This window comes from Muntiacus reevesi, chromosome 10, assembly GCF_963930625.1.
Source record: "Muntiacus reevesi chromosome 10, mMunRee1.1, whole genome shotgun sequence".
Taxonomy (NCBI): Eukaryota; Metazoa; Chordata; class Mammalia; order Artiodactyla; family Cervidae; genus Muntiacus; species Muntiacus reevesi.
In genome coordinates, this window is record NC_089258.1 from 22,837,840 (window position 1) to 23,414,555 (window position 576,716).

At 39.5% G+C, this 576,716-nt stretch overlaps 7 protein-coding genes across 22 annotated transcripts; 2 read left to right on the forward strand and 5 right to left on the reverse strand.

Moving 5' to 3' along the window:
* Window positions 1-1,583: 1,583 nt before the first annotated feature.
* Window positions 1,584-11,625, reverse strand: MRPL50 (mitochondrial ribosomal protein L50). The gene is made up of 2 exons (XM_065946925.1): window positions 11,519-11,625; window positions 1,584-5,145 (listed from the first exon to the last, which is right to left on the reverse strand). The coding sequence occupies exons 1-2, from the start codon at window positions 11,605-11,607 to the stop codon at window positions 4,758-4,760; spliced, it is 477 nt and encodes a 158-aa protein (XP_065802997.1). The 5' UTR covers window positions 11,608-11,625; the 3' UTR covers window positions 1,584-4,757.
* A 141-nt stretch (window positions 11,626-11,766) lies between these two features.
* ZNF189 (zinc finger protein 189) lies at window positions 11,767-22,943 on the forward strand. Of its 6 annotated transcripts, XM_065947234.1 has the most exons (5): window positions 11,767-12,199; window positions 12,922-13,003; window positions 16,761-16,852; window positions 17,151-17,283; window positions 20,731-22,943. In XM_065947234.1, exons 4-5 carry the CDS (start codon window positions 17,271-17,273, stop codon window positions 22,449-22,451), a joined length of 1,734 nt encoding a protein of 577 aa, XP_065803306.1. In that variant the 5' UTR covers window positions 11,767-12,199; window positions 12,922-13,003; window positions 16,761-16,852; window positions 17,151-17,270; the 3' UTR covers window positions 22,452-22,943. The 6 variants fall into 6 exon arrangements, with proteins under 6 accessions (XP_065803306.1, XP_065803305.1, XP_065803302.1 ...); XM_065947233.1 differs by lacking the exon at window positions 17,151-17,283; XM_065947230.1 differs by lacking the exons at window positions 16,761-16,852; window positions 17,151-17,283 and having other exon boundaries at window positions 12,877-13,003.
* An 8,315-nt stretch (window positions 22,944-31,258) lies between these two features.
* ALDOB (aldolase, fructose-bisphosphate B) lies at window positions 31,259-45,364 on the reverse strand. The gene is made up of 9 exons (XM_065946854.1): window positions 45,216-45,364; window positions 40,338-40,459; window positions 39,293-39,504; window positions 38,216-38,270; window positions 37,159-37,319; window positions 36,181-36,264; window positions 35,121-35,295; window positions 34,509-34,708; window positions 31,259-32,061 (listed from the first exon to the last, which is right to left on the reverse strand). The coding sequence occupies exons 2-9, from the start codon at window positions 40,447-40,449 to the stop codon at window positions 31,966-31,968; spliced, it is 1,095 nt and encodes a 364-aa protein (XP_065802926.1). The 5' UTR covers window positions 40,450-40,459; window positions 45,216-45,364; the 3' UTR covers window positions 31,259-31,965.
* A 36,012-nt stretch (window positions 45,365-81,376) lies between these two features.
* Window positions 81,377-140,536, reverse strand: PGAP4 (post-GPI attachment to proteins GalNAc transferase 4). 7 transcript variants are annotated; one of them, XM_065901559.1, is made up of 3 exons: window positions 101,998-103,647; window positions 92,539-92,590; window positions 81,377-85,342 (listed from the first exon to the last, which is right to left on the reverse strand). In XM_065901559.1, exon 3 carries the CDS (start codon window positions 85,263-85,265, stop codon window positions 84,054-84,056), a length of 1,212 nt encoding a protein of 403 aa, XP_065757631.1. In that variant the 5' UTR covers window positions 85,266-85,342; window positions 92,539-92,590; window positions 101,998-103,647; the 3' UTR covers window positions 81,377-84,053. The 7 variants fall into 7 exon arrangements, 5 of the variants coding, with proteins under 5 accessions (XP_065757631.1, XP_065757632.1, XP_065757630.1 ...); XM_065901560.1 differs by lacking the exon at window positions 101,998-103,647 and adding an exon at window positions 101,608-101,989; XR_010658391.1 differs by lacking the exons at window positions 81,377-85,342; window positions 92,539-92,590; window positions 101,998-103,647 and adding exons at window positions 131,603-131,659; window positions 132,209-132,305; window positions 140,044-140,536.
* A 166-nt stretch (window positions 140,537-140,702) lies between these two features.
* On the forward strand, window positions 140,703-165,205 carry RNF20 (ring finger protein 20). Of its 4 annotated transcripts, none has more exons than XM_065946947.1 (20): window positions 140,703-140,826; window positions 141,905-142,059; window positions 147,332-147,499; window positions 147,619-147,766; window positions 147,919-148,101; window positions 150,861-150,979; window positions 152,979-153,125; window positions 153,305-153,382; window positions 153,816-153,935; window positions 155,062-155,241; window positions 156,105-156,240; window positions 156,555-156,676; window positions 156,798-157,168; window positions 158,397-158,514; window positions 159,081-159,230; window positions 161,737-161,949; window positions 162,502-162,627; window positions 162,797-162,937; window positions 163,614-163,715; window positions 163,973-165,205. In XM_065946947.1, exons 2-20 carry the CDS (start codon window positions 141,931-141,933, stop codon window positions 164,147-164,149), a joined length of 2,928 nt encoding a protein of 975 aa, XP_065803019.1. In that variant the 5' UTR covers window positions 140,703-140,826; window positions 141,905-141,930; the 3' UTR covers window positions 164,150-165,205. The 4 variants fall into 4 exon arrangements, with proteins under 4 accessions (XP_065803019.1, XP_065803021.1, XP_065803020.1 ...); XM_065946949.1 differs by lacking the exon at window positions 140,703-140,826 and adding an exon at window positions 140,883-141,059; XM_065946948.1 differs by lacking the exon at window positions 140,703-140,826 and adding an exon at window positions 140,884-141,155.
* A 5,212-nt stretch (window positions 165,206-170,417) lies between these two features.
* Window positions 170,418-362,468, reverse strand: GRIN3A (glutamate ionotropic receptor NMDA type subunit 3A). 2 transcript variants are annotated; one of them, XR_010664632.1, is made up of 10 exons: window positions 361,637-362,468; window positions 306,431-307,035; window positions 286,595-287,642; window positions 242,015-242,160; window positions 234,200-234,315; window positions 218,322-218,473; window positions 183,528-183,692; window positions 181,193-181,269; window positions 171,596-174,709; window positions 170,418-171,061 (listed from the first exon to the last, which is right to left on the reverse strand). XR_010664632.1 is itself a non-coding variant. In XM_065947450.1 (9 exons), the coding sequence occupies exons 1-9, from the start codon at window positions 362,333-362,335 to the stop codon at window positions 174,370-174,372; spliced, it is 3,348 nt and encodes a 1,115-aa protein (XP_065803522.1). In that variant the 5' UTR covers window positions 362,336-362,468; the 3' UTR covers window positions 170,418-174,369. The 2 variants fall into 2 exon arrangements, 1 of the variants encoding a protein (XP_065803522.1); XM_065947450.1 differs by having other exon boundaries at window positions 170,418-174,709.
* Window positions 198,145-198,657, reverse strand: PPP3R2 (protein phosphatase 3 regulatory subunit B, beta). The gene has a single exon (XM_065946456.1). The coding sequence runs from the start codon at window positions 198,655-198,657 to the stop codon at window positions 198,145-198,147; it is 513 nt and encodes a 170-aa protein (XP_065802528.1).
* Window positions 362,469-576,716: the final 214,248 nt, after the last annotated feature.

Here is a 576,716-nt window from a genome sequence, read left to right on the forward strand (position 1 = left end):
TGATAGACCCTACCCATTCCCCTTAAGGAGAATGCCTAAAATAATACATTTTTTTGCTAGTAATTTCCTTTATTCTGCTCCCTCTCTGCCTTACAAACCTTTCCTTTTCTGAAACTCAACAGAGCACCTCTCTGTTGCTGGATGGGATGCTCCCTGATTCCTAAATCATTTAATAAAGCCAATTAGAATCACTAATCAATTGAATCTTTGTTATTTAGCACTGGCACTGTTTATGTAAGATCATTCTATTAATTCTGAGTCTTAATTTTATAGTTTTTATATAAACATTCATAGTGAGCTCAACAGCCCAACAAAGTAAAATTGCCAACACTTCTATAGTCATCATTTAATTTTTAAAAATGCAAGCCTTTTATAATTATAGCACATCTTTATTTTAGTGAACAAGTTAGCAAACCTAATTTAATCTTTCCATGAAAACTTAAAAGTCATTACTCTGGTATATTATATTGGGCAATAAATCAGGGCTGCCCTGTAGAGTTATTGGTGAACGTGCAATTTATCTTTCCTGGTTAGCTAAACATTCCAGGACTACTGTTTCAGGGGGCAGTATTTGTAATTGAAGGTCTTCTTCAATGAACAATGCAGAAAAGTAGAGGACAACAACAGAATGGGAAAGACTAGAGATCTCTTCAAGAAAACTGGAGCTGATAGGGAACACTTCCTGCAAGGATAGGCATGATAAAGGATAAAAATGGTAAGGACCCAACAGAGGCAGAGAGATTAAGTGGCAAGAATACACTGAAGAACCATACAAAAAAGATCTTAATAACTGGGATAACCATGATGGTGTGCTATCACTCACCTAGAACCAGATATCTTGAGTCTGAAGTCAAGTGGGCCTTATGAAACATTAATACAAATAAAGCTAGTGGAGGTGATAGAACTCCAGCAGTTATTTCAAATCCTAACAGATGATGCTGTTAAAGTGCTACACTCAATATGTCAGCAAATTTGGAAAGCTCAGCAGTAGCCAGAGGACTGGTAAAGGTCAGTTTTCATTCCAATCCCAAAGAAGGGCAGTGCCAAAGAATGTTCAAACTACCATACTACTGCACTCATTTCACATGCTAGTAAGGTTATGCTCAAAATCCTGTAAGCTAGGCTTCAGCAGTATAAAACCAAGAATTTCCAGATATACAAGTTGGGTTTAGAAAAGGCAGAGGAACCAGAGACCAAATTGCCAACATTTGTTGGACCATAGAGAAAGCCAAGGAATTCCAGAAGAAACATCTACTTCTGCTTCACTGAATAAAAACTGTGAATATTCTTAAAGAGTTTCACTGGGAGGACTGATGCTTAAGCTTGGGAAAATGGCATCAAAACATATATATTATCATATGTGAAACGGATCACCAGTCCAGGTTCGATGCATGAGAGAGGATGCTTGCAGCTGGTGCACTAGGACGACCCTGAGGGATAGGATGGGGAGGGAGGTGGGAGGGGGGTTCAGGATGGGGAACACATGTACACCCGGGGCGGATTCACATCAGTGTATGGCAAAACCACTTCAATATTGTAAAGTAATTAGCCTCCAATTAAAACAAATAAATTTATTTAAAAAAAAAAAAAAAGCTCCAATGCTTTGGCCACCTGATGCAAGGGCCGACTCATTGGAAAGATTCTGATACTGGGAAAGATTGAAGGCAGAGAAGAGGGCAGCAGAGGATGAGACAGATAGCATTACTTGACTCTATGGACATGAATTTGAGTAAACTTCGGAGAGTGAAGAACAGGGAAGTCTGGCATATTGCATGGTCCATAGGGTCACCAAGAGTGCGAAAGGACTAAACGACTGAACAATGACAACTGCTACCAAGTCCAAGCTTGCTCTGCTCACTGCACAATAGGCCAATGAATCCGAAACGAGGTGTGGAGGCAAAGAAGATACTTTAATTGGGGAGCCGGCAGACCGAGAAGATGGCAGGCTAGCGCCTCAAAATAACCATCTTATGGGGTCTGGAGGCCAGGTTCTTTTATAGATCAGAGATGAGGAGCAGTGAGGAAGCAAAGTACAAAGGCCGTTAATCCTACAAACATCTCCTCAGGCAGGGAATGTGTTCATTTCTTCCTTCCTACCATCCATAGGTAGACAGGGTTCTGAACAAAGGCACTTCAGTTTAACGGTTAGGCAGAGGGGCAGGATTCTCTGAGGCAAACCATTCTGTATGATTATAATAACAAAAGCAATGAAAAGCAAGTCAGAGAAACAGTTCCAACATGGAGTCAGAATTGGCTTCCTCCCTGCAACACAAGTTGTCTCCCACTTCAATACCAGTGTCTAGGTTGGCACTAGTGGTTAAAAAAAAAAAGACTCGGCTGCGATTGCAGGAGACCTAAGAAACTCGGGTTTGATCCCTGGGTCAGAAAGATTTCCTGGAACAGGAAATGGCAACCCACTCCAATATTCTTGTCTGGAGAATCCCATAGACAGAGGAGGCTGGCAGGCTATCGTCCATGGGGTCGCAAAGAGTCAGAAACAACTGAAGTGACTTACCACAACACAGCACACACAGGGTCATGGTACTCAAAATGTAAGAATTACCTAGGAGTTTTTTAAACAAGCTCAGGACCCTCTATCGACCTAGAGAATCAGAGTCTGTATTTTAAAAAGATGTCAAGTGATTCATAAGCACATTAAATGTTGAGAAACTACTCCAGTCTACAAGAGTAATTCTCTAGTCATATTTACATGAAGTCTGGCAGTTCATGGGGTCACAAAGAGTTGGACATAACAGCAACTGAGCAACAACAACAAAGCTGAAACCAAGTGTTTCCCACACTGCCCATTCCTTGCTTCCATCTTGCCCTCTGCACGTTTTTCTTTACCTCCAGATCAGACATAAAAGTTGTGTGGGAAATGAGATAATCAAATCCTATACATAGAATCCAAATGTTTCCACCCTGAACCCATTCCACATACAAACAGAAGGGATACAACAGCTCGAATGTTTAAGTCCCAGGGCTCTAGACATTTTGGCACTGCAGAAACTTCTGAAGCTCTTCAATGTAGTGTGAAAGTCACTCAGTTGTGTCTGACTCTTCAATCCCATGGACTGTACCCCGCCAGGCTCCTCTGTCCATGGAATTCACCAGACAAGAATACTAAAGTGGGGAGTCATCACCTTCTCCAGCAGATCTTCCTGACCTGGGGATTAAGCCCAGTTCTCCTGCATTGCAGGCAGATTCTTCACTGTCTGAGCCACCAGGGAATCTTCAGTATAGAGGTTACTGAAAATCTGACTATCCACTGATGGCATTTATAGGGCATGACTGTACTGTAACTTATTTTTCTAATATACATGCCAGAATTTATATAACCAACTAATTTTTGCCCTCTTCAAAGGAGTCACCGTAGGAAAAAAATAAATGCAAATTCCTTTGTTTGAAAACTTGTCACTTTTCTTTCAGAATTATTAGACAAAATATACAACATTCCTTCTCATGTCATTACTTTAGCCACCTCTAAAGTCTGAACAATAATAATTCCTATTTTAATCACTTTATCATTTTTATCATTTAGAACCATCTGGTTAGCTATATAAGTAATTTCCACAAATTAAAGTACGAGTCTGCAAAGATAAACTCTAGTGGATACTCATAAAGCATTCAAGGCCACCTTTTAAAAAAGGTTTGAAATAAACATCATCTCCTTTGAAGAGAATATCCATTCCAATACAGAATCTGGTATATATCTGACCAAAAGATTATATCTCTTCACAAAAGTGAAAGTCACTCAGTCGTATCCGACTCTTTGCAGCTGCATGGACTGTACAGTCCATGGAATTCTCCAGGCCAGAATACTGGTGTGGGCAGCCTTTCCCTTCTCCAGATCTTCCCAACCCATGACTTGAACCCAGGTCTTCCGCATTGCAGGCAGATTCTTCAGCAGCTGAGCCACCAGGGAAGCCCAAAAATACTGGAGTGGGTAATCCATCCCTTGTCCAGTGGATTTTCCCGAACCAGGAATCGAACCAACCCACGTCTCCTGCATTTCAGACAGATTCTTTACCAGCAAAGCTACCATGGAAGCCCATAGCTCTTAATAGTTGGTACATATTCGTCTCCATTTATAATACTGAAGAAAATGACAGGCTTCCTAGATGGCTCAGTGGTAAGGAATCTACTTGCAACGCAGGAGATCTGGGTTTGATCCTAGCGTCGGGAAGACCCCTGGAGAAGGAAATGGCAACCCACTCCAGTATTCTTGCCTGGGAAATCCCATGGACAGAGGAGCCTGGTGGGTCACCGTCCACAGGGTCACAAGAGTAGGACACAACTTAGCAACTGAACAATAAGAAAATGATGAGGCAGAAAAGCAAATTTCTCCTTAAATAAAACAAAAACATTCTTCAAATCTACTTTAATTCCAAGAGATTTATCTAGATTGAATAGTATTATTTTCTACTATTTCTAGTTGTACAGTAAAGCAAATAGTGAAACAACTTTCATAATATACAATTTTTATCTTTTACAAATATTACTTTATCTGTATATGTAATATGTATTTTCATAAATTATGAATGACCTGATTCCATTAAAAGTTTCTGCAGATGTGGAAAAATCTTATTTGTCAATTAATGACAAAAAAAATTAATAGCTTCCTTCCACAGAGAAAAGTGGGTGTAGAGACCAGTTCTGACAGCATTTCACAAGGTAAAGTACCAAAAAATCTGATAAACAGCCCCCTTTTCAGGGGGAAAAAAAAAAGATTTCAGTAGGTTCTTCCTTTGAACTGTTCAGTAACCCCAGGTGATTTTTAAATTGGGAGGCAGATTACTGGCAATAAGTTCATCAAATTTAGATCTATCCTGAACAGGCACAGTATAGAAATCAAGAACATCGCTAACCCTGCACATCTGGTGAAGCCTGGAGTTAGGCACTGCATGGCCTAAGTCATCAGCTAAACGTGCTAAGAAGCTGAACTTCATATGAACATCTTCCAGGGAGATCTCCTGCCAACTGGTAGCAACAGATGAACCAAAAACTTCTTTGACATGAGATTCCAAACGACTCTGGAGATCTTCAGGTGGTATGTATGCTTGGCTTCGTAAGGGTGGACACACCAAGATAGGTTCTTTCTTCACCTCTTCTACTGTCTCAGTTACCATTGGCTGTTTCTCTTTTCTGGAGGGATCAAAAACAAGTAAGTGAATCTTCGGTTCACTGCATTAACGAAGTTGACATGTTGACCAACATCAGACCTAATTTTGCCCATCAATCTAAATCAATATACTGCACACTTACTACTTACACTTAACTCTCTCTGGGCACTGTTGAGAGAATTAAATACGTCTCTGCACTTATAAATTCACAGTTGAACTCAACTGGCACAAAGAGGAAACAGAAACTAACTTCAGATTTTACATGCCCTAAGAATTTCCAAGAATGGATGAAGATGGTAAATCCTCTGGAATTTCTGGTTCTCCCAGATCCAAATCCAATCTACCTAACCTCATCTCGCACTATTATCTTATATACATTCTATGCCCTACTCAAACTGAACTACCTTTTGTTTCCCACTCTTCTGATATCACGTGAGCTCAAGTTATATCCTACCTGAAATATCTATCTTTCACCTCCAATTATAGAATTCTTAATCCTTCCTTTAAGTCCTAGGACAAAACTCTTCTCTCAAGCTTTACTTGATTTCCTCAGTCAAATATAACTGTAAGCTCCTCTGATTTCTCATAGCACTTTTTAAAAAAGTGAAGTATAATTGATTTACGTTGCGTTAGTTTCAAGTGTACAGCGGTGATTGTTTTGAATATATGTGTGTGTGTATTGTAGTGTGTATACGTCAGTCCCAAACTCCTAATTTATCCCTCCCCTCCTTTCCCCTTCGGTAACCGTAAGTTTGCTTTCTAGGTCTGTGAGTCTGTTTCTGCTTTGTAAGTAAGTTCCTCTTTTTTTTTTTAAGATCCCACATATATCACAGTACTTAATATTGTTCTCAGAGCACACCTCATTCCACCTGAGTTTGAATTTTATTTATATTCTACTTCTCTTACTAGATCAGGATTTCTCAGTGCAAACATTACTGATATTTTGGACCAGATAATTTTTTATTGTGGGAGGCTGTCCTGTTCACCGTGGGTTGCTCAGCAGCACCCCTGGCCTCTACCCACTATATTCCAGCAGCACTCTTGTCCTCCAGTCATAATAACCAAAAGACATTGTCAAATGTTCCTGGTGGACAAAACTGTCCCCAGTTAAGAATCACTGTGTCAGATTAAAAACTTGAATACAGAGATGTGTTTAAGAGTCCTTTAAAACAGCTTGTGGAACTATTACACATGGGCCAATGTGAGGGAGTCTGTCTTTACACATTATTTCAGTGCTTATTATCTGTTCATAAACTAACTCCTGCTTCCTATGGAGCTGTCATCTGACTGGGATCGGTCATCCCTACAGAAATTGGAGGGTATCAGAAATGGACAACATTAGTCAAGGAAATGATTTGTAATGCTATTCCTCTGTGCCTATTCAAAGACTCTTCCAGTTACTTATCCCTCTCTCTACATCAATTCTTTATTAATTTCTCCCTACCTACTATTCTCAAGACACACAAATATGCTGTAGTATTTCCCATCTTTAAAGGAAATAATCTCCAAATTCCATGTTCCACTCCAGCTGCCTTTACAACAAAACTTCTCAAGAGTTGCCTACACAACTTCTGTACCTCCTGACCTCCCATTTTCTCTTGAAACTACTCCAGTTTCACAACCCATCACAATGAAATGTAGTCTATTCCCTTCGTCTCAGTAATCTCTTATACATGCATACCTCATCTTCTAGCACTTCATAGATACTGTGTTTTTTCCCAAATTGAAGGTCTGTGACAACCCTGCAACCATCAAGTCTATGGTCACCATTATTCCAACAGCATTTGCTCATTTAGTGTCTGTCACTTCTTCAGAATTCTCACAATACTTCAAACTTTTTCAATATTTTATTTGTTATGTGATGACCAGTGATCTTTGATTTACTATTGCAATTGTTTTGGGGTGTCACAAACCATGCTCCTACAAACAACAAACTTAACTGACAAATACTGTGCATGTTCTCACTGCTCCACCAACTGCTCTCTCCCTCTTCTTGGACCACCCTATTCCCTGAGATACAACAATACTGAAATTAGGTCAATTAACCCCACAAGAGGCTATAAGTGCTCAAGTGAATGGAAGACTTGCCCATCTTTTACTTTAAATCAAAAGCTAGAATGATTAAGCTGAGTGAGAGCATGTCAAAAGCCAAGCTAGGCTGAAAACTTCCGGCTAAACAGTTAGCCAAGTTGTGAATGCAAAGAAAAAGTTCCTGAAGGAAATTAAAAGTATGATTCCAGTGAACACACAAATGTTCAAAAGCAAAACAGCTTTATTCCTGATGTTGAAAAAGTTTTAATGGTCTGAACAGAAAATCAAACCAGCCACAATATTTCCTTAAGTCAAAGTCTAGTCCAGATCAGGGCCCCAACACTATTCAATTCTACGAAGGCTGAAAAAGGTGAGGAAGCTATAAGTGGAAGCAGTGACAGATTTCATTTTCTTGGGCTCCAAAATCACTGTGGACAGTGACTGCAGCCATAAAAGTTAAGACACTTGCTCCTTGGAAGTAAAGCTACGACAAAACTAGACAGCATATTAAAAAGCAGAGACACTTTGCTGACAAAGGTCAAAGCTATATGGTTTTTCCAGTAGTCATGTATGGATGTGAGAGCTGGACCATGAAGAAGGCTGAGCACTGAAGAACTGATGCTTTCAAATGGTGGTGTTGGAGAAGACTCTTGAATAGTCTCTAGGACTGCAAGGAGATCAAACTAGTTATTCCTAAAGAAATCAACCTTGAATATTCATTGGAAGGACTGCTGCTGAAGCTAAAGCTTCAATACTTTGGCCACCTGATGCAAAGAGCCACCTCAATGGAAAAGACCCTGATCCTGGGAAAGACTGAAGGCAAAAGGTGAAGGGGGTGGCAGAGGATGAAATGGTTAGATAGTATCACCGACTCAGTGGACATGAATCTGAGCAAAAGCTGGGAGAAAGTGAAGGATGGGGGAGTCTGCATGCTGCAGTCCATGGGGCAGCAAAGAGTGGGCCAGGACTTAGTGACTGAACAACAGAGGTTGGTTCAGGAGGTTTAAGGAAAGAAGCTGTCCCTATAACATAAAAGTGCAGGGTGAAACAGCAACTACAAGTTGCACCAAGTTATCCAGAAAATTTAGCTAAGGTAATGAAGGTGACTACACTAAACAATTGATTTTCCATGTAGATGAGACAGCCTTCTATTGAGGAATGCCATCTAGAACTTTTATAGATATAGAGAAGAAAGTCAATGCCTGGCTTCAAAGGACAGGCTTACTCTGCTAGAGGCTAACATAGCTGGTGCCCTATAGTTAAAAATCAAAGCTCATTTACCATTCTGAATATCCTAGGGCCCTTAAGAATTATGCTAAATCTACCATGCTTATGTTCTATAAATGCAACAACAAAGCCTAGAAGACAGAACATCTGCTTACAACAAGTTTTATTGTATATCTGAAGCCCACAGTTGAGACCTACCACTCAGAAAAAGATTCCTTTCAAAATATTACTGCTCATTTAACAACACACCTGGTCACTTAAGCTCCCTGATGGAGATGTACAAGATTAATGTTTTCATGCGTGCCAACATAACATCCACTCTGCAGTCCATGGAGCAAGGAATGAGCTTTACTTTCAAGTTTTATTATTTAAGAAACACATTTTGTAAGGCTATAGCTGCCATAGACAATGATTCCTCTGATGAATCTGGGCAAAGTCAGCTGAAAATGTTCTAAAAATAATTCATCAATCTAGATGCCATTGAGAATATTCATGATTCATCAAAGTGAAAGTTGCTCAGTTGTGTCCAACTCTGCAACCTGACTATACAGTCCATGGAATTCTCCAGGCCAGATTACTGTAGTGGGTAGCCATTCCCTCCTCCAGGGTATCTTCCCAACCCAGGGATCAAAACCAGGAGCTGAGCCACCAGAGAAGCCCATTCATGATTCATGGGAAGAGATCAAAATAGCAACAGAAACAGAAATTTGGAAGAAACCAATTCTAACCCTCATGAATGACTTTCAGGGGTTCAAGATATCGGTGAAGAAGTAATTGCAAATATAAAAGAAATAGGAAGAGAACTAGAATTAGAAGTGAACCCTCAGACGTAACTGAATTGCTGCAATCTCTGGTGGCTCAGACGGTAAGGAATTTGCCTGCAATATGGGAGGCACAGGAGGCACAGGTTCCATCCCTGAGTTGGGAAGATCCCCCGGAGAAGGGAATGGCTACCCTTCCAATATTCCTGCTTGGAGAATTCCACAGACAGAGGAGCCTGGCAGGCTACAGTCCACTGGGTTGCAGAGTCGGACACAACTGAGGAACTAACACTTTCAGTTTCAGGATAAAACTTCATCACTGAGGAGTTGTTCCTTAGGAATGAGCGAAGAAAAGTTTCTTGAGATAGAATCTACTCCTGGTAAAGACACTGTGAAGATTATTGAAAACACAACAAAGGACTGAGAACATTATACCAACTTAGTTGATAAAGAAGGGGCAGTGTTTGAGAGAATTGATTTTAATACTGAAAGAAGTTCTACTGTGGGTAAAATGCTATCAAACAGCATTGCATGTTACAGAGAAATCACTCATGAGAGGAAGAGTCAATCAATGCTGCAAATTTCCTTTTTGTCTTATATTAAGAAATTACCAGACACACCACCCTTCAGCAACCAACACCTTGAACTATCCTTCGCCATTAACATCAAAGCAAGACCCTTCACTATCAAAGAGATTATAACTCTCTGAAGGCTCAGATGATGGTTAGCAATTTTTAGCAATAAACTATTTTTCAACTAAGATATGTTTATTGTTATCTTAGACATAATGCTATTGCACATTAAACACTACAGTATGGTGTAAGTATAACTTTAAATGCACTGGGAAACCCCAAAATCTGTATAACATGCTGAGATTCTTGCTTTATCAGAGCAATCTGGAAACAAACTTCAATAACTCCAAGGTATGCCTGTACTGCTCTAGTTTTCTTCATAATTTACCACTTTTTGAAATTATATTTGTTCACTTTTCCCTCCACCAAAACATGCTTTATAAGTTGGTTTTTCTTATTAACAACTGCATTCCTCACATCTAGACATCTGCTATATAGTAGACACTCTAGAAATGATTGTTAAATGAGTCAGTGAAACAAACTTGAAGGAGATTTAAGAGATAATAATAAATACTAACCAAAATAGAGGGAAAGCAAGGACTTCCCTGGCGGTGCAGTGGATAGGAATCCACCTGCCAATGCATAGCAGGTTAGATCCCTGGTATGGAAATATCCCACATACCAAGGAGCAACTAAACCCATGCACCACAATTATTGAGCCTATGCCCTAAAGCCCAGGAGTTACAACCACTGAGCCTATATGCTACAGCTCCTGAAGCCCTGGCACCTAGTCTGTGCTCCACGAGAGAAGCTTCCACAACGAGAAGCCCGCACAAGGGAGCAAAGAGTAGCCTCCACTCGCCGTGATTACAGAAGTCTGAAAGCAGCAAGGAAGACATAGTGCAACCAAAAATTAAATAAACAAATCACATATAAAAAAAGAATCAAAACAAAATGGAACAGAAGGAAAGCTAATAAAACATGAACTGATGAGAAAAATCCCTTTGGGTTGAAGAAGTTTTTGTTGGAAACTTAAGAGGGTATACACTATTTCTTGAGGTTCCTACAAATCTTCATATCCTAACACTAAGTCACAGACTTACTTTCACAAAATTCCACTTGGCCCTGCAGAAAAAGCAGCAGATGGAAGAGTTAAAAGACCGGGATTCCAGATCCAAACCTGTCTTTAACTTGCTTCCTGACTTTCAGCAAAATATTGCTATTTCCTTCCGGTGCAGACTCAGTTCCCTCTTGCCAGAGTACTCACGCTCTGAGAAGGGACTCTGTATCGCTGCTGCATCCTATATAAAGAAATGCTGGGCCAGGGCAGTTGTTTAATAACTATTTGAGTAAATCAACGAGCGGACAAAATGAGGACGCTGCACTCTGAATCTTTCTTGTGAATAAATACACTCCAAATGAATTTAGTTCAGCGAACACTTTCGTATTCATGTCCTGAGTTGCCTGTCCTAAAAAAGTCATTTGTTTCCCGACACCACACTATACTGCGCGTCTGGAACACGTGGTCTGTAAGTATGGTTTACCTAATAAATTAGCAGGTGAAATGGAAGGAGAAGGGGGCAGTATTTCGGTTCTAAAATGAGTAAACTGAGGACAAACGAAGTAACTGGACCCCACCACTCGCGGAAACAGGAGCTGAAGTTCCTGAACTCAGAACCCTCACGCACTTTCTCGTCCTTTCCCTGGTAAGGCGCAGGGCCACGGTCCCGTCTTAAGTTCATCATTCTCAGTTCCTCTCCTTACTTTCTGTGAGCATGACCCACGGTCTAACCTTCCGCTTTACCTGAATCGAGACCAAAACTCTCTGCGTGGCGCCCCTGAAGCTACTGTGAGGCTTTTTCTGGCAACGCCGGCCACCCAGAGCGCCGCCATCTTCGGGGAGAGCTTGGTGACAGAGCTCCACCCCCAGGAGGCAGCGGCACGCGAAGATCAGCCAATAAAATGTAAGCTTAGTGGCATGTGTCCTCTTCCGGTTGAGACTAACCCAGGCTCCCTCGTCTTTTGCACTCCGGGAAGCGTAGTTCGGTAGCCGTGGCCGTGGCAGGCTGGACCCCAGCGCTCTCTCAGAGCATGACGGGAGTTGTAGTTGAGGGGCGTCCCGGGAAGGTTCCCGGTGACGCCTTCTGGTCCGGGGGCGGGCGGTCACAGCGCTCTTTGGCTGAAAGCAGCAGGAACTGGCGACCGAGGGGAGGCTCTAGCGAGGCCTGGAAGGCTGCACAGCCAGGCAGGGGAGGGGGTGCGGGGTGGGGGCGGCCAAGTAGCGCGTCTGACAGGCTGCTGAGGTCGTGACCGCTCGGGGCAGGACCTGGCCAGATCAAGCCTAGAGGCCTCGCTTTCTTCAGGCCTAATATTCAGCGGCTGGGTAGGCCTTGCCAGAGCCTCCTTTTAGTGCGGCCACCCGGGATTCCTGCCCTGATTTTCTGTCTGAGAGATGGCCTCGCCGAGTCCCCCGCCAGAGCCAAAGGTAAGTCGCCCCTCCGAGTATCCCCGTTCTCTCGCCTTTACCTAGCTCGCTAGGCCGCGCCACCGCCCCCACCCCCCTTCTCGGGTCTTCAGGGCCAGCGCGGTGCATGAAGTACCCCCTGATGTACTGGGGAGCCCTTCGCCATCACACTGCCCAGTGGCTCCTATTTTCAAGAGCGACTTGATAAATCTAAAGAAAATTAGTAATGCTCCAAACTAGCGTTTTCATTTATGAGTTCTTCCAGGTGAAGTTCGCTCTTTTCATCCTCCCTTGTGTCTTCTACAACCTGCTCCATGCCTGGACCCAAAGTAGACGCTTAGAAAAATTAACATAATTGAGTTGAAAAGAGTCATAATTGAGTTAGAACGGGGCGAGGAGGTGCAGGAAACTTGGGAAGGCCTTAGTGCAGCTTACTAAAATTAAATTATTAGGGCCATACTGGGTAAACCTTATCCTTAGGTTCCTCACTACAGAGGACAGAGATCCATCTGTGTTTTCCTCAAATTTGAGGTGTCCGAATTCTGTCGGTTCCCCAGAATTGAGCCCCATTTGTAACTCTTAGTTATCATGTTCCTCCTAGCCTACCTGGCTCTGATAAGTGGTTGTTTCTGCTACTTTCAGTGGTAGAATTGTCCTTGAGACAACAAGAACTGACTACAGAAATCATACTATTTCAGGGCTTGCTGACATTTGAGGATGTGGCTGTGTTTTTTACCCAGGAGGAGTGGGATTATCTGGATCCAGCTCAGAGAAGCCTGTATAAAGATGTCATGATGGAGAATTATGGAAACCTGGTCTCACTGGGTAAGAATCTGCTGTTTCTTGGATCAAAATAGCTAAGAAACTGTAAGAAAGCAGAACACATGAGCTAGTACCATACCAAATTGCTTCTTTGTTCCAAGGCTCCAATTCAGACCTTTCAGCCATGAATTGTTTCCATGGCTCTCATCCCTACCGTGCTTGCAGTGACCAAAATACAAGCTTTTCTGGCTTCCATCCTCTTACTCTCATTCCCATATTGCTCTGTACTTTCCCTCCTAGCTCATCCTCCCACTGCTTTCCTCCCACCCTTTTCACTCTGCCTTCTGGAGCCCCTGTTTCTCTTCACATGGTGTTCCCTACCTCTCCTGGCCTTAACTGAAACCTGGCAATTTCCCAAGGACACTACTTTGGCAGAGGCGGTTTATTCTCCCACATCCTCTTCCTTCCCCATCCTTTGTCTCAGGGCTGAAAGGGAAAAATAATTGTTCTCCTAACTTTTCAGTACTATTCCCAAAGCATTAGTTTTCCATTTTCAAATGTAATTTCTCTTTTGAGGTCTCAGCTGTCTTGTTCTACCCTCTTAATTTCTTTTCACTATCATCTGTCAATTTTTTTTTTTTTTTTTTTGGTGTCTCACACATAGATTTTGTCACATTTCGGAATCTTCTCTTTGTTAACCCACACCATCCATCATACAGTCATTACTTCTGGCTCACTGTATCTTCAAGGACCCTGCTTTTCCATTCTTATTAAGCACCTCACATCAATGATCACACCCTCAACTTTGTTATAACAGGCAAATTTTAAACCCCGTTATCTTGTATTTTGACTAATAATTCTTTCTCAGGCAGTAGATGTTTTTTGACTGTAACTAAACAAGTCAACAAAACAGACACGATCCCTGCTATGTCTGCTAAGCTTACTGTAACTTCCTACCTGTCTACCTCTTCTCCTCCTTTCCTACTGAACCTATTTATTCTTAATCTTTCCTGTTCCTTGACTTCCTTTCTTCCCCCCCCCCCCCCCAGGCTCTTAGTTCCCTCCTGCTTCACCTTCTCATCTAACCCATAGCTGCTGCTGCTGCTAAGTCACTTCAGTCGTGTCTGACTCTGTGCGACCCCATAGACGGCAGTCCACCAGGCTCCCCTGTCCCTGGGATTCTCCAGGCAATACTGGAGTGGGTTGCCATTTCCCTCTCCAATGCATGAAAGTGAAGTTGCTCAGTCGTGTCCGACTCCTAGCAACCCCATGGACTGCAGCCTACCAGGCTCCTCCGTCCATGGGATTTTCCAGGCAAGAGTACTGGAATGGGTTGCCATTGCCTTCTCTGCTAACTCACAGACCTATACATAAAATGATCACCAGCATGCTCTCTTGCCACTTTGTCATCATGTTCTACCCACTCTACATCTTGAAGTCCTGTACTGGTTATAAAATCTGCCTTTTTCTCTTACCTGATTTGCTGAACACAGCAAGAGAAGTTCTGTAACTGAAAGAATTGATGCCCTGCATATATACAGGTGGTTTCCTTCTGCTGGATATAAAAACCACTGGGTTTATATAGCTCAGCAAATTTTTTATCATTGGTTTGCTCCTACCCCTGTTTCTTTTAGTGACTATTTCAGAAACCTTGAGTTTTCCTTGGGTTCATCATTCAGTGGTGGACCTCACCTTCTGTTTCACGGAGAAGATAGAGACTACCATACATGAACTCTCAAGTTTTCTACCCCTCATTGCACATGTAAGGTTGCACATTCTCCAAGAACTTATCAGTCTCCACCCCCCACCCCCGTGTAATTTTAGTCTCTATTCTTTCTACCCTGGTACCTTTATTCTGATGATGGGTATGTTCATGGCGCCAGAGCTCTCCTTTGAGCCAGAGTCCTTCTTGCTGCTCCTGTAACCTACTACTTGTTTGCTTCACAGCCAGATTTTTAAAGAGTGGTTAATGTATATTCTCTACTTCTTTACTTCCATTATCTCTAAACCTCTTTCTGTACCTCTGCCACTTACCTTCAGTTGTTTAACATTTGTCAATAATGGCCCAGTTGTCAAATACAGTATTCTTGAGGAACTATATTTAATTTCATTTCTTTATAGATATTTGGAACTCTTTATTGCTTCTTTCTATTTCTTTGCATTCTCAGACTTTTCTCAGTCTATAAACCTACCTTAGCAGATCTTATTTACACTCAGGTCATCAAGAGTGTGATGATCAGTCTCAAATCCTTATCTCTACTTAAGTAGAGAGAAAATATGGAGCCTAACTGCCTAAAAAATCCCAATTCTACTACTTACAAGACTTGTGACCAAGGGTGAGTTATTTAACCTTTCTGTATCTGTTTTCTTTTTTTATATAAAAATGGAAATAATAATAGTACTTACCTCTTAGGATTATTGTGAGCATTAACTCAGTTAATACATGTAAAGCATTTAGGACACTGACAAGCACGTATTAAGTAGAATGTATAAATGTCAATTGTTACCTTCATCATCATTGTCATTATCTTCTCTGTTGAACTCCAACTTCTTAGTCATCTCCTTTGAAGATCACATAAGTAACTCACATCTGGCAGATCTCAAATTATCTACTAATTATCTATCTAATTATCTACTATCTTCAGAATTCAGTACTCCATTCTCTGTGCTGTCTTTTATACACTTCCATTGTTGAATTTATTATAGTGTACCATAATCATTATGTTATTTCTCTAAGCAGACTGATCTTCAAGAGGATGGTAACCGTATTATTTCATTTGATTTCTCCAGGACTTAGCGTAGAGCCAGGCATATATTATATGCTTCTTATTTGGGTGACTGAGGAGTATACTTAAGACTCAGTATCTTTTGACAAGATGATTGCACTAGCTCGTAATCGAGCCCCTTTGACCTCCAATCTCCCTTTCTTCTAATATATTCTCTTTATTGCTACCAAAGTGATTTTGTGTTAGTTAACTGCTTACAACTTCTGGTGATTTCTGACACCTTAAAGGATAAAAAAGAAAATCTTAATTTCTTGTCCTGTATACTAGAACCACCTTATGTAGCTCCCGAGTAGCTTTCTAGCCTCATCTGTTGTTTTCAGCATACGACTTCAGTCTCCAGCCGTATCAGATGCTAGGTTTTTTTTTTTTTTTTTCCATTATGCTATGATATCTCTGAGTCACTGACAGCTTTTTCCACCCATATGGTGTCCTGGTTGATAATATCAGGCGAATGCCCAGCCTTGCCTGTGCCTAGTACTGTAAAATGGCAGTGAGCCCATCTGTGATCTCCTGCTTTCAGACTCTCTTCTTTATTGTAGCTGAAATACAGCTTTTCATGAGTTATTATTTCTTCCTCCACAATCTTTTCATCTTCCTGTATAAATTCTGTATCCACCCCCTTGATTTGTGCTCCCTTGATGAGAGACTATGATTACTCAACTATTCCAGTGTAGTGTTCTCTGGTATTTCATTCTGTTACTCTACTTAACACAACTCGTCTAGCTTTGTAGTTTTGCCTCTTCAGTTATAACCTATCCTTTCCATGCTGATTTTTCTTTAAAAACTGCAATAACTACGTTGATGACAGCTTGATCTCTCAGTTCTTGACCTTTCAGTTCTTTCAATTGAAATAGACTGCTTCAGTTTTGATAACTTCTCTCCAGACTGCTAGAGCCAGATTGGACCTTAGTCTCTTTCCAAGTATTTATTCAACTGCTCATTCATTCAATAAATAATTATAAAGCATTGTGCTTGGCCTAAAAATGCAAGTCCTTCCCCATTCTCTCATTGTTTTGTTTTGTTTTTTTTCCTAGAAAACTGAGAGAACTGCACTTTGAGGCACCTGTTTACTCTAGAAAAATTAGCTATGACCAGAGGATGGGAACCTGCAGTGCAAGCATGGCAGGTACCTCATAAGGTGGTTATGGCTCCCAAGCCCAGGCCTAATGGCTAGTCCTTTCCAGGCTGCTCTGTTTGGAAGCCTAGACTCACTCGTTTTACATGTCTCTCTATTGGACCTGTTTGTTTTCATGCTAGTGCCTCTGTGTTTTATTTACTTTAGCAATATATTATATTTCATGTCTGGTAAGATAAAGTCACTCTTACATTCTCTTTCAAGTTATACAGTTGACCCTTGAATGATATTGGTTTGAAATGTGAGAGTCCACTGTGTTCATGAATTTTTTTCACTAAATACATTCTAGAGTACTACACAATCTGCAATCGACTGAATCCGTAGGTGCAAAACCATTGGATATGGAAGGCCAACTATAAAGTTATATGTACATCTTCAACAGAGTGGAGGATCAGTGCCCCTAACCTTCATGTTGTTCAAGGGTCAGTTGTACTTAACTAGTTTTCTGCATTCTTCCAGTTGAAATTTAGATTCATTGGGGTTTTTTAATTGGTTCATGGGATTTTGGTTTGGATAGTTAAGTTGTTAGTTGGTTTGGGAAGAAGTAAGAGCCTTATAATGTTGACTGTCTTTGGCAGTTGGTTGATTCTAGATAACTGTCTTACGTCCTTCAGAAAAATTGTATGGATTCTTTTATAGATCTTGCATTTCTTGTTAGATATATTCCTAGGCTTTATGGTTTTTAATATCATGAAGAGCATATTTCTTTTCTTATAATATTTATTAACTAGTTATTCTTGGTAGTAAGAACCAGTATTTGTTTTATATCTTAGTCCTTTCATAGCTATTATATTTCATTTAATTCTTTTAGGAATTTTGGGTAGGGGGTCATTGTTGTTCAGTTGCTAAATTGTGTCTGATTCTGCAACCCCATGGACTGCAGCATGCCAGGCTTCCCTGTCCTTCACTGTCTCCTAGAATTTGCTCAGATTCATGTCCATTGAGTTGGTGATGTCATCTAAGCATTTCGTCCTCTGCCACCCATTTTCTCAGAATTCTCCACTGTGACTTGTCTGTCTTGGGTGGTCCTGCATGGCATAGCTCATAGCTGCATTGAGTTATGCAAGCCCCTTTGCCACAACATAGGTGTGATCTATGAAGGGGAGGCAGTCATATCATCTGCAAATAATGTAATTGTATTATTCCTTTGAGTAAAACCCTGGAACAGTATCCACTGAGTAAATATTATGAAGAGACTTTAACACAAAGTCTCTGAAAGAACTTGTAATCCAATGGAAAATACAGACTGAAGTAATAATAGCTATAATGCAGTTATGGACAAGGGATGGTCATCAAAAACAGAACACTTAAATCATCTAGTGGATTAAGCGAAGGCTTTATAGAGGAACTGTTGCATTGCATTGAATTTTAAAAAGAAACCAGGAGATTCCCAAGTAGACAATGTCAGTGGATATTTCATAAATGAAATATGCAAAGAGCTATCATAAATGACTAAAGCATAAGCAATTTACCCACTTAAAGTGTGAGAGCATGGGAAGGAGAGTGAGTTGAAGCTTAGAGACCTCAAGAAGTACTGAGTATCATAGTATAGAGAGATTTGGTTTGATTTTAGAGATAATGGGATCTGTAGGTGGTGACATGATTAGAATTCCATTTCATGAAAATCTCTCTGGATTCAGTGAAATAGATGCAACCTAAAGACCAGAGCCAAAGATTATTAGATGACTTTTGCAATAATCTGTGGAAAACAGAGGGCAAATGCTAAAGAGTAGAATCGTTGATTTTGGTGATTGATTAATAGTAAGAAAAAGGGAGAAATCTAGAATGATTTCCTGCTGTGGGACTGTAGGGTGATGGAGAGTTAATGCTTCCTAAAGGAACATGATTAAATGTGGAGATAGACATGACAACAAATGATGATGGTCATGTTATTTGTGAGACCTTTTTGAGACAGCTTAGTGGCAATATTCAGAGAGTGTATATATAGAGCAAGATGAGGATATAAACATGGATAGTAATATCCTTAAACAATTAAGGAGAAGAGAAATGCATGCGGGAAATGTTTTAGAAAAGGCCAAATAAGAAGTAGGAAGAGAACTAGAATACAAGAGCATAAAAACCGAAAATAGTGTAAAGAAATGGGAGTGGTCAACAATATCACATGCTGCAAGTAAAATAAGGACTAAAAAATGTCCATTGGCATTTGTTACTTGAAAGTCATTGGTGGTTTAATGAGGAGTTTCTCTAGATACTAGAAACAGAAACCAGATTTTATAATAGATTATTGAGTAGGTTGAATGGGAAGAGATTGAGTGTGGAAAACTTAGTTAGAAAATGGAGAGGTACAGTGTTAAGATTTTTTTTTTTCAAAGCTTGGATTTCATCTAGAAAAGGATTTCGGGTTCAAGATAAAGGTGGATATATTTTGTATGTTGGTAAGAAGGTGTATGTAGAATTCTATGGAGAATATAGATTGAAGAAAGAGAAAGAAATGGTAATTGAACAAGTGCCCAGAGGCAAGTGGGATTGAGAGAGTAGATGACTTAGCCTTAGATAAGAATGGGATATATCTTCATGTAGCAGTGCAGGTAATTTTAGGTAGGAGGCAAATTGGTGAGGCAGTTCTCATCCTTTTTCTTTGAGTGAAAGAAAACACTGTCTACTGAAAATGAATTTGAGAGACAGCACTGTAAGTAACCTTAAGTAAAAATAAAGTTTCTTAGGGAAATAACAGAAGAGGGGTTTTTTTGAATAAAATAATGACTGGTTTGAAGTAAGTGAAAAGAAAATTCAAAGATGACTCCACAGTTAGAATATTATAAAACTGAAAGAAAAAAGGAAGTATAAAAAAGGAAAAGTTGTTAGAGTCAAATAAGAATTTAGTGGTGACTGAATCTTCCCATGGAGTTATCCACCAGGCAGCAAGAGATAGAAAATCAAGAAAGAAGTCAGAGGCATACCTAAGTGTTCCATATGCTGCTCTGTTTTATTATAGACCATTATGTTATCTTTCTTCCAATGCATGCAAGTTTATCATTTCTCAGATGTCATGTAGACTCCCAGTTGGAAATGGATAGTTCCAACATGGGTCTTATATCTTTAGAGGAATGAGACTCATCTATACTTGAGGAATGTGGTATCTGTGGTAGGTGAAGTCATGAACTACCACAGACTATTCTTTTTCCTAGTTTCTTTCAATAGCTCTAAACATGTTCTTTTTTTTTTCTCCCGTTATTCTATATAATAGAGTCCATGTCACTTCAACTCAGTTTTTAAAGCCATTTATCTCCATATAAGAACTCTTTTACTTAATATCTTCTTTGTCATATTCTACTCTTTCCCTGTTTGTACTTATCAGCTGTTCCACTTGGTAAGAGGCTTCTTGCCTTATCTCTAAATTCTAATTCATCATATTAATACAATGCCTGGAATGCTTTTATTCTCAATAAATTCTTATTAATGAATGAATTGTTGTTTCCTCTGGTTTTTGTCTGTTTTCCTTCAGCATCATTTTATGTGTTCTTTTCTGTTCAGTTATTTGGCTTATTCACATTACAATAATGCTACTTCATCCTAAGTTTTTCTGAACCTACTGTTTTCTTTCCACATTGTCCTTTCTTTCCTGATAGCTAGTTTATCCTACCATTACTTAATTTCTTTGTTACCCTTTCTTTAAGAAAAGCTTTTCATTTTATCAGAAAACTAATAGTAAATAATATTTATATAGCTTGTACTGTTTGCCAGGTAGTTTTAAATACTTTATGTATTTGAACTAATGTAGTCACAAAGGTGCTATGATATAGTGAACTACATTTTATGTACATAGTAGATTAATTTAATTATCTTATGACAGTTTCTTCTTTCTGGCAAAGAACTAGGCTGACATTTCTTTTTTCTATTTATTCCAGATGTTTTGAACAGAGATAAGGATGAGGAGCCAACTGTGAAACAAGAAATTGAGGAAATTGAGGAAGAAATGGAACCACAGGGTATAATAGTTACAAGAATCAAAAGTGAAATTGACCAGGATCCCATGCATAGAGAAACCTTTGAACTTGTTGGTAGGTTAGATAAACAAAGAGGAATCTTCTTATGGGAAATACCAAGGGAATCTTTGACCCAGGAACAAAGAATGTTCAGAGGAAACACTAACATTATCCGTAAGAGACCAAATTCAGAAGAGAAATGTCATAAATGTGAAGAATGTGGAAAGGGTTTTGTCCGCAAAGCTCATTTCATTCAACATCAAAGGGTCCATACTGGAGAGAAACCTTTCCAATGTAATGAATGTGGGAAAAGTTTTAGTCGCAGTTCATTTGTTATTGAACATCAGAGAATTCATACTGGGGAAAGGCCCTATGAGTGTAATTACTGTGGAAAAACCTTTAGTGTGAGCTCAACCCTTATTAGACATCAGAGAATCCACACTGGAGAGAGACCTTATCAGTGTAATCACTGTAAACAGAGCTTCAGCCAGCGAAGAAGCCTTGTTAAACATCAAAGGATTCACACAGGTGAGAAACCCCATAAATGTAGTGACTGTGGGAAAGCCTTCAGTTGGAAGTCACACCTGATTGAACATCAGAGAACACACACTGGTGAGAAACCCTATCACTGTACCAAATGTAAGAAAAGCTTTAGTAGAAATTCATTACTTGTTGAACATCAGAGAATTCACACTGGGGAAAGACCCCATAAGTGTGGTGAATGTGGGAAAGCCTTTAGATTAAGTACATATCTTATACAACACCAAAAAATCCACACTGGTGAGAAACCTTTTCTTTGTATTGAATGTGGAAAAAGCTTCAGTCGGAGCTCATTCCTTATCGAACATCAGAGGATCCATACAGGTGAAAGACCTTATCAGTGCAAAGAGTGCGGGAAAAGCTTCAGTCAACTTTGCAACCTTACTCGTCATCAGAGAATTCACACAGGGGACAAACCCCATAAATGTGAGGAATGTGGAAAAGCCTTTAGTAGAAGCTCAGGTCTTATTCAGCACCAGAGAATCCACACCAGGGAGAAGACTTATTCATACAGTGAAACCAAGGAAAGTTTTGACCCAAATGGTGGTCTTGTTATACAACAGGAAGTCTGCCCTAAGGAAAAATCTTATAAATGTGATGAATGTGGGAAAACTTTCAGTGTCAGTGCTCATCTTGTGCAACATCAAAGAATCCACACTGGTGAAAAGCCCTACCTATGTACTGTATGTGGGAAAAGCTTCAGTCGGAGCTCATTTCTTATTGAACACCAGAGAATCCACACTGGTGAAAGACCCTATCTGTGCAGACAGTGTGGCAAAAGTTTTAGTCAACTTTGTAATCTTATTCGACATCAGGGCGTTCACACAGGTAATAAACCCCATAAATGTGATGAATGTGGGAAGGCCTTTAGCCGGAACTCTGGCCTGATTCAGCATCAGAGAATACATACAGGAGAAAAACCTTATAAGTGTGAGAAGTGTGACAAAAGTTTTAGTCAGCAGCGCAGCCTTGTCAACCATCAGAAGATCCATGCAGAGGTGAAAATTCAAGAAACCCATGAATGTGATGCTTGTGGTGAAGCCTTCAATTGTCGCATTTCTCTTATTCAGCATCAAAAATTGCATGCTACATGGATGCAGTAAATGTGGAGAAATACTTAAGTTCAGTTTGACTTTAGATCAGGTACCCAAGTGCAGTTTCAGTATGGCTCAATGTGAGTCACACTTAGTGATCAAAGCAGATGCTCTTTGGCCGCAGGCAAATGGTTTTAAAGATTCTGTGAATAATGGGTAGCTGCCCACAAGCAGTTGAAGACTTCATTACTCTTCATTTTGATCAGAGAAAGACTCAGTAATTTAAGCTGCCTCTCCCCCCCCCCCCCCCCCAGATCTCTCAGTGGAGAGGTTAAAGCCAAGTTCAGAGCACTTAATTATAATTAATAAAAGGGATAAGAACAAAGTTGCATATGCCTAGGGGAGTTGGAAGCAGCTGATGTTAGAAAACTTAGTCCTCTGGCACCGAAATATATGGTGGTTCTTTCAGTTCCACAATATGTTTGGCTGTGTATGCCAAAGTTCAATGGTTAAGCATATGATTATGTTTTCAAGGAAACAAAGCCCCCATTTTTTTTTTTTTTAAAGAACTGACATCCAAAGCTGTTGTCCTTGTTAAAGCCAGTTTGGCATGTGGGTTAAAGGCAATTCCAGTGAATGCCATGTGGTTCCCAGATCTGTGAAATGAGTGGACCATTAATTTTATATGTAAAGATTATGTAACAAACCTAGCAAAGGTGTTACCAAGGAACCTTTGGGAGTGCCTTTTTTTTCCCCCTAAGATGGGCCCAAAAAGGTGGAGGAAGACACTGTTCTTTTTGTGCCCTCCATTCTGTGAAAGATATTTGTAGTCCTAGACAGATTAAATCTTATTCCTCTACTACCAGTAGCATGTGAAAGTGTAAATATTTTGATTACCGAGAGTTGGAAATAAAAAGACCTGGAGTCTATGCTAGGAAACAGATATTTTGGTATTGCTTTGGTTTTTATGGTAACTAGACTTTGCATGCAATCTTTATTTCTGATTCTAGGGCTTCCCTTAGTTAATGGTTATTATAAACCTATTAATTCATCTGTTCTAGTCATTAAATCTGTTTTGTTTTTTGCTTTGTGTAAGAGTTTATTACTCCATTGTAAAATCTATCCTGTCAAATGCATTACTGCATTTAAAAATGAGAATCAAGAATTTAAATTGCTCTCATTTGTTCTACTTCTGACTAGTTACCTTTTCTGGGATAGTTCAATTGAGGTTAAGTCTTTCATTCCTAATTCCAAATCACTAGCACACTCTTATTCTAGATTTCTTAATAGTTTTAAGCAAAAAGACCTCATTTTCTCCTATAACCTAGACATTCTTGATATCACCTCTAAATTTTCATCTTCCCACCTCTGAATGTGTGTGTGTGTGTGTGTGTGTGTGTGTGTATGTGTGTGTGCACATGTAAGTGTGGATGTTATGGTGTGTGTAAAAATACACCTCTTTGTGTACTTCCTTATTCAAGTACTCATAGTTACCATACAGTTAACTGAACCGTTGACTATAGTTAACTGTTTGTACAAGTAAAAAGTAGAAAACATAATTGATAATGCATTTTTCAGTAAAATTATCCTCCTACCCTAAATCGCCCCATTTTACTTTTTCTGCACCAGTAGTTCCCCAGCCCAGGTTCACAACTAATAGTGAGGTTCTTAGACCTGTTCTCTGTTTTGAAAACCTAATGCAAAGTGTATTTTTGCTGCATGCACACTAAACATTTTCTCTGATTTTTGCTGAAGTTGCATTGTTTCATGTATGGGTATCTAGCTGAGCAGAAGTTCTGGCTGTCGACTTCACTGTAATTTGGGGCCATGGTGGTATGAAATATTCCCACTAAAAGTACATAATTTTTAACATACTTGAATATGAATCTTGAATCTTAGCTCCAAATTCCAGTAACAATGAAATGGTTCTTATGTGTTCAGTTCATTGGCTACAAAAAAGCATAGCCAGAAAGGTTTTTGGTTTTGTTTTTAAGCAAGTCCATTGCAGTATACACTGCTTTTTTCCAAGAAAATGATAGAAATAGGCAGGGGAGTTTAGAGAGGGATATGAAATTCATAGAAGACCAGGAAGGAAAAAGTTGAATCTTTCAGGAGGAAATGACACCTAAGATGAAACAAAATCGAGTACTAGAAAAGGTGAATACTGCCTGAAGACAGAGTTGTGAGAGGATCTGGTAGCTAGAGAGTGAACTCTTGATAGAAATGTGACAAGAGGCAAGACTGCCCATAAACAAGCATCATGCTTAAGAGACAGGACTTGATTTCTGCCTAAAATCCCGTGGTAATGTTTTCCTTCTGTTTATTATATGTTGAGTAAGGACACATAAGAATACAGCTCAGTGAGTTTTCACAAGTAAACACCTAAGTAACTGGTACTTCACTTAAGAAATATGGATACCCCGGATTCTTGTGTAGCTTTTCAAATATACACACAACACATCTTGTGGTGCCTTCATTTTAACTCGAGGTGATGTGGAAATGAATAGGAGAGAAAAGACTGGTTCTTGACCTTTCTTACATCTGGGGATCTTAACCTCAGAAAATTGCACAAAGTAAGGGTTTAAGGGCCTGTTGTTTCCATGTTAACTTCAAGAGTCTCCTAAGAGTAGTACTGTTGAGACATTGTGGTGTCTTGAAGACCGGATGAAAGAAGGATATGAACTTTAAAATGTAGAGTAAAACTTGATTGCTTGTTGATTGAGAAAGGCTGAAGAAGAGTAAAGGTGCAAGGTGGGTTTGGGTGGTTGGTGCTTAATCATGAGGGTGGGGGAGGAGGAAGGTGCACCTGATGTGGAATGAGATTAATTACCAAAGTTTTTGAGCACATAATGTTCAGTCTATCTGTGAGAGATGTCTAAAGATAATTGGAGATGTGGATATGGTGCATAGGGAAGATCTGGATTAGAATTTGATTTAGGAATTCACCAGTGCTTAGACACAGAAATGAGTTAAGATTTAAGGAGAAAATAAGAAATCCAGAGTGGAATCGTGAAGTGCAGCCTTGTTTAGTGACTGGGAAAGAGTCAAAGGAGACAGAAACAGCCAGAAGCGTGGAAAACCCAGAGTGTGCATGCTCAGTCACTTCAGTCGTGTCCAACTCTTTGCAACCCTATGGCCCATAGCCTGCCAGGCTCCTCTGTCCATGGGGTTCTCCAAACAAGAATACTGGGGTGGGTTGCTATGCCCTCCTCCAGGGAATCCCCAATCCCAGGATCAAACCCAAGTCTCATACCTTCTGCATTGGCAGGTGGGTTCTTGACCACTAGCACCACCTGGGAAACCCAGTATATAGTGATAATTGGTACGGGGAAGTGACCTGGAAGAGTGCTGCAGAGATGTCAAAGAAGGGTTGAGGGGTGTCCTTTAGATTGGATAATTAGAAAGTCGGTAATAAGTTCTGTAAGAGCAGCTTCTGAAATAGAGAAGAGCCAGTTTTCAGGGGCTTAAATAGTGTCTGAAGAGTACATCAATTCTCAAATGCTGTAAATTCATGGTGAAAAGGTAACTCTTCTACATTCCAATGATAAAACAAGGACAATATAATGTCATTGTAAAAAAGCTAAATTGATTCAAGACTTTAACCTTATTCTGAAATAATGCCCCTTTTAAAAGAAATCCTTTCATGAAATAATAGTAATTTTGGTTTGTGACTGTATGTCTTTACTTAAAAAAAATGACAACCCTTTTTTGATTATTATTAATTTTACTGGTCTGAAAATTGAATTATTAGATAAACAAAGATGAATTTTGGCACTAATGGAAGGATTTACTAGGGCAGGTTTCTTCCTCCCAATTGGGAGAAAAGGAAAGAGTACAGATTTAGTGTCTGGCTGAGGGAAGAGAGGGCTTCTCTGGTGGCTCAGCTGGTAAAGAATCTGCCTGCAATGCAGGAGACCTGGGTTCAATCCCTGGGTTGGGAAGATCTGGAGAAAGGAATGGCTACCCACCCCAGTATTCTGGCCTAGAGAATTCCATGGACTGTATATAGTCCATGGGGTCGCAAAGAGCTGGACTCCACTGAGCAACTTTCACTTTGAGGGAAGAGAAAGAAATGGAATACACTTGAGATGACCCATTTTCCAAAAATAGTCAAATTCATGAGAGGGAAGGAAGAGGGGTGACTACCATGAGGAGTAGGGAAACTTGTCAATAGTGAAAGTTTTGAGTAGTCATTAGGGACAATGGGAAAGAACCAATCAAAAACTTGGAGAGGGCTTTTGGAGCTGAAGTAAAAGGCTGAACTTCTAATGTGTGTGCTCAGTCCCTCAGTCTTGTCCAATTCTGCGGCCCCATGGACTCTAGTCCTCCAGGCTCCTCTGTCCATGGAGTTTTCCAGGCTAGGATACTGGAGCAGATTGCCATTTCCTACTCCAGGGACTCTTCCCAACCCAGGGACTGAACCCATGTCTCTTGTGTCTCCTGCATTGGCTTTCATGACATTACTCAGATTCCTTGTGGGGATTAACACATGGAACAGTCAGAAAATTAGGGTTAAAGCAGATGAAGCAAAATATTAGATGTTTGGGGGTTCTCCAGAGAAAAAGAACCAATAAACCCATAGGACAGATAGATAGGGGCTTCCCTGGTGACTAAGCAATAAAAGAATCTAGCTGCAATGCAGAAGGTGTGGAGATGCAGGTTCAAACCCTGGGTCAGGAAGATCCCCTGGAGAAGGAAATGGCAACCCACTCCAGTATTTTTGCCTGGGAAATTCCATGGAGAGAGGAGCCTGGCGGGCTACAGTTCATGGGGTTGCAAAGAGTCAGACACAACTGAGCAACTAAACAACAACAGAATGATATATTATAGGAATTTGGGCTCCCAGGTGGTACAGTGGTAAAGAATCCGCCTGCCAATGCAGGAGATGCAAGATACGCAGCTTCAATCCCTGGGTCGGGAAGATCCCCTGGAGTAGGAAATACAGTATAAAAACAATTTTCAGCAATACTCTTGTATTATGTTATTCCCTGATCAAAGATTACTCACAGGTCTCCATTTCTCATTAGTTTAAGGCAAAACTTTTCCTAATATTCCTGCCCAGTCTGCCCTCCCACCCCACTGTGCCACTCCCCTTGGCCTCACCATTTTAATCTAATTTCTCACCATTTTAATCTAATTTCCCACAGCTTCCTCAAGATAAACAATCTGTACTCTAATCAGGACACAGTTAATTCATCTTCACTTGCATTCAACTGCCTTTACCATTCTTTAAGAGCCAACTGACAGAGAAAAAATAAAATATTTATTCACAACTTATATATCTGGCACTTTACAAAAAATATTGCTAATCTAACAGCAAACCTGTTTTTACAGATGGGGAAACTGAGACTCAAGATCCAAAGATCATACAACTAGCAATAAACTGTCTGCAACTCATATCACCTCTTTTTATTTCAGCACCTCACCTACACCAGTGTAATTTAGCACATTATTATATACCATTCTGTTTCCTAACTGTATCCTTGCCTTCCTCATCTCAGTGGTAAGCACACAAGGACAATCTAGTATTTTTCCAGCACCAAGCATGCAGTGGTGCTAAATGAATACTTGCTGACTGATTTTATATATGTCCACATATAGTGACACCCAGTACTGAGTGTTAGACTATTTCAGGAGCCTTAGGACAGAGTATGTTACAGCCAGAAAACCATATTCGAGTGATGAAAATAGAGCTGTAACTGACTGTTGAGCTTTGCTGTTACTCCTGTCTCTTAATTCATCTTCTGTAGAAAATATGCTTAGAGAATTCGTAGTATTACATGAGCCCTCGGGCATGGAAAGTTCATCTGTTATTCTAGAAGTATGGCAGATACTGTTCTAAAAAACAGGTTCACAACTCTTTGTCTGAGAGCTTTGAGAACACATGTTTCACAAATCAGATTTTTTATATCTTAGCAAATATATGTCTATGCTATATATTTCATCATCTCCTCTACAGGGTCCGAGTCAGCACCTATCATCAGACACATCTCTGCTTCCCATCAAGTGGAATCAAGATCACATTCTTGAGTTAGGGTTTGCCACCAAATAATTTACTGCAAACTTCTGGGAAAATTTTTGGTTTTTAAAGCTTTTTAGATTTCACAGTTGTGGATAAGAGATTCTGAATGTGTCATTGAGATGTACTGATTCATTTAATCTCTCAATAATTTGTGATACTGTTATTTTGGAGAGGAAGAAACTGAACCACAGAAAGGTTGTATAAGGTCTCCCAGGTCACATGACTAGGAAGCACAGAGCCAGCGCTGGAACCTAGACTGTCGGACTCCAGAACCTGTGTTTCCCTGTGAGTACTGCCTTCCCAGAGGACTTTGCAAATCACACCAGCCTAAGTCTCACTCCAGGTTATGTGACCTTGAACAATTCCCTAGCACACTGGATGCCAGTTTCCTCCACTGTTGCTGTGAATGAAATGTCAGTGTCAGCTGGAGACTCTCACCCCAGCACAGCTAGACCATATGGTCTTGAAGTCCCATTCCTGATTTGCCCAAAGCCTGCTCCAAGATTTCTGCAAGTTTCTAGAAGCATATATTCTCATTGTTACAGTTGACTTCTGCTAAATCAGTTCACATTATGAATCATCTCAGCATCTTGGTTTTGTAAAGGATGATGTGAACTCATAGGTGAAACTCAGCCCTTCCTCTCAAGAAGACAAATATGTTTGGATTGGTTGATATTTCTCTCCTTCTCAAAAGTCTTTTAGACCTCCCCACAATTCCACATTGCCCTGGCTTCTCCCTGCCTTCTCTTTCCCCTCTCTCATTTCCCTGCCTCTTCTGTTCCTTCTCTCCCTCTTCCTTTTCACAGCAAAACCAAATTCCTTTTTATTATTCCTTCCAGCATTCAATAATTATTTTGTGGCCTGAGCTTTTGCTACTTATGCCTTCGAAGTCCCATCTCCTCCCAGTGAATTATTCAAATGTTTCCTCACACAAAGGCAGTTCCTTTTCTGAGACTGCCTTTGCTTTTGCCATCCTGTGATGTCCAAACTAAATGTCACCTCCTCCCTTTCTGCACCCAGCCATATTGATAGACTCTCCTCCCCACTTCCCAACCCACAGTCAGTGGCATTTGTGTTTCTGGCTTAGCTACTCAAATTTAATTGCTTGATATGCAAATATCATAGCTACTCTAAAGCTGAAACTTCTCTTACTTTCAGTGCCTAGTATCAGGTTTTATTTTTAGTAGACTTTCAATAACGCCTAGAATAAATCTGACAGTGTACCAAAAACTAGGACACAACTAATACATTCACTCAGTGACCACACACTTAATAGGAACTGAAGTTTGAAACACTTGTCTTCATATTACTGTGAGTGAAGGAAACTCCTGGGGCTGAGATTTCAAAGACAACTGTAAATTGTCTGTAAATAAATCAGATAGCCAGGGGAAATTCATTATATAAATCCTCACTCACAGTGAAAGGTAATTCAGCCTTAGCCAAAAGACATAAATAGCTCAACCTTGATTATAAATTTATACCCAACCGTAAATGGGAATCTGAGAGGCTTCTTTACAACTTTGGGTCAGTGATGCTGAATAAATGAAAATGTTAGTCACTCAGTCATGTTTGACTCTGCAGTCCCATGGACTGTAGCCTGCTAGGCTCCTCTGTCCTGGCAAGAACACTGGAGTGGGTAGTGACTTCCTTCTCCAGTGGATCTTTCCAACACCAGGATCAAACCATGTCTCCTGCACTGCAAGCAGATTCTTTACTGTCTGAGCCACTAGGGAAGCTGAATAAGCTCTAGATAAAAAATTTCTGGCAGGGAAGCTTTGTCACATCAAGTGTTACCAGCATTTAGGACAGTTTAGCATATCAACTACTTGCTGATTGAGTAGATGAATGCAAAAAGAGATCTAAAAGATCTATAGTGCTGGTGGCAGAGGTGCTGAACACAGCCTGCTGCCCTGCCCTTACCTTCCTCCCTGACCGTGTGTCCATTACAGGAGAAAAAGACCTAAATTCTAATCTCTCAGCTTTACCCTAAACCCCTAAATGTATGACTGTCTCAAGCAATTTAATTTCTCTAGACTCGGTATCATCTGTAAAATGAGCGCCTTGGATTAAATAACCTCTAAGTAGGTTTGAATTGTTTATATGAACATATTAGTAGTTGTTTTTAGAAAAGTAATACAGCCACATGGAAAGAAACACTCAAACATTGTAGAAACACATAAGTAAACATCTTCCCTGTGTCCCATTCCCAAGTCTTTTCCCTCAGAAGTCCCTTTGAATTAATCCTGTCTTATTCTTCTAAATCATATCTTTATGCCTCTACTTCCTAATTTATCCACTCTAAGTAATATTTAGAAAGCTTTGCCTTCCAGACAAAGAATTTAGTTTCCTACCTGCTCCTATATTTTTGTTATAGGTAGGAATATTTTATTGATTAAATCCATTTCCCTTGTTATTTTAATAGACTTAAAGCACTTTCTTTTTTTTTTCAAAGCACTTCTTAATCCATCAATTTCAAGTAGTAGCCTGACTCTCCATTAAGTAAATTACTGTTTTCTTTGCTTTCCTCCACGTCTTCTCCCCCTTGAATTTCTCAGCTCCTCTCAGTTAAAACATTACTTTTTTTCACCAAAATCATTACTTTTATACTGTCCAAAGTTATAATTAAATTCTCTCTTGTAACTATGGTTGTCTTTAATGCTTTTATAGGTTAATTCTGAAAATCAGACGCCAATAAGCATAATTATGTGAATATTAGTTCCTGCAAAACTACGTGGTACGCTTGGATGTGCAGAGGAAGATGCAGCCCTGTGTCACCAAACCTGTGCCACTTGATGAGGAGTGTTCCAAGCCATCAGCGTCACAGAGATTGCTTTATTACACTCCATATGTTGTCTGGAATCATTTTACAATGTAGCTTGCTTCACATTATGAATAGCCTTCATTTCTAAATACCCTCAAACTTGAAATCTAGCTTGATAGTTCTCAAACTTGGCTGGAGCGTGGCCTGAGTATCCTGGGTGTTTTAATTTTGCCAGGTTAGTCCAACGAGTAACCAACGCTGAGGATCCTGACGCTAATGGCAGTCAGGTCTGTAGAGTCAAAGGTAATGAAATGTATCAAGTCCTTTGGAAGCAAGAGCACAAAGTAAAACCTGATACAAACCAAAGGTTTGTAGAACATTTTATTTCTTTTTTTGGTTGCAGCTGTCTCCTTCATAACCCACCACTGCTAAGACTGTTTAATAAGATGCGCTTCTCTGCACTTGGCTTGGGAGGTGTTTCATTTGGTGATCTGGATGGAGAGCTGGTTCTGCTTTAAAGTCTGTTCTTTTCTGAGATAGACACTTTGGGGTGTGGGGAGCTAGAAGCATTGTAAGGAAATCACTGGGTGAGATTTCATCAGATCCCTGATATTCAGACTTATGTTTCCATAACTGATTTTTTTCCACTTGTATCTAAGAATTCAACATGTGTTGTGTTTCCAGTAGTTTCCAACCTAATTTCATCTGATTTCCAGGGTCAGTCAGAAAGTCGTCGTTTCCTTTCAGCCCTCCTACCAAGACACCTAGAGCGCCAGAGCCAAGCTGGTGAGCCTCGGGTTCTAGTAGGTATAGCTGGCAGTGAAGAGCGACTGGGTGGAAGCGGAGCCAGAAGAACCCGTGTGAACATACTGTCCTTTGGCTGCTTGGCTGTTAGCCTAAAACACAAGTGTGAGAGAGGAGACCGAGTTAGAGCAAGCTGAGCTTGACCCTCCTTGCTTCTCATTTGAAACCAGCTACACCTTCATGTAGATTTTTCTTCCATGCAGTGGTTTTGCTAAATATTGCTGCTGATACCATTCCTTTTCTTTTATCCTGATACCTTACTTCCTTTTTAAAATCCCAGTTTTCTGAGCATTTCTCAGGCAAGCCTGAACTCTGTGTAACTAAGAAGGTTTCTTTTTAGTACCAGCAATACTGCAACAACTGTCCTAGAAATTAAAGCTGAGAAACTTCTCACTCATACAGTGATAAGGAAATGGAAATCCCAGTTTCAATGTGGGAACCTTGGAATAGTTGTTGAGTAGTCTGCTAGGAAACTGACCAGACATATTGCTAAATATCAGGCAAGTGTAGCTGAAGATTCACTATAGCAAAAAGAAAAAAAATGTTTTAATAAGTTTTACATTTTCTACATGTATTTGTCCATAAGAATACATAATTTTTATGTAGTTGTTATTGTAGTATCATTGGACACCCTGTGTAAATTCCAATTAAAGTTGACTTCAGAATTATGAAACCTGTCATAACACTCAAATGCCACTTAACAGTACCTGTCTTCAAGTCACTGTTGCCATTTTCTGATCTCTCCAGGACTTATTTCTACATCTACAATGATTTTTGAAGTTAGGTTTCATGGGCCTAATTAAGCACTTGTTAGAAATGGAAATTCTCCAGCTTGACCCCAGACCTTCTGAATCAGAAACTCAGTGGCTGGGTCCAGCCACCTGCATTTTAACACAACCCTTCAGGTGATTTGGATGCATGCTCAAGCTTGAGAACCACTGTTCTAGATGACAAGCTTAGCATCCCTTCTTTTGTGTGGATAACCCTTACTTGCATAATCCCTTCATCATATGTGTTGTATCTTCCCGCCTCATCAGCCACACACCAGCAGAGCCACACCCATCATCATCAAAAGGTAAAGCTGCTGTTGCTGCTGCAAGTTGCTTCAGTCATATCCGACTCTGTGCGACCCCACAGACCACAGCCCACCAGGCTCCCCGTCCCTGGGATTCTCCAGGCAAGAACACTGGAGTGGGTAAAAGGTAAAGCACCACCTCTAAAATCTCACACCTCTCTTACACCTCTGAGGTGATGTTTTTAGCTTCTCTGCAGCCTCCCTTTCCTTTAGTGCCTTATCATCAAACTTTTGGCTACGTCTGATTCTTTGCCTGGGCTCCCCTCTCATCATCAGCAGCAAGCTAGATAAGGCTATCACTCAAATTTTTTCCATCTCCCTGTTAAACTCTGATTCTTCAACCCTGCTCGTTCCCATTTAGCCTCATCTGAATCATCCTACATGCCTAGGAGAGCTGTCAAGAACATTCGGGATCTAATTTAAAGTACCAAACAAATTCATTTCAACTGCATCTTGCTTGATGCTTGGCCATAACCTCTGATCAGTTTCCTAGCAACCACTTCAACAACTATTCCAAGTTCCCCACTATGAAGACCGCAATCTCCATTCCCTTATCACTCTCAATAGATGCTGTCACCTGTAATCAGCGATCAATCACTGCATCTCTCCACCTCTACAGACTTGATTCCAAACTCATTGTTTCTTTTTTGCTATCTCTTCCCTCCTTTCTAAGACCAACTCTGCCACCTGTATTTAACATTTTGTCTCATGTAGCACTGTTTCCTCTAAGTCTCTGTCCTTTCCTAATCTTTAATCTCTCATCTGGATCCTTCTGCTTTACATTTAGATATGCCAAGCTCTTTCCTATTTGGCTAAACTCTAAGTCCCCTGAAGGCACTGGCTGTGTCTGCTTTGTTCACCCCAATCCTTGGTTCATAGATACTCAAAAAGGAATGTTAGTAGTTGAATAAGACCCTTTGTCCTCGTTGTTCATGGTAAACTTTCTGTGCCTTTTCCTGACAAGCATCTTGAATGGGTACCTTTTCTTTATTGAACCCATTTTGTTGAGGGTCATTGATATGCCCTTCAATGCCAGTATCTCCAAAGTCTTTTCCCACCGTTATTTTTAACCTCTTTGTAGGGTGCTGTTATTGACCCTTTGAAACTTCATTCTGTTTGTTCCTAGAATCCTTAGTTCATTTTAATATATATTATCTGCTTGTCTTGGTGGCTTCTCCTCTTCATCTTCCCAAAACAAAAAGTATCCCATGTTCATTCCTTGGCCCTCTCATTGTCCCTCTAAAGTGTCTCTGTGGAAATTGTCCTTCAATCTGCTAACATCAATTATACTCCCGGTGTGGAGAGTTCAAAACTCTCTCCAGCCTTGACTTTCCTACTAAGCTCTAATGCCACAATTTCAAATGCCTGGTGGACACTCTCTGGGGTCCATCATGGCCTGAAGAAAGCAATGAGAGCCAGGTCCCAAGTATCCACTTGATGAGTACATAAGAAGAAGCGTCTTACCAGGGCCCGCTTCATAAAGGCCTCCTGCGTTGCCTTCTTGTTTTCAGCCTTGCCACCCCATGCAGCCAGTGCACTGGCCTGCAGGGCCCGTCCGTAAGAGAAACTTAGCTTCCAGGGCTTTGGCAGAGGGCAGAGGTTGATAGCATTGAGGTTGAGAGTAGCATCCTCTTCACTCATGCCACCAGACAAAAAGCAGATGCCTGGAAGGAGAGAAGCCATTCCACTCCACTAATCCTGGCTGTGTACCCTGCTTGAGAAAGCAAGCAAGCAAGGAGCCTAAAAGAAATGTCACGTCTCAATCTTTTCCCCACTTGATTTGCACGGGACTAGGTTGGAGAGATTAGCTTGCCTTTTCTGAGGCTAGCTGGGCTGAGGAGAGAAGGGATTTAGTAAATAAGAGGGCAGTGAAATGTCAAGGAAATCAATGGATTGTATGTATTTTGATGGGATAGGTGGCATCATGGAGTTTGAGGGGGAAGTGTTGGCTACCTGTGAGATAACAGAGATCTGTTTCACGGCTGGAAGGAGAGTCCTGGAGACATGCAGATGCTCTGGCACTCCTTCAAAGAATGAGGACTAAGACCTCAAGTTAGAGAGGAAAGAGAATCTTACCGGGAACAGCTGCAGGAACAGTACGGTGGAGAGCTGTAACCGTGGCCATTGCCACCTGCTCTGGAGTATACTTCTTGGTGCAGGCGTGTCCAGCAGTCACCATGTTGGGCTTCAACAGGGTGCCCTCCAGGTAAACGTGATGGTCATTCAGGGCCTTGTAGACAGCAGCCAGGACCTGAGGACAGAAGATCCACACAGGTGAAACCCAGAGTCAGCCGCAGGGCACCTGACCGTGGCGCTTCTACCCTGCAGGGAAGGAGGATGAAGGAATTCCCACACATTGCTTGGCTGAAGCTTCCCAACCAGCCCTTAGGGTGATGCCTGCAACCACAGCCAAGCCAGCCTGTCCCTGCTGCCCCTCCCCTGCTCACTGCATGGGCTACCGGATGGCTCTGCTTCCCAGAAGCCCCTCACTCCTTCCTTCCCATTACTCCCTTTGGTCAGTTGAGTCTGCCTTGACTTAATTTGCCGGGGACATCCAAATCAGCCTCCATTCTCTATCCCCATAGAAGCTGAGTGATCATAAAACTATAAATTTTAGAGACAGGAGTGCTTTCAGAGCTCATTTCAGTCCACCTTCTTTTGCAAGTGGAGAAACTGAGGACTCTCTTGCTTTCTTACAGATGTACGAATTTAGAAATTCGTATGTGTGCCATGCTTTTTGTCTGGTGGCATTCACAGAATGTGGCGAATTTAGAAAGTCATATGTGAAAAAATCACCTTCTAATTACATTTTCTCATGGAAGCCTCATCTTATTTTAAAAATTCTTAAACATAATGGAAATGAGGCCCCCAAAGATAATATGACTTGCCCCAGGTCCCACAACTGGGAACATGGGTGCTTAAACCCTAGCGTTGATAGTGCAGATCTTGTCCTTCTTTACAAGGAGTTTACCATGTGTCCCTGAAGTGGAAGGTTTGATAATACCTCCTTACTTTCTCAAAACTACATAATGATGCTAACTGTAGAATACTTCACCTGTAACAGCTGATACATAACAACTGTCACCTAAAAACAGATTTTGTAACCAGCATTGAAACCTTTATGTTTAAGACTTACCTTCTCAGTAACATACTGGCAGTGTTCCATGTCATGGCTGCCATCAGGAATTACCTCCGGTTCAACAATGGGCACCAGACCATTCTAAAGAGAAAGTGGAGGGGACAGAATGAAGCTCTGTTCACTGGGATCTTTTCCTTAAGATATTTAACATTCCAACTGGTACAGGGTGAAGCCCTTATGGATAAATATCATATAAATGACTTAAAGTCAATGAAAATAAATTTAATGGGATATGTAGTGAGCATCTGCGGTTTAGCCAAAAAAGAACAGTGAGGGGAAAAAAAGTTTTCCTGGAAATGGGGTACAGTAAATGCAAACTCTATTTCTGTATCTCATTCTAGAGACTATTCTACTATCTCAGAACCTATATGTCATCCTTTCAGGGCAGGCAAGCTTAATTCACCAGTAAAGGTGGCTCTCATATGGGTTAATTAAGGAATTCAAGCAATGTTTTCAATTCTGATTGGGAAGCTCCAAGTGCCCACAATTCTGGTAATCCCAGCACTGTACCCACACAAGCAAATCAGACTTAAGTTGGATCCCAGAGGCATTTCGCAACAGGTTGAAAACTTTAGCATCAAGCTACCATCTTCCAACAAATTATTTGAATTGGAACCAGATCAAGGCTGTCACCCTTGAGCTAGGGATTAAGAGGATCATGTCCTTGGCCACAGTGGGGCATAGACATTCGAATGCCCTGACCTCAAGAGATGATTGCCATCAAGACTCAGCTTACAGTGCTTTGGTAGAAGGCCACACTTGATGATGTTTGCCTTTTGGATTCATAGCTGACTTATGTAACCAAATCTTACTCTACCACACCTAGTATAAGTAGTAAAAAAAAAAAAAAATGCCATCAGGATATAGTGGTGACAGAAAAGGAAGGATCATGTATGGTTACAGTAAAATTAGACATTTGGGCTTTGAAGAAAACTCTCGCCTACGATATTTGAGGCCAAGAGTAAAGACGAGCACCTGCTGACAGATGCTGGCATAGCGGGCGAGGGTGTTGGCGTTTTCCTGGATAGCAAGATGGGATGGACACTGGTTGTCAATCTTCAGCACAGCACGCCACTTCCCAAAGTCAGCACCATCTTTCTTATACTGAGCACAGCGTTCAGAAAGGCCATCAAGCCCTGCAAGTCATGAGAGAGAAAGGCTTCTTTGCATTCCTGACTGCTACTGATAAAGTGAAGGAGTTCCCCTTTTGCTTAGCATTCAGTCACAGAGCTTGAGGACCCAAAACATCCAGCAAATAAATAAACATTCCAGTACCAAATCAAAAGATCTGTTTAATAAATTTAATTTTGATATACATATTATATACTCTATAAGACAAGTAAAGGAAACTAATATTTTAGTACTTACTGTATTCCAAGGCATGATTTGAAATATTTTGCACATCTTATTTAATAATCATAACAACTCTAATAGTTGTTATACTGTTACAACCTAATAGCCATATAACTCATAGTTGTATATTCATTTTACAGATTCAAAAACTGAGGCTCTGAGAGGTAAGGTAACTTCAAGTTTGAATAGCTAAAGAGAGACAGAGTGGAGATTTAGTCTGCTTAGCTAACCCAATGCTATGGTTTATACCTATCTCTTGGGCAGTAATAAACCTTGCAAAATTATCTAGTGAGTGATAGAAGCAGCATCCAGACCCAAGTGTGTCTGATCCCATAGCTTGGGATCTTTCCTCTTTACTGATGCTAGATTATTCCCAAATATAAAGTATCTCCTCTGTCCAGGGCACTGTGATAAGCATTTTATGTGCAGTGTCTACTTTAATCCCCACAGCTATTCTGCAAAGTAGATATTGCTATCCCACTTTAATGGAGACTCAGAATATTTAAGTGACTAGCCTGAGGGCATACAGTTATTAAGTAGAGTAGTTAGGGCTGAAGAACAGGTGTGTGGCTCTAAAACTTGTGTGATATTCACAGTTTGTTTCCCTCCATCACTTCTTTGCTTGTCTTCATTTCTGGTATATACTGGCATGATTCATATCAGTGGGCAAAATCCTCACCTTGAACGGTGGTTTCTTTGTTTGTTCCTGCAAGCGGAGCAACTCCTTGGTCTAACTGTGAATATAAATAATTAACAATTAGCAGGTGTCAGGTGTCCCTGGAAAATACAAGCAGAGCCCTGGTGCTAAACAGTAGTTCTCATCTTTCACAAACCAAGGAGTTGAATTAGGAAGGTATATTAGTCATTGAGGGGACACAATTCAGCCCACAGTAGAAGTGAAGTTATCTGGAAAGAACAGTGTAAGAATATCAACCCTAATAGGATGGAAAGTATGGGAAGCACAGGCCTGGAGCTTGAGAAGCAAGAAGTAATCTGATAGCACCTGAGATGAAGCGGTGCCTGTATAAGAGTCACTTCCTTTAAATGATTCATTCATTTACTCAAGAGACATTTATTGAGCACTGCACATATCAAGCCCTGTGCTGTTACAGGAGCTGAGAGGAATAGGGATGAAGCCTCCACTGTCAACATAACAGAGGCTAAGGTCATGAGCCCAAAAGGCAGCAGTCTGGGTTTGAACTGGCTCCAATTTTGCCTTGCTGTGGACAAGTTATACTACTCCCTGTAATTCTGTTTTCTTGCCTCATCTATAAAATAGGGATAATAATTGAGTCTATCTCTAGAGGTTGTGAGGAGGAGTAAATGAGTGCCTGGGGTTGTAAGCACTCAACAAATACGAATGATCACTCTTGAGAAGTTCATGAAGTTTTGGAAGACCTAGTTACAGTAGAACAGTAAGTGTTTTAGCGGTAATAACTATCATGAACTAAATAATAATGGTGTGACAGGCACTGTTTTACAAGCTCACTTTATAAGAACTTTGTGAGGAAGGTACTATTATTCCCATTTTAGAAATGAGAAAGTGGAGACACAAAGAGATTAAGTTCTTTATAGGAAAATGGTTGAAAGAAGAAGGTACTGGAAAGGTCTAGAAGAGGATCTGTTTCTCAGTGGGATGGTGAGGATGGGAAGGAGTGAGAAGAGAAATTAGATGAGTGTGCTCCTCGTGTTGGCCCTGTCCCAGCCTCTGTGTTGTGAGTGTGGCTGAGGTGAGATGGGAGCGAGATGTATTCACCTTAATTCCCACCACAATCCCTTTTTCCTTGAGGATGTCTCTGAACAGCTTTCCCTGGCCGTCCTTCTGGTAGAGGGTCTCATGGAAGAGGATCACACCCCCGATGCTCTGGCTGACGGAGCTGTCCACAGTGAAGAGGAGTTCGCGGAACTGCCGGCGGTTCTCTTCCGTGTTCTCCACCTTGATCCTTTGTAGGCGGTTCCCCATGGTGCCTACATGGGCGGGTAGAGGCACATAAGGAGCAAGCTGGTGCTTCCCTGCCAAACCCCTCCATACCAAACACTGATCCCCACCAGGATGGGCAACAATGCTCCTTTTTATTCAGATCTTCAGAGCTCCTGACAATCTCATGGACAGAGGAGCCTGGTGGGCAGTCCATGGGGTCCCAAAGAGTTGGGCATGACTGAGTGACTCAGAGCTCCTCTTTGTTTTTTTGTCTCCCCAGGAAAAGACCTGGCTACTGTCGTGATGCTGGTGAGGAAGCACATGTGCTGGGTGTGTCACCAAGGTATATGCCACCATTGGGTACAAATGGGGCTGCAAGGCCCTCAGGCCTCTTTAGCTCCCCTGGTCCAGCCCCAATCTGACCAGATGTATAGACAGTGGAAGGAGGGGTTAGGCAGGCTCTTGGCTCCTCTGACTCTTGTCATTTTATCGGGGGGCCGGTTGAGGCCCTTTGGCCATCCTGAGCTGCTTTCAGCCACAAGCTCTGCCCCATTCCTGATGCTGACACTTGGCTGCTCTCACCGCCTATCCTTGGCTGGCTTTACTCTGACTTCTCATCAGCGGCAGAGGCCTCATCCTGCTTACTGAGTCCCTGGCCTTGCTACAGCTTGGGTGTAGGACTTGAACCTGTTCACTTGGTTTTCAGAAATCTGCCTTCTGGAATGACAAGCACAAAGGTCTGTGCTTACTGAGTCTTCTGTTCCTCCTCCTGTGTACATAAACCTTTATTTCCTCTGAGAGGAGAGAGCATGTGATCAAGTTGCCTTTGCTAAGTGGAGAATCAGGGGTATGTTTATAGTGTGATGTTTCCTACACTCACCTACGGACTCATCTGCAGCCAGGATCCCCTTCCCATTGGCAACAATGCGCCGGGCAGTTTCTGAGAGTGCCTTCTTCTGTTCTGAAGTGAGGGCTGGAAACTGGTGGGCCATGGTGATAGGTCTGGAAAAGAATGTAGGAGAGTTAGTTGTGAATAGAACTGTGGGTCTTTCACATGGATTCATGCCCAAGACAGCAGGTGTGCAGAAAAGCCCCATAGGCCCCTCTGACATTTCTGGCCCATTTCTACAACTGGCTAAACAAATAAGGTCTGTTCTGTTTTGAAGCCTAAGTAGTTGCAAGTAGCCATAATGGATGAAGGTGGGATGCCAAATGTCAGGGTGATCCTAAACAGAAAGTCTTTCAGGAAATCGCTGGGATGACTGATCTTAAAACTCAACCAACTAATGAGTGATCTGCTCAAATCTGACAAACAGGGGTCATGGCAGTAACTGATTGTCTCTCTATTCTCTGGATTCCTGGTCCCATTGGGGACCCTGGCTGACTTTGAGGCCAGGATAGTGAAGCTTTCTGCCTCTGTGGCCATTCCTCATACTCTGTTCACCTGTAGTCCCACCAGAGTATCGTCTAGGCAGCAAGCTGGAGAGGAGAAACTGCCTTTGGCCTTGAATTTAACCTCCCTTCCGCTTTGGGACATAGAGGGTGGAGTGCGTCCCTTTTTCTTATCTTCAACCACCTGTGAGACTATCTGGGGCAGACAGGGAGGATTTTTCCTAACCTCTGGGCTGGACGTTCCCATTAGCTCCAAGGACGCCAGCGTCATGTGATGATTCCTGCTGCAGTAATTCTCAGCTTCACTGCTTTGGCAAGGACAGACTCTGGCTCAAAAATCCCCTACTCAAGCAACTTCTCAGTCGTGGTCATCTGAAGGGGATCATTGCTCCTGTTTGCTGCCACTTAGGGCTAGTCTTGAAAATGCAAGCTCACAGGACTCTCATCTTGGATGTTAGAATAGGTTGGATTAGCAAAGAAAAAAATGGTGGTGAAGATTACCCTGTGGTCTCCTCCTTTCCCTAGTCTCCTGTCCCCTCATATACTCACACTCAGGGTAGATGCCCTGTGCTTTCTGCTTCCTGGAAACTAAGGGATCCCTCAGTTCTCATTCCATCCATTCAACAATGAGATAACAAGAACAAGTATTATCTTCATTAATTAAAGAACAAGCTAAGACCGGAGAAGCTAACTGACTTGTCCAAGATCCCACCTAGGATGAGGCAGAGTCCCCCACCCAGTCATCCTTCTCATGGCAAATCAATCTTGATATTTTGTGTCTGTTCAAAGCAAGCTGTCAGTATTTTACCCCTTGATAGAGAAGTCAGTGGTTACTGAACTAATTCCTGAGAAGGTATAACTGTTGCCACTCACTGTGGCTACTCTCACTTTAACACTTAACCTCAAGAATAGAACCACGATGCTATCACTGGGGTACCAGGACAGGTTAGTGGGCAATAATCACAGAGAAGATAATTTTCCAATGCCCTTTACATCCCAGCCACCCGAAGATAGTGTTCCCCTGTTTATATATTAGTTCCTAAATTGTAGTCAGGGACTGTTAGCTTTGGACCTGATCTCCAGATCTTCATGTCAGATTTAAGCCAACCTGAGGTTGGTGAACTTCAAGCCAAAGTACAAATTTTCTCTCCCAGTTTAGATTTCTCCTTTAAAGTTTTCCCCTGTCATAAAGGAGTTGAAAAATACCAAAAAATAATGTTTCCTTAATAAAACAAAAGAAAAACATAGCCCAATAATAGCAAATGCTATTTATTGCCATGCACTCTGCTAATTGATTTACATACACTATAAAGTGCACTCCTCACAATAATCTCAAGGGGAGCCAGGCTTCCCCCTTTTCCAAACCCTCTGCCATATAATAGATAAGGAAAGAATGTAAGATAGTTTAATTATTTGTCCAAGGACAAATAGCTAATGAAGCACATGTTGGGATGGGGAGGAATACTCCTTCTTCCACGAAAACAGTGAGACAGAAGAAAGGAGCTGGCCTTTGGGTGACTCTAATGCCCTTGGTGATTCCCCCCAGAGAACCGAAAGTCCTTGAGCTATGTGTCGCTAACCCCACACCACATTACCAATTCATAAATATCTGACACGTTTACACAGAAGTAGATCAGACAGACCTGGGTTCAAGGACCAGCTCTGCCTCCTTCTCACTAGGACCCATGGGCAAATCGATAACTTCTCTGAGTCTTAGTTCACTATGGGTTAAATGGCTGTAATGCCCGTTCTGGTTGTCTCACTGCCAGATGGATCACATGTGACCTGTGAGCAACCCACTCATTGTAGTTGCTTAGAATGTATTTTTGGAATAACATAATAAACATGAGGATGCTTTTTATAAGTCTTTATGAAAATGTCTGGAATCAGTATGTCTCACTTTTTTAATTAAAAAAATAATTCCCTGGGGGACTTCCATATTTCTGTTTACTACCAAGTGATTTTCTTCAGTCTAAGTGTGCTGACTCAACTAGGAAAAAAAAAACAGAGAAAAGGTCAAATCGAACCAATACTGTTTATGAGAAGTTAAACTTCTACAGAGGGATTAAAGTTCTGTACCACGTCAGCACAAATACTGCTTCTCTGTTAATCATAAAACAGGGTCACAGGCTAATGTTCACCCCTGGATGAGAGGAGGCCAACTGGAAGTGGGTGATGATAGAGAATGATTTCTCTGCTTACTGAGGTCTCATGCCAACTTATTATTTTACTGTTTTTATGCCAACTTTTTAAAAAGTGTGATAGGAAGTTGTTTACATTATATGATTAAGAAAAAATAAAAGCAAGTTTCAGGAAAGTATGCAATACATAATGTCACTCTTTTTTAAATTAAACAAAAATGGTATGCACACATACTGTTTATGGGTCTATATAAGTAGAGAATAACCACACTGAGCTTACTCCTGGGGAATGAAATAGGGTGGGGTGACTCTCGTAGTTCACTTTATGGTTTTTTTTTAATGTTTTATTTCTCAGTGAATAAGTTTATATATTACATTATTTACTAAACATAATATATTAAGAGGTATAAGTGAAAGTGTTAGTGCTCAGTCATGTCTGACTTTTAGTGAACCCATGGGCTGTATCTCTGTCTGTGCAATTCTTCAGGCAAGAATACTATAGTGGGTTGCCATTCCCTTCTCTAGGGGATCTTCCTGACCCAGGGATCAAACCCGGGTCTCCTGCATTGCAGGCAGGTTCTTTACCATCTGAGCCGCCAGGGAAGCCCCACATTATCAGGTAACACATATGCAAATCTGGGAGAAGGTTGCGAGCACAAACACACATGAATAGAAGGTAACTACAGAAAACAGAGCTACAAGTGAACATTAGAGGGATCTGTATCAACCTTGCTAACTTTAGAGATGAGGAAATTCAGGCCCAGGAAGAATGTGTCTGATACCCCTTCTCAGTGGTGATGTTTTAGGACTGTAATTCACATTCTACTGGCTTATGACTTAGAATTATTTTTCCAATCCTTCTTCAGCAGAATAACAGATGAAACCCTGTAGTATAGTTTTTTCTGCCTTCTTTAAAGAGACTCTCTGAAGATATAATAACATGTAAAATATCAATATTTAACTCCTGGAGAATATAAGGATGTAGAGAATTCATTTGCTTCTCCATGTACAAAGCAGGTGGATTTTCAAGAAGACACTAGGGGCTTATTCACTGGAAGCCCATGATTGTCAGGCACTGCATGTAGCACTTTCACACACAGATGCAGGAACATGCCCATGGCTTTGTTATGTATCTGATTCCTTGGTGACAAGTCCAGTGAGATGTTCTAAAGCAGCCTGATCCCTGGTGCCTTTGAACACATGTAGAGTAGCTCAAAGAGACCTGAGTGTTGCTCTTTCCTCTAAACTGGCACCTAAAGCAAAGGAACCCTAGATTTACAACAACTACACTCTGTTCCCTAACCCAGCACCTCAGATCCAGCCTGGGCTGGGATTGTCTGCAGATGAACCTTGCTTCAAGTGATGGTGGCAGCAGATCAGGAGCCCCTGCTGGACCCACATCAGCTAATGAAACTCTAGGTACCGATAATCTCCGAGACCCAGGGATGGAACCTGGGTCTCCTACATTGCATGCAGATTCCTTACCATCTGAGTGACCAGGAAAGCCCCAACTATTTAAAGAGAAGTTTATTTTAAAAGGCACCATATCCTCACAACATGCCTATTCTTCAGATAGGAGAACAAATGTGGCAAAAGACATCAGCAGCTTTTGATTTTAAAAATCTTAAGCTGTAGGACTTTCATACATTTTCTATAGTAGGAAATGTTATAGAAAGTATCCACTAAGGGAAATGTTTGACAATTCTTAATCAAAGGACGACTATGCTCTGTGATGCCTGTTCCGCTTTCTCATTTGAGCCGTGGGTGTAGGCGAAGGGAAAAACAAGCCAAGAGTTCATTTCTATGACAAAGAAACTTCAGTGCAAGTACTAAGAGGTGTGGGAAGAGAATGTAGAAAATGACACAGGGAGATAGATATGTAAATAAATCATTGGAATAAGCAGTTGTTATGCAGGGAGCAGAAATGAGCAGGCATTTCAAAAACTAAGTAGAATCTAACCAAATAGGACTATTCACGCTGTTTTCCCTAAGCCAAAGACTCAAACGAGCCCTCTTAGAGGGACTGCTGGTAACTCGATCGGTCTGGATCTACCAGGATGGGTAGAGAGGAAAACAACCATTTCAACAGATCACCACGCTTTCAGCCACGATCACACTTTTCCTGAAAACAAAAGCCAACAAACGCTCCTGTCTGTGCTTAATACTGTCACTAACCTCTGACTCCCTGGTATTCTCCAGGTAGACAAAGGAGGCTCTTTACTTACAGTTTGAGAGAGGAGAGTCCTCTTAGATCTATCAGAAGCTGTGGATGAGGCAGCAGCTGCCAAATAGGATGAACCTTCGGCAACACCCAGTTTTTATAGACTTCTCACCCAAGTTGGTTTGCTTTTTTTTCCTGTCTAACTTTTACCCTCTCCTTCCCACCTTGGCCTGGTAGAGAGGTGTTTAACCAATAACTCTGATTGGCTCATAAACGGCCAATCCTTCTAATCATGCTCACACACCCTCTGTACTTAACAGTGTTAACGCTATAAGGGCCATCTGGAGACCTCGTAGTTCTCAATCCAGATTCTCCATGTTACAAATGAGGAAACACGGATAAAAGATGGGGAGCAGTCATGCAGTGGTAGATGACTAGGCTCTGGAGTCCACCAAGGAAAACTGGGAAGCATGTTAGCTCAGCTCCAGCACTTACTACACACATGATCTTGGTCAAGGTTATTTTCACTTCTCTGAGCCCAAATTTCCTCCTCTGTAAAGTGAGATCCGAACTTCACAAGAGCATTAAGTGAGTTTGTAAGTGCCTGCATACAGGAGATACTCAAAGATCCTTTCCAGCCCCTCAGACCAAGCTGGGCTCCCTGTTGCTTTTAATGTCAGAACACAATGTCTCTTTACTGTAGTCTCATTCTCTCTCAATCTTTATATTTTTGTCTTTAAAGTTGGTAAAACTAGAATAAAACTCAAAGTGATTGATGTAAGCCATCAGCTCCCCTAGTTATAGCACTGTCTGAGGACTAGTTCATTCTACAGGGTTTTTTTTCTCGGAGCATTAAACCCAAATCTAATTCAAGAGAAAACAAATAAAAATAATATATGCTTCCTAAGGCAAATAATGAAAGAGGCAAAATTTGTGGGGAAATCTAAAAATAATGCAATGACCATGGTCACAGGAAAGTATAATTTTCAGAAACATTCTTCTTTGAAATAACTCATAACATAGGAGGAAAAACCCCTCAAAACCAAAGTGCTCTATAGTATACAGTACAATACTATAGTGAGTGAAATATCAAAGAAGTGAAGGGAAAAGAAGCAAAGCCCTGGGTTTAGAGTTTAGGCTCAGACAGCTTCTAAAAGTGGAAAGTGTTACATACTGAATGTGACTATTGAAGGAAACTGAAATGTTTGAAAAGCAAATTTGAGGCTCATTTGTCTAGGGAAGTTTGGCCAAGGCCTGTTCTAAGGATAACTGAGGGTTAAACCAGGCAAAGTTCCCATCAACTCTCCTGACTTCACCTGCCTCCCCAAGGCACACTTTCTGGTGCTCATTCAAACACCTGGTGCTTGACTTCTCAGACTATGATGATTGATCTGGAGACATATGAAGTTTCATCAAATTTGACTTTTGTCAAAGGAGAAGAAATAAGAGGTGGATGGTGATGAAAGAATAGAGAATGGGGTTAGTAATAGCTGTTGGGCATCAGGGCTGGGGTGGTGAGAACTGTGACTGGAACATTTTACCCACTGAGAAATTTATGGTAGAAATAATTTTCCACAGGCTACTAGTACTAATTTTTGTTGTAATAATGACAACAATAATAATAGCTCTTTTTTGAAGTTTTATGATGCACTTGATTCTTTTGATGTATGATCTCTATTCTAGCACCTCTCTGAAGAAAGGTTTATTAGCCCCACTTTCTGGACAAAGAAATTCTGGCTCAGAGAGATTAAGTAACTTGCCTTAAGTCACAGGAAAGGTACATGGAGTACCTGTCTCACTCCAAGTCAGAGAGAGCTGCTTACGTTTTGGTGACCTCAAACTGCAGAGATTCGCTCTCTCCCTCTCCACCTCCCAGCAGTTTGTAACCTTGGACATTAAATCTGCATTAATCAGGGAAGAATGACTTGCGTTTGCAGACCAAGGTGGCCCTGATCTGCTGAGCATCGCTTCACGTGAACAGCAGACTGGCCAGGCATGCGGAGGTGCATGAATTCATCTGCCCCTGAGTGGCGCCGCCCACTGCTGCTCCTGGCATCAGCATTTGGCCACCTCCATGGTCTGACGCGCAACTGAAGCTCAAAGTTCAGGAGAGCAAGAGTGACGCTTACTGGATCTTAAAGAACTAGCAACTCCTGAGCAACACAGACTGCTTACAGTTTTTTTAAGTCTCTTAACTCAGTAAAATATTAAAATTGAGATGTCATGATATGTGAACTTGGAGGCTGTGGAACATTGTGGAATCTCTCAACCTTGTTAGTCCTCAGTTTCACCATCCGTAAAATGAGCTGGTAATGCCTCCATCAGAAACTGATTATGAAGATGAATGAAATAGCATACAACTAGGAATTTAGTACTGTTATTTCACTAAATAACTGGATCTGAATGCATAATTCTGATTTAGAGGCCTCTGACTGCAGACTCTTCTCATAGGCAATAATAAGATGGCATCACTCCAGATCATTACTTTCAAAACCTCCAACAACTGCCTAATTTCTTTCACTCTTTGCCCCACTCTGGATACTTCTAGCCTGAATAGGATTTTACATGAGTTAAATGAGTTCGTGCATAGTATGAGGTCTGGGTCTACAAACTTGCACATGCAAATAAATCTCATGTTTCTCAGCTTATACTCACTGTAGGATTAGTAATGTTACGGAAAAAGAGCTTTTGTAAAATGGGGCCAAATCTTCATAATGCAAGGAAACTGGGGATGGATCAACATGATTTTTTTTTTTAATTTTTCTGGCCAGGTGTTAGTTGCAGCATGAGGGAACTTTAGCTGCAGGACTCAAACTCTTAGGTGCAGCATGTGGGATCCAGTTCTCTGACCAGGGATCAAACCTGGGCCCTTGCATTGGGAGTGTGAAGTCCCAGTCACTGGACTGCCAGGGAAGTCCCTCAACATAATTTAAAACATTTTTCCTAATTTGTAGGACAGACATTTCCTTGTGTATTACAACCCGCTTTGGTGGCTGGGATGGTTTCAGGACCCTGAAAGCAGCAGTCACTATTCTGGTCACAGTGGCAGGGCTAGTGTTACCTCAGCATAGTTCACGAAATTGTTATGGAGCTTCTGGGTGAATAGCACTTTGTCCGCTAGAGGGACTTTTTGTAGAGGATACACTTTTGTAGCAGATATAAAATGAATAAGACTGGCCTGTTCTCAAGAAACTTATAATCTAAGAGGTGGGAGGAGTGGGTTGAGGTCAGAATCAAATCAAACCAAGTAGTAAGAAAATGTATATGAAAGTATCAAGAGATAGTTGCAGTGGTGGCTGTTACCGCAGTGTTCATGAAAGACTCTATATACATGAATGAAAAGCCTAGACATTCTGGACTTTTACAAGTCATGTTCCATATCAGTTGACTCAGCCCATCAGACTGTAGAACCTGTGTGGGTTGGGGCAGTGACACCTTGCCGCTGTCTTCCCAGCAATTGGCACCACGCCTGAAGCACAGTAGGCACACACTCAATGTTTGTGAGGAAATGAGTTAATAAATATGAGTCCTTTCCTATCAGTGTCAGAAAAGTCTAGAGTAACTCTCTTTTAATTCCTATCTCTGAGAACTTTGAAATCATTAAGGGGTAGAACATGACCGTTACTTCCTTCTAAAACTATATCAGGTTTTGAAAGTTCTTCTATCATTGTTTACTGGAATTTCACAGACAACCAGGCTGCAGCTCTCCTTAAATGGTACACATGAACCACAGTCCCGTTTCCCCTTTTAAAAAATTGTGGTAAAACACATAATATAAAACATAGCATCTTAACCATTTTTAAGTGTTCAGTAGGAGAAGACCCTGATGCTGGGAGGTATTGGGGGCAGGAGGAGAAGGGGACGACAGAGGATGAGATGGCTGGATGGCATCACTGCCTCAATGGACATGGGTTTGAGTAAACTCCGGGAGTTGGTGATGGACAGGGAGGCCTGGCGTGCTGTGATTCATGGGGTTGCAAAGAGTCAGACAGGACTAAGTGACTGAACTGAACTGAACTAAACTGAGTGCTCATTAGTGTTTGATACATTCACACTGCTGTGCATCCAACCTATAGAACTCTTCTCATCTTACAAAACTAATACTTTGTATCCTTTAGACAACCATTCTCCACTTTTGCCTCTACAGCCCCTGGAAACTATCTTTCTACCTCCTGGCTCTGAATTTGACTACTCTAGGTATCTTAGACAAGTGGAATGATTTAGTTTTGTATTTTTTTGACTGGCTTATTCACTTAGCATAATACCCTCAAGTTTCATCCATGTTGTAGCACATGTCAGATTTTCCTTCTTTTTAAAGGCTGCATAGAACTTCCCTGGTGGTTCAGTGGTTGAGAGTCTGTCTGCCAATGCAGAGGATATGGGTTTAATCCCTGTTCCAGTAAGATTCCACATACCAAAAGGCAACTAATTCCATGTTCCACAATTACTGAACCCACGCGCCACAACTACTGAAGACCTGATGATCTAGAGTCCATGCTCTGTGACATGAGAAGCCACTGCAAAGAGAAGCCCAGAAACTGCAATGAGAGAGTAGGCCCTGCTCTCTGCAATTAGAGAAAGCCTGCACACAGTAACAAAGACCCAACACAGCCAAAAAAAATTGTTTTTTAATTTTGAAAGGCTGCGTAATATTCCAGTGTGTGTATACATATCATATAACACATATATAGATACAGATTATAAATAAAGACATAGATAAGTATAGATATCACATTTTGCTATTCTATTCATTGGTCTCTGGACACGCGGGCAGCTTTCACCTTTTGGCTATTTTGAATAATGCTGCTATAAAAATGGATGTGCACATATCTAAGATTGTGCTTTCAATTCTTTTATGGTAACTTTATTAATGTGATAACTTGATTGAAAGGGAATTCACATGCCATACAATTCACCTGTTTGAAGTATACAATCCAAAGATATTTGGTATATTCACAGAGTATTACAGGTCAGCTTGTGAGAGGCATGTGGTAGGTTCTCAAAAAGATCAGAATCTGAGGGTATGCACTTAGAGCACCAGAATGAAGCCCAGGGTTAAGAGCCACTGGCTGCAGCAGATGTGGGGATGGAAGAGGCAGGGATCATCTTTCATTTTCTCACGGTGAATTTTCTCTGTATCATTATCATGCTTGAACTCTGTGTATTTTAGGAAGACTGGAGTACCTGTGTATGTTCGTATATCCCAGATGAATAAATTTAAAGCAATTCAAATTCTAGGGTTTAGAATACCATTACCTTGAGACTAGAGAGTAAAACTGAAACTGAAATGTGATTTTTAAAAAAACGTTTTCAGTTGTCTTGTCTGAAGAAGAGTGTTTGTGCAGTTAGGATGCTGTAGATGCAGAGTGAGTTGGGAAGAATGGGCTGGAGAGTTTCAGGACTGCTGAGTAACCAGCACTTATCTGACAGGAACATTACTCTTTGGTCAGCAGTGAGCACCAGTGTTACTTTTCCCCAGTCCCTCACGGTGGGTTGTTTACTGCTTTGTCAGTGTTTTCTCTTGGTCTTTTGCTCAATCATCTCAAAGTCCATTTTTTCTCTATCTAATCAGAATTATCAGTAACTTATGTCATCTATGACCTCCAGCTTAGTACTTCTTTCACTCTTGCTTATCTCTTTAGTAATGCCTGGTGGTCTAACTGCGCCCCTGACTAGCCGTGGGGCTGAAGGAAATCACGTTCTCCCAGTCCCCCTTCCCTGATGTGTAAAGTGGGTCTAGTGATACTATCCCTGTCTACCAACTTTACCATTCTGTTGCACTGATTGAACAATATCATCTAAATAAGTGCTTGGACTATCATAACGCCTAATAGAATTACAAAGGGCAGTAAATCATGTCACTTCATGGAAGCAGACATTACACTGTTCTGCAGCATGTATACACACACACACACACACACACACACACAGGAGGATCAGAAAACAAGGTTCTGGCCTTGGCTCTACCCTGAATAGATGAATAACATGGCCCAAGAAAGGGCACAGGCATTTGTTGAGCATTTACTTCTTACAGATCTTTTCTAGGCACTTCAGGTAGAGCACTTCATTTACTCCCCACTACATCCATCACCAGGGTAGGCAGTGTTTTAGAGGAGGGAGTTGATCCTGTCTCTTACTAAAGAGTTATTACACCATTAGTAAAGCATCAGGGAAAGGACTGAGATATAGATCTGTGACTCTAAAGTCATCCTGGGACCTTGAGCTCATGATCTGCACAGTGAAGGAGGGGGTTGCTTCTAGCTCTAATATTCTGAGGTCTTGTCCCCTGAAACTGCATGTGTTTTACACACACAGTTGTCCTAAAACAAAGGAAGTGGTTTTAAACAGCAATATGAGAAACTTGAATAAGACCATAGAAAGTTTTCTTTGGGGAAGTATTGTTGAAATGGGTTGTTTATTGACTAGAGTTTCTCAAAATACTGCTGTGTATGAAAGAAACTGGTTGGTTCTAACCCTTTGCCTCTTATTCCCCTGCTCTTTGGGTTTGTTTTATCCCACCTCAGCACTCTTTCGGAATGAAAAGTGCCAGGCTGACCAGATCCAGAATCACACTTTCCATGTAAGCTGAACAAAAGGCCCAGACACTGAGGGGCAGGCAGCCAGCCAGCATATGCAGACGGCAGGCCAGTCAGTGGCTTAGTGGCCACCTCGGTGCCACCTACCCTCTCACAAAAAAGAAGAGGGTCACTGAACCTCCCAGGCAATAAATCTAGTCACTTAGAAGCTCGACATTCTGCCTTTCTGAAGGTCCAGTCATACATTTTCTTGGCGAGTCAATATAATTTAGCCATTATGAATTTGAGCTCTGAAGCCAGCTAGAACTTGCACTGAATTTCACAGCTTCCTGGCTGTGTTACTTTGGGCAAGTTCTCTAACTTTGCTGAGCCTTGGTTTCCTCAGCAGCAAATGGATAATAAAACTCAGCCTACAACATTGTTGGAGGATTGGATTGAATAGTGAACAAAAGGACCTAAGTATAATGCCTAACAAAAATTAAGTACTGGATAGATAGCAGATATTGCTGTCAGCATAATCATTCTTTCTCCTCCCCACATCCTCCAAATTCCCTTCTCTCTTTCTATCACCAAAGAGGAGTTGTTCCCAAATTTTTGCTCCCACAGCACTCACTGTCATCATCTCCTGTGCCTTTCATCCTGAATTCTTCCTTCTCACTCCCACTCTCACAAGCTTTCTGCATTTACTATGCAGAAAAATTAAGCTGGATGCTGAGTCCGTCTCAAAAGTTGCATACCTACACCCAAGAAGAGGTACCCTCTCAGAAAGTGGTGGAGAGCTGCAGATGAGGAATAACTTTTTTCACCCATTTTGCAATGGAAAGAAGAATGACTTATCCATTGAAAAAGATGAAGAGAGGTTGAAACAGGCGAGAGGACCCTGAAGAAAATGGCAATATTATGTGTGGAAAGTATAACGGGGAATGAAGGAGACAAGACAAAAAGAGAAGGCTATGCCCCCAGGCTGCCAGACTTAGAAGAGACTGGGTGGCAGGAAGGGTCGACCCCGCCAGGCAGGCAGAGAAGCTGACTTCATTAGCACTCCTGTGCTGCACCATTCACCATACATGACTGGCCTGCCTCGCAGCCACTGCATGCCTGTCCTCTGCGGCACAGCTGACTCTTAAACATGCTAGGACCCACTGGGCTTCCAGCTGAAGGTGTAAATAATAGACTGGAACATGTTGTCTCCATGGCAGGGAGCCCAGGGAGGTCCTCATCCAATGACTGGAACCCCAGCAGAGGAGGCTTCGTGCCGAATGATCGTGACCAGGCAGTGGATGCCCTGGTTTCCTTGTAGGGGGGAATAAGGGGAGTATTCACTCTTTTTAAAATCTGTTTCCTGCCCTAGGCCTACCCTCTTCTGTCTCTCATTTTATTGCCTCTCCTTTGGTCATTTGCCAAGTGAGAACAGAGATCTTTGATCCCAGGGATGACTGTTAAAGCTGTCACTTAAAAAACTAGGAAGGAAAAAGGCAGTCACTTATTACAAATAATTATATTCTAGAATGTCATGGTTAGAGAAAACAGAAATTATCTCCTGCTAGTGCTCTTGTTCACATGTGTGTAGGTAAAGTTACCATTTTTCCCATGTCCTTTCCTCTCCCCAACCACTAAGGCACTTGTCTCTAGGGTCTTTTTTCCCTTATAACTTCTCCCATATCCATCTCAGACCTAAGAGGTTAGCTGCCTACAGTGGTTCTGCAAAAGAGAAGGTCCCTTTAGGAACTAGTAGGAAAGAGAAAGCAAGACCACAAATAGATATATATAACTCAGATCTCAGCTCTGTGCACTTTTTTTTTTGGTGGTGGTGGTGATGGGGGTGGGGGTGGGGTTTGTACTGCCCAGCATGCAGGACTAGTTCCCCAACCAGGGATTGAACTCTTGCCCCCTAGACTGGAAACACAGAGTTTTAACCATTGGCTGCCAGGGAAGTCCTTCTCCTTGCCTTTTTAGATCCACATATGCTTGGCTCAAACCTCCATTCTATAACCTCCAAAAAGCCCAATGCCTTCCTCCAATTTGAGGAAATTTCCCACAGGAGCTCTTGGAAATTATTAAGGTCACCCTGGTTCAGAGGTTCTCCTTTCACTGATAGTTCAGCCAAGCACAGGAGTCATTCTTCCAGCCCCAGGATACCAGTTCTGTTCAAGCCTTGGCAACCCAGAGGGGAAATTCCACTCCTTTATTAGACTCCCATAAAAAAGCAAAAAAAGACACAGAGTTCACTCGCACAAAGTTCTTTGGTAATGTTAAAAGATAAACTGAGGAATATTAAAAATGCGGGAATTTACTTGAGCAATGCCAACTGATTAGAAGCGCTCCGTAGAAGGAAGCTGGGTAACCGCTTTTATAGAAAACAGGTGGAAGCCAAATAAGTTGTCTCATGGCCTCCTCGTTGAATTCATTTAACAGCAGACATCACTGAAGGCTTGTGGAAAGGGGAATTACATGGCGGCCACAGAACAATTTAAAATTGAGCATTAGACATCCCTCGTTCCAAGAGCCTTCTGAAACACCCACCAGATGTAAGACGCTACAGTGTCCATTCACCCACCTCCCATGCTCCTCCCCACTTCTTCCCTCACAGACTGCCCTTGGAAGTATGGATTGTTTCTCCTCTACCAACTGAAGCAGGGCCCCCTCAACTCACCTCGAAACATTGTATCTCCAAACAAATCCACTTGCGCCATTTGACGCGCCATCTATTCCGCTCGTGAGGCGCGCTCAGGAGCCCCGAGACTTCCTCTTATATGGTGCATCTTCCTTAAAGGAACCTTCCTTAAAACACAATTTTGAGCTCTCACTTCACACAATTTTGAGTTCTCACTTGAGGCTATTGCAAGGGTGTGTGGTGTGGGGCACGAGACCGCAAGCCCTTGCTGGCGAGTTCAAAGGAACGTTCTCTCTCTGAGAGAAGAACGGAAACAGCGCGTGCAGGTCAGGGTGGGGTCTGCGCGTCTCCAGCTCTGACACCGAACTTCCGGTGCGTGGCGCGGAAGTGGGAACAACGTGGGCGCCGGGATGAGATGGGAAGCAATCATTGCGGGGTCCCGTTCTCCCCTCCTCCCCCGCCGCCCTTCTTCCCTGTGGCTGGCAGTGAAACAGAATCAGAAAACACCAGGGTAGAATTAACAGAGGACAAGCGTTCCTTTGGATCCAGATGATGTAAAGTCATTTTCTTGAGCTAGACGTGACCAGGACAGATGGGGGTTCTGTGAGCTAATCATGGCAAGAAGAAAGGCAAAGGAAGGTACGGATGATTTTGAACTTTAGGTTAGTATTTTTTTTTTTTAATAGACTTTCACCTCCTTTAAACTGGGTGTAAAAATTTGCACACACAGGGTTGACCTTCCTCCACATTTGCCTGTTAAACCCAGGAAGAGCAATATTTTAAGTTAGGTATGTATCAATGGAATTTTTCTCTTGGTCAAGTAGGGAGGTAGCCAAATTAGAACTACATATCCATTAACATACAGACTGCACTCCAGGCACCTATTTAAGGGGCTTCCCAGGTGGTAGTGGTGGTGGTAAAGAATCTGCCTGTCAGTGCAAAAGAGGTAAGAGTTCTATCCCTGGGTAAGGAAGATCCCCTGGAGGAGGGTATAATAACCCACTCTGGGGGGCTACAGTGTGTGGGGTTGCAAAGAGTTCAACAGGATAAAGCGAGTTAGCATACCTGCATCCATTTAAAATGAACAAAACCGTTTTTGTATTTGCTTCCATACCTGTGGTTCTAGGCTGAGTAAAGATTGGGCTATTTAGACCCACAGATTCCTCAGCTTTCACCAGGACCAGTGCCAGAGGCCAGCAGGGACTGTGCTTCTTCAAGAAGGATCTCAAATTTCCTTTACATGTTATCTCCACATGAGTTATACAACAGTTATTTCTTTGTATATGTGCCCAAAACATTAATTTGCTGAATGTATGTGTTCAAATTACACCACAGATTTGGTAACTCTAGCTTTGCCATTTCTACATTTTCAGTTTATTTACTGGAACCTTAAAATTATGGAAATAGCCTGGGCCACTGAGAGACAATATCCTACACCTACCTTGATTGTTTATACACAATAAAGGAGTATAAACTTGGACTCAAGCCCCCTAATTGTTTATCAAAAGATCACCTGAAAGAAATATTAGGAAGAGATTCTTTGACAAATATGTAGTCTATCTAGTTTGATGAAATCAGAGGTACATTTCACACCCGGTCCTATACCTTTGCTTCTGGAGTTGTTCTGGGTAAACAGCATTAGTCTGCTTTTCATGTAATGCCATGTGACTTGCCTGAGGGCCATCATCAAAAATAGTTCTGTGTAACTCACTCTCTGGTTATCGTCCAATAAAATCTCATCACAGACTGTGTTCATTATGAAGTTCAGACAGAAATTCTTGTCTGATCTGAGACCCTAAGAATATTTAGTTCTTCTCCTGAGTAATGAGTTTAATTTTATCTTATAATGTTCTGAAGTTGTTTAACTAGCCAGGTTTCCATTTCTCATTGTCTGGTAGTTCATTCACAGACACATTTTTGATCTACCCATACAAAGTGGTAGACCATTGTGGTTAGTTAAATCTAATTTGTTTACTACTTCTTTTCATTTTTATCTCTGGGTTTTTGTTTTTGGTATTTGTTTTTTTAATATTTTATTTCTTAATCCAGGTGTATTTTATTTTTGTGAATAGCATGAGGCAGGGATGTAAATATATTTTTCCCCAAATAGTAAACTGTGAGCCATGCATATTCTTAAATTGCAAATAACAGATTCTACTTATCTTAACTTGAGTTGCAATAACAATAGCATAGGTTGAGTAGCTTAAATAGCAACAAACATTTTTGTCACAGTTCTAGAGGCTAAGTTCAAGATAAAGGTAGATCCAGGCAGATTCAAGGTCTGCAGAGGACCCACTTCCCAGTTTGGAGATGAGTATCTTCTCATTGCATTCCGACATGGCAGACAGCAGAGAGGTGAAACAAGTTCTCTCCTGTCTTTTTATAAAGGCATTGATCCTATTCATTGAAGGCTCTACCCTTAAGACCTAATCACCTCCCAGTGTCCCCACCTCCTAAGACTGTTACATTGAAGGTTAGGATTTCAACCTTTGGATTTTGGGTAATTCACAGACCTCTGAGAGAGCCAGAGAACCAGACTTTGTAGGCCACACAGCCTAGAACAAGACAAGCCTGGTCAATACATCAAGACCTGACCACACCACAGGATAGTTCCGGCAAAAAACAAAACCAAACCAAAAAACAAGCAAATGAAAACCTTAAAAAAAAAAAAGATTCAGTGGGACACTTGCAACTCTGACATGGTGCTCTGAAAAAGCAAACATTTTTGACACCACACTTGCCAGATGGGTCTCTCTGAATATGCCCCCTTCTACATCATGGTTCCTTTCTACCTCAGATGTCAGTGGTGGGAGAAATAATAGAATTGAAGTCATATGCCTGATTTATGGATTCTCTCGGAAAAGCAGGACTTGCTTACATTGTGAGACATAATTAGAATGTCAGAAGGGTATTCAAAAGCTATCAGGCAGCCATAATGCAGAGTTCCACTACATTAATCAGTTATCTCAATACTGTCTCTAAAACAATTCAGCATTCTTTTGAAATACTGCCCATAAAACATTGATTAATATATAAATTGTAGATGCATCCGCAGCATTAACATACACACAAATGTATTATGCTTTCTGTGTTTACACTGATGCATTTTTATCTTGTACTACTCAACACTGTTTTAATTATTATAGCTTAGATACATTTAAATATCTAAATGAATATGTCCCTACAATCTTCAAAGACTTCTTGCCTCTTCTTACCTTTTAATTTTCCAAACAAACTTTAGACTGGTTTTATGAAATCCTCAATTTGGTATCCTGATTGCAGTTATACTAACACTGTAAACAAATAGGGAAGTAATTGGTGATTGTTAAAGTTTACCATAAAGAAAAGCAATATGTTCAGTTTATCCTAGGAGTTTTTGTTGTTTCTATCAGTGGAACATTTTTCATTATATTTTAACTTATTAATGGTGTTAGAAAATCTATATATTATAGAAAAGTTTCCTTTAGTAACTCACCTCCTTTTTGACATCCATAACTAGTTCTAATTGTTTTTCAGTTAATTGTCTTTCCTTGAAAAAATCTAAAATAAGAGAAATTATACTGTATAGAAATAATTAACAGTTATATTCATTTTCAGCTTCTTACTTTTACATTGGTTATGACTTACAGAAAAAGGCTAAAATTTTGTGGTAATAGTCTTATTATTTTTCATGGTAAAGTTATCAGTGTTTCATTAAGTGTAATGTTACTTTTTTAGTTTGAGATATGAGATATTCATTCTTTAGAAAATTATATATCTTAATATGCATTAAAATGATAAAGAGAGAAAAACAAATATTGTAAATTAACAGACATATATGGAATCTAGAAAAATGGTACGGATGAACCTATTTGCAGGGCGGGGATGGAGACGCAGAGATAGAAAATGGACTTATGGACATAATGGGAGGAGAGGATGGGGCGAATTCAGAGACTAGCACTGACATACTGTACACTACTGTGTATAAAAGAGACGGATAGTGGGAAGCTGGTGTATAACAGGGACCCCAACCTGGCTGCTCTATGAGGACCTAAAGGGGTGGAGTGGGAGGGAGGGAAGACTCAAGAGGGAGATAAATATATATAGTTGTGACTGATTCACCTTGTTGTAGGGCAGAAACTAACACAACATGGTAAAGCAAGCATCCTCCAAATGAAAAAAATGATAAACAACACTGAAGCAGATGCTTTCAGCAGCCTCTGGCCACAGGGCATCTGCAGGAGGTGCTGCCTGGGATGGATTAGTGACAAAGTTGTCACAGGCAACTTTGCCCGAGTGGGCACGGAGTGCAGGGCCAGGTCTTGAGTTTGGGGTGGTAGAGGCTGTCGGTGGGCCTGGCGGAATCGGGGCGCAGGGGCAATAAAGAGGGGCAAAGCGTTCAGAGATCCGTAATTCCACACGGAGCACGCTGACCCTGAGCGCGTCCTGGAGCCCGCGCAAAGCTGGCCGAGCGGCCACTAGGCGGCGCACGAGGATGCGGTGGCCCAGGCGCCGGCCCAGGATGGGGTGTTGGATTTCAGAGGCGGCAAGCGCCACCTCTTGCAAGACATCAGCCACTTGACTATTTGGCCTTGGAATCGAACGCATGTGGCCTTCTCAAGGGCAGAAAATATTTTCTTAATCAAATCTCAGATGGATGTGCAAGAAAAGAGGATGAGTAACCATATAATCCACGTGTCTCCAGGCAGCTTCCTAAAAAGTATAGTTCATGAAAGTGAGTGTTAGTCGCTCAGTCGTGTCCCACTGGGGTAACCATAATTCTAGGCACCAGCACAGCCAGCTGAATTAACCTTAGAAGTGCAATAAAATGTGTGACCATAGCAGAATATTACAGGTAAAGAACATATGCTGGGAGGGATCCTTGGATATAGATATAAAATATATATAGATAAAAATATAGATATGTACCATCTCACAGTTCCAAAATAAACTGAAGATATGCAGGCACTTTTGAGTAACAGAAGAGTAGGGGCATGCGGATATAGTCAATTATCTAACAAGACATTAACAAAATAAATGGAAAACCCCTTTGTACAAGTAAGGTATTGAAGTGCCTCTGCACCACCCCCACCCCCATCTGATAGAAGGAAATTAAAAATCCTTTCCTGATTGGGAGTTTGGGATTATCAGAGACAAACTTTTATATATAGAATGGATAAACAACAAGGTCAGACTGTATAGCATGGGGAACTTGTATTTAATATCCTGTAATAAACCATAATGGAAAAGAATATTGTATAACTGAATCATTTTGCTGGACAGCAGAAATTAACACAACATTGTTAATCAACTATACTTCAATTAAATTTTTAAAACTGAAAAAAAAAAAAAAATCCTTTCCTGAAATAAGATAACTTCATTTTAGGCTCCAAGTTTTTTCCACACAGAGTGTTTCAAATACAATATCTAACCCACCTTAAAAGATAAGGAGACAAGTGAATTGAAAATATTTTAACTAAATAATGGAAATAATTTATATTAAAGATTTTCAGAGGTAACTGAAGTAGCACATTTTTTTTTACCTGAAGTACTTATACTAGAATAGCAGAAACACTAAGCTAAAGTTAAAAAAAAAAAAAAAAAGAAGAAGAAACCAGAATAAATCTAAAGAAAGGCTATGAGTAGAAACAAATAAAACAAATGACTTTCCTGATAGCTCAGACAGTAAAGAATCTGCCTGCAATGCAGGAGACCCAGGTTTGATCCCTGGGTCAGGAAGATCCCCTGGAGAGGAGAATGGCAACCCATTCCAGTATTCTTGCCTGGAGAAGTCCATGGACTGAGGAGTCTTGTGGGCTACAGTCCATGGGATCACAAAGAGTTGGACACAACTGAGTGACTAACACAGAAACAAATGAAACAAAATAAGCTTATTCTTTGAAAAGTAAAATGACAGACCTTCTGCCAAGATGATTTATTTTGCCTTCTCCTTGTCTTCATCAAGGTTAAGAATTTTCAAAAGGGTATGAAAAAGACAACAAGGATATCAAGAAACTTCTGGCCCACATATTTGAAAACCTAACTAAAGTGGACAATTACTGGAATGATAACAAAATTGACTCAAGAAGAAATAGACCAACACAATTCTGTAAAGCAATTATTCTTCAATTAAAAATAAATAAACTTGAAATTAAAAAAAGAAGAAATAGAAAACCATTAAAGAAGTAGAAAATGAAGTTGCTCTTAGCACATGGAAAAAATTCAAGGGCCACAGTTTTACTGATTTGTTTTAACCATGGAACAAATGCTTCTGGTTTTACTCAATACTATTCCAAACTGCAGAAAAAGTGGACACTTCCAACTTATTTATGAGACTCACAAGAGCCTGAAAGTGAAACCTAAAAGATAGTATGAAAGAAAAATTACAGTTAGTCTCTTTGGTGGGCATATGGTGGTGTGGTGTGGGTGCGTGCTCAGTTGTGTTCAACTTTTTGCAACCCCATGGACTGTGGCCCACTAGGCTCCTCTTTCCATAGAATTTCCCAAGCAAGAATACTGGAGTGGGTTGCCATTTCCTACCCCAGGGAATCTTCCCCACCCGGGGATTAAACCCATGTCTCTTAAGTCTCCTGCCTCGGCAGGCATGTTCTTTACCACTAGCACCACCTGGGAAGCCCTTAGTGAAAACATAGATGGATTCTAAAGAATATCTTAGTCAGTTGAATATAGTAACTTATAAAAGTGACTATGACATGGATTTATCACAGGGGTGCAAATGTACTTTATCATAAGAAGATACAATGATATAAGTAATTACATTATCAGATTACAGGGGGAAGTAATCACCTCATAGTGAAAAGGTGCTAGAAAAACTGTGATTTTTAATCAATAAAAGGAACTGTCTTTAACCTGATAAAAGTATCCATGGAAAACCTGTATCCTAGTTAATGGTGAAACATTAGAAGCATTTTGTTTAGAATAAGGAATAAGTCAAGGGTATCCAATATTACAATGTCTGTTCAACATTGCCCTAGTCAATGAAATAAATGGTTTAAGACAACGAAGAGAATAAAAAGTATAAGGTTTAGAAATGAAGAAACAAAATTTTCCTTATTTGGAGGTGATAAGATTATCTACCTGATGGAATAATTATTAGAATTAATCATAGTTTAGAAAAGTTGTGTGTGTGTCCTCAGTCACACAGTAGTGCCGGAATATTCCTGGCCCCATGGACTCTAACACGCCAGGCTCTTCTGCCCATGAAATTCTCCAGCAAGAATACTGGAGTGGGTTGCTATGCCCTGCTCCAGGGGGATCATCCTAACCCAGGGATCATACCTGTGTCTCTTGCATCTCCTGGATTGGCAAGCAGATTCTTTACCACTAATGCCACCTGGGAAGCCCTTAGGTACAAAATCAGTTTACAAAGGTCAACTATCTTTTCAAATACATCACAAACAGAAAATATATCTTAATTTTGAAAAGCATCAAACAATATAAAATAGAAATAAACCTAACAAATAGATAAGATCTCTATGGGAAAGTTAGAAAACTTTATAAATTAAAATGTTAAAACTTAAATATAGGAGGGGGGATTGGGATGGGGAACACATGTAAATCCATGGCTGATTCATGTCAATGTATGGCAAAAACCACTACAATGTTGTAAAGTAATTAGCCTCCAACTAATAAAAATAAATGAAAAAAAAAATGATGAACGTATTGCTAATGAACCCAAGAAAATAAAAACTTTTGTATCCAAAAAAAAAAAAAACCAGATAAAGGAGAAACTTCATTTGCATCCTACTATATTCTTTCTCTCATTGATGATGTAATTTCTTTAGACAAAGTCTTTTAAATCTTCAACTTCTTGGATAAAAAGAGATAATAATAAAAAAAAAACTATCTCTCAACCGAATCACTTTGCTGTACTGCAGAAATTAACACATTGTAAGTCAACCATACTTCAATTTTTAAAATTTTAATAAAAACTTCTTGAAAAATTAAAACCTTAAATATAATTCAAAATTTTGTTTCCTAACTACTCTAATCTCATTTTAAGTGCTTAACAGCCACATGTGACTAGTGGCTACAATATTGGGCCTTATGATTTTAAAAACTAAGCAACTTTAGCAAGTTTTAATAGTTTGTTGCAGAGAGAAGGATGATGTAGCACTCAATGTGACTTTCAAGCCTAAGAAATATATTATATATAATTATATTTAGTTAGAATTCTGTGAGGAAAAAGGACAATAGACATGTTCTGAACAATTACATGTATTTTTCTTTAAAGAATGATGTGTACGTGCATGAGTGTTTAGTCATGTCCAACTCTTTGCAGCCCCTAAGGACTGTGTCTTGCCAGGCACCTCTGTTCATAGAATTATCTAGGCAAGAATTGTCTGGAGGGTTTTGCCATTTCCTCCTCCAGGGGATCTTCCACATTCACGGATTGAACCCCTGCCTCTTGTGTCGCCTGCGTTAGCAGGCAGATTCTTTACCACTGAGCCACCTGGAAAGCTTTAAAGAATGATGGTGAATATTTAGTCATTATAGTATTTATTTCCCTTTGTATGTATTTAAAACAGTGACCAATGTTAAAGCATTGGATATTATATCCTTTGGAACTCTTTAAATTGTATGTTAATATAAAGTGCAAGAGTGTACATAGTTCCTGAAAATTATTTGTGGAAACACACGGGCATAGTTTGAAGACAACTATCTTAAGAGTAACTATGAATTTTTCTTCAATGGATATATATATACACACATATATACACACACACATATATATATATAAACTTACCTTTCACAAAATAAAAGCAAATATTGAATTATTACCCAAGTTTGATGCTTTTATAAAAATGATTTATTACTATTGGTATAGTGTAGATTTTAAAATCATTAATTACTTTTGTATCTTGTGTATCCCTGGATTGCTCCAGGGTCCTATCAAGGTCCCAAAACCAGAAGCTATTAAAAATAATTCAGATTTATTCATGTTTCTCAAGGGACATTAATGAAGATCAGGCTTATAACTACAGCAACACTTCTTTAAATATCCTTTCATTTTTACCTTATACCCATGAGCTTTCGAGTCAGTCACAAACTCTCCATCTTCACTCTCCTCCAAAGCTCTCCCACACACCTCTCGAGACAGAAACTTCTCTGTCCCCCTCCCCCTGGTGTGTGTGCTCAGCTTGCAACTCCATGGACTGTAACTTGCCAGGCTCTTCTGTCCATGGAATATTCCTCATGCCCCTCCACATTTCTTTCCCGCAGGAAATGGAAATCAAGACTTCTGTTCTTGATCACCAGCTACAGGACTCTAGAAAATGGCTGGAGGACATAGGGGCTTTTTGCCTGTTTCTCAGTAATTCTTTACAGAATAGAGTGCTCTGGAAAATGTGGCTGTTTTCACAGTCTGGCTGGTTTTCTCGAAAAATTCTCATGGAGAGTTCTTTAAGAATAAATGTTCAAATTTATTATTGGACTGAAGTATTCTTGGTTATGCTGTAGAATCATCAAATACAATGATATAATATATTGCCCTGAGGAGGGGCACTCACACTTAGTATGAGACCAGGGAGGGCGTTGCATATATATGTCATGTTATTATTATATGTCCTCATAAGCGAATAAACTTGCCTTCTTGATGTACGTATTTATCTTATGATTCTCGTTAAAATGTATTTCTGAGAGAAAAATCTGTCCTGAGTCTGTAAACAAAATCCAGTTTCTGATCCTGAGGGGTTGTGGTTCAAACATATGCTGGGAGAAATTTACTCTGTGAGGTCTGTAGTCTTGTTCCCTTAACCCCTGTGATAAACCTAGACATACCCATCTAGCTGAAAAAGTGCTTCTAAATAGTATTATCTGTAGAGTTGTGCATTTTGCTTTTCTCATGTACCGTTGCATCTTGAGCATTTTCCTATAACATTGAATATTCTTTGAGAACACAGTTTTAATGGGTGTTTAATTTTCCAGAATATAGATATGTCTTTATTTATTTAACTAATTTTTCTGCTTTGGAAATCTGGGTTGTTTCTAGTTTACTTGCCATAATTATAAAAAGAGATGCAGTGAATATTCCTTTTACTTAAAAGTTTTTTTATACATTTCTGTTATTTTCTTAAGATGAATTCCTAGGACTGGAAATATTAGAATCAAACTGAATGAATACTGTGGTCAACTTCACATTGTTTCCAATACCAATTTCCCCCTTCTTCTAAAATAATAGAGTATTAGTTGAGTAACAGCCTGCTGGGCTAAAGATGTTTCCCAGTCAGCCTCATAGCTAGATGGGGCTGTATGACTAAGTTCTGGCTGATGGGATTTGAGTTTAGTGATGAAGGCCCATAAAAGAATTGTGCTTCCAGGACTTTCCTGGTGGTCCAGAGGCTAAGATTCCACATGCCCAATGCAGAGGGCTCAAGTCTGATACCTGGTTAGGGAACTAGATCTCACATACTGCAATTAAGATTTCCTATGCTGCAACTAAAGATCCTGCATGCCTCAATTAAGACCTAGTCCAGCCAAATAAATGAATAAATGTTAAGAAAGAAAGAAAGATTTGTGCTTCACTTTCCTGGTCTTTCTCCAGCTCTTCACGTGCTAGAAGATGAAAGACACTGAAGCAGTCAAATTGAACTCACAAGTGGAAGTCATGTGTTGAAGATAGCAGCAGGGCCGGCTGCAATTTGTGGGGCCCAATGCAAAATGAAACTTTAAGCCTTCTTGTTCAAACAAAAAGGCGGGGGGATTGCCATTAAATGTAGTAAAATTATAGTTTTCTCATCTTTCCATGCTCTCTCTTCTGGCTTTTTTTTTTTTTTTTTGCTATTTAGTTTTCTGCTAAGTAAACTTAAAACTTAGATCATTAACATGAATTTTACCATTCATTATATTGTGCAGTGTCCATTTATAAATGCAAATATAAGAACATTTAACTCATGTGCAGAATCACCAAAATTACGTGATTTGTATTTTGTAATTCATGCAAGCATATATATCTCATTCTTATCAGAAGAGTATAAATGCTGTACAAAACTAATTTAAATGTTTTTGTTTCACTTCTTCATACATATTCTATCAACACTCTATCTTCAGGTTATTGATGAGTAAGGAAAGACTGAAAGGAAAAAACTTTCCATTTCTTTCTAAGCTATCATTTTCAAGGTAAGTGACTTGTTCATACAGGGAAGTAACGCAACTAAGGAAAGATGTGATGAGGTTCCTTGTTGTTTGTGTTTCTTAGAGTATTATTGTCTTCTTTCTGGATTAGTAGTAAGTTCTAGTTTAAATGGAAAGCATGTCCTCCCAAGACTCCCAGGGCTGTCAGTCCCCTTCCTCACCTCCGTTCTTAGTCATCAGCATAACATACTTGTACTCACTTTGAGTTTCTCTGAACTCCCATGCACTGTGGGCACACTGGAATTCTGGGCTCATGGAGCACTGCCAACATGACTTGCAAATAGAGTGCGGGAATGGCAGACACGGATTGTGCATTCCTCTGCTCACTTGCATGTCCCACTGTTCCCCTGGACTTTACTTTTAAAACACAAGTTCAAAGATAAAATTAGTAAGACTTTCACGATGGTAACAGCAGCCCATTAAGCCAAGCTCTGGGCCCTTCTGAGCATGGGGCTCAGCAAAATTGCACAGATCAAAGAGTCATTAAGCCAAACCTGGACTGCCCACAGGCTGGATGTTGAGACTGAAGCACACTTCTACCCAGTTTAAGCTGTTGTTGCATTTTGGGATCTCTTTGTTACACTTTGTACCCTGACTCATGCAAACACTTTCAGTTCTCAAAAATATCCCTTCCTACAATCTGGGGACTATGTGCTATAATGAGTACTCTAAGTCATGCTTTTAATATTTTTGAAACTGGAATGAATCTTATAATAAGTATACTTTTAATATATTTATTTTACTTTTTCCCCATAAAAACATCATTAAAAGCTAGAGCTTTAGTGTTTTATAATTGAGGACATCTTCAAATCAAAGAGAGAGTATATGCATGTAACTCATTAATAGAAATTTAGATTCATAAAATATTTTGGCATTAAAGAGCAGACGATCCAGAAGATTCTAAGAACAGTTTTTTCCCTTAAACTGGTCATTTTTTGAAAGAAGTCTTTAGAAAGACTATATATAGTTGTTGTTCAGCCGCTAAGTTGTGTCTGACCCTTTGCAGCCCCATGGACTGCATCACACCAGGCTCCCCTGTCCTTCATTCTTTCCTGGAGTTTGTTCAAATCCATGTCCGTTGAAACTATATATAGACAGATAAAAGTGCAGTGGGATGATAGGCAACCCAGAACATCCACCCCTCCTCTCTGCTGACCTACAGTAAAAGGAACCTTTAGAGAGCAGTCTGAAACATAATGAAAAGGCGCCAAGCCAGTTCTTTCAGCTTTTGCTGGTACAAAGCACTAAGCAAATCTTCTAAAAATAACGACTTTATTGAGATATAATTGGCTTATAATAAACTTCACATTTGTAAAGTATAACAGTTGATGTCTTGACATATGATTACACCCATATGTTTTCACACATATGAAAACATCACTGCAATCAAGATATTGAATGTATATTTACATTACCCCTGAAAGTTAATTTTTTAAATTTTATAAGCCCCACCCCATCTCCAGGCAAAACTTATTTGCTTCCTGTCACTATTGAGATTAATTTGCATTTTCTAAAGTTTTACATAAATGGCATCATTCAATATGTACCAATTTTTTTTGGTCTAGCTTCTTTCATTCAGCATAATTATTTTGAAATGCATCCATATTCATCCTTTTCATTGCTGAATAGTATTCCATGTGCTGCTGATGAACATCTGAGTGGCTTCCGATTTTTAACTACTGCAAAATAAAGCTCTATAAATATTCATGTATAGGTCTTAAAGTAAATGTTTGCTTTTCATTTTTCTTGGAATAAATGCCTAGGAGTGGAATGGCTAGATCTGATCAAATAGTATGTATATATAACTTTTCAGGAAACTTCCCACTTGTTTTTCAAAATGACTGTAGCATTTTATATTCCCAACATGAGTATATGAGAGGCTAGTTGCTCTGTGTCCTCACCAACACTTGGTGTAGTAATTAAAATTTTTTTTTAGCTATTCTATTGGGTGTATGACAGTATCTCATTGTAGTTTTAATTTGTATTTATCCAATGACTAATAATGTTGAGCATCTTTGTTGTGTTTGCCATCTTCTGCGGTGGGAGTACCTGTACCACCACTGAAGTCTTTCAACTGTTTCAGTTTTTGGTTTTTTTTTTACTTGTAAACTTACACTCCTTATAAAGTTTCTGCCATAATGAGAATGCTTTGAGGCAGTTTACACTCTTGTCTATTCTAAAATTTTGTTGATAAAACTATTAAACAGCACTATTAGTTAGAAACAAAGAAGATCTGTGTTAACAGAGAACTATCCAAATGGGCTATTTGTGGCATCCACAGAGATGATTCACACTTATTCAAGCTGGCAGGAGTGAAAGTGAGTGGGGGAAATGATGGCATAGAATTGGGAGGGAGTGGGAAAGGCTGAGAGGAATAGGCTAGGCAGGGCAAGACTGATTTTGCTCCATCCAAAGTCTCTACTCCCAAATGTGCCCCAAACTATTTGTATCATGGTCAACTCTTTGCAGTCCTTCCCCCCGCCTCCCAATTGTTTTTTTTTTTTTTTTTCATTATTATGGATGAGCCTTTGTTCCTTTATAGCAAATATGTTAAGGAGATGGGAACCCTAGTTCAGCAGAGGAAACTAGCTACAGGCTATCCTTTGTGGTAAGGCTGCCAAGAATTTTCAACAGTGGGCCACTTGATCAGAAACCCATGTGTAAGCAAAAGAAAGTTTATCCATATGCCAGTGTTAACATATAGCAAGTTTTGTATTTAAAAAAAATGACTTCATACAAAAGCACAGTGATAAGCCTAGAGTTTGAACTTGTCTCTCTAGCAAGCAGGTAGGGTGAGAACACTGACCTAGACTACAGTTCTGGATAGTTTTTAACGGAGCGTAATGGGTGTGACTGGGGGTAAAGGACTGAAGGACCCGGGCAGAGGTGGAAGTGAAGATAACAGTCACGGTGAACAGGAGAGAAGGGCTAGTCATGTAAGAGAGGAAGGGGAGATAGACAACTCTCAGCCAACTCTCCTCCTGTTTCCACTTTGGCCTGTAGGAGAGAGGGCACTTCTGCTGCTCCCATACCCTCTGTCTATCCTTCTGACCAGCTTCTTTCTGAGGGAGGAAGAATTCCACAAATGCTCACAGCACAGGGCAATTACCAACCCACATTTAAAGAGAGGATGGAGTCTCTAAGCTGGTGTTCCCTCATCTGCAATTACAGTCCCCTATTTCAGTGTCTATTTCAGGGTCTGTCCATTCTCTCTTCTACACATGGGCTCTGCATCAATTGCCTCTGGTCTGTTCCAAACCTTTCCACCACCCCTGAGTGATGGAAACGATGGAAGCTTCTTTAGGATTCTAGGCCTAAACAGCATAATCTGATTGGGATATCTGTACTGGGAGACAACTGGGTGCCTATCAGGTCATAAAGGTTATTTAGGGACTTTCCTGGTAGTTCAGTGTTAAGGACCACTGTGGTTAAGGACTCCACTGCAGCGGAGAGCAGGCTCAATCCCTGGTCAGGGAACTAAGTTCCCACATGCCATGCAACATGGCCAAAAAAGTGTTATTTTATTTTCCATTTGGTTATTGTTCTCATGGGCATATTCCTCAATTAGGAATCCCTGAAGAGGTTTGAGTGGTAGGATTTCAGCCCCTAAACTGTAACTGACATTTCTGTAATTAATCCTCAAGAAAGTCCTCACCCAAGTGGGGCCCAAAAAAAGCAAAATAGTACCTGAGACAAAAGGACCACAACGAGGGTCAAGGTGACAGGGTAAATAAAGTGGAAAGAGACATATTTATATGTAACCGAATCATTTTGCTGTAGACCTGAAACTAACAGAACATTGTTAATCAACTATACTCCAACACAAAATAAAATAAAAAGTAATTTAACAGTAGAGGGGGAAAAAAAAAGAAAATGGAAACAGGCTCCTTTGTGCTTCATCTGTGGGTAGAGAAGAGATCATCACTCAGCCATCCACCTACCTACCCACCCATCCATCCACTCACCAACGCATTTCTGAGTTCTAGGCACCAAGGTGGGACATTACGATAAATCAGCAAACAAGTTGAACACTGTCTGAGGGAGAATTAGGGGAAAAGGTGGGAGAATGCATGTGAATTTGTCATAGAAGAAAAAAAAAGTCAGAATGAGAGATCTCACAGCATTGCCCCCACAATCTTGGACTTGCTGAAGCTCCTGTAGAAAGAGAAATTAGAACTAAACAGTGGAGCTTATACTCACGAGCTCATTTTGGAGACTCTGGGAGTAAGAAGTACTGATTTGAGGATCAGGTGACAAAACAACATAGATTTGGAGAAGGGTCATTGTTTCCATGTTTTCCAAGAATCCAGTACTGACCTGTAAAGCAGATATTCCTAGCATTCACCAAAATCTCTTCTCTTCCCTTTTCTATATTGATATAGAAGACCTCTCTGCACTTTCTGGGCCTCTTGCAGTTGAGTGGCTCAGGCCATATGCAGTCTACAGCAGAGAAGACCTTTGAGTAGCCAGTCAGCCCTTTATCTGGGCAGTATCCCTGTAAGCCTGCTTGGTTGATCAGAAAGGTTTCCTGCTCCTAATGGAGCAGCTACAGGACCGTGAAGTCCTCAGTCTAAATCGCTAGGTTTCTATAAGTGAAATAGCTCCTCTAAAGGGTGCCCAGATCTTTATTAGATTTTGTGGTATTGAGAAATAAAACCCTTGTCATAGCAAGCCACTGACTGAGACATTGCTTTTGTCCTTGCTATGCCAGTTTAGCCTCGCCTGGAAAACTGAGAGTTTGCTGAACACTAAGAAATAGTAACCTTAGCACAGGTATTGATCTTCTCAAAATGGTTATCATGAGCAGGGACAAGAGAGATGCCCTTCAGAGTTACTTGGTGGAGTCAGAATAAGAGAGAAAAGACCAGATAGATGCTGTGATGATTGTGATTAGCTAAATGCTTTGAGGACACATAGTTGTAAGCTTTCTCCTTGGAGATTCTCAGAAATATTTGAGTGACATTTCTGAGGGGTGGAGAAGAGTGTGTCAACAAAGGAAACTATGCATTATTTGATATTAAATGACTATATTAGTGTCACCAGGTGAGACCTGGTGTCTCTAGGTATTAATTGACTGAATTGTGGGATATCTTGTGTTGGAGAGGGTTTGCAATTCCAGTTCTAGCTGGCAGAGCTGACTGTGTTCTTCTCTTTGTCCTCACTTCTTTCTTGAAGAGTAAACTCCCAAACTTTGTTCACATCACTAGAAACTCTGGGATCTCCCTAGGATCATATTGGACTTACCTCCTAACTTCCAAGGATAATGAGTTCTCTTGGTAAACATAATTTGATTTCAATTTCATTGTTTTCTCTTGAAACTGAGTACAAACAGGAAAATATTTCTAATGCAGATGTATTAAGGTTTTCATGCCAAAGAAAGTTTCAGAAATTTATAACACGGTCCATATTGTGCATTAAAATTCATGCGACCACTTTACAAAATTGTGAATCTTGAAAAAAATTCAAAGCTCTTCATGTGCCTGAAATCAATAATTTCAGGACAGTTCAACAACAGATTGAAAGCATAGTTTTCAGTAGTTAATGGCTAACCCCCATATCCAATTTGAGTTTAAATAATCTGTACTTCTTTGAAAGTAGCAACAACAATCTTCTTGTTTCCATGATGTTTCATGTACAGTTGCTCAGGAAGAAAATGCAATCTTATGGGCCTCTAGGAAACGGAGAAGTTTCTCCAAGCCCTATAATGCCTTTAACTAATTAATCCTATAATTAATCCTGCAGCACTATATTTTTGAAAGGTTCCTATGACCTAACCGTATGATTATGCAGTTAAATAAATCTAATCTAAATAAATCTACATGTTGCTTTGATTTCTAAATACCATATAAAGTGGCAAGATCAGGAAGAACACTAAACACTTTGATCACTTCCCTCCAGGGTCACTGTTCACATTTTACCTATGAGCTATCCATATAGATCTACTTCCTTGCTGTCAAAGATCTTTTCTTGTTTGGATGGTGAGTAGAGCCCTTCAGGTCAAGAAAGACAGGGCCTCACACAAGCCACAAGGGAATACATTGTGTTGGGCTTTTCCCGTTTATTTCCCTTTGCCTCTGATTGGTCTAGGAATGGGCCTGTGGCCCATATCTGGCAGATGAAACAAAAGGAGAGGTCAGTTGGGAGACTTCCTGTAATTGTTCTTCCTGGAAAAAAAACCCCACAAAAATTTCACATGAAGAAAGCAATTTACATCAGCCTTTCCTTTTTGCTTTGAATGTGGATTTGATATTAGCAGCTGCAATAACCATGAAGTGGCAAAAGGTGGCAGAACAAGACAGAGGAGAGTCTGGGTCCTTAATGACATCATTGCACTGCTGACTGACTTCTTAGGTGAGAAAATTTAACATCACTATTGCTTAAGGAAGGCCCTGGGAGACTGGATTCTGTTATTTGCTGCTGAATGCATCCTAATGCTACAACCATCCCAAGCTGTAACCAACCTGCAAAATTCACAACACAATTTCCAGATGTAAGTTAAAGAAAGTGAAAGTGAAGTGGCTCAGCCTTGTCTGACTTTGTGACCCCCATGGACTGTAGCCTTCCAGACTCCTCCGCCCATGGGATTTTCCAGACAAGAATACTGGAGTGGATTGCCATTTCCTTCTCCACGGGATCTTCCTGACCCAGGGATAGAACCTGGGTCTCCCCAAAATCACCCCAAACATCTTTTTCAGAGAAGTAGAGTGATAATAGCATTTTTCCAGTTCATTTGAGCTGTCTGATCTTTGGCAAATAAAATCAGAATTTTCATTTGCAAACCACACTTATTGTCAAGTGACTAGAAATTACTAGTGAATGCTTTCTAACTAGGAATTACATGTGCTGAAAACTCAGGTCTTTCTCTTATTGTTTGTTATCCTGCTTTGTTTATTCATATGGGGGAATCCTTGGAGGTAACGATTAGAGTTGTTGAAGAGTTATGAACCATGACTGTGAGTTAACAAATATTTTGTTGTTTGTGGAAGAGCACTTTGATCAGCTAGACTTAGAGCCAGATTGACAACTTTGGCCAATATTGTTTCAATGTGAATCAACAGAAATTAATTTTAAAAGGAATGAGTGTTTCAGGCTTCAGATCCACATGAAACTGATGAGCACAAGCAGAATAAATTTTTGGACCTCAGTTAAATATTCTTCATAATTTAAATAAGGGTGGTGGGTGAGGAAGTCACCCACCTATGAGGGCAGAAAGCTCTAGGAGACTGGATCTAACATGCAGTTAGCTGTGGAGAATACACGCATTGGAAAGAACAGACTTTGCAAAAGAGACCCAAAGGCTACAAGCTTTGGCAAGGCAATGACCTGTTGGTTTTTACCTTGAGAGACTGAGGACAATTGTGACCCTCATAGTCTTCTTAAGTGAGGATCAACAAGCTTTTGTCGCCAAGATGAGATAGAAAAACATTTGGGGTTAGGGTGTGAGGTTTCCTTTCTCTTTTTTTGGCTGCATGACATGTGAATCTTAGTTCCTGACCAGTGATGGAACTCACGCCCACTGCAGTGAAAGTGCAGAGTCTTAGCCACTGTACAGCTGGGGAAGTCCCTGGAGTGAGAGGTTTCCTTGATTCTTTTTTGAGTTGAGGGCAAGTTGCTAACAAGCTGTGTCACCTGTGGGCAAGCAAAGTTCTTTCTTTGGAAGTCAGTTTTATTCAGTTTCGGAAAAAAGACCTCACATGAATTTGGATTAGAAAATAGGATATCAAGAGGCTTGTTTTCCTGGAAATGCAAGAAAAAGAAATAACCCTTAAAGGATAATTTTCTGAATCTTCCTCTTACATCAAAAGATATATATCTTCTCCCAACAGCACCTTCTCCAAGAGTCAACTCACTCTCCTTAAACTCCTCTTAGCTGGGACAAGCCAATTCCCTTCACCCACACCTCTCATTTTTTTCTGTAAATAAATGTTTATGTAAAACATTTCCTTTGTTAGTTGGAGACTTCTTTGGTGGACCACATTATGCTCAGCAAAAGTGTTTGCAAAAGAGCCGAGGAAGTTGGAGTAACTTAGACCCCTGGCATTTTGGGGTGATTTATAGACAGGATCTATAACCCCACCATCCCAGACTCACCTTACTATACTAGCTGCTCCCTTGGATGCCAAGGTCCTGAAAAGAAGAAAGCTCTCTTACTCACTCATCGTTGTGCCTCTACCACTAGGCATAGTCCCTGTCACCCTGTAGGCACTCAATAATTGCAAATTAATATGTGAGACATGACACTTGGTATCTTTTAAAAAACAAAAATTACTTGTCCTAAACGGCCCTTGAGATGCCATTCAGAATTTAATGTGTCTACCTTAGTGTGAGGACTAATGTTTAAGTGTGACAATAAGGGGATAATTTGGCTGAAACAGTTCCTTTCTTCCATTGGCTGGTGTTAACTGGTATCTGGAATCAAGATTGCCTGGAGAAATATCAATAACCTCAGACATGCAGATGACACCACCCTTATGAAAGAAAGTGAAGAAGAACTAAAGAGCCTCTGGATGAAAGTGAAAAAGAAGAGTGAAAAAGTTGGATTAAAACTCGACATTCACAAAAGTAAGATCATGGCATCCAGTTCCATCATGTCACAACAAATAGATGGGGAAACAATGGAAATGGTGAGAGACTATTTTTGGGGGTTCCAAAATCCCTGCAGATGGTGACTGTAGTCATTAAAAGATGTTTGTTCTTTGGAAAAAAAGCTATGACCAACCTAGACAGCATATTAAAAAGCAGAGACATAGGTTTTGGGTTGTTGTGTTTTCATTTTCATTTGTTTCTAGTGCTAAGGGGAAGGTTCATAGCATTACAGGCTTACCTCAAGAAACAAGAAAAAAAAGTCAAATAAATAACCTAACTCTACACCTAAAGCAACTAGAGAAGGAAGAAATGAAGAACCCCAGGGTTAGTAGAAGGAAAGAAATCTTAAAAATCAGGGCAGAAATAAATGCAAAAGAAACTAAAGAGACCACAGCAAAAATCAACAAAGCTAAAAGCTGGTTTTTTGAAAAAATAAACAAAATTGACAAACTGTTAGCAAGACTCATTAAGAAACAAAGGGAGAAGAACCAAATTAACAAAATTAGAAATGAGAATGGAGAGATCACAACAGACAACACTGAAATACAAAGGATCATAAGAGACTACTACCAGCAGCTCTATGACAATAAAATGGACATCTTGGATGAAATGAACAAATTCTTAGAAAAGTATAACTTTCAAAAACTGAACCAGAAAGAATAGAAGATCTTAACAGACCCATCACAAGCAAGGAAATCGAAACTGTAATCAGAAATCTTCCAGCAAACAAAAGCCCAGGATGGGCTTCACAGCTGAATTCTACCAAAAATTTAGAGAAGAGCTAACACCTATCTTACTCAAACTCTTCCAGAAAATTGCAGAAAAAGGTAAACTTCCAAACTCATTCTATGAGGCCACCATCACCCTAATTCCAAAATGAGACAAAGATGCCACAAAAAAAGAAAACTACAGGCCAATATCACCGATGAAAATAGATGCAAAAATCCTTAACAAAATTCAAGCAACAGAATCCAACAACATATTAAAAAGATCATACATCATGACCAAGTGGGCTTTATCCCAGGAATGCAAGGATTCTTTAATATCCACAAATCAATCAATGTAATACAGCACATTAACAAATTGAAAGATAAAAACCATATGATTATCTCAATAGATGCAGATAAAGACTTTGACAAAATTCAACATCCATTTATGATTAAAACTCTCCAGAAAGCAGGAATAGAAGGAAAATATCTCAACATAATAAAAGCTATATATGACAAACCCACAGCAAGCATTATCCTCAATGGTGAAAAATTGAAAGCATTTCCCCTGAAATCAGGAACAAGACAAGGGTGCCCACTCTCACCACTACTATTCAACATAGTGTTGGAAGTTTTGGCCACAGCAATCAGAGCAGAAAAAGAAGTAAAAGGAATCCAGATAGGAAAAGAAGTGAAACTCTCGCTGTTTGCAGATGACATGATCCTCTACATAGAAAACCCTAAAGAATCTACCAGAAAATTACTAGAGCTAATCAACAAATATAGTAAAGTTGCAGGATATAAAATCAAAACACAGAAATCCCTTGCATTCCTATATACTAGCAATGAGAAAACAGAAAGAAAAATTAAGGAAACAATACCATTAACCATTGCAACAAAAAGAATAAAATACTTAGGAGTACATCTACCTAAAGAAACAAAGACCTATACATAGAAAACTATAAAACACTGATGAAAGAAATCAAAGAGGACACAAACAGATGGAGAAATATACCGTGTTCATGGATTGGAAGAATCAATATTGTCAAAATGGCTATTCTACCCAAAGCAATATATAGATTCAATGCAATCCCTATCAAGCTACCAATGGTATTTTTCACAGAACTAGAACAAATAATTTCACAATTTGTATGGAAATACAAAAAACCTCGAATAGCCAAAGTAATCTTGAGAAAGAAGAATGGAACTGGAGGAATCAACCTGCCTGACTTCAGACTACACTACAAAGCCACAGTCATCAAGACAGTATGGTACTGGCACAAAGACAGAAATATAGATCAATGGAACAGAATAGAAAGCCCAGAGATAAATCCACGAACCTATGGACACCTTATCTTCGACAAAGTAGGCAAGAATATACAATGGAAAAAAGACAACCTCTTCAACAAGTGGTGCTGGGAAAACTGGTCAACCACTTGTGAAAGAATGAAACTAGAACACTTTCTAACACCATACACAAAAATAAACTCAAAATGGATTAAAGATCTAAATGTAAGACCAGAAACTATAAAACTCCTAGAGGAGAACATAGGCAAAACACTCTCCGACATAAATCTCAGCAGGATCCTCTATGACCCACCTCCCAGAATATTGGAAATAAAAGCAAAAAAAACCAAATGGGACCTAATTAAACTTAAAAGCTTTTGCACAACAAAGGAAATTATAAGCAAGGTGAAAAGACAGCCCTCAGATTGGGAGAAAATAATAGCAAACGAAGCAACAGACAAAGGATTAATCTCAAAAATATATGAGCAACTCCTGCAGCTCAATTCCAGAAAAATAAATGACCCAATCAAAAAACAGGCCAAAGAACTAAACAGACATTTCTCCAAGGAAGACATACAGATGGCTAACAAACACATGAAAAGATGCTCAACATCACTCATTATCAGAAAAATGCAAATCAAAACCACAATGAGGTACCATTACACGCCAGTCAGGATGGCTGCTATCCAAAAGTCTACAAGCAATAAATGCTGGAGAGGGTGTGGAGAAAAGGGAACCCTCTTACACTGTTGGTGGGAATGCAAACTAGTACAGCCACTATGGAGAACAATATGGAGATTTCTTAAAAAACTGGAAATAGAACTGCCATATGACCCAGCAATCCCATTTCTGGGCATACACACCAAGGAAACCAGATCTGAAAGAGACACGTGCACCCCAATGTTCATCGCAGCACTGTTTATAATAGCCAGGACATGGAAGCAACCTAGATACCCATCAGCAGACAAACGGATAAGGAAGCTGTGGTACATATACACCATGGAATATTACTCAGCCATTAAAAAGAATTGATTTGAATCAGTTCTAATGAGATGAAATTGGAGCCCATTATACAGAGTGAAGTAAGTCAGAAAGATAAAGACCAATACAGTATACTAACACATACATATGGAATTTAGAAAGATGGTAACGATAACCCTATATGCAAAACAGAAAAAGAGACACAGATGTACAGAACAGACTTTTGGACTCTGTGCGAGAAGGTGAGGGTGGGATGTTTCGAGAGAACAGCATCGAAACATGTATATTATCTGTGGTGAAACAGATCACCAGCCCAGGTTGGATGCATGAGACAAGTGCTCAGGCCTGGTGTACTGGGAAGACCCAGAGGGATCGGGTGGAGAGGGAGGTGGGAGGGGGGATCGGGATGGGGAATACATGCAAATCCATGGCTGATTCATGTCAATGTATGACAAAAACCACTACAATATTGTAAAGTAATTAGCCTCCAACTAATAAAAAAAATAAATGGGAAAAAAAAAAAAAAAGCAGAGACATTACTTCACCAACAAATGTCTGTCTAGTTAAAGCTATAGTTTTTCCAGCAGTCAAGTATGGATGTGAGAGTTGGACTGTAAAGAAAGCTGAACGCTGAAGAATTGATGCTTTTGAACTGTGGTGTTGGAGAAGCTTGAGAGTCGCTTGGACTGCAAGGAGATCCAACCAGTCCATTTTAAAGGAAATCAGTCCTGAATATTCATTGGGAAGGACTGATGCTGAAGCTGAAACTCCAATACTTTGGCCATTTGATGCAAAGCACCAACTCACTGGAAAAGACACTGATGCTGGGAATGATTGAAGGAGAGAGAAGGGGACGACAGAGGATGAGATGGTTGAATGGCACTACTGACTTGATGGACATGAGTTTGAGTAGGCTCCGGGAGTTGGTAATGGACAGGGAAGCCTGTTGTGCTGCAGTCCATGGGATTGCAAAGAGTTGAACACAATTGAGTGACTGAATTGAACTGAACAGGCATCTAAAAAGAAAAAAAACACATGATTCTAACCTCTTCAAAGCCTTTTCTCTTTCAGATTCACGACTGTTTCTGCAGATTGGGGCATTTATGCTAATAGTTCAGCAGACTGAAAAAGAAAAAAAGCTTGAGTCAACTGAATACTGCTAATATGATTTAAGCATTTATTAAGTTGGGGATAAACAGCTAAATTTAGATTAACTTATGATTAATATGTTTGGTGTAGCTCCTTGTACAATAATACATGAAATACAATTTTGAATGTGAAGATACATACCATTGTTTAGTATCTTTTAAAATATGGTTGCTATTTCCTTTTCTTGTTCAAAAGAGGGAAAGCATTCCATGTGTATGTTACAAGAAGAAGATGTAATCCTACCGCTCCTTTATTACAAACCTCTCTGGAGGGGGAGCTAGACAGAAGCCAAGCTGGTTTTGTTGGTTATGTCTTCTGGTTGTGTATGTATTGTGGCTAGACAGGGGTTTGGTAAAGGACAAGAGTAACTGTCCAAACATGTTGCTAGAAAGAAATCTACACACACTTGTTGACTTCTGTTTCAGGTCTCCCAGTCACAACAATGCCAGGGTTTACATTTTTTGTGGATAAAAGCAAATAGGGGTTAGACAAAATTCTTTGTCTAACATGTTGCCAGTGCATGAATTTTGCAGAGGACTCAACTTGTTCACATTTAAACAAAGCTACACTAACAGAACATAAAAAACACCCAAGTTGTATACCAGAAAAAAATGATCCTTAAAGTTTCCTGCTCCTCCTATCCAGCCTCTAGGGAAAGTTTACCTCTCTATTCTTGGTTTGTGTTAAGTCATATAATGCTTTGCCAAAACCCACCCCTATCATGCAGAACTACGTGGTAAGACTTAAACCATCTTGACACTTACTGAAAGAACTTGAGAAGAGTTCATTGGCATCAGGTGGTGATCTTTCCTTCATTCTCTTTCTAGCCTCTTGCCTATAAGTCCTAGAATAGGTTGGAGAGCTACCATGGGTGGTGTGCAAGTCTAGATGACTCCCATTGGTAATACCAGGAAGATGCAGTAGTTGAAACCTGAAAGAGAAAACCCATCCCTCCCCTAAGAATAACACGTAGGGAGGACCCCCCCTCCCCCACCAACAAACACACACGATCCCCAACACACACACTGAAACCAAAACTCTAATAACAACAAAGGAAAAAGTGGCTATGTTGTGGTGTAGAAAGTTCCTTTTTGCATTCGCCATTCTCTTTGCCTGCAATGCAAGTAGAAAATTTTTTCAGGAGTCAAAACTGTACATAACAACCAATCCTCACTACCTGGATCCTCTTTGCTCCTCCCTAATTTTCTTCCCTAGTCCCATTTCTCTTCCTTTCAGTATTCTTCTTTTCTGTATGCATCTCCACTGTGGATCCCTTTCCTCTTTCCTTCCCTTCCTTCCTTTCTTCCTTCCCCCAATACCCCAATTTCTTTCTTATTCACTTCCTACTATGTGTCAGGTATTGTTCTAGGTTCAAGGGATAGAGCAATGAATGAAACCTAGAAGACTCCTGATATTGTGGCACTTATATTCTGTAGCAGGGTGGGGAGAATGGAGAGGGAGAAAAGGCAAAATAATAAATTTCAGGAAATAACAAGAGCTTTGAAGGGAATCAAACTGCATAAAGTGATAGATGACCTGGGAATTGGGAAGGGATAAGAATGCTTTAGATGGGATGAAAAGTCTGTTGGGGGAGGAGGGTTTAAATTTTAATTGAGATCTGTATACAAGAAAGATTTGGCTAAGAGAAAAGCATTCCAGATAGACAGAATGGCAGTGCAAATTCCCTTTGTGGTAAGAACCAATGTAACAAGTCCAAGGAAGTGAAAGAGAGCAGGTGTGACTATAGCTTGGAGAAAGAGGATGGAAGTTTTGCAGGGACAGGTCACATCTGGCCTGGAAGGTAATGTAGGGGTTTGTATTTTATTCTAAGTGTGATAGGAAGCCGGGTCCTAGCAAAGGGATGAATTATTTATCCAAAACACTATCCATTATTTTGTCCCTTTGTATTCTCCATAGGCTAGCCCTATAAACATTTCATGACAGTGGGGCAGACATAGAGGACTTATTACATAAAGGAGTCTGGGACACACAGCAGGTGACAGATGTGAGAGCCTCTGCTTCACTCGATCTCCTGTCTACTTCACCCATCTCTGAGCTACCCTGTTCCTACATAAGTATGCCATCTGTCCTTCTTTTTGATAAATTAATCATTTGCCTTTGGATTTTCATCTGGTTTTACCCCCAATGTGTTAACATAATACTTAAAAAAAAAATCACTCATCTATGTTTCTGCATAGGTCATTAGGGGAAAGATCATGAAAATTTGTTAATTTTTTTAATGGTTGCCATGGGGGGAAGGATAGGGGGAAGGAATAATTAGGGAGTTTGGGACGATCATGTACACACTGCTATATTTAGAATGAATAACCAACAAGGACCTACTGTATAGCACAGGGAATTCTGCTCAATGTTATGGGCTAGCCTGGACGGGAGGGGAGTTTGGGAGAGAATGGATACATGCATATGTATGCCTGAATATCTTGCCTATTCATCTGAAACTATCACAACATTTTTAATCAGCTACACCCTAATACAGAATCAAAATGTTTTTTAGGAAAAAAAAAGAAAATCTGTTAAATTTTAAAGCAGAATTCCACATTCATTGCAGAGCGATGACTCACAACAATGCTGTAATCCAACTACTGGAAGCCATAGCACATCTCCATTGCAGTTATATTAAGTACTTTAAAATTACATCTCCAATCATCTTTGACATAGTCCCAAAGGTATTTCAAACAAAATCCAACCTAAAAAAGACAGTGTCAGTTAATGAACATTTCTCAGCAAATTCATGTGGTCGGGATAAAAATATCCAAACGGTTCATGTGATTTTAAAATTACCCAATTTTGTATCATGTCACCGTAATTCAAAATGCATCATAGTATATATAAAAATCCCACAATAATCAAATCCAATTAGAATGTCTCTTTACACAAATTAAGTTACCAATTAAAGAAATTCCCTCAAATGAGGACTGTATCCAAGGTAAATTAAATTAATCCTATCATTATATTCATCCTACTTGTATTCTCTAGTTGCACTGTATTCTCACTTTTTAAAAATTATGACAGTAGAAAAACACACACACACACAATTCAAATGTTTCCATTTGAGAAATATAAGAAAATCAGTTATGAATTGTTAGGCAAACAGTCCATACTTTTGAATGGCTACCTTGAGACTCCACAACAGTGTGAGTTGTGTGGGTGGTTTTGATACTATTCACCACATCAGAAAAATCCAGCTATAGAAATGAGAGAAAACCAAGGCTTCTTAGGATGCCTCAGTGAAATGGTTCATTTATTTGAACTGATAAGTCTATGCAAATACACTCAGTCACAATAGGGAGCTTCTTAGATCTGACAATAATTTAAATTCTGAAAAGTATGCAGGACTATTAGAGATCTTCACCCTTCTGGTTAACTATGTCCCTTGATACTGGAAGGGGACTTTAGTTTCTCCCTAGCCCCCTGCTTAGGATTAAATGAGAGACCTCAGTTTTGGTGTGAAGCTGTCAGCAGTCCTAATCCAAGACAACATACACAATTTGGACTCTAGGAATGAGAGACAAAAGGAAGGGTGATCTAGAAAGTAGGTAGGGATAAAAGTGGGTAGGATTGTTACTTCTGCAGAAAATGTCCAAGGATGGCAGATTCTAGTTAAGATCAATGTGGGAAGATGTCTTAGTGGGTAGATAGGAAAATAAGACAAGACAAAGATGACCTCAGCCATCAAGAAGGAAGGAGTCACAGGAAGGGATGTCTGTGTGCAGTAGACAATGGAATTAGAAAGAGCAGAAATGAAAACCAGCAAAGATTCTGATCTAGGGATTAGCTCGCTTAAATGTTCTATCATTGGACACAGACTTTCCCGAGGAGATCTAATCATTAATGCAACAAACAAATTAGTTCTAGGTTGGGGGTGGTTCTGTTCTCAGACATGAGACTGAACCTGTTACTGGGGTGGGGTTGGAGGGATGAAACAGTGGAATCTGAGCATCTCAGTAAGTCACCTAGCAGCTCTGGTCACTTTGGACATTCCCGGAGGATACATAACAGCTCACTATAACAACACAACACACACAGGCACCTGTTTGTTCCCCAAGACCAACACCACAGTGAGTTATTACCATCTTAGCTTACAGAGACATTATTTCATCCAGGTTACAGATTTCACAAAAGAGAATTTGACTACATAGATATTTATAAAATGAATGTGGTTGAGAAAAAAGTTCAGGGGCTTGAAGTCAGAAAAGCTACTACATTCCAGTCCTCTCTGCTGCTGTTCAGCTGTGTGAAACTGAAGAAGTCCTTTAACATCTCTGGGCCTCTTTGTTCATCTGTAAAGTGTGGTGATGAAGCCCTGTTACTCCCTTGATGTTCTCAAGCAGATTCCAAGACAGCAGCTCACTGTGAAAACTTAAAGCAAACAAAAGACGTGGCACTGAAACACAGCAGAGAGCTGCTTGAACTCTAATGTAATCACCCACCGCCATAAGGACTCTGGCCACTGGTTTGCTAAGTATTGTCAAACGACATTTATTTGTAACTTTTGAGAAAAGTAATTTTCAGATGCTAGTCTTGGAATAGGCTCAACTGGAGTCTTAGATCATTTTCAGTTTGAATGAACAATTCTTATTTTGGGCTTGGTTGGAGGTGGGCCTAGATGAAACTGAGCTGTATATCCTTCTGAAGTCACAAGGAAAAGTCAACTTTTATTCTAGTAGTGTTTGGTCAGGAACAGCTGCTCCCTAGGTGTCAGCCCTATACCCCATCTCACACTTTAAATATCACTAATACCTTTATCCAAAATACACTTGAGTTTTATATGCTTACTATAGGAGAGAAAAGAGCTAATAGTCACCAAATGCCCTTTATGAGATAAGCACTTGCGAGTGTTTTACACATATTCTGTCATTTAATCCCCAAGGCAACTTAAAAGGGTAGATATCACTGTCCCCATTTTACAGGTGAGAAACCTGAGGCTCAGAGTGTTTATAACTTGCCCAAGTTCACACCACTAGGACATGACAGAGATTTGATATAAAAATTCAGGTCTTCCGACTTCAGTCCCTACTTTTTCTTCTGTAACATCATGCTATAGAAGAAAAAGAATGAGGGTGAATGATTAGCCAGCAAAGTTGGGGAAAAGGATATACTATTAGTAAAGAGCTCACCCATTCTACATCATTCTGCAATGTCCAACTTTCAAAGAATCAGAATACGATAGAAATCTTCAATATTAAATTGAAAACTAAACATAAGCAACCTGACTTGATGATCCAGAAGGTGCTTTCAGATCTTGCTGTGCCTTAAAGTTCTCACAATCAAAATTGATTATCAGTGCGATACAGATGTGTGGAAAAGAAAATGCCAGGTAACAGTAGCCAGCTCATCCACCTCCAAGATGGCAGGCACTATGCAACTTTTATTACGTCATAGCAAGGAAACAAATAGAATCTATCAACATGGTCCTGCCTCTTGGGATATATATCCTAAATATATATCCATTCTTATTCCCAGTGAGAAAGAAGTCACTATAAGAGAATCTCACCTTTCATCATTCATATTGTACCTTTAAAATCCTAAACCAGTTGAACCACTGTGCACAATAATTTTGGCAGTCACAAACTCTGTTACGAAGCAGAACGAAAAACAGGAGAATATAAGTGGTATTTAAATGTCCATCATTGAGTGGGTCAGACTGCATGAGGCAATGTGGCTGTGTGGAGGGCGAGAGGTCTGGGCCCACAGTGAACAGCTTGCCTCTGCCTGAGGGATACCCAAGCCAACGTTCTTGCCTTGTATTTAATCTCGGCCATCCCAGTGCCTATATCCCTGGCAACCTTAAAACAATGAAATATCTGCAAGCAACCAGGTCCAAATATAGAGCTCAACAGTTGAATCTCCAAGAAGTGGCCAGTTTCAGAAAGGCATTTCTTGGCAGGCTAGAGCAGACTGGGGTGAAAGTTGTACCGAAGGCTGGAGAAGAGTCCGATGTGTTTCACGAGATTGGGCTCCACCACGTAGGCCCGTTCCCCCTTGGCCCTCAGCAGTGAGTACAGCGCCATGTCCTTGCCGAAGCCCTTGTGGCAGTAAACCTGGGACAGGTAGGTGAGGGTCCGGCGGGCCGCGGGGGCAGGGAAGAGCATCGCGGGGGTGCAACACTGCGAAGCGGGGACCACGCTGTACAGCGAAGGACTCAGCCGCCGCAGCTCCAGGAAGTAGTGCCGGCCCACCAGCTCCACCAGCCCCATGCTGTACACGGAGAAGAAGAGCATGACCGGCCAGCTGAAGCCCGGGCGGCTGGCAAACCGCGTGTACATCCAGGTCAGCAAGGGCCCCAGCAGCATGCCGACACCGACCCACTCCAGGATCCGCATGGGCTCCGGGTTGATGTAGTGCTGGAGCCTCTCGGGGTGATAGAGCTTCAGATAGAGGGCATCTCGGAGGTGCGGCTCGGAGAAGCGAGCCCGCAGAAGGTGCTCCAGGACTGGGAAGATCTGCTCCTCTGGGACGGCATCATCTTCCACCATCAGGACGTAGTCTGGGTTGTAGGTCTGCAGGGAGGATTCCAGACAATAGACGTAGTCCTGCTTCTCTTTCTCAAACGAGTTGGTGGAAGGGTCGTCCCCATAGTCGTCCTCGGTGCCCTCATAGCGGTTGGCCACGGGGACGTACTTGGACAGCAGCTTGGCATCGAAGTGGCTCACGCTCCGCTCCACGTTGCATAGGAAGAGCTGGTGGCCCTCGCATTGGGGGCCACACTGCTGAAGGAGCCGGTGGAACTGGGATACCACCTGCAGGACGTAGTGGAAGCCTGGCTGCCTGTCCACAGTGATGATGGTGATGACCAGCCAGGGCCGCGGCGTGGCCTGCCAGACGATGGGCACCGAGCCGTTGGCAGAGGGCAGCTCCTCAAAGTAGTGCAGGGCGGCTTCACCTTCTTTCAAGCTTTGCTGTAGGAACTCTTGGCTCATTTGGTTCAGATGCCAGTGGCGCAGGTAGAAGTAAGAGTGCAGAAGCCGGTGACAGGCCAGCGGGGCGAGCAGACCGAAGGTCACCACTGTTAAGATGAAGAGCTGGACAGCAGTGCTGCCCCAAGAGAGCCGCCTCAGCCTCCGGAGGAGCATGGCCGCTGGAGAGGTTGACGTGCTCATGAGGTCGACTTCTGGTCAGGTCTGGTCCCAAGAACAAACCATCCTGGACCGCAGGCCAAAATCACTGCAAGTCAAACCTAAAGGGAAGGGAAGAAGCAAAGAATGGTACAGGGCTTAAAAAAAAAAAGCCAGGGATGGAACACAGCACATATCAAGCCAGAAATTCTTATTCTAGTCTGTGTTGCTGCTAGAGACTCAAGGGTTTTCTCCCATACTCTCTTCTGAGGTTGTATCTGTTAGTGATCTCTGGGGTTCTTTGATCATTTCTATGAGTAATGAAACCTTTGTGCATTCAACCAAGTCTCCACACCTACAGACACTTAGTTAAGGTTTATACTGTGCCAGAAAAATCACCAGAGAGGCTAGTAAAATCGTTATTTCAATTCAACAGCTACACAGACACAGGTTCTTCCAACCGACACAAAAATAGCAAGGCTTGACCCAAAGGAAAAACACATTTAGAGTAAGTTCCAAGGTAAATACACTGCAAGTACTTGTTGACTGACTGTACATAGTAATTTCTAAAAACTCTGTCTTCTTTTGTATGTCCCAAACAAGAAAGGGACTATTTAGGATTTCCTGAAATGTCTTTATCGACATTTTCCATTCCTTTTTCTCTAACTTTATGTAACTAAACTCAAAATTTCGTATTAACTTAATCCTGATTGGTTTTCCATTTTATATTTTATAAAACTACAATGGGAACCAGTCAGAGACAGGATCTCCCTACATATGCAAGTAAACTCTAGAGCCCCAGACTTTGAAACGGGAGGAAATATCTGAAGGAAGATGTATGGGCAGCTTTTTGTGAGGTAGGGAAAGGGGAGGCAGAGAGGAAGATGAAAAAGTTGGTCCAGCCTGGTCCAGAAAGGAATGTAGCAGGAAGTCTTCTCTCAGAGTTCAGGCCTGAGGTCAGGCATGCGCTGGAGTGAAAATAGCTCAGCCACTTTGCTTGGTAAAAGGTCACTTCAACTCTCCACATCTCTCCACCTGTAAAGTGGAGGTAATAATAATACCCATCTCATAGGGTTACTGTGAAGATTAAGTGTGTTACAGAGCAAAATAATACAGAGTAAAAATGCCATTAAAATATATCCATATGGGGATTTCCCTGGTGGTCCAGAGGTTAAGACTCTGTACTTCCACTGCAAGGGGAACAGGTTCAATCTGTGGTTGAACTTAGATCCTACATGTTGTCCAGCATAGCCTGTGTACATGTATGTATATACACATGTGTGTGCTCAGTCACTTCAGTTGTGTCTGACTTTTTGTGACCCCATGGACTGCAGCTTGTCAGGTTCCTCTGTCCATGGGGTTCACCAAGCAAGAATACTGGAGTCAGCTGCTGTGCCCTCCTCCAGGGGATCTTCCCAACTCAGGAATGGAACCTGCAACTTCTACATTGCAGATGGCTTCATCACTGCTGAGCCACTTGGAAAGCCTGTATATATATGTGTGTGTGTGTGTGTGCGTGTGTGTGTGTGTACACACACACAGACTGTACATACAAACTTAGTAATAGGAGTAAGAAGGTCTAAAATCCGAGGGAAAATAGACTTGCACCCAAAAACAGAACTAAAAGGACAAAGCCAGTATGACACCAGTAAGGTCACTGTAAAATTAAATGGTGTCTATAGAATAAAGGCAAATCTCTTACCTGAGAAGTATAATAAAGTTTGCACATATTGGGAGGAAAATGGCCTAGCTTATGAGTTATCTTAAAGAAGAACTGCCCAGGTACCATATGAGGTTGCTGTGGTACAGTCTCTAGGACTCTCATACATTTCCCCCTCCTTGGGCAGACAGAGAGATCACATTTCCTAGTCCACCATCTTCAGGTGGGGTCATGTGACTCAGGCTTGCCAGTAAAATGTGAGCAACGTGACAGGTATGACTTCCAGGCCACGGTAACTGAAAGCAGTTGTGCCGTCTTGACTTTCTCTTTCTCCACCTGCTAGCTGGACAGCCTTGTGGATCTAGAGGAGGGAGGAGCCACTAGCTGGCATGAGGCTGGGTCCTTGAATGACCGCATAGAATTGAGGTCTCTCCTACTGCTCACCTCCCAGCACCCATCCAACCTTGAGTGGGATGTGTTGTCAGTCATACACAAAATGTTGTATCTAGCCACTAATGATTTTTTGACTTATTACAGTGGTTAGCCTACCCTGCCCATTGTGTGTGAGTGTGCACACGCATGCACACACACACACTCACTCACTCAGTCATGACCGACTCTGCGAGCCTATGGACTGTAGCCCACCAGGCTTCTCTGTTCATGGAATTCTCCAGGCAAGAATATTGGAATGGGTTGCCATTTCCTCCTCCAGGGGATCTTCCCAACGCAGGGATCACACCTGCATCTCCTGCATTGGCAGGTGGATTCTTTACCTCTGAACCACCTGGGAAGCCCACCCTGCCCATTAGAGTTATGTAAAATACCAAACCTCTCTCTATGGTATGATGACATAGTAATTCAAGGAAGTAGATAGACAAGTCTCATTTCAGCAACAGACGCAGATTATATTGTGGGGCCTCAGAGGTGAGAAAGACTATCCCAGTACTAGTAAGGACCTGGACAGGGCTCTCCAGATCCCTATTAAAGAGGGAAATATGCAGGGAGAGGTGTGAGTAGTGTGCAGTCCTTGCTGGGATGTGGACTTCCAAAGTACTGCAGATTGGTAGCATCTCCCTGTGATCTGTTCAGTCACATGGTTGCACATCCCCATGGCCTCAACCAGTTCCACATCACTACCAGCGGAAGCCAAGGACCAAAGCCTTAGTTGGTCTTGGGAATGGAGTCATTGAGGTGGTTTCCTGTTCATACTGTTCTACCTTGCTAAGGGAGCTATAACCACTTAAAGAAGGAACAAAATGCAGTCAACGAGATAAGACATGCAGCTCAGAAAATGCCAGGCACATATTAAGTGCTAAGATGACAGTGCAATTATGATGACAATGCAGAGCTCAGAGTTTGGTGTAAAACTGCCATCCAACCTCCTTCAACACCCTCTTCCAGTAAGTTTTTGGTAAAATAAGAAAGTGACACTCTTTAGTCCAAATAAGTCCCAGGGTAGAATATACAAGGAGTACATGTGCACACACACAGAGACAATTATCATTTAAGAATATGAATCTGATCATGTCATGCTCCTGCTTAAAACCATTCTTATATTTCTACTGCTCTTTTAATAAGATCTAAACATCTTATTGTGATTCAAAAGGCCCTTTATGATCTGGACCCTGCCCTCCCTTGATATCTCCCTTCTACTGCCCTCTTTGTATGTTCTAGACTAATAAAGGCTAGAGAGTAAGTATTTTAGACTTTGTGGATCGTGTATACGGTCGTGTATTCCCCTTACATTATTTCTTTTTTTAACTCTTTGAAAAAAAATGTAAAAACTATTTTTAGCACTCCAATCACATCAAAACAGGCTGTAGACCAAATCTGGCCTGCAACTCACAGTTTACCAACCCTATGCTCTAGGCTATGACTGTCCAATGGAAATATACTGTAAGCCATATATGTAGTTAAAATTTTTCTAGCAGCCACAATAAAAAAGCAAAAATAAACAGATGACATTCATTTTAATAATGTATTTTAACATAACACATCAAAATTATGATTTCAACATGAGACCAAAATAAAAAATCACAAATGAGGTATTCCATATTCTTTTTTCCATACTGAGTCTTTGAAATTCAGTGTGTATTTTATATTCACAGCATATCTCAATTCAACATGAGCCACATTTAAGTGCTTAATAGCCACATATAGCCAGTGAGCAAGGCAGCTCTAGATATGCTGATCTTTCAGAACATCAACTGTGCTAAGCGCTTGCCCATCTCCTGGCCTTTGCTCACTCAACTCCCTTACCCTAGTACATTCTAATCCCCACACCTTTCCCTGCCTCTTCATATAGATAGCATTTTCTCATTCTGTAACACAGTCTCCTAGAGGAGCTGTTTAGAGGAGTAGGTCCTATAAACATAGGACCTACTATATAGGTACTCATATGTTTTGCGTTAGCGAAATGGGAGTTGTAAATTGGCACAACCTCTATAGAATTAATTTACAACTATCTAATAAGACACACTGGGGCCTCCTAGGTGGCACTAGTGCTAAAAAACCTGCCTGCCAATGCAGGAGACATAAGGGATGCGGGTTCGATCCCTGGGTCGGGAAGATGCCCTGGAGGAGGGCGCGGCAACCACTCCAGTATTCTTGCCTGGAGAATCCCATGGACAGAGGAGCCTGGCAGACTATGGTCCATAGGGCTGCAAAAAGTCAGACATGACTAAAGCAACTTTGCATGCACACACGCAACGAGACATCCTAAAGCTCAGCAATTCAATTTCTAGCATTCTTTCCTAGATATATATTCTCAAGTGTGAGGAATGACTTGTAGCACCATTTAGAAGAGCAGAATATTGCCAAGCACCCATCAATTGAGTGAGTCAAATAAACTATGGTACCTCCAAAGAATGGGATACAGCTACCCATTAAAAGAAGCAAACTCAGGGAGAGACAAAGATGACGACATTTAATGCTCCTGATCTTTCCTCTTCCCATGGACATATTGAATGTACAGCTGCACAAGGAGAAATTCCTTCTAAGAGAAATCTAGAACCTAGCTGAGTGACTCCTACACATCAGGCAAATAAGAAAATACCCAGGTCAAAACAAGCTCTTACCATAAATTCCAACCTGGCACAGTGCCAGTCAATTCGGACTAACACACCCACAACAACCAGCTGGTCTCTAAGTGAAAGATTTGGACCACATACACAGAGCTCCAATTTTCAAGGCTTCCACCGGATGGACAGGCCCCGAAACACCTAGCTCGGAAGACCAACGGGGCACGCGTCCATTAGACCAACAGGAACAGCAAAGAAAGAAGCAGTTCTTAATGGGTATGTGAGTACTCTCCATCACTGAACCCCCAGGTCTCAGTGCTGAGAGAAAAGGCAAAAAAATGCTCAACTCCCAGTCTTTCCTGGGTAAGGGTTTGACTGAACACTTTACAAGCTACTCCCTGAGTGTGTGGCGTGTTGCAGAGCCAGGACATCAGAAAAAAGACTGTTACAAATTTAAGTTTCCTTCATGGATCACAGCCTTGTCAGGGCGAAGGGGCTTGCATAACTCAATGAAGCTGAGCCATGCTGTGTAGGGCCACCCAAGACAGACAGGACATAGTGAAGAGTTCTGACAAAACACGGTCCATGGGAGGAGGAAATAACAGCCCACTTCAGTATTCTTGGGGCTTCTCTGATGGCTCAGATGGTAAAGAATCTGCCTGCGATGCTGGAGACCTGGGTTTGACCCCTGAATCAGGAAGATCCCCTGGAGAGGAAATGACAGCCCACTCCAATATTCTTGCCTGGAGAATTCTTGCCTGGAGAGGAGGTGCCTAGTGGGCTACAGTCCACGGGGTTGCAAAGAGTTTGACACAACTGAGTGACTTTCACTTTCCAGTATTCTTACCTGGAGAACCCCATGGACTGTATGAAAAGGTAAACAGATATGACACCAGAAGATAGTCCCCCCAGGTGGGAAGGAGTCCCGTATGCTAATGGGGAAGAGCGGAGGGCAGTTACTAAAAGCTCCAGTAAGAATGAAGTGACTGGGTCAAAGTGGAAATGATGCTCAGTTGTGGATGTGTCTGGTGGAGAAAGTAAAGTCTGATGCTGTAAAGAATAATATTGCATAGGAACCTGGAATGTTAGGTCCATGAATCAAGGTAAATTGGAAGTGGTCAAACAGGAGATGGCAAGAATGAACATCGACATCTTAGGAATCAGGGAACAAAAATGGATGGGAATGGGCAAAATTAATTCAGATGACCATTGTATCTACTCCTGTGGGCAGGAATCCTTACAAGAATTAGAGTAGCCTTCATAGCCATCGAGAGAGTCCAAATGCAGTATTTGGGTGCAATCTCAAAAACAACAGAATAATCTTGATTCGTGTCCAAGGCAAAACCATTCAATACCACAGTAATCCAAGTCTATGCCCCAACCACTGGTGCTGAAGCAGCTGAAGTTGAACAGTTTTATGAAGACCTCTAAGACCTAGCTGCTGTTGCTGTTAAGTTGCTTCAGTCGTGTCCGACTCTGTGTGACCCCATAGATGGCAACCCACCAGGCTCCTCCATCCCTGGGATTCTCCAGGCAAGAATACTGGAGTGGGTTGCCATTTCCTTCTCCAATGCATGCATGCATGCTAAGTCGCTTCAGTTGTGTCCAACTCTATGCAACCCTATGGACAGTAGCCAACCAGGCTCCTCGGTCCACAGGATTCTCTAGGCAAGAATACTGGAGTGGGTTGCCATTTCCTTCTCCACACAAGACCTAGACCTAATACCAAAAAAAGATGTCCTTTCAATCACAGGAGATTGGAATGCAAAAGTAGGAAGTCAAGAGATACCTGGAGTAACAGGCAAGTTTGACTTTGGAGTACAAAATGAAGCAGGGCAAAAGCTAACAGTTTTGTCAAGAGAACATGCTGGTCATAGTAAACACTCTTTTCCAACAACACAAGAGACGACTCTACACATGAACATCACCAGATGGTCAATACCAAAAGAAATCAGATTACTGATGCTTTTTGCAGCCAAAAATGGAGAAACTCTATGCAGTAAAAACAAAACCTGGAGCTGACTGTGGCTTAGATCATGAGTTCCTTATTGCAAAGTTCACACTTAAACTGAAGAAAGTAGGGAAAACCACTAAGCCATTCAGGTATGACCTAAATAAAATTTCTTATGATTATGCAGTAGACATTTCAAATAGATTCAAGGGATTAGATCCGACAGACAGAGTGCCTGAAGAACTATTGACGGAGGCTCACAACACTGCACAGGAGGCAGTGACCAAAACCATCCCAAAGAAAAAGAAATGCAAGAAGGCAAAGTGGTTGTCTGAGAAAGCTTTATAAATAGCTGAGGAAAGAGGAGGACAGGAAGGCAAGGGAGAAACGGAAAGATATAGCCAACTGAATGCAGAGTTCCAGAGAATAGTAAGGAGAGATAAGATGGCCTTCTGAAAGGAACAATGCAAAGAAATAGAGGAAAACAATAGAATAGGAAAGACTAGAGATCTCTTCAAGAAAACTGGAGCTATCAAGGGAACATTTCATGCAAGGATGGGCACAATAAAGGACAGAGATGGTAAGGATTTAACAGAAGCAGAAGAGATTAAGAGGTGGCAAGAATACAAAGGACTATACAAGAAAGGTCTTCATGACCTGGATAACCAAGATGGTGTGGTCACTCACCTAGGGCTGGACATCCTGAAGTGTGAAGTCAAGTGGGCCTTTGGGAGCATTACTACAAAAAAAAAAAAAAAAAACCAGTGTAAGTGATGGAATTCCAGCTAAGCTATTTCAAATCCTAAAAGATGATTCTGTTAAAGTGTTGCACTTAATATGTCAGCAAATTTGGAAAACTCAGCAGTGGCCACAGGACTGGAAAAGGTCAGTTTTTGTTCCAATCCCAAAGAAGGGCAATGCCAAAAAAGGGCAATGTCAAAGATGTTGAAACTACCATACAACTGTACTCATTTCATATGCTAGCAACGTTATATTCAAAATCCTTCAAGCTAGGATTCAGCAGTAAATGAACCAAGAACTTCTAGATGTACAGGCTGGTTTGCGAAGAGACAGAGGAACCAGAGATCAAACTGTCAATATTCACTGGATCATGGAGAAAGCAAAAGAGTTCCAGAACAATGCCTACTTCTGCTTCATTGACTACAGTAAAGCCTTTGACTGTGTAGCTCACAAACAAACAATGGAAAATTCTTAAAGAGATGGGAGTGCCAGGCCACCTTACCTATCTCCTGACAAACCTGTACGTGGGTCAAGAAGCAACAGTTAGAACCGGACATGGAACTGCTGACTGGCTCAAAATGGGGAAAGGCTGTATATTGTCATCCTACTTATTTAACTTCTATGTAGAGTACAATCATGCAAAATGCCAGGCTGGATGAATCACAAGCTGGAATCAAGATTGCCAGGAGAAATATCAACAACCTCAGATAGGCAGATGATACCATTCTAATACCAGAAAGTGAAGAGGAACTAAAGAGCCTCTTGATGAGAGTTGAGAGAGGAGAATGAAGTTGGCTTGAAATTCAACATTCAAAAAACTAAGATCATGGCATCTGGTCCCATCACTTCATAGTAAATAGATGGGGAAAAAATGGAAGCAGTGACAGATTTTCCTTGGACTTCAAAATCACTGGGGAGCCATGAAACTAGAAGACACTTACTCTTTGGAAGGGAAGCTATGACCAACCTAGATAGTGGATTATAGAGCAGAGATTTCACTTTGCAGACAAAGGTCCGTATAGTCAAAGCTATGGTTTTTCCAGTAGTCATGTACAGATGTGAGGAGCATCAAAGAATTGATGCTTTCAAACTGTGGTGCTGGAGAAGACTCTTGAGAGTCCCTTGGACTGCAAGGAGATTAAACGAGTCAATCCTAAAGGAAATCAACCCTGAAAACACATTGGAAGGACTATTGCTGAGGCTGAAGCTCCAATACTTTGGACACCTGATGCAAAGATCCGACTAACTGGAAAAGACCCTGATTCTGGGAAAGACTGAAGGCAAAAGGAGAAGGAGGCAGCAGAGGATGAGATGGTTAGATAGCATCACTGACTCAATCAGTGGACATGAATTTGAGCAAACTCCAGGAGACTATAGTCCATCAGGTAGCAAAGAATCGGACACAACTTAGTGACTGAACCACAATAACAACAAATTTTTAAGCACTCTCGGCACCTTCCACCAGTTTACCAGTCTTTCTAGTGTTCTCTGAATTCTCAGTAATGGGGTTCTGAGAGACTAAAGGTTTTCCCCAATTCTCCCTTTTAAATGATTTGAAGAAACATTTCTCCAGTTGGGGGTGAATCTCTTCCAATTCTAATGGACACTGGGGCCACACTCTTAGTGCTCAATATAAAGTGCTAATATATATACATATATATATATATAAAATATACTTATTATATATTTATTGTAAATATATATATGTATATAAAGGGCTAATATTAGCCCACTAATATAAAGCAGTGCCTGCCTTGGAGTACTGAAACTTCAAATAGTGGAATCTCTAACAAACAACAAGAACTTTTCATCTCTGAACCTATTCCCTTTGGTTTAGGCCTTTTGAGAGGTACACATTCTGTTCTCCTTCGTCCTTCTGCCCTTATCCATTTATTAGATCGAGACTTCTTAGAGAAGTATCATACCAGAATTTCTTTATCCCAAAAGGTGAAAAATAATTCTAGAATTTGACAGTAGTCATCAAAGTAACCAATCATCTAAATTAAATGACCTTTGACATCTTTTAATTGTCTCAGCTCTGACAATCCTAAAACATATTCTGAAAACAGGGATCATTTGTCCTGTTGAATCAGCTACCATCCTCCCATGGACAAAATCTCCAGCTGACACTGGCAAAATTTACAGCACACCTCCCATCACAATTCAGATAGATCCCTCAAAAACCTCTTCCTAGCATTAATCAATACCTTTGAAGTAAAGAAGCCCATAATAGAAGATTACGAGTCTCAAGCCCTCATTATCCCTTGTACTAGTTCTTCTAATGTTTCTATCTGACCTGTTAGAAGCAATTAGGTCTAGGACGGAGGTTTATCCAGGACCTCTAAGTAATAAACAGCACTGTTATCCCTCTGGTTCAGACCAAAGAATAAACCAATCCTACCAGAGTCACTAAAATTTCTAATCCTCATTACTGTACATGCATTAAACCATAGGTCTACTGACAAAATGGTAACATTCACAAATCAGCTATTGGTGGGGAAACATTAACTAAGCTACAAAAAGTGCCTACTCCTCACTGTTCCACTTGCTGAAGTACAACCTGGGGAAGTCTGTTCGTAATGTTCCAGGACACTTTAAACTGCTTAATGGATGACTGAAGGTCTGTCCGATGATTTCATACAACTTGCTCTATTTCATGGATATAAATATGTTTCAGATATGGTCTGTATATTTTTTGAACTGAACGGAAGCTTTCCCTTGAAGACAGGCAGCTGCCTCTTCTGTGACTAACATCCTTTTGGAAAAGATTATTCCTCCCTAGGGAACTCGTCCTGAACCTCAGTGACTGAGGAAGCTATTTCACTGGTCAGGTACTTTGACAAGTCTGCAATGTTTGGCCAGTTTCACACTTTCCCTGTGCTTACCACACTCAATCCTGTGGTTTCCTCAAACTAATATCTGTATGGCTCAATTAGAAAATCTGGTGAGGCCCTCCAACAAATGGCCAAAAGCATTGTTGTCAGTCTTTCTAAGTCTCAGATCCACTTCCCTAAAAACTCAAAAGCTCTTACACTGAGACAGTCACAGGGCACCCAATGAACTCGGCTCTCGCTTCTTTCGACCCACAACTGATAAAAGGAGAGATACTCCAAAATTGCAGAGGCCTAATTGCTTCTATTAAAAATATCAATGTGTGGTAGAGCAACGTTTTCACCGCACACTCTTGGGAGATGAAAACCTTAAGCATCACATCTTACAATCTGGAGGTTTCATCTAGTGAAAAAAGTCACCTCCAGAAATACTCCTCAGTCTCACTGGAAATGCCCCCATCAGGCAGGTCCTTGTGCTGCCAGACTCCAAGGAGTAGACTCTTGGATACATGTGATACACCTAAAGAGAGCATAAAACCCTAATCGTATCTGTACATCATCTATTGACCTGAAAGTAAAGATTTCTTGGAACTGGAGCAGATGACATCTGATGAGACACCTTTCTTAAGATATCTGGACCAGTCCTGTTGGATGTTTGTCACCAAATCACTGATAATGACACAACACTTCAAATGATCTCTAATGTCAATGATCCTTTTAAAAATATATATATTGTTAGTTTCATTTATTTACTTTTGGCTGCATCCAGCCTCAGTTGTTGGCTTGAGGGATTTTTTTGTTGCAGTGGGAGGGCTTCTCTCTAGTTGTGATGTGTGGGCTTAGTTGCCCCATGGCATGTGGGATCTTAGTTCCCCGACCAGGGATCACACCCACACCTCCTGCATTGGAAGGTGGTTCTTAACTGCTGGACCACCAGGGAAATCCCTAATGTCTATGATATTGATAACACATGAACTTTAAATGAAAAGTGCCTGAGCGTTCTCCCTTCTACCCCTCGCTGTTACTCACATGTGACCTTAATAATTAGACACCTAATCTATTCCCTCCAACATGAGACATAATACCTGGAAAAGGTTTTTCCTTACATTAAAGAACAAAATGCCTCTGAAAGTAGAAAATCTGACACTTGATCAGCAATGCTTTTGGAAACAGATCTTCATCAAAAGGGGGAGATGTAAAAAAAAAAAAAAATTTAATAAATAGAAAACTCAATTAAATAGCGCTTGAGGACCAGAAAGGGGAGCTCTCAGGTCCTAGAATGACAGCAGAGAACCACCAGGAAGAAGAAAGACTTCCCTTCTTTCCTGGCAAGGACTCAGCCAACAAAAAGTCATGGGCTCTAAGTTTACTGTTGCCTTCCAACATTCTTTTCCCCCTCCATAAAAACACTTGCTTTTTCTTGATGTGCAGAAACTTGCACATGACTCACCATGATTGTAGATCCTGAATTGCAGTTCTCTGCTGATCACAAAGAAACCCATCTTTGCTGGAGAAATAAATGGCAATCTATTTGTTTCGGGTCACGCCCAAAGAGAAATAATTTCCTTTTTTCTTCAAGTTCTAGGGTTCTTTACATGAACTTTCGTTCCAGAATATTCACTTGTCACTTTCTACTTTAAACTGCATCTATTTATAGCTGCCACTCATTAAGCTCCTGGGCTTTCCTGGTAGATTAGCGAAAAGGAATCCACCTTCTAATGCAGGAGATGAGGGTTCAATTCCTGGGTTGGGAAGATCCCCTGGTAAAGGAAATGGCAACCCACAAAAGGCCTGGGAAATCTCATAGACAGAGGAGCCTGGTGGGCTACAGTCCATGGGGTCACAAAGAGTCGGACATGACTCAGCGACTAAACAACAGTTAAGCTCCTACTACGTATCCAAGTTCTGGACTAGACTTACATATATTTCTTCTGACCAAAGAGCAACTCTCAAACATTAATGGAACTAATCTCATTTAAATGGAAAAAACATGCTACCACGGTGAAAGCAGGGAATTCAAACACAGGAAAAATTTCAAAGCTTATGTTTTTTATATGATGCATGCTGTCTTGCATGGTTTGATTCATGGCCTGTGATTTACAACCTAGTGGAACTTATAAACCCCTATTAGTAGACTCAGTATGATTTATCTTTGATATCCTTCACAGATCCAGAACAGGATTCTTTGCACAGAAAAGGTTTAATGTTTGTTAAGCAAATAAGTGACTTCTATAGGCCTTAATTCCTAAGATATAAAGTTGGGAGTAGCAAAGAGTCTGGTCATATAATGTGCAGAGATCAACTTACTTGGAAATGCTTGCTGAGCACTTCTTATGGGCACCGTTTTAAGCATCTCTATCCTCATAAGAAGCCTATGAGAAGTACTATTATTAAATCCATTTTATATCTTAAAAAAAATTAAGGCACAATTAACTTGTACCCAAGGTTAGCAAAACTTTAAATAGGTGGCAAAACTTGAAAAGCAAGCAGACTGTTTCCAGAACTCATGTTCTCAAACATTATGTAATATTATCTCTGCATAGATTGGAAAGCCAAGAAAATCAACTGGGAGATGATTAGAAATGGTACAGACTTTCAGAATGTGTTTGGTAGCAGAATTAGTATGCAAAAATAATATATGCTATGATCTGTGTGTGTGCTCACTCAGTCATGTCTGACTCTGTGACCCCACAGACTGTAGCCCACCAGGCTTTTCTGTCCATGGAATTTTCCAGGCAAGAATACTGGAGTGAGTTGCCATTTCTTGCTTCAGGGGATCTTCCCAACTCAGGGATCAAACCCAGGTCTCCAGCATTGCAGGCAGAGTCCTTACCATCTGAGCTACCAGGGAAGCATATATATATATGATATATATATATGATTGCTTTCATATAATCAGGCAATTACTAATTAATGGGATAAAACATCTCTGTCAAAATGGAAAAAAAAAAGAAACCAAAAATGTCTAGAATAAACTTAAAAAGTATGTAGAATATACACTTCTATAAAATCCCACTGAAGGACACTGTAAAAGTCTAATAAATGGATAAAAATAACATCTTCCCTGCTGAGAACCCTCACTAATAAAAAAGGAGATGGAGGTCTCTTGCTCCAAAATCAATCTCTACATTTAAGATAACATCAATTCAATTTTCTTCGAGAGAGTGAGCCAGTACAGTAAATGGGCACTTTTATATAAGTTGGTGCGACCTTTCGAGAGAAAGTTTGGATGGTATCTACAAAAAGTTTATATCTGCATGTCTTTTGACATAGAAATTTTACTTCTAGCAATCTACTCTGCAGAAATGTCAACACATGCTACCAAACATAGACAAGGAATGTTCACAGCAATTTTGCTTGAAAGTAAGAAAGAGAGGGAGAAAGGGGGGAGAGGAATAGATGGAGGGCAGGGCATCAAGATGGCCAGACGAATTACAGGGAAAGGAAATGGCCAACAACAAGGAACAATGGTTAGACAATTATACATGGGGATGATACGGACACATTAAAAAGAAAAAGAAGGGTTTAAATATACTGACATTTAAAAAGCCTTACCTAAATCTCTGCTGTGGACTGAATATTTGTGTCCCCCATCCCCAAATTCATAATCAAAATCTGAATACCCGATGTGATGATGTTTGGAGATGGGGTCTTTAGGAGATATTAAGGTCATGCCCATGGGACTTTTTTGCTGGGACTAGTGCCCTTATTAGAAGAGACAGAAGACAGTTTGCTCTCTCTCTCTCCTCTGCCAGTGAGTACAAATCAGGAAGGCAGCCATCCATAAACCAAGTAGAGGGCCACTTATCAGAACCCAACTATGCTGGCACCCTAACTCAGACGTCAGACTCCAGAATGTGGGACATAAATGTTCTTCTGCTTAAGCCACCCAGTTTATGGTAATTCATTGTATAGAACCAAGCAGTTGGAAAGTATCTAATTGAAAAATGTAAACTATCAGTGCAAATTGTAGAAAAGGGTACATGGTATGATCATTTTATTTTTAATGTGGAGTATAATTTAGTGAAGACGAGATGAAGGTATGAGGGATGGAGGATTCCTCTCTTGCTTTCTACCCTTCTGAAAGCACATGCATTACTTTTATGATCATAGTTTAAAGTTTAATTCAACCAATACTGAGTCTTGTACCAGGCACTGGGGTAGTGAATGTGCCACTCAGGGGACCTACCCTCTGGACCCCAATTATCAAAGATCCAATAGGAATCCAAAGATTATTTGTTTCTTTTGGTGGAGCAGGGACAGGATGGATAATTTGACCAAAGTTTGGGGCTTCCCACGTGGCTTGGTGGTAAAGAATTCTGACAATGCAGGAGATGCAGGAGACTTGAATTTGACGCCTGGGTTGGGAAGATGCCCTGGAGGAGGAAATGGCAACCCACTCCAGTATTCTTGCTTGGGAAATTCCATGAACAAAGGAGACTGGTAGGCTACAGTCCATAGAGTTGAAAAGAGCTGGACACAACTGAGCAATGGAGCATGCAAACAAACTATATCTTAATAAAACTGAGTTTTTAAAAAGCCAGGTGGATGATACTGGGTAATAAAAAAGATATTAAATTTGTTATAAAACTTCAGTAATTAAAATAACAAGGCCCTGGCACTGAAATATACTGATAGACACATGCAAAAATCTGCAGACATAAATATATAATAATTTAATATACCATAATTGTAGCAGTCTAAATCAGGCATAAAAAATGAACTTAGCTTTGCAGCAACTGGTTATATTTACGAAAAGTAATTGGCTCTCCACTTTACATCTTAAATTACAATAAATGACACATTAAAGTTTTTCAACAAAAGCTTAAAAGTACCTGAAGAAAATATAGGTGAATATTTATACAAACTCGAGTTAGGAAAGGCCTTTCTCAGCAAGACTCTCAAGCAGAAACCATAAAGAAAAGAATAGAACTGAACGGCCAAAGATGAAAAGCTGACCAAAAAAACCCACAAAAGAACAAAAAATATGTTGATGTACAGCAGAAGCCAACACAATATTGTAATTATCTTTTAATTAAAAATAAATCTTAAAAAATTAGGCAAAAGACTGCAACACAGATGACAGAATTACTATCAGTACTTAAATGTGTAATATATAACAAGCACTTAAAAAATCATGAACAGAAAGATACTCTGACTGAAAGAGGTAATAAAATAGTCAATTCACTCACACAAATGCAAAACGCCAATACAGAGAGGAAAAAGCTGATTACCTCTGTGTAATCAGACATACAAATTGAAATAAGTTTTTTTTGCCCACGTTACTGGTTTAAATGTGTGCATGCAGAGAAATATTTAAGGCACCTTGGAAAAGACAATCTAGGAGATGAAGGTTTAATTTTTTATCTTCTTCTTTACATTTTTCTATTTCTTGAATGTTTTGTAATAAGCTTATCCTTTTAAAAAATTCTAATTTTAATAACGTTAAACAAACATGGTTTTATCTTCTCACCTAAAATATCTGGTGCCGGGGACTCTAGAAACGCATTCCTAAAAGCCAATTTTCCCTTAGAAGGTTTAGTTCTCTAGGGGAAATGCGCGCACGCGTGCGCGCGCACACACACACCTGCAGGTTTTTGCTAATGGTCCGCATAGTGAGATCATCACTGGATCCGCCCTTGTGTCCCTTCACCTCCAGGGAGACCCGGAGACGAGCAGGGGCTGGAGGGGTCACACCCAGGCTCCAGTTCTCGCCCTGGATACTGCGGGCGCAGTGCGGCAACTGGCAACGCCCGCACACAGAGACGAGGAAAAGGGCGAGGCGAGCCGTGGTGGTCCTAACGACCCCTCAAGGAAAGAGAATGGCAGCGGAGGACCAGAGTCTCGGATTTAGCGTCTGTCACCGACCTTGGGCAGTCCCCGCGGCGCTCCGGTCTGTTTCCCTACCCGTAGGAGGAAACTAACAGTCTAAGTCGCGGCGTTGCCTCCCGGGCGTCCTGGCTTTCCCGGAGTTGGGAAGGACGCCTTCCTCTGCCCGGTTGACCTTCCTCGGTCTCGCGGCTGCGAGGTCGCCTGCAGAAACCTACCGCCGCAGCAGAGCGTGTGTCCGTGCTCTGGGCTGGCCCGAGGCGCCGGGCAGATATAGCCGCGAGCGGGCGGCCATTAGGCGATCCACCCTTAGGGTGCTGGGCCCAGCCAGGCTATGCAAGCAGCGGAGTCTTACCTGGACTCGTCCATGCCCGGCTCGCGCCTTTCCGTCGGCCTAGCGGCGCCGAGGAAACAGGCGAGGGGTGGGGAGGCGTTCTTGCTGCGACACTTAGTCATCCCTGCGCGGATGCCGGCCCAGGCCGTGCGGGGGACGCCCTTCTGGGGTCTCCACATTCCTCCCGCAGGAAGCAGCCGACCCCACGAGCGGGGCCGCAGTGAAACCAGCCCGCCAAACGCACCGCCGGGGGCACAGGCCCTCCCAGGTTCGCCAGCCCCTGCAACTGCTCTCCGCGCGCCGGCTGCAGCAACCCTAATCCATTTTCCCTCGCTCTAGAGACATCTCCCGGGTGGCCGCTCTGGTCATGATGCCAAAGGGCAGAGCAGATCGTTCGCTGCGGGAACCTACCGGGTGAGAGCGGTTTGCTCGGTTCTCTGAGCACGCTGACGGCCACTGCCGAAGTCTCCTAGGCTATCTGGCTCATGACCACGGAGGAGCCATCGCCGGACCTTGAGACCTCGGAGGAGCGGGCGCCGCAGGACTTGGACGCGCGCGGAAGCCTCACCTCCCACGGCGCAGCTCTGGCGCGGTCCCCTCGCTCTGGCAGGCCATGTGACCTGCGAGCAGGGGAGCGACCGCAGCCCCCAAAAGCCAGCCTGGGGAAAAAGGACGGCAAAAGGCGCCAACTGATGGGCAGAAAGGGAAAAGCAGGCTCCGCGCAAAGAAGGTTGAAATGCTGGAAGGATTAAGTATCTGCACGGTTCGCAGTCCCAGCTGGCCATTAAACGTGTTCTCTGCGGGAGATTTGTTTTCGCCAATAATAAAAATAATAGCGGACACCGCTTCCACCCCTAATCCCCACCGTACCCCGTTATGCCAAAGACGCTGTATGAAAACTCTTTCACTTTACTCCTGTACTTTAAGAGACCATTAATTTGCAAATGAGGAAAGAAAATTTGAGAAGGTATTTACGAAGTGCAATACTCCAAAAGCCAGAATATTTTTTCATTAACAACAACAGCAAAAACCGAGAAAGGTTTGCTCTAATCAAATTACCTCTCCATGAAAGCCTCAAGGCTTTCAGGCATTGAGGTCATTGCTGAGCTTCACCTCTTGAAAATCATTTACTCCATAGGCTACAAAAGCTTAATAAAAGATCGAATACATAACTAGGTGAGAGCTGAATACAACTTAGTGTTTACTGCAAGTGTTCATAGAGTATATCATAAATGCTAATTTAAATGGTATTGAAGATGTGATCTGTCATCATTTGTAACTTTTGTTTCATTCATGTATCAAGAATGAAATGATCATTAATCTAGGCACTTCTTAAAAGAGCAATGAGGTCTCAAGCCCCCTCAATCTCCAAAACAGTACTGCAGGCTGTCCTTCCCTTCACCCCACTCAGATTGCCTTCACTACTCTAACCCTTCTGGGTTGCCCCCAAGTCACGCAAACGGAAGTATGTGGCTTTTGTGAAAGGAATAGAATCCAGCATTATATTTCATTTGGGAGGCACACAGAGATTTATGTGCATTAATGAAATGCTGTCTCTCAATGAACCAATGAACTAAAGCCCTTCATTAGAAAGCAATTACTTTGGGGCTTGAATGTTTTTCAGTCTCCTAGAAACATTTTTAAACACAAATGGTCCTGCAAGAGAGAACTCTGAAGACACATGAAAAAATGTGCGTGCTGGTTGAAAGCCATCCCAGAAGAAGTGGAGCACAGCAAAGAAATGTGAAATGACTCTGGAAAGGAAAAATATGGAGTTAAAAAAGTGAAAGCCAGCTATGTTCCACACTGACCTTCTTCTTAGGGCTTCTACCACAATGTTTTACTGACTTTTTCAGCTCCTAATTTTTACCTTTTGCCTTGCTAGGCCAGGGATTAGCAAACTACCACTCACTGCCTGTTTTTTGTGCTGCCCACAAGGTAAGAATGGTTTTTACAATATTAAATGGTTACAAATTAAAAGGAGACCATTTCAAGACATGTGAAAATCACATGAAATTCCAATGCCAGTGCTATTGACACATGATCATTCATCTAGATATTTTCTATGGTTATTATCATATAACAACAGAAGAGGTGAATAGAGACAGAGATCTTGTGACCCACCCAGTGTAAAAAAAATCTGTTATCTGGTTTGCTAACAACTTTCTACAAGGTCTGTTCATCCGGTTACAAGGAAAGCAGTAAAGCCAATGTGTGGTCACATGATTTCTGTAGAGCTTAACAATAAAACAGTCTTAGGTTGGGGAGGGCATTTCAAGATAAGACCATCTCACCTTCCCCCAAAGGAAAATTACCAGCAGTTACAAGCAGCTGAAGTTCCAGGAATCCCTAAGCACCCTTGGGTAGAATATTAATCCAAGGGTGACCAGAGGGGACCATGAAAGAAGCCCAGTTTCTATCCCCAGGTGCAGACCCCCTCTTGGTCTTGCCCACAGCTCCCTTGCAGTGTACTCAATATATCTTGCTTTCTACCCTCACTTCTGGCTCAGTAAATTCTTTTATCACCCATGTTGTTGGCACTATCGGGCCCACCGCCACATCCCAAGGTAAGTTTTTTCTTCTGGTTGTTAGGATGGTTGAAACTAGATATTGAGTCCCATATATGGAGTTCCATCCATCCACCTGAGCATCCATACATCCTCTGTTCTTAAAACCCATATTTATTGAAGAATTGTTCTGACATGGTGCCAACAGTATAGATGAGAAGACGATGAGAATTAGATGTGCATCCTGCTCTCAAATAGTCTGTCATTAGGAATGTCAGGATGTCTATATAAGAACACATAGGCTGAGAGCTGAATCTGGCACAAGAAGACCACTTGGGAAGTTATTCTTGTCTCCCGAACCAAGTCCAGACCTCTTTCATATGAAAAAGGTTAAACAAAAATTTTAAAGTTGCTGTTATTTTGGAGTTTTAAAATTATGTATCATTAAACTTAATCCAATATAGGTAATAAAGCAGCACAGCAGCTAAGTCGCTTCAGTCGTGTCTGACTCTATGCGACCCCATAGACGGCACCCCACCAGGCTCCTCTGTCCCTGGGGTTCTCCAGGCAAGAATACTGGAGAGGGTAATAAAGAGGATTACACAATTATCTGAAGTTGTTTCATACTCATTCTGTTAAAATCCTATAGTAAGTTCCTAATTTTATGTTTGGCAGTCTTCAGTTCATCCCTGAAGTACCTAGATAACAGTATCTGATGCACACTTCCTGAGTTGTTTTACAGATGTTAAAACTTCCACCAAACAGAAGAAGTTAGCTAGTAGATGACCATGAGCAAATAGCCCCCAGACATACTGAAGCCTGAGGACTGATAATGTTAACCCCTGAGACACTGCCCTGCTATTTCACCATCAACCAATCAGAGAACTGCACATCAGCTGATCAAATACCCGGTGACTCCCCTCCGTCACCTTGCCTTTAAAAATGCTTCCTGAAACCCATTGGAGAGTTCAGATTTATTTGAGTTATTAGCTGCCCTGGACTCCTTGTATGGTATCTACAATAAATGCTGCATTTTCCTTCACCACAACCCGGTGTCACTAGATTGGCTTTACTGGTGTGGTGGGCAGACCCAAGTTTGGTAACACAGGGACGGTGGGGTCTGGATGAGAGGAGGCCACTGCAGTCTTGCCAGCGGTGCTCTCCCCCTGACCCCTGTCCTGGGCAGTGTTGGCTGCACCAGGGCTTTCTGCCCTCCTCGCTGACCTCCTGGGGTCAACAGTAGCATTCTCTATAGTCACTTTTGGTTTAGTAAAGGGAAGTGGCCAGGCCCAAGAGCCAAGAGACGAGACCAGGAAAAGGCCAAGAATGACAACCACCTGACAGAACAGAAAAAGGATGCTCAATCCAAATTTAGGAAAGGACACTCAGGGATGCCTGAATGGGAAAGGGTCCTAAGGTAGGTATGCTCGACTAGTGACTTAACCTCTCCTGGTCAGTGGTTTTTCTGAGGTAGGCTGGGGTGTCCTATAAGCTGCTTGCAAATCCAGAAGCCCCACTATTGGGCCACCCTTTCAACTGCTGGCAAGATCAGGAAACACCCACTGCCCAAGTTCTCCTCCTACAACTGCTTGGGAGATGAACCTTCGGTGATTCCTTATGGCTCAAGCTTTCAGGGCTCTTCTCCTGGCATCAGCACCGAATGCCAGCTGCCCCAGAGATCTGGTACATCCCCTGTGGGACTCCCTCCTGCTTTTAGCGCTCACTCAGAAGTCCAAAAACTCCTTTTCAGCTGAAAGGAGGAAAAAGACCGCCCCCACCCCGCCAGACAGCTATGTCACTCCCTAACAGGTCAACGTGGTCAGGAACTAAGGTGGCTAAGCTGCCCTGGCCTGGAGACATTCTTACCCCCTGTGGGATATTCTGACTGAGGAGGGACTTACTATCTCAAACATGGGTCATTATAAATTCAAGTAGGACTCTCGGTTATATCAGATTCCATGACATTTGGACACCTCCTATTTTGGTCTTGTGAGGGATCCATTAACACTTTGGTCCTGGCTCCAAGTTTCCTGAACTATAAATCTTGGGTCAAATATTCTGGCATTTGCCTGCCAATAAGTCTCTCTAACTACTCCCTCAGTAGTTGGAAACAAATCCAAAATGGAATATCTAAGGAACAAAACACCCACCGTGCCAAAGGACAGCCCATTAGGGTGTATCCTGCAGAACTGGAAGTTTTATTGGGTGTCACCCCGTGACCCCAAAATATTTAATCATCCTATGTTACACAGCCTGGCCCCAATGTTGACGGGGAGATGAGGAAAGTTGGCCTGTCAATGGGCTGCTAAATTACAATGCCGTTTTACAGTTGTACTTGTTATGACAGAGACAAAAGAAGTAGGATGAAATTCCTTATGTCCAATTTTTTAATACCCTTATATCAGAACAAAGTCCTTCAAAGGGGACGTGGGCTCTCCTCTACTGAGGTAATACCAGTTCCTGACCCTCCTCCTTAGGACCTTCTTGGTCTCTTCCCTACCTTCCTCCACTGTGTAGAAAACATTCTCAATGCCATCCCTACTAAGGAGGCCTCTGACAAAAATACTGTAACCACTCCCAACCACCTACCCAATAATGGATGTAAGGTGCCCGCCCCCAAAAGGCTCAAATAATACAAACTAGGGTGACCTACCAAGGCTTCATTCTCACAGAAGGTCATAAAAGCCTATCCCAAGGAAAGAAAGAAGCCATTTGCAGCCTGACTCCTTCTAAAACCAGAAGACAGCTTAAGGGTTTTTCCCTGGGATGGCCTGGTTTTGCTGCATCCAGATCCCTAACTGAAAGGTTGTTGCTGAGCTGCGGAAGACGCCAGGATTCTTGGCCTCTGGAAGAGAGGAATTCAATCCAGGGCCAGTGATGAGGCTTGATCGCTCAGAGCTTTTGTATAAAAAAGTTTTATTAAAGTATAAAAGAGATACAGAAAGCTTCTGACATAGACATCAGAAGAGGGAAGAAAGAATGCCCCTTTGCTAGTCTTTAGGAGTAAGTTTATATACCTATCAGCAAGCTGTTAATTAGAGGAAGGAAATGTCTCAAAACTCAGAGACTGGCACCAGGCCCCTCACCCACAACATGCATTCTGAGATAACACTGGCACAAGGTGACTCATCCCAGGCCATAAAACATGAAGAAACATTGACATGAATCTTGAAGAAAGGCAGGTTTCCAAGTAAATATATAGTTTCATTAACATAGATCAGGGGAATAATGTATTAGTAAAACATACTGGTTTGTTAAGTCTTTATCATTCTGAGTCTTAAGCGGAACCAACTTGAAGAAAGAGTCTAGGGTAAATACATAGTTCATTAACATAGCTTAAGAAAAATATTTCCATAAGAAAAACAAATTGTTTAGCTCAAGGTTTGAGAAAAGTTAAGTTCAGGTGGAACCAGGTGTCATCATGGCAACACAGAATTTTAAGAGACACTTCCTTTTAATTTTGTATACAGAAGGGAAAAAACCTGGCACTTGTAGTTTGTTTCCTCCTGCCACTTAAGAGAGAGAGAAAAAATGTCTAACACTTGCAGCCTATTCCCTCCATTTGGAGACCCCTAGCCTTCCCTCCTATTACCCTCTCATAACTATAGTCTTAATAGCTAGGTCTCTATATGAAAACAGGCTTCCCTCGTGGCTCAGACATTAAAGAGTCTGTCTACAATGCAGGAGACCCGGGTTCAATCCCAAGGTCAGGAAGATCCTCTGGAGAAGGGAATGGCAACCCACTCCAGTATTCTTGCCTGGGAAATTGCATCAACAGAGAAGCCTGGTGGGCGACAGTCCATGAGATTGCAAAGAGTCAAACACCACTGACTGAGTGAATAACACTATATGAAAAGCTGAAAAGAATGAATGATGATCTTTTTGAATGGAATTCAGAATGCGAAGAAGTCTCTCAAGAACTGAAAAAGCTATTACTTTAGGCCCTTTCCTGGTCCTTTCAGATTTAGCTAAACCCTTTGACCTCTACATTAATAAGAGAAGGGAATTAGCTTTAGGAATATTAGCTCAAAGGCTGGGAAACTTTATTTGGGTGGTCACTTGTTTCTGTAAACAATTACATCAAAATGCTAAGGGATGGCCTCCATACCTAAAGGCAGGAGCAGCTACTATAATCCCAAGAGACAGAGGTATGATCCCTGGGTTGGGAAGATCCCCTGGAGTAGGGAATGGCAACCCACTCCAGTATTCCTGCCTGGAGAATTCTACGCAAGAGCCTGGTGGGCTACGATCCATGGGATCTCAAAGAGTCTGACATGACTGAGTGACTGAGCACACACCTACACATGCTTGGAAACAGAATCGCTCTCTCCCAGAAACTCAAGTTCAAGCTATGCTTTTAGACAACCCAGTGGCTAACATAAAAATCTGTTACATGCTAAATCCTGCCTCCATGCCATCCTGGAGCATGACTGTGTAGAAAACATAGACACAACCTATTCCAGTCACTCCAGTAGCTCAGCTGGTAAAGAATCTGCCTGCAATGCAGGAGACCCCAGTTAGATTTCTGGGTCGGGAAGATCCACTAGAGAAGGAATAGGCTACCCACTCCAGTATCCTTGGGCTTCCCTGGTGGCTCAGCTGGTAAAGAATCTGCCTGCAACGTAGGAGACCTGGGTTCAAGCCATGGGTTGGGAAGATCCCCTGAAGAAGGGAAAGGCTACCCACTCCAGTATTTTGGCCTGGAGAATTCTGTGGACTGTATAGTCCATGGGGTTGCAAAGAGTCAGATACGACTGAGTGACTTTCACTTTCCAACCTAGGAAGTGAGCCTCTCCCAAACAACAAAGAGTAATGGTTCACAGATAGGAGCAGTTTTATAAGGAAGGGCAAAGGGCTGGCGGGATATGAAGGGACCTCTCACACCTAAGTCACAGAAGGAAGAAGCCTACCCATGGGGACTTCTGTCCAAAAGACAGAGCTCATAGTCCTTACCCAAGCCTCAGAGCTCAGGACAGAGACTTGAAATGTTTACACAGACTCTTGGTATGCATATACCATCCTACATACACATGGGTCTATTTGGAAGGAAAGAATTATGCTTATGTGGAGAATAAGCAGGTGAAACATGGCATAAACATCTAGAGACTCCTGGAAGCAGAGCAGCTTCCAAAAAAAAGTGTCAGTGATTCACTGCCAAAAAAGTGTCAGTGATTCACTGCCAATATACAGAGGTAATAAAAGGAAACAACAGGCAGATATAACTGCCAAAAGGTGGCCATAGAACTACTAACTTGGCAATTACTCCTCATATCTAAGAGCCCAGATCCATCCAATTACTCCCCAGTCTATTCAAAGGAAGAAGTAGACAAAACTCCAAAATGGGGCTTCAATAGAAATTTAGGAGGCTATGGGTGGCTAGTTATGAACATGGGCAGTACTCCTTTCCCCTAACTGCAGCTTGTCAAGCCATCAGGGAGACCCATCAAGAAATGCACTATGGGAGGGAAGACCTATATGATTAGTTGGGGTCATGGTAACTCCTGGCATGAAAAATACAATTAGACTGTTGAGATACACACCACCTGCACAATGAACATCCTCAAAACCAGACACCCTAGAGACCTCTAGAAAAGGTGCATTCAGACAAGAGGGACATATCCTGGAGAACATTGGCAGATCTAGTTCACTGTCATACGAAGAGTACTGGGCGATTTCAGATATCTTTTGGTGCTAGTAGATACATTTTCTAAGCAGAAAGAGGCATTCCCTGCTAGAACTGAAACCACAGCTCAGGTGGCTAAGGCAACACTCAAAGAAATAATCCCCAGGTTTAGGCTCCCAGGATCCTCACAGAGTGATAATGGTTCAGTCTTTGGGTCTCAAGTGACAAAGGGGATAAAAAGTGCTGTGGGCATAAAATGCAGTCAGTCTGGAGACCCCAATCCAATCATCAGGGAAAGTAGAGAGATCCAATCAGACCTTGAAATGGGCTTTAGTGAAGCTCTATTAGGAAACTCAAGAAAATTGGATTAAGTTGCTTCTGACTGCCCTGCCCTTGCATTTAGCCCCAAGTGATAAGTTAAAGTTAAGTTCATTAAAACTGGTGTATGCCAGACCCAAGACTGAGAGAAGGGACACCTTAAACCTCTTGAAATGCAACAACTCAAGCATGCCCTCCAGGTAGAAGAAATTGTGAAAACTCATGAAATATGGTAACCAGGTGCTGCCCACACCCACCAACCTGGCCCTTCACCCCCTGCAGCCAGGAGACCGGGTACATCAAAAAAACCTGGGAAACCAGCAGCCCCAAAGATCAGCTCATTCCTAAGGGGAATGGGACCTCACTTGGTGACCCCATTCTGCCCTGGGGTAGCAAGGGATGACTCCGTGGGGACATCACACTCAAGTGAAGAGGGTCCCTGAGCCCCAAACTCCAGAGAAACAGCCTGGGGCAACAGACTCCTTTGACTGTGAATCTCTCTCTCTGACCTCAAGCTGCTCTTTCAAAAAACAACAAAAGTGTGACCAGAGAGACTCGGGCCAAGGCAGTGAGCCTGCAGCACATCAGGGCGCAGTTTTGCCAACAGGCAAAAGATCTAGATGGTCTTGTTTTTAGGAACATTTGACATGTGACCATTATTCTCTTGCTAATATTTGGGCCATGTATCTTAAATTGTCTGCTTTTCTTTGTCTCTAAAAGTTGAGACGAAAGGGGGTTGCTGTTCCACACCTAGCAGCTAGCAGTTACAGATGAAGGACTTTGTCCCCTCAGGGCCCCTCAAGAATTGAGATGGAGGGAGGATATGTCACCAGCAAAGTCATTAACAATTCCCAAGAAGGAAAAATAGAGTCTGGGTAATTAAATAAAGTCTAATTTTTTTTTTTTTCCTTTTCCTTTGTGCTTAGTTTAGTTTCACGGACCACATGTAGAGGCCTCATACCCGGCACTTAAAACAAGAGTTCCTAGTGAGGGATGGCACCTCAGCTCTGGCTGTGAGCAGACAACCTTGTGCACAACCCTCAATTCAAGATGGTGGTGGCAGGCCATGTGCAGAGACGCTGAGCCCGGCTCTGAGTCCTGGAGCTGAGCAGAGTGGTTTCACTGGACAGTTGAGGAGTCTGCTCCCTTCTCTCTGTTGGGAACCCCATAAAGCAGCCCCACCCACAACCTGTGGGTGTTAGGGGAAGAGTAAGCAGTACAGAGCACAGCTCAGACCCCTCCACTCTTTGATCAAAGATTTAAGTTTAAAGGAAAAAAAAATAAGTTTTCCTTTGCTTCTGAATGGATCTCAGTCTCCTTCGAACACTGACCAGAGGACACTTGTTGGGGCCTGACTGAAAACGGTCAGTAACAAAGTTTCCTGAGACCTGAGCCTACTAGTAGAAAGATGTTTGGTATGTGATCGCTTAAAAGTACGTCTGATTCACCATAGATAATATACATGCTGTTCTTTTGAAACATCCCTACCCAGGTGGGATGCATGAGACGAGTGCTCGGGCCTGGTGCACTGGGAGGACCCAGAAGAGTCGGGTGGAGAGGGAGGTGGGAGGGGGGATCGGGATGGGGAATACGTGTAACTCAATGGCTGATTCGTGTCAATGTATGACAAAACCCACTGAAATGTTGTGAAGTAATTGGCCTCTAACTAATAAAATAAAATTAAAAAAAAAAAAAAAAAGTACGTCTGAGTTCAGCTCAGTCACTTAGTCCTGTCCGACTCATTGTGACCCCATGAACTGCATCACGCCAGGCCTCTCTGTCCATCACCAACTCCTGGACTTCACTCAAACTCATATCCATTGAGTCGGTAATGCCATCCACCATCTCATCCTCTCTCGTCCCCTTCTCCTCCTGGCCTCAAGCTTTCCCAGCATCAGGGTTTTTTCCAATGAGTCAGCTCTTCGCATCAGGTGGCGAAGTACTGGAGTTTCAGCTTCAACATCAGTCCTTCCAATGAACATTTAAGACTGATCTCCTTTAGGATGGACTGGTTGGATCTCCTTGCAGTCCAAGGGACTCTCAAGAGTCTTCTCCAAAACCACAGCTCAGAAACATCAATTCTTTGGTGCTCAGCTTTCTTTATAGTCCAACTCTCACATCCATACATGACTACTGGAGAAACCATAGCCTTGACTAGACGGACCTCTGTTGGCAAAGTAATGTCTCTGCTTTTTAAGATGCTGTCTAGGTTGGTCATAACTTTCCTTCCAAGGAGTAAGCATCTTTTAATTTCATGGCTGCAGTCACCATCTGCAGTGATTTTGGAGCCCCCAACAATAAAGTCAGCCACTGTTACCACTGTTTCCCCATCTATTTCCCATGAAGTGATGGGACTGGATGCCATGAACTTTGTTTTCTCAATGTTGAGCTTTAAGCCAACTTCTTCACTCTCCTCTTTCACTTTCATCAAGAGGCTCTTTAGTTCTTCACTTTCTGCCAAAAGTTCTGTGTCATCTGCATATCTGAGGTGATTGATATTTCTCCCAGCAATCTTGATTCCAGCTTGTGCTTCATCCAGTCCAGCATTTCTCATGATGTACTCTGCATATAAGTTAAATAAGCAGGGTGACAATATACAGCCTTGACATGCTCCTTTCCTGATTTGGAACCAGTCTCTTCTTCCATGTCCAGTTCTAACTGTTGCTCCTTGACCTGCATACAGATTTCTCAAGAGGCAGGTCAGGTGGTCTGGTATTTCCATCTCTTTCAGAATTTTCCACAATTTACTGTGATCCACATAATCAAAGGCATTGGCATAGTTAATAAAGTGGAAATAAGATGTTTTTTTCTGGAATTCTCTTGTTTTTTTGATGATCCAGCAGAGGTTGGCAATTTGATCTCTGGTTCCTCTGCCTTTTCTAAATCCAGCTTGAATATCTGGAAGTTTATGGTTCACATACTGTTGAAGCCTGGCTTGGAGAATTTTGAGCATTATTTTACTAGCGTGTAAGATGAGTGCAATTGTGCAGTAGTTTGAGCCTTCTTTGGCATTGCCTTTCTTTGAGATTGGAATGCAAACTGACTTTTTCCAGTCCTGTGGCCACTGCTGAGTTTTCCAAATTTGCTGGCCTATTGAGTGTAGCACTTTCACAGCATCATCTTTCAGGATTTAAAATAGCTCAACTGGAATTCCATCACCTCAACTAATTTTGTTCGTAGTGGTGCTTCCTAAGACCCACTTGACTTCACATTCCATGATGTCTGGCTCTAGGTGGGTGATCACACCATCATGGTTATCTGGGTCATGAAGAATTTTTTGGTATAGTTCTGTGTATTCTTGCCAGCTCGTCTTAATATCTTCTGCTTCTGTTAGGTCCATACTATTTCTGTCCTTTATTGAGCCCATCTCTGCATGAAATATTGCCTTGGTATCTCTAATTTTCTTGAAGAGATCCCTAGTGATTCCCATTCTATTGTTTTCCTCTATTTCTTTGCACTGATCACTGAGGAAGGCTTTCTTATTTATCCTTGCTATTCTTTCGAACTCTGCATTCAAATGGGTATATCTTCCCTTTTCTGCTTTGCTTTTCACTTCTCTTCTTTTCAAAGCTATTTTATAGGAGGACACTGAAAGATGAACTCCCCAGGTCAATAGGTGCCCAGTATGCTACTAGAGATCAGTGGAGAAATAACTCCAGAAAGAATGAAGAGATGGAGCCAAAGCAAAAACAACACCCAGTTGTGAATGTGACTGGTGATGGAAGCAAGGTCTGATGCTGTAAAGAGCAATATTGCATAGGAACCTGGACTGTTAGGTCCATGAATCAAGACAAATTGGAAGTGATGAAACAGGAGATGGCAAGAGTGAACAGTGACATTTTAGGAACCAGCGAACTAAAATGGACTGGAATGGGTGAATTTAACTCAGATGACCATTATATCTACTACTGTGGGCAAGAATCCCTCAGAAGAAATGAAGTAGCCATCACAGTCAACAAAAGAGGCCAAAATGCAGTACAGAGAAGCCTAGAGAGCTACATTTCATGGGGTCTCAAAAGAGTCAGATGTGACTGAGCAACTAAATAACAATTCTAAATTCTAGATGTTGTGTAGATGAATTATCAAAAACCTTCAGTATCTCAAGATTAGATTAACCTGGCCTTTAGGGAAAAAGGAGATATTGGCCTTGGATTTTTCTAAAAGATCTCTCCCTATTAAATATACTGGGACGGAAGGTACAAGGAGAAATTGAAGCAACCCTTACAACAAGGCGGGTTTCTCAGGTGGCTTAGTAGTAAAGAATCTGCCTACCAGTGCAGAAGACAACTGAATACTTGGGTTTGATCCCTGGGTTGGGAAAATGCCGTGGAGGAGAAAATGCCTCGAAAAATCCCATGGACACAGGAGCCTGGTAGGCTACAGTCCATGGGGTGGCAAAGAGTCAGACATGGCTGAGCACGCACGCACTGGGCACTGACAAGAGGACTATGTCAAAGGATAGACTTGCATACTTCCACAACATGGTTAGAAACCCCTACCATTTAAATTTTTTAGTACTCTGAGGAAGTAGTATTGGCAGTTTCATTGTACAAGGAAGTCCTATTGTGGCATTTGTCATAAGACATGGAAACATTTTATTTTCATAAGTATAGGAAATTTTAACCTGCAAGCTATTAAGACTGTTGCTCTGGCAAAACACTATAAACATTTCATCAAAGACACAACTCAGGCTGTGTCCCAAGAAGTACCTACAACTTACCTGGACACACTTGGTTTCCTTCTTTGCCCACATCCAGAAGCATCCCAGTTGCTCATCACCCTCATCATGGAAATGGTGTCATGGTAAACCCTATCACTTAATCTTGATATTCTTCCCATTTCACAAAAGAGAAAAATCTCAAAAAGCAGGGACTCTCCTGGCTTAAGTCCAAAAGTAGACATTCTAATCTATTTATGTTAAAGTAAAACTGGTCATAGCAAACACCCTCTTGCAACAACACAAGAGAAGACTCTACACATGGACATCACCAGATGGTCAATACCAAAATCAGATTGATTATACTCTTTGCAGCCAAAGATGGAGAAGCTCTATACAGTCAGCAAAAACAAGACTGGAAGCTGACTGTGGCTCAGATCATGAACTCCTTATTGCTAAATTCAGACTTAAGTTGAAGAAAGTAGGGAAAGGTATGACCTAAAAAAAAAATCCCTTATGATTTTACAGTGGAAGTGACAAATAGATTCAAAGGATTAGATCTGATAGACAGAGTGCCTGAAGACGGAGGTTCATGACATTGTACAGGAGGCAGTGCTGAAGACCGTCCCCAAGAAAAAGAAAGGCAAAGAGCCAAAATGATTGTCTGAGGAGGCCTTACAAACAGCTATGAAAAGAAGAGAAGCGAAAGGCAAAGGAGAAAAGGAAAGATATGCTCATTTGAATGCAGAGTTCCAAAAATAGCAAGGAGAGATAAGAAAGCCTTCCTCAGTGACGAGTGCAAAGAAATAGAGGAAAAGAACAGAATGGGAAACTCTAGAGATCTCTTCTGGAGAAGGAAATGGCAACCCACTCCAGTATTTTTGCCTAGAGAATCCCATGGACAGAGGAGCCTAGCAGGCTACAGTCCATGGGTTTGCAAGAGTCGGACACGACTTATCACAAATCTCTTCAAGAAAATTAGAGATACCAAGGGAACATTTCATGCAAAGTTGGGATCAATAAAGGACAGAAAAGGTATGGACCTAACAGAAGCAGAAGATTTTAAGAAGAGCTGGCAAGAATACACAGAAGAACTATACAAAAAAGATCTTCATGACCCAGATAACCATGACTCACCTAGAGCCAGACATCATGGAATGCGAAGTCAACTGGGTCTTAGGAAGCATCACTACGAACAAAGCTAGTGGAGGTGATGGAATTCCAGCTGAGCTATTTCAAATCCTGAAAGATGATGCTGTGAAAGTGCTACACTCAATAGGCCAGCAAATTTGGAAAACTCAGCAGTGGCCACAGGACTGGAAAAGGTCAGTTTGCACTCCAATCTCAAAGAAAGGCAATGCCAAAGAAGGCTCAAACTACTGCACAATTGCACTCATCTTACACGCTAGTAAAGTAATGTTCAAAATTCTCCAAGCCAAGACTTGTTCCAAGTCGGGAAAGGAGTATGTTGTTACCCTGCTTATTTAACTTATATGCAGAGTACATCATGAGAAATGCTGGACTGGATGAAGCACAAGCTGGAATCAAGATTTCTGGGAGAAATATCAATCACCTCAGATATGCAGATGATACAGAACTTATGGCAGAAAGTGAAGAAGAACTAAAGAGCCTCTTGATGAAAGTGAGAGAGGAGAGTGAAGAAGCTGGCTTAAAACTCAACATTCAGAAAAGTAAGATCATGGCATCTGGTCCCATCATTTCATGCAAATAGATGGGGAAACAGTGGAAACAGTGGCAGACTTTATGTTTTTTGGTGGTGGGGGGGGGGGCTCCAAAATCACTGCAGATGGTGAATGCATCCATGAAATTAAAAGACGCTTGCTCCTTGGAACAGAAGTTATGACCAACCTAGACAGCTTATTAAAAAGCAGACACATTACTTTGCCAACTTATTGGTACTTATTGTCTAGTCAAAGCTATGATTTTTCCAGTAGTCATGTATGGATGTGAGAGTTGGACTATAAAGAAAGCTGAGCAGTGAAGAATTGATGTTTTTGAACTGTGGTGTTAGAGAAGACTCTTGAGAGCCCCTGGACTTCAAGGAGATCCAACCAGTCCATCCTAAAGGAAATCAGTCCTGAATAGTCAGGAAGGACTGATGCTGCAGCTGAAACTCTAATACTTTGGCCACCTGATGCGAATAACTGACTCATCTGAAAAGACTCTGATGCTGGCAAAGACTGAAGGCACGAGGAGAAGGGGATGACAGAGGATGAGATGGTTGGATGGCATCACTGACTCAATGGATATGAGTTTGAGTAAACTCCAGGAGTTGGTGATGGACAGGGAGGCCTGGCAAGTTGCAGTCCATGTGGTCGCAGAGTCGGACATGACTGAGCAACTGAACTGAACGGAACTGAACTTTATTAGCCAGAACTAACACTGTGAATCTATGAATAGTCAGACCACTTAACATGCTCACCTGATTTTTGGACGGCAGAGCATAGCTAGTTACTCATAGATGTAACTAATTTAGTAATAGTTTCCTATTCAGTCTTAGTCTCCTTAGTCTTGAACCTCTAAACAAACCTCCAAACAGCTGTCCCAGTGAGTTTTCTAAAAAATATAAACCAAATTAGGGATTTATCTAGCTTAAAACACTCCACCAGGCCAAAATGTCATTTACATGACATTTAAGTCACTCATAACCTGGCCTCTGCCAATAATTCTTGCACAGGTAGGATTATTTCTCTGGAAAATGAGTTCCTTGTGAGCATGGAGCGCTCTCTCTCACACCAGTTACTTATAATGGATGTTTCTGAAATGAGTGAATGAATAAGCAAATGAAAGAATCCTTTATAAGTAAGTAGGTCTGGACACTACCTTTGTATATTGCCCTTTCAGGTAGACTTGATCAGGTGGGGACTGTAGTTGATTTTTGATATCTGTAAGCAATAGTTGCTTAAAGAAATACAACATGGTATTTTTGCTGCAAGTCCGATTTTAAATTGTGCTTATTTTTACTGTCTGATGTTCTTGTAGGTTCAGTCTAACGGTTCAGATGGTAAGTAATTTTCCTGCAATGCTGGAGACCCAAGTTGGATTGCTGGGTCAGGAAGATCCCCTGGAGTACAGAATGGCAACCCACTCCAGTATTCTTACCTGGAGAATTCCATGTACAGAGGACCCTGGTGGGTTACAGTCCATGGGGTTGCAAAGAGTCAGACACGACTGAGTGACTAACACTTTCAGAGTTCACAAGTGGCAATTTTTTCAAATTTTTAGGGGAATGTCAAATTACGGCTTTGATTGGCATATATTTCTTACATTGTGTTTATTTATTTTTTTTTAATTTTATTTTATTAGTTGGAGGCCAATTACTTCACAACATTTCAGTGGGTTTTGTCATACATTGACACGAATCAGCCATAGAGTTACACGTATTCCCCATCCTAATCCCCTCTCCCACCTCCCTCTCCACCCGACTCCTCTGGGTCCTCCCAGTGCACCAGGCCCGAGCACTCGTCTCATGCATCTCACCTGGGCTGGTGATCTGTTTCACCATAGATAATATACATGCTGTTCTTTTGAAACATCCCACCCTCACCTTCTCCCACAGAGTTCAAAAGTCTGTTCTATACTTCTGTGTCTCTTTTTGTTTTGTGTAAAGGGTTATCATTACCATCTTTCTAAATTCCATATATATGTGTTAGTATGCTGTAATGTTCTTTATCTTTCTGGCTTACTTCACTCTGTATAATGTGCTCCAGTTTCGTCCATCTCATTAGAACTGATTCAAATGCATTCTTTTTAACGGCTGAGTAATATTCCATGGTGTATATGTACCACAGCTTCCTTATCCATTCATCTGCTGATGGGCATCTAGGCTGTTTCCATGTCCTGGCTATTATAAACAGTGCTGCGATGAACATTGGGGTGCACGTGTCTCTTTCAGATTTTTGTGTTTAAACTTGACATACATGTCATCATATTTTTAAAACCTGAGATTGTTATCCTCTGCTGTTCATATAAGTAGTTATTGATAATGAGTCATTTACTTTTTAATTTTGGAGGGGATGGCTTTTCTACTTAGAAATAATTACCTACAGTTACATGCATTGAAAATTAATACATGAAATCAATATATGATGATTTTTATTTGTTGTTTTTTTAAAGGAAGAATTTTTTCTTGAAGTATACTTAATTTACAATGCAGTGCTAGTTTTATTAATGTTGAAAACTTTCAAATCTATCTTTAACCTATAATTTATCAGTGTTTTTCAATTTATAAATCTAAGTTATATATGCAAATAAGCAGGTTTTAAAAATTACTTTCAAATTACACTTGTACATTTCAATATATTTGACTTTTTTACACTTTTTGAATTCCTCACAGTAAACTTGACACTTTCATAAGCAAAACCTGAGCATTTAAACAACTTTTGAACATCGAATACTTTTCCATATAGAATACCTCTCAAAATCTTGTAACATTTGATGTAGTTTCTACATTGAGTCAAATTCTTCTATATCTTTCAATTTAAAATTGTAAGACTAACTGCCAGAATTTTCTTACTGTAAACATACTTGGATTTTCCTGAATTAAGGTATTAACACTATCTGCTTATTTTCTCTGTACTTAATTATCAATCTTCTCAGAGCTGAAAAGTTGCTTACCTAAATAAGGAGACCTGTTCTGCCCTCTCAGGGAAGCTGAAGGTGCTGGGTCAAAAATTTAGAAATAGGAATGAGCAGCATATCACAGTCTGAGGACTCAGACACGTTTTGGTTACAATGCCACTCATTTTATTGGGGACTCTCATGTCCATGCCTCTTAACAACAATTATGGTTGCCTGATTTATTTTCGTAACTAACTTCCATCACCCTGACTGTATTAAGCTGCTGCTGCAGTGACTGGAATTTATAATCCTCTCACATTTTTGTCTTTTCCTCTCACATTTTTGTTAGCTCTTGCCAACAACTAGAAATGTTATATTTGATTGCTATATTTTCTATCTTAAAGTTTATTTTACAAAGAACTCTTGCTCATTGTGAAAAATTACAAATATAACCAAGTAAAAATAAAAATTTCCTAAAAGTCAAAATCTAAGTCATACTAAACAACTAATATCTTTATGTGTTCCCTTCTGCCTCTCTCACTCTGTGTGTTTGTGTGCATGCATGTATGTATGTAAATTCTGTGTGTTTGTGTGCATGCGTGTATGTATGTAAAACAGGACACTTTTGGCTCTTTGAAACTGGCAATCACATCACTGCAATTTCCCACCAATGTGTGCTTGCATCCATTGAAATGCTGGGGCTTTTACTTTGCAACTAAAGGAGACTAGAGCTCAGTTTGGTCTGGGGGCAGGATGGAAAGAGAGGAAGGAGAACTAAAGGGAATAGGATGATGTGTGTCTCATTCTACCCACTGAGCTGGTTGTAGGACACTCTGATTATCAGTCAGAAATGGAACAAACTATAGTTAGGTCAGATCTGCACCATCTCCCTCATCAACACTTTGCAATAATGTGGGCATATATAACATCTCTTGTTGGGAACTTACTTCCCAAAATAAACAGGGGACATCTCAGCACCTAAGGTTCTGCTTTACGGAGCGCTGGCTCAGAGGTATAATATTCAGTTACACACACACACATATATAAATGTCACGCTACTGTAAATTTATTCCATTCTCCAACCGATGCTTTGAGTGGTGTATCAATTTCTTATTGTTATTGTAACACATTACCATTTACTTAAAACAAAACAAACATATCATCTTAAAATTATGAAGCCCAGAAGTTTGAACTAAGTCTTATGAACTAAAATCAAGGTATGAGTGGAGTTGCCTCCTTCTGGAGGTTTTAGGGAACAATCCATTTATATTTTCCAGACAGACTATAGAGGCTGCCCACTTTCTTGGCCCATGGCCCCACATCAACTTTTCTTCCCTTTTCTCCATCATCCTATCATCTTTTTCATCCATAAACTTTTCTTCCTGCCTTTTATAAAGGACCTTGTGATTACATTTAGGGTTTACCTGGATAATCCAAGAAAATCTTTGTGTTTTAGTCCATTTGGGGTGCTATAACAAAATGTCATAGACTGGATGGCTTATACACACTAAACATTGTGAAAGTGAAGTCGCTCAGTCGTGTCCGACTCTTTGCGACCCTATGTACTATAGCCTACCAGATTCCTCTGTCCATGGGATTTTCCAGGCAAGCATACTGGAGTGGGTTGCCATGTCCTTCTCCAGGAGATCTTCACAACCCAGGGATTGAACCCAGGTCTCCTGCATTGGAGATAGGATGTTCTACTGTCTGAGCCACCAGGAAGTCTAAAAGAGATATTAATAAAATGAAACAAGAATAGGAAAATGTAAAACAAGAATTAAGGAGAAATATTGGGTATGAATAGTAGGTGAAACAGCAGAATAAAGCTGAGGGGGGAAAATAGTAATGAAAAGGACTAGATTGAGAAATTTTCCCAGAAAGAAGTGGGAAAGGACAATATAAAAGAATATCTGTGAGACACGGCAGATACAAGCAGGTGTTCCAGAAAGAACGGTAAAAACAGTAGAGGAGAAAATATTTTTTAAAAAAAGATAAAATTTTGATATTATAAAAAGATGAAAAGCATGTTAAATAGCAGAGGTTGAAAATCCACAATTAAGACACATTTTAGTAATATTTAAAATATGAAAGGTGAAGAAAAGTGTTAAAAGCTTACAGAGAGGAATAGATCAGATACAAAGGAACAAATATCAGATTATCGATAGATTTTCAGCAGTAATCATGGATGCAGTAAGACAACAGAATAGAGCTTTATTAAAGGAAAAAATTTGAGAACACAGTATTTTATATCCAATCAACTGTTATTCAATATGGGGCAAGACAAAAATGTTCTCAAGTACAGGTAGTCCTCATTTTGAATAGTAGTGGACTAAAAATGACTATGCAAACTGAAACCATACAAAGCCTTTTATATAATTTGAAAGCTTATGATTATTCTGTAGCATTAAAATTTTTGGCCAACACTTTAAAAACTCTCTTTCTATTGGTTATAAATATATGATGGAATGATAAATAGTCAAGCTAATATTTATTTAGTACATTATAATTTAAATCTTAGAAACACCGAGAATTAAGTATATTTCTTTTTTAAAAAGCACTGAGAGTATTCCGAATAGTGCTTGCCTTCTTTTTCCATATAAATTTTGATGTATAGATTGCCTCAGTAAAAGAGTTAATCTGTGTTTTAACTCTTTTTTGGCCATTTTGAGAGTATTCTCTTTGCACAAATTCTTGGTGATGTTGAATTTGTAAAAGGCTTGTTTCATCATCATATAGTATTTGGTGATCATAACAATCTGGGTCCTGATTTCCCCAAAATACTCTGATTTTAAACTAAACTGAAGATTCTTCATGGCCTCACAGCATGACCTTATAGCTTCCCAGAAATCAGTTACAGATATGTAAACTTAAGCAATGAAAAAGAATACTGTAATTTTCCAGTAACCAACACAATAGAAAACAATATACTTTTTCATGCTTTATAAGCTGAACTACAGCTATTGAGAGCTGTGCTTCTTTTTACCTTCAGTTTGGAAGTCTCCTTGTTCTGGAACAGGCTTCTCAGGTGGCACTAGTAGTAAACAAGCCGCCTGCTAATGCAGGAGACACAGGAGATGCAGGTTCGACCCCTGGATTGGGAGGATACCCTGAAGGTGGAAATGACAACCCACTGCGGTACTCTTGCTTGGAGAATCCCATGGACAGAGGAGCCCAGTGGGTTGTAGTACATGGTGTTTCAAACGGTTGGACACAACTGAGCACACATGCCTTGTTCTGGGACAGTTTGTTTCTTGCTCAATACAATATTCATACAAAATTAAATACTCTGAATTTTCTTTCGACAGAAGCAATCAGTATGATGGGGGACATTATATGGTTAGTGTAAGTTACTGTTGAGGTCCTAGCTTTGTTTGGGCAAGTCTGGTATCCAGCCCAGTGACTGCCATGTGAACAGTGTTTCTCAGGACTCACCTTAGACTTCTTCTGAAGCTTTTAAATGAAATAGCAGGGAGGCCATTAGACTGAGGCAGCTCTTATGCCATGGTGCCTACCTTGGCAAATCAAAATCTAAGTCTGTAAATGCCTCAAGGTTACAAAATCAAAACACTAAGGACAACCAATCACAGTCAACTATGTTTTAAGCTATAGCCTAAACAATAATTTCCATAAAAAAACAAAAAAATAATTTTCTTACTTTGCCTCCATCTTTTGTCTACAAAAGTTTCTTCAAGTGCCCCTTTCTGTGTAGTGCTCCTAATGTTTTTGTTAGGCACTGACCAATTTCAGTTGATATTTGCTCAAATAAATGCAAACTTTTTTATAATAGGCCTCAAATTTCTTTTTTTTAGCATAAACCAGACTCTTATTCAGTTTCTCTTTTGTAAGGGGAAGGAATGCCTTTTAACAATAGCAATAATGCCCCCTCTTAAAATAGCTAGATTTGTGCTTGCTACTCAGTCTATATATTAAATCTTTTTCATACTTACTGATATGTATAGTTAGTAAATTAAAATATTTGACTTAGAAAGTGAAGTGCATGGCAGATGAAGTAGAGACTGAAAGTGGAGACAACTAATATTAAATCCTACTTATAAAAATGAATGCCATACATATTCCTGTAAACTGCTTACCCCATTCAACAATACAATGAAGTAAGTTTACTTCATGTTAAGAAATACAATTTCATATCACAATTTTTATGCCTATACTGAATTCTATACTATGGATATACCATATTTATAAATAATGCTATGATAAATATTTTTGTACAATCAGATTTAAACAATTATTTTTTTCTTTACAATACAGATCTTCCTCAGCTTACAGTGGGGTTAAATCTTCACAAACTCATCGGAAGTTGAAAAATATCATAAGTTGAAAATGCATTACAACATGTAACCTAATATCAAGGCTTAGCCTAGCCTACCTTAAACATTCTCAGAACACTTATATTAGCCTACAGCTGGGAAAAATGAACACAAAGCCTATTTTAAAACAAAGTGTTGAGTATTTCATGTAATTTATTGAATATTGTACTAAAAGTGAGAAACAGAGTGTTTGTATGGGTACATAATGGTTATAAATATATTGGCTGTTTACCCTTATGATCATGTGGCTAACTGGAAACCACAGAATAACGCACAACTTAAGAGTTGTGAATTTCAGTTTTATTCAGGGAACTTACTGAGGATTATAGACTGGGAAGCAGACTCTCAGCTCTGAGGAACTGCTCTGCAGAGGCAGGGGAGGAGCTTGTATATATAGATGAATTTTTGGCTGGGAAATACATGTAGTCAAGCATACGTCTTGGTAAAAGGTTACTGTTAATCACACAGAACAGATATCTCAAGTGAATTATCTCAAGTTAATGGTTTTTAGTACTCTTCTGTGTATGGGAAGATGCCAGAATCTGGGGTCATCGAAATTTTTCCTGAGATAAGTACTTTAAATATCTACGGGTCCCTTTATTCAAAGCACAGAATGCCTCATTCTGTTTTTCCATCCAGCACTCTCTGCAGGGTGCAATGTTTCAGTGGCTTGCAATTTAACCCTTTCTAGAGCTGGCTGATGAGAGACACCCATCATTCCTTTTAGTACATAGCGTCCCCACTCTGGTAATACATCTGACCGAGGTTCATGGTCACTTTGTCCATGGTGTTAAGAACGCTCGAGTAAGGCAAGGATTTCACTGATAGGCTGTTTGTGTGCTATGTCTGTATTAGACCCTATTGAAAACCTAACGGCAATTGATTAGCTAAGTCAACAGATTCCATCTAGTAATATCAATATAGTGGACCAAACAGAACTACAATTTCACTCTCCTAAAATAAATTTTCTAACAGCCATTCCATTAGAACCTCGAAGAGGAAAAACCCACCAAGGTAAACCAGAAGTAATGGACACAGACAGTTGATCACAAACCCAACAATTGGATTGGCTTTTAAGTCTGCATAGGACCATGCTCATGACAGAAAAAATAAATGATTTATACAAAAGTTCAACAAATCAAGAAAACATTCAACTCTATAGGTCAGGTTCCTCGTCTTGGGACAGCCATCTACTTCTGATGTCAACTTCTCATCCTCGGGTGGGCATCATTTCTGTTTGAGCATTGTTTTACAGTGACTTTCAGACCAGCATTCCTCTGTAGGTCAGGCCAGTGCTAGGGGCACTTCTTAAGTAAGAAATGTGAATCCAAGAGTCAATTCCCTTCAGTTTTGTTGTAAGCAAGCTAGTTAAAAGTTCCTGATAAGGGCTTTCGCATCTATCAGGAAAGAGTCCTTTAAATGATGTCTTTTCCAGGGTATATATAATCTCCTGCTTGTAGGCTATGGGGTATCTGATCTTTGTCCAGAGATGTTTCTATCTTTGAATAGCAGAAAAAACTTACCATTTTAATAATTGAGCTTTTAATAATTCAATTGAACTTTTGCTATAATATAATACAGCAATAAGGAGCTATCTAGGTTGTTGTTGTTCAGTTGCTAAGTCGTGTCCAACTCTTTGAGACCCATGGACTGCAGCATATCAGGCTTCCCTGTTCTTCATCATCTCCTGGCATTTGCTCAAACTCATGTCCATTGAGTTGGTGATGCCAGCCAACCATCTCATCCTCTGTCGTCCCCTTCTCCTGTCTTCAATCTTTCCCAGCATCAGGGTCTTTTCAAATGAGTTGGCTCTTTGCATCAGGTGGCCAAAGTATTGGAGCTTCAGCATCAGTCCTTCCAATAAATATTCAGGGTTGATCTCCTTTAAGATATCTTTATCCAAAGATATATTTCTATCATGAATAGCATAAATAAACTTACAATGTCCTTTTAATGAATGAACTTTTTCATTCATTTTAATGAATGAACAATGAACTTTTTCTGTAACATATCAGAGCTATAAGGAGCCATCTAGGAAGTGAGTTTAGATAGTAATTACCTAACTTGAAATAAAATTAGCAGCACTAGAACTTGATATCCACTAAAACAATTTCTTCCCTAATGTTACTCAAATTTCTACCAAATATAGCCAAATTAAGACTAATTTATTTGCAATGTAAGTCTAGTTTCAATAAATTGGACCTGATTGTTCATATTAAATGAACAAGACTGGTGGTTGATCATTTACACTCTGGTCAATGTGCTTTGATAATGCTTCTATAAGAAATCTCAGATTGACTGTTGAAAGCCTCCTGAGGCCAGGAATATCATTCCAAAGACTTGCCATGAGATCTGACTGTAACAATTATAGACTTGGGTGAATTTCTCTCTTCTGAATTTCCCCAAAATATCTTGAGGTTCTTACACCTGCCAGGAAGTGACCTTTCTTAGTCACCTGGTGAGGTTGCTGGGAACTCTGTGAGCAAGGTATTAGTCTGTTTTTCTAAGGAAATGGCTCCATAAAGTTCATTTTAGTTCTCCGAAGTTGTCTGGTTATATCTGATTTTATGTAATTCTCAAACCTGACATTTCAGTCAAAGCCTTGGTGATATAACCAGTGCTTCCATTTGTGTCCTGTTATAAAGAAAACAGATTTTTCTTGAACTTATGCAAATAACTATACTGCCATAAAAATAAGAATACTAAGAATTTCAAATTCTGGAGGGATAAGGTAGAGAGAAAAAGATAAGTGTTTCAATTCTGCTTACAAAGGTATAATTTACCAAACTGCTTAAGGGGGAAATTTTCTTTATATCTGGAAAAGGAAGATTAAAAGACTAACATTTCAGACAGAAAGTCATAAAAATGATTGTTCAGCCCTGTGTAACTAATTCTTGTTGATTATAATTTCTGTTGACAGTTTATGAAGTCATAAAGTTTTTCCTTCAGAGTTTTGGAATGTCTTATCTGGTTCAGTGGTATTATCTGAAAGTTATCAGAAATCTGCACTTGTCAAAAGGTCTTCCATTAACCTTGAAGAGCTTCATTTTTGTAAAGGCATCAGAGTAAAAGAACAACTGTCTATAAACGACAAAAGACTTTAAGTGGCATGGTTAAAGATATGACTACAATGCAATTGAAGGGGAAAATTTTATTTTTCTGTGACATACAAAATTTTAAGATAATAACCAGAGTTATGACTGACAACATACCAGGACATATCTGAATTTTAGGAATTTCATTTAGCTTCTAGAATGTTTATATTATTTGTCCATACAGTATAACCTAGGAAAGCTTATCATTACTTATTTGACAATGTGTTCCACATTATTTAGCATATCAAATAAGCCTCATTAATTTAATATCTTTCTTTGAGATGTTTCAGGGGCCCTCTGAAACACCCCAAAGTTAGCTAGAGATCAAAAGGACTTCATTTAGAATTTGATTTGGGGAGGTTTGTCAAAGATAACAAAAGGTTTTAAAACACTTAGTCAAACAGGATCACAGCCACTGTGAAATGATAGTTAATCATTTAACCAAAATGATAATAAAAGATTTCAAAAGTAAACTACAGAAAATTATAACAGAACACTTAAAAGGTAGAGAAACTTTACAATCTATTTTCAAAACCAGATTAGTTTTCCAAGAAAACTTTGTTCACTTAACAGAGAGAAAACCAAATTCTTGATTTGTACCAGCTTACTTTTAATATTAAAACATTCACTCGCTTAAATTTATTACAATGTTCTCCAGGTCTCATCACATGCAAAACTCTTCTTAGAGATTCTTTTCAACACATCTATAACTTCCTGTTTCTACCTTCATATTTTTGCCCCAAGATTTCCCATTTTCTCTATTTTTTTTAAACCTCTCTTAGGACAAAACTACTTCTTTTCCCTTAACAATATACATTACAATCCTTTTACTTTTTTTTCACCTTGCATATGATGATGCTTTCCTTATCAATATTAGTAGTTCCAGTTATATGTAGTAATCAGAATTCTCAACCTTACAACCTCTAACCTCTAGACAAAACCAAGAAGCAAGCAATTGTGAACTGTCATGCTAGCATCTACAGATTTGCAAACTTATCAAAATATTCTACAATCTCCAGAAACGAAGATTTTCTCATAGCATTATTTCTCTCCTATATGTGGTATACATGTTCAATAAACCCAAACATCTTTGTTTTTTTAACTTTAAAAGAGGATGAAAGTAGGTAAATTTAGACATGTTCAACAATTAATGTTTCATTACTTTATCTTATTTGGAAATGATCTAGATATTCAATAAACTTCCATCATTTAGCATACTTTAGAAAAACTCTAGTTTTAAATTACTAAAAAGATTTGGAGAAACTATTTACATAGACATACTGTAAAATAAAACTTTTTTTAAAGACCTCAGAAAGATTTTTAAAACTTGAAGAAACACTGGTTTATAACACTGTAGAAGTTTTATGTGTACAATATTATGTTTTATCTTTTGTATACACTACAGTGGTACCTACCACAAAAAGTTTTCATTTATCATCATACAGTTGTTTGGTCCCTTTTACCCATTTCACCCTTTCCCAATACTCCTCCCCTCTGGTGACCAGTACTTTGGTCTTATTAGCTACGTGTTTGCTTTGCTTTCGTTTTACTTTTATATTCCACATATGAGTGAAATCATACAGGATGTGTCTTTCTCTGACTTATTTCACTTAGCATAATCTCCTCAAAGTCCATCCATGTTGTAGTAAATGGCAGGATCTCATCTTTTTTTTAATAGCTGAGTAGCATTCTATTGTATATATACATACCACATCTTTTTTTCCCTCATGAATGCTGTGTTTTTGAGATAGAATTAATGTCATAAAATCCAGTCTTTTAAAGCGTACATTTCAGCGCATGTGTGCATAGTCATGTTTGACTCTGCAACAAAACGGCCTGTAGCCCACCAGGTTCCTCTGTCCATGGGATTTTCCAGGCAAGAATACTGGAGTGGGTTGCCATTTGCTTCTTCAGGGGATCTTACCACCCTAGGGATTGAGCCCACATCTCTTGTGTCTCCTGCATTGGCAGACGGATTCTTTACCACCAGTACCACCTGGGAAGCCCAGTGCCTTTCAGTGGTTTGGAGTATTCTAACAGAGTTGTTACCATCGCCACTGCTAGTCCTATCAACCAAAGGAGAAGCTGTGTGTCCGCTAGCAGTCACTGCCCGTTTCTCACGTGGTCCCTGGCAACTGCTGGTGAACTCTCTATCGATGTGCCTACTCTGGATATTTCATAGAAACGGAGTCATTACTCTACATCAGGCTTCCTCTGAAACTGTGGGTAAGATACATTTCACCGGCCTTCTCTCATCAGGTGTTAAGATTTCCACGTCCTCTAAACAGCATATAACCTAAACACCAAGGGACTTGACTGGTGGTCTGGTGTTTAAGCCTCCATGCTCCCAATGCTGGGGGCCTGGGTTCTATCCCTAGTTAGGGAACTAGATCTCACATGCTGCAACTAAAAGATCCTGCATACCTCAACAAAGATTAGAGAGAGAAATATAATAATATTAAAAAAACAAAGATACTTGCCCGAGTTGCTTTCCAGGAACTTGGAGTCAGCGGCATCCAGGTTGAGCTGAGCCAAGAGTCAGGCATGTCTAGTTTGTGCTATGCTGGTTAGGACTAGATAGGACTATTACCCTTGAACTGGGCACACATGGGCATCTGCACTTGTGACCTTTTGAACTTGCAGAGGCCTGTAGCTTAGTTACACCTGAGTAGATCGACAATTATCACATCTTTTCCAATTACCTTTCTCCACTCTCCAAGCCTCAGACAACCCTGATTCTTTTTTCTTTATCTCATAAACACCTGAGCTCCTTGCCTTCTTGGAGCAGATTCTGAGACTTGTTCTCCCATCTCCTTGCTTTGTTGCAAACTTGACGTCTCACTGATACACCACATCTTGTTTATTCATTCATTTAATGGGCATGTAAGTTGTTTCCATATCTAGGCTATCGTATATAATACTGTGATGAACATGGGATGTGTATATTTTTTTGAATTAGTGTTTTTTATTCTCTAGATAAATACTCAGAAGTGGAACAGTTGGATCATATCATAGTTCTATTCTCTTTTTAAATTGAAATAGAGCTGATTCATTCTCATGTTAGTTTTAGGTATATGGCAAAGTGATTCAATTTATCTGTATATATGTATATCATTATTTTCCATTATAAGTTACATATTATATAAATATATAATTATTTTCCAGTTAGGTTATCACAAAATATTTAATATAATTCTCTATGCTGTGCAAATTCTTGCTGCTTATCTATTTTATGTATAGTATCCATTAATCCTGTACTCCTATTAATAATTATTCCACCCCTCCTTCCTCTTTGGTAATGGTAATTTGCTGCCTATGAGACTGTTTCTATTTTATATATATTCATTTGTATTATTTTTTAGATTCTACATATAAGTGATATCATATATTTGCCTTTGTTTTACTTCACTAAATTTAATATTCTCTAGGCCCATCCCCGTTGCTGTAAATGGGAATATTTCACTTTTTTATGGTTAAGTAAAATTCCATTGTACATATATACCACATCTTCTTAAGCCAATCATCTGTTGATGGGCATAATTTCTTAAAGCATGCACCCATACAAGAATACTGGAGTGGGTTGCCATTTCCTTCTCCAGGGGATCTTCCTGACTCAGGGATCCAACCTGTGTCTACTGCTTGACAGGCAAATTCTATACCACTGAGCCACGAGGAAAGCCCCCAAAAAACTCTTACCCGACTTGCATTTAATTTACTTATGAAAATACCATTATACCAAATTACTTTTCTTGCTGAAAACTTTTGTAACAGAAAACATAAATTTGACTTTTAGTAAACCTAGGTACAATAGGAGTTTTACATTTAAGGCTGTCAACTCTAAAGAGAGACTTATTTCATTTAAAAAAAATTCTCTACTTCTTCCTTTTTTAAAAAATGTTTTGCTGCACTGTGCAGCATGCAGGATCTTAGTTTTCCAACCAGGCATTGAACCCACACCCCTTGCACTGGGAGCTCAAGAGTCTTAACCACTGGACTGCCAAGGAAGTCCCAGGCCTATTTCATCAAATCAACAAACTCATTTTTATTCACTGAAGATTAATCCTAAAGCACATGTTCTTAAAAAATTTTGCCTTAGTTTCTATCGCATTCAGAAATATTTAAAGGCACTTATTTTAAAGCCAATTAAAAAAAGCTCTTTGTGAATTAGATTTTGTGGGATGGATGGAGGCTTTTCAGTTGGTTTGGTAGGATACAACTACTATTGAAAACCGTGTGGTTGGACAGTTTTAAGCTTCTCTAGGTATGAGCCGAGGGTCATTTCAGCTCTTGTACGTCTCAGTTTTTCCCTCTGGCAGTCTAAAATTGCTGTGGGTGCTTGGAGTTCTTGATGGCCAATCCTTATGTGCATCTGTGTGTGTCCCTGGATAAGTGAGTTTTTAATTAGTGAGTGGGCTTCCCTATGCACTGCTGCATAGTATGAAGACTATACCATTCTTACAAGTTTCTCAGTTCTCTCAAAAAGCTGTAACCAATTTGGAGGAGCTTTTTATCATTTCTTTTCAGAACTTGAAGCTCTTATATGGTATCTTCACTTTTAGTTTGACAAACTCTGTTAAGGTAGCCAATTTAAGGGAAAATGCTATGCCATCCCCTTAGCTGATCACCTAGTCCAAACCTTCCCAGGGTCTTTTAATTGGTCAATTTACTCTGTGTCTTTCAATGGAGAATTCAAGTCTTCCCAGTATCTTTCAACTAAGAATTCAAGGTACCTCTTTCCTGAACTGCCTAAAGTTCAAGGAAACACCACTCCTTACAGCAAAGAATTTATCAACCAAGATGAGATGTCTGAGACCCAGGAGAGACATACCCAGTTGTCTGAATTCCTGGTGGAGGTGGATGGGCACAAGGGGCCCTTGCTGGTACCAAGGCTTTGGATCCTCATAGAACTCAGTGGAAAGAGAGAAATCAGCTCTGACTCCCTTCATGGTCACCAAAACTGTCCACTGAAAGAAAAACATACAACATAAAAGTTGTGATAATTTCCGTTTTACTCAGGGAACTTACTGAGGACCATAGCCTGGGAAGCAGCCTCTCAGACAGCTCTGAGGAACTGCTCCAAGGAGACAGGGGAGAAGCCAGTAAATATATGAATTTTGGGTCTAGGAAATACATGACATCAAGCACATATCTTCATAATAGATTACTGTTAATCACAAAGAACAGATATCTGAAGTTAATGAATTTAGTGCTTTTTTATGTATGGGAAGATGCAAGAACCTGAGATCTTTGAGATTTTTTTGAGATATGCATCTTAAACTATCTAGGGACCCATTCCAAAATAAGAGAACGCTCCATCCTGTCACTGCATCTTGATTCCTCTCAGGGTGCACTGTTGCTGGGCAATGACAGTGGACTGTGACTTAACCCTTTGTATAACTGGATCATGAGTGACACCCTTGGTCCTTTTTTTGTTGTTGTTGTTCACAGAGGTTTTAGTTCAGTAAGTAAGGCATAGCTACTTAATCCATTACTGAAAGGTGAGTGTTACCTACCAGAATTATGCTTGGGAGGAAGAACAGCAAAGGGATGTCATCTGAACTGTCTTCACATTCTCCAAATAAGATCATGTGCCTCTTGCTCTGTGAACATCTTCAACAGGAAATAATACTATTATCCTGCAGTAAAAATCAAACAAACTGCAAATGTGAATGAGCTGCTTGTAAGAGGTAACACATGAGCTTAAGTTCACAATAGCCAGTATGTGCATGTGTAAGGTCAGAGTGTTTCCTGAGGTTCTGAGGAGGAGGAGAGAGAAGAGAGTTGGCTGAGTGCACAAATATCATGGAGGTGACAGGAGCAGGAATCCAGCTTTAGAGACCCTACAAGAGCTGGGATGCTGGAGTCTCAGCTGACTTCACAACTGTGCAGTAACTGTAACTGAGTGGTCAGTATTGTCAGCCTTATTCTTCCTGAGGTGGAGAAGGAATATCAATAAGGCAAGATTCCAAACATTCACAAGTTCCTGGCTATACACTACTACTATAAGAACTTCTTTTAACCAAGTACGGCCACAATCTTCAAGCTCCAGAAATTCATAACTGAATGTATCCAAATGAATGTAACTAATGTAATTAATACATGTAGTTTGTTAGTCAATGAATATTTAAATTGATATCCTATGCCAGTTATATTGATATCAATTCTCCTTTATTGATCTCAGAATAATTTAAAAGACAGAGAATAAAAAAGACTAGAAATAATAATCATGAACAATACATTACATATACAATTAAATAAAAAATAGAATTTTTCAAACTGAAGTAATGTACAGATACCCATCTAAAGGAAAATAAACTTCTCATGGACCACCTAATCCTTATACAAATTACTTTTATTATAAAGTTTGATAAAAATATATCAACATAGCCTTGGTATAAATGCCTTATGCTTATACAGCTATAAAACCAAAACATACTTACAAACAATATAAAGTCAAATAAGCTTCACCTGAACATCTGATGTGACATTTGATGCTGTTTTCCTGAAATGAAAACCCTACCTGCAATGTAAATATTGCATGATACAGATTCTTTGAACTTCAATGATCTCTTAACTCTTGACTGCTCAATGGAGAAGATGCCTGACTTCTGTCCAAATGGATTCTCCTGAGACTCCTATAAATTCCAAAGGTGGAGGGGTGGGGAGTGCTTGGAAACCTAACTGTCCCAAATTTATGCTCAGAGGGGTTGAACTGAATAAATAAGCACAATGCCCTGGACTGGGATAATGATTATTGCATTCTAAAAAAAATTTTGGGGGGCTGGATAAGAACATTTAAGCTCTACTCTTTTAGCACATTTCAATTATAAATATGGCTGAATTTTTTTCATGAAAATGAGAGTATACTAGTCATACACTCATGGTGCTTCATGTTAGTACTATAAATTTAGATACATTTTCCATTGTGAAGCTGTACCATTATTTAGCCAGCCATTCTTGATAAGTACCATAAAATAAAACATCCAATCCTGCTTTTTTTCATTCCAGGTTCACAAAGTAGTTCTCTGATTATCTATGGATGCACACACCAGCTACAGGAAGAGAAATTAATAACCAGAGAATGAAAATTATCATCTTATTGAAACAATCAACAAAAGAGCATTCTGGCTAGAATATTACACAGAAGTCTGGAAATGAGTGCTTTCTTTAGTTCTGATCACCTGTAGGGATTCTAAAACTCTAGTCGGCTTTGTGTTTGCCCCAGAATAGGAAGTAAGGTGACTTCACCTGCACACCACCTGGGGAGATAGCTTTATGTTAAGCAACTAGCGTTCCTTAGCGGCTGTCTCCTTCTTGCGTTACATTTCAAGTTTTAACACTACCTTCATTGTCAGAGTTGGTGGGTTTCAGCAGCAAAAGCCTGGGACATGAACTGGAAAATCTTAATCAAAGGAACAGAGATTTGAATTGGCCCTTAATAGACAGATACAATTTAGATAGGTGACCCAGATGGCGATTAATAAGTGAGAGCCATATAACACAAGCAAATTCAGCTGTCACCTTCTGAAAGACAGTATACAATGTTGATGGCATGGACTGAAAATACACATAGTAGGATAATACCTGTGGTGGGAAAAAAATACATGAGAGAGGGAATCTTCAGTGTCACCACTCTCTTCAAAACATAATGAGATAAGAAAAGGGATAAAAGGGGTACACATACTGAAAAGGAAAAAAGACAACTATGGTTATTTTTTGGCTGCGTGGTGTGTGGGATCTCAGTTCCCTGACCAGGGATCGAACCCGGGTCACAGTAGTGAAAGCCCGGAATTCTAACCACTTGGCCACCAAGGTATTCCCCAAGACAGCTCTTATTTGCAGGTTATATGATTTTTCTCCACCCAAAAAAGGAATCCAAGAGAACAAGAGTTTTATACTACTAAGTCAAAAGCAATATATATTTATATACATTCAGCTTGTCCTACATAGCACTTATAAACAGTTGGAAAATATAATTTAAAAGCCTTATTCTTAACACCAACAAAACCTATGGACTATCTAGATATAAACTTAGTAACAAGAAAGAGATCCAAGAAGAAAAACATGAAATTTTACTGAAACATAAAATTAGACTTGAGAAAAGTGAAGAGATAGGTACCTGGTTGAGATGACTAAATACTAGAAAGTAGTCATTTCTTTCTAAATTAGTCTATAAATACAATGTACTATATCAAACTCTCAATTGGATTTTGTCTGTTAAATTTACAGATGGCTCTGATTCCCTGCTCCTGCTATAGATCCCATTTCCAAATACTATCACACTGGGGGACACATGTGAGTTTGCGAGGGGGAGCAGAATTCAGTCCCTAACACTGGGTTATTAAAGTGTTAAAATGGGCTCTTCCATTTTTCTCTCTGCAGGAATAAAAAGAGCCATAATTTCAGTGTAAAATAATTTCCTTACAAACCATCATCAAAGGGGTTAAGGGAGTGTCTACCTGCTAGGAGTAGGACCACTTTTCAGCAAGACTCCTCCCTTTCTTTTGCAGAAGTCAAGTGGGAGCCCCAGACCTGTGTCTCTTGCTAAGTTGCTTCAGTTGTGTCTGACTCTTTGCGACCCTATGGGCTATAGCCCACGAGGTTCCTCTGTCCATGGGATTCTCCAGGCAAGACTTCTGGAGTGGTTGCTATGTCCTTAGTGAGACTCTAAAGTGACATTTTTTCAGCTCTCACAGCTCTGGGTCCTCCAGACTGATTACCCTTACCCTTGGCTCAATCAGTGGATACGGTGGTGTGCCGCCAACGTTTCCCCCTCCCCCTATTAGAACCAAAGAACTCATTTCCCCCAGCTGCTGGCAGTGCTGGACCTCGACAGCAGTGAGTTGAGTTCCCCTCCAGAGGCTGCACTTAGTTGAAGGAAGCCAAACCTGGTTCAAGCTCCTGCCCTCTTCCCCCGTATCCATCTCCAATGACTGACTGATGAGGGGCAGAAAAGCCTGGCCTCCCTGACTCAATTCAGGGCAACTCTGAAAGGCTTTCCCAGTTCTAGAGCTACCCATCATATTAGTGGAGGACTCTGGAGTGACAGCAACATAGTCCAACTTCTTCGTCTCCCTCATCCTGCTTCCTTCACTTCCCTTAGGTACTAAACCTCTTGCACACAAATCTCCATCTCAGATTCTTTTTCCTGAGGACTTCAATAAGGAGCAATCTCTTATTCCTAGTTGGCTTTGCCTGTGCCCTTTATGTATCCTTCCTTCACCTCTCTGCATTCTTTGAAACTCTAAGTATCTTCTGGAATTCCAGGTCAATCAGCAAAAAAAATCTTGATACAAAGGCAGAGACAGACAATTTTCCTTCAGTCCCTTGGATGTTAGAAGAATTATATCTAGTTTACTTGTATGGGGAGGGGTCTCTAATAGGCACCCAACCTTAATAGTTCCCGGGCTTTGTCTCCTATACCCCTTGCCCTTCAAGGCCATGAAAATCTGCACTCATATTCACCAGTTTGACTAACACCGTGCCACTGGAAATGAAAATTCCAAATCTTACCTTTGTAATATGTTCCACACCCTCACCCCGATGCCTAATGCAAGCATTTCAGTCATGCTGTTCTTCCTCCCTGAAGGTGAATTGCTAGGTACCTAGTAGTAGCGATAGGAAATAGTGGACCTACCTAGAGAGAAGTGAAGCACTACCTAGGGTGCTTCCAACTTTTCAAATTCTCAGCCTCTAATGAGGGAGTCAGAGCAAGGACTAATGTATAATGAAATCAAAATGATAAAACTATTCATAATCTAACCAGAGAATGCCACACGGTATAAAAAGACAATTTTTCTGACTGTAACATAGATCATGACTTTTTAGAAGAAGTGGAGCTTTTCTGACAACCTGTGATCATATATCAGCTCTTATGCTTCCATAGACCCTGCTGGGACTCCCTATCCTCACTCTCTGAGGATGAGAGGCCTGACTCTGCCTCCCTGGACTGAGCCACGATCATGGTCCCCAGAATTCACAAAGAGGGCTAGGCCTGGTGTGGCACAGTGGGCCAGGTGATCTGGAGAGGAGGAGGCAGGGTGTGGAGAAAGAGATGGCTGTGGCCATGGTGAATGACGATAAGGTAGGGGAGGGAGAGGACAAGAGAGGGCTGGCTTCTAAAGAACTCTCTCAGGCAGAACTGGATATTATCACTTGGAGCAGTGGTCCTCAAACATGCTCAGAGGTGGGGCATAATCTAAAAAGTAAGAACTTGCATTTTTAGAGAGCTTTTCCCCAAAGATTGTAAGATTTCACCAAGTGTAAAGCAGAAGCCATGGAATCTGTGTTTCTGTTTAACAAGTGATGTCATGCTGGATAGAATACAACTGGTCTAAAAATAGGATAAATAAGGGACTTCTAGAATCATGTTTAGCACACAAATAACCCAATCCAGAGTACACGGAATACTGGAATGCATGGAGATACCACAAAAATCTTACAGCAGAACATCTGCAGCAAGCACAGACAAGGTGGTAAACAAAAATCCAAAATATCTTAATTTTATCCTCTATGAAAGCATTAAGTCTCTGCTACTTAGTTGTTCAGATTTTTAAGAGTTAAGACACGGCCAGAGTTAATATTGTACTCTTCAAGCAAAGCTTTTGAAGAACTGGAGGTGAAAAGCACGTTGCCTGCTGCCACCTGGTGGCAGGACCATATATTTAACCAAGACTGGCAACAAGACTGAAGACGGGTCCTTGGAGAAATAGCCATTAAGCAACTTGGAAAAAAATCACTTGAAATCTTTATGACTCTGCTCCTTTTTAAAAAGGACTATTACATAAATTATCATGCTAATACAAGCAATCAAATACAAGAACTTTCAAAGGTATAAAATAGTAAATGTCCTTGTGCACGCTAAGTCGGCTTCAGTCGTGTCTGATTCTTTGCGACCCTATGGACTGTAGCCTGCCAGGCTCCTCTGTCCATGGGATTCTCCAGGCAAGAATAATGGAGTGGGTAGCCATTCTCTTCTCCAAGGGACCTTCCCGACCCAGGGATCGAACCGTAGTCTCCTGCATTACAGGCAGATTCTTTACCACGTGAGCCACCAAGGAAGCTTCCCCCCCAAAAAAATATTCTTATAGCTCAGCAAACGTTCTGCCATTTAGTAGTGAGAACCAGACATATTTTTCCAGGGTTATTCTTCTCTTCTCTTGATTACGATTGTGGGCTGGTAGTTTGTGAACTTGTGGCAGCTAATCAGAAACTGGAAACATGGTCAATGAAAGAGGTCTTGGCCATCCTCCCTTTTATCTATTCCACTTTCTCTAGGGTGAAGCTACCTCTTTGAATCAGGACAGGCTATTGGGAAGGTGTCAGATGACGGGAACTCTTGGGAAAGATAGATCTCACCAGTAGCTGGAGAATCTGGTTATCTACATGGTGAGAATTAAAAGTTTCTATAAGGTCTGCTGTCTTCTCAATACCCTCTCCAGCACTCTAGAGTGTGGGTGGAATAGGGGTGTCCTGAGTTGCCCTGGCACCATTTCCCTGTTAAAAGAATGAGAGGCCCAAAGTGGAGTCACTTGTGCTAAAAGGAAGACTTAATACCTGACCTTATGGCAGTCACAATCCTTTTCAAGAAGGTAATCCTAACTGGTCAGTGTGAAATTTTCTGGTCAGCACCAATGAGGTAAACCTTTCCATCCCTGAAAGGAAGATGAAGTAATCAGGCGCATAGATCCCCTCATCCACTATGGATAGGCTACCTAAGTTTGAAATAATCTTTGTTTTTGACTTCATGATCTTACCTTTAAAAACCTCGCCCTTTCTACAGCCTTTTGGAGCTCCCCTCTACTTGCTAAACAGGATGCTGTCCAGTTCATGAATTATTCAATAAAGCTAATTAGGTCTTTTAACATTAACTCAGTTGGAGCAACATCCCTGAGATTCTTTAGTTTTCCCATTTCTGTGTTGACTTCATTATCAAGCCGGGTAACAAGAAGGCTCCAACAGTTTCAGGCCTCACAAGAAATTCAGAAGATAAGTAAACTGCTTCAGTCCTATTATTCCAAGCAATTCAGCAAAATAAACTATCCACTGTTAAGAGCAGAACTTTGGGTTTGGGAATGGGACTTACTATATGAATTAAGACAATCCTTGAAGAGGGAGGTGAAGTCAGCTTCCTTCAAGACATGTGGAACGAAGGGGTCTAAGTGAATGTAAATAATCATATGAATAAAATCCTGGTTGTGTTCTACTAAGGTGAGAGAGAGGAAGTGGATGTTGAGTAGGCAACCAACGACATTCTCTTAGACCAGGGATTGATTTAGCACAATACAATACACATAGATAACACTCAAATGAAATTCAACTACTGTCAGGGAATCAATAACCAATAGTGGGGATCATAGCAAACAGAAATAAAATAACCACTCAGCTCTAGGCAATGTGGCCATGCAAAAATATAAACCTAGTGTTACCAGACCTTCAACATTTTCAAGAGAAGTTGGTAATCTATCTATATATTTTTTGGCCGTGCCATGTGACATATGAGATCTTAGTCCCCTGATTAGGGACTGAACCCCACATAGCCTGAATTGGAAGCATGGAGTCTTAACCACTGAACTGCCAGGGGAGTCCTAAAATATCTTAAAAGGCAGTCAGTAGTGTCCGAAATAAACAAAGCATACTTGTCGGCCAAGTACAGCCTGTGAACTTCAAGTTTACAAACTTTGGGCTAGAAACATTGCATGCCATTCAGTGGTTCTGTGCATGCAAGCTTTGCCAAGAGCAAAGCAGTCAAAGGAGGGAGGTCAGAGAGAGTCATTTCATACAATGCTTTCCCTGACAGGTCCCCAAACATGGCTCTCCGGCTTCTGCTTCACCCAATGAGTTCGTTTGGAGCCAGTTGCCTCTTTACCTCTAGTATCAGGGAACATGAACGCTTGTTTCCCACTGTTTACATTCTGACTTTACTGGGTAGTTTTTCATAACTCTGTGAGGCATACAGCTTTTCATCAATAAATTAGTTTGATTACCTTCCTATCATTAAAACACATTCAGTTTAATTGAGTGGAAAATAGCAGTTTGTTATTAACTAAAATCAATGCTTAATTAGCTTAAAATAGACGAGTGTTAAGATCAGAAACAACCTATTGATTTATGTTTATCTATTCCCTGGTCAATTTCTTGTTGAAAAGATACACAAAGGTAGTAACTATCAATCCCGTTTGCACATTAGAATCTAGTAGGGGTTGGAGGAGGGCTGGAGAAATGCTTTTTTACAAAATGTGGAAGCTCAGGCCCTACACAAGAGGGACCAAAACTCCCCAAGTGATTTTAATGTTTAGACAGAGCTGTCATACATTTCCCTGTAATAGTTACAACCTTCTAAACTTACCGAATCTCTTGAGTTTTCTCCAGAATCTTACATTTCAACAAGAAGGGGCTCACAATATTTTTCCGAGGTGTCTGAAAGTTAGTCCTTTCCCCTGGGGATTGACGGGGCCATCAGCCAATCGCCAGGCTGAGGAGAACCAATAATAGGTAACAGAACAATAGGCACTGTAAATAAAAGGTACTTAGTAAAAATAAATAAATAGAAGGTTTAAGGGCTTCCCTGGGGCTCAGCTGGTAAAGAATCCGCCTGCAATGAGGGAGACTTGGGTTCGATCCCTGGGCTGGGACGATCCCCTGGAGAAGGGAACGGCTACCCACTCCAGTATTTTGGCCTGGAGAATTCCATAGATTGTATAGTTCATGGGGTCGCAAAGGGTCGGACACGACTGAGCGATTTTCACTTTTCACAGTAAAAAAAAAAACAGGTCGCAGGAGCAATGGTTAACAAACGGGAAAAAAATCTGGGGCATTTCCTCTCACGTCAGCGAGGCCTGGACTTCGCGGCCTCCGGGTGCCCAAGAGCTGCTAAACGGGGCTTACTTCCGGAAGCGGGGCGCCCTCGATTTGCATCACTTCCGCCCGGTTTGTGTCTTGTCCTTCACGCTGCCAGATTGAAGCGACTTCCTCTTTTCTTTCCCTTCTTCCTCCCCTTGGCCCCGCCTCCCGGAAGCTTCGCTGGGTCTTCACTTGTGGGTTAGGGGTGAGAGGTGGGAGGGCTACGCGGACCTTGGTGAATAACTGCCCCGAGTTCCACTACCGGGCGGCGCAAATTGGAAGAACTCAGGTCAGATCTCGGCCAAGGGCGGGACGGGACTCAGCGGGCAACGGGAATCTCCACCCTCTTCCGCTCCAAGGCCTCCTTCTCCCGGGCCTGGAATTGGCCTCTCCGAAGGCTGGGGCCCTTGGCCCCTCTGGAGTCGGATTGAGGCCATTGTCCTCCTCCTCTCTCTCCAGGCGAGGTCCCAGTCTGGTTGCTGCCTCCGATACCCTTCTCCTGGAGCTTCAGTTGGAAGCAGAGTTGTGTGTCGTCTCGGTGATGACAGGGCTGATACCTTCAGTAGCAAAGTGCTTTAGCATCCATTCCGCTTCTTTTGAGTTCCGAAACGTTGGGAGGCGAGTAGAGCAGAGAGAGTATTTGGTCATTTGCATTGTGCATATGAAGAAATCCCTTCCGAGGCAGCATGGCTCTCTACGAGTTAGTACTGGGATTCACACCCAGATCTAGCTCCTCTAGGGTGACACAAATTCGTGAGGAGAGCGTTTAGAAATAAAGAAACTTTAAATATAAAAAGGAGAGTTAGCATTTCTGAGAGCATGCTTTATGTTCGGCCTTATGCTAGTTTTTCTGTACTTATTCATTCATTATGAGGAGCATAGGAAGCATATACTGTTGTTATTTCTGCTTTAGGAAATTGAGGCTCAGAGATAATATGTGGCTTGTTCAGTGTTAATAATTAAGTAGACATCTCCCAGGTCTCTTCCAGCTCTCTGATTCTCCCAACAACTATAGAATTAACTGATTTTCTATATTTCTAAAGCAAACTATATTTTCAGATGTTGGCATTTCAGGAAATGAGATGTCTGAAAATTTTCTAAGTCTCTTCATCCTTTGCCCATTGTCTTGTATTTTTTAATAGCCTCCTATTTAGAACTTTGTAGTTCTGTAAATTCAGTTGTGACTCTTACTTCACAATTTACTTTTCTCTTTCCAAGAGGAACTTGAGGATCGTGTTGCTAAGTGTGGAATTAATGGACCCGGGTTAAAGGATTGACAGGAAAAGTTGCTAGCTTTTACATCATAGATGGACTCTAGTTGCTCTCTTTGACTATCTTACCTAAGATTTTTTTTTTTTTCTCTCCAGGAAAACAGCTATCATCTTGTGCCAATATGTCAGGAATTGGAAATAAAAGAGCAGCTGGAGAGCCTGGCACATCTGTGCCTCCAGAGAAGAAGACAGCTGTTGAAGATTCAGGGACCACAGTGGAAACAATTAAACTTGGGGGTGTCTCTTCAACGGTACGTGGAAATGATGCTGCGAGAGTGTGCTTTTCTTCTGTCAGTTGCAACCTAGAAGTAATGATTATGGAAGCCTTTTGGAGTAAGGGAAGTTGATTTGAAAAGAAGAGGGAGATAAAACAGCCAAAAGTAGATGAAATGATGTGTTGCTCATTTCTGAAAAAGAAATATGACATTTGATCTTTATTTTTAAAGATGTATTCATATTCTTTCTAGAGTCTGGTGCCAGATTCAGCATTGATTGTAGTTATTTAGCCGTGGGAAGCTATACACTGATTTTTCATTCATTGGAAACTAAGGGGCCAGGTACTAAGAGGCAGTGTAACAAAAATCAATCATTGAGAGAGTGCCTTCTTATTTTCTTGTCTGTAAAATGTAATCGTAGTATCTACTTCGTTGGGGTTTTGAGAGGAGGAAATGAAAGTGTTCCTGTTAAGGAACATTACTTTTTAACATGCTAAGTACTCAGTATATGTGATCTATTAATAGTTTTTATTGGGCTAGATATTGTGTCTATAATGGTGAGTAAAATAGATATCATCCTTATTGTTATGGAGTTGTCAATTTTTTTAGACAATTATACACCAAAAACTTATAGTAATGTTATATGTCCTTTAGACCCCATAAACTCACTGTAATAGGTAGGGAGTCTGTATTTTGGAACTTAACCATAGGGATATGGTGTAAGAATGCTTTACATTTGTATAGCCTACAAAACCATATCTACTTTTTGAAATTGAGGATCAGAGAGTAATAGGAGCATTCAGAGTAAATTGTGGATGAAGTATTATTTCTGGGTTTGCTATCTGGGATTCATCAGCCTCTTGTTGCCAGCAGGTGATTTTTTCTTGGCACTGTCTCATGTCATGCATCCCAGGGACATTTTTTCATTCAATAAGCATAAATATTTACCGAGCATCTGTTATTTGCCAGACACTGTGCTTTACACTGAGGACAGCTCCTGGACTTGAGTTTGTAGGTTGGCGCTGAGAAAAGAACAGACTGTATGATAGAGTGGGAAATGTGCTCTTACTGGAGATAACTGCACATGCTAAGGGATGCACAAAACAGGCATGCCAGTTTGGACTTTATCCAGAAGCCAGTAAGGAGCCACTGGAAGGTTTTAAGCAGGGAAGTAACATGCTCTGACTTAGGTTTTGAGAAAAGACCATAAAGGAGCTAAGTTTATAAGCAGGAGTTCACTTAACAGAATTGTTGCCTCATTCCTTGCCCCTCTTCTCCCTCCTATTCTTCCTCTCTAAGGGTGGGGAGCTGGGGCACGTATCCACTGATTCCTGACCCAGCTGGTTGACAGTTGCCCTTGAAGGCAAGAACTTCTCTTCTGCACTTCAAGGTTTCTGTTGTAAACCAGCTGAGATTGTGGAACAAAAAACTTTGAGACTGCATGGTATGCTTCAAGTGGGAACACTGCTGGTGTGACTGGAGCTGTCCACCAGAGCTGTGCTGAAGTCTGGCCTGGGATGAAAAAGAGTCTGCTATATGTAGAAGACTGTTGCAATAATCTTGATGAAGGATCTTGGTGGCTCAGGCTATTGTGAGGATAGTGTCAACAAGATTTGTTTGTGGATTGGATGAAGGGTATGAAAGAAAGGAGGCAAGATGAGCCCAGGATTTTAGAAGTATGGAGTTTTCACATGAGCTAGGGACGTATGTGAAAGGAGCAGATTTTTGGGAGCTATGGGGGAGGAGTCAAGTTTGATATTGGACTATAAGTCTGAGGTATTTATTAGACCTGTGAGTGGACAGGTAATTGGATGAGGTGATCTGCAGTCTGTGGAGAGGTCTGGGCTAACGTTGAACATTTCTGAAGCATTGTAGATGGAATTTAAATCCATGAGACTATAGGCTCTCCTGTAAGGAACGAGCATAGATAAAGAAGTCTGAGAACAGGGCCCTGGAGCAGCAACACTTCATGTCAAGGAGATGAGAAGAGGCCAACCAAAGAGGGGCCACTGAGGCAGGAGGAGAACGAGAGAGGGTGGGGTCCCAGAGGCTGAAGGAAGAGAGGGTTTCAAGAAGGAGTTGTTCAGGGGCTCCTGATGGGTTGAGAAAGGGGAGGACTGAGATTAGATTTAGTAATAGAAATTGCACTGGAGACTCGACAAGAACTGCCTTGGTGGAGTGGTGGCCATGGCAGCATGATTACAGTGAGCTTAAGAGAGTGTGTGAGGAGGAGAAGAATTAGGGGAAAGAGGTAGAGATGTTGCTTTGGAGGAGTGTTGATGTAAAGTAGAACCAAGAAAATGGGGCCTCAGCCCGAGGGAAATCGGAGGTTGAGGGAAGTTTTTGTTTTTTGTGTTTTTAAAGTAGGAGATATGGCATTTTTATTGATTGATGAAATGATTTGATAGGATAAATTTGATCCTGGAGGAGAGCATGGCCGCCCACTCCAGTATTCCTGCCTGGAGAATCCCCATGGACAGAGGAGCCTGGCGGGCTCCAGTCCATGGGGTCACAAAGAGTCAGACACAACTGAGCGACTAAGCATAAACTTGATGATGTAGAAAGAGAGAGCAGTTACTGGTTCTGTTCTGTCTCTTGAACGGACGAGAGAATGTGATATAATGCTTAAGCGGGGGATAGGGCCTTAACTAGGAGAGGAACACAAGGGATGCGGGCTCAGATATAAGTAGGTCAGTAGTCGGGGTGTGGGTGATAGATGTGGACATGCTTTTCTGATTGCTTCTGTTTTTTTTCAGTGAAATCAGAAGCAAGACTCATCTGAGAGTGAGGATGGGGGAGAAAGTTTTGGAGGTGTGAAGAGACAGGAGAAGGTACGAAATAGTCATCTTGAAGAGAGAATGGACTAGAGAGATGGGATAGCGTTGCTGGACAGCACCGAGAACCCACTTGAGTCTATGACTTGAGTTTAAACTGAGGCCAGTCAGCATGGTGCTTTATGTTTTTATTTTTTTAGTCACATTCAGCTTCATGGAAATAGGCGGAAAATTGGACGTTACCAAGGTTGGGGTTTTTAGCAGGCACACATAGAATAAGGGAGGAGAAGGTTATAAAACAGTGTGACCAGTCATGGCATTTAAGTTTGATTAAGAAGGAAGCAAGGAAGTAAGAGGAGTGAAGGATGTAGGTTTAGGATGAAGGCATAGGATCATTGGAGTATAGATCCTGGAGTTGCTGAAGAATGGATGGAATCGGAAACCTAGAGAGAGTGAGCTGCAAAATTGTGGAGAATGAGGTGTTGGAAATTGAGTTTATAGAGAACATCCAAGTATAGCTAAGTGTAAGACTAAGACTAACTGGGAGTTTGGTGGCTGAGGAAGCTAAGGGACAGATCATTGGGGGAGAGGAGATCAAGGTACAGGATCTGAGATGCAAGAAAGATCATCTATATGGCAATTGAAATTGGTAATAAGAAGTACAACATGAGTAGTATTGGAGAGAGTGATGACATGCCAGATGCTAAATCTTCAGGAAATAGTGGAGAAGTGACGTGGGCATTTGTAGATGAGTGCAGCAAGGCAGAGTGGTGGGTGATCCAGACCAGTGGCATGATCTGCAAAGCTAGGAGGTTTTAGGGAGCAAATAGATAGTGGCTTAGAAGTGGCTGTGGAGAATAAGGAGGACACCTGCCTGTCTCCAGGCCCAGGGCTTCAAAGGGTATGGGAGAGAAACAGCCCCCACTGGAGAAGTCTGTAGGGAAACAGTGTTTTCATCCAGGTTTCAGGTGGAGTAAGACGGGGAAGGTGATGCTCAGAAAAGAAAAGTTAAAGATGTCATTTATTAATAGTATGCATAAGCTGGTACAGTTGGGAAACTGTTGACTGTTTTGGTGTATCAAGAATGTTTAATCAGATAGAAGAGAGAAAATTAAAGGGAAACAAGAAATTGGTGCTCTAATAAATGATTCTTACTTTAAAGTAGTCATTCATTTCTAGGTAAAGTTAAAGCGTAATCCTTTCAACATGCTGTCTCTTTGCCTGAGGTTTTCCCTTCCTACTTGCTACCCCCCCAACCCCCCCACCAGCTTCTCCTCAGAGAGAAGTTAAAGGCACTGAGAGGGGTACACTGTTATTGATGGAGTGACGTTTTTGCAGAGACAAAAGAGAACATGATCCTGAGCACAAGTTGAGGTTTTAGAGTGTGGGCATAGGTTGGCAAACTGTGTGAATGGGTCTAGGAGATGGGGAATTGAAGAACTTTCCATCTGATGACTTCTATTTTCTCTTTAAAATAGGAAGCAAAGTCACCTGCTTAGTGTGATTTGAGAGCAGATAGGGTTTCGTAGTTTGACTCTGCTTTGACATAGAATAGGAGCTAGCTCACTTGTTAAAGAAAGAAACATTTTTGGACAAATGATGAAATCTGTTCAGGTTAGAACTCACTTTATAAAGGTGCCAGTCTCCCTAGTTTAATGACCTTATCTAGAAGTCTCATCATACTGGGTGTAGGAACGGAGGAGTCCAATATGTGGATTGATTCAGACTGGGGTTTGTGTGCAGAAATAGAATAAAGAGACGAAAGGTCGAGCACTTGAGGAGCCCAGTAAGCTGAAGTATGAAGGAATATACAATAGGGTATAATCAAGGTATGGAAGATAGTAGAGACAGAGGAGAAAGGAGAAAACTCAATATTTTGGAGATCCTGATAAAGACTAATGTATTAGGATAACGGCATGAGATATCTGGAAAGATATCAGGGAATGGAAGATTCAGGGAATGGGAAGTTGGGATTTAAGATTTCAAATGTGGCACAGTTCCAGATATGACAGAAATCTAGGCTATGGTTTTTGAAATGTCTGGCACAGTGACGGAGGTAATCCTTGAAGTTAAGGAATTCAAAATGCTAACAGTATAGATGCTAGAGGATTAGATGGCTCGTGCACTTGTGTACATGTCCAAATGTGTATTGAAGTCACTAGATGTGTTGACAGGGACTGGGATACAGAAGAACTTGGTTGACGAAGTCTTGAACGAATGAAGGGCAGTCCTTAGGAGACAGATGACTGACTGGGGTAGAGGGTGATCTGGCTGGATGGTGGAGCCTCCCAGTAGCAGTATTTTGTTTGTGTACAGGTGACTAGAACAGTGAACTGAGGTCAAGATTCTAGTGTATTTGCGAATGTCATTTTTTCCTCCAATCATAACAGATGTGTATTTATTTCTTCTACTGTTACTTCCTTTTTTTTTTTTCCTGCTGTTATTTCTTATCCACTTATTAGCCCTTGTTGAGTTTAACAGCTGATGTGTTTAATTTCTTTATGGAGATTAATAAGATTGGTTTCCTGGGGCAGGAAGAGTTAGACATTCGAACACTGCAAACCAAAAATCGCAAACTGGCAGAAATGCTGGATCAACGGCAGGCCATCGAAGATGAACTCCGTGAACATATTGAAAAACTGGAACGAAGACAGGCCACTGATGATGCCTCACTATTGATTGTCAATCGGTACTGGAGTCAGGTAGTAGCTTGTTAATTTACTCAGGTTTTGGTTTGAGCATTGTAGCTCTCCTTAGCCTTCTCTTTATTTCCAAAGTTGCTTCCTTTTGTATCTTCATAACTGTACCTCCTCTGCTCTAGTTTGATGAAAACATCCGTATCATCCTTAAGCGGTATGACCTGGAGCAAGGTTTGGGAGACCTGCTCACAGAGAGAAAAGCCCTTGTTGTGCCCGAGCCAGAACCAGACTCTGATAGCAATCAAGAACGGAAAGATGACCGAGAGAGAGGTGAGTGTTCGTGACAAGTTTACCGCCGCATGCTTTCTGGGTGTTTGAAGTAGGGCTTTGATTTGAGGCTCTCCATCTGAGGGGAAAAAGTAGATTTTGATATTTGCAGTTTTGTAATTTTAGGGGCTTCTTTTTTCCCCCTGTGTCCTCAGGGGAAGGGCAAGAGCCAGCTTTCTCTTTCCTTGCTACTTTGGCCAGCAGTTCCAGTGAAGAGATGGAATCTCAGCTGCAGGAACGCGTGGAGTCCTCCCGCCGAGCGGTGTCCCAGATTGTGACTGTCTATGATAAACTGCAAGAAAAGGTGGAGCTCTTATCACGGAAGCTGAACAGTGGAGGTGAGGCAAAACCCGGGAGACAGGGAGCAGAGGGAGAGGAATAGTCACTCACCTTTGTGTGTGAGTTTGTAGTTTTCAAACTTACACATTATTATTATTTTCAAATTTATATCTTTATTTTTAATTAAATTTCTTGAAATCAGTTTTAATCTGTTCTTGTTTTTTGTTTTTCTGTTGTCTCTTGTCATTTTCAAACGGAGGTGGCTCAGGGTTTAGAATTGTTAGATCTCAGTGTTTGGTAAAACAAAATATATTGAATGGAAAAGTGTCTGTTTGAAGTAAAGCCTCTATTTTATGTTACTATTCAGAGTTAATGCAGAAACCTATATTTGTATAGTGTAGTTAAGTGCTTGTGTAGCTAGCTTGCGTCTTAGTAAGTGTCCTGACTTCATGCTTTAAATCCACGGGGTCGCTAAGAGTCGGGCACGACTGAGTGACTTCACTTTCACTTTTCACTTTCATGCATTGGAGAAGGAAGTGGCAACCCACCCCTGGAGAATCCCAGGGACGGGGGAGCCTGGTGGGCTGCCGTCTATGGGGTCGCACAGGGTCGGACACGACTGAGGTGACTTAGCAGCAGCATGGTTTAAATAATAATCATGGTCTAGTTGTAATATTTTAATTTCTCTGATTGTCATTAAGATGTTTAACCTTTGATTTCTGAGAGAGATTTCAAATATAATGGAGGTTGAATCACTGGCTGGGAAAAATAAGAATTTTCTTACTCTGTACTTTTGTTTTTAAAGATACATAGGCTAAGTTAATAAAATTAGAAGGAGAGGCATATTAAGGACTTGGTAAAATTCTGTGGTCAAAAGTATCTTTTGTTTTTCTAATAGTGTGTTTGTGTGTTTCTATATTTTATTGTTTATAATGGATACTTGTTTTAAGATATACAAATCAGAAATCCCAAAAGTCCTCCCATCTTACTTTTCCAGAGATAGCCATTGTAAATAGTATTATTTGTGTCCTCCCAGACTTTTGTGTTCATATATTATTATCTACTTCGTGTGTTCCCAGCTATGTCTGTTGGTGCACTGTCATGCCTTACTCTTTGTTTCTCCATTTTCTTGCCCTGTTTCTGGTGTCCGGTTGGAGCTTGTATAATGGTGAATGAATGGCTATAAGTCTTCCCTGTCATCTAATGTAAGCTGAGCTGTCTGTTAACTTCTTTCTCCCTTAGCTCTACTTGAATAGTTAGAAGGTATTATTAAACAATATGCACATGGATATACCATGTGTATTATATGTATTATAGTATATCCATGTGCATATTATATCAGACAGAATGCCATTTGCAGAGACTGTGTCATTGATAAACTTGATTTTATAAATGAATATCAAGAAAGGAATTACTGTGTTTAAAAAGGAACTAAGAAGAGTAGTGCATTAAAAGGTACTTTAAAATTTTTCCTTTTGATGGCATGCATTTTAAGGTAGAGGTCAAGTTAAAAAGTAAAAACATTCATTACAAGTTACAAACTGCTAAGCTGCTATTATTTATAACATAAAAGATGGTTGCCATCGATTAGCTGAATGTTCTAAGAGACAAAGATGTGTGAAGTGTGAATTGTAGCATCAACTCTAACTTTTGGCGGTTCATTTTCCCCTCATATTTATTTGGCCCTTGATTCAAAAGAATTGCATTTATCAGCTTGTTTAATAATTCACTAAATATTTATTGAGCTCTATTATATTCTGGGCCCTGTTCTCAATATCTTAGGATATTAAGAGGACTAAAATTCAGCCCCAAGTTCTTACCTTAGGTTTTGAATCAGAATCACTCTTGAGAGTTTTTGGAGCATACCGTTTTTTGGCCCTGCCCATGTGTATTCTTATTTAGTAGGTATAGGATGAGTCCTAGGTAAGTATCTAATTTTAAAGGTTCTCCAGGTGATGCTGATGGGTAGTCTTGGTTGAAAACCATGAAAACCACCACATGACTGACCTGTGTTACATTTCTAAGAGGGATGCCAGTTTCACTTCCTGATAACTGTCTCTAGGGTCAGCATATCACCCGAGAGTATCAGGTCAGTGTCACCTGAGAGGATTTCAGCTATAGTATCTATGACTCTAATTTTAAACATACTAATTTGGTATGTTAAGTTCTATGGGTGTACTACCTTCTTTGTAAATAACAGTATACATTTCAATTCTTGAGCCTCCGGAGTACATCTAGCGTAGTATTCCAGAGTATGATAAGTAATCCTATGCCCTTGTCTTTGTTCTTCATGATTTTATAGATGCCCATTTGAACAGTGAAATTGCTGCTCTCTTGCTCTGCCTTTCCCTTCTCTGCCAATAGAGGGGCTATTAGTGAATACTAGGAATTTGTGATAGAAAACAGAATTTTATTACTATTAAGTCTGAGACTGATTAGAGATGCTCTGTCTTGTCTACAAGTCTAAAATGCAGTTTTTGGGGGTGACCGTTCCTTATCTGAATAGAGTTACAGGACCCCCTCCATTTTTTTTCTCAGGGCATTTTGGTTTCATAGAAAGGGATGGGCGTTAGGTGACCTTGCCTCTGTCTCCCTCTGCAGAAGCTCAAGGTTGACTGATTTTCCTAAGCAAGGGCTTTAATAAGGACTAAGCCCTCTAAGCAAGCCTTATCTGTCATGGGAAGATTTTAAAAGCCAACTATTTCTAGAAGTTTTCAGGAAAGTGAAGTGAGCTCACACATGAATGCTTTGGCGGGATAGACAGTTGTAAAATGTGACACCATAGCTGCTAAACTAAAGTACAGTTCTTCTCCCTCAGACAATCTGATGGTGGAGGAAGCAGTGCAGGAACTGAATTCCTTCCTTGCGCAAGAGAACACGAGGCTCCAAGAACTGACCGACCTCCTTCAGGAGAAGCATTGCACCATGTCTCAGGAGGTACCTGACCAGAAAGGAGGCGGTTCCCAGTGGGCTCTGCCAGGCGTTGACTCAGAGCACTGAGTGCTTTAAAGGTCGTCTTCCTCTGGAAAGCCTGCTTTGATGTTTTGAAGGGCAGGTTAAAGCAACCAGCTCTGAGAAATCAAAACCCGAGGAAAGGCTTAAGGGAAGGAAGGAATCGAATGTTTCTCCTTGACTCTGTTTAAATTAGACATCCTAGGATTTTAGTTTTTAGGAAGAATTGCCATCATGAAGTTTTGCAAAACAACACACCAAACCCCTACATATTAAATTAGTCCAAGCGACCATGTACAATGTTACTGAGGAATGGGTTGGTTGAAATTTATCTGAGGAAGGAACAGTAGGAAATACTGCATTTATGACGACCTACGAACTTGAGGAATGTGGATTTTTAGTCCAAACTTGGACACACATAGTGCCGTAAGCAAACTGTGTCAAGATTTGGGTGTTTATTTATATAAAATGACTGAGACGAAGTGGTGATAAGCCTTGTGCTGAAACTTGACCTGCCTTAGTTGGGCCACCCACTTCTTGTGCTTATAAGTTCGTAGTTACCATGTAGGTAGTGCCTGGCATTTAAGTACTTTATGAGTATTATCTCCATGGTCAAATAACTCATCTTACTGCTAAGGAAACACTTTCAGAGAAATTGGGGACTGGTCCGAGGGCATACAGCCAGAAAGTGATTGAACTGTGTGATTCAGGTGTCGGTCTCTTTAACTTTAAAGCCCATGTTCTTCATTATACCCTGTTTCGGAAACTCCAGTGCCAAGGCGCACGCTGGGCTGGTTGCATGGGAATCATCTGGGAAGTTTAATAATACTTCTTATCAGCCTTCAAAGGGGTTATAGTATAGTGGTCCTTATAAAGAAATTGGACTGTAGTGAAAAAAATAGTATAACTTTTATGTTTTGAGGTATAAACTAGGTGCTGCCAAGATGAGAAGGTCTTCCTTTACCAGCCCTTTCCCAAATCTTAGCATTGCTAAGCTGGAGAGGCACAGTGCTTACCTCAGCTGACCTGACGTCCATGATGGCTCTCACGGCTGGCTGTTGCTTCTGCCTGTCAGCTAAGAACTCTCCTCAGCTAAGACTCCAGTTGTCCACTGGCAACTGGCTTCTCCTGAGAGGAAGAGAATTAGTGTTTCAGGAATACCAGGCCAAATCTGCATGGCCTTTCAGACATCTTGAAGTTATGTAGCATCATTTCCACTGGGTCACCAAAGTTGACCCAGATTCAACAGGTGGGGACATTGACCTCACCTACTGTTGGGAGGACTGTCAAAGGATTTTGGGGCCATATTTTAAAACTAACACAAAGGATATGTGTAGATTGATGTGCACATGTGTGAGTTTGGTGATGAGAGTATTAAACAGCATTAGCTATGTATAGCTCCTAAATAATCAGAGAACAACGTAGATTTTTGTATCTTTATAGCATCTAATTCTAGATTGCCCTGGGGTCAGCTTGAAAAAGAGAATGGAAGTTTTCCTTTCATTCTCTTTGGATTATCATTTGTGGGAATGTGGGAGGGAAGGTTGAGGGTAAAGATAGCTGTCTTTTCTAAATAAATCTTTCAATTTTTATCTCCTAAAATATTTGTCTGGTAAAACCAAGGATGTTATCTTTTATCTCTTAAAAAACACATATTTTCTGATGGGTTTGTGGTCTGTATAGGGAAATAGTGCTTCTCAGAGGTAGAAAAATCACTAAATCTTAGGTAGTCTTTTCCTTGTGAGAGTTCTTAGAGACTTCTACAGTTTTCCTGATTGTGACTGATCCAGAACTGTTGAAAGAACCTGTGATTTCAGTTTTATGCTCCTATGTTGGAAAGAAAGTGAAGTATCTCTTACTTAAATCTTTTCTATAATGATACAGTAAACGGTTAATTCTGTGGGATTTGGAATATAAGGCATTCCTTTTCTAACTTGGTCTTATTTTTGGTATATTTTACTGAACACCTGTCTTTGGGATGTAGTTTTCCAAGTTGCAGAGTAAAGTGGAGACAGCTGAGTCACGAGTGTCTGTCCTGGAGTCCATGATCGATGACCTGCAATGGGATATTGACAAAATTCGAAAGCGGGAACAGCGACTTAACCGACACTTAGCAGAAGTTTTAGAACGGGCAAGTGCTGTTTTATTTATAGTTTGAAGACTGGAGTCATTTTAAGGAGTCTACTCAGAAGGGATGGGGTTGGATAACATTGTTAGTACTTGAGGACAAACAGGCTCCTTTGAAAGTACTTTGGTTATCAGATTAAAATTCTAGTGTCTCTCACTAAAGAATCTTTGTCTTCTCCATAGGTAAATTCAAAAGGTTATAAAGTGTATGGTGCAGGCAGCAGTCTCTATGGCGGCACAATCACCATCAACGCCCGGAAGGTAAAATCAGCGATGCCCTCAGAATGTTTTTTTGACCTGGTGTGAGCTATTGCCTTAGCCTTTCCTGCTGTCTGAGTGGTGAAAAGAATCTGCCTGCCAGTGCAGGAGATGTGGGTTTGATCCCCAGGTAGGGAAGATTCCCTGGAGAAGGAAGTGGCAACCCACTCCAGTGTTAATGCTTGGGAAATCCCTTGGACAGAGGAAGCTAGCAAGCTATAGTCCAAGAGGTGGAAAAAGAGTCAGACATACTTAGCATCTCAACAACAGCAGCAGCAGCAGGTGTTGTGTTAGTTAGGTGCTTAGGATTGTGTTCACAAGTAACTGTGGGTTTTTGCTAGAAGAGTGGATCAGTGGAGATGGAAGCTTAGGAATGGAAATGATTTAGAAATTCCCTTTCTTTAGTCTCATTTTGCTATTTCCTCCTTTCCTCCAGTTTGAGGAAATGAATGCGGAGCTTGAGGAGAACAAAGAGTTGGCTCAGAACCGTCACTGTGAGCTGGAGAAACTTCGGCAAGACTTTGAGGAGGTCACTTCACAAAATGAAAAACTAAAGGTAGGAGACACAGTTCTGAGGGGCAGTAAGATAAAACTTCTTGCTGATCAACTCACATGTATGAAGCATAACATAAAGCATGATAATTTATGAGGGAAGAGAAAATACAAGTTTCGTTGCTGTATCTATTTATTCAGTTATATGTTTACTTAATATTTATACCCTGCCTTGTTCTGAAAAGGATTTAAAGCAGCCTTCAAAGGTACTTTGACTAAATCAAAGTGCTCTAATGTAGGACCTGTTGAGAAAAATGAGGAGTAGGGTAAACTAGAGTGACGATCTAAAATGGATTTTTAAAATGGGGCTTGTATACAAGACATATGCAAGAAGCTTGTATGTACAGTAGGTAGGCCACTCCCATGTCAGTGTCTGCCAGTTTGTACCACAGGATTCATCCCTGCCGTTTCTAACTGCCAAAACAGAGAAGGAATTCTGGTCATTGATCCTGACCACAGGATCAGATGGTCAGTTTATTTTCATACCTGCCCATTAGAATTTTCTCCCATGGTTCTTGGGTGGAAGAAAACAGATTCCTAAAGTCTTCCCCCCATTCTTTCAGTTGCAATCACTTGTCTTTTATAATTTGATATGTTTCTAAGTAGATATATGCACAAAGATGTTGGAACTGAGAAAATAAAAAACAGAACACAAACAGCCCAAGTTGAATCTGTTGAAGTGTTAGAAGAATTTAACAGTTGCTTAGAAGCATAAGTATTTTTGATACAATATCAAAAGTATTTTTCTCTGTGACTATCTACAAAGAGAACAAATTAGTGACCAATGTCCTCAACTATCTTCTTAAGTATCCTGATAAATTTCATAGCACTCATCTCTGTCCCTAGATCTGACTGATTTCACAGATCTCTTCTTGGTGTCCTTGGACACATAGTGTACACCATGTAGCAATTAAAACAGTTCTCAGGTGGAAGAATGCAGGCACCAGGTACCACCTCTTGGAGGATCTAAATTAATTTGGGGTAAATTTTATGTAACCAGAGGAATAGGTAGATGTAGTTCACAAAATTTGCCTCAGCTGCACAGGACATCAGAGAGTTTAAGATTTTTATTTCCTGGCTAGCATCCTAGATTCTGCTTCTGACTTTTCTTTTCTTTGGGCACTCCTAAGGTGGAATTACGCAGTGCAGTGGAGGAAGTGGTCAAGGAGACTCCAGAATATCGCTGTATGCAGTCACAGTTCTCCGTGTTATACAATGAGAGTCTACAGTTGAAAGCACACTTGGATGAGGCTCGGACTCTGCTTCATGGCACCAGGGGAACCCACCAGCGTCAAGTTGAGCTCATCGAGGTAACAGTCTAGCTTTTCCTTCTGTGTATAAGTTTTCTCCCTCATACATTTAATAATTTTACTCTCTCTTGCTCAGTTAATTTTTTATTCATTCAGCAAACATTTATAGAGTGACTAGAGGTCTTTACTCTGGTAGATGGTGGGTATCCTGCCATCAAGGATTATACAGTCAAGTGGGGAGAGTAGTTTCCAGTAGAATGCAGTGTGGTGCCATAGAGCATGTCCATGCGGTGATAAAGGAGACAGCATCTGATCTGACTGTGGACCTGCCCTGATTCCACTTGCCAAAGTGGAGTGTGAATCTTAAGGATAAATACAAGTTTACTGGTAGATAGAAAAAGGAAAAAGTGAAAAAAAAATGGTCTAGTGTGTTTGACGTCTTCTGTGCATGGGGGAGAACAGTGTATAGAAGCTGCATGGCTATGTACATAATTTTTTTTTAAGGCAGAAACTTTCATTTATGTGTTCACTTCTGCATTTTCCTTAGCCTTTAAGTTTATGTTTCTGGTGGTTGGTCATTTACTATATGTCTGCCAAATGAATTTAATATATCTTACATGACTACTGATATACTGTTTAATTCTTTAGTTCTCCAACTAAATTGTAATACTCTCAGAGTTAGGAGCCATTTCCTGTATTTCTTGAGTCTCCTGCCAGTTCTCAAATCAGTATTATGCAGCTCTCTGGTACTCAGTAAGTGTTGATTGAATGTATTGATTGAATTGGAACTAACCCCTCTTTTCTTGATATTTTCTTTTTTTCTTCTTAGACCCTTACAGGTCAAATTTAGGAAGCATAGTCCTAGAACATGGTGACATTACTTCATTTTGATAAGAATGTTTGGTTCCTTTTTCTGTGTGTAGCGAGATGAGGTTAGTCTTCATAAGAAGCTGAGGACGGAAGTGATCCAGCTGGAAGATACACTGGCCCAGGTCCGCAAGGAGTATGAGATGCTGAGGATAGAATTCGAGCAGACCCTTGCTGCCAATGAACAAGCAGGTACTGTTACTCTGGCTCCACCCTGTGGCTTTGCTGCACATGCCTTCCTTGAAAGACAGCATGGTCACCAGGATTTTTAGAACTAACTGGAGCTCAGGAGTCCTAAAGAACTTGAATTCTGTCCTGCATTTTGGTGTTCAGACTGGGTGCTTGTGTTTTAACTCAAGTTGGTCAGTTTCGTTTCCATCTTCCGAGAAGGAATCTACCTTTTGACAGCTCTTCCTGTTCCTTGGAAGTCCCTCATGTGTTCTGCATTTCCTCGTGCCTTTGCCCTTGTCACAGTTCTTCCTAACTTTGCTGTTGCTGTATTTAAGGCCCCATAAACCGGGAGATGCGCCATCTCATCAGTAGCCTCCAGAATCACAACCACCAGCTGAAAGGGGAGGTCCTAAGGTATAAGCGGAAGCTGAGAGAAGCCCAGTCGGACCTGAACAAGGTAATCAGGAAGAGCAGGATAAGTACTGTTTACAGCGAAGTCTGCAGAGCTGTCCTGGGGTGAGGAGGACGGCGTGGTCACCACAAGCGTGCATGCCGCTCTCCTTTCTCTGCCCTCCCAGACTCGGCTGCGCAGTGGCAGCGCCCTTCTGCAGTCTCAGTCCAGTACTGAGGACCCCAAGGACGAGCCTGCAGAGCTGAAACAGGATCCGGAGGACGTGGCCGCCCAGTCTGCTGCATCGAGGGCGTCTCAGGAGGAGGTCAACGAAATTAAGTCCAAACGCGATGAGGAAGAGCGAGAACGAGAAAGGAGGGAGAAAGAGAGGGAGCGAGAAAGAGAGCGGGAGAAGGAGAAGGAGCGAGAACGAGAGAAGCAGAAGCTAAAAGAGTCAGAAAAAGAGAGAGAGTCTGCTAAGGAGAAAGAGAAGGGGAAACATGACGATGGAAGGAAAAAGGAAGCGGAAATTATCAAACAGTTGAAGATTGAACTCAAGTAAGAGCAATGTCTTTAGAGTAACTGTTTCTGACTCTAAAGTGAAGGTTAGGACGTTGTACTTGAATGATGGCATGGCTTATTCAATAACTGTAATATTCTCATTGTAACCAAGTGTACAGTTAATGTGGTCTCAGTTCTTGATCAAGTGTACGACTTAAGTGGCCTGCATGGCTGTTGTATAGTCTGGTTCAGTGATTAGGTCTCAGTAAACCCTGTTGTTGCAGCCTTATTCCTCATGAATCCAAATTAAGGGAAAGGATATCATGATGGAGGTAACACTCATGAGAACTGTTGGAAATTAACTACTGCTATTTACTAGATTTGGGCAAATTGTTGGCATTCATTATAATTTAAATTATAATAGGTGAAATATATATGGCTATAACTTGAACAATATTGATCTCTTTGCCTGATGGTTAAGTAATTTGTGTATATATCAGATCATTTTAAGAGATTTCTAGGAAGTTTACTTCTGCAGGCACTGAAACAGTAAGACAGACCTTTGAGTCCAGAAACACTGCCATAACCTGACATATCACCCCCAATTCCTCCTGCGCAACCAGGAACTTAACTGGTAGAACTGGTTCCTCCTTGCTCCGCATTGGTCATAGTTGAGTCTTTATTGATGTTTGGATTGGAGGGGCTACTGTCCTCAAAACGTTTGAAAAGGATCGTTAAGAAGTTTGAAAGTTTAGTAAGATAAAGTTTTAGTCTTTAACTGATGATTAATCACTCAACTGTCAAATCTAGGATTAGTGGTATATTTTAAACTGAATTTTCTCCTTTTTTTCCCTCTCTTCCTCTTGCTGTCTTTGAGGCAGAGTTGTTGTTTTTGTTGTTTTTCTCAAGTGTGGTATCAGAATCATCTGAGTGATTTATTTAAAGTACATTCCTGGACCCCATCCCAGACCTGCAGAATCTGTTTCTAAGAGTGGGGCCCCAGAACTTTGCCTGTTTAAGAAGTGCCACAAGTGCTTATCTTATAACTTTATGGTGGTGAATTCGGTCTGAAGGGAGAAATGACTCCTTTATACAACTTACTTTTCTATACTTTGAGCGTGTCCAGAAGTCTCTTAATAGTCTTTGCAAAAGTTATGTCTTTTAGATGTGTTGTATAAAGTGTAAAATAGAACTGTTTAAGGTATTTCGCTCAATTCAAAATTCCCTTGATCTGATGCCCTTTGTTTTCTCATCATACCCTTCCCCTCCACCACCCTTATCCTAGGAAAGCACAGGAGAGCCAAAAGGAGATGAAACTGTTGCTGGATATGTACCGCTCTGCCCCAAAGGAGCAGAGAGACAAGGTTCAACTGATGGCAGCAGAGAAGAAGTCTAAGGCAGAGGTAACCTGGTCTGCCGTTAACTGTCATTCTGATCAAAATCATTTGTGGGATTTTCGTTTGCACTTCTGGGGTTGTGGTTTCTTTACCTTTAAAGTTAGTGTTTAAAACTTTGCAACATTTTCTTCCCTTTTGAAGACCATCTAAAATAGAGATTTTTAGATTTTCCATCAGAAAATTATGGGGAATAGTTTTTAAACTTTTTGCTCCCCTATTTGCCATATAAATCATGGTAATACTGACTTTCTTCTTCTGATTACTTTTTGAAAGAATGCCTTATGCTTTTAAAATTTGGGAGCCTAGAAAAAAAGGGTGAAATTGCTATTTTAAAGGAAAGTACATCGGTTCTCCAGAGTGCTGCTTATAGAAGCATGTGATTTTGGAATGGAGTGGTATTAAAGCAGGGCTATGATATAGCACACTAGTGTATCATTTGTCTCCTTTCACTGTTCTGTAAAGGTTCTTTTGTTGTTTGTGGGTCTTCTATCTGTGCACAGATTTAATTGATTTTTGAAATTGTGTGACAGCTTTTTTGTTTCTCTTTTTGTGTGATTCCTTTCCTCCTATAGTTGGAAGATTTAAGACAAAGACTCAAGGATCTAGAGGATAAGGAGAAAAAAGAGAATAAGAAAATGGCTGATGAAGATGCCTTAAGGAAGATCCGGGCAGTAGAGGAGCAGATAGAGTACCTCCAGAAGAAGCTGGCCATGGCCAAACAGGTGGGCGTGCTTTCTTTATTTAAGGAGATTTTTAAAGGAAGTTTTGCTTTTTAAGTAAGTAATTGACAGTGAAATTTGCCCTGTCATTCCAGGTTTGTTTTTTTTTTTTTTTGGTTAATTTTTTTTTTCTCTTATGTATTTGTTTGTTTTTGCATTGAAGTCTCTCATCATTCAGTTACTTTGTTTGGTGTATTTGAGAGGAAGGAAATTTACTCTTATTTTCAGATGGATAGCCAGTTGTTCAGAAAGTGTTTATTGAGGAATCTTTTTTCTGCTGATCTGGGGGATGTAATGAATATATAAAATTTTATGTGAAATTTTATGTGAAACTAAGAAATATATGTTCCCCAAATAGTTTACAAGTAAATAACTCATGTGTTAACTGTGGTAGTTCCTGAGTCACAGCACTGTAGAGACTTGTCCCCTTCTCAAAGGAACATATATTTCTTTAAGTCCCAATGAATTTACTAACATACCAAAAATGGTTAGAACAATCATAAGAGCTGAAGTCGCTCAGTCGTGTCTGACTCTTTGCGACCCCATGGGCTGTAGCCCCCCAAGCTCCTCGGTCCAAGGGACTTTCCGGGCCTGAATACTGAAGTGGGTTGCCATTTCCTTCTCCAGGGGATCTTCCCGACCCAGGGATTGAACCCGGGTCTCCCGCATTGTAGGCAGACGCTTTACCGTCTGAGCTACCAGGGAAGCCCTAGATATATCTGCATAAATAGACTGAAGTACACATGGGTGTTTAATATGTGTGAAAAAAAGAGTTTTAACTCAACAGAATAAAGGAAGATAATTAAACGTGGTAGGGCAAAATCATAATAATATTGGAAAGAAGGTGGACATATATTCGAACACTCTACATATTCTAGGATAGCTCCCAAATGGAACATATATGTATGTTATATAAATGTAAATATATAAACATATATATATGTTATATATAGTGCTAAAGAAATCCATAAAAGAGTCAGAAGAAAACAGATGTTTTTTTTTTTTCATTTGAAGTGGAGAAGACCTTTTTAACTAGTAATAATAGCTTAAAAAAATGAAAGGGTGATAATTTTGACTTATGGAAAAAAATCACAGAAAACTTCTGCGTGGCGGCAAAGCCAAAGGATAAATGACATACAGGAAAAATATATTTCTAACTCTTCACAAAAAGGCTTATCTTTCTAATATACAAAAAATTTCCCCAAAAATGATAGGGAAGAAAACTCAAAAACCCAATAGAATAGGCACAGGATATGAATGGGGCTTCTCTGGTGGCTCAGCAGTAAAGAACCTGCCTGGTAATGCAGGAGATGTGGGGTTGATCCCTGGGTTGGGAAGATTCCCTGGAGAAGGAAATGGCCACCTACTCCAGTATTCTTGCCTGGGAAATCCTGTGGACAGAGGAGCCTGATGGGCTATAGTCAGACACAACATAGCAACTAAACAACAACAGCAACAAAGATATGAATAATTCACAGAAAAACAAATGGCTCATAAATGTATGAAAAGATACTCGTAATTTATAATTAGATAAATGTAGACTAAAACTGTTTTTATATACTGTTCTGCACCTATCAGATTGTTATGAAGCTTAGATGTTTTCAGTATGTTGGAAAGTCTATAGATTACAGTTAGTATTATAATTGTGGAAAAGTATGAGAAAATATGAGATTGCATGGTGGGAATTTTCTTACCCAACTCCTACTTGATCAGTTTGCTAGATAACGATTTGTATAATTTTTGTCTGCCTCAGCTCACTTCAAATACAGATCAACTAGTGAGTATCAGGCTAATAATCAGTGCCAGTGGTTTCAGACAACAAGGCTTCTTCTGTATTCCTCAGTTCAGTTCAGTTGCTCAGTTGTGTCTGACTCTTTGCGACCCCATGAACCGCAGCATGCCAGGCCTCCCTGTCCATCACCAACTCCCGGAGTCTTCCCAAACTCAGGTCCATTGAGTCGGTGATGCCATCCAACCGTCTCATCCTCTGTCATCTCCTTCTCCTCCTGCCCTTAATCTTTCCCAGCATCAGGGTCTTTTCAAATGAGTCAGCTTTTCACATTAGGTGGCCAAAGTATTGGAGTTTCAGCTTCAGCATCAGTCCTTCCAATGAACACTCAGGACTGGTCTCCTCTAGGATGGACTGGTTGGATCTCCTTGCAGTCCAAGGGACTCTCAAGAGTCTTCTCCAACACCACAGTTCAAAAGCATCAATTCTTTGGCGCTCAGCTTTCTTTATAGTCCAACTCTCACCATCCATACATGACTACTGGAAAAACCATAGCCTTGACTAGACGGACCTTTGTTGACAAAGTAATGTCTCTGCTTTTTAACATGCTGTCTAGGTTGGTCTGTATTCCTAGTGACTAAGAACTAAGCTTCTTAAAAACTGTCTCTCCCTGTCACTTGGTTATTTCCAGATTAATAGTCGACATGTTTAATTTCCTGTGTGCACTTCTTTGGAGTTAGAAGATTTTATTAAAATGAAGGTTCTTCTTTCTTAATTTAGGAAGAAGAAGCTCTCCTCTCTGAGATGGATGTCACAGGTCAGGCCTTTGAAGATATGCAGGAGCAAAATATCCGTTTGATGCAGCAGCTGAGGGAGAAGGATGATGCAAACTTCAAGCTCATGTCAGAGCGTATCAAGTCCAATCAGATCCATAAGCTGCTGAAAGAAGAGAAGGAGGAACTGGCAGACCAAGTTTTGACTCTGAAGACTCAGGTAACTAGAATGAATAAAGCTTTCCAGAATCCTGTTGAAACAGGGCGTTTTCTACGTGAAAATACATATAAAAGAATAATTATTGTGGCACTTTTTATATAGTAGGGAAAAAACTCTAAAAACTAATGTACATGATTAGTGTATTGGTAAATAAATTATACATCCATACAGAGGAGTACAGTGAGCTGTTTAAACAAATGTGAATCTGCCAATATAGAAAATTGTCTAAAATATATCACTAAGGGATTCATTTGTTTATGCATTTTGTGTTAAAAATGTGTATGTCTTTTGTGTGTGTTCCGTGTATCTTAAAAACTTCTGGACGGCTGCATGAAAAATGGTAAGAGTGGCTATGTGATTACCTCTGAATGTCAGGATGAGAAATTGCCGTAGTCTTGCACGTAATTCAAAAGGTTTATGGATAGAATTAGTATTAGCTCGAGATTTCTAAAGAGTTTCTTTTATGGACCTGTGGATTAACAGAGCTTAGTCAGTTTTTTTTTTTCCCCTCTCTTTGCTGTTTGTGTTAAAATGTGGCTTTCTTTTTCTGAGGTTGATGCCCAGTTACAGGTAGTGAGGAAACTAGAGGAGAAGGAGCACCTGTTACAGAGCAACATCGGCACCGGGGAGAAGGAGCTGGGTCTTAGGACCCAGGCTTTAGAGATGAACAAACGCAAGGTATGATGGACATTGCTCTGTGGTCTAACGTGATGCTTAGTCCTCAGACAAACAAATAAGTATGACACTGGTGAAATTGCAGGTTTGCTTTATTCCTTGGGCTTGGGTTCATATTTTTTTCTCACTGCAAACAAGTGGTGATGAGGTGTTACTTATACATCCCTCATAGGCAATGGAGGCAGCCCAGCTTGCAGATGACCTCAAAGCACAGTTGGAGATGGCTCAGAAGAAGCTCCACGATTTTCAGGATGAGATTGTAGAGAACAGTGTCACCAAAGAAAAAGATATGTTTAATTTCAAACGGGCCCAGGTCAGTTGTTTTTTCTTCCCTTTTTGCCTTTTAGGGGTTTTCTGGGCTCTGAAGTGACATGTTTTAAGAGTCAGTGATCTGTTGTATGCAACTTCCTCCTTAACTCCTTGAGTGACAAGAGTTTATTTTCTTCACTGAAAATTATCCCTAAAGCCTATCATGGTGCCTACCACATAATGGGTGTGGAATCAATACTTATTTATAATGAATGAGTTAGTGAAATCATAAAGAATTATCAGTAAAAAAAATTTAGAGAATTTTAAAGTTCTACAGTCTTTGTTTTTTGCATCACCTACTGTTTCTTAGGATGCCTTTCTATCTTTTACAGTTGTAAATGTGAAAATTTTAATCCAGTCTATCTTCAGCTTAAAATAATTGCCTTCAAATAAAGTGGCCTATCAAGTTTTCATCATCTTCCTTTTTAAAAAATTTAATCCCTCTAAACTCTTCGACTGGATTTTCACAGAACTGAATTGACTACACTTAGATACAACTGAAGTTTGGTGATGTGATTATGGTCGCTTGCTTGTCATATTCTCTACATTCTTAGGCGATAATTAGACATGAAAGGACAGAAAGTCTTTTCTTTCTACAACAGAAAGTTCAAGTGGAGCCGGTAATTTTTCTCACAAATGGCAGGCCTGGGGGGAGTAACAGTTATGCTCTCCCATCACAGGAGGACATCTCTAGACTTCGAAGGAAGCTGGAGACCACGAAGAAACCAGACAACGTACCCAAATGTGATGAGATTCTGATGGAAGAGATTAAGGACTACAAGGTTAGGAAAACTGCCTCAGTGATTTGTGTGTGTGTGTGTGTGTGTTTGTTAAGGCTTCCTAACAGATTAGAAGAATAAATACTGAACTTCTTCATGTGAAAGTAACCAGAGAATGGTTTATTCTGGTAGTGGGGTGGGGGATGGTGCTGTTATTATCTTAGTGCTCAGTGGATTTTCTTGTCGTTTGCTTCTGCATGAGCCCTTTGGGTCATAAACCTCTATGGTTGCTCTGACTCTGATTCCTTTTTCTTTTCTAGGCACGCCTGACCTGTCCATGTTGCAACATGCGTAAAAAGGATGCTGTACTTACCAAGTGCTTTCATGTTTTCTGCTTTGAGTGTGTGAAGACCCGCTATGATACCCGCCAGCGCAAATGTCCCAAGTGTAACGCTGCCTTTGGTGCCAACGATTTCCATCGCATCTACATAGGTTGATCCAAGCCAGGAGAAGAAGAGGGGCAGGCTCCGTAGGCACTTAGTCATTAGCCGCCGAACTGCTGCCGCCCCTCTCCTCGGCTATCATCCACGGGGCAGTGTTTCTGTCAGCTCCCTTTCCTTCCCAGACTGTGTCCAGGTTCTCCTTGCTAATACTTTGATGACTTCAGCTGGGGGAAAGGATTGATAGTGCCAGTCTTGGGTTTTAGAATGAATTAGAAACAAACAACTTTTGGCTTCCCCACCCACTTTATTTCCTGTTTTTAGACTTTGCAACCTCTTCTTCAGGCTCCCTGGGTAACCTTGGATTGTCCATTCCTCCTGAAGAAGTCAAATGGGTATTTTTGAACTGAGAAGGAGACAAGGAAGAGTGGAGACGTGTGGCTTCTTGCAGTGGGCAGTGATCTTTTAGAAATAAGCTGTCTGCAGGTCTGATCAGTACTCGATCTGGACAGTAAACTTCTTGTAAACTTGGATTATAAAATGATATCTTCATGCTCCTTATTCCTGTTTGAAGCCTTAATGAAATTTATGTCCAGGATTAGTCAGCCCACCTCCTGTTCACTAGCTGAGTAATTTGTTAAGGTCAGCTGGCTTCCTTGTTATAGTTATTTCTAAGTTTTGGATGTTCTACTCATCAATGTCTTTAAATTTCTTGAGGCCAGAATGATTTCAAATACTATAGCCCCCTTTCATCTTATAATGAAATCAAGATGGGAAAGGCTGGGGCACAGGACTGAGATGGTGAAGAGATGCACTGGGTATTCTGGGAACTTGATGCAGAGAGGCCTTGGTGAGCTATGAATTCCTCTCATTTGCCTCTCCACAGGGGGTGGTTATGACTCCTGTTTTCAGAAAATTCTATGTAATGTTTCCGTAGGAATTTATACTCCACAAGCTTCAATTAAAGCAGGATTCAGTTTGCTTTTGTGTTCATGTTTTCCTTTGAAATTTTTATATTTGTCATTATTAGTTGATTTTCTACCTGCTGTTTTAGAATTAAATTCTCTTGAACAGAAATAATCAACTGAGATTAAAAGGCTAGCTGTGTTTAAACTATTTTGTTCTGTGATTAATTGAAGCACTTTTCTCCTGGTTGTTTTATTGAGATTGTTCTGGGGAGGGATTATGCCTAAAAGATGGTTTATTTGACTATTTAGTTCTCTTCCATAGTTTATTATGGGAGTAAGACATTGTGATTTGTTTTCCAGAAGGTGTCAGGCTACCTGACACTTTAGTTTGAGCGTTCTTGAATGATAAATTTTATGGTAACCAGCAAACCAGAGGATTTTTTATGTCTCTGGTAAGGGGTTGTGTAAAATGGATCCCTTCTCGATCACCACATGTCCTAGAAGATGGGTAAGGGCAAATTCCATGTCCTTTTGTGGTCACTATCTGTAATCAGCAGGACTTGTGATTAGTTCGAGACTCATGTGGAATGGGTTAAGAAACTGAGTCTGAGGAATTTTACAGTGTCATCAAAGAGGTCATGGGCTCCTCAATCTCCCCACCCCCCTCCCCAACACACACACAGAGCCAGAAGGAGGTCCGGCCCTGCTCCCGGATACGTGGTGCATTTGCATTCATTAATAGGGCACTTTCCCCTTGCTGTTCTCTTAATAGAGCAAGTGGGAACATAAGTTTGTTGGAAGGAGAGCAAGACAACTTACTTGGGCAGGTAGCAATTTGGGTTTGGATATTAACTGTTTATAACGCTTAGCTAGGAAAGCCAGCTGCCCAGCATCAGGGGACCACGAAGCCTGTGGAATGTTGTGAAAGAAACTGCTAGTCTCATGGGAAGCTGGGTTTAGGGGAAGTTCCTCTAGCTGGAAAGAGCAGGGAGCCCCTAGTCCCAACTAGCTTGATGTCCAGGCAACACAGGAGGAGCTCTTAATGTCATTTTCAGATAATGATTCAAAACTGGTGATTTGGGGCATTCTAGCTTCTCATTGGGAAAGAGGTCATTGAGTGGGCTTCAGGAATACCCACAAATTTCATACCAAATTCTGTTTGTGTTGTGTCTGCATTTTCACAGCTTTTTTCAGATCCTTAAAGGATCTTAATTTCTTAAGGGAATTTTGAAACTTAACAAATTCCCAAAAGGCTAAGAATCACTGTTCTACATCCATAAGAGTTTTTTATGTCATGACTATAAATGTCAATATCAAAGATTGTAGCATACGTTTTAGAGACCCTCTTTAAAAAAAAAACAAACAAACCCCACCTTTCAAGTCTTCTGGAGATGGTCTTTTGTTCTTTTTTCCTTTAGTTTTTCAACCTTGTAAATTGTCCTGGCAATTTGGACCAAAATCAGGGTTGATGTGCTCTAAGGCATATGACTGCAAGTCTTGGGAGGGTCCTACCTTCTTACCTCCTCTAAGGGTCTTTTTCAAAGGTGTTTGGCTGTTTCTGCTAGCGATTGCATTTTTACATGAATTTCCACTGAGATTCCTTGGTTTGTTTGTATTGTCTGGCCAGGTCCACAGGCATCTTTGAATGCCACTCAAGTGGTGAGTCTGATTTGTTAACCACGGGGATTCATGGGAAGATTCCAGACAATCCACAAGTGACCACTGTCTTCTTTTAGACCTACTGGGATGGTGATGATGGAAGAAAGCTATCTGCTGCTCTTGTCTATTTCTATAGTCATTGGTGGTGTGGAATGTCTAAACATTCACCCTTAAGATTTTCCCTGAGGACTGTTCATTGATAACCCAAGTATGGATGGCTCTGTCGAAAAGTTTTGACTAGTTCCTATCACAAAGGCAATCTGACTGACATAAGACAGCTACACTGAGAGTATGTAGAAGACTGGTAGGTTGTGTATATGTTGGACTGGGTTTACATGGTAGGAAACCCCTGGCATGGAAATCACTTCAATTTTCCTAGATCTCTATCTAGTTGTTGCACCACAAGAAAGCATTAAGCTTTACTTCCTAGGGATTTCTGCCCAAGTTTGGTCTCCTTCTAACATAAGGTGTTAATGTCTTATGTATAACATATTTCACAGTTAAAGTTAGGATACGGAAAGGACAGTGTTTCAATAATCCTTCCCAACATCCAGCAGAGGACCTGGCACATAACACTCAGCAGAGATTTGCATGATTAAGTTAATTCAGCTCCATGTTTCTGATAACAAATCTCCAGAAGTCTGTTTTATTGGCCTAATGAGTGAATTCAAACATTTCCTTTTTTTCCATCCGCTTAATGGAAACAACCTTTCCTCATATATTTAAGCAATACTTCAAATCTGAATTACCCTAAAACACATGACTGCATTTTAAATTTCATTTGTGGTAATAACAAAAGGAATTATAGTGAATTCTGAAATTGATACCTCTGTTGGAGGCAACCCATGATAGCAAGGGCTTCTCTATCTGTAGATTAGCCCTTTTTGAGGGATGTTTTAAACAAAATTGGAACCATAGCATATTCATATGCATGTAACAGTGATTTGCTCTGAGGTTTCTAGAATGCTGAAATCTATGCTGTGTAATGATCTGAAAGCTTGGGTATGGGAGCTGAAAGGGGACTTCAAACCGTGTTCTTAGTCTAGAGATGAAACAGGTCCCATTCTGCTACTAATCAAAATGTGACAATCAGACTTCCATCCACTGTTTTTCTTTCACCCTAAGTGGAAACCTGTACTAGTGTTTGTGATCAAGGAGATAATAAGTGAAAATACTTTCTGTGTCTTTTTGGAAGTCTTTCTGAAGACTTATATAAAGCCAGTGTATTTATCCTTGATAGTTCTAATTTGAATAGGGTCTCTTTGCCACACCCTATTCCCTGGTTCAGTGAGTTCTCATAACAATTTGTTCTGGAGTAGAATTGAACCAGAAGGATCTTAGATTTCTCCATGCTCACCTAACCCATTTATATATTTGTGAAGTGCTGATTGTGATTCCAGGCACTATACCTAATATAACTTGGGTGAGTATGAACCTGCTGCTTAGCAAGTTACTTTAGGTCTCTCTGCTTCAGATTCTTCATCTATAAAACAATAATTACTTTAAAGGATTGTTTCTGAGGATAAAATGAGATGATACATACAAAACATTTAGCACAGCACCTGGCACCTAGTAAATGCTCAAAATAGCATTTTGCAGATAAAGTAATTGAGAGGTCAATTTTTCTTTCTTCTACATTTTTTATTTCTAGGAAAAACAAAAGTGACATTTTCTTTGGAATCTAGGCCATGTGTATTTATCTGTGTCTGTCTCGAAGTCTACTTGTTGAGGTTAACTGATGGTCATGGCCCAGTCACTCTGGAACATCAAAAAGTTAACTTCATCTGCTCACTGCCCTACAGACAGACTAAATGCATGTGAATGACAGCCAGTTCCACCTAGTGGTGAGGAGCCTGATCTTGTCCCAGATCCCTTTCAGCTTAAAATCCTTTAATGGTTCCTATGGTCTTTGGGATACAAATTCAACTTAGCACAGTGATCTTACCTCTGCTTTTCTCTTTCTGGGCCTGTAGCTTGCCACCTACATTGTGCTTTATGTTTCTGTCATATTCAACTATTTGATGTTCTTAAATACCCTGATTGTCATAATTTCCCAGCTCCACAACTGCACATGCTGTTTTTGTTTTTTAACCTGGGATGACTATTGCTCTCCACTCAATTTTTCCACTGCACACATGACATGTAAACACACATGGAAAGGTGTTTTCTTTGTTCCCATAGTACCTGATGTGCATTTCATTTTTTTTGGCCATGCCGCTTGACTTGTGGGATCTTAGTTCCCTGACCAGGGATTGAACCTGGGCCATCAGCAGAGAGAGCACAGAGCCCTAATCACTGGGCCACCAGGGAAGTCCCCCAATACGTATTTTTCAGTACACACCACGTTGTTTTCCCACTTTGTGTCTCCCCACCAGACTGAGCTCCTTGGCATCTGAATCTGCTTTCTATCTCTCTGTCTCCAACAGCCAGCCCAATGCCTGGCTCAGAACAAACATCCAAAATATGAATGACTAAATGGTATAAAACAGACTTGGGTAAGTTGGTGGTTGAACTAGGTTATAGGTCTATATTTTTTTTATAAGATTTGATTTAGGTAGCTCAGTTGGTTAAAAAAAAAATCGCCTGCAATGCGGAGACCCAGGATCGATCCCTGGGTTGGGAGGATCCCCTGGAGAAGGAAATGGCAACCCACTCCAGTATTCTTGTCTGAGAAATCTCATGGACAGGAACCTGGCAGGCTATAGTCCGTGGGGTTGCAAAGAGTTGGACACGACTTAGTGATTAAAACACAAAAAATAGTGTGTGAAGAATGCATCTACCCAGTTAGCAGACACATGATGGCAAGTTTGCCAACAGCAAACTGCAAAATATCTGAAACTGCAGGATCGCTGAGTGATCTGCAACTGAATTTGCACCAGTTCTTGGTTGGACTAGAAAAACAAAAAGAAATCCCTGAAACAGTATTTCTCTGAGACTCAGGGGCTATCGTGTTGAGTCCACCAGACCATGGCAGTGCAGCTACTACAGTAGCTTTCTGTGGAGCTGGGAGCCAGGCTGATGCACGGGCAGGTGGCTGTATGGCAGAAAGACTCGGGGAGAGGTGTTAGAAGACAAGGAAGTTGCAGGTGATAGTCAATATTCTGACACTATAGTATGGTTGCCCTAGAATTGCACTGCCTGCATATGAATCTCGCCCTAGTTTTCTTAGCTGTGGCAACTCATATAGTTCCCTCTTCGTCTTTCTATTTATAGACTAGAAGTCTAGTATACCTACTCTAGAGTACCAATCTCTGGAGGTTTTAATGAAGATTAAATGAGATCACAGTTTCTAAAATAGGTGCTTAATAAATGTCAGCTATTACAATGTCAATTTACAGGTTGTGAAAAGAGCAAATGAGAAGGTCTCTGAGGTTAGAGACCATGCCCATCTTACAATTGTGTCTCTAGCACCTGGCACATAAATACAAGTTGTTTAGCAAATGTTTGTTGAATTAGTAAATGAGAGTGGTCAGGCAGTTTTTCAGAGCTCTCTTAGCATGGTGGCTTTCTCTAGGACGTGACTCTCCGACAAAGCTGTTTCAGTTTAACTTCATGGTACCAGGGCTCTGAGTTTGCACAGCATGTTTTGTGTCACTTAGAACTACACCAGAGACAGGCAGGAGTCACAGCATCACTGGGTCTCCTGCTGGAAAGGGGCTGGGACCACGTCAACATTTGAGTCCCCAAAGACAATGCCAGCAGTACATCTGGAAGTGATGTTTCTATCTGAACATTTATTCCACAGTCATAGAAACTGAAGATGGAAAAGACCTGAGGACATCTAGTCCATCCACGTGATTGTACAAGAAAAGTGGCTGGAGCAAATCAGCCTGTTCACTTCATGCTCACAAGACAGCAGTTCAGTTCTTCCTGGAGCGGAGCGATTGCAAACACGTTCAAGTGAAAGACACGATGCAAACACTCTTTACAAACCTTAAGAAAATACTTATAGGTATGTTATTTTCAGATAACAGGAACTAAAAGAATAGGATTAGATGGACATGGGTGGGTGAAGAATAACTAAATGTGGCAGAGTGAAGTGGTTTTGATGACTAGAAATCAGTCCCTTCTGAGGACCGGATGAATTTTCTGGTTTGCCTATCAAAAATATGAGTGGGGAGGAAGAGAGGCTCTGTGTTTTTATTCCTTCAGTCTTTATCCACACCAAGGAAGGGCTCACTAGCCCCAAGGCTCTACCAGACCCAGCATCAGCACTGAGAAGTCTGTTGCCCAGATGGCATAGCTCTGTCCTGCTTGGCAGCTGCTCCACTTACCACTTATCTGCTGGGCATGGAAGCAGCAACTCCCGAATAAGGTTTGTGCAACAAGATCCGTGGATAATGGAGAGTCGCCCCCAGGCATGTTAAAGACTTCACCCGATTGGGTCCCTGTGGCTGCCTCACTTGTCTGGCCCAGACATTTCTTCCAACATGTCTTCAATTGTTGGAGGCATCCCCCTGCTCCTCCACCTTGGGCATCCAAACTCTAGAGCCCTTGTTTTCATTATTTACATGAACTATTAGCCCTGTCTGTCCCAACTCACCCAGTCCTATTCATTATATTCTTCCCGGGCCAGGAATTCCCCCTTGGAAACAGGGTTGGGTGTGTGACAGTGGGCCTGTCCTGTTCCTGGTTTCCCAACATCAGACCTTGGAAAAAGTAGATCTGACCTCATGAAATAGGATCCGCAGTAGGAGGCAAGTTAGAATCCCCTGCCTCTTTCCTCTTCAGTAGAAAACTACCCTCCACCTGAAAACTACTGATCTTTGTGTTTCTTGAGCCTGAGGGGAGCTGAGAGAAGAGAGGTGGAGCAGAACAAGGAAGGAAGGTTTTCAGAGGACCCACCATTTCATGAAATCTTTTTACAAAATACAACACACTTTCACAAATTGCAAAACACTGGTCAATTACTACTGATAAAAATAATCATTGCTACTTAACATGAAGACTGCTTCATTTCACCACAAGCAACTAGTCTTTGTTTTTCTTTGTCCAGAACATGGAGGCAATTCAAGCAATGCTGACAACAATAAGCCTGCTTTCAGCCCCTGCAGCTTCTGGCTGCATCCTGGCTGCAGTTTCGGCCACATGGTTCATCAGGAGATATTTGAGAAGCCATGCCCTGGTCATCTACTTTGTGGATGGGCAGGGTGGTCTGGCATGTTATCACCACTGCTCAGAATGCCTCAGGAGAGAAGCTTAAGGTAAACCTGATATACAAAAATCCAAACTTACAAAACAGATACATTAAGGGATAATTAATTGCATTACAAAAGGATTCTTTACAAAAGAATTCACCTCTGGGTTCCTTTAAGTAGCCAGCTTCTCAAGTAGTCAGAATCTGAGCTGAGTTATAAAAGTGTCCACGTACAACATTAGGAGCATGGCTGTTACGTGAGTTGAGGTACACCTGTACGTCAGCCTTCCAGGCTGTGCAGAGGTTAGCAGTGCAGAGCGTGGTGGCAGTCTCGAGAGCATCCTTAGCTGTTGCAGGTGGGATTGGATCGCTAAGGGGCATAGTCTTCCAAAGGCAGCTGCAAACCTGCTTCTGGGTCTGGGGTGAGAACGTGGGAGGATGAGCATTTCAAAACAGAGTTGTCCTTTCTGTTTCCAGGGCTCACTGTCCCCTCACTGCTGAATGGTTTCATCTGTGACGTTGATGAAGTCTAACATTAGAAGAACCCTACCTAATCAGAATCTCTAAGCCTATATCCACCCCAGGGGTTTCTCAGACAACTAACTAATTGCTCAAGTGTTATCTTACTTGCAGCTTGAAGTGTTATCTTTCCCTGGGGGACTGGGCAGCTCTTGGTGGGAATTCAGGGATTGCATCCAAAATTAGGGGAAGAAATTTTGCATTTAAGCTTTTGCAATGATCTGCAACTTACAGAACATACTGCTTGGCACAGTGCTCAGTCATTGTAGGTTTCAAATTGATTGGGATGGAGCAAAGACGATAAGCAGCTGAGAAAATAAAGCAAGTAATTGATAGACAAGGAAGTCTAGTCTGACACGGTGCCCTGGGGTGAGGATGGCTGTATGGACAGTGAATCAGCAGGTGTGTGCTGAAGATTTCTGAGAAAAGATCATAAAAGTTTCTTCTCAATTCTCCCCATACCTTGGAACAGCCAGACTTCTAGAACAGTGTTTCTCGAAGAGTCATTTTTAGACCACATGTCAGTCACGTGGCGGTGTCAGTAACAGGAGGTTTCTGAGCCCACATCCACCCCCTTTCCCACCCCATCCTTTGGGGATGAGCCCTAGCAGTCAGCACCCTAATGAGATTGGGTGCTCAAACCCTAGGGGATTGAGAATTGTCCTATAGTGTCCATACTCCTTTCCCATTCTGCATGTCCAAGCCTTTGTACACTGGGAAAGGGATGCGTAGGCACAGGGGAAACTGCTTACTCATATCAACCATTAGATAGGGTTTGGGGGAGAATCAGAGGGACCAATGCCTGTTCACAGTTTTTTACAGATGAAGGGGTATGAGGCTGCAAGACTGACTTGGTAGGGATCCATACAGATATGAAAAGCACAGGGCACATTCCTGAAAGCTTAAGCTTGTGATGTACACAGGCTTGAGGTTCATCTCTGGGAGTCCTACAGCTAAGACATAGGTGACTGCTGATCTGAGAACAGCCTAGTACGCGGCTTGCAGAACATCTCCACTAACCCACAGTACCAGCTCACATGTCCTATGCAGGCAGTTAGCAGGAATATCCCAGTCTCATCCTAAGGTCACAGCCCTGCCTTCTTTCTCTCTCTCTTGTTGCTTTATACAAGGCACACACTATAGTGTAGATGCTTAGCTAGAAGTAGAGCCCTATTCATTCCTTAGCAAACTTTTATTTTGTTCAAAAAGCATGGTGTACATTTTAATGCCTCATCTGCTCATCCTCTTCCTGCTCACTGCATCTCTGTCCCCTTTCATAGTGGAACATGTAAACATGTTAGGATGGTGTCAGAGATCCAGGACCCTTTTAAAACCAGGGCTCTTGCCTGATCCAATCAGTCATCAGCCTGCTGTAATATGAATGAGTTCAGCCAACTTTTCTAAGTACCCACCTCCCCATCCCAAGTGTCTCTAGCTCTTCCCTGGCTCCCCATTCAGACTGTGGGGACACATCTAGACTGGGGAGCTGCAGCAAAAGTCACACCCCCGAATAACCCTGCTCTATATTAAGATTTGGAAAGGGAAAGACTACCCACTCCAGTATTCTGGCCTAGAGAATTCCATGGACTGTACAGTCCACGGGGTCGCGAAGAGTTGGACACGACTGAACGGCTTTCACTTTCATAAACTAAGATTAAAACCAACAACCCAAGAAGACACAGATATGGTTAACACTTTTATCTCTTATAGTTGAGAGTGCACAGAATGGGCTAAAAACCAGAATTAGTAATGTGGCACCTGGTGAAAAGGTTAACAGGAGCTGGAGTTGTCTGGTTTTTCACAGATCCCTCACATGGCGTTTACTCCTGACTAAGATTCCTGCTCTGTAAAACACACCTACCCAGGAGACCTAGGAATGAGCTTGAGAAGACTGGCCACTGCTTTGCCGGTGAGGGAGAGCACACTTGACCTCTTAAGAAGACCCAAACCTCAGCTTCCCCCCACCTTGGTCAGTAGTTACAAAAGAGCATTACAAAGTGTCTCAAGGGCTCAGAGGAAGGCCAGGAAGTGAGAGAGCGGAGCAGCGTGGCCACTCAGGGCTCACAAGTTCGATTTGTCCTCTGATACTCTTCCAGCTCCGTTTTCCGGCTCACGGCCAGCTGCAGCTCCTGGCGGATCACCTGAATCTGCCTCTCCAGCTCCGACAGCTCTTGCATCACTGAGTTCCGAGCCCCGCTGTGGGAGTCTGCTTTCCCATTGGTGCTCAGCGAGGCAGGGAGCTCTCTTCTCCTTGGTGGGAGAGGAATGTCCTGGTGGGTCCGGATGCCCAGCTGGTGTGGTCCTCCCTCCTCATTAAAGATGTACTTTCGTCGATTGTCATGACTCAGGTTGGAAGTATTCCACACGGTGAGGTGACGGGGCCCCACACTGGACCTAGGAAACCAAGAGACACTTTAGATTGGACTTCTTTAGATTCACTTCAGTTCTGCCCATCTTTCAGCCACTTCCTTGTGAATAATACAGAGCTGGATATGCAGATAGAGCTGGAGTCACAAAGCCATGGACAGACTACCTGCTGGGGCATCAGAGGGACAAAAGGAGTTCTTTTCAACTGAAGTTCAGCTTCTCAACAAGTCTCATGCTGCCCTGATGCTGGAATGGGTGTATCACCTGGGGGGGCTGGCGAACCAGGGTATGGCATGTTCTTTTATGAAGCACCTTAGATGCTCTTCTATTCTCTTCCTGCCAGTGAGACTCAGAAAGCCACACTGCATTGAAACAGTCTATGGCTATAAAGATGATGCTTTGGTAGATGTGAAATTCTGTTTATTCAGCTGTTGGACTCTAAGCATGGTCCTGCTGGCAGACACTCTAATATGACTCATCCTTAGTCCCCTAGGACAACCCTGATGTTTACTAGTTGAGTTTGAGGAGAATAAAAGCATACGACCTGCAGGTTTCAGCAAAAATGTCCCATTATAGAGATGACTTTGTGAGTTGAGAATGACAGTTGAGCTTTGAAGCTTAATAAAAAAAATACCCAAGAAAGCCTCAAATTCTTGCTGGGATAATGAAAGTCAAAGAGAAATACATTTGCAGTCCTCTTTCAGGCTCCTCTTAAACCTGCTACCACCATCCCTGAGATGGCTGTAGACAGCAAAAGAGCTACTGATGGCTAGGTTCAGGAGGAAGGGGTCTGGTTTTTGAAATACACTGACAGCCAGATGCAGTGAGAAGAGTTTCTTGTTACAAGAACAGATTAGAGCCTTAAGCAGTTGACTGCTGATTTCTTCCAGCCTTGTTGAAGGAGGCTAAGGAGGAGGATTATGATCGCTTTTGCAGTCTACCACAGGGCAAAATAAAACAGAAACATTGTATTAAGTCCTTGTGTCCTTGTTCTCATCCATGTAACTGAATCAAGACTTTATTCCTGGACTCTTACTAACAAGAAGGAGAAGGGGAGGACCTGCAGTGGAAGGGGAAAAGGGAGAGATAAATGTTGATTCAGTTATGTGGACAAGAACAAAAACACAAGGACTTAATAGGGTGATCCTGTTTCATTTTGCCCTGTGGAAGATTGCGAAAGTAGTTATAATCCTTTGTTCTTCCTTTCATCCATATCCCTCTGTAATGTAACTTCACAGCTCATCCTTATCAAGGAGGGTTCAAGGGGAAAGTCTGTTTTCTCTTCCCCTTGAATTTGGCCTGGTCTCATGAGTTGTCCTGGCCAATAGAAAGTGGCAGAAGTGGCAGGTGGCAGTTCTAAGCCTCGCAAACTTCCACTGCCTCTCTCAGAACCCTGCTGCTCCAGTGGAACCAGTCCAGACTGGCCTGCTGGGTGATAACAGACCATCAGAGAGAGTCCCCAGACTTCCTGGTTGACCAGCTGAGGCCATCCTAGACCAGCCAGCTCTCTGTTTCTCCCTCCTTCCTCCCAAGCTGGCTGTAGGCAAAGGAGCAAATGTTTGACACAGACTGCACAGCTGACCCATAGATTCATAAGCAACTCACTGTTGTTTAAAACATTATGAGTTGAGACAATTTCTCTCACAGCAAAAATTGGCGATACATGCCCCCAGCCATTAAAACACACAACACCTTCTAAGCCAAACTGCAGTTCTTTGACATTCCTCATGTTTTAAGTCTCATATAAATGAACAGGGGGCACTGTAACACAGTTTTCCTGTGTCCTGGGCTGGGTACAATTTTTATAATGAGCCCACTTACAGCTCCATTGACTTTATACCAGGTCAGAGGTAGGGTTGTAATTTTCCTCCTAGCCTTACGTTTTCCTTTCTTTCTTCAATTTTTTTCCTTTTGAATTTGAATAATTTCAAAACAATCTTGTTATTGGTATGTGTTATTGTATATATGGTTTACGATTTGTATAACTTGAGATGAGAGAAAAGAGAAAAGAGGAGGTATATTGGAAATCCAGTGGAGTGAAGGACAAACCAAAATTTACATGAAATCACGTGCTGGATAAACTAAGGACTGTGTTTGTGTATATACATATATAGTCTTTTGAAATATCTACTTTTTTCTTCTGCTTTAAGTAAAAAAGGAGCAATATCTATTCATCCCATGGCCCCCAAGTTTCTCCAGGCCTTTCCTCAAACCCATGTGTTAGTAATTCATTCATTTATCTATTATTGTATTTACTCAATCAATATGGAACATAGAGGAGGAATGTAAAGTTGTACCAAATAAAGATATTTTCACAGATATTCTTGCAGAAAAAAAAGAGAGAGAGAAAGTTTTAGAGCCAAGAGACCTAACTCTAAGATCATGGGATGATTCACAGTGGGGAAAACCTGGGAGTTACGCATCAACACATTTTTGTAGAATGTCAGGCAACCTCAGAAATCAAACAAATAGAAATAGCCAATCTAGTTTTCTCCAGAGCTTTGTGTATATATCTGGGAACATAATATAGAATAATAAGCAAAAATTGGACTCCATGATAGGTAATAGGTGGAAGTATCATTAGTGCTGTGATTACTGACATGTGGCTCTGAGCCATTTATGAATGCAAGGTGGTAGATACTGAATGTCAGATGGGGTGTCTAACTAGAAGAAATGAATGTGTTATATTGCTAGCCTCTACAGTGTTTCAGTTGTAGTTTGTAAGCTTTCCTGAGCATTAGAGTGTAAAGTGACTAGTGAGTTGAGTGAATTTAACACTAAAAAGTTTTCACAGGGCAATTTTATAGCTTTGAGGTTCAATACTCCACTAGACCAATCAGAAGAGATGTGACATCAGTGGGCCCCCAAACACTCACTGCGTTTGAAAGGTTACAAGTGGGTGTTGGGTTGTAGGGAGGTGGCACAGGAAATATGGGCCCAATAAACCATGAGGGCATGTTGTCTTAGCTCCTTCTCAAAATAAAGGATTTCAGAAGGGAATCTGCCAAAAAAAAAAAAAAAAGGATATGTTGAGTGAAAGACACATTTGGTTGTGAATTTAGGCAAGAGAGATGTGAATAGGAGTCACATCACAGTTGGAAATGGGATCACTGGCAGCTTCCTCTTTCTATTACGGCTGGAGAACAAATGCTTTGTTATTGTCAGATGCTGTCTTTGCTGCTATGCCTTCTTGTGTTCCTCTCTGGTTAAACATTTATGTTAAAAATAATTATAGAAAAAAATATACGCAACATGTAGAAAAAAAAATACATAACACGACACAGAACAGCTATGACCCGATTAGCCTGCAGCTTGTTGCTGACAGGGCCACAATGTGATACAGGAAGATCACAGACCACGTTGGGGGGAGGGTGTGCTCACTGCCTGGAAAGAGAGGCTGTGAGAGATAGCTGAAATGATTCTGACAAGCTCGATGCAAATTTCAGAGAAGGAGACTCCAGTGGTCCCCGAGGAGATACAGATAATGAAAAAGAATCATGTTTTCCACTCCCTTTTTCTTGTCCTCCATTGCAAATGAGAAGTGTTTGAGTGTCAGATTTCAAAATTACCCAGAAAGCTAAGCTTAGAGCTAAGGATCTGCTGTAGATGACAGAGTTGCTTGGAGGTAATGCTGTGAACAGAGCCTGTGGACGTAAGAAAAGACCAAGAGGCTGCCTTAGGCAGCACGAAAGAGGCCAGCCAGGTACCAGACCCAGATGCTTCTGACATCTCTAGCCACCATGAATGAGGCAAGAGTTTTCCACAGGCTGGATGTGGGGAAGGTGCAGAGTTTCAATTTTCACATGTCAATTATGCATTTAATGCCTGTTACTTCCTATTAATGAGATGTTCTTTTCTGGGGAGCTTGCAGTAACAGTGCCAGGAACTGGATTAAGCAGAACATGTCTGTTGCATATTTTAAATATTCCTGGGAGTGCTGGAAAGGAGACGGGAGTGGAAACATGCCAACAGGGCAATATTGCATGAAATTAATTGCCTGTGGTACTTATGAATTTAGTCTTCTGTGTATTTGGTACATAATAAAATAACTAAAATAGCTTTGTTTGGGGGGCTTTAGATGTATTATTTAATTCTTAGAGTCTCTAGAAAGTAGGTACTCTATCTCATTTCCACAAATGAGGAAATTGGGGTACAGAGAGGTTAAATAAATGATTTGCCTAGGACCGCACATATTTTAAGTGTAGGAGTCAGGATTTGGAGCCAGATACTTGACCCTAGGGGGCTTCCCATGTGGCACTAGTGGTAAAGAACTCACATGCCAATGCAGGAGACCAAGAGACTCAGGTTTGATCCCTGGATCGGGAAGGTCCCCTGGAGGAGGGCATGGCAACCCATCCCAGTATTTTTACCTGGAGAATGCTATGGACAGAGAAACCTGGTAGCCTAGAGTTCTAGGGTCACATGGAGTCAGACATGACTGGGAGACTTAGCCTGCATGCACACTTGGGCCTAGGGATTACACTGGCACTTTTTTTACATCATCTATTGCCTCTACTGCCTTTCGGTGTCCATCTATGTACAGTCATTTTTTTTTTTTTTTTTGTCTGTTCTATTTCTAGAGGAAAATAATAGAATGTGAAAGACTAGAGATCTCTTCAAGAAAATTAGAGATACCAAGGGAACATTTCATGCAAAGAAAGGCTCAATAAATGACAGAAATGGTATGGACCGAACAGAAGCAGAAGATACAGAGAAGAGGTGGCAAGAATACACAGAAGAACTGTACAAAAAAGATCTTCATGACCCAGAGAATCACGATGGTGTGATCACTCACCTGGAGCCAGACATCCTGGAATGCGAAGTCAAGTGGGTCTTAAGAAGCATCACTACGAACAAAGCTAGTGGAGGTGATAGAGTTCCAGTTGAGCTATTTCAAATCCTAAAAGATGATGCTGTGAAAGTACTGAACTCAATATGCCAGCAAATTTGGAAAACTCAGCAGTGGCCACAGGACTGGAAAAGGTCAATTTTCATTCCAATCCCAAAGAAAGGCAATGCCAAAGAATGCTCAAGCTACCACACAATTGTGATCATCTCACATGCTAGCAAAGTAATGCTTAAAATTCTCCAAGCCAGGCTTCAGCAATACATGAACCGTGAACTTCCAGATGTTCAAGCTGGATTTAGAAAAGGCAGAGGAACCAGAGATCAAATTGCCAACATCCACTGGATCATTGAAAAAGCAAGAGAGTTCCAGAAAAACATCTACTTCTGCTTTATTGGCTAGGCCAAAGCCTTTCACTGTGTGGATCATAAAAAACTATGGAAAATTCTGAAAGAGATGGGAATACCAGACCACCTGACCTGCCTCTTGAGGTATCTGTATGCAGGTCAAGAAACAACAGTTAGAACTGGACATGGAACAACAAACTGGTTCCAAATCAGGAAAGGAGTAGGTCAAGGCTGTACATTGTCACCCTGCTTATTTAACTTATATGCAGAGTACATCATGAGAAATGCTGGACTGGATGAAGCACAAGCTGGAATCAAGATTGCCAGGAGAAATATCAATAACCTCAGATATGCAGATGATACCACCCTTCTGGCAGAAAGTAAAGAAGAATTAAAGAGCCTCTTGATGAAAGTGAAAGAGGAGAGTGAAAAAGTTGGCTTAAAACTCAACATTCAGAAAACATGAATACATGGCATCTGGTTCCATCACTTCATGAAAAATAGATGGGAAAACAATGGAAAGAGTGACAGACTTTATTTTTTTGGGCTCCAAAATTGCTGCCAATGGTGACTGCAGCCATGAAATTAAAAGATGCTTGCTCCTTGGAAGAAAAGTTATGACCAACCTAGACAGCCTATTAAAAAGTAGAGACATTACTTTGCCAACAAAGGTCCATCTAGTCAAAGCTATGGCTTTTCCAGTAGTCATGTATGGATGTGAGAGTTGGACTATAAAGAAAACTGAATGCTGAAGAATTGGTGTTTTTGAACTGTAGTGTTGGAGAAGAAGCTTGAGAGTCCCTTGGACTGCAAGGAGATCCGACCAGTCAATTCTAAAGGAAATCAGTCCCGAATATTCATTGGAAGGACTGATTTTGAAGCAGAAACTCCAATCTTTGGTCATTTCATGGGAAGAACTGACTCATTGGAAAAGACCATGATACTGAGAAAGGTTGAAGGCAGGAGAAGGGGACGACAGAGTATGAGGTGGTTGGATGGCATCACCGACTTAAGGGACATGAGTCTGAGTAAACTCAGGGAAGTTGGTGATGGACAGGGAGGCCTGGCATGCTGTAGTCCATGGGGTTGCACAGAGTTGGACAGGACTGAGCAACTGAACTGATTTCTATCTGAAACAACATATTTTTTACTTGAAACAACAATTTTTTAGAAACAACATATAAGTTGTTTCTCAACAACTTAGTCCTGATTTGATTTGAATTATTGTGCATAATTTCCCTCTTGAGCATCGAGTCTTAGTTGCATCTTTAAGTTTTTCACAAGCATACATGACACCTGGAACTGGCCTCTTCTTACCTCTTTTCCACACGTTTAGTCTTGAAACGCTGTTGCTTTTCCTCTACAAATGATGTGTTCAGTGCCCTGTGTAATCTCTGATGGAAAGAACAGATTCACACATAGAGATGGTTAGAAACACAGAATCAGGGCAGAAAGCACCCCCTGAGATTTAATCTCTTTGCTACAAACCTTGGCCTCTTTAAACAAATTACCAGTGATGGCAGAAACAAAGATCAATATTCGGTCCCAAATCTCAAGAGAAAACAAATTCTAAGATAGTATTCTACCTGGAAGTTAATAATTTGATGGGACACTTAGAAATACTCTGAGTTGTAAAAAGGTGTGTGATATAAAGAAGAGTTGGGACTTCCCTGGTGTTTCAGTGCCTATGACTCCTCGTGTCCAATTCAGGGGATCTGAGTTCGATCCCTGGACAGGGAACTAGATCCCACATGCTGCAACTAAGAGATCACACACTGCCACTTAAGATTCAGTGCAGCCAAATAAATAAATAAGAGTTATCATAACTGGGCTTCCTTGGTGGCTCAGACGGTAAAGAATCTGCCTGCAATGAGGGAGACCTAGGTTCGATCCCTGGCAGAAGGGAATGGCTACCCACTTCAGTATTCTTGCCTGGAGAGTCCCAAGGACAGAGGAGCCTGGTGGGATCACAAAGAGTTGGACATGACTAAGTGACTAACACATTATCATAACTAACATGTGGCACAGGATTAGTACAATTGCTAAAGGTGAGTAAAAACAAAGAAGGTAAGAACTCCTTAGAATTAAACTAATCACGCTGATTTATTATGGAGAGGATCAATTGTCTGCAGAGTCTTCCTTAGGAGACCAAATACATCCTAAGATGAAAGTAGGAAGAACAGGGCTCACATGTAACCAAACCAATGACAGTGACCTATATAGAAAAATAGCACCGTGTTAAAGAAGAGAGCAGCATAACAGATGCAGGGGGCAGAGGTGGCAGAACTGGCAGCCTCACTGCTGAGAAGCAGTGATGGTGTGCTGGGAGGCAGTGGGGAGCCTGTCTGGGAGGTCAGGTTAGCTCCTCCGGCCTCACCCCTCCCTGCACTCAGGGGGAAACTGCTGTCTTTGCTAGAGCCCCTTCATCAGTACTTCCCCGGTAGCTCAGCTGGTAAAGAATCCGCCTGCAATACAGAAGACCCTGGTTTGATTCCTGGGTCAGAAAGATTCCTCTGGAGAAGGGATAGGCTGCCCCCTCCAGTATTCTTAGGCTTCCCTGGTGGTTCAGTTGGTAAGAAATTCGCCTGCAATGCAGGAGACCTGGGTTCGATCCCTGGGTTGGGAAGATCCCCTAGAGAAGGCAAAGGCTACCCATTCCAGTATTCTGGCCTGTAGAATTCCAAGGACTGTATAGGCTATGGGGTCACAAAGAGTTGGACACGACTGAATGACTTTCGCTTTCACTTCATCAGTAAGAAGCTTTCTGAGTATATTTCAGCTCTCAATGCCTGTTTCCATCAGGCGAGATGTACAAAGGAGTGAGCTTGAATGACTGTCTGCCTGACAGTTTTAGTTCTCCCTGTCAGTGAGTGCATAGATGTCTGGACAACACGAAGGAACTTTGATCTAGAGTTTGGCCATGACATCTGTGGACTTCTAAGCTCTGGACCATTGAAATGCAGCAAGAGCAGGGACCCGAGAGTTCATCTGAAGGGAAACAGAGACTTCAAGATCATTTAATGGGTTTCAATTTTGGCAAGAAAGACTCTAAAGGATGTGAAACAAATCTTTCACATCGTCTCTTCAGACTGTCACTAAGTGAAATCATGTTAAAAACAGTGCCATTGCAATCTCAAAACCACGTGCATCTAAACACTTCCTATGTTTCCCTGTGATAAGCTAAGAGAAATAATGGATATTGTTCCTAAGGCATTTACAGTCTATTTAGCCTATTCGATTAGACCCTACTGGACACAATTTGAAAATGGATTTAACAGTTTTATTTTAAAAAGTCAGTATTTCCAAAACGCTGGAAATTATACTTCTTGCAACTAACTACTTACAACAAAACATTTAAACAACAACAACAAGGCTATTGCTTCCACTCTGAGCAACAGTGGTGGGTTATATGGAAGGAAAGGGCATTATGGAACAGCTTAATTTAAGGGGCAAGCAAATTAAGGGCAATGCCCCTTAATTTAAGGGGCATTAATGGGATAGAGGGAATTCCATCTTGTATATTAAGAGTGTCTACACCACCTGATTCTCTTAATAGCGTGTCATTTGTCACTCTGACTTGAGGCCTGGATTCTCCCATTATGGGGACTTCCGACGCTTAAGAATATTGGAGGGAGATGCCTGGGGCACTCACCTGGCTGGTGTGGAGCCAGTACTGCAGCCTAGATTTGTTTCTGATGCGTGGCAGCAGCAGCCTGTATACTACGTGCTCGCCCATGGTGGTCAAGATGGACAGACCAAATCCAATGCACAGCAGCATGAAGAGTCCAGAGAAGTGCTTGATGCCCATCTGCAAAGTCTGGGGGCAGAACAGAAAGGAAAGGTCATGAATGGGAGGCTCCACCTGGCCCCATGCTTGTTCACTCTTAGCTGCACATCCATTTTTGCTGGACCCAAGGAAAGCTGGAGACGGCTCCTCTCTGCACTCTGCAGATGTCACTATACTACATCTGAAGGGGATCCAGCCAGGACTGACGGCTGCTGCAAGGCACAATTCCTGGGGGTGTTACTCACATACACTGCTATTGTTTGGATGGTTCCTGGAGTCGTGAAGAGGCTCTGAGTCTAGACCATGCTATAGTGTCAAAAGAGACACTGAGAGACAGACGTAGAGACTGAAAATTGAAACCATCTAGTATATTAAAACATTGAAGAGTTATCAAGGAAAGAATCTCTCCCAGGGACAGAGAGTGAGTTAGATTTAAGGGGAAAAGATGATGAGCGCAGTAAAAATTTTCATTTAGATCTGACAGGGAACATGGATAGGATATCATCTAGTTCAATGTCCTCATTTTAAAGATGAGGAACTTGGGACCAGAAAAGTGAAGGAAGTTGAGCCAGGTCACAAAATTAGACAGCCGCAGAGGAGAAAAAGAAGGGACCTACTTGTTGATTGCTTATTATTTTTTTGTGTGCATAGATAGCTATTATAACTACAATTTATAGTTGAGGAAACTGAAGTCCTTGCAGTTTTTAAGTGACAAAGCTGGCCTATAAGTCAATGTCTGTTTAGCTCCAAAGTTCAGGTTCTTTCTACTCTACAACAAGAGAGAAATAGCAACTATAAAAACAATCAAATTTAAAAAAAAAAAATCACTTTAACACCTGTGACAGGCTAAAGGATTTACACGCAGTCTCTACAAAATACGTATTCGGTCACTGACATTGATGACCAATCAGTCCAGAAGAAAGACATTTGATTCGTTGAGTGCCTACTATGTGGGCACAGGTAGTTGCCCAAGTACCAGGGGCTGGAGATAGGAGGGTTATGTCCCTGCCTTCAATCAGCTCAAGTCTAGACAGAAAGCAAACATTTATATCCCATGATACATTGATTCATGCTTCCTAGGTTTTGCAGAGAAGCTGGCTCATGAGATAAGACTTAAAGTGAGATAGGTGGAATGTGGAGGCTGGGTGGGAAAGTAGCACTCTAAGCTGAGGGCAGCAGAAACAAAGAATGTGACAAAGACGCGAACTTCCAGCACACTGATCTGCGGGCTGGTGAAACAGATGGCTGTGCTCAGGGGTGGGGTGCAGAGGCCCTGCATCCTGAGGGAGGAACAGGCCAGCCCTAGGCAAGGCTAGATTAAGCACCTTACCCAAGATCATACAAGCCAATGCTAAGGACCCCGAGTGTCATCCCTTTGCTGGAGGCTTTTGGTCATTATCATCACTGATAATTATTTAGCATTTAACATGTGGAAGGTGCAGTTCTGAGCACTTTATCAATGTAGCAACTTGCTTAATTTTCCCAACGACCTATGAGGGAGGCATTATCTCCATTTTACAGGTGAGGAATCTTAGGAACAAGAGTTAAATGACTCATCCAAAGTCACATAGCTGGTAAAGGTCAGGGGGGTTCACACCCAGGCAGGCAGGCTGACTCCAGAGCCTACACTCTTAACCACATCATTTCACTGACATGAGTGATCCGCCCATCCTTTTGAAGGAGTTTTCCTTTCTTTCATTCTCCTCTCCTCTGCTCCCAGTCCTGGAGAAGCAGGCAGTCAGGATGGCTCAGGCATGGCTAGACCTCTCAGTATGCCAGGAAGTCTATGTGGGGGACCAGGCTCAGAGGCAGCACTTGGAGATTTCAAGCTTTGGGGGAGGTTGGGCCATGGAATCTCTTTTCCTCCATGAGACTAGTTTTGGCAATGTCTCTGGACCAAACATGTGTGTTAGGATCCCTGGAGAAGGAAAGATTAGGGGTGAGCAGGGGCAGAGAGCATGCCCCAGGCCCATGAGACTGGGGCATCTGAGAGTGAAAGAAGTTCAGCCTTCAGGAACAAGGGATGCTGGTGCAGGAAAGGTGAGCAGTTTATCAGACCCTGAGGGGTGCTCAGTTACTAGAGCTTTTCCGGGGGCATCTCTGTACATGTGATGACCTACCTGACCTCCAGAAAGTATATACAAATGTGTCTGAAAATAGCCCTCGGCCTGGACCTGTAGTAATGTGTAGAGGATACAGCTATTACAGGAGGATTCAATGAGTTACTACTGCTGTGGATGAAGAACACGCTGGGCAAATTCATTTGTGACTTTAACAGCATCGAACACTCAGCAAAAGACTAAACAGATTGGCGCTGCTTCTTATAAAGTCTGCCAAGACGAAGAAGAAAAATGTGACAAACAGTGAATCATCCTGCTTTTAAGCCCTGGTGTTCCCCCTCTGTTATCTTGTGCATAACAATAATTAGTCTCATTTTCCTCTTATTATCCCAATAACAAGCAGGCTATATTCAGTTTATTTGACACACTTCTTTCTTTAAATTTCCATTGTTTACACCCACATACTAATAGACTAATAGAAGCAGTTGCTGTTTTTTTTTTTTTTTAAATTAGACATCTGTGTGCCAGACACCATACATGCATATTAGGATCTGATAATAGTATTGTAAGTGAAGTATTATTATCCCCATTTCACATTCAAGGAAACTGAGGTCCATTAACTACTATACCCAATGTCATGCAAGTTAAAAAATAGGAGTCCAGGCTATAGATCTAGGATTGTCTGATGCTAAAGCCTGAGCTGCCTTGAAGCAAATACCCTTCAGAGGCATCTCTTGTGGTCTGAACTTGTACTGTCTATTCCCTGTTACAACTTGCAAAAAATTTTATTCAAAACTCACCCTCTGGATTGCAAATCCCCTATAACCTGCCTTTGGGCACCAGTGAAAAACGCTTATACTGTGTCTGAGTCTGACTGATAAGATGTACTGCTGCAGTTGTAATTCAGCTGTTCTTCTCCTAGGACCACACTGCTTCAATGTGCTATGCATTAAATATATGCATTTGTCCCACATTATCAAGTGAAATCTTTTTGTCTGATAGAGTGAAACTGGCTCAACTTGACATTTATCATCGGTCAGAGGAAGAAGAAGAGGAGCAATGAATATTCAATGTCAAATCTTTAAAATAAATTTAAGTGATGCAGACAAAGTAATGATTACTGTTGCAAGTGACATGGATAGAAGCATCATATTCAGAAATGCAATCACAGCCTGGTCTCACGTTGTTGAGAGCTGTGTAAGTGAAAGCAATGAAATGTGAGTGGATTTTTTTTTTTTCTTTATCCCATTGCTTCATCTGCAGCTTCATTTGATAGCTCACAGCCACACACTTGTGGAGTCTCAAGAGCCAAGGAGAGAAGACTGTCTCAGGATTTAACCATGGGCAAATATCAGGCATTTATGGCTTCACTCAGTCCTTCACAGGCTCATTCTAGCCCATCCAGTCTCTCTCAGTTACCTCTTTAATCAATAAGTAACCACTCAAAAAATTGCCTTGCTTGCTTATTTTATTTTGCTAAATGTTATTTATACTCATTATATTTTTTAACGTTTTATTTTATTGTTCATTTACATGAACATATTCATTGCATTGTGGAGGGCAAGCATACTCTGTATTATGCACGCATGAATACTCACTGATTAAGCATTAAAGAACTGGTGCTTTAAATGGTTCATATTAAGTAGAAATCATTGGTGGATTGTCATATATAGCAATCCATGCATTGTACATTAGATATTAAACACTAAAAAGTGTCCAAGTATGTTTTAATGAAATTTAGGGAAACTGGTTGGGCTTTTTGGATAAGGTGGGAATGTTTTATTTATTTATTTTGTCTCATACAAGATAATGGAAAAGACTCTCACCATCTGGAAATCTACCAGCCAACATATTTCTAGGTACAGACTAGATTCAGATAAAGGGTGATACCTGTACTATCAAAGATGCTGAGTGGTCTTTGTTTAGATCATTAGTGCTTCCGGTGACATAAAGAGGCCAAGACCACCAATTCTGTTGCTGCTAAACCCTCTTCTGCCTCTTGCTCGGTTGTGGGTCCTTGAAACATCTGACAGATGGCTAGATGACTAACTAGGTTCTGAAAACTCCAGCAAGAAATGCAGCTAAACTATTTGAGTCATCATTTGCCTCAGATGTTACTGGTTAAATCCTATAATCTAAGCCTCCCTAGCTCCCAGCCCATGTCTTCCAACATACAGCAGCTACCCAATTTCTCTGGTCCTTTAAAGAGTTTGTACTCATTGTTTTCAATTCCTCTCCTCTCATTCTCTTCTGGATCCACTCCAATCAGGTTTTCAATCCCTGGCTTAGGATCCTGTCAAAACCAACAAAGGCCATCAAGTCCAAGAGTCAGTTTTCAACTTATTCATGTATCAGCTTGGAAACTTATTTCATCCTCTTTGATATATTTTCTTCACTGTTTTGGGGAATCCTCTCTCCTTGTTCTATATCAGTCTTGTCTGCTGGTTCCTCCCCATCATTCTGATCTTAAATATTAGCATAGCTTTCAGTTCTTTAGTTACATTCACTTTCTTATCCAGACCATGTCTTTAAATACCATCTATTTACCAATGACTTCCAAATTTATATCATTCCCAACTCCTGACTCAGCCTGTCTACTTGGACATCTAATAGAATCTGAAAATGACACATCAAAATAAACTCCTAATGTTCCTTCTGAAACCTGCTCTTCACACAGTCTTTCCCATCTTAATAAATCTCCATCCTTGCAATTTCTCAGGCCAAATAGCTTAGATTCCTCCCTTTCTCTAGCATTCTGTACTTAGCATGTCTGCAAACATGGTGGATGCTGTCTGCAAAGTATGTCCAGAATCTGATGACTTCTTACCACCTCCACCAACCACCCTGGTCCAAGTCACCATCGTCTCTCACCTAGACTACAGAAATAGCCTCCGAATTGTTCCCTGACCCCTTCAGTCTGTCTTCTGCAAGGCAGTCAGGATAACTCAAAATATGTTACTCCCGGGCTCAGTGCCCAGTGATGATGTTTGGCCTCAACCAGAGTAACTATCAGAGCACTTACAAAGGCCCACAGGACCTTACATGACTGAGTCCGACACCTCTAGCTTCATATTCTTCTCACACTTGTTCACTCTGCTCAGCAGCTTGGGCTTCCTCACTTCCCTTAAATGCATCCACCTGTCCCTGCTTGAGGCTCTTCATTTTCTATTTTCTCTGCCTTGTAAATTCTTCCACCAGGAATCAGCAACGCTCCTTCACTTACTCTCTGTGGGTCTCTGCTCAAACATTACTTATCAGTAAAATCTGCTTTAACTACTGTGGTTAAAAAGGCAAATCTTTCTATGGCTGAAAAATATTCCATTGTATGTATATACCACATTTAGCTTATCCATTCATCCACTTATAATCAGTAGATCAGAGTTGACCAGGGGCTGGGGCTAGAGGAAAATGGGGAGTTATGCTCCGTAGTTACAGAGTTTCTCTTTGGGATGATGAGAGAAATTTTGGAAACATGTAGTGGTGATGACTGCACAACACCATAAATTTAATTAATGCCATTGAACTGTACACTTAAAAATGGTTAAAATGAAAAAAAAATTGGTTAAAATCGCAAATTGTTTTTACTATGATTTAAACAATTAAAAAGTTAAAAAAAAGGCAAATCCTACCCTCCCCATCTTCTGTGAAAGTCGTTCATTTGTGTCTGATGCTTTGTGGCCCCATGGACTGAATGCTGCTGTTGCTGCTAAGTCGCTTCAGTCGTGTCTGACTCTGTGAGACCCCATAGACGGCAGCCCACCAGGCTCTCCCGTCCCTGGGATTCTCCAGGCAAGAATACTGGAGTGGGATGCCATTTCCTTCTCCAATGCATGAAAGTGAAAAGTGAAAGTGAAGTCGCTCTGTCATGTCTGACTCCCAGCGACCCCATGAACTGCAGGCTACCAGGCTCCTCTGTCCATGGGATTTTCCAGACATGAGTACTGGAGTGGGTTGCCATTGCCTTCTCTGGAATTCTCCAGGGCAGAATACTGGGGTGGATAGACTATCCCTCTCCAGCAGATCTTCCCAACCCAGGAATCGAACTGGGGTCTCCTGCATTACAGGTGGATTCTTTCCCGGCTGAGCTATCAGGGAAGCCTCTTCTCCTGGGCTCAATCTCTTCCCCTTACCTTGTTTTATTTTGACCCTGACATAACACATATTTACAATCTATTTCCCTCCTCAAGGAGAATGTAAGCTCCAAGAAACCAGGCATTTTGCTCATTTGTCCAGTGCATATCCTGATTGCCTAGAACACTACCTAACACTTATTAGATTCTCAAAAAGATTTTTTTGGAATGAATGGATGAAAGCATATGAAAACTAGAATTTTGTATAATATAAATTGATATATATATATTTCCACCCCCAAAAACTCTTATATATCTCAAAGGATTTTTAGAATAATTCTGTGATGGAGAAAGAGATTGATATTCTCAATTGATAGATGAGAAAGAGGCTCAGCAAACTTGGAACACTTGCCATCCTGACTTTCTAATGCCAGTGTTCATCAATCTGGGGACCTAATGTGGGAATTGGGAGGAAAAGCATATTAACAATTAATAAAGTAAAAAACTGGAGATTTTTTACACAGTAAAATTTCAACTGGCTTCTGCTGGAAATGTGTTGGCTTTATTTGCTTAGGGTCCTTTCCTTGGGGAATGGCCCTCCCCTACTTCACACGGTTTTGGTGTGTCTACCAATCACAGACTTCCCACAGGAGGCCAAGCACAGGACCCAGGACAAGCCAATTTACATCTGAAGCAGAGGCACTCGGCTTGGAAAGTAGTTGAAGCCATCATTTCCAGGGTCTTCAGTATCCTTGCCTCACAGTCACAGTCCCCTGCTTCCTGCCATCACATCACAGAATCCCGTGGTTCCCGAGGTATGTTACTCTCCTTCTTACTTCAAAACATTGAGCTTACTCACTCTTTTGATAATCCCCCTTTTCTTGCTTATATTATTCTGTTGCTTGCAACCAAAGAATCTGACTTTATAGACTGCTTAAATCATAAAGCTCCTCTAGCTCTGCGGTGTCAATATAACCTCTTTTGAGAGAGACTTTATTTCTCTTGCAGAACACTGAAATGAATGGGTGAGCCCATTCTAGGAAAATTTCTCTGACAGGATACAGTTCTGCCTTTCTTTGCATGTCTCTAGAGGCTTGGTATACAGTAAGTGCTAATAAATGTTTATTAAAGGAAGTACATACTGAAAAATAACTTAGTTACAGTTACTCCCAAGGATTCTAGTACCTATTAAGTACTTTCCCCCAGAGCACTAGGGCTAAAAGAACGAGGAGAAATCATTTTCTTTTTCAGTGATCTGGTGTGTTAAACTTTGTATATACAAATTTGCTCCCTGAGTCTGTAAAGTCAAATCCTGGTTTGAAAATATTTTTTTTTCTTTAATTAGAGAGCTGAAATAGGGAAGGAACAACAGTTTTAGTGAGAGGTAAAACTCCAGTACTTTGACTACCTCATGCGAAGAGCTGACTCATTGGAAAAGACCCTGACTGGGAGCAAAAGAAGGGGGTGACAGAGGTTGAAATGGTTGGATGGCATCCCTGACTCAATGGACATGAGTTTGAGCAATCTCCAGAAGATGGTGAGGGACAGGGAAGCCTGGCATGCTGCAGTCCATGGGGTTGCAAAGAGCTGGACATGACTTAGCGACTGAATAACAACAACAAAGAAAAAAAAAAAAAAGGCAGGTTGTGGAGCCTGTGAAATATGGCTAACTCCTAGATTCTTGGAAGCAGGATGCGGAGGAAGCAAATGCTGTTTCTAATTTTGAAGACCTGATTTCCTTTTCGTTTTTTTTTTTTTTCCACCCAAATATTTTGCCCAGAAGAGCAGTAGCTCAATAAAATTTGGCAGACTAATTGTGTCTATATATATAGCCCTTTATCCGGGCAGGAGGAGGGGGACAGAAGACAGAGGGCTGCATCTGCATGAGGTGAGGGCTCCAGGGGCACCAAGGAAAGCTACCAGAGGAGAGAGTTTCCCTGGGTGAAGACAATGGGGCAAGACCCTGCGATGTAATAATTGGGGATTTCTAAAAAACTTGTAACAACAATCACAAAAAGGTAGAAAGAAGGTATTCACTCATAGAATCTGCAACTTTCTCATCAATGAAGACAGACTGAAAGATCATTTAACACGAAACAAAACAGGAGATGATTTGCAAAATCCAGGGAGACACTGCATGAGTGAAGTTATTAACAGTGCTCACACTCATGGATGAGAAAATAATATAGACGGACAGTGAAATCAGGATCTTCAGGAACTTCTCATTGCATCCCTCATCCTGGGGGATGTGGCACCTCTTATCTCCTCTGACCTGGAATCTGCTTAATGACTCCTCAACTTGGCACTGCCCAGGTTGCTGAGGACACATCCCCTTGCTGTCCCTGGTACCCCCAGAGCTCTGGCCCCTTTTAGGTTTGGGCAACCGTCTTTTACCCTTAGGCCTGGTGTTCAGTGTGCTAAATTAGCCCCACTGTGCAGTCTTTTGAAAAGTCTTAATGTATTAATAAAACAACTCAGAAAAATATTTCCAAAAATTAGATTTGAGGCAATCAACATTATCATTTTTCCATATAAACAATTATCTTCAGTTCTTCATTGTCTCTTCTAAACTATGACCATATGCAAATATATATTCTAGAGCTCTAAACTCTATTATATGTTAATAATTATGCTTTTTAAAAAGCTTAATCTGAAAATGTATTGATTTAGAGTTATTTGTTAAATTTAATGGCTTTATATTAGCAACTATTATTTTATCATAATTCACTTTATTCCCAAACTGTCAAATATTTAATATTGCTTAGTATGTATACATATATATAACAAATATTGCTGCAATAAAAACATCTTTTGCATAGAGCACTTTAAAAATAATTTTTGATTCTTTCTTTGAGATATATATTGCAATGGATGGGATTACCAGGTTAGATGATGTAACTGCTCTGATGCCTTGTGTTGTGTGAAATGGTTCTAAAGAGTGTGAGAACCATTCCCAGTGATTCCCAAGATGCCCCGTGCACAGGATAACATCCTTGCCAACTCTGTTTTACAACTGATCATTTCTTTTCTATTTTGGTTATTCTGATTTGTATGTATTCAATTTTTGAGGTTATTTTCTGAAGTTTGTTTTTCCTATCTCCCTGTGTATACATTATATATTTATATCATTTGCCCACTTATGCATTTCAGAAAAAGTGAGGATTTTTACTGAAGAAAACTAATTAGCCCTTTCCTAATACATTACATATGTTTCTTCATTTAAAATTTTCCTGTTAGCTTTGTTTTGTTAGATTTTATTATGCAGATGTTTGAACTCTATATGATGCCATTTGTTTTGATTATTGGAAACTCTATTGTTCAGTTAGAAAAAATTGTTAGAAAATATTCATTGGAATGCTTTATGACCAATTGCTTTATTTTAAAAAATTATTTCTTTTTGGTTGTGCTAGGTCTTTGTTGCTGGGTGAGGGCTTTCTCTAGTTGCAGTGAACGGGGGCTATTCTTTGTTGTGGTGCTCCAGCTTCTCACTTAAGTGATTTCTTGTTATGCAGCATAGGTTCTAGGAGTGCAGGCTTCAGTAGTTGCAGCTCTCGGACTCCAGAGCACAGGCTCAGTAGTTGAGGTGCATTGGCTCAGTCACCCCACAGCATGTGGAACCTCCCTGGACCAGAAATCAAACCTGTGTTTCCTACATTGGCAGGTGGATTCTTAACCACTGAACCACCGGGCAAGTCCCCAATTGCTTTGTTTTTGAAAAATAATGAACACTTCATCCATCTTGTTTGTTTGTTCTTTTTTAACTAAGAGTGGACTTTCTCTTTACTGAGACAATTTCAGCTCCATGCTGCAGAAGTACCTTAGCCAGTAAAAGGCCACTCCCATCCCGGGGTGGGCTGCATTCCTTTTTGCTGATTTTGTTTTCTACTTAAAATCCTATTAAAAAAATATTGGTAACATACACGTGCACACACATATACATAAAACATGAGAACAAACACCATGTAAAATAACAAAATTTACTTGTGGGTCAGTTTTAGTCTAAGAACTGTCAGGCTGTATCTTTAATCTACACAGCTTTTATTACTCTGGTGTCCTTTCAATGCTATGGGTTTTCACTATGACTCAGCTGATGCTTTAAAGCTGACACATGGTCTGTTGCTGTTCACACAATCACTAGCCAGTGGGACAGCTACAGCAGCCAACACAAAAGGAGAGGCATCCAGTTCTGATTCTAAGTCTAGCAACCTCTTTTTTAAAAAAAATTTTGTGGCTGTGCTGTGTGGCATGCAGGATCTTAGTTCACCGACCAGGGATAGAAATGCTCCCTGCACTGGAAGTGTGGAGTCTTAACCACTGGACTGCCAGGAAAGTCCCAACCTGACTCCTTTCTCACCACGCCACCTTGTCTTACAAACACCCAACCATCTCCCTTTTCAAAGCATGGGAAATAGAAAAACACAATAGCCAGATTCACGCCACACTTTAAATCCTAACAGAGAAAATCAATAGCATAAGTGAATGGGATTTGTAACAAAAAAAATTCCTGAAGATTTTTCCTTGAAGATTCCTTTACAGCAATATAGAGAATAAATCAACTATGTTTAGGCCATATTTTCCCCCCTACATTTCAAAAAAATTGTCTAGTTGATTTGGGGATTGCAACATATGGTAGAGAGCAGACACAATCCATTAATATAGGATTCACAACAACATATTGTTACTGATGTCTGCAGCATCAAAGCATATTGGTTGCTGTTACTAGTTTAATCTAAATGCTGTCACTTATTTCTCAAGATGAGATGAAGGTGGAAGATGATCTAAGATTGCTTGCCTAATATTTTTAATTTTTTGCAATGCATAGAACCAAGGAGGTAGGAGCTTCTTTCTCCTTGACAAACAATTATCTTTTTGTAAAAATTAAAGCTTGGTTTGATTACCTTAGTAAGGCTATTAGGAATAATTTGAGGCAGGTAAATATAGAAACCATAAAAATAGGAGGCAGTGTAGGGAGCTCACCATTTGTGGTCAGAGAGCATGGTTCAAGTCCTTGCTTTGCCACTTACCAGCTGGATACCTTGGGGTAGCTTCTAGATCACTCTATAGCATCATCTGTAAAACTGAGACAAAGGCACCCACCCCATAGTGTTGTTACAATGATTATACCATATACCATATACAATGTTATGGTATAACAAACATAATAGGGCCTAGAACAGCTGTTCAATAAGCATCAACTACTATTATCACTCTAAGGAACTGTACAGAATGAGATTTGTTGGCAACTTGGCAATTAACAGAGAAGAATCAAAGCATTCTAATATGGAAGTAAATGTAATCTTTCTTCCCAAATATTCATACAATCAGATCTTTCCAGTTGCTGAGGCTAAAACAGGTGCACAGTTTAAGGTCACTGCCACAAAGCCTTGGGTAACTATTGGGTTGTCCAAAAAGTTCCTTCGGGTTTTTCCCAAGACATTAGTGGGAAAAACCCAAACAAACATTTTGGCCAACCCAATACATTAGGTAGACTGATTGAGCAATTAGCTTGTGAATTCCAGCCACTCCAGAAGCTGAAGTTTTTTTCCTCTTCTGGTTAAATTTGAACATGTAATCCAACATGTTTCAAACCCTAGGTCCTAATTTTAAACCGTACTTCAGTGTACACATTGCAGAACATCCAAATAATGTCCCTCTTTCAGAAGTCCTCTTGGCTGGCATTACACAAGCTCACTTTTCTCATGAAAGGTTTCTTCCACAAAGTCAAATAGGTTGAGCTAGAATGAGTCCCTCTCTCTCTTTTAAATTCTCAGTCAAGAAGTCTGTTGCTGGGGACTTCTCTGGTGGTCCAGCAGTTAAGAATCTGCCTTGCAATGTAAGGGACACAGGTTTGATCCCTGGTCAGGGAACTAAGATCCCACATACCACAGAGCAATTAAGCTGTTTCGCCCCAACTAAGACCTGATGCAGTCAACTAAATAAATAAAAATTAATGAAGAAGAAGATGCAACCTGTAGGGTGGAGAGGACCTTGACATTGTTTCCTTTCTGGATTAGGAATACACAAATATCCTGCTAATCTGAGAGTAGGTGTGTCTAAGTACCAAGTAAGGGTTCAAAAGGACCCCGGAGGCCTCCTTTCCCTTATATTCTGATTGAGTAAAAGAGGCCGAAAGGGCATGGAGAGTGAATGCGCCATGCACTAGCAGTTAACATGTTTTATCTTTTGGAATTCTCAGGATAACCTGGGGATGGAACCTCATTTTAAGCAGGAGAAATGACAGAGAGAGGTTAACTAAGTGCTCGGGTGCACACAGCTAATAACAATTGACTGTGATAAAAACCCAGTTGTAACTGAATCCAAACTCAGGTGTGTCTGAGTCTTTGCACTATGTCACCCTGAAATGGGGGTAAGACTCATATAACTACAGGATTGGGAACATTTACTGATTATTAATACATTCATTTATTTTTAGGACTGCAGAGGAAATTAAGGGGCAGGCACGTCTATTCTTTGTGGCTCATAAATAATTTATATAAAAAAAGAATGGCATAGTGCCTTGGTTGGGTGCTCTGACAATAATGAAATTTGGGGGTTTATTTGTCCTACTTTGGGGGGGAGCAAGACTAGCTACCAGCCTTTGCATAATATAAGGACAATAAATCTAGAAGAAGATCTTCCTTGTCCTGGAAAAAAAAATCACCTGGGGTTTTTACCTTGGCTAAGTACATGTAGGGAGAGTATGTCTCATTGTCCTGTGAACTGACAGTATTAAGTGGGACACAGAGAGCTGGTAAAATCTAGGGTACAAGGAATAGTGTACTTACTGGTACACTGGCTCTCCAAAACAAGCAGAACAAAAACAACTACAACTTTTTGCTCTTTTCCATGAGTTCTTAGTACTCCCACCATGGCTGATCTGAAGCTATTGACATGATATCACTGAACATGGAATTGGGGAGGGAAGTGAACACTTTCACTCTCACCCAGTAAGAACAGCTCCAGCGCAGCCCTTGGCTGCAGGTTTATTAGGGTGTGGGGGACTCTGGGCTGACTGTTACATTAGAGTCAAGGCTTCCCCCAGTGAGAGGCTCTCAACTTCCCTGCTAGGTCCAGGTCAGACTTAAAAAAAAAGTGTTGTTAGTGTGGACAGCATCCACTCCTGCTGCAGAGGTATACGTGTTCATCTCTGCATCTTTTGAATGCCAGGAGCAATACTACTTCCACACCCTGGGGAGAGTCCACTGCATCTGGAATCATCACCACTTCTGCCTGTGGGAAGAAGGACTCTGAGTGTGGCCCATTCTTTCCCACTGGGTATTAGAGGTGAGAGAGCTTCCCAGGAAGGGTTTCCCTGGTGGCTCAGCAGTAAAGAATCTTCCTGCAATGCAAGAGACCCAGGAGATGTGGGTTCAATCCCTGACTCAAGAAGATCCCCTGGAGGAGGACATGGCAACCCACTCCAGTATTCTTGCCCGGAGAATACCATGGACGAAGCAGCCTGGTGGGCTACAGTCTACAGGGTGTCAAAGAGACGGACATGACTGAAGCAACTGAGCAAGCATGCATGCATGAGCTTCCTCTGTCCTGTTTGTGTAGAAGCCCCATTAACTGAACTTAATACTGGGGTGGGCAATCAAGACTGAAAAGCCACCTCCACTGAGACTGATAGACTGGGGATTTTGTCTTAGCTTTTCTTACAAGGCCTCTGAGTTTCTGCCCAAACAGAAACTGTAAAGGAGCTAGAGCAATGAGACAGGTGGAACCCAGCTGGATTCCTAGCCCATAGGACTTGCTCCAGGATTTCTGGATGTACCGTGGGGAGTGGTCTGTGGCTTTCAAAAGGGAAAGATGGGCTTTTGTTGCCCAGAGAGAGATGATTAAAAGATGCTCAGCCAAGAGAAATAGATTCATCCCTATTGCTACAATAAGTAATTAATTATCTGTTAAAAGATGCTTGAACACCGCAAGTAAGTGAAAATAGTTCACCTAGCACCTTTTGGGAATTTTTCCCCCATATATAAAACCATGAGAAGTAAAGGAAAAAATGTATATTTTATTATTTTTGGACTTTAAAAGTTCTCTTCACTCTTTGGAGTTTGGTTTCTCAATCAAAACAAAGAAAAAAAAATACATTCATAAAAGCTGTTTCCTTTTCTTTTCCCTCCATGCTCCTTCATCATGTTCTCCCCAACTCAGGGCATTATCCTGAATCACTGAGAGCAGAAGAGTTAGTAACACTGAGGTAGGTGGTCAAGAGGCTGGAAGATCTTGCTTCAGTAAGTCAGACACTTTCCAGTAGGTCAGAGATGGCAGTTACCGGCCTCTTGGGCAGGTCTTTAAAGAGATAGAGAAGAAAGAAAAAGTTGTTGTTGAGTGGCGACCTTCTAAAACTCACACAACAGTCACCAAGTGCTTGTGGACCTCCAGGCTTCTGACCACAGCACTGAATTCCTGGAAGGAGATTTTCCCGTCCCCATCCTTGTCCAAGAGGATGATGGTTTTGTCCACCAGCTGCTGTAACTGCCAGTCTTTGAGGCTGTCCCCGACCATCATCTTCAGCACCTGGAAGAGCTCCCCGTTGGAAATGTAGCCGTCTCTGTCCAGGTCGTAGATGCTGAAAGCAAACCTCAGCTTCTGCTGCTCATCTCCCCGGACGCTGAACTGGGAGGTCCCCAGGATGAATTCCCGGAAGTCCACCTGTCCGTCGCCGTCGGTGTCGAAGACGTCGATCACCCGCTGCACCAGCGGGTTCTCCCGCAGCTCCGGCATGGACGTGAACTCTTTGACGCTCACAGCGCCGGAACTGTCCAAGTCCAGCTTCTTAAACCGCTTGCCCAGCCTTTTAATTTCGTCTTCGTCAAAGTGCGAGCATATCTCCGCCGGGTAACTGGCCTCGTTTCCCATTCTGGATGGTCTGTTGCTCTAAGGTCGAGGACGGGAGCAGGGGCGGTGGGCGCCCACGGGGCTAAAGAGAGACCGTTGTGCCCGCAGGTGGAGGGCCAGGTGGGGCAGGCTGGCGGGGACATCTCCTCGCCCGACCCCCGCCCGCCCTCACCCCCTCCCCCTCCCTCCGCTTCGGGCAACCAGACGAGAGAATAGGAGGTGCTGGGAGCCAGGTGGATGAGTGGGTGAGGGGGGAGCAGGGGAGAAGGGGTGGGAGGGGGAAGCTTGCAGGGGGTAAGACAGGAACATAAGTAGGAGAGAGGGGAGCTGGGGGAGAAGTCCCCTTTCTGAATCCTCTCAGCACCTTAACCCTTATCTCTCTTGCTATTTTTAAAATCTTCTCACGTCCTCACTTTTCCTTCTTCTCTTGGAAAGTGAACTCCAAGGGTGTGGGGCTGCCTCTGTATTAATCACTTCAGTATCCCCAGCACAGTGCCTGAAATGCAGTACGTGTTTAACATATGTTGAATGACTGCGTGAACTGCAAGCAGGGGCTCATAATGCTTATTTGCAGACCTCCTCTAAGGACTAAATGAGATAATACATCAAAGTATTGGTGTCATATAGACATCAACAGTTGATCCTTGAACAACATGGGTTTCAACCGTGTGGGTCCACTTATATGCAGATATTTTTTGATAGTAAATACTATAGTAGTGCAGTACTGTAGTTGGTACAGGGTTGGCGTTGGTTGAATCCTCTGATGCAGAACCATGGATACTGAGAAAGGATACCCAGAGCTGACTATAAAGTTGAGGATTTTTCCATTGAGCAGATGGTTGGCACCCCTAACCCCCCTGGCACTGTTCTAGGGTCAAGTGTTTTTTTAAATTCTCTGGAAGGGAAAGCCAGGATTGACATCCTTCTGATGCAGTGGCCACTGACCTTTTTCAGAACATTGGGTTCAGGGTCTTTGTAAGAGACTGTCCAGATATTGCACAAAATTTCTCATATGGATCATCTACAGGCAGTAACATATTCCTGAGGAATATACACAATGCTGGATTTAGGGCACTTTTTGGGAAGATACAGGTCCCAAGACCTTGGGTCCCAAGACCTCTGTCAGCTTATTATTTCAAATACATCATCTCAAACCCATTCCTTATTTTTGTTGGGCTAGTGCCTGATGACTGTCCTGCAGATCACTTTGGGGAATGGACGTAATGTGCCCTGAGAAGCTTTTGCTGTGTTTTGAGATTATAAGTGGCCCTTAGGCTGGCTGTCTCACTCTCTTCCACCTTGCTTCGGCTGGGTTTGTTCCTAATGATGATGAATCTGACCGCCATTCCCCAGATTCCTTCTTCCTTTAGGAACACATCAGTTCCTCCAAGTGCATACAAAGTATTAATACATTTGGTTCAAGAATATTCATTTTAAAGGGGCTTGGGGGACTCCTAGGACCCTAAATCAAACTGGAAGAGGCAAACACTCCCTCATTTGAAAAAAGTTGGCACCTTTTCTGTGCTTTATTTATTTATTTTTGCCCATTTCTTTCTGTTTATTTTTTTTTTTAATTTTTATTAGTTGGAGGCAAAAACCACTACAATATTGTAAAGTAATTAGCCTTTTCTGTGCTTTAGTTCAGCCAAAATATCAGCCTGAAGGTAGTCATGCTGAAACTGGCACAACAAAGCTATGGAATACCTTACCATTAGGTCTATGCAGTTTAAAAGAAAAGGAGAGGCTTCTCTGGTGGTCCAGAGGCTAAGATTCCACGCTCCCAAAGCAGGGGGCCAAGGTTGGACCCCAACCTGGCATGCTGCAGTCAATAAATGCAAACAATCAGACACGATTTAGTGACTGAAAAACAATAACAACTCTGCCCCGGAGCGTTCATCTAGCTCTCAGTCTGGGTCCTCCCTGCAGTGCCCAGGCCTGGTTGAAGAGGCAGGTCTCAGCTGGTGGTGCCCACAGGGCCAGGGCCCCAGACCTGCCCGGCTGTCCTCACTGAGGGAGCTAGATCCTACGTGCTGCAACTAAAGATCCTGCATGATGCAAGGAAGACTGAAGATCCTGCCTCCTACAACTAAGACCCAGTGCAGCCAAATAAATAAATAATAGTAATAAAAAAGAAAAGTAAAGGTTTAGAGGCTAAAATGTTTGATAACTGAATTATTATCTGGACTGAATTAACTAGATCTGAAAGAAGCATGGTTGAGCGGAAAGAATTTACAGCAGTGTGTTAGGGGCGGGGCAGGCGCACAGCCGGGTGTTAGCGTGAGATCACGACCTTCATCGCGAGACCTTTAGCCAGAGACCATTAGCGCCTCAGCGGTGGTGGTGAGAGATCCAGCCTGGCCAACAGTCAGCTGGACCGAGGTCCTTGTGTCTGTGAGTGTGGTGAGAGGCGGATTGTGGCCTTCTCCCAAGGGCACTCCAGGCCTTCTGGTCCCAGGCCGCCAGGTGAGCTCGGGGCCCGGGGACAGGCTGAGCGCTGTGTCCCGCAGAGCTCTCGCTATGGCCGCCCACTGGGTGGGTCCAGGCCTTGAAGTGGTGGGGAACCTCTGCCCCATCCTCTGCGACCTAATGGTGGCAAGCAGTCAACCTGGGTCACAGTGCTTGGGACGTGTCCTCGTTTGGGGAGACTGAGGAGCCTGAGGTCTGGCTGGGTCCTGGGTGCCTGGCCTCCTCAGTGATGACAGCTGGGCAGGGTCTGGGGCCCTGGCCCTGAGAGCATCGCCAGCTGAGACCTGCCTCTTCAGCGGGGCCTCGGCACTGCAGGGAGGACCCGGACTGCGTGGATCGAATGCTCCTGGGCAGGGCTCTTGTTCAGTCACCAAATTGTGTTCCACTCTTTGTGACCCCATGGACTGCAGCACGCCAGGCTGGGCAGGGTACTGGCCTGAAAATGGACTTCGCCAGGCCTGGACCCTGAAGGATGAAAGTCAAGCCTTGGGACCGTGAACAAGTAAAATGAGGGGCAACAATGTTGCTTTGCCTGCAGCATTTAAGTGTTCAAAGCCACAAGGAGGCAAGCAGCCAGAATTAAATGCCTCCCCTTCCCTTTCTTGTCAGAACAGAGAGTAACATGTACTTTGGTGGAAGTTTACAGGAGCATCTTGACCTGAAGAACAAAGGATCTGACCCCAAGAAGTTTGCAACAACTAATCACGTCCTTCCTTCACTTTTCCTGAGAGGACTTTGCTGAAAACTTTCAGGGAGTTTGGGGGTTTTTAAGGCATGAGTCACCTGTCTCCTAGCTTGGCGTTGCAGTTAACCTTTCTCTGCTCCAAACTCTGACCTTTTGGTATTGTTTGGCCTCACTCTGCATGAGGCACACAGACTTGGGTTTGGTAAAATAGGACAATTGAATCTTAACTGTCCACTTAATAGCCGTAAGTAGCTTGGATGAGCTGCTTAATGTCAGTTTTCCCAATTGTGAAATGAGGCTAATAATGTTTTTCATGCAGTTGTATGAGTATTAAAGCTGTTACTAGTCAATAAGATAAACAATCATTGTTATTGTTATTATTACTAATTTTGTTATTGATTACCCTGCTGGTGGAGATAAAGGCTTAAAGAAAGAATACTTGGAAGGCTGAGCACTTAAGTGTATGTATGTCCATTTGATGAACCCTCCTTGTAAACCGTGTACACTATGCCACTTGCTACTCTCAGTACTTTGCCAGCATTAACTTTAGCTCCTCCCGGGTAGTGTTCTTTGGTGGCTGATGGCAGACTTTCCATTGCAGGCAAGCAGTGATGAACCTCACTTATACTCCTATGGAGTCCTCACGACTTTGTCCTGAGTTAATGTTCTGAAGGTCATTCTTTAGGAAGGAGTCATTAGTGTGGAAACTCTTAAGTGAGTATCTTCCTTGATGTGGTGTGTTATTAGGAGGTAGTGAGGTGCAGTGGTGAGAACATAGGAATTAAATAGACCAGGTTCCAGTCCCTGCTCTGCCCCATTAGCTGTGAGCTATTAGAGGAGCTCTTACTGTCCTAGCCTCAGTGTCCTCATCTGTAAAGTGGTGATAATCATCATCTGCTTTATCTGTTTTCTTGTGGCTCAGGTGGTAAAGAATCTGCTCGCAATGCTGGAGACCTGGGTTCAATCCCTGGGTTGGGAAGATCCCCTGGAGAAGGGAAAGGCTACTCACTTCAGTATTCTGGCCTGGAGAATTCCATGGACTGTGTAGTTCATGGGGTCACAAAGAGTCAGACATGACTGAACAACTTTCACATTCACAGTCACTTATTTATTCTAAGAGTGAGAAGAGGGACTGCATATAGAAATGTTATGTAGAAGGAGAAATATTGTCCCAAGAGTTAACTAATTTAATGCTCAAACAGGCAATGCAACTTCCTTGAAATAATTCAGTGAGCAGTTGGAACTGCTTTACTGCCTTGTAGAGGAGGTAATGTGATGCTGGATCTGAAATTTTAGTCAATGTAAAGTTGCATTTCCCATTGTTCCACATTTCATAAACTTTGTAGTTCAGCATTATTATGGGGCTTAGTGTTATTGTTTCAGTATTCTCCAGCCATTATTCTTAGTCATTTCCATGAAAAATGCTATTTGTCACTCTCTTTATCACTAAGAAGGGATGTGGATTGCTGGACATTCACTACAGTAAGCATGTTAAAAGGACTGACTGGTTGTTCTGGAAGAAATTAGGATCCTGACACCATTTCCATTTTCAATAAGCCATTTTCTTTTCCTCAAGAGTTTTCAAAAAAAGAAAAAAGGACTGTGAAGGGTTATGTGCAAATATAGCTGACATTGGAAAATAGAAACAGAAGTAATGAGAACTGAGAATCAGGTAAAACTTCATCTTCCAAGTTAGCAAGGAGAACAGGTTTCTAAGTAATTCACGTAGTTACTCTGCAAACTTTACAGGTGGAAGCCCTCCTGTTTCTGTGATTTCACTTGTCAACATCTTTAACATCTGTTTGTATTGAGGTGGCCACCATGTAGAATGTGGAACAATATAGCTCTAAGTTTAAAACCTTTCATGAAGGACTTCCATGGTGGTCAAGTGGTTAAGACTTTGTCTTCCAATGCAGGGAGTATGGGTTCAATCCCTGGTTGGGGAACTAAGATTCCCCATGACCAAAAAACAAAACAAAAACAGATTATAGACAACAACATTATTTTTAATGTTGTAACAAATTCAACAAAGACTTTAAAAATGGTCCCCATTAAAAAAAAAAAAGAAACCTTTTAAAAAATGTTAAAACCTTCCATGTGCATCAGAGTTCTCACCTGCGACTTAGGAATAATATAATGGTATAATGGTGTCATAGTGTTATTATAGGTCTAAGTGGGATAACATCTACTTTTTTTTAAAGCACCCAAAATAGCAGTCAGCACACATTAGTGACTCAAAAGGACCCTGAGCCCCTAATTTTGTACCCTGTCTCCTTACTCTTCCCTTTCCTACTCCTTTATTGGCTTTCTCAAAGAAGAATTTTGACTCTGGATTTATCAGTTTTATCATTCTTTGATGTGACAAACCTTGTTTGAAGTTTAAATCCATTTAACAAATGTTGCAGTAACATGGATGGACCTGGAGGGTGTGTTTTGCTAAGTGAAATAAGTCAGAGAAAGACATACTGTATGTTTCACTTATATGTGGAATCTAAAAAATAAGACGAACGAATATTATAATACAGAAACCAACTCACAGATACAGAGAACAAACTAGTGGTTCTGATTGAGGAAAGTGGTGGGGGGAGGCTCAAGAGAGGGGGAGGGAGATTAAGAGGTATGAAGTACTGGGTATAAAATGAGTAAGGTATAAGGATGTACAGCACAGGAAAAATATGACCAATATTTTATAATATCTTTATACAGAGTATAAACTATAAACATAGTGAATCCCTATGTTGTAAACCTGAAACTAATATCATAAGTCAAGTCTGTGCTTGCTTAATCATTCAGTTATGTCTGACTCTTTTCGACCCCATGGACTGCAGCCCATCTGGCTACTCCATCCGTGGGGATTCTCCAGGAAAGAATACTGGAGTGGGTTGCCATGCCCTCCTCCAGGGGATCTTCCCAACCTGGGATCAAATTCAGGTCTCCCACACTGAAGGCAGATTCTTTACCATCTGAGCCACCAGGGAAGCCCAAGAATACTGGAGTGGGTAGCCTATCCCTTCTCCAGGAGATCGTCCCAACCCAGGGATCAAACTGGGGTCTCCTGCATTGCAGGCGGATTCTTTACCAGCTAAGTTACCAACTGTACTTCAAAAATAAAAAAATCCATTTAACACATATATGCTGAGCACCTACTATGTGCCAGGAGATGGAGTTTTCTGTGAACAAGAAACAATCCCCTGAGAAATCTACTCTTTAAGTAAGTGTTTTGGCTTTGAGGATATAGCACTATTTGTTCAGTCTTTTATGTTCATCATGCATAGTCAAAAGGATCAAGAGTACTATGTTGATTTTCTTCTGTAATTCTGGGATGGTGTTTAACATGAGCTTTGGAATATATGACTTTTTAACCATAATTTTGCTATTTAACAACTGTGTGATCTTGGGTGGAGTTACTTGTCTGAACCACTGTTTGCTCATCTGTAAAACAAGGATACAGTTGCTAACTTATAGCATCATTTTCAGGATTAAATGAGATAGAATGCATAAAGTATTAGACTCTGTGCTTAGCATATAGTAGATACAAATATGGTAGATATTATAATTATTGCCTACTGGATACTAACTTAGAAAATTCTAATTCTAATAGACTATTTGCATATATACACATGCAGATACACTCAACTACTCCTTTGTTTTCTACACAAATATTTATTGAGCTTCTCCAATACGCAAGGCATACAGTAGTGACCTAAGGCAAATGCTTTCCCACCTGTCTCTGTCCTTATGGAGATTACTGTTTATAGGGAAGATGCCTATTAACCAAATTATCATGTCCATAAATGCACAGGTGAACCCGTGGTGAGCATCAGAGATGAGAGGTCACACAATAGGAACTTGATTTAGTCAGAAAGATGAACAAAACCCCTGTTGTAGAAGTGATGATTGAGCTGAAATCTCAGGGAGAAGTTAGCTGGATATTTGAGCAGGGATATGTGTTCCAGGAAGAAAGACCTCTGGGTGCAGACTGGGGCAGAGGAGCGCATCCGGCGAGACAAACTTAAAGGCCACTGTGGCCAGAACAGGGAGGTCAAGGCAGGTCATGATATTAGATGAAGTGAGCAGATGGTCTGACCATGCACTAGACGTTGAAGAAAGGGCAGCATTTATTCAATCATTCCTTTACAGGGCATCATTTATCCAGTTATGTTTTGACATATACAACATTGGGAGCATGTAGAGATGGTCCCTACTCAGAAAATTTACTGATTACTGAGTGAATTGAAGCATTAAAGACTGTGATTACTTACAGCACAAGGTGGAAAAAGATATCATCTGAGAGGTAAGGGCAAAGGGCTGTAAGAATTCAGAGAACTGAGAAATTGTTGAGACCTTCCTAGAACTCTTGCTGGAAACGAATGAAGATTCCCCCACCCGCCCCAAGAAGTACTGTTTGATTCTGATGAAAACAAGGGGGACAAAATCCATGATCACAGAAGTGGGAAAGGGAGCAGTCACAGATACCAGTGACTAGTTTAATGTGGCTGAAATACTTGAGCAAAAATAACGGAAGGTGAGCTGGAAGGAACCAGATCAAGAGGAGTTTTGCGTGTTTGGCTGAAGACGTGGTTTTTATATGACAGGGAAAGCCAGATGAGCGACCTAATCAGAATCATAGTCTAAGAAGATCAACCTGGCATTGTGAAGGGTGAGCTGAACAGGGGGAGAGCCTGACACTTGGGCGAGCAGCCAGCAAACAATGCCAACTATGCCTGTTTGTCTGCAGTATGAGAGCTGAGCAAGGATGAAAGAGGCACAAGAGGAGAAAGGTAAAGTGTATTCATTTGCTGGGCTTCCGTGACAAGTGCCACAAACCGGGTGGTGCTTTCAACTGAAATTTATTGTCTCCCGGTTCTGAAAACTAGACATTTGAAATCAGGGTGTCAGCAGGGCCACATTCCTTCAAGCCTGTAAGATCCTTCCTTGTTTATTCCTAGCTTCTGATAGTTTGCTGGCCAACTCTGGCGTGCTCTGGCCTCAAGCCGCCATAAATCCACCCTCTGCCTTCTCCCCACGGTCTCCCTGTGTCTCAGTCTCTGCAAGCTAGCTGTCTCCATACAGGGGACGGCAGTCATGTTGGATTAGGGACCCTCTCTACTACAATATGACTGTTTAATCGCCTCTTCAATGGCCATATTTCCAAACCAGGCTCTCTTCTGAGGTATCAGGGGGAGGACTTCAACCTATCTTTGCTAGGGGGTGGGGGGTGCACAATGCAACTCATAAAACTAGGCTTGAAGTCTTACTGGATAGAAAGACAGAGGGAGCAGGCGAAGATGAAACTCCAAATGTGACTGCGCTGGCTTCCCTGGCTGACCTGCCCTGTGCTTGGGTGTTGCAGGAAGCTACCTTTACTGCGTGATGAGACGGGAACCCTGTAAGGGCTCCAGGGCTCCTTGCCCCCGCACCCCTGACAGTGCTGGCTTCTCATCCAACTCCCACAGCTCTGGGAGGAAGTGTTTTCAGAGGAAACGTCGGGGCAAGTTTTCACCTTACTAGAAGTCTAGTACTGTCTGAGAGAGAAAAAGCCTAGTTTGTGATATTTTGTAACACTTCACACTATAACCACTAGATGGCAATCTTCACACATTTTCACGTTTTTTTCTTTTTTTCCCCCAGAAGCAGGAAACGGAGGTAACTATTTAGCCCTTGGAATAGTTAGGGAGGAGTCGTGTTTCATGTGATTCCCTCACAGATTTAAGTGTATGGAAATCTAAAAAAGTGGAAGGAAGACTGTCTCACACAATAGTCCTAATCAGATTGAGCATTGTTCATACCTTTTAGTCGCATAATAAATAATATTTATAAATATTCATGGGCTCGATGCATTCAACCAGGGGGAAAACAAGGACTATTAACAGCAGATGGTCATATAACTGATGCCCAGGCATCTCTGGTATATCAAAGAGGAGACTCTTATTCCGTGTTATCTGGTTACTTGCTCATTAGCAAGGGTCGGGTGGGGGGTGGGAATTTGCTGAAATGTTTTCACTTTATCAGAATTCACGCTTCTGTCGTTTATATTAACCAGAGAGCCACAGAGAGGCAGCTTTAGCTTTGAGACGATATGGAGAGGGAAGGAAAAGATTAGAGAATTGTAGATCTCCAGCCTGCGCACCTAGCAACCCGACTTGGAATGCTGTTTAAAGAAAATAGTTATTGTTGTTTCTTTAAAGATCTGTTTTAAGTTCAGGCTAATGGTTTGTGTAAGCCATCTTCATGTTTTCTCATTGAAATCTAGAAGCTGAGTTGGACAAAAGGGATAACATAAAATTGTAGGTGCTGGTTAATAAGGCACACTGCAAAACAGAGAATTCCAGAATCTTCTATTTCTCAAGTTTTCCCCCCAAAGTCTTCAGTTCTATAACATGTAAGTATTATATAAAAGAACATTTATGTTGGAATTATAAGATTCTTCTGCATTTTTGGAGATGGGTCCAAAAAATAAGCTTGTACTTTTTATTTATCAAGTATTTTTTCTTCTCTATGCATAGTCTGTACTCAGGCAAGGAAGGGGAAACATTTGTTCCTAGGTGAATTTGTTCTGCTCAGAGAAGATGAGGCCTTTCTGAGGCTGGCCTTCCTGCCTTCATGCACAATTCCACCACGTTATAAAAGGACACACGTACAGCTTTATGTTTCTTTAGGTTTTCAGAAAGCGCCACCTGGATAGGTTCCATCTGACCTTATGCTTGGCTTAAATATTAAGCTTAATTACTCAGGCTGTTTCAAGGGAAGCACTCAGCTGTCAAGGTGGTTCTTGACTTACACAGGTTTTCAATTTAAAGCAATCTACAGTCATTAACTCTCCCTGCCTCACCATAACTTTCATCAGGTTGAAAAGCAGACAGTGACATTCTAAATTGAAAAAGGAAGGAGCAGGGATGAGAGAGGTGCAGGAGGCGGTTGCGATGTGACCTAGTTGTTAACAGCAAAAGAGACCGAGTTAAAACTCACCCCTCCCCCGCTCCTGTACTATTCCGTTTGGGTCTTTAAAGATAAACTGCAAAGAAAATTGACAGGCACTGAAGCTCCTTGATGTGACTAGTGTGATCTCTTTGGCTTTCAACGTATAGATGACTAACCTGTTCCTCATCCCCCAAAAAATTAAGAGGGAAGAGTGGGTCTACTATGAGAATGCTCCACTTTCTCAGTGAACAAATATTACTAGGTTTCACACTAGATGCTCGTTTTGGTGGTCAGGGATGGAGAGCCCACACTGGAGGCCAGTCAGTTCATTGTCCTCCTCGGGGTCCCAGGAGTCAGATCTTCAGCTAGTTAGCTCGGGATTCCTCTAAATGTGCCTGCCTGAGAACCACAGCATTCTCAAAGCAGGACATGTTGCATGGCTCAGTCTTAAGGGCAATAAACAGGCTTCAGAGCAATTAAGTGATTTGCTGAAAGTCACTCAGTTGGTTCATGGGAGAGTCAGGACAAATATGATAACTACCATCCATTCAGTATGTACCACATGTCAGACAATTTTATGAACATTATCTCTGTTCCTTACACCAAGCCAAATCATCAAATATTCTTCTCTCCAGTTAGCAGAGGCAGAAACTCAGAGAGGTTATTAATTGGTGTTCATGAGGTCTTGATGTACATCTTATGTGGGGATATTTTGACACAGAGGTTGTTTTTATATTTGCACCTCTACAGTGCTCTTAAACCATTTACACTTCAGCCTAAAATATCACCTAATAACGAGCTTCACAAACATCTTCACTCCACCCCTGCTTATCCTTACTGCATGAGGTTCAGGACTGGTGGTTGCCAAGGATGGGTAAGATCAAGAATGAATTAAAGGTTGGGTTGGAGTTAGGGGCCTGGAATGGGGTGAGGTCAAGGATTGAGTAAATTCAGGGATGGGGTGAGGGTCAAATTGAAGGTGAGGTCATGGATGGAATTGGGCAAAGTTTCCTAATGTGCACTTTCTTTAATATTAATTAAAAAAAAACACTGAAAAGTGTAATGGTTTACTTTTAGACTGTCTCAAAATTTATTTTTCCTTTTCCCTACTTTCCATAATTGAGGTTTCTAGATTTTGAAGTAGAGCTCCCTTCACTGCAATGTTCCACCTCGTGCATAGTATGTTATTTGTTTCCCTAGACATCCAACAATAACAAAAGGAGACCCATAGATTCAGAGGCAGAGAACCTTGTAAAAACCCAGCAAGCTATGCCTTCAACTGAGGCTCACGGATTCAGTAACTTCCCCAAGGATGTGACATTGTCTCTTTAGAGTAATGATAGAGCAAGGGTGGTCTGCCTCCCAAGACCAAGGTCATTTCAATACTGGTTGTCCTACCTCCTCCTCTGTAATCCGTGCAAGGAACAGTCTCCTTTCCTGCAGGCTAGACCTTGGTCTGCAGGTGCAGAAGCTGCACACTCTAGGTGGTCAGGCTACAGGAGCTTTCTTTTAACTGGCCCCTTCCCCACCTTCACTTGCCATGAGGGGCTGTTCTAGACGGTTTTCTCTCCTCATCCCAATTTGTGCCATGGGGAGGCTTATGGACCACAATGACTGGTTTCCTTGGCTTAAGGCAGTCGTAGAAGAGGCTGGGGTGGGGGGAGCAGGGAGGAGACTAAGGTCAGGTATTTACTTCCTGGCCCTCTCTCAGCCAGGTCGCTGTGGCATGTCTATGCCCCTAACCAAAGGCTCCAGCTCCTATTTTAATATACTCTCCTGAAGTGAAAGGCAAAGGAAAAAGGGGAAAATATACACATCTGAATGCAGAATTCCAAAGAATAAAAAGGAGAGATAAGAAAGCCTTCTTAAGTGAATAATGCAAAAATTTAGTTGAAAACAATAGAATGGGAAAGACTAGAGATCTCTTCAAGAAAATCAGAGATACCAGGGGAACATTTCATGCAAAGATGGGCACAATAAAGGAGAGAAATGGTATGGACCTAACAGAAGCAGAAGATATTAAGAAGAGGTGGCAAGAATACACAGAAGAACTGTACAAAAAAGATCTTAGTGACCCGGATATCCATGATGGTGTGATCACTCACCTAGAGGCAGACATCCTGGAAGTCTGGAGTGTGAAGTCAAGTAGACCTTAGGAAGCATCATTACAAACAAAGCTAGTTGAGGTGACGGAATTCTAACTGAACTATTTCAAATCCTAAAAGACGATGCTGTGAAAGTGCTGCACTCAACATGCCAGCAAATTTGGAAAACTCAGCAGTGGCCACAGGACTGGAAAAGGTCAGTTTTCATTCCAGTCCCAAAGAAAGGCAATGCCAAAGAATGTTCAAACTACTGCACAGTTGCACTCATTTCACGTGCTAACAAGGTCATGCTCAAAATCCTTCAAACTAGGCTTTAACAGTACATGATCTAAGAACTTCCAGATGTACAAGCTAGATGTAGAAAAGGCAGAGAAACCAAAGATCAAATTGCCAACATCTATTGGATCATCGAAAAAGCAAGAGAATTCCAGAAAAACGTCTACTTCTGCTTCATTGACTATGCTAAAGACTTTGTGTAGATCACAACAAACTGTGGAAAATTTTTAAAGAGATGGGAATACCAGACCATCTTACCTGCCTTCTGAGAAACCTGTATGCAGGTCAAAAAGCAACAGTTAGAACCAGACATGGAAAAACAGACTGGTTCCAAATTGGGAAAGGAGTATGTCAAAGCTATATATTTTCACCCTGATTACTTACCTTATATGAAGAGTACATCATGTGAAATGCTGGGCTGGATGAATCACAAGCTGGAATCAAGATTGTCAGGAGAAATATCAATAACCTCAACTATGCAGCTGACACCACCCTTATGGCAGAAATCAAAGAGGAAGTAAAGATCCTCTTGATGAGGGTGAAAGAGAAGAGTTAAAAAGCTTGCTTAAAACTCAACACCCAAAAAATGAAGATCATGGCATCCAGTCCCATCACTTCATGGCAAATAGATACGGAAACAATGGAAACAGTGATAGACTTTTTTTTTTTCCTTGAGCTCCAAAATCACTGTGGACAGTGACTATAGGCATGAAATTAAAAGATGCTTACTCTTTGGAAGAGAAGCTATGACAAACCTAGACATCATATTAAAAAGCAGAGACATTACTTTTCTGACAAAGGTCCATAGAGTCAAAGCTATGGTTTGTCCCATAGCCATGTATGGATGTAAAGAAGATTGAGCACTGAAGAACTTGTGCTTTTGAACTGTGCTATTGGAGAAGACTCTTGAGAGTCCCTTGACAACAAGGAGATCAAACCAGCCCATCCTAAAGGAAATCAGTCCTGAATATTCATTGGAAGGAGTGATGCTGAAGCTGCAGCCCAAATACTTTGGCCACCTGATGCAAAGAACTGACTCACTGGAGGAGACCCTGTTGCTGGGAAAGATTGAAGACAGGAGGAGAAGGGGAGGACAGAGGATGAGATAGTTGGATGGCATCACCGACTCAATGGACATGAGTTTGAGCAAATTCCTGGAGATGGTGAAGGACAGGGAAACCTAGCATGCTATAGTCCACGGGGTTGCAAAGAGTCAGATATAACTGGGTGACTGAACAACAAAGGCAGTGGTGGAAGATGCCAGGGCAGGAGGAGACTAAGGCCAGGTATTTACTTCCTTGCCCTCTCTCAACCAGGTCTCTGCGGCACATTTACATCCCTAACCAAAGGCTCCAGCTCCTATTTGAATGCCTTTTTCTGTGCCACCCTGGGTTCTGGGAGTGGCTCTCTCCATGTTTCCCTTTGAGCTAAGGTTGCTTCCTTAGCTTAGGTAATGTCTCCTTCACTTTACCTGCCCTGAGATATTGCAGTATTTCTGTTGTTTCCTTAGATCACACCTCTGTGAAGAGTTTCCTAAAAATTCTCCTCAGGCTGTTTGAGTGTTCTATCCATTCTCCACTCAAACTGTTTCCTCTTCCTTCCTAACTATTTCCAGTTGGTTAAAAGGCATATTATTCCACCCAATATTTAAAAGAGACTTGTAAAAAGAGGTTATCATCATAAATCTTAATAATTCCTTGAAAAGTTTTAGGAGTTTGTTAAGCTGTGACCTGCTACCTTCCTTTTCCTCGTTTGTAAATAACAGATTTCATAAAACCTGGGACTCTTAAATTCAGTGACTCAAAAAGAATTACATTTTTGGGGGGGATGAGTCAGAGTAAAATAAAGGAAATTTCAAGTCTGCCATAGTTTTTTCCTGTGGAATTGATCGACAATGAGTCTACTGTGGGCAGAGGCACAGCTGTGCTAGAAGGATCATGAAGAAATATCTGAGGTCAATTTAAAATTCCTCTCTGAAAATTGCTGGAGTCTGATCTGCAGAATTGGACCTGCAATTTTCTAGGTGACTCTGGGGAGCAGATAAAGCCCTAGAATTAAAAAAAAAAGTTTATTCTCCAGAGAGATTGCAGCTAGACAGCTCTAGGGTTGCCAAGAGATGAAGGGTGAATAGATCAAGGTTCTCACAGGGAATCAAGTATTAATGTCCAACTGTGAGAAACAGGTGGAAGAGAGCATGCTAGGTGACCATATATTGCTATTATTCATCTGCCAAATGAGGATTTTTTTTTTTCAGAGTGAAATTGTTTAATGACTTTGTGGTAACAGACGTGAACTAGGACTGTACCTGGAAAATGGAAGGTCAGAGGAATGTCTTTCTCAAGAGCACCTGTTGGGAGAGGTACCTCCAGAACATTCTTGCTTCTGCTGTGCTGAACTCTGCCCCCCTCCCCCCAGGGGCGTGAAGGAAGAGGGATGTGTCCATTAAACCAGGAGCCCCCAACATCTGGGATTTAGTGCCTGATGATCTGAGGTGGAACTGATGTAATAATAATAGGAATAAAGTGCACAATAAATGTAATGCTCCTGAATCATCCCCAAACCATCCCCCTACCCGGGTCCATGGAAGAATTATCTCCCATGAAATAGGTCCCCGGTGCCAAAAAATTGGGAACCACTGCATTATACTACTACTTTACTAACTCCTTACAAAAAGTTACTGAAGAGATGAAGAAGCTGATACTGAGGTGGATTCGTGATTTTTCCAAGGCAGGTAGATGGTACAGGCGGCTTCAAATATGGTTAGTCTGATTTCAAATCGAGTCCTACTTTCTTCACACTAATAGTCCAGAGTGTATGATGTTTGAGGCAAAAGGGATGGCAAGGAAAGTGCTAACAAGTATGCTTCCTTCTTCTGACCTTTTCTTAGAGAAAGTTAACCTCCTCCCCCCTCAAAACAGCAGGTGGAGACCCAAGGATGGAGTGAAAGAAAATACAGCAGGCACAGGGCCTTCACAGAGGAGACCAAGCTCAGCCAATGAGCTGAACGTGGATTTCATTGAATTACATTGTACCTTTAGGTTCTGTGAGGGTGACATCCTGAAATTCTGTCCTAGATTCCTCAAGACAAACACGCCAGTCAGTGCCCAAGGATATACTCTGCTGTTTAAATGCACACAGGTGAGCATCCCTGCAAAGCAGCTTGTTACTGAACAGACCAGAATAGGCCTAACTTCAGACCACCATCATGAGAAAGAAGTGCTCGCTGTGTGTGATTAACATTCCCTGAAGCTGGAGGGGGCCCCCCTAACTCTACACCCACATGGATGTTATCAGAATCTTCCTTTATTTCTGTCTCCGAAGTTCCAATTAAGAGTACACTTCTCTTCCATTCTCCTCATTCCTACCCCTCACCCCCTTCAAATTCAGCTGGCCTGGAAAGCCAGCCCAAGGTTGTCTTAATAACCATAACTTGATCCTGACATCAGCCTCTTATCCAGTTGCTTCCAGCTCACTACATCCAGAGTTTCCCAAATGCCTCTCCCCTGAATTTGTTCCATTAAAAAACCATGGTTGAAAAATGATGTGGTATATTTTGCATGCATCATCTGAACAGTTCATGGCTTTTCTGATTTGTTTTTCAAAACCTGTCTTCTTTTTGTCCACACTTAATTTGGTTTTGTTTGAAATTTCTGATAAATCCATATAGCCCTGGAAGAGTTATGATGAAATCTCATCATCCTTAAGGATGTAAGTTACTTTGTGGTTATCACATTTGGGTATAGCCTCACTATTTTACATGCATTGTCTGCCTTAATTTTCACCACAGTCCTATGAAGTAGACATTTTCACCCCAATTTGCAAAAGCTGAGGCTCGGAATGGACAAGTAACATGGTTAATATCACTTAGATGGTAGTGTTCAAACCTAGAACTGTCTCCAAAGCCCATGCTTTCAACCATTATGCTTTATAGTAAATATATTAAGCATTCTCATCTCAGGATGACATAAAGAAACACCATGATCACTATATCAAAGCTGGGAGGGTGCTTGCAGATGATTATATCCAAATACCTCATTGTACTGATGACTAGAAGCAGGTAGGATGGGAGAAGGTGTAAAACAGGTGGTTGGTTGTCTACTTAGCATCCATTCTCCTGAATCATTCTTCTTAAGGGAACCCTGCTTTCATTTAGGTCTTCTTTATGGGATCATGTATTGCCAGTGAAGCTGCCCCCTTATTAGTCCTAGGGGATGAGTCATGGCTGGCTAACCTATCATGGTAATCTCATCTCCTCACCATTAATTAGCTTAAACATGGACACATGACACAATTTTTGGCCAATGAATATGAAGAAATCTACTGGAGAGTTTCTGGGAAGGTTTCCCCACTTCTAGAAAGAGCTGTAGGAAGATATCTAAAGATATCTATGAACCCCAGGAAATTTTCCTGATGGAAGGAGAGGAAGTATTAATTCTTCTATTTACTATGCCATGTTTTTTTTTTTTTACTAGGTCTTTCCATAAATGTTCTCTTATTCTCAGAACAAAATGACAAGTTATGTTTTATTATATCCATTCATGAATGAAGAAACTCAGACCTAGGAATAGTTAAGTCGCTCAGTTATTAATTGGTAGAGCCAGTAGGCAAGTCCTGAAGTGTATGGCTTCAAATCTATTACGTTTTGTGTTAGATATTTCACACTGGAATTAGATTCATGTTAGTGCTTATGAGTCTGTGTATGTTTCCCTCTATGTGTCTGGGTAGAGTTAGGTTCTGATTCTGAAGAGCCCTGTACCCTGAGAGGCTTGTCCTGAGAGCCAGATGGTCCATCCAGCTGATGTCTTGGTCCCATGGTCCTCTGAGATGGCACAATCTAGAGATGTGTTTGTGATCAGAGAGGTGCAAATCATTCCATATTGCTGGCTTTGGGGACATGACAGGGAGGCTCCCTTCATCTTATCTAATGTCTTGTTGTCAGCTTTGATCACTTGGAGATTTTGACTTGAATTATCCGTGGTCACAACAAGTGGTAGGAAATGCCAAATGATTGTTGCTTTGTACAATTTAAGTGATTAGCTTGTTTATTTTCTTGGTTGAATTAATTCAGCTGACCAAGCCAAGGTTTATTTCTTTTAGCTTTTTCTAAAATGAAAATATCTCCAAATAAATATAAAAATTCTTGCCTTACAGGGTTGTAGTGAGAACCAATGAGTTAATGTCCCAAATACAGTTTTTGTTACATGATAAGAAACAGAGCATGCTAGCTTTCTAATTCCTTAGTTTCCTGCTTCCTTCCTTTAAATCTTTACTCAATGATTGTCTTCTCAATAAGCTATGAGATTATAAAGAGAGATAGAAGAGGGCAGCAGAGGATGAGATAGATAGCATCACCGTTTCAATGGACATGAATTTGAGCAAACTCCAGGAGATAATAAAGGACAGAGAAGCCTAGTGTGCTGCAGTCCATGGGGTCACAAAGAGTCGGATACAACTTAGCGGCCGAACAACAACAGTGATTCGGATTGCATCAGGCATTGTGGGAAGGCTCTGATGAAGGGGGGTTTCAGCTGAGAGTTTATAATGAGAAGGCATTAGCTGGGTTGATGTTGAGAGGGTGCGGGGAGGAAGAGTAATTAGGAAGAAGGATGCAACAGCATGTGCCAACACCTTAAGGCAGGAAAGCCACTGATGTATCTCCATCTGAAATGACTATCTTGGTGAGGCTGTAATGAGCCAGGAGGCTGAGGAAATAGCCAGGGTCAAGTCCCTCAGGGCATTGCAGGGCGTGTTCAGCATTTCAGATTGTTCCTTAATTAACATGGAAGCCACTGCAGGCTTAAGGAGGAACGGGATCTGCCTTGTGGAAAACAAATTGGAGAAAACATGAAAACAGAGAGACTAGTGAGGAGACTTTTGCAGTGGTCCAGGTGAGGAATGATGGCTTGGACTAGAGTGATGACAATGGAGATGGCAATAAATGGGCACATTTGAGACATATTTTATAGAAGTAAAAGATACGGCTTGTTGATGGATGCAGAAGGTAAGATGTGGGAGGCATTAAGGATCCCTGCCAGTTTTTGGAATGAGAAACTCGATGGACAGAGATGCCATTACCCAAGATATGAAGCAATGGCATCTCTGTCCATCGAGTTTCTCATTCCAAAAACTGGCAGGGATCCTTAATGCCTCCCACATCTAGGACAGAAGATTAGGGTTCTGCTTTGACAAATTAAATGTGAGATGCGTGTAAGATATTCAAGTGGAGGTGTCAAACAGGAAGGTAGATACATGGTTCTAGAGCTCAGAAGAAGAGTCGTTGAAATACAAATTTGACAGTTGTTGGTGAAGAGAGGCTCTTGGGAGTCATTATTATCAGCTTTAGACTTTTTTTAAATGTCAGGCTGACCTTGTACTGTTTTATTTGCCTTCTCTTTTAAATACTGGAGTCTGGCTCTTATTACACCTTTTAGTCTCCTATCTTAATTATCCAATCTCTGACTCACTTTGCAGTTTTCTTTCTAATTATATCATAAAGGCAGAGTGTTATGATAGAAAGATGTATTTTCTGGTTATTTGTGTGCCTTGGGCAAATCACTTAAGATCTCTGGATATTAGCTTCCTATACATAAAAGAAGTGAGTTGATTATTTTCAGTTAAAAAATATCTAGGATTATCTAAGAATTACCTGGTTATGTCTGTTTCTCTAAGCAGGATCTATCACTGGACCCCTGGGAAATTAGAGCTTGAGGATATTTTGCAATCCACATCATGACCAGCAATTAACAGTTAAACCAAACACTGTTAATGTCAGTCTCAGATACTATTATTGTAATTCAGAATAGCATTTCTCCTGCATTTGTAGATATCATATGTAGGGGAAAGACAGAAATTCAGACATTTACTCATCAAAGTAGCATCACAGTTGAATCCAAGACAAACTTGTTTTACTGAAAATTCCTATTGGATAGTCATCCTCAAGTGGAATTAGGAGTAATCTAAATATCATGGTCCCTGGAGAAGAAAATGACAACCCACCTAGTATTCTTGCCTGGGAAATCCCATGGACACAGGAGCCTGGTGGGCTATGGTCCATGGAGTTGCAAAGAATTGTACACGACTTAGCAACTAACAGCAGCTGCAAATATCATGGTGAATCCTAGGAGATGTAATAGCTTGGATTACTGGCCACTGACACATATGACAGCATTTCCTAATGTTCTTCAAGGTAAAGCTATACAAAGCATCAACATTATCAGCAGTTTTCCCCTTACCTCAGTGACAGCAAAACTTCTCTTGCCACAGGGAACCACCTTATACCACTTGTCATGTAGCACATCCATAAACCCATGTGACTTGTATTGACTGATTAGCTCGGATATGTTGGAGGTAAAAGGAGAGTTGGGAGGGAGACCAATGCCGTACCCTAGAAGAAAATACAATCTCAGATGAGTGTTTCACTTAAGAGTTTCCTGAGATGTTGCCACCACACCTGATACTGCTGTCAGACCTGGTAGCAAGGACATAGTAAGCTTTCACCATCTTTCCCTCAAAGGACTCAGAAATGTCCTAGGTATGATTACTATGGATCTGCTACTTCTCTGAGTAAAAGAGATGAGTCCAGAAAGGAGAGAAATGATTTGTGTACTGTGTAGTAGGGACACACTGTATTCCAAGGCTTTCTGTCCTTCCCTTCAAGGTATTTTTCAGAAGCCATCTTTCAGGTCTTTACTAGGGCTAGGATTCCCTATCTACTTCTCCCAGAAAACCTCATCTGGACCTTAAAAACACAAAATTTGTTAAATTACAATCCCTGGTCTATGAAATACTCTCATCATTGGTCATGCATAACCCTCTTTTACTTTTATTTTTAATAATAGAATGAGGCCTTGTGAATGTACAGTATAGTGTAAATACTAAAACATCAAAAAAACTTGTCAAAAAAAAAAGGAGTCTAGTAAAACCAAGTGTTGAAGCAAATGTAATCAGTAGGATCACTTATTCATTGCTTGTGGGAATGCAAATTGATGTACCCACTTTGGAAAACTGTTTGCTATTACTTTATATAGCTGAACATTTATATGCTCTAAGACAAACAACTTTAAGTACATTCCTAAAGAACTCCTCCACAACTAGACCAGGAGGTATATTTAAGAATGTTTTTAGAGGCATTTTTTATAACAGCAAAAATTGGAAACAACCAAAATGTTAACAAGAAAATGGGTAAATAAATGTGAAATATTTACACAATGGAATGTTTTATAGTGTGAAACATATGAATGATATGGAATAATATGGATGACTTAGCAACACTAAGTAAAAAGATCAGTCTCAGAAGATTGCAGCATGAATCCATTGTGTAAATGCAAAAACATTAAAAACAAACCTGTATATTTTTTTGCAATTCATATATATGTGATAGAAGTATATTTAGAAAAAAATCAAGAAAATGATAAACCAAATATCTGGGACAACAGTTATTCAAGGAAAGAGAGGCAGGGGAAAGGATGAAGGAGGAGCTTGAAGAAGATGTAATTTGTTGTCTGAGTTTTAATTAATTAGCTTTGACTCTATCTTCACTTGGTCTGGGGCTTTACTTGGTTCCAAACTGTTACTTCACTGTTAATCTCTTTGACAAGCCATGTGGAAGAGCTAATTACCTACATTTTGTCTTTAACTATTGGATTGTATAGTCAAAAAAAGATGTATTGCTGTCAAGATGATTGAGGAAGACAAACTGAAAATATAGCTAGCTCTTTTTTTCACATGCAAAGACAAAAGGCTGTCAAGAATATAGAGATATAGAGCAGAAACCAACACATTGTAAAGCAGTGATGCTCCAATAAAAATTAATAAAATAATTAAAAAACGAAGGCAAAGAAACCAAGAAACAAAAAACATATGCACATAACTTTATATAAATAGATAGTCAGCAAGGACCTACTGTTTAGCATGGGGAACTCTACTCAATACTCTGTAATAACCTACATGGGAAAAGAATCTGAAAAATAATAGATATATTTATCCATATAACTAAGTCGCTTTGCTATATACTTGAAATTAATACAACATTGTAAATCAACTATAATATAAAAGAACATTTTTTAAATGTTAAAAACATCCAAAGATACTTCATGGAAACAAATGCTTGCTATCATATTTCCATCCTACAATTTATTTCCAAAGACATAAGCTTTTGTTTTTTTTTGAAATTATAGATACACAAGCCCTTTTTAAAAAATTGATTTATTTTTCATTGAAGTATAATTGCTTTACAGAGTTTTGTTGTTTTCTGTCAAAACTCAACATGAATCAGCCATAGGTATACATATATCCCCTCCCTTTTGAAACTCCCTCCCATCCCACCCCTCTATGCTGATACAGAGCCCCTGTTTGAGTTTCTTGAGCCATACGAAAAATTCCTGTTGGCTATCTATTTTAGATATGGTAATGTAAACTTCCATGTTACTCTTTCCATACATCTCACCCTCTCCTCCCCTCTCCCCATGTCCATAAGTCTATTCTCTATGTCTGTTTCTCCATCATTGCCCTGTAAATAAATTCTTCAGTACCATTTTTCTAGATTCTGTATATGTGCATTAAAATACAATGTTTATCTTTCTCTTTCTGACTTACTTAACTCTCTATAATAGTTTCTAGGTTCATCCATCTCATCAGAACTGACTCAAATGCATTCTTTTTTATGGTCAAGTAATATTCCACTGTGTATATGTACCACAACTTCTTTATCCATTCATCTGTCCGTGGACATCTAGGTTGCTTCCATGTTCTAGCTATTGTAAATAGTGCTGCAATGAACAGTGAGATACTTGTGTCTCTTTCAATTTTGATGTCCTCAGGGTATATGCTTAGGAGTGGGATTGATGGGTCATATGGTGGTTTTGAGGAATCTCCTCACCGTCTTAGTTTTTTGAGGAATTTCCATACCGTCTTCCATAGTGGCTGTATCAGTTTACATTCCCACCAACAGTGCAAGAGCGTTCCCTTTTCTCCATACCCTCTCCAGCATTTATTGTTTGTAGACTTTTTGATGAGGGCCATTCCAACTGGTGTGAGGTGATATCTCATTGTAGTTTTGATTTGCATTTCTCTAATAATGAGCGATGTTGAACATCTTTTCATGTGTTTGTTAGCCAACTGTAAGTCCTGTTTGGAGCAATGTCTGTTTAGGTCTTTTTCCCACTTTTTGACTGGGTGGTTTGTTTTTCTGGTATTGAGTTGTATGAGCTGCTTGTATATTTTGGAAATTAATCCTTTGTCAGTTGTTTCATTTGCTATTATTTCCCCCCATTCTGAGGGTTGTCTTTTCACCTTGCTTATAGTTTCCTTTGCTGTGAAAAAAACTTTTAAGTTTAATCAGGTCCCACTTGTTTACTTTTGTTTTTATTTCCATTATCCTAGGAGGAGAATCATAGAGGATCTTGCTTTGATTTGTGTCATCGAGTGTTCTGCCTATGTTTTCCTCTAAGAGTTTTATAGGTTCTGGTCTTACATTTAGGTCTTTAATCCATTTTGAGTTTATCTTTGAGTGTGGTGTTAGGAAGTGTTCTAATTTCATTGTTTTACATGTATCTGTCCAGTTTTCCCAGCACCATTTATGGAAGAGGCTGTCTTTGCCCCATTGTATATTCTTGCCTCCTTTGTCAATATTAAGGTACCCATAGGTGCATAGGTTTATTTCCGGGCTTTTGCTCTTGTTCCATTGTTCTATATTTCTGTTTTTGTGCCAGTACCATACTGTCTTGATGACTGTAGCTTTGTAGTATAATCTGAAGTCAGGAAGGTTGATCCCTCCAGCTCCATTCTTCTTTCTCAAGGCTGTTTTGGCTATTCAGGGTCTTTTGTGTTTCCATATGAATTGTGAAATTTTTTGTTTTAGTTCTGTGAAAAGTGCCTTGGTATTTGATAGGGATCGCATTGAATCTGTAGATTGCTTTTGGTACTACAGTCATTTTCACAATATTGAGTCTTCCTACCCAGGAACATGGAACATCTCTTCATCTGTTTATGTTGTTTTTGATTTCTTTCATCAGTGTCTTATAATTTTCTGTGTACAGTTCTTTTGTTTCCTTAGGAACAAATCCTAGATATTTAATTCTTTTTGTTTCAATGGTGAATGGGATTGATTCCTTAATTTCTCTTTCTGACTTTTCATTGTTAGTATATAGAAATGCAAGTGATTTCTGTGTATTGATTTTGTATCCTGCAACTTTGCTAAATTCACTGATTAGCTCTAGTAATTTTCTGACAGTATCTTTAGGGTTTTCTATGAATACCAGACCACCTGACTTGTCTCTTGAGAAACCTGTATGCAGGTCAGGAAGCAACAGCTAGAACTGGACATGGAACAACAAACTGGTTCCAAATAGGAAAAGGAGTACATCAAGGCTGTATATTGTCACCCTGCTTATTTAACTTATATGCAGAGTACATCATGAGAAACACTGGGCTGAAGGAAGCACAAGCTGGAATCAAGATTGCCGGGAGAAATATCAATAACCTCAGATATGCAGATGACACCACCCTTATGGCAGAAAGTGAAGAAGAACTAAAAATCCTCTTGATGAAAGTGAAAGAGGAGAGTGAAAAAGTTGGCTTAAAACTCAACATTCAGAAAACTAAGATCATGGCATCTGGTCCCATCACTTCATGGCAAATAGATGGGGAAACAGTGGCTGATTTTATTTTGGGGGGCTTCAAAATCACTGCAGATGGTGATCGCAGCCATGAAATTAAAAGATGCCTACTCCTTGGAAGGAAAGTTATGACCAACCTAGACAGCATATTAAAAAGCAGAGACATTACTTTGCCAACAAAGGTCCATCTAGTCAAGACTATGGTTTTTCCAGTAGTCTTGTATGGATGTGAGAGTTGGACCATAAAGAAAGCTGAGCACCGAAGAATTGATGCTTTTGAACTGTGGTGTTGGAGAAGACTCTTGAGAGTCCCTTGGACTGCAAGGAGATCCAACCAGTCCATCCTAAAGGAGATCAGTCCTGGGTGTTCATTGGAAGGACTGATGCTGAAGCTGAAACTCCAATACTTTGGCCACCTGATGCGAAGAGCTGACTCATTTGAAAAGACCCTGATGCTGGGAAAGACTGAGGGCAGGAGGAGAAGGGGACGACAGAGGATGAGATGATTGGATGGAATCACCGACTCAATGGACACGGGTTTGGGTAGACTTCAGCAGTTGGTGATGGACAGGGAGGCCTGGCATGCTGCGGTTCATGGGGTCACAAAGAGTCAGACATGACTGGCAACTGAACTGAACTGAACTGAACTGATGTACATCTGCATGTACATTTGCATGTCATCTGCAAACAGTGAGAGCTTTCCTTCTTTTCTGATCTGGATTCCTTTTATTTATTTTTCTTCTCTGCTGAAGCTAGGACTTCCAGAACTATGTTGAATGACAGTGGCAAAAGGGGATAGCCTTGTCTTGTTCCTGATCTTAGGGAGAATGCTTTCAGTTTTTCACCATTCAGAATAAAGTTTGCTGTAGGTTATCATATATGGCCTTTACTATGTTGAGTTAGGTTCCTTCTAGGCCCAGTTTTTGAAGAGTTTTAATAATAAATGGGTATTGAATTTTGTCAAAGGCTTTTTCTGCATCTCTTGAGATGATCAAATGGTTTTTATCTTTCAGTTTGTTAATATGGTGAATCACATCGATTGATTTGTGTATATTGAAGAATCCTTGCATTCCTGGAATAAACCAAACTTGATCATGGTGTATGAGCTTTTTGATGTGTTGCTGAATTCTGTTTGCTACAATTTTTTGAGTATTTTGGCATCTATTGGCCTGTAGTTTCCTTTTTTGTGCTGTTTTTGTCTGGTTTTGGTATCAGGGTGATTGTGGCCTCATAGAATGAATTTTGAAGTGTTCCTTCCTCTGCAAGTTTTTTTTTTTTTTTTTTTTTTTTTTCCCTCTGCAAGTTTTTGAAAGAGTTTTAGAAGGATAGGCATTAGCTCTTCTCTAAACATTTGATAGACTTCTCCTGTGAAGCCATCTGGTCCTGGGCTTTTGTTTTTTGGGGTATTTTTGATCACAGCTTCCATTTCAGTGCTTGTAATTGGGTTGTTCATAATTTCTATTTCTTCCTGGTTCAGTCTTGGAAGATTGAACTTTTCTAAGAATCTGTCCATTTCTTTCAGGTTATCTATTTTATTGCCATATAGTTGTTCATAGTAGTCTCTTACAATCCTTTGTGCATTGTCTGTTGGAACCTCTCCTTTTTCATTTCTCATTTTGTTGATTTGATTCTTCTCTCTTTTCTTATTAATGAGTCTGGCTAAAGGTTTGTCAATTTTTGTTAATCTTCTCAAAGAACCAGCTTCTAGTTTTATTAATCTTTACTATTGTTTCTTTCTTTTTCATTTATTTCTGCTCGGATCTTTATGATTTCTTTCCTTCTACTAATTTTTGTTTGTTTGTTTGTTTTTGTTGTTGTTATTTTTCCAGTTGTTTTAGGTATAAAGTTAGGTTGTCTATTCAGTGTTTTTCTTGTATTTTGAGGTAGAATTGTATTGCTATAAACTTCCCTCTTAGAACTGCTTTTGCTGCTTCCCATAGGTTTTGAGTTGTGGTGTTTTCATTGTCATTTGTTTCTAGAAATTTTTTGATTTCCCTTTTGATTTCTTCAGTAACCTATTGCTTATTTAGAAATGGATTGCTTAATCTCCATGTGTTTGTGTTTCTTATAGTTTTTTTTTTCTTGTAATTGATATCTAGTCTCATAGAATTGTGGGTTGGAGAAGATGATGCTTGATACGATTTCAATTTTCTTAAATTTATTGAGGTTTCATTTGTGATCCAAGATGTGATCTATCCTGGAGAATGTTCTGTGTGCACTTGAGAAGAAGGTATACTCCTCTGCTTGTGGATGGAATGTCCTGAAGATATCAGTGAGATCCATCTCATCTAATGTATCATTTAAGACTTGATTTCCTTATTAATTTTCTGTTTTGATGATCTGTCCATTGGTGTGAGTGAGGTGTTTAAGTCTCCAACTATTATTGTGTTACTGTCAATTTCTCCTTTTATGTCTATTAGTGTTTGTCTTATGTGTTGAAGTGTTTCTGTGTTGGGTGCATAGATATTTCCAGTTGTTATGTCTTCCTCTTGGATTGATCCCTTGATCATTATGTAGTGTCCTTCCTTATCTCTTGTAATTTTCCTAATTTTAAGGTCTATTTTGTCTGATATGAGGATTGCTACTCCAGCTTTCTTTTGCTTCCCATTTGCATGGAATATATTTTTCCATCCTCTCACTTTCAGTCCCCATGTGTCTTGAGGTCTGAAGTGGGTTTCTTGTAGACAGCATATATATGGGTCTTGTTTTTGTGTCCATTCAGCCAGTCTGTGTCTTTTCATTGGAGCATTTAATCCATTTACATTTAAAGTAATTATTGATATATATGTTCCTATTGCCATTTTCTTAATTGTTTGGGGTTGATTTTGTAGATCTTTTTTTCTTCTTTTATATTTCTTGACTATATTATAAGTCCCTTTAACATTTTCTGTAAAGTTGGTTTGATAGTACTGAATTCTCTTAACTTTTGCTTTTCTGAAAAACTTTTTCTTTCTCCATCAATTTTGAATGAGATCCTTGCTGGTTACAGTAATCTTGGTTGTAGACTTTTCCCTTTCAGTACTTTAAATATATCCTATCAATCTCTTCTGGCCTGCAGAGTTTCTGCTGAAAGATCAGCTGTTAAGCATATGGGGTTCCCCTTGTATGTCACTTGCTGCTTCTCCCTTGCTGCTTTTAGTATTCTTTCTTTGTGTTTAGTCTTTGTTAGTTTGATTAGTATGAGTCTTGGAGTGCTTCTTCTTGGGTTTATCCTGTATGGGACTCTTTGTGCCTCTTGGAGTTGATTGAGTCCTTTTCCATATTGGGGAAATTTTCAGCTATAATCTGTTCAAAAATTTTCTCATACCCTTTTCTTTTTTCTTCTTCTTCTGGGACCTCTATAATTCAAATGTTGATGCTTTTGATATTGTCACAGAAGTCTCTGGGACTGTCCTCAGTTCTCTTCATTCTTTTACTTTATTATGCTCTTCAAAAGTTATTTTCACTATTTTATCTTCCAGCTCACTGATTCGTTCTGCTTCAGATATTTTGCTATTGATTCCTTCTAGAGTATTTTTAATTTCAGTAATTGTGTTGTTTGTCTCTGTATGTTTATTCTTTAATTCTTCTAAGTCTTTGTTAATTGATTCTTGTATTTTCTCCATTTTTTTTTCAAGGTTTTTGATAACCTTTACTGTCATTTTTCTGAACACTTTTTCTGGTAGTTTGCCTATTTCCTCTGCATTTATTTGGACTTCTGTGTTTCTAGTTTGTTTCTTCATTTGTGTAGTATTTCTCCGCCTTTTCATTATTATTTTTTTAACTTATTGTGTTTGAGGTTTCCTTTTACCAGATTCAAGGAAAGTTGAGTTCTTTCCATGAAGAAGATTGAATTCTTTCTTCCTTTTGGTTTCTGCCCTCATACGGTTGGTCCAGTGTTTTATGTAAGCTTCATCTAGAGTGAGATTTGTGCTGAGTTTTTGTTTGTTTGTTTTTCCTCTGATGGGCAAGCTGAGTGAGGTGGTAATCTCTGATTGGTAGTCTGATGATGATTAGCTTTGTATTTTTGTTTTCTTTGTTGTTTAGATGAGGAGTCCTGCACAGGGTGTTACTGCTGGTTGGGTGATGTTGGATTTTGTATTCAAATGGTTTCCTTTGTGTGAGTTTTCACTATTTGACACTCCCTAGGGTTAGTTCTCTGGTAGTCTAGGGTCTTGGAATCAGTGCTCCCACTCCAAAGGCTCAGGGCTTGATCTCTGCTGCTCCCGGTAGGCTTTTCAGGGACCACCTAGGAAGGCAGCCGTCACACAGGGCTGGTCTTCCTGGGGCGAGGAGTCCACCTCCAGCCCAGGACAAGGCAGTGACTCAGGCCTCTGGGCACGTTGTGTCACTTCATTTGGGAAACCTTTGGTGCAGCTTTTCTGGTCATGGCTCAGGTTTTGTGGTCTTAGCACATGGGAGTCCAGGAGTAGGTGAACTGAGCTTCTCTTTCTGGGCTCTGGTCATGTAATTCACTGCAGGAAAGTCAAGGCCATGTGTTCACTAGTCTGTCTCCTCCTCTGATTACACAAGTTCTTTTTAAAAAATGCATGAGGCTTGAGATTTGTGTATAACTAATAAAAGAGAAGAAATAAATAATACAGAAAAAATTTTGCATTTTAGAGAGCTGTATGTTTTTTCCCCTTGGTAATTTTGTTTGTTCCTTAACAAAGGAGAGTCAAGGAAATGATGACAATGTCAAGAGCATGATTAGAATTTTCCATTCAAAGAGCTATTTTGAGTGCCTGTTTTGTGCCTAGTAGTTTTGGTTTGAAAGGCAAGACTGATAATAAAAGACTTTACCCGGGCAGTCTGTTCTTCAGCTGATGTTATCATTAAATAACATTTTTTAAAAAATGGGTAACTATAAGGAAGTAACAAAGTTTCTTTAGAAATGTTTATTATAATGAATGCTATTGACAATTCAGCTGCACAGACATTCATTCAGTACCTATTTACATGTCAGGCACAATACTAGTCATGTGTATAATAATATTCACTGACTAATTCACACATTTATTCATTCACTCATTCATCCACTCAATGCATATTTACTGAGTGAATAGGCACTGTGTTAAGTGGTTGGGATTTAGCAGTAAGTAAGGTAAATATAGTCCCTGCTGTCATGGCATGTATCCTCTTAGGGAAGCAGATACTAAACAATGTACTGCATAATGATTATTTCATTACAGCTGAGACATCTAAGGTTGTACCAGCTTGCAGGAGAAGGACAGAGACTTATACAAACAAGTAAAGACTTGGAACTATCTGGTGAGTGTGGTCAGAATGATTAGGCCGGGTTTGCTGAATAATTTGTATTTTTTCCTCCTGAGGCAATAACTTTCAACAACAACAACAACAATTTCTAATACTATAGAGGGCTTACTATTTGCCAAGTACTGTTCAGCAATGGACTTTCTATATGCCTTACTCCAGTTTATAGATCATGCACTAGTCTAAGATTGCATATTAGATTGTGGCATACAGGTCAGTTAAATCCCTCTGGGGTTCTAATAATGAGAACCTGAACATACTGAGCCCTATGGTGTGCCAGATACCACCCATGCAGGATATGTATTACTTAGTTCAGGCAGTCACTTAGTCACATCTGACTCTGCAACTCCATGGCCTGCAGCAATCCAGACTTCCTTGTCCATCACCAACTTCTGGAGATTGCTCAAACTCATGTCCATCGAGTCGGTGATGCCATCCAACCACTTTATCCTCTGTCATCCCCTTCTCCTCCTGCCTTCAATCTTTCCCAGCATCAGGGTCTTTTCCAATGAGTCAGTTCTTCATATCAGGTGGCCAAAGTATTGGAGTTTCAGCTTCAGCATCAGTCCTTCCAATGAATATTCAGGGCTGATTTTCCTTTAAGATTGACTGGTTGGATCCCCTTAAGAGTCCAAGGGACTCTTAAGAGTCTTCTGCAACACCACAGTTCAAAGCATCAATTCTTTGGTGCTCAGCTTTCTTTATAGTCCAACTCACTCATCCTTACATGACTACTGGAAAACCATAGCTTTGACTAGATGGACCTTTGTTGGCAAAGTAATGTCTCTGCTTTTTAATATGCTATCTAGGTTGGTCATAGCTTCTCTTCCAAGGAGTAGAGACTTAAAGACTGAGCAAATAAATGGCCTAATGTCACACAGATCACAGTTGGCAAAGCTAGCATTTGAAATTGGGTCTGCTTGAGTCTAAAAACCAGTGCTTCTTCCAATGTATCCATTATAGCATGAGACCAAGGCAAAGGAATATTTGACATATTCCTCCCCTTCAAACAGCCCCTGTCACTACAATCATATTGACATACTATCCCCAAGCCAGGCAATACAGTAAAAACCTACAATCATCTAAACTGGTGGTTTGTTTATTCTTCTTCCTCTAGTTGTTTTAGATATAAGGTTAGATTGTTTACTTGAGATTTTTCTTGAGGTAACAGTGTATTGCTATAAACTTTTGTCTTAGAACTCCTTTTTCTGTATCCCATAGGTTTTGAACCATTCTGCTTTTGCTTTGTTTTCATTTTTTTGATTTCCTCTTTGATTTCTTCAGTGTGGACTGGTGGCTTGAATTCAGCAGATACAAACATATATATTATTCATGGGCAGATTCTGTCATAAACTTTTCAGTAAATTGTGTAAATACAGCATAAGTGCAGCCCCAACTGGTATATGATTGAACACAAATGGGGAAATTAACTAGCAAGGATCTTTCCTGACTGTATTGCTTCTCCTAAAAATCCTCCTAAAGTCAGCAATTCTAGTCCGAGTTAATGTAATCATTGCAGGATTGTTTTTGTTTTTCACTTGACAACTATTTATTGGACAGCTATTCATCACTTTCACAAATAGAGGTTGAAAGCTGTTCTGTCTCAGACACTCAGCCAAGTGCCATAGAGTTTGCAGTGTTGGTCGCTCAGCTGTGTCCAACTCTTTGCAACCCCGTGGATGCAAAGAAAGTTTAAAAATTTTTTAACTTTAAGAAATCTTTAAGAAGAATCTTTATGAAAGTTTAAAAATCTAAGATTAATAGTTATGATATACATTTACATATTTTAAGAATAGAATTTTGGCATTACAACAGAAGTATAAAAATTACTTTAAGGGATAAAGTTATGTTGAAATTGCAGAGACACTTAGAAAATTGCTATGTAGGAAATAATTAATATGAAATGACTCTACTTCATCATGTTAAGGTTAATATGTAATTGACTACTAAAAATAGATGACCATTCTTTAAAATTTTCAATTTTAACACATATATTAAGTACTAATATTTTAATAATTATTGGCATTAATAACAATTATTTTTAGCTAATTAAAACAACCATGCATATGGAACATAGGGAAAAACAGGCAAAATAGTTATGTGGTAATTAGAAGAGGTATGTGTTAAAAGACATAAAAATCAATTCAGAAACAAAATAAAATAGTAAAGCCTTGAAGATTTCATTTCTGTCTTCTTTGTCAGCTCCTTTTCAAATTTGATTGTGTTCATTGGTCAAAGACTTCTTATCTTTAAATTGCTGACTCAACTTAGCAGCCTGAGTTGCTTTCATTATCATTAGAAATTTGGCTTTGCAATAAAGATGAAGCTGACTATTTTGTGGTTGATGGATGAAGTGAAATGGAATCCGTCAACCCTAGAGATGAAGACTTCAGGCACCCTGGAAACTGGATATAGCTTAATAGCCCAAGAGAACAATTTTCAGAATAGAATTCTAATATTTTCCCCATGGATAAATCAGCTTTACTAAGCTAAGAGTGGTAGAAATGTATTTTGGCTAGCAAGTGTATAGTTAGAAATTCATAGACTACAAAAATCTTCCTGAAATGTGGTTGGAAAATAGATATTTTGCAAATAAGATCTTAGTGTTAAAAACACCTCCAGAAGAAAGATCAGTTCAGTTTTACAGTCAGTCAGCTACTCCAGAGCAATGGTTGAGCATATTTTGGAATAGTTCTAACCTTAAAGGAGACTTTAAAAATGGGCTTCCTTTATCTTCAGCGCATCGAAGTGGAGACAAAGTGTGTGGAAGAAGCTGAGATATACGAAGGTGATCTGTCTCGTGATCATTTTATAGTAAATTGGCCTCAATCCTTGAATATATTGAATAATTATATTGAATATATTAAATAATAGCCTTGTGGCTCAGATGGAAAAGAATATATCTGCAATATAGGAGGACTGGGTTTGATCCCTGGGTCAGGAAAATCCTTTGGAGAAGGAAATTGCAACCCACTCTAGTATTCTTGTCTTGAAAATTCCATGAACGAGAAGCCCCGTGGGCTACAGTCCAAGGGGTCACAAGGAGTTGGAAACTACTGAGCCATTAACACTCTCACTGTTACTTTTACTATGTGCTTGAACATGCCTTACATGTATTATTTTACTTAATCATCACAGCAACTCTGTCCTAGATGTACTATTCACAAACCCATTATGCAGATGCGGAAGCTGAAGAACAGATTGTGACTTGCCCAACTAACACAGTTATTTGGGAACAGCAACTCTATTGTAACCTAAGCACTCAAGACTCCAGAGCTAGTGCTTCAAGCACTGTACTAAATAATTAGTGGAAAGCAAGTAAAAGAACAAACTCAAAAACAGGCAAAGTCTTTGGCAGAAAGTTCACAAATCATTACTGTGCAGTTCCATTACTCTTTCTTCTCATTTGACCTTTACTGTCAATTTACTCCAATGCATAAATTTGGGACATGTATTCAATTATCTCAGCACTTTCTTTCTTCAGAATAGACAATATATCTTTGTGTCCCTGGTATATAGTTTTTAATAAGACCAGAGACTTTCCAGATGTTCTTGAATTTTTAATAATTTTGGTTTGCTGCACTGAAGACTCACGGAATGGTTTGAAAGTCAGTGTGGACTGTTGTCTCTCATTTGCCCCCCATTGACCTTTAGGTGTTAAATAAAAGCAGAATGGTGAAATTGGGAAGGGTGTTTAGTAGTCACACTGAGTTGATATAATGTCATTACTACAGAGAGTGATGGCATCACCGACTCAATGGACATGAGTTTGAGTAAACTCCGGGTGTTGGTGATGGACAGGGAGGCCTGACGTGCTGCAGTCCATGGGGTCGCAGAGTCGGACACGACTGAGCGACTGAACTGAACATAGAGTGAATGTACCTTCAGCATGAGGGAATCAATGGATTCCATTTTCCCTCCTAAGTTCCCTAAATCATTTAAACACTTTGGAAAGTATATGCAGACTTTTCAGGGTACTTTTGATTACCTACATAAGGAAGTGATTAGGTATTTAGTCAAATACAACCTAATGAGTTATATAATAGGGTAATAAATCATCTATTACATAACTGTTAAACGCCTTGCATTGTACTAGATCCTGTGAGAGAATACAGACATACGGAACATTCCTGTAAGCTAAATAGGTAAAAATTGTTCATAAATTGATTTTGTGATATTTTATGCCTATAAAGTCTAATTAATAATAATAAAGTACACATTTTCATAAATTCAAAAAACCTAAATGTTGTTAATGAAAAGCATATAATGTTTTTTAAAAATTTCATGAAAAGAGAAAAATTCCATTAAAATCTATTTTTTCTTTAAAACTATAGTCAAGAGTTTTATTAGTATCTCTATCACATTGTTTTTTTGTAACTTATAAGTATCCTTACTTTGTGTTTTACCAAGTTCTGCCTTTAGGTTGTAAACTTGTTCACAGAGGCTGTATTGAATTAAAATTTCTGATTTGCACATCACCCAGAATAAACCAGCAGTGACTTTTTTAAGAATAGACCAACAATGATGAGAATATTCTCTGTATTCAAGTCTATAGTCTTTCTGCTGTCCTGCAGAGAGAGTGCTTCCCTGCGCCATTTTGTATTTATTCCCTTGGAAAACAATGTGGTGTCTGGAGATGATGGAGACTGTGAGACACCAAGTCTCATGAGCACAGATGGAAATGTGAACAGGAAACCAGTGGGGAATTAATTGTGTGGCATCTGGCACTGGGGTCTAGCAGAGGCACACAAGCCATTTCACCACTGCCTTTTGACAAGATAGAGTTGCCCCTTGAAAACAAAGGTGGAAAACAAGAGTCCCTCATTCTTTTACCCACTACAAATGATTCATTGCTAACAGCTGCTAATGGCAAAAGGGGCTTCAATTACCCAGTGTATCTAGGATAGAAAAAGGAAATAACATCCTTTTCATTTACCCAGATGCCACACAAATGGGAAATTTTCCACTGTTACATCGAAATGTGGTTATATAATCAACGTTCTTTTGGTTTTCTAGTTTTTCTTTGGTTTCTCTTCTTGTGCCCTTCTACACAATTGTGTCTCTGTCACTGTTGTCTCAACAGAAGACCTCTACCACTAAATGTCTCTCTTCCTATTCCAGGCTAAGGCGGAGGTCACTTTGCCTGGAGAGGGGATTGATTTCTCTTAGGAGAAGGTTCAAAGAAACAGCATCAGCTGTAACATTCTCATTCATCACAAAAATGAAGATGGAGAAAAAAAAAAAAACTGCTGATGTGTTTAGGAAAGATAGAGACCAACTGTGGTTGGGGAACTGGAATCTGAATAGCCTTGATATACTAGTTAACACACAGGAAAGTATAGTTTTCTGGAAATAAGACTTGAGCATCCCCATGGGATTATTTCTAGTCAAAATGCTTTCTGACAAGTGAGTATGGCTGTTCTGGGAGCCAGTGTGTACTGTCATAGGAGGGAAGCTGGGAATTGGAGATGTGAAATTTGCTGGTTCAAACTATCAGCTCCATATATCAACTGTTGTCCAGAATGAAAGGAGCTACTGACAATGCAATCTTTCTTTGGTCCTGAAGTTTGATTGATTGGCTGACCAAGTTGAAAGCAAAAATTTGCTGCCAGTGGGGAAGAAGACAAACCTGAGGTCCCAAACAGTTTTGTTTAGGACACTTAGAGGTTACTCAATTACAGAGGTTGATTTTTTTTCTACTTATTTTTCAACTAGTGTAAATATTTATTTAAGGACTATGAGATTTATATTCTAATTTCAGTATTACCATCTAGTTGTGTGATTATGAGAAAGTAATATATTGTCTCTGAACTTTCTTGTGGATAAAACTGAGCAGCTTGGATTAAATCAACACTGGGATCCTAGTTGTAACACAATCATTCTAGTTTTAGTATCAGATTCATTATAGGATTTGGCCATTAGAAAATACAGATTAAATTAAAACCAGACTTCCTGTTTACTACACTGTGTCAACACTCCCAGATATCTGAAGCACCACCATTTGGATAACAATGATATTTTGGTTGTTGTTTTTTTAACAATTGGATAAAAATATGTTGGTGGAGTAGGTAGAAAATAAATACCTAACTTTAGCAACTTAATAGCTGAGTGCTTAAGAGCTGAAAATGAAAACAAAGGAAGATAAATAGCTCTTTGCCTCAGACACTGGCATTTGTGACTTGCTAGGTTGGCAAACTGAACACATCTAGAGTAAAAGTGCATCAAGAATGATTGATTAATACCTTCTATGGCAAATGGCTTCCCCACAGTTAGAAGTTTGCAGTCAGCATCTACTGACACTTCGTAATCCAGAAGGGCTTTGTCCATGATGAAGGCGTCTAGTTTCTCTGGATCATTCCTATGTTTAAGACCAAAAGAAGAAAAGTGGAAAATGATTCATTAATAGACAGGAAACACTAAGTCGGACAGCTAGCTTTTGTTTAGGGAGCAGAAATCTGGACAGTAAGGGCAGTCCAAGCTGGGCAGCTGCTGGCTCTGCCGTGGTGACATCTCACTGACCTGCAGAGAACAGACCAGGGGAAACAGACGCTCTTAACAGAGAGCATGACATCTTTCCAGGGGTTCTAAATTGAACAACAAAACCAGAGCAACCCTAAATTGAGTGCAAAGGTAAACAGTCAAGGTTCATTTCTCGTACATTAACTGAATGATCTTTTTTTTTTTTGGTCGTGCTACATGTAGGATTTCAGTTCCCCAACCAGGGATCAAACTCTCCCTGTAGCAGAAGTGCAGGGTCTTAACCACTGAACCACCGAATGAACCACCGAATGAAGTCCTCCAAGTGATTTCTTGGTGTAGGCATTATATTTATTGTTCTCCATACCCTTTATAATGACCCTGAAGAGGGAGGTGGGCTTCCCTGGTAGCTCAGATGGTAAAGAATCTGCCTGTAATGCACGAGACCCAGGTTCAATCCCTGAGTTGGGAAAGTCCCCTGGAGAAGGAAATGACAACCCACTCCAGTATTCTTGCCTGGGAAATCCCATGTCCATGGGGTTGCAAAGAGTCGGACATAACTGAATGACTATCACTTTCATTTTCACTTCAAGGGGGCGGTAGTATCCTATTTTAACAAATGAAGGAATTGAGGTTCAGAGAGTTGAAATAAGTTGATCCAGTTCACAAGCCAATAAGTGTTAGAGCTAAGCGATCTCATTAATCAATATGTGAAAATTCTTCATTCTTTCTGTCATGATCACTGTCATATTCTCCAGAGGTCAGGCATTATTTCACACTTGGGAGTACATAATAAAGAAGTGCAAATAAGACATCCAGCACTCTTGGGGAAAAAAGAGTTCAGGTCTCTTTAAAGTCCATAGCTGGTGTTTAATAAATGGAAGAGGAAGCATATGTAAATCAGGTCTTTGTGGTCTGATTTATTAATATAATTCCAGAGATTCATATTTCACTCCCATCCCAGGAGACAGTTCAGGCAAAAATCATTTAAAGGCAAGTATTTCTGGACTGTATCAGCGAACTGGCTGTGGGCTGGGCTCAAGATAGCAACAGACACTTTGTGCATTCTTTTTGTATTCTCTCCCATTTTTTAACATAGGCGCAGAAATGGTCCCCAGGAAGGTGGTCAGCACCAGTTGAGCTCCACTTACAAAGGAGGCAAGGGAGAATGAGTTTCACAGGGAACTATTTAAGATATATGCAAATGGCTCTTTGTTTTCAACTATCTCAAAAATTTTTGGAAAGGTAATAAAACATTTAATAAAGCCTTTTTGACCCTCAGGGTTGTCCAATGAGCTTGGTAAAGAGAACAACTCTTCTCTGTTCCATCTGGGTCCAGTCCTTCCTCTCTTAGAACCAAAAATGAGGCTATTGGAATTCAGTACAGAGAGGTAGATTCTAAACTCAGAGGAGAATATTGGGCCATCAAAAATCTAAAAGAGAAGGATACCACTAAACACCTCTAAGATTCATCATTGAACAGCAAGTACCTTTATGATGGGTTTGTCTGACACACACTGACGTATATTGAGTAGATCAGCATCCTTTCTTGGTGCCAATGACTATCACTTCCTCTTCATACTCTTCCAGAATGCGAAATAGCCACTTCAAAATGAATAATCTAAAAAAAAAATCTAAAAAAAAAAAAAATCTTTCCAGGGATATTGGATGTGAGTTACAATGAAGCCTATGTTTCAGTTCAGTCGTGTCTGACTCTTTGCGACCCCACAGACTGCAGCAAGCCAGGCTTCCCTGTCCATAAGTTTACTCAAACTCATGTCCATTGAGTCGGTGATGCCATCCAACCATCTCATCCTCTGTTGTCCCCTTCTCCTCCCGCCTTCAATCTTTCCCAGCATCAGGGTCTTTTCCAATGAGTCGGTTCTTGTATCAGGTGGCCAAAGTATTGGAGTTTCAGCTTCAGCATCAGTCCTTCCAATGAATATTCAGGACTGATTTCCTTTAGGATGAACTGGTTGGATCTCCTTGCAGTCCAAGGGACTCTCAAGAGTCTTCTCCAACACCACAGTTCGAAAGCATCGATTCTTTGGCACTCAGCTTTCTTTACAGTCCGACTCTCACATCCATACATGACTACTGGAAAAACCATAGCCTTGACTAGATGGATCTTTGTTGGTAAAGTAAAGTCTCTGCTTTTTAATATGCTATCTAGATTGGTCATAACTTTTCTTCCAAAGAGTAAGCATCTTTTAATTTCATGGCTGCAGTGACCATCTGCAGCGACTTTGGAGCCCCAAAAAATAGTCTGTCACTGTTTCCATTGTTTCCCCATCTATTTACCATGAAGTGATGGGACCAGATGCTGTGATCTTAGTTTTCTGAATGTTGAGTTTTAAGCCACTTTTTCACTCTCCTTTTTCACTTTCATCAAGAGGCTCTTTAGTTCTTCACTTTCTGCCATAAGGGTGGTGTCATCTGCATATCTGGGATTATTGATATTTCTCCCGGCAATCTTGATTCCAGCTTATGCTTCATCCAGTCCAGCATTTCTCATGATGTACTCTGCATATAAGTTAAATAAGCAGGGTGACAATATATAGTCTTGACGTACTCCTTTTCCTATTTGGAAGAAGTCTGTTGTTCCACGTCCAGTTCTAACTGTTGCTTCCTCACCTGCATACGGATTTCTCAAGAGGCAGGTCAGATGGTCTGGTACTCCCATTTCTTGAAGAATTTCCCACAGCTTGTTGTGATCCACACAGTCAAAGGCTTTGGCCTAGGCAATAAAGCAGAAATAGATATTTTCCTGGAACTCTCTTGCTTTTTTGATAATTTAGTGGATGTTGGCAATTTGATATCTGGTTCCTCTGCCTTTTCTAAATCCAGCTTGAACATCTGGAAATTCATGGTTTATGTAGTGTTGAAGCCTGGCTTGGAGAATTTTGAGCATTACTTTACTAGCATGTGAGATGAGGGCAACTGTGCAGCAGTTTGAACATTCTTTGGCATTGCCTTTCTTTGGGACTGGAATGAAAACTGACCTTTTCCAGTCCTGTGGCCACTGCTGAGTTTTCCAAATTTGCTGACATATTGAGTGCAGCACTTTCACAGCATCATCTTTTAGCATTTGAAATAGTTCAACTGGAATTCCATCACCTCCACTAGCTTTGTTCATAGTGATGCTTCTTAAGGCCCACTTGACTTCACATTCCAGGATGTCTGGCTTTAGGTGAGTGATCACACCATCATGATTATCTGGGTCATGAAGATCTTTTTTGTATAGTTCTTCTGTGCATTCTTGCCACCTCTTCTTAATATCTTCTGCTTCTGTTAGGTCCATACCATTTCTGTCCTTTATCATGCCCATCTTTGCATGAAATGTTCCCTTGGTATCTCTAATTTTCTTGAAGAGATGTCTAGTCTTTCCCATTCTACTGTTTTCCTCTGTTTCTTTGTGTTGATCACTGAGGAAGGCTTTCTTTTCTCTCCTTGCTATTTCTTTGGAACTCTGCATTCAAATGGGTATATCTTTCCTTGTCTCCTTTGCCTTTCACTTCTCTTGTTTTCATAGCTATTTGTAAGGTCTCCTCAGACAACCATTTTGCCTTTTTGCATTTTTTTCTTCGGGATGGTCTTGATCACTGCTTCCTGTACAATATCACAAATATTCATCCATAGTTCTTCAGGCACTCTGTCTGTCAGATCTAATCCCTTGAATCTATTTCTCACTTCCACTATATAATCTTAAGGGATTTGATTTAGATCATACCTGAATGGTCTAATGGTTTTCCCTACTTTTCCAATTTAAGTCTGAATTTGGCAATAACGAGTTCATGATCTGATCCACAGTTAGCTCCTAGTCTTATTTTTGCTAACCCTATAGAGCTTCTCCATCTTTGGCTGCAAAGAATGTAATCCATCTGATTTCAGTATTGACCATCTGGTGATATCCATGTGTAGAGTCTTCTTTTGTGTTGCTGGAAGAGGGTGTTTGCTATGACCAGTGTGTTCTTATGACAAAACTCTATTAGCTTTTGCCCTGCTTTATTCTGTATTCCAAGGCCAAATTTTCCTGTTACTCCAGGTATCTTTTGACTTTCTACTTTTGCATTCCAGTCCCCATAACAAAAAGAACATTTTTTTTTTTTTTTTTTTTTTTTGGTGTTAGTTCCAGAAGGTCTTGTAGGTCTTCATAGAACTGTTCAACTTCAGCTTCTTCAGCATTACTGGTCAGGGATTAGATTTGGATTACTGCGATATTGAATGTTTGCCTTGGAAGTGAACAGAGATCATTCTGTCATTTTGAGATTGCATCCAAGTACTGCATTTCAGACTCTTTTGTTGATTATGATGGCTACTCCATTTCTTCTAAGGGATTCTTGCCAACAGTAGTAGATATAATGGTCATCTGAGTTAAATTCACCCATTCTAGTCCATTTTAGTTCACTCATTCCTAAAATGTCAATGGTCACTCTTGCCATCTCCTGTTTGACCACTTCCAATTTGCCTTGATTTATGGACCTAACATTCCTTTTTCCTATTTAATATTGCTCTTTTCAGCATTGGACTTTACTTCCATCACCAGTCACATCCACAACTGGGTGTTGTTTTTGCTTTGGCTGTATTTTTTCATTCTTTCTGGAGTTATTTCTCCACTGATCAATAGGTGCATATTGGGCACCTATTGACCTGCAGAGTTCATCTTTCAGTGTCCTATCTTTTTGCCTTTTCATACTGTTCATGGGGTTCTCAAGGCAAGAATACTGAAGTGGTTTGCATTCCCTTCTCCAGTGGACCACATTTTGTCAGAATTCTTCCCCATGACCATCTGTCTTGGATGGCCCTAGATGGCATGACTCATAGTTTCATTGAGTTAGACAAGGCTGTGGTCCATGTGATCAGATTGGTTAGTTTTCTGTGATTGTGATTTTCAGTCTGTCTGCCCTCTGATGGAGTAGGACAAGAGGCTTATAGAAGCTTCCTGATGGGAGAGACTGACTTAAGGGGTCTTGTTCTGATGGGCAGGGCCATGCTCATAAATCATTTTTACTATGTTTAACTTCAACCAAAATGAAAAACATCTTTCAGCTCCAGAGTTGTGGGAAGCTTCAGAAAGGGCTTAGTATATGAACTGTATCCTGGAAGCTGAGGATCAGAAACGTTAATGGAATCCTGGCAGTAAAATAAAAATCAAGCTGAAAGGTACTTCTCTAATGAAAGCTTTATTCTCACAGTACCAAAATGTACCTTGGGAGCTACACAGGACCAAGTTACCATTTACTAATGCTCTGTAAATATTTGTGGCAGCAATAGGAGTACAAAAAGTTAGGGCTCAGCTTTTCTAACCAGTAATTCCTGTGGCCCATCTGAGTGGTATCCCTAAATAACTCCTCATGATTTTGAATTGCAAAGTGAAGTTATCTATGGCAGGTCTCTGTTGCATAGGAAGGCAAGAAGCAATTAGCTAACAGACTCCCATGGGGCCCTGAGTCACTGGTGAGGAAGTGGCAGGGTTTGATCCAGGTATAATGAGATTCTAGACTGGCTGAATCATCCTTACAGTTGGCAGGGCCTATAGTTGTTTCTCCTGTTATAAAATCATGCTGTCTTTTTGAACATTCATTTCATAACACATATACCACAAAACTAGTTATATATAAACATATAAAAATAAAGTAATTATTACTATAATAGGGATTCATTTATTGGAATACTGTCACTTCAAAAAGCAGGGTCCTAAGTGAGTTAGGATGAAGCTCAGGGAATCTGACGGGAGAGGGGAGGGACAGCATTAACACAGGAACTTCTCTTTATAGATGACTCCGGGGTAGAGCCCTGTAGGTATGGCACTGATATGTCAGGGGGTAGCTTGGGGACCTCGGATTTTTGGAGTAGTGAATAGGAGCATAGGCTGTATCTGGGCCAAAAGTGGAGAGAGAAGCTCAGAGGGAAGAAGGCAGAGAGCATTAATGATAACCTTTGTTCCAAAGTTACCTCAATCTGTAATTCACCTGGGGAGCTTGTTAAAATGCAGATTCTGTGATGGGACCTGAGAGTCTTCATTTCTCACACACTCCCAGGTGCTACCTGCTACATGGATGTTGCTGGAATGTGGACTGTACCTTGAACATCAAGGACCTGCTTTCCAGTTATAGTTCTCAGGCTAACCTGCAGCAGTGCTACAGTCCAAAGACATGGTTTTGGTCCTGACTGCCACTTGCTAGCTGTATTTCCATGGACAAGTTGATTCTTTCGGGCCTCAACTCCTTCACCTGCGCCTGTTTTCCTAACAATTTCTCTCCAGCTAGAGTACGGCCAACTGAGCTCTTGGGCTTTGGAGGTGAATCCTCCAGAATAAATGAATACCCAGGGTGGAGTGGAACTGCCCCATGGCAGCAGGGGCTTTTCTCAGCTTTCACACCGCCAGAAGGGCCCAATTTGTCACCCATTACTATTTAGTGGGGATCCATCACTGTCTTCCTGACATCTTATTCTTCTTCCCAGCCATGGATTTCCCTGATGGAGAGGATAAAGAGGAGGTGTTGGGGGGCAAAGGAGCACTAAACTCTGTGTCAGAGAGGGACTCTAATGTTTTAAAGTTCTTACAAAATTGAAAGTGCCATTTCATAGTGTTTCACACTATATATACCTGTGAAAATCTGAGAACACAAAATTTTCTTTCTAGACTCTAGTTTAGTCCATAAAATTGTTTCCAGGGCTGATTACTAGAGTTTTTGAGAAATACAGAGCCCTTGTGTCCCATAAAATTATTTATTTCCCTTCTTTCTTAAAAAAGAATTTGAGGTGCCAAGTCCTGCTGTCATTGGGGAGATAATTGTGTTTGATGATAGAGAAACCAGTTTTCTGGTACTGCACGATTGTAGGGATTGGAGTTTGAATGTATGTTATTGTCCTGAGACCATCAGGCAGGAGGGGGAAGACTGCTTGCTCACATGCTATGGTGCTTATCAGGAGCCATTCATCCCCTTCTCCCAGGCAGACTAGTTGAGCAGACCCAGAGATGCACCATCCTCCTTTGCATTCAGCTTCCCTGAATTATAGCTCTGATAATCTGCCATGGCAATGTGATTGCTCTTGATTGCTTCTCATAAATTCTGATGAGAAGGCATGGGAATCATTGCCTTTTATCTTATTTCTTTTCTACAGGAAATCTCTAAGATAAATCCCGCTTCCTTGTGGCAAGAGGAGACAGTTCACAGGTTTAGAGATTCACTCTGAAGGAAAGGGTTGCTTTGGGACACTTTATCCTCTGGCCACATTCCCTGAGTGTTTGATCATTTCAGCACCATTATTTTCCCAAGTGATGTCAAGCCAAGGTTTACTTCCTCTACCATCTGCTACACTACTGACCCTACTGGCATTTTGATCAAATCTACTGCCAGCTTGGGACTGTGGTGGTAACTAGAAAACTAGGTCACATAATTAAATGCACATTTATTCCATACTGTCTCCTGTATCTCACATGGTGTGAGGTATCATGGAACACAAAATGGGTATATTTAGATAACATTAAAAAAAAAAAAAACCCCAACAAACATTACATCAGTAACAAGTCTTTTTCATTGAGAACTTTTTGGACTGAGGAGGTTGACACTCACTTTAGATGCGCCACTCCATCCAGGGTGGCTGGTACATTGTACCTTCTCATATACTCATGCATCTCTGGGAAGCTTTGCCTCACATAGTCTTCAGCACTGCTCTCCCGGACAGTTCCAAAACGGAAGCCTTGAGAGGGATGATGTAGCTATGAGGCAGAAAAAGAAATGTCTTGAATATAAATTATTCCTAGAGTTGTTTTCAAATTTTTCTTTTTCTATCATTCTTTTGAGTCTGATAATGATCTTGCATTTTTCAAACACACAGTCATAAACATAAATTTCCTTGTGCCAACATAGGTACATGCTCTTTCATACCAGCTTTCCCATAAATAAATGTTCTATCTTCACATAAGTAACTAGTCTCTCTTCAGAAGCAAACAGACGAAAACAACAAGTAGAAAATATAAAACAGCTTTCTTCTTTATATTGAGAGCCTGTCAGAATTCTTTAGAAATTACAAAGTGACATATGAAATCAATCTTGGTAATCATATTATAAATTGCTTATTAGGAAAAGCATAAAGTTAAAACAATAAATTAAAGATTGTGCCCTTCCTTGGTTAGAACTACACAAAGGCCAAGTTAAAATCCTGCAACCTGAGATCAAAATATACATGACCGCAAACCATGAATTCATCTCTTTTATGTTTATTAGTCTTTATGCTATAGTATATTTTAAGTTCATTGAATTTATTTTTGGTATAATTATGAAGTGATCTATTTCCCTTAGATAACTCTGTTTTACAGTGCTGAGTCATATTGCATATTTTCTCAAGTGGAATGGTATGTAAGACAATTAGGAGCAACAGAGGAGGTGGCTAGCAGGAGTAGATCCAGTAATGTCATGGTTCTCCAGGATGCAAGGCCTCACAGTGAGGAGAGGTATTAAGATATAGTACATGAGACAGTATACTTCATGGAAGTTGCACAGAAGTATTAATACAGGATCTAGAGTTATTTCAAATAAAAGAATCAACTCGGGTTTTTTTCTTTTTTTTTAAGTTGTTTACATACCTACAGATTAAGAAATCACTGAATTTAGTAATAAACAATTTATATTTGAAGATTAATTAGTTTTGACACACAGTAAAGGGTCTAACAATATGGCAATAGTTAAATTATTTGCCACATCCTTATAGAATGTTATCTAATGTATAAATCATGTTTGTAAAGCATATTTAATAAAACAAAGCAAATGCTCATATGACAAATGAAGAAAAGGCTCTTGTATGGTCTGATCAAAGTTAAATATGTATATAGTTATTTTAAGGGCTTCCCAGGTGGTGTAGTGATAAAGAATCTGCCTGCCAATGCAGGAGATGTGGGTTTGATCCCTGGGTCAGGAAGATCCCCTGGAGGAGGAAATGGCAACCTACTCCAGTATTCTTGCCTGGAGAATTCCATGGATAGAGGAACTATCCCATGGAATAGGGAATGTATCCCAGATACAGAGCTAACCCACTGTAACTGGTGGGTTACAGTCCATGGGGTTGCAAAGAGTTGGACACAACTGAGCATGCATGCATTCATAGTTATTTTAAATACTGTGGCTCCCTCATATATATCATATATACACATGTACACACACACACATACACACACCCCTGGGAAGAAAATATATCAAGATATTAACAATGGTTGTTCCATTGTTCTGTAGCCAATCCATTTATAGATTGGCTACAGAAACATGCCTCGTGTTTGTGTTAACACGAGGCATGTTTCTGTAGCCAATCTATAAATAAATATATGGAACAACCATTGTTAATATCTTGATATATTTTCTTCCCAGGGGTGTGTGTATGTGTGTGTGTGTACATGTGTATATATGATATATATGAGGGAGCCACAGTATTTAAAATAACTATGAATGCATGCATGCTCAGTTGTGTCCAACTCTTTGCAACCCCATGGACTGTAACCCACCAGTTACAGTGGGTTAGCTCTGTATCTGGGATACATTCCCTATTCCATGGGATAGTGAGGGTGGGATGTTTTGAAAGAACAGCATGTATATTATCTATGGTGAAACGGACCACCAGCCCAGGTGGGATACATGAGTCAGGTGCTCGGGCCTGGTGCACTGGGAGGACCCTGAGGAGTCGGGTGGGGAGGGAGGTGGGAGGGGGGATCGGGATGGGGAATACGTGTAACTATATGGCTGATTCATGTCAATGTATGACAAAACCCACTGAAATGTTGTAAAGTGATTGGCCTCCAACTAATAAAATAATATTAAAAAAAAAAAAAAAGAAAAAAAAAAAAAAAAAAACTACATTCAGTGAAGTAAGTCATTAACTTATGTCAATATTTTTTTGGGGGGAAGCTTTGCATAATTTTAAGAGTTACTGGGCCCACAAAGGTAAGTACCTACAACCATTGCCACAAAGTGACTTACCACCTGCTTTGTGATATTTCTTTGGCTATCTCACTGTTGAACAGGCTGTATGGCATAAACTTGTGTTCAATTGTTCACACACTGGATAAATTCTAATGTTTTATGCCAGCATAACCTTAATGAGGCATCAATAATAATAATGGCTAACATTTATTGATTTTTATGTGCTAACTGATGTTTATCTGCATTATCTTGATTAATCCTCATAAAAACCTGATTAGTCCTTATAAAAACCTCATAAAAAGGACTCTAGTAATACTTCTTTTTTAAGGATTAATCAACTAGAAGCTCAGTGAAATGTAGCAAGTAATAGTAAGTAATAAAAGTAGTAAGATCACACAGCTAGAAGTAGTAGGGGTTGGATTAGAACCTATGTCTGTTTCACTTCAAAGTTCGTACTATTACTGACCACATCACCCTGCCTTCCAGGTCATGGCAGCAAATGGAGAGAAGATGTTTATTAGAACAAGCTCACTAGTCTTTTAAAATATTCTCCTTAAGCCTTAGGCCTAGGCTGTTCTTACAGTAGCAGATTGCAACCCTGTGGCTTGATCAAGGCAAACTTATCAACATTCTGTTTATCCAACAGCTATTCATTTTTTAAAGCCTAGATCAAGACTCTGTCTGAAGTCTTTGGCCTTATCAAATTTCACCCTCCTATCCAGGAGGAACAAAAATAAAAATAATTTACTGCCTCTTTATCTGTGCTGAGACAGCACCTTGTACATAAATAACATGTAGGCTAGGTACTTACTTAGCCATTTTTCACACTTTTCATACATTTCTCCTTTGACTCTCCCAATAAACTTATGAGGTATTTCTATTACCATCCTTTTATAAATAAAGGAACTGAAGATTAGAAGGTTTGTTATTTGCCCAAGACCACAGAGCTAGTAAACGTTGAATGTGTAATATGAACCCAGATAGTCTGATGGAAACGAACAGAGATCATTCTGTTGTTTTTGAGATTGCATCCAAGCACTGCATTTCAGACTCTTTTGTTGACTATGATGGCTACTCCATTTCTTCTAAGGGATTCTTGCCCACAGTAGTAGATATAATGGTCGTCTGAGTTCAATTCACCCATTCTAGTCCATTTTAGTTCACTCATTCCTAAAATGTCGATGGTCGATGGTCACTCTTGCCATCTCCTGTTTAACCACTTCCAATTTGCCTTGATTTATGGACCTAACATTCCAGGTTCCTATGCAGTATTGCTCTTTACAGCATTGGACTTTACTTCCATCACCAGTCACATCCACAACTGGGTGTTGTTTTTGCTTTGGCTGCATTTTTTCATTCTTTCTGGAGTTATTTCTCCACTGATCTCCAGTAGCATATTGGGCACCTATTGACCTGCGGAGCTCATCTTTCAGAGTCCTATCTTTTGCCTTTTCATGGGGTTCTCAAGGCAAGAATACCGAAGTGGTTTGCCATTCTCTTCTCCAGTGGACCACATTTTGTCTGAACTCTCCACCATGACCCGTCTGTCTTGGATGGCTCTAGATGGCATGGCTCATAGTTTCTTTGAGTTAGACAAGGCTGTGGTCCATGTGATCAGATTGGTTAGTTTTCTGTGATTGTGGTTTTCAGTCTGTCTGCCCTCTGATGAAGAAGGATAAGAGGCTATGGAAGCTTCCTGATGGGAGAGACTTACTGAGGGGGAAACTGGGTCTTGTTCTGATGGGCGGGGTCGTGCTCAATAAATCTTTAATTCAATTTTCTCTTGATGGGTGGAGCTGTGTTCCCTCCCTGCTATTTACTGGGGCCAAACTATGGTGGAGGCAATGAAGATAATGGCAACCTTCTTCAAAAGATCCCATGCATGTACTGCTACACTCACTGCTCTCAACCCTGCAGCAGGTCACCACCGACCCACGTGTCCGCTGGAGACTCCTGGACACTCAATGGGCAAGTCTGGGTCAGTCTCTTGTGGGGTCACTGCTCCTTTCTCCTGGGTCCTGGTGCGCACAATGTTCTGTTTGTGCCCTCCAAGGCTCTATTTCCCTGGCCTGTGTAAGTTCTGGCAGCTCTGTGGTGGGGTTAATGGCGACCTCCTCCAAGAGGGCTTATGCCATACCCAAGTCTGCTGCACCCAGAGCCCCATCCCTGTGGCAGTCCACTGCTGACCCGTACCTCCACAGGAGACACTCCAACACAGTTCTGTCTCAGTCTCTGTGGGGTCCCTGGGTCCTGGTGTGCAAAAGGTTTCTTTGAGCCCTCTGAGCATCTCTGGTGGGAATGGGGTTTGATTCTAAAGGTGAATTCGCCTCTCCTACCATCTTGCTGGGACTTCTGTGTTGCCCTTGGGTGTGGGGTATCTCTTCATAGCCCCTCCAGGGCCTACTGTCTTGCTGGGGTTTCTCTGACCTTGGGTGTGGGGTATCTCCTCACAGCCACTCCAGCGAACTGCAGCCACAGCTCCTGACCTTGGGCGTGGGGTATCACCTCTTTCAATATCACAGTAATCCAAGTCTATGCCCCAACCTGTAATGCTGAAGAAGCTGAAGCTGAACAGTTCTATGAAGACTTACAAGACCTTCTAGAACTAACACCAAAAAAAAACCCCATGTACTTTTCATCCTGGGGGACTGGAATGCAAAAGTAGGAAGTCAAAAGATACCTGGAGTAACAGGAAAAATTGGCCTTGGAGTACAGAATGAAGCAGGGCAATGGCTAATAGAGTTTTGCCATAAGAACACACTGGTCATAGCAAACACCCTCTTCCAGCAACACAAGAGAAGACTCTACACATGGATATTACCTGATGGTCAATACTGAAATCAGATGGATTATATTCTTTGCAGCCAAAGATGGAGAAGCTCTATAGAGTCAGCAAAAACAAGACCGGGAGCTGACTGTGGATCAGATCATAAACTCCTTATTGCCAAGTTCAGACTTAAATTGAAGAAAGTAGGGAAAACCACTAGACCATTTAGGTATGATCTAAATCAAATCCCTTAAGATTATACAGTGGAAGTGAGAAATAGATTCAAGGGATTAGATCTGATAGAGTGCCTGATGAACTATGGACAGAAGTTCATGACATTGTACAGGAGACAGGGATCAAGACCATTCCCAAGAAAAAGAAGTGCAAAAAAGCAAAATGGCTATCTGAGGAGGCCTTAAAAATAACTGTGAAAAGAAGAGAAGTGAAAAGCAAAGAGAAAAGGAAAGATATACCCATTTGAATGCAGAGTTCCAAAGAATAGCAAGGAGAGATAAGAAAGCCTTTCTGAGTGATCAATGCAAAGAAACAGAGGAAAACAATTGAATGAGAAAGACTAGAAATGTCTTCAAGAAAATTAGAGATACCAAGGGAACATTTCATGCAAAGATGGGCACAATAAAGGACAGAAATGGTATGGACCTAACAGAAGCAGAAGACATTAAGAAGAGGTGGCAAGAATGCACAGAACTGTACAAAAAGGATCTTCACGACCCAGATAATCATGATCGTGTGATCATTCACTTAGAACCAGACATCCTGGAATGTGAAGTCAAGTAGGCCTTAGAAAGCATCACTATGAACAAAGCTAGTGAAGGTGATGGAATTCCAGTTGAACTATTTCAAATCCTGAAAGATGACACTGTGAAAGTACTGCACTCAATATGCCAGCAAATTTGGAAAACTCAGCAATGGCCACAGGACTGTAAAAGGTCAGTTTTCATTCCAATCCCTAAGAAAGGTAGTGCCAAAGAAGGCACAAACTACTGCGTAATTGCACTCATCTCACACACTAGCAAAGTAATGCTTAAAATTCTCCAAGCCAGGTTTCAGCAATACGTGAGCTGTGAACTTCCAGATGTTCAAGCAGTTTTAGAAAAGGCAGAGGAATCAGAGTTCAAATTGCCAACATCTGCTGGATCATCAAAAAAGCAAGAGAGTTCCAGAAAAACATCTATTTCTGCTTTATTGCCTACCAAAGCCTTTGACTGTGTGGATCACCACAAACTGTGGGAAATTCTGAAAGAGATTGGAGCACCAGACCATCTGACCTGCCTCTTGAGAAATCTGTATGCAGGTCAGGAAGCAACAGTTAGAACTAGACGTGGAACAACAGACTTCTTCCAAATAGGAAAAGGAGTACGTCAAGGCTGTATATTGTCACCCTGCTTATTTAACTTATATGCAGAGTATATCATGAGAAATGCTGGGCTGGATGAAGCACAAGCTGGAATCAAGACTGCTGGGAGAAATATCAATAACCTCACATATGCAGATGACACCTTGCTTATGGCAGAAAGTGAAGAAAAACTAAAGAGCCTCTTGATGAAAGTGAAAGACGAGAGTGAAGAAGTTGGCTTAAAACTCAACATTCAGAAAACTAAGATCACAGCATCTGGTCCTATCACTTAATGGCAAATAGACGGGGAAACAGTGGAAACAGTGGCAGAGGTTATTTTTTGGGGCTCTAAAATCGCTGCAGATGGTCACAGCAGCCATGAAATTAAAAGGCGCTTACTTTTTGGAAGGAAAGTTACGACCAACCTAGACAGCATATTAAAAAAAAGAGACATTACTTTGCCAACAAACGTCCATCTAGTCAAGGCTGTGGTTTTTCCAGTATTCATGTATGGATGTGAGAGTTGGATTATAAAGAAAGCTGAGCACCAAAGAATTGAGACTTTTGAACTGTGGTGTTGGAGAAGACTCTTGAGAGTCCCTTGGACAGCAAGGAGATCCAACCAGTCTATCCTAAAGGAAGTCAGTCCTGAATATTCATTGGAAGGACTGATGCTGAAGCTGAAACTCTGATACTCTGGCCACCTGATGGGAGGAACTGACTCATTGGAAAAGACCCTGATGCTGGGAAATGTTGAAGGTGGGAGGCGAAGGGGATGACAGAGGATGAGATGGTTGGATGGCATCACCAACTCAATGGACATGAATTTGAGTAAACTCCTGTAGTTGGTGATGGACAGGGAGGCCTAGGGTGCTGCAATCCATAGCGTCACAAAGAGTTGGACACGGCTGAGTGACTGAACTGAATTGAACTGAGTTTGATAGACAATAGTGACTCTGGACACCATGAACAGATCTTCTGACACTATGTCATGCTGACTTTGGACCTGGTCATTACAAAACTTGCTACTTAGCCAGGCAGTGAGCTAAGGGCTTTGAGCATTTCAAATTCTGAAAAATAGATGTCATTTTCATATTTTACAGATTAAGATGCTGAGGTTTGGGTAAACTAATAATCAAATTCTCAGAGCTAGTCATTAGTAAGATCAGCCCTCATTCTTTTCCCTAACATGCAGACCAGGTTTCATTCATTTGAGGACCAGTTACCTATTATGACACTTGTACCTGAAGAGGGCTCTGTACATGTGTGTCAAATCAATTAATTTTACCACTATTCTTCTTTCTTCACCCATTTAACTTGTATTCATCCTTCTACTCTCAACCATCACTTCCTTATGTAGCTGACTAGGTCAGAGGCTACTTTCCTAAGCCCTCATAGTACACATACTTTTCTTTTGTAGAACTTATCACAATTGCACTTTTAAAATTTAACTGTGTAATAGTTTAATGTCTAGCCTTTCATCTTCTCAGTGGACTGGAAGCTCTATGTAAAACATTTAATTAATTGTTGTAGTCCAATGCCTTTCATCATGTAGTTGCTCAATAATATGCTTGATGAATGACTGATGGATTCTTTGAACCTGGAGGGAGATGAGAACTTTGCCATCCCACTTAGCACAGATTGGGCTAAAAACAGAGTTTACACCTCAGGCTTTTGAAGTGAACCCTCCTTTTAAGGTAAAATGATCTCAGGTCAGTAATTAGAATACCTTTGTCTTATATAGTCCTTTTAAGAAATAATTTAAATAATAATCTTAAAATAATCCTTTTTAGAAGTTCATTTTCTCACATTATACTGTGCAATATTTTTATGGCCTATGAACTGTTTCTAGGCAAACTCTGCACTTCTTTTCTTTGTTGAGTGCATCAATACAGCACTGCTTCCCAAGACACCAAAGGGAGTTGGGAACCAGCAGATCCAGGCTTGGGATTTCAGAGGAGGATGAGTGAGCCCTTGTGTTATCTCCTTTCCATGTTTTCCTGCAGCCTTTCATTCACGCCTCTTCATGGCATGGCTCTCATGCCTGTGAAGGGAGCAGTTTTGAGAATGGAAAGTTCCTTCAACATTACCATAAATAACCAGGTTCTATGGGAGGAAGCATTCTGTTAGCCTGACTGGGACCCCACTCTAACCTGGAGAGGTATTACAAACACTGCCGTTTCTCCAGTCTAAGCCACCATCATTCTCGCCCTCTGCACATTCCCTCTCTTCCCCTCCAATCCAGTCAGAGTAATCTTCCTAGAGCCCCAAACTGGTCATGTCACCCACTTGTTTCACATCTATCAGTGGCTCCTCATTGCTCTGGGATGAAGCTGAAACTCTGGCCTCAGCATGATCCAACTCCCACCACCTTCTTTCCACTCACATCTTCCCACTCTCCTCTGGGCCCTGAAACTTTAGCCAGTTTTCTCAGTTCTTCCAACATATACCTTTTGCTTGATCAGGTCTCTTGCGAATAGCCTTCACTCTACCTGGGATGCTTCCCTCTGTGTAGCTAATTTTAAAATGTCACATCATCAGAGAAGTCTTTGCTGACCCCTAGACTAGATTAGGCCACCTGCAATATCCTCCCATTGTACCCTGCAATTTCATGTCACATTAATGACACCTGGGATTATTTGTTCAATGTCTACTTTTCCTGCCAGCTTTTACGTTTCCGTGAGTGTTAGGCCTATGCCTGTCTCATTTGTGAAGTCAAAAGTCCTCAACAAATGTTAGCTGCTATTATTCTCATCATCATTATCATCATGAAGCAAATACAGTGCTTGGTATACAGAGCAGATCCCTGATAAGTATTGGTGTAATAAGTCATCATTATTAAAGCCAAATTCTCTTAGGTTAGAGACATTAAAAATAGACACTTTTGTCACACTTCATGTTGTCTTCCTTTTAAACATTAAATGTTTTCCTTTAATTCTTATCTTAATTCTTTCGAAACAGTATGTTCTTTTTTATCTCTCTGTGTGAGATTCTAATGAAAAAAAAAAAAAAAAGGATGAGCTACTCGGCAGTCACAGAATAATAGAATCAGAAAAGGGATCTAAGAAGCTATTGATGCAACTGGATAGACTAGCATAGCCCGCCCTTTGTGTCCATGTGGTGTGTAATTCAAACATCCAGGGATATCAGAAAGCCTGCATCCAGGAGGGAGGATAAAAGCATACAAAGAGCTAAAGTAGTTGAGCTGCATTACAACCATCACCAGGAAGCCCCAGAGAGAGAAAAATTTCTTTAAAGTTTCAGCTAAATATTTTACCAGCTCTTCCAATTCTGTTTATTTTTGTGTCAGCCTCTTTAGGCCTTGGGGAAATATCTAAGGTTAACCTACCCATTTGTATGTGAATTGTTCAGCATTAATGGAATACTGAACTCTACCCAGAGCACCTGTGCGGAGAATAATCAGATATTTTGAAGAAAGCAAAGTGACTCAAAACAAAATGGAAGCAAACTCAAAAGACAAGCTTCTCTGTCTATAGTAGATGTAATGAATGTGAAAGTGTTAGTCACTTAGCCATGTCCGACTCTTTGCGACCCCATGGACTATAGCCCACCAGGCTCCTCTGTCCATGGAATTCTCCAGGCAAGAATACTGCAGTGGGTAGCCAATCCCTTCTCCAGATTATCTTCGTGACCCAAGGATTGAACTTGGGTCAGATTCTTTACCATCTGAGCCACCAGGGAAACCCTGAAGATGTGATGATTTAGATTAAAAAACAATCTTAATGTTGGATATTTTCACCTGGGGTCTATATTTGTACTTATCTGAGCTTTTACATAAATGAGGGGAATACGTAGTCACTAGGCCCGATAAAATGTCCTGTGGAGGTGGGTGGAAAAGGCCATTTTTAACTTTACCAATGGAATGGGATATACTAGGTATTGGGACCTTAGTTCCTCCTCATGGCAATGTATTACCCATTTAAAACTTGTGGACTCTATAAATGGGGTGGTCTCAGAGTTCAGAGGAGCTTTAAAAGTCATCTGCTCTATCCACTGATGGCTGAGTCCTTGATGGCAAAGCTAAATCTATGACTTGGAGTTTCTTCAAATGTAGACACTGACTTGTTAGGTCTAGGTTAGGGTCTGTGAATCTGCAGTTTAACAGGCTTCCTATTGATGCTGATACCTTGGTTCATGGATCAAACTTGAAGTAGCAAAACCATTTATAACATTACTACTATATTTCTGTTAAGTTTCTGCTTGGATGTCTCCAGTGACAAGGAAATCACTTTTCTTGAAGCATATTTTCTGTATAAGGAGGATGTCTTTGTGTCCCACCCAACAAATCTATTTGAATATGTAATAATAATAAAATAACAGCTAATATTTACAAATATTTCCATATGCTAACACAGTTAAATCTAGCGATATTGCTGCTTTTATTATTTTTTACTACATATGAGAATTGAGATTCAGGGAGATTTTAGCACATTGTCTTAGGCCAGCAGAAAGAGATAAATTAAGATCTGAATCTGACACTGTCTGACTTGAAGCCCTTAGCCTTTTCTAGCACTACATTCTGCCTTTATAGACTTGTGTTATTGTCCAAGTTTTGGTGATGACTTTAAGTAATACAAACCTGTCTGTGCTACAAATTCAAAATCATTTTGGTTGTTATAGCTGTGACTGTATGATTCATATTGCAAACTAGGACATTTCTTTAAAAGGGGACACTATTGATTATTACAGAGACTGCAGACACACTGGAATTATCCCCAACAAACAGGGATGTGTGTTCACTGAGTTATTACTCACTTTCTGAACATCGTTGTTTTTGTTCAGTCGCTCAGTCGTGTCTGACTCTGCTACCCCATGGACTGCATGAACATTAGAAAACAAAAATGAGGCTGAAAATAATGTGTGTTTCTGTAATGTGAATTACTGAGTAAATTTTATATCACAGCATTTTTTCCATATTATTCCCATTTTCTTTTTCAAATTTTTAAAAAATTTATTTATTTTTAAATTGAAGGATAATTGCTTTACAGAATTTTGCTGTTTCCTGTCAAACCTCAACATGAATCAGCCATAAGTATACATATATCCCCTCCCTTTTGAACCTCCCTCCCATCTCCCACCCCATCCCACCCCTCTAGATTGAAACAGAGCCCCTGCTTGAGTTTCCTGAGCCATACAGTAAATTCCCATTGGCTATCTATTTTACATATGGTAATGTAAGTTTCCATGTTACTCTTTCCATATATCTCACCCTCTCCTTCCCTCTCCCCGTGTCCATAAGTCTATTCTCTATGTCTGTTTCTCCACTGTTCCCCTGTAAATAAATTCTTCAGTACCATTTTTCTAGATTCTGTATATATGCATTAGAATATGGTATTTATCTTTCCCTTTCTGACTCACTTTACTCCATATGATAGGTTCTAGGTTCATCCACCTCATTAGAACTGACTCAAATGCATTCCTTTTTATGGCTGAGTAATATTACAAAATATTACAGAAGAAAGGTTCTCCTTTTTTTGCATTTAAATTTCTTTATTGAAGTATAGTTGATGTATAATATTATATAAATTATATGTGTAAAATATAGTGATTCACAATTTTTACTGCCTTTTTTCTTTTCAGTTTGTAATCTCTAGTCAACAACATTCTTTGACATCATGTTTGATTTACGTGAGCTGTAGCCCAGGTTCATCTGACAACCTGAGTCATTGCATCAAATCCCTTGTACAGACTAGGGGTTAGCAAACTATGCCCCGTGGGCCAAAGCCAGCCTGCCACTTGCTTTGTAAATCAAGTTTTATTGAAACCCAGCCAGGTCCCATCATTTGTATTGTCTACTGCTTTTGAACTACAAAGGTAAGAGCTGGGACTATATGGTTTCACAAAGCCTAAAATATTTACTATTTGGCTCAAACAGAAAATGCTTGCTGGTCCCTGGTATGGACAATAATTGATCTGACTATCTCTTTGACTCCTCTATTCTAAAATCTGAACAGTTGCTTAACAGGTGCCACCTTTGAAGGTGAATAAACAGAGGTGCATGCATGTTCAGTTGTTTCAGTCATGCCCAACTCTTTGTGACCCCATTGACTATAGTCCACCAGGCTCCTCTGAACATGGGATTCTTTACATAAGAATACCTGAGTGGGTTGCTGTGACCTCCTCCAGAGGATCTTCCCAACCCAGGGATCAAACCTGTATCTCTTGTCTCCTACATTGGCAGGTGGGTTCTTTTCTTTACCACTAGTACCACCTGGGAAGCCCAAATAGACAGAGCTAGATTTGGTAAATCTCAGTAGATTTCTTCAGTTCAGTTCAGTCCAGTTGCTCAGTTGTGTCCAGTTCTTTGTGACCCCATGGACTGCAGCACACCAGGCCTCCCTGTCCATCACCAACTCCTGGAGTTTACACAAACTCATGTCCATTGAGTCAGTGATGCCATCCAACCATCTCAAACTCTGTCGTCCCCTTCTCCTCCCACCTTCAATCTTTCCCAGCATCAGGGTCTTTTCAAATGAGTCAGCTCTTCACATCAGATGGCCAAAGTATTGGAGTTTCAGCTTCAAAATCAGTCCTTCCAATGAATATTCAGGACTGATTTCCTTTAGGATGGACTGGTTGCATCTCCTTGCTGTCCAAGGGCTCTCAAGAGTCTTCTCCAACACCACAGTTCAGAAACATCAATTCTTCAGTGCTCAGCTTTCTTTATAGTCCAACTCTCACATCCATACATGACTACTGGAAAAACCACAGCCTTGACTAGATAGACGTTTGTTGCCAAAGTAATGTCTCTTCTTTTTAATATGCTGTCTAGGTTGGTCGTAACTTTCCTTCCAAAAAGTAAGCGCCTTTTAATTTCATGGCTGCTGTGACCATCTGCAGCGATTTTGGAGCCCCCCAAAATAAAGTGAGCCACTATTTCCATTGTTTCCCCATATATTTGCCATGAAGTGATGGGACCAGATGCCATGATCTTAGTTTTCTGAATGTTGAGTTTTAAGCCAACTTTTTCACTCTCGTCTTTCACTTTCATCAAGAGGCTCTTTAGTTCTTCTTCACTTTTTGCCATAAAGCTGGTGTCATCTGCATATCTGAGGTTATTGATATTTCTCCCAGCAATCTTGATTCCAGCTTGTGCTTCCTCCAGCCCAGAGTTTCTCATGATGTATCTGCATATAAGTTAAATAAGCAGGGTGACAATATACACCCTTGACATGCTCCTTTCCTGATTTGGAACCAGTCTCTTCTTTCATGTCCAGTTCTAACTGTTGCTTCCTGAACTGCATACAGATTTCTCAAAAGGCAGGTCAGATGGTCTGGTACTCCCATCTCTTTCAGAATTTCCTACAGTTTGTGGTGATCCACACAGTCAAAGGTTTTGGTAGGCAATAAAGCAGAAATAGATGTTTTTCTGGAACTCTCTTGCTTTTTTGATGATCCAGCAGATGTTGGCAATTTGAACTCTGATTCCTCTGCCTTTTCTAAAACTGCTTGAACATCTGGAAGTTCACAGTTCATGTATTGCTGAAGCCTGGCTTGGAGAATTTTGAGCATTACTTTACTAGCATATGAGATGAGTTCAATTGTGTGGTAGTTTATGCATTCTTTGACACTGCCTTCCTTAAGGATTGAAATGAAAACTGACCTTTTCCAGTCCTGTGGCCACTGCTGAGTTTTCCAAATTTGCTGGCATATTGAGTGCAGCACTTTCACAGCATCATGTTTCAGGATATGAAATAGCTCAACTGGAATTCTCTCACCTTCACTAGCTTTGTTCATAGTGATGCTTTCTAAGGCCCACTTGACTTCACATTCCAGGATATCTGGCTCTAGGTGAGTGATCACACCATCGTGATTATCTTGGTCATGAAGATCTTTTTTGTAAAGTTCTTCTGTGCATTCTTGGCACCTTTTCTTAATATCTTCTGCTTCTGTTAGGTTCATACCATTTCTGTCCTTTATTGTGCCCATCTTTGCATGAAATGTTCCCTTGGTATCTCTAATTTTCTTGAAGACATCTCTAGCCTTTCCCATTCAATTGTTTTCCTCTGTTTCTTTGCACTGATCTCTGAGGAAGGCCTTCTTATCTCTCCTTGCTATTCTTTGAAACTCTGCATTCAAATGGGTATATCTTTCACTTACTCCTTTGCTTTTCACTTCTCTTTTTTCACAGCTATATTTAAGGCCTCCTCAGACAGCCATTTTGCTTCTTTGCATTTCTTTTTCTTGGGGGTGGTCTTGATCCCTGTCTCCTGTACAATGTCATGAACCTCCATCCCTAGTTCATCAGGCACTCTGTCTATCAGATCTAGTACCTTAAATCTATTTCTCACTTCCACTGTATAACCATAAGGCATATGATTTAGGCCATACCTGAATGGTCTAGTGGTTTTCCCTACTTTCTTCAATTTAATTCTGAACTTGGCAATAAGGAGTTCATGATCTGATCCACAGTCGGCTCCCAGTCTTGTTTTTGCTGACTGTATAGAGCTTCTCCATCTTTGGCTGTAAAGAATATAATCGATTTGATTTCTGTGTTGGCTATCTGGTGATGTCCATGTGTAGAGTCTTCTCTTGTGCTGTTGGAAAAGGGTGTTTGCTATGACCAGTGCGTTCTCTAGCAAAACTCTATTAGCCTTTGCCCTGCTTCATTCCGTACTCCAAGGCCAAATTTGCCTGTTACTCCAGCTGTTCCTTGGCTTCCTACTTTTGCATTCCAGTCCCCTATTATGAGAAGGACATCTTTTTTGGGTGTTAGTTCTAAACTATCTTGTAGGTCTTCATAGAACCATTCAACTTCAGTTTCTTCAACATTACTGGTCAGGGCAAAGACTTGGATTACTGCTTCCTGGCGCTGCCTAGATTTAGGCTTTAGCAATGATGATCCATCTCATTTCTAGCTGCATGGAATATCAACACCCAGCAGGAGGTCCAGACTACTAAAGCCCTTTGTTTCTTTCTAGGACCAGTGACAGGAAAGCTCTGGTCACAAAATTTCTAATAGAAGCATTTGTATGATGTTGGACTAATTTTGAATTTAATCTTAAATCCTAGTGGCAAGTGCTTTTGGAGCAGTCTCCACACGCCCAAAGTTATGACAACTGGCCAGTGACACATATATTCACTTTAGCTAAGTTATTTCTTCATTTCATCCTCTTATTTGCCATTTCTTCCACTTCTCATCTTTTTGATGCAGATTTTGTATATCTGCCATCTTATCAAAGCTGGAGTTAATCATTATTTCTATATTATTTCTTCCATTGTTTTAATAATGATAATAGCTAACCCTTATTGGATGTCTCCTTTATTCCAGGCACTGTGCCAAGATCTTAAATTAATCCTCATAGCATCCTTTTGTGGTACATATAATCATTATCCCCATTTCAAAGATGGGGTGCGGGGTAGGGATTGAGTCTGGAAGTGGTTATGCAACTTGCCCAAGGCTGCATAACCAGAAAGTGGCGAATCAAGGAGGTGGATCCAGAAACCTGAGAACCTGTACTATTAATCTTTTGTTTATCCTGCCTTCAGGAAAGATTCTTCTTCTGTACACTATAGCTAACATAGACATTTCTCATGCCTAATGGTCAATTTAATCCAAACAGCTAGTGCTGGTTTAAAAAAGAAGACAAAAAGCCCATTCCCTCTGGGTTTTTAACAATGTGTTTATCACAGTTGTAGCAAAGCAGCAAAAACAGCAACATTTGAACTGTGCTATTTAAAAAACTCATTCATGCACATTATTCCATTCACAAGGCACAAGCAGTCTGATGGTTTCTGTGTTCTATTCACAAAAGGTTAAAAGAAGCTAGATGGATAACAGAGTCCCTAAAACAAGCACATTCATCCTTGAACCCCTGGGGGTCAAACACACGTGTTTCAAACCTAGCAGTCTCGGGAGTGGCTGTAGGAGAACTGAGCCCTCCCTGCTTGATTCTCCCTGGCCAGCATCACTACAACTTCATACACATCTTTGCTGTCACACTCGCCAGCGATTTGCTTCTCTTCTCCACTCTGCTTAGGTTACAAGTGGGGACGAGGGACTGACACTGAAGAGACATGTCAGTCAGGGAGGCCAGAAAAATGAGTCCAAGAGGACTTCCCTGGTGGTCCAGTGCTTAAAAATGTGTCTTCCAGTGCAGGGGATGTGGGTTCAGTCCTTGTTCAGGGAACTTAGTTGCCCACATATTGGGGGCAAGTAAGCTTGTGCACTGCAACGAAAGATCCCGAGTGTCATAATGAAGACCTGATGCAGCCAAATGAATAAATAAATATTTTAAAAATGAGTCCAGGCTACAGGAAAGAGCATCTGGAGGAGACGCCAGAGATCATTCGGCCCACTCATATGTATGTATATATGTAGCTTGCATTTATGAAGAACTCACCATGTGCCAAGCTCCTGCTAGAACCTTAAGTCTATTGTATATTTTAAGCCTCATAGCAATCCTACAAGGTATTTATTTTCATCTCCAACTTTCACACAAGAAATAAGATTTATGTTTAAATAACTTGCCTGATGTGAATCAGCCAATAGAGGAAGGCTCTGAACTTAGTCAGACTACAGAGACTTTGTGTGTAAACATTCTGATCTATATGATAAGGAGAGTTATGCTCTAATGAAAAAGGTGAAGAAAAGTCTTGCTGCAGGTCACAAAAAATAAAGCAAAAGTGAGCTTAAAAACCCTGAACTCAGGCTCAAATACAATCCTGTTGAATGTATAATTCCCTCCCCAAACGATTGGCTGACAAAAATATAATTGTTCTTTATTTCTACTTTATAGTAAGCTATGCTCAACAACAGCTTCCCATCTCCTATTTATGAAACCATGAGTTGATAGTCTTTACGTTCTTCTCTAAAAATTAACTTCCTGAATTTAACTTGCCCAGCAACATCCATGAAATGGCACTATGGTACTCATTGACTAGGCCTCTAGAAGTCCTTGGGGTCCCTCTGTCTCATGTATATTCAAACAAGGGTAGGGGCTATTATGATGGGTCTTTGTAGTCTAAAGACTAGATACTATAGGATTTCTAGAGGGGGATTATTACTATTCTGCTACAAATGTTCTATCTTCTCTGTTCACTGTTCCCTTTCTTTGGTGCAAGTCATTTTATTTTGCTTCTTCTCTGACCCTTGTCTAATGCTTTATTCTGTTCATCTGGAGCAGGCTATCCTTCTCAGTTCACTGAAACCATTCCAATTATCTTATTCAAAATCTCCTTTGAATCCCATTTTAAGTTGTGTGATCTTGTGGAGTTAGGGCCATTTCTCCCTTAGATGTTCGATACTATAATACTACTGGTATTTCCAAGTACAGAGGCATGGAATAATAACAATCATGGTAGTGGTGGTGGTGATGTAACTCACTATGTGCCATTGTTTAAGTGCTTTGGACAGAGTAACTTTTATAATCATTACATCAATCCTACGAGGTTGATTCTGTCATCATATCAATTTTACAGGTAAGCAATCTGAGGCACAGACTAACTAACTTGTTTAAGCTTACAGAGCCAATAAATGACAGAACTGGGCAGCCTGTGTGGCTCCGTTATTTATGTTCTTAACTATCATTATACAAAATACAAAAGTTTTGGGCTTTATCAGCTATTCCCTTAACTGCTGTGAGACTCAGTTCCCTTATATGCAAAACTGCTAACTGAAAGTTCAGTCATTGTACATGTAGCCCAACAGCTAACTGGGAGAGCTTAACTAGTCCCTAACAATTTCTTAATACTAGGGGCAATCTATTGTGTTGATTACATGCATGGGCCTCCACACTCATCTCATTTCAGCCTTCCTATATCCTTATGAGGTAGGTTCTGTTAATAGCTCTAGTTCATGCCTGGGGGAAATGGAGCTCAGAGACTTGAGATAACTTCCTCCAGGCTCTTCAGCCCATGCTGTTGCTTACACCCACATCAGTTGACTCTAGAACCCAACTGCAGGTAAAATATTGTCTTAATGGGATTTTCAAAGATAACTGTGATCACAATACAGTGACTTTACAACCATAATTCCTCTAAAGATGTAATTTCACTGTAAGTGACAGAACCGAAGTTTGAACCAGGTCAGCTGAGGCCAGAACCAACACCTTTTATAGAAATGGGAGGACTCCTTCTACCTCATGGCATCGGAACAACATTGTCTTTTTCTTTATATAATTGACTTACTATCCAGCCAAACTTCAAGGTGAAAAATGAACTGCAAAGAAAAAGATTGTGGAAAAAAAAAAAAGATTGTGGAACTCAAACTTCTCACTTGAGTCACTGCAGATCACCAGCAGTCCTGCAGATCACCAGGGTACAGTTCAGTCTGTACCCTGCAGACTGAACAGGCAATAAGGTCCTTGCTGAACCTAGACTCAGCAATTCTGGGTTGATTAAATGCAAATGAATGAAAACAGCTATAAATTTACCTGCAGTCTAGTGATGTAAGCTTTTTGGCACAGCTCTACCCAAATCCTTAAGGCACAGAGATTTGTTTTAATGCCAATTTTTATTTAATTATATAACAGTAGAATTAAATATTAAAGTAAGCCCAATTTTGCCTTCATTCAGGGTGGGCTGGATGCAAAAGTACAGTAGGAGGTTTAGCCTAAAGGTCAGTAATTCCACAGCACTGACCCCAGGAAACCCACCAAGTGGAGCATCGCAAGCAAAAAGACAGACAAACTGCAGGATAACAGAAAGAAGAGAGACACTTTCCTCTTGCTTTACTTTTCCCTTAGGCTAGCCCTTGATACTTGAGCTGCTTCTAGTAATTTTGTTTGCCATGGTTGGATAGTCGATCTGTCTTTGCTCTAGAGAACTCAGGGAATCAGCGGTTGAGTCATTATACTGGAGGGGCCCTCAGAGATTCAAGCATCTAGTCTGAATAAATGCATCTGAGAGAAGAAGATGCCTCCTCTCCCCGCCTCCGCCAGGGCAGCATGCCGGTACCTTGCTGCCAGCTTTTCCATTTGAGACCATCTTCCAGTTTAGACTGAGCTGGTGTTTGCTTATCTTTCTCTTCTGTTCAGCACATTTGCTCTTGTTAAATGAATCACAAGAGCAGCACAACTAACGTAGCATTTTTGCTTCGTGAGCCAAGCATCAGAAGGTAGCAGTCAGCTGAGTTAAAGAGGCAGTCCCTCTCTCCTTTTTTTTTGCAAATTTCAGAAATTTTTCACGCACAATAAAAAGACATGCAATGATTCACAAAGTTTGCAGTTGAGAAAAATGAGGATCAGCAAGATTAAGCAATGTGACCAAGATTAGACAGCTAAGTGGAACTATGTCAAATACACATTCGACAGATTGAACTTGTGTGCTGTCACTGGGATTTAACCTGAATGTAGTTCTAATTCTGCTATCTCAAGTAATTCTCACAAACAAAGTAGGAGCATGAATTGAGGAATTTGCAATTTATATTCAGAAATCAGCTTGATAAAAACTGGAAAACAAGTCTAGGAACTTTCTCTAGTGTCTAGATAGTAGCAGTAAATGCTTTGAAAGTGTGTGATGAATGAATATACCCAGAATGTAAATAAAAAACAAAAGTTTGCTCAGAACCTAAAAATTCATGGTGTTAATTAATCTATACTGAGTTTAAGAAGATAAGTTAAATGTATCTCACCAGTTTAGAAAAGTATTAATAAGTGGAAGCTACTTGATTGTTTTAAGATCATCATTTACATTGGTATACATTAAAAAGTAGTAAAATATTTTTAACAAAAATATTGATTAAAAATTTTGGTCACTTAAACTGAGTTAACCCTTCCTCTTTTGAGTTCATATTCTGAAGGACAATTTTCAGATAAGTGGGCTCATCTGCAAATAGACAGTTTCTTCTGAGAACTATAGAATATTAGAACTATGCTGAACTTATGTGCTAAGTTGTTTCAGTGGTGTCAGACTCTTTGCCACCCTATGGACTTTAGCTCTCCAGGCTCCTCTGTCCTTGGGATTCTCCAGGCAAGGATACTGGAATGGGCTGCCATGTCCTCCTCCAGGGGTTTTTCCCGACCCAGGAATTGAACTCGCGTCTCTTAGTCTCTTGCATTGGCAGGCGGGTTCTTTACCACTAGTGAACTGTTTAATTCATAATCCTTAATTTGCAGATGAAGACCAGCGTTAAATGACTTGCCAAAGATCTAAGACTTAATTATGACAAAGTTGGGACCAGAACCTAGTTTCTTGGACTTTTGAGATTACATGAGTCATACAAATAAAATAAAGTGTGATTGCAATGTGCGCGTGTGCTCAGTCGTGGCCAACCCTTTGTGACCCTATGGCCTGTAGCCCACCAGGCTCCTCTGCCCATGGAATTTTCCAGGCATGAATACTGAAGTGTGTTGTCATTTCCTACTTCAGGGGATCATCCCATCCCAGGGATTGAACCTGCATCCCTTGTGTCTCCTGCACTGACAGGTGAATTCTTTACCACTGCATCACCTGAGAAAGCGTGACTATATAGGTAATATTTAAGGATGAAAACTGGGTAGAAACAACCTTGAATAGCCAGATCAATTTTTAAGCTATTGAAATTGAAATTACAGAAAAACTTAACTAGTTTCATTTTATGAAAAAAATAAAAAAAAATTTCATTTACTTAATGCCAGAATAGTACATGAATCCATTTTCACTGTAAAATACAAACAAAAGTTTTATGGTATAAAACATTAAAGTAGCTCTTTTCCCTTCCTGATTTTACTGTCTCCTCCAGAAGAAGCCATTGCTGATATTTTAGTTGTCATCATGAGTATTCTTGAGCTTACCTCTCTCCTCCAGGGGGCTGAATTTGGTATTCAGATGTCCTTTTTTGATTATAACCTGGAAAATGCTCTAACCTTGTTTGAGACTACTGTTTTCATGAACATGAACTAGGAGTTTAAGCTTAAATATGTAATTAGCTGGTGTGCAAACCACGAAGTGACACTAATTCCTTAGATTTCCATAGTAAGTTTTCTGTTTTTTTTTTTTTTTATTTGTTTATTCATTTCCAGCTAAAGAACTTAAAAAAGCCTTTCATACATTTCCTCCTATCAACCCAGGGTGTGGGGACAAAGGAACTGTTGTGTTCTCCATTTACAGACTAGGAAGCCAAATTCTGGAGAGATTAAGTGGATGCAGTCTATTGATTACTTTAATGACTCCAATTCTTCTCCCCTCTAGGATTCACTTCCTTTGCCGTGTGACCCTGAGCGAGCCTCCCTTTTTGACTCTGATTCAGGCAGGTGACTGACTTCGGTTATTCGAATGTTAGCAGACGTGATGTTAGAACAGTCTTGGAAAAGTGCTTGTACATTTTTGCTCATGCTCTGCATGAGAAGGACATGCCTGCTGGACAATGAGGCATGTGGGGTAGAACCAGGTCACCATAGCAAATATTAAAGCCACTCCGATCGGCCAACAGCCAGCTGCTTCCTAAATACATAAGTGGGCCCATACTAGGTCAGCTAAACCTGGCAACCTTGTGAGCTATATAAGTTTTTTGCTGTTGTTGTATGCCACTGATGTTTTGTGGCTATTTGTTATTTGGTATTACTGTAGTAACAGGTAACTGATACAGTGATAGTAACTATAAATGAGGATTCAGAAATTTAACTATGACCCACGTCAGTGTCTAAGCTGGTAAAGAATCTGCCTGCAATGCGGGAAACCTGGATTCGATCCCTGGGTTGAAAAGATCCCCTGGAGAAGGGAAAGGCCACCCACTTCAGTATTCTGGCCTGGAGAATTCCATGGGCTGTATAGTCCATGGGGTCGCAAAGAGTCGGACACAACTGAGCGACTTTCACTTTCATGTCATTTAGAGGCATAAAGCAGAACTGGCTTAGATGATAAAGAACCTGTCTGCAATGCAGTAGACCCTGATTTGATTCCTGGGTTGGGAAGATCCTGTGGAGAAGGGAATGGCTACCCACTCCAGTATCCTTGCCTGGAGAATTCCACAGACAGAAGAGCCTGGCAGGCTACAGTCCATGGGATCGCAATGAGTCAGACATGACTAAGTGACTAACACTTTCACTTTCATGTCATTTGGCTCAGTATTGCCTTTGCACATTCGCATATGCCACTGTACTTACCTGGAATTCTTATTTCCATTCCTCTTATTCTTCCTTTCAAATCCATATTAGGTAGCACCTCCTTTAAGAAGTCTTCTTTGATCTTCCCAAGAAACAGTTAACTATCCTCGTGGGTGCCAACTTTCCCTTTTGAATATTTTTATTATTTCATTAATCATGTGCTTGCTATCTTAGTTGCTTCAGTCATGTCTGACTCCTTGTAACACTATGAACTGCAGCCTGCCAGGCTTCTCTGTCCATGAGATTCTCCAGGCAAGAATACTGGAGTGGGTTGCCATGCCCTCCTCCAGGGGATCTTCCCTACCCAGGAACTGAACCTGCATCTGCATTGCAGGCAGATTCTTTACCACTGAGCCTCTGGGGAAGACTTCATTAATCACACTGTAGTGCAATTATTTGTTTACCTGAATGTGTTTCTGAAGGGAATTTGAGTTTCTTTGAACTTTTCTAGAAATCATCACAGTACTTCTTAATATATTTGAAATTATATTAATTGATGGAAAGAAAACCATGAAAGAAGAAGGGAATAATTTCCTGCTGAATGATTTCAATAATATTTTTGATGTGGTTTTGCCTGCCATCTAAGTTAGGATCCCTAGGTTAGGTGAAAGTTTAAGAATAAAGAATCCATTAATGCATTAGATATGTGTGTGTTAATTGCTCAGTTGTGTCTGACTCTATGTGACCCAATGGTCCATAGCCTGCCAGGCTACTCTGTCCATGGGATTCTCCAGGTAAGAATACTGAAATGGGTTGCCATTGCCTTCTCCAGGGTATCGTCCCAATCCAGGGATGGAACCCAGGTCTGCCGCATTGCAGGCAGACTCTTTACCATCTGGGGAAGTATTAATGTATTATTTCAGCACATATGTACTATACACTGTGCACCATCACCATAAATAACATAGAAAAGGTCTCTACTCCAATGGAGAAGAATAATGAATAAAAAACAAACTAGATAGTGATACATTAAAGAGAGAAAGAAAAAAAATGGCAAGATGAGATAGAAATTCAGGTGAGGTGGTCAGGGATATTGACTCCTCACTGGGTACTTATTGGTGAATGTACTTCCTATCCTAGTTGTACTACAGGGTTTAATCTTGTTATATATTTTCTGAGAACAAAAGATTGGATGTATTGTTCTTTACATCTTACATAGACTTTAGGGACAGAGAATAGCTTGCTAGTTGATTTTACTAAATTCATTGTGTGTGTATGTGCACGCATGGTGGCTTCCCTTCAGATTTTGAAATTTATGTTACTTGTTTGGAGGGTTATTATAAGCCTGTAAATTCAACAAATAAAATTCATATTCCTTGGTAATACTTCTGGGCTGCTTCTGAGATTTCCCATTTGGAAATGGTCATAGGCTTTATTTTGAAGATGTATGTCAAAGCATAAATCCTGAAAGCCAGTGACTGTTGATTGTAATTCTTCCTGGGGAAGTCAAGGATGCAGTTGTTCTTGGCTTAATGTTAGGAGTATTAGAAAAATAACTAGAGTGGATCTTCAGCCCTTATATATATAATTACATATAATCTGCTCTTCTTCATTCATCTAGTTATCTGGGATTGTGGCTATCTACAATTCTGGAGAATTCAGATTTAACAAGTAATTACAGAGCATTGACACTGGCTGGCCACTGTGTTCAAATAGCTTATACACATTACCTCATAATTGTATAAAGACAATGCTATGAGTAAGTATTATTTTCAAGTCTATTTCTTAGGGATAAAATCTGAAGCTTGGAGTTTAAGTAACTTGCCCAGAATCACAAAGCCCAATTATGTCCCAGAGACAAGATTTAAATACAAATTTTCTCTCCTGAAACAGGATTTATAGATCTTTCCTTTTTTGACAGCAAATGTTTATCAAGTATGAGGCTCTGTACTGGGTTCTGGAAATATAGACATTTTCAAAATGGTATAGGGCAATTTTCATGAGATGCTTTCATGTTACCCTATAAACCTTTGACATTACTTTGCCAACAAAGGTCCATCTAGTCAAGGCTATGGTTTTTCCAGTAGTCATGTATGGATGTGAGAGTTGGACTACAAAGAAAGCTGAGTGCCGAAGAACTGATGCTTTTGAACTGTGGTTCAAGACTCTTGAGAGTCTTGAAGCAAGTCTTGAACCAAGTCTCAAGACTCTTGAGAGTCCCTTGGACTGCAAGGAGATCCAACCAGTCCATCCTAAAGGAGATCAGTCCTGAGTGTTCATTGGAAGGACTGATGTTGAAGCTGAAGCTCCAATACTTTGGCCACCTGATGTGAAGAGCTGACCCATTTGAAAAGACCCTGATGCTGGGAAAGATTGAGGGCAGGAGGAGAAGGGGATTACAGAGGATGAGATGGTTGGATGGCATCACCGACTCAATGGACCTGAGTTTGGGTAGACTCCAGGAGTTGGTGATGGACAGGGAGGCCTGGTGTGCTGTAGTCCATGGGGTTGCAAAGAGCCGGACATGACTTGAGTGACTGAACTGAACTGAACTGAACTGAATAAGCCTTTGAATAAGAGAAGAAGAAAAGGAAAGTGTGTGTTTGAAAAACCTTTGTAGTAGTTTGTCAACTACTAGAAGGGCAACTTTTGCACTGAATTCCCTAGAGAGCCAGTAGTCCCCAGTATTGTTTCCACTGAAGACACTGTCCCCTAGGGATGGAATTGACTGCCGTGGGTCGATCAGGGGTCCCAGGCAATAAGCCCTGTGCTATGCCCTGCAACTGTGGTTTACATGCTTTTCATAACCTTCTTGGACTAGGGACACCTGGGACAAGCTGGCTTTCATATTTTTCTTCAAAGCAAGCTGGTCGAGTACACTTTTCTTTTATGAGACTTAGTTTTCTATGAGAATTTAGTTTTTATGTATTCAAACTTTCCTCTAATATGCATAATTGCTGAAAGAAAAAGGCTGTAGAACAGCTATGAATTATGGCTTTTAGGGAAATGAACATTGCAGTTAATGTTGCAAGACAGCTTCCATTATAATCCTGTTTTCACATCCGTATGATTTTTTAGGGGGATGAAGGGGAGGTAGAATTTCCTTTGAGCTAAAATTTTCCATGGTTTGACTCAGCCCAAGGTGATTTTCAAAAATGAAACATTTGCACAAATGTCTCCATTTATTTTTTGAGTTATTGTATTTGGAAAATGCTGCTCATTTTTACTCGAAGTATTAATGCATAAAATATTCCAAATATAAATGGCTATTAAAACTTCAGTCATCACATGCCACTTGCTTCAGGAATGACATCTGAATAAGACTGTAAAAGAATTATAGTTCCCAAAGGCTAGATTCTCTATATAACTATATTGCAGCATTTAGTGCAAAAATAGTTAAAATATTTCATTTTTTTCAGAGTTTCATTGTAATGCTTGGTTAGTACACAGCTTTTCACAGTGGAAATAAATATTTAGGTTACTTTTATTACTTACAAATTTATAAACTCTAAAGCGATGAGGTACATTAAAAATAATGTTTATACTTTTTGAACTATATTAGTCGTGGTTTTAATTCTTTATAGGTCTGATTTAAGTGTGTCTCATAAATTACACATTATTGAGAAAAAATGAAACCAAGTTTTAGGGATCAGAATTACTAATAATTATCATAAAAGCAAAACCGGTTTTTCCCATATCTGAAGTTCTTTATTTAGAACTTGGGGCACATATGTAAAAAGTGTTTTGTTCTATTGGTTTGTGTCTTTAATTTGTTTTTCCCTGCCACCTATTACTGATATAGTTTGATATTCTGAATAATAATCTTTTTGTGGCTATGTATTATTCTATGTGTATGACTTTAGATAATCTATTTATACTTAAATTATGCTAGAATACTGTCAATGTACCTAGTCACTAAGTTGAGAAAATGTTATGTATATTGTAAAGTTTGATACAAATGAAAATTGTATTATCATTTAAAATAATAATATAATTTATTGAAATGATACTGAAATACTATTGAGAAATGACTTGTGTGGTCAGTAACTCTTGGCTTTTCCACTTGGTGGCGATCTTTATATTCTTCTCCAAGATGAATGACATCTTCATTAGGTAAATGTTTCACATTGAATAAACTCTTGGTCTCTTTTAGAATCCTGTACCCTTCATTCTATTCAACACAATATTTTATAAGCTTATCATTCTAATTAGTTACCCTTTGAATATTATCTCCGTAGTCTTTAATATCTTATCTCTTTTGTGATTGGAGATCAGGCATTTTATAGAAAATGGCTAGTTCTCCCAAGGCAAATTCTGTTCTGGTACATACACACGCACATATATACATCCAAACACACACATATATAAAATATACATATATTATAGACTGTACTATATAGCTATTATGTTTCTCATTATATACACAGGTATATTACATGCAAATATTATATTCACTATATTATGACATATATACATATAAGATATAATACATTTTATAAATGTATTTTATAACAAAATATACATACCATGTAGTAACATATGAAATATACATATATATGAGAAATATGTATACACATTTATGATATATGCCATATTATGTATATAATATACATGCATATTTCTTGCTAATATCTAGGCTACATTATTTTTTGGCTCTTTCCTCCCTTTTCCTGAAACATATCCATACAGCTGTTTTCATCATCTGGAGAGAGGTTAAACTTCTGCATTCTCCATTCAAGGTCTCTTTCTTCTCTCTCACTTTTATTATCTGCTTAAGAATGAGCTCTCCTCTCCTCTTATCCTTCCTAGTTCTGAAATCATTCAGATTTCATTCAGTCTATGTTTACTTCCTCAAAGAGGCCTTCTTTTGTCTCACCCTGTCCCCCCACTGCCCCCAAGTTAGTGAGCTTCTTGTTAATATACTGGCATAGCACTTTGTCCATCATCAGAACACTTACTGTATAATCATAGTCATTTAATGTCTGATTCCCATGCTAGAATGAAAGCTCTCCAGGTGGAGACTTTGGGATTTGACTTGTCTGTTGTTGTAACCCCAGCCCTTATCTTAGTGGCAGACCTAGGTGAACTTATACATATTTATGGAATGGATGGATGAATAAATTACCAGCCTGCCTTTCTCATTTTAAAAAATAATTTCTATATTTGAAGTCATTAGTCAACGTGACTAGGTATTTAATATAGTTTTTCCTATAATTACTATAGAGCACAGGCTAGTTACGGTACTCAATTGCTGAAAGCATTTCAACAACTTTTGCCCATGGGGAGCTATAATTCCACCTTATGATATCATAAACCACTCAAGGATTTCATGTAGTTACCAGAACCTTGGGCTAAAATTATAACCCTGAAAGCCCTTGCTGCCTATTAGTCATTTGGTACATGACATAAAGCAAAATATATTCTGCACTCTTGGACTTTAGTTTGGCTCTTAGTATATAAGCTGCTTGATTTTTCTATTTGATCTGCAAAATATTCAGCTCCCTGAAAGCACAATACATCTAAAAATCTAAGGTAATTCACAAGTACTAGATGGACCTTAAGTAGTAATTGTGAACATATTATGAATTTCTTATTTGTTCTGATAATTATTTTTCTTAAATTACATTTCTGAAATGCTGAGCTTTGGGAGCCATGAGCATTCCTACCCTTGTATGCTTAAAAAGTTTTTGAACATAGTTTAGTATGAGGGAGCACATTTTGTTGAAAATTGTGGTGGATTTGAAATGAGGAAATGAGTTCAAATAACAGCTTGAACTTTTGAAAAATCACTTAAGTCTCTGAGTCCAAGTCTTCTTTGCTATTAAATGTCTTTTCTGCCTCACAAAGACAAGGGATAAACCGAGGTGCTGGGGAGAAAGTATTTGGGAAGCGATGAAGAGCTTTATAAATAATTTGTGCCATTATTATTTGTCATAGTAGTGAAGCAAAATAGTCATGTTCTAAAAGCATGTAAATATGAAGAGAAAATTGCTGGAATAGGCTAAAAGCTTGTATTTCCTATATGTAACACTTTCTCTTCTTTCAGCACTCAGTTATAGACAAGAACAAGAATTATAGACAGGACAGTAATGATGGCGACATTATGGTGAGTGCAGGGACATTACCTTACATTCCTCCAGACTAGCTGGAAACAATGATTTGTCAAGTGATTTACAAGATGTGAGGAGCAGGGTGAGAAATGGGTTAATAATGGCTCAAAGAAGAAACTGAGAAGATGATTGTTTTCTCCACAGAGGAAAGGATGAGAGTAAAAAGGCTCACAATGAAGAATTTCTTTGCAGTGAGGGTTAACCACTGACAAAGACTAGGAGCTCTTTTCTGAAACTCTTTAGAAGATGGACTGGTGTGCTGCCGGTTTAGCCAAAAGCTGCAGAAGTGGCATAGGTCAGTTTGATAGTGGGGAAGGGAGGATCCTGGGTGGACCAAGAAAAACAAAACTGTCATAGGTCCATTATCCAAGATGTTTGCCAGCTGGGATAAAACTAAGATTGGGAGGTGGGGCTCTGAGTCAAAGCATTGCCCAGTGCTGGGAGATGACCAGAGCTAAGCAGGATGGCTGTATTAAAGTTGTTAATAGGGCATGATACCACTTATAAGATGGAGGTAAAGTGTTATTTTATATACATACTTCATATAATTTACTTTTTTGACAATATGTAGCTTATTTTTTCCTTAACAGAAACACTGTGTACCAGTGAAGGGATGTGCATTACTTTAATCAATCTCCCCTTAATGACTATGGATTATTTCTAGCCTTTCAATGGCATAAACAATAACCTGATGAACGGACACTGACTTAGTCTTGGTCCTCTTTGAACAAAATTTATGTGAGCTGAGCAGTGCTGAAAGCCAAGTGGAGTACCAGTTTGAGGGACTTAATGGGGGAAGATTAATTAGCACCAGAATTCATATGCAGACACTACAGATTCATTTGGAGCTTTCTAGCCTCAGGCTAAGAGGAGAAGTTAAGCAAGTATTTCACAGGGAGCAGAAGCGGTGGAGCAGGGCAGCATCTGAGACAGTGACTGTATGCCACTGTGGTGGTGGATGGAAGACACTCTGCAAATACATAACTCCTCATTAGTGTATGAGGTACCCAGGAGTGTACAGTCTTGCTGCAACACTTCCCTGGGTAGCATAGTGATGATGCTGATGGTGAGGGTGGGATGGAATTAATCCTTCTTGCATCTGTGTCTCTCTTACTTAGTCATCACATACTGAAACATATCCTATACTGTGTGGGGACAGACTCAAATGTCAGTCTCTGGAGCTGTCTTTGCCCTTGAATCATCTTTGCATGTGAGCAGCTTTCCCAGACTAAGTCCAGGGGTGGGGTTAAGGCTGTATGGAATAAATCAGGTTGGGGAGGACATTCTTACTGCATGTATAAATGACAGTGGATGGGAATGATTCACGGTCAGATTTGTTGGAAATGAATCCTGCCTCTACTATTTATAAGCTATGAAGCCTTGAATATAGCCACTTGGGGCTTCCCTGGTGCCTCAGACAGTAAAGAATTTGTCTGCAATGCAGGAGAACTGGGTTTGATCCCTGGGTCAGGAAGATACCCTGGAGAAGGGAATGGAAATCCACTCCAGTATTCTTGCCTGGAGAAGTCCATGGACGAGGAGCCTGGCAGGCTACTACAGTCCATGGGGTTGCAAAGGGTAGGACATGATTGAGCAGCTAACATTTTCACTTTCAGCCTTGAGTAACTTACCTAATTTCTTTCAGCCTTGTTTCCTCATCTGTATGCATGCAGTAAAGTTTAAATGAGAAAAACCCATGTGAAGCAATTAGCATAGTCCCCAGAACAAAACAGGTGTCTGATAAACATTATTAATTATTTATTGGTGATAGTTTCAGTACCTATTCCTGAAGTTACATCCATGGTCTTATTACAGAGCTAAGTATGTAAGTTAGTTCATGTATGACCCTCAGGATGCTGACTGATCATCACACTGAACATGTAAACCACAAGAAATGTACATACTTATATATCTACCTTTGCTTACATACTTATTTGCAGTAAGATTCACTTCCATTAATTCTATGTCTTCAGATCATGCATGAGAAAAAGCCTAGATCAAATATAACTTCAACAAAGGTTGACAGGGTGTTTTGGTTGGGGTTAAAAATGTATTGTTATTTGGCATTTTGTAGGCAACAGTTTTCTGATAAAATGCTATGGTAAGGGCACGTTCAGGTTTGAAAAGTATTAATGAATTCTGACAAAGCATCTTTTCTAAACTTCAGTTATGTACAATATCGTCTATATATATAATATATGTAATGCAGTTGAATATATATGTATATATAGTGCAGCTTGGGGGTTTCCCAGGTGGTGCTAATGGTAAAGAACTGCCTGCCAATGCAGGAGATGTAAGAGATGTGGTTTGGATCCCTGGGTTGGTAAGATCCCCACAGCAATCCACTCCAGTATTCTTGCCTGGAGAATCCCCATGGACAGAGGAGCCTGGTGGGCTATGGTCCATAGGGTCACAAAGAGTTGGACATAACTGAAGCGACTTAGCATGCATGCATGCACAGTGCAGGTGAATTGGCTGCAGCAAGCTTGTATGTAGTTGCGATTTGGAAAACTGAGCCCCAACTGGGTGAATTTTCCAGACTGAGTTCATAACGGAAGAGAACTCACAGTTAGGCCTCCAGACTTGCCACTGGATACACTAGTGGTTAGATCACATAGCTTCTGCTCTGACTAAGGGCCAAAATGTCAAGTTGACACTAAATTATAAAAATCCAACACTCACCTTAACTCACACTGTTAATGGAGCTAACAAATATGTTTTAGACATAAAACTTTTGGGGGATTGCTTATGAAGTCATCAGACACGTATAGATATTTACTGAGCATGAAAATGAGACTCTTCCCAGGGCAGACCGTCAAACTCAGCTTCAAACATCTATATATCTAATATCAGGACTTTGCCTTCTGTATCACAGTACCTCACTGCCTACCAGGGCTCTCCACCTATCCATCCCATAACATTGAGTATGGAATGATCTGAATACTTTGAATGATTATGAGACCAAGGAGTGAGGTATGGCCAAGTTGAGTCTAAGACAGACAGAGGGTGGGAGCATCTCTTACCTCCAGGTGCAAGTTGTAGCCAGGTGATTTCCATAGTATGTCCAGGAGTGACCTGGAGTAATAGTTCTTCCTAATTATAATGTGTGTGTCCATTTAACCTGTTTTAATATAATGTAAGTATATGTGTGTGGACATACAGTCCATAGAAATGTATATGGATAATTGTTTATAACTACATAATACATATGTGAATGTTCAATCTCTGGATCAGGAAAATCCCCTGGAGAAGGAAATGGCAACCTATTCCAGTATTCTTTCCTGGAAAATCCCATGGACAGAGGAGCCTGGTGGGCTACAGTCCATGGGGTCACAAAAGAGTCAGACATGACTTAGTGACTAAAACAACAACATATATGTGAATATTTACAGATGTCCTATGACATACTCTTTGAAATGAAAGTAGCTATGTATAAAGACTGTGCTTTGTAAGGAGATTAATAATGTAAACAAAACTATAGGCCAATTTTCCCCTAATTTAAGGGAAGTGTTTGCAAAAATTTGGCACATTTTCTGTTTGTATTCAAATGAAAGAAGTGATCTTAGATAGTCATTAAAGGAAACCCAGCAGGATGTCTAATTGAAAACATTTTGCTGCAGTTAGTATGAATTACTATATCTATTTGAAAGTAATAATGCTTCAGTTATTTAAAAAATTCTATAAAGATGTCTCCTCAAAATTATTTTGGAAGTAGGTGACAAAATAAACAGGTTGCATGCTCATTTGTTCAGTTTTCCATTTATCAGCCTGAAACAGCATCTTTTTTGTTTTTTTTTAAGTTCCTTGAATTAAAGTACATTCAGGAAAAGAAGGGAAATATCCATTTTTTTAAAACTCCTACTAAGTGTCATGTAATGTGTACCTGATCCTTATTGTTGTTCAGTCGCCAAGTCATGTCTGACTCTGTAACCCCATGGACTGCTGCACGTCAGGCTTCTCTGTCCTTCACTATGTCCCAAAGTTTGCTCAAATTCATGTCCATTGAGTTGTGATGCTATCTAACCATTTTATCCTCTGCCACCCTCTTCTTTTGCCTTCCATCTTTCCCAGTCTATTCCAGTGAGTTGGCTCTTCGCATCAGGTATCCAAAGTACTGGAGCTTCAGCTTCAGTATCAGTCCTTCCAATGGATATTCAGAGTTGACTCCCCTTAGGATGGACTGGTTGGATCTCCTTGCAGTCCAAGGGACTCTCAAGAGTCTTCTCCAACACCCCAATTCAAAAGCATCAATTCTTTGGTGCTCAGCTTTCTTTATGGTACAACTCTCACACCCATACATGACTACTAGTAAAACCATAGCTTTGATTAGCTGGACCTTTGTTGGCAAAGTAATGTTTCTGTTTTTTAATATGCTCTCTAGGTTGGTCATAACTTTTCTTCCAAAGGGCAAGTGTCTTTTAATTTCATGGCTGCAGTCACCATCTGCGGTGATTTTGGAGCCAAAATAAATAAATAAAGTCTGTTACTGTTTCCACTGTTTCCCCATCTATTTTCTATGACGTGATGGGACCGATTGCCTGACTCTCCTTACTAGACCTCTAAATGTTTCTGACCTCCCTCCATCATCTGCTACTGAGGACCTAAAACCACCTAGGCTGTGGTAGCATTATCTATCTCACGTTCCCATTCAAGGATCATATATCTCTTACTCTTGCTTCCACTATGGGCATCATGGTCTTAGACCTTCTTTGTTTTGATCATCTGCTTATATCAACTCATTACTCAAATGCTATGGGTCACTCTTGGATATAATTTGAAATTCGCTTGGGTGTACTCTTCAGTTGCAAGTGACAGGTGCTCCTGCCCTCTGCCTCTTTCCTACTGGACACATACTGGTCACTTCTTCTTGGCCTCATGGCCAAGTGCATTATTTACTCAATACTTATCTGAATGAATGGTCGACATATGCTTAGGTTCTAGGAATACAGATGCATAAGATAGATCTAATTTATAAACTCTCCTCTCATGGAGTTTATAATCTAGTGGTGGATGGAATCAGAACTTTGGATAGATATTTTACATCCATTATCTCCTGTAATCCTCTCAAATGAGGACACAGAGGTCATGGCAAGTAGCCTGTCAAACGCCACACAAACATACATCACACTTTAGATCTGTCCAACATGAGGACTTTGCTCTTTGTTTCACAGTCCATTGTCCCTTATGGGAGGTTTTCCTTCAATTCATTTTACAGAATCTAGTATGAGAATGTTTGTATGGTCTTATCTAAAGCATTTGATTGATTGATCAGTTTCAAAGTAATCCCTGCATAAAGCTATAGCCCTATTCCAATGATGCTGCTATTTTTCATTCACTCATTAACTAAATAACATTTGTAAACTATTTATTGTTCCTCCAACACTCTGAGGATTCAGTGATGAACAAGACACAGTGGGTCAATTAGCTAAAATAGATAACATAATTTCAGATTGCATTAAGTCCTATGAAGGGGATAAACAGGATGGGGATGAAAATATGCTTTCAAAAGTCTCTTTGGAAAGCACAGCATCTTAAAGATGTAAAGATTTGTCAATGGAAGTGCTACTCAATGAGGAACTCACTCTGTTTGGACTTGAAAGGCTGCAGACAGAAGGAGTGCATGTGTAGCAAATAGTGCTATTGTGACTATTGTCTTGAGTCTGAATTATTCTCATTTTTACTTGGCTTATTACATGCTTTATAGTAACATAAATAATATATGAACATTGTAGAAAATATGAAGAAAACCTATGCCCAGCCTGGACAACATATTAAAAAGCAGAGACATTGCTTTGCTGACAAAGGTTCATCTTGTCAAAGCTATGGTTTTTCCAGTAGTCATGTATGGTATGATAGTTGGACCATAAAGAAAACTGAGCGCCGAAGAATTGATGCTTTTGAATGGTGGTGTTGGAGAAGACTCTTGAGAGTCCCTTGGACTGCAAGATCAAACCAGTCAATCCTAAAGGAAATCAACCCTGAATATTCATTGGAAGGATGGAAGCTGAAGTTCCAATACTTCTGATGCAAAGAACTGGCTCATTGGAAAAGACCCTGATGCTGGGAAAGACTGAAGGCACGAGGAAAAGGGGACAACAGAGGTTGAGATGGTTGGATGGCATCACCCACTCAATGGACATGAGTTTGAGTAAGCTCTGGGAGTTGGGGATAGACAGGGAAGCCTGGTGTGCAGCAGTCCATGGGGTCACAAAGAGTTGGACACCACTGAGCAACTGAATTGAACTGAACTGTAGAAAATATGAAGTAGAAATAATAAAACAAATATTTTCTGTAATTACACTGCTCAGATACCAGTGCTGTTAACAATGTGTTATGTTTTCTTCTATTCACTTCTCTTTATAGCCTGTACAAATGCATATTATAAAATTGGAAATATATTGCTTTGTTTCCCAACTTCGTACTTAGCATTATGTTTTGATTTTTTGACACTTTAAAAGCTCTTTAAAATTATCTCTACTGGATACATTTTATAGTACATAGTAACATTGTAATGCATTAATTGTGCTATTGCTGGACATTTATGTGATTTCCAGGTTTTTGATGTTTTGAGAAAGGCTGCAGTGGATCTTTGCAATAAATTGATGTTTATATATTAAGTTATTTTCTTTGGATAGATTCCTAGGAGTGAAGTCAAGGATGAAAGAGCATGAACCCTTTTAAAGCTCTTGATATAAATGACCAATTTAATTTATGAACATATTGTAACAACTTATAATAGCAGGGTATGCTGGTGTTAGTCTTAATGTGCTTCCATCAAGATTGAGAACTATCAATAAAATAGTCCTATTTTGTTAGGTAAGTATATCATTTCATTACTGTTTCAATTAGACTTTCTTTGATTACAAGTAAGAGTTAATATTTAAAAAATTATTGGTCAATTTTCTTTCTTTTGTGAATTGCTATTAATATCCTTTATCTATTATTTGATTTTTAACATTATTTCATGTATACCTTGCTCTCTTCCTGAAAAGACTTAAGGCAGCTTAAAGGTCACATAAAATACAAGATAGCATAAATTAAAATAGTTTGAAAGTAGAAAAACTACATCAAGCCAGAAATGATGCTTAAAATGCATACCACGAGACAATAAATCTGCTATTAGTGCACAAGAATTCTGCCTCCAAACTCTCTAGAACTGAGCTCAAAAAGAGAATCTTGCCATTTATCCAATTCACAGTGACAGTGCCTGTGTGAGAGAGAACACTAATTGTTCAAGACATAATTAATGATGATATTAAAATTGACAGTCTAATAAGTTCTATTTTTTGTGTGTGACCCCCTTGTTGTCATACCCTATGCTAGTTGCTTTACTTGGATTATTTTAATTTCCGTGACTACTCAGTGGGGGGCAGTTACCTTATTTCTGCAACAGTGCTTGGCATATGGGAATAGTTAATGAGTATTAGCTTTTTCTGTTATTATTACTAATATTAAGTATTTCAATATTTAGAACAAATTACTTGAATATTTTTAAAATAATATATGTAAATAAAAATTTTTTTAGAAGATTCAGCAACAGCCAAACAAACCAGTAAAAAAATCCTTTGGGAGTTTCACTGGAATTGCTTTACATGTGTAAACTAATCAAGGACAATTCTGACATCTTTAAATAATTAGCCTTCCAGTTTGGTAATATGGCAGTTTGTTTGCTTGCTTGGGATTTACTAAAATAGCTTTATTAAGATATAATTCACATGCCATACAATCCACTCATTTATGATTCATTAGGTTGAGTATATTCATAAGATATGTGCAACATTAGCATATTCAATTTTTCATCCAAGTAATCTTTTACATTTAGTACATTAAAAATTGTTTTCTTTTAACGCACTTCTTATAGAGGACACTTCCCTGGATCTATCGTGAATTTTTCTTGCCAAAATGACTGGGATGTTTCTCCTCTTATGTTTTCTATCTAAAAGTATATGGAGCCCAGGGGAAAAGCCATTCCACTGAAACTATAGCATTACTTAGATTTTTCTTCTTTTGAGAAATTCTCTCTCTGGAATGTCTGGTAACAAAACCTCTCTAGTTTAGGACTTGTCCTCTTCTTGTTCCCCCTTTCCTGGCTTTCTGATCTTGTAGCTCATGATCGAGCATCAGGACTGCACCCTCTCTCTCCAGTCTTGGGGCTTCTGCTCATGCCGCATGGCACCCCGAGATGTTGTCACCTCACCCAACTTCTCTTTGCTCAGTTGCCGCCTTCAGGTCTCATCCTTCAGATCTCAGCCAGAATTCCCCTCCTCAGGGTAAGTCGAGGGAGGGGTTTCTCGGATTCTCCACTCAGATCAGGTCTCCCACCAGGCTCTCAGATTCTGTTGTATTTGCTTTCACAGCACCCAGTCACAGTTTAAATCATTACTTGATTTATGTGTTCCCTTGATTAATATCTTTCTTCCCTACTAAACCCCATGCTGCAAGGACACTGTCTGTTTTGCTGACTACTAAATTCCTAGCCACCTAGCATGGTACCAGGAACAAAAGTTGCTGTTATGGGATGAATTAAAGGAAAAACAAATAAATGGTTTGGTGTAGTTCAGTTTTCTTTCCTCTCACATCAAACTCCATTTTCAACGTCTTGTTTGCCCTAGAGTTCTGGCACTGCCTCCTTCTTCAAGGCCAGCTTTTATTATATGAATTCTTATGTTTTACTGGGCAGCCACATGGTGTTATATGAAGATCAGTGAAGGTGGTTTTTATTATCTTGGGAGATGCTTATCATTTCCTACTAAGGCTATGTGAGTGTACTTTAATATTTCTCATTAAAGTTTGCTTTTGTCTTCACAGGCAGGACTTTTTAATTTTTAATATTTACTTGAATGTTCACCAGGACTGTTTTTCTAAAGCAGTACAAAAAAAAATGACACTAGTCTCCTAATCCCTCTAAGGAGGCAACTTTTTAAATATATGTTAGAGACACAGGGCTAAAGGGGGCATTTTATAAGAGAACCTGGAAAAGAAGAACTAGAAAGTACATTAAAATCATCAAATAGTTCATTTTGACTGCTCACGTATCTTTTCAACTATGTTAATTCAACTCTATGAGAGGAGGCAGGGCTTTATTTTCCAGTGTACCTTATGATTTATGAAGTGATCTTCTCATCTCTTATACCTCAGCAGACTGAATGTCAATGGCTAGAACGTTCTAAGAATGCCCAGGTCTATTCCTTTGACCATAGATCCAGATGAAGACCTTACTGGATAAAAATAATACTGCATTTTTTTTCACCTGTCAATCATCTCAAAAGACTAAGAGGAAATGACTTTTGATGATGAGGCAATGAGCACTTGCTTCCATCTGTCTACACTATTTTCTGCACTGCCTATAATGGATGGTGCTAGTTTTATGATGGAGAAATACCCATATAAGTTCTATTAAATGTATTACTCATACATTCTTGCTTTCACGGTCTCATGCTTCAAGGCCCACCTGCTTTGAAGCATGGAGCTTGCTTCCCAAAAGAGTTGGTGGGAGAGAGTGAGAAGCTACATATATTACTTTTAGTGTAAAGCAAATTATTCTGGCAAAACTAGTTTCGCTAAGGGAGGATAGAACTATTCTCTTGAATTTCATTTGCACAGCAGGCCAGTCCCTCTCCCTTGGGGTTATCTGTAGGAGCAGCCAGCAACAAGATTATTTCTTCCCTATGACCCCCTGTCAGGAAAAAAAAAAAGAAGCATTCTGACCTGCCTTGGCCGCTGTGGCTCGTAGTGAATCATAAATTGGCCTGTCCTGTGCAGCTCTTTGCATTTAATTTTACTTCTGATTCAAAGTGGTTGGTTGAAGTCAGTGAATCTCAGCTCTGAAATGGTGATAAAATGTTCACACTCTTAATGCTTAGCAGTTTATTAACGGTGTTAAATGTATAGCCAGCATGCTAAACAGTTATGACCAAGGAGAAAAATGGGCTATTTCAGTCATTGTAAGTTATCTAATACCATGGTTACAGATGCTTGTGCAGCCAGGACTCAATTTGCTGATGGACTGAGTATAAATACAGATCATAAATCTTACTTTTTAAGTCAACAGATTTTCATCCAAACACATTTCCCATAGGAATATTTTATAAGTTATTGTTTAGAATCCAAAACTGATACATTAAAAAAAAAACATAGCCAACTTTGGGGACTAGAAATAGATACTATTTACACAAAAATAAGAAAATGCTATTTCTATACTTTAAAATATTTTATGTAACAGAAAAGTAGTTTTAAGGAAACGGTAGATGGAGCTCTTAGGAATTGGTTTTTTAGACTGAGATTGCTTAGATGGCCTCTAAGAGCTGAGGACATCATTTCCTAGGAACATATTTCTTAATAAAATGCTTCTAGGGAAGTCTGGGAGTTGTTATTCTCAAAGTTTTCAGGCGTACAATTATAGAGGAGACATGGGGAGGTTATCCCAAGATAACTAAAGAAGAGTTAGAGAATGGAAGGAGGCAGGTGTTTAAGAGCATTAATGTGGAAGCACCAGGAAATTTGCCTGAGGTGAATTAAATGAGCTGTGGGAAAACGGGATAAAAATGGCAACATAGTACAATGAGAATTGTTCTGATACCCAGTAGGTGACAGAGATGAAAATATATGAAAAGAAATGAGACCGATCATGAGTAAGGGGGGGTGGAAGAAACCTCAGAGTGTGAATAACACTCCATATAAATCACCTCTCTTTCAGTATTAGGAGAGTTTCACATTACAATGGAAAAACAAACATCCCAGGACTACAGCAGATTTGTGGCTTCCATGTAAATGATACATTTTCACTCCTTAGAACAAAATGTTATGAAAATGGAAGTTTGAAAAGTATTAGAAAAAAGCAAACCACATAAACCCAGTTTCATCAAACATTAAAATACACACCTACATGCTAATTCTCATGGTTTGGACTGGACACTGATCTTTGTCCTCTCTATAACCACCTTAGTAGATGGGTTACTATCAGTCTTCATCTCAAGAAGTTAAAATTCAGTCTACAGAGAGGCATTCAAGAGCCTGCATGATTTTGCTTCAAGGTACTTCTATCTCCTCAACTTCCACCTCATCTCTCTGCAAAACCATATGCCAACTTTATGCCTGCTGCTTCTCCTAGAGCAGCAATTTTTCTCCCTACTGCCTTCTCCCTTGGGGATCTCAGACTCCCCATGGTGCTTTAATACACAGTGTCACCTCTCGGCCTCAGATTCCCACCAGTGTCAATGTCACTCCTGAAATCTGGTTCTATATTTCCCAGTGCCTGTTGGATTTCACCTGGATGCCCAACACATATTAAAGTGCAAAGTATGAAACTGAACTGATCAGCATAATTTCTAGTTCATGAACTGCCTTTTCTGCTTTCCTGAATGGCACCATCATTTTATACACTCAGGCCTGCAACTTGGCACGTGTGGCTCTCTGTTGACGCTCACATCCAGTTAATTGCCACATCCTGAATGGATAACTGAACAGATAACTACTGATCTAGTTGGGCTTCCCAGGTGGCTCAGGTGTAAAGACTCTGCCTGCCAATGCAGGAGACACGGGTTTGATTCCTGAGTCAGAAAGATCCCCTGGAGAAGGATGTGGCAACCTACTTCAGTATTCTTGCCTGGAAAATCCCGTGGACAGAGGAACCTGATGGGCTACATCCATGGGGTCGCAAAAGAGTTAGACATGACTTAGCGACTCAACAACAACTGATCTGGTCACCACAATGTTTCCTGACTTTTCTTTCTATCAGTGACAATATCTATAACTCCAACTCTTTCTCCAGCTCCAACACTGTCTTTCTCTTCTAATTGTGTTTAATTGCTACTGCAGAAACAACCATTCTAAGTGGATTCTGCTTCTCTGTGCTATTCCACTGTTCAAAAATGTCAATGGATCTCTAGCCCAATGTCAAAGATCCTCTGATATCTCAATCAAGTTACTTTTCAGACTTAGCTCTTTTCCTTCCTTTCGTGCTGTGGCTAAAGTGAGCTCTTCAAGATATCCTGACAGTGCCTTATATGTTCTACCTCCAAATAGTTTGTTCTGTTCTTTTCCTTGGAATGTCCATTCTTTCTTCCTTGATGCAGATATTCAACTTTCAAGTCTTCTTCAAGAATAAGAACACAGTTTATCTTATTAATTAGTCAGTCAGTTCAGTCGCTCAGTCGTGTCCGACTCTTTGAGACCCCAGTGACTGTAGCACGCCAGGCCTCCCTGTCCATCGCCAACTCCGAGTTTACTCAAATTCATGTCCATTGAGTTGGTGATACCATCCAACCATCTCATCCTCTGTCGTCCCCTTCTCCTCCCGCCTTCAATCTTTCCCAGCATCAGGGTCTTTTCAAATGAGTTAGTTCTTCTCATTGGGTGACCAAAGTATTGGAGTTTCAACTTCAGCAACAGTCCTTCCAATGAATATTCAGGACTGATCTTCTTTAGGATGGACTGGTTGGATCTCCTTGCTGTCCAAGGGACTCTCAAGAGTCTTCTCCAACACCACAGTTCAAAAGCATCAACTCTTTGGCTCTCAACTTTCTTTATGGTTCAACTCTCACATCCATATATAACTACTGGAAAAACCATAGCTTTGACTAGATGGACCTTTGTTGGCAAAGTAATGTCTCTGCTTTTTAACATGCTGTCTAGGTAGGTCATAACTTTTCTTCCAAGGGGCAAGTGTCTTTTAATTTCATAGCTGCAGCCACCATCTGCAGTGATTTTGGAGCACCCCCAAATAAAGTCTGTTACTTTTTCCACTGTTTCTTCATCTATTTGCCATGAAGTGATGGGACCAGATGCTATGATCTTATTAATTAAGCCTTCAGTTGAAGGCAATTACCCTTTCTTTGAAATTTGATGTGTTTCATTTGTTTCTAAACTTTGGCATGCTTATAGCTTTTTCTTCTGTAGTTCAACTTTTAGTTTTTTGAGGACCTTCTGACTGTTTTCAATAGTGGCTATACCAATTTTCAATCCTACCAACACTTATAACTTTCTAAGTTGTTTTCCTTTGTTTTTTATATATTTTTTAAATCTTTTCTCCTCTACTTTTCTACTTCTGCATTTTCCACATCATTTAGTGTAAAAAAGAAAAAAGAATCACTCAAAGAATTGAGCATTGTTAGGAGAGAAAAGAGCTCATGTGAGTGAGTAGAATATACTTAAGAATGAATGCTGAGTGACTGAAATGTATGGAAATTGTTTTGATTATGCCTGTCATTGGGAAGATGAGGTCATTATGTCATCTGCATAATACCACACATTTGGATGAAAATGGAACACTTCTGTCACCAACTTTATTCGCCAAAAGTTCAGATGTTGGGTATTTCTTAATCAAATAATCTAGGTGTTTTTATATGGAAAAGAAGTGAGAGACTTTAAACAACATTAGGGAAGAGACATACATTTTTGGGAAACAGTGAAAATTCATTTATTATCTAAAAATTGAAAATGTTTTAGATTTAGGTTTGTCCACTTCATTAAGACCTTAGTAAATGTAACACAAAGTTGACATGGTCCATTTCTCTCACAGCATATTAAACCTAGACAACGTATTAAAAAGGAGACCTTTGCTGACAAAGGTCTGTCTAGTCAAAGTTATGTTTTTTTCCAGTAGTCATGAATGTATGAGAGAGTTGGACCATAAAGAAGGCTGAGCACCAAAGAACTGATGCTTTTGAATTGCGGTTTCGGAGAAGACTGTTGAGAGTCCCTTGGACTGCAAGGAGATCCAACCAGTCCATCCTAAAGGAAATCAGTCCTGGGTGTTCACTGGAAGGACTGATGCTGAAGTTGAAACTCCAATACTTTGGCCACCCATTGAGAAGAACTGACTCATTTGAAAAGACCCTGATGCTGGGAAAGATTGAAGGCAGGAGGAGAAGGGGACGACAGAGGATGAGATGGTTGGATGGCATCACCGACTCGATGGACATGAGTTTGAGCAGGCTCTGGGAGTTGGTGATGGACAGGAAAGCCTGGTGTGCTACACTCCATGGAGTCCCAAACAGTCGGACATGACTGAGTGATTAAAATGAACTGATTTCCTCTTACTTTGTCTGGAGGGCTGGGTTAGGATTATAAAAATGTGACCTTTTTATTGAGAATGGAATTGGGAATGGAATGGTTGCTTCTTTTTGCTTAAAAAAAAAAAAACAACTTTTACTGCTGTGTATGGTATATTGTTATGCTTTTCGTTTTAATCCTTAAAATGATAATTGCCTCAGGTTTCTCATGCATAACATCCATGAAAATTTTGATAATCTTTGGTTCTGATTAATAAAACTCTAGTCAGTATTATGTTCACCTTTTTACATATGATAATGGTCTGGAATATTCACAACAAACGGCACATATATTGTCTCTTATACTAGATTGGATCAAATAGTTTCCAAGTTGAATGTGTAATTTAAGAATCATAATGCAAGATTACTGCCAAAAAAAAAAAAATTGAGTAAGTCTCTATTAAGATGGCAAACCTTTGGGAGATCCACAGACCTCTTGGAGCAAAGAATAAACAGAGGCTGCTAATACAAGTACAATATGAATGCTGAAGCATCAACAGATCTCTCTTTAGGGTAACACATGTATTTATACTATGGAACTTATTTGTGTTCATTAAATTCCAGATGATAACCTAAAGTCCTGACTGCACATTAAGAAGCAAATGCAATTCAGTGCCCAGTCAATGATCCATTGTTTGCTGAATCTTTTCATGAGGTTCACATGTATTAAGGAGGTTTTCAGCATATGGGTCAAATTTCTCACATTCATTTGTTTACAGAACAGACCATATATCCTAATCCAAACTATGAGAATTATCTAAAGCTGCCACTAGCCCTCTGGGCCACCTTATCATTTAACAAAAATAGTAAATGTCCTATTTGTTCATTCTCTGTGCAATTGATTTTAAAAGTTTGATAAAAATATATGGTAAAGGGTTCAGTATTATGATATTTGATGTGAAAAGGGATATTTGAAAAGTCATGATGGTGTTTCACAGTTTGAAATGCTCAGCTTAGCTCAAGATGCTTTAACACAGTGTGTCCTGGGTATATTCACTGAATTACCACTTTCTCCAGTCTCTGGTAGGTGGGTTCTACAGATTGGAATACATGTCTGCTCTGGATCTGCATTCTCTTCCCCACTGGGACTGTAGTACTCCCTTGACTTATTGTTTTGAGCCCTGACAACCCCCTCCTCTCCACTCCCACTGGGTTGGCCAAGTTCGCCATACTTGTAGTCACTGAAAGAGGTCTTGTCACCAAACAGACATGGCTATCTTTACTCATGTATCACCACTGCTTTACCTGCTTACCTGAACCCTACCCTCCTCCTTTCTACATAGGGTCAGATGTCTAGAATATCAAAGGTAGCCTAGAATAGAGATGATTTTCTTGAATATTATTGGAAATTATAACGTGATTGTTGACATCCTCCTCCAACCCTAAGGTGATCAGCCTTTCTTACCCAAAAGGATGCTCTCTTCCTAGTTAATCTTGCCAGATCAGTTAGCTTAGTACTCCTTGGCTATACGTATTGAGTATTCTAGCTTTCTGACTTTGAGTGCTTATGATAAAATGTTAGTTCTTTCCATTTTGCAGTTTTTCATGGTGAAAAGGATTCTTTACTATTTAAATTTGGACCTTATTATTTATTTCCAATAATTCCCAAGAGAAGTAATTAATCAGTTTTTGAAGTTTTACTTTGGGTGAAAATACTTTGTAAGATTATTCCCTGATAGCCATTCTGCCAGATGGTTAACTAACACAAGTAAAAAACTGCAGAAATAGATGTTTCTATGAGACTTTCTTTGGAACAAAATCTCCTAAAAACATCCCTCACTCTTTTTGTTTCATTTAATAAAGCAATGAAATATTTAGTGCAATTCGGCAACAGACTTTTTGGATTAGTCTCTACAGATGGTTCAGAGAATATTCTGTGTTAGATGAAAGCATATAAACTACTACAGCATAAGACACAATATACAGAGTTAAAATGGACAATAAGGAAATCTAGAGTAAAAAGAAGTATTACCTTAGGGTCATGTATTCCAGAAAGCTCTTCATAGATCTTCTCACCTACCATGACAGCAGCCAAATTCGCCGTGTATGTTGAAAGGCAAAACATACAGAAAATGGCCCAAAGGTTCATCAGAAACCTTCCAGTCCAGCATTTTGGGGGTTTGATAGCTGCTGTTCTACCAAACAAGAGAGCATAACAGACATTCAAGGCTGAAGAGAAGGAGAAAACTTTACTTCTATTCCGCCCCTTGGGAGTCAAGCCAAAGGGGCTCTTCCATTCATAGAGAGTGAGGAAAATGGCAGTGATGTGCAGAGCCACAAAAATCCCCAGCCACATTGTCCAGTGGAGTGGCCACATGAAGGCTCCGATGGGAGCTGCTGTGTCTCGCGTCCTCACTAAGATGCCCAAGCTGGTGGAGAAGAAAGGGCTGGTGAAATCTATCACCTGGCTTCGTGCAGTATTGATGCTGAAGGAAGTGATGGCCAAGTGGGCTGACCCACTCAGGAGATCACCCACCAGCCCAGTCCAGTGCCCATTTTTCCAGGCTCCATATTTGCCATCCCCAACAATATAGAGATCAAAGTCAAAGTTCATGTCTTCTGCCAGTTTTTCCAGTAGATCAATGCAATATCCATAGCAGCACTTCTTCAGTTTTATGGGCACTGTATCATTACTGCTATGGAGGCTGCTAAAAAGGCTGTCCAATATGGAAGAATCATTAGTCATGGGGTCTAGACAGAGCTGGCCGGCAGGGCATAAGCCTTCATCATCGACCTCCCTCGTGAAGACAAATGGATGCTCTATCAGCGTAACCACTCGCAAGTGTAGCTTACTTGGGTGCTGAAAGTGGGTTTTGTGCCTCTGGGCTTGCTCTGGCCATATTCCATAGTCCATGACAATCTTCCCCCTCTGCCAGCTGCCCAAGCGTGTCCACATTGGCTTTCCCATGGGGTCATTTTGCAGATTCCAGATGAAAAAGTTGTTTTCTGAGCTGATGATAGTGGAACCTTTCACTTTGATAGAACCACTGAGGCCTCTGAAAGTGGTGTTGGCTAGAAACCTGGCAAAGAGGAGTAAAGGCAGAAAGTAAGGAAGAGGGGTGAGGGCAAAGTCAGGAAGCAGTGCCCATCTTTGCTTCTCTGTCTTAATAAAAAAACTATTTTAAAAAAAGGCATCGCCTAAATTACTTTAGGAATAAATAAGCTAGAATCTTTCTAGGAGAAGAGTCCTATTTCATTGAGCAAATGAAATCTCATCCTCATGTTTTAACACCTAGACTGGGTGTTTGACTCATGGCCTTACTCCAAATCTTTATTCCCAGTTAAGGGGTGTGTTATTTAATTTGTTATAAATGGTTAATTATATATTCTCACAACTTTCCAAGCTATGGAAGTTCTCAGCACCTTTAACATATCTCTGCTGTTCACCACATTCAACTGCAAATAAATCAGCTCAATAAATATCTTTGGTGCAAGGAATAAGTTTTAATAAGTATGCATATACTTTAATAATTGCTTAACATTATATTCATAATTCTAGAAAATAGCCAAATCTTGTTATCAGTGTTTCTCCTTTCAGAGTGGAAATAATCAACATGTCTGTCCCCATGAGGCCAGTCAAAGTTGCATGTTGGATACAATCCATGGAACAAAGAAAAAGATGATAAATAGACTTGCAGTTCCCAGGACAGCCTCAGGCTAACCTCCCTCTAAGTCATTAGAGAAAAACAATTGGCTCTGGCTCTAGAGAAAGCTTCTGCCAGAAGTCAAAGAAAGGAAAATTACCAGCTGAATGATATACTGATTCCTAACCCTGTGAACCAAGGCACTGTCAGTGCATGTTCTGCTATGGAAAAGGCAGAAAAATGCTTGGTCAAAGTCTCTGTCTTTCTTGAGTTTTGGAAGAAGAGACAAAAAAGGTAACATACAAGCTTGTGGCATCTCTGTACTCTTAATTATGGCCTTGTTTCAGAAGGAAAGCCCACAGTCTGACATCAGACACACCTGTGTTAGAATATTGGTCCACCCACCTTCTAGCATTGTCCTTGAACACCGATTTACTGAACTCTAAGCTTCAGTTTTGTCATCAGCAAAATAGGGGAAATAATTACATTTTTATTTGTAAATTACTTCCACTGTAAGCGTTAGAAATAATTCATGTGAGGTATATACTATACCTTTTGACATAGAAAAATTGTTCCAGATATGGTAACTATTATTTAATGTCTTTTAAATTTTTTCAATCAAGGCCATCCCCAGTCATTTTCCTAGTCTTTTAATAGAACTTTTGCAATTGGAGACACAAAGTATTGCATTATGATAAACTCATAGAGAGTACTCAAGGCACATTTCAAATTGAAAGAAATTAAATTTAAATGTGGACTGTAACATAGCAGATATTTGTGAAGAGTTGGATGATACAAGTCTAGGTCCTTAGCAAAATACATTAATCCATTGTTTACCACAAATTACTCTGTAATTTACAAATGCAAATACCAGTAGTAGGAAGTTACACTGCCACAGAAGAAACATAGAGGAATCAGAAAGTGTGAAGAATGTACTAATTTTCATTAAAGATATAAATGTAAATCACATTTGAAGATCTTTCCACATTAAAAGCAATATAACTGCTCATTTTGGTAGATTGTGTATAATAGTAATTATTCACATTAGCACTCCCTTGTGGGACTCTACCACTTAAAATGAATTCTATTTTGCAACAAGTAAAAGTCTCCATTATCTTACATTTTAAAACAGTTTTCTGCTTCTTTAGGGAAGTAGAGAACCAAATCATTAAAATATACAGATTAATCAATTGATAATTACCTAGGTAGTAGAACAGAAGAATGACTATAATTGTGTTTCTGATGAGCAATCTACTATTAGATTTGTTAACACACACATACACACACACATGGATATAGCCTAGGGAATAAAATAGTTATTAGTAACTAGGTTAATTTTACTTGGTCAATTTAGTGATCAGGAAAGCAAAGTTGTAGAAAAAGAAACTCTTCATTATTTTAAGAATATATGGGGCTTAATGATTATAGACTTTTAATTGGATGGACCTACAAAGAGCTACCACTGAGTAAATATATACTTAAATTATCTCAGAAAAGAGGGTTTCAGGAATCTTTCAGAGATTAACTCCATCATTCCAGTAAAATGTATTCCTGTTTGTCGATGTTAAATAACATTCAGCATGGCCATGACTAAAGAACAGGGCTTAATTGTCTCTGAGGCATTCATCTGTCACTGAGACAGACATATCAATCAGGATCTAAATGTCTTCCATTCCCCAAACCGGAAAATTTCAGTGTTTGTTTCAGTATGGAATTGGCACCAAGCAATTGGGTCTCAGGGAATCCCCATTTATGATGGATTATTTCTATTTTATTTTCAGTTTTACAGAAAAAGTAAAATAATCTCATTAATAGCTTTAGTTATTATCACCTTCACCATGTATTCTTTATAATGGAATGACAATGTGCAACAAAATTTGAATACTCATATATTAGTTAAAAGATTACAATGTTGAAATCTTGCTTTTGCGTAAACTGATTTCTACCATGTTCCTTTATCTTGCCTTGGACTCTTCTTGGATGAACAAGAAAAAGGAAAATCAGGAATAACTTTATTGGCAAGGTAAACTGATACAAATATACACCAGGTACTGTTCTTAGTATGAGTTGTAAAGATGAAGGACACTCTCATTGTTCTTAAGGAGCTCAAAGTCTCATGATGGGGAGAGAGAAAAATAAACAGGCATTTCTAAACCAGTGTAATGAGCACCCTGATGGAGGTAGAATTGAGGGGCATTTGGAGAAGACTCTTGAGAGTCCCTTGGACTGCAAGGAGATCAAACCAGTCAATCCTAAAGGAAAATCAGTCCTGAATATTCATTGGAAGGACTGAAGCTGGAACTGAAGCTTCAGACTGAAGTTGAAGACTGAAGTTTCAGACTGAAGCTGAAACTCCAATACTTTGGCCACCTGATGGGAAGAACTGACTTACTGAAAAAGACCCTGATGCTGGGAAAGATTGAAGGCAGGAGGAGAAGGGGAAGTCAGAGGATGAGGTGGTTGGGTGGCATCACTGACTCTATGGACATGAGTTTGAGTAAGCTCTGGGAGTTGGTGATGGACAGGGAGGCCTGGTGTGCTGCAGTCTATGGGGTTGCAAAGAGTTGGACCTGATTGAGCGACTGAACTGACTGGAACAGAAAGCAAGGGCACCTGAAAGTTCCACTGTAGGGGTGACAAGAAAGACTTCTTGGAGGAGGAGGTATGAGAGCTGAGTCTTTTTTTGTGGGGGTGGGGGATTGTAAGAAGTTGTACTTCCTGAGGCAGAAGTCCATGAAGCTAGGAATCTCATGTGAAGTGAAGTGTTAAGTTGCTCAGTCATATCTAACTCTTTGTGACCCCCACGGACTGTAGCCCACCAGGCTCCTCTGTTCATGGGATTCTCCAGGCAAGAATATTGGAGTGGGTTGCCACTTCCTTCTCTAGGGGATCTGCCCAACCCAGGGATTGAACCTGAGCCTTCCACATTGCAGGCAGATTCGTCTACCACCAAGTCACCAGGGAAGCCCTAGGAATCTCATATGCACACTAAATACACTGAAGACAAGCTTTGTCTAATCAACAATATTGATTCAGGGCAGTTCTGCCATTTGCTATATAATTCTCACCAATAATCACTACTTTGGAGTTCAGTGCAATTTTATAGCATATAGGAAACCAAACTTAAACAAATACTTTATCTTGAAAAGCCACATAACCAAACAGCAACATATGCAGAGAGACAAGCAAAGATGTACGTATAGAAAGGATATACTTTTTAACTCATCATCACTAAGCTGCAGAGCACATTAAGAATGATTTGCCCTTTTCTGATTTTCCCCCACACTCCTTTGCTTGAAATATCAAATGTAAATGCATGTTAAATAATATTTTAAAAGAAAAATAGGAGCAATCATTGGAACAATCATATGATTTTGACATTGTATGTATTTTTTCATGTGTAAGGAGCTTTTATTTAGAATTTGATGTGGGAAAGTTGTAAAAAATGTTAAAAGGTTTGAATATTTAACTAAATAGGATATGGTCATTGTGAAACAATACTTAGTTATCAATTTAACTGAAGTAATAATGAGAGATTTCAAAGGCAAATATGAGATAACATGAAAGAAATCTTAGAGAGCTGAATCTTGAAGAAGGAATTATAGTTAAGCAGGAAGAGAAGCTAGGGACCGATGCTGTCAGCCCAGGGAGATGTGTGTGCAAAAGCCAGAGACAGAGAGAGCAAGCTGCCTGATGATGAGTGGTGAGAAATAAGGCTGGAGATGAGGGTGGGAAATGAAGTACAAAAGGACTAAGATTATGATGAATGTAACAGCCATTGAGAGAATTTTTCTGGGGAGGGAAAGGACCATCAGATTTGATTTTAGAAAGATCTTGTTTTCTTGCTAGCTAAGTGGGGAACAGTTTGGAAGGAGAAGCGGGCTGAGAACAGTTTCTGATGTGAGGAATAATGCTTCTCCTTTCCTCCCCTGACTTCCTCTCTTCCTCTCTCTCTGCTTATTTCACAAGGGGCTTAATGTGACAAAGGCTAAGTAATAACAGAAGTGGAGAAAATGGCATAATCAGGAGGTATTATAGTTTCCAAAAGAAAAGTAGTGATTTTAAGACGGTCAAATGTACAGGGTTGCATTTAATTCACAAACTATACTAAGGATATATAAAACTTGGCTTATTGGAAGGTCATATAAATAAGACCTGGAGTATTTATTTGGTTGTGTATCAGGTAAATGTAAGCCCATAGAGCACTGTGGGGGGAAAAGAGAAATGTAATATCAAATTCCTCTAATAGTAATTTAGAACCTGGATCAGAGGTACCAATAATACTGCTCCATTCTGTGCTGATCATACTACCCCTCCAGTCTAGCTATGAATTCTCAATAGATTTTCCAGTTCAAGTATTATGAGGGAAGGTAAGGAGGTGCGAAATTTAACAAGAATGGTAACTATAACCATCTTATTGGAGAACAGAATGGAAACATATTCAGGTTGCAACTGGACTGTAGACGTTTCAAACGTCCATTTTATGAGACTGGATTTTATTTAACAGGAAAAGGGGAGCCAAGGAAGTATCGAAGTAGAGCAATGATATAACCATAAGTCTGCATTGATAATACTCCTCGGGAAGTGGGCACAGTGGGTACACAGGAAGGAAGAGATAGTGACCAGGAGACCACTTAGAAGATTAATACGATAACTTTGCCATGGTATGATGAGAGTCTTGATCTCACTCTATGAGTGAGAATCTGGTGCGTAGTGAGTGTTTAACAAAGCATTTCAGGTATACATATATACTTTTTTTCATCAGCAGATCTCTCAAGGTATCATTCTGCTTGAAAGAATAAAACTCATTGGTTAATCTGCATGGAGGTAACTTGTTACTTCGGTAAAAGCTCCCAACTATGTCACTAATTAAGAACATGTGTTTATTTGAGTAGGCGCTGAGATAAAATCTGAACTCTTCAAAGTGTGTAAAAAATGTTTTTGAGACAGTTCACAAATATAAGCAAGATCAGTGTTTAATGTATTTAAGAGCTTTTAGAAGCCACATTTGCATACAAAACTTGACCTACTAATTAAAAGATTTTCTTATTAAAACAAATGAACAAAGATGCTAACAAAATAACATATCAGCAAATCAATCATTTATTCACTCATTTTGCCAGGCACTGCTCTAGGTTCTAAGAGATATAGTAGTGAACAAAGGAATAAAGATCTGTGCAGCTTCTATTCTATTGAGGGGACAGGATAAATATTATAAATGGGGAATATGAGTGGGATATTAGTGCTACGTGCAGAAGCAAAAAGAGCAGAGTAAGTATGTAAGATGTGTCAGGGCTGGTGGTGGTAGTGTGGAATTGCAGGTTAGGGAGGCCAGGAGAAGGTGATATTTGTGTAAAGGGAATAAGATGACCAAGAGGCTCTCCGGGGAAAGAACGTTCCTATATAGGGAGCAAGGAGTCCAATGTCCTTGAGAGGGACTGTGTCTGGTATGTTTGAGGAACAGAGGAGTTAAAGATGAGCTCGGAGGAAACTTATGGGGAGTGGGGGGTGGGGGAAATAGGATCTTGAAGGTCACTGTAAGGACCTTTGTTTCTTCTCTATGTGAGATGGAAAGACACTGGTGGGTTTTGAGCAGAGAAGTGATATGACCTACATTTTAACAGGCTTGTTGCAGTGTCGTGTTGAGAATGGACTACTGAGAGACCAAGGCAGAAGCAGAAAGAGCAGTTAGGGAGCTGTTTCAAATATCAGACAAAAGTTGATGATGGTTTAAGCTGAGGTAGTAGCAATAGAGGTGAGAAAAATTAGTTGGATCCTGATAAATTGTGAAGCTACAACTGACGGGATTTGCTGAAGGCTCAGACATAGTTGCTAGGAAAAGGAAGTGTAAGGATGACACCGAGGTTTTTTGCCCTGAGAAATTGGAATGTAGAGTTGCCATTAATTGTAATAAGAAAACTGTAGAAGAATCAGGTTGTGAGGTGGGTGAGAACCACCAGGAGTTCGTGCGCTAATGTTAAGTTTGAGATAGTTTATAGACATCCAAACGGAGTTGCTAAGTAAGTAGGTGGAGAATTCTGGAGTTTAGGAAGGAGGTCTGAACTGGATATACAATGTGGGAGCCAAAACTCCATAGACAGTATTTGAGATCACAACGGTAATTGTAGATGAGAAGCCCAAGGAATAAGTCCAGGGCTTTTGGAGGTGGTGCAGTTTAGAAAGAACTAGCAAAGGAAACCAAGAAGTAACCAGAGATGTAAAGCAGGCTGTGTGGTGTTCTAGAAGTCAAGTAAAAGAGATATTTTAATCAGGGGACCCTGATCATCTGTGTCAAATGCTTCTAACAGCTCAAATGCAGTGAGGACTGAGAACTGACTATTGGCTTTAGAAACATGTAGGTCACCAGAGACTTCATGAGAGTAATTTCAGTGGAGTGTTGCAGCCTACTGCTTCAAGGGAAAATGGAAAAGGAGAAACTGGAGATAAGTCTTTAGAGAGTTACGCTATAAAGAGGAGAAAAATAGAATAGTGGTGGAGAGGAAAAATTAAGCAAATAACTAAATATTATGAGCTTCCCCCATGGCTCAGCGGTAAAGAATCTGCTGGCAATGCAGGAGCCACAGGAGAAGCAGGTTTGATCCCTGGGTTGGGAAGACCCCCTGGAGGAGGGCATGGCAACGAACTCCAGTATTCTTGCCTGGAGAATCCCAGGGACGGAGGAGCCTGGTGGGCTACAGTCTGGAGGGTCGCAGAGTCGGACACGACCGAAGCGACCTAGCAAGCATACATGCATAAATATTATATGTATATGTGTGTGTGTATATATATATGTGCAGGATTTTAAGCTGATGACAATGATCTAGTAAAAATAGAAAAATTGGGGCTTCCCTGGTGGCTCAGTGGTAAAGAATCTTTGATAAAGATTGGTAGAGTTTGATTCCTGATCTAGGAAGAGCCCACATGCCACAGAGCAACTAAACCCCTGCGCCCAGCGCTGAGCATGTGCTCTGGAGCCCAGGAGCCACAACTCCTGAGTTCCCACAGCAACGAAGACCCAGCACGGTCAAAAATGAACAAATAAATAAAGTTAATTAAAAAAATAGAAAGATTGTTGATGTAGGATAGAAGAGAGAATTCCTGGGACAGTTCCCTTGAGGGGCAAAAGGGATGTACTCTAAGGTGCAAGAGGGGGTGATGCTCTTTGCTGTGATAAGAAAGGTGCATGGACATGGGAGAAGGCAGAGAAAATACAGAACCCGGAGGCAAATAGGTGGGTGGATGAGGACAAGAGAGTTTGTGGAAGTTCTCCCTTGATTGCTTTAACTCATTTAGGGCATTTAAAAAGTAAATTATAGAACTCATTATACTCTCCCCCTTATAATTCATTTGAGAGAAGTTTTATTGTATTACTTTCAAAATGAGACCAGAGGTACTCTTAAAAAATGCAGAAAGCAAATAACTTTCAAAAGAAATGTATTAGATCAATTTCAACTAAAATGTTTAGTGTTTTGTTTTCCCACTTGAGTTTGCAAGAGTAAGCTGTGAAACTATCTGGATCTGGCGCTTTCTAAAAAACTGCAATTTTTCAATCATTTTTTCAATCTCTTCTATTAAACTTTCCATTTCTCTGGGTTTATTTTGGCAAGTGATATTTTGCTAGGAATTTGTTGCTACAGAACTGCATAGAACATCATTATACTAATCATAAGATTTTTCCTCAATTAGTTTGGGTTTTTGTTTTGTTCATTCCTTCTTTCTAGATCTCCTCCCACCTCTCTCTTTTCTACTTTTTTGGATGAGGAAATATTTATGTTCATATATTCTTTAATAATAGAATATTAACTGCAGTATTTATCAATTTATTGGATTAACTATTCATGTATTATTTTTACTTTTTAAAAACTTGCTCTAAAACTTACTAAAGATAAATAAAAATCTCCCACTACAAATAATGTTGCCATGTTCTTAAAGATTTTAGGACCTGTTGCCCCCTGATTTTTCTTCTATCTTATTCAGCATTTCCTTGGCCACCTGATGTGAAGAACTGACTCATTTGAAAAGACCCTGATGCTGGGAAAGATTGAAGGCGGGAGGAGAAGGGGACGACAGAGGATGAGATGGTTGGATGGAATCACTGACTCAATGGACATGGGTTTGAGTAAACTCCAGGAGTTGGTGATGGACAGGGAAGCCTCGTGTGCTGCAGTCCATGGGGTCACAGAGAGTTGGACATGACTGAGACTGAACTGAACTGAAAATTTCCTTAATCTTATGTTCTTATATTCATAGTAAATTTGTAACTCTTCTTGTCTTGAACTAGTTCTATCAACTATCCTGCTGTTTGCAGCCTTCATTTTGAAGACATATGAAAATACCTTCGTGTTGCCTGAATGTATCATATCCTTATGTGTCTTCTTCCATGCCCAGTTGAATATAAGTCATATGTTTATTCCTATTTGTTCTTTCTTTTCACACATCAACTTGTCTCTTTGCATGTCTGTGTCTCATTTGTTTTTCATTTCCTTTAAAATTATCCTCTTATCTTTGTTTATCCTCCCATTAGAGTTGCCTTCCGTTAATCATGTCTGTATCTAGGAATATCTGTTTTGCTCTGTAAAGCCTTAAAATTTATTTTTCCCTTTGGGAACTTTCTTTGTATCATTAAAATCTCTGTATCCTCTTATTTTCTTATATCTTGAAAAATGAGCTAAATTTCCTTTCTCATGATCATCTCATCATGTTTAATATTTTCTCCCAGAGGAATGAGAGATTTGTTTTTCCTCCATAAAACTCTGTCAATTTTTTAGCCTGTAAGAACATAATTTTGATATTTTGCTTTGCCTGATTAGAAATATTTGGCTACGTTAATGCTAGTGATATTCTCCCCAGCTCCCTTTGCATCAGCATCACCTAATTCTTATCAGGTTTACTTGCTCTTATGCACTGACTCTAAATATATATTTCTTGATTATTTTAAATTTAGTTCCAGATCTATTGAGCATAGCAGAAAAAAACTCAATAAAGCTCTTTTAGAACGAGTCAAAGGAGTATTTTTAAAGTTTCCCTTTCTTCTTTTTCTGGAAGGAGTGGAGAAGACTTGGGAAGAGATCCCTTGATGTTCAGAAATCCCATCTTTTCTTCATGTTATTCTTATCTACACTCATGCAATGAATCTTCCAATCAAAAAATCATTCTAAATTCTACACTTTTTCACTTGTCACAGGTTCACAATTAATATAGCTTTCCCCCTGCTTTTTATCATTGAAGAGCCCCTGAAGTATATGCTCTTTGGATAGTCTTACGTCTTTTAAAAAACTGATTTTTTTTACAACCTCCGTAGACCTCATGTTGTATGAATTATTAGCTATGCATAGTCTATATTTGTACTTTAATCCATGTGTGTAGTTTTTCTGAATTCTTAGGCTTTTTCATAATGCCTTTTATTCCCTAAATTACTCTCATTGTGACTCTCTTCTGCAGGTTCTAGATTACTTCCCTTTCCCCCGGTATTCTTATAGTTTCCAGTATGTGGGTTTATCTATGGTTCTCTCCTTTTCCTTTAATGTTCTTTCTCTACTTTATTTTTCTGAACTTTGTCTTCCCCTCTCTTTATCTTCTTCACCTCTCTCTTCCTTTTGGTGGACTTTGTATGAAGGAAATATCAATATTCCATCCTGTTAGGAAAGAGATCATGTCTTAAAACAGCTCTTGACCACCCCTAGTTAATTTAACTGTTTTTGTTGTTATTGTTGCCATGCTAGGCTCCCTCCCACCTCTGAAACCTATTTACTTCCCTTTATTTTTCAACATCACTTTCACCATCTCTTCCTTATTTTTAATTGCCCTTGAGAATCTTTGTCAATTTGTAAGGCCAGCTACTAAGTTCAGCTTTTACTTTGTGGCCTCTCTCACTTAATGAGACCCCTGTGCTATCTGTCTCTGCCTTTATGTTACAATAACATGAATTTGCCATGTTAGCCATGGAGCTTACCCTTGGTCCAATTCTGTCAGAGCATATCGCTTTGCTTTTGTTCTCTATATGTGGGGCATTAAACATTAAATGTAGATGATTTTTTTGAGCTACTTGTAAAATGACTCCTTAACTGTCCTCTGGAATCCTCCTTAATACCCTAATGTATAAATATTTAGCAGCTGATTAATTCAGTCTTTGAGGTTTTAGACTGTAAGATCCTTGAAGGCATGGATTTTGACATTCTCCACATTCTGAGAGCAGTCTCTTCCATACAGTTGCTGAGGGAAATGGAGACATCCTCCCTTTCCCACTGCTCTGCGTCGTAACATTGCAGGCTGTCCAGCTGAAAGAGACTTCTGTGTTCATCTAACAGTCTATGACACTGAGTCACCTTGGATCTTGGGCACAACACATTGCCTGGCCAGAGTAAGTGCTCAGAGATGTTTGTGGGGCAAATGCAATTAAACACATGTCTTCTGCTCAAGTCAGACATGTGTCTCTTCAAGAGCACTTCTTCACTTGCCAGAAGAATGGGGCTCAATCAGTCAGGAAGTATTTATATTTGTAGATTATTCAGAACATTGAAATTCCAACACATTTCCCCCTGAACAATGGAGAGTATCAAAAATAGAAATAAATTCTATGAGAAACCTTTCTGATGATAAGGAATTTAATAAAAATTGGAAATTTCAATCTTTAAAGCAGAGGGCCCCACATACTATAATCATTGATTACATTCTTATTTAAAATAGCTTACAAAACTCATCTTTTAAAATAGATTTCCATCAGCTAATGAAAACAGCAATTTAATAACATACTAAATCTACATACACATAAGTACACATAAACCACTGGGGTCTGTTTTTCCAATAAGCAAAACCTTAGAGGAGAAGTAGAGCCTTTATCCTTCTTGACTTATTTCCCAAGAGAGGAAAAATGCTAATCTATGCTTGAGTCATGTTTTAATATACCTCTTGGGCTATGTGTGTGTGATCTGATGGTATCACTATGTCAAAAGAATATGACGCATAGACATAGTGCTCTGTTTTCCTGCTTTCATGTGGCACAGCTGGCAAGCTGGTACTTTTTTCTTTCTGTGTTTTTCTCCTACGTGGTAGTTAGATCTGTTCCATACTCTTAGGTTGTTTTCCTTTCCCTTCATTTTTTGATATAAACCTTGACTCTTCTCCATAATTATGGCCTATGCCCAACCCTTAGATGACTCCTCATTGCTTTGTGTAATATCCCATCTTAATTCCTTCCAGTTTTCTAGATCTGGTTCCAGCACTAGTCCCTGTGCTAATATCTCTTCCCTTAGCATAGCCCCGTGACACTATGTAGTATTTATCAGTTGAGAACCCATCTGAAGGTCACAGGGACTAGAGTTGGAAGTTGCCCTGGTAAAGATCTGGAATTCAGAGTACACCTTCAATGTGAGTGTGCTCAGTTGCTTTTGGGTCTGACTCTGTGACCCCATTGACTGCAGCCCGTCAGGCTCCTCTGTCCATAGAATTTTCCAGGCAAGAATACTGGAGTGGGTTGCCATTTCCTACTCCAGAGGACCTTTCTGACCCAGGGACTGAACCTGTTTCTCTTGCATTTTCTGCAATGGCAGGCAGATTCTTTACCACTGAGATACCTGGGAAGCCCTGCAACACTGCCTTCTTTTTTTTTTTTTTTGACATATTTCCAAATTTTATAGTAGATGCATACAAAGCAAAAACTCAACAAAGAATATGATCACAATTTCCACTGGAAGCTCTCCTAATTTGGGAAATTTCCAGTTTAAAACCTGCAGGAAGCTAGATTAAGCAAATTTAAGCTGTATTCTTCAAAACAGGGCCTTGAGGGAATACATATCTTCACTGTTCCTTATATTTGAGGCCCTCATGACTTAGAGAAAATTTTAGACTCAGCTCTTGCCATGACTTAAGTGACACAGAGGGAGGGGCAAATTCAATGGATTTAGCCAAATTAGTTCAGTGACAGGAGTTCCTACTGGAAACAGACCTTAACTGTTGGTCCTCAGGATTCACCAAAGCACATATTTTCAGGAAGTACTGACTCCCTGTTAGTCTTGCAGAGGAAGTCAACTTGGGAGTAACAGCTGGACACAGCAGGTCACCCCACAGCAATGGGTTCTCCTTGGGGACCCAAGGAATCAATGTTAACATCATCCAGCCCCTGGCTTCCCGGTTCAATGCAACCACATTTCTTTTGAGTACATGTTCAAACACACAGGCTAACTAGTTTGAGTCTACAGAGGTCCTCAGGACAGGAACATTTATACATGGGTAACCACACCTCCTGATTTATATAGCTTTTGCCTGAAAGAATATGAATTATAAGGTAATGGGATCACAATTAAGGAAAGTTAATATTAATTATGAAAAAGGCTGGAACTTAGATTTAGATAGTTTAAATCTTCCCCTATAAAGTACTAACTGAATGACCTTAGGCATACCACTTAACTTTTCAATGTAGGAATTCCTTATAATTAAGGAAGTCAGGATTTCCAGAGGTTAAATAGCTTTGCCAGGGTCATAATGCCAGTAAACTATTATAAAGGTGAAGGGGAATACCCTAAATTAGAATTATATCATGCCAGCTCAAGTTTTTCTGGAACCCTCTACTATCCAGTAATGAGATGAAGACCATCATCAGTTTATACCTTGGAACTTTTGAATGGGTATTTTGTTTTGGTCTTCTTTTCTGAAGCTTCCTAGTGCCTTGTAATACTTAACACATAATACAATCTGATTAATACATGCAGAATCAATAAATAAATCAACATTTACAATTAGTGAAAGGCCAATGAATCTTGGTACTACTTGAACATATAAGAATAAAGATGAGCATAGCCTGGGAGGGAAAGAGTCTCTTTAGCACACAGAACCATTTTTCAAGGATAACTGAGGAGGTGCATAACAATGCCAGCTAATATCAGAAGATAATCACTAGAAGAACGAGTGTGGTCTCAGTGAGGAATGACAACCAAATAGCTGGCTTTCCTGGTGGCTCTGTGGTAAAGAATTCCCTGGCAGCTTGTGGTAAAGAATTGTTCAGTCGTGAAGTCATGTCCAACTCTTTGCAACTGCATAGACTGCAGCATGCCAGCCTTCCCTGTCCTTCACTATCTCCGGGAGTGTGCTCAAACTCATATCCATTCAGTCAGTGATGCCAATCAGGAGATGTGGGTTCAATCCTTGGGTCAGGAAGATTCCCTGGAGAGGGAAATGGCAACCCACTCCAGTATTCTTGCCTGGGAAATCCCATGGACAGAGGAGCCTGGCAGGCTATAGTCCACAGAGTTGCAAAAGAGTTGGACATGACTTAGTGACTAGACAACAATAACAATCACCAAACAGCTAGGTCAAAGAAAATGGATAAAAAACACGGATAAGCAGAGGAGCACATTGTCTCTTGGTAAAAGAACGATAGAAGGGGGTTGTAAGCTTCCTGGAAGCAGGGCCCCTATTTTCTATGCTTTGTGTCTCCAGCATTAGCCAAGGTCCTAGCCTAATATTAGTAAGCTTCAATATATGCTTGTGGATGAACAAATGAATTAATCACTTGATACAGAACTGAACTGCAGAAGCTATTCAAAGAAGAAAGATAAGATTCCATAGCCTGCTGAGAAGTTAGAATAGCTATCAGGATGATTAATTAACTAAAGAGTCAGGGACTTCTTATGCCAAGGGGAACAAGGTATCAATCCATGTCTAGGCTCTTGGAATTATTAAAGGAAGGCTAACTCCCTTTGACCAGGTTATGAGTGACTCAAGGGGTTCTTTCTCTGGGAAGATAGATTCATTACCACCCAGAGCCTTCAGATAAGCATGAGCAAATCCTAATTCTAGGAACAGCAGGCAAGTCCTTCAATTCCTCTTCATTTTCATGAGACTGGTGTTTAAAATGAGATAAGGGAGTAAATGTGGGCCAAGCTAAAACCAATTTTGAGAAATAAAAACAATTTTTATATCTTTATGGTTTTTTAAGAATTACTTGTAAGGCTTTTATGCTATGATACTTTATTTGGTTAATTTGTTACAAGATGATGATTTCATAAATATGTCATGGCTAATGTTCTGGCTTTCAAGTGACATCCAGTATGCATATAAAATGCAAACTCCTTAGCATAAAAGTCCTGTGTGGCATGCTATCAATTTAACAACTTTTCCAGAATCATGTCAGATTCTTTTCATAGGCAATGGATGTGCCAACTGTACTAAATTTCTTCAGGTCTCCGTGAATTTGCAGTGGCATTTGCTGTGCCTGTGAGTCTGCTGCAAACCAGAATACTTCTATTCTTTTATCAAGGTCCAATTCCAGTATTTCTTCCTCATCATCAACTCTCTGAGAAGAGTTCACTACTTCCGTCCTGTGTATCTGAATGTTTCTATTTTTAAGAATCACAGATCCCTTTGTTTTATACATTTACTTACTTTACAACCTCATGCACTAGGCTGTATACTCCAAAATGGCAGGATGCAGCCCTTTATTTTGTCTGCCTCACCCTAGCTCAACAAATAATCACTGACTTCCCTGGTGGCTCAGATGGTAAAGCGTCTGCCTACAATGCGGGAGACCGGGGTTCAATCCCTAGGTTGGGAAGATCTCCTGGAGAAGGAAATGGCAACCCACTCCATTATTCTTGCCTGGATAGTCCCATGGACAGAGGAACCTGGTAGGCTACAGTCCATGGGGTCACAAAGAGTCAGACACGACTGAGTAACTTCACTTTCACACATGTATTGCATATGTGTTGATGAAGTTATTGCCAAACAATACATCAGATATCATTGCTTCAAAGTGATTTACATTTAATAAAAACAACTTGCAAATAAATTGCTAAAGATCACACTATGAACTTGGTCCCCAAGTGGCTTTTGTCTACATTTAGTGATGATGGATGTTTGCTCTGGCATGTGGGGACCTGGGAAGGATCAAATCCCTTTTACCCGTAATTATGTCTATATAGTCTGCCAGGAGAAATGATTTTTTCCTAGTCTAAAGGCCTATGCTGAAAAAGTCATGTTTTTGGTGATTTCATTAACATTTTAAAATGTTAACAATTCTGTCAGCCTAAACTGAAAATGACTGTGTGAGAAATGAAAGCTTGCATAACTCTGGCACTTGCTATTCATGGCTCATTATGCTCGTGACTTTCATTATGCAGTGAGGAAGTAGGGTCAGCCTCACAAAATTTAGGAACAATTAAGAAAATTACTGTATGCAGATGTGACTTATGGACTGAGAATAACGAACTTTCCAAAAGACTATATTCAACAAAATAAATAAGGATGATGAAAAATCCACAGATGTTTTACAGCTTAAGGCAGCTTTTCAGTTACTCATTATAAAGACTCCTTCCAGGGCTTTGCCCACTTCCCTTGACCCTTTCCTGAGCATTTTGAAACTTTTTCTTTGACTCTATTCCTCATGGAGTTTAAGAGGTTCTGAGGATATTTCCTGAAGTTCTTTGAGTTCATTCTCAAACACATCCATGGAGATGAAAATATTGTTGCTGACCCATATACACTGTGAATTGCTACCAGGCTCCCTAACCTCACAGTCTTCTTTTACAATTTTCAAAGTCTGTGGAATAAACATATGGAAATAGCCACAAGGTCAGAGGTCACTAACCTAAACATTCTATTAAAAAAAAGAAAAGAAAAGAAAAAAACCAGATGGTATCTAGGTAAGTTTAAAAACTCTGTTTTTAGTTTAGACAAAATTCTATTTATCTATTAACCACTCATTATTCTTCTAGAGCAACAGATTATGTAGGGTGTAAATATAAAATCTCCATTTCTTCTATGTTTGTTTCAGTAAATGTCTATTAGGTAGCCTCTATACGCTAGGCATTAAACTAGATTGAATAATAGTGTCTCCATTTAATAGAATTTATATTTTAGTTCAGAAATCAGACACATAGACAAATAATGCTGATGGAATGGGCTAAGTACCATCACATAATTTCATGTACAAAGTGCCATTGGATAAACTAAAATTTGAGGAGCCAGAAAGATCAATTTTATCTTGATAAAATGAACCCCTGATATGTATACAACTGAAGTTAACAAATATTTCTCTCTGTAGCTTCTAAACATTTTTAGGCTCCCAAAAGAATTACTTTTCTTGTGCTCTCCATTTTATATGAGACAGAAAGACATTAAATAACAATATAGTTTTCACAAGTGGATTTTCTATCTACTGTTTAAGATTGTCCTTCCAAAATAATGATTATTTGAAATTATAGCTAAAGACTTGCTTGTGTTTTTGTTATGAAGGAGGATGTTTCTTATCCGAGATAAAATCTTGAGTCTCAATTACATGCTAGTTCCAAAACAGTAGATTAAATCTGGATAGTGGCTATAAAATAAAACACACATAGACTTTAATCTTGAGGTAATTCAAATATATCATAGGAAAAGTGGAGAGTTCAGATGATGATAGAACATTTAGTTTTAGCATTAATAGATTCCTAATAAGTTAATTTTAAATTATTTTATTAACAACCTTCTTTAGGGTGAAAGTGAAAGTGTTAGTCACTCAGTCATGTCTGACTCTTTGTGACCCTGTGGACTGTAGCCCACCAGGCTCCTCTGTCCATGGGATTCTCCAAGCCAGAATACTGGATTGGGTTGCCATTTCCTTCTCCAGGGGATCTTCCAAACCCAGGGATTGAACCCAAGTCTCCCGCATTGCAGGCAGACTCTTTGCTGACTGAGCAACCAGGGAAGCTAGGCTGTGCTTAAACTATGCCACATATTTGACATTTAGCATGTTGCTTTGCACATAGTAGATGCTTAATGTGAAATTAAATGTAAAATGCTTGGGACCTTCTGACCTTTCCTCAAGTGTTCATGTCTTTTAAAAGGCAAGACACTGTGAGATTGCCTTGGGTTCTTCAACATAGTCAGATGATCCCATTTCAAGAAGACTTCCTGAACATGGGATCAGACTATAGCTAAACCTTCACTTCTGAAACAGCAATAATCCTCTCATTTGACCTGTCTGACCATAGGGGGTCTTTTTCTGAAAAAATTCTAGGTCCTTGTAAAATACCCTTTAAGGACTTCTTTTTCTGGGGATCATGAAAACCATGTCTATAGGATGGATTATTCTTTAACTTAAACAGGTTTTTTTCATTCTAGCTTCTGAATCAGATTGAGGAACTGGAAAGAAAGGTGGCTAATTTAAAAAAGTGTATATATATATATATATATATATATATATATACACACATACACACATATATATACACACATATATATACATATATATAACATAAAATTATATATGCACATACTTTACTCTTGTATAACTTAGTTCTGTCTATCTATCTATCTTTTTATTTATCATCAACTATCTATCCACCACAACTCCTTCATGGCTGCTGCTGCTGCTGCTGCTGCTAAGTCGCTTCAGTCATATCCAACTTTGTGCGGCCCCATAGACGGCAGCCCACCAGGCTCCCCTGTTCCTGGGATTCTCCAGGCAAGAACACTGGAGTGGGTTGCCATTTCCTTCTCCAATGCATGAAAGTGAAAAGTGAAAGTGAAGTCGCTCAGTTGTGTCTGACTCCTAGTGACCCCATGGACCGCAGCCTACCAGGCTCCTCCATCCACGGGATTTTCCAGGCAAGAGTACTGGAGTGGGGTGCCATTGCCTTCTCCCCTCCATGGGTAGTAGGATCTATTATTAAATCCTTTTTACATCAGTGGGTATAGGACATAGGAAACTAAGGCTCAGAGAAGTTAAATCACTTGACTAAGTCATGCAAATAGTAGGTCACAGAGCTAAAATTCAATCTCAGAGAGTCTGGCTCCAGGGTCTATGTCTTTAACCACTTCTCAATTCTCTCTAATGCATCATAACCTGGGAGTAGAGAGAAAAGTCTATCTCCTCCTTGACTAAATTTTTTTTCTCTGAAAAGATTTAGAGAGATTTGTCCAAGTCTGTTGATACAGGAAAGAGTGAGCAGGGATGGAAACATTTGTTGTGCATTTACTACGAGCTGAGCACAGTGTTAGGAATTTCTTGTATATAATATAATTTTGTGGTCTCTTTATCATATTAAACTACCTTCAATATTATCCTAGTTTGCTAATTAGAAAACGGAGACTCAGAGTTTTTAAAAAAAAAAAACTTGCCAAGAACACACAACTAGTATGGGACTAAGCCATGGACTTAAAAACAGGATTGAGTGTTCCCCACTACAGGAATATTTTACTTCCTATCACAGTCCTATGAATGGGGATATAACCCAGGCCTTGCATCCTACCTTGATAAATATTGTCCTGACGTGAGATTTGCAGTTTCCACATCCATGCAGTTCATTGTGCTGGGAATGAGAGCAAGTTCTGGCTGGATCATGGTGGCTGTGGCTACAGCTCTTGCGACCAATTCCATGGCATCTTGCACATAGTACTCAAAGACAGACTGTGTTGTTTTTCCATGAGCAATCAGCCCTAAGGGCAGACCTTCTGTCCTCAGTTTCTCAACATTCTGGGAATCCCCCAGTACCCAATGAAGTTCAGGGAGCATTACCCCAAACTGGGTGGTAATTTCGAAAATCCGCCGGATACTTGCCATGTCGCAGCCAAACATCACCATTGTGGGTGTACTGTTCTTAATGCTCCCCAGCTGGACCTGCAGGAAGCTCAAGAGGTCCTCAGTGGAGGAGAGGTTGATGGTGATGTTGATGATAGAGCCCAGGTGGAACTTGGAATTATTCTGGGTAAGGAGGAGGAAGTCGGTGATGTTCCAGTCTTCCTGGCACAGCAACAAGCTAAAATTGTACCAGTTGTTCATGGTCAGGATTGAGACAGTGACATCAGCATCAGAACTTAATGAATTTTCTAAACTCAGTTGGAGGTGAAGGGGATTCTGTATTTAAAGATATGAAAAAGAAGAATTAGAACGGATTGGCCAAAGATTATAACATAGGGTACTTTTACTTTCTTGTGAGGCTTAATCTTTTATTTTCTCCCTGTGATATTCAAGTGCCTCTGGGATAAAATTCACATAATTTGGAAAGCTGTGTTTCCTGTCTAATGGAATTGATTTCTTTCAACCGATTTCCTTATAATTTATGCTTAAAGTACTAGAGGCCAATGGTTCTTGGTGTAAATGTCAGGGGTAACATGACTATACATTTAGTCTTAAATTTTTATCAGGCTTGCCTGCCTCCTTACAGACAGTCCCCTTTAGGCACCCCATGTCTAACTATCCCCATTCGTAATTCACTTGTTAAATTTTCCTGTCAGGTGAAATAATTGAAAGAGATTACTTCTGCTTTCCTTTAAAACTACTAGCAGAAAAATCTTAAAACAGTAGAGATACTTGTATAAGGATGGTGTGGAAAAAGGATTAACTATAGTTTCCCAAACTTCTAGCTGCCGAGGAAGGCAGTTGTTCTAATATATGTGGTACCATGGCCTGAATGTTTATGTTTCCCCCCAATATTTATGTTGACATCCTAATCCCCAGTGTGATGGTATGAGGAGGCGGGACCTTTGGGATGTAAGGAGGGCAGAACCCCTCACAAATGAGATTATGAGATTCACGCCCAAGAGGTTCAAGAGAATTCCCTTACTCCTGTCATGTGAAAACACAGTGAGAAGCTGGCAGCCTGAACCTGGAAGAGGATCCCAACAATGCTGGGACCCTGATCTTGGACTTCCACCCTCCAGGACTGTGAGAAATAAAATTCTATTGTTTACAAGCTACCCAGTCTGTGGTATAGCAGTCTAAATATACGAATGTGTAGTTTCTCAGCCGTGTCTGGCTCTTTGTAACCTCAATGACTGTAACCTGCCAGGCGCCTCCATCCATGGGATTCTCCAGGCAAGAATACTGGAGTGGGTTGCCATTTCCTCCTCCAGGTGATCTTCCTGACCCAGGGATCAAACCTACATCTCCAGTGTCTTCTGCACAGCAGGCAGATTCTTTACCACTAAGCTGCGGGGGAAGCACCCCAAGTACACTAAGACATATGGAATAATTAACAATATAATCAATCAAAATTAAATACATAGTCTAACATTGAAGATTAGATTGCATTTCTATGTCTACTGAGACTGAATTCTTGCTGTGAAAGGTGAAATGTGTGCCATTTAAACACACTAACTGCCATCACAATTTCATCTACTTATAGAACTCACGAACTCAATGAAAGGAGAGAATCTTATTTGAAAAATCACAAATTACTAATCATATAGATGAAGTGGAAATAGTCCTCTAATGAGTAAATCTGTTCTCCTCGAGAGCAGCCATTTGACATATTTATCCCGTAGCACTGACATCCTGAGAATGGTTAACATAATCCTTTATACAAGGTAGGTATACAGTAGATATTGGTCAAATTGAACTAAATAACATTCACATTTTTGAGTTATCAGATTGTTGAACTATTTTTGAGAACTTGCCAAACATTCAGGTTAATAACATATGTAAAGAAATGAGGCCTTTCACAGTGAAGTTTCATACCTTGATACAAAATGAAAGTGTAGCTTTTCCTTACCCACCAAAAGGAGTGTAAAAAAATAGTTTGAGCTGAACTTTGAATAATTTGAAGGGTTAAAAGGATTCTGATACGTATAGAGGAAGGAGTGAAGATTCCAAAGGAATTTATGGGAGAAAAACTATGACCAAAGGCAGGAAATGAGAGTAATCATATGCTAAGTAGGAAGGAGTCTTAAAATTTATTTTGAGAATTTGACTTTTGTTCTTACTGGCAACCCACTCCAGTACTCTTGCCTAGGAAATTCCATGGATGGAGGACCCTGGTGGCCTACAGTCCATGGGGTTGCAAAGGGTGAGACATGACTGAGCGACTTCACTTTCTTTCTGTAGTTCTTTTGGAGAAGGAAATGGCAATCCACTCCAGTGTTCTTGTCTGGAGAATCCCATGGACAGAGGGGCCTGGTGGGCTGCAGTCTATGGGGTTGCAAAGAGTCTGACACAACTGAGCAACTAACACACACACACACACACACACTTCCAAATTAAGCTCGTAAGCAGGACTTGTAATGATAAAAGCAGAGCTTTTGGAGGATTGTCTGTGGGCTGCATTCGAAAAGAAGAGGGAAAATAAGACCTCCAGGATTTCATTTAGGTGCTAACGGTTTTAACTGGAAACCAGTGTTGGTAATGACAGCAAGAATGATAAAAAAGGTTTCTTTTCAAATTAAAATTTAGGGACTTCCCTGGTGGTGTGGTGGCTAAGACTCCCACTTCCAATGCAGGAGGACCAGGTTCAACCCCTGGGCAAGGAACTAGATCCCACATGCTGCATCTAAGAGTTTGCATGCTGCGACTAAAGATCCTGCATGCTGAAACTAAGACCCAGCACAGTCAAGTAAATAGAAAAAAAAAAAAGTCAAAATTTATTGACAAGATCAGATATAAGAGACAGATAGAGAAAGGTGTCAGAAAACCAGGAGACAGTATCCAGTAGGTAGCTCCTGTTTCCAGGCTTGGGATGCCGTAGAGCCGTATAAGATAAAGGAACAAAAGCTACACTTCCTCACTCCTACTATTGATAAATATAAACTACTCCAGAGAGTTCTCTCTGTCCTCCTCTTTTAACTTTCTTCTTTTCCTTCTTTCTTTTTATTTCCTCCTCTGCCTTAACCTTATTCCAGAATCAACGAACAATGGAAGGCAAGCTTTACATTTAGCTGGCAGGAACAAATTATGCCCAACTGTTTTCTTGGCCTCAGTTCCCTATTCTGTTGCCAGTTTTCTTTCTAAAACATAAATATGACCATACCATTCTTCTGCACCTCTTAATCACCCATAAGACAAATATTGAAATCAACAGTATGACTTAGGAGGCTTTAACTTCACCTCCAACACTCCAAGCATGCACCCCAAGACAAGTCACAGTGGAAAATTTATTTTTCTTGGATCAGAGTGAGCATTTTCACATCTAAACAAATTGTATGCTGAATTCTCCACCTGGGAATGTATTTGCCTGTATTCATATTCATATTTCAGAACTCAGCTCTTCCATCAGATTTCCAGAAACTAGTTTATGTTCCATTTACTACTGTTTCTGCTGCTGATCTTTTTTTTTTTTCCTCACAATACTTTTGCCCTTTTATTTCCTCCAATGGTGAACTGGATTTTTGTTTATTTGATTGTTCCTCTGACTGCTGCCCAAGCAGAATTAATCATCTCATGTGTGTGTCAGGTTCATCTCTCTATTACAGTTCTCTTCACACATATGGGAGCTATTTGGTTAAGTTTAAGACCCCCAGGTTAAATTCCTGGGTCAGGAAGATCCGCTGGAGAAGGGATAGGCTACTCACTCTAGTATTCTTGGGGTTCCCTTGTGGCTCAGCTGGTAAAGAAGCCGCCTGCAATGTGGGAGACCTGGGTTCTATCCCTTGGTTGGGAAGATCCCCTGGTAGAAGGGAAAGGCTACTCACTCCAGTATTATGGCCTGGAGAATTCCATGGCCTATACAGTCCATGGGGTCACAAAGGGTCCAACACGATTGAGCGACTCTCACTTTCACTTTCACTCTTACACTAGAATGGAAGCTTCTTTAGGATGAGGACCATATCTCAACCATCTCTTCTAGCACAGTTCTTAGATAACCAGTGATACTATTTATCAATTGGAATTTTCTTTTGTTCATCTCAAGTACTGAGCTATGATCATAATCTTGTCACTGGAAGACTGAGAAGAAGACCATTTCCAGCAGAGCTTCAAAACCCAGTATTTTGCCCCCGGTTGGAACAAAGGCCCATCCATACACTTCCTACAGAAGGATTCATTAAATTGGTATATGAGGATCAAGTTCTAATGGAGGCAGAATTGAAAACGTTCTCCTCTTGCTAAAGAGGAAAGTAACATTAGCTAATCACATTGAGCATTCCATGTGCCAGGGAAAATATGCATTTGGCAGGAGGGAGTGACAGAGGAATCAAATGAAGACACCCTCCCCGTGGATAATGATTAATCCATATAATCACAGTTATCCCTACTAAGAATTCTATTAAGAAAGTACAGATGTGGAAGTTAATCCTTACACAAACTTAAGGAACACAACTTCTCAAATAAATACTTATTAAATAATATAGAAACATCTAGTAATATTGTATTTATTCAGTAGACTCAGATGCATCATCTCCTAACTTCTTTCCATAGAATAATAAAGGGAAAGGCATATGTGTGTGTGAGTACACACGTGACACAAATATGAAAACTTATAACAAAAAATTCAAACCTAATAGGAAAACTTTTAGCAAACTCTGGGACAAAAATTAAACAAGACCTATCAAATGAAACTGAGACTCAAAATCTATGTCTTACATATAGTTGGATATTTTGCAAAAGAATAACCCATGGCATGAAAGAAGGTATAATAAAAAAAATTAAATAAAAAAAAGTTCACATTGTTTATTTCCTAAATCAGAGATCCAATAACAAAACAACCCAAGAATCAGGAAGCCTCTCCCAACCATGATGATAGTTATAGAAAACTGCCTTGTAAGTACATTAAATTTATATAAATTAAAATATATAGGCTCAGTAGAATGTTAGGGGGAGAGAAAAAATGAAATTAAATAGTATTGATAATTCTAATTATCCTAAGTGAATACAGTCATTATTATATGTGACTATTATATACATGTATTATTATATACTGTAATAAATGTTATTATACATAGTTGTATATACAAAATCACACATCTCAAATTTAATAGGTAATTTAAAAAACTGAAGTATGGTTTATGTATATTAATTTCAGATATGCAAATTTATTATGAAATGATCACCATGATAAGTCCAACAACCATCTATCACCATTCAAAGTTATTACAATGTTACTGACTACTTTATTTCTTAAGCTATCATAACTTATTTATTTTATAATTAGTAGTCTGTATTTTATCCCCTCTTCACCTCTGGTAACCACCAGTTTTTTCTCTTTATAAGTATGCTTCTGCTTTAATTGTTGATTTGTTTTGTTTCTCGGATTCCACATATAAGTGAAGTCATATGGTATTTGTTTTTCACTGTCTGACTTATTTCACTTAACATAATACCCTCTAGATCCATCTATGCTGTCACACATGGCAAGATTTCATTTTTTTTTTGTGGCTGAGTAATATTTCATTGTCTGTGTACATATGTGTTTAATACATATCTGCTTTACCCACTTATTTTCTAAAAAATTTATTTTATATCAGAGTATAGTTGATGTTGTGTTGGCTTTGTGAAGCCATACTTTGTTTTTTTTTTTTTTTTTTTTTTTTTTTAATATTATCTTATTAGTTGGAGGCCAATCACTTTACAACATTTCAGTGGGTTTTGTCATACATTGACATGAATCAGCCATATAGTTACATGTATTCCCCATCCCGATCCCCCCTCCCACCTCCCTCCCCACCCGACTCCTCAGGGTCCTCCCAGTGCACCAGGCCCGAGCACCTGACTCATGTATCCCACCTGGGCTGGTGGTCCGTTTCACCATAGATAATATACATGCTGTTCTTTCAAAACATCCCACCCTCACGTTCTCCCCCAGAGTTCAAAAGTCTGTTCTGTATTTCTGTGTCTCTTTTTCTGTTTTGCATATAGGGTTATCGCTACCATCTATCTAAATTCCGTATATATGTGTTAGTATACTGTAATGTTCTTTATCTTTCTGACTTACTTCACTCTGTATAATGGGCTCCAGTTTCATCCATCTCATTAGAACTGATTCAAATGAATTCTTTTTAACGGCTGAGTAATATTCCATGGTGTATATGTACCACAGCTTCCTTATCCATTCATCTGCTGATGGGCATCTAGGTTGCTTCCATGTCCTGGCTATTATAAACAGTGCTGCGATGAACATTGGGGTGCACGTGTCTCTTTCAGATCTGGATTCCTCAGTGTGTATGCCCAGAAGTGGTATTGCTGGGTCATATGGCAGTTCTATTTCCAGTTTTTTAAGAAATCTCCACACTGTTTTCCATAGTGGCTGTACTAGTTTGCATTCCCACCAACAGTGTAAGAGGGTTCCCTTTTCTCCACACCCTCTCCAGCATTTATTGCTTGTAGACTTTTGGATAGCAGCCATCCTGACTGGCGTGTAATGGTACCTCATTGTGGTTTTGATTTGCATTTCTCTGATGATGAGTGATGTTGAGCATCTTTTCATGTGTTTGTTAGCCATCTGTATGTCTTCTTTGGAGAAATGTCTGTTTAGTTCTTTGGCCCATTTTTTGATTGGGTCGTTTATTTTTCTGGAATTGAGCTTCAGGAGTTGCTTGTATATTTTTGAGATTAATCCTTTGTCTGTTTCCTCATTGGTTATTATTTTCTCCCAATCTGAGGGCTGTCTTTTCACCTTACTTATAGTTTCCTTTGTTGTGCAAAAGCTTTTAATTTTCATTAAGTCCCATTTGTTTATTTTTGCTTTTATTTCCAATATTCTGGGAGGTGGGTCATAGAAGATCTTGCTGTGATTTATGTCGGAGAGTGTTTTGCCTATGTTCTCCTCTAGGAGTTTTAACACCATACACAAAAATAAACTCAAAATGGATTAAAGATCTAAATGTGAAGCCATACTTTGAAAAGATAGACACATCTCAAAGTTCACTGCAGTACTATTTACAATAGCCAAGACATGGAAGCAACCTAGATGTTCATTGATAAGAGAAATGGATAGAGAAGATATGGTATATATATATATATACACATATCCATTCATCTTTCAATGGACATTTAGATTGTTTCTGCATGTGTGTGCGCTAAGTTGCTTCAGGCATGTCCAACTTTTTCAACCCTATGGATCATACCCCACCAGGCTCCTCCGTCCATGGGATTCTCTGGGCAAGAATACTGGAATGGGTTTCCATGCCATCCTTCAGGGGATCTTCCCAACCCAATGATGGAAACTGCATCACTAAGTCTCCTGCATTGGTAGGCAGGCTCTTTATCATATGTGCCACTTGGGAAGATTGTTTCTGTATCTTGGCTAATTAAGACATTTTCAAATGTGATTTTGTTATTTTTTGGATTGAATCTTTATTATTAAAGAAAATGACATGCCACTCTTCCCCACTGATTTTTAGATTTTTATTCCCATCATAATCTGCTTCGACATGATTTTGGAAGCTGAAATCCCTAAAAGTATAGGACAAGAAGTGTGGATGGGTAATGGCCATGTTGAAATGTACTCATGGAATGAAATCTCACCAAGACAAGTGCAGAGTGGGAGGGAGAGAGGAGTTGCCAAGATGGCAATGCAGTTGCCAGTGTCAGAGAATTGCAAAAATGTCAGAGATTTACTCAGTGGTGTAAGGAAAGATTGGTTCAACTGCTATGGACCTCAGTGGATTTATAACTTGTTAAAGATTTTGTTGTTCTTCAGTTGTGTCCAACTCTTTGTGACCCCATGGATTTCAGCATGCCAGGCTTCTCTGTCCTTCACTATCTCTCAGAGTTTGCTCAAATTTATGTCCATTGAGTTGGTAATGCTGTCTAACCATCTCATCCTCTGTTGTCCTCTTTGCTTTTTGCCTTCAATTTTTCCCAGCATCGAGTATGAGTAATGAGTTTATGTGCTCAGTCATGTCTGACTCTTTGCTAACCTAGGGATTGTAGCCTTCCAGGCTCCTCTATCCATGAGGTTTTCCAGGCAAGAATACTGGTGGGGGTTGCCATTTCCTTTTCCAGGGGATCCTCCTGACCCAGGGATCGAACCCATGTCTCCTGCATTGCAGGCAGATTCTTTACCCACTTGAGCCATTGGGGAAGACTCTTTGCTGCATCAGGGGCTTTTCCAATGAGTGGTCTCTTTCCATCAGGTGGTCAAAGTATTGGAGCTTCAGCTTCAGCATCAGTCCTTCCAATGAATATTCAGAGTTGATTTCCATTAGGATTGATGAGCTTGATCTCCTTGTAGTCCAAGGGACTCTCAAGTGTCTTCTCTAACACCACAATTTAAAAGCACCAGTTCTCCTGTGCTCAGCCTCCTTTATGGTCTAACTCTCACATCCATACATGACTACTGGAAAAACCATAACTTTGACTATATGGACCTTTGTTGGCAAAATGGTGTCTTTGTTTTTTAGTATGCTGTCTAGGTTTGTAATAGCTTTCCTTCCAAGGAGCAAGCGTCTTTTATTTTCATGATTACAGTCACCATCCACAGCAATTTTGGAGCCCAAGAAAATAAAATTGGTCACTGCTTCCACTTTTCCCCCATCTATTTGCCATGAAGCGATGGGACTGGATGCCATGATTTTAGTTTTTTAATGTTGTGTGTTAAGCCAGCTTTTTCACTCTACACTTTCACCCTCATCAAGAGGCTCTTTAGTTACTCTTTATTTTCTGCCATTAAAGAGATATCATATGCATATCTGAGGTTGTTGATACTGACAATCTTGATTCCAGCTTGTGATTCACTCAGCCAGGCATTTACCATGATGTACTCTGCATATAAGTTAAATAAGCAAGGTGACAATATACAGCCTTGTCATACATATTTCCCAATTTCGAACCAGTCAGTTGTTCCATGTCCAGTTCTGTTGCTTCTTGACATGGATACAGGTTTCTCAGGAGACAGGAAAGATGATCTGCTATTTGCATCTCTTAAGGGCTTCCCTTTGGCTCAGCTGGTAAAGAATCACCTGCAATGTGAGAGACCTGGGTTTGATCCCTGGGTTGGGAAGATCCCCTGGAGAAGGGAAAGGCTACCCACTCCAGTATTCTGGCCTGAAGAATTCCATGGACTATATAGTCCATGGGGTCACAAAGAGTCAGACATGACTGAACAACTTTCACTATCACTTTCCAAGATTTTTTCACAGTTTGTTGTGATCCACACAGTCAATGGCTTTAGCATAGACCATGAAGCAGAAGTAGATGTTTTTCTGGAATTCCTTTGCTTTCTCTATGATCCAACGAATGTTGGCAATTTGATTTCTGGTTCCTCTGCCTTTTCTAAATCTAGCTTGTCCACCTGGAAGTTCTCAGTTCACATATTGCCAGAGCCCAGCTTGAAGGATTTTGAGCACAACCTTACTAGCATGTGAAATGAGTGCAACTGTATGATAGTTTGAACATTCTTTGACACCTCCCTTCTTTGGGATTGGAATGAAAACTGACTTTTTCCAGTCCTGTGGCCACTGCTGAGTTTTCCAAATTTGCTGATCTATTGAGTGCAGCACTTTCACAGCATCGTATTCTAGGATTTGAAATAGCTCAGCCGGAATTCCATCTCTTCCACTAACTTTGTTTGTTGTAATGCTTCCTAAGGCCCACTTGACTTCACACTCCAGGATGGCTGGCTCTAGATGAGTGACCACCATCATGGTTATTCCAAAAGGGCCATTAAGACTTTTTTTTGTATAGTTCTTCTGTATATTCTTGCCACCTTTTCTGCTTCTGATAGGTCCTTACTGTTTCTGTCCTTTATCATGCCAGCCTTACATGAAATTTGCCCTTGATATCTCCAGTTTTCTTGGAGACATCTCTAGTCTTTCCCATTATATTTTTTCCCTTTATTTCTTTGCATTGTTCACTTAAGAAGGCCTTCTTATCTCTCCTTGCTGTTCTCTGGAACTCAGCATTCAATTGGGCATATCTTTCCCTTTCTCCCTTGCTTTTCACTTCTCTTCTTTCCTCAATTGTTAAGCCTTCTCAGAAAATCACTTTGCCTTCTTGAATTTTTCTTTGGGATGGTTTTGGTCAAAGATTCCTATACAGTGCTAGGGATCTCTGTCCATAGTTCTTCAGGCACTCTCTCTACTAGATCTAATTCCCTGAATCTATTCATTACCTCCACTGTATATCCCTTATGTATAATCACAGGGATTTAAGTGATAACTGAAAGGTTTAGTGGTTTTCCCCACTTTATTCAATGTAAGCCTTAATTTTGCAATAAGGAGCTGATGGTCTGAGCCACAGCCACTTCACCATCTTTGGCTGCAAAGAACATAATCAATCTGATTTTGGTATTGACCATTTAGCTATGTCCATGTGTAGAGTCATCTCCTTGTGGACAGTCATCTCTGTCCATGTGTTCTTGGAAGAGGGTATTTGCTATGACCAGTCTGTGTTCTCTTGACAAAAGTCTGTTAGTCTGCTTCATTTTGTACCCCAAGTTCATACTGTATGCACACTCTCTAACTGGGACTTTAGGAAAAAATGAGGGATGTATATAAAAATGATTTATTACTATATACAGGTAAAATATATAATGATTTTAAAAAATACACACTTAATGAAAAATGTGGTCCAATTTTGACCATCCATTCTTCTTTGACTAGGTACTATGTAGTCCCAGATAAATGGATGGAGCTACTACCTACTTCTATATTCCCTTGACTCTTCACTCACCTCTTTTGTAATATCTACAGTGTTGTTTCTCAGATCCTAAACTATCCTTGTTATAGAAACTATCCTTGCTAGGTTTTCCTCAGTCAGTTGAGCTTTTCTCTCCTCTGGGACAGTAAATCTAGTGGTTAGGGCTTAGTAGTCCCTACAACCTACCCTTAACACCTGGCTTCACTGTTTACCAGCTGTGTGGCCTTCTACAAGTCACTTAGTATCTCTGAGAAATAAATTTCTCATCTCTAAAACAAAGAAAACATTACCTCCTACCTTGTGGGCTCATTTTGGGAATCAAATGTGAGAATCTGATAATGCATGGATTCTGATAACTGGCCCAGAGTGAGGGCCTAGTAAGTGACAGTTATTACAGTTTTCTTAGAGTTAAATCATTGTGTTGGACATGCTTGCTAAAGTGACTGCAATACAATTTTTTCCTTTGCTATTTCTCTTTTTCCTTTCACTTTTCTACTTTCACCCAATAGCCCCTGCATTAGATAGTTTTTACAAATACCAATTATACTAACTCCTCAGTAGAAAAAGAGCAACTCCACTCCAGGATGGGAGGAGCTATTTATTTGGAAGACAACATATTCACAGCAGAGCACACTCCTCACACGACCAAGGGGGGAAAAAAAAAAAACCCAAAACAAAAAACGTCTTTCTTTGGTAACTAGCTCCTGTGTCACTTCACCTGTTAAGGAATCTGTGGCAACAGTTGCTGCAGATCCCCTATCAATCTTAGGAGCGCAGATTCACCTATTTTGCAGATCAGTAAAAGTTTCAAAAGCAGGATTGTCTGCAGCAAAGAGCTTGCCAGACGCTTTGAGATATTCTCTGACAGAAGAGGTAATGAAGCTGGGTTTGCCTTAAGAATGGAGAAAAGATAGAAATTCTCCCAACTCTTTCCTGGGCAAGCAAATCCACTCAATTTTGACTTCTAGGTCAAAGCTGAGAAAGCTCAAATGAGCATAACATTCCCACTACTTTTAAGAGAGATGAAATGCCCTTCAATCCCTAAGTCTGCTGATTGCTGAAGATGTTCAAGGGGGCCCAGAATCACTTTCTTCACTGCTATCGCTTCTCCTCAAAGAGGTCACAGGAGGCTTGCTGTGTCTCATTACTTCACACCTCATTTGACCTATATTTTATAGAAGTATTTTCCTTTCTGGAAATTAAATCTTAGTCCTTTAGAAGCCCAGGCTTTTTAAATAAATTAACTGTTTTTTTATGGTTTCATTAGGGATTTGGGCAAACAAATGGCACAGTCCCTGCCCAGAAATTGTAATCTAATAATAACAATACAAATGAAAAGCAAACACCTACCAGTGGCCCCAGTACTTTTTGCATATTATCTTATCCTCACAATGACCTCATGAGGTGATTACAATGATGAGCCTTCTTTAACAGATGACAAAACTGAGGCTCAGAAAAGAGTGAGTAATTTTCCCCAGGGTACACTGCTACTACGATATAGAGCCTGGGTACAAAATACAAGTTTGTAAGACCTGAAAGCCCATGCTTTTGACCAGGATGCCACACTGCTTCCTCCACTAGGTAAGAACAAAATGTGCAGTAGAACCCTAATGTTTGTATATTTAAACTTTATAGCTTCACTTATTTGCAAGCAATCCTAAAGGCTCATGGAATCAAGGCATTTTTACAATGTGTCACGGTGCAAGTTACAATGACCTACCTTGTGCACCTGGCACATGGAAGCCAGCAAGGGGGTCCAGTCTGTTGCCCAGTGTACACACAACTCAGACATTTTCTTCACTCATCCTCCCATTTGTAGCAACTCTTGTAAAATAAAACTTTTATTTATTTATTTTTAAAATTTTTGGCCTCACCCCACGGCATGTGGGATGTTCCCAACCAGGGGTCAAACTCACTTCCCTCGCGTTGGAAGGTGGAGTCTTCCCCACTGGACCACCGGGGAAGTCCCCAGACTTGTGTTTCTTCATTAACAACAATTTAACAATGGAAGCCAGTGGTATAATTAATGCCATCAGTTTTGTGTTTAGTAAAATAAATTTTGGAAAAGGTCGCTTAAATTTTTCTTTTAGATTCTACTGAATTTCATGGACAAAACTATAACCTAAAATGTGCGTGCTCACTCAGTCATGTCCGACTCTGCAACCCCACAGACTAGAGCCCACCAAGCTCCTCTGTCCGGGGGATTTCCCGGGCAAGGATACTGGAGTGGGTTGCCATTTCCTTCTCCAGGGGATCTTCCTGACCCTGGGATCGAACCCACGTCTCTTGCATCTCCTGCACTGGCAGATGGATTCTTTACCCATAGTGCCACCTGTGAAGCCCGGTAATCTACAATAGTGTTCAACTATTATGTATGAGAGTGTCAACAAAGATCTTAGGATATATCCCTCAGGATTTTTGAGTGATATATGAAACCATATGTAAGAGAGTAGTAGAATACAATAAATGCTTCAGAAGGCAGGATTATGGATACATGACTCAGGTGGCATAATACTGCCAGTTATGCTTGGTGTGGTCTATTTCACTGCAGCAGTTTGAGGAAAGCTGGTATTCTCTCATGGAAATAGAGAAGACACTGGTAGTTTTAGGAAGAAATGTTGGCACAAATACACTGTCTTCAAAAACAACTGGCTGATTTATTCATCCAACAAAGCAAGTGTTGAAAGGTTATTATATGTCAGGCCATGGTTACAGAAATGCATATCTTCAGGCAGAGGAAAATGTGGACACATGCATGCAGTGGGTACTCTTTGAATCAACTCAATCCTCTTCACCCTAGGCCAGTTTCCAAAAAGAGACGTCAGGGCATAGCAGGTCAACTTGTGGCAATCACTCAAGCTTCCCTTGTTGGGTTTTTGATCATTTTTTTCCTATTTTAGGTCCATCTAATCATTTATACTCAACTCTTCCATCTATGTTCCACCCACTTCTACCTTTTGTTGTGGACGGTTGTACTTTACTTCTTTCACCTGACCCCCTGGTAATTTTAAAAGCCTTTGGGTGTCACTCATTCTCTGAGCTCTGTCCTCCCAGCCCGTGCATTCCAGATGTACTCTAACTAGCTGCAATTTCTGGGGCTTAAAACTGTCACTGGTATACCTGGGGGAGGAAGGACTTTGGTTAAGAGAATGTGGCTACAGAAGATGTGTAGTCATACGGTCTTTGAGAGAGCAATCAGCTCCAGCAAAATAGCCCAGTATAGGAATATTGGCCCAGGTGGACCAGGGACAGATAGTCATTGGAAATGTGGGCATTTAACATCGGGAAAGACTAGTAGCAGGCAACAAGATCCTTGGTCTGGGATTTAGGTCACTGCAACTACTTGGGGAGCCCAGAGGAGAGGACACAGTGGCTCTGTCTGGAGTAACTCTGATCTTTGTTTGAAGTGAGGCTCTGCCATTTACTTGTTCTGTGAGATAGACTGGGAGAATGATTTATCTTTGTAGAGCTTCATTTTACTTTTCTGTGCAATGAAAATGACACCACCTACCTTTCAAGGTTTGTGAGTATAAAATAACATAATATACATAAAGCATCAGCACACAGTAAGTGGTAAGTGGTAGCTTATAATGCTGCTGCTGCTGAGATTAGGAATACTATACTAAGAGAGATGAAGTATAAGGGCTAGACTGGTGTTACATTCAGTTTATTTAATGAACAGCTGAGTATGTTTTGTGCCAGTCATTGAGTACTGACTAGTGGAACTACAGTAGTGAATAAGACTAATGTTACCTTTTCTTTTATGGACTTTAAAGTCTAGAGGGTACTATTATCAGCACCAAGACACAAGTCGAGGAGTAATTTAGACAGAAAGCAGCAGACCAGTGACAAGAAATAGGGCCCAAAGTTTGAGTCAGGCTAAAAGGAATGGTGATTTGGTTTTCAGTTTTAGTGAAAATGAAAATGAAAGTCGCTCAGTCGTGTCTGACTCTTTGTGACCCCATGGACTATACAGTCCTGGAATTTTCCAGGCCAGAATACCAGAATGGGTAGCTGTTCCCTTCTCCAGGGGATCTTCCCAACCCAGAGGTGGAACCCAGGTCTCCTGTATTGCAGGCAGATTCCTTAGTGAGTAGCCTATGCCTTCTCCAGCAGATCTTCCTGACCCAGGAATCAAACTGAGATCTCCTGCATTGAAGGCAGATTTTTTATCAACTGAGCTATGAGGGAAGTTTTAGATCACGAGGCAAATATCTTCATATCCTTCTTTCCTGCATTTCAGACCAGCTCGAGGTATTAGGACAAGACCAAGTTTACAGGTGACGATTATGGATGACTTAGAAGGGAGAGGAGGCTAGAAGAACGCAGAATTTGACAATTAGGGGGGCTTCCTTACACACTCAACATGTAGTAACTATATGTTAAAAGTTAGCCTATTATCACTGGTATTGTTAGCAAACTTGGCCCACTTACTTTTACTGGCATAATTGATCCTTCTCTCATGACTCAGAGCATTCTGGTGTCAACACTGGTGACTGTGCCTGACTGGGGGACCATGATGTGATCAGCGGCCATAGAGCCAGCTGGCTTCCATGTTGACCGAACCATATAGGCTGGAGCTCTTGAGCCTCTCTAGAAAGTGTATTTTTTCTCTTCTCTGCCACTGAGTCAGGTTACCTACCATCCCTTTTTGTTCTGTCAGTGTGCCTACTTTCATGATCTTGCAGCTTTTTAAAAATATACTTTTGAGCTAGAAAAACAACATAACTCTTATGTCACAATTTTGTCTAAAATGAGAGTAAAATACTACCAAGACCATCTTATAAGTAAATATTGAGGAAGCTGTGAACTGGATTTGTTATGAGGACTGTTCTTGGGAATTTGACTTCCATTTCTTTAGCTGTGATAAGAGGATAATAATTAATAGTCAACCAGCTACCTCTGAACAACATGGAGATCACATGATGATATGCATGTGAAGTGATGTATGAGTAGAAAGTATTATAACAATAGGGAACTTGATGTATTTGCATATCTGTTTTCTAGACAGTAGGGAGCAGGCAGGATCCATAAACTGGATGGAAGTAAAGGAGGCATTTCTGGAGTGGAATATTCAAGTGAAATAACATTTTCAAATTTTATGCCAACTTTTTCATTTTCTTATTACAGAGGATAAGGCTATTTGTCACATTTAAAGAACTTTTGGAATAAAGATGTTGGTTTAAGAGTGATTTGTTTTCCACACTCAAGTTTTAGTCAAATTAAGCAGTATTTGAATAACCTGCACATTTATATATATCAGAGGCAGATAATTTATAAGATAGTTAAAATTTATCAAAGTATTCAAGCTACTGTTACAGACACTCTCTTCTGGCGACAAACTATAGCGTATTTTCTTATAATGGGAACTATTGAAATGTGAGCCACATAATTAAACTGTCTAGCAAGCAAGTTAAATTTTCTATGGAAATTTGATTATTTTATGTCAATGTAGCTTGAAACTATTATTAAGAGATGGCTTATGTCACATGCTAATTTGCCTTATTGTCCTAAGAATGAAAAGTCAGCTAAATGTTGATTATTTCTATTTTAAAATACCCTCCAGAACTGACACTACAGTTGACATAACCTTTTTTCTCAATTCCATAAGCCATTTTAAAATGGATACAAGTACATGTTTTGTACATTTAAACTATGGTTCAAATAATTGTGATATAACATAGCTTTCACATATTCTGGTTTAATATTCCAGATTAATTTTCATAATACATAAAGCTTATAAAATCAATTCAGTGGCATAATGGCATCTTATTTCATTTGAAGATTTTGAAAAATTAGATAGATTCACATTTATTGCTTGCTACCTGACACTGACCAGTTTAATACTAGAAATAGTATTGTTCTTGTTTAGTCACTAAGTCATGTCTGACTCTTTTTTGACCTCAAGGACTGTAGCCCGCCAGCCTCCTCTGTCCATGGGATTCTCCAGGTAAGAATACTGGAGTGGGTTGCCATTTCCTTCTCCAGGGGATGTTCCCAACTCAGGGATTGAACCTCCCTCTCCTGCATTGGGAGGCAGATTCTGTACCACTGAGCCACCAGGGAAGCTCAGAAATAGTATTAGCAAGGCCTTAAATAGTATCTAATTAAATTTCCATTTTAGCACATTATTTCAAAACTTGTGATTTATTCATTATAACTAAGCTTTGCTGCAATATATTTTATTTCACTTGCATTAATAAGCACACATTAGCATAATTAATTCTTTTTACCTTTCAAATCCTGTTTCAAAGTAAGAAGGCATTAGAAATATTGAATTTGGTTTCAAAGTCTCTGGTCACAGAGGGAGTACTTTCTCGTGAATTAATAATAATCATACTCTTACAAGCAGTTCTGGTGATTTCAGGTCCAAAATGATGAATTCTGAATGAACAGGCCTACCTATGTTGACTCAGGATGGTCTGTGTGAGCATTGTCACTTATTGCAAAATGATCTATTTGGTTAATTTTCTAATTTAAGATTTGGATAGTATCTGGTCCTGTTGTGAACTCACTTGTCACATCATTGCCTGCATCCACTCAAGGTCAGTAATAATCAAATAAGGCAGAAACATTAAGTTTGAATGTCCACCAAAAGTCAATTATTGCACTTATGATATTATCATTTGGTTAGTAAGGGACCTTAAAGCTCACTTAATTCAAACTCCTGTACAGTTTACAGAATGCCATGTATTAAGGGGCAAGAGTGAGTTAAAGGTCCTTTTCTTTCTATTTGTAAAGCTAATCATTTGTTTAATTGAGGTGGTCTGTCTTCCTTAGAGTCTTTTGTGAATATGACTAGATTTTAATATTCATGAATATCTACTTGTGTTTAATTTTATTTTAAAGAAATGATTCAGGCTCAGCCCAAACTTGCACACTCTAATATCTCTCTGTAGTCTTTAAGTCACAAATAATTGCCCTTTATGAGAGAGTAAAGAGTACACTGATTTATGAATTCACTAATTTTTCTTCTCCACTGTGACAAACATATACAAGCATATCATGTCTTGAAACAGAAACATTAATTACTAACACATCTAGTGCTAAACAGAATTAAATAAAATGGATTTTCTGGTTTTCCATCCAACTTACTATATAGTATAGGAATATCTTTCTGGAATTACTGTCCATATATATTTATTCTGTTAGCATTAGTTAGTCTCTGTTGGCATTATTTTCTTTTAAACTGTTTCATATCACCCCAAAAGCCTTTAGGCTTTAAAATGAGAAGAACCACCAAAGATCATCATTGTTTTCTAAGTCAGTCCTGGAAGCATAGACCCAGAAAGAGGTCAGGGACCTTGAGAGGTCTTTAGTTTTTCTAGAATAAAAGAGAATTGATAACTCAGCCTTTATAACCTAGTCCAGCATCTCAAAGTGCTAAATTCACAATGTTGATGATTTTCTCTCTCCCTCTGCCTGTGTCCTGGGTGATCCTGGAGAGTCCTGATATCCGGTCTCTTGCCATCCTTTCCAGATTATGCAAGATCCATCAGAGCTGACTGTTACCTCTTTGTTTTCTAGCCATCATACTTATCTCACTTGAGGCACAACAGTGGTGTCATCTTGTCCTGTATATTCAGTTGTCTAAATATATCTGTTTCCTTTGATCTTGGAAGCTAACTCAAAAACCTTGGAATTTCCTAAGTGCTCCACTTCTCTTGCCACTACATCCATGGGTCATTTTCTTTGCCCAGAACCTTTACCTCTCTTTTTGCATCACTAACTCCCCATCAGCTTCCAAGACTGTGCTCACATTTCTTTTCCCTAGTTAAACATTCTTATTTGCCTCACCCTCAAGCGGCAGTACTTGCCTCTTTTATCTGTGCCCCACCAGACTCTGTACATCTGCCTCTCTTTATTACAAGGCATAATCATTAATTTACTCATCTCTCTCTTTCCCTGGACTATTTGGGGGCTAGAGATGTCCGCTTTTATAGTGAAATCTTGAGTGATGTTGCCCAGAAAATAAGAGACTCACAGAGAAGAACTGTTGGTTGAGTGAATAAATGGTGATGTGTGGTTTAGATTTAGACAGAGAGGTCTGACCTTTACCTGAGATGTGTGTCTATTTTCTATGAGTCATTTTCCTTCCTGTTTGACTAATATGGTGTCTCTCTAAAGCCAAGAATGATTATTGTCTGCTTTCCCATAAAATCGTATCCTTCCAGATGACACAAATCTTCCCTGATGTCAATCAGAAAAGTGGCACCTGAATGCCAAGAGGATTGGCAGAATTGCTCAAGTGCATATATGCCCCGGGCAATGTTTAGAAATACAAGTGAATCTGTATATGCGCAAACTCGGTGTGTGTCAGTCAACTTCCTTACACTAAAGATGGCTGTGGGGAAATATTTATCGTGCCTTATAAATTATTTATAATTGAATTTGTTTAAATGTTCAACAGTGATGCATTTAAAACATGACTCAACATACAAAAGCATCAATACTGAGGCAACCTTTCTGTTATCTAGAGTGATAACAGTATCTGTTATCTAGAGTGTGGTGGCATTACAGAACTGGAGAAATGACTTTGAAATCGCCATGACCAACCTAAAATGGGATTCTAACAAAGTAACTGGAAAGACAATAAAGACAGACTATGTTAAGGTAAGGAAGAGGACATTGGAAGATGACAGAAGGCTTACTAGGATTTTAAACCTTAAAATAACACACCTATTATTACTACACATGACAAAGTATCTTGGCATTTTGCATGGAAGAGAAAGTAACTAAGTTTCTGTTTACTTTAGTATAGAGACAAAACTTGGCTTGGAGGATGCTTGAGGGGAACAAGGACATCTGACACTCTCCCCTCTCCTTGCCCTGCATTAGTCTAGTTTGCCTCTTAATGTAGATGGTGGAAGCATGAAAATGCTTGCCCTTCCTCAAGGAAATAAAGTGCAGATTGCAATGAATTGAAGTAAGGTTGATTCAGAATTGGTACCTGACAGTTGTACCTGAAGTGTCTGTCATTTTCCAGTTAGAGAACAGATGAGGGAGTTTCTTTTTTCCTCTCTCTCCCCTCCCTAATGACCTTGTTGTGGAATTTGCTTCAGCAGTTTCTCTCTCCCTTGGGGTCTCCTATAAACTTACAAATGTCCTTAGTATCATCCACTTTCCTCCTCCAGCTACCATTTCAGCTTCTACTCCTTTTCTGCAGCACAAGTGTAAAGACATATCAATATTTCATATCTCTTTCCTCATTTTCCATTTTTCTCACCCAATAAGGCTTTTGAATTCACCACCACACTTATGTAAAAAAGTATTTATATATTTATTTGGCTGTACCAGATCTCAGTTACAGCATGTGAAATCTTTGATCTTCGTTGTGGCGTGAAGGTTCTTTAGTTGGGACATGTGGGATCTTTTAGTTGTGGCAAACAGGGTCTTTTTAGTGGTGGCATCCAAACTTCTAGTTGTGGCATGTGGGATCTAGTTCCCTGACCAGGAATTGAACCCAGGCCCCCTACATTGGGAGTGTGCAATCTTAGCCACTGGACCATCACAGAAATCCCAACCACAACTGTTGCCGAAGCAGACAGTACAAGTACTGCTGAAGTGAAAGGTTGATTTTCAGTCTCCAGGTGACTCACCTCTAAATACCATTCCACACAGTTGTTCACTCCCTCTTGAAACACTTCATCCTTTAGGCTTCTCAATTCCATAGATAGGCCTTGTTTTCTTATTTCACTGGTTTATTAGTCTACCACTTTTCCAAATTCGATGCCCCTGGTTCTGTCCTTGCCTCTTGTTTTCTTATCTACACTCTAGCCTACAAAATTTAAGTACTATGTGCGTGCTAAGTTGCTTCAGTCGTGCCTGACTCTTTGCAACCCTTTGGACTGTAGCCCGCCAGGCTCCTCTGTCCATAGGATTCTCCAGGAAAGAATACTGGAGCGGGTTGCTGGGCCCCCTCCAGGGGATCTTCCCGATCCAGGGATTGAACCTGTACCTCTTACAGGTTTCCTGTATTGGCAGTCCCGTTCTTTCCCACCAGCGCTACCTGGGAAGCCCTTAAATATCATGTATACACTTTATTCGCTAACCTGGGCCTTGTGTATTTGACTGCCTTCTTGATAGCTCTATTTGGATTCCTGTTAGGCATTGAAAAACCTAACAAATCCAAACAGGTTCACTGCATTCTTTCCTCTTACCCCCACTACACCCCCACCCGTGCCAAACCTACTTCCCTGAGTCACCAGGATTGCACCATCACGAACACCAACTGCTCAGACCAAAAACTAAGAAATCTTCATATCACTCATTAATTCATCAGCAAACCTCATTCACTCCAAAATATATCTCGCATTCAATCACTTTCATCATCTCGCCGTTTCTAGAGTAAGCCTCCCTCTGTCTCCCAGGCTAAAGTGACGGCCTCCTCAGTTAGTCTCCCTGCCTCTATCAGTGCTGGTCCAGTAATCAGTTAGCAGTGATCACAGCAGGTGAAGAGATCTTTTGGATGTGTGCTCAGTCATGTCTGACTCTTTTTGACCCCAAGGACTATAGCCCTCCAGGCTTCTCTGTCCTTGGGATTGTCCCACCAAGAATTCTGAAGTGGGTTACCATTTCCTTCTTCAGTGGATCTTCATGACTCAAGGATCAAACTCGGGTCTCCTGTGTCTACTGCACTGCAGGTGATTTCTTTACCGCTGAGCCACCAAAAATATCTAAATTCACAACATCCCTTTGCTTAAAACATTTTAAGTTTCCCATTGCACCTAAAGAAAAATGTAAGCTCTTTACCCATGCCCTAAATGATCTGGCTCAGCCTACTCCTCTAAACTCCCCACGTTGCCTTTTTGGTCTCAAAGCCCTTATGCTCAAACCTTGTATTCAGTGTTCCTTTTTTTCTTTATGCAAAGTGGGAACACTCTTCATCCACTTGGATGATTCTTTCTCAACATTCAGGCCTCAGCTCAAATTTTTAGGCTTTCTATCTACAGGAACAGCCTCCCCACTGCATCACCCACTCATCATTTTCTTCATAGAATATGGTTTTATAATCTTCAGAGAGCTGGTCAGTAACAGAAATGGTCTTTTTCATTTGGTGGTGAACTTGTTGAATACATTCTCACTACTAAAATGAAAGTGTCTAGAGGGTTCAGACACTGGATCCTCACTGCCTCCTCAGGGCCTAGAATATTGTTGAATGGTATTTATTGGCTTGACTGACTCAGGATACCTCTCTATCACATGTTAAAACTGGACTTTCTACCAAAAACTTCAAAAGTCCATTTTTTGAGCAATAAGACATATCCTAGAAATTGTCCTGGTAGAATCATTTTGGGGTGGTTGACCTGTAGAAATTTGTCTTCTTTGCTACCTGTTTCCATCCACACTTCCAAGTTCCGCTCTTTGCCTCTATTTCTGTCTCTGTCCTCGTCTTGATCTTAATCTCTATCTTGGTCTCTAAATTTCTTTAAACATATGCTTCCTTTGTGGCCCTGTATCTAGCTTTCTCTCTTGCTTAAACACAAGGCAAAGGGCTTTCTTTAAAGGAACATAATAATGGCAAGTGACTGTATTTACTGAGCATTAGAAACCATTATCATCATATTCAACAGCTTGCTGTTTTGGCTATTGTCTTTAAAAGATGAGATATTTTAGCTATTATGTAAAAACCTCATTATGGAACAGCTCTTTACTGCAAAATTGGTTATCTGTGGATCAAATCATGTTTCCTAAAATATCCTCATACAGTATTTCTCAACAGAATAGGGCTAGTTCATTCAATATCTTAATGTAATGTTACAGAGGCTCAATTTAATTCTTTGGTGTTTGAATTCAAATTCACTTTCAGAGTAACTCATGTTTAGGAAATATACTTTAGATATATTTTACTCAGAAAATATTTGTTGAATTGCTACTACATGCAAGGCACTGTAATATATATTGGAAATGTGTTGGGAATGAATGTTCTGTCATCTGTCTTCATGGAGCTTAGAGTCTTAAAGGGGAGGCAGATATTAATAAAATAAAAAAATAGTGGTAGGTACTTGTTGGATGAGTGTAGTGTTTTACATGTCTTACAACCAGTAATGGACTTTTAAGACCTGGTGGCTCAGTGGTAAAGAATCCGTCTGCCTTGCAGGAGATGAGGGTTCAATCCCTGGGTCGAGAAGAACCCCTAGAGGAGGAAATGGCAACTCACTCCAGTATTCTTACCTGTGGAATCCCATGAACAGAGGAGCCTGGTGGGCTTCAGTCCATGGGGTTGTACAGAGCATGGGGTTGAGCTCCCTGTGTCCATATAGCAGCTCCCACTGGCTATTTTACACATGGTAGTTCGTATATGTCAATGCAACTCTCTCAATTCCTTCCATCCTCTCCTTCCCCCACTGTGTCCAAAGTCTGTTCTCTGTCTGTCTCTCTATTCCTACCCTGCAATTAGGTTAATCACTACCATTTTTCTAGATTCTGTATATATACGTTAATATACAAAAAAATTGTTTTTCTCTGACTTACTTCACTCTGTGTAATAGGCTCTAGGTTCATCACCTCACTAGAACTGACTCAAATACATACCCTTTTATGACTGAGTAATATTCCGATGTATATATGCACCACAACTTTATCCATGCATCTGCTGATGGATATCTAGGTTGCTTCCATGTCCTAGCTATTGTTAACAGTGCTGCTATGAACATTGGGGCATATGTGTCTTTTTCAATTATGGTTTTCTCAGGCTGTCTGCCCAGTAGTGGGATTGCTGGGTCATATGGTAGTTGTATTTCTAGTTTTTAAAGGAATCTCCATATTGTTCTCCATAGTGACTGTACTGGGAAACCCTGATGGCTCAGACGGTAAAGAGTCTGCCTGAAATGTGGGAGACCTGGCTTCTACCCCTGGGTCGGAAAGATCCCCTGGAGAAGGAAACGGCAGCCCACTCCAGTATTCTTGCCTGGAAAATCCCATGGATGGAGGAGCCTGGTAGGCTACAGTCCATAGGGTTGCAAAGAGTCGGACATGACTGAGCAACTTCTCTTTCTCTCTTTCTCTAGTGACTGTATTAGTTTACATTCCCACCAACAGGCAAGAGGGTCCCCTTTTCTCCACACCCTCTCCAGCATTTATTGTTTGTAGATTTTTTGATGACGACCATTCTGACTGGTGTGAGGTGATACCTCATTGTAGTTTTGATGTGCATTTCTCTGATAATGAGTGATGATGAGCATCTTTACATGTATTTGTTGGTCATTTGTAAGTTAGAAGCCATACTTTTAATCACTGCGTTTTACTGCCTGGTGAGAACGTTGAAAAAAATGAAAGGCAAGAATCATTCCAAGTAAATTCATAATTATAATGGTATGAACTTGAAGCGAAGACTCTAAAGAGAATTCAGACCAGAGTAACCTAGTGTGGGGAATCAGTAACCTAGTGTGGGGAAGATTTTCTGATGGAAGAGGTGGAAGAGATGGGAAGGGTTTAATTAATTTATACTTCATTCCCTCCAGCCCTATTCTGCTCTACTTAATACCACGAGAACCTTCTTTTCACAAGAATAAAGGAAGCTGCTCACTGACAATTTGGCAGTTAATTCATTCTCTGACCTTTCCACTTCCTGCACTATAATCAGTCTCTGCTGTGGCTTAACATAGTGCAAAGTCAGAATAAATGAACATAGGTCAGATACATGTAAAAACTCCCTGGGTGGCCATGGTCTATCTCAGGATGAACATGGAACCTTCAATGATAACCCTCACAAGTGAACGACATTAACTCCAATTCTTTTGTGACCCATTCTAGCCACTTGTAGATAAAGTTGTAATTCAGAGAAAAATTATTTAAGAGAATCATAATCAGATTATGCAATTAGGTCTTGGTAGGACTGACCCTACTGCATTTAATTTATGATACACGATATAGTAAATCAACTCAGGGAAATGGCACCTTTCCGTTTAATGTAGGTCATTAGGAAAACATTCCTCACTGTCCATGGGACAGAGCACTAGAATGTGCCGCCAGAGGAGGTCATCGTAGGTTCTTTTTAAGCAACAGCTCATTTATTTCCCACATAGGCCAGGATATTTCAATTTGTTCTTTGGATACAGATTTTATTCCTCACCCCAGCACTTAGCTAAAAATGTTGAATACTACACACAAGGGAGACCAAGAGGAAGAATGAAAATGAATGTGTTGCCAAATGACAAAGTTTTATAGTCTCTTAAATCCGAGAGGATTGATTTCTCTCTCTCTTTTTCACTTGCAGATGAAACGTACAGATTTCCAAAAAGAAATCACAGATGCGTAATGAGGTGGTGAGACTAAATCAGCAAATGAGAAGCAGGAAACATCCCAACAGCAATTATTCAACAGCCACTGAAATCTGCAAAAGATGCCAATATCTCCCAGGAGAGTAAACAATCATGATGTAGAAATGTCAACTGTGGAAATACTGTGTTAAAAATGTAGTGCAAAATTTTCCAGGACTATATTTTGTCATATGAAGGGTAGCCTTATGCACAATAGTCCATAAGTAGCCCCCGGGTTGTGACTACATCTGCAGAAACCTCTTTACTTCTCTGTGTATGGTAGTTACTAGTGAACTCAACTGGGGACACATTGGCTAGCTTAATTTATTATCACCAATAACTGTTTATGTCTAGTAAGATTAAACAAGGAAATTCAAACCCATATCCTATATACACCCTTTCAGCTGCTCTTATTGATGGCTGGTTTATTGTGTGATCCTGTCTCTCCTAGGCACAGTCAAGAAACTCCCCTTTGGATGTCTTGGTGATGCCGTCCTCTTTTGTCTTTTAAAATATCCCAAATGGCAGCTCCTGGGAAATTAGAAATAGATATAGATGGGAATCATATTACTTAAAAAGTAAACAAGCTATTAATACACTTATTCTCTGGTTTTAATAATCATTGATTTTGTTTGATTTAACTTTTTACAATTGCTCCCAATACTAATAGAAATATTTCTAACACTATATAATAAGCCTATAGTTTTCAGGTAATAGCAAGGCAATTGTTATCATTTAAAAAAAAAAAATTATTTATTTATTGGCTGCTCTGGGTATTAGTTGTGGCATGTGGGATCTTTAGTTGCAGCAAGTGGGATCTAGTTCCCTGACCAGGGATCAAACCTGGGCTTCCTACATTGGAAATACAGTCTTAGCTACTGGACCCCCAGGGAAGTCCCTGTGTGGCAGACAACCCATCCTAAGAATTTGGGATTAGTAGTTAATGAATTTTGACTCCCTTTTTGGAATGCTAGGGTAATGGTCTGCTTGCTTTTAGGCTTAATGTTTCTGGTGAAGAGAGTAAAAAGGAGCATGAAGTCAGAGGTTACTTACTATGATTTTGATGGTTCTTTGGCAAGTCTTTCCCCTTAATGCTAACCAACTGCATCTTGCTGATTGTTAGGTGAAGAAAAGGTGGAGTCCCTCAGTGAAAAAGATTGGGGTCCGGGCGGTGCTCAGAGGGAATGAATGTGAATAGGTGCAGACAGGAAGAGAATCTTTCTAACATTGGATGAAAAGGCTAAAATGAATTAGCCGGTGAGAGTAAAATGTTTGTCATTCTAAAGGGTCCTGCAGTCATGTCAGTGACTGAGTGCTAATGGTAGTGGAAAGATCACTAAGTGACTAATGCAATCCCATTTTAGGACTTGACTAGTTAATTGGATTTAATGATTTTCAGGGATTTAGCATTATTTATTATGAGCAATGGGTTGTCTAGTGGTTGGAAAACCAGCATCATATGCCTTTTAAATACCTTTCCAAACAAGATAATGTGATTTTTGTGATGGCTTTATACATAGAAGCAATTAAAGCACTCTAGTGTTCCAGTAGCACTAGAGGACAATGTGGTAGTATTGTTAAGCTAAAGTGGGAATAGAATGCTGTATATGAAAGGAGAGATGGGGTACTGTATTAATGTGGCCTGGGAATTCTAGGATCCTATTCCTATAATTATAATTAACAAAGAAGGAGTCATTTTGCTTTAGAGATCCAGAATTTACTTTATCATCTGTTCAAGGCATAAATCTTTAGAAATAGCGGGATAATGATTTGTCTTCTGCATGTCTATGCCTAGCCTGACATTTTTATATCAGAGCAGTGAGCATGCAGATGCAAAGTTACAAGGTCTACACTAAAGTCTCCCAGATGTTTATTAAAAGTCTTCAAAGTAACTTTGCAAACTCTAAATTCCTTAATGTATGCATATGTCATAGGACATAGTTTATGAACTTCACATACTAGAAAAAAGTTCAGAATCAACTTTTTTAACTGTTATGTTCTCAAAAAGCTTTGAAAGGATTCAAAATTATCATAACATATAGGCAATTTCAAAATGCTTCAGTGACCCTTGGCAATGGACTAACTTTTTTAACAGCATATTCATATGTTCCCAGCCATAACCTCTATCATGATTCTTTAATCTTTTTTCTCTTTTGAAATGGATTTTTCCTAGGAAGATGGGTTCCTTAAGATTTCTAGAGGCTGGAGATGAATAAAGAAAGTTAATGGTAAGTATGTTAATACGTATTTAAGGTCAGATAGGTCTCAGAAAATTCAAACAATCTTTTCCAGAAAGAAAGAAGTCATTATTTGTCCATCTCAGCAGCTTCCAATGATAATAAATTACATTTTCAGATGCCAGAGGAGTCATCTAAAGGCAGTTTTAAATAATATACCATTTGTTGAAATAGAGTGCAGTTCTGCTTATGAGATCTTTTGTAGAATAGCCTCAGTTTCTTGAGGCAGCAGAACCTGGTGATTAAATTCTCAAGAGAGGAGTCAGGACCCTTGTATTGTAAAGTTGGTGCCAGAGTGGCTCATATATTATCTAAGTTATCAGAAGGAGAATCTCTGAATCTGTAGAGATTTAGAAAATGAGGACTGAATTTAAGATCAGAAAAATTCATTTTAATACTTGCTTGGCAAAATAGTCCACCTGAGTCTCAGTTTCTTTACAAATGCATTTGAACTTTGATGAATTAATACCTTCCACTTAGAATTATAGGGTGTTATGTGAGGTTATGTGAAGTAAAATTATTTTGTGAATTGTAAAATCCTCATCAAATGAGAGTGACTGTTTTTATTATACAGATATAAATGAAAGCTCATGCCTTGAAACCCAAGACCTAAAGGGAATGAGACACTCTCATAAGTTCACACTGTACTTACTCCTTGTTCAGTTATAAAAGTCTGTTGAAGAATGTAGTAATGGTATTTTTATGATCTATTAATATGATGGTGTAAAAGGTCTTTCAAAAAGTGTTGTTTGGATATGGCAAACATTATATAGTATAACCTGCCTCTTTTATTTACTATGATGCTTCTAAATTCTTTTTACATGGAAATCTTTTGTTCTGGAGAATTCTTGAGTAAACCTCTAATTTGGAAGGCTGGAAGAAGGAGCTAAAGTAACAGTTGAGAATTATTTATAGGTAAGTGACAGTGAGAGTCTGGGCAGAGTAGAGGTGTGTGAGTGGAAACTAGAGAGATAAGATAATTTAGGATCTAAATCTCAACTATAAAAATTCTCAAATGACAGATAAAAGTGATTTTGTATTGAATCAAATTGTCTATGTCAGAGAATTCTTATTTTTTTGAGCATCAAGTATAAATACAAATTAAGACAAAAATTCATTTACTGTTGTATGGAGGATGCCAAAATATGTGCAAATATTTGTAATCTTTTGCAGATACCAGTGGATATATTAAGTCTTGATGGATGAGTGATGTCCCAAGTCTAGTCTCAACAGTAATAATTTATTACATAAAAAGAAGTATCTAGAAAGATCTAGAGATCTGCAGTAGGTTGATACTTTCCACTGTCTACATGTGTGATGCTCATTCACTCAGTTGTGTCTGACCCTTTGTGACCCCAGGCTTCTCTGTCCATGGAATATTTCAGAGAAAAATACTGGGGTGAATTGCCATTTCCTACTCCAGGGGATCTTCCTGACCTGGGGATTGAACCCATGTCTCCTGTGTCTCCTCCATTGGCAGGTGAATTCTTCCCCACTGTGGCACCTGGGAAGCCCTTCCACTGTTTACCTTGCTCCATAGATCCATATTGTAACTCAGAGATTTCTATTTATGGCAAAATTGTATAGTCAGTTTAATCAAGTTGCTTTCCTAATGTGGAGGCTACTAAAGAGAGGCAACCTCTGGTGATGAGGTACCCAAGGGAGGAATTTTGCCAAACAATTACAGTGATGTTATGTGGCATAAAGTCAACTGGCACCAAGGCTTTGTTCCAGGCAATCTGAAAGGCAAAGTAGATGGCCAAGACAAATAATTCACATTAATGTATTGTTTCTTAAACTCCGTACTGTCTGATTCAACTGTCTGTTTAGTTCAAATGAATTGGAAAATTGCCATCTCCACTGCTCTCAGCCCTTAGATATACGTGCCTAACATACTGTGATAAATGTTGTAAAATAATAATTTTTTTGAGAATAAAACACTATCAAGCAATGTTGAGCAAGGAGACTAATTACGCACAAACACATCTCAGAGTCAGAAGAAATCCTAGCAGCAACGGCATCCACTATAGGCCTAGGTAGAGCAGTGTAGAGGTTTTGGAGCTACAAAGAATGAACATGATTCCTGCCTGTGTCTTTTATTAGATGAATGACCATAGCAAGTAAAGTCCTTAAGTAAGTGACCTTAAGTAAGTACCCTCTAATCTCTTTGCCAGTAATATAAGGAGAAAAACATTATCTACGTGAGAAGATTTGGTGAGAAATATGATCATGCATGATGCCCAGTACATAGTAATGGTGCATTGAATGCTACTAACCGTTACTACTACTTTGAAATTTGAGTGACTCACTATGTCTATTGTCTCTCAGCTCCAAACCCACCTTCCTCTTCTCTGCCTTGGGACGCTGGAGCTCAAGCACTACAAATCACATTTCTGCTTTGTGGGGGTTCCAGGTAGGGTAGGCTCTGCAATAGAGGCCACTAGAGGGAGACTGCAGGGCTAGAGAAAATGAAGGGAGTTGCTTCTTCCCGTGGGCTTTCTGCCTGTTACAGGTTTCATTAAGCATTGCTTCATTCTTTCAACAGCTCCTTTCCAGGGTAGAACCTAAATCTGGTGTGGCTTTTACAACAGTTGCAGAACCACTTTATCCTGCACACTCATCATGCCAACATCAACCAGACAGTTAAAGGTCTGGATCTGAACTCTGATGGGCCTTCCTTAGAGCTCAGACTCAGCAGCTGGGCAGCACCCTTTTTTCTTAGATGTCTGAGTTCCAGCTTCATAGTGCTCTCCCTCTAAACTTCAAAGTGTTGGCATATCTAGCCTCTTCCGATTGTTTCCTCAGCTCCAGGCATAGTAGCTCCTTTAAGGATTCGCTATCTTCACACCATAAAGTTCTCTCATTATCCTTCTAGTCACCAGACAGACAACTCTGTACGTAGTTGATTATTCATTATAGTAAAATTTCCTCTCTTCAAATAAGTGGTATGGTTTCTATTTCCTGAGTAGCCCTCACTGATACACTTAGTATCTGGTGGTTTATTTAATCATTTGGACTGTTTAGAAAGATCTTGGTTTTGAGAGGGGGACCTTTTGAATCATACAGAACAACTTTCTGATTTTCACCAGCTTTTCCAGTATTGACATGTTTAAAATAAAGTTACTGCTCCAGAGTAGCAGAAGTAGGTGGAAGTTATGACGCAGACAAGGCAGCCAGAATAGCATGAAGGCATGGATAGAAATGAAATGATTGATTGATTGTTCAAACCAAAACTACAGTGATGGATCACCATTCTAGAATTTATCCATAAAATTCTAATAAAATTCAGGAAATAGTCTGATGTAACATTCCTCAACTTCCTATTAAAATATTAAATAAGATAAAAACATGAAAGCTCACAACTTCGAAAACTTTTATTAACAATCAACTTATTGCGAGAATGGAAAGATGTTGTACAAACTATAAACTAGGGGAACCAGAAGAAAAGAATATGAAATTGCTATTGTATCTGAAAATAATAATAGCTAACATTTCTTGAATACTTTATACTTAATATATGCATTTCTTAATACTTTTAATACATTATTTCATTTAATCTTCCTTAAAACTCAGTGAGATAGATCCTATTATCTCAATCTTATAAATGAAGAAATTAAGGCATAGAGAGGTTAAGTGATTTACCTAGTTACCTTTCACTAGTCAATGGCAGGGATAGGATTAAAACTCAGGTGATCTGGGTCCTCTGGCTTTTAGCTCCTATAATGATTATCATCTCTCTCTTTCTACCACTTAGTTCCATTAGAAGAGTCACCATGGTCTCTGCATTGCATGAGTTCTGCTTTTTGAGGTAGTCAGAATGACATCCAGTTACATCCCTCCTTGGATTAGTGTTTTTAATTCCTAAATTTAATAAAAGAGATAGTGCATCTCCAAGAGGAATATGGGAGAGGTTTAATTCCCACAAGCAAAGTATCACAGAACTTAGCAGGATCAATACTCTAGCAGGCATGCCAAACTTACTGCTATGGTTTTATTTTATTTATTTATTTTTTTCATGTACTTCATTGGTTCAGATCAATGATTCTCAACCAAGAGGGCACATCAGAAACACCTGGGAAATTTTTTACACACACAAGCCTATATCTCAAGATTTTGAGCCAAGAGGTCTAGAATGGAGCCACGTATGTATTTTGAAATTCTGATGTATTTTGAAAAGGTTGCCTAGGCTGAGGCACTAATTAAGAGTCACTGGTTCATATTATCAGAAAGTGACTCAGCAGATTGGCTAATTCAGAGAAGCAGAGTCCACTTGGCTCAGCAGAGTCCCACCACACGCTTGATGATTGTTAAAAGACTGAGCTTTGTCTAGCTTTATTTATTAGAAGAGGATTCAATCAGAATAAAAGTGAATTCAAAGTAAGGCAACTAGCAGTCTGTTTGTTGGCAGACAGATAGATTTCCTATTGTTCTAGAATAACAATACCTCCTCCCACCCAATAAACAAAGGCCCTATAAAGATGCTGCAGAACAAAGGAAAGACATATTTTGAAAATATTTTGTTTTAGAAGCCAAAGTAAAATTATAAAAAAGAAGAAGACCCACAAAACCCTGACATTTAAACATTAAGAAGGATAACATGACTTTATGAAAAATGAGTAATTCACAAGAGGAGAGATACTGAGATTAACAATAAATGGGATGAAAAAGAATAGTGTAAATGGAACGAAACAGGGAATTAAAAATCCAACCATAGATTTCAAATATGCTTTGGAAGCCTAAAAGGCATGAGAGCTCTTTCAAAGCTTTGAATTACTGATGTGTCTGGGTTCATTCGCTCACTTGTGTCCAACTCTGCGACCCTATGGTCTGTAGCCTGCCAGGCTCCCCTGTCCAAGGGATTCTTCAGGCAAGAATACTGGAGTAGGTGGCCATCTCCTACTCCAGGGGATCTTCCCAACCCAGGGATCAAACCTACATCTCTTGTGTCTCCTGCACAGGCAGGCAGATTCTTTACCACTGTGCCACCTGGGGTTTCCTTGAATTACTGACATGGAAGACAAAATTTAGAAAAACTTTCAGGATACAGAACAAATGGAATCCTTTTCCATTATTACAAGAACTGCATATAATGGGAAAGGAGGTGGAAGGACTGTGAATCTCAGTTTGCACTAATTCAGTTCCTGTTTTATGCCAATTGTCCTATGTAATTATTAAATACTCCCTCCTTTTTCACCTTTAAAACTGCCCTGGTTTGAATATAAACTATTTGGTCACCTCACTATGAGTGACAAAACTCAGAAATACGGTGTACCCAAGACAGAAGAAGCCTTAGGGACGGGAACAGAACATGTATAGAATAGGAACAAGTACAGAGGAACAGAAAGATTATTCGAAGACATATCTGCAGAAAAATTTTTGTTTTTGTTTTTTGAATTTTATTTTATGGCCCAACTTAATTCTTTACAAAATCAATAAAAAGCAAACTCTGCCTAGACATATCTGGCAAAAATGTTTTAATAAAACTGTCAAACATTTAGGAAGAAAGGAAAGAAAAAAAGAGAAAGAAATAGATTTCTCACTACTTCTATGTTAGATGCTCAAAGACAATAGAGTGATACCTAACTGAATTTGTTTGGGAAATAATTTTATGCCTTGTCAGTTGTCTTTTATTTGTTAAAAAACAAACAAAGCCATACTGGGATATATAAGGGTGTAGAAAATAAAAATATGCCATTCAAATACCCCATGTGAAAAAATCCCTGGAAAGACTCCAACTAACTAGCACTTATTTTCCCTTTCCAAGAATCTATGCTAAGGCAATAATCTACAAAATGGACAAAGATTCTGTGAAGGAAGATTTTCATTGCAGAGCATTTTATTCCACAATAATTGTCGGGGTTTTTTGACAAAAATTGTAAGAAAAACTTAAATGTCAACATTCTAGGCTTGGGATAATACACATAAAATAAATAATGACAGTGAGTTTACCATGACTCAGAAAACACTAGCAATATCACATAAAAGAATTTGAATAGAAATTCTCCACATTAAAAGTTCTATATAACAAACACTAGGGGAAATACCTCAAGATATTTGAGATAACTAGCAAGAATGATTGTTTCTGATAGTGAAATTAAGACCTTTTTTCTACACTCATATTTTCTTATTTTATAATTAGAGGTAAATAAAACAGAGAAATAAGATTTGTTTGAAGTCTGTGGTGACTTTTAAAAGATTCATGACATGATGCAAGGGAGTAAAGCAGAATACAAAACTGTACGTTTACAATTTCAGAAATTCATTTGTTCATCCCTTAAAAAATATCTGAGTGACCACTATGTATAAAGCACTATAATAGATCCTTGGATTATAATGGCAAGTGAAACAGAAAACACTAACTTTAAAGAGACAGAAACATGTATACAAGAGGACAAACACTGAAAAGTATGTTAAAATGGTGAGATTATTTCTTTACTAAGCTATAAATATTACCATTGCATTGTTTCTCATATAAACATGATAAAAGTCAATGAATAACAAACTGTAGTTAATAAAGTTAATAAATGTGTACATATGTATGTACAAATGTATATGTATGAATATATACACGATTATATAACTACATAAGTAATATGTACATATTACATACATATATTATGTAAATATATGTGAATTTATATAAATACTATCTAAATATAAGTAAATATGTATACATAACAAAATAAAGTAAAAGTGACCTTCCTAGATCACTCTAGCCCAGAATTCTATCAGGTTTTTGAGAATCACCTACAAGAACTCTGCAGACCATTTGCTTAACAACTTCCTTTTCAGTGTTTAGAATCACTGAACCCACAGTAGAGGAAAGAATGCCAGTGATTAAATACAAGGACCTTTTTGTATTTTGAAATGACATTTTTTACGAGCCCCTCTTATAAGGTACTTCAATCACTTTTGCAGGAGGAAACAGACAGAACAGGCTCCATTTTGAAAGCAGGACTCCATCTTGGGCTGGACTGTGGACTTTGAGTTCTATGCCCAGTTTCTATGGAAACGACACACCAACTGGAAAACCAGGCCCCCCTGGATGGAAGAGCCCCAGGGCTTGTACCTAGACTCTCTGTTGCCTAAAACAATACCCTAATTATTTGTGTAACCAAATAGAATCATAAATTCTATTATGCTTATTGGTGTATGACCACAGGCCTATTGACAATTGCCCACTGTTAACTACCTAGGCTTAAGGCATAAGAATCATGGGTTAACTTTGATTGTATCTTTCTTTTCCTTTGTTCAGATTAGTTTCAGGGAATTTGGGGAGGTGGGTTTGGGCACGTGCACTTTGGGTATATAAGGTTTTCAGAAAAACTGGTCAGCGTCTTTGGCTAAGAGGAGACTCTGCCTTGGGCCCGCTGGTGTAATAAACTGCACTCCACTATCTGCATTGTCCTTCTGAGTGAGTTTGTTTCCTGGAATGCGTGGCTACAACACTGTGTCATCACTATCTCATTAATTGTCTCATTATAGAAAAGTTTTCAGTTTTCTTTAAAAAAAAAAAACCACACAAAATCAAGGAAGTTTGTCAGATTTTTGCCATAACCTTGCTTTTCTATAGTGCCTGTTAAATTTTTATGTAAGGGAACAGAGGTCTAGGAAGATAGAAAATAACGGAACTAGCATATTAAAAAAAAATGAGTACCTACTATATGTCATATGATATTGCTAATCTATTTGAGAGCAATTATTCTACTTAATCAGTACCTCTAACACTAGGAGTAGTTATTATCATCTCATTATCTCTATTTTATGAGTAAGGTTTCTAAGATTCATTTATGGGTACACCTGGAATGGATTACATTCATTATCTTTTAATATCTATTTTCCCTCTTGTTCTCTTGCTTCAGATGAGGGTGGCCACCTCTTCTGTATAATAAGCACATATTCTAGTTTTTCCAAACTGCACCTTTAAGCTGCTGTACCTGTTATGGTTACAGGCCTATGTCACCTCCTCCTGCTTATGTAGTCATTGAGGCATTTCTAGTTAATACCTGCCTACTCAAATGTATTAACATTTCTAATCCAGAAGGATGGTCCTGAAGCTCTAGCAAGCCTGCAGATTATTATTATTTTTTTAAAAAATAAGCTGATTTAAACAAAAAAAAAATCAGCTACTTAATTCACCTGATATATAGATGTATATCAGATCATCACACTCTGTGCTCTTACAATGTTATATCAATCATACCTCAGTAAAGTTAAACAAAAATGAGTTAGTTATCAACATTTAAGGACAATTTTGGGCTTCCTTGGTGGCTCAGATGGTAAAGAATCTGCGTGCAGTGCAGGAGACCCAGGTTCGATTCCTGGGTCAGGAAGATCCCTGGAGAAGGAAATGGCAACCCACTCCAGTATTCTTGCCTGGAGAATTCTATGGATAGAGGAGCCTGGCTGGCTATAATCTATTGAGTTGTAAAGAGTTGGACATGACTGAGCAACTGAAACACACACAAGGACAATTTTACATTAAAAAAAATCCATAGTCTGGCTTCCTTTGAAAACACAGAATATTTGGCAACATCCCATGAGTAACAGCTTGTTGGAGGTGAGGGGTGGCTGACTACCTCCCTCAGAAATGTTAGGCTCTATTCAGTTATCTACAATTTTTACTACTCCCTTGCATATTATTTGGGGGCTCCTTGGTGGTGCTAGTGGTAAAGAACCCGCCTGCCAAAGTAGGAGACATAAGAGATTAGGTTCAATCCCTGGGTTGAGAAGATCCCCTGGAGGAGGGCATGGCCACCCACTCCCATGGGCAGAGGAGCCTGGTGGACTACCATCCATAGGGTCCCACAGAGTCAGACACAACAAGCGACTTAGCACACATGCACCGTATTATTTGAGACTGTTTTTCATATTTCCATTAACTTCCTGGCTCCTATATGACATCTGAATTTGATACCACCCCAGGTCATTGAGTCTCTAACTGTGCTGTGCATATATAAAATTCACCTGGGGGAGATAAAAAAAGAAAAAAAAAAGCTGGTATCAGGCCACAACTTAGTGGAATTCAATGAGTCTAGAATCTAGACTTTAAAACTACTACCTATATGTGATTTTGTTTCAGGTGGCACCCAATCAAGGTTTGAAAATCACATTAGGGGAGACTCTTAGGATAAGTGGTTCCCAAATATGATACTCAGAATCACCTGTGGACACAATCACCTGTGAAGTTGTTTGGTTTCTGGATAGATTTGTATGTTCAAATTTGTATGTATCAAAGCCAGGGATTCTGATTTGATAAGTCTTGAGAATCTATATTTTGAAAGGCTATCGGGGTATTGCTAACACACAGGTGGCCACTACTCTGGGGGCTGAAAGTCTAGGGAATTACGCTTAACGACAGAAAAAACAGTGAGTCCAATGGGAAGCTAGGAATTTTGCTGTTGTTCAGTCACTAAGTCCTGTCTGACTCTTTGTAACCCCATGGACTGCAGCATGCCAGGCTCCCCTGTCCTTCACTCTCTCCTGGAGTTTGCTCAGATTCATGTCCATTGAGATGGTGGTGCCATCCCACCATCTCATCCTCTGTCATCCCTTTTTCCTCTTGCCTTCAATCTTTCCCAGCATCAGGGTCTTTTCCAATGAGTCGGCTCTTAGAATCAGGTGGCCAAAGTATTGGAGTTTCAGCTTCAGCATCAGTCCTTCCAATAAATATTCAGGGTTGATTTCCTTCAGGATTGACTGGTTTGATCTTCTTGTAGTCCAAGGGATTCTCAAGAGTCTTCTCCAGCACCACAATTTGAAAGCATCAGTTCTTAGGTGCTCAGCCTTCTTTATGGTCCAACTCTCACACCTATACATGACTACTGGACAAACTATAGCTTTGACTATGTGGACATTTGTCAGCAAAGTGATGTCTCTGCTTTTTAATATGCTGTCTAGGTTTTCATAGGTTTCTTTCCAAGGAGCAAGTGTCTTTTAATTTCATGGCTGCAGTCACCAACTGCAGTGACCTCAGCCAGATCTGAACTTTTGTCTGATTCCCTGATATTTTGCTTGATAAGAGATAACAGAATAAAATACAATTCCAGGCTTTCTCTCTTTTTCACTAATGATTATTTCAAGTAGCTTTATTTTTCATTAACTCTGAATTTTTCTAATTTTACAGGTAAGTCAGAAATCTTTGGCTACACAACATAGAGACATTGGCTGGGGAACAGGGGTGAGAATTTGAGAAAGCAGTGACCCAAAGCCACAGGAACAACATCACTTTTCTGTCCTCTGTGGTCTCCAGAAAACTTAAAACCAATTTGGGGAAAATGAAGGACATGAAAAACTTAATAGGGTGAAGAAATACTTTTTCTATTTCTTATGAAATCAATTTCCTCAAGGTCTTACTCTTCCAGCTTTGTTCTACATAACATTGTAAATTCTAGGTGGTCATGAACTCTATCTACTTAGTGAATGAGAATTCTTTTTCATAAAGTGGGATGCTTCTTAGTTCACATCACCCACACTTTGACAGGTGGGGAATTTCCCACCAGTGTTACTTAGTTATGTTACACTGGAAAGGATGGAAATGGACCATTGATTCAGTTTGATCAATAGTCACTGAGCATCTATTATGAGCCACTCACTGTGCTAGGAGCTTAGGGTTCAATTTAGTGGAGGAGAAAAACACATATATCAACAAACAATCATTAAGCTATGCAACAGATCTAGAAAAAAAGAATGTGAAAGGTAGAAAAGTGACGTAAAAGTGAAAGAAACAAACTTCAGTAGGGAGAGGAGAGTGCACAGGTGATATTTAAGCAACATTTTGAAGGCTAAGGGGGCTTCCTTGGTGTCTCAGATGGTAAAGAATCTGCCTGCAATGTAGAAGATCCCTTGGAGAAGGGAATGCTACCCACTCCAGTATTCTTGCCTGGAGAATTCTATGGACAGAGGAGCCTGGAGGGCTACAGTCAGTCCAGGGAGTTGCAAAGAGTCAAACACGACTGAGCAACCAACACTCACTTTTGAAGGCTAAATAGGAGTTTTAGGCAGACCCAAGGGGAAAGGGATTCCAAGCAGTGGGAGCAGTGTATGTCAAGGTTTGGAACAGCACTGGGCAGAGTGCTTGGGGTAGGGGGTGCTTAGTATCTAGAAGAAATGAGGAGAATAAGCCAAGCTTGGATGATGACAGGTCTTGAATGTCACATGAAAGCTGCTTAGAATTCATCCTATAGGTTAGAGCTTGGCTGTGTGGGTGGTTACTGAGAAGATGTTAGGTTGCTTTGGGGGCTTGACATTAGAAAACTTTGAATTGCATGGTGAGAAAGTTAATCCCTTTTCAATTAAATGTTTAATCCTTCTGCTAAATCAAGGAGAAAGCCTCGGTTTGGTGTTAGTATGTGTTTAACACTTCTCTAACACCTGGAAAATTTCCCTTTTACAAAAAGGCTCAGGCAATTCTACCTAGCTGGAATTGCTTTGTTTTCATTGTATACTTATTTTCACAATTAACTTCGTGAATTTAATTGGCAAGGGATACTGGTTTTTCATTAGTGTTGATAAAAGATCTTTAAATACAAATTTAAAGAAAACAGCTAATCTTCAAAACAGCAATAGGTGATCACAGATACAGCAGGGACTATGAGGGCAGTACATGAGTGCATAAAGTTTGGAAATAATGATATTTTTTGAAGTAGGAAAAGGGTTCAAGCAGTTAGTGAACCACCCCTCTTCTGAGGGCACCTTGGAGAATATAATGGAGAAGCCAAGAATGCAGGCAGAGCAGTCAAGAATGGGGATCACAGAACTACTGTAGGCACAGGTGGCATAGGCCAAGGTTAGCCTGTTGGTTTATTCCTGATCTTTCCTAGGGTTACATCATCACAGGAGGGGGATCCTAAGCATTTCCTGGCCTGAGCTGCAGCTATTTCTTGATGAAGATCTTCAAGTGGCTGCTGCCCAGCAAGTGTTAAAGGCAGACTTCAAATGAAGGTCAGAATGAGATTTAATTATCTTCCAGTTTTCTAACCCATGATGGAGTATTATTGGGAAACCGATGCGATCTCAAAACTTTTAACTAATGGATTTTCACGAATATAAGCAGGCAATCTTAGCTTTAATATTTGATTTCCAAAGTGTCTCCTTCTAATCTGTGTCCTGGGTGTGGGTCTCCTATCCTGTTAGGTCCTCAAACTCTCTCCTTCCCCCTCAAGTCTAAGATAGGCAGCAGAACTATGCAAGTAGTTAGGATGCTTTTAGTCTCTGTTTGGAAGATGGGAAACCCTCCTCTTCTTTCCTCCCTCTCCAGCTGCTGCTGACCATTTAGGAGTCACAGTACGACTACACTGGGAAGATCCCCTGGAGGAGGGCATGGCAACCCACTCCAGTATTCTTGCCTGGAGAAACCAAATGGATAGAGGAGCCTGACAGGCTCCAACCCATGGGGTTGCAAAGAGTCAGACGCGACTGAGGTGAATTAGCATGCACAAACGACCAGGCTAGTTCAATGCCGGGTGACAGAACATACGTAGGCTGTTCCTACTGCCAAGAGTACCCGAAAGATATGTCTTGGCTTTTTCAAGCTAGATTATAATCATTTTTTCAAAGAAAAAGATGTTTCAATAAAAATGCTTCTCATCTGTTTTTGAAATTTGACTGTACAAAGTATTTTTATGTATATTAACTCACTAAACCCCTATCAATTCTTTAAAATAGTATGGGAGGCCCTCCATAAATACCTGTTTAATGAGTGCTATTGATAATTTATAATGGAAGAAACTGAGGTTCAGGGAGGTTACCAAAGCTGTTTTCAGATGCTTCTGGAGCTATACTTTGAAGACAGTTCTTCTGGTTCTCCTCCTCACTCCACATCCCCTTCATCTCAAACAAAAGAGCCTGTTACGGATAGTGTTTGGTGCCTATAGAACTACTAAAATCAGAATTCTGCTCTATTATGATCAAACAGGGTTTTGTGGTCTGGCCTGAGGTCTTAACAGCCACAGATAACATTGCTTCAATGGAAAAATCAATTCTGAATTGGAGATTAATTCATCTGCAAATCACAACAACTTGGTGTATATCTGTCTCTCTACATAGATATATAATAGATAAGTGCTTTTTAATATGATGATTTACATTTATTGATTTAAAAAAATACCACATTTAAATTCCTAGAGATCTTATATATCTGGGCATGTGTATCTCAACAGAATGTCACAGACCAGAAAGAATTATCTTCACCTGCTTGTGGAAGCCCTTGAGGACCAGGTTTTGTAAGATTGCTGATGGTAATTGATCTGTGTTTTTCTGGTTTTAGGGAAGACATGTCAGAATCTTGGGAGTGGGGGATGGAATGCTTTTTGAACGATATCCACAAAAACTAGAGAATCTGATACATTCCTTTAAGACTGGTAGATCCTGCTCCAATTTTGTGAATCAATCCTGTAGTAACTGTTATTAAGGTGCGAGTTTCATCCATCAGGAGTGTTGAGGAGTGAAAAAACAATGATACTATTGCCATAATAAAGTGTCTTTTGAGCAGTGGAGAGGCATTAGACTCAGTGCAATGTACCTTATGTTTGCTGAATGAATGAAAGAATGAATAAATGAATGAAAGTTACTTTGCTTTAAGAAGATTTATCTAGAAGCAGTGTGCAGAATGGTTTAGAGGAAAGGAACTAGAAATATTAGGGGGCTATTCAAGAGTATTGGTGGGAGCAGCTAGTATCTTGTGAAAATCAGAAGGAAGAATAAGGTAAGGACAAGCAAAGCATACTGAGGAAGGCAACAGAATGAGATGCCAAGAAAAGGGAGAAGCTAAAGATGTTATGAGAAATATTGTTATAGGTGGGAGAGAGTACCATTTGAGGATATCTTTACATATTTTGAGTTTAAGGTAAGAATATAAAGAGAGAGATAACTGGAAATTCCAGTTAGAAATTCTTGGTGTCACCACATGCAAAAAGAAAAATTCAGGAGTCTAAATCTTGAGAATGTAAATCTGGTTATTGCCTCACTATTTATACTTTCTTCTTTGAAACTGTGAACTTGTTAGCAAATAGTGTTACAGATGGTACTAAGGATGATCCATTTATTCGGCAAACAATTTTTGCCATGCTCATTCCTACCTCAAGGCCTTTGCCTTTTGCTCTCTTTGCTTGTAATGCCTTTCCCTCAGAAATTTGCATGGCTGACTCTTTATTTCTATCAGCGGTACAATGTTACCTCTACAGGCAAGTCTTTGTGACTAACCATTGTCATTCTCTAGTCTTTTACCCTGAGTTATTTTTCTCCTTTGTACTTGCCTTTACTTAATAATACTATATTATATATTTATTTGTTCATATGTCTTATTGTCTGCCTCCCTCACTAGAATATAAGTTCTTTTGAAACAGTGGCTTTGCTATTCTATTTCCTGCTGTATTCTAAGGTTATATTGAGAACTTCACTTGGGAGGCTGGTCACTGCTCTTTGGAGTAAGGAAAGTTGGAGGGAAACCATTCTATGTGGGTTGAGACAACTAGACATCTGGAGAATGTGGGCTAAGGGGGGTATAAGGAAGACAGTCAGATGATTTGATCATAGTGATAAAGTCACAGAGAGTTCAGGCTAAGTCCTGTCTTGGGAAATCAGAACCATGTTCAGGCAGAAGTTACAGCAGGGCAGAGAAAGACACTGCTCTCCAGAGAGGAGGATGGAGCAGATGTGAAGGGAGAACCCTGAGAAGAGCAGCTTCTGGGCCCTAGAGAAAGTGAAGAAGAGAGTAGCTACCCAGAACCTTCCCAGTGACACAGCCCAGTTCTACTGGAATGTTCTCAAGCAGTTCTACTCCTTGTCATCTTCCCATAGTTTTTCAGCATAAACCCATTATTTTCAAGCCCATGGAATGAGTTTTCTGTTGCTTAAAACTCCAAGCCATTCTCAAGCAGTTCTACTCCTTGTCATCTTCCCATAGTTTTTCAGCATAAACCCATTATTTTCAAGCCCATGGAATGAGTTTTCTGTTGCTTAAAACTCCAAGCCCTAGAGAGCAGTTAGTTCAGTCATTCAGTCATGTCCGACTCTTTGCGACCCCATAAACCGCAGCACGCCAGGCCTCCCTGTCCATCACCAACTCCCGGAGTCCACCCAAACCCATGTCCGTCGAGTTGATGATGCCATCCAAACATCTCATCCTCTGTAATCCCCTTCTCCTCCTGCCCTCAGTCTTTCCCAGCATCAGGATCTTTTCAAATGAGTCAGCTCTTCGCATCAGGTGGCCAAAGTATTAGAGTTTCAGCTTCAACATCAGTCCTTCCAATGAACACCCAGGACTGATCTCCTTTAGGATGGACTGGTTGGATCTCCTTGCAGTCCAAGGGACTCTCAAGAGTCTTCTCCAACACCACAGTTCAAAAGCATCAATTCTTCGGTGCTCAGTTTTCTTTATAGTCCAACTCTCACATCCATATATGACCACTGGAAAAACCATAGTCATGACTAGATGGACCTTTATTAGGAAAGTAATGTCTCTGCTTTTTAATATGCTGTCTAGGTTGGTCGTAACTTTCCTTCCAAGGAGTAAGCATCTTTTAATTTCATTGCTGCAATCACCATCTGCAGAGAGCAGTAGAAATGACCAATAGAACTTGTCCAACAGAACTTATGTGAAGATGGAAAATGTTGTATATCTGTGCTGCCAAATATAGGAACCATTACTCACATGTGGCCACTGAGAACTTGAAATGGGTTTAGAGTGCCTGAGAAACTGACTTTTAAATTTTGTATTATTTTCACTAAAATTAATATAGGGTTAGCAGTTATCAATTGGACAGCACAATAAAAATAGAAATATAGACCAATGGAACAAAACAGAAAGCCCAGAGATAAACCCACACACATATGAGCACCTTATCTTTTGACAGAGGAGGCAAGGATAATACAATGCAGAAAAGATAGCCTCTTCAGTAAGCAGTGCTGGGAAAACTGGACAGATACGTATAAAAGAATGAAATTAGAACAATTCCTAACACAATACACAAAAATAAACTCAAAATGGATTAAAGACTTAAATATAAGGTCAGAAACTACAAAGCTCTTAGAGGAAAACACAGCAAGTTACTTCTTTGACATAAATCATAGCAAGATTCTCTCTGACCCACCTCCTAGATTAATTGAAATAAATACAAAAATACACAAATGAGATCTATTAACTTAAAAGCTTTTGCATAGCAAAGGAATCTATAAACAAGTTGAAAAGACAACCTTCAGAACAGGAGAAAATAATTGCAAACAAAGCAACTGACAAAGGATTAATCTCTAAAATATAGAAGCAGTTCATACAGCTCCATATCAGAAAAACAAACAACCCAGTCAAAAAATGGGCAGATTTAAACAGACATTTCAAGACATACAGATGGCCAATAAGCCCATGAAAAGATGCTCAACATTGCTCATTATTGGGGAAATGCAATTCAAAACTACAATGAGGTGTTACCTCACACCGTTGAGAATGGCCATCATCAAAATATTTACAAACAATAAATGCTGGAGAGGATGTGGAGAAAAGGGAATCCTCCTGCAATATTGATAAGAATATAAACGGATACAGCCATTATGGAAAACAGTATAGGGATTCCTTAAACTAGGAATAAATCTACCATATGACCCAGCAGTTCCACTGCTGGTCATGTACCCTGAGAAAACCACAACTCTCAAAGACACATGTACCCCAATGATCATTGAAGCAGTATTTACAATAGACAGGACATGGAAGCAACCTAGATGTCCATCAATAGATGAATGAACAGAGAAGTTATACCTACAAACAATGGACTGTTACTCGGCCATAAAAAGAAACAGATTTAAGTCAGTTGTAGTGAGGTGGATGAACTTAGAGCCTCTTATGCAGAGTGAAGTAAGTCAGAAAGAAAAAAACAAGTATTGTATATTAGTGCATATATATGGAATCTAGAAAAATGGTACTGATGAAACTAGTAGAGATGGATTTGTGGACCCAGAATGGGAAGGTGCTGCTGCTGCTGCTGCTAAGTCACTTCAGTCGTGCCCGACTCTGTGCGACCCCATAGACGGCAGCCCGAGAGGTTCCCCCGTCCCTGGGATTCTCCAGGCGAGAACACTGGAGTGGGTTGCCATTTCCTTCTCCAACGCATGAAAGTGAAAAGTGAAAGGGGAGTCGCTCAGTCATGTCTGACTCTTCAAGAACCCATGGACCGCAGCCTACCAGGCTCCTTGGTCCATGGGATTTTCCAGGTAAGAGTACGGGAGCGGGGTGCCATTGCCTTCTCCGATGGGAAGGTGAGGGTGGGACAGATTGAGAAAGTGGCACTGACATAGATACAGTACCATGTGTAAAATAGATGGTTAGTGGGAAGCTGCTGAATGACACGGGGAGCCCAGACTGGCACTCTCTGATGACCTCGAGGGGCGGGATGGCGGGGGAGGAGAGGGCCGCTCAGGAGGGAAGGGGTATGTATATAATTATGGCTGCCTCTCATCATACACCAGAAAGCAACACAAAATTGTAAAGCAATGTTCCATCAATTAAAACAATGTAAAAAGGTGAACAGCACAGCTCTGTGGTTATTACTGCTGCTGCTGCTGTCACTTCAGTCGTGGTTATTACTACAAGGGGTCAAATACAAGAAGCACAATCGCTGAAGGGCAATGAAGGGGCTAAAAAAGAAAAATTGAAATAAAGAAAACTATGATGGTGTCACAGAACTCAAGCAGAGGGTGTTCCATAGCACCAACTCTATAAGAATGTTAAGGAGGATGAAAGTAAAGTCCCATTAGTAGCAGTGTCATTTATCCTTTCATGGCAAAAACTTAGTCCAAACAACAGGGGCTGGTTAAACCAATCATGAAACAGCCCATTCAAAGGCAAACTATCAAGCCATTAAAAAATAGAAAAAACATTAATGATATGGGAAGATGTTTATATGTTAAACAATTTCATAAAATGACATGATCCCAATTTTACAACACATACATATGTCTAGAACTCTGGGCTGTGGGTTTATGAGCAATTTTTACTTTATTCTTTAGCATTTTATTAACTTTCAGGATTATCCACAAAGAACATAATTTTTTATAATCAGAATAAAGGAACAAATGATATGCTTAACACAATAAAATGGCTACATCTTTTCAAGCTGCATTATAAAACAAAGTGATAGTAAATACAGCTACTAAAAATAATTAACCATCCTACATTTCTAAAGTTATTCACATTTTTCTCCAAACTTCTCTAGATACACACTCTGAGGTATGTATTCTTTAACGTATATGACTGCAATTATGGTGGCAGAACAGTAGAGATTGTTGGGAATTCTTAGAAGGCAAACGAAGATCTTTTCTTAGATAGACTACCCTAGATGTACCACGGACAAAAGACCAGGAAAAGGACTAGCAGCTTCCTGGAGTCCTTTTCTTGCCTTGAGAGGTTGGAGTCTTTTGCTTTAACTTAAAGCTATACTTTAAGGACCACTAGATGGCGCCCTGTACTTGCAACCAGGCGAAGGTACATCGGCTTAATTTAGGCTTGGATTTACCAGTGGTTTTCAGGTGTACACCGAAGCATTTCCTTCTGTGTATAACACACTGTATGACAGGACTCAAATTAATTCCTCGTATAGCATCAAAACAATAACAGCTCTCTATCTGAACCCATTAAATTCACAACACATAGAAGCAAATTCTTTGTTAAATGGAATCCTTGTTTAAGTACCTCTGGCTGGGACTGAACAAATAGAATTCCACAACTGAGCCAGAGAGTAATTCTATTAGATAAAGACATGCTGAGCATCCAACTTGGTTTATGGAAATAAAAATTTTTATTTTTTACCTGGAGAGTATTCATCGAACTTTTGTTTGGCTTTGAGTTGAGGCTTTCAATAGGAAAAAAACACCAACAGATTCTATGCAGTCAAAGCCTCGGTACTGAAAGTTCAGCTAATGACCACCCCTAACTGAGGGGAAAGTAGTGACAACCCATGTCTTAGTCATTCCTAATAATGCTACTGAAAGATCCAGACAGAGCCATTGTTTGGAACTGTACAGGCTCAGCACTTGCAGAGCCTTGAAAATACAAAGCTAGGCTCAAATATAAAGGAAAATACCAGCCTTTAATACAGAAAAACCACCAACTCAGAATGTCCATGCTTCAAAAGCCATGTCAACTCTGACTTCAGAAATGTTTTTTTAAAAAAGCTGAATTCTTTTTTTCTGTTCTTTGATTCCAACGTACAGTTGGAGTGACAATAAGGCTTTCTTTACTTGTATCCAAGTGTTTCTAAAAATTCTGAAGTATTATCCTTGAGAGAATAAAATACATAAAAAAATGTTACTCAAGGATATGTCAGGACACCCTTGGGGCAGTAGCACATATGCATTTCTTTCATAATCAGAAAAGTGACTCACATTTTAAAAGTCCCTGAAAGCTGTAAATGCATCGGACGATTTTGATACAGCCAGGATTCAATCAAACAGAGAGTTTGTTTTATGGATATCTTTTGTAATCCTTAGTATATAACACAGCTGTGTGTGTGTGTTAGTCACTCAGTCGTGTCTGACTCTGTGCGACCCCATGGACTATAGCCCACTAGGCTCCTCTGTCCATGGGATTCTGCAGATAAGAATACTGGAATGGGTTTACATGCCCTCCTCCAGGGAATCTTCCTGATCAGGGATTAAATCTTCTTCTATTATGTCTTCTGCATTGGTAGGCGGGTTTTTTATCATTAGCACCACCTGGAAAGCCCATGTAACAATGCTACTATCCCTAAACTTGGATCTAATAAATGCCACAAGTTAGATCCATTAGTATGGGTAGAGTCTGCATGAAAAAAGGGAAACTTGTGAACCTTAAATCCACATCAAGTTGAGACTCTCCCCTTTCTAAAAACCCTCTTCTCCCCCTCTCCCCCAAGAAGCCAAAACTGTCAACTGTGTCTTGTTTCTGCTATTCCTTAAGTTTAGTTCCTGGAAGCCTGTGAGAAATTAGGGTAGTAGGTAAGGCAAGACTTGTGAATTCCTCACTAATATCAACAAATAGAAATAGAATGCTATTTTTCACCTCTGTAACTGCTGCAAAGATTCAATCATTTAGAACCCATACAGAAAAAGCAACTGGTCATCACTGATGACCATCAACCTCATTGATGACCAAATTTACACATACCTAACCTGACAGTCAGAGACGGCAATGGCACCCCACTCCAGTACTCTTGCCTGGAAAATCCCATGGACCGAGGAGCCTGGTAGGCTACAGTCCATGGGGTCGTGAAGAGTCGGACACGACTGATCGACTTCACTTTCACTTTTCACTTTCATGCACTGGAGAAGGAAATGGCAACCCACTCCAGTGTTCTTGCCTGGAGAATCCCAGGGATGGGAGCCTGGTGGGCTGCCGTCTATGGGGTCGCACAGAGTTGGACACGACTGACGTGACTTAGCAGCAGCAACCTGAGGGTGAAACTCAGTGAGTTGGAACTCTAAATGGGGTTTCAAAACAGCAGCATCTGTTTGTTTCTTAAGCTTGGCCCACTGGAATCAGATCTCTTAAGTTTAAATATCATCTGCATACTGAAAATGCATTTAGAAGTACTCCAGAGAGAGCAAGCTAGAATATTTGAGCTCTAATTCTGATTATTTTAGTTTTCTATTAAGTTATACCAACACTATGTGCTAAAAGAATGATCATTAGAATACACTGTGGTGTGCTTAAAACTTTGCATACATGATATGGAAATTTTACCATATGCAATCTTCATCGCAACTTTATGACAGTCATATTTTGTGGATCAAAAATTGAGGCATGGAGACATCAGGCATGTTTCTCATCATATGATGTCTAGAAAGCTGTAGAGCTAAGATTCAAACATAGGTCTGTGCTTCTCAGAAACCTATTCTTTTCACCTCTAGCTTGCATTTCTTCCATTTATATGTTATTATTGTCTGATTTGTAAAATAAACACTAATTGTACTGCTCATGTCTCAAAATAATTGTGAGGATAACATTGAAAATATGGATGTAAAAGATAAATTTAAACATATTCTACAATTAATTGATTCCTGAAATCTATATTTTCATATTGAAGTATTGAAAGCAGTGGTGAGGAAATGTGAAGATGACTTATCTTTTTTCTCTTATTAGTATTATTATTTTTTTAAAAACTATTTATTTATTTGGCTGCACCAGGTCTCAGTTGTGGTACATGGGATCTTTAGTTGTGGCATGAGAACCTTTTAAATAAAATTTTATTTATTTATTTGGCCACACCATCATGTGGGATTAGTTCTCTGACCAGGGATTGAACCCATGCCCCCTGCATTGGGAGCATGGACCACTGGGGATGTCCCTCTCTTATTATTTTTAATTGTGTAGGTAATACATACTTAGTTTTAGAAAAAGAGAAGCATGCATAGGGGAAAATCTGGACTTCCACTAATCACTTACAATCACATTTAACTTTTTTAACAAAGTTCTAGACTTTATATTTTATAGGTCACACTTTACATAAAACATATACATTTTTTATTCTGTGTCAATAAATATATCTTCCTTTTGAAAGGGTACATAGTATAGTTATATTATGATTTAGTTAATTAAACTACATTGAATAGTTAGTGTAAAATATGCTTTTAACTATCTTTTTTTCCTGCAATAACTCAAAAGCAGTGATGGATTCTCAGATTATAGGCTGACAAATATACTAAATTAATAGGGAGGTTTTAGTATTTTTTCCTCTCAGTGATCTCTCACTTTCTATAATGCATCGCTCTTTCTATCCTTTTACGTTGTCTATACATTGTTATTTTCCTCACAAGACTGTTAAAGGGAGGTTATGAATACATTTGTGAACGAGCCTTGAAAAGCACAAATTTTATGTAAATGTAAAATTTTTTTGGACTTTTTCCTAAATCTATGTCTCAAATGAATAACAATGAGGCATAATTCACCTTCACTAAAAGAAAAGTCATCCTGCTTAATTCTTTACCACTTGAATCCTTGAAGTTTTATCTCTACAGACAGACCATCCCTGGCCAACCAGATACTAGCTTTTCATGGTCAGTTTTCTCCAACTGACACAAGACCAGCCCGTCAGTAAGATCAACCTGTTCCCTCAATGGAGGAGAAACACAGTCTCCCCTGAAAGTGTCTGAACCTTTTATATTTGGGGGAGCTGCAAGTCTAGCTGATGTAACAGGTTAGGGGAAGGTGGCTGGCTTACTCCTTGTTTATCTTTTTTCTAATACTTTCTTTTCCCATCATCCCCCATAGGAAAGATCTGAGAAAGAAATAGTGGCTTAAAGATTTTCATTAGTTTGTTATTCATGTATTTACTCAAGAAGCAATGTGACAGATGCTGAGATGTTCTTTCTTCTTTCCTGCCTAGTTTTAGAGATTTTGCATCCCATTTTGAGTGCTGGACTGTTTCTTTACTCTTTTGTGGATGTGAGTAGCAGCAGCTGGACTAGGCAGGAAGAAAGAGAAAGAAGTCATCTCTACATTGTGTAGGGCCACTAAAGTGTGCAGTATCTTGCCATTGAGCTCCACAGTGCTGCTTAGGGCAATGATACTCAAAGCAGCTAGTCTGCCTGCTGTTGCCTATCCAAGATGACATAAGGAGCTTGTGAAGCAACACACTGCTTTGTCAAGAAAGGCTTTCCAGGGAAATAATTTCAGATAAGCCAAACTGTGTGCTTAGAGGTGTGGCAGGAGAAGTTGGGGGAGAGAGGTTAGACCTGTGGCCATAGTCTCGCAAGCAAACTACTATAAGTTCTCCTATAGAAGATGTATGAGAGACCAACATTTCTGAAAAATGTTTTTGGCCATCTTATTGAAGCTTCTATGGTAATAACTAAGGCTCTAGAAACTGCACTGATGATGTGCATTTACAAAAATTTGCCATTGGTATAGAAACGGTACCTTTGGCATGTCTTCTAATCCTAGGCAAGGGGGTAAACTATTCAGGAACACGGTTGTTTGGCAGGAGGTGGGTGCTAAACCCACTTTTAAGAGAAATAAAATGAGGGGGTGGGTAGAGAGTAAGGTGGAAGATGAAGACACATTACACTGTGAATCAAATCTTATTTTGATTAATAACAAGTAATGCAGAATTAGTGGTGAATTAGGACTGGGATGATTCTTATCAGATCAAAACTAACACCTCTCTACTAGTTATTTAGCTAATACTATAAATTTTTTCACAGCACATCACTTTCTTTATTTGAGTCACAAAACAACTCTGTCAGATTGGTAAAGTCAACCTTCTTTTGACTCACAAGCCTAGATGCTCAGAGAACAGAGGCACCTCCCTAAAATTCCATGGCCAGTATGAGGCAGGGGTAGACTGAGTCTTCTGAGTACTATTTAATATACCTTCCAATGACTGTGCTCATTTAACCAAAATGATTGGTTAATGACTGGTGGCTCAGATGGTAAAGAATCTGCCTGCAATGCAGAAGACCTGGGTTTGATCCCTGGATTGGAAAGACCCGCTGGAGAAGGGAATGGCTACCCACTCCAATATTCTTGCCTGGAGAATTCCATGGACAGAGGAGCCTGGCGGGCTACAGTCCATGGAGTTGGAAAGAGTAGGACATGACTGAGCGACTAAGACTTGCTACTTGCTATTCATGAAATACAATCTAATGGCACAAAATCCAAGGTGACTTCTGCCACAGCAGAAGATAAAACAGGAAGGAATTAGACACCAAAATTGGTCTTCAGTTGATTCAATCATAAGTTAACCCCAAGATGTAACAGCCAAGGAGATCAAGACCCAAGATTCTCTATGGACTCTTCTCTGGCAGTCACAAAGAAAAGGCGGTGAGACAGATTAATTGCCCAATGAATGGCGTTTGCTAGTGTCTTCTGCTCTATTTATCTAGAAAAATAAGTGCTATAAAAATTTGCCAGATTAAAAATAAAAACTTCCAAATTAGTCCTAGGTTTGTTTTTCAAGAGGAGCCTATACTGCTAAGAAAAGTTTTGCATCACTTGATGTTGAATTTGAAATCGTTTATCTTCAAGTTAGCAATAATTAGGTGCTACTATCAGCCATTCATCATGAATTGTAGAAGAATATGCTTCTTCCAGAGAAAGGACAGTGCCTATGTGCAGAAAGTCAAGGAAAACTACCACAAAAGAAATGTCCTTCACTTGTCCCTTCATGAGGCAGGTAAGTTATGTTGTGACATCATTGCTTTTCCCCCTGTACCATACAAAAGTGGCACCATGCTAGTCAAATTCTAATAAACAGAATTCAGTACTTATCCCTGTATTATAAAAATAGACCATCTAAAATACTTACATTCCCATGGGAATACACATATATTAATTAGTTGGCATATATAGTTCATGATATACATTGTGGATGGTACATTCAATGAGAGATGAAAATAGCAGTGTAGTCTCTTCTTAATTGCATGGGTTTGAATCTAAGCCAATTATATTACTCCATTAATTTTGCCTAATGAAACCAATATGGAATTAACATGAGATACATTTTAGAAAGAAATGTGTATCTGTCACTACCTCAGCAAGTAAATTTTGAGGTGTTAACTTGGGAGAAACTATACAAAACTCTCCAAGAAAAAGTAGTAGGGGGTGTGAAGAGAAAGAAAGAACTGTAGGAGCTTACAGTAACAAACTTAAAGTAACTTAAATGTAACTGAATCCATGTGGAGCATCATTATTTGAAGGTCATAGGAACAGAATTCGGTTAGCCTCAAGTGGAGATTTGGGTGTAATAAAGTCAGAATTTGGGGGATGGAAGAATGCTTTGACCTTATCCTATGTGTAGTATTGTATTAAGCTTTTACTATGTACTGATAATACACATATGATTTCCAAGGGGGGGGGGGTAGCTAACAATCATATTTTTAAGGGATTTCCATGCTTGAAGGAAGTTTGTTCCATCCAAGCTGATGGACCTATGTGTTTATGTTCTGAATGAATAGTATATTGAAATAAAATGACTATGCTCTTCTCAGGGGGTTGATCATTTCAGTGGTATCTCCATTCAGGAGTTGTGGCAGGATGTGATCCAAACCATTATTTATTAATTAGGTTTCATATAAAAATATCAGTAGACCAAAAGAAAGTAGGAGAAAGCACTGTTGCTGCTCCTGCTCTGAAAGCAATTTTGATGTGTATGATCATGTGGACAAGTCCACCCTCTTCTAGAATCCTTTATTTAGGCACTTGCACAGTCAACAAACTAGGTCACTGGGCAGGAGACTCTAATAAGGACAGTGGCTAATTTAAGCCAATTTTATTTAATGTGTAAAATGACTTCATCATGCTTTTATATTTAGAAAGTTTTTAAAAAAATCCCATCATTGTATTAGAGAAAATTCTACTTTTCAGGAGAAGCCAGGGAAAGATCAGTTTTTATTTTTGCTGAAAGCAGATGATGGTCATATCCTAAAATGACATATTACAGTGACTTGGCATTGAGCTGGACATTTTTAATATAGAACATTATAGAAAGACATTTAAATTATATACTAAAAGTAAGACAGGTTAGATATGTTTGAATTTAAAATACAAAGATAAATGAAAGAAAATGTCCTCAGTTGGCCAAACTAGATTTGAGTTAAAAACAATAATTCCCCCCTTTCAAGATGTGTGCCATGAAAGTAACAGTGACAATAGTGATTTTAAATACACTTCTGAATTGAAGTACAGAAGCAAATGTGCTTGACACAGTATTTATTTTATTGTCAGCTTGGAAGGGTTGTCCCTGGAGGACTCTCTGCCCTCCAACGGTCCTAAAGCTTTGAAATTTACTGATTTCTAGACGCTACTTCGAAATTTCTCTGGTCTCCTTATTGAAGTGTGCTGCATACCACAAAAATTCATCAAGGAGCAGAGACAATTTCACTTATAACTAAGGAACACTAATTTGGGGGGAAATTCTTGCTATTTAAGACTCTTGGCAAACAATCTACAAATGGAAAGGAGTCTGGAGACTGTGAACACTGTTAGCATGTATGAAGTATTAGATAACAAGGAAGCAATGATGAGAAGCAAGTTATGCTGACTCTTGCACTTGTTATGTCTGATTCTGCATATATATTAATAATGATACACCCCTATGGATGCAATTTCATGTTTATAACACTCTGGCTATTGGCAGCATTGTGCACCTGTGTTTTCCAAGCCTTCCCATCTGCTGCCTATAGTCATTCAGATTCAGGTGACAGAAATATTTTAGATTAAAGTTAACTAGTCTGCACTCTGCAGATCAAATCTCTACAGTTCAACATTAAATAGGAATCTTCTGGGCAACTGCAGTAGCCTGAACCCACCCTTCCTAAGATTAAAAATGTTTAAGATTTGTTTTTCTAGAAAAAGAAAACTTCAGTACTGTCTTCATATATTATGCATAGATTTGATCAAACTTTTCATATGTATTTGCTCTTACTCATTTTATTTCTTATCTCTGTATATATATCAAAGTGAAAGTAGAGAGATTAGAAATATTTTTTCCAGCTACAGTGACAGAGTGAAAATGATATAGAGAGAAATTCTTCTAAGACTGGACTCTTTTACTAATATACCAACCAACGTGGATCAAGCCTCTGAACTCTCCTCAGTTTCTCAGTCTTTAAAATGGGACCAAAGACAATTACCTATTTGTTTCATAAATACTTTGTGCAATGCTTAATAATGCTTGATATCTTACTAAAAAATAATGCACAAAATGCAGAAAGCTCCCATTGCTAAGAGGACTCTGACTTAAAAAAAAATATTTATCTTATTATTAATTGTCAACAGTTAAGTTCACAAATAGCTTCCTCTATTGAAACTACACACACACATTTAACCCATAGGAAATGAAATCATTAGTCTTCTTTATTTCTAGACAATTGGTGCAGAAATGGGCTGAGAACACAACTAAATATAGCCAGCTTCTGAAGCCACAGCACATAGAGAGAGGGTAGGGACAAAGACAATCCCAAATGAGTCCTCCCATCCATTTTTCCGGTATCAGATTATGTTTTTAATGCCTTTCAATATACAAAACGAATCACCAGACTACCTATTGCTTCTGTACTAATTGCAGATTTCATGTTTACGCACAGGAATTCAGAGGGAGGTGTTTTCTTTACACCATCGCCTAAAGCTCAGGGACGTCGTCCAAAGTCAGAGAGGGCAGGTGCTCTTTATGACAGTTTCTTTCAGAGTTCCTCCAGGGACTGAAAGACTGGCAATCTGGGCTCTTCTATGCCCATCCCCCGCGCTAGTCATTAGAACCTCGATAGCTCTCCACGCTCCTGAACTTGGGACTTCAACTTCCATCGGGTAACCACTGGGTTTCTCCCAGCTGGTCAAAACGTGAAGACTTTTTCGCTTATTCTCCCACTTTCTTCCTTCCATCTTGCTACCTCTGCTGCTGCTGCTAAGTCACTTCAGTCGTGTCTGACTCTGTGTGACCCCATAGACGGTAGCCCACCAGGCTACCTCTCATTTATTTCCATCTGAGTTTTAATATGTTTTATTTTACTTCTACTGAGATCCTTCTACCTATAACCTACAGATGTGGTCCGATCCTCAAACAATATCAAAGTTGTAAAGCCCCACGTCCCTAAGGTCTTCACCCGGGTTTTCCCTCCCCGCCCTCCACCCATCCTCCCCACCCCCGCCCCCGCTACCGCCCCGGCCCCTAGTGGCGTCCATCCCCACTCCAAGCGTCAGACTCCCCTCACCTGACTCTCCCGTGGAAACTCGTAGCGCACGATGCTGATGACTGGGATGTGCAGGACGGAGCTGACCAAGTCGAGCTCCATCATCTCCCCCAGGCTCTGAGGGAAGGCGAGCAGCGCCGATACCCCCTGCACCACCACGGTGTGGCACACGCTCTGCAGGAAGGAGAAAGGGTCACTGCTCCACGGCGAGCTAGGAGAGGAGAAGGGCAGGAGCGGCAGATCGCCCAGGCCCGCCTCGATGGCCATCACTACTTCCAAAGACAGGTTGTAGGGCAGCAGTCCTTCTACTCGGTTCAGGTTGTCCACGGCGAAGAGGAGGGCGTCCCGAGGCCAAAGGGTCTCGGCCCTGGCGCCCTCCCCCGGCTTCCGCGCGCCCGGCGGCCCCCGGCCATGCAGGGCGCTCCCCAACCAGCGTGCGCCTGGCGAGGGCGCCGGGGGCAGCCACGTCCCTGGCTCAGGTTCATCTCGCTGGGCGCCTGTCCGGCTGCCGTCCGGGGTGCGGCTGGCCGCGCGGGGGGCCGTGGTCCAGGGCTGCAAGTGCACCGCGCCCACCCTCACCGCGTGTCCGATGCGCTTGAGGATCTGGCAGGGCTGCGGGTGCGAGGAGGAGCCAGGCACCCCGGCCAGCACCAGGGCGCAGGGCGGCGGCAGCAGCAGACAGACCCTGCTCAGCAGCCACCACAAACTCAGTCTCCTCATTACTGAGACCCGCAGGGAGAAAGCGCGCCCCCTCCTGCGCCCGCTCACCCCGCTGCAGCCGCCGCCGCCTAAGGTGTCCGCCCCCAGGTCCCGCGCGCCGCTCACTCGGCTTGGCGAAGCGGTCCCAGGAGCTGGAGCGCACGCTGGGCCATCCAAGTGCGAGGCTAGCGCGCCCTCGGCGGTCTCAGAACCCGCTCCCAAGTCCCTCCGCCTCGCATCCTCGGCCCGCCCGGTCCCTGCGCGGAGCGGGGCGGGCGGCGCTGGTCACCCGCGGCTTGGGCGCCCGTTCCCTGCCCGCCCCATCCGCAGGGCGGCTCGGGCACTGTGTCCGGTCCCGCGGGGAGGCTGCGCTGAGAAGCCGAGGGGATTTCTAGGGGGCAACGGTGAGCGAGGAGGCAAGAAGCTCACTTGGATTCTTGACTCTTCTTTTTCCGCCCAGACGAGACCCACTTATTTCCTTGGCCTCGCGCAGAAAGGGGTTCACACCTGGGGTGCGAGAAAGCAGCTAAATCCTCCGAGCTCCGCCGTCGGCCGCCCTCTCGCGGGCTCCCCCAGCGCTGGCTTCATTTTTCTTCTTCCCTCGTTACTTCCCTTTCTTTCTTTCGTCCTCTTTCCGCCCAGTCGCCGCCGCCGCCGCCGGCTTCCTCAGAGGAGCGACGCGACTGGCCAGCAAAGGGTGGTTCTGCTCGGAGCGCAAAGTTCTCCCCGCCTCAGCCGGCGCCTCCCTGTTGCTGAGCCAGGCGCCGGCCTGTCGCTTGGCTGCGCTAAATGCCCGCGGATGCTTGAGAGTCGCGGGTGGCGCTTCCCGCGCCCCTGGCAAGTTCTAGCCCCTCCAAGGCCAGCAGTCGTAGTTGGCGATATTCCTTGCGCCCTAAGACGAATTCTGAATTCTGAGCTGCGCCTGAGGAATCTGAAATCCAGTGGTTCCCTGGGATAGGCTGAAAGACTCAGTGACTTTAAGAAGCTCCTCTTCGATGTCTTTTTTAACGGTTTTTCTAGCTAAAGGTATTAAAGCAAGAACTATATATACGTTTAATATCCTCAGCTTCCTGCTTTTGGGCACGTGGACGTTTGACCCCCCCCCCCCTTTTTGAGGATCCCAATGTTTTGGGGTTTTCAGAATTATAACAAAATTTGAAACAATTATGTGACCAAGAAATTTAAAATATCAATACTTTGAAAGTATACTTGCAAGCACACTCAACAGCAGATTCTGGTTTAGACCAAGAGTCCTCCCTCCAGATTATTGCCTGGGTTTGGGTGAACTCCAGGAGCTGGTGATGGACAGGGAGGCCTTGCGTGCTGCGGTTCATGGGGTCGCAAAGAGCCGGACACGACTGAGCGACTGAACTCTCATTTGTGTGGTATTGAATACAATGAGGTCAGTGGGTTACAATTTGACCTTTTCCTCCATGACCTGACCAATCTGGAGTTGGAAGAAGCAGGTAGCACTCTGGTTTCCACACACACAGTAAATTTATTTTATTTCATGCCACAGTATAATTTATGAGGGGGCTTCCCAGGTGGCTCAGATGGTAAAGAATCTATTGCAATGCAGGAGACCTGGGTTCAGGCCCTGGGCGGGGAAGATCCCCTGGAGGAGGGCATAGCAACCCACTTCAGTATTCTTGCCTGGAGAATCTCATAGACAGAGGAGCCTGGTGGGCTACTGTCCATGGGGTCGCAAAGAGACACAACTGAAGCGACTTATCATGTATTCATCATTTATGAGGAGAGTAGGTGAGCTATCCATGGGGCAGAACAAGCACCTGGAATCAGGAGTTCTGAATTTCAATAACACTTCCAGAGAACCATGACCTTGGCAATTTATTTTACCTAACCTTGCCCTGCTATTTGGATCTGGTAAATTGTTATGCAAATACAGCTAGCTTTTAGCTCTGGAGAGTTGTTTTGATTCATGAGCTACAGTTTCCATCTTGCTTTAAATCCTTGGGATGAAGAGGCTCTAGCTAAATAAAATTCTCAAGAAGCTTGCAAAGTGAATGCTGTTTTCCTCAGCACAGATCTTGAAAGCCATCTCAGCGCTAACCTTACCTGACATTCTAATTAGCTCTTGCAAGACTGGGGTCCTAGAGAAAAGACTCCCATGAGGCCAAAATGGAAATCATACTAGAGTCTGAACCAGAAAGATTCTTCCTGAAGCCCTGGAGAGGCTCTGGTGCATGGATGTTGGAACATTCCTTTTGCTCCAGATGATTCCACTGATTAGGATCTGAAAAAGAAAATTATAGAATTTTGTGGTTCTTGGATTCCAAGAAGACTGGGAATCGATTGTGTAGTAAGGAGGTGTGCTTGTCTGTGTGTGAATATGTGTGTGTGGAGGAGTATGGCATTCCAGATTATGACCATGCCCTAGAATGATTATCTTGGTGCTTGGCATCACATATGTGTTCATACCAGGTTCCCAAGAAAATAGTTGGTGATGAACAGTTGGATCTAATCTGTTAATGGCATCCAAGAGCCATCGGCAACTGTGTTACTGACCCTTTCCAATTGTGCCCTAACAAAGGTCCTACTGCCCAGTATCCTCGGAGCCAGTAGAACAGACCAAGTTCAGTTTAGAAGAAAAGTCAAGTTTTTTTTGTTTGTTTCATCAGATAATGGAGAGGTGCAAGCTTGCACCCTAGGGAACAGGCTTTCTCCGACAGGCCGCAGATGGGGCTGCTTTATAGGAATCTCATCGGTGGGGAGGGGCAGAGTCCCTGGGAAGGGATGGCAGGCACAGCCGTTCAGCTCACACCAGAAAGCACATAATGCAGGTTGCACGTGGCGTCTCTGCACGCCGCCCATCGGCTGCCATCTTGAATCGAGCGTTGTGTGCTGCTTCCGGTCGTGGCCCCAGGCTGAGGCGTCAGCCATTTCTCACTAGGAATTCGAGACTGAGGTGCCTGGTGTGAGACCTCTGCGTGAGGCCCCTAAGAACAAGTGAAACTGAAGTAAGCACGTGGGGAAAAAAGGTTAGACTTTATTTTATTACCCAGGTTCTATATTTACTTCCTAGGAACTGTTAACAGGCTTTCCCGGTGGTAGCGGTGTGTTCGTTCTGTCTCTCACAAGTCAAGGACCGCTTGGGGGAATGGCTGAACTGTATTCATAGTATAAACCATGATTCCCATGGTTTTGAGGAAAGTGCTGCCCTGGCTTATGATAAAACGTAACTAAATCTTGTGAATATTGTTTGAATGGTGAAGAACAACCCTTCCTTCTTATGCTTCCTTTTCTTTCTTTCCTGGGTTTTTCAATTATGTGACCCTGATTCCTTTCTGTTTTCTCACGCTGCTTGTTTCTCTTTTTCCCTTTCACTGTACTCTAAGCATCTCTGACATGCTTCTCTTCCTTCCTTTCCCCACATTTTCCTCCCCTCCCACCACTTCTTGTGCATGCTTCAGTGGTCATAATTTTGAAAGTTTTTAAAAGATTCAATCATCAGTTCAGTGTCCATTAATTAAACTCTTACTATGTGCAGGCATTGCTGTAGGACTGTACTGGGGAATGTGTGAATAAACTCTGGTTCAGAGGAGTTGAGAATATATTCCCCCCCGCCCCCCGCAAGAAGTCACTAGCTAATGTGTGAGCAAAATGCTAACGTTGAGCTTATATTTTAGTGAGACAGACAGACAATAAAACATACAAGTAAGTAAATGTAGAATATATTAGTTGCTACTAAAGAGAAAAATAAAACAGAAAAAAAGAAGTATTATGGAGGAGATTGGTTAGTAATTTTAGATGGGGGAACTGGGGTAAATCTCTGAGAAGATTACTTTTGAATAAAGATCTAAAGGGAGGTGAGGGAGTGATTCATATGAGTACTTAAAGAATTTCCAAGCAGAGAAACAGCAAGTGCAAAGGCCCTGAGTTAGGAGTGTTTCCACTATGTCTGAAGAGTAGTAAAGAGGTCAAGTTGCTGGCACAACTGATCCAGTATGAGAGTGGTGGCTGGTGAGGTCAGAGCAGCAATGAGGAGGTGCAGATAATGTAAGCCAATCATTAACTTTGACTTCTACTCCGAAAGGGATAAGAAGGCACTGGGGAGGGGAGAGCTAAGTAGAAGAATGACTTGTGAACTTGTGTTTTACCACTCTAGCTGCTCTGCTGATGGAAGGAGAAAGGTGGGCTGGGATGGAAGTCAGGAGATCAGGTGTTATGCTGTTGCAGTAATCCATGAGAGATACCATTGCTGTGAAATCATAAGGCACCTTTATCACATTAGTGTTATTCCTATTCTATAGAATAGAAAATTGTATCTGAGGAAAGTGAAGTTATTTGCACAAAGTCATCATATAGTGAGTGACAGAGTGAATTCAAAATTTTGAGTTCATCCCAGCTGCATTGTTGGTAGCAAGAATCAGCCAAATTTCAAAATTGGCTCACTCAGAGAAGATGAAGCTCTCTTTATTACCAGATTTGAAATGAGAACTACTAATCTAAGAACCCACATTGGAGAGTCAAATAAAAACAAATCCAAATTCTCACAATTTAAAATGTGCTTTTGTGTACATCTGTTTTCTGGTACCAGGAATGGGTAGGCTGAAAGTTGAGATTTTCTGGAGGTAGCCCAGGAAAGACTGGACTGAAGATAACTGTGTGAGTCAGGAACTTGGATGCTATTCTTATCTCTGTTTCCCTCTGGATGTGATGTGCCATTTAACCCCCTGGAGCTCAAACTTTCACCTTTGTATTGGGATTATGGAGACAGCTCTTGGCTGTCTGCATGGCAGGGCATGGACCCCGTGAACCCTTTCTAGTTCCATGGGAAGCTTATCGTAGGTTATCAGTTCTGTCATATACATATTAAGGTTTGCAAAACTATCTTCCTTTTTTGCCTATACCCTGAGATATTTCAAGTTTTATACATGTCTAGCTTTGTTTTGTAGATGACAGCAATATTAAATGGCATATTTCTATCTCTGGGTCAGTATTTTATGCAGTAGTAGCAATGTAGGTATTTTAAATCAATATTCAGATGAAAAGTTTGCTCACCTTTAATTAATAACACCCAGGAGGCCAACTATGCCCTCTCCCACAGCAACTTCTTCGTCTCTGTTGCTGGAGACCCTACTGTTATAAGAAGCTTCCTGGGTAAAAATGAATAAAAAAATATGTGGAGTTGGTAGAGAAACTGTGGAGGGAAAAAAATCTAGAATATCTGAGAAAAAAAATCAAGTCAGTTTACAGAAGCAGACCCTGAGAGTTCATCTATATAAAACTTAAATTATTCTTTTCTTGTTCCCCTAATTAAAAAAAAAAATCCTATGTTAACTCGTAACATTGTCCTGCAATGCATGGTAAGTTGCTTCAGTTGTGTCCAACTCTTTGTGACCCTTTGGACTGTAGCCCATCAGGCTCCCCTGTCCATGGGATTCTCCAGGCAAGAACACTAGAGTGGGTTGCTGTGCCCTCCTCCAGGGGATCTTCCAGACCCAGGGATCGAACTTGGGTCTTATGTCTCCTGCCTTGGCTGGTGGGTTCTTTACCACTAGCACTGCTTGGGAAGTCCCTAACATTGTCCTGTGTTTTACTAATTAGGCGTTAATTTTGGCATAGTCATCCTCTTGTAAAAATATGTATAACTTTCATGATTATGGGATTGTCCATCAAACATTAGTATAAGTTATTTTACCCTGATTGTTTGTAAAATTAATATACTGCTGGTAATTTTTTTTGGGGGGGAAAGGATTTCATTTTATATTTTAAGGGAATTGGGATATAGAAAATAACCAGTGGGATTTCACTAAAGAAGTTTTGGGAAATCTAGGGACTGGAAACAGAAGAAAAGGAGTATTAGAAATTAAGAAAATGGGGTAATGAAAAGAAAACAAAGAATTATTAGTCTGTCTTGACTATTTCAGTGCTTAAGCTTTGCCCTTATGCTGGAAACATAAAGAGAAATGGCTTCTCTTTTGTATCAGATGATCACCTACACCCAGGAAACCAAATTCAGCACAAGGCTATTACTGATCTATACATTAGGAACTGCCAATAGTCATTTGTCTTTCAGCTATGAAAAAGAACACCGTGGTGTCCTCAGACTAGTTGTTGTCAGGGGAGCAAGTTATCAGTTGTGACAAGTGCGTGGCCTTTTCAACATCCACCAGGATTATTAGCTGAGTGGTTGGATCTCCTGAATCTTGTTCTAAACCACGCACCACAGGAAGTGCAAATAGGACGTGGAAAGGCCAATATGGCAGTCTCTGTCCATCTCTCTCTTATTCTAATCATTCCAATTTAGTATTTATCCAAATGAGTTATAGAATAAAGCTTGGCCCATCACAGACTGCAACATTTTAAAAGAACTTTTCCATGCCCAGTTTGTAGAATGAATTTCGTTAATTGTAACCAAAAGAATTTGGGAATTGTGTAAAGGCTACTGGCCATCATAGATCCCATGCCTTATATCTGCAAAAGCATTTTTTTTTTAAGTTTTTGTTTCTTTAGAAAGAGAATTTAAGGGAGGTTTTCAGAGCATGCACAAGCATTATTAAATCCTCATTGTTCTAGAGCTTATTATCTTGAGTGACTTTTGTATGTCAGGCACTTTGTGTACATGATCTCCTAATATTTTATAGATGATTAAACTGATGCTTGGTGAGGTTAAGTCATTTGTTAAGAACTGGGAGGTAAACCCACAGTTGATTCTCTGACTCCAAAGTTCATGCTCTTTTAATTTCCACTTCATGCCTGGCTGTTTATTGAACTAATGTACAGGGATGAACATAAACACAAAGTTAAACATAAACACAGTTATTTGGCAATCGCTTGTCAGAGTATATAAATGACTGGTTTTCTTACAGTTTAATAATGCACATAAATAGGCATGAATCATAATTTCCTATTCTCATATTAAGCCACAAAATATCCAGCAGATATCTTATATCTTATCTATTTCAGTTGTGAAATGACTCCTACCTTGGCTACAGTTGGAATATCATTGGAAATATCTTATCCTCCTTAGGATCTCTGTTCAGCAATCACATACTCAGGATATCAAGAACAATTTTAATATGCAAAAGTTTAGGTGATTTTGGGATGATGCTTCTGGAATATTCTTGATGGAAAAAGTTCAGTTCAAGAGGAACCTTTATTCTCCATAAGGAAGTCCAGAGTCTTCTCTTCATATACTGTAATTGGCAAGACTTCTATCTTGATCTAAAGATTGAAGAGTTTGCATGGTATAAGCTAGCTCACTCTAAAATGAGTTTGGATATACTTTATAATGTGATGTGAGTTTTGGCTGAGCAGAGGTATCCTCTGTGCCATTTCCAAGTGCTACAATTGAAGCAGGCAGAAAGGAAAACAAAATTCTCATGATTATGCTGAAGGATAACCTTCTGAGAACTGAGCCTCTCTTTGAAATGACAGTTGCTGCTGCTAAGTCACTTCAGTCGTGTCTGACTCTGTGCGACCCCATAGACGGCATTCCACCAGGCTCTCCCGTCCCTGGGATTCTCCAGGCAAGAACACTGGAGTGGGTTGCCATTTCCTTCTCCAATGCATGAAAGTGAGAAGTGAAAGTGAAGTCGCTCAGTTGCTCAGTCGTGTCTGACTCTTAGCGACCTCATGGACTGCAGCCTACCAGGCTCCTCTGTCCATGGGGTTTTCCAGGCAAGAATGCTGGAGTGGGGTGCCATTGCCTTCTCTGAGAATGAGAGTTAGTCATCTATAAATTGTTAGTGAAAGAGCAATGACCTCTTTATGAATTTGAAATCCCCTTAAAAACTGTACTTTTTTATTTGGGGATGTCATCATTGGGTTAAAAAAATCCATTGCTCCCCTTCCCAAGAGTTCTCTCATTGCAGTATGCACTATGGAAAGCACTGAGACAGTAGCAGCAGTGATTAGCTTATGATCACATGGAGTTCTCCCAAGAGTTCAGTGGGAAAATTTCATCCATTAAAAATGCCAGTATAATGAGACTGATTAGGGTGAGGCAGGATGAAAATAATAACCTACTGTATTCCGAAATGGGATAACACCTCTTTTTTTTTTTTGAAGAGCTTAATGCATTTTTGCAAAATTAAAAAAAAAATTCTAAAGAGGGTAGACATATTAATATATTTATATAGCTTTAAATCAATTATAAATTGCTGATGCCTGCAGCAGAGAGTCAATAAATGAATAGCCCAAGGTTCCACAGCAGAATTAAAATCCCATTTCTTTTATAGTAGTAAAAGTGGGAGGCAGCATTTACTTCTGTGACCACAGATGGGGGAGCTAGTGCTGTGCGGGCTGGTGTTTCTTCTCTGATCTGCTCTCAAGCAAAGAGGCCTCTATTTGGTTCTGATATTTGATGCCATTAAAGTGAAGGCTGGACTTTTCTGATAATGAAAACATTTGGAGCCCATTTGTTTATAATGGCCATATCTGCCTTAATCTTCATTTATGTCTTTTAACTGGAGAGATTTGCAGTTTCCTCCAGCCTTACTATGGCTTCTTCCTGAAGTCCTTCATCTGGTTGGCGGCTCAGTCATGTTTCTGTGGAGTTTCGAAAATGGTCTTCAGCAAAAGCAATCTTCCTTTGCTGTTGTACCAGCTATTCAATCTTCCTCTTTAAGACTCCCTACTAGCTCCCTGCTGCTTTCTAAATCAAGCTGTGATTTTCCTGGTTTATCAACCTCTCCATCATGGGGTTTAAATTTGCTATTACAGATTTTTTTTTAATAGTATCTTCTCCAGTGCCCAAATAGATCATCTTCGCTTCAGAAGGTGGCCTGGCAGAGTCCACAGTTAGTGATACATATATCCGCATGAGTATGGCATGGGTGGGGGTGATTGTCTATAGCTTTTTTGCTTCTGCATCCATGATTTTCAAGTGACTACAGTGTCTGTTGGTTTCCTGGATATTACTTTGTCCTGAGTCTGTTATGCCAGCAAGTCTTTGTCTACACAGGGTTTATATGGTTTAAAGAAATGAAACAAGCCAATGAGGTCTTTGACTATATTTTTCACAAGATCAGAAAATATGATAATGAAATCACACTGAATCCTATGAGTATATTAGGAAAGGCTTTAGTAACGTATGTATGAAGAGTGAAAATGGATGCGTTAGTTGCTCAGTCGTGTCTGACTCTGTGAGACCCTGTGGGCTGTAGCCTGCCAGTCTCCCCTGCTCATGGGAGTCTCCAGGCAAGAATAGTCCCTTCTCCACGAGATCGTCCTCATCCAGGGATCGAACCCTCATCTCCCTCATTGAAGGCAGATTCTTTAGTATCTGAGCCCCCAGAGAAGCAAATATGTATATGTAGTTTAATATAAAGTTGATATGTATATCATAAAAAAAATTTAGCAGTAGGTTTAAGTTGAGTTATTAATCTCAGTTCTCTATCCCCCTGTGTTAGTAACCTGGCTTCATGCCAGGTAGAGTATTTGACCCTAGTCCTCGATCTGGGGCTTGGGGCACAGATTGCTTTGACCAGTGGGATTTTAGTGGACATGATGCAAACAAAGGCTTGATATGTGCTTGCACAATTGGACTTATTTACTTGAGCTCCCACTTTTCACCCAAAGAAGAACATTCTTTGGATAGCTGCTGGTGCAATGACCATGGAGGCATGTAAAACAAACCTGGATCCAGCTTCCCCTTAGAGTCAAGTCCAAATGACATCAGCCTGGATCAGATGAATTCCAGTGAACAACAGACTGGTGAATGAGAAATAAATGCTATGCTTTACACTGCTAAGGTTTTTTATAATCTATTAGCAGCAAAGTGACTGATACACATGTAAAAATCTGTGGGAAAAATTAGTTAGAAGCATCTTGTTCACTTTCAGGAGAAGCATACCAAAGACAGGGATTCCCTGGTAGCTCAGGCGGTAAAGAGTCTGCCCGCAATGCGGGAGATCTGAGTTTGATCCCTGGGTCCGGAAGATCCCCTGGAGAAGGAAATGGCAACCCACTTCAGTATTCTTGCCTGGAAACTCCCATGGACAGAGGAGCCAGAAGAGCTTGGCGGACTATAGCCCATAGGGTTGCAGAGTCAAACACGACTGAGCGACTTCACTCACTCACTCATGCCAAAGATAAACCAGTTTTTTCTTTGGGTTAAGGAAAAACTCTCAAACATCTCATGGTGTATCCTGGGGTTAGCCCACATTCAGTCCAAGCTCTTACATTTACTTCTATAATCTCACACAGTGAGTATTCAGACTCTTGTCAGGACCCAACACAATGAAGGTATTAAACCATCATGAAATTAAACTTATTCAGCATGTATATGAAAAACAATTATATAAATTCATATAGTGCCTAGAATAACTGGTATCAAGGTTAAAATGAATACATCCAGCCACAAAACAATCTTAAAATAACAAATTTATTTGTGCTTTTCAAATAGCCTGAAAAGAGATACATACATTGTAGTAATATTTAAAATTTTTTTAAACTTTCCCATTCATTTCCTTTACTCATTGCAACTCTTCCATATTTCTTTCATTCTAAATTGTTCTTAAAATCTCCTGCTCCGAGGGAGGTTCGGGAGGGGGGAGAAAAAGAAAAAAAAAAAGAAACTCCTTTTCCTTGTTTAAAGATTTTTCTCAGCCATAGCCTGTTCGCTCACAGTGTTTCTCTGCCTCTAGCTTTCTTCCTGGTTCTGTGTAACAAACCCTGAGAGAACTGAGCCCAATCCAGCTGTCAGGAGACTGAGGATTTCAAGCCAGGCTCTTCTGTAGTGGCCAGAATTAGGATAAATGTTGGGAACACTCATAATTTAATAAGTGTTGACACATCACTTGTGGAAATGAAATCAGCTCTGTGTTAGGGACATGATAGATGTTTGGTGTAGAATGCGGACAAGATGAAAAGTTCCCTGCTTTGGTGTTAGAGAATTTTGTTATTCCAAAAAAACATTTAAAAGATTTGAGAAATAAAGCTTGAAATGGATACTACTTTCTGAATTGCAATTGAGTTCTTTTTAAGGATATCAAGCATAAAGGAATCAACAGAAAAATGTTAGACAACAGAAAATATATTCCAGAAATCAGATTGTGGGATTAATAGGATAAAATAAAAGCTAAATATATTATTAACATATGTATATACATATAATGTTTAAAAATTTGACTTAGTAAAAATAGGGGTTTCCAAATTTTATGGTCTCCAAATCAGTGACATTGTGGGTTGTAAAAATGCCACTTTGCTTTCTATAGTTAAAATTTAATATAGCTTTCAAATTTCCATTTCTCCTGATGATGAAAAACAAAATGGGCCAATTTAAGAAAATTGCGTCTGTTTGGATTTAACACAATCCCTTAGGGTTCTTTCTCTTCCATTCTTCCTATTCCCTTTCCTGGGTTGAAAGTGGGCTTATGAAATGTCCTGGTGTTAGATGAGGAGTTAGTTTTGTGGACACCTCTGTCTCTGTGCTGGCTTCCACTGGCATCTCCTGATGGGGACTGCATCTTCTTTTGAAGCCTTAAGCAGCATGCCTTGTGAGTCCTCATGTTCTAACTCTAGGACTCTTCAAGCCATTGACTTTCCAGTCACTTCTGCACCTCTCTTGAGCCACTAGAGAATTTTCTCATATTTGTCCATACAATACTGAGGAGTGTGGAATATGGGAAGGCTGCCCTCAGGCCTGTATCTAGGCACTCCCTCTCAGTTATTGTTCAAATACTTAAGGGCTTCTCTACAAGGCTTCCAACGTCATAAATTATGCTCTGACTTCCTTAAGAGAGAATCCTTCTTTGTGAGATTTTCTTAAGCTACTTGGAGTCTAATATAATCCATCTTTTCCCCCCTTAAGGATTTAAACCCTGTATTGATTTTCTCTTGATGATAATAACAAATCACCACATATTTAGCTGCTTAACTCACATATTATCTCACAGTTTTTGTGGATCAGGAATCTAAGCACAGCTTAGCTGGGTTCTCCTGTGGTCGCTCCAGGCTGCAAGCAAGGTGTTGGCCATGCTGAGTTCTCATCTGAAGTTTCAACTGGGGAAGACTTTACTTCCAATTCATTCAGTTTGTTGGTAGAATTCAGTTCCTTGGTGTTGTAGGACTGAGAGTCCTGGCGTTTGACTGGCTATTGGCTGCACTCATATCCTAGGGACCAAAGTAATTCCTAGAAGCTGCTTGCAGTTTCTTTCTATTTGGACTTCACCAACTTGTCAGCTTATTCCATCAAGCCCTGAAGAAGAGACTCTGCTAAGATAATCTTATATAAACATAATCAAAGGAGTGACATCCCAGTACCTTTACCATAAACGTAACCTAACCATGGGAGTGACATCCTATTGTTGTTGTTCAGTTGCTAAGTCATGTCTGACTGTTTGCAACCCCTTGAACTGCAGCATTGCAGGCTTCCCTGTTATTCACTATCTTGTTCAATTTGCTAAAACTCACGTGCATTGAGTCAGTGATGCTATCCAACCATCTCATCCCCTGTTACCCCCTTATCCTCCTGTTCTCAATCTGTCCCAGCATCAGGGTCTTTTCCAATGAGTCCGCTCTTCTCATCAGGTGGCCAAAGCATTGGAGATTTCAGCATCAGTCCTTCCAATGAATATACAGGGTTTATTTCCTTTAGGATTGACTGGTTTGTTCTTGCAGTCCAAGGGACTCTCAAGAGTATTCTTCAGCACCACAGTTTGAAAGCATCAATTCTTCGGTGCTCAGCCTTCTTTATGGTCCAACTCTCACATCCACACCCGACTGTAAGAAAAACCATAGCTTTAACTATACAGTCATTTGTGGGAAAAGTGATGTCTCTGCTTTTTAATATGCTGTCTAGGTTTGTCATAGCTTTCCTTCCAAGGTGGTGGTTGTTCAGTTGCTCAGTCATGTCTGATGCTTTGTAACCTCTTGAATGGCAGCATGCCAGGCTTCCCTGTCCTTTGCCATCTCCCAGAGCTTACTCAAACTCATGTCCATTGAATCGGAGATGCCGTCCAACCATCTTGTAATCGGTTGTCCTCTTCTCCTCCTGCCTTCAATCTTTCCCAGCATCAGGGTCTTTTTCAATGAATCAACTCTTCACATCAGGTGGCCAAAGTATTGGAGTTCAGCTTCAGCATCAGTCCTTCCAATGAATATTCAGGGTTTATTGCCTGTAGGATTGACTAGTTGGATCTCCTTGCAGCCCAGGGGACTCTCAGGAGTCTTTTCCAACACCACAGTTCAAAAGCATCAATTCTTTGGTGCTCAGCTTTCTTTATGGTCCAATTCTCACATTCATACATGACTACTGGAAGAATCAAAGCTTGACTATATGGACCTTTGTCGGCAAAGTAATGTCTATGCTTTTTAACATGCTGTCTGTGTTTGGCATAACTTTTCTTCCAAGGAGCAAGCAACTTTTCATTTCACGGCTGCAGTTATCATCTGCCGTGATTTTGGAGCCCAGGAAAATAAAATCTGTCACTGTTTCCATTTTTTTACCATCTATTTGACATGATGTGATGGGATCAGATGCCATGATCTTAGTTTTCTGAATGTTGAGTTTTAATCTGACTTTTTCACTCTCACCTTTCACTTTCATCAAGAGGCTCTTTAGTTCTTTGCTTTCTGCCATAAGGGTGGTGTCATCTGTGTATCTGAGGTTATTGATATTTCTCCCAGCAATCTTGATTCCAGCTGTGCTTCATCCAGCCTGCCTTTTCGCATGATGTACTCTGCATATAAGTGAAGGAAGCAGGGTGACAACATACAGCCTTGTCTTTCCCAATTTTGAACCGGTCTGTTGTTATATGTCTGGTTCTTACTGTTGGTTCTTGTCCTGCATACAGATTTCTCAGGAGAAAGGTAGGGTTGTTTGGTATTCCCATCTCTTTAAGAATTTTCTACAGTTGTGATCCACATAGTCAAAGGCTTTGGTATAGTCAGCAAGCATAGATTATTATTGTTATTATTTTTGGAATTCCTCTGCCTTTTCTTTGAGCCTACAAATGTTGGCAGTTTTTCTGATTCCTCTGCCTTTGCCAACTCCAGCTTGTACATCTGGAAGTTCTTAGTTCACATACTGCTGAAGCCTAGCTTGAAGGATTTTGAGCATAATCTTGCTAGCATGTGAAATGAGTCCAATTATATGGTAATTTGTGCATTATTTGGCATTGCCTTTTTTGGGATTGGAGTGAAACTGGTCTTTTCCAGTCCGGTGGCCACTGCTGAGTTTTCCATATTTGCTGGCATCTTGAGGGCAGCACTCTCACCACATCATCTTTTAGGATTTAAAATAGCTCAACTGGAATTCCATCACCTCCACTAACTTTGTTCATAGTAATGCTTCCTAAGGCCCACTTGACTTCTCCCTCCAGGATATCTGGCTCTAGGTGAATGATCATACCATCGTGATTAAATGGGTCATGGAGATCTTTTTTTGGTACAGTTCTTCTATGTATTCTTGCCACCTTTTCTTAGTATCTTCTGCTTCTGTCCTTTATTGTGCCCATCTCTGCATGAAATATTCCCTTTGTATCACCAATTTTCTTGAAGAGATCTCTAGTCTTTCCTATTCTATTTTCCACTATTTCTTTATATTGTTCACTTAAGAAAGTTTTCTTATCTCTCCTTGTCATTCTCTGGAATGCATTCTCTGCATTCAAATGGGTATATCTTTCTCTTTCTCCTTTGCTTTTCACTTCTCTTCTTTTCTCTGCTTTTTGTAAGGCCTCCTCAGACAACCACTTGGCCTTTTTGCATTTCTTTTTCTTGGGGATGGTTTTGGTCACCACCTCCTGTACAATGTTATGAGCCTCCATCCATAATTCTTCAGACACACTGTCTACCAAATATGATTCCTTGAATTTATTTGTCACCTCCACTGTATAGTCATAAGTTAACATCCTGTTAACTTGCCATATTCTATTGGTTAGAATCAAGTCACAGTCCTTTATTTACTGTAGGGTAGAGATTATTTAAGGATATGGACACAAGGAGGTGGGGATTATAGGTGCCACTCTGAGGTCTGTTCATCAGAGACCTCAAAATGAGGAGAGAACTGATCATCATCAGAGGCCCACTGCCAAAAAACTAGTTACATCTCCTCTACTTCTTTTTCTGTCAGTTGGTAGCATTTGTACTTTCTCAACTCTTACATCATCATGTACACTTTTCCAACCAATCTGTGTATAAAATTTATGACTGAAGTTTGGTCTCTATATCTTTAAAGTTTTTAGAATTCCAAAATAAAGACAAATTTTCTAAAGTTTGGATCTTGAAAATGTAGGCTTTAAGAATGATCCTCTGTTTTATTTTGCATCTACTCAGGAGCTGTAAAGCCAAAATATGATTCTATCTTTTCTCTTTCTCCCTTAAATTATACAATAAACCTGTTTTCCTTGTCTAGCTTTAATGATGAAATAGATGCAATATTTAAAAAAATTATAAAGAAGGAAAAATAGATCTAGAGATATTTCTTTTTTTTAAATTTTTTATTTTTTTTGACATTTCAAAATACAGTTCTTATCAATAGACATAAAACAGTGGGGAATGCTGTTATTAAATGACTACTTCTTAAAAGCTTGCATTTTAACACCAAAAAACCTCACATTTTCCTAATTAATTCAATTGGATTAAAGAACTAAGTGGTGGCTTGGTCAGTAAAGAATCTACTTGTAATGCAGGGGACCTGGGATCGATCCCTGGGTTGGGAAAATCCCCTGGAGAAGGAAATGGCAACCCACTCCAATATTCTTGCCTGGAGAATTCCATGGACAGAGGAGCCAGGTGGTCTACAGTTCATGAGGTTGCAAAGAGTCAGACATGACTGAGCAATTAACACTTTGACTTTCAAAATCACATGGAAAAGTTAAAGTACATGGATCAAAGTACTTAAGGCAACATTGTCAATGCTTTGAAGAAACAGGAATATTCCTATAATTATTATAAAATCAAGCTATTAACATAAATGGAGGATCTCACAGATTTTTGATAAAATGATCTGTTACATGGAAATTAATAGCAAAATAGGAAGAAAAACTAAAATCATGTAAATAGAAAGAAAATTTGCAGTACAGTGGAAATATTGTAGAAACACAAAAAGCAAAATAAATATTTAGCAATAGAAGAATGATATAGTTTTTATGGTGTATTAATTCTGTGTTATTCAGTCAGTAAAAATTATGAACATGAAAATTTTTAACTTTTGGTAAATCACTTATGAGAAAGTAACTCTGGTATGTATTGCACATATTTTGTTTAAAAATCTGCATATATAATCTTTATTTACATGTTATCAGACAAAAGTTCCTTTGCCCACTATGCAGTGAGGCCAAACAAACCAAATCTTTGGTATTGGAGCAGAGAAATGTTTATTGCAGGGCCAAGCAAGGAGAACAGGTGGCTCATGCTCAGAAAAACTGAACTCCCCAATGGTTTTTCAGGGAGAAGTTTTTATAGGCAAAATTTGTGGTTGCAAGGCATGTGACTTTTTTCTGATTGGCTGGTGGTGAGATAACAGTGTGGTGTCCTGGGCATTTTGTGCTGAGCTGAAAGTTGCAATCCTCCACCTGGGTGGGAGCCTTAGTTCTGCAGAAGAACTAAAGATACTGTAACGTATATTCCTTGAGGAGGCACCAGGACCCTGCCTACAGCTACACTTTGTTTCTTGACTGCTTCTCCATTGGCCTCTGCCTTTCCTTCCTTCCCTGATTAGCAGCTCTTTGAATCTGTCCTTTGGAACTCAGGGCATGTCAAGTAGGTTGAAAGAAGACTATTTTCTACAAACAAGAAACAGGGAACATGGAAATGAGTTGTGCCAGGGAGGACACCACAGGGTTCTGCTCCATTTCCTATCAGTTCAGGTCAGTCGCGTCCGACTCTTTGCAGCCCTATAGACTGCAGCACGCCAGGCCTCCCTGTCAATCACCAACTCTCAGAGTTTACTAAAACTCATGTCCATTGAGTTGGTGATGCCATCCAACCATCTCATCCTGTCATCCCCTTCTCCTGTCTTCAATCTTTCCCAGCATCAGGGTCTTTTTCAATGGGTCAGTTCGGTGCCAAAGTATTGGAGTATCAGCTTCAACATCAGTCCTTGCAATGAATATCCAGAGCTGACTTCCTTTAGGATGGACTGGTTGGATCTCCTTGCAGTCCAGGGGACTGTCAAGAGTCTTCTCCAACACCACCATTCAAAAACATCAATTCTTTGGCATTAAGCTTTCTTTACAGTCCAACTCTAACATCCATACATGATTACTGGAAAAAACATAGCCTTGACTAGATGGACGTTTGTTGGCAAAGTAATGTCTCTGCTTTTTAATATGCTGTCTAGGTTGGTCATAACTTTCCTTCCAAGGAGTAAGTGTCTTTTAATTTCATGGCTGCAATCACCATCTGCAGTGATTTTGGAGCCCACCCCCCCCCGAAATAAAGTCAGTCTCTGTTTCCCCATCTATTTGCCATGAAGTGATGGGACCAGATGCCATGATCTTAGTTTTCTGAATATTGAGTTTTAGCCCAACTTTTTCACTCTCATCTTTCACTTTCATCAAGAGGCTCTTTAGTTCTTCGCTTTCTGCCATAAGGGTGGTGTCATCTGTGTGTCTGAGGTTATTGATATTTCTCCTGGCAGTCTTGATTCCAGCTGTGCTTCATCCAGCCCGATATTTCTCATGATGTACTCTTCATATAAGTTAAATAAGCAGGGTGACAATAATACAACCTTGACGTACTCCTTTCCTGATTTGGAACCAGTCTGTTGCTCCATGTCCAGTTCTAACTGTTGCTTCTTGACCTTCATACAGGTTTCTCAGGAGGCAGGTAATATAAAATAGTGGTTATTATTTCTTTAAAACTAGTAGTCCCTCAGTAACATATTTTAAAGTGAAAAAGTAGCAGGCAAATTAAAGTTATAGCTAATCTAGCAAGTGATTACCCAGTTACCTCTGATATTTGAAATGTTTTTAGGAATTGGAAAAGAAGCAAAAACATATACTAAGGAGCCAAAAAAAAAAAAAAATCAGAGTGCTGATGCTCTGAAGTTCACACATTTTATTAATAGAAAAACAATTTCAGCTGTTAAAACATTCAAACCAGCCTGAGTCTCGTATCATAGCAAATTTGAAAAGATAATCAGAAGCCAGGGAACAAAAAATTAATGATAGAAAATTAATGATAATAATGGAATAATGAAATTCACAGCATCTTACGCTGTTTATAAAATGCATCCATTATTTTATTTGATTCATACAAAACTTTTGAGATACTGTTTTTAGAGTGTCCATTTTACGGAAGATGACATTGAGACTTAAGTAATTAAGGGTGTCTGCTCAAGATGGTGAAACATGGTACCTGTCTTTCATCTTTTTGGTACAATGTGTTCCAGGTCAGTCAGATTTGTTTTCATCTCCTGGCTTCAGCTTTGTGACAGTTCTCAGCCTCAATGAGGGAAACGTTTATAGGGATGTTCTGATAATTAAATGAGAATATGCACGTAAAGTGCTTGGCATAGAGTCTTGCTAATAATATGGAAAGTTTTGAATGCCTGTAAACATGTCTTCAAGTTAAAACAGAACTTGAAATTAACTTGAAAGACAGGTTGCTGTCTCTTCACTTTGGAATTTGATATTCTTTTAAGGCAAAATAGCTTCCTTCATTGGCCACGTTTGTGTAGATGTTGGTTTCTTTTCTTTAGAATATCCTTGTCACTCTGAATTTTCACAGTTCTCTTAACTTCCATGGTTTTCACTCTAATCATGAAATAGAAAAGTTAGGAACACTGTGCTTTTTTAAATGCAGGTGACAATTTTCATCCTAGAACCTCTTAATGACTGGAAATATGTAGAGTTATACTTGATACTGCTTTAAGATTGTGGAATTTTAGAAGGAAGACAAGATCCTGAAAAAATGAACATCAAAAACTTCCATAGTGAGAAAAGATTTCTGTGATCTATAGAAACCTGAGCCAATGGTACTCTTTTGAAATGAACTTGAGGCATCATGTTATTCATTCTCATGCTGTCTTTTGGCTTCATGAAGTACTTAATATTTTTTAAAGTCCTTCTGACCAAATTATTTGGTATTTTCTAGATTACCTTGCTCCCATAAGAGGGCCAATCTTGAAAATAGTTTTGGTGCTGGTAATTTTTTCAAACATACACACAAGCACATGCGTACACCCACCACACATCCTTGACCTTGACTGTCTTGAATGCACTGCATTGAATTTCTGTCATGTCTTTGTTTTAATAGGTAAACCTTTGGACCCAGGGAAACAAGCCCAATTGTGTGTATAAAAAGATAATGGGATCCACTCTTTCTTGGATGATATATATCCACTTAACTCCTTGGTACCTCTCCAAACTTGCTTACAGGACCACATAGATGTGCAGTAACTCCAGCAGACCAGGTACTAGCTGAATTAACCATTCTTTATTCATACTTGCCTGCTAGCCATCAGGAGAATAGATGTAACACACACTTGGACTGATGAATGATTAAGCGGCTGGGGCCGCGGGAGCTTTCAACTCTGGCCCTCCTTCCCATCCTCCACCTGTGGTCTGCAAGAATATAAAAGAGATTCATGAACACATTTGAAAAAGAAAACAACAATAGAACGACAACAGAACAAAAATCTTCATTCAGAAGCAAACAAGACAGAGAAGCACCTGGTAGAAGCTCCTAGGATTAGGGCCTACAGATGGAGATAATCTTTCCAAAATGCCTGTCTGTGTTTTTCTATTTATGATACATTGGAGTTTATGACTGTGGCCAAGTAGACTAAGCCACAGCTGGGACCTAATCTTAGACTGAAATGTTCTAGTACATGTTTCTTTTTGTTTAGGTGAAAAGCGATGGGGAGTATTACTGGTGATTTTGGAATATTTTCATAAAGAGAAAGTTAACCAAGTGGGATCTAGAGGGAAAGGAATGGATTGAATATCAAGAGGACCTAGCATCTGAATAAGAAAGAAGGCTCAGATTTTTTTTTAATTGGAGGATAATTGCATTATAATACTGTGTTGGTTTCTGCCTTACAACAATGGGGATAGGCCATAAGTATTCATATGTCTTCTTCTCGAGCCTCCCTCCCACTCACCCCTCTAGGTCATCACAGAGCACCAGGCTGAGTTCCTTGTGTGATACAACAACTTCCCACTAGTTATCTATATTGTATATTAATGCATATATATGGGATCTAGAAAAATTGTACTGATGAACCTATTTGTTGGGCAGAAATGGAGATGCAGAAGTAGAGAATGGACTTGTGGACACAGAGGGGAAAGGTGAGGGTGGGACAAATTGAGAGAGGGGTACTGAAATATATATTACCATGTGTAAAATAGCTAGTGAAAAGGCTCAGATTTTTAAGGAGAAAGCTTCCTAAACTTCAAATTGTCACATTGGCACATAATGTTCACTCAATATTAACTAATTATTACTGACTGAAACCAAACTTGACATACCATAAAAAGCCTAACAAAAACAACTTTGAAAAGCATAGAGTTTTAGCGTATGGACAAGTTGTATTACTTAGTTTTTGAGAGCATCTCTGCATTTCAGTAGAGTGCAATAGATAGCAGTTTTAACTAGATTGAATCATCACAAACCTGTATACTTGGTTTGCATTAGTTTATTCCTTTGAAGAACTGCACATAATGAATTTAATATTATGTGCTTGTCTTTCAATTGCTATATGATAAGATTTCCTAAAGCATATTTTTGGGAAATAAGGTTGAAGATTTTCTCTACTACCTAACTTAGTTGTGTTTATATAAAATTCTCTATTTCTTTCATAATTCTTTTATAAATAATCTATAGATAAAGTTTGTTTCCTCTCTAAGAACTGTGGTACTCCTTCCTTTCTAGAAATGAGAAATATGATATGTTCTAATTATCTTTTTCACTGTGTTTACCAAGAACCTCTGTAGTACCAACTTAGAAATTTAGGTAAAGCGAATATATTGACATTTTTTGGCTTTTTTAATGTTTTGTGTTTCATACATTTATATTCTACTGCTGCATTTCATACTCTTTTTTTGTTACCTGTTGCCTCAAATCCTTTGTGAAAAATAATAGATCAAAATTTAACTATGAAATCGATTGGTTCCACCAAGCTTTGTGTATTTTGTTTGAATTAAGAGAGAAGTGTGTAAATGACACATTTTAAAATGACACATTATGCATTTATTTAAATTTATTAAATTTGACAAGGGAACTATTCAACCAAAATGCAAACAAAGAGCTTCTAGATGTTAGACCCTTAGGACTGAAAGGACTTTGGTGGTCATTAAGAAAATCTTCAATGTCTTAGATTTTGCATTCCCACTGACATCATTTTCTGAAAATTTTGTAAAGTTTGGTGTACAATTCTTCCATTTTAAAATCTGGTGAAAAGCTTTTAAAAAATAGTCATTTAAATTAAGGTAGGTTTGCTCAATAATAATGTATATCACAACATATCAAATAATTTTAACTAAAAGTGAAAGTATTTTGATCCCTTTAATTTTTCTCATAATTTGCAAATTTATAAATATCCTAAGTCTCATTCAAACCACTTGTTTCTGAGTTATTTACATTCATCTAAATGCTAGTAGGTAAGAGTTACCTTATATCTAAAAATAACATCTAATTTGTGCCTTTTTAAACTTTTCTAGGCTTGAAAAAAAGCAATTTATTTCATTATTTTTTAAATTTCCACGTGAAGCTCAAAATGTATTGTTTTAAAAACTTAGTAAAGAGTTAATTGCAAACACAGAGGCCTGCATACCCTTATCTGTAAAGGATAAGAAAAGTGAATTATAGTTTCAGTCAGTAACCTACGTCCCACCTCACCCAACACTCTGTCAAGTTGCAGATAATATGGAAAGATTGTTTAGGGGCCCTGGAACATCTAACTGAGGAACTGGGGACATCTGAATCATAAAAGTAGCTGCCAACAAAAATAAAACTGCTGCTATGATTGGTTCTGTGTAGGAGAGGGCAGTCATCACAGCTGGGGTTGCTGGACTGTGTTGAGAGAAGAGGTTCCCACTAGTTGTTGCGATAGCATCCTACCCATAGCTTCATTCACTTTCCTGATCAAGTGAGCCTCTTCAGATGCTTTGTTTTGTGGAAATATTTCCTTCTAAAAATCTTGAGTCATGTGCAAACAGTTGAGACATTCCCTTTCTTTGAAAAGGAAAAGTAGAAAAGCTTTCCTCATTTACTTGGGTTGATTTGGGTGCCTAGAGAAGATATCTTTAGATGTGAGAATCCCATTTAGTGTGTTCAGGTTGCTCATAACAAAATACCACAGGCTAGGTAGCTTACGAGTGACAGAAATTTGTTTCTCACAGTTTCATACTGGAAGCGTGATTTCAGGGTGCCAGCTTGGTCCTCTGGGGTGCATACTTTTCCTTGTCTCCTCACATGGTAGCAGGGGCTAGGGAGCTCTGTGGGGTCTCTTTCATAAAAGCATGAACCCCATTTATGAGGGTTTCACCTTCATGACCTAATAATTTCCCCAAGGTCCTTCCTAGTGATTCCATGACTTTTGGAGTGTAGGATTTCAGCATATGAACTTTGCGGTGGGGAAACATTCAGACCATAGCAAACCTTTTGCAAAATGGAAAAGGAACCTTGTTTCCTTTGGTTTAACTTTATACCAGTACCAAAAATAGGCTGAGGCCTTTCCAAATGGAAGACCCTGGGCATTTCTTTATGGGCAAATTCCACATTTCCTTTGAGGATTGCAGTCTTGGGATGACAGCTTGTGTTGGCCCTTTTCTTTCTTTGATGTTTGTGCTTTGTTAGTATCTCTTCACTATATCTCATGTTCGGTTAGCCAATTACTGTAAAATTATTGTCATATGTGAAAGGGTTTGGATATAGATAAAAACACATAGACTTTTTATTTTCAAAATAATGGCAATAAAATGTTACTTAAATATTAATATTCCAACCAGGCTTGATCAACTGTCAAGTGAGATGGTACCATGTGCCAGAGCATGAAAGTGACCCTCAAAATTCTTCTGCTAGAATTAAGTGTGGATCAATGATGTTTTTGAACATTCATGAGCATCTGTTTTTCTTTTTTTTGCTTCCTGATTAATTCTGTTAACCTATACATAATTCTTTGCATGGAGAAGCTCTGGTCAGAAAAGCTCACTTCAGGCAATGAGGATATATAAAAAAGTGCAGCTCACTTAGGTTTCATCAAGGAGTCATCTGAAATGGAGATTTTGTTTTTATGGTAAAATTTAGGGAAGTTGTAAGATTATTACCAATTTTCTGTTAATGACTTGAATTTTTAAGTTACAAACATGACAGCTGATGTTTGTACATAAGTCAAATCAAGATTACATTGAGAGTGATGCTTCAGTTTAGGCGCCAAAATTAAGAAACAGATGTCAGGACATATTAAATTGGATGCAATTTTAGGTCTCCTGGGAAACTCTAATTTTGGCATTATTTAAGGTTTTTATTTACTTGCATTATGCTTGAGGAATCAATCCCATACTTGTTAAGTATTTTTATGTATTTTTTTATCATTAGTTTTTCAATGATAAATGACTTCTCTGGTGGCACAGATGGTAAAGCGTCTACCTACAATGCAGGATACCCGGGTTCAATCCCTGGGTTGGGAAGATCTCCTGGAGAAGGAAATGGCAACCCACTCTAGTAGTCTTGCCTGGAAAATCCCATGGATGGTAGGCTACAGTCCATGGGGTCGCAAAGAGTCGGACATGACTGAACGACTTTACTTTCTTTCACTTTTTCAATGAAAAAGCTATGACAAATATAATATGGAAACAAACTCTGAGAGAGGAAGCGATGTATTAAGAAAGGTGTTTGGACTGTTACATTTAAAATGGATAACCAACAAGGGCCTACTGTATAGCACATGGAACTCTGTTCAGCGTTATGCGGCAGCCTGGATGAGAGGGGAGTTTGAGGGAGAGTGAATACTTGTCTATGTATAGCTGAGTATCTTTCCTGTTCACTTGAAACATCACAACATTGATTATTAATTGGCTAAAACCCAGCACAAAAAATAATATATTAAAAAAAGAAAGGTGTTTGAGTAGGAATGTAACAGTCAAGAAAAATGATGCCAGAAATTGAGCGGGCCCATGATGGGTAAGTCCCACACTTCATGGTCTGTTAGAGATCTAGAATACAGTTCTCTGTGGAACTGTGAGGACTGTATTGAGTTCTCTGAAGCACTGGTAGAGCATCTTGTGGCTTCAGGTATCTGTGAGGTGTTGTGGCGTCTTCTCTTGAGATCTTAGGCTAGGTTCTCCAGAAACATGAAGAGTTGTGTGTAGGAAGTTTACTGGAGAATGTGCTTGGCAACGGCACCTGAGGAAGGGAGGAGTGAAGAATTGGGCAGAGAGAGAAGGTGATATAGACCCACAGGGTGGCCTGGAGCAGAGCTGACCTCTCAGAGCTGTCTCAAGTTGAGGCAAGGGGACAAGGCCTTTGTTCTGTCTATTCTGATCTTCCCTTATCATCCAGACATTGGGAAAGGGCTGCCTCAAGAGGGTATGAATCTTGGGTGCAGTTGCTTCCCTTATTACTGGGCATTTGCCAAAGACTGTCTTGGCTGTGAGTTACCAGCTATCAGTACTCTCGGGAGCTGGGCTCATGAGGCCTCTGTTCTGAAGGGGGATGATGGTGACCTGACCACAGCATTCTTTGTGATTTCCAGGCCCTGTTGGATGTAGAGCATGCAATGATTATATTACTGCTGGTATTATTAATGATCCAAACTAGCATTTACTGAGACCTCTTCATGCTGGGCACCGTGCCAATGCTGTGTGAGGCTGATCACTTTAAGCATGACCTTGCTGTGGGGCAATGTAGAGCAGTGGTTACAAACACAAGCTTTGGAGTCAAAGGGTTTGGGCAAAATACCAGCTTGGCTTTCCACTTTTTTACCTGTGCAGCCCAGAACAAGATAAACTTTTAGATGGTATCTCCCAGAGCACCTTGAAATATTAAAAGAACTTAATTGTATAAAATATTTAGAATAGCACCATCATATATTTTATACTCAGGAAATGTTAGTGATAGTATCCATTTTACAGATGAGGAAACTGAGGCTTGGAGAGGTGAGATAACTGCTAAGACACATGAACTCAGGCAACTTGACCTACTGAGTCCATTCTCTTAATCTTTATTGCACATTTTTCTGTAATAAAGTAATAAGTATATGTGATAGGTCCAGGAAATCAAATAAAATGTTTCCATGCCTTTTGGATAGAGGGTCAAACTATGTGAAGATTAACTGCATAAAATAATATGAGTTTTTGTGATATTGCAGCAAGAGTATAACTTTAAAGAGAAAATAATCTTTTATTTGTTTATCTATTCATTATTCAACAGATTTTTTTTTTTTTTTTTTGAGTTGGGCCATTGTGTTCCAGCTATTCTGCTGGACTCTGTGGCTAAAGTGCTTAGCAAGAATGTCATTCTTCCTTCCCTTGAAGACTAATGATAAAATAAGAAGTATGCTAATTTTATACAAGGTAAGTATAAGTTAATGTGGATATGAGAGGAAGAGAGAGCCTCAGGTTTAGTTCCTACTTAAGGACTTCATTTATGGCTAAAACTGCCATTCTCATACTCATAACCTACAAGAATCAATAATAATTACCCTATTTCCCCCTGACCCTTGATGGGGCCTCACAGCATGCAGTAGAAGCACATTATGTGTGCTCAAAAAGAAAATAAAAAAGTGAAATTTTAGCAGTACAGGTGAACCATTTCATTCAATGGCTGTATGCCCTGGAGAGAGCATGAAATGGGAAACATTAGTTTGCTATTCAGTCAGTTGACTTCAGTTTCCATTTATTTTCTGTAATATGAGCACTTTATTGAGCTGGGCATGATTCTTATGTTAAAGACACTTACTTTTCAAAAACATAGCCTCTAAACATAAACTAACTATTTCATCTGTGCTGAATTGAAGAAACAGCAATCTGTTCCAATCCTGAAGGAAAAATTTCTGGTGTTGAACGTATTGGTCTCCAATGTAGTATAAAATATGTTCATGTATGGTAGTTGATCTGTGATTACAGGGATTTTTAGTGGTAGTTTTGATTATATGGAATTTTTTTTGTCTTACATGCCAACTTTAGAACTTAACCATTTAATATAATGTGACTTCATATAGTATTGTCTTTAAGTAAATGGATCGTGCAACCAGGTAAACTTAGGTTCAGATCATGGTACCCACATAACATTTGTGACACTGGGGAATTCAGTTAACTTCTCATTTTTCATTTCCCTCCTCTGTAAAATGGGGATAATCCTAAAACATAGGATTGTTAGGAGGATTAAATGAGAATATATGTAAAATGCTTAGCACAGTTTACTGAGCAATAAGTGGCCTATTAAAAAAAAAAAATCCTTGTGAAACAGAACTCTAAGGAGTCAGAGTTGACACAATAGCTAAAAGGTATTTTGTGCTGGTGTGTGTATTAGGAGGTATTAAACATGGAAGAAGCCAGTGTATAAAACAGTGATTAATTTTGGAGTTAGTGCTGAACTTGAAACCCCACTTACTACCCTTACAAGCTTTGTGACTTTGGGCAAGTTATTTGACTTCTCTAAGCTGCTCATCTGTAAAATGATGCAATTTATAATTCCAAACTCATAGGGTTGTTGTGAGAATAAAATGAAATGATCCATGTGAGGCACTTAGCTTAGTTCTGGCACATAGTATGCACTCAAAGGTGTTTGCTATTATTATAGGAAAATTTCATGCAAAATGCCTTTTAAACTTTTTAAAAATACGAGAAGAGAAGTTCAGTGATTTCTCAAGCTGGTAAGTGGTGATATTTGTATCAATAATGGAGCCTTTGACTCCAAGTTCAGGGCCTTTTCTACAATCTCCTCATACTCTTTTTCCCTTACCCCACCCCTTGTCCTACCCTCCCCAATAAAACATGGGTAAGATGTTGTTACAGTTTATACTTCTGATGTAATTGTATAATTTCACAGACCTGATACTTGAATGAATCCTAAAGCTAAAATTAAACTTGGGGACTATCCAAGCAAGGTTTCAATAGCACACAACTGTGTCAATCTGTGGAAGCCCATAATACCTGAGTGAATCTCAAGAAACAATTCAGAGGATATGTCAAGCTTAAATATTCAGACGGAATTTTAAAAAGAAAAATAAGGATAGCTTTCTGTAAATACAAGGCAGAGACCAGAAGTGGCAGAAGAGCATGGAAGTAAGTTTTTCAATCATGGCTGCTTCAGTTTAGGAAGGATTCATGATAATTGCACTTTGTGGATTAGAAAATCAAATACAATCTCTTATTGCCTCATTAAAGTCCCCCCCCCCTTTTTTTTTCACTAGTTACAGAAGCCTCTTTATATTTACATCTTTGGAATCCATTTTAGTCTTTACATTTATCAACTGGGAGTGGAATGAAAACACTCAGTAGAAGAAACAAGTTAATGTTGGATGTCCACTGGTTCAATACCTAATAAAACTGATCCATGTCTTTGAACCCTGGACTCTAGTATGATGACCAGGTCCCTAGCATTATATTCAGAGGTATTAGGTGCCTGCTACATATCATGTCCGTGGCATAAGGGAGCAATGTACAAATTCAAAGCCGTGTTGATTGTAGTCTAGTCAGTCTGGATCACAGTGATTTCGCCACTTGGTTTAGGTTTTGAATCCTTTATCCTTTGCATTTAAGCCTGCCTACACATCCACTAACTGTGTAGTTTCAAGACTGATAGAGTTGTCCCACTTCCTCTTCCACTGTTGCTGTTCTTGTTCTGACTCAGCTCCTGTTCAATTCCTGGCACTGGTCTGAGTCTCTCTGACTCTTTACGTTGTGTCTGAGGACCTCCTAACTTTCATGTTATGCTCAGAGGTTGTGACTTGTATATTTTACTGCTTTGAATGTCTTCTGTTAGGATACCCTGTCCTAGTTTGATTTCCTGCTCCCAGCTCACTTACCTACTCACACCCTAGGAAGATAATGCATCCCAAACAGCTGATTGGCAGCACTAGGCAAACTTCTTCAGAAACCTGGTCTTCTCAGGGGGTTTCATAATGATCACTACCTCATTCCCCAACTCACATGATAAATTCAGGTGTGTATATATATGTGTGTGTACATGTATATATATATATTCTTGAATTGCTTTGTTACACTGTCATTTCTTGCATAAACTCTGCTAACCTGCACATATATGCAGTGAGTTATTTGCACACTTTTCTTTCTGGAAATTATAACTGATGTTTATTATTAGTTGTTGTATACCCGGTACTATTCCAAGCACTTTATACACATCAAACTCATTTAATCTTCAAACAACTCTGTTGGGTGAAGTGAAGTGAAGTGAAGTCGCTCAGTCATGTCCAACTCTTTGCAACCCTGTGGTCTGGTAGCTTACCAGGCTTCCCCATCCATGGGATTCTCCAGGCAAGGACACTGGAGAACCCATGGAGTGGGTTGCCATTTCCTTCTCCAGATAATATTATCTCCATTTTACAGATGAGAAAACTGAGCTGCAGAGAAATTAAGTAGTTCATCAAAGGTTACCTGTAACACCACTAAATGAAAGTTAAAACAGTGTTCTAACTATCTTATGTTAGGATGTTGTCTACTCAATCACTGAGTATTGATTTTTTAATCCCCAAGTGGGATACAATAAAAAAGTGGGTTCTGGTTTACAATCAGTTGCAATACGTTTGTGTATAGTGTTTCTCATTTCCCCACTGAAGTACCATCTTTCACCTCAAAGCCTGGTTCTTTCAGGAGAAAAGCAATTCTAACACGATTTATAGTAAAAAGTAATGTGGCTCAGAAGAAGAAATGTAAATTGTCCATTAACATATGAAAAGATGTTCAGCCTTACCAATAATTAGGAAAATGCTAATAAAAACAATAAAATATTTTTCACCCAACACATTGGCAAAATTTTAATCATGATAATCAAAGTTGTGGGAGGCCCCATTTATGCTCTGCTGCTGGATGTACACATTGGTATATCCCTTTTGGATGGCAATTTGGCAGCATCTTAAAGACTTGGCTTCCTACCAGGCACTAGTGATAAGGAACCTGCCTGCCAGTACAGGAGATGCAAGGGATGTGGGTCTGATCCCTGGGTCGGGAAGATCCCCGGAGAAGGGCATGGCAATCCACTCCAGTATTCTTGCCTAGAAAATTCCACGGGCAGAGGAGCCTGTTGGGCTACAGTCCATGGGGCCTCAAAGGGTCGGATGTGACTGAGCATATACACAAACACAGTTTATAAAGACTTACATATTATATACATAATCTTCAAGACAGCAATTCCACTTTTAATTATCTTAGAGAACTATTGAGATGTGGACATAGTAAGTAGAAGGATGTATATCATAGCATTATTAGTAAAAAGCAAAACCCATAAATTGATAATAAGTTAAATAAACTGTGGTACTTGAATTCATAGAACATCATGTATATAGCAGTTCAAAAAAGTCAGATGGATATATGTGCTTAGTCACTCAGTTGTGTACAATTCTTTGTGACCCCATGGGCTGTAGACTGCCGGCCTCCCCGGTTCATGGGGATTCTCCAGGCAAGAATACTGGAGTGGGTTGCCGTGTCCTCCTCCAGGGGATCACCGCAACCAAGGGATTGAACCCAGGTGTCCCGCATTGCAGGCGGATTCTTTACTGGCTGAACCACCAGGGATGACCCTGTATGTGTTGACATTTGAAAAGCTCCAATATACATTATTATGCATAAAGGCAACTTTTAGAAAAATAAAGGCACTGTTAACTTAAAAAAGACAAAATTACACACCTCTATATGAACGGGTATTTCATATACATATAAACCAAACAGAGTAGCAGCTATCTTGGGGAAAGCTGTCTGGAAACTGGGGACACTATATTGTAAAGTTTATATATACATATAATATAAATATGTGTGTGTGTGTGTGCGTGTGTGTGTGTGCGCGCACGCGCGCGCGGGCGCACATGTGCACGTTCTCAGTTGTGTCTGATTCTTTGTGACACCATGAACTTCAGCCCACCAGGCTTCTCTGTCTATGGAATTCTCCAGACAAGAATGCTGGAATGGGTTGCTATGTCCTCCTCCAGGGGATCCTCCTAACCCAGGGATTGAATCCATGTCTTCTGCCAATGTAGGCGGATTCTTTACTGACTGAGCCATAAGGGAAACCCAAGTCCATATATAAATATGTGCAAATACATTCATGGCTTTCTTTTTGTGTGTACAGTTAAAGTAAACAAATAAATGTATGTCTTTTTAAAAAAGAGTTTGTGTCTACCATACTATTCTTCTCTGTTTTATTGCTTTTTTGAAGCGGACTGCAGAATAGGGCTGTTCTTTGATCATTTTCTATCTACTTATAAGAGGCTTTTCTATGATGAAGGTAGGCTAACATCAAATGTTTCATAGTGTTAGTGTATCATCTCCAAGGCAGAGTGGACTTAAATGACAGGGAAATAGCAACAAGAGCAATTCATCAGCATTTCCCAAGGTCCGAATCCCAGTGTTTGTATCTATACTTCTCAGATGCTCAGTATTACAGCCTAGATTGATGCTCTAAATATGGGTCTTCTCTTTCTTTCTTTATGTGACTAGCTCACCTGGATGCCAAGTAGACTTAACCTTTGGACTTCAGATGTTCCAGTGATATCTTTTTTTTAATTGAAAAAATTTTTTTTTGTTTTTTTTCTTTTTTATTATAATTTTATTACAGGGTATGGAATATAGTTCCCTGTGTTATATAGTAGGATCTTATTGTTCACATTATATATAGTAGTTTGTATCTAATCCCAAACTCCTAATTTTTCCTTCCTCAAGGAAGGATATGCCTTTCACCTTTGGTAACCATAAATCTGCTATGTCTGTGAGTCTATTAATGCTTTGTAAATAAGTTCATTTGTGTCATATTTTAGATTCCACATGTAAGTGATATCATATGATATTTGTCTTTCTCTGTCTGCTTTACTTCAGTTAGTATGATAATCTCTAGGTCCATCTATGTTGCTGCAAATGGCATTATTTTACTTTTTTTGTATTGGAATAGTATTCCATTGTGCATATATCTTTATCCATTCATCCGTCAATGAACATTTAGGTTGTTTCCCTGTCTTGGCTATTGTAAATAGTGCTGCTGTGAACATTTGGGTGAATGTATCATTTCAAATTACAGTTTTCTCTGGATATATACCGAGGAGTAGGATTGCGGTATCATACAGTAATTCTAGGTTTTAAGGAACCTCCATACTGTTTTCTGTAGTGGCTGTGCCAGTTTACATTCTCACCAACAGTGACAGCGTTCCCTTGTCTTCACACCTTCTCCAGCATTTGTTAATGATGGCCATTCTGACTGATAAGAGATGGTATTTTATTTTGGTTTTGATTTGCATTTCTCTAATAATTAGCAATGTTTAGTATTTTTTCATTTGCCTCTTGGCCATCTTTATGTCCTCTTTGGAAAAAATGTCTATTTAGGTCTTCTGCCCATTTTTTTTTTTTTTTTTTTGATTGGATTGTTTTTTATTATTGAGAGTTATATGAGCCATTTGAAAATTAAACTCTTGTTCATCACATTACTTGCAAATATCTTCTCCCAGTCTGTATAGTCTTTTTGTTTCATTAATGGTTGCTGTGCAAAGGGTTATAAGTTTGATTAGATTCCATCTGTTTATTTTTGCTTTGATTTCTGTTTCTTTGGAAGACTGACCTAAGAAAACGTTGATATAATTTATGTCAGAGTATGTTTTGCCTATATTCTCTTCTAGGAGTTTTGTGGTGTCATGTCCTGTATTAAGTCTTTAAGCCATTTTATTTTTGTGTCTAGTGTGAGGGTGTTGTGCTAACTGCATTGATTTACATACTACTGTCCAGCTTTCCCAGTAGCACCTGCTGAAGAGACTGTCTTTTTTCCATTGTATATTCTTGCTTCCTTTTTTGAAGATTAATTGATTGTAAGTGTGTGGGTTTATTTCTGCACTTTCTGTTATGTTCCAGTGACCCATATGTCTCTTTTTGTGCCCATATCACACTGTTTTGATTATTGTAGCTTTGTAGCATTAATCTGAAATCTGGGAGGGTTATGCCTCCAGCTTGGTTCTTTTTTTCAGGATTGCTTTGGCAATTCTGGGTCTTTTATGGTTCCATATGAATTTTAGGATTATTTTTCTAGTTCCATGAAAATGTCATGGGTAATTTGATAGGGATCACATTAAATCTGAAGATTGCTTTGGGTAGTATGGCCATTTTAATAATACTAATTTGTCCAGTCCAAGAGCATGGGATATCTTCCCATTTTTTTGAATCATCTTCAGTTTTCTTTATCAACATTTTGTAGTTCTGAGCATGTAAGTCTTTCACCTTCTTGGTTGGGTTTCTTCCCAAGTATTTTATTTTTTGATGTGATTTTAAAAGGGCTTTTTTTAAACTTTCCCTTTCTGATATTTATAGTATAAAGAAATGCAACCAATTTCTGAATGTTAATTTTGTATCCTGATGAATTCATTGATTGGTTCTAGTTTTTGTGTGGAGTCTTTAGGATTGTCTATATAAAGTATTGTGTCACCTGTATATTATGACAGTTTTACCTCTTCCCTTCCAATTTGGATTATCTTTTATTTATTTATTTTTTTAATTGTCTTCTTGCTGTGGCTAGGACTTCCAATACAATTTAACTAGAAGTGGTGAGAGTAGGAATCCTTGTCCTGTTCCAGATTTTAGCAAGAAGACTTTCAGCTTTTCACTGTTGAGTATGTCAGCCGTGGGTTTGTCATAGGCAGCTTTTATCATGTTGAGATGTGTTCCCACTTTTGTAAGAGTTTTGATAATGAATCAATGTTGAATTTTATCAAACGCCATCTCAGTCACAGGAGCACCAGCGTTCCTTCAGATGTTCCTCAGGAACTGAGTTTACAAACCACCTGTAGTGAGTAAATCCCTGTGGCCCCTGAGGATCAGTTCGGATTTCATCCCCACCTCTGAGGTGGGTAACCTGCAGCACTTGAGTGCTATCGGAACTCATAGAGGTGGAGCTGTGCCCACTGTGAGCACACCAAGAGTGAAGCTGCCGTAGCAGGCTCCACCTCTCTCTTCTTAAGCCCACAGGTTGACAGTGGGGCTTGAATGGCAAACGCAGGCTCCTTCCTGCGCAAAGCTCCCATTGTGGCCAGAGCACACTCCAGCCCTTTCAGGATGTCTCCACACAAGTCAGTCCCAGTCCTCTCCCTAGCCTGTCTTCTGAAACCCAAGTTCCAGCACCCAGTCCCAAAGCGCACCAGCAGATGCGCTGGGCTGACGTGTGCAGAGATGTGGCGAGCACCCTCTGTGCTGGTCTCTCTGTTCTGCCTGCTGCAAACCAGCTGCTATGCTCTCCATCAGCCTTCAGTTCAATTCAGTTCAGTCACTCAGTCGTGCCTGACTCTTTGTGACCCCATGGACTGCAGCACGCCAGGCCTCCCTGTCCATCACCAACTCCCGCGGTTTACTCAAACTCATGTCCATTGAGTTGGTGATGCCATCCAACCATCTCATCCTCTGTCATCCCCTTCTCCTCCCACTTTCAATCTTTCCCAGCAACCATCAGCCTTAGATGCTCCCTTTCTGTCCCAGTGGATCTTCTCCTCTTTTACAGCTCCTTCCCAGGGGTACAGTTCCCATCCCGATTTCTTTTCTCTTTTGTCCTACCTGGTTACGTGGTGATCTTGCTTGTAATTTTGGCTTTATGAGATCTACCAGCATTCAGCAAGTATTCTGTGAGAACTGTTCTACATGGAGATGTATTTTTGATGTATTTGTGGGAGGAGGTGGGCTCCATGTCCTTGTGTTCCACCATCCTGATCTGATCACTGTCTGTTGATATCTGTGATGGCTCTCACTACTTTTTCTAATGAACCCATTGATAGTCTCTCTGATTGCCCTTAATCTGTGCTTCCAACCTCAGGCCAAATCATGATCTTAAAATGCACTATGCAGGCTTCTAAATACTGTGTACTTCTACAGGCTCTTATGAAGGACTTCAGCTCCTCAAAACTGAAAGACATGTGAGATCCATAAGGAAGAAGCAACAATTGTACTTTGGTGCCCTCTCAAAGAGGCATAGTAGGGATAATGTGAGAGGCAACAGGCTAGAAGTTTCCTGGGAAAAACTGTGAAAACAGTGAGAGTGATGTCAGAGAGTAGATGAGAGAAACACAGGAACCTGTATGGTAATTAAAAATAGGTACATGGGATATAGTTGCTAAAGTGACCTAATTCTGCTGATTGACTCATACTTTTCTCAGAACAGATGTGGTCATCAGTTTAGTTCAGTCACTCAGTCGTGTCTGATTCTTTGCGACCCCATGAATCGCAGCACACCAGGCCTCCCTGTCCATCACCAACTCCTGGAGTACACCCAAACCCATGCCCATTGAGCCAGTGATGCCGTCCAACCATCTCATCCTCTGTCATCCCCTTCTCCTCCTGCCCTCAATCTTTCCCAGTATCAGGGTCTTTTCAAATGAGTCAGCTCTTTGCATCAGGTGGCCAAAGTATTGTAGTTTCAGCTTCAACATCAGTCCTTCCAATGAACACCCACGCCTGATCTCCTTTAGGATGAACTGGCTGGATCTCCTTGCAGTCTAAGGGACTCTCAAGAGTCTTCTACAATACCACAGTTCAAAGGCATCAATTCTTCGGTGCTCAGATTTCTTTATAGTCCAACTCTCACATCCATACATGACTACTGGAAAAACCACAGCCTTGACTAGACGGACATTTGCTGGCAAAGTAATGTCTCTGCTTTTTAATATGCTGTCTAGGTTGGTCCTAACTTTTCTTCCAAGGAGCAAGTGTCTTTTAATTTCATGGCTGCAGTCACCATCTCCAGTGATTTTGGAGCCCAAAAAAATGAAGTCTGACACTGTTTCCTCATCTATTTGCCATGAAGTGATGGGACCAGATGCCATGGTCTTAGTTTTCTGATTGTTGAGTTTTAAGCCAATTTTTTCACTCTCCTGTTTTACTTCCATCAAGAGGCTCTTTAGTTCCTTACTTTCTGCTATAAGGGTGGTGTCAGCTGCATATCTGAGGTTATTGATCTTCTCCCAGCAATCTTGATTCCAGCTTGTGTTTCACCAGCCCAGCGTTTCTCATGATGTACTCTGCATATAAGTTAAATAAGCAGGGTGACAATATACAGCCTTGATGTACTCCTTTCCTGATTTGCAACCAGTGTGTTGTTCCATGTCCAGTTCTAACTGTTGCTTCCTGACCTGCATATAGGTTTCTCAAGAGGCAGGTCAGGTGGTCTGGTATTCCCATCTCTTTCAGAATTTTCCACAGTCCTTTATTATGATCCACACAGTCAAAGGCTTTGGCATAGTCAATAAAGCAGAAATAGATGTTTTTCTAGAACTCTCTTGCTTTTTTGATGATCCAGTGGATGTTGGCAATTTGATCTCTGGTTCCTCTGCCTTTTCTAAAACCAACTTGAACATTTGGAAGTTCATGGTTTATGAATTGCTGAAGCCTGGCTTGAAGAATTTTGAGCATTACTTTACTAGAGTGTGAGATGAGTGCAATTGTGTGGTAGTTTGAGCATTCTTTGGCATTGCCTTTCTTTGGGACTGGAATGAAAACTAACCTTTTCCAGTCCTGTGGCCACTGCTGAGTTTTCCAAATTTGTTTGCATGCTGAGTGCAGCACTTTCACAGCATCATCTTTTAGGATTTGAAATAGCTCAACTGGAATTCCATCACCTCCACTAGCTTTGTTCATAGTGATGCTTCCTAAGGCCCACTGACTTCACATTCCAGGATGTCCGGCTCTAGGTGAGTGTGAGTGATTACAGCTTCGTGATTATCTGGGTCATGAAGATCTTTTTTGTCCTGTTCTGTGTATTCTTGCCACCTCTTCTTAATATCTTCTGCTTCTGTTAGGTCCATACCATTTCTGTCCTTTATTGAGCCCATCTTTGCATGAAATGTTCCCTTGATATCTCTTAATATTCTTGAAGAGATCTCTAGCGTTTCCCATTCTATTGTTTTCCTCTATTTCTTTGCATTGATCCCTGAGGAAGGCTTTCTTTCTTTCTTTTTTTTCCATGGCTCTTATGTTTTCTTTCTTTTTTATTTTTTTCCATTTATTTTTATTAGTTGTAGGCTAATTACTTCACAATATTGTAGTGGTTTTTGTTATACATTGTCTTGAATCAGCCATGGATTAAGGAAGGTTTTCTTATCTCTCCTTGCTGTTCTTTGGAACTCAGCATTCAAATGGATATATCTCTCCTTTTCTCCTTTGCCTTTTGCCTCTCTTTTTTTCACAGCTATTTGTCTTTAACAGCAGGAATTTCTTTGCTATTGGGGGAGTTCAGAGGGAGGTGGGATGACTGGTCCTCTGACTTTCCATAGAGATTAAGGATGCAGATGAAATAGGCAGTGTATATGATACCACAGAAAACTTATAATTTTAGGATTTACAGTTACTGAATTCATGTTAGTCAAACATCATACATAGTCATGAACTGCAGCATAGTTTATTTTGAATTTTTTGGAAAAAGAAGTGCAATAGATAGTCTGTCTTTAATTTGCATAGTAGATCCTAGGATAATCATTTAATTGATTAAACTAATGCCCTAAAGACTCACAAATTCAATAGATGCAAACATTTATTCATATGGTATTCTACCTAGTTGTGAAGATCTTATTATTATTATTTTTTAGATCTTATTTTTATAAAAAATTATTTTTTAAACCCACAACCATGCAGATATCCAATGAATACATTCTTTATGCTTTTCAGAATCAATAATTTAAGAACAAATAAACATGTAGAAAATGCTTTCTCATTATTTGTCGGTATGATTCTTTAAAACAACCAAAAGTGTTTGAACCAGGGCATTCACAATACTTGTTTTTCTATCTACAGTCATTGAACTTTTTTTTTTCTTCTCTCATTTAGATTTATAAGATTTGGCCCAACACCCAAGTCTCTGAGTGCACATGTTAACATGACTTGGAGGCAATAGAGTGCTTAGAAACCATAATGATTTGTGCTGTTAAAACAGACTTTTAAAATAATAACAACTCTTGAACTTAAGCTCCACTCTGGCAAAGGATTGATTAAAAAGAAAGCATTTGTAGTCTGAAAATCAACTTATTATTTGTGCTCTAAGGACAATGCAAAAAAGCACTCAGCATAACCAACCAACAAACTTCCAAGCTTAATGGAATTCAGTGAGAGTGAAACAACAGTTATGCAATGTATCACACTCGTGGAAATTTAAACACAATGAGCATTCATTCTTCTCACAAAATATAACTCCTTTGATCATTCCCTCTTTGTCCTTATTGTTTCTATCATACATTTATAAAGTCATTTTCAAAGACAATCAGCGGAATAAAAATTAGTTTGTAGCCTCCACTAGGAGACATCTCATTTTAGCCCCAATTCAACTGTAATGCAAGTCAAATAATTTGCTGTTTGTACATAATTTATGTACAAATTTATATTATATACATAATTTAAATATAATGTGTAAGAGTCTAAATGCTTGGCTTGGTTCTTCATCATAATGGCGTACTTGCAGTTTAGAGACAGTAGTAGTAACAGTAATAATATGAGCAGCTAACATTTATTGAGTGCTTCCTATATGCCTATTATTTCCATGTATAGAATATATACATGCATATTTATGTATATATTTATGTACATATATATTTATTTCAGCAACTGGTTCCTTGGTAGTAGCCTCTCTGTGTTGGCAAAGGTTTTCTTGCTGAGAATTCCTCCTCTTATTTCCAGACCAGTCCCATAAAGCTGAGCTTATTAAGTGTGTACTCACTCTGTGGTAGATAATAAGCACTGATATTATGTACTGAGAGGCATGACAATAACAATTACATGCTGTGATTTATAATAAATATTTATTTAGTCTTTGTCCCCTTTTCTGGCACAGAGCTCCTATAACCCTTGGAATTTTCTACATGGTGAGAGCAAAAGGGGTATTTTGTTATGCTGTGAGGCAACTTTTGGAACTCATGTAGGGATGCAGGATAGTTGCCAGGAGAACAAATTGCATGATTGGATGGTTAAAATATTTGGTCTCACACTTCTGACCTCTAGGGAAGGAAGAAGTCCTGCAGATTGAATCAGTCACCAATGGCTAATGATTTAATCAGTTATGTCTGTGTTATGAAGCCTTCATCAAAACCCAAAAGGATTGGATTTAGAGTACTTCTGAATTGGTGAATAGCTGGAAATCTTGGGGAGAATGGTGCAGTTTCTCCATACCTTGTCCTTTGCTTTACTTACATCATACTATTCCTGAGTTATATCCTTTTATAATAAAACAGTGATCTAACCTTGTAACTGGCCTCTGAGGTCAGTGTCAGGGGCGTGAGAGAGTAGTATTGTGGAACTTGAACCCCTAATTGTGGAATTTGATGCTGTCTTCCAGTAGATAATATCAGAATTGAGTAGAATTAATGGAAAACCAATTGGTGTTCAGAAAATGGCTTTTTGGTATGTAGAACTACCACTCCCAAAGTAGAATTGGTTCCCAGAACCTAAAGACATGTGGTCACTGCCTTCTGTGACTATCTACATAGATGTTGTATGTTAAAGAGGACATGCAAGCTGTTACAAGCTTGTATAAAGCTTTAACTATAAAACTGTATAGAGGTATGACTTTCTCCTTGAAAAAGATTGGAGACTATTCTAAAGTGTCTAGTGTTGCATATCCAATTCCTAGCATAGTGTCTGGCTCAAAAAATATTTGCTGAGTTAGTGGTCTAGTGGAGGAGACAGGATATATACACAAATATAATAATTAAAGATACAGGAACAAGTGAGATAAAGTTGAAAGAGATTGAAGATCACAAGTATTTTCCTTCTCCTTTAATATATTATAGCAATATGGTAGAATTCTATTGTTATATATTTAATTTGGTCATGACAATAATAGTATTTTAGGTATAAAAATGCCTGAACCACTGTATATGACTTTTAACTTTTTTAGATGATTTTAAAACCTGAGAAAATATGTTTTCTCTCATTCTGTAGTGTTGGTTGTTTCTCTGCTGTGCAAAGCATGTTAATTCAGTATAGTCTCACTTATTCATTATAATCGCAACACAATTTTGGAGGAGGTAAATGTGTCATTGCCCTCATTTTCCAAATGAAGAACTTGAGGTAAAAAGGGTTTTAACTAATTCTGTGTTTTAAAGTCTGGGCTTCACTGGTAACTCAGCTGGTAAATAGTCTACCTGTGATGCAGGAGACCCCGGTTCGATTCCTTGGTCAGGAAGATCTCCTGGAGAAGGGATAGGCTACTCACTCTAGTATTCTTGGACTTTCCTGGTGGCTCAGACTGTAAAGAATCTGCCTGCTGTGTTGGAGACTTGGATTCAGTCCCTGGGTTGGGAAGATCTCCTGGCAAAGAGCATGACAACTCACTTCAGAATTCTGCCTGGAGAATCCCCTTGGACAGAGGAGCTTGGTGGGCTAAAGTCCATGGGGTCACAAAGAATCGGACATGACTGAGTGACTAAGCACAGAGCACATAGATAGAATCTAGGCTGAACAGACAGCTCATTGGCAGTCATTTTAAAATATTTATTTTTCCAGCTTTTTTGAGATATAATTGATTTACAGCATTATATGAGTTCAAGGTGTACGTTGTGTTGATTTTATGTACTTAAGTACCATGAAACGATTACCACAGTATGGTTAGTTAACACAACCATCTCCTTACATAATTACTGTTTCTTTTTTATGACAAGAACACAAAATCCTTAGCAACTTTCAAATATAAAATACAATATTGTTAACTATAAGCACCATGTTGTACATAGCCCAAGAACTTATTCATCTTATATCCAGAATTTTGCACACCTCTGACAAGTATTTCCCCATTTCTCCCACCCTCGGCTTCTGGAAACCACCACTCTATTCTCTGTTTCTGTAACTTTGGCTCTTTTAGCTTTCATATGTGAGGTTATACAGTATTTATCTTTCTCTGTCTGACTTACTTCACTTAGCATAATGCCCTCAAGGTCCATCTGTATTGTTGCAAATGGCAGAATTTCTTTTTTTTTTTTCTCATGGCTGAGTAATATTCCATTGTTTATCCATTCATCCATGGATGGATATTTGCGTATTTCCATATCTTGCCTATTCTAAATAATACTTCAGTGAACATGGGAGTGCATATATCTTTTTGATATAATGTTTTAATTACCTTCAGATAAACATTCAGGCGGGAGATTGTTGAATCATATATTAGTTCTATTTTTAAGTTTTTGAGGGTCCTCTGTACTGTTTTCCATAGTAGTTGTTAACGATATACATTTCTACCAACAGTGCGCAGGAGTTCCCCTTTCCTCCACATCCTCACTCACATTTCTTATGTTTTTGATGAAAGACTTTCCAATAGTTATGAGTTTATCTCAGTGTGGTTTTGATTTGCATCCCCCTGATGACTAGTGATGTTGAACATTTTCCTTCATGTAACCTTTGAAGATTTGCATGTCTTTTTTTTTTTTTTAAGTCTATTCAGTTCCTCCACACATTTTTTTTTCAATTATTTTTATTAGTTGGAGGCTAATTACTTCACAACATTGCAGTGGGTTTTGTCATACATTGACATGAATCAGCCATGGAGTTACATGTATTCCCCATCCTGATCTCCCCTCCACCTCCCTCTCCACCCGATTCCTCTGGGTCCTCCCAGTGCACCAGGCCCGAGCACTTGTCTCATGCATCCCACCTGGGCTGGTGATCTGTTTCACTATAGATAATATACATGCTGTTCTCTCGAAACATCCCACACTCACCTTCTCCCACAGAGTCCAAAAGTCTGTTCTGTACATCTGTGTCTCGTTTTCTGTTTTGCATATAGGGTTATCATTACCATCTCTCTAAATTCCATATATATGTGTTAGTATGCTGTAATGATCTTTGTCTTTCTGGCTTACTTCACTCTGTATAATGGGCTCCAGTTTCATCCATCTCATTAGAACTGATTCAAATGCATTCTTCTTGACAGCTGAGTAATATTCCATGGTGTATATGTACCACAGCTTCCTTATCCATTCATCTGCTGATGGGCATCTAGGCTGCTTCCATGTCCTGGCTATTATAAACAGTGCTGCGATGAACATTGGGGTGCACGTGTCTCTTTCATATCTGGTTTCCTTGGTGTGTATGCCCAGGAGTGGTATTGCTGGGTCATATGGCAGTTCTATTTCCAGTTTTTTAAGAAATCTCCACACTGTTCTCCAGTGGCTGTACTAGTTTGCATTCCCACCAGCAGTGTAAGAGGGTTCCCTTTTCTCCACACCCTCTCCAGCATTTATTGCTTGTAGACTTTTGGATAGCAGCCATCCTGACTGGCGTGTAATGGTACCTCATTGTGGTTTTGATTTGCATTTCTCTAATAATGAGTGATGTTGAGCATCTTTTCACCTCCACACATTTTTTAAGGAATTTTAATTTTTTTTTTTACTATTGAGTTGTATGAATTCCTTGTAGTTTTTGGATGTTAACCCCTTATCAGGTATATGATTTGCAATACTCTCTCTCTTTCTGTAGATTGCATTTTCATTTTGTTGATGGCTTCTTTCACTGTGTTGAGCTTTTTAGTTTCATGTAGTCCCACTTATTAATTTTTTCTTTTATTGCTTTTGATTTTGGTATCATGTCTAGGAAACTGTTGCCAAGACCAATGTTAAAGAGTTTTCTCCTTTGTTTTCTTCTAGGAGTTTTATGGTCTCAAGCCTTATTTTTAAGTCCTTAATCCATTTAAAGTTAATTTATGTAAGTGATAGAAGAGCGATCCAGTTTCATTCTTTATCTCTAAGGTACTCCCTTATCCACAGCTTTGTTTTCCAAGGTCTTACTTACCTGCAATCAACTGCAGTCAGAAAATATTAAATTAAAAATTCCAGAAACAAAAAATTCATAGTTTTAAATTGCATGTTGCTCTGAGTAGAGTGGTTAAATCTCATTCCATCCCACTCCATCCTGCCTTGGATATGAATTATTTCTTTGTCCAGCCTATCTTCCTGTTAGTCACCTAGTAGTCATTTCATTTATCAGAGCAGTTGTCCAGTATCACAATTCTTGTGTTGAAAGTAACCTTTATTTTACTTGATAATGGACCCAAAGTGCAAGAGTAGTGAAGCTGGCATTTCAAATATTCTCTTGCCTAATATATAAATTAAACTTTATCATAGGTATGTATGTGTAGGAAAAAGCATTGTGTGTGTGTATATATATATATATAGAGTTTGGTACTATCCGCAGTTTCAGGGATCTATTAAGGGTCTTGGAATATGTATGTAATGGATAAGGGGACACTACTGTATTTTTTTTTTTGCCAGTATCATATAGGTTTTAGTTACTATAGCTTTATAGTATAGGTTTAACTCTGGAAGGACAGCAGTGTTTTCTGATATCAGGCTCTAGGGCCTTTGGACATAGCTGATGGAATTAAGGGATGACACTGATCCAGGCTTGTCTGGTGCAAGAAGACAAATTGAGCCTATCTGATTCCACCTCTGGAGAAAACTAAGAGAACATGGCAGAGTCATGTAAAGCTGAAGTTATGAGGGAACAGAAGTAAATACACACAGGATAATGGACACAGGATGGGTGCCAAAGTTGGTGAAGTAGAGAGACACAGGTAGGAAGAGAATAGCTGAGTCATGTGAATAGATGAGCATTTGAGGGAATAGATGCAAAGTCCTGAGAGCTGCAGTGGACTCAGAATAAGTCTCCATTGTATGCTGTTCCTGAAACCAGATGTTCAGGTTTTCCTATGCCATTCCTGTAGCTTCCAGGAACTTGAATGAATTGCTGTTTTTGTAATCCTAGAGCACAGGAGAATAGTGTTTAACCATAGTGCCAAGGTTTGATGATCAGCTTAAAGGTATTTCCAGTTTCAGGCTGACCCCAGGCCCAACAGAACTGGTTACCTTGATGGGAGTCCAGTAAAAGACCCAGGCAAGAAATAAAATTATTCATCCTGGGATATAAAGTTGGCATTGTGATCATGAGCATATGAGCAGAGTATGTATAGCAGAAAAGTCATGCTACCAGCCAGTGAACTTTGAGGCCTTGTTGTTCTTCCATGCCAAGAACAGTAATGTCTTCTAACCCTATGGCAAGACTGAGATGGTTGCTAGGATCTAGATGGAACCAGTTGTAACTCTCCAGTCTCATTGCATCTGTCTCTGCCTTACTCATTAAATTTCCTAGCCACACTGGCCTGAAGTTTCTTAAGTGTTCTAGTTTTTTCAACTGAAGACTTACTTTCTTCTCATTAGTAATATCTACTCATTCTTCTAGTTTTTGGTTCAATGACCCTTCCTCTGAATGCCATTCTTGAATAATAATTTTAAATACTCTAAAATAATTCTCTACCATCCCTCTACTTTTATCTTGGAGCAATTTGTCATTTTTCCTCAGGGTACTTAACAAAATTTATAATTAAATATTTACTTGCAGTTTTATATGTTAAATGTATGTTCTCCCCACTAGACTATACCTTATAAGGGCAGGGCCTGTATTTGCCATAGTAACTTCTACATCCCTAACACCTGGTACAAAATTAGACTTTAATGACACCTGATAAATGAACATGTAAATACATGAGAATTAAAGCAGTGTATGGGTGGGAAGTTGGGCAGTCCATTATTGAACCAAGTGTTTGCTTTCCTTCCATACAACACCATTATGGTTACCTAATGATAATTTTCTTCTTACTACAAAACTGTATTGTATATTTAGTGATTTTAATCTCTCTGAATGCCTTTTTTTAGAGCATCTAATCAAGGAAATTTCTTTTCTTGGGTGAATGTCTTATTTTTTTTAATTTCTTGATGTTATGTGACTGACATATATTGAATGATACTATTAATAAGAGTCTTAAATAGTTGCCTTTAAAATAACTTTTCAAAAAGCTTTCCAAAAGAAAGTCACAGAATGCACAATGTCATTTATAAGTGATGTCACTCTTTCCTTGAAAAATTCTGCATTTTTTCATTTCAGTAAGAAATCTGAGTATCATGACATTTTTTTTTTCTTCTAAAATGAGAGTTTCTTCCTGATAGCCTAGTTTATGCTGGCCTTATAAAATGTATCATGTCAAAAATAATCTTATCTGTTTTTTATATCAGATTCTAAAGCAAATTCACAGTTGGATCCAGCAGAAGGGAAGGCAGCACTGTCAAAGAAACAGATGTTGGCATTGTAAAAGCAGATGCTCTATGCTTAATTTTACATGCCAAAAATTCTATTATTAAAATTCAACATCTGTCTTTTTAGAGAAATTACTATGGCTCAACCAGGTTGAAAGTAAGCCTTAGTATTCAATTACAGGAATTCTGTGACTCAGAATGCTATATGTTTGAAAATCAAGCAAGTAAACCAGATAAGAACCTCTTCCAAAAGTAGGAGGCCTTCCAGTGATGTATGCAAGTAGCTTCCAACAGGAAAAGTTGCTCATACGAATTGCATCTAATTTCTGCTCCCTGAAGAACCTGGCGATGTAGGGGACTGGTATGAGACTACCCACTAGAAGGAAGACAAGGCAGCTTTTGCATCCGAGGAACTGAAGTCTGAGCTCAGGAGCGTTCCTGGAGAGACTTTTGATCAGTAATGAAGGGAAACCTATCTAAGCCCGGGCTTTGAAATCCTGCATCCTTGATAAGGTCAAAGATACAGAGCTGTTTGCCCTAGGAACCTAATTAAAGCCCTGCTTCTCTGAGAGAAATTAAACATTGGCAGGAAGGAAGGCACCAGCAGCTGTCAGGAAGCCATTTCTTCAAGGACAGCCACACCTTGACAGCACTTTAAAAGTGTTCTCCTCATCTGCTCTGTGAACTCCTAAAAATCAGTCCTTTCATCTCTGATTTGACAGCTGGCCCTGAACAACTTAGTCTGCTGCTTTTCCCATGTAGGAAACTGTTTATGCACAGGCCTTCTCATTTGTGGCAACTCGAAGTTGCAATGATTGGACAGTGAAGCAAATGATGACCCATTCATTAGGAGGGTGGTGGAGGGGAAGCACCATGTTAAGCAAGGAACCTGTTTCCAGTGTCATACATTTTTAAATTAGATGGTTGGCGTTTCAGTGCAGCTTTTAACTTGACTTTTAAGGGAGAGGGTTGGAGAATCCATTTAAACCCACAGAAACTGGATGGCAGAGGGCATGTAGGCACTAAATATACATGGCTATGTTTTCAGAGATTCTGAAGTCTTGGAAGAAAAGGTGTAATACCTGTAGGTTTCCATAATATTTCCCAACATGGGTTCTGTAAGTCCACTGCAATTCTCATTGGGAAATGCCAGGAAGAAATTGCTTTTAACTGTGGATTTGGCATCTAGATATTGATGCCTGTTAAGAAGGATTTGGGTTTGACAATGACTAGGGGATGAAAAAATCCACAAGGGAATTTTCTGAGCACAAAAGAGAAATAAAAAACTTGTTAGGAAAGGCAGAGAAAAAATGTATTTCTACTATAAGAAACCATCAAATAAACACTCCTGGCTGAAGACTGAATTCGAATGCTGAGAAGTCCAAACTCTATAAATTTGCAAGATTCTCATGTATCAGTACTTGAAAGACATTTGCTCAGTAATGACAGTAGTGGGGAGACATCTCTCTCAGGACCACTGGGAGGGTCTTAATAAGAAATTTGTATCTGTCCAGGATAGTATCTGTTACATAATGCTGAGATCAGCATTAAAAGCAATGAATAAAAAACAAATAAAATACTATCCTGCAGCCATTTATTTTATCATTTTATTTATTTATTGGAGAAGGAAATGACAACTCACTCCAGTATTCTTGTCTAGAGAGAATTCCATGGACAGAGGTGGGCTACAGTACCTGGGATCACAGAGCTGAACGCAACTGAGCGACTAACACACATGCTTATTTGTATTTTGGCCGTGTTGGGTCTTCATTGCTGCATAGGCTTTTCTCTAGTTGGAGACAGCAGAGACTACTTTCTGGTTGTGGTGCGCAGGCTTCTCACTGTGGGGGCTTCTCTTGTTGCGGATCACAGGTGTGTGGGCTTAGTAGTTGTTGCTCCCAAGGTCTAGAGCTCAGGCTCGATAGTTGTGGTGCATGGACTTACTTGCCTTGCAGCATATGGCATCTTCTTGGACCAGGGATCAAACCCATGTCCCATGCCTTGGCAGGTGGATTCTAACCACTGGACCACCGGGGAAGCCCTAGCACTTAATATTTTAAAGCTTTCCTTTTGGCATATATGTGCTGAGTGTCAGGGTAAGTTTGCTCTAGCATGCTGGCTTTATATAGAAATGACTTTGACCTCTTTGAAGTGCAACTGATTCTTTCATTCAGTTTCAACTTTAGGAGCTGGAGTAAATTGAGATAGAGTGACAACACCAATATTTTCTCTAATACAAAAAGAAAAATAACACAGATGCCAGAAATGTACATTGTTCTTTGATCCTTCCAAAGGATGAGGACTCTGACAATTTGCTCTGATTTCCTCTGATGCAATGGGATGCTGTGGAAGGAGTACTTAGATCTTCCTGAGTGAATGAGAGAAAGCTTCACAGACCTGCTATTTTGGTTGAGATCTAAAAGGTGAGAAAAATTTTGCTGAAGGTGTGAAGTAGAGAGACATAGGCAAGGTGTGGTATGTCCGGGTACCTACGACTTCCTTTCCTGTCTTTGTTCCTTGCAATTCGCTTTTTATCCAGCGGCCAAAGTGTTCTTTTTAAAACATAAAAATCCAGTTACATCAATCCTTTGCCGAGTACCCCCTTTTGACTTCACAGTGCCAAACCTCTTCTTTCTCCTGGTCTATTCCTCCTGTCTGTTACTTTTCAGACACTTTGGCCTTCTTTCTGTTTCTTGAACCTTTCTCCTCAGTCTTTATCCTTATTCCTTCTGCTAGAACGTTCTCCCTCCAGACTTTCGAAAGTTGGTTTCTTATTATTCAAGCCTTTCTTGAACACCTTCCCAATCTAGTTACTCCTATGACAGTCTTCTGACTTACTTTATTCATAACATTTATCCCTCTCTGAATTTATTAATTTGGTACTTACTGTCTCACTAAAGAGAATATAAGTACCATGAGACAAGGGACATCATCATCTAGCTTCAGTAATTTTCTTGTTCTTAAGACAGAATTGTCACCCATGGGAGATGTTCCACTAACACTTATTGAATAGACAAGTGAAGAATGAAGGGATAAATATTTTTGTAAAGTTGAAAAATAATGTTAGAAAATAAAGCTTGAGAGGTAAATAGACATCAGATAATTAGGACTATATCCCATGTTAGGAACTTTAAATTTTATTCTAGAAGTGTGTAAAAGGCATTGAATAACTTTGAGAAGGATGTCAGCATTCAGAATTCCCATTTAATAGTATTGTTTGGCTTCTTGTGGAAGGATGGATTGATGGAGACGACTGAAAACTAAGGAAGTGAGTTAGACATATGTTCCAATATACTTTGACATAAAGGTGGTCAAGGGAGGAAGCTTTGCATGGTGATCAATTGTGTGAGTTGTGAAGTCACACTGCATGGGTTTGAATAATGGCTCCCTATTTTTTTTTCTGTGAAATTGTGGCAAGTTACTCAGAGCCTCTGAACCATTTGTGAAAATTTGCTTTTCAGGTCTTTGACTGCAGGGAGAGTAACAGCCTCAGCTTCTGTCCTCTGAAATCTATCACCGCATGTCCACCAAGGCCACATTTCCCTGGGCTGCTTTTAGCTAGTAACTGAGTGTGGTGGGGAAACTGAGGCAGGTCCTTTGCTGGGAGCTGTGGGACACCTCTGAACAGTGAATTTACCTTGAGGACTCCACATTGGCTTTTAGGACGGCACTGTGCCCTAAGGAGTTTCTACTCGACTTTTCTTCCCTCTGTCCCTCCCTCCTCCACATAGGTTTCCCTGCAGCTTGGTCAGAGTCCTCTCCCAGCACCCTCTGACTTGCATCCACCTTCCCCTCACAGGAGTTTTCCCCAATAATCTCTTGCTAATCCTACCTGCTTCTCAGGGACCTGAACTGACACACTTTTTAGTATTAATTCCCCGCTGTTGTTTTTGTCATTTGAAAAGCAATTTTAAAGAGAATAGATAGAACCCGGTGATAGCCTGGATGTTTGTGATAAATCAGAAGGAAGCATGCACCCCTAGGTTTTTGATCGTGTGATCTTAAGTAACTGAGGCAAAGATACTTCCTTGCACAGACAAGGAATACAGACCTGTGTTTGAGGAAAAAGGGAATAAAAATGGGGTTTGTTTGGACATGTCACTCTTGATATCCCTCTAAGACATCTTGACTAAATGCCCGGTTGGTCATAGATCTGGAGCTCAGAGAAGATGTGGGCTAGAGACTGAGGAGTGTGTTATCAACGTGTGAGTACAAACCATGGGGATGGATGAGACCCTGAAGAAATCAGGAGTTGCTTCAACGAGCAGCAGTCCTTAATGTGCGGTGAAGGAGGAGTCAGCAGAGGAGAGAGAGCAGACAGTTGATTAAAAAGCTGCAGTTAAGTTCAAGAATGAAAATATGGACTAATGCAATAGCGTAGAAAACGCAGGAAGTGGCATTAATCTTTGTAATATGTTTTTATGTGACAGTACAGTGGAGTTGGAAAGATTGTAGAAATCTGGAAAAATATAAATCAAATTCATACCTAACATAAGCCCAAATATATGTATAAGTAGATAAAGTATAAAAGTCAAACAAAAAAGTCTAGATTATTGTATACCAAGTTTTGATTAGAGTTGAGAAAAATTACTGAATTTTGGAGAGTTGATACTGTTCCATGTATCACATGAAAAAAATATCATATTCAATTAAGTAAGCATTTAAGCTATTTTTAAGGTTAAAATAAATGTAACAAAAGCAAAAATGGAAATCAAGATTTAAAAATATTTAGAAAATTTACAAATCTTTAAAAATACAGTTTAAAAACAGAACATTTAGAAATATTAGTTGAATGAGACAAAAGGATTCATACCAACATTATTCTATAAAGTGTGAAAGTTCAATAAATAAATTGGCAAAAGACATAACTGAAAAAAATAGATACAACTATAAGCAAGCATATGGATGATTTCTACCTCATTAGTGATGAAACATATGGAGATCAAACTCTTTATTTATCCAGGTATAAAAATTAAAAATGTTTGGAGTTACAACTTTATACTTGTGAAAATAACAAAATGGAAAATAACTTGCTAATCATGGTAGATTTCTTTGGTTATTTCATTCCTGGTGTTTCTCATATTTTATCAATCATTAAATGTCTTTACTAATTTAGCAAATGTTAAATAGCACTGTGTGCTGGATATTGCTCTAGGGACTAAGGATAAGTGGTGGATAAGATAAGGTCTTTCTTCATATCACTCTTTAGAATATCCTCTCTTTTTTCTCTCATTAGTTTTGTCTTAAGAATTTAGTCATCCTTTGTTTCTTGCTCATGGTGATAATGTTCTGAATCTACTGGTTCCACCTTTTCTCAATCAGTTTTTTACCTTGATAACAAAGTGATTTTTTTAAACAAAATTTTTGTGAACTTCATTTTATATATATCAAAGAGTATATAAAATATGAAGCTTATATTTGATTTTAATTTGCATTTTATTATTACTAATGACGAAGAGCATTTTTTTTTTTTAATGGTTAGGAGTCATTTGTGTTTTCTTTTCTATGAAATGCTTGTTCAAGTCTTTTCCTCCTCCTTTTAGCCAGCTTATTTGTCTTTATCATAACAGTTTGGAGATTTTATAACCTATTCTACTAATCCTTTGGTACCTGGGTGTTTGTGCATGTGTATATGTGCATTTGTGTGAACTCCATCCCCCCACCCCCCAAGCACATACATAAATGTTTTTCTTCCGATTAGCAGTTCTTAATTTTAACATCATCAAACTTACCAATCTTTGCTTTAATAGTTGTTTGTGCTTTTTGAGTCTTTTTATGAAATATTTTCCTAGTGCACATTTATGAAGATATTTTCCTAGATTATTTCAAAGTATTCTGTGAGTTTAGTTTTTACCTTTATTTTTAATTCTCTAGGAATTTAATTTTATATATGATGTGTGGTAGAGATTCATTTTCATTTTTTTTTTCTTATAGATAAGCAATTGTCATAAAACCATTTGTTAGGAAGTCTATACTTTTCCTACTGCTTTATAATACTATCTTTGCGATAGATCAGTTTCCATATACATGTGGGTCTATTTGGGTGCTCCATATTTCACTGGTCTATTTTACTTATGATCCACCAAACTGACTTAATAACCATAGCTTTAAAATAAAGTATTGGTCAGTAGGGCAAATCCTCCAACATTATTTTCTTCTGAGGAATATTTTGTGTAATTTGGCTCTTTGCTCTTTCACATGAATTTTAAAATCAGCTTGCCAAGTTCTGTGAGAAGAAAAATCCTATTGGGATTCTGATTGGAATTGCATTAAATGTGTAGATCAAGTTGAGAGAATCGACAGCTTTATGATTTTGAATCTCTCTATCCAAGAACATGGTTTATCACTCTATTTGGGTTGGATTTTTTAACAGCTTTTAATAAAGTTTTATAGTTCTATCTATAAAAATAGTGCACATCTTTTGTTAGATTTATTCCTAGCTACCTTTTATTTTTGTTGCTATAATAAGTGGTTATATTTTTAAAGTTACATTTTCAAACAAAGTTTCAAACTGTTGCTGATGTCCAGAAATGCAATTTTTTTGTGTGTGTATTTTATGTTCAACAACATCTTCAACACTGTTAAAATCTTTTAGAATTTCCAAACATCTGTCTATAGTTTCTTCTTAGGGTTCCTGCTCAGCCAATTACAGCATTTCCAAGTATTAGCAATATCTTGTTTATTCATTTCTTATCCTTGTAGGTTTCATTTATTTCCCCTTAAGCTCTGTGTTAAAGAATTTCTAATACAATGCTGCAGAGAATTAGTTCTAGCAGATATCTTTTATTTTACAGTATTGGGAATGCTTTCAACATTTCACCATTATGTTTGATGTTTATAGTAGGTTTTGGTAGTTACCCTCTGATCAAGTTAAGAAATATTATTTCTAGCCTTGCGTTCTGTGTTTTTTTTATATCATGAAAAGATAATACATTTTATCAAAAATGATTTTCTCATTTACCGAGATTATCGTGTCATTTTTCTGCTTTAATGTATTCATGGTGTATATATTCAATATGTTTTTTGTTTTCTAATTTAAAATTAACTTACAGTGTTGAATTTAGTAAACCAATTTGGTCACAATTTAATTTTCTTAAAACATTATTGGATTTGATTTACTAAGGTTTAAAATTATTTTTTGTCTATATTCATGGATGAAATTAACTATTATTTAATCTTCTTGTTCTGTCTTTGTTAGGTTATAATAGCCCCATAAAGTGAATTGAGGAATTTTCTCTTCTACTTTCTGAATGAATTTGTATAAAATAGGAATGCCTGTCTTTGAATGTTTGGTAGTGTTACCTTAATTTTTATCTGAACTTCCTGTTTTCTTGATAAGATTTCAGTTCATTCAATTTCTTTAATTGATTAGGCCTTTTGGGATGTCCTATTTCTTCTGTAATCAGTTATGTTATATTTTTTAGGAATTTTTTATTTCATGTTTTTAAAATTCAGTTGTTCATAATGTCTAATCTGTTTAGTTTCTGAAACATCTGTGGGTTATCTACTTTTTCATTGCTAGTATTTTTACTTTGTTTTCTCCTACATGCTCTAATTTTCTCTTCATTACTCTTGCTTCTCTTTTTTTATCTTTATAAATAAACCAACATTTGCTTTGCTGATCTTTTTATTCCATATTTGTTTGCCATTTCATTATTTTCTGCTCTAACTTTTCTTTCTTTCTCTGCTTGCTTTGGCTTTATTTTGATGATCATTTTTAATGTGTTACTTTGCATGCTTAGATCATTGATTTTTGAAAAGTTTTTCCCTAATGAAAGCAATTAAGGCTTCATATTTCTATGTGCTACTTAGTTGCATTCAACAAACTGTAGCTTGTCTGTCATATTTTCATTGTTCAATTATAAGTATTTTTATATTTCTATTATGATTTCTTCTTTGACCTACCAGTCATTTAGAGGAATGCTTTTCAATTTCCATGGCTGTGTAAGATTGAAGAGCGATATGTTTACAATTGATTTTAACATTTGTTGCATTGGGTTCAGCAAACATGTCCAATTGACATATTTCTCTGAAATTATTGAATTTTGTTTACGCATGTGGCCTAGTAGTTGGTCATTCTTCAGAATTATTTCTTCTATGCTTGAAAAAATGTGAAGTCTGCAATTTCTCTTTGGAAGGCCTTCTCTTCCAATTGTTGAGAGACACAATAAACTTTCTTATTATGCCAGATAAATGGCTTATTTTAGGGCTGGGGCAAGGAAAATATGACATGAACTTATATCATTGTGTAGTGCCAGGGAGTAAGAAAGTACTCAAAAAACAAGAGGACATGACCATGTTAATTGGTCAGCCTGAAAGAGCTCCCAAAGGCCAAGCCAGAATATTTTGAGCAAAAAAATATTAATAGATAATGTGTATTGCATTATAACCCAAAGTATAAAGTCAATCCGTGTGAGTATAAACTGATACAAATAAATCATTGAAAAAAATAAGCAGGAGAAACAAGTCTTATTATGTGCCAAGCAAGGTATGGACATTGCAGATATGTCAGTGAAAAAAGCAGAAAAAATTATTTTTTTCATTATGCTTATATTATGGTACAAGAAGAAAGACAATTTTAAAAATAAGTAAATTTCATAGACTTTGGGGAGGTGAAAACTTCTAGGTTGATAAATAAAACTGTAAAGAAGAAAGGGAATGCTGTTGAATTTTTATCAATAAATATATGAGGCATCATTTCAAGGTGACTTTTGAGCAAACACAGGGCAGGAGTGGAAGAGTTGTGTAAGCATCTAGGGAAAGGGTGTTTCAGGGTTAGAAAACAGAAAATAGAAAAGCTTTGAGGTAAGAGTATGCCTAGGTGTTCAAGGGCAAGCAAGTAGGTTGTAGTTGGAGTAGAATGACCAAGGGAAAGGGTAGGAGATGAGATTAAAGAAGTATATTAATTTCCTAGGGCTGCCATAGTATAGTACCACAAACATTTTTTTCATCCAGTTTTTATTGAGATATAATTGACATACAGTTCTGTGTATGTTTAAGACATACAGCATAATATTTGACTCTCTTACTTTGTGACATTATTATCACAATAAGTTTGGTGAATATCCATAACCTCATATGGATGCAAAACTAAAGAAAATAGAAAATGATTTTTGTATGTGTGATGAGAACACATAGGACTTACTCTTAACAACTTGCAGATATAATACTCAGAAGTGTTAACTGTATTTATCATGTTGTGCATTACATCGTAATGTACTGGGAGTTCTGTACCTTTTGACTGCCTTCCTCCAATTCCCCCTCCCCTCTTCCTCTATTTCTGGTAACCACAAATCTGATCTGTTTTCTGAGTTTGTTTGAAGTAAAATAGATTCACAACACTGTGTTAGTTCCTGTTATACAACCCAGTGATTTATTTCTATACATTTCAAAATTATCTGTATGATAAATATGGTTGTGATATGTCATACAAAGATATTACTTATTGATTATATTCCCCACCCTGCATTTTATACTTGTGATTCAGTTATTTTGCAACTATAAGTTTGTAACTGTTAATCTCCCTAATCTATTTCTTTCTTCCCCACAACCCCCCTCCTCTGGCAGACACTTGTTTGTTCTATTCATCTTTAACTCTGTTTTTGTTTTGCTTGTTCATTTGTTTTATTTTTTAGATTCCCAATATAAATGAAGTCATAATATTTCTTTTTCTCATAATCATTCCACTTAGCATAAAATCCACTAGGTTCATCCATGTTATAAAGAGCAAGATTTCATTATTTTTTATGGCTGAGTAACAATTCCATTTTATATAGGTATATATCACATCTTTTTATTCATTCATCTAGTGATAGGCACTTAGGTGGCTTTGATATCTTGGACGTCTGTTTCCGGTTAGGCAAGTTTTTGGCTGTTAACGACTTCAGATATGTTCTCTGCCTCTTTCTTTCTCTTCTCCTCCTGGGATTCTTATATTTTGAATGTTACTATGCTTGATATTGTCTTAGAAGTCTTTTCTTTTGTCCTCATTTCCTTTTATTATTTTTTTCTATAATGCTTTCAGTGATTTCGACTAGTTTTATCTTTCAGCTCTCTGCTCTGTTCCTCTGTATCATCTAATCTACTCGGTATTTTTTAGCCCTAGTTTTTCTTTGTTTTCTAACTTTTTAAATACTTCTTACTGTGTTCATCCATTCCCCCCCTGTATTCTTTGATCATTACATTTAACTCTTTGTCAGGTAGCGTGACTATCTCCACTTCACTTAGTTCTTCTGAAGTATTATCCTGTTCCTTAATTAGGAACATACTCCTCTGTAGTTTCATTTTGCCCAGTTTGCTGTTTTTATTTCTAGGTATTTGATAGGTTGGTCATGTTTCCTGACTTTGGGAAAGTGGCCTTTTATAGCTGATGTCATATGTGCCCTCTCAGTGCACTCCCCTCTTGTTACCAGAGCTGTATACTCTAGGGGTACACTCTTGTTTGAGCTGAGTGAATCCTTCTGTTGTGGTAGGCTGACTATTGCATACTATCTTGTAGGCATGGCTGGCCCCTAGTCTTGTTAGATGGTTGCCAGGTTCTGCCTTGTGTGGAGGCTGCCAGCTGCTTGTGAGTGGGGCCAGGTCACAAGGCTAATGGCTGTGGGCCCCCAGGGGTCCCAGGGCTAGTACTGGCCTATTGGTGGGTGGAGTCAGGTTCTAGAATTGGTGACTGCTGGGCTGGGAGTCTTAGATCTAATGTCAGATTGCTGGTGGGTGAGGCAACTTTCAAACATGGCTGTTTGCAAAGCCTGAGGTGTCCCAGAGCTGATATAGGCATGCTTATGTGTGGAGGTGCATCCTGGAGCAACTGGCTGAGGAGTCCAGAGTATCTTAAAGCTGGTGGAGACCTGCTAGTGGTTGGGGCCAGGCCCAAGGACGTCCCAGAGCTAGCGCTGGATCATTGGTAGGCTGAGCCAGGTTCCCAGTTCTTTGGCTACTGGTGACTTTGGGGGCTCAGGAGTTGGGTGGGTAGAGTCAATTCCTAACATGACTGGTGTCATCCAGCATGTTCCACAGCTGGTTTTGGCCTGCTTGTGGATGGAATCAGTACCTAGGGGGTCATGAGACTGGTGCCCACCCAGTGGTATGTGAGGTTGGGTCCTGGGGTGGTGTCTATGCACTGGTGGATGAGGTCAGGTTCTGTGCCTAGTACCAGCCACTGGTCACTGGAGCCAGGAGCCAGCATATTGATATGTGAGCCTGTGTCCTGGACCTTCTGGTGGACAGGCCTGAGTCCTGGGGTATCTATAGCCTGAGGAGTCCTTATGCAGCAGGACTGCTGGTGGGTGGGGCTGTGTCTCTGCTGGGCTCTCTGTTTGGTCTGAAGTGTCCCAGTATTGGTGCTGATAAGCTGATGGGTGGGACTGGGTCCCTGCATAACCAGGAGAGAGGATTACAAATGGTGCTTGCCAACACCAGTGTCCATGCTGTAGAAGGAGCACCTCCAAAAGACTGTTGTTAGTGTTTGTACCCCCAGGTCCAGCCCCAACTGCCTTCTACTTCTCCAGTACACTCTGCAAGATCATCAGGTGAGTCTCACCTAGGTGCCTTTCAGATCACTGCTTCTGTCCCAGACCCCCAGAGTGTGCAAGATTTTGTTGTTGTTGTTGTTCAGTTGCCCAGTTATGTCTGACTCTTTGCTACCCCACAGACTGCAGCACGCCAGGCCTCCCTGACCCTCACCATCTCCTGGAGTTTGCCCAGGTTCATTGAATCAGTGATGTTGTCTAGCCATCTCATCCTCTGATGCCCTCTTCTCCTGCCCTCAATCTTTCTCAGAGTCAGGGACTTTTCCAATGAGTCATCTGTTCACATCAGATGGCCAAAAATACTGGAGCTTCAGCTTCAGCATTAGTCCTTCCAGTGAATAGTCAGGGTTGATCTCCCTTGAGATTGACTGTGTGTGCCATTTAAGAGCAGTCTCTATTTTCCACGGCCCGCTGGGTCTTCCAGATGTAAGTAATAACTGGATTTAAAGCCAAACAATCTGGGAGCTCCTATTCCCAGGGCATGATGCCTGGCTGGAGAGCCTAATGTTGGGCTCTGACTACTTCTTGGGGAGAGTCTCTTGTAATTATAATTATCTCCTCTTTGTGGTGACCCATCCAAGAGTTTAGGGCTTGACTATACTGCTTTTCCACTCCTCTTACCTGTCCCATTGTGGCTCCTTCTTTATATCTGTAGTGTAGAAGATCTTTTCTGCTAATCTTCCAGTTTTTCTCATCAGTAGTTTTCTCTGTAAATAGTAATTTTGATGTGCCCCTGGAAGGAAGTGAGCTCAGGGTCTTTCTACTCTACCATCTTGGCTACTCTCCATCACAAAGTTATTTAAAGAGTGGCTCAAATCAACCTAAATGCATTCTCTCAAAGTTCTTGGTGTTGGCAGGTGGATTCCTTCTGGGAGTTCTGTGGGGGTTTGTTTCATGCCTCTCTCTTAGCTTCTGGTTCAGTTCAGTTCAACTGCTCAGTCGTGTCTGACTCTTTGAGACCCATGAACCGCAGCACGCCAGGACTCCCTGTCCATCACCAACCCCTGGAGTCCACCGAAACCCATGTCCATTGTGTCAGTGATACCATCCAACCATCTCATCCTCTGCCTTCCCCTTCTCCTCCGGCCCTCAATTTTTCCCAGCATCAGGGTCTTTTCAAATGAGTCAGCTCTCTGCATCAGGTGGCCAAAGTATTGGAGTTTCAACTTCAATATCGGTCCCTCCAATGAACACCCAGGACTGATTTCCTTTAGAGTGGACTGGTTAGATCTCCTTGCAGTCCAAGGGGCTCTCAAGAGTCTTCTCCAACACCACAATTCAAAAGCATCAATTCTGTGCTCAGCTTTCTTTATAGTCCAACTCTCACATCCATATATGACTACTGGAAAAACCATAGCTTTGACGAGACGGACCTTTGTTGGCAAAGTAATGTCTCTGCTTTTTAATAAGCTATCTAGGTCGGTCATAGCTTTTCTTCCAAGGAGCAAGTGTCGTTTAATCTCCTGGCTGCAATCACCATCCACAGTGATTTTGGAGCCCAGAAAAATAAAGTCAGTCACTGTTTCCCCATCTATTTGCCATGAAGTGATGGGAGCTCTGGTGGTTGCTAGCAATTCTAGACATTCCTTAGTTTGCAGATGCATTGAGCCAATTTCTTCCTTCTTGGCATTATTTCTCCACCACCCACTACCCCTTGTGTGTCTGTGTTTTTTCTCTTTTTCCCTTCTTATAAGGAAAGTCATTAAGGTCTACCCTAATGCAGTCTAATCTCATCCTAACTAGTTATATCTGCAAAGACTTTATTTCTAAATAAGGTCAGATTCTGAAGTTCTAGATGAACTTGATTTGAAGGGGAAAACTGTATAACCCACTCTAAGAAATAATATGGGCCAAAATCATTTTAGTCTCTGTAGGCCATGGTGCATGAGTATTTCTGAGCTATGGTGTTGGAGAAGACTCTTGAGAGTCCCTTGGACAGCAAGGAGATCAAACCAGTTAATACTAACGGAAATCAATCCTGAATATTCATTGGAAGGACTGATGCTGAAGCTCCAATACTTTGGCTACCTGATGCAAAGAACCAACTCATTAGAAAAGACCCTGATGCTGGGAGAAAAATCGAAGGCTGCAGGAGTAGGGGATGGCAGAGGATTAGATGGTTGTATGGCATCACTGACTCAATGGACATGAACTTAAGCAAGCTCCAGGAGATGGTGAAGGACAGGAAGCCTGGTGTGCTGCAGTCCTTGGGGTCACAGAGTTGGACATGATTGAGTTACTGAAAAACAAGGCCATAGTAACATGTTTGACTTTTACATCTTGAGGTAGATGGGAAGCTATATGAAGACTTTGAGCCAAGAAGTGACATGATCTGTTTTAAAAGAATTACCCTGGCTGCGGCATCTAAAACATACTGTAAGGAGCAGTGTGGAAAGAGGGGAGACTATCCGGGAAGCTATTGCTTCCCATTATTATTAAATTAATTCAGATGCCAGAAGATCATGCTTATTTGTTATTTTTAAAAATTTTTTGTTTAACTGGAGTAAATATAATTGCTTTACAATGTTGTGTTCATTTCTGCTATACAATGAAGTGAATCAGCTCCATGATTGTCTTGGGTTAGAGAGAGACCAAGGAAGTAGAAAGTGTTATATTCTGTTTTCAGAGTAGATCCAGCAGAATATTCTAATGAATTGGAGGTGGCATGGGAGAAAAAGAGAGGAGTAAAGATTACTCAAGATGTTTTACTTAATCTTGAGGTAAAGTAGTTGCCATTGCCTTGAGATAAGAAAAGCTGTGGGGTGGGGCAAGTTTTAGGGGAAATATTGGATGATTCATTTTTGCTATAATTTCAGATGCCAGTTTGATATGGAAAGTAATGTGTCCATTAGGTATCTAACTATATAAGTCACAGTGCAGTGAGGAAGATTTGGAAAGAGACTTAAAAATGAGAGTCCTCAATATATAGATATCAATTTAAATATATGTGATTGGATGTATTCACCCAAGGAGTGAGGATAGAAAAGAAGCCAGAGACTGAATCTTAGGCCACTTTAACAAGATCAGAGATCAGTAAGAATTACCAGAAGGAGCCACTGGTGAGGGAATATGAAAATCAGAAGAGTGGGGTGTCCTGTTATCCAAGTGAAAAAAGTATTTTAACGAAGAGGAAATTATCAACTCTGAAATGCTGGGAGAAATATCAGGGGGACCAAACACTAAACATTGAATTAGCAATGAGGGGGGCCATTAGTGACCTTCATAAAAACATATTTAGTAGAATGGTGGGCATGAATGCCAGTTAATAAAGCCATGAAAAAATAGCAGAGAGGAATTTATGAGAATGGAGAACTTGGTAAAAAAAATGTTGCTATAGAGCAATGGCACAGGAGGCTGTGATCAAGACCATCCCCAAGAAAAAGAAATGCAAAAAGGCACATGGTTGTCTGAGGAGGCCTTACAAATAGCTGTGAAAAGAAGAGATGTGAAAGGCAAAGGAGAAAAGGAGAGAAATACCCATTTGAATGCAGAGTTCTAAAGAATAGCAAGAAGAGATAAGAAAGCCTTCCTTAGTGATCAATGCAAAGAAAAAGAGGAAAGCAATAGCATGGGAAAGACTAGAGATATCTTCAGGAAAATTAGAGATACCAATGAAACATTTCATGCAAAGAGGGTCTCAATAACAGACAGAAATGCTATGGACTTAACAGAAGCAGAAGATACTAGTTAAGAAGAGGTGGCAAGAATACACAGAACTATACAAAAAAAATCATCATGACCCAGATAACCGTGGTGGTGTGATACTTGTAAGGCATAGTTCCGGCGAGGCAGGAAAGGAAAGACGACCTCAACAGAAGTAGGTTACCTTTATTCAGGCAAGGAGGGGCGACAGTCGGCCTAACGACCAGGCTGAACGCCGAAAGGGATCAGGGAGGCTTCATACCTATAGGGAGGTTTGTGGAAGCGATAAGGGAAATGTCAATCAGGCAGGATATTTTGAGTATTCTTTTGTTGAGATGACACTTGTAGTTGGGCAGGGGGTGATAAGTCTTCTGGGCGGGTGTAGGGGGTGGTAGGTTTCCGGACAGGGGGTGATAAGTCCCAGATAGATGCAACTGGCCTGGAGCATCAGGATGGAACTAAAATTATGCTTTGTTTTCTCTGAAGTCAGATGATTCAGCAAGGGACCTTTGAGACTGTAGTTCTCTTTTCTAGGCCCAAAAGACTCCTTCAGTACTCACCTAGAGGCAGACATCCTGGAATGTGAAGTCAAGTGGGCCTTAGGAAGCATCACTATGAACAAAGCTAGTGGAGGTGATGGAATTCCAGTTGAGCTATTTCAAATCCTAAAAGATGATGCTGTGAAAGTACTGCACTCAATATGCCAGCAAATTTGGAAAACTCAGCAGTGGCCACAGGACTGGAAAAGGTCAGTGTTCATTCCAATCCCAAAGAAAGGCAATGCCAAAGAATGCCCAAACTACCGCACAATTGCACTCATCTTACATGATAGAAAAGTAATGCTCAAAATTCTCCAAGTCAGGCTTCAACAGTATGTGAACCGTGAACTTCCAGATGTTCAAGCTGGATTTAGAAAAGGCAGAGGGACCAGAGATCAAATTGCCAACGTCCATTGGATCATCGAAAAAGCAAGAAAATTCCAGAAAAACATCTACTTCTGCTTTATTGATTATGCCAAACCATTTGACTGTGTGGATCACAACAAACTGTGGAAACTTCTGAAAGAGATGGGAATACCAGACCACCTGACTTGCCTCCTGAGAAATCTATATGCAGGTCAAGAAGGAACAGTTAAAAGTGGACATGGAACAGCAGACTGGTTCCAAATTGGGAAAGGCTGTATACTGTCACTCTGCTTATTTAACTTACATGCAGAGTACATCGTGAGAAACGCTGGGCTGGAAGAAGCACAAGCTGGAATCAAGATTGTCAGGAGAAATGTCAATAACCTCAGATATGCAGATGACACAGAACTTATGGCAGAAAGTGAAGAGGAACTAAAAAACCTCTTGATGAAAGTGAAAGAGGAGAGTGAAAAATTTGGCTTAAAACTCAACATTCAGAAAACTAAGATCATGGCATTTGGTCCTGTCACTTCATGGCAAATAGATGGGGAAACAATGGAAACAGTGACAGTCTTTATTTTTTTTGTGCTCCAAAATCACTGCAGATGGTGACTGCAGCCATGAAATTAAAAGACACTTGCTCCTTGAAAGAAAAGTTATGACTAAACTAGATAGCATATTAAAAGTCAGAGATGTTAATTTGCCAACAAAGATCCGTCTAGTCGAAGCTATGGTTTTTCCAGTAGTCATATATGGCTGTTGAAAGGTTGTTGCTGAACGATAAGACGCGGGATTCTTGGCCTCCGGAGGAGACGAATTCAATCCGGGGCCAGAGATGAGGCTGGATCGCTCAGAGCTTTTGCGTAATAAAGTTTTATTAAAGTATAAAGGAGATAGAGAAAGCTTCTGACATAGGCATCAGATGGGGGCAAAAGAGTACCCGCGTCCTAGTCTTAAACTGTAAGTTATATAGTCACTCACAGTCTGTTAATAAAAAGAAAGGAATGTCTTGGAATTTAGAATGGTACCAGATAATTCATCCCTGGCCATAAAATGATTGACTTGAATCTTGTAGAAGGGCAGATTACCAACAAATAGTTTCATTTACATAGATTAGGGGAACAATACCTGAGTAAGTAGGTTGGGCCATTTGGCGGAACCAACTTGAAGATAGAGTCTGGGGTACATTAACATATCTTAAGATAACATTTCCATAAGAAAGAGAAATGTTGGTTAACTCAAGGTTTGAGAGTAGTTAGCTTCAGGTGAAACCAGGTGTCATGGCAACCCAGCATTTTAAGAGAAACCTCCTTTTAAATTTGTATAGAGAAGAAAAAATATCTCTGGTTTTTTTCCTCCTGCCATTTAAGAGAGATAAAAATGTCTGGCATTTGCAGTCTCTTTCCTCCATTTGGAGACCCCTGGCCTTCCTGCCTGTTACCCTCTCACTGTGAGAGTTGGAGTATAAAGAAAGCTGAGCACCGAAGAATTGATGCTTTTGAACAGTGGCATTGGAAAAGACTCTTGAGAGCCCCTTGGACTGCAAGGAGATCCAACCAGTCCATCCTAAAGGAAATCAATCCTGATTGTTCATTGGAAGGACTGATGCTGAAGTTGAAACTCCAATATTTTGGCCACCTGATGCGAAGAGATGACTCATTGGAAAAGACCCTGATGCTGGGAAAGATTGAAGGTGGGAGGAGAAGGGGAAGGCAGAGGATGAGATGGTTGGATGGCATCACTGACTCAATGGAGAAAAGTTTGAGTAAACTCCAGGAGTTGGTGATGGACCAGGAGGCCTGGCATGCTGCAGTTCGTGGGGTCACAAAGAGTCAGACAAGACTGTGCAACTGTACTCAACTCATAGAGCAATGGTTACCAATTGAGACAGTTCTTCTCATGGGAAATTTCGTCATGTCTGGAGACATCCTTTGATGTCATAACTGCAGCCGGGGAGGTGTTACTCTCAACTAAGTGACAGGGGACAAGAACATTGTTAAACATCTTACAGTGCAGAGGACCATCCTTCATAAAAGCATTCAGATCATTCTCCATTCTTCCTCATGAAAACATAGCTTTGAAACTATTGTCAGCTTTCTCTCATACCTACTCTTTATGCTATAGTTATCTAATATCCCCTAGGTAATTACCCTTCATTTTTAGAAAATTTAAACTCTTGATTCACTCTTACTCCTTGAACCACTCCCTTCTGGATTCTTATTGATTTCAGTATCCACATAGAAAATCCTTCTAATAGTGTGGCTTCCCAGTTCCTTGAATTTCTTTCCTTCAGTGACCTTGTTCTCCAGCTCATTACTTCCACTGCAAGCTCTCCATATCCATAAACTGTTTCATGAAGGCTACTTGTTGACCATTGTCTTCTGTCTTTTCAGGCAATTTACTGTTCAGACTCTATTCATGTGATTTCATGGGATCCTAAGTTTATTTTCTAACACATTTTAATTGTTTCTCATCCACTCCATGTTCACACTTTTCTCTTTACCTAGCCAAATCATTCTATCCAATTTTTCTTCCTTATTTTGATCTCAATTCCTTTTTTTTTGGTCACTTTGCTAAAACCCAGCCTTCTCTGCCTACTGTTCTCCTGTACTTCTGAAGCTGAATTATCTCACTTGAATTGTGTGACCATGAACTTCAAGAAGATTATTAGTGTTCCTTGCAATAATTCTACCTTTCCTCACTTTGTTAACCCTTAAAACAATTATTTCATATTTTCTCAAACCCCTATATTTCCCCACCAACCTTTGCTGTACTTTCAATTGATGACCTTTTTCTCTATTTCATGGATAAATGATTCTCAGAATAGAACTTCTTCAAGCTTCTTCTATCATGTCTACCTGCTCACCAACCATTCATACTTATATACTTAGTTTTTCCCTCTGGTATTAAAACTGAATTTTCTGAATCCCTCAGTCTAAGGTCAGCCTCTTCAGTTAGACACTTGACTCCATTTATTTTCAATTTCTAATTGTTTTACAGTTTCTCTTTTAGAGGAGCTTTAATTTTGTGTCTGTTTGCAGACTAAAAAAAAATTATCTTCAGTTTTACTAAGTTTGTATTAGATCTATGGTGATACCCTTCAGTAATTCTGGAAAAATAGTTCTATTATCTCTTGGATCCATGGAAAATATAGATAATATCCATTGTCAAGACATCCTGGGACTTTGGATGATTATTAGAATTTATCCCTTTGTTCTCCATGTCACCTAATGCACTTCAATACTTTTTTCTCTGTGTACAATATTCTAAGCAATTTCTTAAAATCTGCCTACTGTTCACTAATTCTTTCTTGGCCTGTTTTCTAGTCTTCTGCATAATTATTCACTTAGTTTTAAATTTGTTAGCATTTTTATTCCTTTTAGAAAAGCACAATGGCCAACCTCTTGCGTATTTTAAAGTTCTAGACACCCAAAAGGCTGTATTTTTCTCCAGGGTATCCTAGTGATTTTTGGTGCTTGCTTTTCCTTCATATGTGTTCACACTACTCCTAACTTTATCAGAGTCCCTTAATTTCCTGTAGACTCATTCAATTATTTAAAACATTTCTTTTGCCCAATCCCACCCTCTTTCAAATTTTAACAAACATTTTCATATATTAGTGTCTGAATGCTTTCAGCATCTCTATTCTACCCTAGTGACAGAAATGAAAATCCCATAAATTCTTTCCAACAGTTAATTTTTAACACCCTCCCCATTCAATAAGAGAAAAGAAATACTAAAACTGTAAGGCACAATTCTGCAAGCTATGGCCCATGGGCCAAATCAAGTCCTTTGTCTCTTTTTGTATGGCCTGTGAACTAAGAATAATTTTGAACATTCTACAGGAGTGGAAAACAAGTAATATTTTTGACATGCAAAAGTTATGTGCAATTCACATTTCAGTGCCCATAAAAGAAGTTTTACTGGACTACATTTAAGCAGCTTTCCTTATGTGTTGCCTATAGTTGCTTTAACACTACAGTGGCAGAGTTGAGTTGTGACAGATACAGTGTGGCCCTGAAAGCCTAAAATATTTACTATTCGGCCTTTTACAGAAAAGTTTTATAGACCTCTGCTGTAAAGCAACACCTTTCATGTTTACCCGGAACAAGGGGTTGAGACTTAAAATTGCTGAGAAAGAGATAGTTCCTTTGTAATTCATGAGTATAGGTGTTTGTTTATTCCAGATTATTTCTTATTCAAACACTCCTCAGATTCTCTTTGACACTGATGATCAATATTTTCATGATACAAGTCACATTATTTTTAATGCTGTACTCCTCTTGATGTGTTACTGAGATTACCTTTGCCATATGGTAACCATCAGAGCTCTGAAGTTTCTAACTATGCTGTTCCTCCCATTTACACTTGCCATTTTTAAAAACAGAAAGTGTCCAAATTCCATAGAGCGTAGGAGTTTTCTATTTACTCTGCAGAAGCATGTTACATGAGGAGGAAATAAAATCTACAGCTGATATGCATTAAAGTGGCTTTCTTTATTTCTGGGAGTTAAAAACATTTTGTCAAATAACTTAGAATAGCCTTACTCCTTTGGTAGAAATTGGACTTCCAGCAGCTGATGGGAAAGCTGTTGTCTGGAGGAGGGAATGATCTGAACAGTTACTGTAAAATATCCCTAGTCATCACCCTTGTCATAAATGTGCCTGGAATAATCTTCCATAGTATATTTTTAAATCTTTCACTCAGCCTAATGAGATTTCTAAGTCAATCTGTGTGGAGAAACTTAAATGAGAGAAATTAAATAACCTCTTTTTTTCCCCCACACGTTTTGAGTTTCCATTAAACAGTAACAGTAGTAATTTAATAAGCTATTTCTAGCATAGAGAAGAGACCCTAGAGGGATTCTGAACCACAAATATTTAGTGGGAATGCAATATTCTTCTGTACTTGGGGTTACATGAGAGAATTAAACTGAAATAGGGTTGTTTCTGGATGAGTTGGAGGTAATTAAATAGTGGGCCAAAGAGCCTCGGAAAGAGGAGTCAAGGACAGGGTGAATTTGCAGGAAGAGTAGCAGCATTGCAGATCCAAGCTTTAAGGGAGGTAAACAAACACATTTCAGAGACAAAAGTAGAAAAATAACCAGGTGGCTGTTCACAGCAAGAATGGCAGGTAAAAGTCTTATATGTGATGTTGTTGTGAATATTTCGTATGGACCAAGATCCAGCTGTTGGCTTTTGCTTTTTGAGTCTGGCTAATTTAAATGAGATTTATTCCTGTCAGTATCATACTGTTTTAGAAAATGCCTCAACAAAAAGTGAATTCCAACAAGATCTCAGGCAAAAGTTAGGACTCTCCTGGTAGAACTGGAGAGGGTGGATACAGAGCAGGAATCCTTCTGGCAAAATCCCAGGGAGAATTTCCTCTCATTATAAATATCTCTTCCATTTTTTTTTTTTTTTAACTTAAAATAGTTAGCCTCATCTAGACCAGTGGTTCACAATTCTAGCTAGAATTACCTGTGGAACTGACATGTACACACACACCCAAGGTCTACCTTAAACCATTTAGGTCTGAATTTCTGGGTGTAGATGAGATCCAAGCAGCACTGACAGTTTTAAAATCTCCCTGGGGAATTCTAATGTGCAGCCAGGCTTAAGAACTGTTGCCATACATGGGAGTTTCTCCAACTGTGGGACTGTCCTGTGAATCGTAGGGTGTTTAGGAGCATTCTTGGTCTCTCCACTAGAAGCCAATAGCACTCTTCTCCCCATTAATTTGTGGCAACTAAAGATTTCTCCAGGCATTGCCAAATTCTCCTGAGAGGCAAAATTGCCCTCCAGTGAGAATCACTGATTAAGTCCAAATGAAACTAGGAATAATCAGATAGGTGCTCTGAGACACATTCCAGTTCCTTTAAGGAGGAGAAGACAACTTACATAAAACATCATAATAAATTCAGTTACATTGAAAGTTAATATAGCCACTATGGAAAACAGCATGGAAATTCTTCAAAAACTTAAAAATAGAATTAGCATACAACCCAGCAGTTCCACTTCTGGGTACCTATCTGAAGGAAATGAAATCAAGATCTTGAAGAGATATCTGCACTCTTATGTTCATTGCAGCATTATTCACAAGGGCAAAGATATTAAAACAGTGTAAATATCCATTAGTGGATAAATAGATAAAGGAAATGTGGTATACATAGAATGGAAAATTATTCAACCACGAGAAAGAAGAAAACCCTGCCATTTGCAACAACATATATGGACCTTGAGGATACTATACTAAGTAAATAAGTCAGACAGATAAAGATAAGTACTCTATCATCTTATTTATATGTGGAATCTAAAAAAGATTTGTAAAATTAGAGTAAAATGGTGGCTTCCACGGGCTGGAAGGTGAGGGAAATGGGGAGATACTGGGCAAATGGTACAAACTTTTTGTTATAAAACAAATTCTGGGGATTTAATACAAAACTTGGGGAATATGATTAACAATACTATATTATACACTTGATAGTTGCTAAGATAGATTTTAAATGTTCTTACCACATACACACACACACGCATACATGCATATAAATGGAAATTATGCCAAGTGATAGATGTGCTAGCTAGCCTCATTGTGATAATCATTTTACAAATTTTATGTTATCAAATCATCACATTGTACACCTTAAACTACATAACATTATATGTCAATTCTACCTCAATAAAGCTGGAAAAAAATTCAGGTACACTGAGTAATATGGACAATATTAGGCTCTACATTTTTCTCATATTTTTATATTAGTCTTCATTAATCTACAAAGATAGCACCTTCATTTGAAGATAACCCCTTAAATATTTTAATTAATATTACTTTTTACATCATGTATTCTATTTTACTTATAGTTTTATGTGAGTGGTTTTAATATAGAAAAAGAATTCCTGGTTACCTAATCCGTGAGTCAAGTGATTAACTGATATACTTTAAAAAGAAAGTTCAACAGAGAATGTCCAATAAGGGGATGGAAAACAGAATCCCATACTCCACAAGGGTTTTAGGAAGCAAAATAGGACATGGTGATAATGAGTATATGTCAAATACTTCCCTGAACACTTTACATGGTTTGTCTTTCACAAATAACCCTATGAAGATTAATACCATCTACTGGTAAGAACTATGTTCATATTTACAACCAATTTGCCCTGCTTGGGAGACACTGTGGTATAATGGGGAGAAAACTTAGAAAGACATGACTTTGAATCGTGATTATATAAATTGTTAGATGTCTGTTCTTGGGTCAGTTATGTATTTTGGTTCCATTTCCTAGTATTTGAGATGAAAATATCAAGGCTATTATGTGTGATACTTATAAATCATGCATTATAAGACACAAATAATATCTATCAATGGTTGACATAAAATACTAGATTCCTCTGCCTTTCCTGTTTATGAAGTACTGACTATTCTAGGTAGATTTTTCTCCTTTAATCCTCACAACATTTGTGTGATTTAAATATTATTACTTTGTTTTACACTTGAAAGCAAAATTTAGAGAAATTAAATAACTTGTTTGAAGACAAGCTCTAAGTCACAGGGTCAGACTTTGAACCCAGACAATCACCCGAGTGAGACAACTGAGATGGAAAACTGCCTATTAGGTAATATCCTTAAGTCCTCTTTAAGCAGCACATGGATACTTTTTATTTGTATATTCTACTGCTGATCACTCAGGTAGCTCAGGGGCAAAGAACCTGCCTGCCAATGCAGGAGACGCAGGTTTCATCCCCTGGGTTGGGAAGATCCCCTGGAGAAGGGAATGGCTACCCACGCCAGTTTTCTTGCCTAGGAAATACCATGGTTAGAGGAGCCTGTAGGGCTATAGTCCATAGGATCACAAAAGAGTCAGACACAACTTAATGACTAAACAACAGCAACTGCTGACCACTGCAGGATACTCTACAGTTCAGTTCAGTTCAGTTGCTCAGTGGTGTCTGACTCTTTATGATCCCATAGACTGTAGCTCACCAGGCTTCCCTATCCATCACCAACACCCAGAGCGTCCTCAAACTCATGTCCATTGAGTTGGTAATGCCACCCAACCATCACATCCTCTGTCGTCCCTTTGTCTTCCTGCCTGCAATCTTCCCCAGCAACGTGGTCTTTTCTAGTGAGTCAGTTCTTCCCATCAGGTAGCCAAAGTATTGGAGTTTCAGCTTCAGTATCAGTCCTTCCAATGAACAGTCAGGACTGATTTCCTTTAGGAAAGACTGGTTGACTCTCCCTGCAGTCCAAGGGACTCTCAAGAGTCTTCTGCAACACTGCAGTTCAAAAGCATCAATTCTTCAGTACTCAGCTTTCTTTATAGTCCAACTCTCACATCCATATATGATTACTGGAAAAACCACAGCTTTGACTAGCCAGATCTTTGTTGGCAAAGTAATGTCTGCTTTTTAATATGTTGTCTATGTTGGTCATAGCTTTTCTCCCAAGGAACAAGCATCTTTTAATTTCATGCCTTCTGTCACCATTTGCAGTGATTTTGGAGCCAAGAAAAGGAAAAAGTCTGTCACTGTTTCCATTGTTTCCCTATCTATTTGCCATGAAGTGGTGGGACTGGATGCCATGATCTTAGTTTTCTGAATGTTGAGTTTTAAGCCAACTCTTTCACTCTCCTCTTTCACTTTCATCAAGAGGTTCTTTAGTTCTTCTTCACTTTCTTCCATAAAGGTGGTGTCATCTGCATATCTGAGGTTATTGATATTTCTCCTAACAATCTTGATTCCAGCTTGTGTTTCATCCAGCCCAGTATTTTGCATGATATACTCTGCCTATGAGTTAAATAAGCAGAGTGACAATATGCAGCCTTGACGTACTCCTTTCCCGATTTGGAATCAGTCTGTTCCATGTCCAGTTCTAACTGTTGCTTTTTGAGCTGTATACAGATTTCTCAGGAGGCAGGTCAGGCAGTCTGATATTCCCATCTCTTGAAGAATTTTCCACAGTTTATTGTGAACCACACATTCAAATGGTTTGGCATAGTCAATAAAGCAGAAATAGATGTTTTTCCGGAACACTCTCACTTTTTCAGTGAACCAGTGGATGTCGACAATTTGATCTCTGATTTCTCTACTTTTTATAAATACAACTTGAACATCTGGAAGTTCACGTACTGTTGAAGCCTGGCTTGGAGAATTTTGAGCATTACTTTACTAGCGTGTGAGATGAGTGCAATTGTGCAGTAATTTGAACATTCTTTGGCATTGAGTTTCTTTCAGATCAGAATGAAAACTGATCTTTTCCAGTTCTAGGGCCACTGTGCAGTTTTCCAGATTTGCTGGCATATTGAGTGTAGCACTTTCACAATATCATCTTTTAGGATTTGAAATAGCTCTACTGGAATTCCATCACCTCTACTAGCTTTGTTTGTAATGTTGCTTTGTCAAGGCTATGTTTTTTCCAGTGGTCATGTATGGATGTGAGAGTTGGACTATAAAGAAAGCTGAGCACTGAAGAATTGATGCTTTTGAACTGTGGTGTTGGAGAAGACTCTTGAGAGTCCCTTGGATTGCAAGGAGATCCAAGCAGTCTATCCTAAAGGAGGTCAGTCCTGGGTGTTCATTGAAGGGACTGATGTTGAAGCTGAAACTCTAATACTTGGCCACCTGATGTGAAGAACTGACTCATTTGAAAAGACTGTTGTGCTGGGAAAGATTGAGGACAGGAGGAAAAGGGGACGACAGAGGATCAGATGGCAGGATGGCATCACCGACTCGATGGACATGGGTTTGGGTGGACTCCAGACATTGGTGATGGACAGAGAGGCCTGGCCTGCTGTGGCTCATGGGGTTTCAAAGAGTCGGACACCCCTGAGTGACTGAACTGAAGGCCTACTTGACTTCACATTCCAGGATGTCTGGCTCTAGGTGCATGGTCACACTATAGTGGTTATCTGGGTTGTGATGATCTTTTTGTATAGTTATGTGTATTCTTGCCACCTCTTAATATCTTCTGCTTCTGTTAGGTCCTTACCATTTCTGTATTTTATTGTGCTCATCTTTGCATGAAATGTTCCCTTGGTATGTCTAATTTTCTTGAAGATATCTCTAGTTTTTCCCATTCTATTGTTTTCCTCTATTTCTTTGCATTGACCACTGAAGAAGGCTTTCTTATCTCTCCTTGCTATTCTTTGGAACTCTGAATTCAAATAGGTATATCTTTCCTTTTCTCCTTTGCAAAAATGAAAATAAGTATAGAATTAAATACACTTAAAAATTATATTCTTAATCATTATGGACTCCAAAGATTATCAGGACTGAGGTTTTCTTAGCCTTTTTCTTGACTTATTTTTTAGCTTGTTCAGCAGAAATCCTCTAGATGCATATTCCTGTAATTTTATTCTTAAGGAGGGTGGAGAGTATTTCTCAGTTTTCTCCCATTTTTCCTTTCACTCCACAAGATCTCTTTTTGGTTCTCAAAGGAGAGAATAAGTATGAAATTGTGGCAATTAAGAATAAAATCCATGTCTAAAATCCCACTTTTTCCTAAATTTTGCAAAAGATAGAATTAGTTCAGGTTGGTCCACAAGTCTTAGATCAGTGATCAAGTTAATCTGTGTTTTGAGAATGAATCAGGATGTCTAAAGGGAGAGTGATTTCCAAATAGATAATCATACCTTATTATGATTAGTGTTCATCAATTGGATGTCACAAAAATCAAGAGTTTCACAGAAATCCCAAAACAAACCCCAAACGTAATTTGCCAGAAACTGCAGAAAAACAAGCTGATAAAAAGGATAAAGGGAAGAGAGAAAAGATGCCATGTTTTCATAGATTCTCTTTACTGTCTTATCAGTTACAATCAGGAAGACTGATAAGATGGTACAGTGCTTTTTTTCAATGCCTTGGATGATTCACTCAGTTACCATAGAACTTCCCTGTGCCTTGTTCAACAGGTCCCACTGTAGTGATTACCACTGAATCATGTGCATCCTTAATTTTCTCACATTTACCAGCATTTAAATTTCAGTGTAATTCAGGTATTTGATTTCCAGAATTGATACATTTTGCCTGAACATTTTGGAAATATTACCATAGAAAATAATTGACGAGGATTAAATTAGTGGTAGAAGTTAGAATGTACATGGTGATATAATCTTCAAAAATGTATTAACATAATGAAAGTAATTTTACTAGATTTTTAAGAAGTAAATTTCTCTACATATATCTTTTCAAAGTGAACACAAGAAAAATTAATCATAAGGAGAAAATCTGATGGGAGAGAGGTTTATGGATGAGAGGAACAGAGAAGGAATCCTTAAATTAAAAAAAAAATTTATTGCTCAATTTTTTTATCCAAGCATTATATGGATTTTAGTCAAAAAGACAGTAGAATTCTGAGGACATCTTTTTCTTTAAACTTTTCTTTACTAGTAAGTGATAAGTGTGATATTGCTACTATTTCAAGACTAAGCATAGGATTTTCATATATTAGTTTCATGTGATAAAATCTTGCCTGACCTTTACTTAGTTAAATTCATAGAACTAAGTTTAATTTTTCAGTATATATTTATGGAAACAATCAAATATTTTGCAATAACTACCATATTAACTGTAGAAAAATTCATGGAGTTATTTGACACAATAATTATACACACAGTCCTCACCTCTTTGTCCTAATCTTGTTCTGTTGCAGTTAACTGACAACTTTGTTGAATCATTTTTATTACCTTTATGTTTTGCACTACTGAACCTGGAACTCATGTTATCCATTGATGTGTTAACAGTCTTATCAGCACATCTGCTTTGCTCTGAGAAGAGTAAGCATCACCATTAAATTTGTTATTAGCCACATGTGTCATGACTTCAAGCTTCAGAATGTCAAACTGAAACCCATACCATTATAATATGGTGAATTCCACAGGTAAATGACTTTCTAATATGAATAGTTAGAAAAATCTATGGTAACACTAAAGTATTGTTTTCCTCAATTATTTTCCAAAGTCTTTGAGCCTATGAAGCAAGAATGTTTTCACAGTTGCTTAGAAGTGATCTGGCAGTGATATACGAAGGTCAGGAGATGGGGCTTTGGTGTAGACAGACCTTGACTCTGCTCACCACTTGGTAGCTGCTTAACCTTGAATGATTTATTTAACCTCTCTGAACCTCAGATTTTTCATCTATAAAATGCAGATAATATTACCTTACTTTATAGTGTTGAACTGAAATTGAATGGACAATTAATTTAGAGCACGTAGCATTCAATCATTATTGCTATTAATATTTTCCTTGCTGTACACTTTCCTCATGTTCATGAAAACTTAGTTCATACATTGGAGAAGGAAATGGCAACCCACTCCAGTGTTCTTGCCTGGAAAATCTCAGGGATGGCGGAGCCTGGTGGGCTGCCGTCTATGGGGTTGCACAGAGTCGGACACGACTGAAGCGACTTAGCAGCAGCAGCAGCGGCTCATACATTGAGGCAGTTTGCCTAAAAGTATAATCTAGAGAGCTTAAAGCTCTGATAATGATAATAAAGATAACTGACATTCACTATACTCTTTCCAAGCACTTTATTTCATTATATTATTAGATTTTTCGCAACATTGGACTTATTCTGACCAAGATAGGCTAGCAGAGATGAGATTTACCCTTCTGCTTGAAATAACTAAATAAACGGAGACTAGTATATAACAGTTTTCAAGACCTTGTACGTGAAGAGGAGAGATAACCTCTGAGAGATGAGGAACAATTGCAGTGAGCCCTACAATTTCCCTAACTTACTGACTTGACAGCATCTCCTTGCCATGGTACAGAGAGGGGGAAGTCCATGTCTGCCCCAGGAGACTTCCTGAGCTAAGACAAAGGCGAAAGTGTGGGGAGACTGAGGAAGCTAGAATTTATAGGGCAGAGTATCAAAGAAGAGGGAGGTGTACAGAGAACTCTGGAGATCTGCAGAGATTCCCCCTTACGTATTGAACAGAATACTAATTAGCACATGCATATGAAGAAACTGAGGCATGGGAGAAAGAACAGCCTGGAAAATTTAAGGGAATGGTAGCTGACACTCATATAAGACCATCAACAGTGCCTGTTCCCACTAGCCAGACTTCAAAATTCATGAGGTTGGAGAAAACACTCAAAGATCTCAACCCATTAGTGAGAAATCATTAACCCTAGTTTAAATGCTGCTCTGGTTCTGCCTGATAAATGTTGAAAGAAAAGCCCAAAAGGATCTAATTGTTTCCACGCACAGTCTGGGCAAACTACAAGAGTAGTTATTGACATAAAAAAATATTGCACCAGACAAGATAAAATTTACAAAATCTGGCAAACCCCCCAAATTATAAAGCTTATAGTAAGAAAGTACTAACCATAATGAGAGAAATCACTTGATTTAAACTGATCAAGAACTGACACAAAGGTTAGACTTAACAGAGATTGATATTAGAACAGTGTTTCTGATTGCATTCTGTGTGTTCAGAAAGCTAGGGGAAAGATTAAACATGTTAAATACAGGTATGAAAGATATTTCTAAATATTCAAATTGAACTTCTATAGGTGAAAGCCTCAATGTCTAAGATGAAAAGTACACTGGATGGCATTATTGATGGGACATTGCAGATGAAAATGCTAATAATTTTAAGACATAGAAGTATATCTAAAATGAAGCACAGAGGAGGAAAAGGAGTAATCATAATAGCAATTATTATTATAACTTCATATACACTATTTTAAGTTTGTGTATATGGAGTCCCTGAAAGGGGTGGGGCAGAAAAATGTTTGAAGAAATAATTTAAAATTTCCAGTTGTGTAAACCTACAAATGCAAGAAGCTCAATGAGAAGAAATAAGAAAATCATAGAATTTGCCAGACAACAAGATACATTACATATAGAAAACACAGATGAGGATTACCATAGATTTTTCATTGCAAACAACGCAAGTAAAAAGTGGAGAAACTTCTTTAATATGCTGAAAGAAAAATCTGACTACCTAGAGTTCTATGCCTCCCACTCTAGTACTCTTGCCTGGAAAATCCCATGGATGGAGGAGCCTGGTAGGCTGCAGTCCATGGGGTCGCGAAGAGTCGGACATGACTGAGTGACTTCACTTTCACTTTTCACTTTTATGCATTAGAAAAGGAAATGGCAACCCCTTCCAGTGTTCTTGCCTGGAGAATCCCAGGGATGGGGTCCGCACAGAGTCAGACACAACTGAAGTGACTTAGCAGTAGCAGAGTTCTATGCCTAGTATAAGTATCTTTCAAGAATAGTGATGGTGAAAAAAAGACTATTGCACTACAAGAATATGAAAGAAAGTCCTTCAGGTAGAAGGAAAATGATGCCATATGTTAAACAGAGCTAAGCAAAGGAATATTGTAAATGTATTTAAAGAGTAGAAGTTGTCAGAATGAATAAAAAGGCAAAAGCCAACTATATGCTACCCATATAAAATGTACTTTAAATATAAAGACACTGATGGATTAAAAGTAAAAAAGTGGAAAACAAGATACCTAATAACAAGAATTACCAAAAAAACTGAAGTGGCTGTAATAAGTTCAGTCAAAATAGATTTTAAAGAGTTTTTATAATGCTTCTGGTTGTGTATATTGAGGGAGGGAGGTGGGAAAAAAGGGATGGGGGAAGAGAGTGAGAAAGAAATTTTAAGGAATCAGGGTTTGGCAATTCCAAAATTTACAAGGAAGGCTGACAGGAAAGAGACCCAGGAAAGAGTTGGTGTAGTCTTGGATCTGAAGGGAGTCTGAAGGCAGAATTCCTTTTTTCCTGGGGAATCTGTCTTTTCTCTTAAGGCTTTCAGCTGAACTGATGAAGTTTACTTCCATTATAAAGGATAATCTACTTTATTCAAAGTTTAAACATTAATCATATCTTAAAAAATGCCTCAAAGCAATATCTAGACTGATGATTGACCAGACATTGGGGTAATTATAGCCGAGTTAAGCTGACATATAAAATTAACCATCACAAGTAGGTAATGTTTTTAGATTGATTTTTTAGATGAAGTAAGCTCAACCTCAGAAAGATATTTTGCTCATGGACACATGACTAGAAAGTAACAGAACTGAGATTCAAACTGAGGGAGGCTGCCTCTGGAAAATATTCTCTTAATCATTATGTAAACTGCTAAATTTAAATGTTGCAAGATAGAATTATCTCCTTTGATACAGACTCCATTTGACCAAAATTCTCTTTTAGATGATATATAAACACCTTCACCAAATCTCTGTGTAGTATACATTTGAGGAATAACTGGTATACCTTAGATTAAATGTAACTGAGATCAGATTATTCTATTATGAGGCTTATTAGAGTATGAGTATTTGCTTAGCCTGTTACAAAATGAGGTCCACTGGAGAAGGGAATGGCAAACCACATCAGTATTCCTTCCTTGAGAACCCCGTGAACAGTATGAAAAGGCAAAAAGATAGTACACTTGAAAGATGAACTCCCCAGGTTGGTATGTGCCCAATATGCTACTGGAGATCAGTGGGGAAATAACTCCAGAAAGAATGAAGAGACAGAACCAAAGCAAATACAGCACTCAGCTGTGGATGTGACTGGTGATGGAAGCAAGGTCGGATGCTGTAAAGAGCAAATATTGCATAGGAACCTGGAATGTTAGGTCCATGAATCAAGGCAAATTGGAAGTGGTCAAACAGGAGATGGCAAGAGTGAACGTCGACATTTTAGGAACCAGGGAATTAAAATGGACTGGAGTGGGAAATTTAACTCAGATGACCATTATATCTACTACTGTGGGCAGGAATCCCTTAAAAGAAATGGAGTAGCCATCATAGTAAAACAAAACAGTCCAAAATGCGGTACTTGAATATAGTCTCAAAAATGACAGAATGATCTCTGTTCATTTCCAAGGCAAACCATTCAATATCATGGTAATCCAAGTCTATGCCCCGACCAGTAACGCTGAAGAAGCTGAAGTTGAACAGTTCTATGAAGACCTACAAGACCTTTTAGAACTAACACCCCCAAAAGATGTCCTTTTCATTATAGGGAACTGCAATGCAAAAGTAAAAAGTCAAGAAACACCTGGAGTAACAGGCAAATTTGGCCTTAGAGTACAGAATGAAGCAGGGCAAAGGCTAACAGAATTCTGCCAAGAGAATGCACTAGTCATAGCAAACACCCTCTTCCAACAACACAAGACCCTACACATGAACATCACCCGATGGTCAATACCGAAATCAGACTGATTATATTCTTTGCAGCCAAGGATGGAGAAGCTCTATACAGTCAGCAAAAGCAAGACTGGGAGCTGACTGTGGCTCAGATCATAAACTCTTTATTGCCAGCTTCAGGCTTAAACTGAAGAAGTAGGGAAAATCACTAGGTCATTCAGGTATGACCTAAATCAAATCCCTAATGATAATGCAGTGGAAGTGAGAAATAGATTTAAGGGCCTAGATCTGATAGACAGAGTGCCTGATGAGCTATGGACAGAGGTTTGTGACATTGTACAGAAGACAGGGATCAAGACCATCCCCAGGAAAAAAAAATGCAAAAAAGCAAAATGGTTGTCTGAGGAGGCCTTACAAATAGCTGTGAAAAGAAGAGAAGCCAAAAGCAAAGGAGAAAAGGAAAGATATACCCATTTGAATGCAGAGTTCCAAAGAATAGAAAGGAGAGATAAGAAAGTCTTCCTCAATGACCAGTGCAAAGAAATAGAGGAAAACAATAGAATGGGAAAGACTAGAGATCTCTTCAAGAAAATTAGAGATACCAAGGGAACATTTCATGCAAAGATGGGCTCAATAATGGACAGACATGGTATGGACTTAACAGAAGCAGAGGATATTAAGAAGAGGTGGCAAGAATACACAGAATAACTGTACAAAAAAGATCTTCATGACCCAGATAACCATGATGATGTGATCACTCACCTAGAGCCAGACATCTTGGAATGTGAAGTCTAGTGGGTCTTAGGAAGCACCACCGTGAACAAAGCTAGTGGAGGTGATGGAATTCCAGTTGAGCTATTTCAAATCTTAAAAGATGATGCTGTGAAAGTGCTGCACTCAATATGCCAGCAAATTTGCAAAACTCAGCAGTGGCCCCAGGACTGGAAAACATCAGTTTTCCTTCCAGTCCCTAAGAAAGGCAATGCCAAAGAATGCTCAAACTACTGCACAATTGCACTCATCTCACATGGTAGGAAAGTAATGCTCAAAATTCTCCAAGCCAGGCTTCAGCAGTATATGAACTGAGAACTTCTACATGTTCAAGCTGGTTTTAGAAAAGGCAGAGGTACTAGAGATCAAATTGCCAACATCCATTGGATTATTGAAAAAGAGAGTTCCAGAAAAACATCTATTTTTGCTTTATTGACTATGCCAAAGCCTTTGACTGTGTGGATCACAGTAAACTGTGGAAAATTCTGAAAGAGATGGGAATACCAGACCACCTGACCTGCCTCTTGAGAAATCTATATGCAGATCAGGAAGCAACAGTTAAAACTGGACATGGAAAAGCAGACTGGTTACATATAAGAAAAGGTGTATGTCAAGTCTATATTTTGTCACCGTGCTTATTTAGCGTATGTGCAGAGTACATCATGAGAAATGCTGGGCTGGATGAAGCACAAGCTGGAATCAAGATTGCTGGGAGAAATGTCAATAACCTCAGATATGCAGATGACACCACCCTTATGGCAGAAAGTGAAGAAGAACTTAAAAGCCTCTTGATGAAAGTAAAAGAGGACAGTGAAAAAGTTGGCTTAAAACTCAACTTTCAGAAAACCAAGATTATGGCACCTGGTCCCATAACTTCATGGCAAATACATGGGGAAATAATGGAAACAGTGACAGACTTTATTTGGGGAGGCTCCAAAATCACTGCAGATGTTGACTACAGCCATGAAATTAAAAGACACTTACTCCTTGGAAGAAAAGTTAGGACCAACCTAGACAGCATATTAAAAAGCAGAGACTTGACTTTGCCAACAAAGATTTGTCTAGTCTAAGATATGGTTTTTCCAGTAGTCGTTTATGAATGTGAGAGTTGGACTCTAAAGAAAGCTGAGCACCAAAGAATTGATGCTTTTGAACTGTGGTGTTGGAGAAGACTCTTGAGAGTCCCTTGGACAGCGAGGAGATCCAAGCAGTCCATCCTAAAGGAAATCAGTCCTGAACGTTTATTGGAAGGACTGATGTTGAAGCTGAAACTCCAGTACTTTGGCCACCTGATGTGAAGAGCTGACTCATTGGAAAAGACCGTGATGCTGGGAAAGATTCAAGGTGAGAAGAGAAGGGGACAACAGAGGATGAGATGGTTGGATGGCATCACTGACTCAATGGACATGAGTTTGAGTAAACTCTGGGAGTTTGTGATGGACAGGGAGGCCTGGTGTGCTGCAGTCCATGAGGTCACAAAGAGTCGGACATGACTGAGCAACTTAACTGAACTGAACTGATGGATAAGTACAGCATAAATGTGAAATCCTTGTGATATAGCTATCTTACATTCATTATGCATCTATTATAAACAGACACATTTTGCATGTGTTATATTATTTAATTATAGAGCATAGTAAGTTATCTATAAACTTTACTTCAGTTATAACATTTCATTATGTACTGTATGTTTTGAATAAATGGTCACATTATTTAAGAAAAGTATTCTTTTTGGAATTGTATTGAAAGATTTCTTTTATATTTATTTTATTAATAAAATTGTATATACTTAAGGTGTATAGCATGATGATTGTGTGTGTGTATATATACACATAGTTAGATGAATACTATAGCCAAGCTAATTAATATACCTTATCTTCACATAGTTACTGTTGTGGTGGTTGTTTATTTCTTGGGAACTCTAACATCTGAAATCTATTCTCTTAGCCAATTTCCAATATTCAGTATAGTGTTATTAACTATAGTCATGCTGTAAATTAGATCTCTAGATTACATTAGATCATATTCATCTTATAAAACAGTTTGTACAACTTAGTTGTACAACATGTCCCTTTGAACAACATGTCCCTATTTTCCCCACCTCTGTGTCACTGGTACCCACTATACTACTACCCTCTGCTTTCATGTATTCGACTTTTTTAGATTTCGCATATAAGTGAGATGATTCGGATTTTTTTTTTTTTCTGTGTCTGGGTTATTTAACTTAGCACAATGTCCTCTATGTTCACCCATGATGTTGTAAATGGAAGAATGTCCTTAATTGATAAATAATATTTCATTGATATAGATAAACACACACATATATGTATATATAATCTCACAATTTCATTATTCATTTGTCTGTTGATAGACTCTTACCTTTTGTGTTTTGTTTGATTTTCTTTGTATTTATTTGAACAGTAAATACTAAACAATTTTCAGACATACATTATAACAATCTGCTTTACAAGACTATAATTTTGTTTTTCTTTCAACCACAGTTGTTGAGGTTTTCTTATATGATGTGGAATTCATGGAGTTTAATCAGCATAATGTGTCTTTATATTTTTTATGGTATTGGGTCCCAAATAGCTAAACAGAAAAATTCCTGAGCTAGTTTATGCAAAGGAAATGTTTAATAGTGAGTTATACCTGAGTAATTTTAGAAATGTTTTTTCTTCTCAATAAGTTACCCATCTTAAGCTTAAAGCCAAACTTAAAGAATCTCTTTCTGACAAAAAGAAGTGGAACAACTTGTATTCCTCACACCACAGAGCAGAATACTGATTCTGCAGAATACAGGCAGCTAGTCAGAGAATAAAGAAAGAGGGAAAGGAATCTGTTCAGCTTTATAAGAGAAGAAAGCAGAAATAACCCCTTCGGGAAGAGTAATTAGTTGTAGACATTTATTAGATGGCACTGGGAGATTTATAAGGACTCCTACAGTTATCAGAGAGAGAATGAGCCTGAAGACTTTCTGCAATTATTAATGAGTATCTGATGCAAGTACTCAGTCATCCCATCATAGGATGCATCTATAATGGGGTAGAACACAAAGATGAGAATCTGCTGAAAGTGAATGAAGGGGCAAAATCCAAAGTAGACAGAATAGACATGTTGCCTTAGCTAACCAAGTAAAAGTTATTTGAGCTTATTAAGTAAATTGTACAAGTTAATCCCCTCTGTTTAAGTGTTAGTCGCTCAGTCATGACTATTTGCAACCTCACGAACTGTAACCTGCCAGGCTCCTCTGTCCATGGAATTCTTCAGCCAAGAGTACTGAAGTGGGTTGCCATTCCCTTCTCCAGGGGATCTTCCCAACCCAGGAATCGAACCCAGGTTCTCTTGCATTGCAGATTTACCATCTCCTTTAGATTGGTAAAGGTGAATTCTTTACCATCTGAGCCACCAGGGAAGCTCATTCATCACATGTTTTCTGAGCACCTACTCTGTGCCATCCCAGGACTAGGTGCTGGAGAGAAAAATAGAGCAAGGTAGATATGGTTCTTCCCTTTTTGGAGACTGCAGGAAGTAGCTTAAGAAAATAACCAAAATTTAAGTGTGGAGTCACAATTGTAAAAAGCCCTCCCATTTTTGGTCTTTCTGTCATGCTGTCTGTCATTTCTGCCAGGGAATGTGTTTCCGTCAGTTATCTGTTTGATTAACTTTCCTTACTCTTTTCAAGTGGTTGCTTAAATGTCTTATGAAGAAAGGCTACCCTGATCATCCTATTAATTTTACAGCTTCTACTGGTCTTGCTTCATTGGCCATACACCTTACATTTTCTTCCCCTCGTAGGATTTATTCCCTTGTAAGGCACTGTGTACTTTACTAATTTGCATGCTTCTTGGTACTGTCTCCACCTCAAAAATAAACTTCTTGAAGGCAGGGACCTGTGTTTGCTTTGATAATTAGATTCATATCCCACGTACCAAAAACATTACCTGACACATCAGAGGTGCTCCATATTTGTTTATTTATACACACACACACACATACATACATACACATATTTATTTGGCTGCTTTGGGTCTTAGTTGAAGTCTGAAGGATCTTTGCTGGGTCATGTGGGGTCTTCCGCTGTGGCACATGGACTCTCTAGTTGTGGGTACGGGCCCAGTAGTTGCAGCTTGCTGGCTCCAGAGCTTCAGTAGTTGTGGAACATGAATTCAGTTACTCTGTGGCATGGGGGGTCTTAGTTCCCTGGCCGGGTAGCAAACCTGAGTCCACTGCATGCAAGGAGGATTCTTAGCCACTATGTTCCTTAGTATTTGTTTAAATAAGTGAATAAATGAGGCTCTGAGAAGGTATCAAATCATTTTATAGTAGTCAGAGAGGTTATAAATTAGTATACCTGACTTAACTCCAGCAAAAAATGTATACTGTTTTAATATAATTCACTCAGGTTTTTCCGTTTTCTCAATTGATTTCTGCATGAAATCCTAAGAATTATGTTTTTAAAAAAGGTAAGCCGTCTCACTCTTCATTTCAATTCTGATACTCAGCTTGTACCAATCAGAAAAGTACTTTCTCTGCAGAATATTGCTTTAATGTGATTTATCATGATCTGATTTGCTGTGCTCTGCTCAGTCACTCAATCATGTCTGACTCTTTGAGACATCATGGACTGCAGCCCTCCAGGCTCCCCTGTCCATGGGGATTCTCCAGGCAGGAATACTGGAGTGGGTTGCTCTGCTCTCCTCCAGGGGATCTTCCCAACCTGGTGATCGAACCCAGGTCTCTCACATTGCATGTGGGTTCTTTACCAACTGAGCTGCCAGGGAAGCCATACCTAGACATGTGTGACATGGGTTAGTATGCATCATGTTCATGGTTTATCACAAAACTTCCTTGACCTCTGATTTCTCAAATCTTTTCTGCTCTTACTCTTTTAATGTGTGTAATTTTATTGCAGTGCTTACTTATTTGATCTTTTCCATGAATATTTTAATAAACATTTTAATTTATTTGCAGAAAATTTCTATGGTTTAGAGAGAATGTTTGACATCATATTTGTCCTGGAGAATTTAGGTTACATGGGCTCAAGTCCTGCAAGGGATCTTCAGCCTATAGTTAAGCATTGATTATGTGCCAGAATCCGGGGATTTAAAAATGAGAGGACATAGGAGATCTTCAAGGAGTTGCTTGGTTCTATTATCCTTGGAATTGAGCTATTAGAGATGGTTCACTGCAGCCTAAATTCTGGGCCAATCATGTGTAAGCATTGTCATAATTTAAGGAGCCTGGTAGAGCTAAATTTTTCCTGTCAATGGTGTGTTTTTTTCCCTCTCTCTTTCTTGTAGCCCCCTCAGGACTTACCAGAAGCCTGTAGAAATCAAGTCTATGTGTAACTGGCTATCTTTATGCACAAATCTAGGGTTCATGGACATGGATTTCATTAGAAATCTGTGTTCTCCACAGTCAGACATTTAATAAGGCTGTCTTCTAGTCTAGATGCAAGTAGAATTGTAATTGTTCTAAGAAGCTTGTAAATGTTGTGTCATTCTGAAGCATGCCACCTGAATGGTTCAGCATGTTTAGAAAAATGAAACTATGGGTGAGAGGAATGAAAGATGAAGCTGGAGAGTTAATGAGGGGCCAGCTCATAGGAGAATATTATTCTACTCAGGGAAGTTTTACCCTCATCCTGAAAGCAGAAGGTTCCTATTTAAGTGTTTTATTTTTTTAAGTTAGAGGAATGGTATAATCTATGGATGTAGTGTGACGATTGAATTGGCAGGGTGGCAGGATGAGATACAGAATAATCTACTTGAGGGATGATGGTGACCTGAATTAGAAAAAGGGCAATGGAAAAAGAAGAAGTATAGAGATGGCCTTAAGGTAGATGTGCGGAGAAACTAGAGAGGGAAAAATGATGAAACCCGTATTTCTGGCTTGAGTATATGAGTGTCACTCTTGGGAAAAGATGATTTAATCTATAAACTTACTCAGTTTAGATATCTGTGGACCATCAATATACCATCTGTTTAAACAATTAAGTATGTGTTTCTGGTGCTCAAGAGAGATACTGGATTGGAGGTCAAGATTTGGTATTTATTAGTACATAGATGTTTCTTGAAGCTGTAGCTGTAGAAAAGATTTACCAGGGAGAGGGTATGGAGGGAGGAGAAAAGATAGCCAGTACTGTGATTTACTGTTACAGGGATATATGGAGAGTAGAATTCTGTAAGTGATATTGAGATGGAGTTGTCAGAGAGTAAGAAGAAAATCATGTTCACAAGCAATGGACCCATTAGAGCTTCCATCATCTAAATGGGTCTTGTAAGTTCCCAAGGACAAGAGCAGAGTGTGGAGGAAGACAGTTATTGCCAAGGTCTTAAATGAAGAAGGAGAAGGGCCAGGTGGTCGTAGATGACTGTGATCGATGGTGGCTACGTAGGGAGAGTGGGGCTTGGTGATTAGGTGGCACTTGCCTCACAGCAATAAGAACAAAGAGTTTGGGGTGTGAGGGAATGAGAAACTTTCCTTTAAGACGTATTCAGGAAAAACAAGATTTTGAGAGGAGTGCTATAGATGGAATGTTTGTGTCTTCCCCCAAATTCATGTTGCAATCTAATCCTCAATATGATGGTACTAAAGCGATTAGGTCATGAGGGTGAATCCCTTATACATGGGGTTAATCTCTTCATAAAAGAAATGCCAGAGGGCTCGCTCATCTCCTATGCTGTGTGAGACACAGCAAGAAGTAGGCTGTCTATGAATTAGGAAGAAGGTCCTCACAGTACACTGAATCTGCCAGCCCTTAATCTTTGACTTCTCAGCCTCCAGACTGTGATAATTAAGTTTCTGTTGTTTATAAGCCACACATTTATGACATTCTATTATAGCAGCTTGAAATGGCTGAGGCCAGTTTAAGTGAAGGCATGAGAGGGAGGAAGGAAAGAGTTAAAAGACTGTGAATATAGAGGGATTTTGTATAACTCAGGACAGGATTCTAGAGGGCACAGTGGGGAGGTTTGGAACAAGGGAGCAATAGACGGGGTGTTAAAGGGAGAGCATCACAGAGCATTAGGGGTGGTGACACCACGGTCAGTTCAGTCGCTCAGTCGTGTCTGACCCTCTGCGACCCTGTGGACCGCAGCACACCAGGCCTCCCTGTCCATCACCAACTCCCGGAGCTTACTCAAACTCATGTCCATTGAGTCGGTGATGCCATCCAACCATCTGATCCTCTACTTTCCCATTCTCCTCCTGCCTTCAATCTTTCCCAGCATCAGGGTCTTTTCCAATGAGTCAGTTCTTCACATCAGTTGGCCAAAGTATTGGAGTTTCAGCTTCAGCATCAGTCCCTCCAATGAACACTCAGGACTGATCTCTTTTAGGATGGACTGCTTGGATCTCCTTGCAGTACAACGGACTCTCAAGAGTCTTCTGCAACACCACAGTTCAAAAGCATCAATTCTTCAGTGCTCAGCTTTCTTTATAGTCCAACTCTCACATCCATATATGATTACTGGAAAAACCACAGCCTTGACTAGATGGATCTTTGTTGGCAAAGTAATTTTGTCTCTGCTCTTTAATATGCTGTCTAGGTTGGTCATAACTTTTCTTCCAAGGAGTGTATCTTTTAATTTCATGGCTGCAGTCAACATATGCAGTGATTTTGGAGCCCAAGAAAATCAAGTCTGTCACTGTTTCCATTGTTTCCCCATCTGTGTGCCATGAAGTGATGGGACTGGATGCCATAATCTTAGTTTTCTGAATGTTGAGTTTTAAGCCAACTTTTTCACTTGATATTTCTCCTGGCAAACTTGATTCCAGCTTGTGTTTCATACAGTCCAGCATTTTGCATGATGTACTCTGCATATGAGTTAAATAAGCAGGGTGACAATATGCAGTCTTGACATACTCCTTTCCCGATTTGGATCCAGTCTGTTGTTCCATGTCTAGTTCTAACTGTTGCTTCTTGACCTGCATACAGATTTCTCAGGAGGCAGGTCAGGTGGTCTGGTGTTCCCATCTCTTGAAGAATTTTTCACAGTTTGCTGTGATCCACACATTCAAATGGTTTGGCATAATCAATAAAGCAGAAGTAGATGTTTTTGTGGAATTCTCTCGCTTTTTCGATGATCCAACAGATGTTGGCAATTTGATCTCTGGTTCCTCTGCCTTTTCTAAATGCACCTTGAACATCTGGAAATTCATGGGTTCATGTACAGTTGAAGCCTGGCTTGGAGAACGTTGAGTATTACTTCGCTAGTGTGTGAGATGAATGCAATTGTGTGGTAGTTTGAGCATTCTTTGGCATTGCCTTTCTTTGGGACTGGAATGAAAACTGATCATCTCCAGTCCTGTGGCCCCTGCTGAGTTTTCCAAGTTTGCTGGCATATTGAGTGCAGCACTTTCACAGCGTCATCTTTTAGGATTTGAAATAGCTCAACTGGAATTCCATCACCTCCACTAGCTTTGTTCATAGTGATGCTTCCTAGGCTGACTTGACTTTGCATTCCGGGATGTCTGGCTTTATTCCAGTGATCACACCATCATGGTTATCTGGGTCCTGAAGATCTTTTTTTGTATAGTTCTTCTGTGTATTTTTGACACCTCTTCTTAACATCTTTTGCTTCTGTTAGGTCCATATCATTTCTGTCCTTTATTGTGCCCATTTTTGCATGAAATGTTCCCTTGGCATCTGTAATTTTCTTGGAGAGATCTCTAACCTTTCCCATTCTATTGTTTTCCTCTGTTTCTTTGAACTGATCACTGAGGAAAGCTTTCTTATCTCTCCTTGCTATTCTTTGGAACTCTGCATTCAAATGGATATATCTTTCCTTTTCTCCTTTGCCTTTCACTTCTCTTTTCACAGTTATTTGTAAGGCCTCCTCAGACAGCCATTTTGCCTTTTTGCATTTCTTTTTCTTGAGGATGGTCTTGATCTCTGTCTTCTGTTCAATGTCAGGAATCTCTGTCCTTAATTCTTCAGTCACTCTATCAGATCTAATCCTTGAATCTGTTTCACTTCCAGTGTATAATCATAAGGGATTTGATTTAGGTCATACCTGAATGGCCTATTGGTTTTCCCTACTTTCTTCAATTTAAGTCTGAATTTGGCTATAAGGAGTTCATGATCTGAGCTACAGTCAGCTCCCAGTCGTGTTTTTGCTGACTGTATAGAGCTTCTCCACTTGTCTGCAAAGAATATAATCCATCTGATTTTGGTGTTGACCATCTTGTGATGTCCATGTGTAAAGTCGTCTCTTGTGTTGTTGGAAGAGGGTGTTTGCTATGACCAGTGCATTCTTTTGGCAAAACTCTGTTAACGGTAAATGATAACAAACAGGAAGGCTTTCCTTGGCTGCTGCCTACAGCTAGCAGGGATTTGAAATGGATGGGTTTAACTTTGGTGAAGTCGCTAGATAATCAGTCTTCATTCTATCTACCCTTTATGTGGTAGGAGTTCTTAGGTTTCTTTGGAGTCATCTTTGGCCATCAGAATACTAGTTTTTAGTAGATGAGTAGATTTTCAAGCCGAATGACTGACCCAAGGTCTGGTGTGATGGTAAGTTTATGTGAGTGGCCCAGGTTTCTGCAGAGGGGCCAGGCATGTTGAGTTGAGTGTGCCAACCTTTGTAGTATGTGAAACAACCCACTCTCATTTTCAGATCACAATTTGAGATCTGAAGACTTCTTTGTCCCTTAAGTCATTGTAATAAGCTCCCTTTTAAATGTTCCTATAGCATTATATAAGTTTCTGATCACAGTACTGGCCAAACATTATTGCCAGTTTATATCCCACATTAAACTATACTCTTTAAAGGACAGACATTACTGTTCTGCTGACCTATTTCCAGAAACTGGCATAGTGAGTGAAATATTCCCCGCTGCCCACACACACAGAGTATGTAAATGTATCCTGTGGGTATTGTATCTCTGTCTGAGGAACTGCTATGTGCCTGTACTCAAGGGAGCTGTTCTGCATCAAGGTGGAGTTTTTATACCCTTAGTGCCTAGAGGAATGTATGGAACAGAGCAACTGAGTTGCTTGTTATCAGCTCACGTGGATCATGGCCAAAAGAGGGCAGCAGAGAGTCACAGATCAGAGGCGGTTTGCCCTGGTGTAGAGATTGGGCTTAAGATATTACAAAATCAGGAGAGAAGAGTTTTGGATGCCAGAGATAGAGTGGTGCTCTCTTCAACAGCTAATACTAGAGGGGTATGTTTAGCAGGCAGAGAGTTGGGAAATCCCTACATCGAAGTGAAGTGAAGCTCAGTCGTGTCCAACTCTTTGTGACCCTATAGACTATATCTACTTCCCTTGTGGCTCAGCTGGTAAAGAATCCTCCTGGTAAAGATGATATTTAAAAGGAAACTACAGTATACTAACACATATATATGGAATTTAGAAATATGGTAACGATAACCCTATATGCAAAACAGAAAAAGAGACACAGATGTACAGAACAGACTTTTGGACTCTGTGGGAGAAGGTGAGGGTAGGATCTTTCGAGAGAACAGCATCAAAACATGTATATTATCTAGGGTGAAACAGATTACCAGCCCAGGTTGGATGCATGAGACAAGTGCTCGGGCCTGGTGCACTGGGAAGACCCAGAGGAATCGGGTAGAGAGGGAGGTGGGAGGGGGGATCGGGATGGGGAATACATGTAAATCCATGGCTGATTCATGTCAATGTATGACAAAAACCCCTACAATATTGTAAAGTAATTAGCCTCCAACTAATAAAAATAAATAAAAAAAAGGATAAAAGGAAACTAAAATCTCAAAACCAAGGAATGAAGCAGCAAGTAGTAAGGTATTTTCCTCTTGGTTTGGAGGTAATTTGTAATCATTGTGTTTTTTACTGACAAGAACATCCTTTGAAGACCAGGTCAAGCCTCCAGTCTCTTATGTGGCAGATAGAGGAGTTTGACCCTGAAAGTGTGGCCTGTTAGTTACAGGAAGGAGGGGTGAAGGGGCCAAGGAAACTTAGCCAAGTGAAGGGAAACCACAGATGTCCAAGAGATGCTTCAAGTCAATGCTGCGGGGTCTGCATCTTATAGGCAGAGCAGGACCATCTGTTCTGAGTGACCCAAAGGGAGAAAAACTGGGACTAATGAGTGGGAATGATGGAGAGAAGGATCTCAGCTCAAAACTAGCACTGCCTTCTCTCTGAGCCTTATCTCATGCCACTCTCCCCTGATCCGCCATGCTGGATCCATCCTTTCAGTTCCTAACACCTCCCAAGAGTTTTACTGCTGCTTCCCTGCTAGCATCACCCCTCAAATCTTGGCTGAACTGTCATTTCCGAAGAGAGTCCTTTTCTGACCACCCCCCTACTATTCTCTGTCATGCTCACTCCCTTTTGAACACCCGTAACTATTCATCATTATGCATTCCTTTATTTTCTTCATTTATTGTCCGCCTTCCCTGATGAGGGGTAAAGACCAAGTGTGTTTTACTCCCTACTGGATACCCAGCATCTAGTATAATACTCAACTTGTCGTAAGTGGTTTAAGACATATTTGCTGAACAAATATATTGAATAGATGGCTTTTGGAGGGAGGGAGTTACCCAGCAGGGAAGGTATTTAATATAGACTGGACACACTATTGGCCAAGGCATTGAATGAAGGATTCAGGAATCAGATGGATTTTTACATAAAGTAAAATATTTCAAGTTCCTTTCTGTGATTCAGTTCTATTATTCCAAGAAATGAAGAGTGTAAAATTAAAATGGAGGCGATGATGAATCCATTGCTCATCAATGAAGAGGAAAGAAAAATAAATATGGCTGATTAAAGAGTAGTGAAGATCTTGCCAAACCATTAATAACAGTGGAAAATATAATTTGTAGGCAATATAGACCTTAAATGAATCTGTAGACTGAGTTAGTTTCCTAGGAAAATATTTAGGGACTTCCCAGGTGTGCTAGTGGTGAAGAATCTGCCTGCCGATGCAGGAGACGTAAGAGGTGTGGCTTCAACCCCTGGGTCAGGAAGATCTCTTTGAGGAGGACTTGGCAACCCACTCCACAGTTTCTTGCCTGGAGAATCCCATGGACAAAGGAGCCTGGCAGCTACAGTCCATGGGGTCACAAAAGAGACATGACTAAAGAGCCTTATCATACACATATGAAAACAGATCTGCAAGTCACTACTTTCTCTCTCTCTCTCTCACTTTTACTTGTTGGATTATAGTTGCTTTACAATGTTGTGTTAGTTTCTGCTGCACACCAAAGTAAATCAGCCACATGTATACATTATAACCCCTCTTTCTTGGGTTTCCTTCCCATTTAGGTCCCGACAGAGCAATGAGTAAATTTCCTTGTGCTATACAGTCTGTTCTCATTAATTATCTATTTTATACACAATAGACCCAGTCCACCCCAGTCCACCCCATCCCCTTTTTATCTTTAATAACTAACACAGTATTTGGCATGTGGAAAATGAACAGTAAGTATTTACTGAATAAATGCATACTTAAGGGAATTATTAAGAGAAACTTTGGGATCCATACCACCATACTTTTCCATAAATTTCGACAGCTGTAGATTTTACATTATCTCATCTTCTTTGCTTGATGTTATTTGTCTGTTTATAGCTAAACATAATATACTTCCTACACATAATATACTTAACAGCGTATCATTAAAGTGCTGATAAAATAATGCCTCTATGAAGATAGTCATGCTCCTTGCTGAGTGTTGGTGTAGAAAAAATCATTGCTGAAACCATTCTCAGTTTTCTGAAATTGCCTGTGAGTTGCTGTTGTGTTTAATTAAGTACCAATTTTGACAAAAACATAATAATAACTAATGCTCATTAAGATGCTAGATGCAATTTGAGTAATTAGTTTTCTTCAAGTTTTTTTTAACCTTGCTTATATCACTGAGCATCAAATATTAATGCTAATTGAGCATATACTTTAATACTAGCTGTCGTGGTGAACAGACTTTAAGGTGGCCTCCATGACCCCCAACTTTTGGTGTACATACACTTATGTAATCTCTGTCTCTTGAGGGTGGGTGGGATCTATGTCTTGATTCTAACTAGCAGAATATGGCAAAGGTGATGTCACTCCTGTGATTGTTACACTATATAAGATGTTATCTTGCTAGTACACTTGATATAGGGCCTATAAGCACCAAACTACTTAATCAACAGAATTGTTTCTTTTGGGACAGTTCAATGTTTCTTTTGACTTAGGAGGTGCTGCTTTTTCACAAAACACTAAGGGTGTTGTGGTCAGAGAAAATTTGGAAAACTTCACACCGAGTGCTTAGAAAATAACACTCCACAATGACCCTGTAGGATTTGTATCTCTACTAGCATACTTCATAAACAAACCAATCTTCCAGTCATTTGAAGATTATAACTCTTGGTATTGACTAAGTGTCTAGATGTACTATTAAAAGCATCATCATTGGCAGCAAAAGCCAAAATGGACAAATGGGGCTACATTGAGCATAAAAAACTTGTATGTCAAAGGGCATATCAGCAGATTAAAAGGACAACCCAGAAAATGGGAGGAAGTATTTACAAATTACATATCTGATAAAGAACCTAACTTGAACCCTAATATCCAAATGTATAAAGAACTCCTACAACTCAAAACCAAAAAGTAAAATAACTGCATTAAAAAATGGGCAAAGCACTTGAATAGATATTTTTCCAAAGATGATATACAAATGGCCTACAAGAGATAAAAAGATGATCAACATCACTAATCATCATAGAAATGCAAATCAAAACCATGATGAGATACCATCTCATGCCCTTAGAATAGCTACTATAAAAAACCAGTAAATAAAATATATTGGTAAGGATCTATAGAAATAAGAATCCTTGTACATTGTTGCTGGAATTCTAAAATGGTATAGTCACTGTGGAAAACAGTACAGAGATTCCTCAAAAAAATTAGAAAAACTTCACTTTGCTGTATACCTGAAACTAACACAACATTGTAAATCAACTGTATCCCAATAATATTAAAAAAAAAAATACTGTATGATCTAGTGATCCTCCTTCTGAGTTTTTACTCAAAAGAATTAAAATCAAGATCATGAAGAGGTATTTGTGCACTCATGCTTAAAGCAGCACTATTCACAATATCCAAGAGGTGACAGGGATTCAAATGTCCATTAGATGAATGGGTAAACAGAATGTGGTTTATATGTATGATGGAATACTACTCAGCCTTAAAAAGGAAGGAAGTCATGTCACATACTACAGTGAAGATGATCTTTGAAGACCTTCTATTAAGAGAAATAATTTAGTCACAAAAAGACATATATTGCATGATTTCACTATATGAGGTTTCTAGAGCAGTCAGATTCACAGAAACAGAAAGAGGAATGATGATTGCCAGGATCTGGGGAGAGGGGGAACAAGGAAATTGTTTTTAACTTTGCAAAATGAAAAAGTTTTGGAAATCTGTTTACAACATGTGAATATACTTAATGTTACTGAACTGTACACTTAAAAATGGTTAAAATGGTAAACTTTATGTTATGTGTTTTTATCACAATAAGGAAAATTGGTCATTTAAGTGTATATTCTGAGAGGTTGATTTCAGATTCCAGATACATGATACAGAAAATTTTCCTTCATGAAACCTGCAGGAGTCACTTCTTTGCTCACCTGTCATAACTGTACTATTGGGAATAATGTGAGGGAAAGGAGTTAACACAAAATAGGCTTGGTATTGTAGAATAGTTTTTAACAATACCCATTGTTCCTTCTATGAGTGTCAAACTAGACCCAAATGAAAAAGGAAATGAGAAATAATATGTATTGTAGGTTTACTGTTTGGTTTACATTAAGATCAACATGGGTTTTCAGAACTCCAGGACTTGAGCCATTGTTTATATTCATGTCAATAGACCCCTAATTTTATTTATTTTTTTTCTCTAGAATCTTTTTTTTTTCATTTATTTTTATTAGTTGGAGGCTAATTACTTTACAATATTGTAGTGGTTTTTGGCATACATTGACATGAATCAGCCATGAATTTACATGTATTCCCCATCTCGATCCCCCCTCCCACCTCCCTCTCCACCCGATCCCTCTGGGTCCTCCCAGTGCACCAGGCCCGAGCACTTGTCTCATGCATCCAACCTGGGCTGGTGATCTGTTTCACCATAGATAATATACATGTTTCCATGCTGTTCTCTGGAAACATCCCACCCTCGCCTTCTCCCACAGAGTCCAAAAGTCTGTTCTGTACATCTGTGTCTCTTTTTCTGTTTTGCATATAGGGTTATCATTACCATCTTTCTAAATTCCATATATATGTGTTAGTATGCTGTAATGTTCTTTTATCTTTCTGGCTTACTTCACTCTGTATAATGGGCTCCAGTTTCATCCATCTCATTAGAACTGATTCAAATGAATTCTTTTTAATGGCTGAGTAATATTCCATGGTGTATATGTACCACATCTTCCTTATCCATTCGTCTGCTGATGAGCATCTAGGTTGCTTCCATGTCCTGGCTATTATAAACAGTGCTGCGATGAACATTGGGGTGCACGTGTCTCTTTCAGATCTGGTTTCCTCGGTGTGTATGCCCAGGAGTGGGATTGCTGGGTCATATGGCAGTTCTATTTCCAGTTTTTTAAGAAATCTCCACACTGTTCTCCATAGCGGCTGTACTCCTAATTTTAATTCTAATTTAATTTAAAGGTCAAGGTTTTTGATAAGCAGCACAAGAATACATTCATTTTATAAAAGATTAAGGCAAAACTTAAGAATGTAGGGTCAAATGTGAGAAGTGAAGTGAAAGTCACTCAGTTGTGTCTGACTCTGCGACCTCCATGGGCTGCAGCCTACCCGGCTCCTCTGTCCATAAAATTCTCCAGGTCAGAATACTCAAGTTGGTAGCCATTTCTTTCTCCAGGGTATCTTGCCAACTCAGGGATTGAACCCAGGTCTCCTGTATTTCAGGCAGATTCTTTACCTTTTGAGCCACAAGGGAAGCCCAAATATGAATACCATGTTTTATTTCTATCCCGCTCCCATCCCATGCTACTCTTAGAAATTTAATATATGTCTTTCCAGCCTTTAGTTTATGCATTTCACATATGTATATGTATATATATGAATTAATTTTTTTAAAAAGAGGAGGCATACTACTCTTCTAATTCTGGACTTAATCTTTCATTTAACACCATACTTTGAGACTCTTCCATGTCTCTGTATGCAGAGCTTCCTAAGTCTTATTAATAGTGACTTTATATTCCATGCAATTACTATACCCTCATTTATTTCCCTACTCTTCCACTGATGGGTTTTCTGTATGTTTATAAGGCTCTACCTCAGTGGAGCAGGGTGGACTAGTTATATATTTTCTAGGAACTGGAAATTGACTGGAAATAGCTGATCTGTCTTCCGATGGTAGATTCTGAGAACAGAAATCAACCATCACGTAGGTGAAAAAGTGATCAGATCTGGAGGAAAAATATAAACTTTGTCTAATGACAGGAATTGAATTGGATTTATCTTGTTTGAATCTGACTAAAGAGAAAAAAAAAATAAACCTATGAATGAATAAAGGAGAACAGAAGAAAGAACAAATGCTGAAGGCTCATGGAAAAGATAAGATACACTTTTGAAAATTTGTGCTACAGGACATAGATGATTATTTGGATCAAACCAATATGATGGAAGAATATATGTTCAAGAAAAAAGAGCAGAAAGTCATGCATAGAAAACGAGCTTAGGAAAATAGAGATTGAGGTAATATGGAATGGTTATATTGGATCTAAAACCACAATGAACAATATGAAAAAAAAATCACATCAACAATTGATGGATTATGCAGATGGTAAGAAAGAGAGCAATGAGAGCCAATGGGTGGAGAGGAGAAAAAACAAAGGAGAAAAATAGCAACAAAATAATAAAAATGGAATATGTAAGTCATTTAGATAAACATCAGTATATCCAAGATTAGTATTTGGAAATAGGATACATATAGTTTTTTGGTCTTGTAGAGTGCAATAATCATGTTGTGAAAAAAATAAAAAGGTATTAAAAGAGGCATAACCTAATAACTAGGTATTTGCAAATTATTAAAGAAAAATTTTCTAGAGTAATAGATAGCTAATACACTTTACACTTTATATGCCATGGAAAAAACAGTTTCTTTTTAAAATTCCATAGAATATTTGCAAAATACTTATTAAATTAGGATATCAAAACTATCAAGTAATGCTCCAAAGAAACATTTTAAAGTCTTATTCTTTGACCAAAATGTGCTACAATTTGAAATTAATAAAAATTTATGCATCTCCCGTACAAACCCAATGCCATCTATGTGAGAAATTTTTAAGTCATTCTCCAATAAGCATTGGGCCAGAATTAAAATGAAATAATGGCTAAAGGCTACTTAGAATAATTGCAGAGAAATTCTTTGAATGACATAGAAAGCAACAATAACTTAAAAAGCATAAGACCTGCGGGTAATCAGATAGGCCAGTGGATCCAAACAAAGCCTGGGTTTAGACCATAGAATATGTAAAATGTGTTTGATGGAAGAGGAAACAGAACATACACCCAATATAATACTAAATGGATGAATCACTAGCTTTTCAAATATTTTCAATTTTATATTAAATATATTTAATAAAATATATTAAATAAATATAATAATAATTGATAAACCTTTTAGAATTAAGATGAAATTAGTTCTGCATGTCAGAGTCCACATCAGAATAAATTCATTATGAATAGGGTTAAAACTATAGAAAAATAGAGATAATGCAGAACATGTCTCTGATCTAGCGTAGAAAAGTATTTTTCCAAAGTCAAAGAGAAATACATAGGTAAATAATAGGATTTCACTAAAAATATCTGAACAATAAAAATTATATATACCTACTAAAGGGTACATGACAATTAATGTCAGTGTCTTGAATATTTTGTGAAAGAGTTTGGTAGCTTTAATATAATAGCAGTGCTAGCGATCAATACAAACACCCCAATAGAGAAGTAGGTCAAGAACATGATCCGATAATTCACAAAATGGAAATTGGCCACTAAAATTTGAGAAAAAATTCAACCCCAAGAGACATCAAAGTAAAATAAGTAGAAATATGTTACTAGTTTTAAATTTTCAAATTTGATTGCTTTTAAAAAATTATAATACCCAGTTTTGGCTAGGGTGCAATTATGAGTCCCCTGGAGTAAAATTTTGCAATATGCCAGAGGCGCCTTGAAATTCTTGCACTTTTTTTTACTGAGTAACTTCTCCTCTAGGAATATATTCTTAGAACATTTAAAGAGACACAGCAAAGAATCTATGTAAGCATGATCTATTATGTTGAAATATTCAAAACAGTCTGACCAGTCTGACCCTAAAGAATCAAATGAAGTATTGTACAATTCCTTAAAATAATGTTTAATAGTACTACTTGGTATTTACATGCTTAAGATACTTTGTTAAGAAGACTTAAGTTATAAAGGAATATTTACAAAACTTCCATTTTTAAATAGCAATTATCTACTCTTTTATATAAAAGACTGAAAGACATTATTAATGAATAGTTTTGATCTTTGTAGGAATTGTCTGAGAATTGCATATAATTTTCATTTTGCTACATTTTCCAAATTTAGTAAAATACCATAAACTTGTTAATTATATATGTAGAAAAGGAGGAAATAGTGTTTACTTAAAAAGCCGTGTCTTTCAGGTAAAACTAAAATACAGTTATGAGAGACAATGCGGGTAATTCATTAAGATGCTAGTGAGAACTATTTAATATTCCACTGTTGTATGTACTCTGAGAATTCTAATTGCTATAGGCAGGAGCATTTTACCATAGAGTCACATTTGGTGGAGATCTGTGAATTGAGAATGTTACTGGCCATAGTTACATAATACTTTCCCAATATGATGCTGTTTGGGGGGGTATTACGGGGGAGCCTGGTGGGCTGCCATCTATGGGGTCGCACAGAGTTGGACACGACTGAAGTGACTTAGCAGCAGCATGGGCTTCCCTGGTAGGTCAGATGGTAAAGTATCTACCTGCAATGTGGGAGATCCAGGTCCAATCCCTGAGTTGGGACGATCACCTGGAGAAGGGAATGGCTACCATCTCCAGGGTTCTTGCCTGGAGAATTCCAATAACAGAGAAGCCTGGCACCGTATAGTCCATGGACTCACAAAGAGTTGGCCATGACTGAATGACTAACACTTTCACTTTTCACTCTCATGGGATGTAAGTATTAACACATGGAAATCTCAGTTACATAGAGTCAGGGACCAGAATGGGGAGCACTCACACTCTGGACCAACAGGTAGTCTTCTCACCTGGCAAGGACTCAGCCAATGAAAGACACTCACAATTCTGCAGATGAAAATTCATGAACTCCTTTTTACTAGAGCCCTCCCAACTTCCTTTTCCCTCTGTAAAGGAGTTCTCCTCTCCATCTTGCTAGAGACTTGAACATGGATTGTTGTGGGTGCTGACCCTAAATTGCTATTCTTTGTTGATCCGAAGTAAACTCATTTTTGCTGGAGAAATAACTGGCCCTCTTTTTGTTACAATATCGCATTATCACATTTTTTTGGAGGTGGGAATATTAGATCTTTAATATTGTACAGATTGCTGAAAATTAGCTGTGATTTCTCAACTCTGAGATTCCTCATCAATTCTTTATTTAATCCCTTAGCTCTTTTAATTAGAAATTGAGGAGATCAATTTTACTGTGATACAAATTTTGAAAATTTCTTGCTGAAGTTATCTTTGATCCAGAATAGTTTGTTTCTCCTATCGTGATATAACAGGGCTTTGTAGACTGTGCTCGCTTTTGACTAAATGAGAACGACTTCTAGGTTGCATACTAGAAAATGTTTTGCATCTGATGCGAAGATGCTGGCTTCATATTCCTTTATGTTGTTATTAAATATCACCCCCAACCTTAGAAATTCTTGGAATTCAACTTAACTTGTGCATGTGTATAAATTACTCTTAAATTATTCACTATGTATAAAGACATATGTCCCCTGATTGCTAATATGGTAAACCTCTTTTCATAAACATATCAAATGAAAATATTAAGAAAACAAACAAATGAAATTCATATGAAATTCAGAGAGTAAGTTTATGTTGATTTCCTAGGTTTACAATGTTGTTATGCACATTAGGGATCCTGGCTGTAGTTTAGGAGAGCCATTTAGGGATATAGTCCAGTGGTTGATTTATCACACTCCAGGGTTTAGTCTTCAGCTTTGCAAGGCCAGAAATTTGGTCTTGTCAGAACTCTGAGATAATTAGACCCTGGGAAATTGCTTCATTTCAATAAAAAAGAGAGAGATGTATAAAATAGAATATCAATTTACTCACTCGTAATGAGAAATATAACTGTAGCTAGGATTGAATCAGTCTTGTTAGCAGATGAGCATATTCTCTCCCTTTAGGCAACAGCAAAGGCTACAATGTTTAATCAGAAGCCTTATTTGATGAAAACAGATTTGTTTAATTTTAAGGAGTGCCTCTCCTAAATTAAGGACAGACTAAATTAAGATTATAAGAATAGTCTTACCCTCTAGAGGAAAGACACCCGTTGAATCTATTGACCTATAATCTCTATCCCCTGAATAGGAACTCGCTGTATTTTATAACTTGACTCTCTCAGCCAGTTGCTTTCTCTAGGCCATTCTGTCTATCTTCAAAATTCTGTATCATATTTTTAACCTCTTTAGATATTTCTAATACTATTTTGATGTTCCATATTCTAGCACTAGATAGACTTGTAGAGTCTCATTTCTTCACTGGTCACAACTGTGTAAGTTGTTGCTTAAATTTTGAAGTCAGTCTTCTGAAGTATCTCACTATATGCTTCATATGAACTTGCTACAAAAGTATAAATTATGTTCTGTAGATCAGATCAGTCTAGGGGTCAAACTAAATTCCCCAATATGGTCATATCTACATTTGTTAGTTTACTTGTACTCAACTGTATAAGTTTTCCATTCATACCTTAAGACTCCTTTTAACTATTTTCTGAAATCCCTGGAGGGCATTGCACTTGTAAGCAGCTTGATGCCCATGAAAGAAGTGGTGCATTCCTGGAGATGTCCATCAATGCGGACAGTGCAGCTGCCCATGTTTGATGTCACTGGTTTCTGCCCTGAGAATGAAGTCTTCTGCCTGCTGCATGTGATACCCTTCACCAAAGGCAGGTCTGTGCCCCACTGCAGCAAGAGCTGGGGCTCATAAGCCACACTGATGCAGAAGCAAAAACAATGGGGTTAAGATAAATCATGATAATAACCAACACCAAAAAGACTTCTGGGCAAGTCAAACCCTGAGGAAAGTCAGGACCCCTGAGGTCAGCAGGGGTTAAGAAAATAAGTAACAACCAAGAAAGCTTGCTTTAGAAGAGAAGAAGATTTCTGTAGGTGGATAGAAAGACAAGATGAAAATTTAGCTATCATTGTAGGAGGGTGAAGCAGATCGGATGTTCACCCATAAGATGCCTGTAAGTGAATTATTAATAAAAAAAATCCCCCTCTTTTTTGGCAGAAGCAATCCCTGATCAGGGAGCATGGCTTGAAGAGATCAGAGGCTAGATTTTTCTATTTTCACATCATCTTGGCCAAGTGCATTTATGCAGGGCATAGGTCACACGACTCTTTAAAGAATTGATGGCATTTAACAAGACTACTGAAAAATGACATAATGAAAGGAATTTGGATGTTTTTAAGAATACAAACTCTTTCGGTGTTTGTCACTAAGATGTTTATCTTATAGCAAGAGTTTCTTCTTAGTTGTCAATAAAAGGAAGGGAAGTATATTTGAAATACTAAATATAGTTAGGTTAGTGTTAGTTATCCAGTTGATGTTGTATTAACCTAAAGATTCTCAGTCTCAAGTGCTTTGCAGATTCAAACTGTGAATATTTTCATGTGTAGTTAAAACTGGAGTTGACTTTCTGCAGTGTGTGCTGCAGGTGTGATAGAATGGTAGAGTCTTGGAGGGAACATGGCAATGGAAGAACCTTATTATTGATGAGAGCAAATAACAGAGTCATAAACCTTGGCAGAAAGACTACTTCACTTCTCTAGCAAACCAGTTTTCTGGATTCATCTCAAATCAATTTCTAAAATCACTATGGCCATTTTTAGTCTTCTCACACTCCTCTGCATATCCCCTTCCTCCAAATTTTCTCGAGGTAAATTCTCCTGCTTTTCAGATTTGAATCCGTTATCCTGTTTTCTTCTTTGCAATTGACCTGTCATCCATTCAGCCCCTTGGTATCTGCTTCTCCAGGAACTGACCATAAGGTAGAAATGTCTCCCTAGCCTTCCAGAAGCCTTCCAGCCTTCTTCTCCACTCAACTTATTTTCTTGTCATGTACCAAGATGGCAACTAGAAACTGATGTTTTTAATATCTTAGCTGCTTTCCGATCATACTAAAAAAGGGAAAATAAATAATTAACACATGAAGAAGAAATACATTTCTGAAATCTTAGAAATTGCTTATAGGCATAATCCTTCATCCAGGAATAGCATCTGGTAGACTAGGTGAACAATTGATACCTTATTCCTGAACATTAGATTGCTGGCAGCTATAATAATGTTTTGATAACCTCTTCCCTTAACATCATCATCATCATCATCACCAGCAACAACAAAATAAGGATAGAAACCATTGTTTTTCAGTGTAGTCAAATGAATTTTATTGCTGATAAATTGATATCTATTTCAAGAGACTTAGACAATACTAGATATCCTTTTCCGCACATTGATTTGTTTGTGTTCCTTTTCTTCCTGCTTTTGGACCTCAGGTGTAGTGACTTGTTTTTAATAGGACAGTTTAAAGAACCTGAGCTCCTGGATCTGAAACTCTAGGAAACATCTTTTAAGATCCATGATTGAAAGTGCTGACTTTGTGATTTCTCCCTTCATCCCATTTTCTGTCTTTTCAATACATTTAAAAAATATGATACGATAATACAGATTTGAGCTCTCAGTTGCTTATTTCTGTAGGACTGAACTGCTTTAATTCTGTAACCCACGTTGAAATAAAGTATTGAACATTTTCTTGACTCTTGAACAGATTATCAAATTTTGTTCTGCTAGGCTTGTACTAACCTATATCATCCACTACCAGTTTATGAAAGTACTAATTTTGTTACATATTTTTTAGCAATAAAGTATCACTTGAAAAATATTTTAAATTTCATTAAAAGGGTAATTTGTCTTTATAAGAACATTAATATTTCATTGCAAAGAGTAATTTGTCTTTGTAAGAATTGTGATTTTATTTAAAAAATCATATCATTATATATTAGCATTTGACTTATGAAATGTCCTTTGTCTATTGCTCTCCTCCAAGGAATTAAAATGAGTACTAGAGACTTAAAAACTACATCATCCTTGTGGATCAAATAGGACATAGTATTCCCTGGTATTAAATAACATGAAAATCAGCATAAAGAATTAAGCATGATGAAAATTAGACAATAGTGAAGTTCACTGTATTGTTTCCCAAACTCCATAGAGGAAGTTCAATGATTCCAAGTGACAGAGGGACTTAAGGGTCATATAATCCAACCACCCACTGTGCTGGAAAGAAAACCACAACAAAATAGTTTCCATGACTTTTCCAAGGCTTATTGGTGGTACATAGGGATGTAATTCCTGATTCTTCTAACTTCCAGTCTTAAAACAATTTATTATACCATGCTGGTTGTAATCGTTACCCCATCAAATTTTTGGTATCATTTTCAGTCTTGTCATTATTACCATGTGATATATCTGGCGACAATGAACTTCAATTATTTAAAAATATACTTCATTGTTATATATAAAAAAATTCTTATAGGAAATCTTCCTTTAAGCCTTGCATAATTTTCACTTTCACAAATGTTTATTATTACAATTTATGGAGTCTTGTAGGAAAACAGCACTGTGCTGTTGACCATGTTATCTCATAGCAAAGCTGCTCCTGCATTTCATGTGAGTATTGGTGGAGAGAGGTAGGAGTCATTTATTGTTAAACTGCACATAGGAAAAGATTTTTCTTCATGGCTTTATTAGGGTTCTCAGAGAAACAGAACCAGCCAGATGTTATTCAGTTGCCAAGTTATGACTGACTCTTCGAGACCCCATGGACTACAACACTAAAGGCTTCTCTGTCTCTCACCATCTCCCAGAGATTGTCCAAGTTTATGTCCAATGGACTGGTGATGCCATCCAACCATCTCGTCTTCTCTTGTCCCCTTCTCTTCCTGCCTTCAATCTTTCCCAGCATCATGGTCTTTACCAATGAGTCAGTTCTTTGCATCAGGTGGCCAAGGTATTGGAGCTTCAGCTTCATCTTTAGTCCTTCCAAGGAGTATTCAGGGTTGGTTTCCCTTAAGGTTGACTGGTTTGATCTCATTGCTTACATATTAAAAAAAGGATTTATTATGGGAATTGTGTCACATGGTTACTGAGGTGAAGAAGTCCCACAATCTGCCATCTGCAGTCTGGAGAACTAGGAAAGCTGGTGGTATAATTCAATCCTAGAGGTCCAAAGACCAAGAATAAGGAGTTCTGATGTCCAAAAGTAAGATAATATGGGCATCCCCATTCGAGAAAACAGAATTAGCTCTTCTGCCATTTCCTTCAATTTGGGCCCTCAATGGATTTGATGATGCCAGCCCACACTAGTAAGGACAGATCTCCTTTACTCAGCCTACTGACTCAAATGTTAATCTCTTCCAGAAAGATCACAGACAGCACCCAGTAACGGTGTCTTATCATCTATCTGGGAAGCCCTTAGCCCAGTCAAGTTGTGGTATAAAATTAACCATCAAAGAGTTTATGCTTTTTATTTTTAGAAACTGACATTGATTGAGTGTAACTCTGAACTCAACATTCTAGTGTCTACATTGTCCTCTAGTTGAAAAATAATATACTAGTGAATCCACTCTTATCTCGAATTTTGTATAGCAGTTTGGTTTGCCTGTCATTATCAATCAATGTTTTCATATCTGCAGCAATTCAGCCAATGTCATTCTAAGTCAGAAGGAAACAGCGTCACCCCCAGGCATGACTGCGATGTGTTTCAAAAACTATAGATCTGTTTACAGGTGTTGTGAAACATTCTTCATACTTATTGCCACTTAACTGTTACTTTAACAGTGAAGTTAGCCTTGACTATGACCTGGATCCTTTTGAGAGACTTATTTATGAAGACAAGTTCCTCGTTTCAAGATTTCTTGGGTACCAGTATACTTTGACTTGGCTTTAAGTTGCTCCCAACTGAAGATCTAAAACTAAACATTAAAGAAAGAATTTCAGTTTTTAATGAAATGTGGAAATTGATGACCATATGTTTTAGCACTGTAGAGTTTTTCTATTATCTTTCTCTGTAGAGAGTCTTGCCAGTAGAAACTAAACAACATGCATCATCTCGTATTTTCTGGAAAAACTCACACGGCTAATAGAGAATGGCATGCTCAGGTGTTCACAGAAAATTATGATGTTCCTTCTTTGTTCCCATCTTCCATTTCCTGAGGGAGATTCAGCATGGGGAAAGAGGCAAACTGACTTACCCATAAGCACCAGTGTTTGGCAAAACCTCACATTTCTTTAAACGGTTACCTTTCCCAGGTTTGAAAAATGACTGAATTTAAGAACTGTAGAGAAAAGGGAATGACATTAACCCAGCTATCTCTGAGTGCAGTAAAGAAAATATGAATTCGATTTTTGTAATGGAAAAGTGAGTACCTCATTGAACACAACTTTTGTGATGACTATTACACTGAATTAAAGAATTAGTTCACTAATTAGCTCTTGGCAGTTCACCTCAATTGATCTGCAACTTCAAGGCAGAGCAAATAAGTATAAAGAAAAATACTCATATATGTTAGCTGGAATGAAAGGTTTGAAAATAAAATAAAAATGTATTCCTTTTTCCTTTTCTTATGTAAACTCAGTTTTAAATCATTTCTTACCTTTTCTCAATACCAAATCAATTTTGATTTCTCTTTTTGATTCTAATTTCCCTAACAGAGAACTCTATCAGGCTGACATCATGTTCTTCTAGCTTTATGAATCAAGTGATGCACATGTTATCTGTATCAGCACCGTATCAGGTATGGGGAGAAATACAAAGACATAGAACATTTGAACATGGAGTTTCTGTCTGGAAGGAGGTGGCAGTTTCGCTGGAGGGACAAGCAATGCACCCCCAAAATGTTCAATAACAATTTGGTAATTAAAAACAGTAGAAATTAGTGTGAACTAATGGGATTTCAATTTATCTAGTTTACAAAAGGGGTAAGTGAGTAATCTGATTGACATCCTAACTTTTGTTTTGGGGATACCTGAGGCATCATAGTAATTTGAAATGGTTCTATCTTCCCACAGACAATCAATTCAGCTTCTATGAGTATATATGAATAGGCCAGGCAGGGTTAGAGGAAAGAACATCTTTGGAGTCAGAAGGCCTGAGCTTTTGGCTCATCCACAAGGCTGATTCCTCTTGGGTGAATTATCTACCCCCCTCAAGTGTTGATTTCCTCATATTTAAAATAATGAAAACAATAGCACAAGCTTGGAGTAGGCTGATCTCATTCATGATCATAATAAATGGCATTCCTGTAACAACATCTCTTCCCTCATGCTATATCACCAGGGTCAGCCTTGTGACTTGCTTTGCCCAATATAACAGTAGCAAATGATGTGACCTGAGACTGACAAAGTGCTTCTGCTGTCTCTCTTGCTCCTCTGGCTTTATCATGAGAACATGTCCAAAGCCAGGGCATGAAACATGTAGAGTAGAGTCAAGACAGCTCACTATATCCAGCTAAGGCCCAAGGCATGAGAGAGAACCAAGCTAACCTAATGACAGGTGTTTAGGAGACCTGCAGCTGACTGCTGGTGTATGAATGAGCCCCACTGATCTCGGGTGAGCTGGGCAGACAATGCCATCAACTCATATACAAGGATAAGTGATCATTGTTTTATGTCACTAAGGTTTGGTGACGGACTGTTAGACAGCAGTAGCTAACTGATATGAATGATACTTCATTGATACTGTGGGAATTAAATAGGACAATGCATGTGAATGAGTGATCATTGTTTTATGTCACTAAGGTTTGGTGACGGACTGTTAGACAGCAGTAGCTAACTGATATCAATGATACTTCATTGATACTGTGGGAATTAAATAGGACCATGCATGTGAATGAGTTTTGCAAACTGTGAAGTAATTCACAAATATGAATTAAAAATTTTTAAAATATCAATGATTTATTGAAGATGAGGACATAGAAGAGTGATGAGATGTAGAGTATTCAAGTCATTCTGTCAATTATTTTATGCCGTTGTTGTTCAAAGTGATATAACTTTATTTTGGTCAACTATTTATTTGCCCAATGGCTCAGAAATTCTTATCACTTATAAATCTTTAAAAAAGGATACACTAGAGAAAAGCCTAATTCTAAAATATAGATATAGAAAAAAGTCACGTGATTGTGTTCAGTTAAATCATTTAACTACTGTAAATTTTCATTACCAAGCAACCGAGATTTTTTCCTTAGCAAATTATTAATAGTTTGACTTGACCAAAGTCAGGGCTAAGAAAAACCCAAGAAGAAAATTATGCATTTGATGTTATTTAAATGTAATTTATGGATTATTTGTATACTGCTGACTTTTAAAAAAGTAGATGCTGCAAATATAAATAGAAAATGAATCTACCATTTTGAGTGGAGTGTTCTCTGAAAGCTAATTTTTAAAAGTAGGCCCTTGGATTTTTTAGCACATTTTCCCAATATCAATAATGATGGGTAACCTATTCAAGTTCATTTAACAAATTTTTATTAGGAAACTTACATAGCTTGGCTCTATTATAGGGGACAGAGATGTTAGTGACTAAAACAGACAACTATTTCTGTTCTCTTGTAACTTAATTGTATTAGGGGGCCAAAAATAAGCAGGAGCCATAGGTAAACATGTAGTATGGTATCTGTCAATAAGTGCTATGGAAGATAACAAATCAGAAAAGGGGTATGGAGTGTATCAGTAGCATTGCAACTTTTACTTAGATGGTTTTTGCTGCAGTAGCAGAAGAAGTGGGCCAGGAACTGTGAACACAGACAAAAATAAAAAATAAAAACAATGCTTTGTGTCTAATAAAGGATTATTTCTGGTGGTCTGGCACTCCTTTTCCTGCTCTAGCCTACACTGGCAAAGCCGTAGTTTTTATTCTGGCTTGTTGAGATAAAATATGATGATGAGGTGGGGATGTGTGAGAAGTACACCATGGCTGAGAGAGAAGTGGAAAAAGATGAGAGGGAAACAATACAATGGCTGCCAGGCCCCCTTTCTGAGATGGCTGCACACATCTGGGTAAATCATTAGACGTGAAACAGAATTTTCATCTTATAATGTGCTTCGGTATATCAACATCTTTTCCCTATTTAAGAATACATGTTGCTCAAAGTGGGGAGATATGTATGGGGGCCAAAAAGTAAAGGGGGTTACTAGTGTGGTGGACTAAGAATCTCAGAGTTTCTTGAGAATGTTATCTCATATGAAGCAATAAAATCCTTTATAGGGCGTTCCTACTGACTGTTCAGTTCACTCAGTCATGTCTGACTCTTTGCGACCCAATGGACTGTAAAAAGTCAGGCTTCCCTGTCCATTGCCAACTCCCAGAGCTCACTCAAACCCATGTTCATTGCATTAGTAATGCCATTCAACCATCTCATCCTCTGTCGTCCCTTCTCCTCCCACCTTCAATCTTTCCCAGCATCAGGGTCTTTCCTAGTGAGTCAGTTCTTCACATCAGGTGGCCAAAATATTGGAGTTTCAGCTTCAGCATCAGCCCTTCTAATGAATATTCAGGACTGATTCCCTTTAGGATAGACTAGTTGGATCTCCTTGCAGTCCAAGGGACTCTCAAGAGTCTTCTTCAACACCACAGTTCAAAAGCATCAATTCTTCAGCACTCAGCTTTCTTTATAGTCCAACTCTCCATCCATACATGACTCCTGGAAAAACCATTGCTTTGACTAGACAGACCTTTGTTGGCAAAGTAACGTCTCTACCTTATAATATGCTGTCTAGATTGGTCATAGCTTTTCTTCCAGGGAGTAAGTGTCTTTTGATTTCATGGCTGCAGCAGTCACCATCTGCAGTGATTTTGGAGCACAAAAAAGTAAAGTCTGCCACTGTTGCCATTGTTTCCCCATCTGTTTGCCATGAAGTGATCAGACTGGATACCATGATCTTACTTTTCTGAATGTTGAGTTTTAAGCCAATTTTTTCACTCTCCTCCTTCACTTTCATCAAGAGGCTTTTTAGTTCTTTGCTTTCTGCCATAAGGATGGTGTCATCTGCATATCTGAGGTTATTGATATTTCTCCCGGCAATTATGATTCCAACTTGGGCTTCATCCATCCCAGTGTTTCGCATGATGTACTCTGAATATAAGTTAAATAAGCAGGGTGACAATATACAGCCTTGACATACTCCTTTCCTGATATGGAACCAGTCTATTTTTCCATGTCCTGTTCTAACTGTTGCTTCCTGACCTGCATACAGACTCTTCAGGAGGCAGGTCAGGTGGTCTGGTATTTCCATCTCTTGAAGAATTTTCCACAGTTGTGATCCACATAGTCAAATGCTTTGGCATAATCAATAAAGCAGAAGTAGATGTTTTTGTGGAACTCACTCACTTTTTCACTGATCCAACGAATGCTGGCAGTTTGATCTCTGGTTCCTCTGCCTTTTCTAAATGCACCTTGAACATCTGGAAGTTCATGGTTCATGTACTGTTGAAGCCTGGCATGGAGAATTTTTAGATTACTTTACTAGCGTGTGAGATGAGGGCAACTATGCAGGAGTTTGATCATTCTTTGCCATTGCCTTTTCTTGGGATTGGAATGAAAACTGACCTTTTCCAGTCCTGTGGCCACTGCTGAGTTTTCCAAATTTGCTGACATATTGAGTGCAGCACTTTCACAGCATCATCTTTTAGGATTTGAAATAGCTCAACTGGAATTCCATCACCTCCACTAGCTTTATTTGTAGTGATGCTGCCTAAGGGCCACTTGACTTCGCATTCCAGGATGTCTGGCTTTATTCCAGTGATCACACCATTGTGATTATCTGGGTCATGAAGTTCTTTTTTGTATAGTTCTTCTGTGTATTCTTGCCATCTCTTCTTAAGATCTGCTTCTGTTAGGTCCCTACCATTTCTGTCCTTAATTGTGCCCATCTTTTCCTGAAATATTCCCTTGGTATCTAATTTTCTTGAAGAGATCTCTAGTCTTTCCCATTTATTGTTTTCCTCTATTTCTTTGCATTGATCACTGAGGAAACTCTGCATTCAAATGGGTATATCTTTCCTTTTCTCCTTTGCCTTTAACTTTTCTTCTTTTCACAGCTATTTGTAAGGCCTCCTCAGACAATCATTTTGCCTGTTTGTATTTCTTATTCCTGGGGATGGGCTTAATCCTTGTCTCCTATACAATGTCCGAAGCCCTGTCCATAGTCCTTAAGGCACTCTATCAGATCCAATCCCCTTGAATCTATTTGTCACTTCCACTGTATAATCATAAGGGATTTGATTTAGGCCCTACCTGAATGATCTAGTGGTTTTCTCTACTTTCTTCAGTTTAAGTATGAATTTGGTAATAAGGAGTTCATGATCTGAGTCACAGTCAGCTCCTGGTCTTATTTTTGCTGACTGTATAGAGCGTCTTCATCTTTGGCTGCAAAGAATATAATCAGTCTAATTTCATTATTGACCATCTGGTCATATGTCCATGTGTTGAGTCTTCTCTTGTGTTGTTGAAAGAGGGTGTTTGCTATGACCAGTGCCTTCTCTTGGCAAAACTTTGTTAGCCTTTGACCTGCTTCATTTTGAACTCCAAGGCCAAATGTGCCTGTTACTCCAGGTATCTCTTGAATTTCTACTTTTGCATTCTAATCCCCTATAATGAAAAGGGCATCTTTTTTGGGTGTTAGTTCTAGAAGGTCTTGTAGGTCCTCATAGAACCGTTCAAGTTCAGCTACTTCAGCATTACTGGTCAGGGCATAGACTTGGATTACTGTGATGTTGAATGGTTTGCCTTGGACATGAACAGAGATCATTCTGTCGTTTTTGAGACTGCATTTAAGTACTGCATTTTAGACTCTCTTTTTGACTATGATGGCTACTCCATTTCTCCTAGGGATTCTTGCCTGCAGTAATAGATATAATGGTCATCTGACTTAAATTCTCCCATTCTAGTCCAACCTAAAATGTCGATGTTCACTCTTGTCATCTCTTGTTTGATCACCTCCAAACTGCCTTCATTCATGGAACTGACATTCCAGATTCCATGCAATATTGCTCTTTACAGCATCGGACTTTACTTCCATCACCAGTCACATCCACAACTGGGTGGTGTTTTTTTTTTTTTGGCTCCATCTCTTCATTCTTTCTGGAGTTATTTCTCCAGAAAGCATATTGAGCACTTACTGATCTGGGGAGCTATCTTTTTGCCTTTTCATACTGTTCATGGGGTTCTCAAGGCAAGAATACTGGAATGGATTACCATCCCCTTCTAAAGTGACCCATGTTTTGTCAGCACTCTCCACCATGACCCGTCAGTCTTGGGTGGCCCTACACAGCATGGCTCGTTGTTTCATTGAGTTTGACAAGGCTGTGGTACATGTGATCAGATTGGTTAGTTTTCTGTGATTGTGGTTTTCATTCTGTCTGCCCTCTGATGGAGAAGGATAAGAGGCTTATGGAAGCTTCCTGATGAGAGAGACTGACTGAGGGGGAAACTAGGTCTTGTTCAGATGGGTGCGGCCATGCTCAGTAAATCTTTTTTATCCAGTTTTTTGTTGACTGACTGTTAAACTATCCCGAAATAGATTCTCTCAAAGCAGTTTTATTTTGCTCATGATTTTGTAGGTCAGTAGTCAGGCTCAACACAACATTGTAAAGCTATTATGCATCAATAAAGCTTAAACAATCAGCCTCCCCTGGGGCCAGGAGATCCACTTGCAAGATAACTTACTCATATTACTGGCAAGTTGATGCTAACTATTATCTGGAACCTTAGCAGGATTTTACTCTGAGTCCTCAGTTCTTCTTTTCATTTCTTTTAGATTAAAGTATAGTTGATTTATAATGATGTGTCAGTTTTTGGTGTACAGCAAAGTGATTCAGACATAATATATATAGTTTCAGATCCTTTTCCATTTTAGGTTATTACAAGGTACTGAATATACTTCCCCGTTCAATATGGTATATAGGTGCTTGTTGTTTATCTATTTTATAGTAGTAGTGTGTATATGTTAATCCCAAACTCCTAATTTATCCTTCCCCACTTTCTGCTTTAGTACTATAAGTTTGTTTTCTATATTTGTGAGTCTATTTCTGCTTTGTAAATAAGTTCATTTATATATATATTTGTTAGATTCCACATTTAACTGATATCATATGATATTTGTCTTTCTCTGACTGATTTACTTCACTTAGTATGATAATCTCTACGTCCATCTATGTTGCTGAAAATGGCTTTTTATTCTTTAAATGGTTGATTAATATTTGATTGTACTTATGAACCACATCATCTTTATCCATTCATCTGTCAGTGGACATTTAATTTGTTTCCATGTCTTGGCTACTGTAAATAGTGTTGCTAGTTACACCGAGGTATCTTTTTGAATTATCGTTTTCTCCTGATGTGTGCCCAGGAGTGGGATGGCTGGATCATATGGCAACTTTATTTTTAGTTTTTTAAGAAACATCCATACTGTTTCCCACAGTGGCCTACCAATTTACATTCCCACTGACATGATAGTTCCCTTTTCTCCATATTCTCTCCAGTATTTGTTATTTGTAGACTTTTTGATGATGCCTATCCTTACCAGTTTGAGGTGGTACCTCATTTATAACTTTGACTTGCATTTCTCTAATAATTATTGATTTTGACCATTTTTTTCATATGTCTTTTGGCTACCTATATGTCTTCTTTGGAGAAATGTCTATTTAGGTCTTCTGCCTAGTTGTTTTTTTTTTCTTTTTAATTGGGTTGCTTATTTTTTGTAGTTGAGTTGTATGAGTTGCCTGTAAATTTTGGAAATTAGCATCCTTTCAATCACATTATTTGTGAATATTTTCTCCTATTCTGTAGGTTGTCTTTTTGGTTTTTGGTTTTCCTTTGCTGTGTGAAAGCTTGTAAGTTTGATTTGGTCCCATCTGTTTATTTACGCTTTTATTTCTATTACCTTGAGAGACTGATCTAAGACAACGATTTATGTCAGAAAATGTTTTGTCTGTGCTCTCTTCGAGGAGTTTCGTGGTGTCATGTCTTATATTTGGGTCTTTAATCTATTTTGAGTTTATTTTTGTGTATGGTGTAAGGATGTGTTCTAACTTCATTGATTTACATGCAGCTCTCCAGCTTTCCCAACACAGCACTGTACCTAGTTTTTAAGAGTGACCATTTTGGTGTTGTACATGCTCATTTATGTGTGAAATCTAAACGAGTTGAACTCATAGAAATGATGAATAGAATGGTGGTTACCATGGGCTGGTGATGAGGGGAAATGGGAATGTGTTGTTGAAGGGTAAAAATTAGCAACTAGAAGATAAATGAATCCCAGAGCACAGCATTGTGACTGTAGTATGCAATAGTGTATTATATGCTTCAAATTTGCTAACAGACTAGATCTTAAATGTTCTCCCTACAAAAAAGAGATGATAATTATATGAAGTGATAGAGGTGTTAGCTAATGCTAAGGTTTAATCATGTTGCAATATATAAATGTATAGAATCAACATATTTTGTCTGCCTGAAACTTATACAGTGCTTTATGTAAATTACATCTCAAAAAAAAAAAGGAGTCAGTGTTCCAACACAGGTAGTGGATCTGTCAGTTTCATAATGTCTGGGCTGAGAAACAGGCACGGCGTCACTTCTGCAGCATTCTGTCCATTAAAGCAATCACAGAGCACTTACAAAATTAAGGGAAATGTCATAGACCCTCATCTCTCCTTGGTTAAAATAAAATGTTGAAGGACGAAGAGAAGTGTGTTATTCCTACTGAATTGTCAGAAGTCTTTTTGAATTTTGAGACTATTTGGTTTATTGTCTCTAACACAGTGCCTAAGGTTGTCATTGTAAAAGCTAATTTATCAAGTTGAACAATGATTTTATACTTCTCAATTCTGAAGGGAGGTGTGAAAGATATTTTCCAAAAATTGAGAGAGAATAAACTGTAGAGAATCTTTCTTATGTTTATTGTTTCTCTCTAAGCATTCCATGTTACCTCCCCAAAGCGATTTTCCTTTCATTGCAGATATGCTTGGCTGACCAACTGGACACAAGCTATAAAAATCAGAGGGGGAGAAATTGCTTTAGTAGATTCAGAGGCAGGAAAGAATGTTTCCTCTGTAGTGAGCCACTGAGCTGCAGGTACTGAGGGCTGCTGCTTGTTGGGGATCCCTGAACAAATCTGATAGCCCATAAAGGCAAGACAGGCTTAAGGCCAAGCTACAGGGTAGATCTGTCAGAAGAGTTTTAAAAGTGAGTCATGCAGTGTTGATTTTAACTCAGTGTTGTGCTTAGGAATGGAATAAACCATCCATCATTATTTCACTGATAATATTGTGCATGTTACTCAGCTGGAGTGCAGCCTTATGAGGCTCTTGGAAAACTTACCTTTCATTTTGTCTGTATTAGTTAATGCTGCTTAGAGAAGGGTATATAGAGACTTAAAAATAATTTTTTTTTTAAAGAATAAAGGTTGATAAATGTGTCTGAAAGCTAATTGTGCCTGACAGCTCATGGTTGGAGAAGGCACTGGCAACCCACTCCAGTACTCTTGCCTGTCAAATCCCATGGATGGAGGGGCCTGGTGGGCTGTAGGCTGTGGGGTCGCTAAGAGTTAGACATAACCTAGCGACTTCACTTTCACTTTTCACTTTCATGCATTGGAGAAGGAAATGGCAACCCACTCCAGTGTTCTTGCCTGGAGAATCCCAGGGGTGGGGGAGCCTGGTGGGCTGCCGTCTATGGGGTCGCAGAGAGTCGGACACGACTAAAGAGACTTAGCAGCAGCAGCAGCAACTCATGGTTGCCAAGAGATGAGACTCATTATTTCTTGTGCAGTGTGCTAACTCTTTATCTAGAAGGTCAGATGTTTTTTAGAGTATAATGGATCCCTGCATTTCTAGACAAGATCAAGAAAGATATTTTCTTAAAAAGTTTCTTTTTTTTTAATTGGATCAGAATTTAGGGTGATAAAAGATGCAAGAAATTAGTCACTGTTTATGAATTTTTTTTTTAATCAGCAAGGCAGTGTAGGGAATGGACATGTGGACAATGTCCACAATGGACAATTTAGAAGCAACTTAAAGGCTATCCTCTAATGGATGGACAAGTTGGTTCATCTCAGAAGTTTGATTAAAAAAGTGCAACTGTAAGGATCATGGCAATATCTCTGGGATATCCTCAGAGGTCTTGAAATCTCAACCTTAAGAGAATCTAAAATCTAAAAGGGGACAGAAAGGAGAGGAGTTGATACTGGACTTTAACTGAAGAGATTCATTTCCTGCCCATTGCCTTCCTCACTAATTGACAAGTGCATATCCCCCAGCTTCGGCTTTGTAACACTGTGGTTGGGACCCTGTAAACTCCAGTTCCTTTTTGGCTGCTGGCTCCTATTAGGCGCTATAAACATAGGGAACTAGAGAGAAATTGTGAGGCTGAAGGAGGAAATGGGGCTTGCTCTCTCTTTTTTGTTTCCTGATCCCATCAGAGTCATCCTTGTAATGGTCCTTCATTTAGAATGTGGCATTTGGTCCCAGTAGCAGTAGGTGGTTCCAAGTTCCATTTTCTTTTTCATACTCCCTGTACTAGCATCACTGAATGTTTCCAGATTACCAGCACTAGCCAGCTGGGATCCCTCCTGTAAGTCTGAGTTCTGGCTCGGCCAGGGTCCTCCTCTGAGTTCTGGAGGTACCAGTGCCAGTTGGCAGTGGCTGGTTTTTGGAGATGTGCATCCAGGTCTTCAGGATCTTTTTTCTAAGCTTCTAAGAGGTTCTTAGAACCCTAGGGGAGTATCTACTTCTTTTAGTTGCCGTTTCTGTGATACTTCACTGTTTACTTTTTGCCTTTTTACCTCTTTTATCCTATTTAAACCTATGTTAAATGTTAAATTTAACCTTATATTAAACCTATGTTAAATTCATGGATGACTGTGGTTGATAACATCAGTTTTGCAGGAATATTTACCATAGTTTCCAGTGTTACTCTGATTCTGTCATAGAGGTGCGGAGCCTGAACCTTACCTATCTTTCCACACTGAGATACAACAACAATAGCAGTCCACAAGTCTTGCCGTAGTGCAGATGATAACTAGTCAGCTAAGCATGCTAAAGAAGGGAAACATTGGAACCTACTGAGGGGTATTGTTTAACTTGATAAGAACTTCTGGGCACTGCCAAGTCCCTAAAGGTCAGCATTTTCTCATCAAATTCTTTTAACAATCCTTTTCTTCACCACCCTGACACCCAACTCTATCATTCATGGTTCTGGCCACATGTATGTCCCTAAGAATTCCATTTGGTCCTTGACCTCCGTTGTTACTCTTCCTCCTTTTCAAAAGGTAGGTGAAATGAAGTGAAGTAGGGGAACAGGGGTGGGGATAAATTTCCTGAGTGATTAGGCTTTGGTGCCATTAAGACCACATTCTACAGGATGTTCAGAACACAGATTGAAGATTTGGGAAGTGTGCATCAGGAAATTCTTCCTACCGGTGGTATGTCTGAGCTGAATCTGGAAGGATAGACTAGAGTTTACAAGATGAAATAGAAGGAACATATAGGTTTCTAGAGCTGGATACCTACATATCTGGTAAAAGGAGCAAATTTGTAACATCTGGGCATATTACATAGCAGATGGGAAGGACAAAATTGGCTTTCCTGCCATATCTATTTTCTAGACCTAAAAACACCCTGTCAAAAATTGAGTATTAAGTAAGCATCAGGATATATAGTTTTTTCCCTTTGTCTTCAGTTTTTTAATCTGCTGAAGTATAGTTGATTTTTGATGTTTCAGGTGTTTAGCAAATCGATTTGGTTATATATATATTAGATTCTTTTTCATTATTTTTGATGTTGTTGTTTAGTTGGCCAGTCATGTCTCTTTGCAACCCCATGGACTGCAGCATGCCAGCCTCCTTGTCCCTCACCATCTCCCAGAGTTTGCTGAAGTTCATGTTCATTGCATCAGTGATGCCATCCAGCCATCTCATCCTCTGATGTCCTCTTCTCCTTCTGCCCTCAATCTTTCCCAGCATGAGGGACTTTTCCAGCGTGTCAGCTGTTTGCATCAGGTGACCAAAATACTGGAGCTTCAGCATCAGTCCTTCTAGTGAATATTCAGGGTTGATTTCCTTTAAGATTGACTGGTTTGATCTCCTTGCTGTCCAAGGGACTTTCAGGAGTCTTCTCCAGCACCACAGTTTGAAGGCATCAACTCTTTGGCGTTCTGCCTTTGGTGTTCTTTCCATTAGAGGTTATTATAAGATATTGACTATGGTTCCCTGTGCTATGAGTAGGTCCTTGTTTGAGAATATATATGATTTGAAATGACTTTTCATCAAGTCATGTTATTCATATTATCTTGTTTACTAATTGTTTTGGATAGATATATGTTAGTTTCCCAGTTAGACTAAGTAGAGACAGTACTAAATACTATTTTGTGTCCATCCACCATCACCTTATATGGCGGCACACAAGTAATTTAATAGATGCCTATGCAAAAAATAAATACAAAAATTAATGAACCTGTAAAAATATCATTAGATTTTGAAAATGGCCAACTGAGGCCAGTATTTTATCTTGGAGAAGAGCATTTTTTTTTCTTTTTGATATTAGTCTTAAAAGCCAAGGAAAGTACTTCATCTACAATTGCCAATATTTCCCTATAATAACCTCTTAGTAGAATGTGCATATAAATTTGGTTAATGGTTGGCTCATTTTCCAAATATAATTGGAAAACAGGTTTCTTTTTTAGCTGTCAAAGAGGCATTTGATATGTGGTAAAATAATTTAGTTTATATTCTCCATTTGGGGATGTTAACCTTCTAGGCTAGCTTCTAATTGTACCGTCATATTAATTTGGAGACCTTTTACTTGAAGGCAATACTCATCTCCTACTGCATGAACTGAAGGAGATATGACTCCTTTATCTTTTTATACTGATAAAACAGGCTTGGCCAGCAGATATTATCTTGCAGGACTTTGAATCTTGAGCACTGGATAGCATAATATGATGCTATCATATGTGATATATGATTGTCATCATAATATGATGACAGCATTGTGCCCTTCCCTGGTTATCGTCTGCATAGCCCTCCAGAACTCACTTGGTACCTGTCAAGTTTTGGCCCTCCAGTCTTCTGATATCATTGCAATAAATTCTCGTGCAGCTTCAGATTATGATATCATTTTCTGTTGTTTGCAACCACATGCCACAAATGATATACAGTATTGATAAAGATGTAAGAAAGCATGCTACTCTTTATCCTCATTCAAGACTGGATATTTTAAAGTACAAACACTATAGAGTGAAATTTTGACCCACAGAAAGAGCATTTCTGTCTTTAATATCAGCCATCTGTGAACAAGTTTCCCACTGGATACAAGGATTTTTGACAAGTATTGTAAATGTCTTCAAGTGACACACAGTTTTGGATGGAGATTTCAGGGTTTCCCCAGCGAATGTGATGAACTGTCCAGATGGTGCCCTGATAGCCACTCAGCAGAGTCCTTAAATGATAATAATTAACAACTAATTACATTTAATGCCTTGAAAGGGGTCCACTAGCATTCGTTTGATCCGAAATCCATCCCTGGGTAGGTTCAGAAGAGAGAAAAGACTTCCAGCATAACCATCTGGATGATCTTTCTCCCCCTGCTCTTGCTGCTGAAGAGGGGCTGGTGATGTCCATGGCTCCTTCTGGAGTACATATTCTGCTCTGGAAGCTGCTTAAAGAGTGGGCCTTGCCGAATTAAATTGGCTTTTGTCCCATCAAAGGCAAGAGGCAAGTTAGATGCAAATGCTCTGTCTGGATGGAGAGGACAAGAAAGAAAGTTTGGAAAACCTGTGCCAGATTTTGTGGTGATTGTGGGAGTTAGGACATGCAATCATGCCAAGCAAAGCTGGGACAAAATGACCTGCTTGATTAATTCAAAGAAATGCAGGTTATTTATATTTATCTCCACAGACACAAAGTCTCTTCACATGGAATGTACATAGAATTATAATTGAGCTTGATCAGTTTATAGACTCTCAGTTTAGAAATCCTGACAGTTCTAGCAGAAACTGGCTTGGAACATACATTTTCCCATGTATGTTGTTTTGCTTTCATATTCAGCTGATAACCCTGTTAGCTGATAACTAATGCCAAGGATGTTCTCACGGAAGACGACTGAACATCATGTAGTAATCTTCCAGCTAGTAGCTCTGTTTTGGTGCCACTGTTTGCCAAGTCCAGACTCTAGACTGTTGAGTCATTGTAGGCAGCAGGTGGCCTAGTGGTGAAATGTATTATAATAATAATTTTCCCCCTCTGGAAACGGCCTTGGAACACAGTGGAGGGCTTTAAAAGCTTATGAGGCTGTCTGTGCTATTGAGTCCCACAGTTTTGGTTCTATAACTGCCTGAAGCTGGACCAATTGGACTTTAAATCCTGGAAATGTGAATTTTGGAAGAGGTAGGGATACTTTGAGTTTTGAAACTGGGTCACATTAATGGCAATACTGTAGAAGAAAGGCTCTTCTTAAACCAGTTCTATGTGTACTTAAAGCATAACTTTCAACATGGTGTGTTTTCATAGCTTTTGATATACAATGTTTTTGTTATCTTTTTTCTGTATATATTCTATAATTTTAATTTGGACTTTTATTTTTTTTATTTTTTTATTTTTTGCCTTTTTTTTTTCATTTATTTTTATTAGTTGGAGGCTTGACTGATTCATGTCAATGTATGACAAAACCCACTGCAATGTTGTGAAGTAATTTGGACTTTTAACCTTAATCCAAGGTTTGTTTCCGTCAATTCAGAATAGATTAGCACTAACTTCGTAGTCCATTAGTGTCAGTCAAGGGCTGTGCTCCATTAATGCTCACTCAGAACCATCTGAAATGTTGCCAGTCACTGCAGCACATGTTGGAGAGGAATAGGGAATCTCACCTTAAGTACTTAATTGGCTAATTCAAGTCACAACATCATGCCTACATTCAAGGGTGTAGGCATGCAACACAATCCTGTTGCATCATGGAATGACAAAAAGTAGAAATAACAGAAATATTGATGAGAAGCACTAGTGTAACATGCCAGCTGAAGGACTTTTTGTTCTTGGTTGTGTCATTATCAGAGAATGTTACCTATATTCTTTCTAAATTTTGGTATTTATTGACGTTTGCTTAGTGGTTGAACACATAATCAATTTTTATGACTGTTTCGTGAACATTTAAGGAGGATACATTGCATATACTCGGGTGTAGAATTTTATGTATGGCAATACATATTCTTTTTACTTACAGCATTTAGTTTTTTAATACATGGAAAAAATTTTTTAATTATAAAAGAGAAGCATATCTACAAAAATGAATAGCCAGTGCCTAAATGCCCAATTTGTTTTTATTATTACCAGAGAGATTGCATAGAAACTAATTTTACAGGTGGGCTCATTGCACCTGTTTTTCAAGTGACAGTCCTTAATGAACTGTCTTTTTTATTAATTAGTTTTTATTGCAGTATAGTTGCTTTACAATGTTGTATTAGTTTCTACCGCACAGCAAAATGAATCAGTCACACATATGCATATGTCTCCTTTCTTTGGACTTCCTCCCCATTCAGGCTACCAAAGTGCATTAAGTACAATTCCCTGTGCTATATCATATGTTCTCATTAGTTATCTATTTTATATGGAGTATCACTAGTGCAGCAACTAGAGTTTAGAAAAGGCTAAGGATTGAACACTTTCAGCTGTCATTTCTCAGTTTAATTTTTCTTTTCCCTACATGTGAGCTACATCTCTGCTTGTGGAAGCATTGAGTGTGTCTGAGTGTGTAAACTACACCTGCTATACTCAAGGCGCTGGCACTAATTCTCTAGCTTCTCTCTTTATTTGTACTTGGGTTTTACCTGCATTGGAGGGGTAAGAAGGTAAGAATACGGAGACTTGTTTGATCATAGATACAGAAATAAGGAAAGTCTTTCAGCCTATCTTTGGTTCTGAGCCTCTCAGAATCATTTGGATATGGCAGAAGACGTACTTCTCAAGGCTCACACTAGTTCAATAGAGTCCTAAGTTGGGAGCGTGGAATAGAGGTCTAGCAGGAATAATGTGAATCTTTATCATGTTTTACTTTTATCTCCTTATGTTCCTTGGGAATTTGCTTATCAAAAGCAGAGCTGACCATGTACTTAGATACAAATATCAATTGGTATCCTATTTACCATTACTTAAAATTTTTTCTAATGTTTTTGTGCAATTAAAAAGAAGAAAATACATATGGAAATAAGAAGCAGTGTTAAATATTGACTGTATTTTCTCCTGTCCTGGTTCTTACTGTCTTCTTTTTAAAAATTGCATAACTTAAAATTTTGATCGATTTTAGGAATGTTTTTGCTCTCTGTGTTATCAATATGTGAGTATTTGCAATTGGATACTCCTGTAAATATGTTTAGCCAAAATAAGATACTGGCCAAAGACATAATGAATATAATTAATAAAATTAATAATAATATTAATAGTGATTTTCTTCCAGATACTTTGTTGTATGTTAACTTACTTTGACCTCATCACAATATCATGAAATATTCTAAGCAGTGCTATCCTCTTTGATTTTATAATGGAAGACACTGAGGCCTAGAGATATTCAATGAGTTACACAATATGACACTTTAAAGGCTTTTTTTTTTTTTAAATCCTACATTGTTGTGAAGGTTGAGTACTCCATGCCTCCCACCAACAACTTCAATTTTCTTATTCAAGTGAATATAAAGAATCTTTCACTGGTTATACTATTTTAATTTCTACCACAGAGTTTGACCTACTGAATTGGCCTTTATGAAAGCTAATGAGTAATTAAGCTGCCTGAAAGACTTGAGATGAAAGATTTGCTGAGGTCTTTTTTGCATTGTAAACATACAGCATGCTGGGACCAGAACTTGCCTTGTACATTGTGAGGTAGAGGGGAGGAATGAATAAACAGTAGAATAAATTGCCTGCTGGGCACTTTTAACATTTAAAAGCAACCAGTAATTGTCACACTTCTGCCCTTACTTCAATTGGGTACATATTGTACCTTTTGGTCTGTGAGCTTCTGTCAGTGATCACACACCTATGGTCTCAGGGCCACATGTATCTAACAGGAGGTAGAAAATGACATGAGCAGAGAAAATCACTCACTGCCTTAGACTCAGAGTTTCTTTACTGTTCTACCCATGAATTCTGTGGCTTCAAATTCTCTACGCTGTTGGATTCTGTTCCTGCCTTGACCTTCAAGATTCTGCTGAGCTCTCCAGACTTGCCTAAAATCATTAACTCTTTCCTGTTTCTTCTGACCTCAGACTTCTGTTTTAAGACCTACTTTGCAGGACTTGTTGGGTGTCTGACCCGTTCCCCTCTTTGACCCCAGATTTCACACCTGACTGCTCAAATTTGGTTAGAATTCAAAACTTTCCCTTTTGCTTCTGTCTAAAGATCACTGCCCTCATCAGTGCTTGGGCATCATATTTCATGCTTTAATTTGGTTATTCAACAGTTTTCCTAATAGTTTTTCATTGTTCTTTCCCTGAGTTATGTAAGTCAGTTATCTGAGAATAAATGTAAAAGATGAAGTAATTGTCACTACAGGAGGTATGATGATGTTTCTGAGAAAGAAACATGGAATAAAAATTTCTGCCTCTTAGAGATTAAACTTTTCCAGATCGAATTAGTGTCATGTTTCATTCGAGAAAATACATCTGTTTATCAAAATTCACAGTGAGATTTTTGGACCCTTTCCCATTTCACATCTGTCAGTTGTAGTAACAAGAATATCCCAAAGAACTTAAGAAAGATAAAAAGAGCAGTGACTCAGCCTCTGCTGGTTCAGATAGCAAGGGTGAATTTGCTCTAATGAGTTTCCCAAAACTGACTGTGCTTTTGTTTATGAGTCTGGACACATTGTGAAAAATGAAAGCATTAGTCATTTAGTCGTGTCCCACTTTGCAATCCCATGGGTTTTAGCCCACCAGGCTCCTCTGTCCATGGAATTCAGGCAAGAATACTAGAGTGGGTTGCCATTCCCTTCTCCAGGGGATCTTCCCAACCCAGGGATTGAACCTGGGTCTTCTGCATTGCAGGCAGATTCTTTACCATCTGAGCTACCAGGGAAGCCCTGGACACCTTACTAAACTATAGTTTTCTAGGCCTCACCTAGAATATTTTATGAGAGTATGGTTTGAAATTTGAATTTTTAACAAATTCTCTAGTGATTGTGGTGCAGTGGGCCATATTTGAGAACCACTGCTCTTAGTAACTGGGGGAAACAATTATGCAGATCATATTGAGAGAAAGAAAAATCTTAAAAGATACAACAGACAAAGACTCTCTAACTAAGTTTGATAAAAAAACAATGGAGAGGAGACAGAATTCTCTTCCATTATTAAGTCCTTGATACAATAAATTGAACAAGCTCCAAAATTAATTATCAGGATTTAAAATGTGAAGGAACATCAGTGAATCATTATGGTGAAATAAAAATAGTAGACAGGCTAGAAGAGACACACTTCCCTTACCAATAGTCAGCTAATGTAATGATGTCACCAGGTTCCTGCTAAAGATGGGTTATGAGTAAATGTTGATCGGAATTTTGTAGTTTACATTTATTGTGATATCTTTATAGTTCTTTACTTATTGCATGAGTTTCAGTATTCTTAGTTAGTGATGTCATTTCCCCGTGTGTGTCTTCTTTTAAAAAATATGATGTCCCAAAGTGAAATACCTCTCAGGTATTTTTACAGATAGGTAAACCATCACTGGATAGGTACTATGTGGTAATCATAGTCAAGAATTTGGTGTCCAGTGTCTGAAAAGTAGAAAAGCAATTCCTTTTACAAAATTCTAGCTGTATAAGATTTGCTTCTATCTGAGAATGTTTGTGGTAATCTTCAAAATATGCTACAGCTGCTATGGCAGCATAAATTAATAAATAAGTAAAACACATTTAAAATTCTTTTTATTCTCTAAGTTAAAATGTATAAGATCATGCAGTTGCTTATTTACTCAGATAAATTATTCATCTGGTTTAATAGTTTTCAATCACTTGTTGATTTATTTAGAAATGAATAACTTGATCTTTTGTTTGTCAGAGCTTTTACTGACGAAATGTTGCCCTGGTCTGATTTGGGAAGCATGTACATTTCAGTGACTTAATTAAAAGGATAGTGAATATTTCTGGCACCTTAACCTTTAGCATCTCAGAGGTGACTGGCTACTCTGTATGTGTGGAGAGTCTGAATTTACAAAAGTCATGATAATATTGCCACCAGTGCTATAACACCTCTTGTGTACTCTACTATTTTGCCTCTGGAAATGTTGGCTCTTCCAAAATAGCAGCTGGGCCCAGAGCATGACTCTGACACTGTCACTAATACTAGTTTTGTCCACTCAGCAATATATCGGGGGGTTGCCCAGGTTTGTACCAGCAAGACTCAGAGGGTGAATTTCCTGCCTCTGATACTACTCTACAGCATTTTTAGGTAGAAATTTTCAATAACCCATATAATAGAATTTCATAATTTAATATTCAGCATGGTTATGCTGGTATAAACTGGTGTAAAGCAGCTATAGGTATGCCAATTGTACTAGTTAGGATGACATATTCTTGTGTATAGCAGATAGCTTAAAGAAGGCAGACGTTTATTTTTCTTTCTTTGTTTAGCTGGAATAAAGATTTGTGCAAATCAGTACTGATGCCTAAATTTTGGAGGATGGTTGGTGATAAGAAATATGACTTCCATTTCTGCAAAAAAAAAAAAAAAAAGACTGGGATTTTGATAGGGGCTGAATTGAATCTGTAGATATCTTTGGGTAGTTTGGATATCTGAACAATTTTAAGTCTTCTAATTTGTGACCATAGGATGCCTTTCCATTTGTGCCTTCTTTGATTTCTTTCATCAATGTTTTGTAGTTTTCAGTATATAAATCTCTTGTCTCCTGAGTTAAGTTTATTCCTAAGTATCTCATTCTTTTTGGTACTATTGTAAATGGGATTGTTTTCCAAATTTCCTTTCCAGATAGTTTGTAGCTAATGTATAGAAACAATGAATTTTTGTATGTTGATTTTGCATCCTGCAAATTTATTGAATTCATTTGTTAGTTGTTACAGTTTTTTTTCTAAAGAAGTCTAAGAATTTCTGTATATAAGATCATATATAAGATGACAAGCAGGGATATCTTCAAGCTATCTTAAAGCAGGGATAGTTTTAATTCTTTAAATTTGGATATCTTTAAGTTTTTTTTTTTTTCTTTTTGGTCTAATTGCTGGGGCTAAACCTTCCAGTACTATATTAAATAGAAGTGTCCAGGGTGCACATTCTTACCTTATTCATGATTTTAGATAAAAATATTTCAGCTTTTGACCGTTGAGTATGATGTTAGCTGTGGGCATTCACATGAAACCACAAAAGCCCAAGAACAGCCAAATCAAACCTGAGAAAGAGCAAACCTGGAGACATCATACTTCCTGATTTAAAATATATTATGAAACTACAGTAAACACAACAGCGTGGTACTAGCATAATGACAGTCATATAGACCAAGAGAACAGAATAGAATCCAGAAGTATGTCCATAAGTGAAATAGTCAGTTGAATTTTGACAAGGGTGCCAAGAACACATAATGGGGAGATAAAAGTCTCTTCAACAAACAGTGTTGTGAAAAGTGGATGCATGCATGCATGCTAAATCGCTTCAGTTGTGTCCAACTTTCTGTGACCCTATGGACGGTAGCACACCAGGCTGCTCTGTCCATGGGATTCTCCAGACAAGAATATTGGACTAGGTTGCCATTTCCTCCCCCAGGGGATCTTCCTGACCCAGGGATTGAACCCGTGTCTCTTATGTCTCCTGCAATGCCAGGTGGGTTCTTTACCACTGGTGCCACCTATCCACACATAAAATAATGAGATTGGATCTTTATTTTAACAAGATACAGCAGAAAATCAGTGCAAAATGGGTTAAAGTAGGAGTAAAACATAAGACCTGAAGCTATAACACTCCTAGAAGAAAACATGGAGAAACCTTCATGAGATTGATCTTTGTATTGATTCTTGGTTATGATACCAAAAGCACAGGTGATAAAAGCAAAAATTAAAAAGTGGGGCTACATCAAACTAAAAGGCTGCTCAGTGAAGGAAACAAGACTGGAAAGTCAACCTATAGACTGGGAGAAAATATTTAATAAGAGATTAATCCTATGAGCAACTCTTACAACTCAGTAACAGAAAAATCTATTAATCTGATTTGAAAAATGGTCTAAGAACTTGAATGGACTTTTCTCCAGAGAAGGCACACAGATGGCCAATAGATATGTGAAAAAAATAGTCTTCATTAATCAAAAAGGAAATGTAAATCAAAACTACAAATATATAACTACTTATACCTTCCAGGATTACTATCATCAAAAAAACAAAAGACAAATTGTTGGCAGGGATGTGGAGAAACACTTGAGCAATGTTAGTGGGAAAGCAAAATGGTGCAACTGCTATTGAAAATGGTATTAAGATTCCTCAAAAAATTACAGTTAGAATGATTATATGATCCAGCAATGCTTGCTTCATTCTGTGTATGTCTGTACATACATATAATACATAAAAGAATTTAAAGCAGAGTTTCAAAGAAATAATAGCACACACATGCTCATTGAAGAACTACTAGAAATACTTAAGATGTGGAAACAAACTATATGTGTATAGAGAGAAGAATGGATACAGCCAATGTGGTATATATACATGCCATGGAACACTATTCAGCCTTTAAAAGGGAGGAAATTTTGTGATATTTGACAACATAAATGAGCTGTGAGGATATTAACCTAAATGAAATAAACAGACCCAGAAAAGCAAACACTGTACAATTCCACTTATGTTAGGTATTTAAAACTGGTTCAGTTCAGATGCTCAGTTGTGTTTGACTCTTTGTGACCCCATGCACATCAGGCCTCCTTGTCCATCACCAACTCCCAGAGCTTGCTCAAACTCATGTCCGTTAAGTTGGTGATGCCATCTAATCATCTCATCCTCTGTTGTCCCTTTCTTCTCCTTCCTTCAGTCTTTCTCAGCATCAGGGTCTTTTCCAGCGAGTCAGTTCTTTGCATCAGGTGGCCCAAGTACTGGAGCTTCAGTTTCAGCATCCGTCCTTCCAATGAACATTCAGGACTGATTTCCTTTAGGATGGACTGGTTGGATCTCCTTGTTGTACAAGGGACTCTCAAGAGTCTTCTCCAACACCACAGTTCAAAAGCATCAATTCTTCAGTGCTTAGCTTTCTTTATAGTCCAACTCTCACATCCATGCACAACCACTGGAAAAACCATAGCTTTGATAGATGGACCTTTGTTGACAAATTGTCTGCTTTTTATTAAGCTGTCTAGGTTGGTCATAACTTTTCTTCCAAGGAGAAATGTCTTTTAATTTCATGCCTGCAGTCACCATCTGCAGTGATTCTGGAGGCCAAGAAAGTAAAGTCTGTCACTGTTTCCACTGTTTCCCCATCTATTTGCCCTGAAGTGATTGGACCAGGTGTCATGATCTTAGTTTTTTGAATATTGAGTTTTAAGACAACTTTTTCACTCTCCTCTTTCAGTTTCATCAAGAGGTTCTTTAGTTCCTCTTTGCTTTCTGCCATAAGGGTGATGTCATCTGCATATCTGAGGTTATTGCTATTTCTCCTGTCAGTCTTGATTCCAGTTTGTGCTTCATCCAGTCCAGCATTTTGCACAATGTACTCTGCATATAAGTTAAATAAACAGGGTGACAATATACAGCCTTGACGTACTCCTTTCCCTATTTGAAACCAGTCTGTTTTTCCATGTCCAGTTCTAACTGTTGCTTCTTGACCTGCATACAGATTTCTCAGGAGGCAGGTCAGATGGTCTTGGTATTTCCATCTCTTTCAGAATTTTTCACAGTTTATTGTGATCCACACAGTCAAAGGCTTTGGCATAGTCAATAAAGCAGAAATAGATGTTTTTCTGGAACTCTCTTGCTTTTTCGATGATCTATCGGATGTTGGCAATTTGATCTCTGGTTCTTCTGCCTTTTTTTTTTTTCAGATAATGCATTTTTTTTTTTTTTTTTTAATTAGTTGGAGGCTAATTACTTCACAACATTTCAGTGGGTTTTGTCATACATTGACATGAATCAGCCATAGAGTGCATCCCACCTGGGCTGGTGATCTGTTTCACCATAGATAATATACATGCTGTTCTTTCAAAACATCCCACCCTCACCTTCTCCCACAGAGTTCAAAAGTCTGTTCTGTACTTCTGTGGTACATATACACCATGGAATATTACTCAGCTGTTAAAAAGTATTCATTTGAATCAGTTCTAATGAGATGGATGAAACTGGAGCCCATTATACAGAGTGAAGTAAGCCAGAAAGATAAAGAACATTACAGCATACTAACACATATATATGGAATTTAGAAAGATGGTAACAATAACCCCATATGCAAAACAGAAAAAGAGACACAGATGTACAGAACAGACTTTTGAACTCTGCCTTTTCTAAATCCAACTTGAACATGTGGGAGTTCACAATTTACGTATTGTTGACGCTTGGCTTGGAGAATTTTGAGCATTACTTTGCTAGAGTGTGAGATGAGTGCAATTGTGTGGTAGTTTGAGCATTCTTTGTCATTGCCTTTCTTTGGGATTGGAATGAAAACTGGCCTTTTTCAGTCCTGTGGCCACTGCTGAGTTTTCCAAATTTGCTGGCATGTTGAGTGCAGAACTTTTACTGCATCATCTTTTAGGATTTAAAATAGCTCAACTGGATTTCTATCACCTCCACTAGCTTTGTTCATAGTGATGCTTCCTAAGGCCCATGTGACTTCATATTCCAGGATTTCTGGCTCTAGGTGAGTGATCACAGCATAGTGGTTATCTGGGTTATGAAGATTTTTTCTCAATAGTTCTTCTGTGTATTCTTGCCACCTCTTCTTAATATCTTCTGTTTCTGTTAGGTCCATACCTTTCTGTCTTTTATGGTGCCTATCTTTCCATGACATATTCCCTTGTTAGCTCTAATTTTCTTGAAGAAAATTAGTCTTTTGCTTTCTATTGTTTCCTCTATTTCTTTGCATTGACCATTTTTTAAATATATATTTTTCTCCTTACAAATAGGGGAGAAAAGAAGAGAAGTACAAGCCAGAGGAGAAAAGGAAGGTATTTAAAATAGTCAAATTTATTCAAAGGCTGGTATGTTGTTTCCCAGGGCCTATAGAGAGAAAGAAATAGGAAACCTTAATCAAAATTAAATTTCAGTTAAATAAGATAAATAACTTCTGAAGATCTGATGTATGGTATTATATATGTAATCAGCAATAATATATTGTACTCTTAAAATTTAAGTTTTCACCTCAATGAATTTTTTTTTAAATGGAAATACTTGCCCAGAATGGTGGGAAGTTTTAAGTCTTCCAACATGGAAATGAATGTTTTCAATTGAGAATTGAAGGATCACTGAAGATTTTGAACAGAGAAGTGTTATGATAAAAATGACTTTTTAGATAGGTTAACTTATTGCTGTGTATTGGATCAATTGGAACAGGAATGAATAAGTGGTTGGGGAAACAAGGTGTATTCATTTCCTATTGTTGCTATAAAGGAAAACTACAAATTTAGTAACTTAAAACAATACAGATTTATTATCTTATAAGCCTGGAGGTAAGAAGTCAGAAATGAATTTCACTGGACTGAAATGAAAGTGTAGGTCAGGCTGTGCTTTCTCTGGAGGCTCCTGGAGAATCCATTTCCTTGCCTTTTTCAGCTTCCAAAGGATACCTATGTTCCATAGCTAGTGACACCCTTCCTCTATCTTCAAAACTAATATAATGAAAATGAAAGTGAAATCACTCAGTTGTGTCCTACCAGGCTCCTCCATCCTTGGGGTTTTCCAGGCAAGAGTACTGGAGTGGGCTGCCATTTCCTTCTCCAGGGGATCTTCCTAACCCAGGGATTGAACCCAGGTCTCCTGCATTGCAGGCAGATTCTTTACCACCTGAGCCACCAGGGACGCTAGTATAATATGTATTTTCAAATATTTTTCTGACTATGAAGCTCTGCTTTCACAATCACGTTTTCTCTGGCTGTGACCCATTTATTACCCTTTTACAAGGACACTTTTGATTACATTAGACCCAACTGTATAATCCAGGCTAATCTCCCACATCAAAATGCTTAATCACAAATGCAAAGTCCCCTTTTGCCATGCAAAATAACATATTCACAGGTTTCAGAGATTCAGATATGGACACCTTTGGGGGACCATTATTCTGCCTACTACACAAAAATAGGACATAAATTCACATGTGAATTAAGGGTGGTGGTGGCTATGGGACTGATACTCCTCTGTACCTCCCTCCATAACTAATCAGGTATAAAAGTCTCTTCCTACGCATGATCCTTTGAAGCTATCTTCTTCTTACTTATTATTTCCATTGAACCAAGTGAACTCGGCCAATTTGGTGTTTCTGCTAATGTTGACTTCATCTAATAATTATGTCCTATATCTTCTTCTGCTATCTAAATTTTGCTAATTCATTGTTAAATTGCATTTTGTCTTGTGGCTAAAAGGAGATAAATCACATTCATGCTATTTTCTTCCCTGATCTATGAGGCTTCTGCTGAGTTTTTTTTAAAGTCATTTTCAGAATATTAGGCTTTTCCACAAACATGGCAGGTAACTGGACTGAGTTTATTCATTGCAAACCATACAGGAAATTATCCAAATGACTCATTCTAAAGAAAAAGATCTCAACAAAATAAATTTTTGAATCATGCACATATACAGAATCTAAACTCTGAATAATTCTTGGTTTCTTCCTCTCTCTTTCGGTCCATCTAGTCAACAAACCATTTAAATTATAAAATAAAAGATAGTTAGCTACCTCATAATAAAGAGGAAAATATGAAGCTCAAAAGATGTCATGATGGGGTCAGCAAATTATACAACATTATTCAAACCCCAGACTCTTTTTATAACAAGTCTTCTTGCTATTACACCATACTACCTGGTCTAAATCACTGAAAATTAAATCTTTTTTTTTTTTTTTTAAATATTATTTTATTAGTTGGAGGCCAATCACTTCACAACATTTCAGTGGGTTTTGTCATACATTGACATGAATCAGCCATATAGTTACACGTATTCCCCATCCCGATCCCCCCTCCCACCTCCCTCCCCTCCCGACTCCTCAGGGTCCTCCCAGTGCACCAGGCCCAAGCATCTGACTCATGTATCCCACCTGGGCTGGTGGTCCGTTTCACCATAGATAATATACATGCTGTTCTTTCAAAACATCCCACCCTCATGTTCTCCCCCAGAGTTCAAAAGTCTGTTCTGTACTTCTGTGTCTCTTTTTCTGTTTTGCATATAGGGTTATCGCCACCATCTATCTAAATTCCGTATATATGTGTTAGTATACTGTAATGTTCTTTATCTTTCTGGCTTACTTCACTCTGTATAATGGGCTCCAGTTTCATCCATCTCATTAGAACTGATTCAAATGAATTCTTTTTAACGGCTGAGTAATATTCCATGGTGTATATGTACCACAGCTTCCTTATCCATTCATCTGCTGATGGGCATCTGGGTTGCTTCCATGTCCTGGCTATTATAAACAGTGCTGCAATGAACATTGGGGTGCACGTGTCTCTTTCAGATCTGGATTCCTCAGTGTGTATGCCTAGAAGTGGTATTGCTGGGTCATATGGCAGTTCTATTTCCAGTTTTTTAAGAAATCTCCACACTGTTTTCCATAGTGGCTGTACTAGTTTGCATTCCCACCAACAGTGTAAGAGGGTTCCCTTTTCTCCACACCCTCTCCAGCATTTATTGCTTGTAGACTTTTGGATAGCAGCCATCCTGACTGGCGTGTAATGGTACCTCATTGTGGTTTTGATTTGCATTTCTCTGATGATGAGTGATGTTGAGCATCTTTTCATGTGTTTGTTAGCCTTGGAAATAAAAGCAAAAATAAACAAATGGGACCTAATGAAAATTAAAAGCTTTTGCACAACAAAGGAAACTGTAAGTAAGGTGAAAAGACAGCCCTCAGATTGGGAGAAAATAATAACAAATGAGGAAACAGACAAAGGATTAATCTCAAAAATATACAAGCAACTCCTGAAGCTCAATTCCAGAAAAATAAACGACCCAATCAAAAAATGGGCCAAAGAACTAAACAGACATTTCTCCAAAGAAGACATACAGATGGCTAACAAAATTAAATCTTCATATAGCCATCAAGGAGCTGCTTCATTCAAGGCTTTGTGAAGAGATAAGAATTTATGATAATCTCTCTCTCTTACATTCAATCAGTTGTACTGGTATTTTGTAAATCTAAAAAGCATAATGTATTAAAATTTGGAGAGAAAACAAGGCTAAACCTTTCATTTTCTAGTGAGCATGCACTCTGGTGTGGGGTTGTTGAAAGCAGTAATTTGACTCTATCCTCCACCAGTCCCCCACCCCAATAACACTACTAAAATAAAGTTGAGGAACTCAGTGATGGCTATTGAAACTGGAAGATGTCTATTAGATTTATCAGAGTACTTTTTAGGTTAGTTGGATTCTTTGACTTTCCTTATCTGTCTCTGATATCCAATGGTGTCTGGGTCTCTGGGTCAGTTTGGTGCGTTAGACAGAGCACAATCAAATTAAAGATCAGAAGACAAGTCTTGGCTGGCTGGCTGTTATGTGAATAGTATTCCTCTCACTCATTACAAAGATTTTACCAAGTCCAGTTTCATACTCCTGCAAATTTGGGAGCTGCTAGTCTGAGGTTGGGATAGGGTCAAGCCTTTATTCACAAGATGCATGATAAAGAGGTGATAAAGTCAGGTTGAGTGAAAACAGTCATTTTAGGAGGTTTAGGTTTGGTGACTTTCTCTTTGAAGAAGCAAAAAGGCAACAAACAGCTTAAAGAGATACATGTAAGACTGTATGATTCACAAACCTTTATTGGTGAATGTCTTCCAGGATGTTTATCTGGTCACAGAAGGATCACCAGCTGACTACTGAGGAACTGGGACAGGAGAACAAATCTAGTGTCTCTCTACATTTATCTCTTTAATAACATACGTGCTCATTTTCCCTTTGTTTGGAATGTGGGCAGTTCCTGGTGAATGGGTTTCAAGTAGATTGTCCCAAACTTAGGACATTTTAATTGTTTTGACTTTTTCACTTTATGATGGTGTGAGAGGGATTCAGTAGAGACCATACTTCGGATTTTGAATTCTTATCTTTTCCTGGGCCAGCAATATGGCATATCCTGAGCTATGATACTCCTTCATTTTGCTGGGCAGGGCAGCAGCTGCACCCTGAGCCAACCATGTGGTCACTAGAATAAGCAATGATGCACTTACAACCATTCCAAACTCATACAGTTATTCTGCTTTTCAGTACAGCATTTGATAAATTACCAGAGATTTCCAACACTTTATTAGAAATTAGGCTTGTGTTTGATGATTTTGCCCAAATGAAAGCTAATGTAAGTGTTCTGAGAACATTTAAGGTAGGTTAGGCTAAGCTACAATGTTTGGTAGGTTAGATGTATTATATGGATTTGTTATTTACAGTATTTTCAACTTGTGATGGGTTTAGCAGGACATGGCCCCATTGGAAGTTGAGGGAAATCTGAAGCACAGAATGTTAAGTACCAAAACAGACAGAGGTGTGTGTGTGCATGTGTGTGTATGTATTAAATCTTAAAACATGACTCTTGAATTTATAGCATTCTCCTCTCTTCAGAAGAAAAAACAGATTTCATATTGTGTCACTTACTGTGAATGTACCAACAATGTAGAGTTCAGAAGTACAAATGTTACAGCCAGAAACATTGGGTTTCTTGGAAATGTGTTTGGGAAATCTTTTAAGACTGTAGCTGTCTAAAACTCTGCCTGCAAGAACTTTTCACATGGGCTCTGTCATATCCTGAAAAAGACTAGCTTATCATAAATGGGAGAACAATTGTTCTGCTATAGAATGACTACATTTCAGTACTCAATGTGAGAGCAGGAATAAACAGGTGAGGAAGTAGGAAAGCCTCTAGAGGGTAGTGCTTTATCGCCACAAAAACCTACCCTAAGCTAACTTCACCCAAAATCACTGCAATAAATGACTGCAGAAAGTCGGAAGAAAGAAAAACTCACTGAACATTTCAACACCTGTAACAAATGCAGTGTTTTAACCAAAAAGAGGCTTATGAGTGGTGAAAGGTAATTGTGACAGATCCAACTTTGCTAACCCACAAATTCTATTCAGGTAAATGCAGACCCTCTATATGAAATGAAAATATGTTTGCAATTCTTCTGTGGCACATATAGTAAGTGATAAATAATAGAGTGATAAAATGTAGGGAGGGATGGGAAGTGGAAGGACCCTTGGAAAAACCCAACTAGTACTAAGAAATGACTCTGGGAGTCAGGAAAATCTGGGAAGGAAAGAAGAAAAGTGACAGAGGGATCACCTAAAGTAATGTAGGCATGGCCTGTGCCTTCCAGAATATGAGCCTGTCAGAATCTCTGTTGTGACCATGAATGTGGTTCCAGGATTTATAGAAACAGGAGCTAATAATCCATTTGAAATTAAGCTGAGAAAAAAAACCTGTGGTCCTTTCTGAAATTCTGTTTATGTGGAAGGGCTCTAAATTATTGCAAGTTTAAATAAGGAAGAAGATATAACTAATGCCTTGTCTGGTCATTTAAAAAAAGAGTTAAAACAATAGTATGTACTAGGAACTTTATTATTCTTGTTTATACTACAAGTGTCTCAGAAAGAGTCATGTTACAGAAAATATGTTTTGAATAATCATAGGGTAAAGGGAAAAGAATTTGGTATTTGCAAACTGAAATTGATGGAGAGTTCTTGAAACTGTATCTGGGCATCGAATACACTTCTCTCTTATTAAGTTTCTATATAATTGATGGTGTGTGTATGTATAATACATAACTAAAATTATATTATTGTATAATATTAAACATATGGTCGCTATAATTGGTGATTCTGAGCGGGAGGGGCTGGTAATTAAAAATCATTATCTGAGGAAAGATAAAATGTATTAATAAAAATGTACTATTTGAATAGCTAAGACAATATTATTATTATGTTAGCAGAAGTTTGAGACAGAATTTGAAGAATTTAGTATCACTTAACCAATAAACAGTTATTTTCTCTGAAGATTCAAGCAACTAAAAACTAACTAATACCAGGATTTTTTGTTGCCTTCTATAGTGTTCTTCTTATAGGAGTTATTCTTGGTCACTTTTTATATTATCTACTTCTTGCTAGCTTTTTAAATATGAGTTAAAATAGTCAAATACAAGTTGGGTTAAGCAACTGAAAAATGACTACTTGCTTATTCTCCACTACATTTAGAACAAACTAAGGTGTATTAGTTTCAGCTTCAGCATCAGTCCTTCCAATGAACACCCAGGACTGATCTCCTTTAGGATGGACTGGTTGGATCTCCTTGCAGTCCAAGGGACTTTCAAGAGTTTTCTCCAACACCACAGTTCAAAAGCACCGATTCTTTGGCACTCAGCTTTCTTCATAGTCCATGGCATGCTGCGATTCATGGGGTCGCAGAGAGCCGGACACAACTGAGCAACTAAACTGAACTGAACTGAACTGAACTGAGGGCATATTAGATAAAATTAGGACAAGACAGAGGAGCAACTTTATGCTGCCCTAAATCATTGCTTCTTCTCTTCATACAGCTCTAAAGAGACAGGGGTATAATTATCTGTTACTTTATTATCAACTGGTATTTTATCCCAAATTCATGAAGGTGGGCAGGTAGGCTAGAACATGGACTTACATTTTCTCATTGATAGTATTCTTCCCCAGACTTGGATCTTGGATCTCACTACCCTCCGGCTAGTTGTAAGAAAGGACAGGAGAAAGAGAAAAAAGTTACAGGGACTGTCCAGGGATAGCTAACCCTAGGGAAACTTACTTTCCTATCAGTGGAAGGAGACATTTACCACATGTATAGGCTTTTGGTAGGTAGTTACTTCGTATACTAGCAATGGTGGTCTAATCATTCTCTTTGAATCTGACTGATCAGATTACTAAAATGTTTCTTTCCAGTCTTTACTGGTGGAAGCAAGAGGGGGAAAGAATGTAAGAGAGGAAGGAGTCTTGATTATGTCCTATCCTTAATGGCCTACAGTTTTTGATTAAATGCAGATACAGTCACAAATTCTAATTAAATGCTATTATAATCACAGAATATATGCTTTTATAATACTATGTGGAATTTGGAATACGTGGCTAATGCTCTGCCATATCCCTGGAGAAATTTCCAGTTACCTAGGAATCTTAGAGATTTAGGGCCCCTCTGTCAGTGAAAAGACAAGTTGCATGATTGATAAGTGCTGCTGCTGCTGCTAAGTCGCATCAGTCGTGTCCGACTCTGTGTGACCCACAGACAGCAGCCCACCAGGCTCCCCCATCCCTGGGATTCTCCAGGCAAGAACACTGGAGTGGGTTGCCATTTCCTTTTCCAATGCATGAAAGTGAAAAGTGAAAGTGAAGTCACTCAGTCGTGTCCGACTCTTAGCGACACCATGGACTGCAGCCTACCAGGCTCCTCCATCCATTGGATTTTCCAGGCAAGAGTACTGGAGTGGGTCACCAGTGCCTTCTCCGTGATAAGTGCTAGAACACAGCTAAGGAGATATGCAAACCAACCAGAGTTTCCAGATTTGCATTTGAGATGGAGATTTTAAAAGCATGTAAGTTGATAGCAGGGAAATCATGAAGAGTTTCTCCCCCATCCCTCATCTCCAATCAAGGGAAGATATGTCTGATTTCTAACATGAATAAATAGGAAAATAATATGTACTACCATGAGATCTATGTACAGATGTGGCATACAAGGAGAAGAACATTTCAAATACAGGTGCAAATACAATAATAATACTTTATAGTATGTGGAGGTAAATTTTAAAAGTGGCTGTTTTATGATTTCAGTAATTCAAAACATGAACACTGTGAAACAAGAGAACAAAGAGAAAATAAGATAAAAGACAGATAAATACAGAACCAAGGTAAGTAAACATCAAGATGATACCTAAAAACTGCCATATGAGAAATAAAATATGCATTCGACATAATAGAGATAAAAACTGACCCCACAAAAAACAAAATCAGTGATGTGAGATGCATGTTTGGGAAGCTTTTCCAGGATACAGAGTGAGACGATTAAGATAGGAAGATGATGACAGCCAAGATGAATCATGAAAGATTACGGAGAACTGGCATAACAGATACATGAATGAGATATCAAAACAAATGGTAAAAATTCAGTAATCAAAGTTGTGACTGTAAAAAACTTTCCTAAACCGAACAAAGCATTGAGTCTGCAGGGTAGAGTCTCACTGAGAAGCAGGAAACATTAATGAAATGGAGCCGGTATTTAGGCACTTCCTGCTGAGATATCTGAATTTCAAAGGATATAAGAAAAAAAATATCTTACACCCAAGTAGGAAAAAATCAGATTATTTGTACAGAAAAAAAAAAAAAAATTAAGTGGATTTCAGATGTCTCCATCGCTAGATAGCAATGCTGGAAGCAGTATTTAAAGTGGTAAGGAGACAATGACAGTATTATGACTGAAGATCCCACGTGCAGAGATACTGCCCTTTATGTACAGTGGCAACAGAAAGACACTGTGTATTATGCACAGCTCCTGAGTGTAGTACACAAGTTCCATCCAGAATGAGAAAGAGATTGTCTAACTGACAAACCATTGTCATAATAAAGAAACACTGAAACTGGTGAAGTTATAAGAGTACTGGCACTGAGTAGCAGAATCAGTTATATGAATAACATAAGTAATTATGATTACAAACATAATCAAAATATACATTTCTGAACAAATTTTAAAGAGAATATTATTAATATAAGTTATCAAAATATAATAGTGAAAACCTGGCTATAACATTCTAGATCAGGCCGTGAATGGGAAGTTGGTAGAAATAGAGGCATTAATATTAGAAGGGTATTGGGTTTTGCATGCATTTTTTTTTGTCTATCTACCTTGGTGACTATTTTAGAAAATTCGTTTACTTGTGATTTCACATGCATAATGATTTCATTGATAATTGTTAACCGTATCTATTCCTTTACAATAGTTCTGTCTCTTATTTCCACTCTTTGTTCCTGTATGGGTTTTTCAGAAATGAACACAAAACATTCTGTTGCCACAGGAAGTGATGAGCAGGGTCCACATAGGAGAACTCCTAGTTACCAAGACTCGCTTGTTCTTTCCTTTGTTGTTTGGCCCAGTCAGTCTCATAATTATCACTGGCAAGGCTGCTTCTGGCATGAAAGATCCAGAGCAGATCCCTAATGCTTGACTTCCTAGGACTGCCAAGCTGACTGAAGTCAGCTTTAGATTACTCTTTGTGGCAAAAATATTCCCTTTGATTGTTAATTATTCATTTGAGCTGTATTAACAATGTCCATCCAGCAAGTGTCAATGTCACCTTGGGAACACAACTCTTCTTTCACATACATACGTGGTAATTTTAGAAGTGTATAATGGTCACTGTTATCCTGGTCTGTAGGTGACACATGGTCCTAATTGGGAATCAGACTGTGCATTTTAAACAGCAGGAAGAAAATTCAGGCTGGTCCACAAGGCAATGTCCTAGTGGAGGCGAGTTTCCTTTCTAATTCCAGTCTGTCCTCTCTAACCAGAGGGTCTCACAGCCTTTGCCTGCCTGTGCCTACATAGTTTCTTCTCCATCCACCCTATTCCATTTAGGCCTCTCCTGTCCAGATATGGTTGATACTCTTCTCTGATTCCAGACTTATGGCCACCAAAATTTTTTCTGCCTTCATTGATTGTGTGATTTCCTCATCTTCTTCTACTATTTAGGTCCTCATGGTAAGGACTGTTTAACTTCCAACCACAGTGTTAATCCTGCCCATAGTTCCTAGAACTAAATCTGACTGGAGACAGAAAGTACTAAAATAGTTTTACCTCCAAAGTTGTTCCACTTGCTGTTGGTCTGATCCTTACCTAAGCCTACATTGTCCTACCTGGGGTCCTGTTGTCATGACTGGGGTGCTGTTTTGATATGTCATTTTCCCCAGGGGCTTCCCTGGTGGCTCAGTGGTAAAGAATCTGCCTGTCAATGCAGGAGATGTGGATTCCATCCCTGGGTCAGGAAGACTGCATGGAGAAGGAAATGGTAACCCACTGCAGTATTCTTGCTTGGGAAATCCCGTGAATAGAGGAGCCTGGCGGGCTACCATTCATGGGGTTGCAAAAGAGTTGGACATGACTTAGCAACTAAATAGCAACAGCGCGTTTCTCAGGTCCTGGCATGCTGCCATACTCTCTCAGGCTGTTCTCAGGACTAGAACCCTGTTATGGCTGAACTCTGACTTTGTGGACAATTACTGATTCCAGGCCTTCCAGATAACGCTACCTCTCTGTTTGACCAACCTAGTGAGACACTCTGCTGATTCATTTTGAAGCTTTTCTGCTTTATGCACGTATGGATTGGGGCCTGATATCCTTTCACTCTTTTTGAGCATTTTTTCCTTTGCGATGTGGCATGAATCATCTGTGTAGCTTTTCTGGGTCTCAAGGGAATGACAGTGATGCTTAGCAAAGTCTCTCCACTCTGTTTGGCCCAGAACTCAGTCTCCCAGCACTGTACACTGTTGGGCATCTCTTTTCAGTTCTGAACTTCGGAACCATTCCTAACAAGTCTGTTAGGCCTCACAGAATTTTGACCCACACATGTGCAACCCAGCTTTCTCCAAGGACCCATGGGGATACCCGATATCTGCTTCTTTGTTTCAGTTCAGTTGAGTCACTCAGTTGTGAGTGACTCTTTGTGACCCCATGGACTGCAACACATCAGGTCTCCCTGTCCATTACAAACTCCCAGAGTTTACCCAAACTCATGCGCATTGAGTCAGTGATGCCATCCAACCATCTCATCCTCTGTCGTTCCCTTCTCCTCCTGCCCTCAATCTTCCACAGCATTAGGGTCTTTTCCAATGAGTCAGCTCTTTGCATCAGGTGGCCAAAGTATTGGAGTTTCGGCTTCAGCATCAGTCCTTCCAATGAACACCCAGGACTGATCTCCTTTAGGATGGACTGATTGGATCTCCTTGCAGTCCAAGGAACTCTCAAGAGTCTTCTCCAACACCACAGTTCAAAAGCATCAATTCTTCGGCGCTCAGCTTTCTTTACAGGTCAACTCTCACATCCATACATGACTACTGGAGGAAACATAGCCTTGACTAGGCGGACCTTTGTTGGCAAAGTAATGTCTCTGCTTTCAATATGTTGTCTAGGTTGGTCATAACTTTCCTTCCAAGGAGTAAGCATCTTTTAATTTCATGACTGCAATCACCATCTGCAGTGATTTTGGAGCCCAAAAATATAAAGTCAGCCACTGTTGCCACTGTTTTCCCATCTATTTGCCATGAAGTGATGGGACTGGATGCCATGATCTTAGTTTTCTGGATGTTGAGCTTTAAGCCAACTTTTTCACTCTCCTCTTTCACTTTCATCAAGAGGCTCTTGAGTTCTTCCACACTTTCTGCCATAATGGTGGTGTCATCTGCATATCTGAGTTTATTGATATTTCTCCCAGCAATCTTGATTCCAGCTTGTGCTTCATCCAGCCCAGCATTTCTCATGATGTACTCTGCATATAAGTTAAATAAGCAGGGTGACACTATATAGCCTTGATGGACTCCTTTTCCTACTTGGAAACAGTCTGTTGCACCATGTCCAGTTCTAACTGTTGTTTCCTGACCTGCATACAGGTTTCTCAAGAGGCAGGTCAGGTGGTCTGGTATACCCATCTCTTTCAGCATTTTCCACAGTTTATTGTGATTCACACAGTCAAAGGCATAGTCAATAAAGCAGAAATAGATGTTTTTCTGGAACTCTTTTGCTTTTTCAATGATTCAGCAGATGTTGGCAATTTGATCTCTGGTTCCTCTGCCTTTTCTAAAACCAGCTTGAACATCTGGAAGTTCACGGTTCACATATTACTGTAGCCTGGCTTGGAGAATTTTGAGCATACTTTACTAGTGTGTGAGATGCGTGCAATTGTGCAGTAGTTTGAGCATTCTTTGGCATTGCCTTTCTTAGGGATTGGAATGAAAACTGAACTTTTCCAGTTCTGTGGCCATGTGGAGTTTTCAAATTTGCTGGCATATTGAGTGTATCATTTTCACGGCATCATCTTTTAGGATTTAAATAGTTCAACTGGAATTCCAGTACCACCACTAGCTTTGTTTGTTGTGATGCCTCCTAAGGCCCACTTGATGTCACATTCCAGGATGTCTGGCTCTAGGTGAGTGATTACACCATCGTGATTATCTGGGTCATGAAGATCTTTTTTGTATAATTCGTCTGTGTATTCTTGCCACCCCTTCTTAATATCTTCTGCTTCTGTTAGATCCATATTGTTTCTGTCCTTTATAGAGCCCATCTTTGCATGAAATGTTCCCTTGATATCTCTAATTTTCCTGAAGACATTGCTAGTCTTTCCCATTCTACTATTTTCCTCTATTTCTTTCCATTGATCACTGAGAAAGGCTTTCTTATCTCTCCTTGCTATTCTTTGGAACTCTGCATTCAAATGGGTATATCTTTTCTTTTCTCCTTTGATTTTTGCTTCTCTTCTTTTCTCAGCTATTTGTAAGGCCTCCTCAGACAGCCATTTTGCTTTTTTGCATTTCTTTTTCTTGGGGATGGTCTTGATCAATGTCATGTACAATGTCATGAACCTCCATCCATAGATCATCAGGTACTCTATCAGATCTAGTCCCTTAAATCTATGTCTCACTTTTACTGTATGTTCATAAGGGATTTGATTTAGGTCATACCTGAATGGTTTAGTGGTTTTTCCCACTTTCTTCATTAAGTCTGAATTTGGCAATAAGGAGTTCATGATCTGAGCCAGTCAGTTCCCGGTCCTGTTTTTGTTGACTGTATAGAGCTCCTCCATCTTTGGCTGCAAAGAATATAATCAGTCTGATTTTGGTGTTGACCATCTGGTGATGTCCATGTGTAGAGTTTTCTCTTGTGTTGTTGCAAGAGGGTCTTTGCTGTGACCAGTGCGTTCTCTTGGCAAAACTCAGCCTTTGCCCTGCTTCGTTTTATACTCCAAGGCCAAATTTGCCTGTTAGTCTAGGTGTTTCTTGACATCCTTTTTTTGCATTCCAGGCCTCTATAATGAAAAGGACATCTTTTTCGGGGGTGTTAGTTCTAAAAGGCCTTGTAGGTCTTCATAGAACCATTCAACTTCAGCTTCTTCAGCGTTACCGGTCAGGGCATAGACTTGGTTTACTGTGATATTGAATGGGTTGCCTTGGAAATGAACAGAGATTGTCATTTTTGAGATTGCATCCAAGTACTGTATTTTTGACTCTTTTGTTGTCTCTGATGGCTACTCTATTTCTTTTTAGAGATTCTCGCCCACAGTACTAGATATAATGTTCATCTGAGTTAAATTCACTTAGCTTCTTTGTTTAGCTCCCACCTTTCTGGTGTCCTGAGCAACAAATTCTAGCCATGTGAGCACCCTGCTCTCCACTCTCTGCTTCCTCAGCTCAGCAAGATCATTGCTTTTTTCTTGGGTCTCAGCTCCCAGCTTCATAATGCGAAGCTGCTCCCTGATCAAAAGTCAGGGTAACAGTGGGTTTCATCTCATGTGCTTTCCCATTCTCTAGAATTATAGACCTGTTGGTAATCTAATGCCTGGAAATAGTTCCACCATACATTTTTTACAGTTACATGGTTGGTTTTTAAAAAATTTGTTTATTTTTATCTGCATTGGCTGTGGTTGCTGCACATTGGCTTTTTCTAGTTATGGGCTTCGCATTGCAGTGGCTTCTCTCATTGTAGACCATAGGCTCTTGGGCTCACGGGCTTCAGTAGTTGTGGCCACCCAGGTTTAGCTGTCCCATGGCACGTGAAATCTTCCCGGATGAGGGATCAAATCTGTGTGCCCTGCATTGGCGGGCGGAGTCGCAATCCACTAGACCACCACAGAAGTCCTATCTTTTTTTTTTTTAATGGCAAGTTATGTCTGTTACTCTGCCATGGTTTGAAGCACAGAATTTTGTGTTTTTGCTTTTTATTGTTAATGTAGAAAAGTTTCTGTCAGTTTTACAACTTGTTATTGTCTATGTCACATACATTTTTAGTAGCAGCCAAATTTGGGAAATTCTGCTTCACGTTTCCTTCAGACATAAGTTAACACAACTGCTCAATATCCCTTTAGATAGACCTCCAAAGTGGCCACAGCTACTCCAGTAGCACCAGATGGGAGGCAAAGTAGATGGGGAGTCAGACTGGGGAAACAGGGTCTTAAGTGACTACTCTCAAAATATCTAACTTTGAAAATGGTACAAAAATAGAGAACCATGTGAATACAATGCTGGGGTCTTGTCCAAACTTTGGAGGGAATTTGTGCAAAAAGAAAGAGAAAAAGAGAGAAGAAAAGCATTGAAAAGAGGCTCTTAAATTGCATTTGCTTCCTAGTCCATCTGTTTCTTTTACCATCTTCTGACCAAAGATTTCTGCCTTTTCTACTTGGCATTTTTGTGGAGTCCATCCTCTGTTCTGACCCTGAAAAAAAAAAAATCAATTCCTGACTCAGAAAATCAATTATTTTCTCAGAATTTTTGACAAGCCAGGTTTAGCCATCCCCTGCCCCAGAAGGCCATTTCCAGCTTCTGCTGTCTCTTTATAACCCTTACTGGGGTGGATAGTACACTGTCACCCACAGGCATCTTAGCCCTGCTGGGTGAATATATCCTCTGGTTTGACTGTTCCAAGCAGATCTCTGAAATCCCAGATACCTCAGAATAGGAAAGCCTTGCTCAACTGCTGAGAACTCACAGATCTTAAAAGTGAAGGAAACTGTGTTGGAGCTCAGAGAGCATTTTAATTAAAATAGAATTTTGCAGAGTATTATAAAAGCAAAGATTATGCATCATGGCAAAACACTCCTTTACAGATATTATTTTGGCATATTTTGGACCCTTAATTGTGAAACTAGAGTTAGTTACTCAAATGTATTTGATTTGAGAAATTGAGTGTCATCTCTGGGATTAAAGCCTAAAGATGGTCAGTGTTGAAACGAGAAAGTAGCTCTATTTAGTGCAAAGACAGTCATAGGAAGATGTTTTTCAGGTTGAGAAGACACTATACGCATTTGCACAGAGGCACTTTCTTTTACAGATTATAAACTTGTTATTGTGGAAGTATGACAGATTTTCATTTCCTCAGATTAGCTACTGCAGGCCTTCCTAGATAAAGATGAAAATATCATTTGTGTTGTATTCTACCTGAAATAACATAGATTGAGGAATTCTCCCTATAAGTGGGAAGACCTTGAAAGATACTAATTAGTAGATAAGCCATTTTTTATATAAGAACAATAGGTCAGAAGAATTTATATATAATTTTAGTTCCCTGATAGAACTTCATATTTATGTTGATTATTTAAAAATATGTAGGTAAATCTTTTATGTATCATGTTAATTTGAATATCAGAAACAGTCTATAGGGAGGCATATGAAAAGCTAATTAGAACAGCAGGTAATAGATATGTCCAAAATACTTTTTAAAAAGGAGAATTAGAAATTGACATTCTCAAAGGAATGGACCTAAATAGGGCATCTTAGAGCAGTAGTTTACTCTGGTTAAATGATAATTTTCTTACTCTAATTTTTATCTCTGTGACTCATGAAAGTTTTTAGAAAGGTGTTAGTCTTTAATGTGGCTTTGGCCCTGTATTGCTACAATGGAGCTCTCCTGTTTATGCACAATACTTATTTCTAACTTTTCTAGAAGTACCCTTAGCAAAGGCTCCATCTCTCATTTTTATCATGTGATTCAGGGGGGATTACCCCTACCATTGGCCATTTTGAATTATTTCTTCTGTCACTTGTAACTCAACTACTAATATTTGTGACTTAATTTTGTTCCTTTTGTAGTAGATGATAATGGATGGCAGTCCCCACAGAATTTATATTTGGATAAAGAGAACATGTTGGAAAATACTTTATCAACAAGCTTCTGAAATGCACAGTTGGCAGGAAATTCATATCTTTCTGTAAGAGAGTGAGGTTTCTTATAATACTCACAATATATCCCTGGTTCAATGAAGCATCTATTTTATGCATATTCTACAATTTTGTCATGCACTTACATAAAAACTCAGGTCCATAAAAATTAGTTATTCAATCTGTAAGTTTAATTAAAATGTAAGAGATATACCTTCATCTTTCTTCAAATTCTCACAGCTCTTATAAATTCTATCATTCATGCTGATTCTGCCTTATAATTTAAAACTGCTTAGGTCAAGTTTAAGTATCTTGAGAACAAAGATTTAAGCTTAGTACTTGCTGTGTACCTCAGTGACCCCAAACAACTTCTAGTTGAATGATATATATGTTTACTGTTACTGAGATAAAAGAGTTCATATCCTCTTATCTTCTCATGTTAAGGTTTTATTAACATATGCTAATAATGTTCTCAGTAGAAAACCAGTTCTATCTTTTAATTACTGTCAGAAACACGATTTAAGATCAACTGTTTTAAAACCAAAATCATCATGTTTTTTGGACAGACATTTTTTTCTAATTATTTGGCTAACAGTCAACAATTTTGTGTATTAGATTGAGTCATTCTATTACTCGCAAGTACATTTTGCAACTCATGTGTCTTGAAGGGATCATCAGAAAATTTCATTGCTGAAATTAGACACTTTGCTTAGCTAATTGAATTAGGAACATGAATTACAAAAGCCAATGAATGAATGAATGGCTCTTACGTAGCCAACCTTCTCCAAAGAGTTCTCTGAGCACTGTCAGATGCTCTTCATTTTTCAACTCCACTCAAATCTGGCTTCTGCCCCTCATCATTTCCCCAGAACCACTCCTGCTGAGATTTCTGACACATTTATGTCACCAGTACGTGTTCTGCCCTTTAGCTTATCCTCTCAGCATATTTGACCTTGAGAGTCTATATGAAATATTCTCTTGTTTGGTAGCGTCTCTTGTTTCTAGTTTTATTCCTCTCCCTGTGTTCTTCTCAACCTCTGCTGTTGATTCTCTCCTATGAACTCATCTCTAAGCATTTTGAGTTCTTCAGGTCTTGGCGATAGGCCTGTCTTTGTTCTCCCTAAAGCCTTTATTCTGTAGTAGAGCTCATACATTGCCACAGATGTAAATACTACCTATGTGCTGGTGACATAAATTGCTGGTGACAGATTATATTTCTGGGTCCAAACTTAGACCTCCAGTCTTATACAGCTAACTGCATATTTGACATCTTTGTTTGGATGTTTTATGTACAACTCATCTTTAGCATCAGTCTTGTGAATCCTGTTCCATCTATAGTCTTCCTCATGGCATGTCACTATTGTACAACATTTCTACTCAGCTGCTTAATCCAGAAAATGGAGAAGAAACCTTTATTCTTTCTTATACCAATCCCTCTGCTTCCAATCTATATTAATATAGTCCTTCATGTTTTACTCATAAATTATATCTCATATCTCACCACTTTCCACATCCATTACCAGCACTTCAATTTAAGCTGTATAAATCTGTAGTAATTGGAACTACTTCAATAGTCTTTTGAGTTTTCCTGTGCCTTTTACCTATCCTCTCTTCACAATCGATTCTCCTTATAGTATAGTATCCAGAATGATTTTTTTAAAGAAGACTTTGCCACTTGCCCTCTTTAAAATATTTCTATGGATTTTCATTGTATTTTTGAATCAAATCCAAACTTCATGTATTGGAAAAAAAATAAGCAGGGCTGCTTATTTCTAGAGTTTCAACTCATATCTTTCACTATACTTTGGTCATACTTTGTTTTACTTTCTCACCCAGGGTTCTGCCCAATTTAGAATATTTGTTCATTCTTACCTTCCTTCATGGAATGCTTTTTCTCTGGAATTTCATATGGCTGGTTCCATCTCAGCTTAATTGTCATCCTCCAAGGGTGATATGAGGCTTAATTTTTCTTTCTAAATAGATTTATTCCCCACCTCTTTTCTATCATAGTACTACAGTGAATTTTTTTTGTTGCATTTTGTATTTAGTAGTTTTTATGTATTAGTGGGATTTGCTTGCTTATTATTTTTTTCTCCCCAATTTATTGTAAACTTTAATTTTTTTGTTATTGCTAGTACGTTGTAGTTGTTCAGTTGCTAAGTTGTGTCTGATTCTTTGCGACCCCATGGATTGCAGCACACCAGGCTTCCCTGTCCTTCACTATCTCCTGGAGTTTGCTCAGACTCACATCCATTGAATTGGTGTTGCTATCTAACCATTTCATCCTGTACCATCCCCTTCTCCTTTTGCCTTCCATCTTTCCCAGTAACAGGGTCTTTTACGATGTGTTGGCTCTTTGTGTCAGGTGGCCAGAGTATTGGAGCACATGGAAAATATTTAAGATATTCTAAAATGTGTACTTAATAAACAGACACTTAGGTGATGTTCTGATTTTTCATCTGGAACATCTGTGTGCAGTATAAGCATCTCATGTTTGAACATAGCATTAAATAACTCTCAAGTTACCTTCACCAACATACAGATCTGATTGAATAGATATTTGAGAAGCACTGTCTAATGTGTGAAGAGTAATAGGAAGTTTTCTCTCCCTGTATAACCAGCCAGAATTACCAAAATAAAGAGAGAGGTTGGCCCAGCGTATTGACTAATAATTAGACAGTGGAAACATATTTAAAAGGTACAAAAAAAATTAGGGTTAGGGTTAGTGAGAACTGCATTCCTGATCTCAATTTGCCTATTATAAAATAAATATTTAATATGATTTCAGCTACTCAACCACTCTGTATTTAGAGTTAATATCCCTCTTTCCTCACATTTAAGGTCACTGGTAGAAACAAACAAAACATCTGATAGCTCCTTGAGGAAAGGCACTGCTTAAGCATGTCCTAGTGTAATGGCATGTAGAAGAAAGTTCCCCTCCTGTCTGCTCTAATTTAAATGATATCTACTTTTATAGCTTTAAAAAAATTGATTCACTAAACACATGTTGAGCATCTGCTGGGTAGAAGGCAACATGTCAGGACTCAAATTTGGCATGGCTATAGCTTAGGATATTTGCATTACAGGGACTAACACATGCAAAAATAAGTAAATTTTTGAAAGTATGTGATAAATACTACTAAACATACTAGGAAGTGCTACAGGAACCCAGAAGAAGGTGGGATAGGAGCGGGTTGAAAAGTTTCCGACTAGGTAATTCTCCCTCCTCCTTCTTAAACTGGAGGATAATTGCTTTTACAATGTTGTGTTGGCTTCTGCCGTACAATATTTTGAATCAGCCATAAGTATACATATGTCCCCTCCCTCTTGAACCTCCCTCTCAATCCCCACCCCTCTAGGTTGTCACAGAGCACTGGGTTGAGCGCCCTGTGTTATATAGCAACTTCCCACTAGCTATCTCTTTTACCTATCGTCATGTATATGTTTCAATATGCTCTCAATTTGTCTCATTCACTCCTTCCCTTGCTGTATCTACAAGTCTGTTCTCTATGAATTTCCCCCTTTCTAATGAAGACAGTAAAGTCATCCATCATATTTTACTGGACTTAGAATAGCCTGGAATAAGGCAAACTTAAGTATTTGTTGAAGGAATAAAGTGATAAAGGAGTAAATCAGAGTTTCTGCCAGTCAGAGAAAAACCTTGGTTTTGGGGAAGCCTCACAGTTTATTACATTTTGCACTCCTCTGAGGCTTGTTTCCTGGTCCAGCCTTTTCTTTTTTTTTAGTTTATAATCCCAGTTGAAGAAGATCTATGAAAAATCTTAACTGTGATGAGCCAAAATCAATGTTGAAAAAATAACATCTCCCACTTTAAATGTCTGAACCAAAGCCTAAAGTTAAAGCATATTTTCTACAATTTCTCCTCTGGACTTTTAGCTCCTTTACTTCTTATGTTCTTTTTTCTTTCCCTACCTCTTGATTTACTTTGCTAGCCCTTTTCGGTTTTGTCTCTGTTCCTCAGTATATTAGATCACTTAAGGATACAAGTGTGTTCCTTTTGGTCTCTATTAACCCCTCTTTCACTTTGTGGGTTGATTTAAGTCATCTGTTAAATCTGCACTAAAATTATGTTTTATCTAGAATGACAAAAGAAGTTAAAAAAGAAAAAGATGACTGACTAGACATACTCTATAAAATCTCCATTAAATGAGATAGCTTTAGCAGTTGATCCCCTCATCCCACAATTCCCCAAGAAATTTTAGGTGGAAAGGCAATAGATAAAGCAGACAATGATGGTGCTGCTCTGGTGGAAAGTAGTGGGACAGCCGTGATTGGCGAATCCTTAGCCTCCCTCCACTGTTGCAGTAGGGACTGATGTACCTACATGGACTCTACACTTTCTCTCAACAGTGTGAAAGTCATTGAATTTGTTCATTAACCAACTACTCTGATGCTCTATGGATTTATCAGTAGGAAACCAACTTAGTGCAGAGCTGGAAAGGAACAGAAACCTTCCAGAAAATTTTATGTCAGAAACAAGCCTCAGATGATTTAACTATTTCTATAATTGACCCATCTCTTTTCTATTTTCTATAAAATGGAATTTGAAATTTAGATCAAAACATAAATACTCATTAATTTTGCTCTGTAGATTTGGAAAATTATAGAACTTGGAAAATTATCTAACAATAATATTTAATAGCTTGCAATTTTCTTTTGTTATTGACTATAAACATTGGTGTATTTTTAAATTTAGAGGTTGCCACAGTATATTTGTATTTCTTATTCATATTCTTATTCTTATTCCCAGCTGGTTGCAATTCATATTCAGCTGCTACACAGAATGCATTGTAAGATAAACAAATTTAAAGCTCATAATTAAATATTGAAAATGTTCAAAGTGGCAGTGACATCAATAGCCCTAAGACATAGGTTTTTCTCAAGAGCAAAGCTCATATTTTGCATTTAGTAATGGAAAGCTGTTAGCTGTGGCTGAGATAGGTGAATATTTACCTCTATCCTGGCATCAATACTTTAACTCCAATTTTTTTAACTCAATAATTTATTTTGAAAGAAGACACTATGATGACCTTATTTTCTTTCTAAGTCAGAATGTTTCAGAAAATATAACCCTGAGAAGAATTTAAAATAGTAAACTTTTGCAAAATACTAATTTCCTCAAATCTATTTATGTAGTGAGATTAGATCAATTAAAAATAATTCTCTTTTATCAACTCTATGCTGAATATGTTATTCATCACTTTTTCAAGGTGACTTTTATTTAAAAAAGTCAATATTTCACTCACTGAAAATGTTGTGGAATAAAGCATGATAATTAGCATAAATAGATTACTTCTGTAATGGAATCCAAAGTACACAAACTCTCCCCATAATCATCAATCTTTCATTTTAGTGAAAGTGGTTGTTTGACTTAACTCACTATAAAGCATAAGACTAGCTCCTGCCCCATAAATGAAAACATCATTAATATTTGAGCATCAGCTGGGTTTAGGACCCACCCTGAGACCCAGGAAAGACATAGTTTCTGTTTTCAAGAAATTTATATTCTAGAGGATAGATGAGGTGAGAATAATAAGAATTTACTTTGTCTTGATGACAATACTGAGATGACCAGCTAATTACTGGGCATCTGTGCTCTTCAGCCCCACCAGACAGGCACAGTCGGGACAGGTGCTCTGGGGTTTAGGCAATTCCAGAAAGTGTGTTCCAGCTCCCAGACAGGTGACATCAGTTCAGAACCCAGCCCTAACACCGTTCTTGAGATTCAGGTTTGGGTCCTGCATGCAGTAGCCATAAGAAAGCTGCCGGCAGAAGGCTATCTTCTGGCTGATGGATGCTCAGCCAGCAAGTGGGTGATATAATTCAGTTGGCTGAATGCCTCTGAAGCAGACACAGAGTCGAAAAATTCAGATCACTCCAGGCTGTCCACACATGGGGCTCTTGGGAAAGTGTCTATTGCTATTGCTGTCTGCAAGGAGGTGATGATGCTCTGTTTTCTGTGTAAGGTTGAATCAGTTGTTGGAAAATCAAGCAAAATGAGAGAAGCTGTACTTTACTACTCCAGAAGAAACACTTTAAAAGAAATATGATACTGCACAGATGTCTTTCTTGTCACATTATTTATAATAGTAGAAAAAAGATAAAAGAAAAAATTTCAACAGGGTGTTTAAATATATTATGATTTATCACTGCAGGGTTCTATTGGGCTGCCAATACAGTGATGATTATGGAAACTATCTAGTAACTAGGGAAAGTGTTCTTGAATTACATGAAATGAATAAGATAGGAAATAGACAATTCATGTGTTTTGTTTAAACTGTATTGAAAAATTTGAATGCCAATAGAGGCAGTTAAAAAATAGCATAAACAAGAACTGAACTTGGAAACAGAAAATCTGGATTTATAACCTGGATTTGTCATTTATGACCTGCACTTGGACAAATTAACTAGTCTTTTTAACCTTAGCATCATAAACTGGGCATAATGACATTAACCCTAAACAGAGGCTGTGAGTACCAACCAGAATAAAGCCTATCATCTGTATGGTGCAGTTAAGAGGGTGGGCTTATACCCAAGCAACTTGCTCAAACTCTGGTTTTGCCACATGTTATGTACGCAACTGTAGACAAGTTAATTAGCTCATGATGCCTCAGTTTCCCTTTTGGTAAATGGGATGTTTGGCTCAGGAGTTGAAAGCATGGATGTTGGAGCCAAATGCTTGGCTTTGAGTAAACTATTTACTGACTTGGACAAGTTCCTTAACTTTTTTGAACCTCAATCCCCCATGTGTAAAATGAGAATTAAACTATACCTACTTCATGCGTGCATGAGTGCTCAGTCATGTCTGACTCCGTAACCCCATGGACTGTAGTCTGCCAGGTGTCCTCTGTCATGGAATTTTCCAGGTAAAAATACTGGAATGGGTTGCTATTTCCCACTACAGGGGATATTCCTGACCCAGGGATTGAACTCACATCTCTTTCATCTCTTGCATTGGCAGGCAGATTTTTGACCACTAAGCCACCTGGGAAGCCCTACCTCATGAGCTTTTGTTAAAATGACAGGATTTAATTTGTGTAAGTGTTTCTGGGACAGTGCCTGGCACACAGTAAGCACTTAATAAATGTTAGCTATTATTATTCAGAAAAAATGGAAAACATTTTAGTCGAGGCTGCTTGTGAATTTGAATAGAAGTTGAAAGGGAACCCAGATAAAGCAATTAACATGTAACTGCAGTAGGACCCACAAGGGGGAATTTAGTCCTTGTTTTAGATTTCTTTATTGCTGTTGCAATTTTTGTTTGTACAATAAATCATAATCTAAGACAAGAAAAAATTAACAAATTTGCCCTATATACCGTTCCCTGAGGCAAGGCCTCTTCAGTCACTGACACACTAATTCATGTTGTAGTATTAATGGCTGGTAGTGGATTAATATGTTACCCCTTCTAGGTAATACATTCACATTTTAAATAGGCACCATATGCTAAGAGACTGCCTGATGTGGGATTATGAGAGCCTTGGCACAGACTGGCATGAGGAATTTCTGATTCAAAGGAAGCTTTGGGCATTGCTGCAGTCACCATGTCTTGGTATTTGAGAATCACACAGAGGAGAGTTTGATTTGGGAGGGTCCTGAGGCTGCTTACAGTCATTCTGTCTGATCAGTGGGATGCCAAGAGTTAGGGGAAAACACCATCCTACCACATGTGAATGTAGGACCACTACCCAACCCACTGGATTTGTCCCTGCAGAAGTCATGCCCACCCTTCACCCTAATTCTCTCTCTCTCTTCTATCCCTGTCCCAAAGAGAAAAGCCTCTTTCAAAGAGTGACAGTGATCAAATTGATCTGACCACAAAATAAATACAACCCAGTTCTCTGTGTCTGCAAAGTTATGTTACAAATATTTCAGTAATCAAAGGATGCTAGTCAAGTACTCACTGAACTAATTTTTGGAACTCAGCCTCACTAAAAGCATCCTGAATGTACTCCACAGGAAATATTTACTGAGCACCTACCAAGCGCTTGAGAGGGGACACTGAAGAGTGAACAAATCCAGGTGCGTGCTCACAGTCTTCTATCCGATGGGAGTTATTTTGAAAGCTTGGGAGTGTGGGCTCTCTGTGCCTGCAGTGGGTCAGCTGCAGTCACCTCTGCCCAGCAGATAGGCTGGTTGTCCCCTCCTGCTCTGGATCTCACTTCCCTGCAGCTGTCACCCATGAATCGTCTGGCTCAGAGAACCCAAGATGTTGCTGCCCTGAGAACTCCAATGTCCTTGCTAAGGGCACCAACTCCAGTTGCTCCTAAGATACCCAGTCCTCAGGGGATCAGATCTGTTCTGAATCCCATGCCAATTGAGGAAGGCAGCTCTGTTTGCTCCATGGCTGTGGCCCCTACTCTGTCATCAGTGCCCTGAGAGCAGTTATCCTGTCTCCAAAAGTCTCATTTGAGTGGGTAAGTAAAATTCTAGCCATCCCTCTTGACTAAAACCTCATGAAGACAGGTCTGTGACTGTTGGTTCTTCATCTCTCTAATAATGGATCTTAAGCCTAGGTCTAGGAGCTAGATGGTGATGTCTTCCTTCCCTTGTCACTCTCCTCTCAGTGCTTTTTCCTGGAGAAATTCTTCCATTTCTCCAGTTACAAGGCAAAAATGTCCCACACATCTTAGTAAGGAATGACACAATGAACTTTGTTATATCATCTCAGATTCTGTTATATCCTTAAGGAAAAAAAAAAGCCACAGAAGCACTAAACGTGAGAAAATTGAGGTCAATACAAGTAGGAGAAAACCAGCTCTAGGCACTAAGGTGGAAATAAGTCTCAGTGTGGAATCAGCAGCTCTCTCTTTCTTCCTATAGAGAAGGGGTCCCCAACCTCTGGGCCGTGAACTGGTTCCTTACAGAATGAACAGCAGCAATCAATTAGAAATAAAGTCCATAATAAATGTAATGCACCTAATCATCCAGAAACCATCCCCCCAACCTCTGATTCATGGAAAAATTGTCTTCCCCAGAATAGGTCCCTGGTGCCAAAACAGTTATGTACCACTGCTCTAGAGCATGTCTTCTACATAGTCCATGTAACATACTGCCCAGTCAACTTCCTAAGGGGCAGAGCTCAACACAGCAGGAAGAGGAAACTGATCTGGTTTCATGAGCCATCACACAGCTCAGAGAGAAATCACTTCCCTTGAGCATACTATTATTTCTAAAGTTCCAGTAAAATGAATATGCCTGGACCTTATGTCTTTTTCATGGAGAAGGAACTGGAATCTTGGTCCTCGATTTTTTTTCCTGTTTTCTGGGGATCAGTTCATGAGAAGGCAAAGAGATAATGAAGTGTGAATGAATCACATAGCAGGTAAACTCTCATCTCTGAGACATGATTGAATGCCCCAGAAGGAAGCTTGCCAGGAGATTCTTATTTCTTAGTCCACATCAACCTGGGAGGGAAACTATGTATAGTCATCTCACCATAAAAATAGCACTTCTCTCCATCTTTCTATAATAACAGCAACTTCAGCCCTATTCCAAGTCTCTCTTCTCTTTAAGTTCTTAGTAGAGCTCTTAATAGAGTAGATGTCACTGAACATGTAACCATATCATGTGTTGTCTGCTGTATCCATGTCTCCTTTTCAATCTGTAGATATCCAAAGTGTTCCTGGTGCTCGTGAGGACACTGGGTTCTGATGTCACGCTGAATCTATTAATATAGGTGAAGCATGTGTAAGCTTCCTGTCGAGCAAACAAAATCGCTAGCACACTCTTGTTGTTTAGTAGCTAAGTCATGTCCAGCTCTTTTGTGACCCCATGGACTGTAGCCTGTCAGGCTTCTCTGTCCATGGGATTTCCCAGGCAAGAATACTGGAATGGGTTGCCATGTCCTTCTCTGGGGGATCTCCTCAACCCAAGGATCCACCCGGCGTCTCCTGCATTGGCAGGTGGAGTCTTCATCTCTGAGCCACCTGGAGAGCCACACTCCTGCAGACACTAACTTTTGTTTTCAGTATTTCAGAGAGCACAGTGATAGCAGCTCTTCAGTGTTGGCTCCTTCCCCAAAACTGACGTTTTGACTATCAAGGCTGGGTCAGAAAACAGTCTTAGGAACAAGCACCATTCTGACCTTAGAATCCTCTCTCCTCTGCATACTATCTGTTTCATTAACCTGCCATTCCTGGCTTCAGCCCTTGTGCCATTGTAGCTCTATTTTGGGGATAAAGCTTTATAAGGGATACTTCAAAGTCCTTCTTGTAAACTAATCTCTTGACACTAGCTCCAGCAATCCTTAAGAAACACTGAGCTCACTGTACGCTGGGACCTTTGAAGTAATGGTGTTGAAATAATCACATTAGTGAGAGACTCTAACTCCATAAAAACTCATTCAGTGTGGTTTCCATGCCCTCTCTCCCCTCAATATCTCAAACTATTTCTGTTAGAAGGGATGTCTCACGGATTTCTCTGAAGCAACTCTCAGCTAATTACATCTTAAGAAGATGAGTAGTACTTAGAGCTACTCGTTTGAAGAAAGAGGTTGACTAGTGTGCTGAGGGGAAAGGGTAGAGCCTTTTCTCCTCCCAAATGTAGAAATGCTGATACATTCTTGTTGGATAAATATTATTTTTTAAATTATTGACATTTTGTTTTAGCAGGCAGGGAAAGATCGATTTCAAATTAAACATTTTTATGTGCTATTCTAGTAGGTGGAATTGCTTTGAGTAATTAAAATGATACTTAAACATATTTTTGCATGCATTTGTTCACCTTTTTTCTAAATATTTTCTCTCTACTATAGTGAGTAGATAGATAATCTTGGTAGTTTTAGTGAGCTACATAAACATCTCTATTTCTAAGTTTAGAGATAACTTCATCCGTTCCAAGGGAAATGATCCTAATTAGCACAACTTCCTAGGAATTCTGCCTTAGAAATATACTCAACATGTACTGCTTTGTTATCTCCTCAGTATTTTTTCTTTTTTATTTTTATTTTTTTGTGATGTGCAGGGACCATCCTCCATGCTAGTATCATTCTCTATAATTTACATTATTTACTTCTGCCTGGTCTCAGTAAATGTAGGATACACTTATTTAAAGAATCTTCATTTACATAAAGGTGGGAACAAAGACAGCTAGTCTACCACAGCAAAAAATAGCCAATAGCCAATGCTCTTTTCCAATTACTCTGTAGCTTAAACAGTGCATTCTTTAGGCGAATTGCTTTGTTTCTATGGCATTTATGAATTCTGGAAATTTCCTGTGTGATTTACCGTCTGAATGCCCTGTAATTGCTAGAGAATATTAAAAGAAGTTCTTTTAGATAGAAAAAAAAAAAAAAAGAAACCAACAACAATAGCCAATTATTCTGCTGTTTGACACCAAGAGGCAGCCTGAAGTCCTTAGAAGCAAAATCATATTCTTTTAAGGAATATTAGAAAATGTTTCTGCTTTCATCTCCAAAGGTATCCATCTACACGTTTTCCATTTCCTATGACCCTGTTCACTTCTGCTTTGCATTCGGGGCTTTGTTCATAGCTGTGGGAAATCAAAGTCTCTCAGGAGAGGAAAGGAAAATGAATGTGTAATATGTGCAGGGTAGCCGTGCCAGGCTGCTCGGCAGCGCCGCTAATGAGCCGCACTCTCTCACGGCCCCGTCTTTCCGCAGTGCCGCTTCCTCTCCTGACATGTTCTTGCTGTCATTTCCTAGACAGCGCCCGTTTCTCTTTCAGTACTCAGCTTGGGCAGGAGTTCACCGGGAAGCTTCTCCTGGCCTCTGCTGTCTGGCTGGGTGTTCCCATCTGGGCTCCCCAGTGTTCTGTGCTTCCTCCATCACAGCAGCTTTCTGCGTGCTGGGATTGCCTCTATTTCTCTATCTTCTCCAGTACAGAGGCAGCATTCCGATTGCCTGACTCTGTTTCATCTCTGAGATGCTCAGCCTAGACCAGTGCCTGTCATGTATGATTTGAGTGAATTCAATGACTATGGGCCATGACCTCTTGCTCTCAGAAGGGAGGAAAGGACACCCTGCAGATTGAGGATTAGCTAAGTCCTGGAATATTTTTCTGTTGTAGTAACTGATCATAATAGAATACTCTTTAGTTACTATTTAGAATCTTTCTACAACATTTAATGCCTGGATGCTGGGAGAGAAATGAATTCTTTTTTAAGAAGAAATTATTTTATTTTTGGCTGTTCTGTGTCTTTGTTGCTGCACATGGACTTTGTCTATTTGCGGCAACAGGGGGCTACTCTCTGGTTGGGGTGCACTGGCTTCTTATGCAGTGGCTTCTCTCACTGCGTAGCACAGGTTTTAGGGCGTGTGGGCTCAGTGGTTGCAGCTCACAGGCTCTAGAGTACGTGGGCTTCAGTAGCTGCAGGCTCAGTAGTTGTGGCATATGGGTCTTCGTTGTCCCATGACATAAGGATTCTTCCCGGACCAGGGATTGAACCCATGTTCCCTGCAGGGCAGGTTGATTCCTAACCCCTGGATCATCAGAGAAGTCCAAAAGATGAATTGTGATTTCCTCTTTTCAGGCTAGGCTCACTATCAGGGAAGTGTTCTTTTCAGGTGAGAGTAACATAGGATGAAAATCACAGTGCTATCAGATGGGCAGACGGGGTGTGTGTCTGGGGGGACAGGGAAGCCTTCTGGGGTTCCTGTGTGATATTAGTCCTAAGGTGAGGGGTGATGGGCCTGTCACAGGGCTTGTGAGGGAGGAGGGGAGAGACCCTGGAGTGAAGGACAGCACGGACTGCAGGGCTGGCTGGGTAGGTGAGGTGCTATGAGGCTGAATCTTTCAGGGATTAATACTGGGCCTGACCAAGTTGAAGAAATCCATATCAAGAGGTTTTCAAGAGCTGAAAATGCAAGAAGGTAAGCCCCTCTCAGAATATGAGAGTCAGTGCAAGTCTAAGGACGGACATGAGGTCAGGGGTCGCATCTGCCACCGCTCCCCACTCTTGGCAGTCTTGTCATAGCACACCTCTTCCCTGTATATTTGATACCGTCTTGGAAGGACAAACGGAGATGTGGAAACTACTTAAGAAAATTAAATGCATTTTATTTAGAAAATAAAGTCTATTTGTAATACTGGCTCAGATGAAAGTTTAAGTTTGATAGGAATAAAAGTTGTTATCATTATAATTTTCACTGATCATATCAGGGCTTTAGATAAACATCAAATTACTTGAAAGATTACATATTTCTCCACATCCCAGTTGACGCATGAGTTTTGCAGACTTGTTACACATTTATCTCCAATTTAATTCAAAGTTGGTGCGGTGATGTTAGACCTCTCTTTTGCCATCCAAAGCCTGATGTGGTGCCTTACATGTAATCGCTTCTCCTTGAATGTTGTTTTGGCTTTGCTATCTTACATGAGGTAGCATAGACTACACATGCAACAAAACAAGCTAGAGCTATATCATTTTCTTAAGATTTTGCTTGTAAGAGAAATGGTCAATTCCATGTGAGTTTTGTATAGGTACGGTTAAGAATACCCCCCTTGTGCACTGAGAAAGTGAAGGCAAGAGAAATATAGTAGCATCTTTAAAGACCGTGAAACTTGCTTACATGAACAAAGTAAAAAGGAGACTGGTGTCAGTTATCTCAATTATTCAGGAAAGCTGTTATTTTGGTCCATTTATACACAATTTCCTTTTTAAAAAACATGCACATTTGCCTAAATAGGCAACAGCTGTCTTCTCCCCACCTGTGCCCCATTGAAAATTTCATCGACTTATTATGCCAGTGTGATTTCCCCAGACAATGCATATTTTTATTTTATTTTTTTTTTACTGAAATTCTCCAAAAGTAAAATGGAGAGTGAATGAGAGAAAGAAGAATAAATATGTTTTCAGGAGACCTGAATTAAATTATTCTCTTCATTTCCTTCCTCATTTACAAAAGCAAAGTAAGATAGAAAATTGAAGCAATTATCTAAATAATCTAGGCTCTCCATCTCAGGCCCTCATGCCTCTGCAAAAAGGGGATGGCTGAACGGTCTTTGTTTAGGAGCCTTTAGGCCTCTTGGTTTTCTGTAAGTTCTGTCAGAAACGCAGGTTTAACTTTTCCTGATGCAAAGCATCTGATGGAGAGGTCCAGTGTATCATTTGAAATTCTGACTGAGGAGGATAAAGAAGTCATAGTTTCAGCATCTCACCTGTTTCTGGAGCAGGGCTCGGGGATAACTTTTCAGAACTTCTGTTAATTTTTTAAAAAATACTTATTGATTTGGCTGCATCCAATTTTAGTTGCATCATGTGCGGTCTTTCCTTGTGGCGCACATACTCGCTAGCTGCAACACATGGGCTCAGTAGTTATTGTTCACAGGCTTAGTTGCTCCATAGCATGCGGGATCTTAGTTCCCCAACTAGGGATCAAACCCATGTACCCTGCATTGCAAGGTGGATTCATAATCACTGGACCACCAGGGAAATTCCAGAGCTTCTGTAACGTTTAAGGGGCTCCTGTATTCTAGGTTTGTCCAGAGTGGTGCCTGTACTGATTGTCTGCAATTCAGGAACACATTGAACCCTCGATACTGACTGGTGTCCTGAGTAATGACCATCCTAAATACTGTTGTCTATTTATAGCATGCTTTGAAATTTATAAAATGCTTTATTCTGTCACCCAAACTCTATCTTTCCAGCTTTCTACATGAGTCAATCTCCCCCCATGCTAACTGCCCAGGAGCAGTGTCTTCTGCATTTTTTTAAGTATTTGAAATTAGGGCACATTTTCTCTCTTTGTATCTTTATGCTTTTACATATCTTGTTTCCCCATCATTGTGTGCCCTGTGAACTATTCCTGATATTTCAAGACTCGTATCAGGGACTGTCCTTTCCATGATGTTTTCCTGACATTGCCTCCCGCTCCTGCCCCCTCTGGAGAAATGTAACACAGCTCTTCCTCTCCATCCCCCTCTTACTCAATAACTCCCAAGGCATAAATCTGTCATGTTGTATGTCAGTGTAGTTTTGTTCCTCTTCCTCCACTCTAGACTCTGAATTCTTTCAGGGAGATGATTTCACCCCCATTCATCTTTCACCCCAGATCTAACAGCAGTGCCTGGCACATATGAGGCTGTGCTATGAAGGACATTTTTTTAAGCTAATGAATGAGATAGACAGGATAAATTGTAGTATTCTCATTTTCACACTAAGAATTGAAGACTTGGGAAGTTAAAAGTGTATTCAGGGGTATAAAGCTGACAAAGGGAGGAGTGGAAGCTTTGATTTTAGTCTGCTGACTCCAAGAGAGTGGTCTTTCCACCTGGGATGTCTGCCCATTGGAGGAACTCATGCCTTTACCAGTTCTGCCTTTCTGAAATTAGAAGGATTACATGTTTTCACTGACTTGTGTTAACCGGATACATAGTGGGTTGGCCATAAAGTTTGTTCAAGTTTTTCCCTTGTGTTGTATGGAAAAACCTGAATGAACTTCTTGGCCAACCCAGTATTACAAATAGGAAATAGCACATGTAGAGGTTAAGAACATTGACTCTGGAGCCTAGTTGCCAGTACTAAATTTCAGGTAGTAACTACTGCTGGTTGCTTAACTCTTCTGTGCCTTGTATGTGTAAAGAAGATAATAGTACTTACCTACTATGATGTTAAGGATTTAGAGAAGTTAATTATGTAAATTGTTAGAATAGCACCCAGCACAATAACAAACATGCTCTGTGTGTTTGTTATTATTATATATGTTTGTTGGTACTAAATATGAGGAAATAAAGAATTTCTTGATAAATGTGAAGTTTGGCACATAATATATTTCATATCGAGGAGTAAAATAATAAAAAATTATCCTTAGTGGTGAAAAGGTTGAGAATGATTGGATGTGCTCATTGTCCTTCTGGTTGAACTTTAAAGATCATCAAGGAAAATCAAATACTTCATGCAGTACACAGCTGAAAATGTCTCCTTTCCGGAGAGGATACTGATGGAGAGGTAGAAGTAGATTTGCAAGTTGCTGGGAGCAATTTGGCAAAGAAATAATATGAGCAGACATCATTTACAGTAAATACTCCCTTTAAAATAACCACTGAAAAGCTATTAAACACGCCTCCAGATCAAAATTTACAACAGAACTCACAGATAAGATTCACAGCTTTTTGGTTTGAAAGGGTCCTCTTGTGGTTGTGCAGGGGATAGATAGAGAACTCTTATTTTGCAGTGTTATATCTTCTTTAAGTGCTACTACACATGCTAAAGATTCTCTCAAAATGCATTGAAAATAAAGCATAAGGGTGATACAATAAAATCCAAATAAACCACATTCATATGCTCATTTTGGGACTCACCAGCACATCTTGGAATCACACTGGTAAAATAACATGTCCAGATTAGATAATTAAGACAGGGTCCTTATTAGAGAATGTGGAAATACATAAAGACAGTGCTAACATTGAATGACACTAAATGGGGCGTTGCTAAGTCCTGCTGTGTGCTCATGGGATCCCTGAGTGAAAAAAATAATAATCATAAAGCAAACATCCTGGGGATCAAGAAAGGAACTGAGAATGTGTATTGCTGACAGTTCAAAGGCAGCATGGAAGAGGAGAAACAGCATTGGACTAAAGTCAGAGAAAATCTGGTTCTTGTCTTAGTTCTGTTTGTTCTCAGCAATGCGATTTTAAGAAGTTAGGTTGTCTCTGAATTCTAGTCTGTAAATTGGGGGTTACAACACCTGTCTATTTTGCAGGCTTGTGGTGAGAATCAAATGATGCAATGAATGTGAAGGCACTTTTGAAACTTTTAAGTGTTGAAAAAAATTCAGGTTGTTCCCAAAGATAATTTTTCAAGCAAAGTCCAAAATCACCTATTTCCCATACACAGAGCCTTCATTTCTATTTGGAGGAAGATTGAAAATGGGTTGCCTATTTGCATAAAAGGGATGAAGTGAGAAAAAGTAACGGAGCTAGGAACAAAATGGTTAGTGTTTAACAAGTGAGCAAAATCAGTTGTGTTTTTGTCTTTCCCTAAAATGTATCCTGGGAGGCTATATAATTGAAAATTTCTGACTCTCAAATGAGCACAGACCATAATTTTTGAAGAGGCCTTGCTTAGCATGAGTCCTTGGGATTGTACTCGTCATACCTTAAGGGAAAATCGAACAGTGGGCTTAAGGGTCCATTAGGAAGTAATTTTCCTCTGGTTGAGTAACACAGGATAACACCAGCTGTGATGGGAGAAACCTTGCCAGCCACCCTAGTGACACTATGAGAGGATAACCCGAGCTGTAAGGTTTGGTTTTCAGACACTGTTCCCCCAACTCGATTGGGAACAGGGCCAGCAAACCCACAGTCTGTGTTAGACAGTAGTAATTTTTCATTCTGAAGCAGAAGCTTAAATCTCTAACTCAGAAGGTGTGTTTGACAGGCTGCTTGTTGTGGGGTGGAGTGGGATAGGAGATGAGTGATAGGTCCTGAATGGACGCTGTAGATTTTCCTAATTCACAATTGGCCAGCATAGAGTGCATAAATAACCTCGTGAGTTTACCCCCCTTCATAAACCGGGAAATTTTTGGGAAAGATAATGGGGTAAATAAGCACATTTGTAAACTCTCACACATAAATTAATGAAATGATCAACAGAAACTAGAAATATTGTCAACTACAATATTGTTTACAATACTTTCAAAGATGACACGAGGAAGCAAAACACAACTAACCATGTTGGGGGATGCTGTTGGGGCCCTGCCCTTCACTGAGCAGGTGCAGCTTCTCCTGGGTGCTGTGAGTGTTGGCTGCCAAGGACTATAGCATCCCTCTTCATCCACATCTTCCCAGACCCCTCCACGAGAGCCAGTGACCAATGACTATTTGACATGGGGCAGAGGAGACTAGGCCTCTTACCTAAAAATGGAATCAATTCTGGGCTGCAGTTTTCTTTTATCTTTTTTTAAAAATTTTTGTACACTTTTTTGGCCATACCCCACAGCATGCAGGATCTTAGTTCCCCACCCAGGGATTGAACCCATGCTCCCTGTGCTGGAAGCATGGAGTCTTAACAACTGGACCACCAGGGAAGTCTAGAGCTGCAGTTTTTGCTCCAAAGATTCCTAAGGGACCAGGATTAAAGTTGACTCCAGCTGAGAGATCACACCTCACTTGGCTTTCACCCTTTGGCCTCTCCTGCTTTACTTCCTCCCTGCTAAGAGCCCGCAATGAAACACTTCCACAGTCTCTCCCTAAGATTCTGTTTCTAGGGAACCAGAGGTTTTAAAAATGGTTTCTTTGAGTTGATTGTTGGGGAGTGCGGGTGGGAAAATTCTGTAAAAGTCTACCAATATCTTATAATTTGGAGGGTCCAAGTATTGGAGGTATAAATAGGCTATGGAAAAGATTTTGGAGTTCTCTCTTTTGATAAAGGGCTGTTATATTCCAAGACAAAGGTGGCTCAGTGAAAAATGTATGTTTTTCTCTGAAAAATGATTTTCCAGTAGCAAAGTTCTGACTTGAGAAAGAAACCCATTGTAGTATTTACCTATTTTTGTAATAATAATAATAATAATAATACCAGAACTGCAGTGGTTTGAAATAAGCTACATCCCATGAGCCAGGAATCTGAACATGGTGCAGCTGGATCTTCTGCCTCAGGGTCTCTCACAAGCATCAGTCAAGGTTTTGTCTGAGCCTGGGGTCCATCTGAGGCTCGGCTTGGGAAGGGTCACTTCCAACCACATGTGGTTGGTGGTGGTGTCCAGTTCCTTGTGGGCTGTCAGGTCGAGGGCCTCATCTTCATGCTGACTGTTGGGGCGAGGCCACACACAGTTCCTGGCCTCATGGGTCTCTCCAGATGACAATATATTCAACAAAGGCTGTGAGGGAGAGCATCAATAGCGAGGGCCTACTAGCAAGAGAAGGGTTGCAGTCTAATGTAAATAATCACATAGGTTAAATCCTTTCCCTTATTTCTTTAGTCCATGAGAAGCAAATCATGGATTCTGCCACAGTCAAGAAGAGGGGACTACACTGGGGCAAAAATATCTGGTGATGGAGACCACTGGGGACCCTGATAGAGTCTGCTTGCTGCCATATCCACTGATTTAGATCAAAGGGCCCTGGAAATGAGGATAAGTCATCAGAAGGATAGGGGGATATCAACTTAGAGTCATTTAACAATTTTAGGTCACTAGTAGCAAAAGTATTAAGAGAAAGCATGTAGTTTCAGCACACAGGAAGAAATCTAATGGTGCATTACCCCACCCCGCTCCACCATATACATTCCTGCCTGGATGGCCAGCTGGAGAAAACCAAGCATCTCTCATGTTGGGAAAAGAATTTCTCCAGATCTAGTTGGGTTTGTGTCCACACGGCAGATTTCAACAAATGTAGAGAAAATTCTTTCAAGGGAAAGATACTTTAGCTGCAGCTTCATATAGTGTCAACTTCCTTCCCACATTCTTAAAACCACCACATGACTAAGGTGATATCATCCTCCTTCATCACCCTCCTGCTTACTTTCCGGTAGCATACTTTTTAAGATGTCTGGAAAAAATTTAAAAAAATCAGATCTAATAGAAGGTCTCCTGCTCTCAATTAATCTATTATACTCAACCTACTACTCTCTTACCTTGGTAACAAATGCGATTATCATTGGTTACCAAGGCATGGTAATACAGTTTGAAACAATGGGGTGAAAAATTTCATCAAGAAACATATATTTGAAGACTTATCCAGGGAAACAAAATCAAATTTTAGGTACTTCATATTTTGAACTGATATTAAGGAAAACGTGGCATCTTAAATGAATCTGAATATTATTTTTAACAATGAGCTGCAAGGATTTTTATTAAGGAACTAAAAAAGTAAATTTAATAAAAGTAATGTTATTAAAGCATTTCGACTAGTAAAGAAGAAAATTGTCACTATATGGATCTTTAAGACAGTTGAGAAAATTACCTAGAATGCCAAAGAAAAGCTATAAGATTTTTATAAATGTAATATATAATAAAGAAGATTACAGGGACAAGTAAGATAATGATGAGTCAACATACCTATAATTTGTGCTCCTAGAGAAGGAAATAGAATAGGCCAGGAGAAATGAAATATAGAACAGAATAGAAATTAAATATAAAACATTAAGTTGAAGGTAGATTGTAATCTGCTTATCTGCAGGTTTCTCCATGTGTCAGTTCAGTTCAGTATAGTCGCTCAGTCATGTCAGACTCTGCAACCCCATGAACTGCAGCACGCAGGCTTCCCTGTCCATCACCAACTCCTGGAGCTTGTGCAAACTTAATGAAAAACAACCAACACTGAGTCTCTTCAGATAAGATTATTGTATTTTAAATACTAAAAAGGATCATACAAGCCTGGAGGGACAGGAACACATTACCTAAAGGGGAAAATAAACTTAAAATGGTCTGTCATGAAAAATGTTAGAAAAGAGTAGAACAATGTTTTGAAGGAAAATAGAAATTTCTACATCAGAGTTTTTCTTGACTGTAAAAGCAATAAAATGTTACTACCTTTGCACCTCTCAAGGGTGGGAAAACACAAGCCAAAAAATTTTTGTAGACACTCTATCTTACTCAGTATAAAATTCTTATAGCCTTTTAAAAGTCTGTAGACATTAGTCCACCAAATTCTAACTTCTAGAATTTTAGGTGATAAGTCTTATGCTTTTGCTCTTTGTTAGAAGTTTCTCCTTCCTGCTGGAAGATGGCAGAGATTGATCTTTGGTGACTGGAGTTCTTTACTAGGCTAACTATACTTGCGGGCTTGTTTTCATAGTCAGCAGCAGCAGCAGCAACAGCAGCAGAATTCAATGACCTTTTTCAGTTTGAAGCCTCAAAAATTTCTTAAACTCAGGGAAATAAAATTCTGTTAGTTTAATTTTTTTTTCCATTGGTATGTTAAATCCTATGAATTGATCATCTGTATTAGTTTCCAAGGACTACTGTAACAAATTGCCACAAGCCATGTGGCTTAAAGGGTTTCCCTGTGGCTCAGCCATGAAAAATCTGCCTGCCAATGCAGGAGACACAACTTTGATTCCTAGGTTTGGAAGATCGCCTGGAAAAGAAAATGGCAACCCACTCTGGTAATTTTGTCTAAAAAATCCCATGGACAGAGAAGCCTGGTGGGCTACAGTCCATGGGGTCACAAAAGAGTTGAGTACAGCTTAGCGACTAAAAACAAAATGTGGCTTAAAACAATAGAAATGTATTCTCTAACGGTGTGGAGACTAGAAGTCTAAAATCAAGATGTCAGTAAGGCCATGCTCTTTCTTTGGTCTCTAGAGAAGAATCTTTCTTTGCTTCTAGCTTATGGTGGTTGCCGGCAATCCTTGATGTTGTTTTGGCTTGTGGCAGCATGACTCCAATTTTTTCCCATGTTCACTTGGCCTTCTTCCTCATGTCTCCTGCTTGTTTTCAAATTTCTCACTCCCTACAAGGACACCAGTCATTGAATTTACAGCTCATTATAATCTGGTATGACGTCACCTTGTTTTGATGACATCTGTAAAGACTTTATTTCTAAATAAGATCACACTCACAGGCATGGGCTCAGGACTTCAATATGTCTTTCTGGGGGATACAGTTCAACCTCATCATCATCCAAGTCTCTAACCTCATAATATCCATCTCTTTGTGAGACACTTCTTCTATTTTATGTTCAAGGACACATATTTCAACCCTTAACATTACCTCTAACTACTGTATTAAATTCTAACATTAACAATATTTTTAGTTGATGAAAATACTTTTATTTTGCATTGCAATCAAATCTCTAAGTGTTTTTAATGTTCTTTTGCTAGAAGCTCTCTATTCTGGATGTTCTTCTTGACATGCATTTCTCTGGATGGCAGAAGTTCCATAGATGTGATTTTCTTTTTCTTCATCTGATCTCATCTTCTGAGTGTGGAGTTGCTTTTATTCTTTAGTTGTTCAATGGTGTCCAACTCTTTGCAACCCCATGAACTGTAGCTCGACAGGCTGTTCTTTGCATGGAATTCTCCAGGCAAGTATAGTGGAGTGGGTTGCCATTCCCTTTTCCAGGGAATCTTCCTGACCTAGGGTTCAAACTGGGATCTCCCACATTGCAGACAGATTCTTTACTGTCTGAGCCACAAACTGATCTATTTTATAAGGAATCTAACTTGCATGGAGGTAAGAATTGCTGCAGCCTCATTTCTTGATGATCAGTGATGGAATAGGTGATGATTGTCCATTTCCCATTTGGGTCCCAGAGGGAAAGTTGCTTTGCTGCTCTTGTCTCTTTAATTGCAATATCTAAGGCAGGGGTATTCAGCCTATCTGCACATGGGAATTACCTTACAAGTAATTCCCAATTTGGCATTGGTATGCCTTGTCCCCATCTCTTGTTTATTTGGTCTGGATTTCTAGTTCTTGGGCTGGATACAAAACATTTAATATTTTCATGCTCTGTTAAGAATATTTTATTAAATGTCATTGAAGACTCTGATTCAAAGGTCATTTTCTTATTTTTCTTTTTGCCAAAGGTTACTTTCATCTGTTGTTTGTTTGTTTCAAAGTTTTGGTATTTCTCTTGCATACTGCAGCCCTTCCTCAAATGTCTCATTTGCTCACATTTAGAATTGGCTGATATTAAGTCTGATGGCATGATCTATGGTGCTAGTTAAGGTTTTATTGATGGCAGGCTTTCTTTAGGGTAAAGAACAGAAACAGGTTATTAGGTTAAGGTACACCTATATGATATAATGAGGGAGGCCTCTTCTATGGCACTCATACTCAGCCTTAGTTATCTTAGTTCTTTAAGGACGGCTGTTTGCTATTGAGTATAAAGCTCAAGTCAGTAGAGGCAAGCAAAGGAGGAGGACAGATTATTTCACAGATTTCTGTACCTAGACCTTCATCTACCATCCACTTGTAGCTCTTTTTACTATTCCTTCCTCTTTTCATATTCTCCTTTTGCTTGTACTTGATGAATGGATTGTGTCTTCCTTTACTGATGCTTATACCACATGATTTCCAGACTGTGGCTTCCTCTGATATGCTTCATCTACCAGTATTCTTCCACTTATCTCCCACTGTTCATTGTTTGCTATTCTCCAAATTCTGTAGGTTTGTGCCTTTTAAACATCCCCTGACTATCTTAAAGAATCTGAAGAAAGTGGAGAAAATCTACCTTTTGCATCAGAAGTGGTAAAAAATCATTTTAACGGATGCACAATATGCTATTTTGCTGGTGCACTGTATTTATTTGTTTAATGAGTAAACTATTGTTGGGGTTGAAGTTTCACCAAATTTGTGTTACTATAAACAGTGTACAGTGAACAACCTTATAATAAAATCTTAGTGCAACAAACACTTTGTCGATAAAATTCTACAAATATAATTGTAGGTTAATTTATATGCATTAAAATAATGTGCTGTTATGCCCACATCCTCTCATTATAAATTACTTCAATTTATGGTGCCCATTCTCCAGTGTTCTCTTTGACACTGAGTACCATACTTATTTATTTTTTAGTTGTATAAGTTAAAGATTTTATCTCATTTTCATATTATCTCTTCAAAGATATTAACTACCATACTTAAATAGCATTCCCCAGTGCAAACCAGTAATTTTATCTTGTATAATTTTCATAACACTTAGTCAATCTGGATTTATTAGTCGTTTTTACTCCTTCTAAGCTCCATGAGATCAGGGGCATTGTCATTGTTGCTGTACTTCCTGAATTCAGAAAACTTTTTCAAGCTTCCCGCTTGGTGCAGTGGTAAAGAACCCACCTGCTAAGGCAGGAGCCACCGGAGCTGTGGGTTAGGTCTCTGGCTCAGGAATATCTCCTGGAGCAGCAAATGACAGCCCACTCCAGCAGCGTTGCCTGGAAAATTCTATGGACAGAGGAGTCTGGCAGGTACAGTCCATGGGGTCGCAAAGAATCAGACCTGATGGAGCACACATGCACGCACGCACACACACACACACACACACACACACACACACACGCTGTATCTTTACATGGTTTTCCAACTGTAGATTTTTATGTGCATGTCCTAATCTCTTCTTGAAAAGACACTAGTCCTGTTGGATTAGGTTCCACCCTGATGACCTCATTTTCATTTAATTACTTCTCTAAAGTAATGGATGGCATCACCGACTCAATGAACTTGAGTTTGAGTAAACTACAGGAGTTGGCGATAGACAGGGAGGCCTGGTGGGCCACAGTCCATGGGGTCACATAGGGTCGGACACGACTGAGCAACTGAACTGAAAGAACCTATCTCCTCAGTTACTGTGCATTGTAAGTACTTTCTTAATAAAAATCTGGTGGAATGCATATTCTTGGAAGCAATTTTAGTAGATACTTCAGTTTATTATAAATGACTCTGTTTTAAAGTATTTAACTTTTGCTCTAATTTTCATAGCAAAACTACTTTATAACCTGGACCTTAGATACATATATAGTGATAAATATATAACCCGAGCACCAGAGGGCTTATAAAGTAAAGGACCATCCTCTTATGAGTGCATAAGGAAGCTTCTGGTAATTTTTGCTGGCATCCCAGATTTTATTCTCATCATACTGATGAAACTGCAAGCATATTTATGCCTGACTACCTTTGTCTTTATTTTAAGCCCTTGAACCCCATACTGATCCTCATGCTGCAGGAAGAGGGACCCTTTGCAGGGCCCAAGGTGGGCTCTTGTCTAACACTCGGAAATGAGTTGTCCGAGGAGACACACATGCTGACAAGCTGACAAGGCAAGAGATTTTACTGGGAAAGGGCACGCTGGTGGATAGCAGGAGAGTGAGGGAAGCCAGGACAACTGCTCTGCCATGTAACTTGCAATCTTGGGCTTTATGGAGATGGGAATAGTTTCTGAGTTGCCTGTGGGCAGTCCTTCTGACTGAGGGTCCTTCCTGGTGGGACATGCATCGCTCAGCCAAGGTGGTTCCTGCGAGAGTTCCGGGAGGTTGGTCAGACACACAGACTGGCATCTCCTCTCTCCTTTTGACCTTTCCCGAGTTCTTCCCAGTTGGTGGGAGCTTGTTAGCAATGCTTTCCTTACTGGGACCTCCTGTTGTAAGATAGCTCAGGCAAGTGGATAGCTTGTCTTGAGTGACCAGGGCAGGCATTTTCAATCAGTATTTCTCCTAAACACTAGGACTTCTTTTCCTGTGATGTGAATAGTAGAAAATAGAACTCCCAATTCCATACAGATGTTGGGGAGCCAGCCTTGCAGACAGCTGGAAGAAACAGGTGTACAGAAATCCAGGGACTATTAACATATCTAATTGAGTAAGTGTTGGTAGTTACAAAAGTAATTAAGAATAAAAGAAAGCCTTGTGAAGCTCCTAACAAAAACATTGCTGGTAATCACTGCCAACTTAAAACTCATTTTGTGAAGCTTTCTGAAAAAATGGGAGCATTTGATATTGAATATTACCTTTTGTCTTGTAATTTACATAGGTATCTTTAATGAACAGCTCGTTTATGGTTCCACTGAGTCTTTCCTGTGTATGTTGCAGACATCTTTGAAACAGCAGTATCAGCAATTTAGAATCGGTAGGCTTCCTCTTGAATATTTATAGAAAGATTTTAAAAGTATACTTACCAATTTTCCTTCAGTTGTCTTTTTTACAATTGCCATGTTTTCTCCTATAGTAGAAACACACTTATTTTAGAATAAGAAAATGGGACATTTTCCACTGTGGTTTTTTTGTTGTTAGAATTTTCAGATTGAATCCTGTGAATGGTTCCATGTAACATTTTATGACTATTTTTATAATTATCACAGAAACACATAAATATTGCAAAGAAAAAAAAAGGCACAAAGGAAATCATTTAGGTAGGAAATAAATCACTCATGATGTAGCCACAGAAAGAGCATGAGGTATATATATAAATTGTGGAATCTCTTACCAGGTATATTAGTTTGCTAGGACTTGCATAACATATCACCATGGACTGGGTGCTTAAGGAACAAAAATTCATTTTCTCTCAGTGCTGGAGGCTAGAAGTCTGAGATCAAAATATTGGCAGCGTTGTTTCTTTTAGTTCTCTTTTTAGCTTGTAGATGGCTGTCTTTTCCCTGTGCCTTTTCTCTGTATATAAGCGTGTCTCTATCCTAATTTCTTCTTCCTATGAAGATCCTGTCATATTGGATTAGACCCAACCCTAATAGCCTCATCACAGTTTAATCACCTCTCTGAAGACTCTCTTTCCAGATATGGTCACCTTTTTCTTTGGTATCAGGGGTTAGAGCTTGAACATATGAAATTTGGGGAGACAATTCAGTCCAAGACCAAGTGTTTAAAACTGTGTTTTATATCTGTGGGTTTAACAGCTTTACTGAGGTATAACTGACATACAGTGACTACAAATAAATAATATGTATACTATCACTAATTTTGACATATGTATATAGTCATGAAACTTTTGCCATAATAATCAAGATAATAAACTTATTCATCACCCTCAAAATATCTTTGTGTCCCTATGGTCTTCTTCTCCATCTCTTTCCTGCTCTGCTCCCACCCTCAGACAACCACCCATCTGTTATTTATGTTTGCATTTCCTAGTACTTTATAAAATGGAATAATAAAGTATATATTTTTTATCTGGCTTTATTCACTTTTCAGAATTATTTTTAGATTTAATCATGCTGCACTGCATATTACAGCATCTAGAACAGTACCCTGCACATGGCAGGTACTCTAATTATTAATTAAAGGAATAAATAAAAGCATAAATCAGTGAGCATTTTAGAAGATTAAGGAGATGGGATATTATATGCAGTTGAATGACACTCATAATTTTGGTGTTCTCTCTGAAGTATTTTATAGAGCTGAGTACATGAACCAGGTCTGTAGCTTAGAAAATGTCCCTGGTGCCATTTGAAGGATGAATTTGTAGTAGGAAAAGGCTAAAAGCATTGGACCAATTATTAAAAATTCTAACATACTGGTCCCTATACACTACATATATACTGGTTCCCAATGGTTTGCACAGAGTCATCCATGCTAAAATATCCAGTAAACAATTGAAAATGTGAACCAGAAAGAATGATTTGGGGGGAAAAGGGTTAGGAGGGTGAGTGGGAAAGTTAGGGTAAAGGAAATAATTTCCTAATTCTATTTGTTAAGTTTCCAAACACCTTAAACATGCATCATGATACAGAGGAAAGAAAACAGGTACCAGAAATGAAGAATTGTGGTCTCATTTTAATTCTTTCTTAACCTTTAAGACTTTAAGCAATTATTCAAATTCAAATGACTAATTATTAATAACATTGTCTTTGTACCTATTTAATCATGTTTTTAGAATTTTTTATTGCTTGCATTTTCAAATTTCACAGTGACAGACCTAGGTGTGGATCTTTATTCCCTCTGCTAGGATTTTTATCTTGAAGGTTGGCATTGAGGAATTCCTATCCATTATTTATTTGGTTGTTTTTTATTTCCTATGTTCTCTGTAATATGTTTTGGGGAATCCTATTACTTGGGTAGAAGTACTGATATTTTTGGTTTGGTATGTCTTTATATCTGATCTTGTATTTTTCATTTCTTTCCACTCTTGGTGAGGTTTTTAAAATTTTATCTCTCGACTATTGAAAAATTTATTTTGTTAATCTTATTTTGTAATTTCCCAAGAGTTCTTTCTACTTATTTCATTGTTATTTTTTCACAGTGACTTATGATTTATGGATATCATATTCTCTGAGCTATTTCTTAGATTACTGGTTATAATATTTTAAACTCCTTTTTTATCTATTGATTTCTCTCTGTTTACTCTGGGGTCATCTCCTTTCTTTGTTTTGGTCTTTCTTTTTCATGTCATTTTCTTTTTTCCCTCAAAGTCTGTTAATTCTCACGCAAGTAAAGTAATGCTCAAAATTCTCCAAGCCAGGCTTCAGCAGTACGTGAACCATGAACTTCCAGATGTTCAAGCTGGTTTTAGAAAAGGCAGAGGAACCAGAGATCAAATTACCAACATCTACTGAATCATTGAAAAAGCAAGAGAGTTCCAGAAAAACATCTATTTCTGCTTTATTGACTATGCCAAAGCCTTTGACTTGTGTGGATCACAATAAACTGTGAAAAATGCTGAAAGAGGTGGGAATACCAGACCACCTGACCTGCCTCTTGAGAAACCTGTATGCAGGTCAGGAAGCAACAGTTAGAACTGGACATGGAACAACAGACTGGTTCCAAATAGGAAAAGGAGTACGTCAAGGCTGTATATTGTCACCCTGCTTATTTAACTTATATGCAGAGTACATCATGAGAAATGCTGGGCTGGATGAAGCACAAGCCGGAATCAAGATTGCTGGGAGAAATATCAATAACCTGAGATATGCAGATGACACCACCCTTATGGCAGAAAGTGAAGGAGAGCTAAAGAACCTCTTGATGAAAGTGAAAGAGGAAAGTGAAAAAGTTGGCTTAAAGTTCAGCATTCAGAAAACTAAGATCATGGCATCTGGTCCTGTCATTTCATGGCAAATAGATGGGGAAACAGTGGAAACAGTGGCTGACTCTTTTTTTGGGCTCCAAAGTCACTGCAGACAATGATTGTAGCCATGAAATTAAAAGATGCTTACTCCTTGGAAGGAAAGTTAAGACCAACCTAGACAGCATATTAAAAAGCAGAGACATTACTTTGCCAACAAAGGTTCGCCTAGTCAAGGCTGTGGTTTTTCCAGTGGTCGTGTATGGATGTGATAGTTAGATAATAAAGAAAGCTGAGTGCTGAAGAATTGATGTTTTTGAACTGTGGTGTTGGAGAAGACTCTTGAGAGTCCGTTGGTTTGCAAGGAGATCCAACCAGTCCATCCTAAAGGAGATCAGTCCTGGGTGTTCATTGGAAGGACTGATGTTGAAGCTGAAACTCCAATACTTTGGCCACCTGATGTGAAGAGCTGACTCATTGGAAAAGACCCTGATGCTGGGAAAGATTGAGGGCAGTAGGAGAAGGGGATGACAGAGGATGAGATGATTGGATGGGATCACCAACTTGTTGGACATAGATTTGGGTGAACTCTGGGAGTTGGTGATGAAAGGGAGGCCTGGCGTGCTGCGGTTCATGGGGTCACAAGGAGTGGGACACGACTGAGCGACTGGACTGAACTGAACTGTTGATACTTAGTTGTCTATTTACTTTTAATAACAAAGTTCACCCCAAACATTTCATTTAATTTCTTTCAAATGAACTCAGTGTCCATATTTCTTTTCATGACTGGAGGTAAATGACTGCCTACAGGCTGTTATCTATGATTGTCTGTGTTATCCTGGTGAGAAGGGATTAAAAATGATGGGGATGACAGTTCTGAACGTGGAGTGTCAGTTAATCTTCTTTTCTGTTCCATTTCTAACTCCTGCTCTGTATTGAGAATTCCCAGATCATCTTTCTAGGGGATTTGTTGGCTGAATAAGTGGTGTCTTTCCTGTGTGCTTTTCACATTTTTTCTATTTGCAGCCCTTTTCCCTCTGCTTCATTAGTCACTGTTCCAATATCCATTTTTCAGGTTTGTTGAAATACATATTTTACTAATGATCTTTCTTTTTTATATGTTGTTGTGACTTATTAACTTTTAAAAACATTCTGTTTTAGTCTTCTATTATCATTTTATGATCTTGGCTTGATCTCAGGTTACCACCTGAAAGTATGTGAAGGGAAAAAATACTAATTTAAATATTCTGAAAGCTAAGTGATATAATGTATGTGATATCTGTCACATATTAAATACTAGTTCTACTTTTCCATCGTATAAGAATGAGTCCTAACATCTTCTGTCTGCTACTACCCCAGCAGAGGTAACAAAATTTAACCTAATATTTAATTTTGAACTCTTTGTCACAGGAAACCAACACACTTCTTGACCATTCAGGAGAAAATCCTACGGGTTGTGAATGTTTTAGAAAGCTTATCCTGGTTCTACTTTTCTTCCTGCCTTCTAGTCAATACTTTTTCCATCATTTTTGCCCAAAAATATATTTTGCAAAGAGAATTTTAGTTGTGGCTCTCTTGGGAAAAATATTTAAACCTTTGATCAAACTCAAGTACAGGGATTGATCATTTAGCCAGTAAATATTTATTCAGTCCTCAATGCAGAATGCTAGGATTCATTGACATTATTGATAATATTATGCTATGTATATCCAGAAGGAGGTTAAAATCTCATTGGGGAGAGAGGGCAGAGACTTGGGGAAAAAATGTATATATAATGCATGGTATGCATCAGGTCAGTACCACAGTTAATAAACACTTCAACAGTCCAACAGGGAAAGATTTTCTGTGGTTTTATGGGCTTAGAGAGCTTTAGTCTTTCCTCTTATAGTAGAAGCTCCATGAGAGAAAGAACCTTACATTGCTTACCATGTATCCTTTAAGCATAGGACAGTTTCTGATATTTAGTAGGTACTCACTCATATATGGAGAAGGGAATGGCAACCCACTCCAGTATTCTTGCCTGGAAAATCCCATGGATGGGGGAACCTGGTAGACTCTAGTCCATGGGATCGCAAGAGTCGGACACGACTTAGCGACTTCACTTTCACTCATATATGCTGAATCAATGGGTAACATAGAATTTATGTTTCAATTTAAAGGAAGCAGACAACTTGAGCAGGTAGAGAGAAGGAAGGGAAACTGTCCTTGTTACTGTTCAGTCACTGAGTCCTGTCTGATTCTTTGTGACCCCGTGGACTGCAGCACACCAGCCTTCCCTGTCCTTCACCATCTCCTGGAGTTTTCTCAAACTCATGTCCATTGAGTCGGTGATGTCATCCAACCATTTTATCCTCTGTCATCACCTTTTTCTCCTGCCTTCAATCTTTCCCAGCAGCAGGGTCTTTTCCAATGAATCGGCTCTTTGCATCAGGTGGCCAAAGTATTGGAGCTTCAGCTTCAGTCCTTTCAATGAATATTCAGAGTTGATTTCCTTTAGGATTGACTGGTTTGATCTCCTTGCTGTCCATGGGACTCTCAAGAGTCTTCTCCAGCACCACATTTCAAAAGTGTCAATTTTTCAGTGCTCAGGCCTTTTTATGATGCAACTTTCACATCCATACATGACTGCTGGAAAAATCATAGCTTTGACTAGACAGACCTTTGTCAGCAAAGTAACGTTTCTGCTTTTTAATATGCTGTCTTGGTTTGTCATAGCTTTTCTTCCAAGGAACTAGCATCTTTTAATCTCATGACTGCAGTCACTCTCTGCAGTGATTATGGAGCCCAAGAAAATAAAGTCTGTCACTGTTTCCACTGTTTCCCCATCTATTTGCTATGAAGTGATGGGACCAGATGCCATGATCTTTGTATTTTGCATGTTGAGTTTTAAACCAGCTTTTTCACTCTCCCCTTTTACCTTCATCAAGAAGCTTTTTAGTTCCTCTTCATTTTCTGCCATTAATGTAGTATCATCTGCATTTCCAAGATTATTGATATTTCTCTTGGCAATCTTGATTTTGGCTAATGCTTCATCCAGCCCAGTATTTCTCATGATGTACTCTGCACATAAGTTAAATAAGCAGGGTGACGATATACAGCCTTGATGTACCCCCTTCCCAATTTGGAACCAGTCCATTATTCCGTGTCTGGTTTTATTTGTTGCTTCTTGACCTGCATACAGGTTTCTTGGGCAGCAGATAAGGTGGTCTGATATTCCCATCTCTTTAAGAATTTCCCCCAGTTTGTTGTGATCCACACAGTCAGACTTTAGTGTAGTCAGTGAAGCAGAAATAGACATTTTTCTAGAATTTTCTTGTTTTTTTCTGTGATCTAATGGATGCTGTCAATTTGATCTCTGGTTCCTCTGTCTTTTCTAAATCCAGCTTGTATATCTGGAAGTTCTTGGTTCATGCACTGTTGAAGTCTAGCTTGAAGGATCATATGCACAAAATAACAACAAAGCGAAGAGATAGAAATAACCAACATGAATTTACAAAAGACAGTAGACCACCCTGAGTCAAGAGTTTATTTTGAAAGTTAGTGAGATGTTAAGTTATTAGTTTGGCTCCAAGCAATATGACAGATCTTTATATAGCTGGAGAAACAGTCTGGGTTTTATCTCACTAGCTCTACTGAGACATTAATGATCACTGAAAAGAAAAATGACTTGATATATACACAGTCATTTTATAATCCATTTTGGATATTTTAAGTCTGTTTAGGTAGGATTTCTCAAATGACCCTCAGAAATTCCTACCCTAATCACTGGATCCTCTGAATATAGTAAAGGTATAAATCTTGTGATTATATTCTGTTAGATGGCAAAATTGACCTTGAGATAGGACTGGTTATCTAGGTGGGCTTGATTTTATCACACAGGTCCTTAAAAGCAGAGAGGGAAAGTGAGAAAATGTGGGTGGCCCTAAAGAGCTGGAGGGGGGGCTTCCAGCTGACAGTTAGCAAGGAAAGTGTGATCTCAGTTTCATGACTGTTAGGAATTGGCTTCTGCTAACAACCTGAGTAAGGTTGGAAGGGCTCTATTCAGCACTCTGACAAGAGCTCAGGTGCTTAACACTTTGACCTGTGAGATGTGAAGCAGAGAATTTTTGACTTACAGAACTGAAGATAATAGATGAGTATTGTTTTGAGTCACTTAAGTTTGTGGTAATTTTTTATTTGACTATAAAAAGCAATTATAGAAAAATCAGAGAAGGATGGAATGACAGTCAGGGAAACCGTGTTAGTTTTGCATGACTTCTACACTTGTTCACTTACTGAGCAAGGGCAATATGCCTTGAAAATTCCTTTGTAATTAAAAAGGAGTAGTTAAGTTTTTTTTTTTATTGTAGTTTCAACACCCTTTATACCTCACTGCTGTGGTCAATGGTTAAGTAAAAATGCGTTAGAGCTATAAACAGTGGTATGGTTGGTGTTATTTTTGTCCAAGATATTTATTGCCTGCCTCTGTCTGAAGGTTATCTTTCACTTCACTGATGTAAGACAAGCTTTTGTAACTATTTTGGGCAGCCAACAATGAACAGAAATGGCGTATATTTCTTTTCATGAGAAACTTGAAGAGTCATTCCGTGGTTCTGCCAATCTTTATTTTCCTTTCACCACAAACCTGTATGCGTGGCTTGGGCTTCCCCTTCAGCCTGGGTCCCAGAGTGGAGGTGCTGTGAACAATAAAACAGTGTCCATTGTTGTAAGCCAATGAGAATTTTGTATCACTTTTTTTTTTTTAACCATAAAAAGACTTGCCTAAACTGAGGACATTATGTCCAGACCTGCTAAAATAAAAACAGAAACTACATGGCATTGGCTTTAATAGGAACAATGGTTGGTGAAGAATCTATTATTGGAAGCTAGAAAGATGGAGCACAGGTTATCCAGTGGTGAGGATACATGATATAAAGTTTGCTACAAGAATGTGGGAGGCAGATAAAATACCAGATGAGCCCATGGCTTTTGGTAGAAATGAAAGAAACAGAATTTCAGTAGTGCTTCCTGGATATTATGGCTGAGTTTAACAGACCATTAACAATGATTATAGAACTGGATTGTAAAATAGAATCGACTATGAATAAAAAAGGCTGATTAAAAATCACCCTTTTGATTAGGACCTAAGCATGGATGTGACTTTCGTAACTTTTGCTTTATTTTGTATGTGGCTCAACTGGTAAAGAATCTGCCTGAAATGCAGGAGACCTGGGTTCGATCTCTGGGTTGGGAAGATCCCTGGAGAAGGGAAAGGTTACCCACTCCAGTATTCTTGCCTGGAGAATTCCATGGACAGTCCATGGTGTTGCAAGGAGGTGGACACGACTGAGCAACTTTCACTAATTTTTTGGTGAGAACAGTTAAAACTATTCTCAGCAAATTTCAAGTATATTGTACATTATTATTATAGTCACCGTGCTATACATTAGATCTCTAGAACTTATTCATCCTGGATATCTGGTCCTTTGTACCCTTTGACCAATATTTCCTTATTTCCTCCACGCCTTAGCCACTGGTAATCACTTTTCTACTCTCTGCTTCTAATAGTTTAACATATTTTTGAAGGAAAGTTACATGGCTCAAAATAGCCTGGAGTTAAAACTCCTCTCCAGGTTCTCCCCACATTCTATGCCAAATAAAGAACTCTCTCACCTGTAGGGGAAAAAATAAGGGGCATTAAGGTTGATTACGCCCAGCTCCCAGCCAGTCCAACTTCTGGCCAATCTCCAGAATTCCTTGTCCCAGCCATTTAAGAGATAACTACTCACTAATCTGACTGCTGCCCCTTCTCGCCTCATTAAAGGTGATCTGTTCCTGTAAATCGCTGGTCTCCTCCTTTCTCTGAACCTCGCCTTCTCTAACTCCCTTACCCTACATTGTTAGATTCCAAATGTAAGTGAAATTAAGCAATATCTAAGTTTCTATGTCTGGCTTATTTCCATGTCTGACTTTCTATATCACTTAGCATAATATCCTCCAAGTTCCTTTTTGTTGTTGCAAATGACAAAATTTCCTTGTTTTTTAAGGCATGATGTTTTCCCATTGTATACTGTTACCACGTTTTCTTTATTTAATTATCCACATCCTTGCCAACACTGGTTGTGTCTTGTCTTTTTGATACTCACCTTTCCAATAGGTGTGAAGTGGTATCTCATTGTGGTTCTGATTTGCATTTTCTCATGGCTAGTGATGTTGGGCATTTTTTCATATACCTGTTGGTCGTCTGTGTATCTTTTTTTGAGATGTTTGTTCAGGTCCTTCACTTATTTTAAAATTGAGCTTTCTTGCTGTCTAGGTGTTTGACTTCCTTATACCCTTTTTGTATTGACCACTTGTTGGATATATGGACTATAGTATTTTCTCCCAATCTATAGGTTGTCTCTTCTCTCTGTTACCTTGTTGCACCGAAGCTGTTTAGTTTGGTGCAACCCCATTTGTCCATTTTTGTTTTTGTTTGCTATTGTATTGAAAAGTTCATTGCCCAGACCAATGTCAAGAAACTTTCTCTGTGTGTTTTCTTCTAATAGTTTTACAGTTTTGGGTCTTCTGTTTAATTTTTTTTAACCCATTTTGAGTTGATTTTTGTATATGGTATCAAATAAGGATCCAATTTCCCCTTTCTGCTGAGCAATAGGAGCCTTTTTCATTTTAAAAAGTCAATTTTCCATTTTTTATAACAACTGATTAAATTGACCTTAGGCATATCTCCTAGTAAAGAATATTTAATGGATGCAATAATCTCTGGGGTATCTAGAACATATGTTAGAAAAGGTAAAATACTATTTCAATAGGTCAGGAAGATGAGAAAATTAAGAGAATGAAGCGGCAGCTAAGAAGTGGAGTGCCTGATTTTTATTATTATATAGTACTTTTCACATATCTCTGTGTGAGATTACTGACCAACTGCAATTAGCACCTAGGATGGTACTTACCTGAAATTATGGTTCTGTTTCTAATGCTTAAAGAGAATATTCTCAAAGGTCTGCATGAGCTGCTATAAAACACACAAAAATTTCACCCTTTCAAAAAATAAAAAGAAATTAAAAACTCTAGTTCTTTAGCTTTCTCTCATATAAGAAGGTTGCCCTCATATCAAAGCAGTGAACTTGAATTTTACATAGAATAAGGTAAATTGGCTCCCATGCATATATATAGCAGCACTTTTTAACAGGCATGCAGGTGATATGTTTTTTAAGGAACCTCAAAACTTATATGTAGCAGATGTGCACACTCAGAGTTAGCAAAACTGTAAAGTTTGAAAGTACAGTCCACAGTTCTGTTACTTCTGACACCAACTATAAGTTTGGAGGGTCCCCCAAACCACCCTTAGGTTAGAAACTTCTAGAAGAGCTCACAGACTTCACTTGTCTATTATATTCATGGTTGAGGTTTATTATAGGAAATAATACACAAAAAACTCAGCCAAAGGAAAATGGTATCCATGTGAGATGATGTGTGTGCTCACTAACCTTATTGTGGTAATCATTTTGCAATATATATGTGTATATCAAATTATCATGTTGTATCTTTTAAATTTACACTGTTATCTGTGAATTTTATCTTGATAAAACTGGGAGGAAAATTAGCTAAAGGAAGAGACCCATAAGGCAGAGCCTCAAAGATTCCAACTGAAGCGTCTGTTGTTCTCTGCATGGAATTAGGAAGTGTTACTCTCTTGGCCTTGATGTTTGATGATACACAGAAAGTACTGCCAATCAAGGACTCCCTCATGAGTTTCATTCCAGGGTTTTTATTTGGGGATTATGTGGGTATGATTGATTGCTCACATCACTGAACTCAGTCTCCAGGTTAGCTGAAATTGAATGACTCAAAACCCCCAGCTTAAATCTCAGTTGGTCTTTTCAGCATAGCTGGCCCCCATTCTATTGGCTATGACTGGCCACACCTTAAAATCCAGTGTGGTCAACTTTCACCTAAACAGAGATAGTCCTATCAGATATGACATAAATTACCTCACAGAAGCCAAGAGAAAAAGCCAGCTCTCTCTATGGGCAAAGGCCACTTCTTTACTACATGTTTGATCATAAGAAAATGTACTATTTTACTTCAGAGAGGCAGAAAATAATTGGTGCTCTGTAAGTGGCTGAGGAAAGGCAAGGAGAAAAGGGAGATTGAGGACAAGCTTGCTTTGGCCATTTCATGGCTTGAAATCAGTAAACAGGAGCCTGCGTGTTATTGCTGGCAAGCAATAGGAAGACATCTTGGGATCCTTTGCCTCGGTGTTGCATATACTGAACCGCACTGCCCTCCTCCTCAAACAGCAGTTGCCTCAACTAGATACCACTGTCCTCATTTTTCCCATTTATGGTCCAAATGGGTTCTTTTTGGATCTGGAATCTGTTGTCCAGTGTATCTTCTAGCCTAAGCTCCTTGTCTCTCTCCCATTTATAAGTGTGCCTACTGGTTCATTTATAGATAAAACTTTGGAGAGGATAATCAAGGACATACTTGTGGTATTGCATTAAAATTTATTTGTATGCAAGCTTTGAAAATATTTGTCCAGCCAGCTCTCATTCCATATTCTCTGAAGTAATAACAGAATAGAAGCTAGAATAGTAAAGGTGTTTATACTTCTAGGAACTGTTTCGGGTCTGTCTAAGCCTATGACCAAAGATTCATAGCCATGGGTATATGACCTTGAACTTTTTCATAATCTTGTTCTTTATGAAAAGACACTAGGACTACACTTTTGTGTTCTCTTCGGATTTTAGTGGCAGCCAAAGGCATAAATAAAATTCCTTTATGTTATAACTCTATCTTAGCTTCATTTATTGTTTGCATTAGTGGATCATAAAAATAGCTTTAGATAGATTAAACCCACTCAGCTCTTTAAAAATTGCCTTAATTTGCACTATTTAAAAACCCTCCAGCTACTCATCAGAGATCACGAAAGTTGAAAGATAACGAATTTGTTTGATTTTGCCTAATTTGCTATCATAGCAATAAGGAATGTTGACAAAAGGAAATTCCCAGTATACCCAAGACAAATCCCTTTAGAATGTTTTTTAACTCATTGAATATTCATTGAATAACTTTGTCCTAGAAGAGAATAATTTCTGTTTATCACAAGACTACCTTAATACATCTATTTGTCCAAGTAGGATTTAGCATGAGTTTTATCTTGCCTACATGTTTATATCTGGGATATTCAGAGGCTTCCATCACATAGAGGTTTACAGGACTGCCATAGCAATGTGAACTAAAACAGCTTGAATATAACCATTATACTAACAAAAATTAATGATCATGATAAAATTTAATGTTGAGAGGATTTTAGGCAGTGTATTTACTGTTGGCAGCACTGTTAGAAGATTTAGTATTTCTACAAAAAATTAAAAATGTTATCCAAAAAGAGTTAAAAATTGTCCATATGCTTCAACCAAAAATTTACTAAAAAAGAAAAAGAAATTCAATTTAAAGTCATTCACTGAATTGCAGGATTTTGTTGTTGTTATTGAAAAATTGGAAATAGCCCAAATGCCTCTTACAGAGAATAGTTAATTAAATTGTAACACATAAACATTTTGGGAACATCAACATATGAAGGTATTTGAGGGTAGCAGGCATTGCTTCCCAAATCTGACTGTGTATCATAATCTCCAGGGGAACTTATTACTTCTTTGTCTTATACACCTTCTCCAGAGACAGTGCATTTATTTGGAATTCATAGCATAGTGGTGACAAATGGGATGGGGAAATATAAATGAGGCCATTGACAATTTTGCCCTGATGGTATTTGTGGGAAATTGAAGAGAAATGCTAATCATTTGGTTTATAAAACTGCTCTCCATGTGTGAGTATGCACTTATCTTGAATGAGTGCCTGTCCCTGCTATACTACGTCAGAATGAGGAGACTGGTCCTCTCGTTAAGCTTCATGGCGTGGTGAATACAGCGCAGTGGCCTCCTCTTCAGAGGCAGAACTGGACCCCCTGACTGTCTACCAGCCTGTTCTCCTCACCCCAAACTAGTTAACAGAACTCAGCCTAGAAAACATGAACTTTAAACACTTTCCAGGGCTTAAGAAACAAAGAGCTATTAAAAAGTTCATATTTAAGTGCTTTCCAAAACTGAGACAATAGAATTAGATCCCTTTATTTCAAATTCTCCATGAGAAACCGTAATTACTTGACATAGTAACGTGTAGCTTTCTATGGAGAGCTACAAGCCCTTGTCCCTGCCCCTTCTTGATGTCAATGGCTAATTGTGGTGCTATAGTTGATGATACAATTTACCTACTACTATTTAACAGTCTAGTTGGTCTTTGATCAGTACACTTCCCAGTTGGAAGAAAAAGTCTGTCTGACTCTTTATGTATCCAGGTATCTGTGCAAGGCGGAGAACTAGAAAGTTTCCTGGTCAGAGGTGACTATCTCTAGGACAGTCCCTAGGCACTTAATTGTTGTTCAGCCACTCAGTCAAGTCCGACCCTTTGCGACCCCACGGACTGCAGGCACTTCAAGCGAGTGAATTAAGTCGACCGTTTATGATGTGATTGATTCCTCAATCTTGCTTCTTTAATTGCATTTTAACCACCTACCGCTAGAGGGCACTATTAGAATAGCTGTGGGAAAAGGTAGCTCTGGAATAAAACACTAGCCATGACTGGCCACTGGGCAAAGGTCAGGGTGGGTGAGGCGGTGGGGTAGTAGGGGGCAGTACTGAAGGCTAGGGAACTTGGCATTGAAAGCTTCAGGCCTATATTTACCCGTGCTTAGTAAAGTTTGCAGATCCTCTGCAAACCACTGAACCCCGGTGAAGATGCGGTGAGCTATGTGGGCTTCTGAGATGCTGCCGTGTGTGCATCACAGCATCATTTCACAGAGGAGTTCTTCATATTCTCGACTGTTTGAGAATAACAGCTCCAATTTATCTGTCAGGTGATGCTGGAGGCTGGGGTGGTGTGTGAACGGAATTCTGAACTCAGCTGGGGTCTCAGGAGCTGAATCACATGATGGGATGAAGCTGACAAGAAGAACTGATGTGAGAACCAGGTAGTTGGCCTCCTTAAGTGCAAAAATTGTTCCCATGGGAGGATAAGTACATGAACTTGAATCAAAGGGAAGTGACAACAATCAGGTAAAAGGTAGGAGACTGAAGAGAATCCTTGGAGCTAGAATTTGAAGAAGAGAACTGTTCTGCTGCAGTGACTCGCATTTAAGACAAACTTCCATTCTTGGTGCAGGCAAATGCGATAGTTTTTTTTTTTTAAGTTAGAAAAGAAGATTACATATTTTTAAGCTTTAAGCATTTTCTGTCTTGCTGAGTGGAGACTTGAATATACCTTTGGTTCAGATTATGTCTTTTGTTTTGGAGGAACCAAAATAAATCTTTTGTTATGCAAAAGTAAAATGGAGACATACTCCAGACTTGAAAATTTCATGAGGCAGTGTTATTTGAAGTAAGGAAACTAATCTGTGATATAACTAAGGATGGTCTATAGGATAGGGTTGCACAGTTGTATAGGGTTGCAGAGCTATAATGCCATCCTTGAGAGAGTTGTGTGTCTTTTGAACTATGCCCACGATTTGCCGCTTCACCATCTGTCCAGAGACCATGCAAGAAGGATGTATAGCAAGCCTGATCTTTACCTTGAATTATGGGAAAGAATTAGGCTTAGTTTGGATAATCTCAAACTAGACTGGCATGATAATATTTCAAACACTCTCTGAGTTCAGCCTTTATTGATGTTGGGTTGTTGGCTTCCAGTGTGGATAAGTATCATGGGGTGGATCTCACCATGTGGGTGAGAAGACCTTGGGGGTTAACTTTTCCTTTGAGGGTAATTCATTTGTGTCATCAACCAGCTTTGGAAGAGACTGATCTCAGGATAGGAAACAAGAAGCAGGGCGGGATGGTTGAGGGCAATATGGCTTCAGTGTATCATAGAGTGGTTTGGGACCTCTTGGGACTGTCCAAATCTAAGGATGTATTAATAATAGATGGAGACGGAAATGGCGACCCACTCCAGTATTCTTGCCTGGGAGATCCCATGGACAGAGGAGCCTGGTCATGGGGTCACAGAGAGTCAGGTATGGCTTAGCGACTAAAACAACAACAACCAACCAGTGGTTATAAGTTACTCCCTGGGCTCTATTAATACTTCTCTTTCATTTCCCTCAAACTTTCAGTAAAGTCCATTAAAATTGCAGTCTGTTTTAGCAATGCTATTCGAACTTGGGGGAAAGCAATTTAAGGGAAAATGGTAGATACTGAAGGGTGATGGTAATCCCAGCCCTTCAGATGGTGGTCTGCGGAAGGACAGGGATTTGAGGCAGCAGGTGAAAACAGGACATATCTGTGGAACATTTAACTGCCCTCCAGGGATCCTTGGTCAGATTTGTGTAATCTCTTAAGAGAAGACTTCCAGCAGCTAAGCAGGATGACAGTTTTAAGTCATTGTAACTAAAATGATTAAGCCCACTAATGGCTTCATATTGGACTTAAAATTCAAATTGTAATCAAAGCCTAACAGGCTTGTTCCGTCTTCCTCTCATGTTCCATTTCAGTCGTCCTGACCTCTTTCCATTTCTTAACCAAGTCTGGTTTTGGGGACTTGCCATGCGGTCACCTTTGTAAAGGAGACTTTCACTAGTGCTGTTTTCTCTCTCTCATGCTTCAGATGTCAGCTTAATTGGCAACTCCTTTCAAAGGTCTTCCCTGACAGCAGTATTTAAGTGTATTCTCCCTTCTTCCCTGCTTTTCTCTGTCACTGTCTTGTTCGTTTAATTCACAGCAGTTCACAATTATAAATATATACTTGTTTATCAATTATCTATATACCCCACCAGTCTACAAAATTCATGAAGGCAGGGGCTCAGACTATTTAAATAAGACTATTAAATAAGACTATTTAAATAAGATCCTAACTGTAGTTCTTTGATCAGAGTTGGCTTTTGATATAATATTTTGACTAAATGAATGGTGTGCTTGATGAAAGTATAGCTTCATTTTACTTGTCAAGTGGGCATGGACAAAGGACAGTTAGCTTACATAAAGTTCATTTCTAAAATTTTTTTTTATCAGTCTTCTATTCCTATACATTTTCTCTGTTAGTTGAGATGCTATAGTTTTTAAGATTATCCATCTGCCACATGCCTAATGGCATAAAAAGACAAGTCCCATCTTCTCAGCACTTTTAAGGCAGTTGCATGGGAATCTGCTCACATTATCTCTGTTCTGTTTTGGTTCTACTTTTTTTTCTTTCTGCTTTTAGTCTTGGACTTCATCAACCAACCTTGAAGCCATCAGTGACCTCAGCTTTTGTATTTGCTTCTGGTTTTCTCAACTTAAATTTTTAGTACTCTCTAAGGCCTTGGGTTTGTACTCAACCTCTGACTATTTCTGTTTCTGGCACTCTGAGGTTTATTACTTTGGCTTAGCTATAGGTCAGGACCTGGACTTCAGTACATCTTGTATGATCCCTGTTTGATCGCTAAATATATTGATTGGCCAGCTGAGAAAGACCAGAACATTTCTTGCTCAAGAGTTGTGGTATCTTCAGCAAGTGGGTATAATCATAATTATGTCCTAAGAGTCTGTATTGTAATAATAACACTGTATTCCTCATCAAATTGCTTCTTTCTTCCTTTATCTCTTGGTCATCACTGTACTTGTATTAGATCACCCTTGTGTTTTTGAACTTGGTTAATGCACAACATTAGAGGCAAGGGTTTTTTCTTTCTGAACTGTCTCAGGGAATAGATAATGAAATGTGAAATTTCAGGGAAGTTAGTTCTCCATGGGAAGAACCATGTGAAATGTGAGACAGAAAGGAGCTAGGTAAAATTTTTCTCTTTTTTTCCTTCTATCAAGACCCCAGTATTCTTGGGCTTCCCTATTGGCTCAGCTGATAAAATGTCTGTCTGCAATGTAGGAGACCTGGTTTCCATCCCTGGGTTGGAAAGATTCCCTGGAGCAGGGAAAGGCTACCCACTCCAGTACTGTCACCTGGAGAATTCCATGGACTGTATAGTCCGTGGGGTCACAAAGAGTTGGACATGGCTAAGTGACTTTCACTTTCATCAAGACTCCAAGACCCTCATTCCCTTTGAAACCTTTCTAGAGAAATGCTGGATGTTGTATGGACATACCTGTTGAATGATCTTCTGTGTCTTTTTGCAGGCTGTTGTGAAGGGAAAGCATGTGTGATAACACATAGCTTCATATTAAACTCTCTTCCTTGTTTCACTTCTCTTTTCCTTTTATCTGTGAAGTCCTGGGTTTCCACCTCCCAAAGAAAATATTGGCACCTTTTTCTTCATTCAAGTTTAAACCAAGTAGTCAGAATGAGTCAAGAGTGCAGAAATTCTAGTGAAGAGTAACTAGGACAAAAATATGAAGCTAAATGGAGGAGTAGCGAATTCTAAAGTGTGACTTCAAGGGCAATGGTCTAGATGAATTTTGAGTAAAGGCTCTTACACACTTCTAGAATGTATTCCCAGAGAAGGCAATGGCATCCCACTCCAGTATTCTTGCCTGGAAAATCCCATGGACGGAGGAGCCTGGTAGGCTGCAGTCCATGAGGTCACTAAGAGTCGGACACGACTGAGCAACTTCACTTTCACTTTTCACTGTCATGCACTGGAGAAGGAAATGGCAACCCACTCCAGTGTTCTTACCTGGAGAATCCCAGGGAAGGGGGAGCCTGGTAGGCTGCTGTCTATGGGGTCACATAGAGTCAGACACAACTGAAGTGACAGCAGCAGAATGTATTCCAGAGTTGTGATAAGCATATGTGATTCAGATATCAACTTTTAAAAGAATCTTCCAATTATTTGGATTAATCAACAGTTTAAAGGGTTTTTCCCAATGAAAATAAATCTTCTTTTTATTATACAAAATTTAAGTAAAGCTGTTCTAGTAATGTTGGCTATCAACTGTTTATATTTAGAGAGAACTTTTTTTTTTTTTTTTTTTGCATAGTAGTATGTATGACTTAAAGAGCACAGCTCCAACTTTCATTAGTACAACTAATGAAAATACTCAAGTCTTTGGGTTTTTCTGTGTTGGGCAAGAGAAAGATGATAAAATAACCTTTTTGAAGGCCAAGTCTTGTCATCCAAATTGGTCTTCCATGAATACTAGTAGATATAAGTCTATTCTTGGTGCAAGCAATGATTGACCTCCATTATTCTACTCATTGTGCCTAAAACACCTTATCTATAGAAGCATAATCAAAATAATTGCCTGTGTCTCCAGAGTTCTGTGAAAATTAGATAATGTCAGCGAAAGTGCTTTTAGCTGCTGTAGCAGTATTATGACCTTTATTCTCCACTTAGACTTAGTCTTAAAATAGTTTCATGATAACCCCTCATTAAAGTTTTTGAGTCTGTTTCAAGTCACTGGTATGGAAGGATGGACAGTAGTTACAGGTCATGCTAAATAACTTAGAGTTTGGGGACAGGAAAAGAAAAAGGAAACTCCAAAAGAAAGTTGTTAAACTTTTGACACAAAGGTTGGCTATGTCATGGTAAAAATTACCTTTCAAATATACTAGTTTTTCCACCTACTGCCTTTGCCAGGTCAATTCTTTGGTGGTTTGAAAACAGAATGACAGGAAAGGTGAAAGAGGAGAACTAGAGATGTTCTGGGGAAGGGGCTGAGGGATGGATTTTTTCCCAGGGTAATTTGTGGGCATTAGAAACAATAAAGTAGGTGAAATGAGTGGAGGAAGTGCTAAGGAGGGGAATTATTTTTTTAAAATGAACTTACATATATCTGTTTGAATAGGTTGAAATCAAATAGAGGATTTGAGCTATTATAAAATTACTTTTTTGTTTAGAAACTATGTTTCTTGAGTGATTGTTAAGTTATTACTTTTGTGTTTTTTCAGGAGCCTAATGTTCTTAAAATGAGTTAGATGCCAGGAAAGCAAAGTAAAAATGGAATAAGAAAGAGGAGCAGGCACATAGGTAATGAGGAGCATAAATTATTAAAGCTGCTATGGTAGAAATATTTACATACAAGATCTTGAGGCGGGGGAGGTGGTGGGAAGGAGCCTCCATTCCTACAGGAAAGGAGACAATTAAGGAGGCCATCACAAGACCAGTTTTAAAAAGTAAAGTACACAAAAATATTCTTTTTCAGTGTTGAAGAGGAAGATCTTAATTATTATCAGTGATCTTAATTATTGAAGTTAAAATATTTTACTCCACCTGCTCTTTAGGGGTTCAGAAAGTAATCCATGTTAGGCTGAAGTCTTATTTCAAAAAATAATTTTCTTTGAGAGAGCTTAGTTTCTTCAATATCTCACAGCATCAGCTTAGTGTAAAATTATTTTAAAAATGAATCACTTGATTTTATCACAGTCATCTGCTATTGAAATGCTGAGGAGATGATATCCCTCAGTTCTTGGGTAGACAGCCACAGTGTCTTGTGAGGGGGCTTCCCTGATTGCTCAATGGGTAAAGAGTCAAGGGGTCTTGAGGTCCATATAAATCATCAGGCAGCACTGGAGGCCCATCCCAAAGAGGCTGGAAATCCACTTGTCAGTCTGGTGGAGGATATACAAACACCAGCAAACTGGATCAGAGAAGCACTCAAATTTCCAAGTCATATGTTTATGATTTTATGAATATTTTTACACCAAGGGTTGCTTATTTTACATTATAATTTAAAAAAAATAACCTTTTTCTCATTGTGAAAACATATTTGTCACATAATTTTTAGACAATAAAAGTCAAGAAATCATTCATAATTTCTACACCAAGGAAAGTTCCTTCCCTCCCCCTTTCTCTGTTGCCATGTGAAGGGAGTATAGAGTAGTAATCATGGTGGAATGTTGGGATTCAGGTTCTTACTCTGCCATTTAGTAATCACACGACCAGGGCAAGTTGCTTAAACATCTCTGTGCCCCAGTTTTTTCATCTGTAAAATACAGATTGTAATAGTGCCTACTTCCTGGGCTTGTTATGAGGCTAAAATGAGTCAATATATGTGAAGCATTTAGTAGAATATCTGGCTCCTTATATATGTTATGTAAGAAATGTTTGTTGTTATTAGTGGTTAGGAACATAACCTATTATGCCTGAGTATGAATCCCTGCTCTACTTATGATGCGATTTTGAATAAATTCAATATGTCAATGTCATGGCTTCATAATCTTCAAAACAGGGATTGTAATAGGAGCCACTTCTTGGATTATGGTGAAGTTAATATAGGTAAGTCACATAAAACAAGTAAGCACCTAAGAGATACCAGCTATATTATTCATTTAAATATATTTTGAGTGCTTTCAATATACAAGGAGCCATGCTACATATAAAGGAAACAAGACAGGTCACATCTTTCATTGAATGTCATAGTTTCAACAAGTAAATATATTATTTAAGTGCAGTGAGAAATGTGGATGAGAAGGAGGGAGAGCTATTGGAGGGAATTGGGGTAAAGTTATCAGGGAATGTTTCTTTGAATATGTGATGATTTGACCTGAGCTCTGAGTATTGAGTGACTCTTCCTATGATGCAGGAAAAGTGTGCATACAAAGTATGTGTATATACAAAGTATGTATACAAAGTATGTGTGTATACAAAGAGTAGGGGAGCCTTACCAAAGGAGACTGGATAGAGAGACAGTTCCAACAACCTCAGTTGCAAAAATCAGGTCATATTTTAAGCACTGAAAAAAACTTCCAAAGCTTGGAGAGTAGTGCAGGGAGTGTGTAATGTGAATGGGGCTGCAAGGATAGTACTATAAGGATAGTACTTAACAAGAAAGACCTAGAGGGCCATGTTGAGGTCACCCTTTCCTTAAATGTAATAGGAAGCTATTGATATGTTTTAAGCTGAGGGGTGATGTGACCAATGATTTCATGTTAGTATTAATCAATCTGGTTTTAAATTTATGGATGTATGTACATTTTTATAGATACATTTTAAAAAATTACTGTGCAAACAGTACTTTTAAATCAGATTTTTAATTTAAATATAGCATCATTTCTTCATGTTGTTAATTATTCTTTTAAAATTATTTTTAATAACTACATTGAATTACATTGTGTGGATGAACCATAACTTATTTAAAAATATTTTCCTGGTGGGCATTAGGCTGATTCTAATTTTTTGGTAAAGAGAATTCAGTAATAACCATGGCAGGTGACTTTGGATAGGTTAGGCCAGGGGAAATCTCTTAGAGGACATGGAATTTAAGCAAATATTGAAGAGAAGAATGAACAATCCATTGCGGGGGAGGAAGAAAGGAAGATCATTCTAGGCATTGAACAGAAATTTCCTTTTCTTGCTCTTCTTCCTCTCCTTTCTCTTGTTCTTCATTGTCTTCTCTATAGAGGTGATCACAATTAATATCTGAGGACTTTTCATTGCTGGGCTGTTTTGTTATGAGTAACAGACTGAAAGACCAAGTTTTTTCATTTTTGTAAAGTAAATTTAATTGAGTATATAGGGCATTCTTTATAAGTCTACACTGAGATAAATTTGAAAAAAAAAAATGGTATTCTAGATTGATTCTGAGTAAAGGCACACTTGGTCTACAGTAGAGTTTCCCAATCATTTTTATTATTTACTCTTTAAACCTCATATTTTATAAGGCATTGTGTTAGCCATTCAGTCATGTCAGACTCATTGCAACCCCATGGACTGTGTCCCCCCAGGCTTCTTTGTCCATGGAATTCTCCAGCCAAGAATATTGGAGTGGGTAGCCATTCCCTTCTCCAGGGCATCTTTCTGACCCAGGGATCAAACCCGGGTATCCTGTGTTGCAGGAAGAGTCTTTACCATCTGAGCCACCAGAGAAGCCCATTATTTGCTCCCAATTCCATTTTTTAAGTGATAATGAGCCTATCTATTTGTTATTAATAAAAACCATCAATGCAGTCAGTTTCTGGTTAAACTGTACCCATAATTAAGGGAATTTCAATTGAATGCAAGATTTTAATTTTCCTCTGTGTTATTGAGGGTAAGTACATAGCTTTATGAAACTTGTGTTATGTGAAAAACAGCTCAGAGACATTTTTAGCAGTCAGGAGTCTTGAGGTAAGTCTCACTAATTCTGGCAAATTGGAGTTCTAGTGTTAGACATCTAGAATTAAAATACTCTTATTTTTGGCTTTTAATCTTTCCTCAAGATGATTTATGTATATAATTTTGAATAATTCTTTAACTCTGTTTATCAATTATTCATATAGACATGCGACTTTGGATATATTGGGTCTAGTTTGGCATTTGCCCTAAGGCAGATCCTATACCACTGATATAAATCCATCTTCCTTTCCCACTAGGCTGTATATTCTTGATGGCACAGATCATTTTTATTTTTCTTATCACTATGTAACAAACACACAAATACATATTTCAAAATTTATATGATTCAGGAAAGTATGTTACTTATCAGCTTCTGGCCTGGGTCCTTTGTGATAAACTTGAGTCTACATTGGAGGTCTTCTGCCTGGGACCACATTCTTTTTAAATTTTATTTTCTGATAAATACTTTCAAGCACCCTAATGTAAAACAGGTCAAATTGCATGCATTCTACTCCATTTATCTTGATGTTTTTCATCACTTTCAGTTTAAGTCTAGCTTTACTTGACCTTCAATGAAATATTTACTATGTGAGTATTTTAATATTTAATATTTTATCTTTTAGTTTTCTCATTTGTGTTACATGTTATTGACAGTTTATGGGGAAATGAAAAGGTCAAAATGATGGAACAAGCTGGTAAATGGCAGATGGCTTCAATAAGAAGCTTCTTTTCCATATCAGCACCCTAGAAAATCGTTTTACCTTCTCCGTGTAGGCATGGGTCCTTTAGACCAACCCGATCAAATGACTGCACTGTGGGAGTCAGACAAATATCTCTGCCTCTAGATCCCTTAACTGATTTCTACTCAATCAGATTTCTAGATTATCCCATCCTATCCATTCCATCTGCAAAATTTACTGATGGATGCTTCAGGTATGCATACAGTTGGCTGAGTGCTTACTACTACTGCTCCCACTATTTGAGTGGTTTGCTGATCAAGATAAAGTGGCGTGTGTTCATAATTCTATTTATTCCAGTCATTTTATGGGTGTAATTCTGTAATATAATTATATATTGTATTAACTGATGATATACATATGCACAAGGAAAATTGTAGATTCTGTTAAAATCAAATTATTGTGGTAATGGTGTATCATGGGTATATGTACATGTTCAGACTTACCAAACTGTATACATTGAATGTTTTGTATACTAGGTAAACCTTCAGAAAGCATAAGAACACTTAAATTTTTTTAAAAATCAAAAGGCTTGGAAATATTCAATAAAGTCAGCTCCCTAAAAACTTAGGTGTGAACAATACAGCTGTAAAATATTGTACAAATCTAGAAAACTTTTTCTTAAATTGTTTCAAAAGTATCTTTAAATTCTGCACTCACCTTAAGAATGTAGAAATTTTAGATGACACATTATTGGTGCAACTTAGTAAAAAATAGGATTATAACTTCACCATTGGACCAAACAAACAGATAAAACAACAGAATAAAACTTTTGTCCTGAAATTGTAAAACACAGAGAAAAACCTTTTTAACATTGAGCTTGGCAATATTTTTTTGGATATGACATAAAAAGCACAAACAAAAAATGTATTATGTGTGACTACATCAAACTAAAAAGTCTTTGCATAACAAAATAAGCAATTAAATGAAATGAAAAAAGTAACCCATAGAATGAAAGAAAACATTTGTAAGTCATATATTTGATAAGATAGTAATATAAAAATATATAAAAACTTACATAACTCAATAGTCAAATAAGCAAACAAAAAAATGACCTGATTAAAAAATTGGCAGAGAAACTGAATAGATATTTTCTCAAAGAGGACACGAAAAGGGCCAATAGGCACATGAAAAGGAGCTTGACATGACTAATCATGAGGGAAATGCAAATCAAAACCACAGTGAGATATCACCTCACATCTGTTAGAATGACTGTCATCAAAAAGACAATAGATAACAAACGCTGGTAAGGATGGAAACAAATGGGAGCCCTGTGCACTGTTGGTGGATATACAAATTGGTATAGCCACCATGAAGACAGTATGCAGGTTCTTCAAAATATTAAAATAGAGTGAACATGTGATCCAACAATCTCATTTCTGGATATATATCCAAAAGAATTGAAATCAGGATTTAAGAGATATCTGCACTTTTATGTTCATTGCAGCATTATTCACAGTAGCCAAGACATGGAAGCAACCTAAGTGTTCATCAACAGATGACAGTTAAAGAAAATGTGGTATATACATGCAATGAAATATGATTCAGTCTCGAAAAAATTAAAAAAAACTTTCTATATGCAACAACGTGACTGAACCTAGAGGACATTATGGTAAGTGAGATAACCAGACACAGGATAAATACTACAAAATACTACTTTTATGAGGAATCTAAAATAGTCAAACTCATAGAAGCAGAATGTATCATGGTGGTTGCAGGGCCTGGGGCGGGGGGTGGGAAACAGGGAAGTGTATGTCAATGGTACAAAGTTTTGGTTATGCAAGAATAAGTCCTAGAGATCTAATGTAGAGTATAACACCTATAGTTAACAATACTGTATTGCACAGATAAACATTTGCTAAGAGGGTAGGTCTCATGCTATATTTTTAAAATAAGCCAAAACCAACCAAACAAAAAGAATGACTAAGGAGTGAGATGGAAGTTTTGGAGGTGATACTTATTCCTTGATTGTGGTCAGGTTTCAGAGGTATATAAATAGATCTCTAAACTTATCAAGTTGTACACATTAAATATGTACAGTTTCTTACAGATCGACTATACCTAAATAAAGATGTGTGAAAATTGAATTAGGTGCATTCTGTGTGTTTATGGTGCTACAGAAATAGACTACTTTTGAAAAGGCTATCTTTTGCTTTAGGCAAGGATGTTGTAAAATGTTTATGGTAAATCTTTAAATATACAAGTATTTTCTTTAGATTATTTCAATAAATAAATATAATTCATATGTTTTTATAAAAAGGCTCAATTTGGGATTGAGAACATCTATGCAGGCGTGGTAAATTGCTTCAGTCATGTTCACCTCCTTGTGACCCTGTGTACTGCAGCCACCAGACTCCTGATTCTCATTTTTGTTTGCCTACAGACTTATTGCCATGATCTGGGAGAAATCTAGGTTCCCTAAATTTCATTCATTCACTGCATACACTTTTTAGTGATTGCTGTGCATACCAGATCTTGTCCTGGGCACATCAGACATGTTTTTTTCATGTGTAAAATGTGGAGGCATCATTAGGATGTATTCAAGGGGCCATTCAGCTTTAAAATGATGAATCTGGGATAAAATTCACCCTTTTTCTTCACAAGGCTTAAAGAGGCAGCTTGGATTTTCTCTGGAGAACTGAATTGCAATCAGATATTTGAGAAAAGATGTGAAAGAAAGTAATAACTCCCTTAGAATTGCTAAAGGTCCTCTGATGATTGTAATGGAAAATGAGTCAAATGGCATTTGGAGCTTGAGGGAGAAGTTTAGTGGAGAAGGGTACCCTAGGGCTCACTCTTACACGGAACAATAACAAATTGCTAAGAGTCGTCACAGCAGCAAGAAGAGTGGCAGCTGCAGCTGTGGCATATTCTGAATACACAGTACCTGGAGAAGTGGATTCAGAATGAGTGAACCCCCCCCACACCCACACCCACCCTGGAGAAGTGGAGTCAGAATGAGTGAAGCAACATACACACACAATACAGAGTGCGCAAGCAAACCTAATATGACCATTCTCTATGGAAGATGCCCAGGCCTCCTAAAGATCCCTTCCCCCATGGGAAGGCCTGGTTGTCAGTTGTATTAACTTCTCCAGGTGCGCTTTTCAGGTGTGCTAAGTTGCTTCAGTTGTGTCCAACTCTTGGCGACCCCTTGTAGCCCACCAGGCTCCTCTGTCCATGAGATTATCCAGGCTAGAAGACTGGAGTGGGTTGCCATTTCCTTCTCCAAGGGAACTTCCCTGACACAGAGATCACACTCAGGTATTTTATGTCTTCTGTATTGGTAGGTTAAATCTTGACCACTAGCACCACCACGACACTTTCCAAGACTTAAGTGAATATTTCTGTACAGTAGGCTGCTATTTAGGAACATGCCATGTGGTCACAGAACCTCCTCCTCATCTGACGGTAACCCCAGAGCTATTGTTACATTCTGAGTCTGTGATATTCCAGAAGGCATTTTAATGAGCACTGTGATGACTAGTAATCAGTTAAATCAAGGCTAATCCTTAGAAAATGAGTCAATATGATCACATGGACGACAGCCTTGTTTAACTCAATGAAACTACGCCATGCCATGTGGGGCCACCCAAGACGGACGGTTCATGGTGTAGAGGTATGACAGAATGTGGTCCATTGGAGAAGGGAATGGAAAAGCACTTTAGTATTCTTGCCTTGAGAACTCCATGAACAGTGTGAAAAGGCAAAAAGATAGGACACTGAAAGATGAACTCCCCAGGTCAGTAGGTGCCCAATATGATACTGGAGATCAGTGGAGAAATAACTTCAGGAAGAAAGAAGGGATGGTGCCAAAGCAAAAACAACAGCCAGTTGTGGATGTGACTGATGATAGAAGCAAGGTATGATGCTGTAAGAGCAATAGTGCATAGGAACCTGGAATCCTAGGTACATGAATCAAGGCAAACTGGAAGTGGTCAAACAGGAGATGGCAAGAGTGAACGTCGACATTCTAGGAATCAGTGAACCAAAATGGACTGGAATGGGTGAATTTAACTCAGATGACCATTATATCTACTACTGTGGGCAAGAATCCCTTAGAAGAAATGGAGTAGCCATCATAGTAAACAAAAGAGTCTGAAATGCAGTAATTGGATGCAATCTCAAAAACGATAGAATTATCTCTGTTTCCAAGGCAAACCATTTAGTATCACGGTAATCCAAGTCTTTGTCCTGACCAGTAATGCTGAAGAAGCTGAAGTTGAACAGGTCTATGAAGACCTACAAGACCTTCTAGAACTAACACCCCCAAAAGATGTCCTTTTCATTATAGGGGGCTGGAATGCAAAAATAGGAAGTCAGGAAACACCTGGAGTAACAGGCAAATTTGGACTTGGAGTGCAGAATGAAGCAAGGCAAAGGCTAATACAGTTTTGCCAAGAGAATGCACTGGTCATTGCAAACACCCTCTTCCGACAACACAAGAGAAGACTCCACACACAGACATCACCAGATAGACAACATTGAAATCAGATTGATTATATTCTTTGCAGCCAAAGATGGAGAAGCTCTATACAGTCTGCAAAAACAAGACTGGGAGATGACTGTGGCTCAGGTCATGAACTCCTTATTGCCAAATTCAGACTTAAATTGAAGAGAGTGGGGAAAACCACTAAACCATTCAGGTATGACCTAAATCAAATCACTTATGATCATACAGTGGAAGTGAGAAATAGATTTAAGGGACTAGATCTGATAGACAGAGTGCCTGATGAACTATGAACAGAGGCTTGTGACATTCTACAGGAGACAGGGATCAAGACCATCCACAGGAAAAAGAAATGCAAAAAAGCAAAGTGGCTGTCTGAGGAAGCCTTACAAACAGCTGTGAAAAGAAGAGAAACCAAAAACAAAGGAGAAAAGGAAAGTTATACCCATTTGAATGCAGAGTTCCAAAGAATAGCAAGGAGAGATAAGAAAGCCTTTCTCAGCAATCAATGCAAAGAAATAGAGGAAAACAACAGAATGGGAAAGACTAGAGATCTCTTCAAGAAAATCAGAGATATCAAGGGAACATTCCATGCAAAGATGGGCTCAATAAATGACAGAAATGGCTTGGACCTGACAGAAGCAGAAGATATGAAGAAGAGGTGGCAAGAACACACAGAAGAACTGTACAAAAAAGATCTTCATGACCTCGTTAATCACGATGGTGTGATCACTAACCTAGGACCAGACATCCTGGAATGCAAAGTGAAGTGGGCCCTAGGAAGCATCACTATGAACAAAGCTAGTAGAGGTGATGGAATTCCAGTTGAGCTATTTCAAATTCTGAAAGATGATGCTGTGAAAGTGCTGCACCCAATATGCCAGCAAATTTGGAAAACTCAGCAGTGGGCACAGGACTGGAAAAGGTCAGTTTTCATTCCAATCCCTAAGAAAGGCAATGCCAAAGAATGCTCAAACTACCACACAATTGCACTCATCTCACACACTAGTAAAGTAATGGTCAAAATTCTCCAAGCCAGGCTTCACCAATACGTGAACTGTGAACTTCCTGATGTTCAAGCTGGTTTTAGAAAAGGCAGAGAAAATAGAGATCAAATGGCAAAAAACATCTGCTGATCTGCTGGATCATCGAAAAAGCAAGAGAGTTCCAGAAAAACATCTAATTTCTGTTTTACTGACAATGCCAAAGCCTTTGTCTGTGTGGATCACAATAAGCTGTGGAAATTCTGAAAGAGATGGGAATACCAGACCACCTGACCTATCTCTTGAGAAACCTGTATGCAGGTCAGGAAGCAACAGTTAGAACTGGACATGGAACAACAAACTGGTTCCAAATAGGAAAAGGAGTACATCAAGGCTGTATATTGCCACCCTGCTTATTTAACTTATATGCAGAGTACATCATGAGAAATGCTGGGCTGGAGGGAGCACAATCTGGAATCAATATTGCTGGGAGTAATATCAATAACCTCAGATATTCAGATGACACCACCCTTATGTCAGAAAGTGACGAGGAACTAAAGAGCCTCTTGATGAAAGTGAAAGAGGAGAGTGAAAAAGTTGGCTTAAAACTTAACATTCGGAAAACTAAGATCATGGCATCTGATCCTGTCACTTCATGGAAAATAAATGGGGAAACAGTGGAAGCAGTGTCAGACTTTATTTTTTGGGCTCCAAAATCATTGCAGATGGTGATTGTAGCCATGAAATTAAAAGACACTTACTCCTTGGAAGGAAAGTTATGACCAACCTAGATAACATATTAAAAAGCAGAGACATTACTTTGCCAACAAAGGTCCGTCTAGTCAAGGCTACGGTTTTTCCAGTGGTCATGTATGATGTGAGAGTTGGACTGTGAAGAAAGCTGAGCACCGAAAAATTGATGCTTTTGAAGTGTGGTGTTGGAGAAGACTCTTGAGAGTCCCTTGGACTGCAAGGAGATCCAACCAGTCCATCCTAAAGGAGATCAGTCCTGGGTGTTCATTGGAAGGCCTGATGCTGAAGCTGATACTCCAATACTTTGGCCACCTCATGGGAAGAGTTGACTCATTGGAAAAGACCCTGATGCTGGGACGGATTGGGGGCAGGAGGAGAAGGGGACGACAGAGAATGAGATGGCTGGATGGCATCACCGACTCGATGGACATGAGTTTGAGTGAACTCCGGGAGCTGGTGATAACAGGGAGGCTTGGCGTGCTGGGATTCATGGGGTCGCAAAGAGTTAGACATGACTGAGCGACCGAACTCAACTGAACTGAACTCCTTGGATGGAAAGTTATGACCAACCTGGACAGCATATTAAAAATCAGAGACATTACTTTGCCAACAAAGGTCCATCTAGTCAAAGCTGTCGTTTTTTCCAGTAGTCATGTATGGGTGTGAGAGTTGGAGTATAAAGAAAGATGAATGCAGAAGAATTATGCTTTGATCTGTAGTGTTGGAGAAGACCTTTGAGAGTCACTTGTACTGCAAGGAGATCCAACCAGTCCATCCTAAAGGAGTTCAATCCTGGGTGTTCATTGAAAAGTGTGATGTTGATGCTGAAACTCTAATACTTTGGCTACCTCATGCAAAGATCTGACTCATTGGAAAAGACCCTGATGCTGGGAAAGATTGAGGGCAGGAGGAGAAGGGGATGGCAGAGGAAGAGATGGTTGAATGGCATCACCAACTCAATGGACATGGGTTTAGGTAGACCCCGGGAGTTGGTGATAGACAGGGAGGCCTGGTGTGCTGCGATTCATGGGGTCACAAAAAGTCGGACACTACTGAGTGACTGAACTGAGCTGAACTGAAACCTTTGCTGTTTTTTTTCACTGATCATCAATTCTGGTGCTGGCTACTGGCTGACACTTTACAAAGATGGGGAGAGATCATTCAAGGATGGAAAGATCCAGTGTCTGATTTCAGTAGATCCTGCCCATGTGCAGCTTTGTAAGTATTCAAATTCCTGCATGAGAACCCACCTCAGACTTAACCTAACAATAGAAGGATTATAGTCAGGGACCTCATATATGAGATATTTCCAAAAATTTGAATCATAATTTGATGTGAACGATGCAAAAGAGATAGCTAGGATAAAGGAAGATTATCCTAGGTAGAGGGAATGGCATACTCAAAGGTCTTGGGATGGGTACATACTTGGATGGACAAAAGACAGAAAGACGGCCAGTATGGGTAGAGTTAGTGGGTATGGAAAAGATGCTGCAAAATAAAATCATGGAAGCCTGGATGACTCTGTTAGGTGTGGAGATGGAGTTTTAAAATGAAGGGGAAGGTGCTAGATTGATTGTAATGGTGAGCAAAAGAGAAAGAGAAATGCTGGTACCTTGATTATTGGGCTTCCCCGGTGGCTCAGTGTTAAAGAACCCACCTGCAGTGAAGGAAATGTGTGTTCCATCCATGAATCCAGAAGATCCCCTGGAACAGGAAATGGTTACCACCCCAGTATTCTTTCTGAGAGAATCCCACTGACAGAGGAGCTGGCGGGCTACAGTCTGTGGGGTTGCAAAAGAGTCAGACATGACTTAGTGAGTAAACAACACCAAGAGACAACAATCTAGGTTACCAGCTTGACCAGTTAGGTAGATAGTAATGCCACCTAATGAAATGAGAAAAAGCAGAAAGAGAAGCTTAAGACTAAACAGTTTCAAACTATGATTACAAAATAAACCAAATCAGTAGAAGAGAATAAACCCTAGAAATAGTTACAATTATGAACAGGAATTTAAGAAATAATAAGCATAATATTTCAGACTTAGATGATAGAAAAGTATTGGTATGATTGATTATCCATCAGGAAAAAATTAAGCTAGAGTCCTGCTTCATAATACACAAAATTCCAGATGAATCTTCAAGTTGAAAGTTAGAGCCAGAACAACTAGCTTTATCTGTATAGAAATATGTACCTCAACTGCTACTGCATGCCATACACACAATTAACTCAAAATGGGTCAGAGATCCAACCATAAGAACTTAAACTATTAAATATTTAGAAGAAAACATAGTAAAATCCTTGTGACACTGGAGTAGACAAAGATTTCTTAAATATGATGAAAAGAAAAAAAATGAAAATTAATAAAATGTCTTCATCAAAATTAAAGCCTTTGATCTGTGAAAGTTAAGGAAATGAGAAGACTAGCCATAGATTGTAAGAAAACACTTGCAAAATGTATTTCTTACAGGGGACTTGCCTTCAGAAATACACAAGGAACACTTACAACTTGAGGAAAACAATCCAATTTTTTTTTTTTAAAGGGGAAAAGATTTCGATACACACTTTACAAATCATGTAAATCCAAATAAAACTCACAATGAGAGATAATTGGACATCATCTGAATGGCTAAAATGAAAAAAAAGAATTGACAATGCCAAGTGCTGGACAGAATGTGAAACTGGAAACTGTATATTTCCGTTGAGAATGCAAAATGGCAAGGCTACTTTGAGAGGTAATATGGCAGTATTTTATAAAATTAAACATACACTTACCACATAGCCCAATAATCTTAAATCTAGATATTTATTCAGGAGAAATGAAAAGGGTACATTCATATGAAGTCTTTTACTCAGAGATTTTTACATTTTCATAAATAATATTTTAATATATAATGATATTATAATAATGTTATGTTATGTTATATTATGTTAATAATGTTATATAATATTACACATACTAACTGTTAAAGTTAAATACAAAATGAAGCCCTGGCTTAATAATTCCTGAGCAGACAAAAGCATTTAAGCCATGTAACCAAAACTGAATCTAGCTCATTTCATGAGCATAAGCAGGACTTAAGGTTATGTCTTGTAAATGGCTCTGACAGTCGTAGAGGAAACTTAGGTCATTTTTCTAAAACTGGTAGGAAATAATCACTTTCAACCAATCCCTTGCCATCTGGAAATCCCCATTTTAATAACCAGTTGTTAGGAAGGCTAACAGCTTCCTCATTTCACTTTATAAGCCATCCTGTAACTTCATGCCCTGAGTTTCTTATCAGTCTTCAAAGTTAGAAGCTCCCAGCTTGTGAACTTTTTATATACACAATAAACTCTTACTAAATAATATTTATAGATATAGTCATTTTAATTTGGCTATTTCTGGATTTTTGACCTAACCAAACACTAGAATAATTTCAAATATCAATTAACTAGTAGTTACAAATTCAAGTTGTGAATTATCCACACTATGCAACATTGCTCAGCAATGAAAATGAAGTGGATATTAACATATGTGAAAATGCAGATGCCACTCAAACGTATGAGAAGAGACAAACATGAAAGACTATGCAGTCTGTGAGTCCATTCATAGAAAACCCTGGAAAACGTAAAGCTGTGGTGAGAGGAAACCATGTGGTCAAGGGTCAGGAAAGGGCATCTATTGTGAAGTGGTGTGAGAAAACATTTTAGGATGATGGAGCTGTTCAACAGCTTGATTTTGGTGGAGGTTATGCGGCTACATACAATTACCAAAATGTATCAACCTGTATGTTCAAAATGAGTGAATTTTGTCATATGTAAATTATACCTCAATAAAGCAAAAAAGTAAATAAAAATGTTGCTCAGTCACTCAGTCATGTCCAACTCTTTGTGACCCCTTTGACTGCAGCACACTGGGCTTCTCTGTCCATCACTATCTCCCCAAGTTTGCTCAAACTCATGTCCATAGGGTTGGTGATGCCATCCAACCATCTCATCCTCTGTCATCCCCTTCTCCTCCTGCCTTCCATCTTTCCCAGCATCAGGGTCTTTTCCAAAGTGTTGGCTCTTTACAGCAGGTGGCCAAAGTATTGGAGCTACAGCTTCATCATCAGTCCTTCCAGTGAATATTCAGGGTTAATTTCCTTTAGGATGGACTGGTTCGATCTCCTTGCTGTCCAAGGGACTCTCAAGAGTTTTCTCCAGCACCACAGTTCGAATCATCCGTTCTTCAGTGCTAGTGCTTTTTATTGTCCAACTCTCACATCCATACATGTCTATTGGAAAAACCGTAGCTTTGACTATGCAGAACTTTGTAGGCAAATAAAAAGAAAACACTTGAAAAAATTAGATGAAAATCTTAAAGACTCTAACCTCAGGTTGAGGGATAGCTTCCATATTTTCCTATATAAAAATTATTTCAGCTATAATACAGAATCAGACAGAAAATGGTAAACTGCGAAAGAATGCTTGCAACATATGTTACTGACAAAAAGTAAATATTCCTAATGAGTAATAAGATCTTATAAATTGTTTTACATGAGAAAGATAATACAGTAGAAAAATAGCCTAGAGAAAAAAGATGATGCCCAAATGGTCAAGACATATGTGGAAAAATGCCTAATCTTACTATTAGTAAGGAAAATGAAAATTAGAATATGAGAACATTTTTATCCATTATACTGGAAAAAAACTGAAATGAGTAATCACAAGAATGCTGGTGAGATTGTGAGGGAATGGGCCCTTTCATAATGCTGCTGATGGCAGTATGAATCTCTAAAACATCTGGGGAAATTTATCTAGAAATATATATTAAACTTATTATGTACGTATTATTTAATACAGCATTCCCACTTGTGGGCCTCTAGCTTTTATAAATAAGGGCACCGATATATGAAGCCCTTGGTATAGCAATCAATATGTATTGAAGAATTGCTGGAAGCTGGCACAAAGAAAAACTAGAAACTACTTGAGTCGGGGAAATGGATGATTAAATTCTGCCACATCTATGTTGCGGATTACCAGATAGGTATTTAAAAATAGTGAGCTGGTAAAGAATCTGCCTACCAATGCAGAAGATGCAAGAGACTGGGATTTGATCTGTGGGTCGGGAAAATCCCATAGAGAAGGAAGTGCCAATCTGCTCCAGTATTCTTGCCTGGAAAATTCCATGGACAGAGCAGGCTACCGGGCTATATTCCATGGGGACAAAAAGACTTGGGCCCAAATGAGCGCACACACACACATTGTTGAGATTTATTAACCATAAGTGATATCCATGATGCTTGTGAAATAAGAAAATTACATAAGGTAATATGATTTTATTTTGTTAAAATATCACAGCCTAAAAGCCTGCACTATACTATGTCAGAGCTCCCCTGGTTATGTGAAAGAATATCAGTACATTGCTAATGCTGGTAACTTCACGAGGGGGGCTAAGAAGACAATATCAATTTTTTTTTCTTTATACATCTTTGCATGTATTTATCTTTTTAGTCAAATCACCAGATGCAGTGAGGAAATATGATTTTGTGAAGCCATAACTTTAATAGAGAAAATTCTAAAAAATATACATAGCATATTCTTCAATTTTCAGGTACTGGATATTGTGAGATGGCCACCAATCTGGGTATAGATTTTGGAGAAAAACACAACACTACCCCAGTAAATGTGCATATCAGTTGTAAAGTGTATCACAATTTCAGAAATAATACAAAGGCTGAAGAAAGAATTGTTTAATGTGATAGAGGAAAATTTTTCAGAAAAAAGCATTAGTTATATCCCTTTTGCCCTACTTCCTTTTCCCTTTCTGAAGCAGCACCTCAGTTAAAGAACATATATTTCTTAAGAGAACTATAGATAGTTCCAAAATTTGTTTCACTGAAGCCCACATGTTTCCCACAGTAATAAAAAGCCTCTATGAAGAATCTTTCAGCATTCAGAATTTGATAATGGAAATGTGAGATTTTCTCTGGGTCTGCACTTTGTTAAAAAACTACCTACCATTTTTTAGGGCATGTAAACATTTTCCCACACACACCCCCAGAGGCTCCCATCAACAATTTTATTAAACTTGTCTTATCCAGGAAAAAAAGGACCATCTATTTCTTAAATATTTGCACTAGTAAACACTTGTGCATGGACACACACACACACACACACACTCCTAGTCTTTGTCCTCAGTTTATCGATCTTTTGCATACTTGAAAGCAAATTTACATGATGGGTGTGATGATGCAAATTTGGAGGATCAGAGACAGATCCTTTTCTCTGGCTACAAAAGGGAAAGTAATGAAAGAGTACAGTCAAAGTGGTTGAAGGAGGGCTGGGTAGGAGGAACAATTGGAGATAAAAGATTTGGAAGCAAGTGGGGAAGGAAAGAGACTTGGGAAGAAATGGCCAGTGCAGACGATTTATGTTGAAGGAAAAATTGCTGTTTTGTCACATGTACATAAATGTCCCTGTCTTCTATGTAATCTCTAGTAAAGCTTGTTAGAACTCTAATGTCTTGGAAAATAATTTACTTTTTAGAAATGAGATTTTTTTCAAGAGGTATGTTGGGTGAAATCAGACACTGGCTATGGGAGTCTGTGTACAGTGGATTATGAGAATTCAGGAAATATAGCCCTTACTGCTACTACATTATCTTGCTGTTGTTTGGGGAATGGAAACTTTCAGAGAAATCACAGGTCCTTAGCTTACAAATTATGCAAATTTCATGAACTAATAATTATCACATAAATTACATGTAGAACTTAAATTATGGATTAAGGGAGGAGGTGGGAGGAAGGGATTATAAACACTTAAATACGGTAATCAGGCTTGACTTCCAAATTGAGTTGCAAAGGCTAAAACTGTAATTGAGTAATTTAAGGAATATCTATTCCCACTGGTACCTCTCATTTTATGAGGCAACATCACAGTGTCTAAACAAAACAAATCTAAAGTCAGTGATCACATTTCCTAAGATGCTGGTAATAAACATTGGTCAAAATAATGGTGAACTTGACTATTCCTGTTTATATTTTTAGTGACTTAAATTGATCATTAAATTATAATTTTCAGTTTTATTTTTCAAATCACTTCTTTGAATTAGTTATTCCTCTAATCATAAAAAGAAAATGAGAAAAATATACTAGAGTGCAAAACAAAAAGAAAGGTCTATTTTTATTGTAGTCTTTTTTTTTCTATGCATTTGAAAGCATAAAATTTGTTTTCATTTAAAATAATACAAATATACTATTTTAAATAAAAACGTGCTTATTTTATAAACTGCTTATTATGGTACCAGAATAAAATTCAAGATCAAAAATAAAAATTCTGGATAAGGAGAAACAAACTGTAAATTGCTCCAACCAAAGGGAAAACTTACTTATGTCTATTCAATCAGGGATTAGATTTGATAGACAGACTGCCTGAAGAACTATGAATGGAGGTTTGTGACATTATACAAGAGGCAGTGATCAAGACAAACCCCAAGAAAAAAAAATGCAAAAAGGCAAAATGATTGCCTGAGGAGGCCTTACAAATAGATGAGAAAATAAGAGAAGCTAAAGGCAAAGGAGAAAAGGAAAGATATACCCATTGGAATGTAGAGTTCCAAAGAATAGCAAGGAAAGATAAGGAAGTCTTCCTCAGTGATCAATGTAAAGAAATAGAGGAAAATAATACAATGGGAAAGACTAGAGATCTCTTCAAGAAAATTAGAGATACCAAGGGAATATTTCATGCAAAGACAGGCACAAACAGGACAGAAATGGTATGGGCCTAATAGAAGCAGAAGATATTAAAAGAGCTGGCAAGAATACACAGGAGAACTGTACAAAAAAGACCTTCATGACCCAGATAACCACGATGGTGTGATCACTCACCTAGAGGCAGACATCCTGAAATGCGAAGTCAAGTGGGCCTTAGGAAGCATGAACAAAGGTAGGGGAGGTGAAGGAATTCCAGTTGAGCTATTTCAAATCCTGAAAGATGATGCTGTGAAAGTGCTGCACTCAATATGCCAGTAAATTTGGAAGTCTCAGCAGTGGCCACAGGACTGGAAAAGGTCAGTTTTCATTCCAATCCCTAAGAAAGGCAATGCCAAAGAATGCTCAAACTGCCACACAGTTGTACTCATCTCATGTTAGTGAAGTAATGCTCAAAATTCCCCAAGCCAGGCTTCAACAGTATGTGAACCGTGAACTTCCAGATGTTCAAGCTAAATTTAGAAAAGTCCGAGGAACCAGAGATCAAAGTGCTCTGTTGGATCATTGAAAAAGCAAGAGAGTTACAGAAAAGCATCTACCTCTGCTTTATTGGCTATGCCAAAGCCTTTGACTGCGTGGATCACAACAAACTGTGGAAAATTCTTCAAGAGATGGGAATACCAGATCACCAGACCTGCCTCCTGAGAAATCTGTATGCACATCAAGAAGCAACAGTTAGAACTGGACATGGAACAACAGACTGGTTCCAAATCAGAAAAGGAGTACATCAAGGCTGTGTATTGTCACCCTGCTTATTTAACTTACATGCAGAGTACATCATGTGAAATGTCAGGCTGGATGAAGCCCAAGCTGGAATCAAGATTTCTGGAAGAAATATCAATAACCTCAGATATGCTGATGACAACACCCTTATGACAGAAAGTGACGAGGAACTAAAGAGCCTCTTGATGAAAGTGAAAGAGGAGAGTGAAAAAGTTGGTTTAAATCCCAACAGTCAGAAATCTAAGATCATAGCATCCAGTCCTTATCACTTCATGGCAAATAGATGGGGAAACAGTGGGAACAGTGAGAGACTTTATTTTTTGGGCTCCAAAATCACTGCAGATGGTGACTGTAGTGATGAAATTAAAAGAGGCTTGCTCCTTCTAGGAAAATTATGACCAAACTAGACAGCATATTAAAAAGCAGAGACGTTACTTTGCCAATAAAGGTCCATCTTGTCAAAGCTATGGTTTTTCCAGTAGTCATGTATGGAGATGAGAATTGGACTATAAAAAAAGCTGAGTACCAAAGAACTGATGCTTTTAAACTCTGGTGTTGGTGAAGACTCTTGAGAATATCTTGGACAGCAAGGACATCCAACTAGTCAATCCTAAAGGAAATCAGTCCTGAATATTCATTGAAAGGACTGATGCTGAGGCTGCAACTCCAATACTTTTGCCACCTGAGAACTGACTCATTTGAAAAGACCCTGATGCTGGGAAAGATTGAAGACAGGAGAAGGGGATGACAGAGGATAAGATGGTTGGGTAGCATCGCCGACTCGATGGCCATGAGTTTGAGTAAGCTTCAGGAGTTGGTGATGGACAGGGAAGCCTGGCATGCTGCAGTCTATGGGGTCACAGAGAGTCGGACATGATTTTAGCGACAGAACTGAACTTATTCAATCTCCTTGCACCATTTAATAAAAATTCTTGTATTTGGGGCAGCTAATTGTTTCCATGTGCATTTGATATTTTCTTAGAGTCTAAAAAATATCAAAAAGCAATTTTTTTTTTCTCTCCAAATCTTTCCTTTAATGTCAGGTAGTTTCAACCCCCCACCCCCACACAAGATACATATCATAGAGGAAGGGACCTGAAGGCATCTGAGTCATGCATGGTGTGGTGCGTACAAACCTTGGCCCAGATCAAAGGAGCAGTCAAGTGCCTGGAAGAAGGATGGCACTTGTTTTCCCCTTCCCATTTTTCTTTCCTACTGTCCTTCAACTAAAGTCTATGGAAGAGAAAGAAATTTAATCAGTGAAAAGTTTAGTTTTTAGAGATGCTGTAACTTTCAACTTGGTGATGGACAGGAAGACCTGGCGTGCCATGGTTCATGGGATTGTAAAGAGTTGGACACGACTGAGTGACTGAACTTAACTGAAACCCAATTTAAAAGGCAGTAACACAAAGTCAAAGTCATATGGACTTTTGTCAGTGAAGTGATGTCTCTACTTTTCATACTCTGTCTAGGTTTGTCATACCTTTTCTTCCAAAGAGCTAGTGTCTTTTTAATCTCATAGCTGCAGTCACCATCCACAGTGATTTTGGAGCCCAAGAAAATAAAGTCTGTCACTGTTTCCATTATTTCCCCATCTATTTGCCATGAAGTGATGGGACCAGAAGCCATGATCTTTGTTTTTTGAATATTGAGTTTTAAGCCAGCTTTTTCACTCTCCTCTTTCACCCTCATCAAGAGACTCTTTAGTTCCTTCTATGCTTTCTACTATTAGAGTAGTATCATCTGCATATCTAAGGTTGTTGACATTTCTCCTAGCAATTTTGATTTCAACTTGTGAGTCATCCAGTCCATCATTTCTCATGATTTACTCGGAATGTAAGTTAAATAAACAGGTTGACAATATACAGCCTTGACATACTCCTTTCCCAATGTTGAACCAGTCCATTGTTCCAAGTCAGATTCTAACTTGCTTCTTGACCTACTTACAGGTTTCTCAGGAGACAGGTAAGGTATTTACCTGTCTCTAAGAATTTTTCCCATTTGTTGTGATTGGCACAGTCAAAGGCTTTTGTATAGTGAATGAAGCAGAAGTAGGTTTTTTTTTTTGGAATCCCCTTGCTTTTTATAAGATCCAGCGTATGCTGGCAATTTGATCTTTGGTTCCTCTGCCTTTTTTTAGTCCAGCTTGTACGCCTGGAAATTCTTGGTTCATGTACTGTTAAAGCCTAATTGAATGATTTTCAGCATTATCTTTATATTCAGTTCAGTTCAGTCACTCAGTCGTGTGCAACTCTTTGTGAGTCTATGAACTGCAGCGCGTCAGGTCTCTCCGTCCATCACCAACTCCCGGAGTCCATCCAAACTCTTGTCCATTGAGTTGGTGATGCCATCCAACTATCTCATCCTTTGTCATCCCCTTCTCCTCTTACCCTCAATCTTTCCCAGCATCAGGGTCTTTTCACATGAGTCAGCTCTCTGCATCAGGTGGCCAAAGTATTGGAGTATCAGCTTCAACATCAGTGCTTCCAGTGAACACCCAGGACTGATCTCCTTTAGGATGGACTGGTTTGATCTCCTTGCAGTCCAAGGGACTTTCAAGAGTTTTCTCCAACACCACAGTTCAAAAGCATCAACTCTTCGGTGCTCACCTTTCTTTATAGTCCAATTCTCACATCCATACATGACTACTGAAAAAAATCATAGCCTTGAGTAGTTAGACCTTTGTTGACAAAGTAATGTCTCTGCTTTTTAATATGCTATCTAGGTTGGTCATAACTTTCCTTCCAAGGAGTAACGGTCTTTTAATATTATCATGGCTGCAACCACCATCTGCAGTGAACTTGGAGCCCTCCAAAACAAAGTCATCCACTGTTTCTCCATCTATTTGCCATGAAGCGATGGGACTGGATGCCATGATCTTAGTTTTCTGAATGTTGAGCTTTAAGCCAACTTTTTCACTCCTCTTTCACTATCATCAAGAGGCTCTTAGTTCTTCTTCACTTTCTGCCATAAGGGTGGTGTGATCTGCATATCTGAGGTTGTTGATATTTCTCCCAGCAATCCTGATTCCAGATTGTGCTTCCTCCAGCCCAGCGTTTCTCATGATATACTCTTAATATAAGTTAAATAAGCAGAGTGACAATACACAGCCTTGACGTACTCCCTTCCCAATTTGGAACCAGTCTGTTGTTCCATGTCTAGTTCTAACTGTTGCTTCCTGACCTGCATACAGGTTTCTCAAGAGGCAGGTCAGGTGGTCTGGTATTCCCATCTCTTTCAGAATTTTCAGCAGTTTATTGTGATCCACACAGTCAAAGGCTTTGGCATAGTCAATAAAACAGAAATAGACGCTTTTCTGGAACTCTCTTGCTTCTTCGATGATCCAGTGGATGTTGGCCTTTTGATCTCTGGTTCCTCTGCCTTTGCTAAAACCAGCTTGAACATTTGGAAGTTCACGGTTCATGTATTGCTGAAGCCTGGCTTGGAGAATTGTGAGCATTACATTACTAGCGTATGAGATGAGTGCAATTGTATGGTAGTTTGAGCATTCTTTGGCATTGCCTTTCTTAGGGATTGGAATGAAAACTGATCTTTTCCAGTCCAGTGGCCACTGCTGAGTTTTCCAAATTTGCTGGCATATTGAGTATAGCACTTTTACAGCATCATCTTTCAGGACTTGGAATAGCTCAACTGGAATTCCATTACTCCACTAGCTTTGTTCATAGTGATGCTTCCTAAGGTCCACTTCACATTCTAGGATGTCTGGCCCTAGGTGAGTGTGAGTGATCTCACCATCGTGATTATCTGGATCGTGAAGATCTTTTTCGTACAGTTCTTCTGTGTGTTCTTGCCACCTCTTCTTCATATCTTCTGCTTCTGTTAGGTCCCTACCATTTCTGTCCTTTATTGAGCCCATCTTTGCATGAAATGTTCCCTTGGTATCTCTAATTTTCCTGAAGAGATCTCTAGTGTTTCCCATTCTATCATTTTCCTCTATTTCTTTGCATTGATTGCTGAGGAAGACTTTCTTATCTCTCCTTGCTCTTCTTTGGAACCCTGCATTCAAATGGGTATTCTTTCCTTTTCTCCTTTGCTTTTGGCTTCTTTTCTTTTCACAGCTATTTGTAAGGCCTTCTCAGATAGCCATTTTGCTTTTTTGCGTTTCTTTTTCTTGGGGATGGTCTTAATCCCTGTCTCCTATAGAATGTCATGAACCTCCATCCATAGTTCATCAGGCACTCTGTCTATCAGATCTAGTCCCTTAAATATATTTCTCACTTCCACTGTGTAGTCATAAGAAATTTGATTTAGGTCATACCTGAATGGTCTAGTGGTTTTCCCCATTTTCTTCAATTTAAGCCTGAATTTGGCAATAAGGACTTCATTATCTGAGCCACAGTCGGCTCCCAGTCTTGTTTTTGCTGACTGTATAAAGCTTCTCCATCTTTGGCTGCAAAGAATATAATCAGTCTGATTTCAGTATTGACCATCTGGTCATGTCTGGACCATCTACACATGGACCATCTGGTGATGTCCATGTGTAGAGTCTTCTCTTGTGTTGTTGGAAGAGGGTGTTTGCTATGGCCAGTGCATTCTCTTGGCAGAACTCTATTATTAGCCTTTGGCCTGCTTCGTTCTGTACTCCAAGACCAAATTTGCCTGTTACTCCAGGTGTTTCTTGACTTCCTACTGTTGCATTCCAGTAAGTACTGCATTTTGGACTCTTTTGTTGCCTGTGACAGCTGCTCCATTTCTTCTCAGGGATTCCTGCCCACAGTAGTAGATACAATAGTCATCTGAGTTAAGTTTACCCATTCTAGTCCATCTTAGTTCTCTGATTCCTAGAATGTCGACGTTCACTCTTGCCATCTCCTGTTTGACCACTTCCAATTTGCCTTGATTCATGGACCTAACATTCCAGGTTTCTATGCAGTATTGCTATTTACATCATTGAACCTTGCTTCTATCACCAGTCCCATCTATAACTGGCTGTTGTTTTTCCTTTGGCTCCATCTTTTCATTCTTTCTGGAATTATTTCCCCACCCATCTCCTGTATCATATTTTGCACCTACCGACCTGGGGAGTTCATCTTTCAGTGTCCTATCTTTTTGACTTTTCATACTTTATTTTGATATATGCAATTCTACTGTATTCAGATATTCTGATTTATTTAACCCTTCTATTCTGAAGGGATACCTGAGCTCTTTCCAGGTTTAGTCCAGTACTCCAGGCTGTGTATATTCTTGGGAGCATACGTTCTGACACATATATACCAAACATTTTTCTAATGCATAGGAATGGAATTTCTGGGTCAAAATATATGAATATTTCCATTTTATCAGAAAATGTTTTCCAAATTCATTACAGTTACTTATATCCTCACCAGTAATAGATCAAATTTCAGACTGTTCCCATCTTACAACATTTAGTTTTATCAGATATTCTAATTTTCAGTCAATCTCTGTATTTATATCTAATGGTCCTTTTAATTTGAATTTGCCAGTTAAGCCTAATAACCTTTCATGGATTCGTCATTTGAATTTCTTTCTTGCTCAGTGCCTGTTCAAGTCCTTGAGTCATTTTCCTAATGTATTATCTGTACTTTTCTTATTGATTTTTGTAATTAAATTTTTATTTTAAGATGACTGTAGATTTATAATAGCATATATGAAGAAATCCTATTTTCCCATTAACCATTTTCTCCAATGATAATATCTTGCTCAACTTGTGTAATATCACAGTCAGTAAAATGACATTGATAAAAAATTCACTGATATTCAGATTTCTCATTTTATATGTCCTCATATCTGTATATATGTTCTTATGTGTGTAAATTTAGCTCTTTGCAATTTTGTCATATGTAAAATCTGTGTTTGTCTACTGCCACAGTCAAGAAATGAAACAGTTCTTTCATCAGATGGATTCCTACTGTTGCCCTTTTATACATAACCACACCCACCTTCCCTCTCACCCCTCCCCACTCCTCCACATATACTTTCTCTGAAAACCATTACAGCTAACCCTTAAACAACACAGATTTCAACTATTCAGGTTTATTTATATTTTGATATTTTTAATGGTAAAGACCACAGTACTGCATGATCTACTGTCGATTGAATCTATGGATGGGGAACCATAGGTACGGAGGAACCTCAGATATAAAGAAACTGGATACTAGATACCTGGAATACAGAGGGTCTACTTTAATTATATGGTGATTTTTGATTAGAGAGAGGGTCAGCATCACTAAACCTGTCTGTACTACACATCTATAATTTTGCCATCCTCAAGGATGTTATATGGATGGAATAATACAGAATATACCCTTCTGGGCCTGGCTTTTTTCAAAATTTATTTTTAATTGAAGGATAATTGCTTTAGAGTATTGTATTGGTTTCTACCAAACATTAACATGAATCAGCCATGGGTTTATCCATGTCCTCTCCCATTTGAACATTCGTCCCACTTCGATCCCCATCCCACCCCTCTAGGTTGTTACGGAACACTGGTTAGAGTTCCCTGAGTCATAAAGCAAATTCCCATTGGCTATCTATGTTACGTACTGTAATGTATGTTTCCATGTTACTTTCCCCATACATGCCACCCTCTCCTTCCTCCCCACCCCCCAGTATGCCCACAAATCTGTTCTTAAGGTCTGTGTCTCCACTGCTGCTCTGCAGATAGGTTCATCAGTACCATCTTTCTACATTCCATACATATGCATTAGTATATGATATCTGTTTTTCTCATTCTGACTTACTTCACTCTGTAAAATAGGCTCTATGTTCATCCACCTCATTAGGACTGACTCAAATGCATTCCTTTTTATGGCTCAGTAATATTCCATTGTATATATGTATCACAGTTTCTTTATCCATTCATCTGTTGATTTTTTTCACAGCCTAATTCTCTGGAGATTCATCCTAGTTGCTGTCTAATTATTTCTTTTAATGCAAATGCACCCACCAGTCTGTGGCATTCCCTTCTGAATTTTCTCCTTTGTGATTCAACATTATATTTTTCCAATACCATCACTCAGAACCATTGCCAGTTTACATACACCTCCCTCTTTGCCATTGGGGTATAGTGACTACATTTTTACCCTCATGCCTAAGTCATAGCACTTTAAGATACTGTCACACCTTTGTGTGTATCACTTTCTGTTAGTGACCCAGAAGACTGAGAATCTAATTTGGATTTAGTGAATGCCCTTTAAGGCAAGGTCGTGCATGTATACATTTGGAATGAAATTTGAAAAAAGCATTTTTTATAAGTCCCTCAAAATGGGCTAAGGTTACCTGATTAATGTAATTGCTATTCTAAAATAGGTTTTTCTGTTTCTTCCTTCTCAAAGATTTCAATTCATTAAACTATAGTTTTAAATTAACTGCCTTTCTTTGAACCTAGAGTCCATGACTTTTATTTGCCTTTTCTTCCATTTGCTATCTTGTTTTTATAGAATACCTATGAATAAAACAGTACTAAAGATAAACATTTATTTATTAAAATGAAATTCTATAGTTCCTGAGGTATTTATGAATAATAGAAGTATTGTTTTGCATTTACTTTATTTCTTAACTCATTAAGACATTTCTAATTTGTTTCCCAGTTTTTAGAGTTAGCACAGTGCCTGCCATGTCATTAAAGTGTGATGAAAGAGTGAATTATATTTCTAGGTTTTTTGTTTGTTTTTTTATTGTTTAACCTGAAGTTAGAGTTGCAAAAATGAAGTATACCTTGATTGGCACAAATGCTGCTTCTTGGTATCAACAGGTTAACAGGCATTCCAAGACCAACAAAACCTAAAATTAGAAATTGAAATGGAATGTAAACTAGATGACAGAAAATCTTCTGAAGCAACACAGGCACTAGCTTTGAAAATTTTAAGAGAACAAAGGTGCAAACCTCCTTATTAGCCTCCTCATTTAAAAGTCTAATTGCCCTCTTATCATATCTATACACTTACACATAAACACACAGTTAGTCACAGGGTACTTGGAGGTACTTGAGAGAGGTTGGTAGGGATTTGGAGACAGAATTCCTTCAGTGCATTCTAATGAGCTAACAGCTGCAACATAGATCATTGACAACAGGAGCTTGAAGGCACCCTAGGGATCATCTTCTCAACCCCCTCAATTATAAAGATGAGAAAAATTGAGATTGAGGAAAGGTTGTTGACTTATGCAAGGTTATCCAGGTTGGTGGTGTCGGAACCAAGTGCAGATCTCAGTGTTGATGTCAGCGTTGATCTATTTGACACAAATCAGGGAAAACACTTTGTCTACTTGGTCAGTAAATTTGAATTGGTCACCTATATTGCCTTGGACAATTTGCTGGGCATTGTATGTGCAGAGGTGGATAAGATGAATTCTCACTGTGAAACTTGCTGGTTTCCGGAGGATTAGACATGTAATAAGATGCATTACTGTAGACTGTGTTAAGTGCTACAACAGAGACATGGATAAAATGTGGAGAAATCATTGAGGAGGGACCCTCCAAACAGTTTATTGCAGTGCATTTGTCATGTCCCTCCAGGTCACTGGACATTTCTTCCAAGGCAACTGTGGTGAGAGGGGATTTGTCACGTAACCTACTCTGGACTTGACAGAAATGACCTGACTGTTCAAGGTGATACTACCTCCATTACTGTGCATAGACCTGGGGTTAATAATTGCTTTTGATTTGATTGTTGAAGAAGCACTGAAAGAATGATTCCTAAAAATGGGTTCTGATATGTATACAAAGACATAGAGCTATTTGGATGTTTGACAAAGGAAAAATCTGTAAGGAAAAGATATTTCACTTTTATAAGATGGCAAATGGAGGATTCCCACATGCACCTGAGAGTAGTTTTTCAGTTTGTGCCTCCAAGATGCAATATACAACATCTTTATTTGCCCATGAATTTTTTTTTTTTGCTAGAACACAGTTCACATTAAAAGAACTATGATCTTGCCCTATGTATCTCCTTTCCTCTGGTACACTCAGGCAGCTGGAACCAGATACGCTTCTCTTCAGCTTTCTTTATCTGCACTAAGGTCACTTTGAAAAATATTCACTCATACACTTCCATTTCCTCTCATTTCTATTTTCCAGCCACAGACATTTTCAGAGCCCATGTTAGGTTTCTTCAGCTTACCTCTGACCTCAGCTACGGTTATAGTGAACAGTTCTGAGTCCCTTGACAGCATCCCATCTCAAACATCCTCTGTGCCTCTCCCCAAGGCCTTGGGAGTTTGGCCCAGTTTGTGTTCAGGTACCATGGAAATATTGGGAAGTTAATACCTGTAGGCAAACCATCA

Bases quoted from the DNA above. Each gene is read 5' to 3' on its own strand.
- MRPL50 (XM_065946925.1), bottom strand. From the start codon at position 11,607: ATGGCGGCGCTCTGGGTGGCCGGCGTTGCCAGAAAAAGCCTCACAGTA. The intron at 5,146-11,518 runs GTAAAGCGGAAG...TGATCCCTCCAG, and splicing joins GAGTTTTGGTCTCGATTCAG to AAAAGAGAAACAGCCAATGG.
- ALDOB (XM_065946854.1), bottom strand. From the start codon at position 40,449: ATGGCCCACCAGTTTCCAGCCCTCACTTCAGAACAGAAGAAGGCACTC. The intron at 39,505-40,337 runs GTGAGTGTAGGA...CCGCCCATGTAG, and splicing joins GGCTGCAGATGAGTCCGTAG to GCACCATGGGGAACCGCCTA. The intron at 37,320-38,215 runs GTGAGGATTTTG...CATGACTTGCAG, and splicing joins CAAAGAAACCACCGTTCAAG to GGCTTGATGGCCTTTCTGAA.
- GRIN3A (XM_065947450.1), bottom strand. From the start codon at position 362,335: ATGAGGAGACTGAGTTTGTGGTGGCTGCTGAGCAGGGTCTGTCTGCTG. The intron at 307,036-361,636 runs GTGAGGGGAGTC...CTTTAAATACAG, and splicing joins AGTTTCCACGGGAGAGTCAG to AATCCCCTTCACCTCCAACT. The intron at 174,710-181,192 runs GTAAGAAGAGGC...TTGGTTTCCTAG, and splicing joins ACTAAACGTGTGGAAAAGAG to GTCCAGTGTGGGGCCCCGTC.
- PGAP4 (XM_065901559.1), bottom strand. From the start codon at position 85,265: ATGAGCACGTCAACCTCTCCAGCGGCCATGCTCCTCCGGAGGCTGAGG.
- ZNF189 (XM_065947230.1), top strand. From the start codon at position 12,167: ATGGCCTCGCCGAGTCCCCCGCCAGAGCCAAAG. The intron at 12,200-12,876 runs GTAAGTCGCCCC...ATACTATTTCAG, and splicing joins GTCCCCCGCCAGAGCCAAAG to GGCTTGCTGACATTTGAGGA. The intron at 13,004-20,730 runs GTAAGAATCTGC...TATTTATTCCAG, and splicing joins TGGAAACCTGGTCTCACTGG to ATGTTTTGAACAGAGATAAG.
- RNF20 (XM_065946947.1), top strand. From the start codon at position 141,931: ATGTCAGGAATTGGAAATAAAAGAGCAGCTGGAGAGCCTGGCACATCT. The intron at 147,500-147,618 runs GTAGTAGCTTGT...CCTCTGCTCTAG, and splicing joins TCAATCGGTACTGGAGTCAG to TTTGATGAAAACATCCGTAT. The intron at 159,231-161,736 runs GTGGGCGTGCTT...TTCTTAATTTAG, and splicing joins AGCTGGCCATGGCCAAACAG to GAAGAAGAAGCTCTCCTCTC.
- PPP3R2 (XM_065946456.1), bottom strand. From the start codon at position 198,657: ATGGGAAACGAGGCCAGTTACCCGGCGGAGATATGCTCGCACTTTGAC.